Source organism: Micromys minutus (assembly GCF_963924665.1).
Source record: "Micromys minutus genome assembly, chromosome: 19".
NCBI lineage: Eukaryota > Metazoa > Chordata > Mammalia > Rodentia > Muridae > Micromys > Micromys minutus.
The window spans coordinates 48562685-49139400 of NC_137954.1; positions in this window are offsets into that span (position 1 = coordinate 48562685).

Genomic DNA, 576716 nt, shown 5'->3' on the forward strand with positions numbered 1-576716 from the left:
TGTCTTACTTTCCAAAGTTAACTGTGCTTTGGATTCTATGATCTATTTGCCTGTAAGTATGACTGGCATGAGACCAGAGCACCAATCCCGAGAATGGGAGAATGGGGCCATGGTTAGCAACAGAAAAGTGGTTACTAGGATCATGTTTGAGCTGAACATCTATGACTTGAAGAATTCTGTCCTACACTCTTTTACTTCTCTTTATTAAAGGTGTCTTCAGCAAGTTAGAACTGAACAAACAGTGACCTAAGTAGAACTGAATTCTGATCCTAAGGAGGCTTGCAAATGCGACAGAAGTCAGGAAGTGCAAAACCATACTTTAGTTTCTTTACTTTTACCATGGATTATAAACCTGACTGTCAAGGGGCCTTGGGTTGGTGACTAAGAGTCCAGAACTTTCTTCAGTTTCTTAAGTAGCATTTAAAAAATATTACAAGAAGAGAAACTTTTTCAAATGAGATATAAATAAACCTTACACAAAATTACTCTCATCAAATCTCAACTAAATAAGTATCAGAAAAAGATTCCCCATAGACCCATAACAAATAAAACAAGAGAAAAATAATAAATTGAAGATGAAAACAATCAATGCTCCTAGAATCTAAAATATTTATAATGTCTACTTCTTTAGATATGAAGATACCTATTTAGATAAAGAAAAATTCAATAAAATGTTATTCATATTAATAATAAATTTTGTTAAATAATATTAATTCAGATCAATGTAGATTTAGAACTATGAAAACTTAATACCTTAATAACTGAAAAAGTTATAGAGAAAAATCTTTAAAAATTCTCTTCAGATTTGCTTAGAACCACAGATTGAATATAAAATATTTAGGCCATATTTCCATGTAAATTTTTACACATCCATTATGAACATAAGTGGAGTCCTTTTTCTTTTTCATTTTTATTGGACATTCTCTGTATTTACATTTCAAATGTTATCCCCTTTTCCTGCACTCCTATCCTTCCTCCTCTTGCTTCCATAAAGATGTTCCCTCTTTAGAGCCTTGGCATTCCCCAACACTTAGAAAGCACACATTCATTGCTAAAGCCCTCTTCTTCCATTGATGTAAGACAATTCTATCCTCTGCTACATATGCACCTGACACCATGTGTCTCTCCATGTGTGCTCATTTGTTGGTGTTTAAGTCCATGGGAGCTCTGGAGAGTTTGATTGGTTGATAATGTTGTTCTTTTCGAGTGGTCTTTATGCATTCAAATGCTTCCAAAAACATTCCATTTTGAGAACGCTCTTTCCATAACCTTTGAATCTTATCATTTAGAAGTTGACACTTAACAACATATTGATGTCTAAAAGCATTGAAGATTCTCAATATGTTTTGCTGTTCATATCTAGGAAAAACTATTCAATATTCTAGGAGAAAACATTGGACAAAATTCTAAATATAATTATTTAACAATGACATTTACCAATCAGTAGGGGTAGAAAGTTAATTATCTTATATTTCTATTATTATAGACCCATGCATTTCAAATTATTTGCTTTTGATAAAGAAACATATATACTTGCATCTTAACCTCTGAGAGCTGCTATAACAGCACCGATAAGTTATTGTGAGTAGTGAGTAAGTCTGTTATCCAATGGAGGTGTTAAAGCTATTGGAGACACACTTTAGCAGGATTGTAAACCCAGTCTCATTGGAAAGGCTTTTCACATGCTATGTAGAGTTTCTTCATCTTTCAGATCACTAGAGCATTTTGTGACACACCAAAGGTAATTGGTATGGGAACAAGAGATGAATTAGTAATCCTTAAATTTCTAGAATATACTACAAAATACTCTAGGGAATGGAGAATAACAATATATATTTGATCTTAGTTTCCTGTATCATACTATATATGTCCCCAACTGTCACTTTAATATTCCAATTTCTCCAGAAACATTGCAACAAAATGTCAAAGCCTTGCTCTTTCAGCATAGTCTTCAATGCTAGGTGGGTCCTATTGAAATTCCTGTTTCTTTATCCCAGGTTACACTTACTAAATTTTTAAACAATGTTGATTTATAGTGATGGGAAGCAGGACTTGGGACTTTATTTCCTGGTCTGCAAATTATTATTCTATTGACTGAGGTGCAGTGCCCATGTTCCTTTTAGCCAAAGTAGACTTGTTTTCTAATGCTAGACAAAAGCAGATACTTATATTCATTCCCTTAATATATGGTTGTTTATAGTGCCAATTTTTTTCACTGAAAGTTGTAACTTCCATAAAATGTGTAAACAGAAAAAACGATTTACTATAATTTTCTTGCCAATAAGAGCTGACCTGTGAAATATAATGGTACCTATTGCAAACAAATGCAGGGGAAGAATGAGAAGAATTTGATGGAGTTATAAAATGGCAATTGTTTTGTTCCATTATTGGAAATAACTTGGAATAAACACATTATCTAATAGCAGACAGTTGCTTTCTGAGTTGCTGAGCTTCTCTTAGACAGAGAATTGATAAACATTTTTTACCCAGAAAATCTCTATGTTAGTTGGATTTATACTTAAATGAATCACTGAATCATATCCATGTCCATAAGCCTCCTTTTTTAAAACTTTTATTCATAACTCAAAGCACTATATTTAAATCTTTCTTTGAAAGTTTGTTTGGGGCTTTATACTCTCTCAATTTATTGGATTATTTTCCTTCTGACTAAATATATTATACATTAGTTATGTGAATGAATTTATCACAACACATATTAAGCTATTATTGTTCCTTTGTTCTGATACTATCACTTATCACTGTATATAAAATTACATATATCCAGTTATATTTATCTAATCGGTAGCAAAACTATACATTTCTATCCATTTTATAGGGCAAGTTAGTCAAATACTTGTAAATCTAATTTTAAGAAATATTACCACATTCATAAGTAAATTATGATGTTGATTATATAAGTATGTAAGTTGGGTATTAGGGTTATCTGGCTGTTATATCTCTCACCCACGATTGGTTGGTCTACACTACTGGCATGGTAGATTTTCCCTTTCTTCTTCACCAATCCATATGAGGACCCCTCAAATAAGCTATGTGCTGCATGACCTTCCTTACAGAGGGAACCCAATTCTCCATCAAGGATATTAGAATAACAGTGCACTCTCACTAGTTTTTACTCTAAACCCTCACTAAGTATGTATTCTCCTTACTAATGTCTCTAAATTGTTAACTTTCATAAAAGGGCAAAATAGAGTTCCTATAGGTAATAACATAATAAATGTCAATATTAGTTCAGGATTTTGATATAGGAACAAATATTAATATTGTTAATAAAATATGCAAATTTGTATAAAGTATGAAATATGTTCATATGACAGTAAAGAGCAATGTAACAGAAGTAATAAAAGAATAATTTTTGAGACGAGAGGCTAGTTTTCACCATTTGACAGAAGCAAGACAGCGGAGGAGGATGGCTTTTCAGCAGAGGGTCTGGGATGGGTACTTAGAAAAAAAACAGCAACTTTGGAGGTGGGAATGTAGCTTACTTGCAGAATACTTCCTGCTCCTCAGAATACAATGGTTGAAAACACAACAGAAGAAAATAATTTCTATTTGTGTTTACTTTTTCAATCTTGGTTATAAAATACACGACTAAAGAAAACTAAAGAAGAAGGGGTGCATTTTGCCACATGATTTTAAGGTACAATTTCTTAGAATGTGGAAACCACAGTGGCAGGAGTTGAATCCGATGGTCTTATGGTGTTCACCGGGAGCCATTTTTAAAGGAAGGTACAAATGCTTAATGGGAAAAAGCTGTGACAAATCAAGACTGAAACCCAGTAATGAAAGTCTTAAATCCTGCAGCTCCATATTTACTGCGATGGCTGTAGTTGTTCATCTTTGTTGCCAGCAACACACATACATCCCCCGAGGTAATTACCCTGTTTTCCTCCTTCTTCGTCATTTATTCATTCATTTATTTTTATAAAGGGTTGGTTGATTATTGACATGCTTACTCTCTTTCTATATAAGGAAGGCTAACCTAAACCTCAGAGCAATTCTCTTAGCTCAGCTTCCAACCTCTTCACTGAGAAGTCGGCTCAGAGTGGTTTTTCTTCAATATGTGTAGTCTTAATCTATTTTCATGTGATTTCAATATTCTAATCGTTTGATCTGAAAATTCAAAGACTTATTATGAATCAATTTGAGTTTTCTAGAAAGGATATTTACTACTCTAATGTACTTTATTTCTTTTTTCTATGGACTTCTGGCAAAAATCCTGCAAATTTTAAATTTATATGGTTTATTTAACTTGCTCTGTATATTTCATAATATTTGTAGACATTCTTTGCATCTGTTACCAAATACCTTCTTGTCCCTATCTGTGAGTCAATTTGCCCAAACACTGCTACTTTTATTACAACGTATTGATCCAGTTTGAGTTTTGAAAAAGTGAACTATTTTATTTAATCCTGTTATTTAAGGCGGTATACTCACACGCTAGCTTCTCATTTAAGATGCTATACTTGAATAATGGCTTTTGTGGTAAGGTTTGTGTTGTTTTTGTATTTTTTGACATTTCCTAATGACTTAGATCTAAGATTAATATTTATTCAAAAACAACAACAACAACAACAAAACTCCAAAAAACTTATAACTTGTTCAGTCTTTCTAGAGCCTAGAAAAGGCTATTGGTAAGGTACAACCCAGTAATAGCAGAGACCTACCATATTGATGATTGTATATACTTTGGGACCATCATCAATGACAGCTTAGCACTGGTGCAGTAGAGCCAGACCAAACCAAGGGGCAAGGTATATGTGCTGTGAATGGCAGATACCATGATGTAGAACTTCTTTGCCCCTTGAACTAAAGATGACTATGAATTTCCAACAGCAGATTTTGAGCTTTTTATACTGATATTCTTTGGCTGTGCTTTGCTTTGAATGTTCTACAGCAGTTCTCCTTCAAGCACTTCTTCTCTTAGTAATAAACATTTATTTTGCTGTTTATTTATATGTATTTACTTTAGTAATCTCTAGTAGACAAGCTTTTGAATTTTGAGAGATTGAGTGTTTTTTATTACATACTTTGTATTTATATTTGAAATGTTATTCCTTTCCCCCACCCTGCTTCAATCCATTCTCTAGCTATTTGCCTTCACAAAGGTGCACTCCCTCCTAATCACCTTCTTCAACCCACTGCCAATGGCATTTCCCTGCAATGGGAAAATGTTACCTCACTGGTCTAAAGGCCTCTTCTCACATTGATGCCAGACACTGCTATCTTCAGCCACATATGCAATTGTATCAATACATCTCTTAATATGTGCCCAAAATTTGGTATTTAATTTCATGGGAGTGGTGGAGGGTTTGGTTGGTTGATATTGTTGTTCTTCCCATGAGGCTGCAACACCTTTCAGCTCTTTCAGTCCTTTCTTTAGCACCTTAATTGGGTCCCCCTTGTTCAGTCTGATGGCTAGCTGAAGGCATGCTCAGATGTATCTATATGACTTTTACAGAGTCCCTGAGGAGGCATATCTATCTGGTTCCTGTGAGTAAGTACTTCTTTGCACCAGTAAGAGTGCTTGGGTTTGGTGGCTGCATATGTGGTAGATCCCTGGGTGAGGTGGACTCTGAATAATCTTTTCTCAATCCCTGTACCTGTCTTTGACATTGCATTTCCATCTGTCAGTGTTATTTTCTTTTTTATAAGAAGGAATGAGGCATCCCCATTTTGGCCTTCCTTCTTTTTGAGCATCATAAGGCCTGTGAATTGTTTCTTGGGTATTTAGAGCTTTCTGGGGCTAGTGTCCACTAATAAGTGAGTGCATACAATGTGCGTTCTTATGTTACTTGGTTACCTCACTCAGGATGATAGTCTCTAGTGCCATCCATTTGCCTAGGAACTTCATGAAATCATTGTTTCTAAAAGGACCAAATTTTCTGTTTCCATTCTTCTGTTCAAGGATGTTTGGCTTCTTTCTAGCTTCTGACTATTATAAATAAGGCTGCTATAAACATGGTAGAGCATGTGTCCTTATTATATATTGGAACATCTTTGGGGTATATGCCCAGGAGTGGAATAGTGGGGTTTTCAGGTAGTACTAGGTCTAATTTTCTTAGGAACTGCCAGACAGACTTCAAGAGTGGTTGTACCAGCTGACAACCCTGCCAACAATGGAGGAGTGATTCTCTTTCCCCAGGTCTTCAGCAGTATCTGCTTTCACCTGAGTTTTTGATCTTAGCTATTCTAAATGGTGTGAGTTGGAATCTCAAGGGTGTTTTGATTTACATTTCCCTGATAACTAGAGATGTTGACCATTTCTTTAGGTGTTTCACAACCATTCAGTATTTCTCAGTTGTGAATTCTTTGTTTAGCTCTGTACCCCATTTTTAATAGGATTATTTGATTCTCTAGAGCCTAACATCTTTAGTTTTTGTATATATTGGATACTAACCTTCAATCATATGTTGGATTGGTAAAGATATTTTCCAAATCTGTTGGTTGATGTTTTGTCTTCTTGACAAAGTCCGTAGCCTTACAGAAGTTTTGCAAATTCACAAGGTCCCATTTGTTGATTCTTGATGTTAGAGCATAAGCCATTGGTGTTCTGTTCAGGAAATAGTCCCCTGTGCCTATGTGTTCTGAGCTCTACCTCACCTTCTCTTCTAATAGCTTTAGTGTACCTGATTTTATGTGGTGGTCTTTAATCCAATTTCACTTGAGGCTTGTACAAGGAGATAATAAATGACTGATTTACATTCTTCTGCATGCTAATTTCCAATAGAACCAACTCCATTTGTGGAAGAGGCTGTTCTTTTTCCATTGAATGTTTTTAGCTCCCTTTTCAATGATCAAGTGACCAAAGGTGTGTGAGCTCATTTCTGGGTCTTCAATTCTGTTCCATGTATCTAACTTCCTATTTCTGTACTGATATCATTGGTTTTTTTCCAGTTGCTTTGTATCAAAGCTTGAGATCAGGGATAGTGATTTTCCTGTAAGTTTTTTTATTTTGGGAACAGATTTTTCTGTTGTAAGTTTTTTTTTTAATTCCTGATGAATTTGTAAATTGCTCTTTTCAACTCTGTGAAGGAATGAGTTAGAATTTTGATGGGGATTGCATTGAACCTATACATTGCTTTTAGAAAAATGGCCATTTTTATAATGTTGGTACTTCTAATCCATGAGCATGGGAGACCTTTCCATGTTCTGAGATCTCCTTCAATTGTTTTGTTCAGAGTCTTGAAGTTGTCATACAGATCCTTAACTTGTTTTGTTAGGGTACTCAAAGGTATTTCATAGTCTGTATACTACTGTTAAAGGTCTCAATTATTTTTAATTTCTTTCTTTCCCAGCTATTTATCTTTTGAGTAGAGGAAAGCAGTTGCTTTGTTTGAGTTAATTTTATATCCAGCTAAGTGCTGAAGTTGTTTATCAGCTGTAAAAATTTTTGGTGAAATTTTTGGGATCACTAAAGTATACTATCATATCACCTGCAAATAATGATATTTTGACTTGTTTCTTTTGTATCCAATTTTTATCCCTTTGACTTCTTTTGTGAGTAATTGCTCTATCCAGGACTTCATGTTCTATGTTGAAAGGTAGTGAGAGAATGGGCAGCCATGTCTAGTCCCTGATTTTAGTGGAATTGCTTAAAGTTTCTCACTATTTAGTTCGATGTAGGCTACTGGTTTGCTGTATATTGGTTTTACTATGTTTAGGTATGGGCCTTGGATTCCTTATCTATCCAATTCTTTTATCATGAAGGGGTGTTAAATTTTGTCAATGCTTTCTCGGGATCTAGTGAGATGATCATGTGTTTTTTTTTTTTTTTTTTTGTTTGTTTGTTTATATTGTGGATTACATTGATAGATTTCCATATTTTGAACTATCCCTGCATCCCTGGGATAAAGCCTACTTGATAATGGTGAATGATTGTTTTGATTTTTTTTTTTTTTTGGATTCAGTTTGCAAGAATTTTACTGAGTATTTTTGCATTGATATTCATGGTGTAATTGGTCGGAATTTCTCTTTCTTTGTAATGTCTTTGTGTAGTTTAAGTATGAGTGTAATTGTGGCTTCAAAGAACTGGTAGGGTAGTGTTCCTTCTGTTTTTATTTTGTGGAACAGTCTGAAAAGTATAGGTATTAGGTCTTCTATGAAAGTATGATAGAATTTTTTACCGAACCCATCCGCTCCTGAATGTTTTTTTGCTTGGGGGGTTTTTAATGACTGATTCTATTTCTTTCATTGTTATGAGACTGTTTAGATGGTTTATCTAATCCTAGTTTAACTTTGCTATCTGGTATCTGTCTAAAAATTTGTCCATTTCCTCCAGAATTTTCCATTTTATTGAGTATAGGCTTTTGTACTAGGATCTGATGATATCGTTAATTTTCTCAGTTTCTGTTGTTATGTCTCCCCTTTCATTTTTGATTTTGTTAATTTGGAGACTCCCTTTATGGCCTCCAGTTAGTCTAGCTAAGGGTTTATCAATCTTGTTGATTTTCTCAAAGAACCTGCTCTTGGTTTTGTTGATTCTTTGTATAGTTCTTTTTGTATCTATTTGGTTGATTTCTGCTCTGATTTTGATTATTTCCTGCAGTCTACTTCTGTTGGCTGTATTGGCTGCTTTTTGTTCTAGAGCTTTCAGGTGTGCTGTCAAGCGGCTAGTGTATGCTCTTTCCTGTTTCTTTTTGGGGGCACTCAGAGCTATGAGTTTTCCTCTTAGTACTGCTTTTATTGCCTCCCATAAGTTTGGCTATGTTTATGTTGTTCTTTCATTTTTGATATATTCTAAAAAATCCTTAATTTCATTCTGTATTTCTTTGATCATGTCATCAGTGAGTAGAGCATTGTTCAGCTTCCATTTGTATGTGGGCTTTTTGTTGTTTTTATTGTTATTAAATACTAGCCTTAGTCTCCAGTGATCTGATAGGATGCATGGGAGCATTTTGATCTTGTTGTGGCCTATTTTGTGACTGACTATATGATCAATTTTGGAGAAGGTAATGTGAGAAGGTGGTATTCTTTCTTTTTAGGGCAGAAATGTTCTGTAGATATCTTTTAATTCCAATTGCTTCATAACCTTTGCTAGTTTTGTTGTGTCTCTGTTCAGTTTCTGCTTCCATGATCTGTCCAATGACAAGAGTGGGGTGTTGAAGTATCCCACTATTATTGTGTGTTCTGTAATATATGCTTTGAACTTTAGTAGGATATCTTTTATGAATGTGGGTACCCTTGTATTTGGAGTTAGATGAGAGTTTGTGTTGATAATTTTTTCCTGCAATGAGTTAAAAAAGTGTCTTTCATTATCTTTTTTTAAAAGATTTTGATTGAAAATCAGATTTATTTGATATTAAAATAACTACTCCAGCTTGTTTCCTGGGACCATTTACTTGGAATGTTTCCCACTGGTTTAGGTATTTAAAGTATTTCCCAGTATGTTGAGGTATTGTCTGTCTTTGTCTCTGAGAGGAGCTTTTTTTTTCCTGTTTTCTTTTGTATGTAGCAAAATGCAGGATCATGTTTACATATCCAGTCTAATAGTCTATGTCTTTTTATTGGATAATTGACTCCATTGATTTTAAGTAATATTAAGGAATAGTGATTGTTGTTTCCTGTTATATTTGCTGTTAGAGGTAGACTTATGGTTGTGTGGTTGTGTGGTTTTCTTCTTTTGCTTTTCTTTTTTCTTTCTTTCTTTCTTTCTTTTTTTTTTTTTTTTTTTTTTTTTTTTTTTTGCTTTTCTTTCAGTGTAGTTTCTTTCTTCGTGTTGGATTTTTTCCATCTATTATGCCTTGTAGGGGTGTATTTGTGGAAAGATATTGTGTAAATTTGGTTTTGTCCTGGAATATCTTGGTTTCTCCATCTATGGTAATTGAGAGTTTTGTGGATATAATAACTTGGGCTGGCATTTATGTTCTCTTAGTGTCTGTAAGTCATTTTTCCAGGATCTTCTAGCTTTCAATGTCTCTGTTCAGAAGTGTGGTGTAATTATGATCAGTCTGACTTAAAATGTTACTTGTCCTTTTTACCTTACTGCTTTTAAGATTCTTTCTTTGCTTTGAACATTCAGTATTTTGATTATTATGTGTCAGGAAGAATTTCTGTTCTGGTCCAATCCATTTGTAGTTCTGTAGGCTTCTTGTATGTTCATGGTCATCTAGTTCCTAAGATTAGGGAGGTTTTCTTATATGATTTTGTTGAAGATATTTACTGTGCCTTTTAGTTGGGAGTCTTCACCCTCTTCTACTCTTCTTATTCTTAGGTTTGGTCTTCTCATTGTGTTCTGGATATCCTGGAAATTTTGGGTTAGGAGATTTTTTGATATTTTCATTTTCTCTGACTGTTGTGATGTTTTCTATGTTGTGTTCTGCTCCTGAAATCCTCTCTTCCATCTCTTGTAGTCTGTTGGTGATGCTTGCATCTATGAATCCTGATTTCTTTCTTAGGTTTTTTATCTTCAGGGTTGTCTTTTTGTTTTGTGATTTCTTTATTGTTTCTAGTTCCATTCTTAATTCTGACACTTTTGTTTGTGCTTTCCTGTAGTTCTTTGAATGATTTTTGTTTCTCCTTTAAGGGTTTCTCTTTGTTTATATGTCTTCTCCTGAAATTGTTTACAAAAGTTATTCATGTGCTTCTCAAGGACCTCTATCATTATCCTGAAGTATCATTTCAAGTCTACGTCTTGTTTTTCTGGTGTGTTTGGAAATCCATTACTTGCTATGGTGGGCATGCTGGGTTCTAATGTAGCCAGGTTGTCTTGGTTTCCATTGCTTAGATTCTTTAGCTTTCCTTTCATCTTGTCATCTGTGATTATAGATGATCTTGTTGTCTCTGACTGGAGCTTTTCTCTTCTGTGGGTCTGAGGGTCCATGGGCTCAGGAAGGTGATTGCATCTGGGTGTTTGGCTCTTTGCAGAAATGCAGTGAGTTCTGATGGCCTTGATCTGTCCTGTCTCTTTGTGCTCAGGTGGGAGTTCTTGCTAGGCTCTTCTGGAGGCTCAGCTGAATGTGTCCTGGTCCTGAGTCTTTTTTAAGGTCACCTGGCCCAATCTCTGGTCTGGAAAGAACTTGATTCTAAAGTGTACCATACTATCTAGCTCCAGGTGTGCCCTCCAAGGACAGCTGATGGGGTTGTGTGGCAAGCTTAGGATTTATCGTAGGCTCAGGTTGGAGAGCATTTGCAAGCCTGTTCAGGGGGCTCAGCCTTCTGTGGGTGGGTCCTGAGTCTTGATGGAGGCCAGCAGACCCTCTTTCTTGGCCAGAAAGGACCTGATCCCAGAGTGCACCTCGCTATCTGTCTTCTGAGAGCTCTAGGCATTCACTCCCTGGGTAACTAGTGGTGTTTGTGGCAGGCTCCCATGGACTCAGAAGAGAGAGCACTGATGAGGTTGTTCTAGGAATTCAGCTTTCTGTAGCCGGTCTTGAATCTTCGGTATTAGGTGTTTTAAAGAGATTGATAGTTGAAAGGGATTTTATCTCTAAATATTTGAAATTTATAAAAGTTAGAATGAGTTTTATCTTCAGGTATTGATGCTAATAAGACATTTTGTGAAGTAAACAAGAAAGAAAATGTTATTTTTTAATATTTTGATTTGTGTGTCAAATGATCTCTCACTGTGATGTTCACTAGGAATTCTTTGCAAGAGTTGAATTGGAGATGTTTCCATTCTGGTCAGGCTTCCCCAAAATAAGATGATATCTTCATCATGACCAGTTACATAGCCAATTTTTAATAATTTTTAAAAACTTTTTGTAGTTCTTTAGATTAAACCAATGACTTTGCACCTTTCTAAATGTGTGCTCTATTACCAAACTACATCCCATGCTCATCATGATGTTATGTTGTTCAATGTGAATTATTAATTTAATTTTGTTCAATAATAAAAGACTATTCCCCCAAGATTCCAACTCTGCGGTTTCATGTTGCTTTATGTGTTCTCTCTCTTGTCATCAATAGAGTTTTGTCACTAATTGCTTTGATCACGGTTTTATTCCATGAATAATGAGCATTTAATTTCTTCCTTTATCAGGATGAGTTCATCCATCTCTTTTAATCTTGTTATCATTTTGACTAAATACCCAATGCAATATTGAAGAGAATGATTCTAGAAATATCTTTCCCTTGTTCTTATTCTTGTCAATTTTTTTTAAATTAGGCTTTAGTTTGATATTTCTTTCAATAATGTCTCATTTTGGATCTGAGTATCTCTATCATAACCACCATCATGATCATTAATTAATTAACATTGATTTTGAATTATGAATATATGTGAAATTTAATAACATACTTTGTCTCTTTCCATTTAATTATATTTGTCCTGTTATTTTACTAATGTAGCCAGATACATTGAGTAATTTTAAGTTATTAAATATACTTCAGGGACATAATTAAATTGTCATAAATTATACTTTTACAAATAAATTAATTTTTGTATTAATTTAGTTAATATGTGGAAACATTTCATATTCATTAGTCAGTTAACTATATTCTTGCTGTAACTAATTTGGTTTTGGAGGTTATATTTACCCTTGTGATTGCATTTACAATTTTGTCATCTCTATGTGATTTTATGTATATTTGATTTTATATTTCATAATAACAAGTTTTGTAATCTATGAATGAAAACTTCAAGGCTCATATTAATTTTATTTTGAAAGAACTGTGATTGTAGATAGATTTATGAAAGATCTTATAACTAGCATTTAGTTTTCCCATTGCCTTTTGCTTTGAAGACATCTGTTCTAGTATATCATAAGATATAAGGATTGTTAGGATAATACATTTCATATTACTTCACAAATTTCTATATGTTATTAGCTTAATTTTGCTATATTTAAAATTTATGTTAATGATGTTGATGATAAACTTACTAGTTTAATTGAACAGGTAATTTGACACTATTTGTAGCATAGAAGATTTTTAATAAAGCCAGGTTTCTGTAGGTCTTTTATGTAAATATGTATATAATACTGTAGAACAGAATATGTAGTGAATGCTGTAAATACCAAGTAAATACATGGACATGAATATTCACATTCTTTGGAGTAATGTTTACAAACACTACATCTTTCAAAACACACTGTTTAAACTCAGTCCAAAATAGATGTTATAGATGTTTTCCATCAAAAGTTTCCCCTCATGTGTCAGGGAATTACATTGATGGGGAGATTATAAGAGCTCTAGTGGATAGATGATACCAAGAAAAGAGTGTCCTGAAGACACAGTAAGACTGGTATATATATGAATTCATAGAGAGTGTGGCATCATGTTATAAGACCTACACAAGCCCAAAGCAAATGCACTTACAGGGCTGAAATGAGATGAAGGAATATACATGAACTTCCATCAGCAAATAAGATACGATAATTTTTATTTTTTTCTCGAAGGGAGTATCAAATGATATACAATCCACATTTAGGAGTATTTTCTGAAAATTTTCATTGTTATCTTTACTTGTCCTGATCTTCATACACAAGACATGATCAATATTGTCTTTGATTTCTTCCTTCCTTCCTTCTTTCATAAATAATAGATTACCTTTAATGAAAATATCAAAAACTATGAGAGATGTGTTAACATTCCAATCTGTAATCTGATCACTTGGATTGACAAATAGTCATGAACCCAAGAGGTTGACAGGACTTTTCTAGATCAGAGAAAAAATGTTTTACTCCTCACAAGAACTATATTCACATTTAATCACCTTCCCACCAGAGCCAGTAGCAATGAGGATGACATGGATCAGTTAGGGTTCCGCTTATACTGCATGTAGACATTACAATAGAATATTTATCTGAGAAAATCCAAAATCTTTTCAGTGTGCTTAGCCAAGTCTACATAGACTGTCTCTATAAAATAATTTATTCTTTATATTGGGTAACAAAATTTTTTCTCTCACCAAAAGTCAGATGTTTGAGTAAATAATATAGCACATGATTGTGCCAGTGTCTGAGTCAGAATAGAAAAAAATTCATTGGCTAATTACTTCCTGAAAGAAAACTGAAACGTTAATATTATAACACTTTTTGTGTCTTTTAGCTCAATCTCAGAACTCAGTGTTCACTGCTTTATATAGAGACAAAATCTCCTTTGCTTCAAAGGTGATAATTTTCTGAGTTAAAAAAATTATTGAGAAAATTTTAAGGTGTCTCTTGTCTTAAAAATAGTAACATGTCTACCAGGTAATGCAGAGATTTTCTAATTTTTTTTCAGTCTATTTTGGTATGTAATTTATTAAATATCTATTTACATATTCATTTTATGTAATATTAGAAATTGAAAATACTCCTTCATATATGCTGCATAAAGATGATATAAGATGACCATAACTTTATGAAATTTTATGTTTAATTGTGAAGTAAATCTCACTGTATATCCCAGACAAGTCAAGACTAATATATCACAACAAAAGCTGATGGAAATATGGCTTTGGGGGACATTGAATATCAGCAGAAAAATAGAACTGTTAAATGAACTTCGAATAATATTATTAATTATATAGTCAAATAATCTAAATTGTACTAAAGAGAAACTTGCAAATTTGTTTTTTATTTTACAATAGCTATGCTCTAGAACCCGCTTAGACAGTAATGCACATTAGCAAGTATTTGTGGAAAAGTGGATATTAAAACTGCATGAAAAAACACATAGAGGAATGAAATTTTAGGACTATATCTAGCAGCGTGCACAAAAATCAGAACCAAGTAGATCCCAGACCTCAGTTTAAAAAAATGAAACACTAAAACTTCTAGAAGTAAACATAGGCAGTATCTACAAGATATATTTATAGGACAAGTCTTTCTAAACATGATTGTATTGGCAAGAAATAAAGGATAAATTGTAGGGAGCTATTTGTGCCACACCCAAACATGGCGCCGGCTTCCTGCCGAGAACTCAGCAAACAGAGCTGTTGCCCAGCCAAGAGACTTAATGCGCATGCGCCACATAAGTCATAGCCTGCTCTCAGGGCATACTATTGAGTTACTGGAGGGTGCACCAATCAGGTAGCGACACGAGTCTCCTGAGCATATATAAGCAGTGCATTTCTCCCCCACGTGGAGAAGGGAGATAGTGGAGAGATTGTGGGAGACCCCATGTGGAGAGATGGCAGAGAGATCCCACATGGAGAGGGACCCGATAAGAGAGATTGCGGAGAGATCCCGCGTGGAGAGAGACTGGGCAGAGAGATCGCATGTGGGACACTGCACATGAGAGGTCGCCTATACAGCAGACCCCGGTAGGGAGTCCCCGGCTCAGAGAGAAGTTTCCTGCTCAAGAAGTCCCCTGCTCAGAGTGCTGTACAATAAAGGTTGTCCGCAGAAGAATCCGGTTGTTGCACACCTGTTCCTAACAGCAGGAAGCGTGGGCACGCGACAATAAATATTGACAATCGGGATGTCATAAAAAACTGAAAAAGCTTAAGTACAAAAAAAGAAAAAAAAACTAATTCAGTGACAAAGAAACTTGCAGTAGGGAGAGATTTTTCTTTTAGTCAGCTAATTATCTGACACAGTATTAATATCCAAAATACAAAAAGAATTAAAAAACTAGCAGATCAAGAAAACAGATGATACTATTACTTATAGTTTTAGATAATGTATCCAGCACAGACTATATGAAGTTCAAAAAAAAAAATAAAGGCCAGAAAAAAAAAATAGAAAAATTATTATGTTGAACCTTTACACACCAAGAAAACTTTGACTATTTCCAGGTTACAACTTGTTTTACATGTACTTTATGCTCATTGTAACAAGCAAGATTTTAATGCAAACTATTAAACCTTAAAAAATTAAGTACTGACAAAAATATATTCATATACTTTTATGCAAAAATGCTTTTAATATCTGTACATTTATCTCTGTTTTTTAAAATGAAGTTGTTCAATTAAAAAAAGAAAGAAAGAAAATGTATCCAGGATCACCCTGATGTGGAAAAGACTAGAATGGTCCTGAAGCAATAGCTGAAATCTTACACCCTGGTCTGTAGCAAACAAGCAGATAGGGTGACGTGGTACAGTGCTGGCAAGGATTTTTAAATATCAAAACTCATACTGAATGGTATACCTCCCATATATACTTCAACACAGGGATACTGGGACCAAGCATTCAAACTTATGAGCTATGGGTAATATTTCTATTTTAATCTTGAATAATAAAATAAACAGTTCTAAATTTAAAGAGTTTTCAATAGACGAAATGGAAGTAACTAAAAAATACTTCAAAAGTACTAATTGTTTTTTTATTTTACAACTTTATTTTAAAAAACAAAGAAAAATGTACAGATTTTAAGCATTTTTGCATAGAGGTATATAATACATTTTTGTCAGTACTTTTTTATTATTAAGGTTTGATAGTGTGATTACAATCTTACTAGTTACAATGAGCATAAAGTACATAAAAAACAAGATGTAACCTGGAAATAGTCAAAGTTTTCTTGGTGTGTAAAAAAAAAATTTTTTTTCAATGAGCAAACAGTACATGTAGTACAGGGTGTAACAAGGAATTTGTTAATGTGTTCTTCATGGGTAAGGATTGAGCATGACTGTTTTTGTTTGTTTGTTTGTTTTCTTTTTTTCTCGGACTTCAAACAGTATGGGAGTTGTTTCTGGGGAAGTGCGAGTCTCTGGGGTTAGCATCCATTATCAGTGACGGAATATTATGTTTGTTCTTTTGTGACTGGGTTATCTCACTCAGGATGATATTCTTTAGATGCAGCCATTTTCTTAATAATTTGGTTAAGTCATTGTTTCTGGTGGCTGAGTAGTATTCCATTGTGTAAATGTACCACAATTTTTGTATCCATTCATCTACTGAAGGACATCTGGGTACTTTCCAGCTTCTGGCTATTATAAATAGAGCTGCTATAAACATTGTGGTGCATGTATCCTTGTTGCTTTTGGTAGGATGGCCATTTTTAAAATGTTGATCCTTACAATCCATGAGCATGGGAGATGTTTCCATTTTCTGAGATCTTCCTAGATTTCCTTCTTTAGAGGTTTGAAATTCTTGTCATATAGGTCCTTCACTTCCTTAGTTAGAGTCACACCAAGGTATTTCATAGTTTTTGTGACTATTGTGAAGGGTACCTTTTCCCTAATTTCTTTCTCCACACGTTTGTCCTTTGAGTATAGAAAGGCTACTTATTTGTTGAGTTAATTTTGTATACAGCCAGTTTGCTGAACTTGTTTATCAGCTGTAGGAGTTCTCTGGTGGAGTTTTTGGGGTCACTTATGCACACTATCTTGTCATTGGCAAAGAGTGATGTTTTTATCTCTTCCTTTCCGATTTGTATCCCCTTGATCTACTTTTGCTGTCTAATTGCTCCAGCCAGGACTTCCAGTACTATGTTGAATAGGTAGGGGGAGAGTGGGCAGCCTTGTCCAGTCCCTGATTTTAGTGAGATTGCTTCGAATTTCCCTCCGTTAAGTTTGATGTTTGCTGTTGGTTTGCTGTATATTGCTTTTATCATGTTTAGGTATGGACCTTGGATTCCTGTTCTTTCAAGGACTTTTAATATGAAGGGGTGTTGAATTTGTCAAATGCTTTCTCAGCATCTAGTGAGAAGACCATGTAATTTTTTTCTTTGAGTTTATTTATATGGTGGATTACATTGATGGATTTTCTTATATTAAACCATCCCTGCATCCCAGGGATGAAGCCTACTTGGTCATGGTGAATGATTCTTTTTATGTGTTCTTGGATTTGGTTTGAGAATTTTTGCATCAATGTTCATAAGTGAAATTGGTCTGAAGTTCCCTTTCCTTGTAGGGTCTTTGTGTGCTTTAGGTACGAGGGTTATTGTAGCTCCCAAATAATGAGTTAGGTAGTATTCCATTTGATTCTATCTTGTGGAATAGTTTGGAGAGTATTGATGTTATGTCTGCAATAAATGTCTGATAAAATTCTACAATGAACCTGTCTGGACCTGGGCTTTTTTTGGTTGGGAGGCTTTTGATGACTTCTTCTATTTCTTTAGGTGTTATGGGATTATTTAAATGGTTTACTTGGTCATGGTTTAACTTTAGGATCTTGTATCTGTCTAGGAATTCATCCATTTCCTCCAGATTTTCCAACTTTTTGGAGTATAGGGTTTTGTAGTAGGATGTGATGATTTCTTGAATTTCCTCAGTTTCTGTTGCTGTCTCCACTTTCCTTTCTGATTTTGTTAATTTGTATACTCTCTCTTTGCCCTCCAGTTAGTCTGGCTAGGGGTTTATCAATCTTGTTGATTTTCTCAAAAAACCAGCTCTTGGTTTTGTTGAATTTTTCAATGGTTCTTTTTGTTTCAATTTGGTCTATTTCTGCCCTATTTTGATTATTTATTGCCATCTACTCTTCTTGGGTGTATCTGCTTCCTTTTGTTCTAGGGCTTTTAGCTGTGCTGTCAAGTTGCTGATGTATGCTCTATCCAATTTCTTTTTGGAAGCACTTAGGGCTATGAGTTTTTCTCTCAGTATTGCTCATTGCATCCCATAGGTTTGGGTATGTGGTGTTTTTGTTTTCGTTTAATTCTAGAAAATTCTTAATTTCTTTCTTTATTTCTTTTTTGACCCTGCTATCATTTAACAGAGCATTGTTTAGTTTCCATGTGTATGTGGGCTTTTTGTTGTCTTTGTTGTTATTAAAGACCAGCCATAGACCATGGTGATCTGATAGGATGCATGGGAGTATTTCAATCTTCTTATATCTGTCTTTGTCTCTGAGATGAGTTTCCTGTATGCAGCAAAATGCTGGATTTTGTTTATGTATCCAATCTGATAGCCTATGCCTCTTTAATGGGGAGTTGAGTCCATTTATTTTAATAGATATCAAGGAATAGTTGTTTCTGTTTCCTGCTATTATTGCTTTTGTGGGTTGAGTTGTGTCTGTGTCTTTTTCTTCTTTTGGTTTTCTTGTTTACAAGTTTTCTTGTTTTTATTAGGATGTATTTCCCCTCATTGTATTGGGTTTTCTACCTGTAATTCGTTATAGTGCTTGGTTTGTGGTCAGATATTGTGTAAATTTAGATTTGTCTTGAAATATCTTCATCTCTCCATCTATGGTGATTGATAATTTTGCTGGATATAGTAGCTTGGACTGGCACTTGTGCTCTCTTAGGGTCTGCATGATGTCTGTCCAGGCTCTTCTAGCTTTCATAGTCTCTGTTGAGAAATCGGGTATGATTCTGATTGGTCTTCCCTTATATGTTACCTTACATTTTTCCCTTACTGCTAATAGTATTCTTTCTTTGCTTTGGGCACTTGATGTTTTGACTATTATGTGTCGGGAGGTATTTCTTTTCTGGTCCAACCTATTTGGAATTCTGAAGGCTTCTTTTGTGCTCGTGGTCATCTCATTCTTAAGGGTAGGGAAGTTTTCTTCTACGATTTTGTTGAAGATATTTACTGTGCCTCTTAGTTGATACTCTTCTCCCTCTTCTATTTCTATTATCCTTAGGTTCAGCCTTCTCATTGTGTTCTGGATTTCCTGGACATTTTGTTTAGGAGCTTTTTCTTTTTTGCATCTTCTCTGGCTGTTTTGTCTATGTTTACAATGTTGTCTTCTGCCCCCGAGATTCTCTCTTTCATCTCTTGTAGTCTATTGGAAATGCTTGCTTCTGTGATTCCTGATTTCTTTCTTAGGTGTTCTACTTCTAGGGTTATCTCTTTTAGTGTTTTCTTTATTGTGTCAATTTCCATTTTAAATTCCCTCTTCCATTCCTTCATCTCGTTGGTTCTGTTTTCCTCTAGTTCTTTGAGTTCTTTGAGTGTTTTTCTTGTTTCCTCTTTAAAAGCTTCTGACTCTTTTTACTTTTCCTCACGTTCTTGTTTAAGTATCTCTATCAGCATCTTGAGGTATAATTTCAGGTCTGTGTCTTCTTTTTGTGGAGTGTTTGGCATTCCAATGTTTGCTGTTATGGGAGAGCTGGGTTCTGGTGTTGCCAGGTTGTCTTGGTTTCCTTGGGATATACTCTTTCACTTTTCTCTTGTCATCTTGTTCTTAGTGATATGTTCTTACCTTTCCTTTGTATCTGGTCTATGACCCAGGATCTCCACTGGTCCAGGTGGCAGGTTGCCCGAGCCCTGTTCTGCACCCCAAAGCTGCCGGATGGAAGCAGGGCGGGAACGCGCTTTCTGTATGTACTCCACAGAGCTCTCTCTGCTCCCTGGCTTCCCAGATCTACTCACCAGTCTTTAAAACTTTAGGAACTGCTGGTGGGGTGGCAGATGGGCCAAGCCTTGTTCTGTGCCCCAAAGTCACTGGGTGGAAACAGAGGTTTCAATGTTGTGTCCCTGGTCCCTGGCTCAGAGAGGGCGGGGGCACGCTTTCCGTGCACACTCAGCAGAGCTCTCTCTGCTCCCTGGTTGCCCAGATCTCCTACTCACCAGTCTTTAAAACTTTAGGAACTGCTGGTCCTTTGAAATGTCTTTTCTCTTATGTTCAGAATGGCTAAAACCAACAAAATAAATGACAAATGATACTGGTGAGAAAAAGGTTAGTCAGGATGTAATTTTGTACCATCACAGTAGAAATCATTATGAAGAGTACTCAACAGAGTAATACTAAATCTAGCTATATGACTCAACTCTACCACTTTTTAGTATATGCCCAGATGACTTGGTATCCTACATGACAATTATGTTCATACTTTGCAACATTTCTTGCTCCCAAATACAAAATAGCAAACAAAATGGAAATATTCAAGATATCTAACAACAGAGAAATATTAAAAATATAGAAATAAATAGACATTACATATATACATGTGCATGCATATATATTCATATTTGCATACATATACATATAAAATAAAATGTTATTCAATTGGAAAACAATGAAATCAACAAGTTTAGGATTAAATGAACTGATGCAAACAAGAAGATATTGTGTTAGGTAACCAATATCCAGAAAGAAAATTTCTCTGTGCTTTTTTTTTTTTTTTTTTTTTTTTTTTTTGCATTTTTATTGACTATTTCATGTATTTACACTTTAAATGTTATCCCCTTTCCTAGTTCTTCTCCCTCCCATGTTTCCTCTTCCTGGTTCTATGAGAATGCTCCCCACTTGCCTACTCCCACCTCACCACCCTGTCATTCCCTTACACTGCGGAAGCTCACAGGACCAAGAACTTCTCCTACTGATGCCAGATAATACCATTCTCAGCAACATATTCAGCTGGAGACATGTGTTCCTATTCCGAGGTTTATTGTTCCAAATCATTTATTGTAAGTACACAACATGTAGTAATCACAAAAACCAAGTATGTATAATGAACCCTAGAGGAAAATCAGGGCTTGAAAAGGGGTGGCATAAAAGTTAAATGGAATAATCAGGAGGGGTCCACATGGGAGGTTAAAGTAGGCTCACTACAGAAAGAAAATGATATTGAGAAGGCTGGACAAACACACATGACCTCCACACTGTATGATAAAGCCTTATGAAATCCCAATGTTTATATTTTATTTAATATAAATAATAAGTACATATATTTATTTATGTGAAAAAATGTTATTCAATATATTCTGACTTAATTTTATGCTGCCCTGAACTCCTCCCATATCATTCTGATGAATCCAACTCCTTGTTATTTCTCTCTTTAGACTTTAAGATAACAAGAAATACTCACAAAATTACCCATATTCCAAAATGCAAAAGGGAATAACAAAATATACAAGAAAATTGAGAAAAAAAATGTATGATTAATATACCTAGTGAGTCTTCATTGGAGACAGCAGGCATCAGTTGTAGATATCCTCTTGTTTGGGGTGGGAGGCTGGCCAGGCTTCTCAGAGCTTGAGTCCCTTGTAGCTTGAATTTGTACAGGCTCTGTGCATGCTTTCAAATTCATGTGAATTCATGTGCACCAATCCTTTTTTGCCCAGAAGAAACTTTTCTTAGAGTCAGCATCACCTCTGGCTCCCACTATCTTTCTGCTATCTCTTCCATACTATCTTCAGCCCTGGCAGTAGAGTCTGATAAATATTTCTGGGTAGAATCACATTCTCAAAACTTTCTCTCTCTTCACACACTCCATGTGTTCCCACATTAGTTATTAAATACTTCATGAATAATCTTCTCCGATAACAGTTAACAAAGATACTAATCTATTGGTATAGCAGAATGTCATTATGAAGTCATTTTATTTCATTATCAGAACAATAGTGTTTGGTCCTTTCCTAGGCTGGTGGCTTACTTATTCTAATAATACTGGCCTAGAAGTATTAGGCATTGATTGTATCTCATGAACTGAAATTTACATCCAATCAGAGAGTGGTTGGTTACTTATCCTTGTGCCACATATGGCACAATACTTATGGCGCTATTGTCCCAGCAAATCTTATAGGCAGGTAGTTACTGCTACTGTAAATTCCATTTGGGCTAATGATTACTATTCTCATCCGGTAGCATTCTGAGTACCTTCCAGTACTATGAATGCTAGTCAGTATTTGTGGAGCCTTTAGTTAGGCACTGCTTAGATTTGTCTGTGTTTGATCAGGTATGTAAGCATTATCCTCAGCAATAGGACATTGCAATCATAAATAAATCATAAGGATTTCAAATAAATAAATTATTAGGACATATTTTAAAAACTTATTTCCTATCAACCTTGAAAATCTAAAACAAATGACTGTATGCTTAGATTCTCTTAAACACCAAAATAACTTCAACAAGTCTAAAAAAAAAAGCAATATTATTGAAACACTATTAAAAATGTTTCCCAGCATAAAAGACATCTAGATGCAAATGAATTAATAATATAGTTTGTGAAAATTCAAATAGCTGATCATGATAGCCCATGTGACCATAACAACAATCAGAATATAAATGTTGTCCTTTGTTGTCTGTTGCAGGATATTTGGTCACACCGTGAATCCCAAGATTGTGTTATTTACTGAAACAAACAAACAATTTTTAGGTGTGGTATGGCTCAGTCTTAGCACACATTTTTTTTTCCCTAAGAGCTTTCTACTTAAATATTGTAAACAAGATTAAATAAAATTAACCAAAAATCAGGAGGAGGAGCAAACAACAAGTTGACAGAAGATGAACCTAAGATTATTCAGAAAAAAAAAAAACAGAGATTGAGAGAGAAGTAGTAGGAAGTAGAAGGAAGAGACATTCAGTTTTATGGAAAGAGGTATGAGAAATGTACATAGTTTATGTGATATCTTTACAGAAGGTCAGATAGAAGCTTTCTTTGCCTATTTGAGCTAGCAAGCATTCACTCCAGCTCCTGAGGCTTCATTTGTAAAATTGAGATCTTCTTAAAAAAAATATATGTATATCTGTATTTAAATCTATCTATGTATCTATCTATCTATCTATCTATATCTAATCTATATCTAATCTGTATCTGTATCTGTATCTGTATCTATATCTATCTCTATCTCTATCTATATCCTCTATCTACATCTACATCTATATATACATCTACATCTATATCTACCTATCTATATATGATATCAGAGTTGCATCACAGGCGTTTTTGGTGGGCCCCTCCTGCTAAAGACATAGCACATTTAAAACAAAGCTCTCAAATGACTTGAGATGGATTTGGCATGAAACCCTCTTTTCTGTGGTTCAGTTTTCATGATTAGAGAAAAGTCTGTACAAGCTGTAAAAGGAAGGAAGCAGCTAAGAAACCGAACTCTACTGAAGTATCTATGAACACTGGCAATTACGAGCATGGTAAGATTTTTTTACTGGAACAATAAGTGATCTTCTCATATCAGTGACAACCAGCAACTATCTAGTTGGACTTAAGTTTCACCAAATTAGAGGAAGAATCCTGACTAGTATTGAAAGGCCCTCCAGTTTCCTGATGCTAGTGAGGCCATGGACTTTATGAAAATAATTTACTACTAGTGCTTTGCTAGACCAGCATAATACATTACTAAATTCTAAATCTTACTATCCTACTAACATAAGGGCCCTTACATCCCTTATGACAAGAGTTTCTCTTTATTCAAAATGGAGATTATCACATTAAACCAAAATTGGACATGAAACAGAGGTCAGCAGAAGGTGGAAAGCTCATTTGTAATGGACACATTTACATCACAACCCAGCAGTGATAGTTCAGAGATCATTTCAGAAGTGAGCTAAGAGCCAGCATAATCAAAGAATGTGTCTTATAAATGACCTAACAATCAAGACCAAAACAGTAACAATATTGATAGACATGATAATAATGAAAAAATTCTGTTATGTTATACTATCTCTAGACAAAAACCAGTCAGTAATTAATGACTACAAGTAAAAACCATTTAGAATCTCCCAAAGATAAGTTCCTTTGTTGGCTGACCAATGAAAAATGGTTAGCCTTGAAACATCACACACACACACACACACACACACACACACCCACACACACAGAGAGAGAGAGAGAGAGAGAGAGAGAGAGAGAGAGACAGACAGACAGACAGACAGACAGACAGACGGACAGACAGATGGACACCAATGGACTCATTGAGAAATAAATAAATATATTGTACATATATAGATAAATACATATATACATGTATGTAACAGCAATAATCAGAGGAAGAGAGGCTATCTACCTGGAGACAAGGGCACATTGAAAGCTGTTTTAGAAAAGGTAGCTGGGAAGGATACATGGGAGTCTTGAAAGTTATGCAACTCTCTTTCAATATAAATCATATTAAAAACTAAAACTGCAGAAGCTTCATAGAAGCAGAAAATATAATATGATAAGTAGTTTAACTTGAAAATCTGTGCCAAAAAATGGATTTTTTTTGTTTGGTTTTTGTTTTATTTTGTAGTATATACTAGCAAAAACTTTGATGCTATGGTTAGAATGTCAAAAGTCCCTGTGGGCTTGTTTCTTACATCATCTGTTCCCCAGTTGATGTTAATGTTTGGAAAATGTGGAAATGTCTGATCATTGGAATCTAGAACAGATCCAGGGAATAGACATAGGAGTGGAGGTTTATAGTCTGCTTTGCACTCTCGCCTGAATCTTTTTTTCCAGATCCATCAAGTAGTTCAATTCCTGAACTTCCTCCACCATGCCTTCTCTGATATGCTGAGCTATACATTTTTAAAGATACAGACAAAATAAACTCTTCCTCTAGAAATAAAAAAAAAAACAACAATAATTAGGTTTTGGTAAATTTATTTTACAAACTAATGTTTAAAATAAATGATAAAACATAAAATATTTATACTAACGCAATGAGGGAAAAATAAAAGAAATGGCAATGAAATGCATGGCTTCCTATTTCTAATTTAGAGCAAGTACCCATGTGTACTGGCGGGTTTTTGTGTCAACTTTTCAGAAGCTGGAGTTAATCACAGAGAAAGGAACCTCTGTAAGGCATTTTCTCAACTAGTGATCAGAGGCTGAGGGCACAGCCCATTGTGGGGTGGTGCCATCCCTGGGCTGGTAGTCCTGGGTTTTATAAGAAAGCAAACTGAGCAAGGCAGGGGAAGCAAGCCAGTAAGTAACATCCTTCCATGGCCTCTGCATCAGCTTGCACTTCTTGACCTGCATAAGTGTGAGTTCCAGTCCTGACTTCCTTTGGTGATGAGCAGCAATATGGAAGTGTAAGCTGAATAAAGCCCTTTCCTCCCCAACTTGTTTCTTGGTCATGATGTTTTGAGCATGAATCGAAACCCTTACTAACACAATATGTTAGCATTAGTCTCCATTCCTAGGTACTTCATGTTTTTCATGTTACCATATATGCATTAATAAGTTTTTAAAAAGGCCTAATTTTAATATGTTTTATGATATTATTATGATGGGTTGCAATACTTGTAATCATAGATTAGTGCACTTACTTATCACAGTAATTTGAGTAACGTTTTTTTTCTATTTGAGTTATTAAAAAATATGTCCTCAATTTTACAAATTAACAAAATTAAACAAAGAGTACAAAGGTGGAATTTTCCATTGACCTACTTAGGAAATACCATGTGAAATATAAGACAAGCCAGCTTGGAAAAACTTATAAATAAGGCCAAGGTCAAGTTAAGTTATTAATTTTTTTCTAAGAATAGAATTTTGAACTCAGTACAAACTGATTACTTAGTGAAAGTCTACTGGCAAAATCAGCAAATGATCCTGAAGGTATGCTTCCCCCTTATTCCTTAATTCAAACCTGAAAACCCCATTTCACTTAAAGTCTAATATTAAGAACTTCAGACAACTTGATATTTTAAGTCTGGGAATTAGAGTGCAGTTTAGCTTAGGATAGAGAATCTAATGAGTAGAAGTTGCTAGTGAGTCACCTTCATGCTAAGCTAAAGAGACTACTTGACTAGGGGTCAGGCTGGATTCCATGCATGAAGGATAAAGACCACTTAAACAAGGGCCATTATGAAGCTTTGAGAAAGCTTTTACTCTGCTGACTATTTGGCGATTTGCCTTGCTGGTGCATTACAATGTCAAATGGGAGAAGAAAAGAAAAACAACAAAAAACTATCACCTGCAATATGTCAGGATAAGCTTTGTAGTTAGCTTCATGGAAATGTCCACTACTCGTTTAACTGTTATAAGAACAAATAAATGAAAAATGTTTTATCAATGAACCTAAACAAAAATCTCGTTAAGATTCATAGTAAGTAATATAAAAGCTTGAATCCTGTCATCATCTGAACTGCCCATATTTTGATCAGTGCCTATTGTGTTATTAAAGAAATAAAAATAAAGTATATCATTTTCAAAAATCAATAGGGTGATACCTTGCATTGAGTTGTTTCATAAGAACAACAATGGAAGAAAAGATAGATGTAACTTCTGAAGCCTCATTAAAAGTAAAATATAACTCAATGTATACTATGTATTATACAATTGTTGAGCTCACATATTACTTCCATAAACACATAAAGCCTAAAAAATTCCACTACAAAATATAGAATTTTGTCTAACATGGTTAACTGGGAGCCTACTGAATATGACTTGGTGAAAGAAAGCCATCAGAATAATAGTCAATCGTTTATGTTGTTGTAAGCAACTATAGCACAAAATGAAGTTCCTGACCTACTAAAAGTCTTTATAGGGATGCAAACAAGTGAGTCTGTGAGCCAGTGCCCAGGTGACCAACAGTTATTCCAGCTGGTTGGTTTATGCTGCTGTGGAAATGCTTCCATAAGTACACAGGGCATTGTAAAACCAACTAAATGTATAATGAGTCCTAGAAACTGCAGACTTAACTTGACAAAATCCCTACTCCAAGTATGGGGCTGAGCTATGTTCCATAGAAATTGCCTAGAGTCAGAGAGTTCTAAGTCAGGCAAAATCAAATCAAATGTCTTAACACATGTCTATAGTAAGAGAAGGTAAGAGTTGAGGTATACAATGTGTCACTGGCTGTCTACATATAAAAACTGCCACAAATATCCAAAAGAACCTTCAGCCAGAAGTACTCACAGTGACTCTTCAGTTTCCTAAATGATTTTAGAGTCTTAATACTTTTTTTAAACTCTTGATGGGAGACTAATAAGTAGTTAGATAGACAATGTAGACTTGGAAATCACTAAGGAAGAACCCCTCTAGATTAAATTTCTGTAAGAAAACACCAAGGCCTAGGCAACCCCCATGAAGGACATTCACCTGGGGTTGGCTTGAAGTTTCAGAGGATTAGTCTATTATTGGCATGGCAGGAAGCATGGTAGCATCCAGGTTGGCATGATGCTGGGAAGAAGCTGAGAGAGCTAAACCTTGACCTACAGGCAGCTATGAGCCAAACATTTAAACACATACATCTTTGGGGTCCAATTTCTTCAAGCCATCACATTACATTCCATTGCCCCCCATAGAACTGTGACCATTACATACACAAGATACATTTAGTCCAACTTTAAAAGTACCTACACAGTCTAACAACATTTAAGTTTAAATTTCAAATGTTCGTCTGAGATTTGTGTAATTGCATACCTATAATCCACTATAAAATCAAAATCAGAAAGTAGATCACATACTTTTAACATATCATAGTCTAGGATATACATCACTATTCTAAAATCAAGGGAAAGAACACAATATGAAAATACTTGACCAAAGAATTACTCAGCTGTGCAAACTTCAAACTCTACATCTCCATGTCTGATCTCCAAATGCTCTTCATATCTACAATCTTTTCAGCCTTGCTCCCTACAACACCATTTACCTTTCATATCAATATTCTAGTGTATAGCTTACTATCCTTGCTGTTTATCTTTGCAATAGTCATTGAACTTGGTGGGAAGGAAGCACCCACACAGAGAGGCAAAGGAAGGAAGGATTGGGTGAATAATGCTTGGAAGAGGGACTAGGAAAGGGAAAAAAATTAGAAATGTAAAATAATAAACAATGTTTTAACAATAATTTATCTTAAAAAACACACAAAATCATGAATGACTGAATGAATGAATATATATAGTAATACATTAGTATAATGATTATTAAAAATACTAGACTAAAAAGATAAAAAAGAAATACATTGCTTTTAACCGGGTAGTATAAAATTTGGATCTCAGGCCTATCATGAGTTGCACTTGCTTCTACTCTCAGTGTACATGTAACACTAAATAACATGGTCACATAACCAGAGTTAATTTCACGTACAGCATATAAAACTCAGTCAGATATTTTGTGTTCACAGCAGCCTTATTTATACGTGCCAGAAGCTGGAAAGAATCTGGATGTCCTTCACCAGAGGCATGGTTTCAGAAAGTGTGTTACTTTTATAGTGGATTACTACTCAGCTATTAAAAACAATGACTTCATGAAATTTTTAGGCAAATGAATAGAACTAGAAAATATTGTCCTGAGTGAGGTAACCCAATCACAAAAGAACACACATGTATGCACTCACTGATACATGGCTAATAGCCCCAAGGCTTGGAATACTCAAGATACAATCCAGAGACCACATGAAGCTCAAGAGGAAGGAAGACCAAAGAGTGGATGCTTCAGTCCTTCTATGAAGAGGGAACAAAATAATCATAGGATTAATTGCAGTGACAAAGTTTGGATAAGAGACTAAAGGAAAGGTCACACAGAGACTGACCTACCTGGGGATCCTTTCAATGTACAGTCACCAAATCTAGACAATATTATAGATACCAAGAAGTGCATGCTGACAGGAGCCTGAAAAAGCTGTTTCCTGAGAGGCTCTGCATGAGTCTGAGAAATACAAATTTGAATGCTCTCAACCAACCATTGGACTGAGAAGAGGGTCCCCAATGTAGGAGTTATAAAATGGACTGAAGGAGCTGAAGGGGTTTTCAACACCATAGGAAGAACAACATCAAACAACCAGACTCCCATCCAGAGCTCCCAGAGAATAAACCACCAACCAAAGAATACACATGAAGGGACTCATGATTTCAGTTGTATATGCAGCAGAGAATGGTCTTATTGGGCATCTGTGAGAGGAGAGGCCCTTGCTCCTGTGAAGGCACAATACCCCAGTGTAGGGAAATGCCAGCATGTGGAGGGGAGAGGAAGTGGGTTGGTACGTGGAGGAACACTCTCATAGAGACAGACAGAGGTGGGGAATAGAATAGGAGGAATCCAGAGGAGAAACCAGGAAAGGGAATAACATTTTAAATGTAAGTAAAGAAAATTTGATACAAAATGTAAAAAGAAAAAAAAAAGAAAATCTATATTATGTGAAATTTAGTAATAAAATTTGTATAAAAATTAAGAAAACAAAACATAGCACCAATTGTATTTTTTGTACATGTTAATTAAAAGACTACAGTTGAAAGTAAATTTAATTCCAAAAAAATCAGTTTACAAAATACAGGTCTCAATGTAGTAATATAATGGAAATGCCCATTATGCAGTAATAGCTCCCTACAAGAGTAAATTTGAATCCTACACAAAGACTTTAAAACAATGATTGTAATAGTGTTTAATAATAGAGAATACAAATAAGCTCATAACGTTTTTTTGACAATTTAATTAACTTATTTCTTACAGGAGAATTTCATACATATGAACAATATATTCTGATTAAACTTGTCCTTCTGTTTTGTTTTATGCTCCTTCCCACATCAACCTTCTATATCATTTTTCTACCAATTCTCCACAGTTGTCTTATTATTCTGTTTTCAGTTTTGATTTTGCCTTCTAAACACAATGTTTGACCGAGACCATTCACATGGCAATGGCTACCAAGATATCCACTGGAGAATGAATAATTCTGAAGTGGGTACATTGCTGAAGACAATGGTTTCCTTTCTGGTATCTTTCAACTGTCATTTATTAACTCCCATGGACAGGACACGACAACATGAATCATTCATAACTGAATGCTTTGCAAAGATGTGTGGCATATTTCTACTTGACCAAATAAAAGAAAGCAAAGCCTATGCTCTTAAAACCCACTTGAAAAGTGGAGGCTGAAGAACAGAGTCAGGGACATTGACACTGTGTTGATTTGCCAAACAGGTGGTGCTCCTTCACTTTGCTCCCTGATCATAAGTAGTTCATAGTGGTATATGAAATATAATAATATTTTCATACAATATATGTCACATTCTACAACTCCCAAGTTGCTCTTTAAATCCTTTCCTTCTGAATTCACTCCCTTTCTTTTTCTCATTAGAACAGAATAAATTGGCAAAATAGGGGCTCAGGCCCTCTGCCTCCAAGAACAGCAGAGATCCAGGGACACAGGCCTGGAGAGACTGCACTGCGAGTAGCCAGGGAGTGTAGGGAGCCATTTGTGCCACACCCAAACATGGCGCCAGCTTCCCGCTGAGAACTCAGCAAACAGAGCTGTTGCCCAGCCAAGAGACTTAATGCGCATGCGCCACATAAGTCATAGCCCGCTCTCGGGGCATACTATTGAGTTACTGGAGGGCGCACCGCGCACCAATCAGGTAGCGACACGAGTCTCCTAGGCATATATAGCAGTGCATTTCTCCCCCACGGGGAGAGGGAGATAGTGGAGAGATTGCGGGAGACCCCACGTGGAGAGATGGCAGAGAGATCCCACGTGCAGAGGGACCTGATAGGAGAGATTGCGGGAGATCCCACGTGGAGAGAGACTGGGCAGAGAGATCGCACGTGGGAGACTGCATGTGAGAGGTTGCCTATACAGTAGACCGCGGTAGGGAGTCCCTGGCTCAGAGAGAAGTTTCCTGCTCAAGAAGTCCCCTGCTCAGAGTGCTGTACAATGAAGGTTGTCCGCAGAAGAATCTGTTTGTTTGTTGCACGCCTGTTCCTAGCGGTGGGAAGCGTGGGCGCGTGACAAGGGAGCAGAGAGGTCTCTGTGCTAAGCACTCAGAAAGTGCACTTCCCCCATTGGTTAAGGGAGCAGCAATCCTACCTTAGGGTCTCTGTTTCCAATTGTCTGGCAAATGCATGCAGAACAGGCACTCAGGTCATCTGCCACCAGGAAAAGCAGAGATCAGAAGACACAGGCCTGGTGAGACAGGGCTGTGAGTAGCCTAGGCACAGAGAGATCTGGGTCGAGCACCCAGAAAGCCACCCCCCCATTGGTTGAAGGGAGCAGGAACTCTGTCTTTGGGAAATGGTTTCTAACAAGAGGGCCCGAGCATGCAGAAAAAGCACTCAGGCTATCAGTTACCAGGAACAGCAGAAACAAAAGAATACAACTTCTTCTCAGCAACTCACAGTACCTTCTCCAAAATTGACCATATAATCCATCACAAAACAAGCCACATGAGATATAAGAAGATTGAAATACTCCCATGCATCCTATAAGATTATCTTGGTCTAAGGCTGGTATTTAATGACAACAAAGACAACAAAAAGCCCATATATACATGGAAACTAAACAATGCTCTATTAAACTATAGCATGGTCAAAGAAGAAATAAATAAAGAAATTAAGGATTCTCTAGAATTTAATAAAAACGAAAACAAAACATACCCAAACCTATGGAAAGCAATGAAAGGAGCACTGAGAGGAAAACTCATAGCACTGAGTGTTTCCAAATAGTAACTAGAGAGCATACATCAGCAACTTGACAGCACAGCTGAGAGCTCTAAAATAAAAATAAGCAGATACACGCAAGAAGAGTAGACAGCAAGAAATAATCAAACGTAGGGTAGAAATAGACCAAATAGAAACAAAAAGAACCATTGAATGAATCAACAAAACCAAGAGCTGGTTCTTGGAGAAAATTAACAAGATGGATAAACCCTTAGCAAGACTAACTAGAGGGCAAAGAGAAAGTATTCAAATTAACAAAATCAGAAATGAAAGTGGACACATAATAACTGAAACTGAGGAAATTCAAGAAATCATCAGATCCTACTACAAAAGCTTATACTCAACAAAGCTGGAAAATATCGAAGAAATGGGTGAATTCCTATATAGATACCCTATACTATACTAAGTTAAACCATGATCAGGTAAACCATCTAAATAATCACATAACACCTAAAGAAATAGAAGCAGATATCAAAAGCCTCCCAACCAAAAAATCACTGATCCAGATGGGTTCAGTACAAAATTTTATCAGACATTTATTGACGATCTAATTCCAATACTCTCCAAATTATTACACAAAATAAAGTCAGATGGAACACTACCTAACTCATTTTTTGAGGCTACAATAACCATCTGTCATTCCTAAATCACACAAAGACCCTACAAGAAAGGAGAACTTCAGACCAATCTCACTTAAGAACATTGATGCAAAAAATACTCAACAAAATCCTTGCAAACCTAATCCAAGAATACTTCAAAACGATCATTCGCCATGATCAAGTAGGTTTCATTCCTGGGATGCAGGGATGGTTTAATATATGGAAACCCATCAACATAATCTACCATGTAAACAAACTCAAAGAAAAAAAAACAGATGGTCATCTCACTAGATGCTGAGAAACATTTGACAAAATTCAACACCCCTTCATGTTAAAAGTCTTTGAAGGAACAGGAATCCAAGGCCCATACCTAAACATAATAAAAGCAATATACAGAAAACCAATATCCACAATCAAACTTAACAGTGGGAAACTTGAAGCAATCCCACTAAAATCAGGGACTCGAAAAGGCTGCCTACTCTCCTCCTACCTATTTAACATAGTACTGGAATTTCTGGCAAGAGCAATTAGACAGCAAAAGGAAATTAAAGGGATACAAATTGGAAAGGAAGAAGTGAAAGCATCACTATTTGCAGATGACATGATAGTGTACATAAGTGACCCCAAAAATTCAACCAGAGAACTTCTCTAGCTGAAAAATAAGTTCAGCAAAGTGGCTGGTTATAAAATTATTTCAAACAAATCAGTAGCCCTCCTCTACTAAAAGGACAAACATGTACAGAAAGAAATTATGGAAAAGATACCCATTACAATAGTCACAAACAATATGAAATACCTTGCTGTTACTCTAACTAAGCAAGTGAAAGACCTGTATGACATGAACTTCAAACTTCTAAAGAAGGAAATCGAGGATGATCTCAGAAAATGTAAAGATCTCCCATGCTCATGGATTGGAAGGATCAGCACCACTGGAAATAGCAATGTACAATTTCATATGGAATAACAAAAGACCTAGAATAGTAAAATCCATCCTCAACAACAAGAAAACATCTGCGGGAATAACTATCCCTGACCTCAAGCTATATTACAAGGCAATTGTGCTGAAAACTGCATGGTACTGGTACAGAAATAGGCATGTGGATCAATGGAATAGAATAGAAGATCCAGAAATGAGCCCTCATGTATATGGTCACCTGATTTTTGAAAAAGGAGCCGTAAACATTCAATGGAAAAAAGACAGCCTATTCAACAAATGGTGCTGGTCCAACATAGCATTCAGCATGCAAAAGAATGAAAATAGACCCTTTCTTATCTCCTTGTACAAAGCTCAAGTGTAAGTGGATTAAAGATCTCCACATTAAACCAGATACACTGAAACTATTAGATGAGAAAGTAGGGAAAACCTTAGAACACATAGACACAGGAGAAAATTTTCTGAACAAAACACCACTGGCTCAAGCACTAAGGTCAAAGATTAACAAATGGGACTTAATGAGATTGCAAAGTTTCTGTAAGGCTAAGGACATTGTCAAGAAAACAAAACGGCAGCCAACAGTATGGGAAAAGATTTTTACCAACGCCACATCAGATAGAGGCCTAATATCCAAGGTATAAAAGGACCCAAAAAGCTATACACCAAAGAATGAAATAAACCTATTAAAAATGGGGTACAGAGGTAAACAAAACGTTCTCAGCTGAGGAATATCGAATGGCTGAGAAATATCTGAGGAAGTGCTCCACATCCTTAGCCATCAGGGAAATGCAAATCAAAACAACCCTGAGATTCCACCTCACACCAGTCAGACTGGCCAAGATCCAAAACTCAGATGACAATAGATGTTGGCAAGGTTGCAGAGAACGAGGAACACTTCTCCACTGTTGGTGGGGTTGTAAACTGATACAACCACTCTGGAAATCAGTCTGGCGATACCTCAGAAAATTGGACATAGTACTACCTGAAGACCCAGCTATTCAACTTCTGGGCATATACCCCAGAGACACTTTGGTACACAACAAAGGTATATGCACCATAATGTTCATAGTAGCTCATTTTTAATAGCCAGAAGTTGGAAAGAATCCAGATGTCCTTCAGAAGGTGAATGGATACAAAAATTGTGGTACATTTACACAATGGAGTACTACTCAGCTGTGAGAAACAATGACTTAATGAAATTCTTAAGAAAATGGATACATCTAGAGAATATCATCCTGAGTGAGATAACACAGTCACAAAAGAACAGACATAATATGTAGTCACTGATAATGGGATACTAACCCCAGAAAACACTGAACACTCCTGAAACAACTCACAGACTGTGTAAAGCTCAAGAAAAAAAAAAAAGAAAGAAAGAAAAGAAAAAAATCATTATACTCAATCCTTACACACCAAGAAAATGTTCACTAATTCCAGGTTACATCCTGTTTTATATGTAATTTATGCTCATTGTAACTAGTAAGACCTTAATGCACACTATCAAACCTTTGAAAAAAAAAAAAGCCAAACATTGACAAAAATGTATTGGTATACTTTTATGCAAAAATTTTTAAAATTTGTACATTTATCTTTGTTTTTTAAAATAAAGTTATTCAAAAAAAGAATATACCACAAAAAATATGTATTCGTATATTTTTATGCAAAAATGCTGAAAATTGTACATTTATCTTTTTTTCAAATAAAGTTTTTCAATATAAATGAGAGATGGAATAATTCACAAAGATGAAGTTTCAAATAGAATTTTGTAGAACATTAATAAGATCATTACAATTAATTTAGCTTTAGTCCAGAGATGCAGTGTTATTTCAAAATATACAGTTTAATAAATGTGCTATATGTAAAAATGCAAAAATAAGACAACAAAACTATCTCATTAGGTGAGAAAACTCTGTAAACAAACAAAAAAGCAAATAAACAATAATATGCCTATATTGTTTTTCATGTTGAAATTCCTATTAACAATAAAACTAGAAGAGCTTATAACAACCCAATAAAGGCTATCTGTCATAAAGGTAGAGCTTACATTATAGTAAATACTGATGAACTTCATTTTTTTAAGTAAAATCAGGAACAAAACAGGAATACACCCTTTCTTCACTCTCATTTATTATTGTGTTGGGCATTTTAGCTAGAGATATTAAGCAAAAGAAAAAATGAAAAAAAAAAAAACATGAGTGGAAAAAGAAGAATTCAAAGTAATTCTATTTGTTGATATGAATCTTTATCTAACGAAAACTATAGACTCAACCAAAAAAAAATCCTTTAAGCACTAATAGATTGAAAGAAAAATTAAAAGACAAAAATCAGTTACGTGAACAATAACCATTCCATATAACAAATTAAAAATCCATCCCATTCATGTTTGTTAAAATACACAAATAAACAAAACTACCTGTGGATGAAACTAAATGTTTACTTGAAAATCTATGCAACAAAAATATTAAAATGTAGGTTGATGTCAAGGTGATACATAATTGGGCAGTGGAGAACGGGTGGGAACAAAGTTTTGGTAAAGCAGAAAAGGAGAAAGCAGGAGATTAGTGCGGAGGCAACATGGAAGCAGATGTGGATATTTCTCTTGGCACATCTCTATACAAATGAGGTTGTTATGCTCATTTCTAAGGGTTTCTATGGGTCATTTTCTCTTATCTAGATGGGCAGTTTATATCTTAGCCAACTGGTTGTAAGCTTATTGTGTAGAGGAATTGTGGATTGAAAATTTATATATAAATTTGTTTGATAAGTTATTGATTGTTCAGTCATGAGTTTTCTGTGTTGCAGAGGACAGTGTGTGAGAGCCATGGCTGAGATGCAGCTAGAGCTAGCAGTTCCAGCTGTTGCCCACATGAGATCAGCAGTGCTTGTGCCTGTAGAATAAGATGTGTAGACACCAGGGTCGAGAACTAACCACTTAGGGGCTTGCACTCCGGCTCTTCATTGACCTGGTTCCTGGAGGCAGCTCCCATAGAGAGTATCACTCTGTGGGACCAATGGCAGAAGAACAGAACTCTATTTATTTTTACAGCAACATTAGAACCTTGTAAAATTTTTCAACCATAAAATAGTATTACGAAAATATATGCAACTAGATATAATTATAGTAAGGGAATCATGACGATCTCACAGAGAAAAACATTGCAAGTGCTGTTTCATTTGTAGATCTGAGATTTCTAAGTTCATATATGTAGTGATGGCATGAAAGTGGAAGTGAAAACATCTGGTGACACAGAGAAGGTTAATGGTAAAGAGAACAGTGGAGGTGAAGGTGCAGAAATGCTCAATGTGTATTGCCTATTTGAATGAAAGGGCCTTACATTACCCAGAATGATAATGTAAATTAACCCATAAAATATGAATGTATAGGATGAAACTATAAGGTAGATGAATTATCTGGAGGAATTAGCTGACTTTGAATTCTGAGGTTTTAAAACACACCCCTATCCAAAACAAACAAAGAACAAAGCAAAGAAACCAAACACATAAAAAACAAGCAAGCAAGCAAACAAACAAAAACAGAGACTAAGTAGATGTTTTGCTCCAAATATCATTCTCTCATCAGTCTCATGAACTATTTGTCTAGATGAAAATTGTAAGACACTTAAAAGGCCAATTTTGTTATTACAATTGTAATAATAGCAGTGATAATTAAATAGGCATATTGGTTTCTTCCAGCTGCATTACTTACAGGACTGAAGACAAAGAACACAATAAAGAGCATCATTCACTTCTTGTTTCCCATCAAACCATCAAGTGTATAACACATATTATTGCACTGTATTCACAACACAGCATGAAGTGCACATTTTGCAACTTTTCAATGAATTTGGCCAATGTAGAGAACCACATCACATAGCACATGGGTGCACACATACACATAGACACATACACACACACACAGGCACACACACAGTTTGAATATTCATAATATCAGGTCATTTACATTATAGACTAACTGAAAGCGTAAAAAGACCACTTGTCAAACACTATCACTTAAAATTATTACAACTGATTAAACAGATTTTCACTGGCTAAATTATACAAGGAGTTAAATTTTAATCACTATAAGGATAATCCAAAGCAGTGACTTTTTAATAAAACGAATTGCTACTTAATGTCAAATACTAAGTACTCAATCTTATTATAATCAGAGGATTCAAGTGAGTAGATCTAATATTTAAATGAGTAAAATGACTTTATCTTCTGTGGACAATGTGAAGATAAGTTTAGATAAAATTATACATTTGTGAACTTCAGTATTTGACCACTTTCACTGACAACAAATGAATTCTAATTTTATTTAAAAATATTTTTGTGATTATTAGTGTATATGTTTAACAGGATATTGGATATAAATAAATCTTATAAAAGTTTTAAGTGAATATTTGTCAACTCATTTCTGAATATGTTCATGAAATGTAATTTAGATTGTTACTGTGTAAACCTTGGATTCTAGTCTTGCTGATCATTTTCTTTAATATGTTATAAAAAGAGTTTTGTGATCGACACACAATTAACTTTTTTTCTTTTGTAAAAGTAATGGACAAATGTACTTAATTTAGATATTTCAATGTTTTGCAATACTATAAACTACAAATTTCCATTTTAGGTAATGTTACAAATGTTTTTGAGCATAGGAATCTCAGATAGTTTACAGAATTTGTATTTGGCAATATTGAATTTTGTGAGTTTTCATAAGTTTATATCATCTTTTTATCTTTTGTCTTCCTATTGCTTTTAAAGGAGAGGTGACAAGTTAAGATAATTATTCAGTATCAATCAACAGGCCAAAAAATAGTAAGTAATATGCAAAATAAGATTCTCATTCTAGTCATGCTGTGTCTTGCAGTTTTGCACAGTTCAGTCATCATTGGAGACTTTCCTGTGTAGCAACAGGACATTCATAACATATGTTCTTTATTCAATAAAGAAAAAATGAACCATGTCTCATTAGTCAGAGATATAATTCTATGAATCAAATTGTTCATAAGTGATTGTCAGGCTACTACTAATCATCACCAGAATTAAAAAATGACTACATCTTTCATAGCTAGATATCATGTGGAAGCTTCCTTGTACAATTAAATAGAACAGATATTTTTTCTGGCTCAGTAACAATTAAGTTCAAATAAGAAAATTTCTACCATAAAAGTTTTCAACTGTACTAAATGAGTCATGAAAATAATAGAATGTCAACTGGCTACAACTAAGATGTTAGCTGTATATCTACATGTATTGCTTGAAGCATGTGTATATTGGAGTAATTTGATGTCCACACCATTTCTGCTGTTATAGTGTGAGTGCAAAGCTAACCATCAACATATGGGAATGACAATGTGTACTGTGTATCACCTATCAAGAAAGAATGAAACTATAAAATAACAAAAAACTTAAGATGCCAATAGAAATACCTTACTATAATACCCCTTATTCTATATTTCCAAATTAAATTTAGCCTATTTTGAAACATAAATGACCTTCTGCTCCTGTTTTATTTTTATCTTTCCTTTTATAATCTTAGTATTATCTGAATATAGAATGCCTTATAAAAACTTATATATTAAAACTTTAATCCCTTTAAAATATGAAATTGCTTTTAAAATTCAGTCTTTTTTTCAATTCAAAGTCTCTTAACTGTGGGTTCTACTAAAATTCTTTCTTCAAGAGCAAAAAATACCAGGGCACAGTCACAATAAAAAGTAAAATTAAACTCTAAACATCCAATGTCTGGGATAGACTCACGAACTTCTGGGCTCCTCCAAGGGCTTGGGTCACATCTCCAGATCTTCCCTTTGTAGCACACACCTTGTCTTCTAGGCTCCAGCTGCCTGTTCTCCACTGCAGTTACTGTTCTTTGTGGTCAACTCTTGGTACTGACATCTCCAAAACACTGCTGTTTTCTGCTGCAACTAGACTTCACCAATAGCCTCTCACAGGCTCTCTTCAGGGTGCCATGCCTCAACTCTTTGCATAACTCATTCAGTCCTGGGGCAATTATTACAACTGAGGCTACACCTTCACCAGTGGCCATTCATGGCCTCTCACAGTGCAGAGTTTCAACTCCTCTTCATGACCTCTTAATTCCTTCAAAACCAGTACCACCTGGGTGACTCTTACACATTACTAAGTCCAGCTACAGCAAAAGGTACAACCTTGGCTATCTCTACAACAAGGCTTTTTTGTGCTCTCAGAAAGCACTTCCCAGAAGATTTCACCTCAGTGATGCTGGTCTCTTTTTAATCACCACTAGTTTCTTAGCTCCAGCTTACTAGCATCAGTAGTCCCAGTAATGCAAAGGTTTTCCTTTACTAGTTCTGGTATCTTGTTAATCACAGCTGATTCTTCAGCACCAGCTAGGAAACACACACACACACACACAGACACACACACACAGAATCTTCACAATCAAAACAGCAACAGCCCTGAAAAAAGTCTGCAATCTTCCATTTGAAATTTCACAAGCCAGGCTACCATCTTCTGCACTGTTCTCAACATTATCTTCCAAGCTCCTACAGAACATTCCACAGAGCTCTTAAATAGCCCAATGGCTCTTCTAGCTCAAAGTTCCAACGTCCTTCCACAGTGCTCCCACAAATATTGTCAGGTTGTCACAGAAATACCCAACTCTTGGTACCATTTTTTGTCAGGTTTTTATTCCTGCACAAATATGACCAAGAAGGAAGTTGGGGAGGAAAGAGTTTATTCAGCTTTCACTTCCACATTGCTGGATGTCATCAAAGGAAGTCAGGACTGGAACTCAAGTAGGTCAGAAAGCAGGAACTGATATAGAGGCCATGTAGGAATGTTACTTACTGGCTTGCTTCCCCTGGCTTGCTCAGCCTGCTTTTGTATAGAACCCAGGTCTACCAGCCCAGGGATGGCCCCAGCCACAATGGGCTGGGCCTTCCTCCTTTGATCATTAGTTGAGAAAATGCCTTACAGCTGGATCTCATGGAGGCATTTTCTCAATTGAGGCTCCTTTCTCTGTGATAACTCCAGCTTGTGCCAAGTTTACATAAATCCAGCCAGTGCACTATCCTGCAGCATCAAGCCTCCACAGGACCAAGAGGCTTTTGTCTCAGTGATGCCAGATAAAGCAATCCTCTGATTCATATCCAGTTGGAGCCATGGGTATTTACTGCCTCTGTATTATTTTGTTTGTGGTTTAAAAACATCTCAATGTCTTAGTTCAAAATCTGAACTACTGTAATCATTAGAAACTACTATTTTCTTTGAACGCTAAAAGTTTTTTATTGTGAGAGAAATAAAATTTTATATTCTCATACTTGATCTTTATAGATGTCTTTACATAGTTTTAAAAAACATTAAATTATGTAGGTATTTAAATTTTTGTAAGAAAAAAATAATGTAAGATGTGAAACATATCTTAATGTTGCATTTTTGCCACTTATATAGAAAATATTAGAAGGCCATTGCCTACAGAATTGTACTGGTCTCAGAATCTGTACAGCATTTTATAAGAGGAATGAATTATATTGTGCATCTTTTATTTTGACTCTGGAGAAAATTATTTTTTTATAAGATGAATAGTAATCTCCTTCTTTCTCTTTCTTCCTTTCTTGTTTTTCCTTCTCTCTTTTCTTTTTTTATATATAGTCTTTAAGCCATGTATTCCAAAGGTTTCCCTATCCCTTAGAGACAGCATTGATGGGTGATGGATAAATATTTTTAATTAGGAAAAATTCCAAAGTAAATGACCCCCAGTGGAGTAGCAGAGTGGCATAAACAATATTTGACACCTGCTTTGTTAAATTAGAGCTAACACCTGTCATTCTCTATTCAGAAAGCTTATGAATTTTATGTCAAACCTGGATGGAGACTGAACTAAGGCTTAATGGTGGGTGAGGATTTAAAATTTAAATTTAAATTTAAATTTATGTTTATATTTGTTTTAATCATATTTTATCACACTCGTAACATATGTATTCATTCTTTGGCAAAGTACTGATAGATTCTAAGCCTTAGATGCAATTTAGTCACCAAGTTCAATTTCATTTTGGATATTAATTTCTAAGCCAGGAGACAGCATTTTATATTTGGTGAAGACAACTGTAGGAAAAACTGATGATTAATTTGGTCTTTATTTATAAGACATTTGTTTCTAAATAGTACATCATTCACCTTCTCCACTATTGCTGATTTAGGGTCCATGTAACCAAAAATAACTAAACAGGAAGCTACAGAACCACAACATTTCTGTTAAAAAAATAAAAACAACAAAAGAGAAAAAAAGGTTAATGGAAATCAACTCATTACTGCAGTGTTCAGAGATAGCTTTTATAAAAGGATGTGGTGGGAAAATTACTGGAGAAGAATGAGCAAGCATGGCATATGGACCTGTGGAGACTCGCATGCAGGCAGAAGCAAAGCAGCACAGTGTCCAGGAAAGACAGGGAGCGGGGAATGTTCAAAGTGCAGCACCCAAGCTCCTAGGTTGGGTCAGAGTGACTGACATCATTAGATAGTGAAAGCAAGGGCTGAAATTAATATACTGGGTCCAGTGAATACTTAGCTTTCTGGGACATTTTCATTAAAAAGAAGTAAGCATGCCAATAAAACTCTGCCACATACAGCTTTTGCTTTCTATAATTTCTTTTTCCTGTTTTCTCATTTATTTTTTATTTTTTAATAGATGAAAATTAACATCTTTCTAATTTGCATATTATTTATGTTGATTATCACTACATTATACAATACCAATTTTAAATGTGACTATAACCTCATATGCAGACTCATGAAACTCCTATTTTTTAATTTATAACAAATATATACATATATTATTCTCTTAATGGCAAGATAATCAAAAACCTTTCAGCTGTTCTAGGTGTGCTTTCTGATGTGCATACTTACCCCAGGTCTATTTACAAATGAAAAAGACAATGAAAAGAAAATGAAAGGTTGCTCTTTATTCCTACCCCTTTCCTGACCTAAGAAACAGTGAATATCTATGTATGGACATGTGAGGAGCAAGAGAAAGTAATGACTTGGTCATTTTGAGAGCATAGAGCAGCATTCTTCTTGTTTCTTTCATAGTTTTGTCTTAATAGAACACTTGCCTTTTAGAGTATGCAGTACCGTACGGTCTGATTACTCAGCTGGAGACAAAACACACCTATTGTCTCTAGGAGTCTTGGAGAGCATGGATGCATCATGACAACCTTTATATTCTACATTCAGAGGTAAATGTTCCATAAGGCCAGAAAGATACACAATTGTGCATGATTTATGGTCATATCATTCTCTTTAGATCATGCATTAAAGGAATATCGTATATTTATGGGTGTAAAACAATTCATGGGGACATGGTGAGCCCAAGAAGTAATCAGCTTTCTATAGTTCCAATGTTAGATGTGCAGACTTGGTGATCGGTGACTGTTCCTTTCCACTTCATCTCGATGCTGAGTGGCTTTATGTTTATATAGGTATTGTGCAAACAACCACTGCTTGCTGCTCTAATGTTCTTCATTCCAATAAATTCTTACTGAAACTCATTCAACTTAGCATGCACTTTCTTTTATTTCTGAGAATTCTGAAAACAAGAAGCAGTTTGTTCTACCACTTTCAATGATAAAAGACTATAAAACCTTGACTATAGCTTCAGGGCTGAAAGGTCCTATCCCATTCAGCCTTCCAGCTCTGTTAACCTCAAGTAATTGGCAGGTATGCAGACAGGCAGAATGTCCAAACATTGGGCTGTATTCACATCTTTTCTTTCAGAAAAACCACTTTATTCCCTTAGTTCATTGAAATCATTCCTCAATGTCCTATGCAGGTTAACATGTTTGCTAATAACTTTTTATACATTGCTGCCTTTCAACTATAAAGTGAATATCTGTATAATATTTGCGTGTTAATCCCTGTTACAGTCAAACTTTTATTCAAATTCATTTCATAGACACTCTCCCATGACAGTGTTTAGATAAGGATACAGAGGTACGGAAATTTTACTTACAAGAAGCCATGCAAGATTTTTAACTTAAACTGTTTACTGTACTAATTTACCCTGTAAGCCATCTTCTACGACCCATTGCCAGATATTTTCATTAAATCTGAAATTTACAATAAATCAAAATGTATTTCTAGCTAGTGTCAAAGATTTGCTACTCTATATGGCTCATAACAGTCATTATAAGACAGTGACATTTTTATTTTGTTGTGCTATTTTGTGTTACCTGTTAATGAAAGAATTATCATAAAATATGAGGCATTCTTTTTGCATTTTATATATATATTAGTATAACATAGTGTTGCTATTGTCATGGTTATATATATAAGACATTATCTAGATGAATCTCAATGGTTATACTACATTATTGTACCAATGAGTAGTATGAAAAGTAATGCAATTATTCATACATTAAAATATAGAAAAATCTATGGAGTATGACTGTAGAATAATGTTTTAAAAGAAAGATGCTGATATACTATTATATACTCAACTAAATAAAAAATAGTTATATAAAAATAACTTGTCCTATAACAAGAAATACATTTTCATTAATAAGTCAATGAGAATGTAGAATGACAAATTTATTGATCATTATTAATGTGCAATTTACATACTCCTTCACATCTGCATAGCTGTTCATGATTTTCACAGCTTATTCTCTTATACCTCCAGTGTCTTATTTGGTGCTGGGAGTGATATTATTAAACTCATTTTTCAAACTTCTGTAGGGATAGAAAGGGGCCAGGTTTTCATAGTGTTAGAAATATGACAAGTAAAGAAATCTGATTGCCAAATTCCAAATCTTTCTAAGTGATGCTCCTTCCACAAAATAATTTACACAAGTTTCTAGGGAAATAATTTATTTCCCGTTTATCCTGAAAAAAAAAAAAAAACAGCATTCATGCTGGGTGGCTGACAGCAGGTGTTAATTCTGCAAGTACTAATTTAACATAGCAGGTGTCAGATACACTGGGTATTAACTGCATGGCTGCTATAAAGTGATGACAATCACGGAATGAGCTCTGAGCAGTGGCCACTGGCACTAACAAGCCTTCTGCTGGACTTTGTTGTTCACCTGAGCTTCTTATACTGGGAGAGCACCCTATGGAAGCTTGCCACTAGCCACTAGGCCATTACAGAGCCCAGCCCTCTCTCTAACTGAGGATTAGACATTTTCTCATCTCCACCCAGGCTTCATCCTTTTAGTTGCATATGATATGACATATCAGGTAATTATAATCATTTTAATTTTTGAAATGATGAATAATACTATAGGAAAATTGTCAGCAGCTGTTTCCAAATTAATCCCTATCCCTAATATCAGCAGCCACCTGCTCCTGCCTCATGCCTCTTCCTACCACCTATACATAATGTAGAAAGACGTAAATGAATCTCTAGTTTGTTACTATTTGCGAGAAACCTACTGCTAGTATAAAAAAAGTAAAGTTCCATCCTCTTTTGTATAAATTTCACTGTTGGCAAGATATTTTAAGTTTGTTATTTGATTTGGAATATATTCCTTCTACATGTGGAATACAATGACATGTTTAGGCATAAAGACTTACAAGCCTTTGTGTAACTACATACATTTGTTTGTTGTTTTAACTTTTTTAATATTGTGAAGTTAATATATTTACCTTATGCTCTTTATGAGAAAACATCTACAGTCCACTCCTTTGAATGACTCACTGCTCTCTCTCTCTCTCTCTCTCTCTCTCTCTCTCTCTCTCTCTCTCTCTCTCTCTCTCTCTCTCCCTCTCCCTCTCTCTCTCCCTCTCCCTCTCTCTCTCCTTCTCCTTCTCCCTCTCCCTCTTTCTTCCTTCCTATTATTAACTTTCATCATTTTTTTTTTGAAAAGACAGGGCAACTATTATTTGTCAAACAATGCCTGATGCTACTGAATCCCGGAGCTGGTCCACACAGGTCTGAGCTACACCATTTTCTACTGGAATTTTTTAAATAGAAGTAAATTTTGTTGACCAAGTTCAACTGACCTATCCTTGGCTCTCCCCACCCTCTGAGAATAGTAGAAATGTTGAAAATAAATTGGGTTTTCATAAAAAAGCTTCCTGTTAAAATTTTATAAAAATAATTTACTTGTAGATAAAGCTGGCAGTGCCTTGCTGCTCCTGTTTAGCAGGTTAGCTTGTGCTCAGGGATGCAGTGAAAGCAACCCTTTGTGAAACAAAGAATTTAAAATTCACAAGCTTTACCATGAGAATAAAGCCCCCTTCAGGGATATTGTACAATGGATTGATGTAAAAGGAATGAGATGGGGTGCTGAGAGAGGCCCCAAGCTCAGATAAGGTTAAAGACAGCCCACCACATGAACACCAACATCCAGGGCACTGAATCCCAACATTGCCTTTCATTATGTCCTAATCTACCAGTATTCAGTTTATGACCCAGTGCGCCACTGCCCATTTCTGATGCACATGAGAGAGGTTTTACTTCCTGATAAGAGAGTAGGCATGACGTCTTTGAAATGGAGATCTAAAAATGTAATGAGGATGGAGTCCTCAGATCATAGATGCATTTTATGTGAGATCTTCTTTTATCATTGGGAGCTTATTGCATGGACAAAAAGATGGCATGGATCCTTACTTTAAAGGACTTCTAAACATAACCACTCAGTCTCAACCCAAGCTGTGAGATAAGATGAACTAACTAGCTATGTTTCCTTAATAGGAGTTACTACATTTGTGGAACCACAGCATTCTATCAGGTTTTCAGTGTCAAACAAAGAAAAGCTGGTCTTGATCAATGTGTTGGCAGTGGAAAATGTAGAACAGGGAATGCCTCCAGCAACACACAACAATTTCCAAATCAATAGCAAATTTCCTTCTGTCTTTTCTGGTTAAAATTATAATACAAAAGCCTGTTTGATAAGGTTTGAATCATTTTCTACTAAAATTGAGATAATGACATAATATAGGTCAGCTAGGTCTCACTTTGTTTAGGAACTGTGGTTTCATCTATATATAGCTCTTATCTATTAAAGTTTAAAATCATTTTGTGTAAAAAATATGGTACTCAAAAACTACCCTCTTTTATAAAAGAGTAAAATGAATCAGTCAATAAAGATGATAATCTTGTATAACCGGTACTCTCTCTCTGCTCTGTCTCTGTCTCTGTCTTTCTCTCTGTCTCTGTCTCTGTCTCTGTCTCTGTCTCTCTCTCTCTCTCTCTCTCTCTCTCTCTCTCTCTCTCTCTCACACACACACACACACACACACACACACCTTAAAGTGTCAAGCTCCCATATCTACCCTTAAATCATGATCTAATGCTGCTACTAATGATTAGCTCCACAATTACTTCTAATTCTAAAATGTTTCTTTCCATCTTATAAATGTCTACTCATATTTCGCCCTATTATTTTTTATTATTTTATTGGATATTCTCTATATTTATATTTCAAATGTTATCCCCTTCCCCTGAAAACATTTCTGCTCCTCTTCCACTTGCTCCTATGAAGGTGCTCCCTCCTCCAATCACCCTCTCCACCTCAATGCCTTGGCATTCGCCTACACTGGAAAAACAAACCTTCACTGTACCAAAGGCCCCTTCTCTCATTGATGTCAGAATATAAGGTCCTCTGATACATATCCAAGTGGAGCCATGGTTTTCTACACGTGTGCTCATTGGTTGTTGTTTAGGTCTCTGGGAGCTCTGGAGGATTTTTTTGGTTGATAATGTTTTTCTCCTTTCAGCTCCTTCAGTTCTTTCTGCAGCTTTTTTATTGGGATCTCCATATTGAGTCTGGTGGTTACCTGCAAGCATACTCAACTGTATCTGTATGACTCTGGAAGAGTCTTTGATAAAGCATCCATATCTGGTTCCTGCCACTAAGAACTTCTTGGCTTCAGCAATAGTGCTTGGGTTTGGTGGCTGCATATGGGATGAATCAGGAGGTGAGGCAGTCTCTAAATGACGTTTTCTTCAATCCCTGATTCTCTATTTGACATTGTATTTTCTCCCATTAGTAGTGTTTTCTTCTCCTTTCTAAGAAGGACTGGAGTATTCATATTCAGGCCTTCTGGGTCTGTTTTTTTTTTTTTTTTTTTTTTTTTTTTTTTGTGCTTCATAAGGTCTATGAATTGTTTCTTATGTATTCATAGCTTTTGGGAGCTAGTATCCGCTTATCAGTGAGTATATACTATGTGTGTTCTTTTGTGACTGGTATACCTCACTCAGGATGATAGTGTCTAGTTCCATCCATTTACCTAGCAAATTCATGAAGTCATTGTTTCTAATAGCTATGTAGTATTTTATTGTGTACTGTACCACAATTTGGTATCCACTCCTCTGTTGAAGGACATCTAGATACTTTTCAGCTTCTAGTTATTATAAATAAGGCTGCTGTGAACATGATGGAGCAAGTGTCCATTTTATATGTTGGAGCATCTTTTGGGTATATGCCCAGGAGTGGTATAGCTGGGTCCTCAGGTAGTACTGTATCCAAATTTCTGAGGAAAAGTGAGACTAACTTCCAGAATGGTAGTACTAGCTTGCAAAGCCGCAAACAATGGAGGAGTGTTCCTCTATCTCAACATCCTTGCAATATCTATTGTCACCTGAGTTTTTGATCTTAGCTGGTTTGAGTGGTGTGAGGTGGAATCATTGGGTTGTTTTGGTTTGCATTTCCCTGATGACTATAGATATTGAACATTTCTTTAGGTGCTTCTCAGCAATTCAATATTCCTCAGTTGATAATTCTTTGTTTAGCTCTGTGCCCAATTTTTAATAAGATTATTCGATTCTCTGGAGTCTAACTTCTTGACTGCTTTATATATATTGTATATTAGCCCTCTATCAGACGTAAGATTGGTAAACATCCTTTCCAATCTGTTGGTTGCCTTTTTATCATCATGACATTGTCCTTGGCCTCACAGAAACTTTGCAATTTCATGAGGTCTCAAGTGTGTGGTTCAATATATGGTTTTAGCTTTTTAGTAGGATTTCTTTTATGAATGTCGGTGCCCTTGTATTTGGAGCACAGACCTTCAGGGTTGAGAGTTTGTTTTGATAGATTTTTTTTCCTTTGATGCATAAAAAGTGTTTTTCCTTGTATTTTAGTTGAGTTTTGGTTGAAAAATCTATTTTATTTGATATTAAAATGGCTAGTGATTCTGGTGTACCCCACTCTGACCTCTTTGGAAGAATGGAGGAGAATATCCAGGACCTCTTTCTTATTCTACACCCCTCATGTCTTTTAACAGTGCTAGACTAGAGTCAAGCTCAACAGGGTCTTCTTTCTCCTCTGATTCCTTTAAACCTCTTCCCTTGACTGTAGTTTTGTTGGATAGTAGGAGGGAAAGTGAGAATTTGTTTAATCTATTTATGCATGTCACTAATTAGACGCAAAGGCATTTGGCTACCTTAGGAGAGTCATAGTTACTCCTGACATTTACCTGTGCTTCACTGAATTTCTTAACTTTGACATTCAGAACACTGGGCAGAAATCACATTATGTCAACTCCCACCACAGATTTTCGGAACACTCTGTCATTTTTTTCCTCTTTTTTTTTTTTCTTATTGGATATTCTCTGTATTTACATTTAAGATGTTATTCCTTTTCCACCAATCCCAACCTCCGTCCCATTCCTACTGACTGCATGAAGGTGCTCCCTCTCCCAACAATCCTGCCACACCTTAGCATCTTGGCATTCCCCTACACTGAGAAAATGAGCCTTCATTGATGCCAGACAATGCTATCATCTGCTACTTATGCAACTGGAGCCATGGGTCTCTCCATAAAACCTTATTTGTTGGTGTTTTAGTCCCTGGGAGTATGGTGGATTGAGTTTGTTGATAATTTTGTTTTTTTTCTATAGGGTTGTACACCCTTTCAGCTCCTTTAGTTCTTTCTCTAGCTCCTTCATTGGGGTCCCCATGTTCAATCTGATGGTTAGCTGCAAGCATCCTCATCTGTATCTGTATGGCTTGGACAGAGCCTCTGAGGAGGCACCCACATCAGATTCCTGCCAGTAAGCACTACTTGGCATCAGCAATAGTGTGTGGGTTTAGTGGCTGCATATGGGATGGATATCTAGGTGAGGCAGTCTCTGGATGATTTTTACTTCAATACCTGCTCTTCTATTATTGAAGACATCATTGTTGTGGTACAAATTTTACTTTATCCCACACTGATAAATTATTCTAGTACAAATGCCATTGTGTCCTGAGGAAATATTACATGAATAATTACAATGGCCCACATCTCAGAAGCTATCATCCAGTGTAACTGTACTACCCTGTAATTGGGAGTATGCATGACTGATAACTGACATCCTATTTCCAGAAAAAATATACAATCTTTTAATCCAAACTGAAATGTTGTTTTTCATTTTCAGGGAGTTGAAACAATCTATTCTTTAAAGCATGTTAGCATTCTTTGGGAATAAAGTTTTATTTGGTGTGCCTCCAATGAGGAAGAAATCCAGAAATGATCTAGGTTGTCCTTATGTGGCTGGATGTTGAAGATGGTAAGAGTTTAGAAGCATAACAGACCCTGATAACAATCATTGTCTACATCCAGAAAGGATACATTTCTGCTCTTACTCTCGCCTTTTGAGACTTATTTCATTCTGTAGTCCATGACAACCAGGAGCTGATTACATAGCTGACAGTTTCCAAACTCACCAAAGTTCTCTTGCTTTACTCTGCCCTGAGTTAAGATGTGAATTCAATTGTAAAGCCTCCACAATTTGTTCACTCATTGCAGGCTTTTGCTCTTATTTTCTATTCTTTCCTGTGTTTTGCTTTTGTATCCTACTCTTTCATGTGGGAGTCAGACCCACAAATGAGGGGTTTTATTTGTTATGCATTTATGTTATTTATATTAATTTCTGTACTTAAGTGCCTATCTCATTGAACACACGAGTCACAGCAATAATGAGTGAGGAATAAACCTAGTGTCAAGATGTGAGGAGAGTGTGGTGTTAGGGTGCACACATTTGGGATCAAAAGGATACAAATAAGTATGGTTTGAAATAAGCTTTGTGTAAGGTCCTGGACAGACCCTTTTAAAATTATTGTAATTATTAAACTTTCACTTGTTCAAAATAGAACAAAACACTACTTATTCCCATTTACTCTTTTGTAGAACAGAAAACATTTCAATCCTGTCAATAGTGTAATATAACAAGAAAAGCCATGAACACTTGAAGAAAAACAAGTTAGATGAAGAAAGTAAGCCAATTTAAATAACTGTTTTCACAAAATAAACCAATCTTATTTTAATTTCTTAATTGGATATTTTCTTTACTTACATTTCAAATGTTATCCCCTTTCCCGTTTTCCACTCTTCATTTCCCTATCCCATCCCACTTCCCCCATCGCTATGAGTCTGTTCCAGCACCTACTCACTCTCTAATTCTCCCACACTTGCATTCCCTAAAACTGGGTTATTGAGCCTTCACAGGGCCAAGGACCTCTTCTGTCATTGATGCCTGATAAGGCCGATAAGGCCATCCTCTTCTACATATCTTGCTGGAACCATGGTGCCTCCACATGTATCCTTTGGTTAGTGCTTTAGTCTCTAGGATCTTCTGGTTGGTTGATATTGTTGTTCTTTCTGTGAGGTTGCAAACCCAGTCAGTTTCTTCATTCCTTTTTTTTAACTCCTCCATTGGGGAACCTGTTCTCAGTCCAATGGTTGGTTGAGAGCATCAGAATCTGTATACTCAGGCTCTGGCAGAGCCTCTCAGAAATGGCTATGTCAGACAGCTGTCATCATGTACTTCTTGGTATCCAACATATTGTCTGTCTTTGGTGGCTGTATATGGGATGGATCCCCACAGTCCCAGGATGGCCTTTTCTTCCTTCCAAATCTTGCCTCTGTATTTTCTCCTGTACATATTTTGTTCCCCCTTTAAGAAGGACTGAAGCATCCCCTCTTTGGTTTTCCAACTTTTTGAACTTAATGTGGTCTGTGGATTTTATCTTGTGTTATCAGAGCTTTTGGGCTAATGTCTACTTATCAGTGAGTGCATACCATGTGTGTTCTTTTGTGATTGTGTTGCCTCATTCAGGATGATATTTTTAGTTCCATCCATTTGCCTAAGAATTTCATAAAGTCATTGTTTTTAATAGCTGAGTAGTACTCCATTGTGTAAATGTATGTTTTTCTGTATCCATTCCTGTTGAAGAACATCTGGGTTCTTCCCAGCTTCCAGCTATTATAAACAAGGCTGATATGAATACAGTAAAGCATGTGTCCTTGTTATTGTATGTTGTAGCATCTTTTGGATATATGCCCAGTAGTGGTATAACTGGGTCCTCATGTAGAACTATGTCCAGTTTTCTGAGGAATCACCAAACTGATTTCCAGAGTAGCTGTGCCAACTTGCTATCCCATCAACAATAGAGGAGTGTTCCTCTTTCTCTACTTCCTTGTCAGCATCTGCTGTCACCTAAATTTTTGATCTTAGCCATTCTAACTGGTGTGAGGTAGAACCTCAGGGTTGTTTGGATTTGCTTTTCCCAGATGACTAAGATTTTCAACATTTCTATAGGTATTTCTCAGCCATTTGATATTCTTCAGTTGAGAATCTTCACCTGAAAAAAAAAAAAAAACGATTTTAAAAGGATACAGTACAAAATGACAGTTTTAAGAGAGACACATTTAAAGAGTAGCTTAAACATTTGATCCAAGAATTTGGAGAATGGTTTTACAATTACAAGTTCCATTGTTTTGTGTATGCATGTATGCTTGCATGTGTGTGTGTGTGTGTGTGTGTGTATGTGTGTGTGTTTGTGTTCTGTAAACTATATATGAGAATCAACATCTTTTGTTATTGGTAGCCTTTTGAAATGGGCATCTTATATGTTGTCCATGGTAGTAGCTTAATAAACTTATGTGAATTCCTCATGGAATAGAGAGTAATACTTCTATATGGTCCAAAGAAAGTAGAACAAAAAGTCCCCAGTGTCATTAGAGTACTCACTTAGATCCCTCTCAAATAGGACATTGATTTTTTTTTTTTCATTCAATAGTTATTCACTGAAGGCCCATTAGTGTTTAGACACTTTTCTTTTTGTTAAAAGTATAATTAAAAAAATAAAGTTGTACTTACTGGACTTAGAAAATTAATTTCAGGTGTAGTGTGTAATGTATGTTACTATTGTGTAATCAATGCATTTAGTTCAAAAGGAATTGTTATAATAAACATCCAATACGCTCTTAATAAATATCACATGTCCCAATTTTTCTTGAGGTTTTAAATAAATCACTGAATGCAAAAGACCTCTACTTCATTAATTAAAGTCAGAATACCTAAGAAACAATACACAGAACTTATAAAGCTAAAAAAGAAGGAAGGCCAGAACATGGACACCACAGTCCTTCTTAAAAGGAAGAGCAAAACACTCATGGGAGGAAATAATGGGACAAAGTAGAGGAGCAGGGATTGAAGAAAAGATCATCTAAACACTGCCTCACCTGGGGATCCATCCCATATACAGCTATTAAACCCATGCACTATGGCTGATGCCAAGTATTGCTTACTGGCAGAAATCTGATATGAATGCCTCTTCAGAAGCTCTACTAGAGAGCCATACTGATACAGAGGAGGATGCTTGCAGCTAACCATCAGACTGAACATGGGGACACCAATGAAGGAGTTAGAGAAAGAACTGAAAGAGCTGAAATGGTTTATAACCCTGTGAGAAAAACAAAATTATCAACTTACTAAAACCACCACATCTCCCAGGAACTAAAACTCCAACTAATGAGTTCTTATGGAGAGACTCATGGCTCCAGGTGCACATGCAGCAGAGGATATTGTTCTCTGGCATCAATGAGAGGAGAGGACTTTGATCCTGTGAAGGCTTGTTTTTCCAGTGTAGGGGAATGCCTTGGTGCTGAGGTAGGAGTGGGAGTTTGGGAAAGGAAGCACATTCATGGAGGGAATGGGAAGGTGAGGGGGGATAGAATTGGGGGAAAGAGGATAACACATGAACTGTAAATACAGAAGATATCCAATAAAAAAGCAAAACAATAAAAGTTAAAAAGAGGAATATTTATTGTAAAAAAAAAAAAAAAAGAAAAGTTATAGTTGGGTATTTATTTGGAATCTGCAGTGAAGATTAATGAATTGAGGAATGAAGTAAATGGAAAGTAATGAGTTCTGGAAAAGGCAAAGGAGAAAGGAAAGACAATAGTTAAATAACAAAGGTATTAAAAAAAAAGAATTTCATTTTTTAACCCAGAATGGTCTGGAACGTACAGAGATTTACTTTCCTCTGCCTCCTGAGTACTCGTATAACAGGTGTTTGTATGACAGCCAGCCAGAGTACACTTAGTTTTTTTTTTTTTCACCTTAATGTCACAGATTTGATGGACACTCACTATAGTATCTCCATCACTGTGAACAATGATGTTATGAGTATGGATATTTAGACAACTTCATGAAGTATTAATTTGGATTCATTTAAATATGCACCCAGGAGTTGGATTGTTGGATTGATACAGGCATCCTTTAAAGTGATGAATTCTTTTGGATATTGCTGTGCTTAGGTCAGTAAGTTAGAATACAGGTAGGGTTGGGTTCTTGCATCACAAATTTGAACAATAATGTCCACAGCTACAAAGGGCGATAGAAAGCAATGTTTTGTTACAAGAAGCCTAAAAGCAAAAAAAAGAAGATAAAACTCCTGTACAGCAAGAAGAGTCCATAAAATTCGAGCTGCCCTATTGTGAAGTTAATACTGAATTGGTAGATAGAAGACTATAGGAGGAGGTAACATGGCTTTTTGAACTCTCATGACTGATGGTCACATGTCTTTCAGATTCAGTAGAGTTTCCAGATTAGCATTCCTTTATTGGACAGGAGAGGTGAAGAAAATCCAGGCTTCTTTTCTGTCATCTTTATTCTCTGACCAAGGAAGATTCAGGTGTATTTTGGCATAAACATTTCTGGAATCTCTGGCATCTAATAAGAGCAAGGATATCTATAGGTCCAGAATATGTCTGGCTCTTAGTCAAAAAAAAAAAAAAAAAACCTGGTTAATTTTAGGGTAGATCTTATTCTAAAACTCTCAAGTCTATGTGTATATTCTCTTTTCATGGGGAGACTATGGGTATTGTATTATTTTTTCAAAGAAGGTTCATACTATTCTCAAAAACTGTTATCCCAGTTGAGAGTTGTACCAATAGAAGTATCAATAGAAGTTTAATTTACTCATCCTCAACAATAATTGCTATCACTCGGCTATTTTAGAAGTGTGGCAATTATAAGTTAGCTAATTCTGAAGGTAGTGATAACATATGGTGTATTAGAAACAAAAAACAAAAAAACAAAGGTGTTGGATTTTAAACATTGATACTAAGAATACATGGTAAGTTTTTAAGGTGATGTGTATTAACTAACCTGATTTAATTGTTGTACCATGTATCCATATACCAAAAATATTTAAGTTTATAATATCATTATATGATTATTTACAACAAAAGTTGAAAAAACAATAATGTAGTTTCAAAAGTCAGGTATGGGGGACAGTACTTTGTGTAGAGTGATTGGATAGAAAAAAACAAGAAAACAAATCATGATTTTAGATTTCTGAGAAGTTAGAAGTGGATTAAATCTTGAATTTCAGTGAGTTTTAACTATAGACAGGTTTTGCATTTTATGATGAAGATGTGTGTAGTATCTACTTAGATTATTTTCTCAAGGTGATGAAGAGGAATTCAACTTTTGTCATGCAGTGTGAAATATTGAACAGGGGCCACTGAAAGATGAAAGCAACATGTTCAAATGTCCAACTACAAATATAAAATTTTGCCAAGTAGATGATCATATGGCCAAAAAGTGCTGGACTCTTTGTGTGCTATTCTTACCCCTATTAACTTTTCATAGGCTCAGTTATATAGACAGACAGAAATAGAGTCAATAGATTACACAATATGCATGAATAAGTTCAAACAATCTATTAGATAACAGAGCCTTTCATCAGCACCACAGGAAACAAAACTTCTCTAGATTCTCAGAATAGCATTCTTCTATCTACTTCCTAAATGTGTCTTGTTTCTTTTGTTCTTTCCTTTGATCGGACTTTTTAAACACAAATGGCTATTCTAACTACCCAAATATTATATTTTATCCAGCGTGTTTTATTTTACAATGTGAAAGTATCAAAGTATCATTCTTCAAGTATATATGTGCTTTTTTTTAACATGACATAATAAAGCTGATGTCACGGACCATCTTTCCTGGGTCAGAGGTGTCTCTATCGTGATGTACACAGACTGTCCTTGCTTAGTCATTTTTTTTGTCATAGCTTTCCCAGGATTTTAACTTTTATTAGTGGATTTCAAATACTGATGGAAATTTTAATTTTGAATTCTTAGGGCATGTTAGAGGTCATTCTCTTAAACTTTATATAAAATTCAAGAGATATTTTGTTCACTAATTGTTGAACTATTTGGACTTACTGAAGACAGATCATTTGAAGTTTCATAAACTCAATCATGGACAAAGGCAGCCAGTGGTGAAAAGTTACAGACTCATATATTATGAAAATACTATGAAAGCAATTGCAAATCAAATATATAAGAAATGTAAAGAAACTTGGATTTGGGGAAAGGTGGCTTTTGCCAGAGTTAACAGGCTGAGTGATGGACCTGAGCTAGGAACCATTCCTCAAACTGTGGTAATAGGAGCTAATTAGTGTTAATGTTAGTAAAGATATTGGAAGTATATTACAGCTTCCAATCTATATAGAATGAAATATAAAACTTAGGAGGAAAGGAGAGGTATATTGTTGGTTCCTAGAATATTCCTGATAATTTTTGCAATTTAAAAATTAACTGTGTATTACAAGATATTTTAGGAGTAACCTCAGCAAATAAAGAGAGTTAAGGTGTCCAGTGCCTCTTTTGTCTACACTTTTATCCATGGGAGGTAGGATTCAAAGAATGTTACCATAAGCTCATATCTTTTGCAGTCTGAAATAATTGTATCCAGTCATTTTATTGTAAACGATACACTGAGTAAATTATTGAAAATAAATTATCACATTAAAATTTTTAACAAATTTATCGGTATTTAACAATTTTGTGGAAAAAAAAAATTAAGCAATAAAATTAGGAGTTTCAGTGACTTGGTGCATTGTCTGTCCATTATGGAAAGGGGAGTAGCTATTAACCCTTCTCTCTGGTGAAGGAGTTGTTCATGTTCAAACCCTATGTACACTTGGAACCTGAAGACTTCAAGTTTCTGCAAGGCTCAGGCAGATGGTGTTTCCATGCAGCCTCCTAAGACTCAGCAGCCGGGCTTGGCTGATTCAGCCTTGAGCACAAAGGGTTTATTTCTGAAAGCATTGCTCCCATACCAATTTGTCACCTATGTCCAGGCAGGTTCCCTTTGTAAGATACAATCCCACCGGCAAAGGCTGAGGCTCTACAAGTGCCACCAGTTGACCCTTTTACTAAACAGTGTCAGCCTTTTGCAAATAATCTCGTACTTTTGTTATAGCCAAGTGTTTCTTTTTGTTTCTCCACTATGATTATAAAGCAAGGCTCCCATTTAATTTCTACATTCAGTCATATTCACCAGTTGTTATTTTGTAACATATTGTGAACGTCTGATTTACATCCTAATGTTAAAATATATTACATTATTTTTTTAGAAGTGCTTGTAATTTGCTACATAGAAAATTATTAGTTCAGCCATGTAATTCTCCATTCCATCAGCCATCAAAGGAAACGTGAAAATCACTTCTGTGAGAATATAACTCATTTGTTAAATAAACATTGAAGTTGAGAAAATTGTCACATATCTCAGGTGTGTGTGTGTGTGTGTGTGTGTGTGTGTGTGTGTGTGTGTGTGTTTGTACTCTATTTGGGAAGGAGGGAACTATGCTTTCAAAAGCTATAAGGAAACTATTTTCAAGATGCATGTGGTCAAATCAACTATATCTTCCAGCTCTTTGTGCTAGAATGTGTGAAAACATCATCTTGAAAATGAACAGTGCTGGTGCCAGTTTATGAATTGAATACACTCATGCCAATACCAATTACAAAGAGAACAGACTACCCTGTTTTTCTTCTTGGTGCTGCTTTTACTTAAATAGTCATGCAGGTGGAAAGATGCCAGCCTTCCTGCCCTGGAGCTTGTTTGGTACACTCACAGATGTCTGGCTCTGATTACAAGGATATACAGCAGTTCCAGTGGCAGCATTAGCCTGGGTATTTCATTGACATTACCGTGAAGTATAAAAGTTAGAATGATCAGTGGAAACAGGTTTGGGATAGGTTTTGCTAATGTAAAAATAGATCTTCATAACAGCTTCCCTGAGAAGATACTTGGGAAAAGGATCTCTTTATCGCTGTAACACATTTGGGTAGCAGAAAAATGACAGAGTACCAGAAGAATGATTGTTAATGGCAACAGAGAAAAGACTCTCCTAACCTGATGTTGATGGGGAATGATCTTTACACATATGTTAATTTTACAGATAACTGAAGCTGAAATTACTAAGGACTACAATTAACCATTCTTGTAGAAATATTTCTAAAATGTATTACACACAGCTATGCATTCTTAACAGGAACGACTTTGATGTAATTTTAGCTTTCCATTAAGCCTCAAAGTATCTTTCTACAAGAATGTCAGTCTGTTCGGTAATGTGGTTATGCCAGATGGAAACCACAGCAGGGAGAGTTACAGAGAGAACATTCAATTGGTTTTCAGCCTTTCTGTTATATCCACTGTGGCTTTTACCATTTTGTCTATATGTAATAAGGATTTATTCTAACTTATTGTTACATTTAATTCTAAGCTTTAAATTCCAAACAGGATAATGAGCCTTATACATATTTCCATTTTTTTTTTTCTCTATCTTTGTGGTAATGGGAGTTGAACTCAGGCCCTTGAACTTGTAAATCAAACATTCTTCTCCCAAACAGCAATGGTAGCTGCAGTAGCCTTGTAAGTCAACTTGAATTGATTTATCTCAATGGAAGTCTAATGTTTTCTGAGAATATTATGAATGCATGTAATGCATCATATATTTATTGTGTTTTTCATCTTTTCCAATTTTTGAAAATACAATGAAAGAAGAACCTAAATATAAATGGCAAACACAGAGAGTTGAAAATATGAACTTTCAAATGGTGGGGTTTCATGTATGGGTCAAAAGTATTATTTCAAACTATATAGACCTTTGAGCAAACTGAAGTAGGTGATAGTGTTCATATTTGATAGATTAATTAAGTAAGAATTAAATCAGAGGAACTTCTCAAGTACAGTAATTAGTAGTTCAAAGACTTGAAATTTTGTTTCTAAGAATTTAATAACATGAATATTTCATTATATTGCTTTTTCTCTAAATGCTATTATTTTTTCCTTGTCTCCACCTCCCATGGAATACATACAACAGAGTGTAGAAACTGGTACCAAAGAGATGAATTGGGATTTACCAAAGAGAGCAATCTTAAAGAGTGGCAGTGCTTGGGAGAACTGACATGTCCTTTATTTTATTTTATTTATTTTTACTCTGCTGGGTTGCACAACATCATGTGTGAATCTAAGCTCTTATCTAATGGTTCGCAAATTGTATACCTGGAATTTTTTTTTTCCATAGCTTAATTTTGTAGAATTTAGGTAGCCAAAAAAACTGGTAAACAGGTGTCCCTGACTTTCCTGGTGCATGTTTTTCCCAGTTGGTTGGTTATTTATTAACTTTGACAAGGTTTAAAAAGGAAAACCCAAGCAATGGTAATGCAGTGGGCAGAAAGGAAGGAACAGAGTATAGAATTAGGAGGCATCATGTGGGTGATGCAGTGAAGCTTGCCAAGGTTTGTTGGCCCTTTTGGATGTTGAGAAGCTAACTCTAAGCACATTGGCCCCTGAATACATTTATGGCAAGTCATCCCAAGTACAGAATGCAGTCAATATGAAGAAGATGAAAGAGAACAGAAATGCAAAACAAACTCATAATTATGATTATAAGCTGGATAGAAATAATTATAGAATATGTCCAAAGAATCCACTACCAAGTATGAATATTTTCAGAGATTCTTACAATTTAGTTTATTTAAGTATTCTTATGGTAAATGTATGTACTTTTTCTTCTTAAATCATTAAATATATTGGTTAGTATATAATATTTGAACTTTGCACCTAAAATACATATGATTGTAAAATTTTCCTTAATCATTGACAACATGTTGCACAACTGATTCATTTCCAAGTTAAGTAAATTCTTTGTCATATGAGCTGCAAAAATTTTCCTACTGGTTTCATCTTCAATAGCAAGGCAAGGAATATATGCCATCTCATACTCAGTACCAGGTACATGAAGAACCTTTGAAAAAATGTTCTTTTTGGTTTGATCTGATGTAGAGACAACATCTCTAAGATCTCAAATAAGAAAACAAACATTTGCAACACTGGTGGAGAGATCTGGTAGTACTCACAGTTGCTAAAATTTTCTTTCAAGCATGTGACCTTCACAGACTCTTCCTGTCAAGCTGGACTTAAATCCCTAGCATCTATTTGAGCCACAGACTAAGTGAGGTATGAGAACTGTGATTATTTAGATATGCTATGCAATCACAGCAGATAATGTCAGGATTTGGTAATTAACAATTATTATGCTTCCATGTTCTTATAAGGAGACAAAGTTTTCTACAGCAGAGAAAGTGAGCGCTGCTCATAAAAGCAATAGAAATAGATATTAATCAAACATATTCTAGTACCTGCAGTGGAAGAGTGATATGAATAATAAAGTGATTAATGGGAGACAACATGCTTTTGAATAGCTGTCAGCAGGTGTATGCATCATTCTTGGATAATTTAATGAATTTAGAATATCCTCTATGAAAGCCCTGAAGCCAGAATAATCTTCAGCAGAGTCACACCTGATTTTCAAGTCTATCCAAGTTCTGTGCTAATTCTTAGAACTGGTGTATGCAAGCCTATGTTGTGGATTTAGTCTCCATTGCAAGAGGACCTCAACATTAAAACATCACAACCTAGTGGGCTTTTAGTGAAATGCTCGATAGACAATGTCAGTTTTGATTGAGTTCTTCTTCCATCAGAGGTAATTTAGCACATGCCAAGTTACCTAAACCACAACAACAAAATCTGTGTCACCCTGGCGATAATGAAATCTCAGGAGAAAAGCTCTAGAGAGAAAACAGGAGATAATACAAAACAAGTTTATCAGAGAAACGTCAAGGAGGTACCCATGATTGTGAAAGGACATTCTTCTTCTACATAATCTGTGAGCCCGGCAGAACACACTGCCAAGAAATATAACTTAATAATAATGAATCCAGTTGCTTCCTTGCAAGAGATATGCCAGTATTAAAATAGTGTCTGGCAGCCAAGTACTGAAAACATGGCAGCACATTAAAACCATCATAAAAACAGTAAATGGTCTTAGAGAGGCATTTAAGGAGACAAGCAAGTGCATCTAAACTGCCATATGTTAAAACAAGTCTTTGAGTGGGCATACAAGGGAGTCTAATTGCCTTCATTGGAGGTAACTGGCTCTGAATTGGACCTAAGGGAAGGGACAGGATATAAAGGAAGGAAGGGATTTGATAATCCAGTTTCTCTGCTTGTTCAGCATTTCCAGTTTAAAACTTTTTATTACCATCCTCAGTTTTGCTGTAAGTTTCAGTAGCTCTGGTTGTTCTGAAAAGTACAGGAGAATTTATTCTAGCTCAAAATGAACCATGCTCGTTTAGAGTAATAAATTCCTCACTAACCACACACCTTACAAAACAGGCTTGTACGGTGATATAGAGAGATGTTGACTATAAATTAATGCAAGCATAAGAAAGAGAACACTATTCTCCCAGATTCCACCTGCTGAGTTTCTGAGACTTTTATGTGTTCCTAATGCTAATTCGTGCTAATATTTTAAAAATGGTATTTAAGGAATAATTTTGAAAAAAATGGATTTTGAAAATGTTTTTATGTCTTCCTTGCACTGAGAAAGCTGATCCTAGCACTGTCTGCTATGCTTATCCAAAACCCACAATATCCTTCAAATGTTTAAACATAATCTTTGACACTGATGCAACCTCATCTTGCTGGATTTCAAGCCCATGTTCTCAGTGATCATCCCTACTTGCCAACCTACTATCAAACAAGCAAGTGAAACAAACACTTCTCTCTTATTGGATATGGTTAGATTCAATTATAATATCCAAAGCCATACCTATTAAAGAGGACACTAACACCTGCTTCAGACATTTCTGAATCCAGTGTTCAGAATGTTCTTGGATAATGTCTAACTCAGAAAATCTTGACTTCTTGATAATGTTCAACTGGTCAGTCTAACTTTGTCATTAAGGAGGAGCATACAAAATAGAAATGTTTCTACTCCCAAGTCTCCAGTCCTAAATTTTCACTGTCCCCCATGTTTCCTTTGCTTCCTCTCATCTCAGTTTGATGTCCAATCTTGGTCTCCTATGTCATATTCTGTTGTTTCCTAATTGTTTTATTCAGCAAATGTTAATTTTGGAATCCCTTACAGCTTGCAGATGTTCATTCCCCTACTCACAATTGCAGCTTCTTTTATCTATAGTTTGACCTCTAATAATTCAATAAAGGAATTGGATGGATAGTCATGTTTGCAAGATGAAGACTACCAAAAACTAATGTTCTTAATTAAAATCTCTAAAGGTAGAGGTGTATGTTCCCCTTAGCTTGCTCGTGCTTTTTTAGCCTCTTTATCCCATTCTATAATTTTCTAGAAACATGGCAGTGTAGATATTCCAATTTAAAGAAATATTTAACTTGCTTCTTTATATTCATATGATGAACTCAAATCATATACTAGGGTTAGGTATATTGTTGTTTTGTTCCTGTCAAAACTATTGAATTAAAAATACAATTTATTTCCTTGCAACCACACCAATTTTCCCATCTCACTTAATATAATTTTACTACCATTGGTCATTCAAAATGCCATTTTTAAATTTTGCCTAATAGCCCCCTTTATCATTTTAGTGCTTCATTTCATTTTCTTGCTTTTCTCATATCTGAGCTTCTTTTTTGTGTTTCTTTTCTACTTCTTGGCTAGTAATATAACTCCAAAACTGTGTTCTCCTATACTGAAAAACTCTCATTTTGGTGGAGTTATCTATTCTTTCTCCCATTTACTGTGAGTGCTAAATAATCTTACATGCATTTTTCTCATTGTAATTTAATCCCATTACCTTATAGGTGAGCAACTTTTTTTTTTAATATTTTAGTAATTTCTAATTAATTTTAGTGTGATGTTTACATTCACATATTTGCAAAGATTAAACTATGAGTAAAATTACAGGACTTTTTGTTAAAACAATAGAAAAGCAGAAAAAAGACAACAGATAGTGGAAATGTCTCCCAGGCTCATTGACTGGCACAACGTAAACTAAAAAGAGCTGGACTAATGAGAGCTGCAGACTCGATGGGATGTCCATCAACATTCTGAGAGCATCCTCCCCAAGAGTAAAAACTCAAAGAGCACTTATTTATGTGAAATCACAAAAATTCAACAAAGACATTAGGTTATTATAATTATAAAGATCAAAATGCAAATGATAGTATAAAGTTATTATAACAAAACATCAAGGCACTGAAAGAATTCATGTACAGAAAAATAGCACATAAATAAAAGATCTCAAAATAAACACCCATAACTACATTCACTTTTGTTTTGGCAAAGATGCAAAAAACATGTATGGCAGAAGAGACATTCTTACCAGTAAATGGTTCCAGGTCAGAAGATAGCAACACAAAGAAAATAAAACTTAATTTCCTTCTTATTTTTAAAATTAGTCTAAGACCTTAATGTAAGACTTTGAAACTCATAGAACATAATACAAGAAATAAAAGTTATTGTTGTAGGCAAAGGACTGACTGAGTGGATTTCAACAAACCAGAACATAGTAGCAAGAATTGACCAGTCAGATCACAATGAGTGAAAAGATTTCTGCAGAGTTGAGAGAACAATGAGTATAGTGAAGAATTGGGCAACAAAATAGAGACTATTTTTTATTTCATATTTGTCTAGATCATATGTGTAAATTCAAGGAACAAAATCCTTGATGCAAACAAAAAATGAACAAATCAATTGTGCATACATTCCGCAAAACCAAACCACAAGTGTGTGAAAATGTTCAAAGTGCTCAACGTCCTTCATTCATAGATAATCACAATCCAGCTCTACTGAGTTCATTACTGTCATGATAGTAGCTATCTAAGTTGTCAACCATACTTTGTATTACTTTGTATATGATATTATTTCCGTGTTTACATAGTGCTAATTATGAACATTGTATGAGATAGTATCTTTAAACTGTTCGATTCTAATGCACTTCATTCATGGAATTCTTATTTGTTTTTTGTATGACTCATTCCAGGAATACCTGTAAATTCATAACTAGTTTTCAGTATTTTATTACTTTTATGTGCAATAATCTGTAAGTGAATAAAATCTGCACCTTTTCTTTATTTCTCTATTTCTCTATTTCTCTATTTTTCTATTTCTCTCTCTCTTTCTTTCTTCCTTCCTTCCTTCCTTTCTTTCTTTCTTTTTACACTCAAGATTTATTCCTCTCTTTTTCACACCTCATACCTCCTCCCCACCCACACTGTCTCCACAAGGATGTACCCAACCCACTCACCCAACCAAACCTATGAGACCTTTGGGGTTTCTTGAAGGTTAGGTGCATCTTCTCTGACTGAACCCAGACCCGATAGTCCTCTGCCGTATATGTGTTGGGGGACTCATATCAGCTGCTGTATGCTGCCTGGTTAATAATGATCCAGCATCTGAGAGACTTGTAGGTCTTGTGGATCCAGGTTAATTGAGACTGCTGATTCTCTTACAAGGCCACCCTCCTCCTCACCTTCCTCCAGCTTTTCCCTAATACAACCACAGGGTCAGCAGCTTCCATTGATTGATTGGCTGCAAATATCTGCATCTGACTCTTTCAGCTACTTCTTGGGTCATTCAGAGGGCAGTCATGATAGGTCCACTTTTGTGAGCACTCCATAGCCTCAGTAATAGTGTCAGGTATTGGGGCCTTCCCTTGAGCTGGATCCCCATTTGGGCCTGTCCCTGAATATTCTTTACCTCAGGTTCTTCTCTATCTACATCCTTGCAGTTCTTTCAGATAGGAACAATTATGGGTCAAGGTTTTGCCTGTGGAATAACAACCCCATCCTTCACTTGATGCCGTGTATTTCTGATGGAGGCTCTGCTAGTTTTCTCTTCCCACTGTAGGGTATTTCATCTAGGGTACCTGTGGGATTTCTGGCCAGAGATCACACACAGATCTCTGGTCAGAGAAGAGAATGGCTTCTGCTGCCTACACTGCTGGGTATGGCTGGGTGTCCTGTGGGCTCAGGCAAGTATGGAAGGGATGATTGGTTCTGCAGCTTCCTTTGCTGGGTCCAGCATGTATCCAATTCCACTGCTGCCACAAGGTGCTGGGCCAGGCTGAGCTAAGTCAGCAAGAGACTCCTACACTGGGTTCAAGAAGCTTTGGGAGTGGAAATCTCTTCACAAATGGTGGTGTTAACAGCTCTTAAAACAGAGGCTCTCAGAAGACAGTATGATTCTTGTACATATGCTACTCTTGAATAACTCCCATATATACAAGTTTTGAAATCATTCAGAATCTGACAACAGGTTCTTCCTGTTGGTTTGGCCTGAAGGCTTGGGATGTCTACATATTTGGGGGCAGTCCTGCTTCTGCCTGGAGCTTATGTGACCTATGGTCACATCTCACCTCAGGAGGACAAACTTGGGGAGTGGCCAACACCACAGAGGTAGTGTGGTGCTTATGGAAGTGTGACGATTCCTGATTCTTGGGAGACTAGGAAACTTCTTACTATCTCACTTAATATTCCCGGGGCTTCATTTACCTTGACCAAGAATCAGGGAACTCTGCACTGCCCACCTGCCCCACAGTTCCTCACCTTTGATTCCTGAGGGTCTCTCACCTCCCAGGTCTCTGGTAAATTCTAGAGGATCCTCCGGACCTCCTACATTCAGAGGTCACCAGTTTCCATTTTTTCTTCTGGTCTTCAAGGCTTCATTCCTTCTCCCACCCAATGCCGGATCATGTTTCCCTCCCCTGCCTCATACCTTGTCTCAGTCTCAGGTCCCTTCCTCCCATTGTGGTTGCTTTCTTTTCCTTGCCAAGTGGGACTGAGGAATTCTCACTCCAGCCCTTCAGGATGTTGACCATTTTGAGTTCTGTGTACTGTATCTTTGGGTATTCTGTACATATTTTTTACTAATATCCACTTATCAGTGAACACATACCATGCATGTCCTTTTGTGTTTGAGTTACCTTACTCAGGATGATAATTTTTAGCTCCATCCATTTGCCTGCAAAACTCAGGATGTCCTCATTCTTAATGGCTGAGTGTAATTCCATTGTGTACATCAGCCACATTTTCTGTATCCACTCTTCTATTTATCTATCCATTTACTGGATATCTGGGTTGTTTCCAGCTTCTGGCTGTCAAAAATAAGGCCAATGTGAACACAGTAGAGGATACCCACACTCCCCATTTCAATTCAATATAGTTTTTGAAATGCTAGCTAGAAAAATAAGACAACAGAAATTAAAGTGATACAAACTGGCAAAGAAGAAATAAAGGTATCACTATTTGCAGGTGATATGATGGTACATATAAGGGACCCAAAAATTTCTGCCAGAAAATTTCTCCAATTGATAAACAACTTAAGCAAAGTGGCCAGATATAAAATTAACTCAAATAAATCGATAGCCCTCCTTTATACAAATGACAAATAGGCTGTGAAACAAATTAGAGAAAATACTCCTTTCCCAACAGCCACACATAATGTAAAATATCTTGGGGTAACGATAACCAAAAAAAAAAAAAAAAGAAAAAAGAAAAAAAAGAAATATTTGGATGAAAATAACTTTAAGTGTCTGAAGAAAGAAATCGAACAAAGTTTCAATAAATGGAGAGATCTCCATATAAAAGATTGGCAGAATAAACAGTAAAAATGGCCATCCTACCAAAAAAGATATACCGATTCAATGTAATCCCTATCAAACTCTCAATACAATTCATCAAATACAGGAAAAATGCAATTGTGAAAGTAATTGGGAAAGGTAAAAATCCCAGAATCGTAAAAACATTTTATTGGCTATTCTCTGAATTTACATTTCAGATGTTATCCGTTTCCCCCAATCTCATTCCTCTACCTCCAGAGGCCTCCATGAAGGTGCTCCCTCACCCAACCACCCTCTCACACCTCAGCACCATGCTATTACCCTACACTGGGAAAATGGGTCTTAGCTCGACCAAAGGCCTCTCCTCACATTGATGTCAGAAAATGCTATCTTCTGCTACATATGTACTACTTGGGGTCATGTGTCTCTATATGTGAACTCATTGGTTGGTGTTTTAGTCCCTGGGAGCTGTGGTTGCTTTTGTTATTTGATAATTTTCTTTTTCTCTTTGAGTTGCAGACCCTTTCTACTACTTCAGTCCTTTCTCTAGCTCGTTTATTAGGGTCCTCTTGGTCAGTCTGAGGGTTAGCTGTGATCATCCTCCTCTATACCAATATGGCTCTGACTGAGCCTCTGAGGAGGCATCCATATCAGAATCCTGCCAGGAAGCACTACTTAGCATCAGCAATATTGCTTGGGTTTATTGGGCACATATGGGGTGGATCCTCAGGTGAGGCAGTCCCCGGATGATCTTTTTCTTCTATACCTGCTCCTCAATTCGTCCCTTTATTTCCTCCCATAAAGGTTTTGTTCTTCCTTCTAAGAAAGACTGAGGCCTCCACGTTGTGGCCTTTCTTCTCTTTAAACTTCATAAGTTCTATGGATGGTTCCTTGGGTATTCCAAGATTTTGAGGTTAGTATCCACTTCTAAGTGAGTACATACTATACGTTGTTTTGTGACTGAGTTACTTCACTCAGGATGATAGCTTCATGTTCTATCCATTTGCTTAGGAATTTCATGAAGTCCTTCTTTTTAATAGCTGAGTAGTAGTACTTCATTGTGTATATGTACCACAATTTTGGTATCCATTCCTCTGTTGAAGGACATCTGGGTACTTTCCAGCTTCTGGCTATTGTAAATAAGGTTGCAATGAACATGGGGTAGCATGTGTAATTGTTAGATGTTGGAGAATCTTTTACATATATGCCCAGGAGTGGTATAGCTGGGTCTTCAAGTAGTACTATGTCCAATTTTCTGAGGAACTACCAGACTGATTTCCAGAGTGGTTGTACCAGTTAAAAATCCCAACAGTGGAAGAGGGTTCCTCTTTCAACACAAACTCACCAGAATCTGTTGACACCTGAATTTTTTATCTTACCTTGCTGAATGTTATGAAGTAGAATCTCAGGGTTGTTTTGATTTGCACTTCTCTGAAGACTAGAAAGGTTCAACATTTTTTTACATGTTTCTCAGCCATTCAATATTCTTCAGTTGAGAATTCCTTGCTTAGCTCTGTTCCCAATTTTTAATAGGATTATTTGATTCTCTAGAGTCTAACTTCTTGAGTTCTTTGTATATATGATATGAGCTGTCTATCAAATGTAGGATTGGTAAATATCTTTTCCCTATCTGTTAATTGACATTCTGTCCTTTGACAGTGTCCTTTGCCTTACAGAAGCTTTGCAATTTAGTGAGATCCAATTGGTCGATTCTTGATCGTAGTGGATAAACTATAGGTGTTCTCTTAAAGAAAATTTCCCCTGTGCCTATATGTTCTAAACTCTTTCCCACTTCCCACTTCTTTTTCTGTTAGTTTCAGTGTACGTGGTATTATGTGGAAGTCTTTGATCCACTTGGAATTGAGCTTTGTATGAGGAGATAAGAAAGGATCGATTTGCACTCTTCTGCATGCTGACTGCCAGTTGACCTAGCACCATTTGCTGAAGAGGCTGTCCTTTCTCCATTAAATATTTTATAGCTTTGTTGTCCATGATTAAATGACCATATGTGTGTGGGTTCGTTTCTGGGTCTTTTTATTCCATTAACCTACCTGCCTATCTGTGTACATTAATTTCTTACCAAAATTTACCTGTAATTTAGCTTTAGTTCAAGGATGGTGATGCACCTTGAAGTTTTTTTTTTTTTTTTTTTTTTTTTTTTTTTTTTTTTTTTTTTTGAGAATAGTTTTTGTTTTCCTGGGTTTTTCATTATTCCTAATGGATTTGCAAATTTCTCTTTATAACTCTATGAAGAATTGAGTTGGAATTTTGATGGGGATGCATTGTATTTGTAAATCGCCTTAGCCAAAAGGGTTATTTTTAAGATGTTGACCCTTCCAATCCATGAGCATGGGAAATCTTTCTACCTTCTGAAGTCTTTTTCAATTTCCTTCTTCAGAGACTTGAAATTCTTCTCATATAGATCCTTCAGTTTCTTTGTTAATTTCACACCAATGTATTTTCCATTCTTTGTGACTTCTGTGAAGGGTATAGACTCTCTAATTTCTTTCTCAGGTTGTTTATTCTTTGAGTAGAGAAAGTATACTGATTCATTTGAGTTAATTTTACATGAAGTTGTTTATAAGCTGTGAATGCTCTCTGGTGGAATTTTTGTGTTCACTTAAGTATACTATCATATCATCTGCAAATAGTGATGTTTTTACTTCTTCTTTTCCGATTTTTATCCCTTTGATTTCTTTCTCCTGTCTAATTCCTCTGGCCAGGACTTCCGGTACGATATCAAATAGGTAGGGGGAGAGTGGGCAGCCTTGTATAGTCCCTGATTTTAGTGTTATTGCTTCAAGTTTTTCACCATTTAGTTTGGCGTTGGCTATTGGTTTGCCTTTTATTGCTGTTACCAGATTTAAATATGAGCCTTGAACTTCTGATCATTCCTAGGTTTTAAACATGAAGGGCATTGAATTTTGTCAAATTCTTTCTCAACATTTTGAGAAATGATCATGTGGGTTTTTTTTTTTTTGAGTTTTTTTTTACATAGTAAATTACACTGATGATTTTCTGTATATTGAACCATCCCTTCATCTTTAAGATGAAGTCTACTTGATCATAATGAATGATAGTTTTGTTTTATTTTTGGATTCAGTTTGTAAAAATTTCATTGAGAAATTTTGCATCAATGTTCTCATGAGAAATTGGACTAAAGTTTTCTTTCTTCATAGGGTCTTTGTGTGGTTTAGGAGTAAACATAATTGTGTGTTCAAAGAATGAATTGGATTGTATTTCTTCTGTTCCCATTTTGTGGAAGAGTTTGAAAATTATTGGTATTAAGTCTTCTATGAAGGTCTAATAGAATTCTGCACAAAACCCATCAGGTCCTGGGCTCCCTTTTGTTGGATGGCTTATGATGACTGTTTCTATTTATTTTGGGGCTGTGGGGCTGTATGGATTGTTTATGTGATCCTGATTTAACTTTGGTACCTGGTGTCTCTCTAGAAACTTGTTCATTTATTTTCTCTAGATTCTAGTTTTGTTGAGAATAGGCTATTGTAATAGGATTTGATGAATTCTTAATTTCCCAAATTTCTGTTGATATGTCTCCCCTTTCATTTATGATATTGTTAACTTGAATACTTTCTCTGTGCCCTCCACTTAGTCTATCTAAAGAGTTTATTGACCTTGTTTCTCGAAGAGCCAGCTCTCAGTTTTGTTGATTCTTTGTATAGTTCTTTTTGTATCTATTTGGTTGATTTCAGCTCTTTGTTTGATTATTTTCTGCCATCTCCTCATCTGGGGTATATCTGCAGATTTTTGTTCTAGAGCTTTCAGGTATGCTGTCAAGCTGTTAGTGTATGTTGTCTCCATGTTCTTTTTGGAGATGCTAAGAGCACTGAGTTTTCCTCTTAGCATGGCTTTTATTGTATCCCATAATTTTGGTTATGTCATGTCTTCATTTTTTTAAATTCTAAAATGTCTTTGATTTCTTTCTTTATTTCTTCCTTCACCAGTTTATTATTGAGTAGATCATTTTTTACTTTCCATGTGTATGTGGACTTTTTGTTGTTATTAAAGATAAGCCTTAGTCTATGGTGATCTGATAGGATGCATAGAAGTATTTCGATCTTTTTTTATCTGTTGAAACCTGTTTTGTGACTGCCTATATGCTCAATTTTGGAGAAGGTGCATGAGGTGCTGAGAAGGTATATGCTTTTGTTTTAGGATGAATTATTTTATAGTTTTTTGTTAAATCTTTACATAACTTCTGTTTATAACTTATGTTAGTTTCACTCTATTTCTATTGAGTTTCTTCTTCCATAATTTGTCCATTGATGAGAGTGGAAAGTTAAAGTCTTCTACTATTATTGTGTGTGGTGCAATGTATACTTTGAGCTTAGTAGGATTTTTTTTATGATTGTGGGCACCCTTGTATTTTAAACATAGATGTTCAAGATTGAGAGTTCATCTTGACAGATTTTTTTTCTTTGATGAGTAAAACATGCCCTTCTCTATCTTTCTTGATGACTTTTTGTTAAAAAAATTATTTTACTTGCTTCTTGGGACCATTTGCTTAGAAAGGTTTTACCATGCATTTACTCTGAGGTAGTGCCTTTCTTTGTTGCTGAGATGAGTTTCCTGTATGCAACAAAATGCTGGATCTTGTTTACCTGTCCAGTCTGATAGTCTATGTCTTTTTATTGGTGAATTGAGTTCATTGATGTTTAGAGATATTAAGTAATAGTAATATTGGCTTCCTCCTATTTTTGTTGTTAGAGGTAGAATTGTGGTTTTTTGCTTACTGTCTTTTTTTTTTTCCAAGAAGATTAATTTCTTTCTTTTCCTAGGGTAAAATTTCCATCTTTGTGGTGGAGTTTTCCATCTATCACCTTTTGTAGTGCTGGATTTGTGAACAGATATTGTATAAATTTTATTTTGTCCTAGAATATCTTGGTTTAGTTGTTTATTGTAACCTGTAGGCAGGCTGCCAGTCCTGATGCAACTGGGCTGCTTCTGGCTATTGGCTAGAAGTTGAAAACAATTTTTAACAATAAAAGCTCAGCTGGGGAAGTCACAATCCCTGACTTCAAGTTCTACCGCATACCAATAGCGAATAAAAACAAAAGAAAGAAAGGAAGGAAGGAAGGAAGAAAGAAAGAAAGAAAGAAAGAAAGAAAGAAAGAAAGAAAGAAAGAAAGAAAGAACCTGCACAGTTTTGGTACACAGACAAATAGGTTGATCAATGGAGTAGAATTGAAAACCCAGAAATAATACCACACACTTATGCACACTTGAAATTTGACATAGAATCCAAAAATATATAATGGAAAACAGAAATCATCTCAATAAATGGTGCTGGTCTAACTGTCTATAGAAAAATAAAAATATCCTTATTTGTCACCTTGCACAAAGTTCAAGTCCAAGTGGATCAAAAACCTCAACATAAAACCAGATACACTGAATCTAATAGAGGAAAATGTGGGGAGAAGCCTTAAATTCATTGGCACAGGGTGAAATCTCCTAGAAAGAACTCTAGTGTCTCACTCTCTAATACCAAGAATTGATAACTAGGACCTATGAAACTGGAAAGCTTCTGTAAGGCAAAGGACATAATCAATATTACCAATTGGCAAACATACAGACTGAAAAAGAATCTTCACTCACTCCACATTAGATAGAGAGCTAATTTTCAAAATATATAAAGAACTCAAGAAGGTAACCACAAAAGAAACAAACAAACCAATCAAAATGGGGTATAGAACTAAATCAAAAATTAACAACACAGGAATCTCAAATTACTGAGAAGCAACTAAAGAAATGTTCAAAGTCCTTATGATCAGAGAAATGCAAATCAAAATGACCCTGAGATTCCTTCTTACACCAATCAGAATAATTAAGATCAAATCCTCAGGTGACAATACATATTGGAGAGGATGTGGAGAAAGAGGAACATTCCTCCATTGTAGGTGGGATTGCAAACTGGTACAATCACTTGATATCAATTTGAAGGTTCCTCTGAAAATTGATGATGAATCTCCCTAAAGACCTAACGATTCTACTCTTTGGAATATACCCAAAATATACCCCACCCAGGCCTGTGTTCCACTATGTTCAATGCACACTATTTTTTATACTGTGTTTAAGCATTCTCTAATTTTTATCTTATCTTCTGAAGGCTATTTATACTTTATGGAAAGACCCATTATTCCTGCTTCCTTCCTTCCTTTATTTTCCTTTGGAGACAAAAAGATAGCATTGATTTTAACTTCTCTTAGAGACGTGCAAAGAATGCATAATGGCTATTTTGAACAGGGTTGTTTTAGCCTGTCTCCATTAACGACACTGATGAAAACCATGTAGGTAGTAGTGCTGGGATTTACAATAGTGGTCAGTAGCATGGCAGAAATAAGAGAGATAAAGTAATTTTATTGATCCTAAAAGAAAATGACTTTAAAAGGCATTGTTAGATGTCTTCATTCCAACCTGCTATTGTTTTATGAGAACAGATAAATAAAAATATCTTCACAGAAATGCCATGTACAATGACATTAGAGGTGGTAAGTATTCACCAGAGTATGTGCTGAAATTTTTGGAATAATTCCACAGTAAAGAAAATGTTGTGTCAGTAAACTATTCAAAAGAACTTAAATCTTCCAGGATAGCACAAGATGTTAATTTGAAACCATAGAAGTGCTCAGAGCTCTCCCAGAGTTATAAATCAGAACTGGAAAATAAATCAAGCTCCAAGCAAAATTACAACACACAGGAATGCATGGCGCTTATCCTCCTCTCAACTTCTTAGTGTATTTCTGTTCCTGTTCCTTGGTTACTGTGTAAACAAGGATTTCAATGTTAGCTTCCAGTGAATGATGAAGGTTCAGTTATGGTTTTTCATGATTAAGGATATAATGACCAAACAGGAAAGCCGTTAAACAAGTATGCAATATTTAACTCTAGCATAACATGGAATGTGTGCAACTGCTAATTCCTTGCTTGTTAGTCCATTTAAAATGCCCACTTACCATAACTAAATAATAGAATATGTACTATTACTCACCAATGAAGCATCAACACTGAATTGACTGGTAAGGTTATGCTTTTAATAATAAACTGTGCTTGTCTATCCATATGTCCATCAGATAGTAATATTATTTTTGTCTAAAACATGTAGAGAGATTTTCTCAAGTCTCAGTACAGCAACACACTAATGACTTTGAGAAAAGAATGCTCAAACTCCCCAGAGTCATAAATATCTGTATTTAAAATGAAAAATCAGGGATCCACACAATGGCTTAGCAGGTAAAAGCACTTACTCTGAAAGCATGAGAACCTAAATTTAATTTCCCAAATTTAAAGGGCCTAAGGACAGAATTCCCTTCACAAAATTCTTCTCTGACTTCCACATTTAAGCAAAACCACACTCACACAGTAATAATCAAGTTGCTTTGATGATGTAATTATTAAGAAATACATATATTGAAAATGTTTTTGTGCACAAATATATGCATATTTGTGTCTTTCTTTTGAATATTTAATTTTTATTAAATATTAAATTTCCGTCAAAATCAAAAATCGTATCAAGTATGCATATGGCTGTGCTGTGTGTATGAATTCTGAGACAGTATGCTCAAATGTTAAGTCCTGAATATGTTTTGGTTATTCAGATGATTAGAAATGTAACTTTATTCTTTACTAACACTATTTAAATTTTTCAAGAAGAAAAGTAAAAAAGCCAATATCACATAGTTTTAATAAAGAATTTTACTAGCGTTTAAAGATGAGTTGATGTCAATACTTCTCAAATTATTTAACAAAATAGAAACAGAAATAATATTATGCATTTCATTGTAATAATCAAACCACATAGTGATCCCACAGCAATGAAAATTACAGTAAAACTTTCCTTATTGACATGCCAAAATCCTCATGAAATAATACTTGGAAACAGAACCCAAAAACTAACAAACATGTTAATCACTGTGATCAATTAGGTTTTATTCTAGAAGTGCAGATATGGTTCAACATAGTAAGTCAAGTGTAATACACAGTATAAAGAAACAGAAAGGCAAAATTCACATGGTCATCTCATTAGATGCAGAAATGTTTTTCAACAAAATTCAACACCCATTCATAATAAAAGTACGAGAAAGATTAAAGATAAAAGAGACATTCCTCTCCAGTAAGCTCACCAAAATAAACTTAAATTGACAGAAAACCCGAACAATTTTACTAAAACAGGAAAAAGACTGTCCACTGTCTCCACACTAGATAAAGTGATTAGACAACTGCAGCAAATCAAAAAGATATAGATATGAAAAGAAAAAGTAAAAGTACAACTATTTGTAGATGATACAATGGTATACATAAATGACACTACCCTCTCCCCCGGAAAAAAAGCCCTGGGGAAACATACACATCTGATATACACTTCCAGCAAAGTTACAGATTATAAAGATATCTCACAAAAATCAGTAGTCCTCTTACATACAAATGGCAAAAATAATAAAAATAAAAATAAAAATAAAAAAACAAAAACCAGGAAGTCAGAAAATAACAACATTCATAATAGCCTCAAATACTATAGAATATCTTGTGGTATCTCTAACCAATTATTGGAAAAACTTGTATGAATAAACCTCCAAGTCACTGAAGAGAAAATAAGAAGCTATCAGAAGATGAAAAGATTTCTCATGATTGAGGATAAATAGGATTTATATAGTAAAAAATGGCCATACTATCAGACTCAATGAAATCCCCATCAACATTCCAAGGGACAAATGGTCAGGTGGTGCTGTGAAGTGGTTATGAGAGGGAATATGGGGATGCAGATCTAAAATTAAGGAACATTTGAGAGTTTGTACAAAATTCAATGGAGTGGATATGTCCATATATATATACAGGCAATCTAAATGAAATTTTGAAATACTGGGGAATTAGGATCCTACCTGGCCTTCTCTTACCACCAAGTGATCTGTCCATTGCCTTCCATTAATTGATGTTTTGCTGGAGTGGACACTTGAGAGCACAATGATGTTTGGAGAGGACTAAATCATAACCCAACTGTCAGTAAATAAGTGTGCCATTGGCTTGCCTTTTCTTGTTTGCTGATGTCATAAAAAGAAATACACCATTAAACTTCTCATTGTATACCTGTGGCTTCTTGCCACTTCCACACTGACATAGACTGATTGGCAAAGCCTCATAGTGTCTTACTGATTGAACTATATATAGCTGGTGATTTGTGAATGGTGTTTGCAAGTGGATTGAGCTACCACTGGTGATTCTTGTGAACTGAACTGCAGATATTCTGACAAGGAAGATAGGAATTGCTCCATAAAGCTATTTCTAAACAGGGCTACATCTTCTTTTGTTCTATCAACTTTTTTCTTTCTAGTATCTCTAGTGGGTCTTTGGTTAGAAGGGAGGTTAATGTGTTTAAGAGCCCTTAATAAAGTAGGTTTAGAAAAATATAAGCGTATAAGTATCAATAGGCATTTGGCAATTTTGTGTCTCTTCAGGGAGAGTTAAACAGCACACTCTGCCCAGATAGCAAAAATGAGTTGGAGAGGAGTGATTAAATCTCTCTTCCTGTTATAAAACTTGGAACAAAGTCTAGTTCACATCAGGATAGACTATTACTAGGAACAATCACAACATAGCTACTTTGCCCTATCTAATAGAGAATAATATGTCTGTGTATATATAACTTGGATGATGGAAGGATTTGTTCCCAAGACGAAGATGGTGATTGGCCTTTGAAGAATATTACAGGACAGATAGCATCTTCTATTTGTTATAAATTGGCCTACTTTAATGAATAGGATTCATTAGAGTACAAAAAGACCCAATAGGTGATGCAGGTTATACAATATTACAATCTCTGCCATATGAGAGAGTATTCTTAGCAGGCTGTGGAGTTAGCTGCATGGCCTTTGTTGTGGACAGTAAGGTTACACAATAATAGTGAGGCTAAATTCCCAGAAATACATTGTAGGTATAGAATAGAATTATCTCAAGAAACAGCATGTAACTGCTAGCCTCCTTATTAGGTCCTGATTTGCCACATGTAGTAGATAAGAGAGGATGGAAGGAGATGAGATGGTGTCATCCTGTCATTTCTTATAACTGTCAGGATGCAAGGTAAAGAGAAGCCTAGTTAGACAGGTGGTAAAGATATCTTTCAGATGGATCAGCAAGAAGGCTTAGCAGGTAAACATGCTTGCCACTCAAGTTAAGCCTGATAATCATAATTGGAACCCCAGAAATACCCAAAGATGAGAGAGAACAAATTCTAAAAGAATTTTCTCTGATATATATATATATATATATATATATATTCACATATATCTCAAATAATTGAAGTCTATGTGAAGAATTGAATATTGCAAGGAAGAGAGCATAGTGAAAGCAATACAATATTCTTTCAACTCCAATGTTTAATAGAGAAGAGAAAAATTATCATTCAACTTGCAGATGGAATGGATACTAATGACCCAATATAAAAAAACCATGAGCATTATAAAATACTCTGTCTCTGAAATGCTAGAGTTTGAGAGACTTTTAAGTAAGCAACACAGAGATCTTGTGAGGTTATTGGACATGGGGATGAGCTTGAATGAGTTCAGTATGAGAGCTCAGAAAGCAGTAAAAGTAAATAATATATCTGACAATCTTTCTCTGAGACACAGCCTCATAACCTGAGGGAATAGAACGGAATAAGTTTGAAAGACTGGCTTCCATGAGCCATTAAGAACACTTGGTTTAAGTGGTCAAGGAGCCAATGAATACAGGGAATCAAAAGCAGTAAAAGAAGAAGGGGACTTATGATGGAAAGGGGTATAAAAGGACCAGCATTTGATGCTCTGTTAGCTAGTCTTTAGAGGAGTGTATTCATAGTAAAGTTTAAAGAAGGTAATTCAGTAGCAGCCATACATCTAGAATTGAACATTCTTGTCTTTGCTGAACCCCATAAAGGTATCATAGGTCAACTCAGTGTAAACAACCTCGGGTTGAGACTCTCCTCCTAAAGTGATTCATGGTCAATTCAGTTTCACCAGGTAAGCTAACTATCCCAAATGCCTTCAGCAATGATGTCTGATCTGATAGGTAACAAAGTGGAATGGTAAGAATCTAGGGGCCTCTGGAACTTCACTGCAAACGACTCATAAGATGTAACCCATACTGGGTACTGGATTTTTGTTGGGTAATTAGGGATTTTAAGAGTGTCAGTATGGGATGGAGGATATCTGTGCTTTTAACTTCTGTATTTAAATCAGGTTACAAAATAAAATGTTTCCACGTGACTTTTTCATAGACTGTTCTTTATGACTAACCCAGGTCTTGCCAAATTCACAACTTAAACCTACCCACCCCCTGGATACTCTTCCTCTGTATTTTCATTTTACTGTGTTCTTTCTTCAGGGTATCATCCTTAGCATCCCATTTTTGGTTGGCTGATTTTCACGGCCCATAATATTCTTTAAAAATTATCTAGTGACTGAAGATATGTTAGAAAATCCACCAAAAAGGGAAATAAAATGCCAATACAATATGAAAACCTGCCATTTCTCACTACATAACTAATTGACTAATTATGAAAGCTATGGTATTCAGGAATAAAAAACTCAATTTTCTGATATTTCAGAACATATTTAATGGCACTGCTTTGCTATACTTTATAGGGTGTAGCTTATTATCTCACAGATTTGCATAATCATAGAATGCTGGATTCAGGAATGGAAGCAAAGTAATGGACTGGATATCTGTGCATAACTAGCTGTAGGAGGGGATCTATAATTATGTGATGTATAAATTTACATCTTCATCTCTTCAAATCATTACAACAAACATAGTATAAAGTTGACTTTTTTAAACCTTTTCCAGTATTTTCAAGCTAGAATGTTTTTAACCTCTGAGACTTCCTTTTGACTAAGCTAATCCTTTATAGTTCTTTCTAAGTTCTGACTGGTTGGTTCAGCTCAGCTGTTTCTTCTGTGTCCTGTCCTCTCCAAGATGACTCATCCAACTTGAACTAAGGTCCACTGATAGAAGAGAATTCATACCTGGTGCTGTAAACCAAGCTAATTTTATTAAGTTCAGGAATAAAAAAAAATAGTGGAAATAAAGACAAGTATATGTGATGTTGATTGCAGTCTTCTAGGGGGTAAATTTCCAATATAACAAAATTAATGTCATATGTATATTATAATATTAATATGTATAAGAATATAATATGAATATTATAATATTAATTATGTATTATAATAGCACCACATATAAATTTTGTATTATATATTAATATTTATATAAATAAAACATGATATATATGTAAATATACACATATACATATGCTGTTTGTATGTGTATAAATCTTGGAAGTACAGAGCTTTCAGCCCCCGGAAATCGGACTATGATTCAGAAATGTACTGGGCAGAAATTTGCTAGAACCACCAAAGGGTGCAATTCTTTTCTTGGCTTAAAGCTGCAAATATTCTTGACTCTGCTGACATTCTCATCTGTGCTAAAAGCCAGGATGTCAAAAGTGTTTAAGTCAAAATATCTTTGGTATTGCCCTGGCCAGAGGCCAGGTAAACTAGAAAAGAGGTCAATATTTTTTTATTTTTTTATTTTTTTCATCTAAAGTAGTTTCCTTTTCTAAAAATCACAGTGAGGACAGAACTGAACCTGAAATATACCCAGACACCTAGAATGGTAAGATAACTGACCTGCTTAACTCTCCACTACATCTGTGCTTTCGATCAGTAAAGTCTTATTGTAAATGTATCTCTATTTTTGCCTGTAGTAATCCTTGTCTCCGAGGCTTACTGTTTCAATTTTCTAACTTAGGCCTCGTGCTAGAAGCTTCTAGCTTTTGTAAATCTTATTTAGGGCTAGAATGCTTTCAATCTCTGAGTCTTCCTTCTGAATAAACTTACCCTTTCTAGTTCTTTCTGAGTTCTGACTGGTTGGTTCAGCTCAGCTGTTTCTTCTGTGTCCTGTCCTCTCCAAGATGACTGATCCAACTTGAACTAAGGTCCACTGATAGAAAAGAAATCATACCCTGTGGCCAGTAAGGACACGATAGAGCATCACCTCCTACTGACAGCTCTAAACAAATATAATTTCTAATTATACTCGAAATACCTTTAGACCCAGAGAAAAATGTAACTGAAAAACAGTGATGCCTCACACAAACATTTTATTCACAAGAAAGCTAACAGAAAACTTTCATTTAATATTTTCACTGGGATATCTAAATATTTCTATACATCAATTTCTAATCTGTGATCTGCATAATAACTTATTATAGTTAGATTTGAAGACTAAACCTTCATAAGAAACATTTTATGTCTTCGTATGCATAAATGCAGTTCTTTGTACAAAATCGATCCTTGTTTTCCAAAGTCAGTCTTTACTCACTATCCACCAATGTTTTATAAGATACTTAGGCTCTTCCCTTTATGGCAATCCCTCTGCAATTGATCTGAAATCGACTTTATATTTTAAATCATTAGTGTACTGTGAAACTGGATATAATGACTTCATTGCCTTCTTCTGATTCTATGTGACTATGTTTGATTTTATCTGGTTGAAAGAGCTTCTTAGGTGATTACCAGTAGTTATTAATGCTTTATGGTAAATAGGTAGAATATCACTAAGTATAGTGGTAAGGTTGAAAGTGCTAACCCAAGGTTTATTTTCTAACCTATGGAAATTTGGTATTGTTTGAATATACACTAAAATATTTTGTAATAAATACACTCTATCCACACTAAACTCAAAAAAAAAATTTTTTTTTTTTGATCTAGCATCAATTTGCCAAAAGCATGAAACAACAATGAATAAGTTGAACCATTGAAAGTAGCCTATGGTTGTCCTGCTGACGACAAGAACCATCAGAAGATAAGAAACACTCGATAATTTTGCTAAAATAAAGTTCTTGCTACTTGGGTTAAGATTATCAATTAACTAAATCTTAAAAACAAGAATAAACATATTATCAGAATTATTAGCCATACAGAATAAGATGAAAGCAACTATTGAGAATAAAGTTGAGAGAGATAGAAATAGATATGTAGAGATAGATAAAGAAAGAGGGAGGGAGGGAGACAGACAGAGAGAGAGAGAGAGAGAGAGAGAGAGAGAGAGAGAGAGAGAGAGAGAGAGGGAGAGAGAGAGAGAAAGTCCATGAAAAATAGTTGAAAGCAGATTTGTACTTCAGTATTGTAACCTAAAATATTGGTTGGACTAGATAGAGAAAGAAACAATTTCAAAATTATTCCAAATAATCTGCCTAGAATTACATTTCAATAAATAAATATTTCTCAATAGAGAAGAGGACGAATAGGGGGTATGAGAGCAAGGTGAGGGAAAGAGATGACATTTAAAATATAAATACAGAAAGTATCTAACTAAAAATGACAATATATAATATTGATGAAACTAAATCAAATAAATATTTGGTAGTAAGATTTAAATTTTTACGAATATTTAAAATATTTAAAAACTATTTTAATAAAATGATTCAAATAACTTTTTTTGTTATTGAACAACTTTATTTAAAAAATAGAGATAAATATACATATTATAAAAGCATTTTTGCATAAAAGTATATGAATACATTTTTGTTGGTACTTGAATTTTTAAAGCTTTGATAGTATGCATTAAAATCTTAATAGTTACAATGAGCATAAATTACATGTAAAACAAGATATAACCTGGAAATAGTCCAAGTTTTCTTGGTGTGTAAAGATTAAACATAATGGTTTATCAGTTATTTAATTTTTTTGGCCTTCGTTTTTTCTGATCTTCATATAGTCTGTGATTTGTTTCTGGGGTGTTCAGAGCTTTCTGGAGTTAGTATTTAATTATCAGTGACTGCATATTATGTCTGTTCTTTTGTGACTGGGTTAGCTCACTCAGAATGATATTCTCAAGATACATCCATTTTCCTAGTAATTTCATAAAATCATTGTTTCTAATAACTGAGTAGTACTCCATTGTGTAAATATACCACAATTTTTATATCCCCTACAGAAGGACATCTGGGTTCTTTCCAGCTTCTGGCTATTATAAATAGGGCTGCTAAGAACATTGTGGTGTATGTTTCTTGGTTGAATGTTAGAGCGTCTCTGGGGTATATGACCAGAAGTGGAATAACTGGGTCTTCAGGTAGTACTATGTCCAAATTTCTGAGGAAACACCAGACTGATTTCCAGAGTGGTTGTACCAATGCACAACCCCACCAACAGTGGAGAAGTGTTCCTCTTTCTCTGCATCCTTGCCAGCATCTGCTGTCATCTGAATTTTTGATCTTAGCCATTCTGACTTGTGTGAGGTGGAATCTCAGGTTTGTTTTGATTTGCATTTCCCTGATGACTAAGGGTGTCATACAATTCCTTAAATGCTTCTCAGCCATTCGATATTCCTTAATTGAGAAATTTTGTTTAGCTCTGTACCCCATTTTTAACAGGGATTTTGAGTCTCTGGTGTCTAACTTCTTGAGTTCTTTGTATACCTTGGATATTACACCTCTATCTGATGTGGGGTTGGTAAAGATCTTTTCCCAATCTGTTGGCTGACTTTTTGTTTTCTTGATGGTGTCCTTAGACTTATACAAACTTTGCAGTCTCATTAAGTCTCATTTGGTGCAGGAGCCATTGAGATTTTTACAAGGAGATATGTAAGGGTCTATTTTTATTCTTCTGCACGAGGAATACCAGTTGGACCAACACCATTTGTTGAAGTGACTCTTCTTTTTCCATTGAATGTTTACAGCTCCTTTATCAAAAATCAAGAGACCATATACGTGAGGGCTCATTTCTGGATCTTCTATTCTATTCCATTGATCCACCTGCCTATCTCTGTACCAGTACCATGCAGTTTTTAACACAATTGCCTTGTAATATAGCTGGAGATTAGGGATGGTGATTCCCGCAGATGTTTTCATGTGTTGAGGATGGATTTCATTATTCTAAGTCTTTTACTATTGCAGATGAAATTGCACATTGCTCTTTCTAATTCGATGAAGAATTGGGCTGGAATTTTGATGGGTATTGTATTGAATCTGCAGATTGCTTTTGGCAAGGTGGCCATTTTTACAATGTTGATACTTTCAATCCATGAGCATGCGAGATCTTTCCATTTTCTGAGATCTTCCTAGATTTCTTTCTTCAGAGATTTGATCTTCTTTCATACAGGTCCTTCACTTACTTAGTTATAGTCACACCAAGGTATTTCACATTGTTTGTGACTATTGTGTAGGGTATCTTTTCCCTAATTTCTTTCTCTCCATATTTTTCTTTTCAGTAGAGGGAAGCTATTGGTTTGTTTGTGTTAATTTTATATCCAGCCACTTTGCTGAACTTGTTTATTAGCTGTCGAAGATCTCTCGTGGAATTTTTGGGATCACTTATGTACACTATCATGTCATCTGCAAACAGTGATGTTTTAACCTCTTCCTTTCCAATTTGTATTCCTTTGATTTCATTGTGCTGTCTAATTGCTCTTGCCAGGATTTCAATACTATGTTGAATATGTAGGGGGAGAGTGGGCAGCTCTGTCTAGTCCCTGATATTAGTGGGATTGCTTCAAGTTTCTCACCATTATGGTTGATGTTGGCTATTGGTTTGCTGTATATTACTTTTACTATGTTTCAGTATGGGCCATGGCTTCCTGTTTTTTCCAAGCCTTTACATGAAGTGGTGCTGAATTTTGTCAAATGCTTTCTCAGCATCTATTGAGATGACCATGTGGGTGTTTTCTTTGAGTTTGTTTGTATGGTGGATTAAGTTGTTGGATTTCCATATATCAAACCATCCCTGCATCCCAGGTTTTAAGCCTTCTTGATCATGGTGAATGACTGTTTTAATGTGTTCTTGCATTCGGTTTGCAAGGATTTTGTTGAGTATATTTGCATCAATGTTCATAAGTGAGATTGGTCTGAAGATATCCTTCCTTTTAGGGTCTTTGTGTGGTTTAGGAACTAGGATTATTGTGGCCTCGAAAAATGAGATAGGCAGTATTTCAACTGATTCTATTTTGTGGAAGAATTTGGAGAAAATTGGTATTAGGTCGTCAATAAAAGTCTGGTAGAATTCTGCACTGAACCCATCTGGACCTGGGTTTTTTTGGTTGCGAGGCTTTTGATGACTGCTTCTATTTCTTTAGGAGTTCTGGGATTATTTAGATGGTTTACCTGGTCCTGGGTTAACTTTAGGATCTTGTATCTATCTAGGAATTGATCCATTTCCTCCAGATTTTCCAGCTTTCTTAGTATAGCTTTTGTAATAGGATCTGCTGATTTCTTGAATTTCCGCATTTTCAGTCGTTTATATCTCCACTTTCCTTCCTGATTTTGTTAGTTTAGATATGCCCTCTAGTTAGTCTGGCTAAGGGTTTATCAATCTTACTTTTCTCAAAGAACCAGCTCTTGGTTTTGATTCTTTGAATGATTCTTTTTGTTTTTATTTAGTCAATTTCTGCTCTGAGTTAGATTATTTCTTGCCATCAACTCCTCATGAGTGTATCTGCTTCCTCTTGTTTTAGAGCTTGCAAATGTTCTGTCAAATTACTAGTGTGTGTTTTCTCCAGTTTCTTTTTGGAAGCACTCAGAGATATGAGTTTTCCTCTCTGTGCTCCTTTTATTGCATCCCACAGTTTTGGGTATGTTTTATTCTCATTTCCATTAAATTCTAGAAAATCCTTAATTTCTTTCTTTATTTCTTATTTGACCATGCTACTGTTTATTAGAGCATTATCTAGTTTCCACATGTATATGAACTTTTTCTTTTCTTTGTTGTTATTATATAGCAGCGTTAGACAATGGCAACCTGATAGGATGCATGGGAGAATTTCAATCTTCTTATATCTATTGAGGCTTGTTTTGTGCATGATTATATGGTCAATTTTGGAGAGGGTGCCATGAGGTGCTGAGAAGTTGTATTCTTTTGATTTAGGACGACATGTTCTGTAGATGTCAATTAATTCCAATTGGTTCATAACCTCTGCTTGTTTCACTGTGTCCTTGTTCACTTTCTGTTTCCATGATCTGTCCATTGATGAGAGTGGGGTATTGTGTGGGGTGCAATGTATATTTTGAGCTTTAGTAGGGATTATTATATGAATATGGTGTACTTGTATTTGAAACATATATGTTAAGGACTGAAAGATCCTCCTGACATATTTTCCCTGGAATGAGTAAAAAGTGTCCTTCCTCATCTTATATGATAAGTTTTGGTTGAAAATCTACTTTATTCAATACTAATATGGCTGCTCCAGCTTGTTTCTTGGGGCCATTTGCTTGGAAGCTTTTTTTCCCAAACGTTTACTCCTAGATAGTACCTGTCTTTGTTTCTGAGATAAGTTTCCTTTATGCAGAAAAATGCTGGATTCTGTTAGTTTATCCAGTCTGATAGCCTATGTCTTTTTATTGAAGAATTGAGTCCATTTATGTTAACAGATATTAAGGAATAGTTGCTGTTTCCTGCTATTTTTTATAGAGGTAGAATTGTGCCTGTGTGTCTTTCTCCTTTTGGTTTTCTTGCTTAGGTATTTCCTTGTTTTTACTATAATGTAGTTTCCCTCCTTTTACTGGGTTTTCTACCTATAATTCGTTGTAGTGTTGGGTTTGTGGTCAGATATTGTGTAAATTTAGTTTTGTCTTGGAATATCTTAGTCTCTCCATCTATGGTGATTGAGAGTTTTGCTGGGTATAGCAAATTGGGCTAGCCCTTGTGTTCTCTTTGGGTCTGCATGATGTCTATCCACAATCTTCTAGCTTTCCTAGTCTCTGTTGAGAAATCGGGTGTGATTCTCATTGGTCTGCCTTTATATGTTACCTGACCTTTTTCCCTTACTGCTTTTAGTATTCTTTCTTTGCTTTGGGTACTTGGCGTTCTGACTATTATGTGTCTGGAGGAATTTCTTTTATGGTCCACTCTATTTGGAGTTCGGTAGGTTTGTTTTATTCTCATTGTCATCTCATTCTTAAGGGTACGGATGGTTTCTTCTAAGATTTTGTTGAAGATATTTACTGTACCTCTTAGTTGATATTCTTCACCCTCTTCTATTCCTATTATTCTTAGGTTTGGTCTTCTCATTGTGTCCTAGATCTCCTGGATAATTTGATTAGGAGCCTTTTGACTTTTCCATCTTCTCTGAATGTTTTGTCTATGTTTGCAATGTTGACTTCGGCCCCCGAGATTCTCTCTTCCATCCCTTGTAGTCTGTTGGAGATGCTTGCACCTGTGACTCCTGATTTCTTTTTTTAGGTTTTCCACCTCCAGGGTTGTCTCTTTTATAGTGTTTTCTTTATTGTTTGCATTTCCATTTTAAATTCCTTCTTCAATTCCTTCATCTCTTTGGTTCTGTTTTCCTCTAGTTCTTTGATTTTTTTGAATGTTTTTCTTGTTTCTTCTTTAAAAGCTTCTATTTCTTTATGCTTTTCTTCCCTTTCTTGTTTAAGGATCTCTATCATAGTCTTGAGGTATGATTTCGGGTCTGAGTCTTCTTTTTCTGTAGTGTTTGGCATTCGGCTGTTTGCTGTGAGAAGAGAGCTTGTTTCTGTTCTTGCCAGTTTGTCTTGGTTTCCATTGGGTAAGTTCTTTCACTTTCCTCTTGGCATCTTTTTGTCTGTGATTATATGTGGGCTAGTTGTCAGTGACTGGTTTCTGTCTCTCCTGTGTACCTGGCCTGTGTCCCTGGATCTCCACTGTTTTACATGGCAAATGGCTTGATTGTTTGGTCTGCATGCAATGGCCTTCCCCCAGACTCCCTGTGCCCTGGCTACTTTCAGTGCCCAATTTCTTACTGGAATTGATCAAAACATTTTGAAAGTGGAGGGAGAACGGGATGGGAGTAGGTTAAAGAGGATAACATTTAAAATGTAAATACATAAAGTATCCAATAAATAAATCTCAAAAAATTGAAAAAAAATTCCCAATATTCCCTTGAGTGCACTAAGTTCTTTGTAAGTTTATAAGACATAAATTTATAACAATTCTTCATACATGAAGAAATCATATGTATACCTGACAAATGTTGAAAAACTCACAAGCACATATGCCTGCAATTACACACACACACACACACACACACACACACACACATACAAACACACACCTAGTTTTTTTGTGAATGCCTAAATATAAACATGTTTTCCTCATTTTCTATAATAATTCTTAACTTAATACTTGTTTTTCTGCCTCTTTGTTTGGAACTGTTAAGAAACAATGCATTATTTACCATGGTTGCATATTTGTGTACAGTATCATAACCTGTATAATTTGTTATTTTTCTGTTTTAAATCTGGAAAGTGAACATTACTCTAAGTATTATAAGAGTATCTTACCAAGTTATGGATTTTACTTCAAAATAATTTTTAATTCTATGAGTTAAAAATTAAAATGATATAAAATGCACCTAAAGATTAAAACATGCTTCTTTTTCTACGTGAAGGTTAAGTTTATTGAGACTCCAGTGCTAATAAGAATTCAGTAACTTCAAAAAAGCAAGTTATTTATGGTGATTCTAGTATGATTTAGACCTCCACATTACCTATGGGAGGAAAAAAGCAAATGCATAGTCCTAAGAGTATGCAAAGTCTACACAGACAATTTGCCATAGAATCAAGTTCTGTAAGGTAATTTCATAGTATTAATAACTCGGCTTTATTTCTTTTTTCTCATAACTCTGTTTTCTTTCAACAAGTATTAAAACTTTTATATGATCAAAGTACAAGGATTTCAGAATATAAGGTTAGGTCCTATCCTAGAAATGAAATGCATGCATGTGACCAACTATTCCTTCCTTGATGTGAAATTCCGTTCTGTATATTCAGCACATTAGTGTTTACTTGAAATGGGTGACAGATGTATTAGACAGAGGACAATGCTCCCGATTGAAATCCTGCATCCAATTCTCAAAGCTCAGAGATCCTCAGCAAGTTTTTCAATTGCTCTGAGCCTCAGGTACTTAAGGGAAATATCTCAATCTCAAAATGTAAATGTATGAGTATGGTGTTCTGTGGCTAGCATAATTGAATAATCCGAACAAGTTGATTTTCACTGTATAACAAATAATGTCAGTTATTCTCCATTTCTCTTAGGTTGGTAACATAAAATATATATTTAAAACAATATACTGTTTTAAAAGCACAAAGAAAAATCCAAGTATATCCAAAAACCTGGAGAATTAAGATCTATTATTATGCTTCCTTTATTCAATCTTGTAAAATTTGGAAGAAATATTATTTATAAATCTCTTCAAAAAGAACCAATGAAAACAAAAACATTTTGGATACAGTATTTAAAAAAAAACAAGCCCTTTAGCCTTTGGGTTAATATATTTTGTCATAAATTTATATATTTACTTTCAGAACCATAAGTATCTTAACTATCTAAGGAATAAATGTGGATTTCATCAATGCATGTATTAGTTGGGTGTGTATGTAGCAGAATAGGCTTATGTGTGGGGTATATGTGTGTTGCATACACCTATGTCCTATGTGTACTTGGGTATGCATCTGTAAACTGATGATAAGCCCCCCCTCTCTCTCCCTCTGACTGTATTAGTGTGTGCACACGTGTGTGCATGTGTGTGTGTGTGTGTGTGTGTGTGTGTGTGTGTGTGTGAGGATGTTTCAAAAATATTAACTGAAGGAAGAACTCTGATCCTAATATATGGAGGATCATTTCATCACCCAATGTACTGGAATAAACAGAAAGAATTTCCCTTTGTCTATGAGAATGACATTTCTACTGCTATAGACCTGAGCTACTGTGCCTTCTGCATTGAGATGGAAGAAATCACGTGAGACTGTGAGCCAAAATACACCACCCATCTATTCAGTTGCTTCTTGTCAGGTATTTGTATGAAGTAACAAAAAAAGTGTAATATAGAAAATTGGTGCCAGAAATAGAGCCACTGCTTTAATAAAACTGTTCATGTGGAATATCAAAAGTCTGGATCTGTGGAACAGCAAATCCCTGGAACACATTAAGCACAGATTAGTAGGCAATCTTGGTAGAAAATCAGAAAATTATAATTCATAAAAAATCAGCTACAAAAGACTATGTTTATAAAGAATGAGGAATGATGACTCACATTACTGGTCTTGGTACTTGGCAGGTAGAAGCAGGAGAGTTATACTTAGTGGGTTTGTTTACATGATACCATGTCTCCAAAACAAATGCTCTGGTAAAAATTTAGAGGGTAATAGGAAATCAACAGGAAATGGATATACATGTTATTAATGTTGTAAAATAGAAAACTCCAGCTGAATACTGGCTGTTCTGCTCACATCCGGAATGGTAAAATAAAATGCAGTGAATTAAGTTGTCTGAAAAAAATCAGGACATCAGACAATATTAACATTTTGGCTATGGCAAAGTTTTTGCATACTGCGCTTCCCTGGGCTTAAAATCTGAAAGAGTAAAAACATGAGCACACACATAGCAAATAGAGTTTGTCTCTGTCAGGATTCTGAGCCTTTTGACTATTGCTGATGAGGCATGTGTTACAAAGGCATGTATAGTATGTAAAGAGTAACTCAGTCTAAGAGAAACAACAGAGTCTGCACAGGGACACGACAGAAAGTACCATGAATGCATGGCTCCATTTTCTTTAAGAGTTACAGGATGAAACAATATAAATTCACTCTAAAGCTTCTAGTTCAAAAAAGAATGACAGAGTCATTTATCCACAGTGTCACCTGAGCAGAGTTTTGTGTGTGTGTGTGTGTGTGTGTGTGTGTGTGTTTTTTTTTTTGTTTTTGTTTTGTTCTTAAAAACAGCTTTAACCTCAATTGCACTAGAGACCATTTATTAGTTTTTTTGTATTCTTAAGATGGCAAAAGGAGTCTGGCAATTCCTCAGAAAATTGGACATAGTAGTACCTGAAGACCCAGCTATTCCACTTCTGGGCATATACCCCAGAGACACTCCAATATACAACAAAGATACATGCACCACAATGTTCATAGCAGCTCTATTTATAATAGCCAGAAGCTGGAAAGAACCCAAATGTCCTTCAGTAGATGAATGGATACAAAAATTGTGGTAAATTTGCACAATGGAGTACTTACTCAGCCATCAGTAACAATGACTTAACCAAATTCTTAAGAAAATGGCTGCATCTAGAGAATATCATCCTGAGTGAGATAACCCAGTCACAAAAGAACAGACATAATATGCAGTCACTGATAGTGGGATGCTAACCCCAGAGGCTCGGACTGCCCCAGGAACAACTCACAGACTGTGTGAAGTTCAAGAAAAAAAGAAAAGAAAACAAAACAAAACAAAACAAAACCCGTCATGCTCAATCCTTACACACCAAGAAAACATTGACTAATTCCGGGTTACACCCTGTTTTACATGTACTTTTTGTTCATTGTAACTAGTAAGACCTTAATGCAGAGTATCAAACCTTAAAAGAAAAAAAAAAAAAAAAAAAAAAAAAAAAAGCCAAGCACTGACACAATTGTATTTGTATACATTTATGCAAAAATGTTTAAATTTTATTCTTTTATCTTTGTTTTTTAAAATAAAGTTTAAAAAAAGAATTACACATAAAAAAAGTAATTCACAGGAGATTTGAGGGTACAGCCTATCTTACTGTCTTCGTGTGACACTTAAGGTGGCTAAGGCATCTGCCTGCATCTTCTTTCAGGAAGCAGAACCAATGTCTGCAGTCAGCTTGTTTCTTGTTTTTAAGTGAGGTTAGATGATTCAAAGAAATGGTTCCACCCATATTTAAGGTAAGTCTTCCTACCTCAACCTAAATAATTGTTTACAGATATGCACAGAGATTTGCTTCCATGTTGACCCTAAATTCCATTAAAATTACAAACATTATTCTACATCAAAGCCCTGACTCTTATCTACTTGATCTCTAAAGACTGTGCTTTTCAAGCCACAAACTTCCACATCTTGTTTTTTTAAACTCATGGTTTTTGTTTTTTGTTTTTTGTTTTTTTATAGAATAACCCCACCCATCTGAGGGAAGACCATACAGCCCAAATAGAATGTTAGATCTTATCCATGCCAGAGATTTCCTTATCTTCAGAACGAAATAATGTCCTCTGGATCGGGCTCTACAGATACTATAAATTCTGATCTAACTGGGTCTATTGTATTTCTCTGAATGATGCCATATTTACCTTACCTTCCTTTGTGCTGGACATGAAGTCACGTGAGTGGCATTTGTGTTCCTGTCATTCAATATTAGATTGCTTTGCTCTTTTTATAATCTTATCCAGTTGTTTCTTTTTCAGATGGAATTCTCTCTCTCTCCCTCCTCCCCTGTCTGTGTGTGTGTGTGAATGTGCCATTATTGAGTATATAACTCACTCTCTCTCTCTCTCTCTCTCTCTCTCTCTCTCTCTCTCTCTCTCTCTCTCTCTCTCTCTCTCTCTGTGTGTGTGTGTGCATTGCCATTGTTGAGTATATAACTCACTCTCTCTCTCTCTCTCTCTCTCTCTCTCTCTCTCTCTCTCTCTCTCTCTCTGTGTGTGTGTGTGTGTGTGTGTGTGTGTGTGTGTGTGTGTGTGACATTGTTGAGTATATAACTCTTTTGGTTGTTGTTGATTACACTATTACATTTATTGTTACTACTTACACTAGACAGTGGTCCACAGTTTAAGGAATTTCTGTGATACTAAGAACAAAATTTGAAGTTTTCATCAAGTTTGTGCCTGTTTTAGACTGTGAGCCTGTCATGAACCCATGGATACTAAGCTGTGAAATTTTATGATTAAGTAGAGACATGTATGTGGAGAATGAGTTGGCAAGAGGTTCAGGGTAATGATTAATATGCATTACCAAATTGGTTGGATTAAAATCTTCTTACATACATACAGAAACACACACACACACATACACACACACACACACATACACACACACATACACACATACACACACATACACACATACACACACATACACACACATACACACATACACACACACATACACACACACACACACACACAGAGGAGGGGGAATAAGGCTCATCAGTTATGTTCATTTGCTGCCAAACTGTACAACCTGACCTTAATGCCAGGGACCTACATGGTAAAAGAAGAGCAATGACTGCCACACATTTTCCCTTGTGTTTAGTATGTGCCCTTTTCTGACTTCTTAAATGTATGAGAGAACAGAATAGAGCAAGGAACATGGGAAGCATTAATTAACATTAAAGGCCTCTTGAAAAGCCATATGGACACCCCCCTCACTACAAGCTTCCAAATGTGTGTGTGTGTTTCTGTGTGTTTGTGTGTGTGTGTGTGTGTGTGTGTGTGTGTGAGTGTGTGTAATGAAGTTACCATATAATGTATATGCTGTATACTAACTAGGTATCATATGCAGTTAAAATACATACATACTTACCTACCTATATACATATATACTACTTTTAGAGGGAGACAGTTAAAGCAGGTTAGTACAAAAATTATTTTCTGTTTTCTCATTAACATGATATGTACATTGAGAGTCACAACATTGCTGCCACAGCACAAACTACCTGCTGACAAATATGGCAGATGGAATCCCCTCAAACTGTGAGCCAACATACAACTCAATAGTTACTTATTGGCTCACAAAAAACATATTTATTCCAGAGTCATAGTAATGTCTAGATGTATTTTGTCTGCTTATCATTTTGATATTTGGGTTTTTTATTTCATTGTGAAACTTAAAGTAATGTAGGTCATTCAAATGTACTTTTAGTGGTTTGCTTAATAATGGACCTTATAGACCTTGACCTTATTAGAGTATGCTTGGACTTGTTAACGTAGCTGTGGCTTTGTTGGCCGAGGTGTGCTACACGTGGTAGGCTTTATGGTATCAAAAGTCCAAGCCAAACCCAGTCCTCTTTCTGCCTGTGGAACTGAATATAGAATTCTCAGCTACCCTGTGTACATTCATGAGCCCATGCTCCCTGCTATGAGATTAATAAAGTACATTTCTGAAGATATAAACAAGCCCCAATTCAATGTTTTTTAAATAATAGCTACCATGAACTTGGTGTTTCTTCACAGCAATAGAACACTAAGATAGTAATATAAGTGATCTTTTTTCACATCTGAATTTGATAATGTTCATTGGTATTTTATTTTAAACATTATGGAAACATTAATGTAAGAATTTTTAATTGTATAATGTACAAATATTGTTTTAAAATTCTTGTAGATAATAGTAGATAAAGCATTGTGCAGTGTAAACACACAAAACTCTCTGTGACTATTCTGTATTTGTATTTATTAAAAAATAAGACTGTACAAATAACTAATATTGCAATCAACACCAGAATAAAATTATTTAAGAGATTTTAAGAGATTTTTAGATTTTAAGTGTGTGTGTGTGTGTGTGTGTGTGTGTGTGTGTGTGTGTGTGTATGTGGGCAGGTTGCATATTTCAGAAGTGAGCGTCAACCCTTTGATGCTGGAATTGCCCCTGGAACTGTGAGTATTTCAACATTAAATACTCAGAACCAAACTGTGGTCTTCTAAAGTATTTTTTTAAACGCAGTCATGCTCACTGGTTATACACATATTGTGACAAATCCTAAAACTTGTTGAGATCTTAGTTTAAAGATTGACTAAATAACTTTATAGGCAAAAATAAAGACTTTTTTTAAAGGTATTTCTGTTATTTCATAACACTCTAATAGAAAGGAATGTATGTTTGCATTTCTATGTACTCAATGATGTCAAAGTTGCTAGAGAAATATATCTAATGTCATATGTGGACAGTTATCCTTACATTATCCTTTATATAATTAATGTGCAATGTTTAAGTTTATTACTATTAGGCAAATAGTATTACCTATTCTGCCTTCCCTTTATCATTTGCTTTACTTCAAGTAATCAGTCCGGGTAGTTCTAACTCTGGGGGCTATGTCTTGTGCCTTCCTGTGATCACCCAGGTTTCACCCTATCATTTGAATCTGTTCGATCCTTGTGCTTTGCAATGAAGTGCTTTGCATTTGGCAACTCTAGTTCATCAGCCTCTACACAATTTCAGTGGCTCCCTGACTATTTGGCATCTTCAATTTACAAGCACTAATACTTAATATACAGCAAAAGTTTATAGGTTGCAGTCTGGAGGAATCTGCTGCCTCAAAATCAGCCTTTGAATTATTCACATGCCTTTAAACTTTTGTATGTTTTTAGTAGCCACCTTCCACTTTAGAGATATTAAATTAAGTATTCCCAATTTTTTAAGTCTTTAGTTTTTAATAAAATGTTATCTACGTCTTTAAATCTTTAGTTCCAACCTAGAGACCTTACCAGTTACTTCTTTAGATTTTTTTCTCTACTATTTGAAATTGTTGCTGAGGACAGGTAGAATGTGTAACAGGAGTAGCTGGCCCTAACAAGGCCAGACACCGTAAGAGAACATCACATGAAAAAATAATGGAAGTTTGAATTTCAGTGAAAACTCAAAGGTTTTGATGATAATAGTATTCTAAAATATCTACCAGACAAAGCCCCATATAGGGTATATATACAGTACAATAAAGAGATCATATTGCATATATCGATGGAAGAGATTTAAACATAGCAAATGGTGCTGATGTTACCATTACACACAGAAATCCTGACCAATAACCTGATATTCTGATTCAAAACCTAAGATAATTGATTGTCACAAATTTTCTTTTTAACATAAAGGTTTTTATACTGTATTCTAAAAAGGAAAAGATTAATGTTTGTTTACTTTCTGTGTTATAAGTGAAAGTGAATAAACAGAATTCAGGTGCAGAACTCAAAACAATGGCAAGAGAGCATCCTCAGCATAATATTAGCTTAACTTTCATTCCCCTGTGGGCTTCTACCTGAAAGTAGGACTCCAAAATCTCTATCTTTATTTCCAATAGAAAGTGGAAATTTGCTAAGTTGCCTGAACAATCAAGTGTACACAAAAGTACCAGATTCTTCCTGACAGAAAATTTATCTTTACAGGTTATCAAGTTGTTTTGAAATCTATCGTGAAACAAAGGGTCTAGAGAATATTCTAGTTTGCCATTGAAGATGCATAAATGCAATGCTGACTACTGGATAAACTGGTGAAAACCACATTGGCCTTATAACAATTAGCTCAAGTTAAAAAACAAGGAGCATAATCTGTGAAGGCTGGCTCAATAGCATCAGATTCATTTCCCAGCTGATGATCTGTTAGCGTTATTGTGGGATGTGTCCTAAGGTATTAGTACAATTATTCTATAGCTTTGATCCTCAGTCCAATTATTCCAGAGCCAAAATCTCAAAATCCTGTGTGCCTCCTAAGTATCTTGACAGCTTGCAATATAGCTTGCTGAAAGCCACCCTGGATATTTAGATTCTAACAAGCTGCAGAGTGGAGTGATGGAGATACTGCTGAATTCCCTCTACATTTGGAGAAAATAAGGAGCAAATGTCTGATTGTGTTAAATCTTAAAATATTTGGTTTTCAAGATTCTTACTGTATGCTATACTTTTTAAATGTGGAGAGAAACAAATATAAATGATAAGAATAAGCAAAATAATAGTCACTGGAAGAAGGATTTTCTTGCAGTGTAAAACTCAAGTGGTAAATATATTGCTTTTATAAGGAGGGTGCTAATAATCTATTATTTTAGCTGGTGTAGTAGATGTATATATATATATATATATATATATATTACATACTAACACATAGTATCATTCTTTAGAAATTATATTGCAAATCACACATTAAAACATCAGCCTGTTAGCATATACCTTCACATATTAAATATGTAAATCACCCCTGGTCTGCAGAATTTCTTTAATTTGCAATCAAGTGACTCCTGTGCAGCTATCAGTATTTACCATGGAACATACTGTTTTCACATAGCACTGTGTATTGCAAAGAGAGATTAAGTGTTTGCTTTACAGGTGGGAAATGTGATCAGACAGTAAATGTCTTGTCCAATGTCTTAATTTTGGGAGAAAATGTTTTAAGATTGAAGCTGCACTCTTGACTTTCACAACCCATGACAGTACATTAAATACAAAGAAGGAGCTGGAGATGTGGGTCAGGGCTTAAGAGTGCTCCCTGTTCCTGCTGAAGACCTTGTTTTAGTTCCCAGTACTTGCTTGAGAAAGCTCACAGCCCCTTGTAACTCTATATAAGAGTCCTGGCATCCTCTTCAGGATTTGATATTTCCAGTCATCTGTAATCACACACACACACACACACACACACACAATTTTTTAACTTTAATAATTAAAACTTTTCTTTCTACAGAAAACACTTATGTGCAAGGGATAAATAAAAGCAACCAAGGATTTGCTGTTCTTCAATTATTGGTACTTGCATCAGTTTCAACTTTTGTCCAGTATGTATGGGAATTTAAGATACTGAAGATTCTAAACTTATGCAGAATCTATGCATTTCTTTTCCTGTACTGAATTATTCACACACTTTCCTCATATGAGAAGAAAAGAATCAACAAATTCTCTCTGCCTCTCTTCTACTTGTGTGTCTCTTCCTCTGTCTCTGTATCTCTTCTGTATATCTTCCAACTGTAGATTAGCTTTATATGGTAAATAATTTTATAAAATGTGTTCATAGACAATTTTATTTTCTTCAAGCAATATGAAATAAATATGACATAACAGTGCCAGTAAAAATTGCTTATATTTATTAAACACATGATAATTCTGGTATTTAAGAGCCTGGAAAACTTTCAGCTTTCAACAGTTTGTATCCCTTTGATAAATGTAAATCATCATATAAGATACATGGAAGCTGCAAACTTTTATTTGCAAAGGCACACAGAAATAACTATGTTTCCTGCCCTTGTGTTCTCTCTATCTTTAGAAAACATGTTGATTCACAAATACCTCAGTCAGAAATAAGGATTTTGCTTACATTTTGGCCTCTTATTCACTTTACACGATTTCTCGAACACATCAAGATATTTATGAAGAATCACCACATGATTACAGTGGAACCCAGGGAACTTTTTAAGGACATGAATGGATCCCAAAAGACTGCTGAACTATGATTAAATTCTTAAATGCCTGATAGTCCCCTCTGATTGACTAATTTGAAAAAGTTAGTAAAATAAAAAAAAATAACAAAACGCTTCCCTATATATAATTAACAATTATATATATAATTAAATATATATATATAATTTATATATAATATAAAAATCTTTATATTATAAACACTTATTTAGTTTGTTTACATGGTTCCTAAATTCCCTTTGAATTCAGTATAATGAGCAAATAATTTTTTTATATCTGTCTTGTTTCTTGAAAGTTTCCATTAAACTGATAGCACTTATCTTGCTAAAAGGATGTTTTTTTAAAATCCTAACCCTGATTTTATGTCATAACGTATAGTACATAGAGCAAGAAAAAAAAAAAAACAGTTAAAAAATGAATAAGTTTGGAGTTTTCAATCAAAAAGCTTTCATGAACTATAAGATGTTTCCTTCCTGAGCAATAAACTGCATTTCTATCAAAGTCTATGAAATTCCATGTTGGTTTATAGAAAGCCTATGAAACTCCATGTTGGTTTATGGTCCTTGGAATGTCTGGTGTAGTGGATGCGTAGCCACTCTATTTTTGCACAGGAGTCACTTAGACATTTCCTGACACTGGCTGGACAGAATAAATTAACCAACAATTTTTGAAGAATAGACACAGTTTCGATATCAACACCAATCTCAGGAGGACTAATGCTGAATTCTGCCCACTCTACATCAGAGCTGCTGCAAATCATTTTACTTCCACCCCAGCACTGAACATCTATGAATAACGCTCCATGTGAATCCAAAATAATAAATGGTATGTAAGTGTATATAATATGCAAGAACTTCATATATCTCTAAACCATGAAAATGATACTATTTGTAGAATTTTTATTTTTCTAAACAGCTAATGCCTTCATAATAACTTTTACCTCAATATTAATTAGATAAAATTATCTTTAGAAGTATGTGAAGTTGGCACAATTCAACTTCTATATTTTGGAAAGGCAGATAGACATAGTGATGCAATAATCATTGCAATTTATTTTTCTTTACATACAGAATTAACGTATTAATACCAGCCTAAGCATATGGCAAAAACTACTTACAATGCAAGAGTCTGAACAATAATTACTCTATTCTAGAACTACATTAATATGAATTGTTTTTCAAAGTGCAATAGTGTTTGTCCATGTGTCATTGCAGGTGACACTTAAATATTAATGTGTACACATGTAATACCTGTACAAATTCGTTGTAACTATGATATCACACTCAAATCTCAGGCAGGGTAAAGTTGAAAATGCATTTTGCACATTTTCACAGTGCTTTTGCTGTGTGATAATAATTGATAAGTTTGTGCAATTTTCTCAGGATAGAAGAGAAAGGGATCTCCACCCTCCCAAAACCTCAGGTTACAGCCTCAGTGTTGCTTAGTTACATGTATTTTTCGATCATGATATTTAATGCTTTATGAAATCTCTAGATTTAGAACTGTGATCTTTATTTAGAAATACTTATGGTCTTGGGCATCATCACAATTGCTTTCCTCTGTGTTAGAAATTATGGCCAACAGTGAGAAGTTGTTCACTTAAACAGCTTCACAATCGCCTGAGCGCTGTCTATGTTGTGATTTAGAATAAGAAAATCACTGTGAACACAGGCTTTCAGATGCTATTGATGGTTTGATGGGACACAGATGTGACCGTGTGTATTTGTCCTTCCGGGATATGTCCACCTAAAAGATCTAATGCAGCAACAGGTGAACTATTACTCACAGTGAAATAATTTCAGCAAATGAACAATTACATTGTTTAAAAGAATTTATGTACCATCAGCTTCTAATAAGATGTATCAACATTCAGAAAAAAATCTACAACAGAATGAGACAATGTTATATAAAAGACAATGTGAAATTTGAGGTAAAATATTAAACCTACATCAATGATAGGCCAACTGGTTTTAACATAGCAAGGTATAACATTTATTTATTTATTGAATATATTTATCGAATTACATATATATTACATTAAATAACATTGTATTTATATATTCAAGATAGAGATCCCTAGAGAAACCCACAATCAATCAAAATGCAAAGTTGTGAAACCCTGTCAAATAGATAAATCTATTGATTTACAAATAGCTTCAATACTTAGGGATTTGGAAATGTGGGAGAGGGAGAAGAAATATTGTAAGACCCATATATAAAGAAATTTTCTGAGTCCTTTTGTCTCCTTTTAATATCAGAGGCCATACCCACAAAGTCTCAGTACCATGAGTGCCTAAAAATGGGCCAAACTAACAACATAAAGACATTACAGAATAATGCAGGGAAATTCCATGAGTAATTAATCCACCACAAAAACTATAGGCTAGTGAGAAAATCTGGGAGGAAGAAAAACAATCTTCTCCTTGCAAAAGAACACCAATTGCTTTTCCAATATAAAATTGTTAGCCCTCAAAACATATATACAGCTAATATTGTAAGGGTTGAACTGGTTATATTTAAGAATATGTATGTATATTAATGCACATATGAGAATGCAATAATAATAAAAAAGACATAGATCTGAAAGAAAATGAGGGAAACATGGAAGGTTTTGAAGGAATGAAAATGAAAAGGTACATATTCTAATTGTATTATAATATTACATATTATAAAAGAAAGAGAAGAGGGGGAGAAGAGAAGATTATAAACATGAAGGTCATTAGGGATATTTGTGTTTTCGTTGCAGAGAAATTTCAGTAGAGACAGGATCTCTAGGATATAAAAAAGTTACATTTAAATATCTTTTAAGAAACACATTTTAAAGATTAGGATCCATATATATGACATACAATATTTCTCAAATAAATAGTAAAATATAACACAAATTGGGCTTTGCTTAAATAACGGATGAGCATATAAATTTTATGTTATTGCTTCTTCAAATATCAGACTCAAAATAAACATTTGGTATTTCATAGTTTTTGTAACGATTGTGAAGGGTACATTTTCCCTAATTTCTTTCTCCACATGTTTGTCCTTTGAGTACAGGAAAGCTACTGATTTGTTTGAGTTAATTTTGTATCCAGCCACTTTGCTGAACTTGTTTATCAGCTGTAGGAGTTCTTTGGTGGAATTTTTGGGGTCACTCAAGTACACTATCATGTCATCGGCAAAGAGTGATGTTTTTATCTCTTCCTTTCCGATTTGTATCCCCTTGATCTCCTTTTGCTGTCTAATTGCTCCAGCCAGGACTTCCAGTACTATGTTGAATAGGTAGGGGGAGAGTGGGCAGCCTTGTCAAGTCCTGATTTTAGTGGGATTGCTTCAAGTTTCTCACCATTAAGTTTGATGTTGGCTGTTGGTTTGCTGTATATTGCTTTTATTATGTTTAAGTATGGGCCTTGGATTCCTGTTCTTTCCAGGACTTTTAACATGAAGGGGTGTTGGATTTTGTGGAATGCTTTCTCAGAGTCTAGTGAGATGACCATGTGATTTTGGTCTTTGAGTTTGTTTATATGGTGGATTACTTTGATGGATTTCCTTATGTTAAACCATCCCTGCATCCCAGGGATTAAGCCTACTTGGTCATGATGAATGATCTTTTTGATGTGTTCTTGGATTCAGTTTGCAAGGATTTTGTTGAGTATTTTTGCATAAATGTTCATAAGTGAGATTGGTCTGAAGTTCTCTTTCCTTGTAGGGTCTTTGTGTGGTTTAGGTACGAGGGTTATTGTAGCCTCAAAAAATGAGTTGGGTAGTATTCCATCTGATTCTATGTTTTGGAATAGTTTGGCGAGTATTGGTGTTATATCCTCAATAAAAGTCTGATAAAATTCTCCACTGAACCCGTCTGGACATGGGGTTTTTTTTGTTGAAAGGCTTTTGATGACTTCTTCTATTTCTTTAGGTGTTATAGGGTTATTTAGATGGTTTACTTGGTGTTGGTTTAACTTTGGGACCTTGTATCTGTCTAGGAATTCATCCATTTCCTCCAGATTTTCCAATTTTGTGGAGTATAAGTTTTTGTAGTAGGACCTGATGATTTCTTGAATTTCCTCAGTTTCAGTTGTTATGTCCCCACTTTCCTTTCTGATTTTGTTAATTTAGATACTCTCTCTTTGCCCTCTAGTTAAGGGGTTTATCAATCTTGTTGATTTTCTCAAAGAACCAACTCTTGGTTTTGTTGATTTTTCCAATGGTTCTTTTTGTTTCTATTTGGTCTATTTCTGCCCTAATTTTGATTATTTCTTACCATCTACTCTTTTTGGGTATATCTGCTTCCTTTTGTTCTAGGGCTTTTAGCTGTGCTGTCAGGTTGCTGATATGAGCTCTCTCCAGTTTCTTTTTGGAAGCACTTAGGGCTATAAGTATTCCTCTCAATACTGCTTTCATTGCATCCCATAGGTTTGGGTATGTTGTGTTTTCGTTTTCCTGAATACTAGAAAATCCTTAATTTCTTTCTTTATTTCTTCTTTTACCCTGCTATCATTTAACAGAGCATTGTTTAGTTTCCATGTGTAAGTGGGCTTTTTGTTGTCTTTGTTGTTGTTAAAGACCAGCCGTAGACCATGGTGATCTGAGAGGATGCATGGGAGTATTTCAATCTTCTTATATCGATGGAGGCTCATTCTGTGTCCAATTATGTGGTCAATTTTCGAGAAGGTGCCATGGGGTGGTGAGAAGAAGGTGTATTCTTTTACTTTGGGATAGAATGTTCTGTATATATCTATTATTTCTAGTTGGTTCAAAGTCTCTGCTAGTTTTGCAGTGTCATTGTTCAGTTTCTGTTTCCCTGATCTGTCATTGGTGAGAGTGGGGTATTAAAGTCTCCCACTATTATTGTGTGGGGTAAAGTGTATTTTTTGAGCTTTAGTAGGATTTCTTTTATGAATGTGTGTGATTTTTTATTTGGAGCATATATATTAAGGATTGAGAGTTCCTCCTGACAGATTTCCCAGGTAACAAGTAAAAAGTGTCCTTCCTTAACTTTTTTGATAACTTTTGGTTGGAAATTTACTTTATTCGATATTAGAATAGCCACTCCAGCTTGCTTCTTGGAGCTGTTTGCTTGGAAGTTTTTTTTCCACCCTTTTACTCTGAGATAGTGTCTGTCTTTGTCTCTGAGATGAGTTTCCTGTATGCAGCAAAAGGCTGGATATTCTTTATGTATCCAGTCTGATAGTCTATGTCTCTTTATTGAGGAGTTGAGACCATTTATGTTAATAGATATCAAGGAATAGTTGTTTCTGTTTCCTGCCATTATTGGTTTTTTGGGTTGAGTTTTGTCTGTGTTTTTTTCTTCTTTTGGTTTTCTTGTTTAGGAGTTTTCTTGTTCTTACTATGCTGTATTTTCCCTTATTGTATTGGGTTTTCCACCTATAATTTGTTGTAGTGCTGGGTTTGTGGTCAGATATTGTGTAATTTTGATTTGTCTTGAAATATCTTCGTCTCTCTATCGATGGTGATTGATAGTTTTGCTGGGAATAGCAGCTCGGGCTGGCACTTGTGCTTTCTTATGGAGTGCATGATTTATGTCCAGACTCTTCTAGCTTTCATAGTCTCTGTTGATAAATCGGGTGTGAGTCTGATTGGTCTGCCTTCATATGTTACCTGACCTTTTTCCCTTACTGCTTTTAGTATTCTTTCTTTACTTTGGGGGCTTGATGTTTTTACTATTATTTGTCGGGAGGTATTTCTTTTCTGGTCCAACCTATTTGGAGTTCTGAAGGCTTCTTTTATGCTCGTGGTCATCTCATTCTTGAGGGTAGGGAAGTTTTCTTCTATGATTTTGTTGACGATATTTACTGTGCCCCTTAGTTGATACTCTTCTCCCTCTTCTATTCCTATTATCCTTAGATTTGGTCTTCTCATTGTGTCTTGGATTTCCTGGACATTTTGGGTTAGGAGCTTTTTTTTTTTTTTGCATCTCCTCTGGCTGTTTTGTCTATGTTTGCAATGTTTTCTTCTGCCCCCGAGATTCTCTCTTCTATCTCTTGTAATCTATTGGAAATGCTTGCTTCTGTGACTCCTGATTTCTTTTTTTGGTGTTCTGACACTAGGGTTATCTCTTTTAGTGTTTTCTTTATTGTGTCAATCTCTGTTTTAATTTCCCTCTTCCATTCCTTTATTTCTTTGGTTCTGTTTTCCTCTAGTTCTTTGAGTTCTTTGAGTGTTTTTCTTGTTTTTTCTTTAAAAGCTTCTGTATCTTTTTGCTTTTGGCCTACATGCCAGGCAGAATGGCGGCTCATAGAGGCTGAGCAACTGGTGAGTGAAAAACCAAGACTGCAGGGGAGCAAAGAGATCTCTGCGGAGTGTAAATGGAAAGTGCACACCATACCTTGCCCTGCCCCGCCCTGCCCGATCCAGCAATTGGGAACAGAAAATTAGAACTTCTGTTTCCACCCGGAGGCGACTTCCGGATGCAGAGCAAAGCCTGGCCTACCTGCCACCCGGATCGGCGGCTCATAGAGGCTGAGCAACTGCGATTGGGAACAGAAAATTAGAACTTCTGTTTCCACCCAGAGGCGACTTCCAGATGCAGAGCGGAGCCTGGCCTACCTGCCAGGCGGATCAGCGGCTCATAGAGACTGAGCAACTGGTGGGTGAGAGACCTGGGCTGCAGGGGAGCAGAAAGATCTCTGTGGAGTACACAAGGAAAGTGCACCCCCTGCCTTGCCCTGCCATGCTGTGCCTGATCCAGCAAACAGAAACAGAATGTTGGAAGTTCTGCTCACACCCGAGGACTCTGAGGCATAAAACAGGGCTCGACCCATCTGACACCTCAACCAGTGGAGAACCAGGGACACAGACCAGATACAAAGGAAAGGTAAGAACATATCACTGACAACAAAATGGCAAGAGGAAAGAGAAAGAGTATATCCCAAGGGAACCAAGACAATCTAGCAACACCAGAGCCCAGCTCTCCCATAACAGCAAACATCTGAACTCCAAACACTCCAGAAAAAGAAGACACAGACCTGAAATCATACCTCAAGACGCTGTAAATTCTTTCTAAATGTCAAAGTATTCATACATTTTTACTGAACGAAAATTAAGTTTCTTAATAACATCAGAATTTCAGATTTCTAAAATATTTTAGACATTCGGTTTTTTAAATTTTTGTTCTAAAAAGAGATAGTGAGAGTTAATGTTTTTCTCACACTTTACAGTTAATGAGGAAGAGAACCAGTGATATTTATATAATCAGTTTAATATGTTTGAAAATCTTTTGGGTACATCTAGAGTAAGACATCCACCTTATCATTTCTGCTTTACTAACATATATTTTCTCTATGGAATAAGGAGTGAATTGATTATAAAAAAGATTACAAAACTATTTCAAATATACTAGATACATGTAAAATGCTTTTTAAAACTTCTTACATTATTCTTAAATGATTATACAATTTTATCCAAATTTATTTATAATTAATAAACCCAAATATCCAGGGCATGTTTTATAGAAACAACCCAAAATTAGTCAATTTTGTTCAAATTTCATGAATACAAAAATTATTTTGAAAATTAATCTTTAAGTATGAGCTTTTATATTTTTCATATTTATCAATGCAGTCTTTCCAAAGAAAAGATGCAGGTTCTTTTAAGATATTCTTTTATGCTTCATATATCTACTCTTAAAACCAATGAAGCATGGATTTGTCTTAGATTACTAAAAATATAATTAGTAATTATAAAAAGTCACAGTAGTTCAGTATTCAGATCACTGATCATGGAGTGCCCATCTCCTACTGATAAATATGCAATACACTCCCATTCTTACGGGTCATGAAACATCACAGAGCAGTAGGAAGGAAATCATATGAATCAGAGAACTAGGAATCTGGCGCAAAATTTATTTCCTAGAAGTAGCAAGAAAACTAACCCAAGATACATCACCAAAATGACTGCCTAAGCATGTTGTCAGCAACAAGACAAATAGACATGGTATCATCGAATGGGAGAACCTTTAGACAAATGACTGGACCCCATCTTTAGACAAGGAACTAAGCTGTGCCCAGAGAAGATTTAATCTTCCCCAGAAATGAGACTCTGATTGTCAGCCCAGGACAGCCTGTGTATATAACAAGTGCTGATAAATGCATCAGGTAGTAAACTCGTATTTATAAGACTCATTAGAAGAGCAAGAACAATTTCACTTTTAACTTGACAGTGGTGGTGCATGACTGTAATCCCACAACTCGAAGAGCAGATGCAGGTAGATCTTTGTCAAGGTCAGCCTGATCTAAACAGTAAGTTCCAGGACATCAAGTAATAGTAAGATAATCTTGTTCTTCCCATGGGGTTACAAACCCTTTCAGCTCCTTCAGTCCATTCTCTAGCTCCTTCACTGGGGTCCCTGTGTACCAATGGTTAGCTGCAAACATTCTCAACTGTATCTGTATGACTCTGGCAGAGCCTCAGCAGGGGCATCTATATCTGCCTACTGCCAGTAAGCACTTCTTGGCATAAGCAATAGTGCTTAGGTTTGGTGACAGCATAGGGGATGGATCCTCTGGTGAGGCAGCCTCTGAATGATCATTTCTTCAATCCCTGCTTCTCATTTGTTTTACCTTATAAGAAGGACAGAAGTATCCGTATTTTGGCTTTCCCTTGCTTTTGAGTTTCATAAGATCTGTGAATTGTTTCTTGGGTATTCATAAATTCTGGGTGCTACTATCCACTTATCAGTGAATTTATACCATGTGTATTCTTTTGTGTTTGGGTTAGCTCACTCAGTACTTACTCCAGTTGCTTATGTAGCAGAGGATGGCATTGTCTGGCATCAAGGGGAGAAGAAGCTTTTAGTCCAGTGAAGGCTCCTTTTCTAAGTGTGGGGGAATGCCAAGTAACTAAGGTGGAGAGGTGGTTGGGAGAGGAAGCACCTTCATGGAAGTAAGTTGAGGGGGAAAGACAATGGAAGTGGGGGGAAAGGGGATAACATTTAAATGTAAATACAGAGAATATCTAATAAAAATATTAAAAAACAAAAACATAGTTGTGCTTCACAGCAGCTTTTACTCTAAGTTTCCACAGACTTAATTACCTTAAAAAGTATATATATACTATTTAAGAGCTGAACAAAAATTCTCAATTGAGGAATAACAAATGTCTAAGTAGCACCTAAGGAAATGCTCGACATCCCTAGTTATCAGGGAAATGCAAATCAAAACAACCCTGAGATTCCACCTCACACAAGTCAGAATGGCTAAGATGAAAACCTCAGATCACAGCAGCTGCTGGTGAGGATCGAAGAAGGAGGAACACCACTCCACTCTTGGTGGGGTTGTAAACTGGTACAACAACTCAAGAAATCAGTCTGGCAGTTCGGCAGAAAATTGGACATAGTACTACCTGAGGACCCAGTTATTCTGCTTCTGGGCATACACCTCAGAGATGCTCCAGGATACAATAAGGACACATGCACCACAATGTTCATAGCAGCCCTATTTATAATAGCCAGAAGCTGGAAAGAACCCAGATGTCCTTCATTGGATGAATGGATATAAAATTTGTAGTATTTTTACACAATGGAGTGCTACTCAGCTATTAGAAACAATGACTTTATGAAGTTCCTAGGAAAATGGTTGCATCTAGAGAATATCATCCTGAGTGAGATAACCCAGTCACAAAAGAACAGACATAATATGCAGTCACTGAAAATTGTATACTAGCCCCAGAAAGCTCTAAATACCTCAGAAACATATCACAAGCCATATGAAGCTAAAAAAAAAAGGTAAAACCTCAGTCCTTCATAGACAAAAAGAAAGGGTATAGCACCCTCTCAGAGTGTGGTACACCTGGACCTTAAATCATTAATATTTCAAGAGCTAAGAATATAGCCTTGTGGCAATTTTTGGTGTTCAAATGTTTAAGCTATACACACCAAGAAAACTCTGACTGTTTCCATGTTAAATTCTGTTCTACATGTATTTTATGTTTATAGTAACTAGTAAGATTTCAATGCTAAATTAATATATATTTTTTCAACATATATATATACTTTAATTTCTAGTAATAAAAATTGAATATATTAATATCTTTAAACTTTCCTGAATAAAATTTTGAATCCAGTATATGGCATTTTCAAAATTTTAGATTTTATTATGATAAAGATACATAATTTATTTATTAAAATATAAATTGCACACATCGAAAAAATTAATAAACACACATTTTGATATTATAAAAAAAGAGGATTTTATGGAAGAGAACAAGAGTTGTAATGAATGGTGGTTAAATAGGTCGACATTTATGTTATTTTTAACTTGTGGAAAATATGAGAGCACACAACATATAATTTTGGCTTATGTGCAAACAACTAGGAATTATTCAAAATGAATAATAAAGATCTATCAGAAATGTGTAAGACTGTGAGTGCATTTATATCGTTTGCTTTAGATTCAAGTTGACTCTTCTGTGGTACTTACTTTCCATAAAAAATTTGTGTTGAGCTGGCTAAGGTTTTTCAGTTAATGCTATTCTTGATTATAATTATAGATTAGTGTTATTTTGCCTTCACAATCAGTGCTTTAATTTGTTGTAGGTTTGGTTAATTATAAAGTGATGCATAATTCCATTAACAATCTTTTTAGTAGGATAATTTTTGAAAAGGCTTTCCGAAAGAGTGTGTGTTATGGTTCAAGCAGGAATTATTATTTTTACTTCTGTTTGGTATTTTTTGGGGTAAAAGAATTTATTCAGAAAGCAGTATGTTTTACAACAGTAATTCATTGTAAAATCACACCAGGATTAGAATATTTTTCTGAGAGGATGTCATTAAAAGTATGTAATAGAAGAAAGTGGAAAATATGTTTATAATACCAGCTAAGAGGGGGCTGAGGCAGTAGAGTTAACTGAAACTATGAATCCAAGATCAATCTTAACCATATAGAAAGATCTTGCCTCATAACAATCTAAAAGTAAATAAATAAAACAGTAACCAAATAGCTATCTTGCTAAAACATAATGAGGCACAAAACAAAATCTGCTTTAATCACCTAATTGCTCTAAAAATAACTAAACATTTAAAACTCACTTTTAAATTGGTTAATATATCTTCCGGTACATAACACTTTTTCCACCCCCACAAATCAAAATAAGAAGATAGAATATGTATGGGTACTAACATTGCCATAACATAATCCATGAAAAACTTAAAATAAACAAGAATGGAGTCTAACCACACTTCAAATTATTTTGGGTAAAATCTAAAACTGTCAAGGAAAACATTTTGATTTTGTAAATGATACCAATACTTCTCTTGTTGTCCCAAAACATTCTAACCAAAAACAACTCGGGGAGCAAAGAGTTTTTTTTGTTTATACTTCCAGGCCACAATCTATCACTTAGGGAAGTCAGGGCAGAAACTCAAAGAGAAAATGAGCAAAAATTATGAAGGAATACTACCCACTGGCAATGTCTCAAGACTAGCTACCCTTTTTACAAGACAGAAGTTTCATCCTTGGTCTAGGTGGTATGATCCACAGTTGTCTGAGTCTTCCCACATGAATCATCAGTCATAAGAATCTCTCAAAGATGTAGCCACAGGCCAATGTGATCTCAACTGACTCAGATGACTTCAGACTATACCAATTTGATAGCTGAATAATAACTAGAAGAAATCGTATGTCCACAGATACATATGTCACTTTCAAATTCAGTTCATATTGTTCAGAAGGCAATAAGGATAAAGCAATGATGCAGTTATAGCTTTATTTATCATAACCACTTCCAGGCAATCAGGAAAACAGAAATACACTTTGAAGTTGTCAAAATGGAGAGAAGGAAGCAGTATTTGTGCATCTAACGACTGATTATTATTTTTAACAAAAATACTTAGGCCATCTGGAGACTCAAAATCTCAAAGATATCAGACAGAAAGCTCTTATTGAAAAATGTTATTCTTCCGGTTTTCACCTGCACCTGGAGCTGACCTGGTGCCAGAGCACTCTGAACCCAGACCCTGCTGGGATAAACTGATCTCACAGGAGCACTGGTATATCTGAGATCACAAGTGAAACCACCACCTCTGCTCAAATTCCAAGTCCAAGAGGAACCTGCCCAGAGCCCTCAGGACACAGCAATCTAGGAGCAGTTTGAGACAAGATTCTTCTGGTTTCTGTCTGTGCCCTGTGCTGACCCTGTGCCACAGCTATCCCTAACCAGACCCTGCTGAGAGATAACTGGCCCCGCAGTAGTACTGACACACAGACTCACAGGAGTGTGAAACCACTGTAGGAATCAGCAAGACCAGCTAACACCAGAGATAAGCAGATGGGTAGAGGCCAACCCAAGAACCTAAGCAACAGAAAGTAAGGCCACAAGGCATCATTAGAACCCAGTTCTCCCACCACAGCAAGTACTGGATTCCTCAACACATGAAAAAGACAAGATTCTCATTTAAAATTACAACTCATGATGATCTTAGAGAACTTTAAGAAGTCTATAAATAACTGCCTTAAAGAGATACAGGACAGCTCAGATAAACATGTAGAAGCCCTTAAAGGCAAAACGCAAAAAACACAAATTCTTTAGAGAATTACACAAAAACATGAGCAAACAGGTAAAGAAATTGAATAAAACCATCCAGGATCTAAAAAGGGAAATAGAAACAATAAAGAAATCAAAAAGGGAGATAACCCTGGAGATATAATACCTAGAAAAGAGATCAGGAGTCAAATATGCAATCATCACCAATAGAATAGAAAAGATAAAAGAGAATCTCAGGGGCAGAAGACACCATAGAAAACACTGACACAGCAGTCAGAAAAAATAAAAATTCAAACAACTCCTAACCCAAAACACCAAGAAAATCCAGGACATGAGAAGACCAAACCTGAGGATAATAGTATAGAAGAAGGCAAAGATTTCCATCGTAAAAGGCCAGTAAATATCTTCAACAAAATTATAGAAGAAAACTTCCCTACATATAGCTTTTTTAAAAAGTTCGTTTGTTTTGAATTCACAAATTTAGTTTAATGTAGACTATTTTTTAAAATAGTTCCTATAATTTTCTAATTTCATTTTTATCTTTTATGTCTCCCCTTTTGTCTTTAATTGTGTTAATTTGTATATTCTCTTATTTAATTAGTTTGACTAAAGGTTTGTTAGTTTTGACTATCTTTTCAAAGAACCAACTCTTCTTTTCATTTTTTCCTTGTGTTGTTTTCAATTTTATTAATCTACCCCCTGATTTTGATTATTTTTCTATGTCTACGATTTTTGAGACTGATATGTTACTGCTTTATCATGGCATTCAGTTCATCTTTAATTATTAATGTTGGTTCTTTTTTGATCTTTATGGTTTAAACTTACATAGTGGTATCCCTGGTTGTCAACTTGATTATGTCTGGAATAAACTACAATCCAGAATTGGAAGGATCCACTGCAATCCTGAACTTGAAGCTAGGAGATAAAAGTTTCTGACCTGGATCTTGGCATGAAGATCTTAAGGCACAGCGGCTATGAATCCCAGGAGATTAACGCAAAGAGATCCTTGAGTTCAAAGTCATATGCGACAAAGCAAGTTCCAGATCCAGGCATGGTAGTACACATCTTTAATCTGGGACATACCTTCTGTTCAAAACCTACATACAGACACTGGAGGAAGGAAAATTCTCTTTGCCTGCTGGCCATCTGAGATTAAGCAACTGCTAGATCCTTGGACATCCATTCACAGTTATTGCTAACCATTGTTGGGGAGTTGGATTACAGAGTGTAAGTAAAATTATCTTACTATATAGAGACTACCCATAGCTCTGTGACTGTAGAGAACCCTGACTAATACAACTTACCTTTGTAAGCATCTCATTCTGGACTCCTTTTATCTTTTTAAGAAAATAGAGATAGGGTTGGTGTATTTTGATTTTTATCTAATTTCATTTTTTTCAATGTTCTTTTTGATTTTTTTCACTCTATGTGCTACTTTATGGTTTTACATTTAATAATATTTCTATTATAAAACTAATTACACCTATATGGTGCATACACATTTAGAAGCACAATACTTTTTACTCATTCCTTAGAATAAGTACAAGGCACCCATCTTTATCTCTTCTCACTACTTTTGGCCTAAACTTTACTTTGTCACATATTAAAATAGCAATGCCCATGGCTCTGTCAGTTTCATCATTTAGAATACTGTCCCACATCCTTTTACGTTAAGTGGTTTTCTATCTGATTTTGATTGCCGTGTGTCTTTCTTTGCGTCAGCAAAAGATGGTTCCTGTTTTCTAATGTACTCTACTTATCTTCAACTGTTGTGGTAAGTACTAAACTGTGGTTCTTAGAGCATAAGCCATTGGTGTTCTGTTTAGAAAATTTTCCCTTTTGACTATGTTTTCTAAGCTCTTTCCTACTTTCTGTTCTGTTAGTTTCAGTGTACCTGGTTTTATGTGGTGGTTTTTGATTCATATGGACTTGAGCTTTCTACAAGGAGATAAGAAAGGATTGACTTGCATTCTTCTACATGCTGACTGCCAGAGGAACCAACACCATTTGTTGAAGAGGCTATTCTGTTTCCATTGAATGATTTTAGCTTCTTTGTCAAAGATCAAGTGACCATAGGTGTATGGGTTCATTTCTGGGTCTTCAATTTTATTCCATTGATCTATCTGCCTCTCTCTGTATCAATAACATTCAGTTTTTATAACAATTGATTGGTAATAGGGCTTGAAGTCAGGGATGAAAATTTTCCCTAAATTTTTTTATTGTTGAGAATATTTTTTGATATCCTGGAATTTTTATTATTCCAAAATGAAGTTGAAAAATGCTCTTTCCTACTCTATTAAGAATTGAGTTGGAATTTTGATGGGGATTACATTGAACCTGTAGATTGCTTTAGGCAAGTTGGCAATTTTTACTATTTTGATCTGTCAAATCCAGTAACATGAAACATCTTTCCACCTTCTGAGGCCTGCAATTTCCTTCTTCAGTAGCTAACCATAGGACTGAACATGGGGACATCAACAAAGGAGCTAGAGAAAGGACTGAAGGAGCTAAACGGGTCTTCAGCCCCATTGGAAGAACAAAATAATCAACCAAGCAAACCCACCACAGCTCCCAGTGACTAAAACACCAACCAATGAGTTTACATGGAGAGACCCATATCTTCAGGTGCATATGCAGCAGAGCATATCATTCTCTGGCATCAATAAGAGGAGCAGACTTTAGTCCAGCAAACATTCATTTTCCCAGTGCTGAGGTAGAAAACAGAGGTTGGGAGAGGGAGCACCCTTATGGAGGCAGTGGGTGGGTAAGGGTGTTAGGATTGATGGAAAGGGGATAACACCTGAATCATAAACAAAGATAGTATCCAATTTAAAGAAAAGTGACAAAAATTAAATTTATCATTCTAAAAAAGTAAACACACACACACACACACACACACACATACACACACACACACAAAACAACAACAAAAAAAGGACTCTGGTTCTGTTATCAGCACTGTGATCTCACTTTGAAGCCACACTAGTGTAGAGCTGAGCACCTGGAAAATATCTAGATTGATAAGGTTGATATGATTATATCTTAAGCTTTCTATGGGTCTATTTATCTTAACTAGGTGGGTTTATCTTTGTCTACTGATTGTAAGCTTATTATAGAAGGTTTGTGGATTACGACTTTAATTTATAAACCTGTTTGATAAGTTACTGATTGTGGAGTCATATTTGTATTGGGCAGTGGATGAAAGTGAATGAAAACGATATATTTAGAGGTGATTCTTAGAGGTGGAATGGAGCTACTAAGTTAGAGCTCTCCCTCAGTGCCATGTGTCCACTTTTAATATTTACCACAACATTCACCCTCTTATGGAAATTAGATCATTAATATTTAGAGAAAACATTAAAAATGTGTGTATAGGTGATTCTTCATATATTGTTGATTTACAGCTGCTCTTTTAGAATTCTGTCTTCTAAGTGCTCTGCACTCTTTACACTTCTTCTTTTAAATATAAATGTATTTTATGTATGAGCACATCACTGCTGTCTTCAGACTCATCAGAGCCCATCACAAATTGTTGTGAGCAACCATGTGGTTGCTGTGAACTGAACACAGAGTCTCTGGAAGAGCAGTCAGTACTCTCTAGCCACTGACTCCAGCCCTTCTTTTCTCTTATTATGTGACTGCTTGAGTATGTTTATCCTTCTTGTCATAGTGAAATATTTCTTCACCATTCAGAATGTCTAAGATAAAAATTTCAGGTGCTAGCAGATACCAGCAAGGATGTGGAGAAAGAAGAACACTCATCCATTGTTGGTGAGGATTCAAGTTGGTACAACCACTCTGGAAATCAGTCTGGTGGTTCCCTTCAGAAAACAAGACATAGTACTTAATACCTCAGGACCCAGCTATACCACTTCTGAGCATATACCCAAAAGAAGCCCCAACATATACTAAGAATACATGCTTTACTATGTTTATAGCAGCCTTATTTATAATAGCCAGAAGCTAGAAAAAATTTGGATGTCCTTCAACAGAGGAATAAAAACATAAAATGTATTACATTTGTACCATGAATTACTACTCACCTATTAAAGACAATGACTACATGAACATCTTAGGCAAATAGATGGAACTAGAATATGAGAAAACTCACCGTTAGTGAGATAACCCATTCAGAAAAAGACACACAGGATGTGCACTCACTAATGAGTGAATACAGACCTGCCTGTAAGTTCTTTGAATGTGATACTTTGTTAGAGATGTCATATTAGTAGATTAAAATTTCTCTACAAGAATAACTAAAAAAAAACAAAAATGAAATAAACCTGGAAATGAAAAATTTGAGGTGTCAGTGAAGATATCAGTCCTGATGATGAGCCTCTCTAACAAATTACAAGATACCTAAGGTAAAACTCAGGTGCTGCGTAACGGTGGCTTATAGAGGCTGAGCAACTGGTGGGTGGGAGACCTGAGCTGCCGGGGAGCAGAGAGACTCTGCGGAGTGCACACGGAAAGTGCACCCCTGTCTTGCCCTGCCCTGCCTTGCCTGATCCAGTGACTGAAAACAGAAAATTAGAACTTCTGTTTCCACCCGGAGGCGACTTCAGGACACAGAGCAGAGCCCAGCCCATCTGCTACCTGGAATGGCAGCTCGTAAAGGCTGAACAACTGGTGAGTGGGAGACCTAGGCTGCAGGGGAGCAGAGAGATCTCTGCAGAGTGCATACAGAAAGTGCACCCCCTGCCTTGCCCTGCCCTGCCTTGCCTGATCCAGCGACTAGAAACAGAATATTGGAACTTCTGTTCCAACCTGATGACTCTGAGGCATAGAACAGGGCTTGGCCCATCTGACACCTGGACCAGTGGAGATTCAGGGACACAAACCAGATACAAGGGAAAGGCAAGAACATATCACTGACAACAAAATGGCAAGAGGAAAGCAAAAGAGTATATCCCAAGGAAACCAAGACAATCTAGCAACACCAGAACCCAGCTCTCCCATAACAGCAAATATCGGAATTCCAAACACTCCAGAAAAAGAAGACACAGACCTGAAATCATACCTCAAGATGCTGATAGAGATACTTAAAGAAGAAAGGGAGGAAAAGCAAAAAGATTCAGAAGCTTTTAGAGAAGAAACAAGAAAAACACTCAAAGAACTCAAAGAAATAGAGGAAAACAGAACCAAAGAAATAAAGGAATGGAAGAGGAAAATTAAAACAGAAATTGACACAATAAAGAAAATGCTAAAAGAGATAACCCTAGAGTCAGAACACCAAAAAAAAAAAAAAAAAAAAAAAAAAAAAAAAAAAAGAAATCAGAAGTCAGAGAAGCAAGCATTTCCAATAGATTACAAGAGATCAAAGAGAGAATCTCAGGGGCAGAAGACAACATTGCAAACATAGACAAAACAGCCAGAGAAGATGCAAAAAACAAAAAGCTCCTAATGCAAAATGTCCAGGAAATCCAAGACAAAATGAGAAGTCCTAACCTAAGGATAATAGGAATAGAAGAGGGAGAAGAGTATCAACTAAGAGGCACAGTAAATATCTTCAACAAAATCATAGAAGAATACTTCCCTACCCTCAAGAATGAGATGACCACGAGCATAAAAGAAGCCTTCAGAACTCCAAATAGGTTGGACCAGAAAAGAAATACCTCCTGACACATAATAGTGAAAAAATCAAGTGCCCAAAGCAAAGAAAGAATACTAAAAGCAGTAAGGGAAAAAGGTCAGGTAACATATGAAGGCAGACCAATCAGATTCACACCCGATTTCTCAACAGAGACTATGAAAACTAGAAGAGCCTGGACATACATCATAGACTCCATAAGAGAGCACAAGTGCCAGCCCAAGCTGCTATACCCTGCAAAACTATCAATCACCATCGATGGAGAGACGAAGATATTTCAAGACAAATCAAAATTCACACAATATCTGACCACAAACCCAGCACAACAATGAATTATAGGTGGAAAACCCAATAAAATGAGGGAAAATACAGCCTAGTAAAAACAAGAAAACTCCTAAACAAGAAAATAAAAGAAGAAAAAAAACACAGACACAACTCAACTCAAAAAAAGCAATAAAGGCAGGAAACAGAAACAACTATTCCTTGATATCTATTAACATATATGGTCTCAACTCCCCAATAAAGAAACATAAACTATCAGACTGGATACATAAACAAAATCCAGCCTTTTGCTGCATACAGGAAACTCATCTCAGAGACAGAGACAGTCACCATCTCAGAGTAAAAGTGTGGGAAAAAAAACTTCCAAGCAAACAGCTCCAAGAAGCAAGCTAAAGTGGCTATTCTAATATCGAATAAAGTAAATTTCCAACCAAAAGTTATCAAAAAAGATAAGGAAGGACACTTTTCACTCATTACCGGAGAAATCTGTCAGGAGGAACTCTCAATCCTTAACATATATGCTCCAAATAAAAAAATTACACATTCATAAAAGAAACCCTGCTAAAGCTCAAAAAATAAATCTCACCCCAAACAATAAGAGTGGGAGACTTTAATACCACACTCTAATCAATGGACAGATCATGGAAACAGAAATTGAACAAGGACACTGCAAAACTAGCAGAGACTTTGAACCAACTAGAACTAATAGATATATACAGAACATATTATCCTAAAGTAAAAGAATACACCTTCTTCTCACCACCCCATGGCACCCTCTCAAAAATTGACCACATAATTGGACAAGAACGAGCCTCCATCGATATAAGAAGATTGAAATACTTCCATGCATCCTCCCATATCACCATTTTCTAAGACTGGTCTTTAACAACAACAAAGACAAAAAAAAAAAAAAAAAAAGAAAAAAAAACACATACACATACACATGGAAACTAAACAACGCTCTGTTAAATGATAGCAGGGTAAAAGAAGAAATAAAGAAAGAAATTAAGGATTTTCTAGTATTCAACGAAAACGAAAACACAACATACCCAAACCTATGGGATGCAATGAAAGCAGTACTGAGAGGAAAACTCATAGCCCTAAGTGGTCCCAAAAATAAACTGGAGAGAGCCTACATCAGCTACCTGACAGCACAGCTAAAAGCCCTAGAACAATAGGAAGCAAATATACCCAAAAAGAGAAGATGGCAAGAAATAATCAAAATTAGGGCAGAAATAGATCAAATAGAAACAGATAGAACAATTGAAAAAATCAACAATACCAAGAGTTGGTTCTTTTAGAAAATCAACAAGATTGATAAACCCCTAGCAGGACTAACTAGAGGGCAAAAAGAGAGTATCCAAATTAACAAAATCAGAAAGGAAAGTGGCAACATAACAACTGTAACTGAGGAAATTCAAGAAATCATCAGATCCTACTACAAAAACTTATACTCCACAAAATTGGAAAATCTGGCAGAAATGGACGAATTCCTAGACAGATACAAGATACCAAAGTTAAACCAGGATCAAGTAAACCATCTAAATAACCCTATAACACCTAAAGAAATAGAAGAAGTCATCAAAAGTCTCCCAACCAAAAAAAGCCCAGGTCCATACAGGTTCAGTGCAGAATTTTATCAGACGTTTATTGGGTATATAACACCAATACTCTCCAAACTATTCCAAAAGATAGAATCAGATGAAATATTACCCATCTCATTTTTTGAGGCCACAATAACCATCGTACCTAAACCATACAAAGACCCTACAAGGAAAGAGAACTTCAGACCAATCTCACTTATGAACATTGATGCAAAAATACTCAACAAAATCCTTGAAAACTGAATCCAAGAACACATCAAAAAGATCATTCATCATGACCAAGTAGGCTTCATCCCTGGGATGCAGGGATGGTTTACCATAAGGAAATCCATCAACTTAATCCACCATATAAACAAACTCAAAGACCAAAATCACATGGTCATCTCATTAGATGCTGAGAAAGCATTCCACAAAATCCAACACCCCTTCATGTTAAAAGTCCTGGAAAGAACAGGAATCCAAGGTCCATACCTAAACATAATAAAAGCAATATACAGCAAACCAACAGCCAACATCAAACTTAATGGCGAGAAACTTAGCAATCCCACTAAAGTCAGGGACTAGACAAGGCTGCCCACTCTCCTTCTACCTATTCAACATAATACTGGAAGTACTGGCTGGAGCAATTAGATAGCAAAAGGAGATCAAGGGGATACAAATCGGAAAGGAAGAGATAAAAACATCACTCTTTGCCGATGGCATGATAGTGTACTTGAGTAACCCCAAAAATTCCACCAGAGAACTCCTACAGCTGATAAACAAGTTCAGCAAAGTGGCTGGATACAAAATCAACTCAAACAAATCAGTAGCCTTCCTATACTCAAAGGACAAACATGTGGAGAAAGAAATTAGGGAAAAGGTACCCTTCACAATAGTCACAAAAACTATAAAATACATTGGTGTGATTCTAACTAAGTAAGTGAAGGACCTGTATGACAAGAAATTCAAACATCTAAAGAAAGAAACTGAGGAGGATCTTAGAAAATGGAAAGATCTCCCATGCTCATGGATTGGAAAGATCCACATCTTAAAAATGGCCATTCAATGGAAAAAGGACAGTCTATTCAACAAATGGTGCTGGTCCAACTGGCACTCAGCATGCAAAAGAATGAAAATAGACCCTTTCTTATCTCCTTGTACAAAGCTCAAGTGTAAGTGGATCAAAGATCTCCACATTAAACCAGATAGACTGAAACTATTAGATGAGAAAGTAGGGAAAACCTTAGAACACATAGGCACAGGAAAAAATTTCCTGAACAAAACACCAATGGCTCAAGCTCTAAGGTCCAAGATCAAAAATGGGACTTAATGAGATTGCAAAGTTTCTGTAAGGCTAAGGACATCGTCAAGAAAACAAAGCAGCAACCAACAGAATGGGAAAAGATCTTTACCAACACCACATCAGATAGAGGCCTAATATCCAAGGTATACAAGGAACTAAAAAAGCTAGACTCCAGAGAATCAAATAACCCTATTATTAAATGGGGTACAGAACTAAACAAAATGTTTTCAGTTGAGGAACACCGAATGGCCAAGAAACATCTGAGGAAGTGTTCCACATCTTTAGCCATCAGGGAAATGCAAATCAAAACAACCCTGAGATTCCACCTCACACCAGTCAGATTGGCCAAGATCCAAAACTCAGATGACAGCAGATGCTGGAGAGGCTGTGAAGAAAGAGGAACACTTCTCCACTGTTGGTGGGGTTGAAAGCTAATACAACCACTCTGGAAATCAGTCTTGTGATACCTCAGAAAATTGGATATAGTACTACCTGAAGACCCAGCTATTCCACTTCTGGGCATATACCCCAGAGACACTTTAATACACAGCAAAGATATATGCACCACAATGTTCATAGCGGCTCTTTTTATAATAGCCAGAAGCTAGAAGGAACCCAGATGTCCTTCAGAAAATGAATGGATTCAAAAATTGTGGTATTTATACACAATGGAATACTACTCTGCCACCAGAAACAATGACTTAACCAAATTCTTAAGAAAATGGCTGCATCTAGAGAATATCATCCTGAGTGAGATAACCCAGTCACAAAAGAACAGACATAATATGCAGTCAGTGATAGTGGGATGCTAACCCCAGAGGCTTGCACTCCCCCCAAAACAACTCACAGACTGTATGAAGTCCAGAAAATAAAGAAAACAAAACAAAACAAAAAAAATATTTACAAAACAAGAAAACTTTAACTATTTGCATGTTACACTTTATTTTACATGTACTTTATGCTCCTTTTAACTATTAAGCTTTCAAGGCATACTATCAAATCTTGAAAAAAATCAAGTACTTACTAAAAAATATATTCATATAGTTTTATGTAAAAATTATGTTAAAATATGAAAAATAAGTACTGACAAAAATGTATAATTTTAAGCAAAGAAACGTTTAAAATCTGTACATTTATCTTTGTTTTGTAAAATAAAGTTGTTTAAGAAAAAAAAAAGAACACATCACATTTCACATCTTTCCTCCAGTGTAAATTACGTCCTACCATGGTGTCAAGAAAAAAACGAGAAGAATATTTTTGAAAAAAAAAAAAAAAAAAAAAAAAACCTCTGGTGCTGAAGACAAAGTAGCAGAAATAAGTATCTCAGTCAAAGAAAATTGTAAAGCTGAAAAATCTTTTCAAAAGAATCTAGGAAGTCAGGGACATCAAGAAAAGAAAAAAAAACTTACATATAATTGGGATAGAGGAAATAACAAAGCAAATCAAAGACAGAAAATATTCTTAACAAAATTATTGAAAAAAATTTCTCCCAATCTAAAGAAGAATGCCTATTAAGGCACAAGATGTATATAGCATACTAAATAGTCAGGGACAGAAAAGACATTAGGTTAACATCACCAAAATAATAACAGAACAGAACAAAAATGATATCAAATTTATGAGTGAAAAATATCAGGTCATATTCAAAGACATGCCCAATACAATAACCCTTGACTATATATAACATATAATATATATTGTACTTTTTATTGTTTCTTTACATCGTGTACGTGATTCCCAGTCCTGTTGCCTTCTATCTGCACTTTACCCTTATAACCTTCCCTCAAACACACTCATACACTCACACACAAAACAAAAAAAAGTGTACAAAATATCTTGTCACATGTTTCTCAAAAAAATATATGCTTCTCTCTACAAATCATCATCTCTGAATGTTCATTGCAATTAGTCAATGGTGTGCTTTGAGATCTCTGGCTTCTGTGACACCACCAATATTTACTTCTCTCCAAGACTCTTCTAGTTATCCTGTTATTGCTCTGTGTAGTGGAGATCCTGATGCTTTGGATCATTAGGAATAGGCCTTTCGTGTACTCCAATAGTTCACAGATGACGGATATATTGGGATGGGCCAACTCAAATTCCTGATACTAGGCTTTAGTGGTAGCAGAGCTGGCTGTCTCTTATCTGCACCCCTACTGTGAGTTCTCCATCACTGTTCCTGCTAGCCAATCCTTGTTGGTGTCAGCGAGAGGCAAGGTCAGTTTTCCTGCTCCCAGGCCCTCTGTATGGCTCACCTGTAGCAAATGTGTATCTCTAGAACCAGCTGTGCTGCTCATGCTCACAAGTGCTACAGCCAGAAAGGGGCTGGGCCAGGTCTCCCTCTACCCTTGGAGCAGGTTCACCTGTGCCTTCATCAGCAGGGCCAGCTCTACATTGTTGCTCAGATAAGGTACATGGTCCTGCTCTCCCACCAGTCAGGGGAAAGTGCATTGCTCCTGGTCCCAACTTCTGGACAGTTCTTCCAGGTGGCAATGGTTGAGGTGGGGAAGGGAATCCTACTCCACATACACACAACCCACTTACGAAGGCAGAGGAGTGGCAGAGATAAGGTTCCCACACTCTCACCCTCAGACCTGATTCACCTATGGCCCTGACACTAGGTCCGGCTTCACAGTGCTGCCAGCTCAAGACATAGGACCTGCTCACTTGAGTGCCCCCAAACAGATAAGAGTTCAAAGTCCCACAGCTAGTGGGACTAGAGCCAAACACTAGATCTTTTGGTGGAGATTTTGAAAGCAAAAATGGCCTGAACAGTGTTCTACATGAGAGACTATAGAGGCCATCAAAGACTAATGTAACCAGCAAAACTATCAACTGCAGTCTGCAAAGAAAGAAAAACAGTCTATAATGAGAGTAAATCTCCATACTGCCTAACTAGCAGTCCAGCTCAGAAGAAGGTGGTAAAAGCAAAAGGACACCCTATAGAGGTTAACAACCCTATAGAGGTTAACAACCCTATAGAGGTTAACAACACCCAAGGAAACACAAGCACTAAATGATACCAGATGAGTATATTAAAAGAAAGGGGTGGTGGGATAGCCCATGCTAAAACAAGGAAATAATTGAAATCAATGAACACTTTCCCTGGTCAGGCCCAGAGACAGAGCTGGGTCACCAGCATCAGGACTCAGGGCCAGCCCACATATTACTGAACACCCAGAAGAGCCTCAAAAGCACTCTTTCACCTGAGCCCAGGAGTGAGCACAAGGGTGGACACCCACTACTCCCCCACACTGATTATCTAGGCAGAGACTACTAGGAACTCTGGGGGTGGAGTTGAACAGTGCTGTCTGCGAACTGTCTGTTCTATCCCAGAGACAGAGCCAAGTCACCAACATCAGACACACTGCCTGCCTCATAGAGCCGAACACCCAGGAACAATCACCCTCCTGAGACCTACAAGAGAGACAAACTCCAGTCAGAGACAACAAGATCGATTACCTAACATCAAAAATAACATTATGGCAAAAGGCAAGCACAAGAACCAACATAATAAAAACCGAGACTACTTGGCAACATCAGAATCCAGTACTCCCACTACAGCAAGTAATTGATAACCCAGCACACCAAAAAAACACTATATGGACTTAAACCATACTTCAAGATGATGATGGAGGTCATTAAGAAGTGCATGAATAACTCCTTTAAAGAAGACAGAAGAACTGACATAAACAAGTAGAAACCCTTAAAGAGAAAACACAAAAATAATTAAAGAGCTACAAGAAAACACAACCAAAGAGGTGAAGGAATAAAAAATGGAAATATAAACAACAAACCCTACTAGAGCTCAAAGCATCTATCGCACCACCCACAATAATAGTGGGAAAATTCAACAGCCCACTCTCAACAATGGACAGATCATGGAAGCAGAATGTGCACAGAGACATAGTGAAACTAGGAAAGATTATGAGCCAACCGTAATTAACAGATGTGTACAGGACATATTACCAATAACAAAGAATATACCTTCTTCTCAGCATCTTCTCTAAAATGGACTATATAGCCAGTCACAAAACAGGCATCACCAGATTTCATAAGATTGAAATATTCCCATGCATCCTATAAGATCACCATAAACTAAGGCTGGTTTTAATAAGAACAAGAACAAAGACGACAAAAAGCCCATATACACTGCATGATATTGGTAAATAGATGGGCAAGTAGAACAATTGAACAAAATTAAAGACCTAGAAACAAACACACCCACCTATGGTCACTTTATCTTTGACAAATAACCTAAACATATTCAAAAAAAAAAAAAAAAAGGACAGCCTTTTCAACAAATAGTATTGATTCATCTGGCAGTCAACATGCAGAAGAGTGCAAGTAAATTCATTCTTACCTCCAAGTGCAAAACTCAAGTCCCAGAGGATCAAATACATAAAACCAGATACACTGAAACTATTAGAGAACAAGTGGGGAAGAGCTTAGAATACATAGGCCTAGGAAAAAAATTCTTGAACAGAATGCCAATGGCTTATGCTCTAAGATCAAGAATAGGAAAATGGGAACTCATGAAATTGCAGTTTCTGTAAGGCTAAGAAAAATATCAAGAAGACAAAATGGCAGCTAACAGACTGGAAAAGACCTTTATCAATCCCACATTTGATAGAAGGCTAATATCCAATATATACAAAGAACTGAAGAAGTTAGACAGCATAGGATCAAATAATTCTGTTAAAAATTTGGGTACAGAGCTAAACAAAGAATTTTTAACTGATCAAGACCAAATCATCTAAAAAAAAAAAAATGCTCAACATCCCCAGTCATCAGAGAAATGCAAATCAAAACAACCCTGAGATTCCACCTCACACCAGTCAGCATCGCTAAGATCAAAAACTCAGGTGACAGCAGATGCTGGAGAGGATGTGGAGAAAGAGGAACACTTCTCCACTGCTGATGGGATTGAAAGCTCTTATAATGACTCTGGAAATCTGTCTGGCAGTTCCTCAGAAAATTGGACACATAGTACTCCTCTCACAGGGGTATCATATCAAATATCCTGCCTATTAGACAATTATATTATGATTCAAAAGAGTAGAAAAGTTAATGTTATAAAATAGCAACAAAGTAATTTTATTTTTTGTGTCACCTTATCAGGAGGAATGGTATTTAAAGATCTCAGCATTTGGGAGATGGAGAATGAATGTTGTAAAGCCTCCAAGCTTCCAATTATTTCGACTTAGAGAAGTACTGTGAGAGTTTATATTCAAAAACAGAACCAAACAGTTTCTGTAAAGTTTTGACTTTTGTAGCTGCTTGCCAAAGTCTAACTGGAATGACCTGGACTTTGAGGTCAGGAGCTATCTTATTGGTTTTGTTGGGAAATGGATATGGTCTATCTAAGCACACATACTAGAGTTACTGAGCAGGACCAAAACCTTTTTCTAAAACAAGCATACATATTTCTCCATTGTGCATTCATCAAGATTAGACTTTTACTTTGAAAATCTTGAAGCTTTTCATGAACAAAGATAAGAAAGATCAAACCCAGCGCTTAAACAGAATGCTCTGACCTTCTCTGTGCCCTACCTGAATAATTGTACAATTTATTCTGAAAAGTTAACTAGTAAGCAATTTAAGAATAGCCATATAGTTTCAAAATAACTGGACCAGAAAACAGTGTCAAAAACCATTTACACAGGATTAGGTGATACTTATGAAAGGATGTCTGCACTCAGCATTTGTTTCAAAACAATACACATTCCCTTGGATGCAAAAAACAAAAACACACAAAAATTAGAAAACACTGAAGCAGACATTTTGAACCAGAGAATGCCCTGAGCCTCTTTGCAGCCTGACAGTCTTCATCTATGGCTTTAAAGTAATTTCCTTGTAAAAGTCATCATTATTGGTTCTCTTATAGTGGAGTTTCCAACCCTTTAAAGCATGAGTCCTTTAGAGGATTGCTCTCTTTCAATAAAAATCCAGGGCTGGAATTGAATGTTCTACAGTGTATCATTGTGACATTTCATGGTGTAGACTTCATTGAGTTACACCAAATACAATGAATGAATGAAAAGAATGATAGGAGGCATCCATGGAAACAATAGGTTGGCTCTTCTAAGATGTTTTTATTTTCTTACACTGCAAGGTAAATGGGAATTGACAATTGACTTCAGTGATGTAAACACATTCTTCTAGCTTTCATTAAAGTAAAATATCATAAAGTGCTTGTGAGTAAAACCATAATGAGTTTTCAATCAGTCTTACCAGTTGTAATCAGCACATAAATTGAGAGCGCATCTGGAAGGGTTTTTTTCCCTCCCTTCCTTTTGCTGTGGCAAATTGACATGAGGGGTAATGTCACAAATTGATTTTCCTTGTTTTTGTTTTTGTATTCTACACCAATGGAAATGTATTCTTTTGTATCTGGCTTACTTTATAAAAAATTTGAAAATTATAATTTGTCTTTATTTAGATTATTTGTTCTCAGGATTGAACAAGTTTATCATATTTTTGCTATTGTGATTAATATTACAAAGATTATTGATTTTTATGAATATTATGGTTTATTGTGGAATATACATATGAGATTTAATGTTGTATAATATAAATGCATATGTCTGTGTATTTGTGTGTGTGTTTGTGTGTGTGCGTGTTTGTGTGTGTTTGTTTGTGTGTGTGCATAAGTGTATGAAAGATTTATTTAGACTTGTGGGGTTTTTGTTCACTCAGCATGCACATTGTAATTTCTTCCATAATCTTACCAAGTGATGAATACGTTTGGTGCTTTCTTACTTTTGCTGTGTTGTAGAGAATGCAGTGTTTATACATTGTGGGAAGTACTGTTTTTATTTTTGTTCTTCGTGTTTAACATTTGTGTGGTTTTAATTTTGTTTCAGACAGTAATCCGTGCTGGTTTTCAAGTTCTTGTCTTCCTGCCTTTGGCTCTCGAATGCTGAGATCTCAGGCATGTGGCACTGCTACAGGCTCTATATTGATTTTAAGTTGGATTCCCTGAATATGGTTTTCTTAAGTTCATTAATCATTTTGTGGAGTGTGTGTGTGTGTGTGTGTGTGGGTGTGTGTGTGTGTGATAAGTATGCTATATTGTTATTTTGGTCTTTTATTTTGGGATATATTCATTATGTTTAATTTTATATAATGAGAACTATCTGTTTTGATCACCCCCTTTCCTCATATCTCTCCTTAAACTTCTTTCTTGCTTTCCTCTACACATCTCCTTTTCTCCTCCTCTCAGATCCATGACTTTCTATTTCTTTAATTTACTTAACCCACCGTGGTCCCACAACCCAACCAATGCTGTCAATGGACATAGGGCTACAGGGATGGACACTGAAAGATAAGCCACTTAAACCACCGTGGTCCCACAACCCAACCAATGCTGTCAATGGACATAGGGCTACAGGGATAGACACTGGAAGATAAGCCACCAGCAAACATTTCCTTGGAGAAAACTGTACTTCCTTCCCAGCAGCTACTATGAAATGCCTTGAGTGCCCTAACTGACAGTGAGGAATTGTGAGCTCCTTCCAACCCATGTTCCAGTGTTGCCTGCTTTGATCATGTGTACCACAAATGTTAAGATAATATTGACTTGATAATCTTTTGAACTTCAGAAGACACAACATACTGCAGGCCTCCTATGATCAGAGTGTGAAACATAGTGTGACTATAAGTGAGAATAAATAACATTAAAGATAATGAAAATCCCGTAATTGTATGTAATAATTTATAATCTATGTAAAAGATACACATCTAAAATTATTGGATAGCAATTAACCCACAAGGGAGAAGAATGTTCCACCTAGAAGCTGTTTGTGTTGGTTTGAGTAGGCTTGGCTCATGAGCAGTGTTATACTTAGGAGATGTGGCCTTTTTGGAATACGTGTGGCCTTTAGAAAAAAGTGCTTCACATTTGGGGAGGGATTTTATGGTCCCTCAGTGCTCAAGCTCCAGCCTCTGCAGGAAACAGCCTTTTCCTGGATACACTGGGTCAGGATTCAGAAGTCTTTGCTCCTGTCCAGTACCGTATGTCTGTACATTTCCGTACTTCCTGCTAGGACGACAATAGACTGAACCTCTAAAACTGTAAGCCCTGCTCAATTAAATGCTGTGCTTTACAAAAAGCTACTTTGTCCTGTTGTTTCTTAACAGCTATGAAACCTAAACTAAGAAAACATCAAATAAAATCTTTAACACCAAGTCTATGCCACACTAATGCTTCTATTTCTTTATTATTTATTTATTTATTTATTTATTTATTTATTTGGTTGGTTGTAGATATAAAGAGACTCCCCAAACAAGGCTGGCTGTGGTTTTTAATAGGCAGAATTTGAAAATGAAATCCTTCACTGGAACATAACACATAATTAGGAAATAAGAGGTGTAGAGATCAAGCTACTCTTGACCTAGGAACTATTTTATTGAAAATTCTCAGCATTTACATGTCAGATGTTATCCATTTCCCACAATCCTATGCCCAATCTCCTCCCATTGCCTCTATGAAAGAGCTCCCTCTCCCAAACACCCTCTCCCACCTCAGCAACTTGGTGCTCCCCTGCACAGGGAAAATGAGCCTTTTCTAGACGAAAGGCCTCTCCTCCCATTGATGTCAGAAAATACTATCCTCTGCTGCATATGCACCTGGGCCATGGGTCTCTCTGTGTGAACTCATTGGTTGGTGTTTTAGTCCCTGGGAGCTGTGGTGGGTTTGGATAGTTGATGATTTTGTTTTTCCCATGGGGTAGCAGAACCTTTCAGCTTCTTCAGTCTTTTCTCTAGCTCCTTCATTGGGGTTCTGGTGTTCAGTCTGACTGTTAGCTGCCAGCATCCTCCTCTGTATCAGTATGGCTTTGACTGAGCCTCTGAGGAGGCATCTATATCAGATTCTTGCCAGTAAGCAATACTTGGCATCAGCAATATTGCTTGGGTTTATTGGACACATATGGGGTGGATCCCAGGTGAGGCAGTCTCTGGATGATCTTTTCTCTAATCCTTGATCCTCTATTTGTCCCTTTATTTCCTTCCATAAAGGTTTTGTTCTTCCTTCTAAGACTAAGGCATCCATGTTGTAACCTTCCTTCTCTTTGAGCTTCATAAGTTCTGTAGATGGTTCCTTAGGTATTCCAAGCTTATTGGGCTAGTATCCGCTTATAAGTAAGTATATACTCTGAGTGTTTTTTTGTGACTGGGTTACTTCACTCAGGATGATAGCTTCAAGTTCCATCCATTTGCCTAGAAATTTCATGAAGTAGTTGTTTTTAATAGCTGAGTAGTACTCTATTTTGTAAATGTACCACAATTTCTGTATCCATTCCTCTGTTGAAGGACATCTGGGATCTTTCCAGCTTCTGGCTATTATCAATAATGCTGCTATAAACATGGTTATACAAATGTCCTGGATAACTGTCAGAGCATGTATTGGGTATATGCTCAGGACTGGTATAGCTATGTTCTCAGGTAGTACTATGTCCAATTATCTGGGGAACAGCCAGAGAAATATCCAGAGCAGTATACAGTTCACAGTCTCACCAACAGTGGAGGAGTGTTCCTCCTTCTCCACATCCATGCCAGCATCTGCTGTTACTTGAGGTTTTGAACTTAGCAAATTAAAACATCCCTAAGGTTTGACCTGAGAACTTCATTCTGAACATTAGCTTCATAATGTCAGAAGATATTAAGCATGATAACAGCTGAGAAAAAGTATTGATAGTCGTACCAAACTATATATTTTGACCAATACAATAATTACTGGCCAAGAAAAACCATGACCAGTGATGCAGTAATATCACAGATATCTTTCGGGATAATTATCATTGCAATGTTGGAATTAAGACCCAATCTATTGCAAAGAACTTATTTGAGGTAGAGGAAGGCTGGCCACAAATTCCCATCTGAAGAGATAATAGATACTAAGAAAGTATCTACTTTTATCATTTTAGAATATATGTAAGAAAAGGACAAAAAGGTTATGTTTCTTTACAAAAAGTCTAATACAGATGTTTTGCTGCTAATTCAGTTTTTCTTTTGTTTTAATTCTTCATTTAATCTGAATTCATATAACTGGTCAATTTTTATAATGCATATATTCACACCTAATTGACCTTTTCTTTCTCTTAAGAGAGAATACTGAAAAAGATAAGTTCTTAGCATAACATAGCCTAATTTATATATTCTTTCTTCTATGACTAGCATTTTAAGATCTGTTTAAAATATTGTTAAATTTATTATGCCACTAAAATAAAAAAGATAAAAGGGATATTTAAATATTATTATTTTTTAAATAATTAAAAATCTGAATACACTGACTGAAAGACAAACATTTACAAATTTTAAACAAAATTTTTATCAACTTGAAATGCAACTAAATATTTTGAAAAGGAAATAAACCTCAGGATTGTATAGTTTTTATTGGAACATATCAATTTCTATTTCTAACAAAATAATATCAATCATGAATCTCAAACAATTACAGTTCTTGGGGCAAGAAAATCAAATCAGTTTCACACTGAAGTCAAAGTTCCATCAGCATCTTTACTTCTCTGGAAACTGTAGGGATAATCAATTACATTTCTCTTCTGCCTGTGGAATTGAATGGTTTTGCTGTCATTCCTAAGACTAGCATATTATTTCATCACAAATCTCACATTAGAATAACTTCATAGTTTTTTTATTTATTAATTAATTTATATACATTTTAAATGCTGTCCCACTTCCCATCCATTGACTCCCACTCATCTAGCATCCCTCTGCTCTGGGACATTAAGATTCCACAGCAAGCATATCGAGTCCTATTGAGTTCAGACAAGTCAGTCCTCTGCTACATATGTAGCAGGGGTCAAGGACCAACCCATGTATTCTGTTTGGTTGGTGGCTTAGTCCCTGGAAGTTCTGAAGGACCTGGTTAGTTGATTGTTCTCCTTCTTATAGGTTTGTAATCCTCTTCCACTCAGTCTGCCATTCCCCTAACTCTTCTATAGAGTTCTGCAGACTCACTCCAATAAATGGCTTTAAGCATTTATATCTGTCTCAGTCAAGGGATTACAGGGCCTCTCAGAGGACAGCCTTACTGAACTCCCATGGGCAAGCATATCTTGGCTTCAGCAATAGTGCAGAACTTTGGTGTCTGAACATGGGATGGTTTCAAAGGTGGGGTAGCATCTGGATAGTCTTTTTTTCAGTTTCTGCTTCATATATTTTTGTCCTTGCACTTCATTTAGACAGGGAGATTTCTGGATTAAAAAATTTGAGATGGGCGGGTAGCCCAATCCCTCCAGATCCTGAGAGCCTCCAACACGTCTTGGTGCGTTGTACTTTCTAGTGGTTTTGCCTGTTCTGTATACAATTGTCCTGCATCTTTGTATTCATTACCCTGTCTCTCAGTTTTTCTCCCATTTCCAACCACACCTGAGCCTGTCCCTCTCTTCTTTTCCTCCTCTTCTTTGTTTCCATCCAGGATATTCCTCTGTCTGCCTCCCATGATTATTTTGTGCCACCATCTAAGTGGAATTGAAACATACACACTTGGGGCTTTCTAGACCTTATGCTTCCTTCCTGTTAAGTCTGAGAGTTATATCATAGGTACTCTGATTTTTCTTTGCCAGTATCCAATTATCAGTGAGTACATACCATGCATGTTCTCTTGAGCCTGTGTTATATCACTCAGGATAATATTTTCTGGTTTCATCAATTTGCTTGTAAAATTTACAATTATCTCATTTTTAATATCTGAATATTACTCCATTGTGTAAATGTACCACAATTCCAGTATCCCTTCTTTAGTTGAGGAACATCTGAGTTTTTTACAACTTCTGGCTATTATAAATAAGGCTGCTATTGACATAGTGGAGCACATGTTCCTGTGAAATGGTGTAGCATCATCTGGGTTGATGCATCCCAGGTGTAGCAGCATCCAGGAGTATAGCTGGATTCTCAGGTATAATTATGTAAGAGGAGTAGATAGCAGGAAATAATCAAACTCGAGAATAAAATTAACCAATTAGAAACAAAGGGAAAAATACAAACAATCACTAAAACTAAGAGCTAGTTCTTTCAGAAAATCAACAAGACAGATAAATATTTATTCATACAAACTAAAATTTACAGGGCCAGTATCCAAATTAGCAAAATCATTAATGAAACAGGGTACCTAACATCATCAACTAAGACATTCAAAAAATCCTTAGATCTTACTAAAAAGGCCTATATTCAACACAACTGAAAAAAAAAAAAAAAGAAATGGATGATTTTTAGACAGATACCTCTTAACAAAATTAAGGCAGGATCAGGTGCACTATCTAAACAGTTCCAAAACTGCTGAGGAAACAGTAGCCTTATTCTTTTTTTTTTATTTTAAACTTTATTTTAAAAAACAAAGATAAAAGAAAAAAAGAATTCTAAACATTATTGAATAAATGTATACAAATACAAAAGTGTCAGTGCCTAGCTTTTTTTTTTTTAAGGTTTGATATTCTGCATTAGGGTCTTATTATTTACAATGAGCAAAAAGAATATGTAAAGCAGGGTGTAACCCAGAATTAGTCAACGTTTTCTTGGTGTGTAAGGATTGAGCATGGCTTTTTATTTTTGTTTGTTTTGTTTTGTTTTGTTTTTTTTTTTCTTGAACTTCACACAGTCTGTGAGTTGTTTCTGGGGCAGTTTCTCCAACAGTGGAGAAGTGTTCCTCTTTCTCCGCAGCCTCGCCAGCATCTGTTGTCATCTGAGTTTTGGATCTTGGCCAATCTGACTGGTGTGAGGTGGAATCTCAGGGTTGTTTTGATTTGCATTTCCCTGATGGCTAAGGATGTCAAGCACTTCCTCAGGTGTTTCTCGGCCATTCGGTGTTCCTCAACTGAAAACGTTTTGTTTAGCTCTGTACCCCATTTTTTAATAAGGTTATTTGATTCTCTGGTGTCTAGCTTTTTGAGTTCCTTGTACACCTTGGATATTAGGCCTCTATCTGATGTGGTGTTGGTAAAGATCTTTTCCCATTCTGTTGGTTGCCGTTTTGTTTTCTTGACGATGTCCTTAGCCTTACAGAAATGTTGCAATCTCATTAAGTCCCATTTGTTAATCTTTGACCTTAGAGCTTGAGCCATTGGTGTTTTATTCAGAAAATTTTCTCCTGTGCCAATGTGTTCTAAGGTTTTCCCTAATTTCTCTTCTAATAGTTTCAGTGTACCTGGTTAATTGTGGAAATCTTTGATCCACTTACATTTGAGCTTTGTACAAGGAGATAAGAAAGGGACTATTTTCATTCTTTTGCATGCTGAGTGCCAGTTGGACCAACACCATCTGTTGAATAGGTTGTCTTTTTTCCATTGAATGTTTACTGCTCCTTTGTCAAAAATCAGGTAATCATATATGTGAGGGTTCATTTCTGGATCTTCTATTCTATTCCATTGATCCACATGCCTATTTTGTAGCAGTACCATGCAGTTCTCAGCACAATTGCCTTGTAATATAGCTTGAGGTCAGGGATAGTGATACCCGCAGATGTTTTTTTGTTCTTGAGGATGGATTTCGCTATTCTAGGTCTTTTGTTATTCCATATGAAATTGCACATTGATCTTTCCAACTCAGTGAAGAAATGGGTTAGAATTTTGATGAGGATTGCATTGAATCTGTAGATTGCTTTTGGTAGAATATAGCCGTACTCTTTAAATTTCCTAGCCCAAAAAAAAAAAAAAAAAAAAAAAAAAGTTATGTTGTTGTTTTTAGAATTGATGTTCTTTTTTCATTTTTCTACTTTTTGTAATTATTCCTATACAACTTTGTGTGTGATTTATGTATCATATGTATGGATTTCATTAATATCTATCTAAATATTTAGTTTTGGTTTTAGTGCTGAAATTGCTTCAAATGATAGCTAATAAATTATTATTATCAGTCTGAATAAGTATTCCAAGAAAGCCACCTTTTATATTCAGAATTCTCGTAAGCTGTGATTACTCACTACAAGGTGTTTTTATGAATAATATTGCTTTTGTTTAACTTTTTATATTTTTTAATTGAACAAATTTATTTTTAAAAACAGAGATAAATGTACAAATTTAAAAAACATTTTTGCATAAAAGTATATGAATTTATTTTTGTCAGTACTTGACTTTTTTAAAAGTTTGATAGTGTGCATTAAAATCCTATTAGTTACAATGAGCGTAAAGTACATGTAGAAGAAGATGGAATCTGGAAAAAAGCAAAGTTTTCTTGGTGTGTAAAGATTAAACATAATAAATTTACATTTTTTTGGCCTTTGTTTTTCTTGAAATTCATATATTCTTTGAGTTGTTTCTAGGGTGTTCAGAGCTTTCTGTGGTTAGTATCCAATTATCAGTGACTGCATGTTATGTCTGTTCTTTTTTGACTAGGTTATCTCACTCAGGATGATATTCTCTAGATGAATCCATTTTCTTAGGAATTTCAAAAATCATTGTTTCTAATAGCTGAGTAGTACTCCATTGTGTAAATATACCACAATTTTGTATCCATTCATCTACTGAAGGACATTTGGGTTCTTTCCAGCTTCTGGCTATTATAAATAGAGCTGCTATGAACATTGTGATGCATGTGTTTTGTTGTATGTTGGAGCTTCTCTGGGGTATATGACCAGAAGTGGAATAGCTGGATCTTCAGGTAGTTCTATGTCCAATTTTCTGAGGAAACACAATACTTATTTCCAGAGTGGTTGTATCAGTTTACAACCCCACCAACAGTGGAAAAGTGTTCCTCTTTCTCCACATTGTCACGTGCATCTTTTGTAATCTGAAGTTTTGAACTTAGCCATTCTGACTCTTGTGAGGTGGAATCTTAGGATTGCTTTTATTTGCATTTCCCTGATGACTAAGGATGTAGAATACTTCCTTAGGTGCTTTGCAGCCATTTGATATTACTCAATAGTATTACTCAAAAGTATTGGTTTAGCTCTGTACCTCATTTTTGAATAGGGCTGTTTGATTCTCTGGTGTCTAAGTTCTTTGTATACCTTGGATATTAGGCCTCTATCTGATGTGGGTTTGGTAAAGATCTTTCTCCAATCTGTTGGCTGCCATTTTGTTTTTTTGACAGTGTCCTTAGCTTTACATAAAATTTGCAGTCTCATAAAGTCCAATTTGTTGATATTTGACCTTAGAGCACAAGCCATTGGTGTTCTGTACAGGAAATTTTCTCCTGTGCTTATGTGTTCTAAGGTTTTCCCTACTTTCTCATCTAATAGTTTCAGTGTACCTGGTTTAATGTGGAGATCTTTGATCCACTTTCACTTGAGCTTTGTACAAGGAGATAAGAAAGGGACTATTTTCATTCTTCTGCATGCTGAGTGCCAATTGGACCAATACCATTGTTGAATAGGCTGTCCTTTTTCCATTGAATATTTACAGCTCCTTTGTCAAAAATCAAGAGACCATTTATGTAAGGGATAATTTCTGGATCTTCTATTCCTTTTTTTTATTTTATTTTTTTCAGGATTTCTTTTTATTTTTACAACTTTATTTGAAAAAAACAAAGATAAATTTACAGAGTTTAGGCATTTTTTGCATAAAAGTATAAATTTTTGTCAGTACTTGGTTGTTTTTTTTTTTTTTAAGATTTGATAGTGTGATTAAGATCTTACTAGTTACATGGATCTTCTATTCTATTCCATTGACACACTTGCCTATCTCCTTACTAGTACCATGCAGTTTTTAACACAATTGCCTTGAAATATAGCTTGAGGTCTGGGATGGTGATTACTGCCGATGTTTACTTGTTGAGGATGGATTTTGCTATTCTAGCTCTTTTGTTATTCTAGATGAAATTGCACAGTGATCTTTCAAACTCTATAAAAAATTGGGTTGGAATTGTGATGGGGATTGGATTGAATCTGTAGATTGCTTTTGGAAAGATGACCATTTTTATAATATTGATCCTTCCAATCCATGACCATGGGAGATCTTTCCATATTCTGAGATCTTCCTAGATTTCCTTCTTCAGAGATTTGAAGTTCTTGTCATACAAGTCCTTACTTGCTTAGTTAAAGTCACACCAATGTATTTCATATTGCTTGTGAATTTTGTGAAGGGTATCTTTTCTCTAATTTCTTTCTCCACATGTTGGTACTTTGAGTAGAGGAAAGCTACTGATTTGTTTGAATTAATTTTATATCTAGCCACATTATTGAACTTGTTTATCAGCTGTAGAATTTTTCTGTTGGAATTTTTTGGGTTCACTTTTGTACACTATCATGTCCTCTGCAAGCAGTGATGCTTTTTCTTCTTCCTTTCCAATTTTTATCCAATTGATTTCCTTGTGCTGACTAATTGCTCCAGCCAGGACTTCCAGTACTATGTTGAATAAGTAGGGGAGAGTGGGCAGCCTTGTCTAGTCCCTGATTTTAATGTGATTGCTTCAAAGTTTTCACCATTATGTTCGATTGTGGTTTGGTTTATATTGCTTTTATGATGTTTAGATATGGGCCTTGAATTCCTGTTGTTTTCAAGACTTTTAACCTAAAGGGGTGTTGAATTTTGTCAAATGCTTTCTCAGCATCTAGTGAGATGAACATGTGGTATTTTCTTCGAGTTTGTTTATATGATGGATTACAGTGATGGATTTCCGTACGTTAAACCATCCCTGCTTGTTTTGTGACCGATTATATGGTCAATTTTTAGAAGGTGACGTGAAGTGCTGAGAAGAAGGTGCATTTTTTTGTTTTAGGATGAAATTTTCTGTGGTTGTCTAAAATACTAATTGGTTCATAACCTCTTGTAGTTTCACTGTGGCCCTGTTCAATTTCTGGTTCCATGATCTGTCCATTGGTGAGAGTGGGGTGTTGAGGTCTCCCAATATTACTGTGTGGGGTACAATGTATTTTTTGAGCTGTAGTAGGGATTCTTTTATGAATATGGGTGCTTTTGTATTTGGAGCATATATGTTAAGGATTGAGACTTTCTCCTGACAAATTTTCCCTGTAATAAGTGAAAAGCATCCTTCCTTATCTTTTTTATAATTTTTGTTTGAAAATCTATTTATTAGATATTATAATGGCTATTCCACCTTGTGTCTTGGGGCCGTTTGGTTGGAATATATTTTTCCCAAACTTTTACTCTGAGATAGTGTCTGTCTTTTTCTCTGAGAAGAGTTTCCTTTATGGAGCAAAATGCTGGAGTTTGTTTATGTATCTACTCTGATAGCCTATGTCTTTTTATTGAGGAATTGAGTTCATTTATAGTAACCGATATTAAGGAATAGTGGTTGCTGTTTCCTGCTAGTTTTGCCTTTAGTGGTTGAATTGTGCCTGTGTGTCTTTCTTCTTTTGGTTTTCATGCTTAGTTATTTTCTTGTTTTTACTAGGATGTAGTTTCCCTCCTTCTATTGGGTTTTCCACCTATATTTGTTGTAGTGCTGGGTTTGTGGTCAGATATTGTGTAGATTCAGTTTTGTCCTGGAATATCTTGTTCTCTCCATCTATGGTGATTAAGAATTTTGCTGGGTATTGCATCCTGTGCTGACACTTGGCTTTTCTTGGGGTCTGCATGATATCTGTCCAGGATCTTCTAGATTTCATAGTCTCTATCAAGACTTCCAGTGTGATTCTGATTGGTCTGCCTTTTTCATATGTTACATGACCTTTTTCCCTTACTGCTTTTCATAATCTTTCTTTGCTTTGGGCACTTGGCGTTTTGACTATCATGTGTTGGGAGTAATTTCTTTTCTGGTCCAGTCTATTTGGAGTTCTGTAGGCTTGTTTTATGCTCATGGTCATCTCATTCTTATTGGTAGAAAATTTTTCATCTATGATATTGTTGAAGATATTTACTGTGTCTCTTAGTTGATATTCTTCACCTTTTTCTATTCCTATTATCCTTAGTTTTGGTTTTCTCATTGTGTCCTGGATTTCCTGCATATTTTTGGCTTTTGCATCGTCTCTGACTGTTTTGTCTATTTTCAAAGTTGTCTTTGGCCCCCAAGATTTTATCTCCCAACTCTTATAGTCTCTTGGAGATGCTTGCGTCTGTGACTCCTAGTTTTTTTTTTTTTTTTTAGGTTTTCTACCTCCATGATTGTCTATTTTAGTGTTTTCTTTATTGTTTCCATTTCCATTTTAAATTCCTTCTCCAATTCCTTCATCTGTTTGGTTCTGTTTTCCTCTAATTCTTTGGTTTCTTTGAGTGTTTTCCATGTTTCCTCCATTTCTTTATGCTTTTCCTCCCATTCTTGTTTAAAGATCTCCATCATCATCTTTAGGTGTGATTTCAGGACTGGGTCTTCTTTTTCTGAATTGTTTGGCATTCTGCTGTTTGCTGTGATGGGAGAGCTGGGTTCTGATGTTGCTAGGTTGTCTTGGTTTCCATTGGTTAAGTTCTTTCGCTTTCCTCTTGCCATCTTGTTGTCTGTGATTACATGTGATCTTTTTGTCAGTGATTGGTTCCATTCTCTCCCATGTACCTGGGCCTGTGTCCCTAGTTTTCCATTGTTTTTGGTGGCAAATGGCTTGAGCATTTGGTCTTCATGCAAGTGCCTTCGGGGTGGATTTTAGTCTCTATGTCACAGTTCCTGCTCCCCTGGACCAACCGGAGGGCCGCACCTACTGTGTTCTAATCCTAGCCCTCTCTGTACCGAGGCTACTTGCAGTGCAGTCTCACAAGGCCTATGTCTATGGATTTCCTCTGTTCTCTGTGGCAAATGGCCTGAGCATTTGGTCCACATGCAATGGCCTTCCGGGTGGAAACGAGTACCTATGACAGACTTCCTGCTCCCCTAAACTAATGGGGGAGGCTTGCTTTCTGCATGCCAGGCCTAGGTCTCTCTGTGCCCTGGCTACTCCCAGCATAGTCTCACCAGTCCTGCTTCCCTGGAACTCTGGCTTTCCAGGTTGCAAATGGCCTGAGTGTTTGGTCCACACACAAGTGCCTTCCGGGTTTAAACCGAGTCCCTAAGGCAGAGTTCCTGCTCACCCAAACCAATCCAGGGAGAAGGGGGCTCGCTTTCCTCATGCTTGGCCCAGACCTCTCTATGTGCCAGCTACTCGCACCACAGTCTCACCAAGCCTGCGTCCCTGGATCTCCACTGTTCCCGGTGGCAAAATCTATGAATATTATTTCACATCTTGTAAAATAATTCCATTTAAACTATATAGGTTAAAGTGTAAGTAAAAATGTAAAGTGTAAGAAAAGAGCTTAATTCTACTGTTATATATAGACTTACTATTATTCTCATTCTTATTCAATATAAGATTGTGAATTAACTGTGACCCTTTTATTTCAGCCACAAGGACTCTCTTGTTATACTGTTTAATTAACATCAGATTTAACTTTCCATACATTAATCTCTCTTTTGTTTCAGAGAAATGTTTTGTCAGATCCAGAATTGTCAGAAGGCAACTAATAAGTCCTTACAATACTCCCTCCCTCTGCATTCTGACGTGCATGGTGCCTCGCAGCAATCAAAGGGCACTCTTGTGCATGAAAAACCGCTCAGTGTTCCTGATAACAGAATATTCTGAATTCTTCCTTTTTTTTCCATTGAGTATTTCTTTGAATTTATTCTAAAGTTCTTACGTGCTATTAGATTTATTGATTTATTTTAGTCAGTTGTTGCACGTGATTTTATTGGTTCAGTGTCCATGAGCCTGTGAACACGTTTGCACCTGTTAGAGTCCAGAGATTCACATGTGCTGTCCTACTGTGTCACTCCACATTTTATGTCTTTTCATTCAAGACCTCTCACCGAATCTGGAGATCAACAATTAACCTGGGGTGGAGGCTGGTATGTCTCAATCATCCTCCTAGCTCTTCCTCTTTATTACTTGGGGTGCCACTATGAGCTACCTGGCTTTTGATGTGGTTTTGTGGGGTCTTAACACTAGTCTTTAAGGTGTATTTTGGTAATATTCTGTCATAACCATCAGGGACTTTGGGATGGTATTACTTCAAATAATCCTTCTGATGTTTTACTAGGTCTTTCTGTAAATAGATGGCATGTCAGGTTGTCTGTTGGATGCTACATTTTAGAACATTCTCATTTACATTTATTGTTGTCTTTCTATTTACACTAGGAAGCTTCAGTAAACCACCATTTTTATTTTGCTGATTGGAGCTTCGGCTTTCTCAGAACTGCTGTTATACTACCCTGGGGAAAACATTGATTTTATAATTTAGTTTTGAGTGGTTTTGTTTTGTTACTGACATGCTCTTTGTAAATTTTTCTTCATTTTTTTAAGGCTTACTTTATTTTCTAAGAATAATCTTCAGAATTAATTTAAATATTTTTCTTGTAGTTAAATATCTGAAGACCTTCTAAAACATTTATGCTTACTTCTATCAGCTCATGGCCTTTTTTTGAATAGCTCAGATATTTTGTATTATTATGATAAAACAATTCTAGAAATAAGATGTGGGATGTCTGAATATCCTCTGTCCTAAGATTGGTTGTCACCTGTTATAATTATTTTTCTCTGATGATTTAACTGAACAGGTATCACCTCTATGTTTGTTTTGAACGGTCTTAAAGTTTTCTGTAAGAAATTGACTGAAAATAAACTTGTTTAGATAGTCAGAAAGAGAGAGAGAGAAGATAGAAAGAAAAAATATGATGGAGGAAAGAGAGAGAAATGGGAAAAACTAGGGCACAGGAAAAAGAATGGGTAGAAGCCTGTTAGGATGCCATATATTTGGCATAACTTCATTATGTACCTGGAAAATACCATTCTGCCTTGTTTTTCGTTCCCATTCCCCTGCCCAGTGGGATATGTGGTAGGGATAGGTCAAGTGATAAGCCACTGCTCACCCAGGTCCACTCACTCAGCCCATGTTCTTTCTCCATGTTCTGTAAAACACACAGTTACTTTGGTATTCATTTGCATTACAATCATTGAAATTCTCTTTAAAAGTTCCATGGAAACATATTATTAACTAAGCTAAGAATATTCAATATTTCATCACTTTATTTTCTGATAAGGTAGGCTGGGCAGTATAATGGCATAATGCGTTTATCCAATATTTAATACTTTTTATCTAATAAGCATTTACTACACAGGCAATCTGACTGATTTTTATGGCAGTAAAATAGGTTGAAAGTGTTTTATTTGAAAACATGATGATTAAATGTGATTAATGTATAACAAAATATGTATTTAATCAACTTGTTACATGTTCTATATTTCTTGTCAGAAGTTAATATTTTAATGCTGTACCTGTTCAGATATATCTATAAAGCATGCTTTAACATGTCACTGAATGTCTTACTTAACAATCACTAAGGTATGACTGTTATTGTCATTTCTTAGATGTGATTGACACAGAATAAGTTAAGATAATTTAAATGCTTTATTTATAATTTTTTCAAAGTAAGAGTTTTATTCCTAGTGTGATGTGTACTACTACTTTTCATCAATACCAGTGTATCTTAATTATAATGAAGACATTTTTAAGATACCAGAACATGGCTTGTAATTCATTGTTATGTTGTTATATTTATTGAATCACATCTACTAATACATACATTATATATATATATATATATATATATATATGTATATATATATATATGTGTGTGTGTGTGTGTGTGTGTGTGTGTGTGTGTAATATTTTTACAGAAATTTTTGCTCATCAATGGCAATTAAAGAACATAAGAGCTTATACATAAGATGTTACTATCATCCAGCTTCCAAAATATGTAAACCCTTTAAGTGTGGTGATTTGAATGAGAGTAGTCCCCATAGGTTTATATCTTTAAATCCTTGTTTCCTAGCTAGTGGAACTTTTGAGGAAGGATTGGGAAATGTAGCCATGTTGCAGGAGATATATCAACAGGAATAGGTTTTGCAATTTCACAAGCCTACAAGAGGCCTAGTCTGTCTGTCTGCATGTCTCTCTCCATCTCTTTCCCCTCCTTCTCACTCTCTCTCTCCCCCTGCTTTATATGGGTCAGAATGTAAGACCACAGCTGCTGTTTCAGAACCCTGTCCATCTACTTCTCACCATGATGATTGGTAACTAACCCTCTCAAACTATGCCTTCTTTTGTAAGAGATAATTTGACATTTGATGTATCATAAGTACTTTATGAAAAAGTTTTTTCTATGTACTTGTTTTGCGAACTTTGCTTGAAAGATACTACCACAAAGTTTCAATTATTTTCTAGTTGCACAAAAATTAAAATGTATAATTTTTGGAAATTTTATTATAACGATAGAACATGGAATTTTCCTCATATTTATTAAATAATTTTATATATTACCTATAAGTATGAGTTAATTTTTAAATTTTTATATAATAAAGAAAATGACAATTGTGCATACATACATCTGAAATACATTTTCTAGTCATGTGCTTTAAATTATAACTTCTCTCACTAAAGAAAGAACAGCTGTAGATAACTACAAATAAACAGATATAACACGCACAATTGTCACAGTCTGTGATATCCACATATAAGAGACTTAAGTGAAAGGATTAGAGACTTAGCTAAATCTTTTGCCTCTTTTAATACAATATGCCAGTGATACTAAATATACTGTAAAAATAACTTTAATGAGATCATATTTAGATGTTGGTAGAAGATAAGCAGGTTAACCACAGTAGTTCTGGGAAACAGGGCAGTCACAGGATGAAGCAACGGACACTGCCCTCTGAACAGGACTTTGTCTTACTTATTCTACCACTTCATTTTAATTTGCACACATTAATCAGTACAAAGTCTTTCAATATTACAGCATTGTATCTTATTTTAATCTTGAATTTCATTCAAAACATGTTAACATCTGCAGAATGTTTACCTTTCAGGTTTTATTTAATATTTCATGACAAACTCTTTCATCTATAAATGTGTATGTCTATACATCTGGTACACATATTATAAATGTGCACCATAGTGAATTTTTTATGATATAATTACTTGGTTCTGTATTTTCTAATGAAACTGAATTTAGTAATTGCCTTTATTGACTATTTTCACTTGGGTTAATAGGCACAATTGCAGTGTTGTGCACAGTTAAGTCTCATGGACTGGGCCTTAAGTTCAATCATATTGTGGTTGGTTGCTTCCACAAATTTTGTGACACTCTAATACCAGTATATCTTGAAGGAAGCCCCCCAGTGTAGATGGAATCATGTAGCCAAGTTGGTGTTTACCTCTCTCCTTTGGAAGCATGCAATGTACCTTTCAGTAATATAAGCCTTAGGCAGTAATGGTCTCTTTCTGGTCACCAGCTCCCCTTCTCCATATTCAGGGGTAATCAAAAGATCTGTAATGTGTTGCCTTTAGCAATGGGGCATTACCATCAATTTTCTGGAGATCAATTAGAATAGCCTTGATAACATCTGTACAATGATCAGGGATTCCTTGGAGTCTCTTCAGACAATAACTCAACTATATGTAACATATTTCTGATACTTGGTGCCATTATAGGTGTAGTATGGACATGGTATCCTCCATTGTTTGGTGACTGCATTTAGGATGTGTGTGTTTGTGTGTGTGTGTGTGTGTGTGTGTGTGTGTGTGTGTGTGTATACATACACATATATATATGGCCTTTAGTGTGACTTGTTTCTCCTTATATTCACTCCCTTTTATATCTATCCATTTAAACCTCCCATGTCAGTTTCCTACCTGTTCCTTAATAATTGTATATTATAATTCCCATTCACTGAGATATCCTTCATTCTCCCAACTTCTTATTAGCACCTAACATCAATGATTATATGGATTGAAGCATGTATATTGAAGGCTTCAAAGCTAACATTTGCATACAGCAGAAAACACACAATGTATGTCTCTTTGGCTCTCTGTTTATTCTTTAATAATGACATTTGTCTAGCTTCATCAACTGACTGGTGAACCTAATTACACTTCTATGATGATGTAAGACATATTTCATAAAAATTAAATTAATAAATTATTTATTTATTTATAGTGTTTTAATAAGGAGTATGATCATATAGGCCAATAGCAGAGTATGTACTTTGCATGCAGGAGATCCTGGTCTTGACCCTAACACAAAATATGAATGAATTAATGAATTACTGCTGTTGCTACAAATTATACTTTATATCACACTTTACAGTTTCATCAATTTTTCTCAGAATTGCATTGTATTATTTAGTGCTTATAAATATGATTCAATTGTTCATACATACCATAATTTCATTATGCATTCATCAGTTGATGAGCATATAACCTGATTCAATTTCATTATTATTAGTAGTAAAGCAGAAATATACATGGATGTTATCTCCATGTCTGAATATAAAGTCGCTTTGGTATATAATTAGGGATAATATGCCTCAGTCATATTAGAATTCTACTTTTAGCTCTCTAAAAATCATCCACGCTGATTTCTACAATGAACATAGCAGTTACCCTCAATCAACAATAAATTAGGGTTCTTTATATCAAAGTAGAATTTGCTATCATTTGGTTTTATGATGGTAACCATTTATGTCTCAGATGAGATGGAATTTCTATGTAGTTTTAGTTTACCTTTCCCTGAAGGCTAATGCTGAACAATTTGAAAAACATTTATTGGCTATTTATGAGTCATTGTGTTATGGTCTATTCAGTAGCTCATTTTCTTTTTGTACCAATTTTTTTCATTTATGGAAAGTTTTAAGTTTTATTTATTTATTTAGTATAGTCTTGGTTTTAACTCATTCTTAGATGTATAGTTGATAACTGTTACTCTATGCTCTTAGTCAATTTGTTTGCTGAGGGACTAAATCCTAGCAAGAAAGGCCTGATATATATATATATATATATATTTCATATAGAGTATTTTCATCACTGTTTTATTTTCAGCTTCAGAGTTTGTGTCTTACATTAACTCTATTTGTAGATGATTTTCGGGAGAGGGGGTGAGATGAGGGGAATATCTCCATGTTTTTACATGTGGATATCCAGTTTTTGTGGTACTATTTTTTTTTAATGAGAGTGTTTTTCTTTAAGGAAAATTTTCTTGAATCTCTGTCAAAATTCAGAGGTACATGTTTACATTTAGATATCCTTTTCTGTTCCTAGGATCCACATGTCTGATTTAGTCCACTAGCTTTTTGTTTTTATCTCTGTGCCACTCAAGTGCAATGCAACATTGTGTAGATATCATTTGATGTTGAGCATAGTCTCACTTAGCTGCCCACACTTGCCTTGAATATACAATCTTCCACCATCTGCTGCCTGAAGAGTATGGATTGCAGATATAGACTTAAAGGTCTTGTTACTTTGTAAACTTCAGTCACATCATCATTAGGGAGGATTCCACTTAAAGTAATATATTTAAATAAATAATTATGATATACTTACTGTTCACTATTTACTATATACTATTTTAAAATAGACTTACTAACCTGTGAAGGATAATTTGTCATATACCTAATGTTTTATCTTCTCCACATTTGAGAAGACCTGAAAGGTTACAAAGAAATGATTGTCACAGCTGTTTATATTGAACACTATTATTTTTGATGTTGTTAATGTTGTTGTTCCTCTTTTATTTTCTCTTTTGCACAAACCCTCTACTTAAGAAAAAAGAAACACAAAGAAAGATAAAAATTATAGGAGACTGAGGAACATTATGACCATTGAGAGTGTGAGAGTCAGCCTTCCCAGGCAAGAAATTGTTCTTCAAGATTAAGTGAAGAGCCCTAAACATGTATATTTTTGTTTAACACTAAATGGATTTTACAGAATACATAAAACTATATATAACTACGTACCAATACTCTTGAAGATTAAGAGGTTATGACATTGAAGGGGAGTAAGAGGGAAACATGAAAGATATTGGTGGGATAAAAAAATGTGGAGGGAATGCAGTTATAAAAATTCATATATAAAATTCTCAAAAAGTTGTTGTTGTAAGATCATATACATAAGATTTTTTAATACATTAGCAGATCTTTATTACATTTAAAACACATCTCAGCACTATCAAATAACCATTAAGTCTCCAAGATCCAAGGAAAATGACAGTGATCTCTGAAATATATTTGAAGTTTGAGGAAAGATTGCAAATATTTTCCAGTGTTGAATTGAAAATAATCTTCCACAGTGCCCTAATGGGAAAATAAATTTATCAAATTTATGAACACACATTACTGACAAGGAAATTTGTTTTACCCAAAGAGATGCAAAGCTGTGGACTTGATAACTCAAATTTAATACTAGTTTTTAAATACACCCATCTACTGAAAGTGAAACGAAGAATCTGTGATATAACTAGGTCATGAGCGTCATAATGATAGTTTTAAATGTCACAATGTAAATTGCTGAGCCCAATTTCATGGAAGATTTTACTGAGCATGTATTAACCATCGACGCAAGATAAAACAAACTAAAATCCAAATCTGACAGGAAATAGGAAGTGAAATTATCACTGAATTATCACTGAAAATTTTGACTGGAACAAGTAGTTAACCTTGTTTTTAATTTTCTTTGTATTCCAAGATTTTACAGCTATTAGATTTCCAAGAAATTACATAGTGTTGGAACATTTGTTCTTAAGTTTCAATGAAATGTAATATCCTGACTGGGGTAGTTTTTGGCTCCTTTTTGTTTTCTTCAAAGTTTTAAAGACTATTCTTTTAACAAACCATAGTGCATTTTAGAGGAACAAAATCATAACACATTTTTCATACTAAAAGTTCTCATGTATGTACAGCATATGTTGAAATCTATATTGTGAAGCTCATGTGTGCACAGAAGGTATGTCTTTTGTAAATTATAAGATGACAGCTCTAGTCAATATAGGCAATTTTGTTTTTGAACAAATGTCTGTGATTTCATTGGGTGTTGTAAAGAAGAAAGCTGAGTATGATGTTCTTTTACTTACTCATTTGTGTTTGTTCTCAAATCCAGAAAAAAAATCAGCAGCAATATATTAAAATATATCTTAATACAATTATATTTTGTCTGGCATGACATAATCTACAGGATAGGTAATATTTTCATGTAATTATTGGTACACACTTTAATTCAACATTAATTTATTACTTATAAGTACCATCATGTAAACTTCTCTAAAAAAACAACATAAAATAATACAGTGGTGGATATAAAATGTATTTGGTATATCAAATTGAAGCAAGACCAGGCACATCTTCTATTGAGGCTAGAAAAGGCAACCTAGTAGAGGGAATGTGTCCTAAAATGCAGACAAGCGAGTTACAGACAACCTGTGCTCAGGAGATAAAAGCCCTACATGAATACCCAGCTACACATGTTACATATGTAAGGAGAGCCTATGTCTATCCCATGCATGCTCCCTGGTGGCTCTTCACTCTCCGTGAGCCCCTTTAGCACCAGGTTACCTGATTCTATAGGTGTTTATTGTGGTGTCCTTGACCCCTCTGGTACCTGTAATTCCTCCTCCTGTCCTTTCACATGATTGCCAAAACTTTGCTTAATGCCTGGCTGTGGGTCTTTGCACCTGTTTCCAGTAATATCTGAGTGAAGCCTCCCTTATGACATCTATGCTAGACTATGCTCTCCTCAGCAAGTAACTAGGTCATCAATACTGACAGAGTACATCCCTCTCATAACATGGGCCTCAAGCTGGACAAGTCATTGTTTGGCCTTCGCCTAAATTTCTGCATTATATGTACTTCTGCAAGTCTTGTAGGGAAGACAAATTGTTAGTCACAGGTTTTGTGGCTAGGTTGGTGTCCCAATTCCTCCACTGGAAGTGTTTCATGTCTACAGGAGATAGATGTTTCAGGCTCTATGACTGCCTCTGCTAGGAGTCTTACGAGGTTCATCCTCATAGATTCCTATGTTTTTCTGTTGCTGGAAAATCCTAGCTAGTCCCAGAGATAAGCCCCACTGCAGATACCACCTCCAGTGCTCTCTGCCTCCATCCTCCCTGACCTGATTCCTCCTATTTCCATCACCACTCCCACAATATCTAGTCCTTACAAACACATAAATATCTATTTTATTTCCCCATCTCAGTGAGATTCACACTTTTTTGAAGAGAAAGAGAGGAAGAGCTTTTTAGGGAGATGAGGAGGTGGGTTTTTTAATAAATATTGATTTAAAAACTGGCTCAAATCTTTATCCACCCCCTGCTGCCCCACTTTGCAGGGCTGCTGTTTTTAGTAAGGAGCCACACACAGGGACTCTGTCACTCTGTCCAAACAGCGCTCTCTAGGGAAGTCCCTTCCCAAGCCTTTCACTCGGCCCACCCTGGTGCTCTTCCCTGATGTGTTTGTTTACCCCACAGCTCAGCACAAACATGACTCCAAGGCCCCGTAGCTTTTTACACAGGTTTATATATTCAATTCTCAATCCACAAACCTTCTATACAATAAAATTAGATACAGTGGACAAAGATAAAAACCACCCTTCCATATAAAATAAAATACCTATAAAATCCTTAATATATTTACAGCTACCTATGCCAATTAAGTCCACGTGGATCCAGCTCATCCTGTTCGAGCTCTGTCTTGAGCTCTCTCCTCTCTCGTCTTCCTCTCCTGATTTCTTCCCTTTTCTCCTCTCTGCCTACCTCTCCCTGTCCAATCATATAATACCTTAACATAAATCTACACGTGGGGAGGAGAGAAAGGAGGAAAAATATACATTTGGACCATAAAGTAAATTAATTAATTAAAACAATATACAGTGATGTTGGTTTTCATAATTCATTATAACATTTATACTTCACATAAACATTTTCTGGGAAGACTTACTATATAAATATAACTATTCCGTTTTAGCTGAGCATGCATAATTTATAGATCCTTTTTGAGAAAACTAGCTATATGATTATCTTATTTTAACCAGTTGACTACATTTGTGTGCTATTTTTATTGATCTGAAATGAATTACTGAGATGAATTCTAATAATCCTAGTTGCATAATTAATATAAAGTAGTTGAGCACTTTGTATTCTCAGTTTCTTCATCTATAAAATGGAATTATTCATGGTGCTTTTATTAATTATCATGTTTCTTCATCATGTAAATTAGTTACTTCCTTTGTTATTTGATAAGTAAGAAACACAATTAATTAATTGAGAAAATGACATTTAATTATTTTTTTCTAGTAATGACCTGGAGCGATATAATTAAGGAAACATGTCTAAATCTCAGTGAGTGCACATGATCCTGTTCTTCTTTGCTTGTTGTAATATAAACAAAGACTAGGAAATTAGGATGCATATTTTATCTTAACATTTAAAACTTTTATTAAGAGAGAAAAATGTCAAGTCATTTAAAAGATTCCATTGTTGGTGAAACCCAACAATTTCTTATTACTTTATATTTGTGCCAGTTAAATTTATCTTTAATCTTTTCATAAAATGATATTTAGAGCATTGAAAAGATAATAAAACTGAAAATACCACTTTGGTTTGGTTGCTGAGCAACTGTTGATGATCTTCCTTTGCAGGTTGCAATCCACTTTTTTCTATCTGGTGATTTGACTGTTGTCTTATTAGGAGAAATTGCTTTTAGAGTTACTAATAGATTTCTCCAGTGGGGGAAGCTAATTGTGGCCACATTGTAGATCTCTTTTAATTGACCAACAATAGGGTATATCACTATTTTCTGAAACACATCAACTCAATGATGATCCAAACAGGTTTAGCAACTGTAATGGTGCCCTTATGAAGAAAATGCCCAATTAATTTTTGATTAGTTGATATCAGCTATAAATCTATTTTTTTTCTATCAGAACACTTGCTTTAGTAATTTTGGAAGTATTTTGAAGGGGTAGCTAGTGCAGGAAAGCTGAAAACCTTTACTGGCTGAGTTAGAATCACCCAGCTGCATACCAATAGTTGCCTGCCATGTTGCATAAAATTTCAAGTTTCCTTATAGATTTAAAAAGCAAATAAAATCACTATTGGTTCTCCAAAGATGTTGTGAGGCAAACTTGTGGAAATGATAATCACAGCATGATTTAGTCTTTTCTTGTGCCCTTAGGCAATCTCTTATCAACTTCTGAGATTTTATTTCTTTAGCCTGCAAACATAGAATATTTATTAAATTAATGAAGAGGTTCAATATAAGTTGTATAAATAGAATAAGTTCTAGTAGTATAATCTTGGATTTCATATTCATGAAATTTTAATCTATTTTTCTAAAGCAAGACTTGGAAAAAGAACGCTCATACAGATACATACTGGCCTAAAATTGTTTATCAGTTACAATTAACACAGCCAGTAAAATTGAAATTGGCAGTTAAAGCTAACACTGAATTTTTTCTGCCTGCAATGTACTTCATCTGAGAGAGACAAAAGTGATCCAAACACCGATGAACTTCAAAGCTGTTTCTCCTCTGATGTTAGCTGTATTTAGAATGTCTCAAATATCATTGTTCTGAGAATTTAACACCAAACTGCAAAACCACATTAAAGATGAAAGTCAGCTAATTCTAGAGTATGAAAAGCAGTTTTATTTATTTTAATATTTTGGTTACAGTAATAAAATGTTAGTGAAATGGAGTTCCAAACAAATTATCAGTTTCATGCATATGATACTAAGCTTTGTATGTATTTGTGGGTGTGTGTGTGTGTGTGTGTTTGTGTGTGTGTGTCTGTTGTCTCTATTTGTATAGATTTATAGGCTCATTTTCAAGTATTTTACTTTGAAAAACATACAATGATATGTGTCTATCTATCTGTATATCGTGAATAATCTGATTTTTAAAATAATAAAACCTTCCAAAACAGTTATTGGAAAATTTAGATGACACAAATTCAAAATAGATTAATGGGTGTGATGCATGCCTTGACTGCTAGTAAATATATTAAAATTATATGTAAGGGATAGAGAAGTAGAAATGTCATCTCAGATAATAAGAAATGGTCTGTTCTATTAGCCAGGTATGAATGTTATTATCAACTAATGTAGTACTCACTCTTCAACCTTAAAATTCTTTTGTAGAACATTAACATTTTCAAAGAACATCATCATCAGACAGAGCCATTCTGAACATGATGAATCAATACAGTAATTAAGACAGTACACAGAAATATACACTCTAGAAAAAAAATAAAAGCTCCTGTTGGTTCAGAAGAGCAGGAACTCTGACTTAAGTACTTGGTGTCTACCTGGAAGGCCCTTTCGTGCTGACCAAACCCTCAAGTCATTTGCGACCTGGAACAGCAGAGACTCAGGGATGCAGGCATGGTGAGACTGCAGTATGAGTGGCAGGGCACAGACAGATCTGGGCTGAGCAAGCAGAAACAAGCAAACAGCCCCAAGAAGCAAGCTGGAGTGGCTATTCTAATATTGAATAAAGTAAATTTCCAACTAAAAGTTATCAAAAAAGATAAGGAAGGACACTTTTAACTCATTATCGGGGAAACCGGTCAGGAGAAACTCTCAATCCATAACATATATGCTCCAAATAAATAAGCACCCACATTCATAAAAGAAATCATACTAAAGCTTAAAAAATATATTTCACCTTACATAATAATAGTGGGAGACTTTAATACCCCACTCTCACCAATGGACATATCATGGAAACAGAAACAGAACAAAGACACTGCAAAACTAGCAGAGACTTTGAACCAACTAGAATTAATAGATATATACAAAATATATTATCCTAAAGTAAAAGAATATACCTTCTTCTCACCACCCAATGGCACCTTCTCGAAAATTGACCACATAATTGGACACAGAGCAAGCCTCAATCATTATAAGAAGATTGAAATACCCCCAATAATCCTCTCAGATCACCATGGTCTACGGCTGGTCTTTAACAACAGCAAAGAAAACAAAGACCCCATGTACACATGGAAACTAAACAACGCTCTGCTAAACAATAGCAGGGTCAAAGAAGAAATAAAAAAAAATGAATTAAGGATTTTCTAGAATTCAACGAAAACGAAAACACTACATACCCAAAGCTATGGGATGCAATGAAAGCAGTACTGAGAGAAAAACTCATAGCCCAAAGTGCTTCCAAAAAGAAACTGGAGAGAGCTTACATCAGCAACCTGACAGCACAGCTAAAAGCCCTAGAACAGAAGGAAGCAAATATACCCAGATAGAGTAGAAGGCAAGAAATAATCAAAATTAGGGGAGAAATAGACCAAATAGAATCAAAAAGAACCATTAAAAAGTCAACAAAACCAAGAGTTGGTTTTTTGAGAAAATAAACAAGATTGATAAACCCCTAGCCAGACTAACTGGAGGGCAAAGAGAGTATACAAATTAACAACATCATAAAGGAAAGTGGGGACATAACAACTGAAGCAGAGGAAATTCAAGAAATCATCAGATCCTACTACAAAAACATATACTCCACAAAATTGGAAAATCTGGAAGAAATGGACGAATTCCTAGACAGATACAATCCCAAAGTTGAACCAGGACCAAGTACACCATTGAAATAACCCTATAACACCTACAGAAATAGAAGAAGTCATCAAAAGTCTCCCAACCAAAAAAAGCCCATGTCCAGACAGGTTCAGCGCAGAATTTTATCAGACATTTATTGGGGATATAACACCAATACTCTGCAAATTATTCCAAAAGATAGAATCAGATGGAATACTACCTAACTCATTTTTTGAGACTACAATTACCCTCGTACCTAAACCACACAAAGACCCTACAAGGAAAGAAAACTTCAGACCAATCTCACTTATGAACATTGATGCAAAAATATTCAACAAACTCCTTGCAAACCGAATTCAAGAATACATTAAAAAGATCATTCATCAAGACCAAGTAGGCTTCATCCCTGGGATGCAGGGATGGTTTAATATGAGGAAATCCATAAATGTAATCCACCATATAAACAAAGATCAAAATCACATGGTCATCTCACTAGATGCTGAGAAAGCATTTGACAAAATCCAACACCCCTTCATGTTAAAAGTCCTGTAAAGAACAGGAATCCAAGGTCCATACCTAAACATAATAAAAGCAATATAGAGCAAACCAACAGCCAACATCAAACTTAATGGCGAGAAACTTGAAGCAATCCCACTAAATTCAGAGACTCGACTAGGCTGCCCACTCTCCCCCTACCTATTCAACATAGTACTTGAAGTTCTAGCTGGAGCAATTAGACAGCAAAAGGAGATCAAGGGGATACAAATCGGAAAGGAAGAGATAAAAACATCACTCTTTGCCGATGACATGATAGTGTACTTGAGTGACTTCAAAAATTCCACCAGAGAACTCCTACAGCTGATAAACAAGTTCAGCAAAGTGGCTGGATACAAAATTAACTCGAACAAATCAGTAGCCTTTCTATACTCAAAGGACAACCATGTGGAGAAAGAAATTAGGGAAAAGCTACCCTTCACAATCATCACAAAAACTAAGAAATACCTTGGTGTGACTCTAACTAAGCAAGTGAAGGACCTGTACGACAAGAACTTCAAACCTCTAAAGAAGGAAATTGAGGAGGATCTCAGAAAATAGAAAGATCTCCCACGCTCATGGATTGGAACGATCAACATCTTAAAAATGGCCATCTTACCAAAAGCAATCTACAGATTCAATGCAATCCCCATCAAAATTCCAACCCAGTTCTTCATGGAAATGGAAAGATCAATGTGCAATTTCATATGGAATATCAAAAGAACTAGAATAGCTAAATCCATCTTCAACAACAAAAAAAAAATATGCTGGAATCACGATCCCTGACCTCAAGCTATATTACAACGCAATTGTGCTGAAAACTGCATGGTACTGGTACAGAAATAGGCATGTGGATCAATAGAATAGAATGGAAGATCCTTCAAATGAGCCCTCATGTATATGTTCACCTGATTTTTGACAAAGGAGACATAAACATTCAATGGAAAAAGGACAGCCTATTCAACAAATGGTGCTGCTCTAACTGGCACTCAGCATGCAAAAGAATGAAAATAGACACTTTCTTATCTCCTTTTACAAAGCTCAAGTGTAAGTGGATCAAAGATCTCCACATTAAACCAGATACACTGAAACTATTAGATGAGAAATAGGGAAAACTTTAGAACACATAAGCACAGGAGAAAATTTCCTGAACAAAACACCAATGGCTCAAGCTCTAAGGTGAAAGATTAACAAATTGGACTTAATGAGATTGTAAAGTTTCTGTAAGACTAAGGATGTCATCAAGAAAACAAAACGGCAACCAACAGAATGGGAAAAGATCTTTACCAACACCACATCAGATATAGGCCTAATATCCAAGGTATACAAGGAACTCAAAAAGCTAGACACCAGGGAATCAAATAACCCTATTAAAAAATGGGGTACAGAGCTAAACAAAACTTTCTCAGTTGAGGAACACCGAATGGCCAAGAAACATCTGAGGAAGTGCTTGACATCCTTAGCCATCAGGGAAATGCAAATCAAAACAACCCTGAGATTCCACCTCATACCAGTCAGATTGGCCAAGATTCAAAAATCATATGACAGCAGATGCTGGAGAGGCTGCGGAGAAAGAGGAACACTTCTCCACTGTTGGTTGAGTTGCAAACTAATGCAACCACTCTGGAAATCAGTCTGGTGATACCTCAGAAAATTGGATATAGTACTACCTGAAGACCCAGCTATTCCACTCTGGGCATATACCCCAGAGACACGTTAATACACAACAAAGATATATGCACCACAATGTTCATAGTGGCTCTATTTATAATAGCCAGAAGCTGGAATGAACCCAAATGTCCTTCAGAAGATGAATGGATACAAATTTTGTGGTACAGTTACACAATGGAATACTACTCAGCCACCAGAAACAATGACTTAACAAGGATAATGTTTCTAATTGGATGTCCATATAAAGTGGTCAACTCTGAAACACAAGAACAAAACAGATACAACAGGTTTTGGTTATATATTTTAGAGTGTGCACATTCTTTCACACACATAAGCTCATGGAAGGAGTTGGAAGGATGTCAATTAGGAAGAACTGGAATAAAATAAAGAGAAATGTGATGTAATTATATTTTAAGATAAAATATTAAGAAAACAATTTAAAAATTATTAGAAAGTGGTTTTAAAGAAAGTTAAAAGTCACTGATAACTTATTTATACTTGCTAAAAAATGACAATCCAATGACAAATTTATTAAATAAACATTTATCTTATTCTCAATTATTAGTTTATGTTTGTAGTCTAGTGCAGAAATAAATTATGATAATATGATTAATTTTGTAACTTTTACAAATATAAAATTACTAGTTGTAATAAAGAATAATTTTGTCATATTTCAATATTTTCTTTACCATGGAATGGAAAAATTTAACTATAAGTTACTCAAGGGTTCTGCCTTAAAGGATATTATATAAGCCCTAAGATATGTAAGCCATCTCAAGGAATGTGGCTAGTATTCAAGTGCTTTTAAAGCATGTTTTTGTATTCAACTTATATAAAACATTGTAGTTATGGACAATCTATAATGGATTCACATCAGTAAAAATATAAATTTCTAGTTAAAAATATTTCTTGCCTTTATTTTATATGAAGTCTATTTTAAACATTAACATAATTTCCACAAAGTCCAGTAGATATACCATGTACATATAATAAGAGAACCTTCCTACATGTATAAAAAAATAAATGGAAAAAGAGTCCTTATAAACACAAATGATGATATGGAAAGACTGAAGCAATTACTGGGATTATCATTTCCAACAAAGCTGACTAAAACCCTTATTGAATTACAAATACCTTGTTATCAGTCTTTGCTGTGAATAATTCTAATAGAGAAAAATTAAAATTTGTTCTTAGCAAGAGAATCTATAGTAGGTTAGCTGTTGTTTGAAAGGAAGCTAGGACATTGCAACTCATCAAGGAACAGAAACCACTAAGACAGGAAGATCAGGAGATGAAATATGAGAAGCTTCAAACAGGCCACCAGAATAAACTGTATTATTGATTTTCTAACTCCTTCTATTATCATTTTGGTCAGTTTATATAGTATTCTGAAACTCTGTTTTTGCTAATACCATAAAAATTCACTTCAAGAACATGATAGAAAGTCAGTAATACTTTAAGACTTTTATCACATTAGTAACTTTCTTATGATATTAGAGATTGAGTAACCGACAAAAAAGTCACTGATCCTATAGCTAAATCGCTAATATAATGCAGCACTTACCACCATGACATGAAATATGCATTTCACTTTGATGTTTTAAAGCTTTAAATTTTTCTTTTAGTCCTTGGAGGGACTTTTCTTTTACAGTTTTTTTTTAAATCATAAACATGTAATAATGTATAAAACTTCACAAATATTAAAAGTGATAGGGATTGATTTTTCTTACAGAGAAGAATACAAGTCATCTAAGATATACCCAGGCCTCTGATCATGCAGCAGAGGTGCCCTTAGCTACATAAGGACAACTATAAAAATATGTTTACACTTCTGATATGAACACTCTGCTTAGCTGCACACTATTTACTAATTTAAAGTCAGAGACAGTTTGGAAATTAATTGCAGAATTATAAGGATATTAGAGTAAATGTTCAAAACACAAGTTCTGGTCGACAGTGTACAGGGGATTTTGAAAAAATAACAAACTGACAATTGAGGTTCAATTTTAGCAATAATTACTTGCTAAAAATTATGTGATAGGTACACCAAAGATATATAGCCCATGACAATAAGCTACACCTACTTTTTTACATATTTTTAACATATTTTTAACAATTTATTTTTTTAACTTTATTTTAAAAAACAATGATAAAAGAAAAAAATTTTAAACATTTTTGCATAAATGTATACAAACAATTGTGTCAGTGCTTGGCTTTTTTTTCTTTTTTTTTTTAAGGTTCAATACTCTGCATTAAAGTCTTACTATTTACAATGAGCAAAAAATACATGTAAAACAGGGTGTAACCCGGAATTTGTCAATGTGTTCTTGGTGTGTAAGGATTGAGCATGACAAATTTTTTTGTTTGTTTGTTTTTCGTTTTCTTTTCTTTTCTTTTTTTCTTGAACTTCACACAGTCTGTGAGTTGTTTCTGGGCAGTCTGAGCCTCTGGGGTTGGCATCCCACTATCAGTGACTGCATATTATGTCTGTTCTTTTGTGACTGGGTTATCTCACTCAGGATGATATAAAACAAAGATAAATGTACAAATTTTAAGCATTTTTGCAGAAAAGTATGCAAATACATTTTGTCAGTGCATGTTTTTTTTAAAGGATTGATAGTGTGTATTAAGATCTCACTAGTTAAAATGAGCATAAAGTACATGTAAAACAGGATATAACAGAATTAGTCAAAGTTTTCTTAGTGTGTAAAGATTAAGCATAATGGTTTTTTATTTTATTTTATTTAACTTCTAGTCTGTGAGTTGTTTCTGGGGTGTTTAGAGCTTTCTGGGATTAGGATCCCACTATCAGTGACTGCATATTATGTCTGTTCTTGGGGACTGGGTTATCTCACTCAGAATGTTATTCTCTAGATGCATTAATTTTCTTAAGAATTATGTAGAGTCATTGTTTCTGATAACTGAGTAGTACTCCATTGTGAAAAGGTACCACAATTTTTGCATCCATTTATAAACTGAAGGATATCTGGGTTCTTTCCAGTTTCTTGCTATTACAAATAGGGCTCCTATGAACATAGCGGTGCATGTGTCTTTGTTGTATGTTGGAGCTTCTCTGGGGTATATGCCCAGAAGTGGAATAACTTGGTCTTCAGATAGTATTATGTCCAATTTTCTGAGGAATGGCCAGACTGATTTCCAGAGTGGTTGTATCAGTTTACAACCCCACTAACAGTGAAGAAGTGTTCCTCTTTCTCTGCAACCTAGCCAGTATCTGCTGTCATCTGAGTTTTTAATCTGGGCCAATCTGACTGGTGTGAGGTGGAATCTCAGGGTTGTTTTGATTTGCATTTCCCTGATGGCTAATGATGTGGAGCACTTTCTTAGATGCTTCTAAGCTGTTCAATATTCCTCAATTGAGAACTTTTTGTTTAGCTCTACACCCCATGTTTTAATCAGGTTTTTTAGTTCTACAGTGTCTAGCTTCTTGAGTTTTTTGTATACCTTGGATATTAGGCCTCTATCTGATATGGGGTTGGTAATCTTTTCCTTCTCTGTTTGTTGCAGTTATTTTTTCTTGACAGTGTCCTTAGGTTACACAAACATTGCAATTTCATTAAGTCCCATTTGTCAATCTTTGACCTTAGAGCTCAAGTCATTGGTGTTCTGTTCAGGAAATTTTCTCCTGTGCCTATGTATTCTAAGTTTTTCTCTACTTTTTCAACTAATAGTTTAATTGTAGCTGGTTTAATGTGGAGATCATTGATCTGCTTGCACTTGATCTTTGTACCTGGAGATAAGAAAGGGTCTATTTTCATTTTTCTGTATCCTAAGAGTCAGTTGGACCAACACAATTTGTTGAACAGACTGTTTTTTTTTTTTTTTTTTTTCCAATGAATGTTAACAGCTCCTTTGTCAAAAATCAGGTGACCATACATGTGAGGGCTATTTTCTCAATCTTCTATTCTATTCCATCAATCCATCTGCCTATCTCTGTACCAGTACCATGCAGTTTTTAGCACAATTGCCTTGTAATATAGCTTGAGTTTAGGGATAGATGTTTTCTTGTTGATGATGGAATTTTCTATTCTAGGTCTTTTGTTACTCCAGATGAAATTGCACATTGCTCTTTCAAACTCTATGAAGAACTAGGTTGGCAGATCTTTCCATTTTCTGAGGTCTTCCTCGATTTCTCTCTTTAAAGATTCTAATTTTTTGTTTTACAGGTTCTTCCCTTGCTTAGTTAGAGTCACACGAAGTTATGTCATATTATTTGTTACTTTTGTGAAGGGTATCTTCTCCCTAATTTCCTTCTCCACATGTTCATGCTTTGAGTAGAGGAAAGCTACTGATTTGTTTCAGTTAATTTTATATCCAGCCCTTTGCTGAAGTTGTTTATCAACTGTAGAAGTTATCTGGTAGAATTTTTTGGGTTGCTTAAGTATCATGTCATCTTCAAATAGTGATATTTTTACTTCTTCCTTTCTAATTTGTGTCTATTTGATATCCTTTTTCTGTCTAATTATTCTGGCCAGGAATTCCTGTAGTATGTTGAATATGTAGGCGGACAGTGGGCAGCCTTGTCGAGTCCCTGATTTTAGTGGGATATCTTCAAGTTTCCCACCACTAAGTTTGGTGTTGGCTGTTGTTTTACTGTATATTGCTTTTATTATGTTTAGGTATGAACCTTGAATTCCTGTCTTTCCAAAGCTTTTAACATGAAGTAGTGTTGAATTTTGTATAATGCTTTCTCAGCATCTAGTGAGATGACCATATAGTTTTTTTTTTCGTTGAGTTTGTTTATAGGGTGAATTACATTGATAAATATCCATATATTAAACCATCCCTACATCCCAGGGATGAAGTCTACTTGATCATGGTGAATGATTGTTTTGATGTATTCTTTGATTCAGTTTGCAAGGATTTTGTTGAGTATCTTTGCATCAATGTTCATAGTGAGAGTGCTCTAAGTTCTGTTTTCTTGTAGGGTCTTTGTGTGGTTTAGGAACGAGAGTTATTGTAGTTTCAAAAATTAGTTAGGTAATTTTCCATCTGATACTATTTTTTGGAATGATTTGGAGAGTATTGGTATTATGCCATCAACAAATGTCTGATAAAATTCTACAGTAAACCCATCTGTATCTGGGCTTTTTTTTTTTTTTTTTAATTTTTATTGTTTGGGAGGCTTTTGATGACTGCTTCTATTTCTTTAGGTGTTATGGGACTATTTAAATAGTGTACCTAGTCCTAGTTTAACTTTAGGATCTGGTATCTTGTCTACGTATTCATCCATTTCTTAGAGATTTTTCAGCTTTGTTGAATATAGGCTATTAGAGTAGGATCTGATGATTTCCTGAATTTCCTCAGTTTCAGTTGTTATATCTCCACTTTCTTTTCTGATTTTGTTAATTTGAATACTCTCTCTTTGCCCTCTAGTTAGCCTGTCTAAGGGTTTATAAATCTTGTTAATTTTCTCAAAGTACAAGCTCTTGATTTTGCTGGTTTTTGAATGGTTATATTTTTTTAATTTGGTCTATTTATGCTGTAAGCTTGATTATTTCTTGCCATCTACTCCTCTTGGGTGTATCTGCTTCCTTTTGTTCTAGAGCTTTGAACTGTGTTGTCAAGTTGCTAGTGAATGCTCTCCAGTTTCTTTTTTGTAGCACTCATAGCTATGAGTTTTTTTCTCAGTACTGCTTTCATTGCATCTCATAGGTTTGGGTATGTTGTGTGTCTGTTTTCATTGAATTCTAGAAAATCCCTAATTTCTTTCTTTATTTCTTATTTGACCCTGCTATTATTTAATAGAGCATTGTTTAGTTTCCATGTGCATATGGAGTTTTTGTTGTCTTTGTTGTTATTAAAGACAAGCCTTAGACCATGGTGATCTGAAAGGATGAATGGAGTATTTCAATCTTCTTATATCTCTTGAGGCTTGTTCTGTGACCGATTATCTAGTTCAGTTTCAAGAAGTTGCTATGAGGTGCTGAGAATAAGGTGTATTCTTTTGTTTTAGAATGATATGTTCTGTAGATATCTATTAATTCTAGTTGGTTCATAACCTTTGCTAGTTTTACTGTGTCCTTCTTCTGTTTCTGTTTCCATAATCTGTTCATTGGTGAGAGTCTGGTATTGAGGTCTCCCACTATTATTGTTTGGGGTACAATGTATTTTTTGAGCTTTAGTAGGGTTTCTTTTATGAATATGGGTGCTTTTGTATTTGGAGCATATGTACTAAGGATTGAGAGTTCCTCCTGACAAATTTTCCCTGTAATAAGAAAAAAGTGTCCTTCCTTATCTTTTTTCGATAACTTTTGGTTGAAAATCTACTTTATTCAATATTAGAATTGCCACTCCAGCTTGCTTCTTGGGGTCATTTGCTTGGAAGGTTTATTCCCAACCTTTTACTCTGAGATAGTGTCTGTCTTTGTCTCTGAGATGTGTTTCCTGCATGCAGCAAAATGCTGGATTTTGTTTATGTTTCCAGTCTTATAGCCTATATCTTTTTATTGGTGAATTGAGTCCATTTATATTAACAGATATTAAGAAATAGTGGTTGCTGTTTCCTGCTATTTTTGCTTTTGGAGGTAGAATTGTGCCTGTGTGTCTTTCTTCTTTTGGTTTTTTTTGCTTAGGAGTTTTCTCGTTTTTTCCTAGGATGTAGTTTCCCTCATGGTATTGGGTTTTCCACCTATAATTCATTGTATTGCTGGGTTTTGGGTCAGATATTGTGTAAATTTAGATTTGTCTTGGAATATCTTAGTCTCTCCATCTATGGTGATTGAGATTTTTGCTGGGTATAGTAGCTTAGGCCGACATTTGTGCTCTCTTACTGTCTACATGATGTCTGTCCAGGATCTTCTTGCTTTCATAGTCTCTGTTGAGAAATCGGGTGTGATTCTGATTGGTCTACCTTTATATGTTACATGACCTTTTTCCTCTACTGCTTTTAGTATTATTTCTTTGCTTTGGGCAGTTGGTGGTTTGTCTCTTATGTGTCTGGAGGAATTCCTTTTCTGGTCCAACCTATTTGGAATTCTGTAGGCTTCTTTTATGCTCATGATCATCTCATTCTAAAAGTAGGGAAGTTTTCTTCCACAATTTTGTTGAAGATATTTAATGTGCCTCTTAGTTGATATTCTTTGCCCTCTTCTTTTCTTATTATCCTTAGGTTTGGTCTTCTCATTGTGCCCTGGATCACCTGAAAATTTTGCATTAGGAGCTTTTTTGTTTTTGCATCTTCTCTGACTGTTTTGTTTATGTTTTCAATGTTGTCTTCGGCCCCCAAGATTCTCTCTTCCATCTTTTGTAGTCTGTTGGAAATGCTTGCATCTGTGACACCTATTTTTTTTTCAGGTTTTCTACCTCTAGAGTTGTCTCTTTTAGTGTTTTCTTTATTGTGTCTCTTTCTATTTAAAATTTTTTCTTTCATTCCTTCATCTTTTTGGTTCTGTTTTCCTCTTGTTCTTTGAGTTCTTTGAGTGTTTTTCTTGTTTCTTTTTTAAAAGCATCTAATTCTGTATGCTTTCCCACCCCTTTCTTGTTTAAGGATCTCTATCATCATCTAGAGGTATGGTTTCATGTCTGACTCTTCTTTTTCTGGAATGTTTCGCATTCAGCTGTCTTCTGTGATGGGGGAGCCTGGTTTTGGTTTTGCCATGTTTTCTTGATTTCCCTGGGGTAACTTCTTTCGCTTTCCTCTTGTCATCTTGTTGTCTGTTTTTATATGAAGTCTTGTTGTCAGTGATTGATTATCGCCTCTCCCTTGTACCTTGCCTGTGTCCTTCGATCTCCTCATATTTCTGGTGTAGATGGCTTAATCATCTATTCTGTATGCATGGGCTGCTGGCTGATAATAGACATCCCAATGCAGAGTCCCTGGTTCCCTGAACCAAGCAGGAGGGGCACACTTTCCATGCACTCGTCAGAGATCTCTCTGCTCCTTGGTTACTCTAAATGCCTTCTCACCAGGCTTGTGTCCCTGGATCTCCACTGTTCCTGGTGACAGATGGTGCCTGTTATGCACCCAAGGGCCGCTGGCTGGATACAAACAGCCCAATGCAGAGTTCCTGGTTCCCTGAATCAAGCAGGGGGAGGGGGAGGCGGAAAGGCGCACATTCCGCATGCTTGGCAGAGATCTCTCTGCTCCATTGCTACTCGGAACACCTTCTCACCAGGCCTATGTCCCTAGAAAAATGTAATATAATTCCATGTTTTCATCAATGAAATATCTATGATGCTTACTAGGTGCTCTTAACTGTGCATATTAGATATGAAACTAGGTGTTAAAAAATGTACACATTGTGTGTTTCCATTATTGTGTCTTCCTTGCAACAACTTATAGTAGGAAGATGTGCAATTCTATGCAGTGATAAGGAACCAGAAACAATGAGTTAGTGATACTCTCGTGATACTATGCGGGAAGATTTCTCCCGCAACATCACATTTTTGGGATACAAGGAAAGTATGGACTAATCATTTATGAAATCTAATGAAAACATCAAATAAAAGTTTCTAAATTACACTTATACAAGAAAGATCTAATGCATAAGGGTGCTTAAATATATATCTAATGTTGGAGTATGCTTACCCATTTATAAATACAATGCATATGATGTGTATGAAACAATAGTGAATTTTAGGAAAGCATACAGCAATGCATGCAGAAAGTGTCTGAAAGAAAACATCAGCAAGAAGGAAGTCAGCAATTTCCCTATATCTAAATGCTAAAGACACCAGAATCTCCCACTGCACAAGTTAAAATCGAAAGTGGGAAGAAGTAGAAGATGGGTTGAATATCTGTTTTGCACACAGTCTGGGTCTATCCATGCAATCTAGTTAAATATGCCTCATTCCAGCAGAAGTTTGAAGTTCACACTCCGGAGGAGAAAAAGCAAAACAGTAATCTCAGTGATGCCAATCCTGATTAAGGAATGACCTGTACCAGACAGAATAGCACCAAAAGAAATATCCCCACAAAGGACTGTGGAAAGATCTTGTGAAAAGCAGCAGATTCTGAAAGTACAATGCAATGTAACTGATTTGGACAGAGATATACAAACAACACAACAACAGATCAAACTATTCAGCCCTTCTTTCCCTGATCACAACACTGCAAAAACTCATGGAGTTGAACCAGGTAGCTAAACCAAGAAACCCATGTGCATGAAGACTGGAACTGAAGATACAGATTCTCAGAGCCATCTTTCCATTCCACTTACAAAATCCAGGATATCAAATTCAATGTTCTATAAGGTGTCAAAGACCAAAGATGTCAGCCCAGACTATGTTACACAGCAAAACTAATAGTTCTAATTAAATAAGAAAAAAATTATAATAAAAGCAGACCTACTAAAATTATGCCTACTTCTATGGCTTTATAGAGCATGATATTACAATGAATACTTTGACCTTAAGGGTACCCACATCCAGAAGAACAAAAGGAGTAAGAAACAATAGCATGCTAGTTAACAAAAAGAACCATATGAAAAGGACACAAAGCAAAATAACAACAATTACTAAACATTGTTTTATTAATTCTATATTGTCTTAATTTTCAAAAATATCAATAATTAAAAGAATTAGATAAAAAATATCCATACCTGCAGTTTCTTACTCCCTCTTTTCTTCCCTCCTTTACTCACTCCTTTACCCTCCCTATATTCCTAAGTTCCTAAGAGCTCATGAGTTAATCATCCCTGCCATAGATAGAGACACTATCCTGCATCATAAACCATGTTTGTCTATGTCTTGGTCTCTAATAATTCTCTGTCCCCTCTATTATTTTCTTTCTGAGCCTTTGGTGCAACAGCTGTGTGTCAAATGTAACTGCTGGGCTACTCTTTATTCCCTACATTTTTAGGGTCAAATTTCTTTTATGGAGGTAGATTAACCCAACACAAAGATGAGAAAAAGAAAATTAAACACCAATGTCAATGATGAATATAAATATAAAAATGTAAATATTTTCAATAAAATACCATCAAACTGAAATTAAGAGCAAATTGAAGAGGTTATCAAAATGTAAAATGTCCTTCATCCCAGAGTTACATGAATGGTTCAACATATATAAGAAGGAATGTTAAAATTTACTTTGATGGTTTGTATATGCTTGACCCAGCACTATAAGGAGATGTGGCCTTGGAGTAGGTGTGTCACTATGAGTGTGGGCTTAAGATTCTTACCCTAGCTGCCTAGAAGCCAGTATTCTGCTAGAGGTCTTCAGATGAAGATATAGAACTCTTAGCTCCTCCTGTACCATGCCTACCTGGATGATACCATGTTTCTGCCTTGATGATAATGAACTGAACCTCTGACCCTGTAAGATAGCTGCAATTAAATATTACCCTTGTAAGAGTTGCCTTGGTCAAGATGTCTGTTCACTGCTGTGAACAGGTAAGATAGAAGTTGGTACTGGGTATGGAGTGTTGCTGGGATAGGTTTAACCATGCTATTGTTTGGAAAAAATTTATTTGTGGACATTGGATTTGGACAGCAATGCAAAGATTTAAGTGGGGCTTAATGGTCTATCCTAGTAGGGATAGAAAAGAGTTTTTTACTGAAAATGATTTGAAATGTGTGGACCTGTCCCAAGAGGTTTCCATGAAGAATTTTGATATGTGGCCTAGAGACTGTCTTTGTGAGATTTTTGATAAAGAATGTGGCTGTTTTTACCCTTGAATAAAGAGTCTAGCTGAGGTTAAGATAAAGAGATTTATATTAATTACATTTACAAAGGAAAACTCAAAAAAGCCCAGCAGAGACTTTGTTTTATGATTAAGTCTCATGGAAAATATTTTGAACAAGCCATAGCAATACATATAAAATATATGGTATTAAAGAGGCACCAGGAAGTGAAATGGAGCTAAATTAGGTATTCAAGGATATTAAATTGAATTAAGGGAGTATTGATATTGGGACAAGATCCCATCCAGTTAAGTTTAGGTCCAGACATGGTACAAGTCTTTAATCTCAGGAGGCTAAGACAAGCAGATCTCTGAGTTCAAGACCAGCCTAGAACACAGCAAGTTTTAGATGAATAAAAGCTAATGTCAAGGCTTTAAATTAATTAAATTAAATTAATTAAACCACATCTTTAATCCCAGTGCTTAGAAGACAGGCATGCAGATCTCTGAGTTCAAAGTCAGGCTACAGAGCAAGTTCCAGAGCAGCCACACTGAGGCAGTGAAAGAGTTGGAAAACAGAAAACTAGCGATAAAGTAATAGAACAAGGAGGCCATGTTCCATTTCCAGCAAGCAGCAGAACTCAGCAGGTTTGACCATGTGGCTCTGACTTTAGAGTCCATAATAGAAGGGACTACTGGGATGACTGATGCTGGTCAGCTGGAGCTAATAAATAGTGGTGATTAAGAAGGGACAAGCATCACTGAAGTGAAATCTTCTGGGATGCGTTTTCTGAGAGCACAATGAAACTGTGTTCTAGATAGACATGGTTGTACCTCATGCTGCAGTTGTACTGGGTAAAGTGTAAAACTCACCCATGTGTGACTGGTTTTGAATGCATGAAGGAGAAGCTTAGGCTTGGACTTGTGATAAACCATGGAAGGTCATTGATGAAGGTGAAGCCAGAGTTGCAGCTTATGGCCCAGGACTAAAGGGGTCAGGCAAAGAATTTGATGCTTGTCACAATGAAGAGAGCCTATGAGATTCTACTGGTGAACCCCAATGTGTTGAAGATGCAAGTGCAATGGGATGATCACCAAGAACAGCATACATGTTTAGTATATAAAATCTCAAAGCATTTCTAAAAAAAGAAAATTATGTCCACTTTAATGAATCATATTTCTTAAAGGTTCTATCCACAAAAGTAAGACAATGAATGAGGGAAAAGAATTACTAAAAAGGAATACAAAGAGGGAAAGAAGCAAACTGTTATATTTTAAAGTTATATGATTCTACAAACAAAGGATAAGTAGACTCAAGGAGAAATCTATAACTAATAAACAGATTCAACAAATTAGTGCTTCATAAAACCAATAGCCAGCCCATATAAAAAGGTAAAACACAAATAAGAAAGTAAGTAAGTAAATAAATAAATACATAAATAAATAAGAGAAACAATTTGCAAGGCTCAAATAATACTCTGAAATTAATCTAACTAGGAAGTAAAAACTGTGTATAATAAAATTTAAATATAATAAAGAAATAAAATGAAGAAAACAGACAGAACGCCCATACTTAATGTTGTGGGTTGGTCAATATCATGAAAAATCTGTGTTTCATGAAAAACAATGAATAGATTCAACATAATCCCTCTCAAAATTCCAATGCAATTCTTCACATAAGGAAATCTAAAATTTAATTTCACATGAAAACATAAAATCTTCAAAAGATTCAAAATAATAAAAAGAGTGTTGTAGGATCAGCATTTCTAATATGAAACTACAGAGGTGGAGTAAGAAGGTATAGCAATGCAGAAAGACAGCCACAGAGTTCAATTGATTAGGTTGAGAATGTGGATACAACTCATAGCATTGACATTCACCTAATTTTTGTGTTTGCTATTGGATTTTGTTTTTTTTTTTCTTTAACAAAGAGATTTATAATACACATTAGAGAAAGAAATCGCATCTTCAATAAATCAGAGTGATCAACCATTATAGCTGAATGTAAATGAATAAAATTATGCTCTTATTATTCAACACACACACACACACACACACACACACACAACAAACAGAACATGTCTAAATAGATCAAGGACTTCAATCTAAGACCAATAGACTGCTCTAATAGTGAAAAAATAGGGAAATGCTTGAATTCATAAACATAAGAAAAGAAAAAAGAGAAGATCTACGTAGCAAAGAGATAAAGGTCAACAACTGATAAATGGTACTCTGTGAAAGTAAATGATTCTGAAAAAAATCAATGGCACGATCATTCAAGTGATTAGGTAGTCTACAGAATGTAAACATTTGTTAGTAGCTGACAAGAGGTTTGTATCTATAATATAAAAAGAACTAAAAACTTGAATATCAAGAAAACAAACAACCCATTTTAAAAAATGGGCATGAACCGAAACAAAAATATTTCTATCAATAAAAACTGAACCTCTATTTTTTTTCAAAAAAGTTTAATGTATTTAGTCATACCACTATTTGTAAGAGCAAATACTATAAATGTTAGCATGGAAAAATATCAAAATCCTAAAAATTATTCTATCACATGACCCAGCTATACTACTTCAGGCATAGAGCCAAAGGACACAAGATCTGACAACAGAGATACTGATACCCATGTCAATGTCTCCTCTAATTACAAAATCCAGGGAACAAAAGACCTTATATGTTCATCAACTGATGGATGAATAATGAAAATGTGGTAACAAATTTTACACAATGAAGTATTCTTTAGCTGCTAAGAAACATGAAGTCATGAAATTGTAGGAAGATAAATAGAACTCTAAATGATCATATGACAACTTCAGGGACAAACCAAACTTAAAATGGTAGACATCACATATTATTCCTCATGTGCATGTAATATTTGAATCTTTGAGTTTCCTTCATTTTTTAGAATACCCATAGATACTAGAAGAGTAATAAGGTGACACAGAGAGGTGGAGGGAATCTTTCAAGGTAGAGCTATATAAGGCAATGATGTGCAAATAAGAAAAATAAAAAAAAACTAAATCAGATTTGGGAAATGAGGGAAAGGTGTAAAACGGACATGTAGATATCCAATTATTAAACCTGTGAGGAAAATTCTGAAAAAATATTTGTACAAAATCATTAGTTTTAATATATATCATAAAAATAAATGGACCATTTATATTTAAAAATCAGTGGAGTAAAACTTAATAATCTGTTGAAAAGAATGATTAATTAATTACAAAATACTCTTGATAATTTTTGGTAACTCACTGAGATAATGTTTAAAGTATTGTCTTGAATTTATATATTCTAATCATATCAAAACTAGAGCATAAATGGATTCATAAGTTAAAAACATCATAAAAATAAAACTAGTAAAGATAAAACAAATTATTAAATTTTATTGACAATACGATGAAATGATACTATACATTTGGAAAAACAGTGAATATACAATAGTTGAACATAAAGTATAAAATAATAAAATGATGTTTAACTATATGATTAATGAAAAGCTAAAAATAATGTAGTCTGTACTTTTAAATATAGATTTATATTAATTTGCTGATTAAGTTATAGGAAGTTAAAATGTATAACATGATCAATAAGCTTTCATTTTTATTGGACCTTGATAAGTCAAGGTTGCATTTTATGATCTCTATATTATACTACCCAATTATAAAAATATAATAATTTATTACAAGACTGCAATCAATTCTATAGAAATAAGAATAATAGAAAGTTTAATTGTAAGCAAGCAGTAAACTTAATGTGCCATATAATTAGTAATTAGATAAATATAAATTGATTGTTCTTCAATAAAAAAAAAGTTTGTCATTACAAGCATCAGAGAAAAATAAAAATAAAATAAATTTACATATGCTTTCGAAGGATCTAGAAAAATATAAGAAGAATTAAATGTGGAAGGAGAAAATACATTGTATGGAAATGCTAATTCAATGAAATCAGGCAAGAAGTTGAGAATGACATATATTTCAAAATGACAACAATTTAATAGAAAAGCAAAAGAATTCTAAGGGGCTAACTGATTAATTGTGGAGCCTTTCAAAATACTAAGAAAAATTTATAGAGTTTTCTTTAAAAATATAACTAAAAAGATATAATCGAAAATGCTAATATGTATTTTCCAATTTCTTTTGAGAAATTCAAGCTCAGCACATAAACAAATGAAACCAAACTACAACCATATGGCCATGTATTAATATAATGTATTAATACCTACAGTAAAAATTGTTTTCTAGTACATAGGATTTTTTTCCAAAAAAAAAAAATTGATGAGACAACACTTCTCATTTCCATAAGTACAGAAGACATAAATTAAAATTATTTAATTATTTTTTTGAAAATTTTCATTTGGCATTCTAATAAAGATGTTAGAAATCACTTCTAATTTTAAATTCAAAATTATCTTGGCATTTTAAAAATAGAACTTTTTCAGCCCATTAAAATGTTAAGTAATAGGGTTACTGTTGCCTACAAAGCTATAGGAGCAATTACTGAAGTTGCTACAGTGGGTAAGGAGCAGTTATATTCCAAGGCAATGGATAGGTTTCAGGAGACAGCAATGGCTAGATACAGCACATCCATAATTTGGTAATTTTCTCTACAGAATTTTTATAAGGTTATGCCAATGAAAATCAGAAGAAAGTTGCTGCCTAAGCAAACATACTAATACAGACTGTCTGTATCTGAATGTATTGATATAGGAGTCTAAATAATGCCCCAAATATGCAGATGTTCAAATCCCCTATATAAAATGGAATGATATCTGCACATAAATAACCTATATATAACTTTACTTAAATATCTTCTCTAGATTGTATATTAAATGATGAAAATCCTGCCAAATAGTCAACACAATATTTTTAAGAAGTAATGTTAAGAAATGAAAAGTGTCACTCAGTCTGAAAGGGATGAGTTGTTTTCAGATATTCTCTCTACAGCTTGTTTAAACTTGTGGCTGTGAAAATGTCATACATGAATAGCTAATTATAGGGAACTCACGGAACCTCAGGTATACTAAACAAACATTCTTCCAATCACATACATTTCCATACACATTTCATTTCTGATTGTGTGTAAAACCATGTCTTATTTTAATGTTGAAATGGTAATACATGCTCAAAAGTGAAGAAAACATTCATAATAATAATAATAATAATAATAATAATAATAATAATAATAATAATAAAGCACAGTTCTAGAAATGAACCAATTGGGAATTACAGAAATTTGGAATTATCACAGAATGAACTCAAAATGCCTACAAATAATGAGAAAAGTGATCTACCTTACAATAAATGCAGAAAAAGCCTTTGGCAAAATCCAGCATACTCACATCACATGATAAAAGTCCTAGAGCCCTACTTAATTATAAAACAAGAGGGAACATAAATCAAAACAATATACATTGTATAAAAAAAACCTTTATAGCCAAAACCATGCTACATGGAAAGTATTAAAGCAATATCACTAAAATAAGGAACAATAATATCAGGACCATTATCCCCAGGCTTTTACAATATTGTGCTAAAAACACTAGAATTAGGAGCAGTGCAAGAGAAAAGTAAAAAAATATGCAAATAAAGAAAGAAGCAAAAGCAAAACAATTTATAGAATTCATGGTAATATACATTTGAAATCCTAAAAACTTACTATAAAACTACTAAACATAAAATATAATTAGACATTCTATATCAAAACACATTTAGTTATGTTAATGATGAAATTTACACTGATATATATTTTATGGGCCACAAATTAAGAAATAACAAATAGAACTCAAGTACTGAAAGAATATAGTATATAGAAGAAATAAGGGTATTCTGGCTTCCCACCCAAGCCAGATCAATGGCCAGATATGCTACCACACCCACAGCTTGCAGGCCTCCTAGGAGGCCCACAAAAATCAAAGACACAGGTGAGAATTTCACCCAAATAACCACGTGAACTAAGACAACCAAGGGGCCCAGCTGATGCAAGACCCACCTTCCCCACTACCATCCCCAAGCTCTGTTGTTCTTCCAGCCACTTACTGCCTCAGCCAGACTAGAGGCCAGATATCTACCTACAAGTCACAGCCTTACTGCCGCTTAGGAGGTCTTCTGTAAAGAGGGAAACAGCAGGCCTGCTCTAACCAGAAACATAAGAAGTCTACCCTCACCAGAGACATGACTGCTTGTCTCCAAGAAGACCAAATCTAGTAAAAGACACCAAGGTCAGATAAACACCAGAGATAACCAGGTGGTTAGAAACATGCACAAGATTTTGAACAACAGAACCTCATATAATCCTTCACTACAGGAACACGGTTTTTCCACCACAGCAAGCCCTGGATACCTCAACACTCAAGAAAAGCAAGATAGTGACCTCTATCAACTCAGGAAGATGATGGAGAACTTTAAAGAGGATATAAAGAACTCCCTTAAAGAAATAGAGAAAAATACAATCAAGCAAGAAAGGGAATTGAACAAAATGGTTCAAGAACTAAAACTTGAAATAGGAGTAATTAATAAAATAAAAATAGAGGCAATCCTGGAGATGGACAACTTAGGAAATAGATCAATAGTTATAAATGAAAACATCATTAACAGAATACAAGAGATTAAAAAAAGAAAATCTCAGGCATAGAAGATGCAATACAAAATATGGTAGGCCTGAGGAATGAGAACTCAGGGCTGGAAAAGAGATAAACCCATTATAATATTTTAATATTTACTACAACAGTCACAAATGTACAAGAGGTCTACAAAACAACAAATTGATTGAACCAAAAAAAAATCATATCATCACATAATAATCAAAAAACTAAATGCACAAAACAAAGAAAAAAATTAAAAGGTGTAAGGAAAAAAAGCCAAGTAACATACAAAGATAAACCTATCAGAATTATACCAGATTTCTCAACAGAGACTCTAACAACCGGAAATCTTGGACAAATTTCATTCAGTCCCTAAAAAAACACAAATACCAGCTCAGGTTTTATATGCAGCAAAGCTCTCCATCATCACAAATGAAGAAATACAACATTCCATAATAAAAATTAAAACAATGTCTTTTTACTACTCCAGTACTACATGGTACCGAAAACAAAATCTCTAACACAGTGGGGGTAACTAGACCCATGAAAACACAAGAAATCAAACCTTTCACAGAAGCCCAAGAAGAGGATCCTGCACACATCATACCATTCCAGCAACATAAGTAGCCGGACTAACAATCATCTGACTTTAATTAATTTCTCAACATCAATGGACTCAATTCCCCCCAAAATGACACAAGCTAACACACTGAATACTCAAAAAGAATACAACATTTTGTTGGAAACAAGAATCATACTTCAGTGACAAAGACAGAGTAAAAGGTTGTAAAAAAAAGTTTCCAAGCAAATGGTCCCAAGAAAGTAGCTGGAGATTATACATTGATGTCAAGCAATACATGATTGGACATAAGAGAATTGGACAGGGACAAAGTTTTTGTAAGGCTGTAGAGAAGAAGAAAGAGAGCAATCAAGGGAGCTGAAGGAAGAGGTGGGAAGACAAGGAGCTGGAACCCAAAATGGTGGTGAATGTAAATATTCTCTGCACATAATAACAGGTTGTTGGAGTAAAAAATAAAAATAAGGGAAAGTGAGGAAAAACAGGACATAAGCAGCCAGTGAAAACAGGATAGACTGCCTGAGTGAAAGAAAGACAGGGTCTGCCCACAATTATGGCTCTGTGATGCACAGAACCCTGCGACACTGTGGCAGAGACAGCGTGGCTCTGTGCAGAGTGGACCATATGGGAACTGAGTGCTGTCATTTTATAATAATTACCACAGCAGGAGCTGATATTGTAATATCCAATAAGACAGTATTTCAACCAAAAGTTATCAAATGAATTCTGGACACCTCATATTCATCAAAGAAAAATTCCATTAAGAAGAAGTCTCAGTTCTTAACATGTATGCCCCAAATACAAGGGCTCTCACATTTGTTTAAAAAAAAAAAAAAAAAAAAAAAAAGTATTAAAGCTCAAAACACATTGAACCCCCCACTCCCTTAGGAATTAGGAAACAACTGGATTTAACAGATATTTACATAATGTTTCATCTCAAAACAAGAGTACACACCTTCTCAGTATCTCATGGAAATATCTCCTAGATTTATCATATAACCAGACATAGAAAAGCCTCAACAGATAAAAGAATTGAAAAAATCCATGCATTTATCAGATCATATGGACTAAGACTAGACTTCCATAATATAAAAATAATATAAATTCCACATATTAATAAAAACTAAACAATTCTCTGATCAATAACTTGGTCATGGAAGAAATAAAAAAGAAAACAATGAATTTATACAATTCAATAAAATGAAGACACACCATACCCAAATTTATGGGACACAATGAAAGCACTGTTCAGAGAAAATTTCATAGCACTAAGTACTTTTATGAAAAAAATTGAAGCAACTTAACAACAGACTTGAAAGCTCTAGTACAGAAAGAAGCAAATATATACAAGAGGAATAAAAGGCAGGAAATACTCAAACTCAGAGTCAAAATCAAACAGGTAGAAACCAAGAGAAGATACAAAGAATCACCAAAACCAAGAGCTGGTTCTTTGAGTAACATCAAAAAGACAAACAAATCCTTGGCCAAATTAACTTTAAGGCACAGAGAAAGTATCCAAATTTAAAAGAAAAAAAATTATCAGAAATGAAAAGGGAGACATAGCAACAGAAACTAAAGAAATTTTTAAAAAAATCATTAGAACCAACTATAAAAAGTCTGTACACTATAAAACTGGAAAATCTAGATGAAATGGATGATTTCCTAGACAGCACATACCAAAGTTACATCCAGGCGGATAAACTATCTAAACGGGCCCATATCCCATACGGAAATAAAAGAAGTCATCAAAACCTGTCAATGGGGAAAAATGGCCATATAGCTTTAGTGCAGTATTCTACAAGACAATTGTAGACCTAATATCAATCAAGAAGTTGTGGCACAAACTTAAACATAATAAAAAGCAATATGTAGCAAACCAACAGCCAACATAAATTAAATGGACACATTTGCCCACATTCTCCCTATCCTTTCAATATAGTACTCAAAGTTCAAGCAAGAGCAGCTTAGCTATTAAAAACAATAACTTCATGAAATTCTTAGGCAAATGGATGGAACTAGAAAATATCATCCTGAGTTCAGTAACCCAGTCTCTCTCTCTCTCGCTCTCTCTCTCTCTCTCTCTCTCTCTCTCTCTCTCTCTCTCTCTCTCTCTCTGTCTGTCTGTCTCTCTGTCTCTCTCTCTGTCTCTGTCTCTCTCTCTGTCTCTGTCTCTCTCTGTCTCTCTGTCTCTCTCTCTCTCTCTCTCTCTTTCTCTCTCTCTCTCTCTCACACACACACACACACATAAACACACACACACGGCATGTACTCACTTACAGACCACAAGAATCTCAGAAAGAAGGATAACCAAAGAGTGAAACCTTCAGTCCTTCTTAGAAGAGGGAACAAGAATATTCATAGATGGAAATATGGAGACAAAGTTTAGAGCAGAGACTGAAGGAAGGTCATCAAGGGACTGAGAATACAATCCATACACTCACCAAACCCAGACGATATTGCTGGTGCCAAGAAGTGCATGCTGAAAGGAGCCTAGTGTCTTATGTGAGGCTTTGCCAGAGCATCACAAATCCAGAGACAGATGCTTGCAGCCAACCACTGAACTAAGAACAGGGAACACATTGTTGAATTAGAGAAAGTATTGAAGGAGCTGAAGGGATTTACAACCCCAAAAGAACAAAAATGTCTACCAACCAGATCTCCCAGGGACTAAACCACTATCCAAAGAGACAGACCCATGGCTCCAGCTGCACATGTAGCAGAGGATGGTCTTGATTGGAATCAATGGGAAGAAAAGTCTTTGGTCTTTCCAAGGCTCGATTCCCCAGTGTACAGGAATGTCAGGGCAGGGAGTCGGGAGAAAGTAGGTGAGCACCTTCATAGAAGCATGGAGAGGGGTAATGGGATAGGGGGTTCATAGAGGGGAAACAGGAAAGGAGATAACATTTGAAATGTATAACTAAAATATATCCAACCCAAAATATTATTAAAAAATGTAGAGCAAAGGGATACAGATTAGAAAGGAAGAAGTCAAAGTATCACTATTTGGAAATCAAAGGCCCAAGTGAGGGTGCTTCAATTCCACTTGGAACAGGGAAGGAAATAATCATGGGAGGCAGAGAGAGGGAGGTATCTGTGTGGAAGAGCAAAGGTGAAGGGGGAGGGGAAATGAGAGGAGGATCTGGTATGGGAGAGGGGACAGGAGAGAAGCTCTGAGGGCCAAAGAATTAAGGGAGATAAGCAGCTTTGGGGGTGAGGGACCTAAAAGGCCCAAGAGGACTTTCTAAGGACTCAGTGGGAGTGACCTTAATCAAAGCACACATCACTGGGGGAAGGGAACACAGGGAGATCACCTGCAGTAGACAGTTAAAGCCTGGAGACACAGTGTTAGTCACCCACAGACCTGTTCACGTCTAAAGAACTTCAGAGACAAAAATGGATAAGAAAGAAGGCCAGTTCAATAACAAGCCCAGTTGGGAACCATCTCATGGAAGGGCAACAAGGCCTGACCCTATTACTAATGCTATGGTGTGCCTACAGACAGGAGCCTGTTCTGGCTTTCCCCCTGAGAATTTAATCAGCAGCTTACTTAGACAGATGCAGACATGACACTCAATTATCGAAGTGAAGTCCGGGACCCCTATGGTTGAATTAGGGGAAGGACTGAAGAAGCTAGAGGTAAGAGTGACCCCAATAAGAAGACCAGCGGTCTCAATTTACCCAGACCCCAGGGAACATCCAGAGACTGAGCCACCAACCAGGAGTTTACATGGGCCAGTCTGAGTCCCCTGGCACAAATATAGCAGCGGTCTGCCTGCTCAGGCCTTAGTGGGAGAAGATACATTCAATGCTCAGGAAACCAGAGGCACTGGAGAAGGAGAAAGTCCTGTTAGTGGGGGAGGAATCTCTTCCAGGCAGGGGGAGGGAGGAGGAATGAAAGAAGAGATGGTGGGAGGGGGAGACAAGGGGAGCAACAATGGAAATGCAAATCAATAAAATAACAAGAACTGAAAGAAAGAGGAATGAAGGAAATACAAAAATAAAATAGCTGAAGACTGAAAAGTGAATGTAAAAAAGAGAGCAATTTGTCATATATTTACACGTTTCTAAATTATTTGTTTTGCAAACTTGTTACTGACATCAGTTATTCTAGGTCATGTGTGTTCTCCTCATGATCAGTTATTCTAGGTCATGTGTGTTCTCCTCATGATCAGTTATTCTAGGTCATGTGTGTTCTCCTCATGCTTACTGGAGGCTTTTTTTTTCTGTTCATGAAGATAAAAGTTGTTCAGCTCACATATGTAATCACTTAAATAATAACATGGTGCCCTGATGTAGTTGTGTATATAAACTCTTTGACATGAGCACAATCTAGAGAAGCATGCTAGCAAACTTTGAACCAGAAGGATTAGAATGCTCCTAAATACAACCACTCTGGAAATCAGTCTGGCAGTTCCTCAGAAAATCGGACATGGTCCTACCTGAAGACCCACTTATTCCACTCCTGGGCTTACACCCCAAAGATGCTCCAACATGGACAACAACAAGGACACATGCTCCACCATGATCATAACTTCTTTATTTGTAATAGCCAGAAGCTGGAAAGAAGCCAGATGTCCTTCAACAGAGGAATGGATACAGAAAGTGTGGTATATTTACACAGTGGAATACTACTCAGCTATTAGAAACAATGACTTTACAAAATTCCTAGGAAAATGGATGTATTTAGAGAATATCATCCTGAGTGAGATAACCCAGTCACAAAAGAACACACATGATATGTAGTCACTGATAATTGGATACTAGCCCCAGAAAGTTGTGAATACCCAAGAAACAATTCACAGACCTTATGAAACTCAGAAAGAAAGCCAAAATGTGGAAGCCTCAGCCCTTCTTAGAAAAAGAAAAGAAAAAGAAAAAAATCACATATTCATCACATATTATTATGTAACAAATTTTGTGAGCTGTAATAATATTTTATAAAATAATAAAAAATAATGCCCCCCCATTCACAGAATCCTAAGGAAAGTTATACCACAGATAGCTGTAGCACAAGTTTTCAAAGGAAGAAAGCATCCTAGCAATGAATTTATAATCTGACCTGGAATTTGATAAACTGAAGTCGGCTTTTCCTTTACTAATTTGCTACTGTTTCTGTAGAAAATTAATTCTGGACTCCTAGTATTCTGTCCTCATTCTTCATACTTCAATTGAAATTCTGCAACTAGGTACACCAGGAATGTGTGTGTGTGTGTGTGTGTGTGTGTGTGTGTGTGTGTGTGTGTGTGTGTGTGATGTAACAGCTCCATGAAAAAGGGCTGAAATATCTTAAAACTGACTGAAAAATTAATTGAAAGCCTGCAAGAATATTGTTTTTATGTTATTAGAGAGAAGAAAACTTCCCAAGCAAGATAAGAAATGTAATAAAAAGACAATTTACATGTTTGAAAGTGTTTCATAATTTGATTTGTAAATGCTCTACTATTCTGGGAATACAAAGGAGTCTGGAATCAATTAATAAGCTAAACACCATGTTTTTAGTATGCACAGTCATTCTCATACAAAAACTGCTTGCACTTAAACAATGTGATGTCTCCAATAGGCATGAGGAGAACACATGCAGACAAAAATCAACAAATTTGCAGATGACAAAGAATTTAGAAATCTGTGAATGCATTGCAAATTACTCTGCAGTTAAAACATACAAATTAAAACTCAAGTGAAATTAATTGGTCTATATAAATGTTTACACTCAAACAGTTTGCCACTTGTTTCTTCTCATATTTGTTATTGCTGGAAAGCTGTCAATGAGTTAATGTTCTCTAACAAAAACTTGCTGTTCTTATTTAAACCAAAAGAACATGTACTTTCTACAATTCCCTTATATTTATGTTATAGCCATGACTAAGGTCTATGATGTAATCAACATGGTATTTGTATTTATAGATAAATTGGTTTTGCTTAAAACTTATCAATCAAGTAAGATTTTGTACTAATATTAATTTTTGACACACATTGTTAGGAAATAAATACTTATTAAAAGAATCCATAATTGCTCTAAAGTTTCTTGACATCCTTTATAAAATTATTTCGGGCTTAAAAGTCAATGTATTTCTTTCTAATGAAACAGGAACGTATATGGGATGCCTACTATTGAAAACAGCATAAATATTTATTCCAAAGGAGGACGAATTAACATGCTATAGAATCCAACAATATTATTTCTAGGTTCGTATGGAAAGTAGATAAATTGTGGATATGAAGAGATAATAATAATAAAAATAATAATAATAAATACAGATTTACTTAGGGAAAATCTATGCAAATAAAATCTCACTGAAAACTGAAGAAAGATGACACCAATAGACATGTCAAATAAACATGAAAGCCCACGAGGCCCCAACCTGTCCCTACACAGAGATATAGCTAAAGATCCTAAACTGGAAGCTGGAGAGACACTGTTCTCCAGGAAGTGCTCAGTACTTGGATTTTCAACTTAAAACTGTCAGTCCTGAAAACACATATACAAGTAACATTAAATTGACTGAGCAGTGTATATCTATAAATATATGTATGTCTGTTTGTACATGAGACAGGGGCCTCTAAGCATGGGATAGCAATTATTGACTAAGGAGGCCATGAGGTTCAAAGAACAGCAGTGTGGTTTATACAGTAGTGGTGGAAAGGAGGAAAGTATGGGAGGGGGAGTTGTCATTAATTTATAATGTCATAAATTTTACAAAATGTATAGTTGCTACTTATGCTCAGAAAAATTTTCATAGAGTGAACAGAAGGAGTTAAGTGCTGGAAGAGAGGCGCAGGGCTCTATCAGCCGATTCTCAGGACACAGAGCACGCATTACAGGCATTTCAATGCAGCTTCAGTTAGATGCACCGACTCTGCAACACTGGATGTGGCATCACCAAATCCCATGTGACGGGATCACAAGGGCCAGTTCATCACGTGGAGCTTGCAGCCAGTAGATTCTTGTTGTGTGAAAGCCTCACCTTCATTTATGCGAGCCTATCCATTTTCAGTAAGAAGTTCCATCTTTCATCTCTGGTGTGCAGAGAACAGAGCTCAACCCATAGCCAATGGATCCTTCCCAACCTGAGACCTCATGGATAGTTGAAATCAGTGTGCAACAAGTGAAAAGTTATGGGAAAGGGACTTGTGAGCATAGAAATAAATGGTGGAAGTAGGAAAGACGTAAGACCGCTTGGAGGAGATAACAACCTGTACAATATAGCAATGCATATATAATGTTGTCAAAGAGAATTTAATCAGTAATGAAACAAAGAATAATCAAAGATATTCAGAGCATAGTTTACTTGAAACATATTGGATAAGGATAAAACAAGATTAAGGAATAAATAAAAAATTAAAATTAAAAGAAAAGGAGCCCAATGTGAGCTAAACTGAAAACTGAACTTTTATATTATATGATATTAGGTTACATATTTAGTTTTACTTAGGTGATAGGTACGTTTAAAAAGGCAAGTGGATAGTAGATAGTGGGATAGAGCTAGGATCTTTGAGTGAAGGAATGAAATAAAAGTAATACAAAAAAAAAAGAGAGAGAGAGAGAGAGAGATGAGTGTACAGTACAGCCGAGGTTGGTACCTGCTCTGTGTGTGGGAACGGGAAGCACCACACTCCCACCAGCCTGCGAGACTGAGCCTCTGCTTCGCTCTTGGCAGGAAGCGAACAAAATGTTTCTGCTTTCCATCCTGGCTTGTTCATCAGGTGTGAACTTTAGAAGGAGCCGTGGATCGTCCTTGTGATGCTGCCTCAAAGGCAAGTAACTCGTGCTAATGGTTTTTGCAGAAAGCATTTTTGGTCTAGTTGAAATGGGCTTAGGGAAGCCAGAAGTAGTTCAGAGTCAGTCACCGTGTCCAGTCAGAGAGAGCACATGAACGGCCATGTTTGTGTCCAGCTTTCCTTTTCCTTCCACATGCTTTTTCTCTTCTGAGGAATGTGAGTTGCTACCTGGACCCTTGACCATCCGGTTTCCTCACTACTGTAGGGCATCCAATGGACGGGAGTGGACGACTCTAGATATAGAAAACAAACAAAAAAAAAAAAAAAAAAAAAAACAAAAAAAAAAGCCTTGGTCTACTCATGGCTTTTTGGAGCAGGCAATTCCATTGGCACAAGAGTGATCATTAGAAGACAAGCCACAGGACACGAGGGGTTCATGGGGCCCAATTCATCCACACTGAGTTTGCTGCTGCTAGATTCTTATTGCGAAACAATCATTGCCTTCATTTATGTGAGCGCGTCATAAATGATTTATGTGCCACAGAAAGACTCATGACACAGTGGTGATCTGCTGGAAGAGATGAACACTTACACCAAACTAGACAAACAGTAGCAAGTTGTGGCAGCGATCAGAATTATTACTGCAGCGCATTCTTCAGTCTAGGATCAATATAACATGAACATCCCTTGAACCGTTTTAATCGCTGTATATTAGTCATCTACACTGAAAAGAATTTAACACCTATGAGCAAGAGATTTGTTCTATTGTCGGTGGAAGGACTCTGAATACCTTAGAGGTAGAAGAAAAAGAAAAGAAAAATTAAACTAAACAAAACCCAAAAAGCATTCTCACATGGTCAGGGGACAACTCCACTAATTACCATATGACCAACATGAAACCTCTGCCCATACTCTTTTGCCTTTATGAACAAAAAAAAAAAAAAAAAAAAAACAGGTCACAGGGAGGCTTCATACATGATAGTGCTGGAAATCTTTCAAAGATTGATACAAAGAAGCTACTTTCAGGGAATTATAACCAGACTATGCACATTTTCTTTAAAATCATACTTGGTATCTGAAAAAACATAAATGTAGATGATTTTTTTTCAAAGACAGTATTTTCGACTCTTCTCTTAATATCCCCTTTTGTTGCTAAGCCCAGATTTTGATGGCTATTAGTTGGTAATCTTAACTAATTGCTTTTCTAGACTTGAAAATCAATGTTTTAAAATGACTAAGAAATCAAAATCCACATGACATCGGTTACTCACAGCTAGAACATTATTCATCTACATTTATTGCTCAAAATCATTTACATTCGGTGTAAAGACAATTAACTGTACACCTCGTGGAAGATAATCACATAATTAAATATTCCTCAGAGCACCAGAGTACTTTAAACACAATGCTGCAGGAAGCTGGCATGCCATTGTGAGGGCAATTTTAACAAAACAGTACAAAAGGTTATTTTCATTAAAAAAGAGTCAGATTCAGCTGTGAGAATATGGTTAAATTAAAAAAAAATCTAACTAAGATTTCTTACATCTATTTCAGTGTTTTTTCCAAAGGTAATCTCTGAAATCTCTATTTACCAATAATATGTTTGAAAGAAAAATATCTTTATTGTAGTCTTAGGACATATGAAACCATAGTGGGTCATAGCAATATAAACTATATACAGTTGGAAACTTGATGACTTCCTGGATAGTGATAATCAACTGGTACTGTCTTTCCAACACAGCTAAGCAGACATTTTGAAGGGAAATATTAAAACACTGTGCTAAATAGTCATTGTCATCACTTGGCTTTCCTGGAATCTATTGAATTCTGATCTTCCCAAATCCTTTTAAGATAGTACAATATATATTTAAATGTGCCATATATATATTAATATGTCATGCTCATAGTAAGGAATAACATAATCACACAAATTAAGTAACATCACCAGTAAAGCTGAACATACTGCCTGCTGCTTGAATAGCTGTATGTCAGATCTTGATGCAGAACGATTACCACAAAGCCTAAGATATGTCACCTGACTGAAAAACACACTTCTTCTATAAAGTAACTTAAAATAGATAACCCAGTCATAAAGAACAGACATAATATGCAGTCACTGATAGTGGGATGCCAACCCCAGAGGCTCGCACTGCCCGAGAAACAACTCACAGACTGTGTGAAGTTCAAGAAAAAAAGAAAAGAAAACAAAACAAAACCAAAAAATAAAAAAGTCATGCTCAATCCTTACACACCAAGAACACATTGACAAATTCTGGGTTACACCCTGTATTACATGTACTTTTTGCTCATTGTAAAAATAAAAATAAAAAAAGAAAAGCCAAGCACTGACACAGTTTTATTTGTATACATTTATGCAAAAATGTTTAAAATTTTTTATCTTTGTTTTTTTAAAATAAAGTCAAAAAAATGAAGAACTTCAAATTAGACAAACAAAATTTAGAATTTTTAATTCACCTGTACGTGTGTGTGTGTGTGTGTGTGTGTGTGTGTGTGTGTGTGTATGTGTGTGTGTGTTTGTCTAAGAGAGGGGTGTATTTGGTTAAAATTTACTATATGAAAAAAATAAAATTAGAGTTTCTTTTTAAGATTTATTTATTTTTTGAGTACACTGTAGCTGTCAGACACACCGGGAGAGGAGAGCATCAGATTCCATTACAGATGGTTGTGAGCTACCATGTGGTTGCTGGGAATTGAACTCAGGACCTTTAGAAGACCAGTCAGTGCTTTTAACTGCTGAGCCATCTCTCAAGTCTCTTAAAATTATAGTTACAATATAGAAAATACACCAACTTCTAAAGAAAATGTTGGGTTAGAGTAAAATCCTTTGTGATCTAGTAAAGAATTTTATGTGAAGATAAAAAATAAATATACCACATTCCTATCAGAGAAATAGTTAAAGAAATAGAAATAGACCTTATTGGGGATTTCTTTATGAAGAAGCAATCAATAAAACAGACAATTAATTAGTGAAATACAGTCACAGCAAAAAAGAAAAGAAAAAGAAAAAAGAAATCAACATCAGGCAAGAGCAAGCAGAAGAATGTATTTTAAAGCTGGACAATGGGTCAAACGACTAACAGTCTCAGGTATGAAATCCAAGTCAAGGCAGCTTCAGTTAAGTGTCAGTCAAAATCCCAGGCAGTTTACCCACAGATATGCAAACAGAACAAAACTCTTACATTTTGTATGAAAGCAAGGAATATCCAAAATCATAAAAGCCATCTAGAAAAAAATGGCAGAAGTTATCACTAATCTTAATTTCAAGTTATTTAACAGAGTATAGTAATGAAATAACATAGTACTAGCACAAAGACAATAGAGTAAACAGATATGTTAGGGCAAGTCTAGATAGCCAAGTTTTGGTAAAAATGGAAAGCATAGGCACTGGAGAAAAGGCAGCATTGTAAAATATTGAGTGGCGTTAAGCTTGAAACTAGCTTAATATGCAACCTAAAAGAGGAAAACTTAGCTAAATATCTTAGAACTAGTAAATTTTTGATTATTGTAGGATAATCTGTAACTGTTAATATATTAATGGTACAATTTGTTAACAAAAATGTATAAATATATGTCTTTATAGCCACAAATAAATGTAGTCCCCCTCTTTTATCAAGTTCTCTTTGTGACATATAACGACAACCACAGAAATGCACCATGAATCAAAATGCAGAATTGTCAGGCCCTGTCCCGAAAGACAATTCTACAACACAGCTCCTGCACCTAACGCTCAGGGAACAGTGAGGAAGTGGAGGCATAAAGATGGTAAGAGCCCGAGGAACAAGGAGTTTGACAAGAGATTATCTCCTGTAGAAAAGTCAGAAACAACACTCATAAAGTCTTACCCGAATGACTGAGATAATGTGAGATAAACAAAGACAATAGGCATGCTAAAGTAAACATAAAAGGCTGATGGGGTCTCAAACACACACAAAGAACTCTAGGCAACTGAGGAATCCCAGAAGTAGGGGAGGTGGTCTCCTGGAAAAAGCACACCACTGGATTGTCTAGTATGAAATGGTTGGAAAGGGGGCATACATACTAGTAACATAAGGGCATGTAAAGACAAACACACAAATACATGCAATGATCGTGAAAGAAACGTCTATGAATTTGAAGAGCAGTGAGCAATGTAAAGAAAAATTCAGATTATATTGTAATCGAAAACAAGCTAAACACAAGTGTAAATGGCTCAGCCCTAGGAAGAGGATCAGTACTCCTGAGTGCAAGAAACAAAGGCCAGCTGCTCTTTAATGCATAGCTATAGGAAGTGATTCTTTTTTTAATAGGATTCCAGTATCTAACAAAATAAGAGCAACACTTAACAAATGAACCTCATAAACTCCAAAAAGGCTGTACAGTAAAAACGACATGAGTGCCATGGAGAAGGAGCACCCAGAATGGGAGTTTTTGACAGTTTCATGTAAACAGTGGATCAGAGGGTAAACTATTCAAAAATAATCAAACAGAAATAAAAAAAAAATCAAATAAAACAAAATTTAAAAATAACTGAACAAGTAAACAAGCAATCCAATTTAAAATTAGATTATAAAACTAAACAAAAACTTCTCAAAGGAAGAGAATAATGGCTAAGATGTGACAGACATAAATTGGAGGGACACACTGAACTGATAGAAACACACAAAGAAAATAAAATAATGTTTATATTTTCCAACCTTCAATAAAGCAAAATCAAAGCTGATTAAAGATGTTCAATCAGAAATAAAGTGTAGAAAACAACAGATGAAAACATGCAAGAGGCTTGACAGAAATTTAAAACAAGAGAAAAAGAAAAAAAAATTATGAAATCAAAAGATTCCGTATGACAAAGTAAACAATTACAATGGTGAAATAATAACCCAAAGAATAGAATAATGTATTTATGATTTATATGTCTGATATATGATAATATTTAGAATATATAAGAAAATGAAAACTTAAATACTAAAATCTCCCACGAATAAATAAAATTAATGCAGATCACTCAAATCATTAAATGACCTACTGAATAGAATAGGCAGTTCTTAAAGGAAGATACATAAACAGAAAATACATTTTAAAGAGATTTTAAAGAGGTGTTACTTCTTTGACACCAGGGAACTGCAAATTAAAACTTCCTGCCTTCAAGGAAACAGATGGTGGCTCTGTTGGTCTTCCTGTGAAGTTCCTATCAACTTCTGGGATGCCAATCTGCTTAGATTCTGAACCACCAACTAAAGACCTTGCATAGGATGGATTTCAGCCTTCCCACACATATGTAATAGATGTGCAACTGGCCTTCAAATGGATCCGGAACTACTGGAGCAATGGTGATCTCCAAAGTCCTTTCTAGTACTTGGGAGATGTTCTACTAGCTAGGTTGCCTTGTCTGGCCTTAGTGGGAGAGGGTGTGCCTAGCCCCTCAGAGACTTGATATGCCAGAGTGGAAGGATACTGTGGTGAGCATTTTGGCGCTACTGGTCAGTTCGCAGCAGGAAACGTTTACATCATCATGGACAAGCAGAAGCTGGTCAAGGTAGAAATCTGACTCTGTTCCCATACTCAGGAAACTTTTCTGGATTAAAAACATTTGCATTTGAATCTCAAGGCAGAACATTTAGAATTGTAGCTCAGAGCAGGACATTTATACTTGTAGCTAAGGACAGGTTCGGTGGATGTAAGTGTCTCTTGGGACCCCTCTTTTTCCTGATCTTCACACCTGGCCTCCAGAAAAATGTTTACATGATTTATGATTGTTAACTTGCTTGTTTGATGACTCAGAACTGATGTTATCTTTCTGCATGTAATTAAAGTGGTTTAAAAGAGGACTGAATAAAGAAGGCTTTGCTTCAGTCTCAAGACTGACAGGAGTCATGTTACAATTTTGACTGTCTAATTTTTCTTTCAATCCTTGCTCCTGCTCTGGAGAATCAGTTGTTTCATGGAGCTGGTCTTGGACAGGATACAGGGTTGGGAGGCACGCCCACTCAGGAGAGAATGGGAAACATCAGTGGGGGGAGATTGTGGGAGCCAGTGACTTGGAGGTGGGCAAGGAGCATGAAAGTGTTAAAATATTAAATTTAAAAAATAAAAAAAAAACAAAAAAATCAAATGCTGGTTAAAACTACTAAAGTGGCAAGCTTTACTGTGCATAAAAATATAATCTGGTGCAGTCACTAAACTGGAAATAACCCAAATGCCCCTCATCAGAGAAAATTGGTATATTTGCACAATGGAATATAACTTAGTTATTTAAAACAAAGACTTAATGAAATTTACCAGCAAATAAATGAATCTAACAAATATAGTAATACATATTAAGACTTTTTCAGCTAACCATCAGACTGAGCACAGGGTTCCCAATAGAGAAGATAGAGAAAAGACTGAGGGAGCCAAAGGGGTTTGCAACCACATATGAAGAACAACAATATCCACCAACCAGAACCCCCAGAGCTCCCAGGGACTAAAACAATATCCAATGAGCACACATGGAGAGACCCATGGCTCTAGCCATATGTGTAGCAGAGAATGGCATTGTCTGACATTAACAGGAAGAGAAGCCCTTGGTCCTGTGAAGGATAATTTCCATAGTGCAGGGGAATGCCAGGGTGTTAAGTTGGTGGTGGGTGGGTGGAAGGAGAAACATCTTCATAGAAGCAGAGAAAGAGAGAGGATGAGAGAAAGGGAAACCAGAAAAGGAGTTTACATTTGAAATGACATATAAACTATCCAATAAAAATGATTAAGAAAATTAAAATATCATCCCAAATGAGGTAACTCAGTCACAAAAGGACACACATGGCATATACTCACTGATATGTAGATTTTAGGAAAGGAACTTGGAATACCCAAAATACAACTCACAGACCACAAACTCAAGAGGAAAGAAGACCAAAAAATGGATGCTTAAGTCCTATCTAGAAGAGGGAGCAAAATAATCAAGGGAATTGGAGGGAGGGAAGGACTTGGGAAGAAGAGAGGAGGAGGAGGGAGAAAAGAGACTAGAATCAAATATGGAAGGAGATGGGGGAGATATACAGATGGTCTAGAAATTGAACAGAGGTGTGTAGTGATGGGGACCCCATGAGGATGATATTAGCTGAAATACCCCACAAAGGGGATGGAGAACCTGTGGAGACCATGTCCAGAAGTTAGAAATCATTGCCTAGTTTACGAATGGGTACATTCTCCCATCTCCAAAATTTTAACCCAGTATTGTTCCTATCTAAAGGAAATATAGCAACAAAGAGTGGAACAGAGAATAAAAGAAAGGCCATTCAGAGACTGTACCATCTAGAGATCCATCCCATATACAGACACCAAACCCAGTCACTATTACTGATGCAAAGAAGTGCTTGCTGACAGTAGCCTGATACAGTTGACTCCTGATCCAATGTAGATGTGAATGCTGGGAGCCAACCATCAAACTGATGACAGGGACCTCAATGGAGGAGTTAGGGAAGGAGTGAATACCTGAAAAAGCCTCATCTGGCATCAATTGGAAGGGAGGCTTTTGGTTCTGTGAAGGCTTGATGCCACAGTGTACAGAAATGTTAGGGTGGAGAGGGAGGAATGAAGGGGTACCCTCATAGAAGTAGGGTAATGGAGTGGGGACATAGAATTTGCAGCGGGAAAATGGAGAAAGGTGATAACACTAGAAATGTAAATACATATCTAAATATTAAAAAAGAAAATCAATAAGGAAATGGATAAAGGAAAAAAAACACTAAACCTCACCTAGCATGGGATCCAGTTATACCCTTTCCAGGCTATATTCAAAAGCTCTAAGTAATGCATAAATATTGCCACATGTATGCTTACTCCTGCTCTGTTTACAATGGTCAAATTTTGAATCAGAAAATATGAACAAATAAAAGAAGAAAAATAGGTGTATATTCAATGTAATTCAGTCATACATAAAATTTTAAAATTAAATTATGACATGTGAATGGAACGAATGAGATTGAAATTATTATGCCAACCATGTAAACTAGACTCAGGAAAATAAATACTGTATTTTCTCTGTAGGGTCTCAGACAGTGGTGAACTGACTTTTGGGTAGTATTGACCAAACCTGAGTTTTTGTTAAGAACAGAGTTCTCTGAATACTAGTCATCTCTCAAGCACCAGAAAAATGTAGTTTCAATTAGTGAATAAAAATGATTGATATAGAAATCACTATCTCACTGTAGACATATTATGAAAAATTTAAATCATTTATTAACAAAAAGATTACTCAGTAAAGTAAATATACTTGTAATTTTTAAAAGCTTCCACTGAATACTTGAAAAGGTTGCCAATGGCTCTGACTTGTACTACTATGTCACAATGTTCTGTACCTGAACAAAGATCGAAGCCTGTGTTTTACATAAATGAGGGGTAGCAGACCATTTTAGAAATAATGAAAAGGTTATTGTCAGCCAACTATGTCTTTTGTCTTCTACTTTCCAATGCCTCCCTGCAGTTCCTTGTTACTTGAAGGACTTGTCCTTGAACTTAAACTTGAAAGCAAAAAATTCTAAAATAGTTTGATATTGTAAATAGATAGATAGATAGATAGATAGATAGATAGATAGATAGATAGAGGAGATAAATAGAAAGACATATATATATATATATATATGTATATATATATATACATATATATTCCTAATTCACATGTATATATTTGATGAAAGAAGAATTCATACATATAGTTTGAAATATAGTCATATATATGTATGTATTGCTAATATTAACAAATATTTGATGAAAGATTTTGTGTTTTCTTGGGATTGTTTTCAAAATATTTAGAAATTATTGACAGTTATTTTCTCAATTTATATTGAACCAACAATGCTGAAGCTCTTATTTTTCAGGCCACTCTTATGTGTTACAGCACTAGACTCGCTTTTCCTAGATTGAGTTAAGAATCAACATGCATGTTGGCAATTCAGCCTAAGCTATTTGACTGTAAACTATCTATCTTTAAACTGGTGAGAGTAGTGGTATTTGTATTCATAAGTAGTCGTTTCTAATTTTATTTAGCCATGAACTTTAAGGACAATGGCTAGCTTTGTCTGGCCTGGCTTTATTCTGTCCCTGAACCTGTACATGCAGGGAGGACAGCAGGCACACAATGATCCACCCTCGATTGCACATTACACTCCTACATCAAGAATAAAGAGGGTCTTGGGAAATTAATCCTTTGCCCTAGGAAGTTTATTAAAAATGCTAAATCAGGAGCTGATGGTGGCTTAAATAGCTTGAAGTAGCTCTCAAGGGGAAATGTTCTAAAATCCTATCTGTTAACAAAGATTTGACTCAAGGAGCAAAGATCAACTAAAGGAAGTTGCATGGGATTAAAATATTGATAAGCTCACAGAAAAGCAAACAAAGAAAAAATATCATATAATCAACATAGCATATCAGTAAGATTATTGGAAATGATAATAAGAAATAAAATTTTTAAATTAACTAGAAAAGATAACCCTGAATATGCACAAACTATAGAAACATGTAAATTATCCTGCCTAAATACTAAACAAAGATGATATTTAATGATGATTTAATGTTTAAAATAAGAAAACTAAACTGTATAGTAATAAGCAGATCAAGGGAGTATTCAGAAGGAAAAGAGCTAGAAGTATGAATCTTGAAAGATGGAGAATTTCAAAGCCTGGGGAGAGAAGTAGATGGTATTTCAGATGACCACTGCTGTAACCAAATACTCCAATATGCTAAAGCCCAGACATATGAAGAACAATAGTCATTGTACATTAAGAAAACATCACAAATAATTAGAGAAGCAATAAGTTTTCTCTTCCAATTTAAGGTTAAATCTTTCATTTGGAGTTTAGAGAATTATTCTGGTATGTTATTAAAGGCTTTGGGAAAGAAGAAAACAAGAATCAAACAAATACAATAGATATAAGCAGGCATTAGTGCACATAGCCATTTAGTGAATGAAAATGGATTATTCCTCTTGGAATTTTGAAAATGTAATACACTGTTTAATTTTTTAATGTCTGATTTAGTATTTTTCCAGTGATAAATCAAATGTTGTACTTTCATTTGGTTTTTCTCTTGACCAATGCAATTGTAACATTGATAGGTCTTTGTATAAGTTTCCATGAGGTCTATATGAGTTAATTAATATATTCGTTGTCAGATAATATAACAAGTGATGTTTTTCTTCCAATGGCTAAAGTCTTACTATTTTGGAAAGCACATATCAGAGAGAGAGAGACTGAGACAGAGACAGAGGCAGACACAGAGACAGAGAAAGATAGAGACAGAAACAGAGAAAGATAGAAACAGAAACAGAGAGACAGACAGGGAGAGATTGAAAATCATGGGGAAAATGATAGGCAAAGTCTGAAAATTAATCTTGACATTGAGAAATCTATACCTGGTTAAAAAAATTTCTATTATACCTTCAATGATAAAATGAGACACTTAAGAAAGGAAGATAGAGTTAGGTTTAACATCAATGGTGTTTAGAGAGACACATTTAGATAACTACTAAAATGCTATATTACTGTTTGTAATCATGTGAGGCTATACCTAACGCAGAGCTGTTTCATTAAAAAACACAGAACATTTGCAGGCTTAGGTACTCCAGAAAAATGCAGGCTGTAAGTATAAGGGAAAGACTACAACAAATACATAGAAAAGAGATTGCTAAACAATATGTTGAGAAAAATCTGTCATAACTAGAAATAATAAGTATAAAACATTTAATTTTTTTTCTGGAAATGAGAAAAGCTAGTCTGAATGGATACTAGACAATCAGGTTTTAAACAAACTTTATGTATAAGAATTACTCAAATACCTAACAAATTAAAAACAAAAAAATTAAGGTTGAAAAGAATAATTTTAAAAAGCACAAAGAACCTGTAAGCAAGCAGGAAAACTGCAATAAGAAAGTTATATTTCCAGCCTTCTACAAGCTTAGAGAGAGGAAAGCACTGGGACCACAAAGCCCACAGCCAGTGCCTCTGTAGGTAAGTAAAGACTTGGAGCAATGTAAGTGAAATAAAAAGCTTGACAAGAATGGCCACTACTCCTGTTCAATATTTTCTTCAAAGCACTATCTGGAATAAAAAGACAGGAGTAGAAAATTAAAGGAATATAAATAAAAACAATAATCAAAATGGTTGCCCTTTGCCAATGAGATAATATACATTACAGAACCACTGAATTCTATCAGAAAACTTCTTGATAAGGTAACACATTCATTAACTTGGTAGGATACATAGTCTACTTATACCAACAGATTAAACATCTAAGGGAGAAAAACCACAGTGGTACCTAACATTAATTACATGTAGGAAAAGACCTTTTGCATAGGTCCACACTTACCTGAGGATTGAGTACAACAACTGGCCACATTTTAGAGATTTGGGGAAATGAAAATCCTTCTGAACAGCTAAATACACTTCAATAGAATAAAGAAGGAGCCCACAGAATGGGAGAGAATCTTTTTAAGATACTATTTTGAGATCATTAATATCCAGAAAAAGTACAAAGAAATACTTCAAAAATATTCATTATCTCTAGTAATTAGAAAAATCCAAGTCAAACCAACTTGAAGCTGTTCTCTTATCCCAGTCTAAATAGCAAAGACTACTCAAGCAAGGCTCAACAAAAGAGGTGGGGTCGAGCCTCATTTACAGATGACAAATGATGCAAACAATCCTCCAAATTAGTTTACACAATTATTAAAATGCTTAGAGTACCACATGATGCAGTATGCCTCATCTTGGCATATGCCCAAAGAACTCTAGAACCTCCTCAGCAATGCTCACTGTTTTGCTCTTTGTAATAACCAGAAAATGTCCTTCAACTGATCAATAACCAGTGAAATTGTGACAGTTGCATGCAATCTCATGGATTTTTAAAAATTATTTTTAAGTGATTGAGAAATACAAAATCATATGTTCTTTCATGTGAGAGTCATAGTCTATGTACCCAAACTTCGCATGTGGTTCATAGACTAAAGAAACTTTGGGAAGCAAGAAAGCAAACAGGGACCACTGCCAGTGTGTGCTGGAGGCTGGGATAGTGGAGTGGGTTAATGGGAAATAGCAGGATATAAATAACCTGGTTGGGGAAATGGATAAATGGGTCGGGCACTTGATATGTAGAGTAGGGGAGATAAATGAGAATGAGAGACCATGATAAAACAAAAATAAGGATACTTGAAAAAATATGGAATTACTAAATCAACTATGTAAAGTCTTAGTAATGTGTGTGTGTGTGTGTGTGTGTGTGTGTGTGTGTGTGTGTGTGTGTGTGTGTGTGTGTGAATATATTCATTAAAAGGAGATTTTACATTCTGACCTGACAATGCAACAGTGCTCCCTCCAATAGCCAAAAATCATCTATCAAAATCCCCAACAGCAATCATTAGAGGCTTTTTTTGTTTTGTTTTGTTTTGTTTTTAGAGTTAGTTCTTAGAATTGTGCAAGAGATTCCCAGAACACTTTAGGCTACTGTTGTTGCCTTTGGTTGCTCCCCAGATTTAAAGCTGAAGTCCCCATTGTTAAAGATACCATTCACTGCAACAGGTGGCTCAGATGTTCCTGAGCCAGAAAAGAAGTGGAAGCCCCTCTCTGAGGACTATCTTTCAAACTATCAGATACTGTCTCACAAGATTCCAAGGGCAGGAAGCAACTAAGACTCCTACTCAGCTATGATTCTTATAAACAACAGTGACTAGCAGGGTATAAACATGAAGATTGCAGCAGTGTACACAGAAGTTGGCTATAACCAACAGCTCTCTAGTAGGACTTAAGAGCTGCCCAATCTGATATGTATTATACCTGGAAATGACTAACCTGTAGGTCTTTTAAAGTTGTGGATCTTGGAGGAGGACATACAGTCACCACCACTTTTCTAAACAAAAAACAAAAACAAAACAAAACAAAAAAACAAACAAACCATAGTTCCCAACAATAATTTAATATTTGTTCTAATAGATAGGTTTCAATCTCACTGCTCAATCAAGAATATTTCTGTTTACAACAGATAGAGATCATTACAGAAAACCAAAACCAATCAAAATTCAGTTGTGGAGTCCAGTCTCAATACATAAATCTACAAGATATCGTTCTCACTTAAGAGACAGGGAGCATTGCAGAAAAGGGGGAAGGAAGATTGTTCTATACAGAACATTAAGCAGTCTACTAAAAGATTGTGTCTCCTCATAGTGTTATTCATAATAGCCTCAAAGTCTCACTAACATGTCAGTGTGAATATGAGCTCAACAAGGATAGCAACAAGAGACATACTAGAGTCGATGGAAGAGACCCCAGGTGGCCTCAGTCAGACACAAAGAACCACAAAGAACCTAAGAAGTGCTAGGATTGGGAGGATTGGTCTTCCATTGAAAAGCACAACAAAAGCCCAGAAAACATACAAACAAGTACTACATTATACAGATGAAACAGGGCAGGTTGTACTTTTTGTTTGTTGGAATTAGAAGAAATATAGATAGATAGAGATAGAGAGGCATAGAGATAAATAGATAGATAGATAGATAGATAGATAGATAGATAGATAGATAGATAGATAGATAGATAGATAGAAAGAGATAGATATAGATATATGATAGAAAGTATAAATATACATATTTTACAGGAGTTCATAATTAATTGGCCAGGAATTTGGAAAAGAATGAGGGAAGATTGAATATATATAAAATTTGGAAGGTGAAAATATAAAGGAATAACAGGTTATTATGTTCTTAAAATATAATAATTATTGAAGAACAACAACACTAGAACAAAACATAGAAAGTGATGGTTAGTGATTACCAATGTATATTTCTTGTGGACTTGTTAGACTGAGGAAGTCTCTTCCATTTACTTCACCTTTCATGAACCAGACATCTTTCTACAGAATATAAAGGCGATGCCATTGTTGATAAACAATCATATAATCATATTAAAGAAGGAATAAAAGAACACTGAGAGGCTTTATCTCTATTTAGAATCAATATTTGATAAACTAAGGGATTGATGAGTAGAATTTCATATGTTGCCGATGGATGTCCCATGGGTGCCTGTCACACGTGTTTATGAATGCCCCCAGCAATACCTGGATACATGAAAACCAGGAAGCCAGTGAAGACATACTATTTTCTTAGGCACCGTGTCTTTATACTTTTCTACTTTTTAATTTATGTGTCAGAATATTGTTTGTTTATTTATTTGAAGATTTTTTAAAAACTAAAAATAGATTTTTTCATACCATATATTCTGCCTATAACTTTCTTTTCCTCAACTCCTTTCAAACACACCCAAAACCCCTGTCCACTCGATTCTTCACTCTCATGCTTGTGTCTGTGTGTGTCTTTCTGTGTCAGTCCCTCTGACACTCTGTGTGTCATGTATGTGTGACTGTCTGATTAAGAAACAATCAGGCATCTAAATAATAATAATGATTTATTATTATTATTATTATTATTATTATTAATTTCAATAAAATAAGATAAAAATAAACTGAAAAGGAAGACAAAGAAAAATTACATGAAACAATACATACAGATGAACATAGCCATTTGAACACAATGAAATCTCATAAAAACACATCAGAAACCAGAATATATTAGCAATTAGTAAGAATTAGTAAGAATTTTGCTAAAAATGAAAAAGTTCTCAAAGCACTAACACACATGCACTCTCTCCCTCACTCAAAAGATAACATTGACTTTATTTTGCATTGGCCATTTACTGCTCAGTATGGGACCTGTACCTAAATGTGGTGAAAACTAATTTTTCCTTTGTGAGTGATTCTTATTTGGAAATAGCTTGTGAGTTTGGATGAGGCTTGTGTCTATTTCCCTTCTCAGTACTAGGATTTCTACTTTATTTTTAATCTGAATTCTCCTTCGTGTCAACTTCTTGTTGGTTACAACCAAGCCAGTACTCACATTTCTCTGTTCTCATTGAATTGCTAAGAATGTGATGTGATAGTCTGCCTTAACTTTCACAAGACACATATGATTTAATTCACCTAACATGTAGAAGCTAGAAGAAAATAGTCTCTAACAATATTAGTAATGACCAAACTGCAATGGAAATGATGAAAAAAAATCTCAATAATCGCAAATACCTTACCACTCCTCCTCCATCCTCCCATCCCCCTTTCCTCAGAGAAGGGGCAGCTCTCCATCGGTATCAATATGCCAGGACTTATCAGTCCCACTGACTCCAGACAAGGCAGTCTAGAAGGGAAAGGAGATCCTTGAACCTCAACAAAGACAGAGACAGCCCCCACCCTAAATGTTGTGGGGCCCACATAAAGTCCAAAGCACATTTGCTGGAAATGTGTAGGGGCTATTCATCCAGCCAATAACAGGGATTATATGTGTGTACCGATGTGTTCACGTTAATTAACTCTGCATACTTTCTTCTAGTGTCCTTGACCCCTCTTACTCCTTCAGTCTTTCCCACACTCTTCCACAAGACTCCCTGAGCTCTACCTAATGTTTGGATGTGGGTCTCTGCAACTTTTTTCATTATCTGCTGGATGAAGCATCTCAGAACACAGTATTCTAGGATCCTGTATGCAAGCATAGAAGAGTATTATTTATACTGTCAGAGGTTGCCTCTCCTTCGTGAGTTTGGTCTCAAGTTAGGCCAGTCCTTGGTTGGCCATTTCGGCAATGTCTGTTCCATCTTTTATGTTGGACAAATTTTGGTTTTGTGTATGGGTTGCTGTCCCTCTTCCTCCACTGGAAGTAACCACTGGCTACCAGATGTGGCCATATCAGTCTCTATACACTCCATTGCTCTGATCCTCAGCTAGGTTCATTCTTATAGACCCCCTGAATGCTCTTCAGTCCCAGGTCTTCAACTTGTCCTAAAGAAGACTCCTCACACCAAATTCCCTTTTCTCTCTCAGCTCTGTCTCTACCTCTAAGTACATCTGATCTATTCTCCTCCCTATTCCATCTGCCTTGAATATCTATTTTTTATTCTTTTTGGTAAGCATCATCTCTTGGGCCCTTATTACTTAGCTGTTTGGGTCTGTGGATTGTAATATGGTTATCTGTGCCTAATATACATTTATAAATGAGTACACACACTCTATGCATATCTTCCTGTATTTTGGTTACCTCACTGTGAATGATGTTTTCTAACTCTACCCATCGGACCACAATATAGTTATAGTTAAGGGATAACTCAGTTGTGTTCAGTTTCTGACTTTTACCAATAAAGCAACCTTGGACATGGTTAAGCAAGTTTCTTTTTTAAAGGTATTCCCAAGAACAGTGAGACACTGCAAATTAGTCCCTCCACGTGACTTAGGATGCAGGATGCAAGACACAGGGTGCAGGATACTAGATGTGATCAGCCACTGTGGCAGAGATTGGTGAAAGAGATAACCATTACCCTGTCTTTTGGATTGTTCTCTAACTAGTGTACACTAGTGAGCAAGAAAAGACTCCCAAGATCCTGGGGCCTTTTAGGAAAAGCCATTACTTCAGAGGGTTGGATTTAGTAGAACATTATATTTGCATGCAGAGAAAGACATAAACCCTTTTCAACAAAAGCCAGACATAGATGTGCTTTGAAGCTAGGGAGAGTGTTATATTAAATTAAGATGCCCATATTTCTCATATAAAATTGCATGATGCCCAGTTAGATTTGATTGCAAATACAAATTCTGTTTTAAAATAACTCTGATAATGTATATTATATATGGTGAATATGTATAAAACTAAATTACATGTGATATACTAATAATTATAAGATTATCACAAATTCAAATTAATCTGGGAATATCAAAATGTAATTGGCAAACAAGTCTCTTCTTCAAACAAAAGGGGAAGCATTGTCTCCTGTGATCAGATTCTATTTCCTATAGAGTCAGAGTACATCTCTCAGATGGCCAGTGTCTAGTACCTGACCTGTCACTATCATTTCTCATCTGGGTTATTCGTAAAGATTTTCAGTGGAACAACAGCTTTCCTTCTAACTTATGTATCAGCAATTCTCAGTACAGAAGCCACATTTTCCTATTGGAACCTGCATTATATTATCTTATTCCCAACTGATGTCTTTCATTAGATTCATATCTAGCAAAAAAAATGTTCTCTAAAACACAAACCTCAAGGTTCCTTCTCTGGATTAATTTCCACGCCAGCAATAGGCCTGTCTGGTGTTTTCCAAATGTCAATCACACTCCAGTTTCTGGGGTTTTATATTTTGTTTCTATTTCCGTCAAAATGATCTGTTTCCCAACAATGTCTCTGTCCTCCCATCCTTTGAGATTTTCTTGGTAGGCAGAAGATAACTGCTACTTGTGAAAGCATGTTTGCTCAGACTGCACTTCATCCTTACTATCCACCATTTTGTTCCCATATCACAGAGGAAGTGTTGACCAGAAAATGCTGCCAAGTTCTAGAATGGTTGTCCTCAACCTTCCTATGCTTTGATTTTTTAATATGGGTCTTTATGTTGTAGAGACTGACTTCCAACCATGCCAATATCTTGCTCCTTCATAGCTGTGACTTTGCTATGGTTATGAATTATAATGCAAATGTCTGATATGCAGTTTGTCTTAGGGGATGCTTGTTTAAGGGTTGTTTGGCCACCAAAGGAATCAGGACACAAAGGCTGAGAGGCTCTGATTTAGACAATAACTATGCTTCAGAGGCTTATATATTAAAGCTTTGTGTCTAGGTGTGTATGGTAGAGCCTTTCAGAGGAGAAAATGTATAGGGGTCATTAGGTCATTGAAGAAGTGATCTTAAAGCAGATTTTATGCTCATGCTCTGCCATGCTCAACCCACTACCCTTCCATTTTTGTTTTCATCATTATTTCTTTATTTGCTGTCCTGTTTATGAGGGGTTTTAGTCTGACTCATCACAAATGCCAAAACAAGAAAGCTGTCTGTCATGAAGCAATACACAAGCAAACAAAGCCACCTCCAAAGCCAGAAGCCAAAATAAATATTTCATTATTACAAGTTAGTTTTTTCAGTTTTTTAAGTGGAAAATAGGAGGTGTCCTGTATTTTCCTGTATTTATTTCTTACAGTTTCGATACAAAGGTACAACCTGCAATTGTCATCCTCTCTTTTCTCACCACTATGTGCAACTGTGGAGTTTCTGGAGTCAGAATTGATTGCTCAGTCAATACATGTTCAATAAATAAGTAGGTGAACATATAAATGAATAAATGTATTAATGAGGATATTCAGACATAATGTTGAACAAATACAGCAATGAAAATAAAATCCTCTCATTTAAAGGTACATTTTATTATCTAGCTTGAAAGATTTGATGGAAACTCAGCACATTAATGGGCTGTACCTTCTGAATATTCATATATTAGAGTATAACTTTTCTTAATTCCTTAGTGTGCTGTAGTAAACCTCAATCTCATACTAAGTTTCCACATTTATACAAAATGCTGCCTCAGGTGGGACCCCCTGTAGTCTTTAAGCACAGGCATTCATCATGCTAAACATATGCGTGGCCTATAAGTTCTGCAGAACACCCTCCAATATGGAATAAGAATGATCCCGAGGCAGAGCTTAAAATAAGCAAATAGGTCAAATGTTCAACTTACCTGCAATATTTTTAATTACTTGGCATATCTTTTTAAATGACTGTTCAAGCTCTATCAAACCATCGTGACACTGAACTAAAATAAAAGAAATACCAGGAGCCCCTTGTGTTTCATCTCTTTTAATGCTCCAAGTAAAATGAATCTTTTGATTTTTTTTTTTTTTTCATTCTGAAAAGTCTCTAAAGAGCCAATGGTTTAAATGCAAAATTCTTCCCTTAAGGAAAAGGTTCGAAGTTTTCATTTTTCCAAGAGTAAAATATTACTTTCTCACTTGAAAGTTTTGTCTGTTTTATTGCTATAGTTGAGAAAAGAAAAAAGTCTCAGAACTTCTTTAATATAGACCAATTCATCAAACTGAGTTCTTCTTGCTCTAGGTTATTCCTCATTGATATTCCCTTTGGTTGCTCCAAATTTCTAAATTACTGCTTCTTACAAGTAGTGGCACACATTATTTAGCTAACTCTTACCTTTCATTTGTATTCACTGTGTGTATTGAGTTGATCATTGCTCAGCATTATAATGACCATAAAGGGATGACTTATCTTGCTGAGGATACAGAGATAAAATTGTGTTTTTTTTTTTTTTTTAATCAGCATCTTAATACATTATGTTAAGGAAAGTTGGTTCATCAAGCATTGGAATGCTGCTATTTGGAAAATTAGAATATGAAATGCAATGCAGTATCACTAAGCAATTGTATCTTTTGTTTGGTTGTTGAAATTATTGATTTTTATGTCAATATGGCTCTTGGTTTAAAAAACCTCTCTAAGTGTGTGTGCGTATGTGTATGTGTGAGTGTGTGTAATTTGTGTGTGTGTGTGTGTGTGTGTGTGTGTGTGTGTTACTGTGTGAGTATGCACACATTGTGGGGCAGAAAAATAATTTGGGTGTGAGTCTTTGCCTTACAATTTTTGAGGCAAGATTTTTTTGTTGTTTGATTCTGTTTACACTAGGACAACTGGTTCTTAATCTCTAGGATTCTCTTCTACTCATCTTAAGACCTTCATGTTTTAAAAATTGTTTTTACCCATTGAACAATCTCCAGGCTCCCCATCACCAGCTTTAAGACAAAATCTTAAAAGTAAAAGTAATCCTACCTCTGATCTCACTGTCCATCCCAGCTGGATGACCTCATACTCCTGAGTGGCTTGTATCTATCTCTTCCATGCTGAGTTCACATGCATGGGCCACACCCACACACTTAAATATGCATTTATATGTGGGTATACAATGCATAAAATGTGTGTGTGTTCATGTGTATGTGTGCATGTGCACGTGTACATACATGGGTGCATGCATGTGTGTATATGTTTGTATATATGTACAGGGTTGGACAGAGACAGAGATAGAGACAGAGAAAAAGAGACAGAGACAGAGAGACAGGGAGACAGAGACAGAGAGCCAATGCCAAACTCTGAAAGATTCGAGGATTACACTTTGTAGTCATAAATTAAAAATTAAATATAAATATTTGTACTTTACAATTGAATTTACATTGTTTTCTGAAAAGTAATAGGCTAAATGTCATTTTTCTATATGAAATTGAATCATAAAAATGCATCTGGGTCATTATATCAATGCTACTTTAGGAGAAATTGTATTGCATTTAGAAATATATATGCCTCAAACACCACTTTTATGATTCTTGTAGCTATGTTCATAATAAATAATTTTACTGTTGATTGTCTGTGTTTGTTTCTATTAATTTTTAGATTATAGTAACCAAATATTTGGACATAACAATGTATATCTTTCTAAGTTAACATCTATAAGATAAAATCTACATTTGCCTTGGTAGTTCAGCAGGTGAACTTCCACAAAGCAGAGAAGACTTAGCAACCCAGATGAGGGTCTTTTGAGAGAAGCACTGAGATCATCTTGTGAAGGTAGAGTGCTTCCTCCAGGTTCCTTCATCTCTGTCCTTGCACTGAGCCCAGGGACTGCTAACGCTGCTCAGGGACCCCAGGAGTGAGAGTTGATTTTTGAGATTCTATGTATGAACATCTGTCTGCCTCGTTATTTTGCTTTTGTTTTCTGGGAAAATCCCAATAAGTGTTTTACATTTTTATCTATTTAAAAACCTGTGTGCTTTTTCATTGTTGTTGGCTTTCCAACTAACATTTCCAGCCTATCTTTCACAAACCTTACCTTTTCCATAAAAGCAGTTGTGGGAGTGAAAAAACTTGTACTTTGTGTTATTGTCTAGTATTTTAAGTTTAGAGGCAAAAAATTATAAGAAACTTGTATCAAGACAAATCATCACAGAAAATTAGTAAGTTTTCCATTAGAAAAAGAGCTGATTTCAGTGGAGAAATACCTGTAAATATAATTTAAGAAATGGTTCTTTTAAAGTCCTTACAGAGTTTAAGGCCATTATTAATTTTCTAGTGTGAGATCATTCATTTATAAATGCAGGTATGTGCATACAGGAAAGTATTCAGTGTGAATACTAACTGGAGTGTTAATCCTGTGATTTGAGAGAAAAGGATGTTCAAGGGCTAAGCCAGGGAACCTGATGCTTCCCTCAGAAAGAAGAATAAAATTCCCGATATCATAGGGAAGGGAGCTTGCTATATAAAGGTCACTGTTAGAGAGAAGATCAATTACCAATATCAGTAATGAGCATGGCGACATACTTGCCACAACTGTGTTCAGTTTTCAACTGCTTCTTGTTCGGTTTTCATAGTAATTTATCCAGGGATCTAGGATTCCAGCCAGCAGCATTCACATGTGTTTTATTGCATGAGATTTTTCAGACATTTTATGTTAAGCAGAGAATTAAACTAAACTTTGAAATATCTAATTTCAGTTACAAATAATGACCTTAAAACTGAATGTTAGGCATGCAATAGACTCATACGCTTGAGATTGCCAAGATGATTCTCCAAGCCAGCCATGGCTTTTGAGATAATGTAAAGTTTAATATATTTGCCAACATTTTTTGTTTATCTCTTACAGTTCTTGATTCATGGATACTTTCTAAATCATCACTTAATTATTCTATGCTATAAAATTATCTGCCAATATTTACCATTGGGGTTTTAAAAACTCACAGTATTATTTCCACTTGGTGTCTGAAATTTTAATTGATTGCTGTGGAGGCACACTATCAGTTAGCTGATACAAAAAAGCTCTGAAACATTATAATATTCTTCTTAGACCATAAATTACACAAAATTGCCCCCTTTAAAACCAATGTAAATGAATGTTTTTCAAAGTATATGAAGTAACTGGATAGAATTTAAAACCTTTTAAAATACACATAATTGAGTAAGAGAAAGAATCTTCCAAAAAGCTGTTAAGTTTATTTTCTGTTTTCCATGAAGTCTTCCTTGTTCATTGTAACTAGTAAGGCCTTAATGCAGAGTATCCAACCTTAAAAAAAAAAAAAAAAAAAAAGAAAAAAAAAAAAAGCCAAGCACTGACAAAAATGTATTTGTATACATTTATGCAAAAATGTTTAAATTTTTTTTATCTTTGTTTTTTTAAAATAAAGTTTTCGAAAAAAAAAAAAGAATATTTTGTTTCCCTAGTAGAGTCTAAACTTTCTTGGAGAAAACTAAATTTTCATTAGCAGGAGCTTATGAATTAGAGATATTTGGGGTTTAGGGATGAGGGCATACATCTACTTTTTCTGTCAGCTCTAGAAACTCAATGGTGCAGACATGTGCAACCCCTGTGCATGATGCCTAGGGCTCTGTTAACATACATGTATCAGTCCAGTTTAGTTTGGAAATACTTGGTGTCTTTATGTCCACCATCCCTTCTAGCCCTTAAACTTAAATTCTAATATTTTAGATTTACATATCTGTATGATATATATAAATTATTCATGTGTGTGTGTGTGTGTGTGTCACCCAGATACCCAGGGTTATTTCCAAGTTGATAGGTTACCCTTTACAAACTGAGAGCAAGGCCTCACTGAAGTAGACAACACCTTCACAACTCACTGAACATGTGAAAGTGAGGTTGCTGCCTATACAGAGCCTTTGCCTCTATGACCAGAATCCTTTTTACCAGAAGCTACTCTAATGCTGTCAAATAAAAAAAATGTAAACAACAATCCAGCTACCCTTTGATTTACTGTGGCGTCTTATTTGCTTGTGTGATAGGAGCAGAAGGCTTTGGAGGAGAAAGCAACTGATATCAGAGTTGATGTCAGGCTCAATCCACATAACTGAACTCGGAAATCCCAATGAGGTTGTTAAAGAAAGGTCTGAAGGAGCTGAAAGGGCTTGCAACCTCATGGGAAGATAACAACATTATCAACCAACCAAACCCTCCAAAACTCCCACGGAGTAAAACAACAACCTCTGTGCGCACTTTGAGAGACCTTTGGATCCAGTTGCGTTTGTAGCTGAAGATAGCAGTGTCTAGCATCAATGTGAGAAGAAGCTTTTGTTCCAGAGAGAGCACATTGTCCCAATACAGGGGAATGCCAAGGCAATGAGGTGGAGAAGTGGATTAGAAGGGAGTGCAACTTTGTGAATGCAACTGGAGGGAAAGGGGGAGGGGAGCAGGGCAGGGTAAAGGGATAACATCTCAAATGTAAATACAGAGTATCTAATAAAAAAGAATAGACTTGAAAGTAATCTTATTTAAAAGCTACATATTGTAAATGATCCAAGATTCTTTTTATCATTTTATTTGAATTTATCAATATTCTTACTACAATGACAGGTTTCTTTATGGCACTTTCATACTTGCTTAGTTGACTTACACACCCCATCCTCTAACTCCTCCCTGTGCTTCAAATTTTTCATTCACATTAGTTGCATCCTACATTTAAATATTTGTGTTCTTTAGCCTTTTTCATTGTATTTATTAAAGCCCCTAATCCTATTACAGGTGCTGCTTTTCTATCTCCTTTGATATTAAATGTATATGTGTGTATGTATGTGTATATAATATATATAATGTGTATAAGCATGTGGATGTGGATGTGTATGGTGTGTATGTGTGCATATAATGTCTATAATGCATATGCATGTGGATGTGGATGTATATGATGTGTATGTGTTTATATGGTATATATGTGTGTATGTATATGTATGTAATGTATGTAATGTGTATATGCATGTGGATGTGGATGTGTATGATATGTATGTGTGTGTACTGTGTATATGGTGTATATGGAGAATATGGTGTATATGCATGTATATGTGTAAATGATATATGTGTGTGCATATAATGTATATGATATGTATGCATGTGGATGTGGATGTATATGATTTGTATATGTTTATACGGTGTATATATGTGTATATGCATATATGATATGTGTTTATGTATATAATGTGTATGATGGAATGATGTACATGCATGTATGGTGTAGAAAAGAAGGGTGAGGGGGGAGAGAGGAACAATGAGTAATTTGCATGTGAATACCACTTGGCCTTAAGGTTTTGCTTTTCCTTCTACAACCAATTTCAGGCCATGTTTTGACATTGATGAAAATATTGTTCATATCTTCATATACTTTTTGGTACATTCATTATCCTCTGTCTGTAGATTCTGAGTCATTATAGAATTTCTTCTTTTAATACAGTATGTGAAAAAGTCAACAATGAGCTTTCAAAACCATGTCTTGTGACTTGTAGAGGACATTTTCTCTTCTTAGAGTGGCTGCCTATATTATAAACATCTTCATATTCCTCGGGGCTCATTGATAAAATACTGTTAATAAGATGGGTAACAGAAGAGATTTAAATTTTAACAAAGTGAATATATTCTCTATGTATCTCTGTATTTAGTGAGATACGAACACCAAACGTTTCAAACAGAAATAATAAAGCAAACAGAGGAATAATATCCTGATGTTTCTTATAATTTGTCTTTTGTAGAAATTAAGTTTATCATCAATATATTTATCTATTGTCACTAACATTCTATACGCGGTTACGAACCAAGTCCTATATATAGAGGTTGAGCATGAAAGATGCACAGATGTCCCATGCATGGTTATCTACCAAGAAAAGCAAAGTAGAATATAGGGAAGTAAAGAGGAAATGAGAAGAAATAGAGAGGTAATGGGAGAACAGGCTAAAGGAGGGATTATGAAGATAAGCAACTACACTAAAGAACACTGGAAAACCATAAGGAATGACAATGTTGTTAAAGATGTTTTATTTTCTTGTTCTTAAGTATCATAAAAATTATAGAATGTTAGTTTAGGAAGAGATCTTAAATAATATCTAATTAAATACTGAGAACCTGTGATAATACTGATTTCATTCTATTTAACTCTGAGTGATTGTTCATACATGCTTGTATATATGAGTATGAATGTCCCACTGTTTATCTTTGAAGGTCAGAGAATAATTTGCTGGAGTCAGTTGTCTTCCTCCATTGTAGGAATTGTGGTGACAAAACTCAGCTCATTGAGGTTCCTTGCAAGAATCTTCATCAAATAAGACATATCTTGAAACATTTGAGGAAAATATCATAAAAAACAATTTTGTCATTTACTTAATTTCCATGTGAATTTGTAAACCAAATCATCTTTGGTGCTTTTACTAAATACATAATCACATAAACAAATTAAAAGCAACAGAGGTAATTTTTTCCTTTTTTATTGTCTATATTACCAGAGTTCTTTTTGGATGAGTTGGAATTAGCTACTTAAAAAATGATAGATCTCATCATTTATATTTAAAGTAGAATAATATCTTTGTTCATGACTTCAATTAATTTATTTTTGATATTTTTTATATCATATCAAGAGGTCACCTTTGACCACATTTCCAGTTCTTAATTACCTCAGAGTTGGCACTTATTTTTTTTTTTTAGAATTATTCTGCAGGTGTCTCAGAAGTTATTTGGGTTAAGGACAGTACTGTCTTTTATAATAGCAATTTCTTCCTCTCGTATGTGGGAAAGTGAGTGTTGTCTATTTAAAGATCATAGTTACTTCTGAAAGACTGCTACTGCAATTGGTGTTTTTCAAAAGGTGTATTGACTAGAACTTTAAGGGATTTTGTGCGTTAAAAGTAGTTTTGCAATGAAGAGACATGATCCTGAACTGTCTACATAACGTACTTCAGTATTCAGTATTTAGGTTTTTACTTTTTATTTTGATTTTATGCTGAAAGGGACTTTCCATTTCTACCAAGCAAGAGAACAGAAAAAATCCCATGATTTACCAAGCTGACAAAATGCTTTCAGCATTCACTTTGTGCATTTATTCACTTGTCTGAGAGCTGCAGAATGGAAGGCAGACATGCAAGTATGGGGGAATTAAAAAGCATGTTGTAGCTGGAAGCACTTTGCTGTTAATTTATTACCCAATAAATGCAACAAGGTTCCTCTGGGGTCTGAAGACCTAGAGAGAGAAGCAACATGAAGGTACCCATGTGAAGAATTTCCTAGCTAATTAGAAGCAGTAGCTGATTAGAGATGTACAGGATGATTCTTCCACTAAAGTTTTATTCCCTACACCTGTACCTCTGAGTCTAGCTGTTGATAGTGGCATAAAAACCCAATGATTTACAAGATACCTACTGAATGTATAATGCCTTCAAAATATTAGTGCTCATTAAAGTTATAAATACATTAGAATTTGACAGATGAGACTTTAATAAGAAAATCCCATAGGATTTCTGATATGCTAAAAGGGACTTCACACACTTTATTCTTAATAATCTCTAGTGGCTTCCTGCTGCAAACCAAAAGTATCAAGGTGGCTACTATCCATAATGTTTTTCTTGATCCCACTGGATGACACGTGTCCGATGTCTTTTCTTTTTGTCTCATGTGAACATTGCACCTCATGTTTTCCAGGCTTCATCTTTTTGTCCTAGACATGATCATTTCCAGGACTGATTCTGATTCTGATCTACTTGAGATGTTAAATACAGTTTACTTTATACTGTAGGTTTCTAAGGAGTTTCCTTGAATCATCTTGATTAAACATCAATTTTTTTTCTATCTCCAAGCTGTGTATTAGAATTTCTAACACATATCAGGGACTACATGTTTAGTTGTTAATATTTTATTGTCTGTATTCTCACAATATTGGAAAATTGCTATTTAAATATAAAGCACTAAGGATCCTACCAGTCACATAAACACATTAGGTTATATTTAGAAGAAAGTTAAACTATTAAATCTAGTTTATTATATGATAAATAAATATCACATGTGCTTATCTGAAAAAGCTCATGACTAAAATTATTTGGTGGAGAACTAAGAATGAATAACCACAGTGTCACCAGAAGCATGAATGATAGAACATATCTGTAATCCAAACTCTTGGAAGGCTGAAGTAAGAAGCTCTCAGGGAGTTGGAGGTCACTCTAAGCTACATAGTGACTTTCAGGACACCTAAACTACGGTAAAACTCTGGACACAGTAGTGTCTCCAAAAACCAAAAATAAAAAAGGAACAAAACAAAATAATCAATTTAATTTTATAATTATAATTACTTAAAAATATATATTATGTAAATGTAAGAATAGGCAAAACTGCATTAAAAGAAAAATAAAACAGCAATAATATAATACCACCGTGAACATGGTTGATTAAGGACAGTGACATAAAATAAAAATTCATGTGCTTGCCAATATGATAGATAAGTAGTGTTTGATGATAGATATATATAAATACAGGTAGTCCTTGTAGTAACTTTTGAGATCACTGTTCTGCTCCTTATTTATAGGGCAGAATTCTGAGATATGTGATATGACATACATTTCACCAACTTGTCTTCCTAACCCTAGGCAGAAAAAGACTAACAGTAGACATGCCAAAGTGAGTGTGGAAAGACCGTGGGGCCGAAATTCCATAGGCCTCTAAGAAAGCAGGAATTCAGAAAACTTGATAGTCTTTCCCTAGGAAAATCAGACCAATTTGTCAGTAAATATCAAATGGTAAACCCTAAAATCATAATACAATTAACATTTTTCAGATGAAGTGGGTTATGTTTAGAATCACATGTGTGTGTGTGTGTAAGAGAGAGAGAGAGAGAGAGAGAGAGAGAGAGAGAGAGAGAGAGAGAGAGAGAGAGAGAGAGAGAGAGAGAATTTGATAGGAAAAGAGACCATGGGCTTGAAAAGGAACAAAGAAAGATGTACGAATGTTATTAGAGGGAGACAAAAGAGGAGAAATAATGTAATTGCATGTTAATGTCAAGAGTTAAAAAAAATAAGCTTACAGAGTAATGCCTATAATCTACACAAGATATGCAGAGATAGAAGATTAGGTATGAGGTAAACAAAAATGAAGAGAGTTTCTAATTACCCTTAAGAAAACAAAAATACATACATACATACATACATACATACATACATACATAAATAATAAATGAATAAATATAAAAAATTAGTACAGAATACCCAGGATACAATACATAGAACTCAAAAACGGTTAACAAGTCAAAGAGGCCAAGTGAGGAGCCTCGATCCCGCTTGGGAGGAAGAAGAAAGCAATCACAGGAGGGGGAGGGAGGGAGGGAGATGGATGGGAAATGGGACATGGAGGAGACGATGAGAAAATGATCAGGCACTGGGTGGAGTAACAGGACTGAAGTCTGAGGGCCAGCTCATAGAAAAGAAACAGTCAACCTCAAGAGGTAGGAGGTGAGGGACCCCTTAGATTGTATCAGATTCCCAGGAGGTGAGAGACTCTCCGGGCTCACAGTGAGGGACCTTAGATGAAATGCCCTACAGTGGGAAAAGGGAACTTGTAAAGCCCACCTCTAGGAGAAAGACAGGGCATCAAGTAAGGGATGAGATTGTTATCCCACAATCAAAAATTCTGACCCATAATTGTTCCTGTCTGAAAGAACTGCAGGGACAAAAATGGAGAAGAACTTGAAGCAAAGAACATTAGCAACAAACCCAAGTTGGGATCCAGCTCAGGGGGAGGCACCAAGGCCTGATCTTATTACTAAGTCTATGGACTGCCGCCTATCTTGACTGCCATCTGAGAGACACAACAAAGAGCTGAAAGAGTCAGATGTGCATATTTATACTCAGCCAATGGACAAAAGCAGATGATCCCTGTGGATGAATTTGGAAAACTCCAGAAGAAGCTGAGGAAGAGAGCAACACTCTAGGAGGACCAGCAGCCTCAACAAACCTAACCCCTGAGATCTCTCAGTCACTGGGCAGCATACAGCAGCTGATATGAAGACCCCAACACTTATACAGCAGAGGACTTTCAAGTTTGGACTCAACAGAGAAGATGCACCTAACTCAGAAGAGACTAGAGGCCCCAGGGAGTGGGAAAGTGGGTTTGGGCTGGGGCATGGAAACATTATAATGGAGATAGCAAGAAGGTTGTATGGGAAGGGGAACAGACAATTAAATCTGAATTGTATAAGAATAAAAATTTTAACAACTTTATTTTAAAAAACAAAGATAAATGTACAAATTTTAAGCATTTTTACATAAAAGTATACAAATACATTTTTGTCAGTGATTGTTTTTTTTCAAAGGTTTGATAGTGTGCTTTAAGATCTTACTCATCACAATGAGCATAAAGTACATGTAAAACAGGATGTAACCTGGAATTAGTCAAAGTTTTATTGGTGTGTAAGAATTAAGCATAATAGTTTTTTCTTTTCTTTTTTTTCTTTTCTTTTTTTAAACTTCATATAGTCTGTGAGTTGTTTCTGGGTTGTGCAGAGCTTTGTGGGGTTAGTATCCAATTATCAGTGACTGCATATTATGTCTGTTGTTTTGTGACTGGGTTATCTCACTCAGGATGATATTCTCTAGATGCATCCATTTCCTTAAGAATATCATAAAGTCATTGTTTCTGATAGCTGAGTAGATCTCCATTGTGTAAATGTACAACAATTTTTGTATCCATTCATCTACTGAAGGACATCTGGGTTCTTTCCAGCTTCTAGCTGTTATAAATAGAGCTGCTATCAACATTGTGGTGCATGTGTCTTTGCTGTATGTTGGAGGTTCTCTGGGGTATATGCCCAGAAGTGGAATAGCTGGGTCTTCAAGTAGTACTATGTCCAATTTTCTGAGGAATCGCCAGACTGATTTCTAGAGTGGTTGTACCAATTCACAACCCCACCAACAGTGGAGAAGTGTTCCTCTTTCTCTACATCCTTGCCAGCATCGACTGTCATCTGAATTTTTGATCTTGGCCAATCTGAATGGTGTGAAGTGGAATCTCAGGGTTGTTTTGATTTGCATTTTCCTGATGGCTAATGATGTTGAGCATGTCCTTAGATGCTTTTCAGCCATTTGATATTCCTCAATTGAGAACTTTTTGTTTAGCTCTGTACCCCATTTTTAATAGGGTTGTTTGGTTCTCTGGTGTCTAGCTTCTTGAGTTCTTTGTGTACCTTGGATATTAGGCCTCTATCTGATGTGAGGTTGGTAAAGATCTTTTCCCAATCTGTTAGCTGCCATTTTGTTTTCTTGACAGCGTCCTTAGCCTTACAGAAACTTTGCAATCTCATTAAGTCCCATTTGTCAATATTTGACCAGAGAGCAAGAGCCATTGCTGTTGTATTCAGGAAATTTTCTCCTGTGCCTATGTGTTCTAAGGTTTTCCCTACTTTCTCTTCTAAGAATTTCAGTGTATCTGGTTTCATGTGGAGATCTTTGATCCACTCACACTTGAGCTTTGTACAAGGAGATAAGATAGGGTCTAAAAAAGAAATCAGGAGTCACTGATGCAAGTATAAAAAAAAATTAAAAATTAATAAAAAAAATGAAACTTATTAGCTTAAATCCCAAGATTCTAACATCTTTTTTTTATTAAAGTACCAGTGTATGTGATTAGAGAATAACAATTTTAATCTTTTCTTTCAAAAGCTAAATGTGTTTTGACCAAGAATACCTAACTGCTTGATGGCAGGTGGCAATTGAACATATGTCTCTTCTTTTATCCCTTTCTGTTTCTTTCTCTTCTGAGTAGAGATGTTCATTTTAACAAAACCATTGATGTAAAAGTTTTCTAGTTAATAATAAATTGATATGTATACACACATAATAAATCAATGTGTAATCCAATGCAGTTTCCTTCAAATAACTTCAAATAATTCTAAATAATAAATGAGTAACATATAGATTTTATACCTAAATGTGTGGTCACTCTGAGCATGTATCCTGTCAATGTACTGTTAAAACAACATAATTTACTGCCTATGAAATCATAAAATATATTATAGTGTGACATGTATTTCTTAATTGAAAACTATGTGGCTACTACATGTGCACATAAAACAAGGTTATAAGTCACAAGTATTTGTGTTCCTTCATTAACAGTAGAAACCAAACATATGTATATCACCTAATTGTAACATAACTATATTGCAAGCAATATCTACCTGTCAATACTCACAAAGCTTTATGTTTATTAAGTAACTTAATTGAAATATCTCATTGACATTTCAAATTGATTCCTTCTGTTTTTTAATTACCTGCCCAAAAGCTAGAAATATGGAATCAACTTGCTGTTAATTTCTTTAAGCACAGTGTTTAACTCTGATATTAATAATGGTGATTCTAGCTGCCAAAAAATTAACAGAATTAAAAATTACACTAAAAATGTACATATTTTAATTCAGAGGAAAATCATAATCACAAAAGATTTGATTTGGGTGGTTTTAATACAGGTAGGTTAATTTAATTTAGACCAAGTCTGGTTGTTTATGAAGTATAACTTATGGGTATATTGAGAACAATTGTTACAGGGTATGTTGCATGTTAACAGACACAAATATTGTATAAACTATACCCACATAAAGAAAAATAAATATTTGTGCATGAGTTCTCTGTTTTTCTTATCTCCAAAATTGTCCATATAGAGTAGCATTGCATTTTTTTCAGTAATATATATATATATATATATATATATATATATATATATATATGCACATTTATTATATATATAAAGAAAAAGAGAGAGAGGTTAAAACAATCAAAGAAGCAAGCATACAAAAGCTTCATTCTATATACCAACAATCTAATTGAGTCACTTGCCTTGTCCTGGATGCCAAGGACTGTTCTGAAATGGTACACTTAGTTTCCCTTCATTAGTAAACTTTGCAGAGAAAGGACTTCCATATTAGTTTTCGTGTAATCACTTACATACTCATATTTTCTGTTCTTGTCTATCACACTTTTCACAGAGTGGCCAGGCATATTTTGAAATCTTTCATGGGTTGAAGTGATTAACTGTCAGTTTCAAACAGCCGCATTACTACTATCTATCAGCATGTAGTAACAAATTTATGGAAAATTTCTCACAACCTGTATAAAGTAAACAGAGTTCATTATAATATCATGGGAATTATGTTATAGTCTAATGGTAGAGATTTGTATATGCTAAAACATGGGCTTAATCCATAGAGTAATAATAATAAGACAGTGAGTGCTTTAACTTAATATTACTATATTCTGTGGTATTGCTCACATGAGATCAGTGATGTATAAGCATGTTTTAAGTATATGGTTTTATAATGTTCACTCTGTTATTTTTATATATAGTGAGATTCTCATATTTGTCATTTTTCTACATTTAAGGTATGTATAATAATTTTACTTATATTTTATGTTAATTAGAGACCTATCTATATATGACATCACTAGGAAAATAATACAACTTTAAAAAGTAACAGGTCATGGTTTACAGCTCTTAATCTGTGAGTTTAATAAACATTCGAAATTACTAAAACATATAATATTTTATAAATATATATCCTAAGACAAACCAATATAACAGCTGTAGGATCCATAGATACTGCTCATATGTACAAAGATATCTTTCTAAATGGGTTAATATGTCTTCTTTGTGTCATTTGGCTGAAAGATAAATCAGTATTGAATAACTATACAAATTAACAAGTCAAAATTACTTAGATAATTGTTTGCAATAAGCCTTCAGTGACCCTTTGGAGGGGTAAGATATTTTTCTTGATATAGCTTGAAGATTCTTGGAGAGAATACAATCATTAGTATTCTCTTATTGTTTATTAGGTATACAATAATAAAGTGCTACCAAGATTGTGAAGGCTACCTCTTTCTACAGAAGAAAAGATTGGGAAAATCAAGTTCTGTCTCATTCCGTTCCCCTCTCTCCTTAAACTCCTTTCCGCTGCTTTATTATTATTATATTTTTAAACATTCCTACAACCCCATTAGGTTAGCAGTACAACAGAGGTCTGTGCTGTAACCCTTTGATTACATTGCAGAGGGGTCTTTATTATTCCATCTTTCACAGACCATTTTCTACCAATCTCTCAACCCAAGAAGAAATAGGGGAGAAAACAGAATATGGGACCCTCCAGAATACACATTAGACCTGGTAGGTTAGAGACTCTCAGGGATTAAAGTGAGAGACCTTTGATAAAATGCTCTACAGTTGGGAGAGGGAATTTGTATAGCTCACCTTCAGTAGAAAGAAAGGTCATCAAGTGAGGGATGGGGTTGCTATCCTACAGTCAAAAACTCTGACCCATAATCGTACCTGTATGTAGGGACAAAAATGAAGAAGAACCTAAAGAAAAGAAGGTACAGTGACAGGCCCAAATTGGAATCCAGCTCAAGAAGAGGCCCCAAGGTCTGATACTATTACTGATGCTATGGAGTGCTTACCTATCATGACTGCCCTCTGAGACTGCCAACAAGCAGTGGAAAGATTCAGATGCAGATATTTACACCCAAGCAATGGACAGAAACTGCTGAACCCTGTGCACGAATTAGGGAAAAGCTGGAAAAACCTGAAGAGGAGGGTGACCCTGTAGGAGGACCAGTGTTCTCAATTAAGCTTGACCCCAAGATTTCTTAGGTACTGGACCACAAACCAGGTAGCTAACACAAGCTGATATGAGGCCCCCAACATATTTACAGCACTGGAATTCTGTGTTTGAACTCAGAGAAAATCCTTCTAACCATATAGTGATTGGTGGCCCAAGGAAGTGAGGAGGTATGGTGGGGTGCGGGGGTTGTGAGGGTGGAACACCCTTGTGGAGGAGATTGGAGGGGAGGATGTATGGGAATATCAGAGGGTGGACCAGGAGAAGGATAAAATCTGGAGTGTAAAAGTAAATAAATAAAAATTAAATGAAAGAAAGGAAGAAAGGAAGGAAGGAAGGAAGGAAGGAAGGAAGGAAGGAAAGAAGGAAAGATAGGAGGAAGGGAAGATCTCAAATAAAGTCTTAGGTCAGAAAGCAATTATTGCTAGGCTACTTTCTATTGATCAGAGACATCAGTTCTCTTGTGACAAGTTTGATCATCACCATCAGGATATTTATTTTTTTCTTGTGTCTTTCTTGTGAATGATTACACAACAAACCACAACCTATAACAAACACCCAATTTTTCAACCAAACAACAACCCCTTCTTAGGGCTCTAGCATTTAAATACCCTCTGAAAAGTTCCCAGAATTCCTAGCATCACACAATCCTATATAGCAGCTGGCAAAATCACATCCCTGCTAGAGCACAACACAAATCACAATCAGTTGTGTGGACATTCTGATGGAGCCTCATATCCCATACCTGGGATTAAAAATGATAAGATATTTTCTTAAGAATTTGGTTAAGTCATTGTTTCTGGTGGCTGAGTAGTATTCCATTGTGTATATGTACCACAATTTTTGTATCCATTCGTCTTCTGAAGGACATCTGGGTTCCTTCCAGCTTCTGGCTATTATAAATAGAGCCGCTATGAACATTGTGGTGCATATATCTTTGTTGTGTATTAAAGTGTCTCTGGGGTATATGCCCAGAAGTGGAATAGCTGGGTCTTCAGGTAGTACTATATCCAATTTTCTGAGGTATCGCCAGACAGATTTCCAGAGTGGTTGTATTAGCTTGCAACCCCACCAACAGTGGAGAAGTGTTCCTCTTTCTCCGCAGCCTCGCCAGCATCTGCTGTCATCTGAGTTTTGGATCTTGGCCAATCTGACTGGTGTGAGGTGGAATCTTAGGGTTGTTTTGATTTGCATTTCCCTGATGGCTAAGGATGTGGAGCACTTCCTCAAATTTTTCTCGGCCGTTCGGTGTTCCTCAACTGAAAATGATTTGTTTAGCTCTGTACCCCATTTTTTAGTAGGGTTATTTGATTCTCTGGTGTCTAGCTTTTTGAGTTCCTTGTACACCTTGGATATTAGGCCTCTATCTGATGTGGTGTTGGTAAAGATCTTTTCCCATTCTGTTGGTTGCCATTTTGTTTTCTTGACGACGTCCTTAGCCTTACAGAAACAATGACTTAACCAAATTCTTAAGAAAATGGCTGCATCTAGAGAAGATCATCCTGAGTGAGATAACCCAGTCACAAAAGAACAGACATAATATGCAGTCACTGATAGTGGAATGCTAACCCCAGAGGCTTGCACTCCCCGAGAAACAACTCACAGACTGTATGAAGTCCAAGAAATAAAGAAAACAAAAAATATACATATATTCACAAAACAAGAAGACTTTGACTATTTCCATGTTGCGTTTTGTTTTGCATGTACTTTACGCTTATTGCAACTAGTAGGTTTTCAATGCATACTGTCAAGCCCTTGAAAAAAATTATGTACTGACTAAAAAACATATTCACATGGTTTTATGTAAAATTTATTTTAATGTCTGAAAAAACAGTACTGACAAAAATGTATAATTTTAAGCAAAAAATGTTTAAAATCTGTACATTTATCTTTGTTTTGCAAAATAAAGTCATTTAAAAAATAAAAAAAAATGATAAGATATTCCACTATTATTTCTGTGATTTTCAATGGAACCAAAATTATAAAATTGTCACTACAGGTTTTATGGTTTCTTTGAAAATATTGATCATTTTTTTCAATATGATCACTTTTAGTGCTGACATTCTGTATGGACAATTGCTTCCATGATCCGTACTTATGAAATTTTTCTTTAAATTAATTTTTATCTTCAAAGCATTTCACCCTAATTAAGGTGTGTGCTATACATTTTGTTATTACTAAAATAAATGACTGAATGTGATATATAATGGTATTTATAAATTTAACCATACAAACATTTCATAAAATTTAAGTAGAATAAAAATTCCTAGAGCCTGCAGAAGAAAAAAGTCTGTAAATAAATGTAGGAATGATGTTTAATCAAAACTAAGTTAATTAGTTGTTGGACAGTTGGCATGTTGTTATTCAACAGATGACCTATAGATTAAAAGTAGTGTACTCTTTGTATCAAAAACCCCTAAATTTTCTTCTAAAATCTTCACTGAAATAAAAAAACAAGTATCATAAGAAATACTTAGTCTGCTTTACATGTGATCCAATGTATACTTGCAGTGAAATATCCCCTTACATCTTGTTAACCTAATTTTGTGAAATTTATACACAAGCTTAAAATAATTTATATAAATTCATAATGTTATCTAAGCATATAAACACATACCTGAAAAATGTAGTTCCCATGAGATAGCATAATTCTAAGCTGAAGCCTAGCTTTTACAGATAATTTGAACACCAGAATGAATTCTAGATTAATAAACATGAAGTTCTTGAATACTGTAAAGATTTACTTTTTAAAGCAGAGACTCTAGCATAGTGAGTTCTACCTAGGATGAAAACTACATTGGCAAAACTGAGACTCTTTTAGATGAAAATGAATTAGATTGTCCATAAAATAACATATGACCTGACATAATGTTACATTTATTTTATAACTTTTATAAATAATCAGAATAAATGTACCAAGTTAATTTCACTTCTCTTGTACACACCACTTACAAAATCTCTACGAATTCATAAATAAACCAGACATCATTGCAGAACATTGCTCTAAAGATAAACAGAGCACTGTTTCCCTGTAAGCCTTTGATGAGAATATTTTAATTAAAATATTGCTACAGGAATTAGTCTCATGTCATTTATGTTTCCAGATACTGTCTTTAATGTGCACCATGAGTTGACTGTCAAACCAAGGTCACAGTAGTAGAGTTGTGTCCTGGAGAAAAATATTTAACACATTTGATTGGTTTGTTGCTATCCCATAGAGCACTATGCAAACCCGTGCACTTAGGATCACTCACAGTACCTGAAACCTGTGCTTAGGAATCATAGAAGAAAAGAACAGAAAAATAAAACAAGTCACATGTTACCTGATACTTTGTGTCCTTGGTGCTCTTTCAGACCCAAGAGACTATTAAGTCTGTCCAAATGCTGCCATTAACTTCAGAGTCAGGCTGTCCAGAAGCCTCCATTAGCTTCAGAGTCCTCTTGCACACAGTCTCAGGGAATGACTATAAACCAACAACTCTCAACTCAATGTTGGACTACAGAATATCCTGGGAAGAGTGAAATATCAAACTACTGAGAATCGGAATGGGAGATTTAAGGCATTCTTTTTAAGCCAATTTCTGTGTGTTGTTATCAGAGACAAAGAGAAGAGAGCAATAGAGACAGGGAGACACACATAAAGACAAAAACAGAGACAAAGAGATAGAGAGGTGAAATGGGATATGTTCTGTTTTCTTAGAAAAGCATTTCCTTCTTCACATTCAGTGATAAACATCTATTGTTGGGGTTCCTGCAGGGTCTACCCTTAATCCTACAAGACATTTCCAGAAACATTCTTTCCTAGTGAGTCACATGCATTGTGCTCCCAGGATTAAATCCTGCCATGACACAAATACAATCATCCTCTTTCCAAGTAGACACTACACAAGCACTTGTTTACATCCATGCTGAATGTAATGTTCTACCACTATACTGCATCCTTGCTCCTTCAAGGTTGCTTTCATTTCAAATTGTGACATCGACTAATATTTTTGAGTTTGATTGTCATATCCATTGTGCTGAGACTAGAAAGTGAATATTCAGACTTCCTGTAAAATCATTCCCAACAAAAAATGTGAAACTATAGTTACCAAATTACTCACAGGAACCTCCTGAACTGTCATGGGTTGTTGTGAAATGTATATGTTCACACATCATGTGCATCTTAAATCTATAAGACAATAGGTTCTTAATATGGCTGTACTGAATAAAAAGAGGAGGGAAAACCTGTAGAGAATATCTCCAGAAGTTAGGTGAGGCCACCAGTTGAAGAATGAAAACACAGAAACATCTCAAAAATTTTAACCCAGAATTATTCCCATCTAAAGAAAATACAGGGACAAAGTATGTAGCAGATACTAAAGGGAAGGCCATTCATGTATCCCATATACAGAAAGACACCAATCCCAGACACTATTGTTGATGGCAAAAAGTGTTTTCTGACAGGAGCATGATATAACTGTCTCCTGAGAGGGTCTTTCAAATATAGATGAATACAGAGAGCCCAACAAATATAGATGCACATACTTGAAGCTAATCATTGGACTGACCATGAGGACCCCAATGGAAGAGTTAGGGAAAGTACTGAAGAAGCTGAAGAGGTTTGCAACTCCATAGGAAGAACAACAATATCAACCAACCAGATACCCCAGGAGCTCCCAAGTACTAAACCATGAATCAAAGAGTACACATGGGAGGAACCATGGTTCCAGCTGCATTTGTAGCAGAGGATGGAATTGATGCCATCAATAGGAAAAGAAGCTCTTGGTTTGATAAATACTTGATGACCCAGTATAAGAGAATGTCAGGGCCATGAGGTAGGAGTAGATAGATGTTGTGGAAGTACCCTCATACAAGAGGAGGAATGGGGGATGGGATAGGAGATTGAGACTGGAAATTCAGGAAAGGGGACAAAAATATAAATAAAATATAGAATAAAAAAATAATTTGATAATACCCTCTTCTCATTCAACTCCTTCCTTATTCACTTGATAAATATTATCAATAGAGTTAATGATGTTAATCTTCAATCAGAACTTCTTGTCTTCTGGTAAATTGTTCTCTGATTCAACTTATACAAGAATTTAAGCCCTGTCTATATAACTCAAGCTGCTGTGAAAATTTTGCTGCAGACCAGGTTGGACTTAAAACGTCATTATTGCTTCCAGTCTTCATCTGTAATATGGAGTTAACCTGGTGGCACAGATCTCTGGACACAAATCCCACACAGAGCTGGTCTCACAGGCATGCTGACACACTTAAGATCACAGGCTCACAGGCTCACAGTCAGAGACATCAAGACCAACTACCACCAGAGTTAACGAAATGGCAAGAGCCAAGCACAAAAAACATAAGCAATAGAAACCAAGGCACTTGGAATTATTAGAATGCAAATCTTCAACTACAGCAAGTTCTGAATACTCCAATACACAGAAAAGGCAAGATTCAGATTTAAAATCACATCTCATGATGGTGATAGAGGAAATGAAAAGAAAGGAAAACAGAATAAACAAGTAGAAACCCTTAAAGAGAATACATAAATTCCTTAAAGAAATACAAGCAAACAAACCAAACATCTGAAAAAATTGAACAAAACAAACCATGATCTAAAAATAGAAGTAGAAACAGTAATATATATATATAAAGGAAGACAATTCTGTAAATAGAAAATGTAAGGAATGAGACTAAGAGTCATTGATTCAAGAAAAAACCAATAGAATACAAGAGATGGAAGAGTGTCAGAAGATACCATTGAAAACAGTGACACAATACTTCAAGAAAATCAAAATGCAAAAAGCTCCTATCCCCAAAAATCCTGGAAATTCAAGACACAATGAGAAGGTCAAACCTGAGGGTAATAGGTATAGAAGAGATTCCCAACTTAAAGGGCTGGTAAATATCGTCAACAAAATGATAGAAGAAAATTCCCCTAACCTAAATAATAAGATGTATATGAACATACAAGAAGCATACAGAGCTTCAAATAGACTGGACAAATAAAGAAATTTCACCCATTATATAATAGTCAAAACACCAAATGAGCAAAACAAAAAGAGAATATTAAAATATTAAAGGGAAAATGTCAAGTAATATATAAAAGCAGACCTATCAGAATTATACAAGATTTCTTAACAGAGATTATAAAAGCAAGATACCACACAGCCCATAAGAGAACACAAGTACCTGGCCAGGGTATTACACCCAGCAAAACTCTCAACTAACATAGGTGAAGAAACCAAGATATGCTATGATAAAACAGAAGTTACACTCTATCCTTTCACAAATCCATCCCTACAATAGATAATAGATGGAAAACTCCAACACCCTCGAAGAAAAGAACTACAGCCTAGAAAAAGCAAGAAAATAATCTTTCAACAATCCCAAAAGAAGATACATACACACAAACATAATACTAACCCTAATCACAAAAAGAAGAAAAAGTAACATTTACTTTTCCTTAAAATATCTTAAAATCAATAGCATCAATTTCTCAATAAAGAAGACATAGATTAGAGACTTGATACATACACCAGACTCAGTAGATGGCTGCATAAAGGAAATGAATCTCAATGAAAAAGACAGATATCAGCTCAGAGGAAAAGGTAATAATTTTCCATGCAAATGGTCCCAAGAAACAAGCCCAGAGAAGTCATTCTAAAACTGAATAAAGTCAACTTTCTACCAAAACTTATAAAAGAAAATAGAAGAACACTTTATATTTATCAAAGGAAAAATTGACCACAATAAACTCTCAATTCTGAACATCTATGCTCCAAATACAAAGACACCCACATTTATAAAAGAATCTTTAATGAGGCTCAAAGCATACATTGCAACTCACAAAATAATACTGGGAGACTTCAATATGCCATTCTCATCAATGATCATGGAAAAAGAAACAGATCATGGAAAAATTAATTAAACAGTGACACAGTGAAATTCACAAAAGTTATGAACCAAATAGTTTTAATATATATATATTTTTTCAGAAATGAAAATGGAGATATCACAATACAAACAGAGGAATTCAAAATCTGAGCAGATCTTACTACAAAACTGGAAAATATGGAGGAAATGGACAATTATCTAAACAGATACCGGTTACCAAAGTTAAATCAGGAGCAGATAAAACATCTAAACAGTCTCATAACCTTTAAATAAAGAGAAGCATTCATCAAAGCTCTCCTAACCTAAAAAAAGCAAAAGACTAGATGGGTTTAGTGCAGAATTCTTTAAGACCTTCAAAGAAGATCTAATCACAATACTATTTCGCTATTTTCAAAATATTTCACAAAAAAGAAACAGAAGGAACTAAATTCATTCTAAAAAATGAAGCTCACCACTAAGCTACAGAAAGACCTAACATAGAAAGAGAAATTCAGACAAATTGCTCTTATGAAAATCAATGCAAAAGAATACTCTATAAATTTATCGCACAATAATACAAGAATACATCAAAATGATCATTCACCATGATCGTTAGGCTTCATTCCACGGCTGCAGGGATGGTTCTATATACAGAAATCCATCAACGTAATCCACTATATAAACAAACTAATTTACATTTGTCAAAATGCAACACCCCTTCATAATAAAAGTGTTGGAATGATGAGGAATTCAAAGCCCATTCCTAAACATAGTAAACGCAATATACAGTAATAGAGTAGCCACCATCAAACTAAATGGAGAGAAATTAGAACAGTCACATTAAAATCAGGAACTACACAAGGTTGTCTACTCATTACCTACTTATTCAATATAGTACTTGAAGTCCTGGACAGAGCAATTCAACAACAAAAGGCCAAAACAAAACAAATTGGAAAGTACAAAGCCAAAATGTCACTATTCACAGGTAATATAATTATATATTAAGTGACATTAAAATTTCTTTTGGAGAACTGAGAATCCTGACAAACAACTTCAGCAAAGTAGCTGGAGTTTAATTACTATACATATGTCAGCTTTAAAAAATAGGTAAGAAAATTCTTGTGGGTGAAATCAAGTTTGCAAGTAAATATCTTAGGACACTCATTTTAGAATGTTTGCTATCTAGTAACTCTTGAAAGTATATTTTTCTCCCATAGGAGTATCCAACACTTCTAAGAAGATGATGTACTTTCTTAAAAGTAGAGCATGATGTAATGATTTTCATAAACAATGTTTTGTTTAAAAGATCTTACATTTATATTTTTTAAAGAATCATTTAGTCTGATGCATTTTTTATTGTTAAGTGTTCCATTTGTTAACAACCTGAAAACAGCTCCTGTACAGCTGTTTGTCGTATTTCCCAAATCACAAATACTTCATACTTACAAGAGACTTTTCAACACTTAAATACAGGATTTCAGGGATTGGTTCTATTTAAGCATTTCCAAACAAGTTCACTAATGATTCTCTGCTTGAGATGTAGCAAAGAGAGAATATATATGTTAAAACATTATTCTCATGGTTCTTGTGTTTCTCAGATGTATTCTGAGAAAGGAATCACTTGAATTTGTGGTTCAAGTTATTGTTTGATAAATCTTTCAAGAATTAGCACCATTGCAAGATTGTGGAAATATCTCCCTCCAAAGCACATGACCATCATGTTCCCTACAAATTAGGAAAGGCTCAGCACTTCTTCGATTAAGATTCTACCACAATAAATCAACCATTTATTTAGGGAGTCATGTACCAAAGCTTATTGGTTCCTGTCAAATTGTGGCTACAACAGGCTTGTGCTGTCTCCTAATAACATGTGTGGAAAATGGTATAGACAACCCTACTGAGATATTTTGTGGATCTAGACAGCATGTTACACCAGTTTTCCACATAGATAGAAATTTTTACAATACAATTTGTAATTGCTTTCCAAATTTGGCCTAATGAAGTATGATTAATGAGAAATATAATGGTTGGTAGGTAATGATAACTAAGAATAGCTTAAGAGCCTATTGGCCCAAGTTTTGTGGTTTTAGAATTTTAAGAGTATCCAATTGTTCATATGAGATCATAGCACTTGTTAAGCAGGCTGGATGACTGAAAATTTTTAAAAATCTAAATAACTTACAATTTCTATTGGGAGACTAGTATTGACTCAAAGAACAGTATAGGAAAGGGAAGCATTGTTATTTTTCCTCTATAATACATACATATCTTCTGTGTGACCATGGGAACTTTTGATGTTTCATTGCTTGTATGATCCAGGTATAAATCAAGAAAAAGGTGCAAATAAAATATTACTCACATAATTTCACAAATTTTGGACAAAACCCAATCAATATCCTTATACACAGATATTCATATACATACTTTGAAATACATATATATATATATATATTCAAACACAACGGGATTCACTGTAAACTCTTAAGAATTCTATTTGTCTCACTTTCAAAGGGAACACAGAGGAGCAATTATTAAACAGGGGTAGGAAATAAATATACTTGCCTATAAACTTTTATTTGTTACTAATTTGTGCTTTATCCTAACTTCTCTAATCTATGCTTATAAACTATTTTAAACTAATCTAATACTGTTATTTGTAAAAAAAGTAAATTTTATTTGAAAGATAATTGTCATTTCAGAGTCTTTCTGCTGAATAAGCTCACCTTTTCTCGTTCATTCTGAACTCTAGCTAGCTGGTTCAGCTCAGCTTCTCTGGATAAAATCTCTCCAAGTGGACTAATTCAAGTTGGCTTCTCTCAGCTTCTCACTGAATTTCTTTACTTGGAAAAATTTCCTCTGAATTCTACAGATGGAACTGCATTAACTTCACCAACTGAATGGAATTGCACATACTCGAATGAACTCAATTACATATAACAAAATTTCACGAAATTACAAGAAATTGAATGAAAATGACCTGCCCTTCACTCCTGAATCACTCTGTGATGAATAAAATAGCCTCTGTTGCCTGTCTGCTCTCATGAAAATTGAGTGTATCCTATCTCTGACTCTTTCTGTCAATTTTTTGTGATTCATCACTTTGATGCTCCAGAATTATATGACACTTTCAAACATAGCTGCTTTCTTCTACAAACTAAATTTCACCTTCATTGTTTGGGAATAAGATGTGTTCTAATGGTACTTCAGTTATTCAGCCCATGCGATTAAAAGTGTGTCATTTCTACAGATCACTCAGACTTAGGTCTGTGAGTGAAATCCCATACCAAAGCAACAATGTTGTTGATTAAATTTTCTTTACAATTACTTACATCCAAGGAAAGTATATCTCCTAACTTTGCTAATTTCTATTTGGTAACTATTGTGGTAAAATATTATGTATTCCAACTAATAACTGTGTTTATTTGTGTGTGTGTGTATGCATGTGTGTGTTAATTTTAGATAACAACATCTTAGTTCAACAAAAATTAAGACACACTAAAGTAGAGAATTATCTTTGGCTAGTATGTGGTATAAACAGAATAGTTTCTAACCTAACTGTGAATGCCCAAAATTAGACTACTTCCTGGTTTCACACTGTTGAAGACAAACTATTTCAACAAAGATGAATTTTTAGGCAGAAATTTAAGAATACAGAAGTGAATTCCCACTCATGTTACCATGTTCTTTATGCTATATTTTGATAGAAAATATTATCTTGGCCACCAGGAACAGCTGAGACCCAGGAATGCAGGCCTGGTAAGTCTGCTCTGCAAGTAGCCTGGACATAGAGAGGTCTGGGCTGAGTGATAGAAAAGTGCCCTGCCCCCATTGGTTCAGGGGAAAAGGACCTCTGCCATAGGGACTTGGTTTCCAACCTGAAAGCCCATGCATGCAGAACAAACACTCAGGCCATTAGCCACCTGTAACAGCAGAGATACAGGGACACAGGCCAGGTACAAAGGAGAGACTGGATCCAATCACTGACAATAAGACGACATATAATCTCAGAAAACAAGATGCCAAGAGGAGAGCAAAAGAACTTACCCCAGGGAAACCAAGACAACCTGGCAACACCAGAAAATAGTTCTCCCATCACAGCATAGAGCAGAATGCCAAACACTCCAGAAAAAGTAGACTCAGACCCAAAGTCATACCTCATGATGATGATAGAGATCCTTAAACAAGAATGCTAAGAAAAGCATAAAGAAATAGAACCTTTTAAAGAGGAAAAAAAAAAAACCACTCAAAGAAATCAAAGAACTAGAGGAAAACAGAACCAAAGAGATGAAGGAATGGAAAAAGGAATTTAAAATGGAAATATAATCAATAAAGAAAACACTAGAAGAGACAACCTTGGAGGTAGAAAACCTAAAAAAGTAATCAGGAGTCACAGATACAAGCATCTCCAACAGACTACAAGAGATGGAAGAGTGAATCTCGGGTGCTGAAGACAACATTGAAAACATAGACAAAACAGTCAGAGAAGATGCAAAAGCGAAACATCTCTTAACCCAAAATGTTCGGGAGATCCAGGACACAATAAGAAGACCAAACCTAAGGATAATAGGAATTGAAGAGGGAAAAGAATATCAACTAAAATGCACAGTAAATATCTTCAACAAAATTGTAGAGGAAAACCTCCCTACCCTTATGAATGAGATGACCAGTAGCATAAAAGAAGCCTACAGAACTAGAGTGGATCGGAAAAACACACAAGTATGAGCCCAGGATGCTATACCCAGCAAAACTCTCAATCACCATAGATGGAGAGACCAATATATACAAGAACAAAAGTAAATTTATACAATATCTGACCACAAACCCAGCACTACAATGAATTATAGGAGGAAAAACCCAATACAAGAAGGAAAACTACATCTTAGTAAAAACAAGAAAATATCTAAGCAAGAAAACCATAGGAAGAAAGACACACAATTCTTCCTCTAAAAAGCAAAAATAGCAGGAAAAAAAACACCACTATTTCTTAATATCTGTAAACATAAATGGACTCAATTCCCCAATAAAATGATATAGGCTGTCAGACTGGATACATAAACAGCATTTTGATGCATACAGGAAACTCATCTCAGAGACAAAGACAGACACTATCTCAGAGTAAAAAGCTGGGAAAAAAATCTTCCAAGAAACATACCCAAGAAGCAAGCTGGAGTGGCCATTCTAACATACAATAAAATATATTTTCAACCAAAAGTTATCAAAAAAGATAAGGAAGGACACTTTTTACTAATTACAGAGAAAATTTGTCAGGAAGAACTCTGAATCCTTAACATATGTGCTCCATATACAAGAGCCCCCATATTCAAAAAAGAAACCCTACTAAAGCTAAAAAAATACATTTCACCTCACACAATAATAGTGGGAGACCTCAACATACCAGTCTCATCAATGGACAGATCATGGAAACAGAACCTGAAAAAGGACACCGTGAAACTAGCAGAGGTTATGACCCAATTGGTATTAATAAACATCTACAGAACATATCATCAAAATTCCAACCCATTGCTTCATAGAGTTGGAAAGAGCAATGTGCAATTTCATCTGGAATAACAAAAGACCTAGAATAGCGAAATACATCCTCAACAACAAGAAAATATCTGCAGAGATCACTATCCCTGACCTCAAGCTATATTACAAGGCAATTGTGCTAAAAACTGCATGATACTGGTGCACAGATAGGAACATGTATCAATGGAATAGAATAAAAGATCCAGAAATGAACCCTCACATATATGATTACTTGATATTTCACAAAGGAGCTGTAACATTCAATGGAAAAAGCATAACCTCTTCAACAAATGGTGTTCCTCCAACTGGCACTCAGTATGCAGAAGAATGAAACCCTTTCTTATCTCCTTCTGCACAGCTCAAGTGCAAGTGGATCAAAGATCTCCACATTAAACCTGGTAAACTGAAATTATTAGAAGATAGAGTAGGGAAAACCTTAGAACACATAGGCACAGGAGAAAATTTCCTGAACAGAACACCAATGGCTCCTGCTCTAAGGTCAAATATTGACAAAAGGGATTTAATGAGATTGCAAGGTTGTAAGGCTAAGGACACTGCCAAGAATACAAAAGGGCAGTGAACATTTTGGGAGAAGTTCTTCACCAACCCCACATCTGATAGAGGCCTAATATCCAAGGTATACAAAGAACTCAAGAAGTTAGACACCACAGAATCAAACAACCCAATTTAAAAATGGGGTACAGAGCTAAACAAAACATTCTCAATTTTGGAATATCGAATGGCTGAGAAGCATCTAAGAAAGTCCTTGACATCATTAGCCATCAGAGAAATGCAAATCAAAACAACCCTGAGAGTCCACCTAACACCAACCAGAATGCCACAGATGATCACAAATGCTGGTGAGAATGTGGAGAAAGAAGAACACTTCTCCACTGTTTGTGGGGTTGTAAAGTAGTACAACAACTCTGGATATTAGTCTGGCGATTCCTCAGAACATTGAACATTGTACTACCTGAAGACCAGTTATTCCACTTCTGGGCATTTACCCCAGAGAAGCTCCAACATACAACAAAGACACATGCATCACAATGTTCATAGCAACCCTATTTATACAGAAGCTGGAAAGAACCCAGATGTCCTTCAGTAGATAAATGGATACAAAAACTGTGGTATATTTACACAGTGGGATACTACTCAGCCATCAGAAACAATGCCTTTATGAAATTCTAAAGAAAATGGATGCATCTAGAGAATATCATCCTGAGTGAGATAACCCAGTCACAAAAGAACAGACAACATAGATAATTAATGGTAATTGGACACTAACCTCAGAAAGCTCTTAACTCACAGACTATATGAAGTTCAAGAAAACACAAAGGCCAAAAGAGAAACAAATGAAAAACCATTATGCTTAATCTTTATACACCATGAAAACTTTGACTATTTCCAGGTTACATCTTTTTTTACATGTACTTTATGCTCATTATAACTAATAAGATTTTAATGCATACTATCAAACCTTTTAAAAAAATCCAGTACTGACAAAGTGTATTCGCATACTTTTATGAATAAATAATTAAAATCTGTACATTTATCTTTGTTTTTTAAAATAACCTTGTAAAACAAAAAGAATTTAAAAAAGAAAGTTTTACTTAAAAGTATCAAAAATTCAACAGGCATTTTTATTAAAGTAATTTATAAGAATCTTGTGTATTTGACACACTCTGAGTGATCCTTTTAAGTGCAGAGTTGTGTGTAACAGAGCTTTCTTTCTTCATAGTTTGTTATCAAAATAAACCATTTACACATTAACTCACTACTCAATATATTTTAGGCCTGCTAAACTTTCATAATTATAATATGTAATTTACTGTGATGACTAAGAAACTATAAATTCTGAATGTTCTGAACATGTCTTAGTCAATTTCCTGATCATTCATTCCTTCCACAATTATTTACACAGTATTTTCTACTGTCAATTACTGAAAAGGAGAAAGTGAAAATAAACCATCAGGTTGTTCTTAAAGTTAACAAGCTCTCTCTTTCTCTCTCTCTGTTTCTTTCTCTGTCTCTGTCTCTCTGTCTCTCTGTCTCTCTGTCTCTCTCTCTCTCTCTCTCTCTCTCTCTCTCTCTCTCTCTCTCTCTCTCTCACACACACACACACACACACACACACACACACACATATAAAGCACAGGCAGTAAACATATGCATGCACAACCAAAATTTGAATGACTCCAAATCCAGCCTAGTCAGGCAAATTGTGTTAGAAGGTTCTTTTACATTGCGTTATGACTTTGCCAGTGGAGAGTATGTTTTCTCCTGTGAAAATGATGATTTGACTGAAAACTGGTAAGTAATTCAATATACAAAATATACAGAAGATACAAGTTTTGGAAACATAAGCTTGTACAAAACCATGCAATATGCATAAAGAGAAATGTATGCATGAAAAATATCTATTTGTGCAGAAACAATGTAGTATCTGCAAAGGATTAAATTGAAGATGTTTTTTAGAAGCCAGAATATGCTCCTTTTTTTTAATGTTCTTATGTAGTGATATTATTCAAAACATGACTCACAGTCATCATGATATTCTGAGACTGCTCTTCAAAAAAATTGCTTAATATGTAGGCCATAAAAGCTTACCAGGACTTATCAAGACTTACTGATCAAGATATATGCATGAAGTGACACAGTGGAATTTAAATTACTCATTGTTCTATGGATCAGATATGCTCACTGGACTCAGCTGAACTGTCTCACTTATATGTTGTCAGCATACAGTCACTTGATGACTCAACATTTGAAATGTATTGTCTGATGCAAGATGCCAAAGACAACCCTTGGTTACAAGTGTCTCATCATCTAAAAGGCAGATGGAGGCATGTGCAGCAGGGAGCTCGAACACATGAGTTAGATATGTCTTCAGTCCTTCCTTGAGTGACATTTGATGATATCTAAATAATTAAATAAAATCACACACATATCAAGAATCTCAAATGGGAAAACACACAAAAGTGCATGATTAGGATTTCGAATAAGAATTAATTTTGACCAGGCTTCTAGTCTATCATAGAGGTAAGGGAACCGTGTTGTATCAGTGTTTCTCCCTTGTTTCAGGTGGACTTCAAATTGTGAGTTCTGGGACTCTATGCTCACAACCATACAAGATTCCCATTGCCACTGAGTTTATGTTCATATTCTCAACTAATGAAATCCCCTGACCACAGAGGGTAAGTTTTCAATAGAAACTTCATTATAGATTCATCGGGAGGAACTTAAGGGAGAGAGCAGAAGCACAGAACCTGTAGAGAACATAGTTCCTCAGAAAGGGCAAAGCTCCTGTAGCCAGGAGCTTTTAGTAGAACTAACTGACAATGAGAGAACCATGGAACCATCATTTGTCTAGCCATGAGCCCAGTCATGAGGTGTGCAAGTGACTATTGTCACATTTGCATGTATAGCTCTAACTTGAGGACACTCATTTAGAAGAGACAACAGGGAACCAGATAGAATCTCTTCCAGCATTGTCACTGGCAATGACACTACCAGAACTTCTGATTTGTGGTCCTGATCCTACCTGACACATTTCCATCTCCTGATATTAGTAGGCTATAATGGATAAGTTAAGTAGAGAGATCTGGATCCAGTAAGATGACACAATCAGAGAGAATGCTTTGTTTCTCTTCTGGACTTGAACCATTTCAAAGAAAAAATAGATAGAGCATCCTAATGACTTTGATAGAGGGGGTGATTCTGAGCAAAAACTGACTAGAGAGACTGGTTTTTCAAAGCTTCACACAACATTTCCACTCAGTAAGTTGGAACAAATAGAAATCCCTTTATATGATTATAGATATATGTTGAAATGAGTTTGCTTTGAGAATTTTAAGACAACATACTAAATAGGTCTACGGAGCTCATAAAATATAGATCTGAAGCTCATACAGAAAGGTCAGGCTTTTGATTAAAGATTATAAATCCATCAGTAGATGAAGTTTAATTGAAGCTTTGGACAGTCTCACCATCATTTAAATTGATAAAAATCGATAGAATAACAGCATCTCGATCCATATTTTCAACATATTCAAAAAGTTAAAGAAAATCTATAGAAAATACCTAAAAGTACTCAGAAAGGAGGAAATCTTTGTTGTAGAAGGAGAACCCTGAATGGAAGAAATGGACAGCAGATCAGAATCTACTAAAGAAAATGTGACAGATGATGAAGAAATTTTGCTTTGGATTGAATCTTGGTTGCCTTCTGGTTATTTTACTAAAAAGATTTCTAGAGTGATTTTTTTTTTTTTTTGGTCATAACAGTAGTTAGTAAAAAATGTAGATTTCATGGCTTCCAGAAACATCCAGTATGTGCATATACAAGCTCAATCCAGTGATGCAGAGGCCTCACATATTTTTGGAGTACAGATGTAGAAAGAGTTGTGAATAAAAAAAAAAGGGGGAAAGATAATAATGTATTTTCCTGATAGAATAATCATGTGATAACCTTTCCCAACCTACAAGAGGTTAAGCATGTAAGAAACATGCATTGTATTTAAAATTCAGACATATATTTTCCCAAGATACTGTAGCAGAGTGAGGTAGCCCAGTCACAAATGAAAACTCATGGTATGTACTAATTGAAAAGCAGATTCAAAAAGCTTGGAATACCCAAGAAACAATTCATTGAAATTGTGAAGTTCAAAGAGAAGGAAGGCCAGAAGGTGGATGCCTCAGTCCTTCTTAGAAGGGAGAACAAAACATTCATGGGAGGAAGTAATGGGACAAATAGAGGAACAGGGATTGGAAAAAAGATCATCCAGAGACTGCCTCACCTGGCAATCCACCCCATATGCAGCCACTCAACCCATGCACTATTGCTAATGTCAAGTAGTGATTACTGGCAGGAACCTGATATGGATGCCTCCTCAGAGGCTCTGCCAAAGTCATACTCATACAGAGGAGGAGATGCTTGCAGCTACCCATCAAACTGAACACGGGGACACCAATGAAAGAGCTTGAGAAAGGTATGAAGGAGCTGAAATGGTCTGCAACTCCATGGAAAGAACAAAATGATCAACTAACCCACCACAGCTTCCAGGGACTATATCACCAATCAATGATTTCACATAGAGAGACCCATGACCCTAGGTGTATATGCAGCGGAAGATGGAATTCTCTGGCATCAGTGGAAGGAGAGGCCTTTGGTCCAGAGAAAGCTTCTTTTCCCAGTAGAGGGGAATGCCAAGGCCTTGAGGTGGGAGAAGGTTGTGGGAGAGGGAGCACCTTCATGGAGGCAATGGGAGGGGGAAGGGGGATGAAATTGGGAGAAAGGGGATAACATCTGAAATGTAAATACAAAGAATATGCAATATAAAAGGTTACTTTTACACAATTTGCTGATTAATAAATCATATTTATATTGTTCCAGGATGTTCTCTTCCAGGTAAAGATGAGACATAAAATCAAAATTGTTCCACAGATGAAAAAGGAATGAAAATTAAATACCTTAGAAATAAATATATGGCTTGAGGCTTTTTTTTTTTTTTTTGTTACCTCGTCTTTTTCCTACCTTCATGAATAAGCTAAAATGCTCACAGCTAATAACTTAAAATCTTGCATCTTTTCAAGCTTATGCTGTTCTTTCTCTATTAGGTACTTAAAACTATCAAAAAGACACAGGGGCCCTATGGCAGAGTTCCTGCTCCCCTGGACCAACCGGAGGGCAGCGCCTACTGCATTCTAGGTCTAGCCCTCTCTGTACACAGGCTACTCACAGTACAGTCTCGCCAGGCTTGTGTCCCTGGATCCTAGAACTTATACCATATAGCCTTTTTATTAAAAAATGTAAGAGTTGGTAAATTAAGCATGTACTATTTCACATAATGTATTAGAGCTAATATAAAGTAATAATAATGCCAAAGATGATAATGGCCCCACAGAAAAAATAAACCGATAAATAGATATAGAAACAGCACACACACACACACACACACACACACACACACACACACACACACATACAGGATTAAAAATCACAAAACTCTTGTATAGGTACATCAAATACATGACCTAATACTAGATTAAAATTTATGAAAATACTATCAGAATTATTGATTTATGGTCAGTCTCATAATAAGACATTTAGCAAAGAAAGGGAGTTTCTTTTTTACTTCTCAGTCACTGACACACAGATGGAATTGATAATTATGCATGACTCACTGATCCTACTGATCTTACATATCCAAGTAGTGACAAAAAGCTACAACCTGATAGCATTTACATGGTCTCAGAAAGATCCATCCATGCTATCGGTATGTACATCCATAACATCATGTAATTTAGTGTTTTTCAACATTGGCGTATATTCAATTTTCTCAAAAATATAAAATGCTAAATTAGCATTTAAGGGAAAGTAGAGGATAATGTTGAGGAAGGAGCCTGCTTCATTTTTAACTGGAAAACTATGAGAAATATATGAAATCAATTTTAGGCTAATGGCATAAATTGGTAAAGAGTTAAACATTTTCCTGCATAAGAAATACATATACATACACAGACGGACAGACACACATGATGTACAATACATCAAAACAATGGAAACTCATAGGGAACACCAAGCAAGTTCATAAAAACTAGGGATTCTACACTAGACTTTCCTCATTTATGTAAACCTGTCTGCCTAATAGTGATTTCAACTTTGGTGGGATTATTTTGTAGCCTAATAACATTAAATATTGATCCACACACAAAGCAGGTTCTAGTCATAATGAAAATGTCCATATTGAGATAGATACTATGAACCAACCAAACCTTGTTTGGCATCATTGGGAGGATAGGCACTTGGTCTTGTGAAGGATTGATGTCCTAGTGTAGGGGAATGGCAGGTTGTTGAAGTGGGAGTGGGTAGGTGGGAGGGGGAGCCCCATCATAAAAGCAGAGGGATGAGAGAGGGAGGAACCTGGAAAAGGGATAATATTTGAAATGTAAATATACATACTATCCAATAAAAAACTCAAAAAATAATTAAAATTGTGATTATTTAATTTACGTAAAATTAAAACTTTAACAAAATTTCTACAATGTTAGGGAGAAGAAGAATCAGTGTAGAAATTTGTGTAATGTTTTCTATTTAGCTAATGCTAAGGTAATTGCTTAATTAGAGATAAACTCTTCCTTGAGGATACTAGTGATATCCCATGCTTTTCCAGAAGTCAAAATATAAGCACAGAGAGGTTATATAAATTAGTCAATCTACGTGGTTCCCAGGAAGTGTTCATTAGAATAAATCTTTGTCATGCCAAAATTTCTATTATACTACTCTTACATCTTATGAAGTCAGCTAATCATTTTTTTCTAATGAGAATTTGTCATAATGAAGGTGGAAGCCATTATCATCAACAATGACTATTTTCAGTCTCTATTCATGTAGAAATTATTATTCTATAGAAATCACTCTCATCCACTGATCCTGATATAAAGCCGCAGGAAATCCTTTGTTCGACTCACAAATGTTAACCAGGAGGTTATCAGAGTGCATTACATAAAACCACAGTTACAATCTAAACTTATAAAATTGTTATTTCAGGAAGTAAGAGATTAATATATTTTCTTATCTTAATCAACTAAGCCCCTTGTGATTTCTTTAGTCAATTCTGAACGCGTTTTCTATCCTTCATCTTAAACGCTGATATGTAGTGTATAACATGTTTTTCAAATCATGTGATAAAATGAAAATACAGTATTTTTATTCCTTACAGCTAATTTGTGTATTTGTAAAAGAAAAAATAGTAGTTTTGTTTTTTTTCTTTAATTCCTGAGAAATGATTGTGATGGTTTGGAGTATATTAGATTCCAACATTTGCAACTTTGGGACATGATGTCCTTTTTAACCAAATAATAAGAGGCAGAAAAGCATGCCATTAAAATTCAAGGTTAAACTATCTAAAAAGTGGATACGGGAAAGGATGCTTTCACTGTAGTCATAGCACCAAATCAGGCCATCCATCAACCTTGGTCCCTCATCATGATGATATTATTCTCTGTCTGCCAAAAGGACTATTATTGGCTCAAGATTCACCAAACCCTGAATGAAAGCTCAGAATATTTTTAATAAAAGAAACATGTTTGCAAATTAGAAGTAGACAAAAATAGCAGTGACCAGTTCTTGAGATTAGTGTTCTATTTTCTATTTAAAAAAAAATTTGTCTTAACATTACCTATATCTCCTTATTCTGTCTGTTTTTTTGTCGACATGTATATTTAGTAATATATATTTTCCCAAAACTGTCACAGTGGTTGAAGGGTGTTAAATCTATAGACTCAGATGAGTAAAACTTCAGAATGAGACATGTCAATCAATTTCTAATGAGAGATAATCTGAGGTCATGACTAAATCATATGAATGTAGTATATTAGCAGAATGTCTATCAAATTATCAAGAAAATGTGTTTCAAAAGGGCACAGATGACAAAGATTTTGCTCACCTTTTTGTTGGTTTTCTTTGTTTTTGTTCTAATTCATGAATCCTCTTGTGATTCTAAGCAATTAATTTTTTTTTTTTATGAAACCTTAATCCTCTTCCTTTCAGACTATATTTTTTTCTAGCCCTCAACCATTTCTAAATCTGTCTGTAGGAGGTATTCTGAAAATAGAAAAGGAGAGGAAAACAGACAAACAACAAAATCCAACAAGTGCATTCATAAAGGAGAACTACCCTTTCTTGTTTCATGCCTGTCTTAGGTTTTCCATTGCTGTGAACACAAACCATGGCCAAGGCAACTCTTGAAAAAGAAATTTATGTAGGGCTGGCTTCCAGTTTCTGTCCATTATCATCATGACTTAAAGCATGGCAACAGGCAAGCAGACATAGCGCTGGAGTTGCCAAGAGTTCTTAGGAGAAGACTCTTTCACTCTGGGAGGAACTCATACATAGGACCTCATAAAACACCCCCAGAGTGATACACTTTGTCCAACAATGTATCTTCTAATAGTGTGTTCTACCTACAGAGCAAGCACATCCAAACCAACACAACATCATGATTTAATGTTCCAAATAGGATGGTGCAATGAATTTGATAGTTTCTTCAAGGTTCGGCCACTTAGAAGACTGACAATCAAAACATTATGGTTCATTATGGCAAACTGTTCTCCTATGTCCTCAGTTTGGATGTTATTCGTGTTGGTTCTATCATTAAGTCTAAGTTATACAATATATTTTCTTCCACTCCAATCTCTGCTGGTGCAGCCATAGGAATTCTTTCAAAAGACGTTTGATTTTCTTTTTTTTTTAAATTCTACTTGTCTTTTTATCCAGCATTTGACTGCAGTTGTCCCTGAGCATGGCAGTAGGGTTGCATATAATGTTTCTTTGTTCTAAATATATAATAACAAATGACTAAAATTAAAGAGAGGGAGGCTTTTGTGTTTAGGAAGCAGCATTCCCATAGCTGGATTGCTGGAGTAAAGTTCCCTCAGAAGCCACATAGTGAGCAATAGAGGATTCTCACCATGATACTCATTAGCATCACTTTGCTACTTGTAAGAGAGAATTTACATGATCTTAAGTTTAATGCTAACTTTATGCTGCCTTATGGAGTGAAAGGTTTCTATATATAATAAATTCACTTTACTTTCCATTGGCTAGCAGGGTAGACAGGCAATGGCCATCTTCTTCCTGGGAAATTAGAGAGAAATAAGGGTTAGTAAGGGTGGTTGGTTTACTAATACTAAATGCACTAATTGTTAGTACTAATTGCACACCACCACACACCCACCCACACACACACACACACACACACACACTCACACATACATAAACGCACATACACTCACATAGATGTATTATTGGCTTTATAAATCAACATGAACAGTGATGAAATGTGAGTATGGTGCTATCTCACAACAGAGGAAAAATAGTAGTTTTGTCAATCCACTGCTTTTTATGAATTTTTTATACATTTACTTTATATCATGATAGCCACCTCTCCTCCATTTCCCACCCTCATTTGCCCCTCACCCGACTGGGGAGGTCCCCAGTGAGTATCAACCCACCAAGGCACATCAATTCAGCAGGACTATGAACAACTGGGGCTGGATAAAGCAGCCCAGCTATCTGAAAGGGATCCAAAGGCAGGCAAAAAAAGAGCCTAAGGCCCCACTCTGATGGTTAGATTGTTAGAGACTCCACATTAAGGCCAAGCTGCACAAATGCTATATATGTGTATAGTTGCCAAGTCCTGCATGGCCATGTGGAAGGAATGGTGTGGCAGAGTAGCTGCCCCAAGAGGGGAACTAGCAGAATGTGGACCTCCACAAGTGGGAAGAGTTGCTAAGCAAGAGGCTTGTTTATACAATAATGCACATAATTTACTTTATGTTCCTCCTTCAGGACATGTTCTTCCTGCCAAGGTTATAAGAAATGTTCTCCCTGTCAAGGTTAATGACTCCATGACAATTAGAAGTAGCTTGAGTCCAGGAGGTGAAGGTGTTTCGAATGTCCTTAGAAACATGGTAAAAGCTCTGACCTTTGAACAGCCTTCAAAGTTGTAGAAAGAAAACTCTAAAAGTATACAGACAGGACTTTTCAACTATGCAAATATAGGGATGCAATATGAATTATATGAGAATCATCATGAACCTAGAAAACAGAAGCAGCTGCCAGAAAGATATTGAGGAAGAGAAAGATACTTGGGGAGTAGTGATTGCTGGGCAAATTCTACTCAGCTAAGTTTATTGCTGTGCTTCCAAACAATATCAGGCAAGCAGAGCCCCCCCCCCCCCAGGAACTTCCCAGGGACTGAACCACCAAACAATAAGCAAACATGGGGAAACCCATAGCTCCAGCCGCATTTGTAGCAGAGGATGTCATTGTCTAGCATCAATAGAAGGTGAAGCCCTTGGACCTGTGAAGGCTCATTTTCCCAGGGTAAGGGAATGCCAGGCTATTGAGATGGGAGACATTTACTTGGGGCTGGCTTACAGGTTCAGAGGTATACTCCATTATCACCAAGATAGGGGAATGACAGCATCCAGGCAGGCTTGGTGCAGAAAGAGCTGAAAGTTCTACATCTTAATCTGAAGGCTGCTAGCCATCCCATGGGCCAAGCATAAACAAACCTCATCTCATATGCCTTTTAATAAGATTGTAAGACTGTAGGTCTTACAAAGAACTGAACTGATCAACTAAACATATATGTTCAAAGATGAATGACTATAGCAGATTGCAGGCTGTCCTACAAGTAACTCAACAATGGCATTTTTCTCAAAATGACTGTCTTTTTACCGAAACATCCACAATTCAGTAGTTGCGTAATCCTCCTGAGTAGATTGTATTAAGAACTCTAGTATAGTTCTGGAGTCAGAGGAAATTTGTAAAGTGTTTTTTTTTTTTTTTTTTTTTTTTTTTTTTTTTTTTTTTCTGTGTGAGAATTCTGAAAAATTAGTTCCTAACATTAATGAAGGAAGACCTCTGTGAGACAAGAGGGCACACAGTCAGCAAAATATCTCTTTTCCAATCTTCTTTTATGCAGGTTGTCACCATTATATATGACCCAGATTTAGCATGGGTCATTCATTGTAATGGATATTCCTGGTTGTCAACTTGACTATATCTGGAATAAACTACAAACCAGAATTGGAGGGTTCACCTGTGATCCAGATGTTGAGTCTGGAAGACACAAAAGTTTCTGTCCTCGGTCTTGGCATGGAGATCTTGAGGCAGAGTAGCTATAAAAATCTTAGGCCCAAGCAAGGTCGTACATGCCTTTAATCCCAAGAGACTAAGGCAAGGAGATTTCTGAGTTCAAGTTTGGCCTGGAACAAAAAAGTCCCAGATCTCAGAGTGCTGGTGCACACCTTTAATCTGTGCCATGCCTTCTACTGGAGAACTGCATAAGGACTTTTACAGAAGCTCTCCTTTGCCTGCCCGAAATTACTTGCCAGTACATCTGTTGAAATCTACTACAACAGAAGGACAGCTGAAACAACTAGACTCATGGAACTGAGAAAATACTCTTGGACTTTCCAATCACAGCTGATTATTGTAGGGGCAGTTGGAATACAGGATATAAATCATCACAATAAATTCACTCAGTGTAGAAAGATGTTCCATATGTTCTGTGACTCTAGAGAACCCTGACTAATACAGTCATCTCAACTGAAATGGTCCAATTAAGAAAACCCTAACAGACTTTTCCTAATGTTTGGGTTCTCTAGTTGATGACAGACAAATATCATCAAGTTGATAACCAAGATTAGCCACCACAATATTTTTTACTTAGCTTTTCATATATCAATCCTTAGCATAAGTATTTCTTATTACTTTACCATACTCCAACTCTTCTCTCTGATTAAGCCCTTCCACCCCAACTATTCCACCTCTTCAATTTTATCTTATCTATCCTCCACTATGCCCCCCATTAACACCAACAAGATATCTGTTTTCTTATCTTTAGTACATGCTTAAAATCAAACAGAGAAAACAAGAGATTTGAAGCTGAAATCTAAGTGTTAGAGGGAACCTGTGATATTTGTCTTTCTTAGTCTCAGTTTCCTCCTTCAGTATTATTTTTAGAGTTCCATTATTTTACCTATAAGGCTCAAATATTTTTCAGCTGAGTAATAATTTATTGCATTCAACTATACATTTTTCTTATATATTCCCATTGTCATTGGCTACCCAGAAAGTTAAATAATAAAAACCAATACATGAAAACAACACACATTTGAGGAGTTTAACTGAAAAATTTGAAACTGACTAAGATATTTCTTACTGTCTAGCTGTCTTCATGGTGAGCAAAGATATAAATATTTTTATCAAGCCTTAGATCTTATATTCTATAGCATTTACCTCTCAATAAAGAGGTGCCCATTCATGCAATAGTGGTAAAGACTGGTATATGTAGAGAAATTTTAATCCAGCAACATGTCTGCTCTCAGGAGAGATCTCATCCAAACACCCAGGCCTGTACAATTCAGATGGAATACAGCAACAATTCACATACTTTTAATCCTCCTGGGTGGAATACAGGCCCACTCTTAGTACATACTTTTAAGGTAAAATTAGTTTGTTGAAGGATGAATCCAAGTTCAAATGTGATGTTTATTGAAGTACAAACAAACTGATGAACCAGAGGAAGGTTTGAGAGAATGAGTTAGAGATAGAACATGCCCAACTTTCAAAAGAACAGCACTAGGCAGAGAAGAAAGCTATTTGAGAACAGTTCAGAGAAAGAGAATCAATCAGGTGGGAGTCATTGCAGTTGAGTTCAATTGACAGTAGTGGTCTAGTTAAATAGGGTTCAGGTCACATTTGGATACACAGTGTAATTCAGTTCATTTGACCACAGAACATTTCAATAGAGTAGAGTTCAGTTCAGTTCTGTGCAGTCATTGCAGTATAGTTCATAGAGTTCTGAGGTAATTCTTTCCAAGAAAGACAATTCAGTGATAAGCAAAGAGAAGCGAATTTGAATCAGTCAGCTTGGAGACAAGTTTGGTCCAGAACAGTTGAGTTGAACCAGCCCAGCTACAGTGAGAAGTAACTCGAAATGGTGATGTTATTCAGTAGTAAGCCTTTGAGACAATAATTATATCTGCTAGTAAGAGTTACTTTTACAGAAACAGAATAATCACATTATTCTGACTAGATCTGAAGCCCATTCAACAGGAAAGGGTTTCATGTCTTGTATTATAATTCTTTTCAAGAGCCAAAGATTATGTTCATCGTGTTGTCAAATTTTGTTCTAAATATTTATGTTTATATACATGATCCATATACCTAGGCTTCTTTCATACTTTGTTAGAGAAGCATCCTTTTACAATGTATAGTGATTAACACAGAAATATATTAATAGTGTAAATCCTGAGAATAAGAGTCTGTAAAAACTAATCCTAAATGTAATATCCCTATAAATCATTACCGCCAGTATGGCTCAAGAAACTTCACAAATGATACACACAATAAGGGTCAGGAAAAGTACTTTTAAATTCTGTCTTTGCTGTATCAGGAACTCATTTGTTGCTGTTACCCTCACATAATATATAAAATATTAAGCCAGAACATATTTCAGCATGGATAAAGAAAGCTGATTCTATTCTCTACTCCTGACTCTCACAGAAGAAGTTAGAGACAAATGTGTTTTTGGAAGAAGATATGGAAGAAGTTGTAGTAGAGTAATAAGAGCATATATGCTAAAATTTCATTGTGTATTGAAAGTGTAACTTTTAGTTACCTGATGTAATTATCTTCTGTGAAGCTTACTGATGAATAAGCTAATGCTTTCTATTTCTTTCTGAATTCTTGCTGACTGTTTCAATGGAGTTTATCTAGCTCAAACTCTTCTCCAAACCGGGTGATTTAATCTGGCTTCTCTCAGCTTCTTCCTGCATTGCTCTACTTGGCCCCAAACTAACTCAGAAAATTTGTTTTAATCTTCTTGTTTCTTGTTTACTGGCTTCTGCTGTCTTTGCTAACCGGCACTGAACTTTATGAGCTACCAATGAATGAAATCAATTTGATTCTACTGAACTCACTGCACTGAATCCCAACTCACTCTTTCTGCCTGCAGAGCTATTAAATAACTTCTATTTTCTTTGCCATTCTCATGGTATCTGGGTGTATCATATCTCTGACACATTCTGTACAATCTTTCTCTGACTTGTCACTTTCTCTGCCCTTCAATGAGAAGTCATTTTCAAGCATGGCCACTTCCTTCTGCAGACTAATCTTACCTTAATCGTCTTGGATTAAAGTTTGTACCAAGGGAATATAGGTATTCTAGCCAGAGGGATTAAAGTTTTGTTATTCCAACCTAATAACACAGACCTAGAAGGGTCTGATTCCTTACCACAGTAGTCATGATGATGGATTTAAATTCCTTCATAAAATACAAGTATCTGATTCTCAAACATTAAAAATTTGATTACTAACATTAGTGGTTATATGAAACAAGTATAACAACCTCTTAAGATAACAAACTGGGACTTGTTCTTATGTCACAGTTTGTGTAGGAAATTTTTATTTTATGTCTCTAAAAAGAAGCACCAATGTCATGTTTATAACATCAGGGATATAGTAGAAAATATATGTTGAACAACATTTGCTTTTGATACACATTTTGGAAAGGAATTCCTGTAGCATGTAGCATATACACAGAAAACACAATTCTTACTTTACAAATTAGTGTAGTCTGAAAGAGAACAAAGATAATACCCCTTACACTGTTTAACATCAAATCTTCTAACTCATTGGGAAGTGAGAAGGGTGGGGTTGGGAGATAACCAAGAGGTGGTGAGCAGAGACCAGATGGATGTGAAACTCTGTTTCATCCAGACACTGATGTATGTAACTCAGAAGATGTGGTCAAGGGAGATAGACTTGAAGCATCTAGTCAATGGTTTCCAGGAAAAGCAAGACAAACATGCCAGTTTAAATAGTTTTCTTTTGTAAAAAATGTGTGGGAAAACAGATACTTGCAATTTCTAACACTGAATAGAGAGGAAAATAGTAAAGAAGAATGTATTTTGTCATGTTCTAACATGGATGAAACTAGAAACTAAAACTGTTAACTAAGTTAGACATGGTAGGCAACATTTCACATGGTCTTACAGGAAATAGTCACAAAATGTACATCTGTAAGGGCACGGAGTAAATCATTGGTTCTTTGTTTCTTTTCACAGGGATAGAGAATAAACATAAATTGGAAAGATGTTTATTTTTAAAATAGTAGAAAGGTTCCAAAATTAGGTTATTGTATAATTTTAAGATTCTTGTTTGTTTTCTAACAAGGAAAAAAAGTTGTGTGGATTATGATGAGTGAGAGTGAAGGTGAACAGAGTCTCAGAGAAATTGGGGAGGATAAACTGTTATCATAATATATTATATTAAAACCTTCCATATTTGATGTGTCAACTGAAAAATTCACAACTATTTAGATGAAAAATATATATAGAGATGTAAAAATAAATTAAAACAAACCATAATAGAACCATTTTAAATATTAAAATTTGTTGAAATTATTTAAATACGGATAAAGTTTCATGGCATATTATTAATAATACCTCAATAAAACTGTTAAAATTGTATTATAACAATACTTTCATTATTAATAATGGGTTACAACAGTACAACTAGATATTTATTATTGTTTTGAACTTTATTTTATTTGATCAAATAATTGCTTTTATGAATAATTAATATATTAAAAACTATAGTATTCGGCCAACAATCAGTTACAAAAAGATTGTGAATGAATTAGCATTTTATATTTTATATACAGTTTGAAGTTGATTGAATTACTTATGTGAAACATCTGGCAATATTTATCTGCAAAGAAGACCACAGTGAAGTAATTGAATGTGAAAACTGTCACAAAGATATTCTGTGATGACCTCAAAACTTTAGAAATATCTTACAATAATACATCCAGGCATAACTTTTATATCAAAATCTTTTTTATGGCTTATGTGTAAATTCTGAAAAGTTTTTCTATCAATAACACTCTTACAATATAATTTAATTTAATTTGATCGTCTATTTTTTGGTCAGAAATAAAAAATTGATACTAAAGCCATAAATTAATTAGTAGGGAGACAAATGTTACTTAACATGGCCAGAAGCTGCTAAAACTGTATCTTTAAATGATTACATTTTTAATTCAGCCAATAAAATGTAAAACCTTCAGAAAATTATTCTGCCCAATGTAAATATTTAACAGTATCATATTATTAATAAAATGTAATTAAATTAAGCAAATAAAGTGTATTAATTTTTAGTGACAATGTGATATGATATTTGGTGATGAAAATATTAGAGTGAATGACAATTACTATTTCTAAAATGTATAAAAGAAAGCATTGCTAAAGATTTACCAAAAAACAAGAATTTCCATTATAATATATTTTAAAATTGTATATAAACAACTTATAAAACTGTACCAACCAAGATAAAGCTTGAAAATGTTTATATTTTTGAAAATACAGACAATAACCTTTTAAATTTAATAATAAAAGAAGAGAAACAATATAGAAAACATTTTAGTAGATTTCAGGAAAAAATATTAAAACACCTGTCCATATTGAATCCGTTTTCTAGAAGACCAAGAAGATAATAATATCGCAGAGTAGGCACCATAGATTGCTCTAGAGATAATCTTTTACAAGATATCAAAATATGTATACATCTGCAAAGAAATGAGGATAGTTTCTGAAAGATTATCAATTCTTTTTTCCTTTCCTAACTTCAGTTCTATCCTGAGCACATACATTCCAGAATCTACTGAACATAAAGCTTGTATCATTGTCTGAAGGATTTAACACTTACCGAGAGGATCTGGGGTCTAATATATTAGTATATAATATATCCAACAGTCATCACTTGTATTCTGTTCATTTATGAAAAATTATGTACCTCAGAGAAAGTAGCTATTAGGGCCAGAGTATAAAACCTCGAAGCCTGCCCCTAGGGACATACTTCTCCTAGCATGGCTCCACCTTCCAGAGGGCCAATAAACTTCCCAGTCCTACCAGCCAGAAATAAGTGTTCAGACAAATGAGCCCATGGATCATATTTTCTATTCAGACCATAATAATCATTTAGCAGAAATCAACTGTGGAAAGCCAGAGAAGTTAACCAGCAGGAGATCTTGAGTTAGTGTTCTGGCCAGAGCAGTGTTTCCCTATAAAGAATGGTTCTGTGTAAAGGATAGGTGAGAAGGAACAGCCAGAAAAATATCATCAAATCAGGTGCTTACAAAATCTAGCAGTCATGACTGAGAAAGCTCTTTTGAGATAGTCATATGAAATACTCCAAATTTAGAGATTTGCAGACAATATAGAGGATCTATTATGCAAAGATAATCTTCTCACATATAATTCCCAAAGAGGCATTTTTATACTTTGTGGTAAACAACAGGAATGTCTGTTGAAAATGTTTATTTTCAAGCTACCCTCAAGAGTGTAATGTGGTGATAACCTTATTTTTTAATAATTCTACCTTTTTGCTGCTGTAGGGTTCTAAAGTCAGCCTGCCTTAGGACTGATGTTTAGTCTAGGAGGACTCCTGAGATGACCTCAGATGACTCTGAGACAGTTGTACCTGTCACTTGCTCTCAGAGTCAGTTCTCAACAAGGCAAAGAGCACAGAACAATTCACCAATCTAATTTGTAATACATGTTTTCTCCAGACAAGGGTATAAGCAGGTAGAAAAAAAGAGATGAAACCCTAGGCAAAAAAAAAACATTTTGAGGTGATGACAATGTTCTTTATCACATTCTGTGATGAGGTTATAAGTACACACATTTGGGTAAACATGTCAACTGCTGTCATGTCTCAAATGTGTATTAGTTATAAATTAATATTTAACTATATCCTCACAATCACTCCATAAACTATTAATAAAATTCAAATTATTCATCAATTTAAGTTAAATATAGATATATATCTTATGTCAGTAAATTAGTTTTGAAAAAAATAATTTTGGCCTTCACACTAACACTAACAGAAGCTTTCATGTAGTACTAAAAAGACAAAGAATAGATAGAGTTATCTTTGGAAAAATCTTCAAGAGAGAACACATTTTTAGTCACGGAATATCTTTCACAAATTTTAGAAATATTTTGCCAGTTTCATCAGAAATGGCTAGCAGGTTGCTAGGCACCTGGAAGAGCCACAGGAGGGCTTGTGCTGTTAAGCTCAGGGGAGAGTCCACATTTCCTCCCCACTATCTGTCCCAGGAGAGGCCCCTGAAACTCTGAGGGTACAAGTGGTGGTGCTGCCTGGGAACAGACACGTCCAGCCCAAGGCCAGACCAGGCCCAGCTTCATCAGTACTCGCAGCTTGCCCACTGGTGGTTGGACTGGAAGAGCAGCAGGAGGGCTCTCACTTCTGAGCACAGGGCCAGTACACACTCCCTCCCAACTGTCTATCTCAGAGTCAGCCCTGGGCATATACCCAAAAGAAGCTCCATCATCTAACAAGGACACATGCTCAACCATATTCATAGCAGCCTTATTTATAATAGCGAGAACCTGGAAAGAACCCAGATGTCCTTCAACAGAGGAATGGATACAGAAAGTGTGGCACATTTACACACTGGAGTACTACTCAGTTATTAGAAACAATGACTTCATGAAATTCCTAGGGAAATGGATGGAGCTTGAAGCTATCACCCTGAGTGAGGTAACCCAGTCGCAAAAAACACTCATGGTATGTACTCACTGTTAAGTGGATACTAGCCCAAAAAACTTGGACTACCCAAGAGAAATCTCACAGAAAGTATGAAACTCAAAGAGACAGAAGGCTAGAAGGTGGATGCCTCATTCTTTCTAAGAAGGGAAAACAAAACATTCATGGGAGGATATAATGGGACAAATAGAGGAGCAGGGAATGGAGAAAAGATCATCCAGAGACTGCCTCACTTGGAATCCATCCCATATGTAGCCACTAATGTCAAGTAGTGCTTACTGGCAGGAACCTGATATAGATGCCTCCTTAAAGGCTCTTCCAGAGTCATACTGATACAGAGGAGGATGCTTGCAGCTAACCATCAGACTGAACATGAGGACCCCAATGAAGGAGCTAGAGAAAAGTCTGAAAGAGTTAAAAGGGTCTGCAACCCCATGGGAAACACAAAATTATTAACTAGCCAAACCCACCACAGCTCCCAGGGACTAAAACACCAACCAATGAGTTTCCACAGAAAGACCCATGGCCCCAGGTGCAGCAGAGGATAGCATTTTCTGACATGAATGAGAGGAGAGGCCTTTGGTCCAGTGAAGGCTCATATTCTTAGTGTTGAGATTGGAGAATGTGGTTGGGAGAGTGACTACCTTCATGGAGGCAATTGGAGGGGGAGGGGAAATGGGATTGTCAGAAAGGAATAACATCTGAAAAGTAAATGCAGAGAATATCCAATAAAATTGTTCTATTAAAGAAAAAAAGAAATATTTTATAAACAAATTAATATAGCTTATTAATCAAAGTTTATTTAGGAATATTTTGATCATTTTATAAACTTTTTTTAATCCTTAATCAAATTCCCTTTTATTTAAATTATCTTAAAGATTTATTCATTTTACTTTTGACCTATGGTGTTTGGCTTTCATTAATGAATGTATACTACTTGCATGCCTGTTGGCAACCCTGAGATGGATGGAAGATCAAGTCTTCATCTTCTTCAGAAGCAACAAGATCTATGCGTCCCACCCCAGACTTTTTTTTTCTTTATGTAACTGTATATATTCTTCAAGGACTACAATAATTTTTTCAGATATTTTAACTATTTGTCTAAATGATTCTTAGTTAATTTTATTTATAAAAGAATTATTACTTTTTCTGAACAATTCTTCTTTCTATATTTACTAACAAGCCAAATTAGAAGTAGAGGAAAAAATGATTTGCCCTTATGCTAATAAAAAATAAACTGATCTGTCCGGATGGTCAGGAAGATCTAATAGAACTACAAAGGGCCTGTTGGAATATGTCTGGTCCTGGTAGAGGTGGGATATATGGAAAGAACCGAAGGTAAGTGCAAGAAATGGTGAAGAAGAATTGTAGAGATCTATGACAGAAATTTCTAACCTTTTATTTTTCATAGTTTTGTATGTACTTGCTTTTGGAATCAAACAGGAGATGTTTTTCATTGTCATGAAGCCCGAATTCATGAGCCTGCCCAAGCATAATAGAAAAATAGATAAACATATTTCTAAATGTTAACATTATAAAATGGAATGGCTCAGCATAACACTCTGATACCCCAGGGAAGATAATAAGTAATTATATCACAAGCCCAGGACGCCTTACTTAGAAAAGACACAGAGGCTGTCATCTAAGGTATCACCACACATCCCCGGCCACAGTAAGAGCCTCAGGTTTATCTGATTCCACCAGATTGTATTAAGTGGGGTTTCAAAGAAGATTGAGAACTCCAGCAACTACAGTGGAAATATTTGGCAGCTAGTATCTGCTACATCATGTCGAAAACAGAAGCAAAGACTGTCTTTCACATAGGACTAACACATGTGTGAACTCAGAGACTGTGACAGCATGTATATGATCTATACTGGTTCAACAAAGACAAAGATCTCAGCACTGTGCAGAGAAAGTGACTGCAAAGGTCCACTCCTAAAATGTTTGCAATTGATACCATCTGGGAAAGAAAAAATTCACTTTTGTCCAAAGGAGTCTCACTGAGAATATCACCTACATTCCAGGGCAATTGATCGACATCTCCGGATCCCTCAACCATCCCCCTGACTCTACCACAACTTTCCCCAAACTCTGCCTGATGTTTGTCTGTGGGTCCCTGCATCTGTTTTCATCAGGTGCTGAATGAAGCCTCTCAGAAGACAGTCACGTTAGCTTCCTGTCGGAAAGCATATCAGAGTATCATTAACAGTTTCAGGGCTTGATTCTCTTCCCTGAGGTAGGTCTCAGGTTGGGCCCACATTGGTTGGCTAGTCCCTCAATCTCTGTTCCACTTTTATCACTACACATCTTGTAGGCAAGACAAATTTGTCAAAGCTTTTGTGGGTGTGAGTTGATGTGCCAGGTCTGGCACTTTTCCTTTCCTGCAGAGAAAAGGACAGGGCAATGGGGGAAGGAATGTAGGAGGGTAGGACTAGGAAGAGAGGCAGGGGGAGTCTGTGATCAGAATGTAAGTAAATAAAAATTAAAAAAAATAATGAAAAGGAAATATAATAAATGAAGCTTTATTTTTCATTAAATATTACAATTTACTGAGACGATATCAATGTAACTAGGCAAAGAAAAACTAAATAATGTAATATATCTGGACAACAAGGAACACATCTATAATCCCAGCAATCAGGAGATTGAAGCAGAAAGATGTAAAATTCCATATCCACCTTGTATATGGGCTAATTAGTTGGTTTAAAGAAAAGTAATAGCATTGCCTTTGCCATTTTTCATTTCTGGAAAAACAACTGTTAACATGTATTAATGGAGAAATTCACATATGCTATAAAAGAAACAAATATGAAAGTGTGATTGACATCATAGATTCAAATTTTCAAAATATGGGTGAGATAGTCATCCAGTCCTTCATTTTCAAAATCAACAACTGGTATGTTCAACTTTGTTCTCTGTTTATAAAACACACAGGGGAAAATGTAATGCTTTGAACACCCATGTTTTGTAAAACACCATCAATAATTTAAATGGGAAAAGTAATATTAATGAGGTAACTTCTGTTTGAATATTCAGCATAGTAACACCTTGAAAACAAATACTGCAAAATCCTAATTTTAATTTGGAATTTTAGTAAAATATAACATAACACTAATTTAAGCTATATAAGATAGCTAATAATCATGTTTAATCTATAAATTTGTAACATGTTAAATTTAACTTATATATAACTCGTTTTGTGAACCAACAAAAAAACAGAAACATCAAAATTGAAAAATTATTTTGAATATCATAAAGAAAAGTTTTGAAATCTCTATCAAATTTAAAACATAATCTATAATCTATAAATAAAAATGTGGATACAAATTTATTTAATTATATATTTATGCTCTGATAGTAATCATCACATTTTTATGGAAAGTTGGAATAAAACTAAATATCATTAATATAAACATTATTTTTAAAACTATGATACGTGAGCATATTATAGTAGAAATCACAATAGTTTCATGAATGTATAATTCAGAAATATTTGTACAAAATATGCATATATTTATTTGCAGAAGAGGATTTTTAGTTGAAGGATTGTTCCCATTGGTATATAGAATAGTGGTCCAAATATCTGAGTTAGGAAGGCTTTGCAGAACTATTATTTTGTACTAACTCATTTTCAAATCTATTTTACTTTCAGTTTTAAAGCTCGAATTTCAATGTATTGATTATGAAAGTGAAATATGTACTATACCTAGACTATCAATGTTATCTCTCAACTTTTAAGCATATATCAATTCTCTAACTTAAATTATGATTTCCAGACAATTCAACTCCCTCACTCAATTCTGAAGTTCTGACTTCTGCAGAATGTATCCTAGAGACAAATTCATGCCTTCTGAATCTACTTTGGCTGATGACAAGGAGAAGTACTAGGTACTTGTTAAATGTATGCGTACCTCAAAATCACCAGCACCATTAAAAAACTGTGGCCTCTGTGTTTAGAGTTATATTTCTGGGAGTTAAGATATATCTTAGTGAATCATTTATAAATAATATTATGCATAGTTGCATTGAAGTATTTCTAAAAAAAGTCTGCTTGTGTTTAAAGGAACATAACTAGAAATTAGATAAAGAATAATAGAGGGTTATAAAAACATTATACTCCATAACTTTGTTTTTTTTTTTTTCTAGAATTCTAAAGTAAATCTTTAGCTTGTTTTTGAAAATATTATCATCATCAACTTGAAATAGAGCAATATGGCATATTAATTACTTGCTAATATTGTTGACTGTGTAGAATAATTTCCTATGGCAGCATGTGACAAACACTAACAAGGCCATGAGTCCTTCAAGGAAATAACACTTAGATTGTAGAACTCGATGTTCTTCTGGACCCTCCAGATCTGTGAAAGGGTAGAAAGTCGCCATTAGGGTGTAACTGGAATGTCTTCAACTATAATTTGTCACTTTGGTGAAGTCATTATTTCATAATCAAAAAGTCTTCCTTTTTGTTTTACAGGGAGATTGAAATTGAAATTAATACCTTAATGTGGAAGCATGATGAACTGCCTGTCAGAGAGGTGCCTGCTTCCACTTTACGAAGTTCAATATCTGGTTCTTCTTGGGACTGTGACTCATCCTTGGCAAAACCATTTGTGGCAGTACAGGGAGAAAAGACACGGTGTTCCTTTAGCTGATGATGAAATTTCTTGTAGTTTCACATTACAGCTGATGCAACTTCAGAGCTGAAGACAATTTTATGTGCACGTTTATAACATTTATTACCCAATAAGAAGAAGGCTGGATAATATATATATTATATATATATTATCATATATATATATATGTATATATATATGAAGCAAGCCAAAAGAACACTTTTCAAGATAGAAGTTCATTTTTAGTATTAGATACAGACATTTTAATGCTGTAACTTATGAACTTATGTAATGATGCCACAGTTACTATGATAAAAGAATTATCATTTTATTGATCATGCTATAAAATACAGTTGTTCATTGATTTAGAAATTAACATTGTATTATCATTTACTTTTAGCTGGAAATGCAGATGAGATTGTTTTATCATTATAAAATAAATTTTAAGATAACATATCAGAATTTTGGCAATATAAATATAAAATCAATGTTTTCCCATGTTTGTCTCCATTTAATACATGAGTAACATATCAATCCGTTCTTTTATATATGGATTTATAGTTGATGAGGAAAGTCAAAACCTTTTACATCTATAAAAATATACAAGCACTATAATTTTCTTTGTATATCAATAATATTAATAATCAACAGTTTTCAAATGTACCACATAAATGTTCTATAAATATAAACTGAGATAAACTGGGGAATGAAGAAACTGCTCAGTAATTAAGACTATTTATTCTTCTTCCAGAGGCTTTTGTTTTGGTTCCCAGAACATATATCTTTGTGGCTTAAAAACTCTGATACTCTTCAGGGGTCTGATCCTCTCTTCTGGGTTTCACATGTAATAACACACACACACACACACACACACACACACACACACACACACACACGCACAAATAAATAAATATAAAACCTTAAATAAAATAAGATATATGTGAATGCAGAGTATCAACTGTGTGGATAAATTATTCACAGCATCTATGCAGCATTTAAATTTCTTAGAATGTTTATTGATCATTTATGGTAAAATCTTAAAATAGTATAACCTTTTGTTTTATGCTATTCTTTTTTTTTGTGAATATGTTTTTTAGTTAGTACTTGATTTTTTTCAAGGGCTTGACAGTATGCATTGAAAACGTAGTAGTTGTAATAAGCGTAAAGTACATGCAAAACAAAACGCAACATGGAAATAGTCAAAGTCTTCTTGTTTTGTGAATATATGTATATTTTTTGTTTTCTTTATTTCTTGGACTTCATACAGTCTGTGAGTTGTTTCTGGGGGAGTGCAAGCCTCTGGGGTTAGCATCCCACTATCAGTGACTGCATATTATGTCTGTTCTTTTGTGACTGGGTTTTCTCACTCAGGATGATCTTCTCTAGATGCAGCCATTTTCTTAAGAATTTGGTTAAGTCATTGTTTCTGGTGGCTGAGTAGTATTCCATTGTGTATATGTACCACAATTTTTGTATCCATTCGTCTTCTGAAGGACATCTGGGTTCCTTCCAGCTTATGGCTATTATAAATAGAGCCGCTATGAACATTGTGGTGCATATATCTTTGTTGTGTATTAAAGTGTCTCTGGGGTATATGCCAAGAAGTGGAATAGCTGGGTCTTCAGGTAGTACTATATCCAATTTTCTGAGGTATCGCCAGACAGATTTCCAGAGTGGTTGTATTAGCTTACAACCCCACCAACAGTGGAGAAGTGTTCCTATTTCTCCGCAGCCTCGCCAGCATCTGCTATCATCTGAGTTTTGGATCTTGGCCAATCTGAGTGGTGTGTGGTGGAATCTTAAGGTTGTTTTGATTTGCATTTCCCTGAGGCTAAGGATGTCGAGCACTTCCTCAGATGTTTTTCGGCCATTCGGTGTTCCTCAACTGAAAATGATTTGTTTAGCTCTGTACCCCATTTTTTAATAGGGTTATTTGATTCTCTGGTGTCTAGCTTTTTGAGTTCCTTGTACACCTTGGATATTAGGCCTCTATCTGATGTGGTGTTGGTAAAGATCTTTTCCCATTCTGTTGGTGGCCGTTTTGTTTTCTTGACGATGTCCTTAGCCTTACAGAAACTTTGCAATCTCATTAAGTTCCATTTGTTAATCTTTGACCTTAGAGCTTGAGCCATTGGTGTTTTGTTCAGGAAAATTTCTCCTGTGCCTATGTGTTCTAAGGTTTTCCCTACTTTCTCATCTAATAGTTCCAGTGTATCTGGTTTAATGTGGAGATCTTTAATCCACTTACACTTGAGCTTTGTACAAGGAGATAAGAACGGGTCTATTTTCATTCTTTTGCATGTTGAGTGCCAGTTGGACCAGCACCATTTGTTGAATAGGCTGTCTTTTTTCCATTGAATGTTTACTGCTCCTTTGTCAAAAATATGGTGACCATATACATGAGGGCTCATTTCTGGATCTTCTATTCTATTCCATTTATCCACTTGCCTATTTCTGTACCAGTACCATGCAGTTTTCAGCACAATTGCCTTGTAATATAGCTTGAGGTCAGGGATAGTGATTCCTGCAGATGTTTTTTTGTTGTTGAGGTTGGATTTCGCTATTCTAGGTCTTTTGTTATTCCATATGAAATTGCACATTGATCTTTCCAATTCCATGAAGAACTGGGTTGGAATTTTGATGGGGATTGCATTGAATCTGTAGATTGCTTTTGGTAGGATGGCCATTTTTAAGATGTTGATCTTTCCAATCCATGAGCATGAGAGATCTTTCCATTTTCTGAGATCCTCCTCAATTTCTTTCTTTAGAGGTTTGAAGTTCTTGTCATACAGGTCCTTCACTTCCTTAGTTAGAGTCACACCAAGGTATTTCATAGTTTTTGTAACTATTGTGAAGGGTACCTTTTCCCTAATTTCTTTCTCCACATGTTTGACATTTGAGTATAGGAAGGCTACTGATTTGTTTGAGTTAATTTTGTATCCGGCCACTTTGCTGAACTTGTTTATCAGTTGTAGGAGTTCTCTGGTGGAATTTTTGGGGTCACTCAAGTACACTATCATGTCATCGGCAAAGAGTGATGTTTTTATCTCTTCCTTTCCGATTTGTATCCCCTTGATCTCCTTTTGCTGTCTAATTGCTCCAGCCAGAACTTCCAGTACTATGTTGAATAGGTAGGGAGAGAGTGGGCAGCCTTGTCGAGTCCCTGATTTTAGTGGGATTGCTTCAAGTTTCTCGCCATTAAGTTTGATGTTGGCTGTTGGTTTGCTGTATATTGCTTTTATTATGTTTAAATATGGGCCTTGGATTCCTGTTCTTTCCAGGACTTTTAACATGAAGGGGTGTTGGATTTTGTCGAATGCTTTCTCAGTGTCTAGTGAGATGACCATGTGATTTTGGTCTTTGAGTTTGTTTATATGGTGGATTACATTGATGGATTTCCTTATGTTAAACCATCCCTGCATCCCAGGGATGAAGCCTACTTGGTCATGATGAATGATGGTTTTGATGTGTTCTTGGATTCGGTTTGCAAGGATTTTGTTGAGTATTTTTGCATCAATGTTTATAAGTGAGATTGGTCTGAAGTTCTCTTTCCTTGTAGGGTCTTTGTGTGGCTTAGGTACGAGGGTTATTGTAGCCTCAAAAAATGAGTTGGGTAATATTCCATCTGATTCTATCTTTTGGAATAGTTTGGCGAATATTGGTGTTATATCCCCAATAAATGTCTGATAAAATTCTGCACTGAAGCCGTCTGGACCTGGGCTTTTTTTGGTTGGGAGGCTTTTGATGACTTCTTCTATTTCTTTAGGTGTTATAGGGTTATTTAGATGGTTTACTTGGTCCTGGTTCAACTTTGGGACCTTGTATCTGTCTAGGAATTCGTCCATTTCCTCCAGATTTTCCAATTTTGTGGAGTATAAGTTTTTGTAGTAGGATCTGATGATTTCTTGAATTTCCTTAGTTTCAGTTGTTATGTCACCACTTTCCTTTCTGATTTTGTTAATTTGGATACTCTCTCTTTGCCCTTTAGTTAGTCTGGCTAGGGATTTATCAATGTTGTTGATTTTCTCAAAGAACCAACTCTTGGTTTTGTTGATTTTTTCAATGGTTTTTTTTTTTTTTGTTTCTATTTGGTCTATTTCTGCCCTAATTTTGATTATTTCTTGCCATCCACTCTTTTTGGGTATATCTGCTTCCTTTTGTTCTAGGGCTTTTAGCTGTGCTGTCAGGTTGCTGATGTGAGCTCTCTCCAGTTTCTTTTTGGAAGCACTTAGGGCAATGAGTTTTCCTCTCAATACTGCTTTCATTGCATCCCATAGGTTTGGGTATGTTGTGTTATCATTTTCGTTGAATTCTAGAAAGTCCTTAATTACTTTCTTTATTACTTCTTTGACCCTGCTATCCTTTAACAGAGCGTTGTTTAGTTTAATAGTGTATGTGGGCATTTTGTTGTCTTTGTTGTTCAAAGACCAGCCGTAGACCATGGTGATCTGAGAGGATGCATGGGAGTATTTCAATCTTCTTATATCGATGAAGGCTCGTTCTGTGTCCAATTATGTGGTCAATTTTCGAGAAGGTGCCATGGGGTGGTGAAAAGGTGTATTCTTTTACTTTAGGATAGTATGTTCTGTATATATCTATTAATTCTAGTTGGTTCAAAGTCTCTGCTAGTTTTTCAGTGTCCTTGTTCAGTTTCTGTTTCCCTGATCTGTCCATTGGTGAGAGTGGGGTGTTAAAGTATCCCACTATTATTGTGTGGGGTGAAATGTATTTTTTGAGCTTTAGTAGAGTTTCTTTTATGAATGTGGGTGATTTTTTATTTGGAGCATATATGTTAAGGATTGAGAGTTTCTCCTGACAGATTTTCCCGGTAATGAGTAAAAAGTGTCTTTCTTTATCTTTTTTGATAACTTTTGGTTGGAAGTTTACTTTATTCGATATTAGAATAGCCACTCCAGCTTGCTTCTTGGAGATGTTTGCTTGGAAGTTTTTTTCCCACCCTTTTACTCTGAGATAGTGTCTGTCTCTGTCTCTGAGATGAGTTTCCTGTATGCAGCAAAAGGCTGGATTTTGTTTATGTAACCAGTCTGATAGTCTATGTCTCTTTATTGGGGAGTTGAGACCATTTATGTTAATAGATATCAAGGAATAATTGTTTGTGTTTCCTGCCATTTTTGCTTTTTTTGGGTTGAGTTGTGTCTGTGCTTTTTTCTTCTTTTAGTTTTCTTGTTTAGGAGTTTTCTTGTTTTTACTAGGCTGTATTTTCCCTCCTTGTATTGGGTTTTCCACCTATAATTCGTTGTATTGCAGGGTTTGTGGTCAGATATTGTGTGAATTTTGATTTGTCTTGAAATATCTTTGTCTCTCCATCGATGGTCATTGATAGTTTTGCTGGGTATAGCAGCTTGGGCTGGCACTTGTGCTCTCTTAAGGAGCGAATGATGTCTGTCCAGGCTCTTCTAGCTTTCATAGTCTCTGTTGAGAAATCGGGTGTGAGTCTGATTGGTCTGCCTTTATATGTTACCTGACCTTTTTCCCTTACTGCTTTTAGTATTTTTTCTTTACTTTGGGCACTTGATGTTTTTACTATTATGTGTCGGGAGGTATTTCTTTTCTGGTCCAACCTATTTGGAGTTCTGAAGGCTTCTTTTATGCTCGTGGTCATCTCATTCTTGAGGGTAGGGAAGTTTTCTTTTATGATTTTGTTGAAGATATTTACTGTGCCTCTTAGTTGATACTCTTCTCCCTCTTCTATTCCTATTATCCTTAGGTTCGGTCTTCTCATTGTGTCTTGTATTTCCTGGACATTTTGGGTTAGGAGCTTTTTTGTTTTTTGCATCTTCTCTGGCTGTTTTGTCTATGTTTGCAATGTTGTCTTCTGCCCCCGAGATTCTCTCCTCGATCTCTTGTAATCTGTTGGAAATGCTTGCTTCTGTGACTCCTGATTTCTTTTTTTGGTGTTTTGACTCTAGGGTTATCTCTTTTAGTGCTTTCTTTATTGTGTCAATTTCTGTTTTAATTTCCCTCTTCCATTCCTTTATTTCTTTGGTTCTGTTTCCATCTCGTTCTTTGAGTTCTTTGCGTGTTTTTCTTGTTTCTTCTTTAAAAGCTTCTGAATCTTTTTGCTTTTCCTCCCTTTCTTGTTTAAGTAACTCTATCAGCGTCTTGAGGCATGATTTCAGGTCTGTGTCTTCTTTCTCTGGAGTGTTTGGAATTCCGATGTTTGCTACTATCGGAGAGCTGGGTTCTGGTGTTGCTAGATTGTCTTGGTTTCCTTGGGATATACTCTTCTCTTTCCTCTTGCCATTTTGTTGTCAGTGATATGTTCTTGCCTTTTTCTTGTATCTGGTCTGTGTCCCTGGTACACTTTCCGTGTGCACTCCGCAGAGATCTCTCTACTCCCCGGAAGCCCAGGTTCTGGGTGGCAGCTGGGCCAGGCTCCGCTCTGCGTACTGAAGTTGCCTCCGGGTGGGAACAGACGTTCCTAAGATCTGTTCCTGGTCACAGATGCTCAGCCTCTCCGAGCCACCTTTCCGGCTGGCAGGTGGGCCAGGCTCTGCTCTGTGTTCTGAAGTCGTCTCAGGGTGGGAACAGAAATTCCTAAGATCTGTTCCCGGTCACTGGATCGGGGAGGACAGGGCAGGTCAGGGCAGGTCAGGGCAGGGGGTGCCCTTTCCGTGTACACTCCGCAGAGATCCCTCTGCTCTCCCGCAGTCTAGGTCTCCCACTCACCAGTTGCTCAGCCTGTACCAACCGCCTTTCCGGCTGGCAGTTGGGCCATGCTCTGCTCTGTGTTCTGAAGTCGTCTCAGGGTGGGAACAGAAGTTCCTAAGATCTGTTCCAGGTCGCAGTTTCTCAGCCTGTACGAGCCGCCTTTCCGGCTGGCTGTTGGGCTTATGCTATTCTTTTATTTTCAATTTATTCTTATTAAAAATCTTAATCATCTATGGGGCTCAGAAAACATACCAAGAGAGTAATCATTTTCTTATATGTATGAGTATGTGTATTTTTATTTATATTTTATGTATATTGTATTTATCATAAGTGTATTTATTTAGAATTATACACCACACCACAAACTGAAGCAGGCTGTAGAGATGGCACAGCCATTAAGACATGAATCATTTTCAGAGGATTCAAGCTCTGTTCCAGACATCACATTGGCCAGTTCACAACCCTCTGTAACCTTAGCTGCAAAGTTACTTTTGAAATCATGTCCACACACACATATATATATTGATATGTACATACACATATACATACTAATAATAAAGTAAATATTCAAAAATTGGACTTACCACTTTGTATTCGTTATTAAATGGTGTTTGGACTGAGATAACCCAGCTCTGGCATTTTAAAAAACAAACAAACAGTGGAAAAAGATAGTTGACAGGAAAACTGAGATATAAAGTTTGTAAACCTATAGGAAACTCTCAAGTCTAGTCATATAACATGCTACCCAATTATATAGTAATATTTGTAATTTCCTCTTCAAGGTAAAGAGGGAGAGACAAATAATGGCCACACAATATGATGGATAAATCTGCCACATAAAATAGGCAGAAAACTTATCTTCTTTTTAACACAAAATGTACACATTTTGATGTTATTTTAGAATGTTTTCTGGTAACTAAGTGATAAGTACTTATTTACCTTTGTAAAAAATTGGAATACATTATCCGAATTTTCACAGCCTGGAAAAAAAAAAACCCAAAATAATGAACAGTGACTATTTATACCTCCAGCTTTCTCTATTGTGATTATATTTTCCGTAATGAATCTTATGTGCACTTTTTATCACTCACCACAGTTCAAGATATGGAAAGAAAATGGCAACTTAGTGAATCAAACAGTATAAAATTATACAAAATTGTATTTAAATAATTATCAAAAGTTATGCTGTGACAACTAAAATAAATCACTTTTTGTCAGACTTCTTAATTTTTTTATTTGTTTTTATTTAGGAAATTTTAGACATACGAGTGTCATTCACAACTGACATTAGAATGGAGTGTCTTTAGTATAAAATCAATGCACAACATAAAAAGATCCCATATAGTGAAGAATCATTAAAAATTGACTTTTAGTAATAGCCTGTTCATTGGAATCTGCTTAAGAACACTGGTCTCACGAACCAGGCAGGTAGCATACACTAGCTGATATGAGGCCCCCATCACATATACAGCAGAGGTATGCCAGGTTTGCACCTAACCCTCAAGACACTGGAATCCCCAGGGAGTAGAGAGGTTGAAGGGTTGGAGAGAGGGTGGCATTCTCATGGAGATGGGGAAAGGAGGTATGAGACATGTACCAGTCAGAGAGTAGACTGAGAAGGGAATAAAATCTGGACTATGAAAAAGGATTTAATAATAATAATGATGATGATGATGATGATGATGATGATGATGATGATAATAATAATAATAATAAAGGAAAAAAAATAAAAACATTGGCCACAAAATTAAAACTGCATGAAATGTGGGCCATTTTAAATAGAGTATTTTTATTGTTTTAGAACTTCATGCAATTGATTTTGGTCTTATTCATCCCGTTTCTATATAGCACCTCCAAACCCTTGCGTCTTCCACTTTTAATTGTAACTTGCCATGACATCATATACTTCTAAACCTGGTGTACATTTCACTGACTTAATCACTTTTCATGTAAATGTTCAAGAAAAAAATATCTCTAAATAGTTACAATTTCCTGTTTTGTAATTTGGTTTTACAACAGACCTTGCTGTAATATAATAAAAGTACCGAGTAATAAAACAATACACAATTTGAATTGTTTATAGTTTTAAATGTTGACTATTGAAGCCAATCACAAAACCTAGTGAATAAACACCGAAAATACAAGTAATGGGGAAGCTACGTGAATGAAGATGCTTCATTTAGAGAGCATTTAAATAGAATAATAGTCCAGAAATAAGACCAAATGTGAATTTGATTTGAATACCTAGTAAGTGTTACATCCCATTCTCAGAGGAAAAAAATGTAGTTAGGTAGTATCACCTCCAAACAAAAACTCTTATGTTCTGCATAGACTTGAGAAATAATAAACCACAGCTTGAAGCAACCTACAGTGTAATTTATCAGCACCCCATACCTACTTGGATAGTCCTGGGATCTTTGGTTATCGCTTTTGTTCCTATTAAACCAAACAATATAAACACCACCTCTAGATGCCCACGGGAGGATGTACATGTGATTTATGGTAGCACAAGAAAGCATGTCCCACAGTTGCATTGTGTGGCCGCACTGTGCAGAAAACTAAGACAATAAACACGGGCAAACACATCAACAGCAGGGATGCATGAGTGCACAGCCAGAGACAAGTCTGAAAGAGAAAATCAAAGGGAGCTGATGAAAGCACACATGGGTCTATGCCTTTTAATCAGACACCAGGAGCCCGGCCAATGCTGCAGGACGGGTCTATGGCCATTTAATGATACTCAGGGATCTCTGCACTCAAGCAGGTCAGAGTTTATTTACTGCTGTGGACTTCCTTGAGCACATTAGTTTAACACTCCAAAATGCATCAGCATGTTAGAGAGTATATTTAATTCACTCAAGTAATGTATATCTGACCCTAACGAGGCAGAAAGCTGGTTCACCATTATTAAACTTACCCAACTGCCTCACATTTTAAGTAAAACTATCAAAACTATATTCACATTTTGCATGGCTTCAGTGTCTCCTACCATCAAAACAAAATTGTCGGGTTACTAACTGACTAGTAAATTATAAAGCTGCATAAAGAAACTTAATTCCAAATGGATCAGGCAAAGCCCAATGAAAATAGCAAACAAGAGAACTGTGCATCTGCTGGTAATGTGCAACTTCCTGGGGCAGACTGAGGGAAGTATAGACCTTGATATCCAGCAGGGCAAACAATAAAACCTAAGGTATAAAGTCTGTGATCAGAAGTGATATATAGAAGCCTGCCATCAACAGGAGGTCAAATTGTTTCACTCCATAATTACAGTTTTCAGATGTACCATGCCTCTTGGTTATCCAATGCTAAATATGCAAACCATTTAAGTTTCTTTGAGAATGGGAAACTATAAGAAAAACAGAGAAAAATGTCAAACATTATCAGTCATTTTTATCAAAAGTCAAGTTTTTATGTAGATACAGAAAAAATGGCTGGGACTAAATATTGCAAAAAAAAAAGATTAGAAATAAAAATTGTAAGCAGAATGATTTTATGTTCTATATTTACAGATGAAAATTTGCTAAAAATGCCTGTATGCTATAAAGCCAGAATCAGACTAATACACCAAATATCATTTTATTTTAGTTGTTTACAAATATTAAATCTTGACTTTTGGCAAACTGACCCAGGACATGTGGGGATCCATGGTTCCCCTGAATATTCTGATCAGGATATTCTTAACAGGCATCAGTGTAAGAGGAAACCCTTAGCACTGCAGAGCTTTGCTGCCCCAGCACCAGGAGATGGTAGAGCAAAAAGGTAGGTAAGTGGGTGGAGGAACACCTCACAGAGGCAAAGGGGAGGGATGTTTGGGTGGGACTTTTTGGAGGAGAAACTAGGAAAGGAGACAACATTTGAGATGTAACAAATAAAATAAACAATCAAAAAATGGTGTTTTCCCATAATGTAGTCTAATCATACTCTTTCTTTCCTTTAATTCCTCCTGTATCCTTCCATCACACACACACATACACACACACACACACACACACACACACACACACACACACACACACATACACACACACATACACACACCTCACAAACACATAAACATATCATTTCTAACCAAAATATGTGAGAAATTTTGTCATATTAAGACAAAATATTCCCAATGGAATAATATGAGAAAAAAGTCTACAAGAACTCCACTGGGATAGTTCTGTTGGCCATCTACTCCTAGACGTATTTGGAGATACTGTCAGATGTAGTTAATGTACTCAGTGAGAATCTATTGGAGAAAACTAATATTCCTTAACAAGTGGGAATAAACTGTAGACAGATTCTTGAATAAGTATAAAGCTGTTTACCCTTTTCATCTTTCTAGCTTGAAACTTTGCAGACACTGAGAGTGATTCCACGTATCTGTGAATTCATGTGTACATCATTCCTGTTGTGTTTTGGATACACTATTCCATTGGAATTTCCCCTTCCCTCTGACTCTTACAAACCTCCAGCCTCCTCTTATACATAGAAGGCAGAGGCTTGAGAAAGACGTCTCACTGCGAAGTAAATTAACCAAATTCTTACTCTCAGCATATTGCCCACTTATGGTCTATGCGTTATTTCTCATCTCCTGTAAGAAGCTTCTTGAATAATGAGTGAACAGGATGCTGTTTTAAGCAAACAAAGTTTTGAACATTTTAAATATTGATAACTTAAAAGAATCATCCTGAATGAGGTACCTCAATCCTGCAAAACAAATATTGTATGTTTCTTTTATCTGTTGACGTTAGCTTTGGAGCCTTCAGTACTTGTGTTACAATCAATCTAATCACAGATGTTAGGCATGTAGTAAAGAAGTAGAAGAGGCAATCTCCCTAGGAAACATAAATATAATATATTTTTATAGACAGGGTAGACTAGTATGGGGAGGAAGATAGAAGAGGAGCACAGGAAGCAGATACGGGTAAGAAAACTAACTCAAAGTGCCATTTGAAGGCCCATATGGAAAACAGCTTCTGAAAACAGTGCCTAAATCTGTACATATATGAAAGAAATCTAAATGAAATTACTAAATAATAGTTATAATTCAGAACCAGACACTGTATGCCACCAAATAAAACATTCTGTGCCGGAAATGAGTTATATTAAGTAGCATCCTTGGCCAAAGGGGCCCCATAGAAACCTTCAAATATCTCAGACTATTGTCAATTACATAAAATTACCTATTAACTATGAAGAATTTTTGCCCTCCAAATTTGTTGCAGTGGCTAGGACCTTCTTTGCCCATCTCTGTGGAGAAGATGGAGTAACCCTAGTATAGCTATCTGACAGTATGTGATGTGGTACTCTGACTAGAGTAGAGATCTAAATGTGATGTGGTACTCTGACTAGAGTAGAGATTTGACTGTGTGTGATGTGGTACTCTGATTAGTGTAGCTATATGATTGTGATGTGGTACTCTAACTAGAGTAGAGATCTGACTGTGATGTGGTACTCTGACTAGAGATCTGACTGTAATGTGGTACTCTGACTAGAGTAGAGATATGACTGTGATGTGCTACTCCAGATGGCAGCAAAAAGAGCAGGGGTAAATAGGGATTGAAAAATCACTACTCTTTTTTGGCATTTATGGAATGGCATGCTGTTATTTATATCCATAAACCATTAGCATAATTGTACTAATAAAGATTTAATTAAAAACTATTCTAGTGAGCAGATTGGAGACTGGAAGCTGATGTTGTAATGATTAAGATCCAGGTGGTAAGAGTAAGCTGTAAAAGAAAGGGAGAGATTTTAAAATTTCCTTTTGAAATAAATACTGTTCTAGACACACTTATTGAAAAAAATAATTTACAACAATAACAACAACAACAACAACAAAGAATCAGTTTGGGAAGCTGGGTAATTGATGATTTCCTAAAGAAAATGTGTTAAAATGCATCATAGAAAAATGGTTCAGACCTGTTTATTTATTGTGCATTATTTTTCTTATGTACAGAATATTTTTCTTAACTTTAGTCATGAAATAGTTCACAATGATAAATCATATACTTCATAACAACATGGATGCACTTGAAAAAAATTAAATTACGATTAAGAAATTACATTTATAGTTTGGATTTGATTATTTAATGCAATGCTGGACTTCAAATTAAGAAAAATAAGCTATAGGGATCAAAAAAGACACTGAAATTTCAAACAGGACAGTTATGTTATATTTAAGGCACTTCAGTCCTGGAGTCATTTTAATGCAATGTTCTTTTAGTAAAAGAATAGCATTTGCTTTGCCCTAGGCCAATGGTTATTTAGTCTCTCTCTCTCTCTCTCTCTCTCTCTCTCTCTCTCTCTCTCTCTCTCTCTCTCTCTCTCTCTCTTTTCTTTTTAACTTACTCAAGAAGTATCAGACACAGGTTGCATCTCATGGAGTACACCTCAAATCCGATCAGAAAGCGTTGGTTATTCTCAGAACATTTATACCACTATTATTCCATTATTTCTGTGAGCAGGTCACTATTGTAGGCCATGCTGGTTGTAGATGGCTTGTTGATTATAATGATCCTCTCTTTTGCACAGAGTATTTCCCAGTCCTATAAACACTATTCAGTAGGGATGAATGATCTAGTTACGTAGCAGCATGACTCCTCCGAGTTCATGTACATATATGGGTTGTCTTGAGCGACTGGGCTTTACCATTAGTTTGTACGTAAATTTGTACAAATTGCTTATTTGTACCTAAAAGACAACATATTCTCCAAACAATGAATATGGGATGAAAGCAGGCATCATGCCATATGCCTTTAATCCCAGCACTCAGGAGCCAGAGACGTGGGTACCTCGGTTTGAAGCCAACCTGGTCTGTAGTATGAGTTCTTTGATACTCAGAATTATAGAAAGAAATCCTGTCTGAAGGAAAAACAAGAAATGAAATAGATTAATTTTACAAAAACGGAGTAAGTGTCTGGATGTTTAGAGAGTTGTTCACTGTGGCATTAGGGAGCTCAGAGTCTTGCTGTAAGGAAAGTATACACTTCTTCAAACACTTCGTCCTGTTGTTTGGCTAGTGTGTCAATTTCCTTCAAGTTGCTTTATCTTTTCTTGTGACCTGAATGATATGTGAATAATTCATTTCTTAAAATAGGTTATGCTATGCATAGCAGTGATTTTAAATCTAACCATAAATTGTTCATTTAGGCAGTGTAAAATTAACTTTCTGAAATTGATTATATGCCTATAAATATAAAATGTACAGTATATGCTCAGGAAATTTGAAAAGATGTGAAAATATGTATATATAAAATTATTATTTATACATTATATAGGTACATACACCAACACATATAAACACACATAAACACACTCCCTTTTCTATGGTAATTCTGATGTTATTCTTGTGGTAGTATAAATTAGAGTTGTAGAAAATCGCATGCCCCTATACTTGGGCTTCTTTTATTAGACAGTGCCACACTCTTCCTTTGTCCCTAGCCATACAAGAAAACTTGCATTTCTAAATTGTACCCCCAAAATTTAGATGATTTGAAAAGTTTTAAAGTTCAATCAAGCCTTTTCGCAATAATCAGTAAGCTAATCATTCTATGAATTATTTTGTTATCGTAAATATCCTATATCTATACACATTGATGGTGGCATATGCCTTATTTATTCCTGAATAAAAGTAAAAATAAATAAAAATTCTTGATAGTTTCATTATTGACTCAAAATCATACATATTATATGGCAGTGTAATTACTTGCTACAGGTATACAGTGTATGGGCCAAAAAACAAGCCAAATCTTTTCCATCTTTTAAAATATTTAACCATATTTCTATCAGTGAAATTTAAATTATTTTAAAACTTTTTTAAAAAAAAAAACATCAGCTGTTACTTGAATATGCTGAAGAACATTAGAATACATTTTTCCTAAGTGACTATATGTTAGTTTTCCTTACCAGATTTGGGTGCATATTTTTATGAAAGGTGTTCTCCTTTAAGATTAGACCAAGAAAGCATATTGTATGCACGAAAATATTTAACCTTGAATGCAAATCAAATTTGATTTCCTTTCTTTCTTCTTTCCTTCCTTCTTTCTTTTTTTCTTCCTTCCTTTCTTTCTTTCTTTCTTTTTTTCTTTCTTCCTTATTTCTTTAAACCTATCAGTATCCAAGCTTGAATATCAGGTCCATGTATTAATCCCAGGAGAGGAACACAATGGTTAGTGTGACTTTTCCAACTATCTGCATTCTAAATGCTTTTAATTCACATGGATATGAACCAAACCTCATATCTGAACAAGTAAACAAATAAGTACATTGTGCTTTGATGGCAGATTTTTAAATGCATTGAATTTTATTACAGATGTTAAAAGAAACAGCTCCACACTGGTGTGACTGTCCCTTTACAATACATAGAACAGTATAGAATCATGTGTTGTGGCACACTTGGAATAGGCTAGATAGGTAGCCCTTACAGATGTCACATTGGAATTGGGTTGGCCTATAGTTCATTGCATTCAAATATTTTGTCTGGAGAAAATGTGAATAGGAATTTATTTTTAGTGTCAGGGGCTTTAAATTAATAGAAATAAATAAGATATGCAAATGAATTCTGAGCTTTCACACTTGAAAAACCAGAAATGACTAATTTTTCTGAACCACAGGTGCAGATTTGAATTAAAAATGTGTGTCATGGGCACATGTATTTGAACATTTGGTGCCAGGTGTTGGTGCTCTCAAAAAGTTTATGGAACTTTAGGAGGCTTGTTAGAGAAAGTCTGGCCAGGGGATGGACCTGGGAGCTTATGGCCTGGTAGCACTTCCTGTTTGCTCTTTCTGCTTCCTGCATATGAATAAAGACGCCCTTCCTGCTCCTGCCTCCCTGCCCTCCCATGCTACCCACCTCTTCATCACTGCTCACAACTCTGAAATTGAAACCCAAGTTAACCCTTCTTTCTTAAGTTGCTTTAGGTTAAGTTATTTTATCACAACAAAAATGAAACTCATACAGTGCTCTCTTTGAATACATTTTTATTTATTAAAGCTCTCTTTTTCTTCTAAGCATGCTCTCTGCAGAAAACTAATATGAATAATTTTTTTAAAAAAAAATCCCAATATTGTCACAATGGGAAAATGGTATTCAAAGATAAGTTGCATTGCATGGTTTTACAAGAAATTCAGACTTGAGTATAAAGGGAATATAGGTGGGTTTGTTTGATAGCAGTAAGGTGGCATTTAAATATGAAGAAAATGCTTCTTCTTGCAAGAATATACAGGTACTAAGAATGTACCTGGCTTGCAAATGAACTAGTTACTCTATTGAAATTCAAACAAACTCTGATAGGAGATTTGAGAGACATAGGACAGGGACACAGAAGACTTTATCATGCACCAAAATAGTGTCAATTTATCAAAATTTCTTCCATGGATACCTGCAAACTAATTCTCTAGAAAATGAAGAAGCAACCAGATATTTTTTGTGTATGTGCTGGGTTACCACGAAGTTAGCCTAGGCACCAGAGTGTACTAGAAAGGGAAATTAGGTCTATTTCCAATGCCTGTGAACAAAACTGTCTTTTTCTTCAAAGAGCAATGTTCAGTGCTACCCTCTGAGCAGAATATGACCATTTTCCCTTTGAACTCTCAACATTACATATCAGATGTGCCCTACTAATGTCACATGATGGAGAAGGGAAGGAGTGATGATGTGCAGTGCCTTGCTTGAGATTGATAGACATTGATTACTAAGAGAGAGGCTCTACGGGGTTACAATTATTCCTATAATTTACGTGCAGTTAGAGGTTACTAGGAGAGAAAGCTTCATTCCTCTTTAACCTTTATAAGCAGCTGTTTCTAGACCTTGAGGATAGGCCACATTCTTCCACAGTGATATGTGAATAGTGATGATGGTAGAGATGTTGTTCAGTTTGTCTCAGTGGTAAACCTGGTCCTCAGTGGCCATGCTCCTGTAAGTCACTAACAACCCATGTTTCAGTTGCCTAAATTAAGTGCATTGTTTTACGTAAGATGAAATTTCTAAGTTAATATGGGTTTTTGTATTTTGTTTTGTTCAGTTTTGTGGTTGTTGTTTGTTTGTTTGTTTGTGTTTTTGTTTTTGGTTGTTTATATTCCTTGGTCTATTGACAGTGACTTACCTGGGGTAAACTCTTAGTTAAAACGGATGAATAATAATCAATATAGGGCATTTTTGGCGTCCAAATGAAAAGTATGTAAGATAAGGAAGCTTGCTTAATATGGAATGCTGACAATTAAAAGTGGTTACAAACTGTATGTGTCATGGAAAACTTAATTTATCTTGAGTCACAATTTTCCACTGGCAAAGCTGCCACACGTTCTATTACAGGCACACACAGTGTTACCTCCATTTCTAAGTTATACAAACTAATCCTAAAATTATCCATGCTAAAAGGCTCTGAAAATACTCTGCAATTATTATGACACATTGTAGCTTAAAAGCCTATTATGACAGACTTAGGCCATGAAGTTTAAAATGGTCTTTTAATAAAAAGATTGCTCAGAATTGGAGTCTTGAATTAAAGAAGCATGATTTGAATTGTTCTGATAGGCTGTATTGGATGTAAATGAAGATAAAACCATATAAAATAGACTTTGTTTTAACTGTAAATGATGGATTAAAGGAGTTTTGTTGTTGTTGCTATCTGTTTTACTTCATTTTTACGTTTACTTATTAACCAAAAATTTTCAGGTTTTAGGCATTTACACTGTCTCTTTACAGTGCCATCTTCGGTATGTCAGAGAAGACAAGACTAAGCTCTCTTCACTGTAGCTTTAGTTTAAAACAGTACTGGTATAAGAACGCATGTCTTGAACATGGTAAAGGAAACTGTTAAATTGATTTATCACAGGCAAACAAACACGATTTTGTGCTATTTACTGCATTTGTCAATTTCTGTTATCAGTTATATTATTTTAATGTGAATGTATATCAACAAACATTTCAAAAATATAGGTAGAAATATACCTCACAACAAAGGTCTTAACAATACATATGATTAAAGTTCCATGGCATCAAATTCTGGAGAATTTTTAAACTGACAGTTTACTTATGCATCTTTTCAAAAACCATTATATAGAACAGAACAAATGAACTTACATTGTAAATATAAATATGTTCAGAAAATATGATAGTTTCACATTGTCTTGATCAAGGCATAAATATAGAAAATAGACACTATATTACTTGTTTAGTTCTTTATGAAACCATACTGAAATGAGGTAGAGAAAATACAAAGTTATAAAATCATAAAGATATTGATCTCAGAATAATTGATAACCACTCACTAATAAGTTAGATACTTAAATGGTGTAAGTCATCCAAGTTTAAATTTTGACATTGAATAAATGGTGTAAGTCACCCAAATTTAAAACTAGAAATTGAGTAAATGGTTTAAGTCACCCAAATTTAAAATTAGACATTGAAACATTTCCAGAGGAAGCAGGGTAAATTAAGGTAGAGCTTTTCTAATATAAAATAAATTATTTTATATTTTCAAATGTATAGGTCTTTGAAAATTACAAGGTATTGGCTTTGGGAAAGGCAAAGATATGTTGTTTTGTGAAAGAGGCTGACACATAGAAGTTAATAGGTAACATCAGAAGTTAAATCTCCAGAGACTATGTAGTTACAAAATTTTTGCCTTTCATTTCACCAAAGATAAGAGACATTTTTAAGTATAAAAATAGAAAGAAAAAAAAGAAATGAAAAAGAAAAAAGAAAAAAAACAGAAAAAATTTAAAAAATTGTATAAAAATAATTACTGAGATGTGAGAGTCCTGCTCATTGATGAGAGAAAATTGAAAGGATAAAAAATATTATTATATTATACCCCTCAAAACACAAAACTAAAAGATCAAAAAGACCCATAAGTTCAAAAAAAATCAAAACAAAAAAAGAGAGACAGCTATACAAATTAAAAGAAAATCTACTCAAATAAAAGAAAATGGAACACAATTAAATCGAATGAAGTAAATGAAGATAGCTGATGGATCATGATTTCAAAAAACAGACAGACCTAAAACTTATCAACATCATTACAAAGTAACACTGGAACCCAGTAAAAGAGTTACATTGAAATAGTGATAGTATGCCAGCATCAATAGTGTAGACTGCCAAGTGATGTGTGTATATGTGTGTGTGTGTGTGTGTGTGTGTGTGTGTGTGTATGTGTGTATGACAGAGAGAGAGAGAGAGAGAGAGAGAGAGAGAGAGAGAGACAGAGACAGAGACAGAGACAGAGACAGAGGCAGAGACATAGATGGGGAGAGAGAGAGAGACAGAGACAGACAGACAGACAGACAGACAGAGAAAGAGACACAAAAATATTTTACTGTATTGAAACAAAGAAGAATATTTATAGACAAATACTAAGGGCAAGGGGTTGTAGAATAAATGGAAATAAACAAACTAAATTTCAGCTGAAGTCCTCAATGATATGTACAGATTCCATCACAATTAATGATTTACCCCAATGTGAAAAAGTGGGGAAGAATGGTGACTTGAGTCTAAAACTGTAGAACAAGTAACACTGACATTACTGTGATATACAGGAAAAGATTGTGTGTGTAGAAAATTTGTATGTACACATAAGTGAAGGAAAAACTACAAGTTGGGATATAAGTTGTAAAAGTCAAAAACCCTTACATAAAAAATATATGCGTTATTACTGTGTACATGTGTGATATGCTGCACTTGGAGATATTAAAGGATACCTTTGTGTTTTGTTTTTGTTCTATTTCCTTTTTTATGTGAGTCTGTGGATTACACTCAGATCATTTGACAAATACAATAGCATTTTACCCTTGAGTCATATCTCCAGTCCTTTCGAAGGTCATGTTTGTGACATATACTCAATGGTGTTGAAGCCTGTTTATAGTGTATTGCAAACCTAGTACAAAAACTAATAAGATGCATAATTGAGAACATTATTGCGAGTTGAAAATGATGGTGTAAATGGATTTTGAAAATGTCGTCCACAATTTGAACATTACTTTTTAGAACTATGATAACACCTGTATGTTAGGCACAGCTACTGTTTTTGCACAATAACAAGAATTGTCCAGATATCTATTCTAAAGTTACTGAGAGCACTGTTGGGAAACATTGGTAAAAACGGGTATGTAGTTTCAGTCTTCAAGAAACAAGTGCTTATGAGCTGCTAAGAGTGTACGTGTTTCTTGCCAAGAACCAGGCTTGGCTTGGAGAGGGTGTCCTGAAAAAGATTTGTGTGGGAGTGGCAGAAAAAAGGACTTAAAGTCAGTGATGGGTGTAAGTTGAAAACTCTGTCTTCTGCTCCAGACAGCTCTCTAGAGAACTCATCTAGGTAATTCACCTCCTGCAGACTAAAGCCAAGATTTTTATTGACATACCAATTCAATCATCCCAGGTTTCCTTTTGATTATCTCATGAATCAGCAGTTTATGTCCTTGGCCCCTTAATTCTTAGAAAAGACAGCAAGCATACTGTTTAGTATAACTAATTAATTGAGATCTGCCTGTTTTTGTAAGCACAGACAATAACCTAGCTGAATGGGATCCTGCCTTGAGATCACCACTTCCTCACTTTCTTGGTTTCCTTTTGAACCATGAGCCTGTTTTTTGTTACCATTTCTTTTCCTTTACCAATTCATTGGTGCAGCTGACTTTGTTCTTTCCAGTTTGTAAAGTGCATCATACAATTCAGGCTGCACATTATATTTGCATATCCTTTTTTCCATTTTTATTAATCATTCAAATAATTTTATGTCTCAAATGTTATCTTACATCCCTGTTACCCCTACACAAGTCCCCCATCCCACAACCACCCATTCCTTCCTCCACTCTAACTCTGTGAGTGTGGTTCCCCAACCACTTACCCTCTCCTGTCCTACTCCTCCAGCATCTCCCTATGCCAGAGCATCAAACTTCTACAGGAACAAGGGCCTGCACACCGTTGCTGACAGACAAGGCCATCCTCTGCTACATATGTATCTAGAGACAGGATTCTACCCGGTACACTCCTTTGTTTGTAGTAATTATATATTCTTAAATTCATGTTTTCAGAATTTTTTTCCATAGTCTTAAGGGCTGTCCTGAGGTCACAGAGTTCACCACCTTGCTGAGGAACACCAGACACAGCCTCTCTTCCTGGACTCACACTATCTCTAATTATCATGCAGTCATTACTCTTGGCAGGGAGACCATTCTCTGTTAGCGTTGGAAAGCAAAATATTTCCCAAAGGAGGAACATGAAGTAATATTTAACACATAACACACACACACACACACACACACACACACACACACACACACACACATAAACCATCAACACTGTGGAGGCCCATGCACTACTAGCATTTCTCTTTGGTGGAAGCAATATTATGCCTTCCCTTCCATTGACATGCAGTATTTGGCAGTTTCTGTCAGTGGAAAATTTTCTTTTAGGTAAAAGATTAATGACGAAATGATAAAAGACATAAGCACAAGCCAAGGAAGAGATAACCATTTTATTAGAACACACATTTTATTAGAATATTTTATTAGAATATTCACATGTAAATGATGTTTTATGCAAATGTTTGTCATGAGGTCTGATAAGTAGCCAGTAACCATATAAGGCTGTTACAGGGGATTGAAAGCTACCACTTACTCTGTGGACATTGGATCATATATTCAAAAGTGTTCATAGAAGAACAGAGTGCCAGAGCAGTTGCCAACCATTGATAAGGGCATGAGTCACAGCTTAGGATGTTATGGGAAAGCAAAACAAAAGAACAACAACAAAACACATATGCACACACACACACACACACACACACACACACATACACACACATACACACACACACACAAGAACATACATACCATAAAATTTTAACGATAATGAACCTCAGTTCTCAAGTACACAATATAAGCATGATCGATAATTTAAATTACAATAATTTGACTGATTAATAAAATTCTTTTTTAAGTTTATTATTTTATATTTTAGTTTATGATTTTCTATGCATAATTATATATGTACATATAGCATATGATATATATATATAAATGTATATGATATAGAGATAAATAAAAATGATACATACATGCATAGGAAATGATAGATATAGACAGAAATATTCTCCATTATTTGCAATATCTTTTCCTCTTCACATTTCCTAAAACTTTTGTTTTTATAACAATGTTTCAGAAAACTCAAAACCAGGTGAAGATGAAATAAAGTTAGAGTTTAATTGAATAATCAATTAAAGAACAGTAAAATTATGTATTAGTTATGAGTTTCTCACAATCTGTTCCTTTCACTTCAAACTATAAATCAGTAAGTGTTTTAGTTTAAGCTAGAAAATTCTTTTTTATCTCCTATAAAGTCTGCCTATTTTCCGATTCTTAACCATTTATTTCTCTTTTATTCTTTTATCTGTGCCACCTGTAAGAGCTCTTAACCACTTAAGTTTATAAAGACCTCTAGTAGAGAGTTAAGGTGCTACCTACAACAGTTTCCTAGATGGAAAAAAACTTCTATGATCCAAAGGATGGGTATAACAGTGGTGAGAGAGTCAGCTATTTTGAAATGATTATGGACTTAATCTTGTATGTGTTGAGGGGTGATCGTGCTGGAATGTAATCAAATCCATACATACATTACAAAGCTTTTAAATGAAGATTGATTGCTAAAAGCACTGTCATTTTGGTTGAATACCCGCTTAAATATTTCAAATTTGAAATGGGTTCAAGACTCCAAAATTTTAGAGGTGAAAATGAGCTGTGAACATTTCTGAAACAGTCTATATTAAAATTGTTTCTTCAAAAGTTTGTGAAGAGAAGCAAAGGGCAATGAAAATAATGAACTGGAAACCACTCTCAGAGAAAATAAATAAGACTTAATCAAGAACATAGCACATCTGCACAAAGCAGGGATTTGACATTTGCACAGCAGGACAGCAGAAATGCAAATGAAGGTTTAGTTACATGTTCCCTTTATTCTCTCTCCCAATTGCAGAGCTCATTATAATTATTCCGCCTTTGTAATGCACACTCATGAATTTGGGGGTGGTGAATATGTGGTTGGAACATGAGTTGTCTTTTTAGCTCCTTTGTCAATGCAGAGCAATCCTGTCAAAATGGAAAGAATCAGGAGATCATATATGATAGTCTCCATGCTTGACAATGCTAGACAATACTGCATAATTGTCTTGACAGAGTTTCTAATGGTTGATCAATTAGATAATTGTAACACTTGGGTAGAATTTTTTGTACCATTTGATTGATTCTACACTCTATATCCGAAATTCTTTTGTTGTACTTGGTTTGCTTTGGTTTTTGTTTGTTTTAGGAAATACATTTTATTAATTGATTAATTAATTAATTAACTGGTTAGTTGATATTACATTCATATATATAATATGGTCTGATTGCTCTCACTTCTTAAATTCCCTAGTCTCTTATGAATATCTCTCTTTGTTCCTTTTTGCTCCTGTTATGTTTCATATGTTCCTGTCTTTTGTTTTGTGATACTTTGTGCTTAAAATTCCTGACCATTTTATACATATAAACAATACATCTTATTCATATTCAACAAACACCACCTCCTCCCTTCATACCCAACTCCCTCCCATCTTTTGAACCTCATAAATGTTTCTTATCAACCTCTTGTATTATTATTAGCATTATCACCATCATCATCATCGTCATTGTTGTTATTTAGATAAATAATTCAAAGAGTCAAGTTCTTGCTGTTTACTGGAGGAAGGATGGCCTCCAGTAGGAATTAGAATTTGCTTTGCCTACTGAGTTTTTTCTAATCTTTGAATTTTGCTATGAAATTGATTTTTGCAACATTCATTAACTTTACTTAGATAACAGCATTTCATCCATTAAAATGTTTTGTTCTGCTTTTTGTTTCTATGCGAGGTTGATCTCCTGGTTGTATAAAAGCTAGTTATTCAACGAAACTTCTGTTGGTGGTTTCATTGGTAATGAGGATTTATTCTCAGTCCCTCCCAGTATTCTTCTCTTCATTTATTCTCGGTCCCTCCCAGCATCCTTCTCCTCTATTCTCGGTCCCTCCCAGCATCCTTCTCCTCTCTGTATCTGTGATTTTTTCGCACCTGCCCAGCAAGAAGAATTACTTTTAATACTTAAGCCAGAACATTTTCACTCTTTTATATTCTTTCTAACATCTAATTTCCTGGTTCTTCTCTGAACTTATTCACTCATTCTCCATCATTATGAATGCTGAACTCTTAATTTACATTTTAATTTCTATCCATTTGGCACAATTTAGCTTTCTAATTTATTGTAAGTAACAGTTTACCACTGTCTTACAAATGTGTGACATGAGATTTTGTTTGGCTTTGTTTTCTAGCCTTCCATACAAGTATAAACATAACATATTTTGCCCAGTCTCAAGCTAATTGCATATATTTTAGAATTTCCTTACAAAAACTACGTAGTGCAATAAAAAATCTTTTCACAATAATGGTACTGCAAGTAAGAATGATATGCTATATGCTGTCTCCACTAAAGCACAAAATTTATAATATAATTTCATAGGGAAAAAACTGTAAAAATGCTCACCATTTTTCTAGGAAGCAATTCTAATGAATCCAAAACCTGTTTGACATTTGTATGTTTGATATACAAGGAAAATATTCACCCTCACAACAAAATCTCAAATTATTAGTATTCAGCATAAGAAAGTGTCAGCAATAATGTCTGATAAATACTAGGAAATTATTCATGCATTACTCATAGAGAAGAGAAACTGTTTTGTCATCTTTAGAAAAAAACATACAACAAGATCTAATCTTCAAATATTCATGTAGTGATTTCATTTCTACTTATTTATCTCTAATCAACTTTTATGGAGAAAGTTCAACTATGCAAGATTTTAGGACATTTTTAGTAAGACTAAACTATAATTATTTTTAAGTAGCCACCAACAATTAAATAAACTATTTCTGAATCTCAAATAAAAACTATTAACACATCAACACAGTGTCTTACTACATTTCAATTAAAATGCAAATAGTTAAAATACATTAGCAATGAAACATATTATGCAAATACTTATATAGCCAGTAAGTGTTTTTAACACGTGTAAAACATTAATATGTTAGAATTTTTATGTAATTTATGTGAGCCCATGTTTAGATACTTGATGACATTTGAAATACCACTTAAAACTTAGTTTCTACTCTGTTCCTATTATGTTAAGTTTTGTCTTCAAGTCTTCCTTAAAAGAGAAAAGTATGTATTTTCCCAGTTTGTGTGAGTAATTACCCTGTAACATAATTTTAGCTAATGAAAAGCTAGTGCACACATCCCAATATGCTCATTCTGGAACTATGATAACTCTTGTCTCTTTCAACAGCATCCCCTTCTGTTTGTCTTTCCCCAAATGGCAGCTGCTAAGGCAGAGACTCAGAGTTGATGTGGAATACAGCAGGGTACAGCCTATCCATGATTAATCAGCAATGTGAGAAGTAGACCTTTGCATTATAAGCCACTTACACAGCCCATTTGTTATCACTGCATAACTTACCCCATTCTGATTCATGTGATTCATGAGACTGATGAAGTGGAAATTCAAAATAATAGTGACCTCATTATCTAGGAACTGAGAAGCAGATGGCAGGCAAGCACAGGTGTACTTTCCACTCATCTGTGCTGCTTACAAACTTCAAGCACATTGGAACCAAAAAATTACATAATGTCAATATTTTATAGATCACATAGTATATATGTTCTAGCTTTCTTGGGGCTCAAATTATTCAATGAAAAAAAGCAAAGCTCAAAATAATGCAAAACATTACAAAAAAATATTTTCCAAAACTCAAATGTTGATGCATTGTAAGGTATTTGTGATCAACATTGTAGTACTGTATTATGTTATAGTGACCATTTAGAACCATTTTCTGATAGGTGTTAATGAAACTGAATATTTTTATTAAATAATTAGTGTTTATTACATAATATTTTAAATACACATAAAGTAAATAAAAACACGAACATCATTGTTCAGACCTATACTACCCTCATCGAGAATGAAATATAATCAAATGAAAGTTGTTAATTCACATAAAGTGTAGAAATATACTTAGTCAAAAGGTAGAGAAGTTCTACAGAGTAATAGATATGTTTGAAGCAATCACTGAGAAGTGCTTTTATTTGCAATGCTATCACAGCTTTGACATTTTACTGTTCAGGTCAAAGCCTCAGCAAGAGAACATTCAGGCTCTCTAGTCTTCTTTCCTAAAAACAAACAACATTTTATATGGCTGCTTCAGGCATTATATCAGAGATAATGAATAACCATTCAGTAGCGTAGACCCTCAGGCAATTCTTTTTAAATCCTTAGTTTGGAAAAGTCAAAATTGAAACAATACTGTAGTCTATAAATAGGGACTTAAATAACTCTACCCAATTAACCAGAAAATCAGAATGGATGATTTTTTTTTTCTTTTGCCAAAAGTTTGGATTTACTTTTTAAAATATTTTCATATGTCTTTTGCATTTTTTCACAATAAGCATTACTTGCTTTTAAAGTCACAAAGTAAAAATATTTACATTAAAAAAACAAAGTAGAATTTTAGAGTGTTTATAGAACAAATGTTAATCCCCCAGAGGGTGAATGTTACTGGCTTTTATGTGAATAGAACAATATGGCTGAACTTCATTAAACCCCTTTCATAAGTTTTGTGAGGTACTTAACACAAGCTAAACAATAAGTATATATTGACTTTTCTTTCTCTTTCCCTCCTTCCCCCCCTCTCTTCCTTCTTAAGCCTCTCCCTTCATCCCCAACCTCCCTTACTTTTTATTTTTCTTCAAGTTACTGCTTTGCTAAGTTTATTTTTTTTACTTTTTTATTAGATCTTTAAAAATTAACATTTCAATGTTATCCCCTTTACTAGTTTCCCCTCCAGGAACCCCCATCTCATCACCCTCCTCCTGCTTCTATGAGGGTGCTCTGCCCCCCACACACCCTCTCTAGACTCCCTTCCCTGAATTCCCCTGCACTAGGGCATTCAGCCTTATCAGGATCAAGCATTTCTCCTCCCATTGATGCCCAATAAGGCCATCCTCTGCTACATGTGCAGCGGGAACCATGGTTCATCCATGTGTACTCTTTAGATGGTGGTTTAATCCCAGGGAGCTCTGGGAGGTTGATACTGTTGTTCTTTGGAGATTGCAAACCCCTTTATCTCCTTCAATCCTTTCATAAACTTCTCCACTGGGGACTCTGTTCTCAGTTCAATGATTGGCTCTGAGCATTTGCTTCTGTATTTTATAGACTCTGGAAGAACATCTCAGGAGACAGCTATATCAGGATCCTGTCAGCATGCACTTCTTGACATACTCAGTATGATCTGGGTTTGGTGTCTGTATATTGGATTCCCACATGGGGCAGTCTATGGATGGACTTTCCTTCAGTCTCTGCTCCAAAATCTGTATTCATATATTTTCCTGTGAATATTTTTGTTTCCCCTTCTAAGAAGGACTGAGGCATCCACACTTTGGTCATCCTTCTTCATCTTGAGCTTCATGTGGTGCATGAATTGTATCTTGGATAATGCAAGGTTTTGGGCTAATATCCACTTACCAGTGAGTGCATAACAAGTGTGTTCTTTGGTGACTGCATTACCTCACTCAGTATGGTATTTTCTAGATTTATCCATTTGCCTAAGAATTTTATGAAGTCATTGTTTTTAATAGCTGAGTAGTACTCTTTTGTGTAAATGTATATATTTTCTGTATCAATTATTTTGTTGAAGGACATTTGGGTTCTTTTCAGCTTCTGGCTATTATAAACAAAACTGCTATGAACATTGTTAAATATTGGAGCATCTTTTGGGTATAGGCCCAGAAGTAATATAGCTGGGTCCTCAGATAGTACTATGTTCAATTTTGTGAAGATCTGCCAGATGGTTTACAGAATGATTGTACCAGTTTGTAATCCCACCAACAATAGAGGAGTGTTTCTCTTTTTCCACATTCTTGCCAGCATCTGCTGTCACCTGAGTTTTTGATCTTAGCCATTCTGAATGGTTTGGGGTAGAATCTCAAGTTTGTTTTGATTTGCATTTCCCTGATGACTAAGGATATTAAACATTTCTTTTTTTTCATTGCAAACCAAGATTACTGAATACATTTTATTTATTTACTACTCACAGGAATGTCTGCATACATGTATTTTGTATAAAATGTTTTATAACACTTTTTTCTAAATTTAAAAACGTTATAAATAATACATGGTGATGGGGAAAAACAGGTAGATTGGAATTTTAATTCTAGTTCATTTAACAAAACTCATGATTTTCAGCCTCTGGAAACTTTTTCCTTCTTTTTTAATTACACTGACATGACCTGCAAATACTACTCTGCTACAGACGTATACTATGACTGGCTAGATATAATCTTTATTTACTATTATTAAAATGAATATTTTCTGTATTTACAATACAAATGCTATCCCCCTCCCTCCACTCAGATCCCTCCCTGCCCCTTCACTTGCTTCCATGAAGGTGATCCCTCTCCTAATCTCCCTCACCACCTACATGCCATGATATTCCTATACACTTGGAAAATAAGCCTTCACTGGACCAAAGATCTCTTCTCCCATCGATGGCAGACAATACCATCCTCTGATACATGTGTAACTGGAGCCATGGGTCTCTCCATCTGTGCTCAAAGGTTGGTGATTTTGTCCATGGGAGTTGTAAAGGGTTTGTTTGGTTTGATAATGTTGTTCTTCCCATGAGATTGCAAACCCTTTCAGCTCCTTCAGTCCATTCTCTAGCTCCTTCATTGGAGTCCCATGTTTATTCTGATGGTTAGCTGCAAGCATCCTTAACTGTGTCTATATGGCAATGCCAGAGCCTCCAAGTTTGCATCCATATCTGGTACCTGCCAGTAAGTGCTTGGGCTTGTTGGCTGAATATAGGATGGATCCCCAGGTGAGGCAGGCTACAAATGATCATTTCTACAATCCCTACTCCTCTCCTCCTGGGTTTTGTTCTCCCTTCTAAGAAGGACTGAGGCATTCATCCTCTCGCCTTCCTTCTTTTTGAGCTTCATAAGGTCTGTGAAATAAATACATATTGGGTATTCAGAGCATTTGCGGTCTAGTAACTACTTATCGGTGACTGCATATCATGAATGTTGTTTTGTGATTTGCTCACCTTACTCGGTATGATAGTTTCTGTTTCTGTCCATTGACCAGAAATTTAATAAAGTCGTTGTTTCTAATAGCAAGCATCTGGTGTCACCTGAGTTTTTGACTTTCTAACTAGTGTGAGGTGGCATCTCAGGGTTGTTTTCATTTGCATATCCCTGAGGACTAGGGATACTGAGCATTTCCTTAGGTACTTTTCAGATCCAATGATATGATTATGGATGTTTTCAATGAGTTTGTTTATATAGTGGATTATTTTTATGGATTTTCCTTTATTGAACCATTCTTTGCATTCCGGGGATGAAGCCTACTTGGTGAATGATCATTTTCATGTGTTCTTTTATTAGGTTTACAACAATTTTATTGAGAATTTTTGCATGAATGTGCATAAGGGAAATTGGTCTGATGTTCTCTTTCTTTGTAGGGTCTTTGTATGGTTTAGGTATGAGCTTATTGTGTTTCAAAGAACTAGTTGAGTACTGTTCCTTCTGTTTCTATTTTGTGAAATAGTTTAAAGAGTATTGATATTAGATCTTCTATGAAAGCCTGATAGAATTCTGCACTGAACTGAACTGGTCCTTGGCTTTTGTGGGATGGGAGGCTTTTGATGACTATTCTATTTCTTTAGGTGTTATAGGACTGTTTAGAAGGTTTATCTGATCCTGTTTAACTTTGGTACCTGCTACCTGTTTAGAAATTTTTCCATTTCCTCTAGATTTCCCTTCTTTCTTCGTACAAGATTTTGTAGTCGTATCTTATGACTTCTTGAATTTCTTCAGTTTCTTTTGTTATGCCTCGCATTTCATTTTGATTTTGTTAATTTGGATAGTCTCTCTGTGCCCTATAATTTGTTTGGCTAAGGGTTTATCAACCTTGTTGATTTTCTCAAAAAACCAAATCCTGGTTTTGTTGATATTTTGTATAGTTTTTTTTTTGTTTTGTTTTGTTTTAACTTGGTTAATTTCAGCTCTGAGTTCGATTATTTCCTGCTGTCTTCTTCTCTTGACTGTATCTGCTTCTTTTTGTTTTAGTGTTTTGAGGTGTGCTTTCAAGCTGCTAGTGTATGTGATCTCCAGTTTCTTTTTGGACACACTCATAGCTATGTTTTCCTCTTAGTACTGCTTTCATTAAATACCATGAGTTTATGTATGTTATGCCGTCATTTTCATTAAATTATAAAAAAAATCTTTATTTCTTTCTTTATTTGTTTCTTCACTAATTTATCATTGACTAGAGGATTATTCAGCCTTCATGTGTATGTGTTTTCTTGTCGATTTTCTTGTTATTGAAAGCAAGCCTTACTGCTTGGTGACCTGATTGGATGTATGGTAGTATTTCTATCTTCTTGTATCTGTTAAGACCTGTTTTGTGACCAACTATATGGTCAATTTTGGAGAAGCTACTATGATGTGCTGAGAAAAGGATATCATCTTTTGTTTTAGGATAAAATGTTCTATAGATGTCTGTTAAATTTATTTGGTTCATAATCTCTGTTATTTTCACTGTGTCTCTGTTCAGTTTCTGCTTTCATAATCTGTTTATTGATGAGACAGATGAGAAAGATGGTGTATTGAAGTCTCCCACTGTCATTGTGTGTGCTGCAATATATGCTTTGTGCTTTAGTAGGGTTTCTTTTAAGAGTATGAGTGACCTTGTATTTTGAGCATAGATGTTCAGGATTGAGAGTTTGCCTCAAGAGATTTTCTCCTGATGAGTAAATAGTGTCCTTTGTTTGTTTTTTTTTATATAATTTTTGGTTGAAAATCTATTTAATTCGATATTAGAATGTCTGCTCTACCTTGTTTCTTAACACCATGTGCTTGGATAGTTTTTTTCAGTCTTTTACTCTGAGGTAGTGTCTGTCTTTGTAATGGAGGTGAGTTTTCTGTATGCACCAAACTGCTGGATCATTTTCATTTATCCAGTCTGATAATCTATGTCTTTTTATTCGGTAATTGAGTCCATTAATGTTAAGAGATATTAAGGAATAATGATTGATGTTTCCTGTTACTTTTGTAGTTAGAGGTTGACTTATGGTTGTGTTTTTTTTTTTTTTTTTTTCTTTTAGTTTTGTTACAAGAAGGTTATTTTCTTGCTTTTCCTAGGATGTAATTTCCTGCCTTATGTTGGAGATGTCCATATATTATCCTTTGTAGGGCTGGGTTTGTGAACAGATATTACGTAAATTTGGTTTTGTCCTGGAATATCTTGGTTTCTCCATCTATGGTAATTGAGAGTTTTGCTGGAAATAGTAACCTGGCCTGACATTTATGTTCTCTTATGGTCTGTATAATGTCTGTCCAGAATCGTCTAGCTTTCAAAATTTCTGTTGAGACATTTGGTGTAATTCTGATGGGTCTTTTTTTCCCTTACTGTTTTTACTATTCTTTTTTTTTTTTTTTTTTTTTTTTGTTTGACCATCTGGTGTTTTGAGTATTATGTGTTTGGAGGAGTTTCTTTCTGGTCCAATCAATTTTGAGTTCTGTAGGCTTCTTTTATGTTCATGGTCATATCTTTCTTTTGGTTAGGAAAATTTTCTTCTATTCTTTGGTTGAAGATATTTAGTTGCCCTTTTATTTGGGAGTCTTCACTCTCCTCTACACGTACTATTCTTAGGTTTGGTCCTCTCACCATATCCTGGATATCCTGGATGTTTTGGGTTAGAAGCTTTTTGAGTTGTTTTTTTTTTTTTTTTTTTTTTTTTTTTTTTTGCATTTTTTTGACTCTTCCATCTCTTGTATTTTGTTGCTTGCATCTATGACTCCTAATCACTTTCCTAGGTTTTCTATCACCAGGGTTGTCTCCTATTGGGATGCCTTAATTGTTTCTATTTCCATTTTTAATTTATTCACCTGTTTGTTTGTTTTTTTTCCTGTTGTTCTTTAAGTAATTTTTGTGTTTTCTCTTTAAGGGCTTCTACTTTTTTATGTGTGTTTTCATGTTTATCCTGTAATTCTTTAAGGGAGTTATTCATGTACTTCTAAAGGCCCTCCATCATCATCATAAAGTGTGATTTTTAAGTCTATATCTTGTTTATCTGGTGTTTTGGGATATCCACTTTTTGCTGTGGTGATAAAACTGGGTTTGATGTTGCCAGGCTGTCTTGGTTTCCATTTCTTATGTTCCTGTGCTTGCCTCTTGCCATCTTTTTATCTCTAAAGTTAGGTGATCTTGTTGTCTCTGACTGGAGCTTTCCTCTCCTATGGGTCTGTGGGCTTGTGGTCTCAGGAAGGAGATTGTTCCTGGCTGCTAATCTCTCTGTGGGCAGGCAGTGATGGTGGTGTTCCATCTCTTTTTCTGGGCTGGAACAGACAGTTCCCAGTTAACACTGCACTGTCTGTGTACTGAGAGTTTCTGGTGGTCTCTCCCAAGTTAGTCTTTGGTGAGGGAGTGGGGGCGCACCTGTGGGCTCAGGAGGAAGAGTATTTGTGAGGAACTTCTGGGTGCTCATCAGTCTTTGGGCAGGCTCTGAGTCGTGATGGTCATTACCAGGCTCTGTCTCTTGGCCAGAACAGCAATATTGAACATTTCTTGAGGTGCTCCTTGGGTATTCGTTATGCCTCAGTTGAGAATTTTCTGTTTATCCCTATATTCCATTTTTAATAGGGTTATTTGACTCTCCAGAGTCTAGCTTCTTGAGTTCTTTGTGTATCTTGGATATTAGCCCTCTATGAGATGGAGGATTGGTAAAGTTAAAGAAAATGTTCCAGTGTAAATGTTCGTTATGTAAATAAAATTATGATAAATGCCTTTTAAATCCATACTCATTTTCATTCTACATGAATAACATTTTCCATTAACTAAAAAACATTAAAAATGTTTAAGTAATTGTTAAACTGATTTTCCTTTAATGAGATCTTCTAAAAACCTCTACAATATTAGATTTGAATGAGTAAACTAGAATACTCCTCCATTTAATGGTCAACTTTTAAATTAGCCAGTTAAAGACCAGAGGACTCAGTAGTTAACAAATAACATATTTTAAAATAAATTTTAAAATAAAAGAATAAATATATATACAATTAAGTTTAAATGGCCACCAAGTATTTCTCTAATCTGTACTATATGGATCTAAAATATGTGCATGAGTGCCTTTGGTCTCTGCTTCCTCTTAAATGCATAATTCTGGTCTTAGAGCATGATAGTTTATCTAGACAACGAAGCATCCAGAGAGAGAAAATGGTCCAAATCCTCTCCTGAGCCGGCCTTTGTTTTTCTGTATTTCATTTATTTAACCATGATTTTTGAGATAGGATTAAGTTGTGAATACACCCTTTCTTCCCCAGCCTCTCAAGTGCTATGATTACAGGGGTATATCCCCACTCCCCAGTCACAGTCTTAAAAGGAGCAAGCATTTCTGTATATTTCACCCCTCATAACATCACTCAAATGGAAAGTAATGTACTCTGTGGTTAATTGATCACTTAGGAGAAACAAAATTACCACAATTACCTCACATTATTACATTTTTGTTTGGTCCTGATGTCATTTTGCTTGAGGAGTGTTTACTTGAATAAATTATAGCTCTAACTGCAAAGAACTCAGGAATTGATCAATTGATGCTGCCTTAACAGATTGCTGCTTTTTTCTTAAACAAAGTAGTAAAATGCAGTCCAAAAGCAGTGACATCTTTTTTCATCAAGACCTGCCATGGGTAACTCTACAGTAGGCTTTTGACTACAAACTGCAGCTTAATTTTTCGCAGAAGGCCTATTTGCTCTCTCAGCCACACCTTCCACTTCACTAATCTAAAGCCAATCACTTCTGGGACAAGCCAGAACTCCCTTCTTGGGCCTAAGGCTAGAGGCTGTTCTCAGCCCAAGGAACCCCAACTCTGTTTTCAGCTTTTCTGTTACTCTCAGTTTGAATGTCAAAGGGTCTGAGAACCCCACGAGTCCTGGGGACCCCTAAACCAGCTCTGGCTTTCCTACATCTTAGACTGCACTTTCCCACCCCTGGAACTGTGCTTAGGTGCTTCCCTAGCGAACACCCCAGCAGGAAGTAGTCAAGCACCCAGTGTTCTGCCTTCCCTAAGTAGAGGTGCTCAGCTGCAGAGAGGACAGGACGTTATTCATTCAGTATAGCACTGCTGGTTTGGTTGCACAGAGCAATAGCATACAACTCTCATCCATGTGGTGGTTTGGGAGTAGCCCAACCATGCAGCTGTTTAAGGCTGTTTAAGACGTATCAAAATATAAGGCCTCCTGTTTCTTTCCTTGGGGAACCCAGAAAATTGGGGCAGGTAGTGAGGAAGGCCAAATCTACCCAATCAATTTGAGTAGAGATTAATTGGCAACTTCAACACACACACACGCACACACACACACACACACACACACACACACAGACACACACACACATATCAGTCATGGATCTCAGCAAAACAAAATGAAAACAATTTTTTTTTTTTGGTTTGTTTAATGAACTCAAAACAAACCCTGACATACATCCTTAAGGGGCATTTTTGTATGCTAATTGATTGAGTGGTGTCATCCTGTCATACAAAGAACAAGCCCTGGATACTGTATGTAAGTAACTGAACGTGGAACTAAGCAGGTTAACAATATTTCCCAGTGGTCCTTGCTTTTGCCTCAGCTCTGGGCTTGTTCCTGCCTTGAACTCCTACCTCGACATACATTAAAGTTATACTGTAATTAAAAAAATCACATAAAACTTGTTCCTAGCCCGGATGAATTTGTTCAGCAGTACTTTGTCACAGCCACACAAAAAAGACGCCACACACACACACACACACACACACACACATTATTTCAAAGATTCAGTATAACACTGCTGGTTTGGTCGCACAGAGCAATAGCATACAACTCTCATGCAGGAGCTAAGACGTGCATCCTACCAAGGAGCACACATAGAGAGACCCACGGTTCCAGCTGCATCTGTGGCCTAGTCAGGTATCAATGGGAGGAGAGGCCCAGAGAGGGGCAATGCGATGCTGGGTGAGGAAGGAGTAGGTGGATGGGGGAACACTCTCATGGAGGCACGGGGAAGGGGATGGGATAGAGTTACCAGAGGGGAAACTGGGAAAGGCCATAACATTTGAAAAGTAAATAAAGAAAATATCCACGAAATAAAAGAATAATTTCTTGGAAATTAATTGTGTGAAGCTCAGGTAATCAATGACACTCTACATGCCAGCTCTGCTGACAAAATACCTGTGAAGCAATGCTCGAGTTTGAGTGAGTGGGTGATGTGATAATGCTGATTTGGAAAATAAAACTGACCATTAGGTATAGATCACGAGGGGTGTTAGCTCTTTTTCAGTTGACAAGGGTGCCAGTTTGGTTCAAAGCAAGGAAATACCATTATACATGTGAAATTATTTTAATATTATCTTCACTTTCTACTGCTAAAGCAGCTAACAATTTGACTACCCTTTAAAACTTTAAATTATAGACTCTACCCTCGGCTGCGTGAATGTAATGTGATGGATTCCTATGTGGTTAAAATGCTGTCATGTTCATAGAGCTGGTATTAAATGTTATTATTTCAAACTAACATATCATTATTATTCATTGAGAGAATCTAAGGAACTAGACAAAATCTACACCACTCATTACCTCTACTGGCTCTTTACTCAGATGGATCTGCTGCATTCGGGTCTGTACATTTTATTCATTTGCATGATATTGTATGCAAATTATCATGCAAGACACCTTGGCCATAGTTTCCTGACACAAGTATAGTTGTTGTCAACGTGGAGACATTTTTTTAATATTTTTAGAATCAATAGTTACTTTCCCAAAGATGTTCCTATTAAAAATGCTTGGTTGATTCACTTTGAGAGCTGAATAGTATTTCAGTAAGCGTTATGAAATATTTTTTATTATTCCAATGTTTTTGTTACAGAACAGCAACTTATCTGCCATCCAAATGACCACAGTGATGCCATGTTTTTTGAGATTCTATAACTGTTATAAATAAGAATTCTAGCTTCAATTTAGCTGCAACCACATATCGTCGGAAACACACTTAAACAAAAGGAGTCATGTAAGTTACTAAAGAGTTTTATATTCATATACCCATGAATGATCTTGAATTCGTATGTGTTCCTATTCATTTATGACTCTTAATTATATTGTTTCTAGTTTCCTTATTCATAATATATGGCATTTATTTTACAGCATAGTCACTTGTGGCTGGCTACTTCACTGAGTTTATATATTTACCCTTCTGTTTCAAATTCACCTCATTAATTAATTTGCATTTTTTGATGAGATACTGTGTGAACTGAAGACAACTTATTATAATGCAGACAAAGATATCAATGATATTTTCTGTCCAGACCAGCTTTTTCATTTCTCACAAAATCAGTGTTACTTTTGTCAAATATTAAGTTGCTGTGTGATCGGGATAGCCACCTGAGCCTGCTGTCTATTCAGTTTCTGAATCTCTTTACAAATACCATTTGACTGCAGACAAGCAATCGCTATACAAACTATCGATATCTGCCAGACCTCAGGAGTCCTATCTCCTTCATACAAACCCAATTTTATTTCTCACAATTACTCCTTTATATTGGTGTTGTTATTCACACATCTCAATGTGTGGATCAGAATTTTTAATGAAATAAAAAAAATCTGTTGGAAATTTAAATTAAGCTACAAAAACCAAAAAGATGCATTTGGAAGGGAATTGGTGAGTTTCCTTAGGATGGTGCATGAAATATTCTATCAACTATGTTCACATTTGTACCTTCTAAAATTTGATACTTTTCTCTGTAAAGTTATAACACGTATTTTCCACTGCTAAGTACCAGATACATTTCAGAATAGGAATAAGATATTAGACTACTTTTGGATGTTTTTCATTCCTTTTGCAGTGAAAACTTTGTTCGGCTTGATGATTAGCTACTATTTATATCTTCTAATAATTTTCCATCATTAGATTGTGGAGAGGTGGAAAGATTTATATCATTTATTAAGATAAATCCAGAAGTCTTCTGAAGAGGACCCTAATTTCAGTACTGACCAATGTTTAGCATTTTACATTTGCCTTTTGTGTAGATAAAAGGAGTAGCTCATATATGTCTGCATTTGTCTTCCCTAAGTTCAAATCTACCTGCAAGCACATAAATCTTCAAATCAAATCTAAGCTCATTCAAGCATCAGTTCTAATTCTAAAATCAAGTTTTAAGTAATGTGATTTTCATTAGGGGTAAAAGGCAGACAAGGTACTGCCCATTATAGGCAAAAATTTTTCTCTAAGCTATAATACAGTTAAACAATACAAATATTTTTAAACTACAAAAAAAAAGAGTAAGATATTTCCATTCCAAAAAATAACAGGTTAAAAGATAAAACATATTACATCTCCAAGCAACTCTAAATCCTAACAGAAAACATTTGCATAGGTACAAAGCTCCAAATCTGTATGAACTATATCAGTCTTCAATCTAGAGTTGTCTGGGTGATTTCTATGACTCCAAGAATTCCTTGACCTCAAAATTCTTGGGTGCAGGCCATTTGGCTTTTTGAAATATATGGAAAATCTAAGTAATTTTCGCTACCTCCAAAATTACTATGCTAACATAAACAAAATCATTTATGCTAACATAAATAAGGTGGCTTCTGTATAAGCAGAGTTTATTTCTCATAAGGAGAATTTATGTCATCAAATCTGTGCTTGGTTTTGAGTCCAGTCGAAGCTTTTCTGCTATATGAATGTCCACATAATTGAGGTGGCTGGCTCACTCTCTGAGATCCCATAGAACAGCCTCAATAACCTCTTAAAACCCTCAACTCCTAATATATCACTTGAAGGTTAAGATTTAAAATATGAATGAGGGTGTAAGAGAACCCACTCCTTCTCACTATAGGAGCCTCCGATGTTCTTAGAGGAAATTTTCCCTCTTGAATTAAAGTGTTATATCTGACCAAAAGATCCAAAATATAAACTTGACACCTCCAAATGACAGCCTGTATTTCTTTGCTAATATAATTCAAATGGAACGTGCTGCTGCTTGTATGATTTTTTTTCCTTCCTCCCTCCCTTCCTTCCTTCTTTGCTTCCTTCCTTCCTTTCTTCCTTTCTTTCTTTTCCTTCTTTCTTTTCTTCTTCCTCTTCCTTCCCCTCATGGTCTTCTTTTATTAGAATATCAAGAATACTAGTCCCATTATAACAATGATGGTCTCTTAAAGTATTTTATGTTGTTTTTCAACAGAAAAAGGATTAAGTGTTCCACATTTTCAAGTTCTAGTTCCTGTCTATATAACAGCATTTTTAAGTTTTTTTGTAGATCATATTTTTTGTAAGCAGTTGAAAATACTCCAGTCAATCATTTAACACATTGTCTAGAGCTATTCTCAGCTGATCATGTTGGCTGTTGAGTATGTCTTCCTTCCCCCAAACAATATAACACAACCTAGAAAATGCACTATGTATATTCAAAGTACATGTGTCTTTATATAAAGGATTTTATTAATATATTTGAATTATTTACACTATTAGCTAATATTTCTATTCAACTTTATCACCACTCTACAGGGAATACTATAATTAAATAAACATGGAGAAAAGTAAGCTTCTCTATACCTGTAAGTAGTCTTCATAATGTACATATATGATAACATATCAGGAGGCTTCAGCCTAGAGGAGTCTGAAGTTCTTCTTTCATCAGTCCTTAACTGCTGTTTACTTAGGAGTAGTCTCTAGTGAAATTTACCCTACCTTCTTCCCAGTTTATTTTGTCTTAAACATGCCATAGAAGTTTAGGGAAGTGGAAATAGAGGGTTTTTGTGTTAATTTTATGACCTTTTTAGCCATAGGTATTTGACTATATTTACAGTATTTAGAATATATTCTTTCTATAGTGTGGTCTTTAAGTCAGTTAGGTGATTGGTAGTTACATCAAGGATATAAGTACCATTATTATACCTTTGAAGATAACTTCCATAATGGTCATAGTTGTTCATAGGCATTATAACCAGGAAGTAACATTAATTGCTTTTCTTCCATGGAAGCTTGCTTGACACCCTCAAGTGCCGTGAAAGCTAGCACCTAGTGTATATTTTTATAAATAGTTCCAGCTTAATACTTTCTAAAAGTTTTCATTGCTTATTTTATATCTTCACAATTCAAAGGTTATCCTCCGACCAAGTTTCCCCTCCACAACACCTCTATACCCGCACTCCGCTGCTTCTATGAGGGTACATACTAACCCAGCACTCGCAACACCATTCCCCTATTTTGGGGCATCAAGCCTTCCCAGGATCAAGGGCCCCTTTCCTGATGCCAAATAAGACCATCCTCTGCTACATATGCAGACTGAGCAATGGTTCCATTCATGTTCACTCTTTGGTTGGTGCTTTAGTCCCTAGGAGCTCTAAAGGCATCTTGTTTGATGATATTGTTCTTCCTATGAGGTTGCAAACCCCTTTCAGCTCCTTCAGTCCTTTCCCTATCTGCTCCATTGAGGTCCCTATGCTCAGTCCACTGGTTGGCTGCAATCACCAGCATCTGTATTAGTCAGACTCCAGAAGAGCCTTTCAGGAGACAGATGTATCAGGCTCCTGTCAGCAAACACTTCTTGAAATCAGCAATAGTGACTAGGTTAGGTGGCTGCATATGGAATGTGTCCCCCACTTGGGGCAGTCTCTAGATGGTCTTACATTTAGTCCTCACTCTGCTCTTTGTTTTTGTATTTCTTTAGACAGTGGCACTTCAGGGTTAATATTTTTGAGATGGGTGAATGACCCCACCCTTCAAATGTGGCCATGCCTAACAAGTGGAAATGGTCTTTTTGGGTCTGGGTTACCACACTCAGATTGATAGTTTATAGTTCCATCTACTTGCCTACAACATTCATGATGTCCTTGTATTTAATAGCTGAATAGTATTTCATTGTGTAAATAAACTACATTTTTGGTATCTATTCTTTGGCTGAGGTTCATATGGATTCTTCTTGAGTCTGGCTATTACACTTAAGACTGTTATAGACCTGGACCGGCAGCTTGTAAAGGCTGATAAACTGGTGAGTAGGAGATCTAGGCAGCCAGGGAGCAGAGAGATCTCTGCGGAGTGCACACGGAAAGTACACCTCCCGCCCTGCCCTGACTGAACCAGCAACCAAGAACAGAACTTTGGAACTTCTGTTTCCACAAGGAGGAGACTTCAGGGAGCAGAACAGAGCCTGGCCCATCTGCCACCTGAACCAGTGAAGATCAAGGGACACAGACCAGATACAAGGGAAACGCAAGAACATATCACTGACAAAAAAATGGCAAGAGGAAAGGGAAAGAGTGTATCTCAAAGAAAACAAGACAACCTGGCAACACCAGAACCCAACTCTCCCATAACAGCAAACATCAGAATTCCAAACACTCCAGAAAAAAAGACACAGACCTGAAATAATACCTCAAGATGCTGATAGAGATACTTAAACAAGAACAGGAGGAAAAGCAAAAAGATTCATAAGCTTTTAAAGAGTAAATAAGAAAAACACTCAAAGAACTCAAAGAACTAGTGGAAAACACAACCAAAGAGACGAAGCAATGGAAGAGGGAATTTAAAACAGAAATTGACACAATAAAAAAAACACTAAAAGAGATAAACCTAGAAGTAGAACACCTAAAAAATAAACCAGGAGTCACAGAAGCAAGCATTTCCAATAGATTACAAGAGATGGAAGAAAGAATATGGGGGCAGAAGACAACATTGTAAACATAAACAAAACAGCCAGAGAAGATGCAAAAAAAACAAAAAGCTCCTAACCCAAAATGACCAGGAAATCCAGGACACAATGAGAAGACCGAACCTAAAAATAATAGGAATAGAAGACGGAGAAGAGTATCAACTAAGAGGCACAGTAAATATCTTCAACAAAATCGCACAAGGAAACTTCCCTATCCTCAAGAATGAGATTACCACGAGCATGAAAGAAGAATTCAGAACTACAAATATGTTGGAAGAGAAAAGAAATACCTCCAGACACATAATAGTCAAAACACCAAGTGCCCAGAGCAAAGAAAGAATACTAAAAGCAGTAATTGAAAAAGGACAGATAACATATAAAGGCAGGCCAATCAGAATCACACCCGATTTCTCAATAGAGACTATGAAAGCTAGAAGAGCCTGGACAGACATCATGCACACCCTAAGAGAGCACAAGTGCCAGCCCAAGCTGCTATACCCAGCAAAATTATAAATCACCATAGATGGAGAGATGAAGATATTTCAAGACAAATCAAAATTCACACAATATCTGACCACAAACCCAGCACTACAAGGAATTATTGGTAGAAAACCCAATACAATGAGGGAAAATACAGCCAAGTAAAAACAAGAAAACTCCTAAAGAAGAAAACCAAAGAAGAAAAAGACACAGACACAACTCACCCCACAAAAGCAATAATAGCAAGAAGCAGAAACAAGTATTCCTTGATATCTATTAGCATAAATGGACTCAACTCCCCAATAAAGAGACATAGGCTATCAGACTGGATACATAAACAAAATCCAGCCTTTTGGCCTTTTGCTGCATACAGGAAACTCATCTCAGAGACAAAGACAGACACTATCTCAGAGTAAAAGGGTGGGAAAAAACTTCCAAGCAAACATCTCCAAGAAGCAAGCTGGAGTGGCTATTCTAATATCAAATGAAGTAAGTTTCCAACCAAAAGTTATCAAAAAAGATAAGGAAGGACACTTTTTACTCAATTACTGGGGAAATCTGTCAGGAGAAACTCTCAATCCTTAACATATATGCTCCAAATAAAAAAGCACCCATATTCATAAAAGAAACCCTACTAAAGCTCAAAAAATACATTTCACCCCACACAATAATAGTGGGAGACTTTAATACCCCACTCTCACCAATGGACAGATCATGGAAACAGAAACTAAACAAGGACACTACAAAACTAGCAGAGACTTTGAACCAACTAGAATTAATAGATATATACAGAACATATTATCCTAAAGTAAAAGAATACACCTTCTTCTCACCACCCCATGGCACCTTCTCGAAAATTGACCACATAATTGGACACAGAAGGAGCCTCAATAGATATAAGGAGATTGAAATACTCCCATGCATCCTCTCAGATCACCATGGTCTACGGCTGGTCTTTAACAACAACAAAGACAACAAAAAGCCCACATACACATGGAAACTAAACAATGCTCTGTTAAACGATAGCAGGGCCAAAGAAGAAATAAAGATATTAATAATTTTCTAGAATTCAATGAAAAAGAAAACACAACCAAATCAAACCTATGGGATGCAATGAAAGCAGTACTAAGGGGAAAACTCACAGCCCTAAGTGCTTCCAAAAAGAAACTGGAGAGAGATTACATCAGCAACCGGTCAGCACAGCAAAAAGCCCTAGAACAAAAGGAAGCAGATAAACCCAAGAAGAGTAGTCGACAAGAAATAATCAAAATTAGGACAGTAGTAGACCAAATAGAAACAAAAAGAACCATTGAAAAAAATCAACAAAACCAAGAGTTGGTTCTTTGAGAAAATCAACAAGGTTGATAAACTCCTAGCCAGACTAACTAGAGGGCAAAGAGAGAGTACGCAAATTAACAAAATCAGAAAAGAAAGTGGCGACAAAAAACCTGAAACTTAGGAAATTCAAGAAATCATCAGATCCTACAACAAAAACTTATACTCCACAAAATTGAAAATCTGGAGGAAATGCATGAATTCCTAGGCAGATACAAGATCCCAAAGTTAAACCAGGACCAAGTAAACCATCTAAATAACCCTATAACACCTAAAGAAATAGAAGAAGTCATCAAAAGCCTCCCAACTAAAAAAAGCCCAGGTCCAGACTGGTTCAGTGCAGAATTTTATCAGACATTTATTGGGGATATAACACCAATACTCTCAAAATTATTCCAAAAGATAGAATCAGATGGAATACTACCTAACTCATTTTCTAAGGCCACAATAACCCTCGTACCTAAACCACACAAAGACCCTACAAGGAAAGAGAACTTCAGACCAATCTCACTTATGATCATTGATGCAAAAATACTCAACAAATCCTTGCAAACCGAATCCAAGAACACATCAAAACGATCATTCATCATGACCAAGTAGGCTTCATCCCTTCGATGCAGTGATGGTTTAATATAAGGAAATCCATCAACGTAATCCGCCATATAAACAAACTCAAAGAACAAAACGACATGGTCATCTCACTAGATGTTGAGAAAGCATTTGACAAAATCCAACACCCCTTCATATACCCCAGAGACACTTTAATACACAACAAAGATATATGCACCACAATGTTCATAGAAGCTTTATTTATAATAGCCAGAAGCTGGAAAGAACCCAGATGTCCTTCAGAAGATGAATGGATATAAAAATTGTGGTACATTTACACAATGGAATACTACTCAGCCACCAGAAACAATGACTTAACCAAATTCTTAAGAAAATGGCTGCATCTACAGAATATCATTCTGAGTGAGATAACCCAGTCCCAAAAGAACAGACATAATATGCAGTCACTACAGTGGGATGCTAACCCCAGAGGATTGCACTCCCCCAGAAACAACTCACAGACTGTATGAAGTCCAAGAAATTAAGAAAACAAATAAAAAAAAATCTTTACACAACAAAAAAACTTTGACTATTTCCATGTTACATTTTGTTTTACATGTACTTTATGCTCCTTGTAACTATTAAGTTTTTAATGCATACTATCAAACCTTTAAAAAAATCAAGTAATGTTTAAAAATATATATTCATATAGTTTCATGTAAAAATTATCTTAAAACCTGAAAAAAAGTACTGACAAAAATGTATTGTATAATTTCATGCAAAAATGCTGAAAATCTGTACATTTATCTTTGTTTTGTAAAATAAAGTTGTAAAATAAAAAAAAAACTGTTATAAATATAGTGGAGCTCATTTTCCTGTGGTGTGATTGAAGGTCTTATGGTTTTATGAACAGTGGCAGTCTATCTGGTTCTTGAGGTAGAACTGCTGAAAATTTTCTGAGAAACCTTCAGATTTACTTCCAGAATGGTTGTACCCACTTGCATTTCTAGCACCAAAGGAAGAATGTTCCTCTTTCTCCACATCCTCACCAGCATCTTCTGTCACCTAAATTTTTGAATTTAGCCATACTGATTGATGTAAGGTGGAATCTCAGGATTACTTTGATTTGCATTTCCCTAATGAATAAGGATGTTGAACATTTCCTTAAGAGGTTCTTAACCATTGGAGATTATTTTGTTGTTGTTTTTTTTTTTTTTTTTTTTTTTTTTGGTTGTTGTTGATTTGTTTTATTTTAATTAGATATTCTCTGTATTTACATTTTAAATGTTATCCCCTTTTCCCACACTCACATCCTCCCTCCTCAACCCCAATGCTTCATGAAGGTGCTTCCTGTCCCAACAACCCACACCCATCTCAGCACCGTAGTGTTCCCTTCCATTGGAATACAAACATTCACTAGACCAAAGGATTCTTCTCCCACTGATGCTAGAAAGTGCTGTCTTCTGCTATGTATGCAGCTGGAGCCACAGATCTCTCTACATGTACTCACTGTGGTTGGTATTTTAATCCCTGGGAACTCTGGGGAGTTTGTTTGTTTGATAATGTTGTTTTTCCCATGGTGTTGCAAACCCTTCAGCTCCTTCAGTCCTTTCTTTAGCTCCTTCATTTGGGTCCCTGTGTTCAGGTGGACGATTAGCTGGAAGCATCCTCAACTGTATCTGTATGATTCAGGCCTAGCCTCTTATGAAGCATCTATATCTGGTTTCCGGCAGTAAACACTTCTTAGTATCACCAATAGTGTTTAGGTTTGTTGCCTGCATATAGGATGGTTCCACAGGTGAGGCAGTCTACAAATGATCTTTTCTTCAATCTGTGTTCTTCTGTTTACTTCTAATATTCATTGTTTCTAATAGCTGGGTAGTACTCCATTGTGTAAATATACCACAATTTCTATTTCCATTTTTCTCTTGAAGAACATCCTTTCCAGCTTCTGGCTATTACAAATAAGGGTGCTATGAACATACTGGAGCTTATGTACCCTTGTTATATGTTGCAGCATCTTTTGTTTATATGCCCAGGAGTGGTGTAGCTGGGTTCTCAGGTAGTACTACATCCAATTTTCTGAGGAACTGCCAAACTGATTTCCCGTGTATTTGTTCCAGCTTTCAATCCCACCAAGGGAAGAGAATTCTTCTTTCTCTACATGGTATTAGGCATTGTATGGAGGTCTGATAGAATACTGCACTAAACCTGTCTGGTGCTGGGCTTTATTTGATTGGGAGACTTTTGATGAGTGCTTCTATTTCTCTCGGGGTTATGGGATTGTTTACATGGTTTATCAGATCCTCATTTAACATTAGTACCTGGTATCTTTCTATAGAATTGTCCATTTCTTCTAGATTTTCTAGTTTTGTTGAGTTTTGGATTTGTAGAAGGATCTGATGATTTCTTGAATTTTTGCAGTTTCTCTTATGTCTCTCTTTTCATTTCAGATTTTAATTTGGATATGCTTTCTTTACTATCTAGTTAGTCTGGCTAAGGCTTTATCAATTTTGTTGATTTTCTCACAAAGAACCAAGCCTGGTTTTGTTGATTCTTTGTATAGTTATTTCTGTTTATAATTGGATGATTTCATCTCTGAGTTTGATTATTTCCTGCCTTCTACTACTCTTCTTGGGTGTATCTGATTCTTTTTGTTCTAGAGCTTTTAGGTGTGCTGTCAAGTTGCTAGTGTATGCTCTCTCCAGTTGCTTTTTAGAGGCACTCAGAGATTCCAGTATTCCTCTTAGTACTGCTTTCATTGTGTCCCATAAGTTTTGGTATGTTGTGCTTACATTTTCATTAAATTCTAAAACGTCTTTAATTTTTTTATTTATTTCTTCTTTGACCGTGTTATCATTGAGTTAAATATTGTTCTGGTTTCGTGTTTTAGAGGGATTTTGTTGTTATTTGAAGACCAGCCTTAGGCCATGGTGATCTGATAGGATTCATGGGATTATTTTGATCGCCTTGTATCTGTTCAGGCCTGTTTTATTACTGACTATATGGTCAGTTTTGGAGAAAGTGCCATGAAGTGCTGAGGGGAAGATATATTCGTCTGTTAATTTCACTGTGTCTTTGTTCAGTTTCTGTTTCCATGATCTTTCCATTAATGAGAGTGAGGTATTGAAGTCTCCTACTATTGTTGTATGTGGTGCAGTATATGCTTTGAGATTTAGTAAAGTTTGTTTTATAAATGTGTGTGCCCTTGCATTAGGAACATAGATGTTCAGATTTAAGATATCATCTTGAAAGATTTTTCCTGTCATGAGTAAAAAGTATACAACCTTATCGTTTTTTGATAACTTTTGGTAGAAAATCTATTTTATTCAATACTTGAATGGCTACTCCAGCTTGTTTCTTGGCACCATATGCTGGGAATAAGTTTTTTCCCAGCCTTTTACTGTTAAGGAATGTCTGTCTTTGTCGCTGGCATGAGTTTCTTTTATGCAGCAAAATGCTGGGTACTGTTTACATATTCAGTCTGATAGTATGCCTTTTTTTGGGGAATTGAGTCTGTTGATTTTAAAAAATATTAAGAAATAAGGATTATTGTTTCCTGTTACTTTTTTGTTAGAGGTAAAATTATGTTTCTATGCTTATCTTCTTCTGGGTTTGTTGCAAGAAGATTACTTCTTGCTTTTCCTAGGGTATAGATTCCTTCCTCCTGTTGGAGTTTTCCATTTATTATCCATTGTAGTGTTATATTTGTGGACATATATTGTATAAATTCGCTTTTGTCCTAAAATATCTTGGCTTCTCTATGTATGGTAATTGAGAATTTTGCTGGATAGAGTAATCTAGGCTGGCATTTGTGTGTTTTTAGGGTCTGTATGATATCTGTCCAGGACCTTTGAGCATTCATAGTCTCTGTTGAGAAGTCCAGTGTAATTCTGTTCAGTCTGCCTTTATATGTTACTTGTCCTTTTCCCTTACTGCTTTTAGTATTCTTTTTGTTGTTGTTGTTGTTTTGAACATTCCTTGTTTTGACAATTATGTGTCAGGACAAATTTCTTTTCTGGTGCAATCTATTTAAAATTCTGTAGGCTTGTTGTATGTTCATGATCATCTCTTTTGTTAGGTTAGGGAAGTTTTCTTATCCTTATGTTTCCTCTTTTCATTTTGTCCTAGATTTTCTGGATGTTTATGTTAGGAGCTTTACTTTACTTTTCTTTTCTTTTCTTTCTTTTTTTCTTTCTTTCTTTCTTTCTTTTCTTTTCTTTTTTTTTTTTTTTTTTTTTTTTTTTTGACTCATGTACCAATGTTTTCTATGGTATCTTCTGCCCCTGAGATTTTCTCTTCCATCTCTTGTATTCTGTTGGTGATTGTTTCATATTTGCCTCTTCATCTCTTTTCTAGCTTTTATACCCCCAGGGTTCTCTCTCTTTGAGATTTCTTTATTGTTTCTATTTCCCTTTTTAGATCCTGGGTGGTTTTGTTAAATTCCTTCACCTGTTTGCTCAAGTTTTTTTGTAATTCTCTAAAGGTTTTCGTGTGTTTTGTGTGTGTGTGTGTGTGTGTTTTCTTGTATAAGGTTTTCTACATCTTTACCTGTGTTCTTGTGTATTTCTATAATGGATTTATCATGTGCTTCTGTAGTTCCTCCCCATCAACATGAGGTTTGACTTTAAGTTCAATTCTTGTATTTCTGGTATGTCCTTGATCCACTTGGACTTGAGCTTTGTTCAGGGTGGTAAATATAAATCTATTTTCATTCTTCTAAATTCAGACCACCAGTTAAAGAAGTACAATTTCTTGAAGATACTTTCTGCTTTACACATCTTTGTTTTTAAAATGTCTAAAGGGGAGTGACTTTATTTCTCTGTCTTCAGTTCCCTTCTATTGATCAACCTGTGTGTTGTCTGTTTATGGAACAATACCATTGTGATCTTTATTGCTATTGCTCTCTCTGTATTACAGTTTGAGTTCATGGGTGGTGGTGATTCCTCCAGAAATTGGATACAAAGACTTCCCTTAGTTGGGTATTTTGGATAAAGTTCTCCTTGCTGGGTCCTGGGAATCTCTTGAATTCCAGGCATCTGGGACTTTCTAGTGGCTACCCTCAGTTCCTTTTCTCCTACTGCTACACACCTACTTTCAAATCCTTGCCCTCTGTACTTCTTCCTTATATTCTCTCATATCTGAACTGCCTACAAACTTTTGCCATCCTCTTGCCCTCTCCCTCCCAGATCCCTCTCTCCCTCTACTTCCCAGAGAATATCCATTTCCCCCTACTGAGTAGTACTATAGCATCCCCAATTTGGTGTGATTTTGTTTCTTCTTGATTTTCATATGATCTATGAATTGTATCATGGGTATTCCAAGCTACATTTTGGTTAATATCCACTTGTCAGTGAATACATTCTGTATATATTCTTTTGTAACTGGGTTAACTCATTCAAGATGATATTTTCATGTCCCATCAATTTGCCTGAGAATTTCATGTAATCATTGTTTTTAATGGCTGAATATGGTACTCCAATGTGTAAATTTACCACACTTTCTGTATTCACTCCTTAACTGAAGAACATCTGAGTTCTTTCCAGCTTCTGAGTATTATAAATAAGGCTGCTATGAACATAATGGAGCATGTGTCCTTTTTATATGTTGAAGCATCTTTTGGGTATATCCCCAGGAGAGGTGTAGCTGGGTCCTCATGTAGAACTATTTCCAATCTTCTGAGAGACTGCTTAATTGATTTCCAGGGTGGTTGTACAGATACCCAACAAAGGGAAGATAAAACCTACAGAGCCTATATTTAATAAATAGGCATGGCCCCCAATTGACAAATGGGAGCACCCATTCATCTCAAAAGTATGAATTCAGAATTCCCCCTGCCAAAAGGAAATGCAGAGAGAAAGAGTGGACTAGAAACTGAAGGAAAGGCAATCTAGAGATATCTACATCTAGGGATTCATCCCATCTGTTGACTCAAAACCCAGACACTATTGGTGATGCCAAGAAATGCTTATTGACTGAAGTCTTCTATACCTGTCCCCTGAAAGGCTCTGCTAGAGCCGGATTAATGATGAGGATGTACAAAACCAAACATTGTACTGAGCATGGTGATCCCAGTGTAGAATTAGAGTAAAGACTGTAGGAGTAGGAGGTATTTGAAATCTCATAGGAAGAATAGCAATATCAGCAAACCAGATCCCCCTAATGCTCCCTGGGAATAAACTATGAACCAAATCGTACACAGGGAGATACCAGTGGTTCCAGCTGAATATGTAGCAGAGGATGGCCTTATCTGGAATCACTTGAAGGTGAGCACCTTGGTCCTGTGGAGGTTTGATAGCCCAAGACAGGGGAATGCTATATTTGACAATACTAGAAAATCTAAATGAAATAGATTATTTTCTAGACAGATACCACTTGCCAAAGTAATATCTAGACCAGAAAACTGAAAACAGTCCCCTAACCTCTAAGAAAGAGAATTATTCATTAACCACCCTTCTTCCCAACCAAACCAAGTTGTCAGCCTTAAGCAAATAAGCTCCTGAGCAATATTAAATTGACTAAGTTACTTGTATTTGTATATAAATATGTAACAATAAAAACCAATGAAGAAAAATGCATGAGTTTAAGAAGGAGGAGGGAGGACCAGAGAGAAGCTGGAGGGAGAGGGATGGAAATTATTTAGATATGGAACTTATGTGTGAAATTCTGAGAAGAAAAATAACTATAAACATTGATTTTATGTTTTCTGTTAATATCTTTATATATCTTTACTTCAAATATTTGTGGGCTTATATTTTTGTCATCTTAAATTTTTCATTTATGTAATACTTAAAATATTCCTTATTTTAGGTTTCATGCTTGAATAGTTTCTTTTATATGCATATTTGTTTGTAATCTTTATCTCTGTGCAGGCTTGCTTGTACTTATCACATCATTCTCTTTCATTTCTAGTCTAGTGTTGAGACTTCGTTGTATGCTTTTCTGTGTTGTCCTCATCATTGTCATCATCATTATCATCACCATCATCATCATCACCATCATCATCATCATCATCATCATCATCATCGTCATCATCATTATCATCATTATATTTTAGGGATCAAACTCAAGGTGTTATTCATGCATACCATCAGAGAGCCAAATTGTCACTATTTGTATTCTGTTCTTAAGATTCGGTCTATGTTTATTTACTAAACATACTAAAGCAAGGTGATCTGCAAGCTCCATCAGTACTCTTCTCCTGTAAAAATAAGTCCTTAGAGAATTTAATATTACACTATCCTAATTTATCCACATAATTTCAGTTTATATTCTTAGAACTATTATATTTATTTGTAATTGTTATTCCCAAGGGTTCTATGGCTTCAAAATAATTTGTTATGCATTTTTTCAAGTATAAATAAAAATTATATACTTTAAATCAATCTTTAATAGCCTTTCAAATTCTGATCAGGAAGAATCAAGATTAATGCAGGCTTTATTCTTTCATTCAGATATGAGTTATTTATTTTATCAAGAAGAAAGCTGAGGAGAAGGACGACTCTGTAAGAGGAACAGATGTCTCAACCTGACACTGGATCACCAACCAGGCAGCATACATCAGCTGATATGAGGCCCCCAACACATATACAGCAGAAGATTCTCAGGTCTGTGTTCAGTCGAAGACTGACCTAATAACCGTCCAGAGAATGGATGCTCCAGGGAGTTAGAGGTCTGGTGGGGTTGGGGTTTAGGGATAATCTCATGGAGACTGGATGGGGGGGTAGGGAAGAGGTATGGGGTGTAAAACAGTTGTAGGGTGAACCTGGAGAGGAATAAAATTTTGAGTATAAAATTAGAATATATACATATACATGACATTCTAGTTGGTGACTAGAAGTCAGTAAAACCTTGGATATTTTTTATAAGTTAAACTTTAAAAAGGAAAAGAAACGTCTCAGCAGCTATATATGTTTTTTTCCTGTGGATTTAATTGAATTTATTCATAAAACAAGAAGAAAGCAAACAAACAAACAAAAAAAAAAAGAAAATCACAAAATGCAGCAGACTAGGGCGGGGTACGTGGAAGAGTTTGGAGAGAGAAAAGAGGAGGGGAAAGGTTGTAGTGGAAATATAATGTCAAAAAAATTTATAGGAAGTGACACAAACAGGAAATAAGGTTCAGAACAAGAAAATTCCTCTATGAAACCTAACTTTGTTACAAAGACTGCTCAACCATTTTGTTAACAGTCCACACAGCTAGTACAAATGTTACTTTTTCAACACATTTAAATTGTTTCTAGTGTCATTGTTTAGTTTACATATGGGAGGAGACCTGAAATACTGTGATTACCTCCCCTGGTTTTTTTTTTTTTTTCTTTTGACTCATACTCTCCAGTTGCATACATTTTCCTGCAAAGTACAAAAATAGAACTGAACATAGAAAGCATGTGTGAGGAAACAAGAATGAGGTTTAGCAACAAGTTTTACACAGTGATGAATATCATCAACAGACATGCATGAATGTCATAACAAATGCACTATTTAATATAGTTAATATATGCACACATATATACACACTATTCCCTCAAATTCAGACAGAAAGATTATGAGGTTCTTCATGTAAGCATGGCTGTAGTGTGAGGACAGAGTTGACAATCATATTACACTGTAGAAGGGAACAGAGCATGCTTTGTTTAACTAGCTGTCTGTTTCAGTGACTACAGACTGTGTAGCACAGCATATACAACAGGAAATGTGTTTCCCTTGAAACTCTGTTTTGGCGATATGTTTCAACTACAGAAGTTTACACTGACAGATGTTTTCTCCTAGCATAAATATATCTCCTTCTTGTTTGAACTCTAGTACTGTAGAGAACTTTGCTCTGAGTAAAGTTAATGCTCATGGACAGATATTCTGAAATTTCTGTACAATACTTCTATGGTTACCATATGACATTTCCTCCAATTTAAACCAAATTGACTCTTAGGGTTTGGTCTGGGGCTGCTATGTATTTTAAAGGCTAAATGCTGGCCCTCAGGATCTGGTTCCAGTATGGACAAGCACATTCTCACATATACTAAATGACATCATATAGACTTTATGTACCACTCTTTTTGAGTAGTTAAATATAAGTGTCTGAGAGTCAGTTACTGATGAGAATATAGGTGTCATGACTTCATTTACAGGGGTGGGGGTCAGAGGTAGGAACCAGGAGAGACAATAGGATAGAGAGGGTGAAAGAAGACCGAGCTCAGGAGGTCTCTATTAGACAGGATGGACTATGAACATGTGGCTGAAAAAGTACTTTTTGAGGATGAACAGATGGAGCAGAAATAACCAGGGCAAGATGCAAACATCAAGTTGCTTGGAGAGTGCAGCCAAGAAATAACCAATCTACTGTAGAGAAATAGTTTAGGGGTAGTTACCAAACTAATTGCATAAATCCTGGGACTCTGACCTATTACTGAAGGCTGGCTGTATCATATTAAAAAGTAATAGAGTTATTAAAGAAACCTACAAGAACAATATTCAGTGCAGTTTCTACTTTGGGCTAAGCATTAGATATTATGCAATGTTCTTCTGTAGCCAGAAGACTAATAATACATGTCATCTCCAAATATTTTGTAACACACACTACCATCAAAACACACACACACACACACATACACACACACACACACACGCACCCGCACATATGCACACGCACACACACACACACGCACACACACACATGTGCACGCATATACACATATACATGCACCCACACATGTGCACGCACACACACATACATATCATAGATACAAACATATCACACCATACACTGTAGAGGAGTTTTAATGCAGCAACCTGGATGCACTGACAAAGAATCATATCCAAATAGCTTCTATGTCTGTGTGATTACTGGATTACCAAAAACCTTTAATCCTTTTGGCTGGAATACAGACATATCCTAGTATAAACCTTTCATCCCAAATAATGACATCCAGGTTAAGAACATGTCAGTGAGTGCAGTTCAGTTATGTTCTTGCATTTCTGTTCAGTTCTGTTCAATTTTTTCAGTCACACAGTTCTGTCCACGGAGTTCAGAGAAGGTTTTATAAGCAGAGCAATGCACTGAAAAGCTGAGAGAAGCCAGATTGAATCAGTCAGTTGGAAAGGAGTTTGAGCCATACAGCTGTGTTGAACCACCAATCCAGAATTCAGAGTTAGTAAGAGTGAACAGTAAGCTTCAGCATCTCAGGAGTCAAGTTATTTTGCACCATGCACATGCGCACACACAAATACACATTTTATGAACATGTCAATATTGATATTTATGCTAGGATATGTATCTTTTGTAAGACCAGAGATTGATGCTGGATATGTCTTTCAATAGCTCTCTAATATGTTTATGAGACACACATCTCTTACTGAACACACATTTTTAAAATTAGGATTCAATGTGTCTCAAAGATTGCATTGCTTCTGTCCCACAAGCAATGTGACAAATGAATTGCTGACTTGGCATTTTCCAGGGTTTCTGGCTTCAGAACTCAGGTTGCAAAAATACCTTTCTGACTGAGCCATCCTCCCAATCCCACCTCATGACTCCTGGACATGGAGAAGCATAGAAAATTCATGGTTTCTTTTATCCCATAATGAAAATTTTGTTCCTCAACTCTAGTGTAGAAAACTGACCAATTGTATAAAATTATTGGTCTTCAGGGGCTATTGTTAGAAAGCTGATATGTATTGTAGTTTTGGCCAGCATGAAATTAGAGAATATTTCTTGACTGGGTAAATCCAAGAAGTTCATTTAAAGACCTAACAGCTCACCTATTAGTTCTTTGTTGTATAACTAAATGTTTCAACTGGGTTGACCTCATAGTATTTTTCTGTTTTTTGAATTTTATTTTTTCTATTGATTCATACTTATTTCATTTCTCCATTAAAGGATTGAGTGAAGTTATACAGTGAAAAAAAAAAAAAAAAGAGAGAGAGAAGCATGGAATAACCTGTGCTCTAAAAGCATCCCTTTAGTCCCTAAGTTTTCAGTTCTCTACATGTTCTTTAGTGAATAAATAAATCCCACATTTTGTTTACCTGTAAAATGTGTAAAGAGTTTTAACTGACAAATCAAATACAGGGATTTGATATATACAAGGCACATGGTCAAAGGGAAGTTTACCTGTTTTTAAACAAATTTGAGAAAAGCTGAGTCACAAAAATCAGATTAGGATAAGAAGCTGGTAAGTAGTCCAGTACAATGACGTAGAGAGCAGATGGCTAGTGTTGCTAAAGTCAGAGAAAGGAGAAAGAGATGCTCCCAGAGTGAGGTCATAGGTTATGAGCTCCACAGCCAGGATACACCCAACATTCTTTTCAAGAAAAACAATAGATATAACTTAATTGCTTTAGTTTACTCTACCAATTCCATAAATATATTATGAAATACAAGTCCACCTTTTATTATTCCACATTAATTCTAAGTGAAGAATAATTGTCACTTATTTTGATGTTATAAGTAGACACAAATTCTTCCAAGAATCCTAACTAAATTTACTTGTGTTTTATTAGCTAATAATTCACACACCATCTAAACATAATTATCTGAATGGCAAGCAACCGGACATGCTATGAGATATCTAGTGAGCTGGTGTCTGTCTGTCACTCAGGGTCATGGATTCATTAGTTTGTACAGTTTTATCAGTGACTTCTTTATGTATGCTTAAATATTTAAAGATTATCTTTTCAAGACTTAAATGCATACATTTCTCTTCTTTTCAGAATCTACGTATAATTTTTCAGCAGTTATGCCTTCACCCAAGTTTCTATCCTAAAGGTGAATCAGTATATCTTTAAGGATCCAGCAATTTGGGGTAGAGAATATAAAGAGAATATTATATATATACATATATATATAATATATCTTTCCAGCTCTGACCCATTCAGTAAAAACAATAACCCTGAGGCTTTTTGAAACTAAATACTGTGGTTTCTTTTGTGTCCTAATTTCAGAATGAAGAACTAAGTCCTAGAAGAGTTTCCACACGTACAGAGCTAAGCAAAGGGTGGAGATTTAATTTTGAGTGTTAGGTTTCCTATGGTTTCAAATGAAAGAAAACCAAAGGCAAAATGCAGTGGACATGACATTTGTGCTCAAAGGCCAATACAACGCATGCTTTGACTGCTGCTGGGAGCCTGGAGCTGCAGTCACTCTTCCGCAGGAGGATCTGCTTTCCTTCTGAATCCAGTGCTCTCCATGGGGATCAAAGGAAATAGTCTTTCCTGAGGACACAGCTTCAAAGAGAAGAATTTATTTAGTTTTTCTACTTACTCACCAAAATGACTTCAAACACCCTTCTAGATGTGTCTATCCAAAACATGTTCAACATCCCTTTTTGTGCTACCATTTAAAATTCTACAAACAAAATAATTTCATAATATCACAAATATTATTTTTCTATAATATTTAAAACTGGAATTGAAACAGTACGACTTGAAATATCAATATATTATCAAATAATGTCATATTTAATGTTTTCTGAAATATTATTATAAAGTAGAATCAGATATTATATTAAATGAAATATCAACACATTAGTTATGCAAAGAAAAGATAAACTCATTTTTTTCTGGTTCTGACACAAATATTTCATATAATTTTTATGGAAATGTTATGGAAAACTTTTGACTTTTTTTTTACTTAAAATTAAGGAAGAGATCGAAAATTGCTATGCACATATGTCAGATGGTAAGGCTAATATCCAAGACAATGAATTGTGATATTTAAATTATTAAATATACCAAAATATTATTATTTTAATTTCACTAAATAAGTGAAATTTATGAGCATTATGGTTACAAATTCATTCAGTTTTATACTTTTGAATTGAAAGCCAGCCAAGACTACACAGTGAAACTTTGTGTCAAAACAAACAGGTAAGTGTTTGGGTTGGGGCATGCAATGCAAAGGAAACTACATTTAAAACAAATAAAAAAATGGAAAAAAAAAACAAAAAATAAGAAACTGGATAGGAACTGGAAAAAAAAAAAGCACGCTTGGAGAGTTAACTGAGTGGTTAACAGCCCACTGTACCCTAGAAGAACTGAGATCAGTTCCCAGCATCCCAGCACCAACAGGAAATGGGTCTGAGCCATCTGTAATGCGAGCTTCAGGGGTCTGAAACCTTCTAAAGACCTCTGTGGTTTGAACTGGGCATGGCAGTGTAACCCATGTGCACTCTGCAGCTGTGTGACCAGAAAGCACATTCAGAGTTATTTCTAATCATACTTTCTTTTTCCTTCTATTTGTTAGTAGCAAATTTATGATTCTTTCAGACCCATCAATTCAAAAATACATAATTGTTTGTTTTTATTCTTTTTAATTTAAAGATCAATCCCATGTGCACTTTGAATAATTAAGCTTGTATATTATACAACTTCTAATAAACATGCACTATGTAGGTAATCTGAAGAAAAAGTCAGCCGTTTCACATGCAGTCATGCAAAGCTTCTCCATTCACTTACACCATGTCATAACAAGCAGGTCGCAGTGTCACTCAGAAGGGAGTCTGGAAGATAATACAGCAGCAGGGAGGACTGCAGTCACAGCCAACACGGTGAGGAAACAAAAGTGAGGTGTCACACAGACCATCACTTTCAAAGCAAATGGCTTCATTTAAAAAATTTATAATCTCAAATTTAAAGCACAAGACATTGAGGTTTGACACAGGAACTTGGGACTCTATTCAAAGTTGGGGTTGAAATGCAAACCTTGGTGCAACAATTGATCTAACAGCTCATCTTTACTTCCTACGATTGGAATACTTCATTCCTATTTATTTATTTATCTATTTAATATTGTTACCTCATTAGCTGGCAGGGTTATTAGAGTGTCCTGCTTTTCCACTCCTGTATATAAGAAATGTACATATAATATTCTGTTTAATACACTTAAAAATTAATTATTTTATGTTCATAAATGTGTTACTCAAATATATATGCTTGAATAAATGTTTTTATTTGCCACTTAATAGCTTAGAATGCATGCTCTATATAGTTGCCATATAAGTACAGATTGCCACTAATCATTAGACAACTATTTGCATTTATCTACTTAAATCACATTCCTCAAGCCATGGTTTACTTTTCAGATCACCTTAGTGTGTGAATGGTTTGCTTGCATGTATGGCTGTGTTCATTTGCATAACTGTGCTCACAGAAGTTAGAAGAGAGCGTCAAATCCCAATGAACTGAAACCACAAGTATCTTTAGGGGCTGAAAATTGAATCTGGTCCCACCGAGTGCTTTCAACGGCTGAGTCAAGTTTTCAGAACCAGCTCTTTTCTTAAACACACACAAATTTTTAAATGAATTTCACCTAATTCCATAATGAGTTGAATAGTAGTAAAATAATTTCTTACATGGTGCATTACACACAAAAATCATATTGCTTTAGATTTTCTGACTATGAAGCAGATGTATACAGCCCATGTACTGTGTATAGCTGTTTCTGAGGAAAGTTAGGTATTTTGTAAAATGGCACAGTTTAAACTTTGTTATCCTATTATCAGAATAAGATGTTCAGTTAAAATGCAAACAATATTGTTAATTAAGATTCTAAGTGTAACCACCAGACTGATTTCCAACCACTCTGGAGATCAGACTGGTGGTTCCTCAGAAAATTGGACATAGTACTACCTGAAGACCCAGCTTCTACTTCTGGGCATATACCCCAAAGAAGTTCCAACATAAAACAAAAACACATGCTCCACCATGTTCATAGCAGCCTTATTTATAATAACCAGAAGCTGGAAAGAACCAAGATGTCCTTCAAAAAAGGAATGGATACAGAAAGTGTGGTACATTTACAGAATGGAGTACTATTCAGCTATTAGAATCAATGACTTCATAAATTCCAAAGCAAATGGATGAAACTAGAGACTACCATCCTGAGTGAGGTAACCTGGTCACAAGAGAACACACAGAATATTCAGTCTCTGATAATTGGATACTAGCCACAGAAAGCTCTGAATATCCAAGAAACAACTCATAGATCATATGAAGCTCAAAAAGAAGGAAGGCTCAGTCCTTCTTAGGAAAAAAGAAAGAAAAAGAAATCATAAATTCATCATATATTATTATGCAACAAATTTTGTGACCTAAAATAATATTTTAAAAATAAATTAATTAATAAAATAAATTAAAACGTGCTATATTCTAACAAATATAAATGGCATTACATTAAATGACATAAGCCCCATGTATACTCAATCTTATAAAATCTTAAGCTTTTGTCAAATTGTTGAATAAATTTAAAATTTAAAGCAGTACAATATTGAAATTCCCACATCTAAAAAAATGATTCTAAGAGTATTTTATTTTAAAATTTCTAAACTCTACACACGTTACTTCTATGCTTATAATTAGTACCATGTTCTGTAAAGCCTTGAGAACACCTACATTACTGCTAATTTTGAGACAGTTATCACTGTATTCTGACATCGATTGCTATTTCTGTATGACTGAACTGTAAAAAATTGCCAACAACATGTGACAATTTTCTGCTTTATTATCTGACGTATGACTAAAAAATAATTTTTTCAGCTTAAAATCCATTTGCTTGTTGATTTGTTACTTATTAATTAATTGAAAGTAATATATTAAGAAAACTAAATAGATAATTAAGCTTCTCTTCACCCTAATAAAACTCATTTCAATATCATCCATGTTTGTTGACCAAATTTTAGTTTTGTTTTGACAGTCATTGCATTTTTCCATTTTAAGGATGTGCTACAATTTTCATGTTCTCCGAAGAACTAATACATTAGTTTTTTTAATTTGTAAAGTTATATATTATATATAATATTATTTGTGTACTTTTATATAGGTAGTTTATTATGTTACTTTTAATTAAAATTTATAGTTTCATAATTAATATACTCTATTATGAATATTTTCACTTCCATTACTTTCTCTTATCATCCTTCAAGTTTTATTGAAACTGTTTTTCTCCCAACTAGTCACCACCTTGGCTCATTTCTTACCTAGTCAAGTCTGAATATTTTAAACGTAGCACATAGCTTCTATGTATCCCCAACATATCATATGTAGAACACGGTGTTTATGAAAACTTCTCAAATTTCAGCTTTTTTACTGTTTCTGGACTCATTTCTATATGCTTCTGGATTATTGGAGAAGGTGATACTGAAGTCTTGCATAGGACTGACCAATCAATTGTCATTTAGTCTTTGACCAATTATGTATCTCTGTATTCACTATCATTCACTGCAGATGGCAGTGCTATCTTAAGGTATAGATATAGATATTTACAAGACAGCTTGATTAAGTACACATTTACCTTCATAGCAATATTAGTTTTTCCCCAAGGGCCTGGGATATTTCTAATCATAAATACTTGATGAGGTTTAAATTTTTTCTTGTGGATGGTCTCAAAACAAGTAAAAAATGGTATATTATTTCTAAAACAATGGTGCTACTAGTTTACCAATTGCAATATCATGTACAGCAGAACGGTATTATAGTACTCAGAAATGTCCTATTAAAAATGTGGAACAGAGCTAAACAAAAATTCTTAATTGAGAAATATCAGATGGCTGAGAAGTTCCTAAAGAAACTAAAGTTCCTAAAGAAATCCTCAACATCCCTAGTCAGGGAAATACAAATCAAAACAACCTTAAATTCCTCCTCACAGTGATCAGAATTCCTAAAGATAAAAACGTCAGGAGACAGCAGAGGCTGGCAAGCATGTGGAGAAAGAGGAACACTCCTCTACTATTGGTGAAACTGTAAACTGGTGCAACCACTCTGGAAATCAGTCTGGTGGTTCCTCAGAAAATTTGGCATAGTACTACCTGGAGAACCAGCTATTCCACTTCTGGGCATATACCCAAAAGAAACTTCAACATCTAACAAGGACACATGCTCCAACATGTTCATAGCAGCCTTATTTATAGTAGTCAGAAGCTGGAAAGAACCCAGATGTCTGTCAACAGAGGAATGGATACAGAAATTGTGGTACATATACACAATGCTCAGCCACTAAATACAATGACTTCATGAAATTCCTAGGCAAATGGATGGGACTTGAAATTATCAATCTGAGTGAGGAAACCCAGTCAGAAAAGAACACTCATGTTATGTACTCACTTATAAACAGATAGTAGTCACTCAAAGCTAGGAATACCTCAGAAACCATCCACAGAAATAAAGCTCAAAGAGAAGGAAGACCAGAAGTGGATGCCTCAGTACTTCTTAGAAGGGAGAACAAAATGTTCATGGGAGAAAAAAAGGGACAAGTAGAGGAGCAGGGATTGGAGAAAAGATTGTCCAGAGACTGTCTCACCACGGGATCCACTCCATAGGCAGCCACCAAACCCATTCATTTTGGCTGATGCCAAGAAGAGCTTACTGGAAGGAGCCTGATATGAATATCTTCTCAGAGGCTCTGCCACAGCCATAGTGATACAGATGAAGATGCTTGAAGCTACCCATCGAACTGAACGTGGGGAGCCCAGTGGAGGAGCTAGAGAAAGGACTGAAGGAGCTGAAAGGTTTTGGAACCCTATGGAAAGAATAACAGTATCATCCACCCACATTCCCCACCAGAGCTTTTAGGGACTAAAGCACCAACCAATGGGTACACATGGAGAGACCCATGGCTCCAGCCACATATGTAGCAGAGTGGTAGAAGAGATCTTTGGTTCAGTGAAGGCACATTTTCCCAATGTAGGGGAATGCAAAAGCGATGAGGTACGAGTGGGTGGTTGGGAGTGAAAAGATCTTCATGGTAGCAAGGGGAGGGAGAGTGGGTTGAAAGAGGGAGAAAAAGGGCTAACATTTGAAATGTAAATACATGTGTATCCAATAAAATTGAATAAAAAATCTAAAATATTAAAAAAAAAAAAAAAGAAAACCATCAGTGTCCTCTCTCTTTCCAAAGACTACATAGCACATAGTATGAAGAAACTTTGAACATTAGCCACCAGGAAGCAAATTTCCAATTTAATTCCTGATTGCTTTATCTATGTGCTTCATCCCATTTTGTGGCATGTTCAGCAACAGGGTATTTTTGTAAACCAGATTGCTTCAAGACTCCCTCAGAGCCCTGAAGAGGGGCCGAAGGGAATGGCAGTTCTGTAACTTTAACCATAAGAGCTCTCTCTCATGGATTTAGAGCAAGTGCCTTGAGGTAGCAGGCATGTAGCTCTAAGTGAGAACAGATCTTCCTCCTGAATGGTGGGCATCAGTTCTAAGACAGTTTTGTCTGAGGTATCCTGTGTTCTTTTTGCTAACACCTTATAATTTAGTTCTCTGTTAACTTTGGCCATTTTCTTCCTGAATATAGTGTGTAAGACCTGTGCTGCCCAGGACACTTGCCTGGCACATGTTAATAGCTAATCTTAGTTCCAACAATTTGTCTTTTATTTCTTATCTCCAGTCATGTCTCCCAACATCTTGCTAATTAAGGCATAGCCTGTTGGTTTGGCTCTAGATACTGCTGTGGAGTTGTATGCTTCTTCACGAGTGGTGGTAGGAACAATTGTATATATATTATACCTCCTTCTTTACTTTTCCATCCTCCAAACTTCCTTCTGTTTAAAGGAACAACTTTTTCAAAGATTATTACCCATTTACAAAGATTACTTCTATAAACCATTTCATTAAAAGAAATAATTATATCTAGCCAGGTGGTGTGTGATTCCCCTTTATTCCCAGCACAAGGGAGGCAGAAGCAGGAGGATCTCCATGAGATCGACATTAACCTGCTGAAAGTATGAGTTCCAGGACATCCAAGGCTACACAGAGAAATTCTGTCTAATAAAAAGAATCCACAGACCCTTAATACTCTTAATCTTACATGTAATAGACATAGTTTCAAATTTACAGAGAAAATAGAATTTGTATGCAAGAATAAAAGAGTATATAACATAGTTCTCAAAACGGTATTCCAAATGTCAGTTCTGAATGCAGTTCTCAGGATTTTTCACCATATGGGTACATCCCTTTCTCATTGAAATTATTTTTATCTAAAATAGCTGTTTAAGAAGGTTTACTTAATTGTGCTTCCTGTCGTATTAAGAAGAAGCCACATATAATAATAACAATATATCTCATTTCACTCATATGGCATTATATGAAGTATAGTAATAAAATACATCATTAATGCTTTGAGACAAAATCTGAATCTACTGATTCATTACAAAGTAATGGGTCATTATTATATGAATACATAGCTTTCACTTAGGATTATTTCCTTAAGATGACTTGAAGTTAAAAATAAAATAATCATGTCTTAATTTCCTCTTATTGAGCAGTGGCTCTGAGAAAGAAATCTAAAACGGTTTCTCCTTCATCTACTGTTTAGATCCAGCATTTGGCGGGGAGGGAGCTGTCCTAACATGATTCAAGGAACCATGAGAACTCCTTCATTTCCTGGCCAACAACATCTCCTCTTTGTATGTCATGGTCATCTCCACGTTTGTCCCTGAAAAATCTGTTTTTTCTGCCTTCCAAAGTTCCAGAGCTTCTGTTTGCTCAGCTTCTGTGACCTTCTGCTTCATACAGTCCTAGCTTCTGCTTCTACGTCCAGGAGGTGATGGTCAGATCCTGAAAGAATTCCAAGAGTTGAGAGTTGGATTTATTTATATATAACAACTACTTTGTGGTACTGAACTCACAAAGGAAACAGAGAACAAGTGATACGCTTCTCAAATGTGTACATAATACACATTATGGAGAGGCTTTTGTTTTGTCTGGCCCTTAATCCTGAAACATTTCATGGTTTTGCTTTGCTTCTGTCTTCATAGCCCATTGTCCTTGGGAGCAAGGGGAATTTCTTACATAGTGAACATTAAAAAGGGTCATGTACAATTCTTAGAATCAAACCAGAATAACACTAGGCAGCTATTGTTTCATGTTTCTCTTTGACTTCCTCTGTAGAGAAGATAAGAATGTGCTCCTCTAGTGTAAGCCTTTATGTCCAGCCGAGCAGGGTCAACAGCAATAAGCAGTGAGCTCTTTTGTTGATGACTTGCTTGTCAGCATCACTGTAAGGAATTCAGTCAGAGTGAATTAATACTTAAGGGGAAAAAAACAAAACTGCATTTTCCTTCTCAGCCTCAAATCGCTAATGGACTGAAAGAAAAGGAGAAAAATCGTTGAGGATCAGGTGACATAGACAGGCACAATCTGAATAAAGCCACAATTTCTAAAGCTCAGCCCATCCAAGAATATAATCATATAGTATGTCCGACCTCTTTTTATAACCCAAATATTTTTATGGGTGAATGATATATTTTAGAAATGGCAAATACATGGGGCATGACTTTTCCCATATAAAATTTCCCAAATATGTGATTTATTAGACCCTGTTCTCCAACTGTAATTGAAAACCTTTTCATAATATATCCAAAAACTACAGAAACTTTAAGCAGGGTAAGGTCCATTGAAGTAAGAAAATATTCTGCATGTAACATATACACAGTAATTTAGCAAAAAGAAAATATAAAAAACTGGAGCCTGTAATTAATATGGTATGGCACCCAGGCAACAGTAACATAAAGCTTACAAAAGCCAGGCTGGGACTCTGACTCTCTCAGCCCAAGATCCCCCGCTTTTCAGAGGCTGCTTTTGCCAGCCAACCATGCCAAGTGCTGACTCTAGGCAACACTGTTCTTTTAAAAGGAGAAACACTTATTATCTCCAAAATGTAGAGTTATAATCTCTTGTTCTAGTATTTTGCTTCATGAATTATGCCAAATAAAAAACTACTAATTTATTTAATTTATTTCAGAAAGAAAAGATTTAGATCAAACAATATACAGTTTAAAAGGTCTCACATTATCCAACATCATGACCAGAAATGTATATATATTTCTCAGGTAATATTTGTGTGGTTTGGAATCAACCCTTAATCATGTACCACACTATAAGGTTTAGTAATAAAGCTCTAACTTCCAATATCATTTTCTGTCACAATCTGACAATTTTTGGACCGTCAACCGAGTACAGATCACCTACCTTCCTCTCTGTATCCCCACCTACCCATTGTCACCACATTGCAACCTGCATAGGTACAAACCATTCCTGTGATTATGTACTAATTCACTAAACAATATACCAACTGTGAAAATTTTAATATTCTGTAGAATGAGTCAAAACCAGTACACTTTAAAGACTTTTATTTAGGACCGTTCTTGATGGACTCTGTGCTGAGCTATGAGTGAAAATAAACTGTTCTTTACTTAGGTTGCTCCTTGTTAGTTATTTCATCAAGAACTGGCAAATAAGACCTTGCTTCTACTTAGTAAAGCTGGATGCTGTAAGGAAGAATTGCAATGAAGAAAAAGAAGAAGCATTGATAGCTACAACTTAGTGAAATAGAAAATAGTCTAAGTTACATAAGCCAATGAGATCTGTGCTACTTTACTGTCAACCCAATGACAAAAACTAGATGTTCTCTGAAGATATGATGCTTCATGTGTTAAGTTAGACATCATATCTACTACATTAGGCTAAGAGTAATAAACTACAAATTAGTCAAAGTTATAAGGGTCAAAGGCAATATGGTATGTCGTAGCCAACCTGTTGCTAGGCAAGGACTACCATAGGTAGAGGGGCATACCAAAATTCATCAAAACCCTGGGAAGAAAAACAAACACTCAAAGACCCAAAGGAAACATTTTTGAGAATACATGCAATGATAATTTACAGCCAAAAGTTGGCTGATTTACAAAATAATACTAAATTTAGTTCATAAGTCAATTTCCCTTTACCTCTTGTTTTTCATGCATTTCTATAATTGTTTGTTGAGTATCCAACATTGATTACCTGCAAGAAGACTTTTATAAGACAAACTCAAAAAATAATTGACAAATTTACTCTAAATAAATTTTCCAGCTTATTATAAATAAATGTACTAGGCAAATCATTATATATGTAGACAATAAATCAATTTAATAATTTTCATGTTGGTTAGCATTTATCCAACTATTAGTGTTTTTCCTGACATAAAATGATCAATTCAATGTATCTTAGGTAAATATATTGTTATGTATGTAAATCTAAAACACTGATTTTTCACAAGATGTATCGATTACAACCAATATAGTATTCATTTTTTACTAGACCATAGATTTTTATAATTATAATACATATTAAATATCCTCCATCTTAAAAATGACTCCAAATCCTAACTTTTCCTTAAGTCTTTTATCTTCTGAAAATTATGTAAACAGTTAATCTAAAGATTTGTAAATCTTTTCAAAGAACCAACTTTTTCTTTCACTGTTTTTAAATTTTTTTGTTTAATATTCTCTGTTTTCACATTTTAGATCTTATCCTCTTTTCCCCAATTCCATCCCCTGTCTTCCTCCTCCCACTGCCTTCATGAAGGTGCTCCCTCTCCCAAACTCCCTCTCTCACCTCAGCACCTGGCATTCACCTACACTAGGAAAACAAGTGTTCATTGGTCCAAAGGCCTCTCCTCCTATCAATGCCAGAGAATGCTGTCCTCTGCTGCATATGCACCTGGGGCCATGGGTCTCTCCATGTGTGCTCATTGGTTGTTGTTTTAGTCCCTGGTGGGTTTGGTTGGTTGATAATTTTGTTCTTCCCTTATGTTTTAAATTTTTTTTATATTCCAGTTGTTACCTCCCTCAGGTCTGCCTTCTGACTACTCATCATCCCATTCCTTCTCTTGCTCCCTAACCCCCTTATCCAAAAAAAAAAAAAAAAAGAAAAGAAAAAATCTCCCCACGCCCGTACTCAACCCTAACAGACTTCCTACTCCCTGTTGCTTCAAGTCTCTCTTAGGCAAGATCAGGAAGTTCTCTGCTATACAGTGTTAGTTACCTCATATCACCTGGTGTATGCTGCCTGTTTTGTGGCTCAGGGTCTGGGAGATGTCAGAGGTCCAGGATAGTTTACACTGCTGATCTTCTTATGGGTTTGTCCCTCCTCCTCGACTTTTGTCAGCTTTTTCATAATTCATCCCAGGGGACCCCAATATCTGTCTATTTCTTGGGTGTAGGTATCGGCATCTGACTCTTTCAGTGGCTTGTAAGGCCTTTCTGCGAGCAGCTATGCTAGGTTGCTGTCTGTAAGCACACCATCAGTAGAGAATTCACTGCAGAGGAGTCTAAAAGGGCTGAAAAGCACTTTAAGAAATGATCAATCCTTAATGATCAGGGAAATGAAAATTTCCTGAAAATCAAAATGACCATGAGACTTTCACATTACACTAATCAAAATGGCTAAGGTCAAAAACTCGGGTGACAGCATATGTTGGCAAGGATATGGAGAAAAAGAAACACTAATCCATTGCTGATGGAATTGCAAACTGGCACAATGACTCTGGAAAACAATCTGGATTTTCCTCAGAAAATTGGAACTGGATCTACCTGAAGACCCAGGTATACTGCTCTTGGGCCCACAATGCAGTAGGGACAAGTGCTCCACTATGGTCATAGCAGCCTTATTTGTGATATCCAGAAGCTGGAAACAATCTAGATGTCCAATAATGGAAGAATCAATACAGAAAATGTGGTTTATTTATACCAGCTCACTGATTCTTTATATAGTTCTTGTCTCTATGTTATTAATTTCATATCATATAATATGTCTTTAGGCATTGGTTATTTCTGATTATCCAATATTATCAAGGACATCACTTAATTATTAATTTGAGCTATCTCAAGTGGTTGACCCCATTATGTCCTTAAGATTTGGGTTTCTAGGAATTTTTAATTTCTTCTTGACTTTATCCTGCATTCATTTTTGGCTCAGGATTGTACTATTTGTTTCCAGAAATCTTCATATGTTCATTTACTGTTGATATTCCATTTACTGCATGATGCTCAAACAATAAAAATGTTTTCTAATTTTCCTATATTTCATAAGAGTATATCTTAATCTAGTATGCTTATAAAAAGGGACTTATCATGACTATCAGCAGCTGAAACAGTCAGATACAGATATTTACAAAACCAATTAACAGAACCTGCTGACTCCTGTGGTTAAATTAGGGAAAAGCTGGAAGAAGCTGAGGAGGAGGGCAACCCTATAAGAAGACCAACAGTCTCAACTAATCTGGACTCCTGAGATCTCTCAGATACTGGGCAACCAACCAGGCTGCCTACACCAGCTGATATGAGGCCCTTGACACATGTATAGTAAAGGACTGCTGGGTTCAGACTCAGTCAGAGAAGATTCACCTAACCCCAAAGAGATTGGAGGCTCCATGGAGTGGGGAAGTCTGATGTGACAGGGGTGGTGTGGTGGGGATATTGGATACTGGGGTGGATATTGGGTTGATGAGGAGAAGGTGTGGGATGTGGACCAGGAAGGGAGTAAAGTCTGAATTGTTTTTTAAAAAAAAAAAAAAGGTGTGCAGGGGAGTGTGTTGTAATTTGGTCCATTAGCCATTTCCCAAAATATACCATATTCTATAGGTATCTGTTAGTTGCAATTGATTGGTGATATGATACAACTCAAGAATTACTCTACCTATTATTAGTTTTTAGTTGACCTGCTTATAGGCAAGAGTTTGGTATTTATATCACTCTCTGTCACTGTGCGGGGGTCCATTTTTAGTTTTTAACTTAATAGTTTTTCTTTTATAAAATTGTATGATCCTGAATTTTGTGCAAGTATATTTAGAATTTTAACATCTTATTGCTGGAAATTTTCAGTAGTGGTTGTAAAATATCCATTATTATGCATCTATATAGTTTTTGTTTTATGTTTTTTGTCAGATATTAAAATGGCTATAGCACCTAGTTTCAGCATTTCTTTTCTCAGAGTTCCTTTTGGTATCGTTTTAGCTAAATGCAGTTTCTCATGTATGTGATGAAGTGTTTCTTCTCAGAGGCAGCAAAAAGATGGGTTTTATGTTCTGATTCATTATGTGAATCTGTGTTTCTTATCAGTGGGCTGAGAACCTTAATAATAGGAGTTATCATTGAAATGTATTAATTTCTGACAATTTGTTGCTTTTGTAAGGCTATATTTTCTTTCATTGGTTCAAGATTCTAGAGATGTTTTATGTGTTCTTTCTACCTTTCCAGATGTTTTTGTTTCTTCAGACCCAACTGTTCTTTTCAGTGTCCTCTATAGAACTGGTTTAGTGGTCATAAATTATTTATTATTATTTTTCTTTCAGACAGGATCTCATATAGCTCTTGATGTCCTCACCCAGGTTATATAGATGGTTATGACCTTGAATATCTGATCTTCCTGCTTCAAAGTAGTGCAATTACAGTTGTGCATCCAAAATCCTAAAATCTCAGGACCATGTGCCTCTAAAGAACTGTATAGGCTGAGCTATATTTCCCATATTAATTTCCATTTAGTTACACTTGTATTATAAAGGAATTAATTTTCAGATCTATGCATTCATCATTGTCCACAACTTGGCTTCCCTCTCTTCCCTCATGCTGTTAAAAACAACTTTTACTCTGTGCCTAGAACCCAGGCACTGCTGGACTTCACTTGGCTCCTGGTTAAATATAAATATTGATTCCTTTCTTGTCTGTGAATATTCCTCTTTGTTCTTTATTGTATTCTTTTCCAGCAAAAGTGCCTGAATTTTCCTTAATCCATGGAATAATTTTACTCCTGCTATGGAACTTTCTTTCTCTGTTAATAAGGCATTCTTAAAGAAATCTGCATTTTAGGTTTCTAAATTCCTTCTTTAACCAATCTAAATGTCTTACTAAAAATGCATTCAATAATTCAAAAGCAATAAAATATAAAAGAAACAAAATGATATCTTATCTGGATTTTCTCTTTGTATACTCCTAGTTTACCAGTACGTTAACCTGAATGTTTCAAATCAACTCTTCTGAAGCAGTGACAAGACTTGAAATATCCCTTGTAGCTCATGCAACAAAAACCATTGCTCTCAGAAACCATTGCTCTCAAACAAAATACTTTCTTTCTTTTCTTTTTTTTTCCTGAATAGTATTATTTACCCCTTATTCATTTCAAAAACTCTTTGTAGTCTCTCTAACTAAATATTTCTTTCTTTTTTACTTATCATATCTACAGTATGACCAAAAGAGAGTATATTTATATGCCACTTAAAATAACATTCTCCAACTTGAACCTACTCCTAGGCATATATCACAAGTTCTGTAATGCTGGCCTACCACGAGCTGGACTAACAGTTTTCCCAAGGATTGCTGAGCACACACAGAAGCTTCAGGAGCACTCTCCCTCCTGAGCCATATGTTAGCCCCAATTTTACCTCCATTGACTATTCAGGAAGTGAATACCTGCCAGGACCCCTCAGGGTTCAGGTATATTGGAAGTGATTGGTTTCAGACTGTTTTAGTCCTCATCTAAGCCCAGAGCCAGAGCCAGAGTTGACCTACAGCCATCAGAACTCAAAGCCTATGCACAGAGAGCAGAACATCCAGGAACAATCACCTTCTTGAGTCTCTGGACTGACAGACCCACAAGATAGACAAACTCCAGACAGAGACAAGTTCATCTAAAATTACAGATAACAAGATGGCAATAGGCAAGCACAAAAACCTAAGAATGAGAAACCAAGAAAAACTGGCAACATCAAACCCCAGTTCTCTCACCACAAATAGTGAATATCTCAACACAAAAATACACACACACACACACACACACACACACACACACACACACACACGAAAAACAAGATTGGGACTTTAAATCATACTTCAGGTTGATGATGGAGATCCAAAAGAAGCACATAAATGCCTTTCTTAAAGAAGTACAGGAGAGCTGAATCTGGACAGGCAGCCTGCGACTCAGAAGAGCAACAGGAACATTTTCCATTCTAAGTGGAAGGATCCACAGGAGAGACAGTCTCCATGAAGAGACAACAATATCACCTATAATCACAGATAATGAGATGACAAGAGAAAAGCAAAAGAACCTAAGCAATAGAAACCAAGACAACCTGGCAACATCAGAACCCAGCTCTCCCATCAAAGCAAGTAGTGAACTGCCAAACACACAAGAAAAACAAGACTCAGACTTGAAATCATACTTTATGATGATGATGAAGATCTTGGAAAAGCTCATTAATAACTCCATTAGACAATGACAAGAGAACCAAGGAAAATCACTCAAAGAACTACAGGAAACACAACCAAACAGAAAAAGGAATTGAAAACTAAAAAAGAAACAATAAAGAATACACAAAAAGAGAAAACCCAGGAGATGGAAAACCAAAAAAAGAAATCAGGAGTCACAGATGGAAGCATCAACAACAGACTAAAAGAGATGGAAAAGAGAATGTCAGGGGCCAAAGACAACATAGAAACATAAAAGAAAAATGTCAGAGAAGATGCAAAAACCAAAACGCTCCTAACCCAAAATGTCAAGGAGATCTAGGACACAATGAAAACACCAAACCCAAGGATAATAAGTGTAGAAGAGGGAGAATATCAACTAAAAGGCACAGAAAGTATCTTCAACAAAATCATAAAAAAAACTTCCCTGCCCTTAAGAATGAGATGACTATGAACATGTAGGAAGCCTACAGAACTTCAAATAGATTGGACCAGAAAAGAAACTTCTCCTGACACATAATAGTCAAAACGCCGAATATTTAACACAAAGAAAGAATCCTAAAAGCTGTATGGGAAAAAAAATCACAAGTAACACATAAAGGTAGATCAGTCAGAATTACACCAGACTTCTAAGCAGAGACTATGAAAGCTAAAAGATCCTGGAAAGATGTCATACAGACCCTAAGACAACACAAAAGCCAGCCAAGGTTACTATATCCAGCAAAACTCTCAATCATCATAAATGGAGGAACCAAGATATTTCGGGACAAAACCAAATTTACACAATATCTGTTCACAAATTTATACCTACAAAGGATGATAAATGGAAAAATCCAACACAAGGAAGGAAACTACACCCCCCACAAAAGAAAAATAAATCCTGCAAGGAAACCAAAAGAAGAAAAGCACACAAATATATCTCTACTTCTAACAACAAAAATAACAGGAAACAAAAATCATGATTCCATAATTTCTCTTAACATCAATAGACTCAATTCCCTAATAAAAAGACCTACACTATCAGACAGGATAGGCAAACTGGATCCAGAATTTTGCTGCCTACAGGAAACTTATCTCAGAGACAAAGACAGTCACTACCTCAGAGTAAGAGGCTAGAAGAAAACATTCCAAGCAAATGAGCCCAGGAAACAAGCTGAAGTTTGATATTCAAATATCAAATAAAGTAGATTTTTCAACCAAAAGTTATCAAAAAAGATAAAGAAGGACACTTTTTACCTACTCATCTCTATCAGCTGGGGATAAATGTGATATGCATCCCTATTGTTACTGATTATGCCAGCTTCTCTTAGATATCAATTTTCCTTTTTTCCCATGAGAAATTCAGTTCAAATTGTTTAAGATATCAAAACACACTTATTAAGTAAAGCTTAATCATATATGTATGTTTTTTGTGCTTGTAAGTATGTGTACCTCATGTATTCTTGGTGCTCACAGAGACCAGAAGAGAGCAACAGGTGCTCTAGATCTGAATTGACAGCAGTTATGAGCTAGAGTGTTGGTGCTGGGAACACAGTCCAGTTCTTCCTCAAGAGCAGCAATTGTTCTTAACCCAAGAGCCAGTTCTCCAGCTTCTTCACCTATTGGCTTTATGTCAACTCTATGTCAACAATTCAGCAGCTTCTTTCACATCTCTCAAATCTGCCTCATTTTATTATTAAATAAATTTCTTCTTTAGCATATTAATTCATGTTTACCATGCTCACTCATTATTCTTCCCTTATCTTCATTTAGCAGTCTTCATCTACTGGTTACCTCTGTCTTTCTTTAAAAATCTCTTTGCTTACTGGGTTTTATGGTCCGGTTAATTTAATCAAAGTTGTGTTTGTGGCTACAGGTGTCAAACTATCCATCAGAGCCTGAAAGACTCAGCAGGGATGCTCAAAATAAGACAGCTATTCCTTTTCTCACAGAACCAATCACTTTTCAATAGCTCAGAAGTTTAAGGTTCATTCACTGGTGGAATCCATGTATCCTATTGCAATCTTGCTGACAACCCGTTTGAGAGGATGTAATAGGCTTAGGGTTGCAGCTCATTATTGTTATATAACAAAATTGCCATAATATCAAATGTCCTTTTAAATATGTGTGTTAATATTAGCAAAGAAAGACTGTTCTTACCCTTAGTCAGTAAAACCTCTTGGTAATGGATGGTTATCAAATAGGCACTCATAGCTATTCAAAATAGATTCAATGACTGTGTTGGCTCCAGCTTTAGAGTAGACATTTATATTACTCATTCTACAGCTCAGAGAATATTCTAGAAGTTTCTAAGTATCCAGGAAGTATATAGGAGTCAGAAGATAGGAAAAACACTATTAAACACCACCTTCTATGTATGGCACAATGTATGTTTTTGATTTTATTGATGACTTCCTACATGGACACTGTATCTGTCTCCACCCTTCTTTCCCATTATCTGACTCCTCACACATACCCCAGTTCCCTCCCATATTTATGATAGATTCTTATAGTTATTACTGTTACATGGACAACCAAACTTCTAATTGACCTCTAAGAATCAGCATGAATGTTAGTCATTCTGTTAAAAGAGTACTGCCAAGATATTTGTATATCACAAGGGCACCACATTCTTGTTACTGTTGCAGGTTCATATTCAGTTGTGGAGTTTTGTGTGAATTAAGCTATCTCTCATTTTCCCTACTTAAAAGCACAGTAGAAATGCCTGTGTTTAAATTTGTGTACACCCATTAGCCCTTACACACTATACCTATACATACTATATACACATTTGTGTGTATAAGAAATATACATAGGCCTAATAAAATGTGTGACACATACGAGATTCTTAGTATTTCCTAAAAAATTAATTAAAAATATTCTCCTAATTTGTAATTATTTCTTTAAAATAAATTATAAACAAAGAATAGTAATTCTTATCTTTTGACATGATTAAAATATCTCATTCATGTATTAATCCTTCAGTAAATTTTACAAGTATCCCTTATCATAACCAATTAACAAGTGCAGAATTAGTATTAGTTGTTAAAAAATAAAAATTCATTATCTCAAATTTACCTTTCATTGTTTATAATTTTGAATAAGTAAGATTATTTGCTTTCTAACTAACTATATATATGTATATGTATATTTTTCTCTTGGTAATTATCTTATTATATTTGTTGCTTATTATCTTATTGATACCTTTATAATTTTTGTATGTAAAACAAATTATGACTATGTGTGGCTAGAAGAGATAGATAAGATTGTTTATGGCTTCTAAAATAACCCATGTTTCCTAAAAATAATAATGTACTATATTTATCCAATTTCATTACTTTCATGTAAAACTTTCATTTATAATTGTGGTTATTACAATTTTCTTACGAATCTGCGAATTTTAGAATTGGGATGAAAACTGATAGCAAACCACTAAATAAGGGTGATGAAATTGATCTCTGGAAAGAAGTTAGCTTAAGGTGTCTCTTCTATTTGCCTGGCAGCTCTATCGCGAAACCTGAAATAACACAATAAAAGAAATAAAGAGGCAGAGCAGAAAGCTAGCTATCCCTGCATTCTCAGTCTGTAACTTTCTACAGTTTTATAGTCACTCCTTGTAAACTTGTCGGGTTCTGGTTCGAAATCTTAGATGGCATCGCAAAGGGAAATTGGCTAAAATGGCTTGGACAGACTGTCCTACTTTTCATCACTACATGGAGTAAAAACAATTCCTGTTTTGTGTGAATTGCTCTTATGAGGTGGAAACTGAGCATCATAAGGCACAAAGGCTTGTGCCATTGTTTCGGGAACCGAAACCTGATCTGAAAGGGACAACAGGAAGAGGTTGTGGTATGGAAGAACCAACAGGTTCTCAGTCAGTGTGTGACTCTCATTGCATCTCATTTCCATTCATCTTATTTGATCCTGTACTTTATTCATAGGCTATGCTAGATCTCAACGTTTTTACTAGAAAGCCAAAACATGAGTGCATTCTAGTGATACTAGGTAAAAATCTCAGAGTTGCTACAAGTAGGTATCCCGAATGTGATTTTTTAAAAAACACGTTTTTATGTGTCTCTGAGAAATAAGGATCTGTCCTGTGTCTTTCTCTACCACAAACCTTAAAACTGAGATTCTGTAGATTGTTCAACAGCAGACTCAGGTTCATTTAGTTTCTGAGAAAATTATTTCTCAATATGAGAGCAAATATGAAAAACAAAACAAAACAGAAAAAAATCAAAACAACAGCAAAAATAACTCCTTTCTCCTTCTGAATCTTTCCCTCCCTCTGTTTTATCATTTCCTTATTCTCATCTCTAGCTTCATCCTTCACTCACAACCTTGTCCTCCAGCCCGAAACTTCCTCCTAAGTGACTTATTTAAGAACATGCATTTATTTGTTTCCTACAACCTGATTATAAGGACATTATATTATTTCTTTAGGAATGGGAATTAATCTTTCATTGGTGTTTTATTCTTTAAAAACAAGCTTTCTCAGAAGATTAAACCATTCCTTTGCTTTATCAGTGTTAAAGTACCATGTTGTGGATTTGCGTTAAAACCAACTTTATCCACATTGTACATGTTATATATTAACATTTATAGCATTAAATAGTAAGCTTTAAATATTTCTCTGTGAAAAAAAGTGCAGTTTATAAAATATGATATAAAACAACAGGTAAGGCAGAAATAAGAAAGGAATCATAAGGAGACAAAGAGGAAAAACATCTTTAAGGGGGGACTTGGTAATGAACCATAAATTCTTCTAGACTTTAAGGAGAGAAAAGAGTATGAGGCTTTGCCTCTGCAGTTAAGAAGATTAATGTGATGTGCCAGTTATGATCATTTAAATGGAAATATAAAGGTTGGTTCTTATAATTCATAAAAAGAAAACAGAAGGCTGCCATAGGAACTGTTTCTCCATCAGAAACATTAAGTAGTAAACTCAAGCCATTTGCAGCAGCTATAGCAATAACAAGAAGTTGATATATTCTAAATATCACTTCCATTGTGATGAGTCTTGGTATCATTACACTTAATTTCATAATTTATTTCATTTTTAATTATGTGGAGGTACTTGTCTTGTATGGATGTGAGTTCCTGTGGAGGCTGGAAGAAGATACCAGATATTTTACAGTTGAAAATACTGGTGATTTTCAAGTACCTAACGTGGTGTTAGCAATCAAACTCTGACACTCTGGAATAGTGTAGTGTTAATTGCTGAGACAATTCCTGCCCATCCTTACACCTATTTTTAAATAAAAAAAAAACAGAATCAAATTGCTTAGATAATTAATTACATGTGAGGTAGATTCCAATTTGCCTTGCCTTAAATTCAGTGCACTTTCAGTTTTACCATAAGGTTGTGAATCTCTTGCCTTTGGTCATTTTATTTTCACCACAATATCTATGTCAACATACTCAGGAGTATGTTGAACACACCCTTCAATATATCAGGAGGAATGTCAGAATACTGTGGAAAGAGTCACCAACAACTTATTGCAAGGCAACAACTGAGTTACCATATTTCCAGAGCAGTTTTTACATCAACTCTAAAATAGAAATAGCTATTTTGCATATTTCTTACATATCAGTAAACTGTCTGCAGTGTGCTGTACCAGCTAGAGAAACAGGGCTGGAAGGACGTCTCAGAGGTCAACAGCACTTAGTAATTTTGAGGAGGACACAAGTTCAGTTCATTCAACTTATGTCAAGTGGCTCACAACCATCTGTAGCTTTAGTTTTGGGGCATGATGATGTCTTATGAAGCTTATGAGCATATATTCATATATGCATTTATTCAAACCCAGAAACACACATGCACATACTACTTAAAATAAACACTTAAAATAGAAACAAAGTCAAAATGCTGATTCAATTTACTGCCCATAATCTAAACATAAAAGGTGACTTGCTTATAAGCTGAGACACGAAGAAATTTTTCAAGAAAACCCTGCCTCCACGAATGTTTGCTTCTACTCCTGAATTCTTAACAACTCGGATATTAGAGGTTAAATGATCCATTGTTAGCAACTGTGGATGCAAGCATTTCTTTTCAAAAGTATTTCTACAGAAAGGAAAGATTTTATAAGTTTCTACTTACAGACATTAGTCAAGCTTATGCAAAATTCAACTTCACAGTATGCCTATTACACCTCAATTTCAAGAACTCTTATCCAGTAGGAATGGGAATCAAAACAGATGTTGATATCTCTGTGCTCTCTCTACAGATAGTTACACTGCACATGCAAACATTAGGAGGAAAAGGAAGATAAATAAAAATGCTTATAACGGGTAAATAACTGGAAAGAAAGAATATGCATTGTACAATACAATTCATGAAGAAAAAGAGTTTGTTAGGCCGATATTACTCTAATGCTCCTAATTTTCCCACAGATTTCCCACATGTGAATGCAAAAGAAACAAAGGACAGTTAATTAGAGACCAGACTTATATTTATTAGAAACAATACAGTAAATCTGTGGAGATTGGAGTTTAACCTCATCTGTTCCTTGATATATCTTTTTTTTTTTTAGAGCCTAGAGTAGTTGTTTTTGTTGATATAAACAAAATTCACTGAAAAACTCATGAAATTTGACCCTTCTTAGTGATATACCTTCTGAATTATTGAAAGGTAACAACACACAACATCAGAACAGGTTATACTGTAAATAAAATTTGACATAGAATCTCTGTGTGGGCACAATATTACTCCCAGATTCCGGTATACATAACCAAGCAAATGTTTAGGAGGTCAAAGTTAGCCTAGTCTATTGGGATCTTACCTTAAAACAAAGCAGAGACTTTCATCCCAAGGCCAGACACAGCCCAGCTTTATCAGGACTGGCAGCCTGTCTGCAGGGTGCTGGGCACCTGAAAGAGCTACAGGAAGGTTCTCACTCCTGAGTCCAGGGGTGAATTCACCCACCCTCTCCACTGAGTAGCATGGAGGGCCGCCTGAAACTCTCAGGGCCCAGCTAGTGGTGCTGCCTGAAAAAAGACACTTCCAGGCCAAGGTCAGAGCTGGCCCAGTTGATGAGCACTGCCATCAGAACTCGCAGCCTAACCAGAGAGCTGAATACCCAGGAGCAATCGCCCTCTGGAAACCATGGGCTTACAAACCCATAGGAGAGACAAGCTCCAGTGAGAGACAGCAAGATCACCTAGCATCACCAATAACCAGATGGCAAGAAGCAAGCACAAGAATCTAAGAAACAGAAACCAAGACAACCTGGTAACATAAGAACTGAGTTTTCCCACAACCGGACAGAATTGAATATCCCAACCCCCCAAAACAAGATTTAGACTTAAAATAACACTTCATGATGATGATGACGGAGATCCTTAAGAAGCACATAAAGAACACACTCAAAGAAGTGCAGGCAGATGTCCTTCAGTAGATGAATGGATACAAAAATTTTGGTATATTTACACAATGGAGTAATTTACACTTAGCTATTAGAAACAATGGCTTTATGAAATTCCTAAGAAAATAGACAGATCGAGAGAATATCATCCTGAATGAGGTAACACAGTCACAAAAGAACAGACATAATATGCAGTCACTGATAATTGGATACAAACCCTAGTAAGCTCGGAACACTCCAGAAATAACTCACAAGCCATATGAAGATCAAGAAAAACAAAGACCATAAAGTGAAAGCCTCAGTTTTTCTTAGGAAAAATAAATAAATGTATAACACCCTCTCAGAGTGTGGTACACATGGATCTTAAATCATTAATAATCCAAGAGCTAAGAATACAGCCTTCTGGAAATTTTTGGTATTCAAAGATCATTATGCTTAATCTATACACACCAAGAAAACTGACGGTTTCCATGTTACGTTCTGTCCCACGTGTACTTTATGTTTATGGGGACCAGTGAGATTTCAACGCATGCTATCAAACCTCTAAAAGAAGTAAGTACTGACAAAAAATATATTCATATAGTGTTATTCCAAAATGCCTTTAAAAATCCATACATGTATCCCTCTATTTTTAAAATAAAGATGTAAGAAAGAAAAAAAGTGCAGGGAAGCCAGGAGAACACATACAAACAAATTGAAGCCTTTAAAGAGGAAAGACAAACACAAACAAGCACACACACACACACACACACACACACACACACACACACAATGACTCAAATAGGTAAGGAAAGAGCAGCAAACAGGTAAGGAACTGAAAACAGAAATAGAAACAATAACAATCAAAAAAGGAGACAACCCTGAAGTTTGAAATTCTAGGAAAAACATCAGGAGATATAAACGTAAGCATCACCAACAAAATACAAGAGATGGAAGAGAGAATCTCAGGAGCAGAAGACAGTATACAAATCACTGACACAACAGTCAGAGAAAATGAAAAAAATCAAAAATATTCAAACCCAAAACATCCACGAAATCCAAGAAACAATGAGATGACCAAACCTAAGGATAATAAGTGTAGAAGAGACCAAAGATTCCCAACTAAAAGGCCCAGTAAATATCTTCAATAAAATTATAGAAGAAAACTTCCCTAACATAAAGAAAAAGATTGCCATGAACATACAAGAAGCCTAAGGAACCTCAAATAGATTTGACCAGAAGAACAATTCTTCCCAAGACATAATAGTCAAAAGAACAAATGTGTAAAACAAAGAAAGAATACTAAAAAAGCAGTAAGGTAAAAGGACAGGTAACATATAAAGTCAGACAGAACGGAATTACACCAGATGTTTCAACAGAGACTATGAAAGCTAGATGATTCTGAACTGATGTCATACAGACCCTAAAAGAACACAAATGTCAGCCAAGGTTACTATATCTAGCAAAACTATAAATTACCATAGATGGAGAATCCAAGATACTCTAGCACAAAAGCAAATTTACACAATATCTCTCCATAAACCCAGCACAACAAAGGATATTGATGAAAAACTATACCACAAAGAGGGAAATTTCACCCTAGGAAAAGCAAGAAACCAATCTTCTTGCAACAAACCCCAAAGAAGAAAATCATAAAAATATAATTCTATACCTAACAACAAAAACAGCAGGAAACAACAAACAATATTCCTTAATATTTTTTAATATCAATTAACTCAACTCCTCAATATAAAAACATAGAGTATCAGACTGGATATGTAAACAGGATCTATGGACTAAGGGTGGTCTTCAACAACAACAAAATCAACAAAAATCCCACATATACATGGAAGTTAAACAATGATCTATGCAACAATATCTTAGTCAAGAAAGAAATAGAGAAAGAAATCAAAGACTTTCTAGAATTTAATGAAAATGAAGGTACAGCATACCCAACCATATGTGATACAATAAAAGCAGTGTTAAGAGAAAAACCTCATAGCTCTGAGCACCTCCAAAGGAAAAAAAAAAAAAAAAAAACTAGAGCAAACATACACTAACACCTTGACAGCATACCTGAAAGCTCTAGAATAAAAAGAAGCAGATACACCCAAGATGAGTAGATGGCATGAAATAACCTAAGAGCTGAAATCAACCTAATAGAAACAAAAATAACTATTTAAAAATTAATAAAACCAAAAGCTGGTTCTTTGAGAAAATCAACAAGATCGATAAACCTTAGCCAGACTAACTAGAGAACAAAGAGAGAGTATCCAAATTGACAAAATCAGAAATGAAAGGGCAGACATAACAACAGAAACTGTGGAAACTGAAAAAAATTCAGTTAAATCAGGACCAGATAAACCATCTTAACAGCACCACAACTCCTAATAAAATAGAAGCAGTCATCAAAAGCCTCTCAACCCCCCTCCAAAAAAAAAAAAAAAAAACCTCACAAAAAACCCAGGACCTTATAGGTTTGGTTCAGAATTCTATCAGACCTTCATAGAAAACTTAATACCAGTACTCTCCAAAATATTCCAAAAATAGAAACAGAGGGATTACTACCAACTCATTTTTTGAAGCCATAATCACCCGAATTCCTAAACCACACAAAGACCCTAACAAGAAAGGGAACTTAAAACCAATTTCCCTCATGAACATTGCTGCAAAAATACTTAATAAATTTCGTGCAAACTGAATCTAAGAACACATCAAAATGATCATTCACCATGTTCAAGTAGGCTTCATCCCAGGAATGCACAGATGGTTCAATATACGAAAAGCTATCAATGATGCAATCCACTATATGAACAAACTCAAAGGAAAAAAAAAAACTTCTTTCTAGATGGTGAGAAAACGTTTAATAAAATTCAAAACTCGTTTATGTTAAATGTCTTGGAAGGTTCAGAAAGTCAAGTCTCATATTCAAACATAGTAAAAGCAGTATACAGCAAAACAGAGGCTAAATTGTGAGAAACATGAAACACTAAATCACTAAATCACACTAAAATCAGGGACTAGACAAGGCTGCCCACTCTCTCCCTACCTGTTCAATATAGGACTGGAAGTACTAGCCAGAGCAATCAGAGAGCAAAAAGAAGTCAAAGGAATATAAATTGGCAAGAAAAAAGTCAAAATATCACTGTTTGCCTGTTTGAATATAATATGATAGTATATTAAGAGACCCCAAAAATTCCACCAGAAAACTTTTACAGCTGATAAACAACTTCAGCAAGGTGGCTGGATATTAAATTAACTCAAAAAAAAAAAAAAAAAAAAAAAAAAAAAGAAAGAAAGAAAAGAAAATCAGTAACCTTCCTCTACTCAAAGAATAAAAAGGGTGAAAAAAATATTAGAGAATCAACACCCTTGACAATACTCTCAAAGAATATAAAATTTCTTGTTACCCTAACCAAGCAAGTGAAGGATCGGTATGACAAGAACTTCAAGTCTGTGAAGAAGATAATTGAAAAAGACCCCAGAAGGTAGAAAGATATCTCATCTTCATAAATTGGAAGGATCAACATATTAAAAATGGCCCAATGTAATCTAGAAATTCAGTGCAGTCCCATCAAAATTCCAACTCAGTTCTTCATAGAGTTAGAAAAAGCAATTTGCAAATTCATTTGAAATAATAATAAAAAACAGGATAACAAAAACCATTCTCAACAATAAAATAACTTCTGGAGGAAATCACCATCCCAGACCTCAAGCTGTATTACATATCAATTGTGATAAAAACTTTTATATTTGTATAGAGAGACCAGGTAGATAAATGAAATAAAATTGAAGACCCAGAAATTAACCCATAGCTATGGTCACTTAATCTTTGACAAGGAGCTAAAGACTCCCAATGGAAAAATTGTGATGTTTCAACTGGCAGTCAGCATGCAGAAGGATGCAAGTTGATCCTTTCTTATCTCTTTGTACACAGCTCAATTCCCAGTGTATCAAATACCTCCACATAAAACCAGGTACACTGAAACGAATAGAACAGAAATTGGGGAAGTGCTTAGAACACATAGGCACATGGGAAATTTTCCTGAACATTACATTTATGGTTTATGCTCTACGATCAAAAATCAATAAATGGGACCTCATGAAATTTCAATGCTTCTGTAAGGCAAGGAGCACTGTCAAAAGAACAAAATAGTAACCAACCAATTGGGAACAGATCTTTACCAATCCTACATCTGATAGAGAGTTAGTATCCAATATATACAAAGAACTTAAAAAGTTTGACTCTAAAAAATCTAATAATCTTATTAAAACATGGGGTACAGAGATAACCAAAGAATTTTCAACTGAAGAATACCAAATGGCTGAGAAGTGCCTAAAGAAATTTTCAACATCCCTAGTTATCAGGGAAATGCAAATCAAAATAACTGTGTGATTTCACCTCACACCTATCAGAAAGGCTAAGATCAAAAACTCAGGTGACAGCAGATGTTGGTGAGGATGTGGAGAAAGAGAGACACTCCTCCACTCTTGGTGGGATAGCATTTTCTGACATCAATGGGGGTTGATGCCTTTGGTCCAGTGAAGGCTAGTTTTCCCAGTGTAGGGGAATGTCAAGGTGCTGAGGTTGGAGAGGGTGGTTGGTAGAGGGAGCATCTTCATGGAGGCAATGAAAGGAGGAAGGAAGATGGGATTGTGGGAAAGGGATAACAACAGAAGTGTAATGCAGAGATTATCCAATAAAAAAAGGTGAAAAAGACAAAAAGTGTCTAAAAAAAAAAACAACAAAAACAAAACAAAACAAAACATGAAGACTCAGTAAGAGTGATGTTGTGTTATTTTTTCTTGATGATGTTTATTTTTGGTTGTTGTTTGTTGATTTTTGTTTTTAAATGCTTCAACATCTTCAAGTTCAGGCAATTTTTAGCTTCTGAATCTGGACACAGGAGCTTTTCCTTCAGCACACTCCACCTGCTTTTACCTGTGGAGATAAGGTGTATGTTAGCAGCCCAAGGTATCATCTAGTTAAGCTATCCACCAGGTGGTGTGAATTAATACCTTAGAACCTTTGGAGTATATGTTACCAATCTTAGGTATAAGAGTGACTATATCTAAAACAATTCTAATGAAATTCAATCAATATCTTTGTTAGAGAAAAAGTACAGCAAATCTAGACTAGAAAATGTACTGCACTCTGAGATGGAAATGAGCAGACATTCATTAGAAGGCTGGCAAATGTGTCTTGAATCACCTTTCCACTGCTATAAAGAAATGCTTCATAAAATATTAAAATGTTAAAACAGCTAATTTTCCTAGACCAGGCAGTATCATGCAGAGTTGGAGTATCTACAGATTCATAATTCACAAGGACTTCCAATACTTTATAAACAGTCAGGTTATTTATGTAGGTTACAAATCTCTTTTCTACTTTTAGAACCATTAGAAAAGGCACAATAACTCTATCCATGCTCAGGCAGGTCTATGAGTCCAGTCTGAGAGACTGCAGCCTGAATTAGCTCCAAAGACTCAGGTTATTCACTTTCAAACATTTATCTGAAGATCCTCTGTTGGCTCTGTTCACATCAGAGTCCTTCCAAGGGATTGGTGCAGAGGCAACCACACCTATTCCCTGACTAGGACATGAAGGAAGTTGCTTGGTTCAAATTTCAAAGGTGTACAAACAATCTTTGGTAATGAAAACTTAATTTGAGTTTAATGTATTTAAAAATTATTTATATTATCAGTAAATACATTGTATTATATATCATTAAAAAGGGATGCTTATAAAATCTAGCAATATTTAGGACTTCTAAAAAATTAACTGTAGTAGCTTATATCATTTAGAAAGTTACAGATGCTAAAAATATTCATCAATTAATTAAGAAATGCAGTTACCTAGTTAGAGACATCCTATAGAAAGCTCACAAATAACAAAATATATCATCCCAGGCACCATTAAATTGAACTTACCAAAAGTTATTTTAGTGCAGTGACATAGATCATGAGGTCAAAATGCTTTCCACCAAGCCTCATGACCAACTTCAACCTCCAGGATAAACATGGAAGGAGAGAATGAACATCTGAAGGTTGTTCTCTAACTTCACATGCCCTAAAAGCTCAGAATTATTTTCCAAACACCTAGCTATAGATACTCTGCTGGCAGCCTTTAGCATCCGAGTTCTTATGAGAGATTTGTGCAGAAGCAACCATGTCTGTTGCTCAATAATCGGCATGTGTGCTCAAGTACACATACACATACATACACACACACATTCAGGCAGAAATGCATTTAATAAATAGAGAGATACACAAACAGACAGACAGACAGACAGACAGACAGACAGACAGATAGATAGATAGATAGATAGATAGATAGATAGATAGATTAAAACAAAGAAAGTTCTTTTTAAGTGTTTATAAAAGAGTCAAATGCCATTGGGCAAAACAAGTACATTTATCATCTGCGGACATGCCTCCTTTTCCATGTGTGTCTATAAAAGTATATAATAATAGTATTACACTTTACCCTAACATTAAATGTATTTTAAATGTTGTAGGCATGATGTTCTGTGCCATATGTAGATGTTATCCTTATGTTATTCAAATGCTGATGTCTCTTCCTTGTTAACTTGTTTCAATCTGGACAAGATATCTCCTGTCTCAAATTTGTGTAAACAAACCTTATCATTTTTTCTCTGCCTTGACAATAAATGCGGATCAGTCAATGGCTAAGAAAAAGAGAGAATAAGATGCCAACTTCTGCCAGCATAGGAAAGAGACCTGGAAGGGGGGATGAGGTAGAGTTGAGGGAGGGGCTCCCAAGGGGAGAGCAGTGAAACATCAGAAGAAGAGTGATGGACCAAAAAGAGGATAAAAAATTATAATATAGGGATGTTGTCTTGGATGTTTAAAATGGAGCAATAATTACTCAGTATTTGTCTCAAGGCAACATTAATAAATCTTAGTCCCTGTGTGTGAATATTTGGAGAGTTATCTGGTTAAGAAATATCTACCACTATAATAATTTTATGAATTGATATTAATATAATGATCATTCAACAAAAACTATTATCATTATTAATTCACCTGGACTGTTGGCTTTTGGGCTCGATTTTATCATCTTAAAACTGACCTTCCTAAACTTTATGGTGCCACAATTGAGGCTGAAAATTATGTACCCCCATTGTATAACTAGACCCAACCATGTTCTTTCACCAGGAACACATTCAGGACAAACAAATTCAGTATGTAAACTAGACAACTTCTTTTTTGTTTATTTTCCCAGGGTTCCAGTGGCTCTTAGCTCCATGATAACAAGTATTTCTACTTCCCCATTTCTTTTCTCCATGTCACAACTTGGCTCCTTGGGTCCGCTGTTAAGTTTGTGTTTTCTTCACTGTGACTAGGTTTTCCTAATACCAGCATAATTAAACCCTTTTCTGCTTTCTTGATTCAAATACTTACATGATGCCAAATCAAACCCATGATTCTAATATTTTAATTGAGATAGGTCATACACAAAAAACACTCTTAATATTAAGAAGAGGCAGATTTTATGGATGCTTATATAATTTGGAAGTAAAATCAAATTTGTTTGATCTTTTGCAAGGAATTAAACATAAATAACTAACACACATTTGTAAATCTGTGTATTGCTTGTCATTATAAAGCTATTTTGAAGTCAATATGTGATAGTGAATATTGAATTTTGAGAAGCCATAAAGTTATACTGGTTTCCCTTATAAAATAAATAATTTAAATTAACCCAAATGATTCTCTCTGACTGTGAATATTTTAAAATTTTATTTCTTTGAATGTATTGTAGGAAAACATTTCCTATTGACTGATATGCAATTTATAAATGAACTATAAATAAATACTTTTGCCAACTAAATAAAAATATCTAACATATAATTACTAAAATTAACCACATATTCTCAGGTTTTCATACCATTTTTTGCTTTTTAAACTTCTGAGAAAGTTTAGAAATTTCTTCTCAGAAGAAATAGAAGTTATGAATAAGTTTTTTAGAAGACTGATATAAAATACTTCCCAACAGTAGTCAAAGCAATTTGTTTCACAATACGATACAGATTTCTCCATTATAAAAAAAAGACACAAAGCAGTGTCTACTTAGAGTTCCTTCCCATCTTTGTGACTGCACTCAGTCTTTATCTACTTTTTCTCGAATACTAAATTCTTATTCCAATGTAACCCCTAAGCGATTGTGAGGTCAGATGAACAAATTTTATCCTGCAAATATTTGTTGATATCCACCATAACATGTGTATCTAAATTTTATTTAAGTTTTTTATTGAATATATTTCTTTTACATTTCAAATGTTATTCCCTTTCCAGGTTACCCCTGCATACACCACATCTCACCCTCTATCCCCCTGCTTCTATGTGGGTATTCACCCACCCATTCCCTCCCACATTCCCACCCTGACATTCCCTATACTGGGCATCGAACCTCGGTAGGACAAAGGGCGTCTCTTCCCATTGATGTCCAACAAGACCTACACGTGCAGCGAGAACCACGGGTTCATCCATGTGTACTCTTTGGATAGTGGTTTAAGCCCTGGTAGCTCTTGTTGATTTTTCTTGTTGTTCTTATGGGGGTTACAAATTCTTTCAGCTCCTTCGATCTTTAACTCCTCCATTGGTTGTCTCTGAGTATCTGCCCCTGAATTTGTCATTCTCTAGCAGAGCCTCTCAGGAGAGAGCTATATCAGGCTCCTGTTAGCATGCAATTCTTGGCACCATCAGTATTGCCTGAGTTTGGTGTCTGTATATGGAATGGATACCCAGGTTGGGCAGTCTCTGGATGTCCTTTCCTTCAGTCTCTGCTCACACTTTGTCTCCAGCTTTCATCCTGTGAATATTTTTGTTCCCCCTTCTAAAAAGGACTAAATCATTGTTACTTTGATCTTCTTTCTTGTTGAGCTTCAGGTGGTCTGTGAATTGTATCTTGGGTAGTCCTGGCTTCTGGGCTAATATCCACTGATCTGTAAGTACATACCATTTATGTTTTTGTTTTCTTTTGTTTGTTTATTGTTTTGTGATTGGGTTACCTCACACAGCATGATATTTACTGGTTCCATCAATTTACCTAATATTGTCATGAAGTCCTCGTTTTTAATAGCTGAATAGCAAGGACTCCATTGTAGGAATGTACCACATTTTCTGTATCCATTCTTCTGTTGAATACATCTGGGTTCCTTCCAGCTTCTTGCTATTATAAATAAGGCTGGTTGATATGAGCTTAGTGGAGCCTGTGTTTTTGTTGGGTATATATGCCAAAGAGTGGTATAGCTGGGTCTTCAGGTAGTACTAAGTCCAATTATCTAAGCAACTTCCAGGCTGATTTCCAGAGCAGTTTTTCCAGTCTGAAATTCCATCAACAATGGAGGAGTGTTCTTTTTTTTTTTCCACATCATTGTCAGTATCTGCTGTCACCTAAGTTTTTTATTTTAACCATTCTCACTGGTATGAGGGGGAGTCTCAGGGTTGTTTTGATTTAAATTTCCCTGAAGACTAGGGCTACTGAACCTTTTTAGGTGTTTCTCAGCCATTCACTATTCCTCAGTTGAAAATTCTTTGTTTAGCTCTGTCTCCCATTTTTATAGGATTATTTATTTCTCTAGAGTCTAACCTCTTGAGTTCTTTGTATGTATTAGTTGCTAACCTATAGAATGTAGGATTGGCAAAGATCTTTTTCTAATGTGTTGTTTTTGTTTTGTCCTAAGGACAGTGTCCTTTGCAATTTAATGAGGTCCCATTTGTCTATTCTTGTATAAGTCATTGATGTTCTGTTTATGAAAATTTCCACAGTGTCCATGTGTTCAAGTTTTCCCCCATTTTCTCTTCTATTAGTTTAATTTTATCTCATTTTATATGGAAGTCCTTGGTCACTTGTACTTGAGCTTTGTACAAGGTGATAAGAATGGGTTGATTTGCCTTCTTCTACATGCTGACCACCAGTTGAACCAACATCTTTTGGTGAAAAGCCTATTTTTTTCCAACTTAATGGTTTTAGCTCTTTTGTCAAAGATCAAGTGACCATAGGTGTGTGGGTTCATTTCTGAGTCTTTGAGTCTATTTTATTGATCTACCTTCCTGCCTCTGTACCAATATCATACTGCTTGTATCACTAATGTTCAGGGTGGTAATACAGCTTGAGGTCAGGAATAGTAGTGATTACCCCAGAGGTCCTTTTATTGTTGAGAATAATTTTTGATATCCTGGATGTGTCTAATCTTATTGTGCCCAATGTAAAGAACCACCATGATCTTCACATACAGAAGACCAACACACAGAAGTGGGCCCCAATCTAAGAAAACTCTGCACACACTCACTTTCCTAGACATATTTAGGCCAACTGTGGATGGGTCAAGTTTTTGTCATCTAACAGCATCAAGTGGAAAGATCTGGTCCTTTGAGACAGGTGCTCAGGATCTAGTCTCAGATCTCTGTGCTTACATAGTATGTGATTTCCCAAGTAATGCTTCTCACAAACCACAAGAGAATCTGCATACAAAAGATCAGAATTCAGCAACACGTTTTCAAGAGATTGAGTGTGATAGAAGGGTATTAAGATTCCCTTGTAACTGGCAAATTAAAAGTAGAGATAAGATATATATATATATATATATATATATATATATATATATATATATATATTATATTTCATATGTTGTATATCATAAATTGTATATCACATATCATATAAACGAACAATTCTTTTCAATGAATATCCACAACAAAATTGCTAAATTCTAAGAACCATTTAACTTTTTATAAAAAATAACTTTATTTTAAACTTAACGGTTGCAGAAAATGTTAATGAGTGGTTTTGTTGTTATTGGCACTGTGGTCTCACTCTGAGGCAGCCACTGTAGTGCAGAGCTGAGCTCATGAATGCTATCACAGGATCCACAATTCACCCCTTCCATGCACTTCACCTACCAGGTGGTTTATTTTGCCAGCCCATCTCTGCCATTGCTTACAAATGTTGTTCTCCACAGCCCAGTAAAACCATGACTCCACAATCATTAACTTATCAAATAGGTTTATATGTTAAATTCTCAATCCACAAACCCTCTACACAATAGGCTTACAACCAGCAGACAAAGATATAAACTGCCTATCCAGAGAAGTTAGATCCATGGAAATCCTAAAATATAATAATAACAACCTTATCAATTTAGAGATGTGCTGAGAGAAACATGCATGTCTGCTTCCATCTTCTTTCTCTTCAATCTCCACCTACTCTTCCTTTTTCCTAGACTTTTCTCCACCTACTTCTCCATCCAATCATATATTATCTTAACATCAACCTAAACTTAACTACTTTACCTATTTATTTTGCTCATTGTTCTCTACCCTTTAGTCATCACAGCAAAGGATTTTTCATCATTATTGGTTATATATATATATATATATATATATATATATATATATATATATATATATCCTTTCATCTTATTCTCATTGATCTGGACACATATTTAATAACAATTTTATTTCCAGAATAGAAGCCATTAGGTCATAGAAATCTCCTTTCCATCTACCCAAAATACCAGTGCTTGGGACAATACCTCAAACAAAAAGATGTTGGATGGTTAAATAGAATTCTAAAGTTGCATTTTATATACTGTAAATGGAGGTCTCCTAAGATTGGTTCCTGTTTACCAGAAATCACCCTCAATTTTCCACAAAATTGAACTGCATTGGGTTAGAGTAATTCTTGGTATTACTGGTCAATCAATATGTATAGTCTTTGTGAGCTGAACGTCAGCACTCCACTCTCATCTAAAATCTACTTGCTATTCAGCCACTTTGATCATTTCTTTATCCCATGGTAGATATTTTTGGCAGTTTGAGCCTTTCTTTCCTACCACACATTGCTCCAGTTTCATGGTTTCTCACCACTCTCACTTTCAGAAGCTAAATGAATATATGACTTCTTTTCATTTAATGTTCTATCTGACACATACTAGATGGTCCCTAAATATTATCAATTTTATAATACAATTGTGTGAATAAAGTGTTCTGTGGTTTTTGCTTGGCTGGGGACAGCCATTGCAAATAAATTACTAAACTCACTTTAAATTAATTACCATCATTCACTTTTCCTATGAGCTTTCTCATTATTGGACCCAGAAGGAGAAAAAATAGTATTGAGAAATGGCAAATTTTAATCTCATAGCAACTATTTTTAGATATTATAAGGAAAGCAATATAGCACATCTCAATTACTGATAAGAAGTAAAACTTGAGAAGACATCCAATTTGCTCAAGAGAATGCAACAAGTATCAGTAGGAGAGCTTTATGGGAAGGGATAAGCCATAATAATGGTCTTATTCCTGTACTAGTTGTAAGAATATGTACTTATGCTAGAGCTGACAGTGAAGAATTAAGTTCAATGCTTGCAAAGCACTTAAGATCCTGAATAATAATCTTTCCTGAAAAAGTACCAGAGTATAATGAGGTTTTATACATCTTTTAAAACAAAAAAAAGAAAATGTACTCATTGTTTCTCTACTGAAAAGGAGTATGTAAATTAACATCCTCATGAGGAAATTTTTAAGCTACATGTACAAGACTCTTCTAGGTTTGTGTATGAATTAATGTAATCACACCCCCTTTTGTTTATATTAAATATATTGGCTCCAAGGCAGATAGTATCTATTTATACATTTACGAACTACTGTAAATTCAGTAAGAAAAATATGTTCAATTACTAAATGCTAATTATCCAGAAAAGAGAATACAGGAATTTAAAATTTTCATTTCAGAATTGGTTCATTACTTAATCTCATAAAGTCCCTGATTCCAATAGCCTTTCTAATAAGTGCATTTAATATTGAATTTATCTAAATTTGATAATAGATGTTTGCATGGTAGGTAGCTTATTAGTGATTATTTATTTTTTGATTTTTTTCATCTGTAATTCATAAAGATACTACTCCACAATCTGTTTTAGGCATATACTCAAGTTAACATAAAACAAGAAAATATAAATATAAATTTTATCCAAAGCCTGATTAGAAAAAAGAGATCAGGTGTATGTTATACATCTAAATTAATTATTTGATGTTAGCAAAAGACTTGTTTTTTTTTGTTTACAGGAAGTATGGCTAAAACAAAAAATATATAAACAAAATTATAGTCTAATAAGGAAAATGGAAAAGTTTTTTCTTGCTACAATACTCAGGTATCTGGAAAAAGTCAATGGCATACATGATCCTATTATTGAGAAGAACAGCATCACAAGGACACTAATATATTAATAGCTTAGAGGACAGATACCTGTCTAGCTCTAGTGTTTTAAAGGCTTATTATAAATATAAAGGTTGTTTGTCTTTTATCTGAAAACTAAATGATCTAAAGGTGGAGCAGAAATACCTGATTGTGATTAAGTTCTTATGGCCTCTATGCTTGGGATCGACTGTGATTTCTTAGTTTATACTTTTAATTGTTCTTGTAATAGTTTCCTTATTTTTATTTGACAGGCTCAGATTTTAAGTTGATATGATTAGATTAGTACTATGTATGTTTGGTTTCTAGATGTGATTAATTTTACATGTAACAATTTAAAAATGGTTTTACCATTAGCTTCTTTCAGCTCTATGCCTCATTATTGCTAAAGTCATGTCATTTTCAAGGCCTGTCAAAGGCATTAAAACCCTACTGTTATTATTTCACTGGCTTCTGTTGAATCTGTGGGCACTGCTGCTAATGCTGGTGTAGATAAGTTTTGTGTAAAGAAACAAGGGACATTTGATAGTCATTATGTGACATTCATTCTTAATTATCCTACTTTGAAAATGTCAAATACAAAACCACACTGGGTTAGAATGACTTACAGGATTATCTAACCCAAGAATGTCTTCTTCAAAACAACTGATGAGTAGTATTTTTTTCCTCTTAAAGACCTTTATTTCTGAATGTTCAGCCTAATCTTCCTGAAATCTAAACTGAGCTCTTAGACATAGAAGTCATATATCTTCACCTTGCAAACATGTTACATTTACTTATAAGGTTGCATTAACTTCAACTATGAACATCTATAAGTATGAAGGATTAAACTATTATAGATGCAGAGCCAAAACTATCTTGGAATACTATAGACTTCTAAAATAGGCAATCTATTACCTTCTTCCCTATGTGATTTGACACTTGTGACTGGAATTCTAAAATGGCTTAGTGAAATTACTTATGGGGATATCTACAACAAATCTCATTTCAGTAAAATCTGTTTACCCTCAAATGTATTCTCTAATCCTCACCTAACCTACCTTCAAATGGTAAAAGGAGAGTTAGTCCTGTTTTTGTTTCTTTGTTTTGTTGTTGTTGTTGTTACCGGTGTGGTATCTGAATTATATTATATCTGAATATAAATAGGCAGCACAAAATATATTTACTGTTTTCTTAGTTTTCAATGAGGATACCAAATTGTTTGCATATAGTGGAGAAAGTTGATCTAGCAAGATTCAGAGGTGATTAAAATAAAAATATTGCTTCTCAAGGAATTAATCAAATATTAAAATAATATTGATTTTAATATGCTCATTCAATGATCATATCTTATATCTACTTAACCTTGTTTTCTTAAATGTAACTCAAAATTAGTTCCAAAACTCTTTGTGGACCTACAAACTTATACAAGATTATTTCTCAACTGACTGTTTCTACCTGTATGCCTTCTGCTAGGCTTCTTCTTGATTGAGCTTACCCAGACTACTTTCTAACATATTACATGGGTTGCATGTATGATATTTTCTTGATGAATAGATCTGGAGATGAACCTCAGCCCCAGAGACCAAAACTTGACTGAAATATGGAAAGAAATATGCATACTTTTGTCTGTATCATGCTAGCTTTAAGTAGCCAATGACTCATTTTTCTACCCCAATTCTTTGTCTACATATCCTCCTCTACCCCCGCCCCCCACAGAATCAATACCTTGTGTAAGCTTTTCACAGTCAAAGAAGGCTAGGAATGTTAGAAAACCAGCCTGATCATTTAAGGCAGTGGTTACTCCAAGAATACTAGAACTTAAAAATTGAAGAGTTCATAGTATCATAGCCTTGTGGAGCTTTGTCTAGGAAAGTCAAAAGTTGCCAATGTTATGACTTGACAGTACCTGTCTTTTGCATAGTATATGTCATATACATTACACTTCTCAAGTCATGTGACAGGAAACTCCCCAACACACTAATGTGTGCTCAATAGTTGGTATTTTAGTTTATGGGAGTTCTGAAGGGTTTGGTTGGTTGATAGTGTTGTTCTTCCTATAAGGTTGCAAAACCTATCACCTCTTTCAGTACTTTCTCTACTTCTTTAACTGGGGTGCCTGTGTTATGTCTTATTATTAGTTGAAAGCATTCTCAAATGTATTTGTATGATTCTGGTGGAGTCTCTGATGAGGCATTCATTAGTGGTTCCTGCCAGTAAGCCCTGCTTGGCATCAACAATAGTGTTTGGGTTTGGTGGTTGCCTCATTTATAGTAGCCAGAAGCTGGAAAGAACCCAGATGTCCTTCAACAGAGAAATGAATACAGAAATTGTAGTTTATTTATATTACAAAGTACTACATGACTATTTGAAACAATGACATTATGTAATTTCTAGGTACATGGATAGAACTAGTAACTATCATCCTGAATGAGGTAATCCAGTCACAATAAAATACACATTGTATGCTCTTACTGATATGTAGATACTAGCACCAAAAGGCTCTAAATCATCAAGAAAGAATTCACAGACCCTGTCTGTAAAGCTCAAAAAAAAAAAAATAAAATAAAATAAAATAAAGGAAAACAAAACAAAAATAAAACAAAACAAGGCAAAAAACAGAAGGCAAGAATGTAAATACCTTAGAATGGAGAACAAAACACTCACAGGAGGAAATAAAAGGTCATATAGAAGAGCAGATATTGAAGAAAAGATCATACATGTCTTTCACATGCTTGGTCAGAGTCAGACTAATGTAATTTTTATTGTTTGTGACTGTTGTGAAGGGTGTTATTTCCCTAATTTTATTCTCAACCTGTTTACCTTTGAGTAGAGGAAGGCTACTAATTTGTTTGAGTTAATTTTATATCTAGCCACTTTGCTGAAGTTGTTTTTCAGCTGTAAAAGTTCTCGGGTGGAATTTTTGGGGTCACTTAAATATAGTATTATATCATCTGTAAATATTAATATTTTGACTTCTTCATTTCCAACTTGTATACCTTTGACTTTCTTTTGCTGTCTAATTGCTCTAGCTAGGATTTCCCTTACAATATTGAGTAGGTATGAGAAAGTGTGCAGCCTTGTCCAGTCCCTGATTTTAGTGGGATTGCTTCAAGTTTCTCAATATTTTGTTTGATGTTTACTACCTTTTTGCTTTATATTTTTTCTTTTTGCTATGTTTAGTTATGGGCCTTGACCTCCTAATATTTCCAAGACTGTTAACATGAAGGGGTGGTGAATTTTGTCAAAAGCTTTCTTAGCATTAATGAAATGATCATGTGGTTTTTTTGGTTGAATTTGTTTATATACAGGATTACATTGTTGGATTTTCATATATTGAACCATCCCTGCATCTCAAGGATGAAGCCTACTTGGTCATGGTGAATGATCATGTGTTCTTGTATTCGGTTTGCAAGAATGTTACTAAGGACTTTAACATCAATGTTCATGAGGGAAATTGGTCTGAACTTCTCTTTTTGTAGGGTCTTTGTGTGGTTTAAGTATGAGCATAATTGTTGCCTTAAAGAATGAATAGGATAATGTTCTTTCTATTTATATTTTGTGAAATAAATTGGCAAGTATTGGTATTAGTTTGTCTATTAAGGTCTGATAGATAGAATTAAGCACTGAGCCTATCTGGTCCTGACCTTCTTTTTTTGTTTGTTTGTTTGTTTGTTTCTTTGAGAGGCTTTTGATGACTGCTTCTATTTCTTTATGGTTTATGGGACTATTTAGATGATTTATCTGGTACTGATTTAACTTTGGTACCTGGTATCTGTCTATAAATTTGTCCATTTCCTCTAGATTTTTCAGTTTATAGAGTATAGGCTTTTGCAGAAGGACCTGAAGGTTTTTTTTTTTTTTTTCAATTTACACAGTTTCTGCTGTTATGTCTCCCTTTTATTTCTGAATTTTTAAATTTGGATATTCTGTGTGTGCCCTCTAGTTAGTATGGCTAAGGGTTTATCAATCTTGTTGATTATTTCAAAGAACTATCTCTTGATTTTGTTGATTCTTTGTTTATTTCTTTTTGTTTGTACTTAGTTCATTTCACTGCTGCATTTGATTATTTCTTGCTGTTTACTCTTCTTGGGTGTATTTGCTTCTTTTTGTTCTAGAGCTTTCAGGTGTGCTGTTAAGCTGTTAGTTTATTCTCTCTCCAGTTTCTTTTTGGAGGTACTCAGATCTATGAGTTTTTCTCTTAGTGCTGCTTCCATTGTATCCCATAAGTTTGGGTATATTATGCCTAAATTTTCATCAAATTCTAAAAGAACTTAATTCCTTTCTTTCTTGACAAAGTTATTATTAATTAGAGCATTGTTCAGCTTCCCTGTTTATATGGGCTTTTTGTTGTTTTGTTGTTATTGAAGACAAGCCTTAGCTCATGGTGATCTGATAGGAAGCATGGATTATATGTGTCATTTTGAATGTGGTGTGGGCTGTTTTTTGTGACCAACTAGATGGTCAATTTTGGAGAAGATTCTGTGTGATGCTGAAAAGAAGGTATATTTTTTGTTTTAGGATGAAATATTCTACTGATGTCTGTCAAATTTATTTGGTGTATAACTTCTGTTAGTTTTATTCTGTCTCTGTTCAGTTTATGCTTCCATGATTTGTCCATAATGAGACTGGGGTGATGAAGTATCCCATAATTCTTGAGAGTGATGCAATATATGCTTTGAAGATTAGTACAATTTTTTTAATTAAATTGGATGTCCTTGTATTTGGAGCACAGATGTTCAGGACTGACAGTTCATATTGATAAAATTTTCCTTTGATCAGTAATTGTGTGCTTACTTATCTTGTTTCATAACATTTGAATGAAAGCCTACTGTATTTGATATCAGAATGTGTACTCCAGCTTGTATCTTGGGGCCATTTGTTTTTAAAATTTTGTGCCAGCCTTTTACTCTGTGAAAGTGTCTTTATTTGTCACTGAGATAAGTTTCCAGTATGCAGCAAAAAGCTGGATCCTGTTTGTGCATCCAGTCTGATATTCTATGTCTTTTTATTGAAATATTGACCCTATTGATGTTAAGAAATATTAAGAAGTAGGTGATTGTTGTTTTCTGTTATTTTTGTTGTTAGAGGTAGAATCATGTTTGTGTGATTTTCTTATTATAGGTTTTTTTCAAGGAGATTATTTTCTTGCTTTTCCTAGGGTGTAGTTTCTCTCTTTGTCCTGAACTTTTCTATCTTTTATCCTTTGTAGGGCTGGGTTTGCAGACAGATATTGTGTAAATTTGCTTTTGTCTTGGAATATCTTGGTTTCTCTATGTTAATTGAGAGTTTGGTTAAATATAGTAACCTAGGATGGTATTTATTTTCTTAGGGTTTGTATGATGTCTCTCCTGGGTCTTCTAGCTTTTACCATCGTTGATAGTAAGTCTGGTGGAATTCTGATCTCTTTGTTACTTTTCCTTTTTCTCTTACTTTTTTTAATATCTTTCCTTTTTCTTTCTTTTTAATATTCTGTGTTTTGACTATTATGTGTTGGGGGAAATTTCATTTCTGGTTTAATATATTTGGAGTTCTGTAGGCTTGATTTATGTTCATGTTCAACTCTTTCTTTAGGTTAGGAAAGTTTTCTTCTATGATATTGTTGAAGATATTTACTGGGCTATGATATTGTTTAAACAAACTATGTAAACAAACTATGATATTGTTTAAAGATATTTATTTATTTTGGGAGTCTTCATTTTTTTCTACACCTATTATCCATATGTTTGTTCTTCTCTTTGTGTATGGGATATTCTGAATGCTTTTTGTTATGAGCTTTTTTGATTTTTGCATTTTCTCTGACTAATGTTTTTGATGGTATCCTCTGTCCTTGAGATTCTCTTTTCTGTATCTTGTATTTTGTTTGTGATTGCTGCATTTATGACTCCTGATTTCTTTCTTAGATTTTTCTAACATCAGAGTTTTCTCGCTTTGTGATTTCTTTATCATTTCTATTTTCCCTTTTAGATCCTTGTTCAATTCCTTCACCTGTTTGCACATGTTTTTCTGTAATTTTCTAATGTATGTTTGTGGTGGGTGTGTGGGGGAGGGTGGGTGTGTGTGTGTGTTTCTTCTATAAGTGCTTTTACTTGTTTGTTTACCTGTGTTCTCCTGTATTTTTTTAAGGAAGTTATCAACTGTTTCTGGATTTCCTGCATCATCAACATGAGATATGATTTTAAGTCTGAATCTTGCATTTCTTGTGTATTGAAATATCCACTACTTGTGGTAGTAAGAGAACTGCTCTGAAGTACTCAACATTTCTTGGTTTCTGTTGCTTAGTTTATTGTGATTTCCTCTTGCCATCTTGTTATCTGTGATGCCAGGTGATCTTGCTGTCTCTGTCTGGAACTTATCTCTCCTGTGGGGGTTGTGGGTTCCTGGTGTCAGACGGATGATTGCTCCTGGGTGTTCAGCTTTCTGTGGGTAGTCTGTAAATTCTGATGGCAGTGGCCCCACTTTGGCTTGGGGACAGGGACTGTCTGTTCTCTGGCTGCACCAAACTACCTATGCTCTGGGAATTCCTGGCAGCATCTGTCCTGATTATCAGTGGAGAGGAAGTGTGCACTCACCAGTGGGCTCAGGAGGGAGTGTGCTCCTATGGCCTCTCTGGTTGCCCAGCAATCTGCAGGCAGACCCTGGGTCTTGATTGTATTGGGCTGGCTCTGGTTCGGGATGGAACACTATTTTATTCTTTTGATAGCTTTTGTTTTAATTTTAATGACTCTTCTCTCCAGATTTTAAGTGGAAACCTATCTTTCTATTGACCCCACTTTGTGTGCATCTTGAGTGTGTGGGGGGAGGTGTGCCTATATATGTGCATGTGTATGTACTTGAATGCACACACATTATTATTTTCTTTCACTCCTTATAGCCAGAATTTGCCATAGTCAATACCAAAAATTCTTCCTTCCTTCCTTTCCTTTTTTCCTTTCCTTTCTTCCTTCCTTCCTTCCTTCCTTCCTTCCATTTTTTCTTTCTTTTCTTATTGGAAATTTTCATTACTTACATTTCAAATTTTATCACCTTTCCCAGTTTTTCCTTTGAAATCCCCCTATTCCACCCCCTTCCTCTCCAACTGCCTCTATGAGAGTGTTCTTCCACCAATCCACTCCCTCTTACCTTTGTGCCCTGGTAATACCCGACACTGGTGTACTGAGTGTTCACAGGGCCAAAGACCTCTTCTCTCATTGATGTGTTAGAAGTCAATCCTCAGCTATATACGTGGCTGGAGCCATGGGTCTCTCCATGTGTACTCTTTGGTTGGTGGTTTAATCTCTTGGAGCTCTGAGGTATCTAGTTGGTTGATATTGTTGTTGTTGCATGCAATTACGTGTCAGATCTCTTCACAAGACCCATGACTGATGCTTTTATTCGTTTATTTATAAAGAAAGGTTGAAAATAATGGATATGTCTCACTATCATGTAAATGAAAGTTATGCGAATTCTACCAAATTTTAGTTTGTCAATAAATATGTGTTTAATACATGCATCTAAAATATGTATTATATAAAAGACTACACAACCTGTGAATAAAATGATGCTTAAGCATTCTTAAAACTACATTGGTTATTACTAGAAATGAACTGGGTTTTATCATTTCCCGGTGTTAGTGACTATGCATTCTTCTGTGAATAGAAGAAGATGGAATACAAGCACAGGAATGTCTCAGCAAACTTCAGGAAGCTCTGTTGGATAAAGAAAAAAGTGTTTACAATTGGCTACATTAGTTATTTGCTAAGAGATGACTGATCCAAAACAAAGAAAGTGATGATCTTCTGCTCCTTGGGTTTTTCAGATAAGCAATCACACTCACATATAAAATGGTGAAATTGTAATCCTTCTTATTCATGGAGTTATTTGTATGATACAATATCAATTGATGCCAAAAAACAAGACTATATCTGTTGGTGGCAATGGTCTCACCATAAGAAAATATGTAAAATTTGAAGATGCAGAGAATTTTCTAATATGTTGAGGAAGAAGATAGCTGTCCAAAAAAATCAATAAAATTAGCAATGTATATAAGCAAAAAAATATACTGTTTTTTTTTCTTTTTACTTTGCGAAATGGTGTGTATACTCTATCGAATAATACCCTAGAATATGACAGATACTGAATTTACATTTTATCCTGCAGGCAATGGAAAATCATTAAATATTTTACTAGAAGACAGAAATGAGCAATTAGTATAATTATCATGCTGGAATCATGATAAAAATATTCTTGCTGAAATAATTATTCCAAAAAGAAGTTCTGTCCTAAAGAGAAAGAAGGAAGTGTGAAGAAGGGAGGACAATTTGAATATCAGTCTATGCATTAGTTGCTTACTAAAACTGAGGATATTGTCTTATAGTTTAGAAGGTGAAAATCATATATCACACTATGGGCAAATCAAAGAGCTGTTCCTGACTTCTATCTGCTGACAATTTTAGTGTTGCTGGCTGAATTCGTATTTTGCCAGGAATGAGTGCCATCTGCTCTTTTGTCTCCCAGCTTTAAGAACAATCGTCCTCACTAAACTTAAAAAAATTTTTTTCTATTCTTGAGTAACATGCAGTTATGGTTTCAGGATTTTACAGGTATAAGTGAAACCTGTCTTTCAGTGTGAAAATTTTAATGGTTTAAACCTTACCGTTATGAACTTGGTATCATTTATTTCTTTTAATACTTCCTACATAATCTCACATCAAAAATTTCTAGTTATTGTTCTCCTGAGCCTTGTTGAAACCTCACTTATGAATAATTGATACAATGGTCACTGAATTTCCTTCTGCCTCACATGTCTTAAGTTTCTATAATTAACATGTAGGCAAATGACTTATCTCTCTACCTGTTGCAACAGTTTGGTTTCAATTAAAATCCTTTACGTTTGAGATTCAAAACTCATTCTCAAAAATACTGTTCTTTTCAGTTTAGCTAGGATATGATCTGTGTTCAATGGATTTATACTATTTCCTCTGTATTTTGTTTATACACTTGAATTAGCATAGTTTAAACATTTTTTAGAATGCACTAAGATTCACAGAAACAGGGGCTCTGTAGATATAATCATACTCTCCTTACGAAATTGTCTAATATTCAATATATACAAAGAACTCAAGAATTTAGACTCCAGAGAATCAAGTAATCCTATTTAAAAAATGTGGTACAGAGCTAAACAAAGAATTTTCAACTGAGGAATATCAAATGGCTGAGAAGCATCTAAAGAAGTGCTAAACATCCCTATTCATCTGGGAAACGCAAATGAAAACAACCCTGAGATTCCACCTCACACCAGTCAGAATGGCTAAGATAAAAACTCAGATGACAGCAGATGCTGGTGAGGATGCAGAGAAAGAGGAACACTCCTCCACTGTTGGTGGGGTTGTAAGCTGCTACAACTACTCTGGAAATCAGTCTGGCGGTTCCTCAGAAAATTGGACATAGTCCTAACTGAAGACCCAGTTATTCCATTTCTGGGCATATACCCCAGACATGTTCCAACATACAGTAAGGTCACGTGCACCACAATGTTCATAGCAGCCTTATTTATAATAGCCAGAAGCTGGAAAGAACCCAGATGTCCTTCAGTAGATAAATGGATACAAAAATTGTGGTATATTTATACAATGGAGTACTACTCAGCTATTAGAAACAATGACTTTATGAAATTCCTAGGAAAGTTTATGCATCTGGAGAATATCATCCTGAGTGAGGCAACCCAGCCACCAAAAAGTAGATATAATATGCAGTTACTGATAATTGGATACTAGCCCCAGAAAGTATCCATTCTGAATAGCCCAGAAAAAACTCACAGGCCATATGAAGCTCAAGAATAATAAAGGCCAAATACTGAAATCCTCAGTCCTTCTTAGGAAAAAAATAAGTGTATAGCACCCTCTCAGTGTGGTACACCTAGACCTTACATTATTAATAATTCAAGAGCTACAATATAGTCTTGTGGCAATTTTTGATATTCAAAGATCATTATTTTTTATCTATACACATCAAGAAAACTCTGAATGTTTCCCCATGTTACATTCTGTTCTACATGTACTTTATGCTCATGGTAACTATTGGGATTTCAGTGCATGCTATCAAATGTCTGAAAGAATTGCCAAAATGCTTTGTAAATCTGTACATGTATCTCTATTCTTTAAATAAATTAGTAAGAAAAAAATAAATAAAAAGAAATTGTCATAACAATAATTAATGTTCTTCAAAACAGAATAATTTTGCTCTCAACATCATATACTGACAGATTTCTTCCCCTTTATTCTCTCAAGTTCCTACCAACATCACCTCTGTCTCCCAGATATGATGACCAATTTTAAGCACAAAATCCAGGATTCTAGAAGACCTGAATAAGCTCCCCACTAATTTCTACAAACAGAGAAAGGGGAGTTATTTGGCATGGCCACATTGGGAGGAGAAATAAATAAATTGATTTGCAAACCTTAAGTATATATTGAAGGTACTACAATGCATTTATTCTCTGAATATCTGTTTAAAGTTATATTGTAGAACTGGAACTTCATTCGAGCAGTATGCAGAATTAAATAACCCATGTCAAACTGTGATCTGGTTTGGAATTATGTTATTGCTCCAAGAGATACCCAGAGAAAGCGCTTGTGTCCTTGGTATTCATTCTTTCAGACCTACAGTTTAGTTCTCAGAAGATAACTATTTCTTCTCAGGTCCAGGACCATCGCAATGGATTATTGAGTTCATTTGTTTTCAGATTTGTGAAAATTTATCTGGCCCTTCTCAGGAGCCAAGATCATTTAAATTGTTGGACAATGACTTACTTATTTGCCTTTAGCCCACAAAATTGTTGGGGTGGGTGGTCCAGACAGTCCTTCAGTGATTACCATGCTGACCTTCAGTGGTTATCATGTTAACGTCCACGGAGAAATGAAAGGTACAGCCTGACATAGGAAGCTTTCACCTTCCCTCAGTCACCCATGGCCCAAGTGAGAAGTCAACATATTTTCGAAAATGCATCTTCTAAGTAACCCTTTTGTGTTCAATGAATGCCTAAAGGTACTGTTCTGTTTAAAAAAAGAATTGGCTGTTCCAAACAGATAATGACTACATCACTGAGACAGAAATTACAAACAGATTATTGATTTAGAGATGTTTCCTGTTCTCCATTACCTTCTATTATCTCTGTGTTTCACTGGGATAATTTTAATTATTTAAATTATTATAGCATAATCAACTCTTGAACTTTTTATCTACATATGGTTTCTCTGAGGATGGACAAATAAGTAGAATTTTTTTATACTTAAGCATAAATAATATAGTGTTAGAATATCCAAACCCAAATTACATTTGGTATAGAAAACTTTTCAAATAGGAGATGTGCTCATTGAAACTAAAACAAAGCATAGCTCTTATCACTGAATAAAAACTAGAAGAGATCTTAAATTATACAGCCTTACAGTTCTATTCAAGCAAAATGTCCATTTTTTTATTGTTAGGAATGTTAAATAAAAGTAGAATTTAATATTTTTTTGAAGTGAAATCAATTTATTTTCATAAACAATACATTTCAACATGAAGTATTTTCTCATATGAGGCTTTCCATAGAAGATACAAACCAAAAGGGAAAAAAACTTTCATTGCCAACACACTGAGATTGAATCAGTAAACACAATTATTTCACTGTTTAATTATGCTGACAACAGAGAAAACAGATTTGAGATTGTTATAAAATACCTTATTAAGTATTCTTCACCAGATCACACAGGTTTTTACATATACTGTGGATAGAGTTAACTTTATAATACCATAATTTTAGAACAACCAGAGACAATTGAAAATATAATGCAGATTCACCTGCAGCATTGCTCTCTGCCTTAGAAAATTCTATCTGAGCACTTTCTAACATCCCCTCTTTGTGAGAGAAACCTCAAAAGATGGATCACTATAAGAACATGACATCTAAATTGTCATCAGAGTGAATCTTTTCTGTAATGCTTTGCATGAGACCGTGTTTCACAAAGCTTCAGAACTTCTTAATCATAACAGTTCATTTGTCATATTTGACTCAAAACCAAGTGGCTTTAAGTGGTATGTTTCATTAATGTGTGTGTGTGTGTGTGTATGTGTGTGTATGTGTGTGTGTAAGTGTGTGTGTGTCTGTGTATGTGTCTGTGTGTGTGTGTGTCTGTGTCTTTGTGTGTGTGGGTGTGTGTGTGTGTGTGTGTGTGTGTGTGGGTGTGCATGCACGCATGCATGAGCATGCTTGGGGAAAAACATTGCTAAATATTACAGTAAGAATTATTTGATGGAGAAGCATTTACTCACTCATGAGGGAAGCATTAAAAGCATTAATTCAGAGAACATGTGCCATATGCAGCCAAAGCATAAACTGGTAGAAGCATCCCATGAATAAGGTTGATTTGAGATTTCCAAAGGGTTTGAATTCACATTTAAAATTAACCTTTGCATTTGAATTTTGATGAGCTACTGAACTCTTCAACAAATGTTAACATGATGTGCTTCATACATATCAAAAATATCCCAGGAGTAAAACTGAGAAATGAGTGACAGATTTAAAAAGGTTCTGGGAAAGATTGGCAAAGCAGGAGGTGAATGTCAGAAAATGCTGGCTATAACATTTCACCCTCAGTGAAAGACATGTGTTGGGGAATAACTATTTCCTTGAGGCATAACATGACAATATACATGATCATGAAAAAGAAATTGCTCTTAAGTGTGCACAGTGCCTTGGTCCTGGAGCCATGCAATGAATTAAGGATATGGTGATCATTCAGTGTATAGGAACAGCAGAAGAGATATTAACATTCATTTCAAAACAGAAGGAGAATATAATCTTTCTTTCTAGCTGGCCATTTCCTAATGCCTCTCTCACTGAATGTGGTTTCAAAGAGAAATGTTACAGCAAGGCCTTTTAGACACTTCCCAACTGTGACATTTTTATCACCTGACAAAAACCAATACAAATTCATGTATGCAGATATATAAAATAATTCTACAAATCAAGCATTTATTGACAAGAGGTTATAAAGATATGTATGCTAAAATAATTTCTTTGTATACATACAAATTATAATTTTTAAAAATGAAAAACAATTTTTATACTAATGAGATACATATCCTTATTTACTCTTGCATAAATAATTAACACTTAGCTAGGTATTTGATGCTGAAGGACATAAAATATTAAATTTTTTCAGAGGTGATTGATATTCTGATTTTAAAATCAATCATTCTCAATTGAGTAATTTACTAGGTATAAACAAGTATTACAAAATGTCAGAGATGGTAGAACAGCATTAGGGTATATGCCCAGGAGTGGTATATCTGGGTCTTGAGGTAGAAATATTCCAAGTTTTCAGAAAAAGTTAAAAAAGTAATTAAAAAAACCAAAATGTTTGTATAAGTTTTCACTCTTGTCAACAATGTAGTAGTGTTCCCCTTTCTCTGCATCCTTGGCAGCATCTGTTTTTTTACTTGAAAATTTGACCTTAGACATTCTGAGTTGTAAAAGTTAAAATCTCAGAGTTGTATTGATTTCCATTTCTCTGATGGCTAAAATCTTGGAATATCTCTTTAAGTGCTTCTTGGGCATTCCACCGCTGAGAATCTTCTGTTCAGCTCTGTTTCCCAGTTGTATCTGGGTGATTGAGTTGTTGTTATTTAACTTCTTGAGTTCTTTGTAAATTTTGGACATTGGCCCTCTGTCAGATGTATGGCCGATGAAGATCCTTTCCCAATATGGAGGTTGCCCTGTTTTCCTCTTGACAGTGTCTTTTGACTTACAGGAACTTTGCAGTTTCAACAGGTACCATTTAACAATTGTTGGTCTTAGATCCTGAACTATTTGTGTTCTGTTCAGGAAATTGTCTCCTGTACTAATATATTTAATGCTATTTCTTACTTTTTCTTTTATGAGATTTAGTTTATCCTGTTTATGTTGAGGTCCATGATCCACTCAGAGTTGAGTTTTATACAGGGTGATAATTAGGGATTAATTTAATCTTTTACATGTAGACATCCAGTTAGACCTGCACTATTTGTTGACGATACTTTTTCCCCCATTGTATGCTTTTAGCTACAAAAAATGAAGGAAAGGGGGACAGAGCAGAGACTGAGATAATAATCAACCAACAAACAGCCCAACTTGAGACTGATTCTATTGGCAAGCATCAATCTCTGATTCTATAAATGATATTCTGATATGCTTGCAGACAGGAGTCTAGCATGTTTGTACTCTAAGACCCAGTAGTTGATTCAGAGAGATGCTGACACCCACAACCAAACAGTGGATGAAACTTGAAGACTCTCATAGAAGAACAAGATGATGGATTGTGGCCTCTAAGGAGATAGGATCTCTACAGCAAGACAAACAAAGTTAACTAATCTGGACTCTTAGAGTTCTCTGAGGCTGAACCACCAGCCAATGAACCTACATGGGCTGGTCTTAAATCTTCTCACACATAGGTAGACATGCAGGTTGGTCTTCATGTGCTTACTGAACAACTACAATGGGGCTATCCCAAAAGCTGTTCCCTGTAAATAAAATATGTTCTTCTAGGTGTGCTGCCTTGACTGGCCTCAATAGGAGAAGATGTGCCAAGCCATAGAGATGTTCTATAGTGGAAATTAACTCATGGGGGACCCCACTTGCTCAGAGGAGAAAGGTAGAGAAAATGGGTGAAAGGGTTGTGTGAGGGGGTGACAAAAAGGGAGCAGTGAACCAGATGTACAGTGAATAAGTTAAAAAATCAATTAATACACAAGTAAATTAATTAATTAAGATGACAGAGATAAGTAGAGAACCATTTTTCAAATTATTCCCGAGTACAAAGCCAAACTTTATTGAACAAATTTTGTGAAATTCAAATTATTAACTCAAAGAAATATTTTAAATCAAACACTTTAATGAAAAATCATCTAAATATATGCTAGTTTCAGGGCTATGGCACAATAATATGACACAACTAATGTATACCATTCCCAAGTGTAATCATTGGTACAACCAGAAAATAAATTCAAAGTTATACTTATTTTGTACTTAAATATTAACAAGTGATAATGGGAAAACACCATTATTTGTTGTCCATGATTATCATGTTTCTTTAAGAGCAGATATTTCTGTATGAACAGTCAAACATCAATCTCATTCTGATACAGCCTCTGAGGGGAGTGAGGAAGAGATTGTTTCTTGGTATCTGCAAGTGACACAAATAAATGGGAATCATTAGGATAGAATAGAATAGAATAGATGGGGTCCATAGGAATTAGCCAAACTCCTAACTCCAACTAAAGATCTATTCCAAGGTGAGAACCCCTGGAAAAGGAAAAGTTAATTTTTTCCAGTGCTATCTCACTTAAACTACTTTTAAAGGCAAGATCCAGCCCAAGAAATTATGAGTAACACAAATGAACTCAGTTGTATCTTATAGACTATTTGTATGGCATAGTTTTGTTTGTTCATTGTATTTTTGACTTTCTCTTTTGTCTTTTACTTATATATTATGGTTTCTGGTTTTATTTTTTGTTAATGGTGTGTGTGTGTGTGTGTGTGTGTGTGTGTATGTGTGTGTATGTCTGTGTGTGTGTTTACTGTGCATTTTATGTGTTTTTTTCTTCTAGTTTAATGTTTGGTTGGTCTTTTTACACACCACAAAGAGATGTGTTCCAGTATATTCATACATAAGACCTTACTTGTAATAGCCAGGAAATAGAAATTATTCAGATGTCCTTCAAAGAGAGAATGGGTACAGAAAATGTGTTCATTTACACAATGAAATACTATTCAGCTATTAAAAAACAAGAACATCATGAAATTTGTCAGCAAATAAATAGTACTAGAAAATATCATCCTGAGTGAGATAGCCCATACCCAAAATGACATGCATGGTATGTACTCACTTATAAGTGGATATTAGCTAAAAAGCCAGAAAACCTAGGATATATTCCACAGATCATAAGAAGTATAACAAGCAGAAAGGCCCAAGTAAGAGTGCTTCAATCTCACTTAGAAGGGAGTAGGAAGTGATGGAAGGCAGAAGGAGGGAACAAATAATGGGAGAGGAGGAAGGAGAAAAAAGAAGAAACAGGATCAGGTATGGTGGGGCAGGAGAGAAGGCCAGTGTGTCTGGAGAATGAATAGAAATAGACAGCCTATAGGGGTGAAAGGTACCAGAATGTGAGAGACTCTCCGGACTCAATGGGAGTGACCTTACATGAAAAACCTGAGTAGGGAGAGGTAGGGCGAGGGAACACAAAGTATTGACCTCTAGTTGATAGACAGGGCCTCAAGTAGAGGGACAGGGTTACTAATCCCCAGTTAGAAACTTCTACCAAGAATTGTTCCTGTCTAAAATAATTACAGGGACAAAAATGGAGAAGAGACTGAAAGAAAGGAGGTCCAATAATGACCTAACATGGAATCAATCTCATGGGTGGTAGGCACCAATGCCTGACACTGTTACTGATACTATTATGTGTTTATATACAAGAGCCTAGCATGGCTGCCCTTCAGAATGTCGTACCAGCAGCTGACTGAGAGAAAAGCAGATACATATACCCAACCACTGAACTGAAATCTGTCACCACTATGGGGCAATAAGGATTGAAGGAGCTGAAGGGAGGAGCAACCCCATTAGAAGACCAGCAGTCCTCACTTGGGAACTTCAGCTTGTTGATCTTTATAAGTTCTTGGACTGTATCTTGGGTATTCTGTAATTTTACTTTTTTATAATATTAATTTATTAGTGAGTGCATAACATTTTGGGTCTTAATTGCCTCACTCAGGGTATTTTCTAGTTCTATCCATTTGCCTGCAAAACTCAGAATACACTCATTCTTAATAGCTGAGTAGTAATCAGTTGTGTAAATGTACCACATTTCTGTATGTATTCTTCTGTTGTGAGACATGTAGGTTGTTTCTAGATTTTGGCTATCACAGATAAGACTACTATGAATATCGTGCAACATGTGCCCTGTGGCATGGTGAGGAATTTTGACTATATTCTGAAAAGTAGAATTTCTGAGTATTAAGGTAGATCTATTTCCAATTTTCTGAGGAAACACCCAATTGATTTCCAGAGTGCTTGTACAAGATTGCAATCCCACCAACAATGGAGGAGTGTTTCTCTTTCTGCACATCCTCACCAAAATGTAGTCACCTGAGGTTTTGATATTAGCCATTCTGATTGTTGTAAGGTAGAAACTCAGGGTCATTTGAATTGCATTTCTCTGATGACTAAGGACTTTGGACATTTCCTTAGGTGCTTCTTAGCAATTCAAAAATCCTCACTTGTGAATTCACAGTTTAGATCTATGATCCATTATTAGATTAGCTTGTTTGGAATTTTGGTGGTTACCTTCTTAAGTTCTTTATATATTTCAAACTTTAGCACTCTATTAGATGTAAGGTTAGTGAAGTTTTTTTTTTTTTTCAATCTGTAGGTTGCTGATTTGTCTTATTGACTAAAATTTTGCCTTACAAAGCCTTCCAGTTTTTGAGGTACCATTTATCAATCCTTGATCTTAGAACCTGAGCTATTGGAGCTCTGTTTAGGACCTCTGCCTGTACCAAGGATTTCAAGGTTCTTTCTTATTTATTTTCTGGTAAATTCAGTGTATTTGGTTTTATGTAGAGGTCTTTGATCCATGTGGATGTGAGCTTTGTGCAATGTGACAAAAGTGGGTCTATATTAATTTTTCTACACACAGACAGCCATTTAGATTGGAACCATTTATTGAAGATGAGGGTGGGGGAGTATGGCTTGGGAAAAATAAGTCAAGCCCTGAAAGCCAACAGAAAGAATAAAAACAGGTAGAGATAGAATCAGATCTTCAACATCAGGACTCAGGACCTGTCCCCCAGAATTCTGAGTACCAAAAAGACTCTGAGAAGTGTTCTCCCACCTGAACCCATTTAGACAAAGTCAAGTCACCTCCATTGGAACTCACTGCATGCCCATAAAGAGCTGAAGACACAAGAGCAAACTCCTTTCTGAGACACGCAGCCCTCAAACCTACAGGAGAGACAAGCTTCAGTCAGAGACAACAAGATCACCTAACATCAGAGATAACAAGATAGAAAGAGGAAAGCACAACCCAATTTTTTATAGAGTTGGAAAGAGCAATGTGAAATTTCATCCGAAATAACAAAAGACCTAGAATAGCGAAATTCATCCTCAACAAGAAAAAATCTGCAGGAATCACCATCCGTGACATCAAGCTATATTACAAAAAAAATTGTGTTAAAAACTGCATGGTGCTGGTACAGAGATAGGCATGTGGAACAATGAAATAGAATGGAAGATCCAGAAATGAGCCCTCACATATATAGTCACTTGATTTTTGACAAAGGAACTGTAAACATTCAAATGATAAAGGACAGCCTCTTCAACAAATGGTATTGGTCCACCTGGCACTCAGCATGCAGAAGAATGAAAATAAGCCTTTTCTTATCTCCTTGTACAAAGCTCAAGTGCAAGTGGATCACAGATCTCCACATTAAAATAGGTACACTGAAACTATTAGATGAGAAAGTAGAGAAAACCTTAGAACACATAGGCACAGGAGAAAATTTCCTGAACAGAACACCAATGGCTTGTGCTCTAAGGTCAAAGATCGACAAATGGGACTTAATGAGATAGCAAAGTTTTTGTAAGGCTAAGGACATTGTCAAAAAAAACAAAATGGCAGCCAACACATTGGGAAAAGTTATTTACCAACCCCACATCTGATAGAGGCCTAATATCCAAGGTATACAAAGAACTCAAGAAGTTGGACTCCAGAGAATCAAACCATCCTATTAAAAAATGGGATATAAAGCTAAATAAAAAGTTCTCAATATCGAATGGCTGAGAAGCATCTAAGGAAGTGCTTGACATCCTTAGTCATCAGGAAAATGCAAATCAAAACAACCCTGAGATTCAACCTCACACCAGTCAGAATGGCCAAGTTCAAAAATTCAGATGACAGCAATTGCTGGTGAGGATGTTGAAAAAGAGGAATGCTTCTCCACTGCTGGTGGGGTTGTAAACTGGTACAACACTCTGGCAATCAGTCTGGAGATTCCTCAGAAAACTGGACATAGTACTACCTGAAGACCCAATTATTCTACTTCTGGGCATATACGTCAGCGACGCTCCAACATACAACAGACACATGTATAACAATGTTTATAGCAGCTCTATTTGTAATAGGCAGAAGCTGGAAAGAACCCAGATGTCCTTCAGTAGATGAATGGATACAAAAATGTGGTATATTTACACAATGGAGTACTACTCAGCTATCAGAAACAATGACTTTATAAAATTCTTAAGAAAATGGATACATCTAGAGAATATCATCCTTAGTAAGGTAACCCAGTCACAAAAGTACAGACATATTATGCAGTCACTGATAATTGGTTACTAACCCCTGAAAGCTGTGAACACCCCAGAAACAACTCACAGACCATATGAAGTTCAAGAAAAACAAGGCCAATAAAAAATGAAAAATCATTATGTTTAATCTTTACACACCAAGAAAACTTTGACTATTTCCAGGTTACATATTGTTTTACATGTACTTTATACTCATTGTAACTAGTAAGATTTTAAGGCACACTATCAAACCTTTAAAAAGTAGTGACAGAAATGTATTCATATACTTTTATGGAAAACGATCTTAAAATCTGTACATTTCTCTCTGTTTTTTAATATAAAGTTGTTCAATTAAAAAGGAAGGGAAAGTCTGGAAGAGCTTAGAACACATAGATACAGTGTAAAATTTCATGAACAGAACACCAATGTCTTATGCTGTAAGATCAAGAATCTTAGTCCTCATGAAATTGCAAAGTTTCTTTAAGGCCAAGAACACTGTTAAGAAAATAAATGCAGTAAGCATATTGGGAAATGGTCTTTATCAATTCTACATCTCCTAGACGACAAATATCAAAATATACAAAGAATTGAAGAAGTTAAATTATCAGAGCATCAAATAATCCTGTTAAAATATGGGGTACAGAGCTAAACAAAGAATTCTCAACTGAAAACTTTCAAATGTCTGATAAGTACCTAAAGAAATGCTCAACATCCCTAGTCATCAGGGAAATACACATCAATAAAAAAAATAACCCTAAAATTCCACCTCAAGCCAGTCAGAATGGCTAAGATCAAAGTCACAGATGACAGCACGTCAAGGATTTAGAGAAAGAGGAACACTCCTCCATTATTGGTAGTATTACAAGCTGGTATAATCACTCTGGACATCAGTCTGGCAGTTACTCAAAAAAAATGACATAGTACTACCAGACGACCCAGTGATACTACTCCTGGGCATATACCCAAAAGATGCTGCAACATATAATAAGAATACATTTTCCACCATATTCATAACAGACTTATTTATAATAGCCAGAAGCTGGATAGAGCGCAGATGTCTTTCAACAGAAGAATGGATACAGAAATTGTACATTTATATAATGGAGTACTACTCATCTATTAACAACAATGGCTTTATAAAATTCCTGGGCAAATTGATGGACTGTGAAACTATCACCATGAGTGAAGTAACCTAGTCACATAAAAACATTCATGCTATGTACTCACTGATAAAGGGATACTAGCTCCAAAAGCTTGGAATGCCCAACAATCAACTCACAGAAAGTATGAAACTCAAACAGAAGAAAGGCCAGCATGTGGATGCCTCAGTCCCTTAGAAGAGAGAATAAATGCTTATGGGAGGAAATAAATCACATATAGAAGAGTAGTGATTGGAGAAAAGATTATCCAAAGACTGATTTATCTGGGGATCCATTCCATATGCCGCCACTAAACCCATGCACTATTGCTGATGCCAAGAAGTGCTTACTTGTAGGAATCTAATATTGATGCCAGATCCATACTGATACAGAGGAGGATGCTTGCATCTAACCATTGGACAGAGCATGGGGACCCCATTGAAGGAGCTAGAGAAAGGACCAATGGAACTGAAAGGGTCTGCAATCCCATGGGAAGAACAAAATCATTAACTAATCAAACCCACACCACAGCTCCCAGGACCTAAAACATCAACCAATGAGTTCCCATGGTGAGAGTCATGGCTCCAAGTGCACATGCAGCAGAGGACAGCATTGTCTGGTATCAGTGGGAGGAGAGGCCTTTGGTCATTTTCCCAGTGTTGAGGTGGTTGGCAGAGGGAAGACCTTCATTAAGGCAATTGGAAGGGAAGGGGGAATGGGTTTGGTGCAAATGGGATGAAATCTGAAATGTAAATACAAAGAATATCCAACAAAAAAGAAAATAAGAGTGAGAATGTGTGCATATTCTAGAACTTCAAGAAAACCTCTGTTTTTATTACTGACTGTATTAACTATAGCCTAGATATAAATAGCCTTTCCAGAGATGTTGCACTTTAGTCAATTTTTAATTTTTAATCATAGATGTAGTCTGTTGTGATCTGTCTGTTAAAATATCATTTGTGATATGTTGGAATGAGCATGTGATATTAAATATTTGTTTTGTTACAGTGATCTACTAAACAACAGATTTAAATTCTTTGTGTTACCATTGTCTTACTAGAGTAAGTTATACGTGGTCATGGCATAGTCAGTTTGAAATGGACTTCAGTTAACCAGTGCTTTCACAGATTTTACCACTGCTTATTTACTTCTGTGATTATAATATAATCACGTACATTGCCCCCTTCTTTCTCTTCCTTCTAAATCTTTCCATATACTTCTGAAGCTCTCTTTAAATTCATTGCCATTTTCCATCAACTGCTGATATATGTATATATATATATATATATATATATATATATATATATATATGCATATATATGTATATTATATACACATACACATGCATACATTTATAAACATAACTCTTAGTCTGTATATTGTTACTGCACATACATGTGTTCCATGTTAATAGCAGATACCCAATTGTGCTCTTCACTGAAAAATATTTATCCAACTGTAAACATTGCTTAGTTGTTTCTAGCTTTTTGTGTAAGATTGATCCATGCTGGGATTTTCTCTGTCCATATTCAGATTTGTACTGTTGTTTCTGAAAATTTATCTTGCTTTTCTTTCAGTTACATAGATTTGTAGCCCAGAATAACTATCATCTCAGACTGTGTATTAATAGAATTGGAAAAGAGAATTGATGCTTAATTTTGAAGAATAGTAGATATAGGCTTACAGCTTGTTTTAAATTTTCTTAGTTTTTAAACTAGTTGATACTCCCATGTAAAGGTACTGTGTGCCTGCAAACACTACCTGATGTCATATAATCATGTGGGATTTGAGCTTCAGGCTTAGCTACAGCACTGCTATGTTTGCCCTTCTTATTGTTCTGAGTAATGGCATTCACTTTTCCTAACCGAGAAAAGCTCTCTGTTCTTTTGACATCTATGTAACTGGCCGATATTTCTATCACTTTGAAAGTAGGAAAAACATGTTATTTTTCTCACTTCTTGGCAGTATTCCTCACTTTATATGGTCTTCTGACAGCACTCTTTGGAAGAGGAAGAAAAGAGTCCTCATGACTCAATGCGGTTGGAGGCAAAACAGTGGGTTCCACAGCAAACATTAGCATAGAACTAGGTATGGATAACCAAGCAGTAAATGGTATCCTGCGTTATTGTCGATAAATTTTCTGAAGTCAGGAAATAAATATGGGCACACATATAAAGAAGTTAAAATGTAGTTCTATGGATAAAAAAAAAATGGCTAGTGCTGGTTCTTTCCCCGGTATATGAGACATTTGGTGGATTTACCCAAGCTGATCTGATTACATCAACATATTAAACACTCTACCTTAGAAGAAAAAATATTCTAATGCTTTTAGCCATATTTAAAAGGATGTTTATTTATACTAGCATGAAAAGCTGTTGGTTATCATTACTTGAGTATGTAGACTTTTCTACAGTCTATAGAAAGCTCACAAGTGCTATGTGAAGAAGAAGGTGTATTACTAAAACAATAGTCAATTCATGTGGGAGATGAGAGGACAGAGCCTGCATTGTGTATCAAGGAAGAATTGCGGCAGCTGTTCTGTCAGGACTCAGCCCTCCAACCATGTGCCTCTGTATTCTATTATGCTATACTTTGATCTATTTGGCGATAACATGAAAAGGTCTCATAATTATTTGAAGTGGGTTTCTCCCTCTGAAAGTAACTTGCCTGTGAAAGACAATTTTCTACAGGAAACCATATGTGAATTCTTGCCTATGAGGCCTATAGTACTGCCATAGAATAGGTTTACACCACTGACAAAGGATATTCACTAGGAGATAAAAAGACAAACAAGCAAAAAGTCAAAAGAAGGGTAGACAGATTTTTGTGAACATCATTATCACACTGCAAAATCAGTTAGTCCTCTATTAAACCTGCATGAGATATTAGACCTATGAAATCCTTAATGTTCATAGTTTTTTTAACATCAATCAATCCCACCTGGGTCTAGCTGATCCTTGGGAAGCTCCATCTTCTACCACCTTTCCTCCTCCTCTGACCTCTTTTCTCTCCCCCACCCCACCCAGTCACTCACTTTCCTTTATTTTACTATTTAAAATGGGCAGGTTCCGAGGAAGACACCTCTGGCCGCCTTTCTTGGGGAAGTGGGATTAACATTAAAATACAAACGGCTTCAAGACAATCTACAGGGTGTTTCTACTCAGCTGTACTACCTCAGATTCCCCTCCCAGCTGACCTATTCAGCATGGTTTCCCTCAGCTTCTCACTGAATAGCTTTACTCGGCCTTAAACTAACTGTGTCAATTTGTTCTCATCTTCTGGGTCTTTCTTAGTCTCTAAATTCGGCTGTCTCTGATGACTTGCACTGAACTTTATGAACTCATCAAAGAACTCTACTCCTCTGAACGGCAATCACTACACTCATTGACTCCCAACTGACTGATTTTTCTTTCTCTGCACTGCTTTTAAATTTCTGCTCTTTTCCTGTCTGTTCTCTGGAGAGTTAGGGGCAACCTGTGACTCATCCTGTCAAATCTTTCTCCAATTTGTCACTTTGTCTTCTCCTCAATTTGATATCACTGTTAAATATGACTGCTTAATTTTATCTTAAAGTTGTGCACTAAGGGTGTGTCTGTATTCCAACTGGGGGATTAAAGTGGTGTTATTCTAGCCAGATGACACAGACCTAGAAGGTATTTGAAGGGCATCTCTTGCCAGAGCAGCCATGTCACTGGATAATTCTGCTACACTAGAGAACATAGATAGCACATTGAACTGCACTTCTGCCATGTATTCCATCATAGGTACATATGAAATGACAATCTTATTATTATAATATGGGATGATAATAGGAGCTCTTTAGGATGTATTATTATGACTATTGACATTAGAATGTGTCATGACGTCATCTGTCTTCACAAATATGACATTTGCCAGGATTAAAATTATAATCAATCTTGGAAAATATAGTTTCCTATCCTCCATGGGACCTGGAAATTTTCATATTTTTATTTATATTTGTTTTTCAAGAATATCATTTGATGCCATATAGCACTAGAGATAACCAGATAGCAAGAGGCAAGCACAAAAACTCAAGCAAAAAAAACCAAGGCTACTGGGCATCATCAGAACCCTATTTTCCCACTAGAGCTAGTCCTGGATATCCCATCACACCTGAAAAGCAATCAACAGAATATGTATTGTGAAACAATGTCCTCCAAGATAAAATATAGAAGTCTAAAATAGGCTTGTGAGACTTCTACAGTAAGCAAACTTTATATGTAAGAGTACGTGATGTTATACAATAGTTGCAATCTCTCTCTGAAAGTTGTAAAGCCAGTGAGCAGATGCCAAAAGAAGGTACTTTCAGACCATTCACAAAGCTCTAAGTTTGGCTCCTGTCCTTCTGAGTTGTGATCCATGATATGTAGAGGAGTCAGTCTGGGAAATGGAGCCCGTTGTAAGTTATGAATGCTCCTGGAAATAATCCTTCATCAATCTTTCTGAACATAATACTAATAAACTCGTTTTTTTAAAACTGGAGTAAAAATCATTATGAGGTATAAATTGGTAGATATATAATATTTTATTTAAAATAACAAAACATTAGAACTAGAGAGATAGCTCAGTGGTGAAAACCAATTTGTTTGTTTGTTTGTTTGTTTGTTTGTTTTCCCATAGTACCTAAGTTGTTTTCTGGCACCAATATGGTAGTTAACAAAAAATCCTTAATTCTAGTTTGCCAGGATCTCACATGCCTTTTGCCCTTTACCAACCAAGCACTCATGAAAATAAAAATAAAATTAATAGTAGCATCTATAAGAGTTTAAGCATAATATATGAATGCATATGCCAACTACAACTGTGTAGTCCATCATTACAGAAACTGGGATGATTTGAGACAAGAGACAAGGAATAAAATCACTACTAGAATGAAGTGGCAACAACAATCTAATGAATAAAGCAATGGACTGCTCCGCTCTCTCTTGTTCAAACTCATCTCTTTATTACAACGCCCCCCCCCCCCATTTTCATCACTTGGTCTTCCATCTGGAATATTAGGCCATGGGAGTATAATTACATATGATCACCTGCATGATATCAATTCAGAATGATGAAGAAGAATCTTGGGTTTGGCTACTATTTGTTTTTGAATTGTCCTGTTGAATCGTATGTTAACAAAAGTTGTGATTAGAAAAATGGTAAGCTTGTCTTTTTCTTCTTCCTGGAGTTGATTGCTATAAAAATGGACTGCCATCATTGCTTAAGTGATAATTACAGGGAAACCGAATTCAATCTATGCAAACCATGGATAGAGAGAATGAATCATTTTTCTTTTAAACCACAAACCTCAAAATACCAAGTTTTTGAAGAAATTCCCAGATAAAGATAATTATCACCACCATTTCCTTCTCAGAGATTTTATTATTTTATTTTTGTATGAGAATTTATTTGAATGTTGCTTACTTTCTTTGGGCAAACAATTTTGGAATTTTGTAACATACTTTGTGGTATTTATTTTTCTCTTGATGTATTTTATTACTGTATTTAAATATCATATCATAACATTTTCATGATTATTTGTGTAGTTATACAATATGAGATCTCAAAGCACTGAGTATTATTTAAGGTTATGTCAATGTGGATTAAATTTCATGGTCTGGAACCTTGTATTGAACTGTTAACCAGTGTTTCTTGTCCTTACTCTGACTCCTTTCTTCCATTCTATTTAAATGGCTATCACCTCTCCTTTTCTCTTTCATCACCCTCTCTACTCCTTTCTTTCCTTTCATTCCTCTTTTCTTTTTCTACTATGAATTTATTTCATTCAACTGACTATTATTTTTCCTATAGTTAAACTTTGATATTTCAATTCTGGTTGATCACAAATATTCTATATACTCCTAAGAGTATACTCACCATTAGTTCTTATAGTCAACAATACAGTTTGATTCATGCTCAGTCATAAGCTGATTCAAGTATTTGAGTTTAGGGTAAAATAATTTACTCAAAATTTCTTGTATATCTGTACAACTTTCCCTAACCAACATCTCTTTTAAGGTGCATTCAGAGGTCTCTAATATTATTTATAAATATTTCTTTTATACATAACAGATGTTAAGTGATCCTATAAGTAAAATTTTCATATCAGCCACATATTCAGGATTATTTTCTATATTTTTATTGACTGTCCTCACTTGAGATTTTTTTTTCTCTATAAATTGTGAACTTGTAAGTTTAGACCTAGATAGACAACCAAAATATGTATCTCAATTACTTTTTAATACTAATGGGCACATGAATACTTTGCTCTGTTTTCTGCCCATGTTTTGATTTGCATTACATCTCTAATATGATGATTAATTTAATCTCACTCTCACTTTTTATGTATCTTTGAAGATAATATTTGCTCTGATTTTAAAATGCCAAAGAGATAAAATAAATATTTTATTAAGTAATAAATTGTATGGTATTAGGTTTATTACTTTATTAAATCAAGATATATATATCTTCTACTATAACAATCTTTTTCTCTTTTCATTCATAATAAATATGTTGATGAAATTTATATTGGGTATTTAATTAATTAAACTTCTTCCTGGTCAGCAGATGTCTTCTCTTATAGTGAGTTGATAAAAGTTATTTGACAATGGATTTTGCATCTAAACCTACACTCTTATCATAATGTCCAGGAATATTAGACCAGGAAAAATTAAATTAATTTAATTACTTAAATTTTGTAAAATGATGATATATGAGCTCATGCATGTTGAAATATAAATGGAAAAAAGTTATTTCTAAATAAGAAAATTTGTTAAGATATTTATCTTTCTAAGATGGAAGTAATTCTCAGCTTCAGTTGAAGATCAAAAATGCAACAAACAATCTTTGGTTTAAGATTATAGTTGCAACAAACAAACAATCTATGATATTGATGTAGTCCTGTATCCTAAACCTCTCCTGGGGTTCTTATGGGAGGTTAAACTCTGGAAGCCATGTAAAAAGCCAAGCACATTTCCATGATACTTCTCTTTAGTAGCCATACTAGATACTGGTCAGCTTTGACCACAGTGGATAATAAACCATAGAGTGAAGTCTCTGTAGTGTTACACATGGTAAGACTAAACACAATCTCTTATATTAAAATTAGATTAGGCAACCAAGTAAAAGGAATAGGATGCCAAGAACAGATCAAAAAAAAAAAAAAAAAAAAAAAAAAAAAACCAGTCCCAGACACCCTATACTCTCACTCTTTCTGAGTCCTTGCCTGAAAAAAATTCAAGCTAACAACCATTTCCCTTATACAGAGGACCTAGAAAACCCATACATGTTCCATAATTGCTGATTCCATCTCTATGCAGCCCGATGAGTCCTACTTAGATTAAAGTCTGTTGGTCTTGTTCTCTAGCTCCTACATTTCTTTCTCTAGTTTACACATTTCCCTGATCACCATGTGCAAACTCTCTGGAGAACACCAGTTTGTCTCTCTCAGTGCCCAACGTTTGGCTGTAAGTCTCTGTACCTGCTCTTATAGCTGACTATTGTAGCCACTTTGGTGATGGTTGGTCTAGGCACAGATATATGAGTATATAAGGACTTATTAGGGATCTTTTCTCCATAGATCTCTGAGATATCCAGTCGCTTACACTCTAGGCAGTGTCAAGGCTGGACTCCCTTTCATAGTGTGAGCCTTAAATTTGACCTGGCATTGGTTGGGACAAGATCTCTAAAAATATACTGAAGTAAATAACATGAACAAAATTAATTAAAAACCTAAGCATGTCAAGAAATTCTTGTATATTATTAGTGAAAATTTCAAAAAGAGGCTTTCAAGTGTATATTTCTATATAAAAAATGTTTAATAACTACCAAAGCCTGGGAGTTCGAGAGAGCTGCAGAACATTTTCCATCCTAAGCTGAAGTGTGAGTCAACTTCTTCTGCCAAGGTTCTACCCCAGGAGTAGCTACACAGAACTCACAAGGTTCAAACAGAGGAACTGCTCTGGGGTGCACACTTCTGGTCCAAGACCAGACCCGGCCCAGTTGCATTGGGACTGGAGGCCTGCCTGCCCACAGGCCCCTGGGTGCTCAAAGAGCTGCAAGAATGCTTTCCATCCTAAACCGAAGAATTGTGTATATTTTAAAACCTTATACAGAAGACTCGGTACCCATCTGCACACAGATGAGCCCACAGAGAAACCTTGCAAGCACTCTCCCACCTGAGCCCATCTAAGCCCTAAGCCTGCCACATTCCCTCACCAGATATTCAGGGAGGGAACACATGGTGATCTCCCGAGAAGACAGAAAAGTGAACTGTAGGATCAGGTCCTCTGTGGCCCAGTGAGAGAGCCTGCAAAGAGACAAACATCCAGAAGCAATTTTCTTCCTAAGCCTAAGGGCCCTCAGATCCACAGAGAGACAGGCTCCAGTGAGAGACAACAAGAGCACCTATAAACACAGACAAGATGGCAAGAGGAAAACGAAAGAACCTAAGCAGTGGAAACCAAGACGACTTGGCAACATCACAACCAAACTCTCCCACCACAACAAGTAGTAAATTGCCAAACACATACCAAAAAAAAAAAAAAAAAAAAAAAAAAAAAAAAAAAAAAAAAGAAAGAAAGAAAGAAAGAAAGAAAAAAGAAAAGAAAGACATAAACATGAAATCATACTTCATGGTGATGATGGAGATTGTGAAGAAGCACAAAAATAACTCCCTTAAACAATTATAGGAGACTCAGTATAAATCACTCAAAGAACTACAGGAAAACACAATCAAACAGATAAAGGGCTTGAAAATGAAAATAGAAACAATAAAGAAAACTCAAAAAGAGAGGATGGAAAACTAAAAAAAAAAAAAAGAAAAAGAAAAAGAAATAAGGAGTCACATGTGCACATATCACCAACAGACTAAAAGACTAAAAGAGATGGAAGAGAGGATCTCAGGGGTCTCAGGCACAGGGGTCTCAGGCTCAGGGGTGTCAGGTGACGAAGACAGCATAGAAACCATAGAAAAAAACAGTCAAAAAGATGCAAAAAAAAGCTACTAGTCCAAAATGTCCAGGAGATTCAGGACATAATTGGAAGACCAAAACTAAGACTAATAGTTGTAGAAAGGCGCAAGAAATATAAACTAAGAGGCACAGTAAATATCTTTAACAAAATAATATAAGAAAATTTCCCTGCCCTTAAGAATGAGACGACCATGAACATACAGGAAGCCTACAGAACTCCAAATAAATTGGATTAGCAAATAAACTTCTCCCAATACGTAATAATAAAACACCAAATATTCAAAACAAAGAAAGAGTCCTAAAAGCTGAAGGGGCAAAAGGACAAGTAACATATATAGGCAGACAAATCAGAATTACACCGGACATCTCAACAGAGACTATGAAAGCTAAAAGATCCTGGACAGACATCATACAGACCCAAAGAGAACACAAATGCCAACCAAGGTTACTATATCCAGCAAATCTCTCAATCACCAAAGATGGAGAAACCAAGATATTCCAGGACAAAACCAAATTTACAAACTATCTGTCTCCAAATTCAGCCCTACAGAGGATAATAAATGGAAAAAAAATCCAACATAAGGCAGGATACTACACCCAAGGAAGAGGATAAAATTAATTACATAAGGAAACCAAATGAAGAAAAGCACACAAACATAATAAGTCTAGCTCTAACAACAAAAATAACAGGAACAAAAATTATTATTCCATAATTTCTCTTAGCAACAATGGACTCAATTCCCCCAAATAAACAGACAGACTATCAGACTGGATACATAAACAGAATCCAGCATTTGGCTGCATACAATAAACTCATCTCAGAGACAAAGACAGACACTACCTCAGAATAAAATTCTGGGAAAAAAAAAAAAACATTCCAAGCAAATGGGCTCAGAAAAGAAGCTGGAGTTGATATTCTAATATCAAATAAAATAAAGTTTCACCCAAAAGTTATCAAAAAAGATAAGGAGGAACACTTTTTACTCATCAAAGAAAAAAATCTATCAAGATGAACTCTCAATCTTGAACATCTATGTTCCAAATACAACATAAAAATTCAAATATATTTATTTATAAAAAAATCCTACTTAAGTTTAAAGCATAGATAACAGTACACACAATAACACTGGGAGACTTCAACATCCCACTTTCATCAATGGACAGATCATGGAGACAGAAACTGTACAGAGACACAACAAAACAAGCAGAGGTTATGAACCCACTGGAATTAACAAACATCTACAGGACATTTCATTCAAAAACAAGAATATACTTTCTTCTCAGCACCTCACAGTACCTCTTTCAAAATTAACCATATAGTTGATCACAAAATAGGTAAGCAGATACAAGAAGTTCGAAGTACTCCCATGCATCCTATCAGATCACCCTGGATTAAGGCTGGTTTTTAATAACAACAAAAACAACAGAAAGCCCATATATACATGGAAGCTGAACAATGCTCTGCTCAATGAAAACACGATAAAAGAAGAAATAAAAAAACAAATCAAGGGTTTTATAGAATTTAATGAAAATGACACCACTACATACCCAAACCTATGGGATGCACTGAAAGCAGGACCAAGAGGAAAACTCATAGCTCTGAGTGCCTCCAAAAAAAAACTGGAGAGAGCATACACAAGCAACTTGACAGTGCAGCTGAAAACCCTAGAACAAAAAGAAGCAGATACACCCAAGAGAGATAGACAGGAGTAAATGTTCAAATTCAGAGAAGAAATCAACCAAATAGAGACAATAAGAACTACACAAAAAAAAAAAACAAAAAACAAAAACAAAAACAAAAAAACCCCCCAAAAACTAAGAACTGTTTTTTTGTTTTGTTTTGTTTTGTTTTTTTTTTTTTTTGTTTTTTTTTTTTTTTTTTTTTTTTTTTTTTTTGGAGAAAATCAACAAGATCAATAAACTCTTAGCCAAACTATCTAGAGGGCAAAGAGAGAGTATCCAAATTAACAAAATCAGAAATGAAATGAAACAGGAGACATAACAGCAACTGAGGAAATTCAAGAATTCATCAGCTCCTATTACAAAAACATATACTCCACAAAACTGGAAAATCTGGAGAAAATAAATGATTTTTTAGGCCGATACCAGACACCAAAGTTAAATGAGGATCATATAAACAATCTAAACAGACCCACAGCATTAAAAAGAAATAAAAGCAGTCATCAAAAGTCTCCCGTCCAAAAAAATCCTCGGACCAGATGGGTTTAGTGGAGAATTCAATCAGATTTTTAGAAGACCTGGTACCTATACTCTCTAAATAATTCCACAAAATAGAGACAGAAGAAATACTACCCAACTCGTTCTTCTAGGTCTCAATTACTCTCATACCTAAACCACACAAAGACACCACATAAAAAAGAACTTCAGACAAATTTCTCTCATGAACATAGGTGCAAAAATACTCAAAAACTTCTTGCAAACTGATTCCAAGAACAAATCAAAACAATCATCCACCATGACCAAGTAGGCTTTATCCTAGGGATGCAAGCTGTTCAACATACAGAAATTCATCAACACAATCCACCAAATAAAGAAACTCAAAAAAAAAAAAAAAAAAACCCACATGATCCTCTCACCAGCTACTGATAAAGCATTTGACAAAATTCAACAACTCTTCATGGTAAAAGTCTTGGAAAGATCATGAATATATGGTCCATACCTTAATATACTAAAAGCAATATATAGCAAATCAGTAGCCAACATCAAACTAAATGGAGAGAAACTTGAAGCTATCCCATTAAAATAAGGGACTAGACAACGCTGTCCACTGTCCCACTACCTAGTCAATATAGTACTAGAAGTTCTGGCCAGAGCAATTAGACAGAAAAAAGAAATCAAAGGGATACAAACTGGAAAGGAAGAAGTAAAAACATCACTATTTGCAGATGATAGGATAGTATACTTAAGTGACTCCAAAAGTTTCACCAGAGAAGTTTTACAATTAATAAACAACTTCAGCAAAGTGACTGGGTATAAAATTAACTCAAACAAATAAACTACCTTTCTCTATGCAATGGATAAATAGTCTGAGAAAGAAATTAGGGAATCAACACCCTTCACAATAATCACAAAGACATTGGGGTAACCCTAACGAAGCAAGTGAAAGATCTGTATGACAAGAACTTAAAGACTCTGAAGAAGAAAATTGAAGAATATCTTAGAGGATGGAAAGCTCTCCCATGCTCATGGATTGGAAGGATCAACATTGTAAAAACAGCCATCTTGCCAAAAGTATTCTACAGATTCAATGCAATCCCCATCAAAATTCCAACTCAATTCTTCATAGAGCTGAAAAAAGCAATTTGCAAATTCATCTGGAATAAAAAGAAACTAAGAATAACAATCTGCAAATTCATCTGGAATAACAAGAAACCTAGAATAGTGAAATCTATTATCAAGAATAAAAACACGTCTGGGAAAATCACCATCCCTGATATCAAGCTATATTACAAAGCATTTGTGATAAAATCTGCATGGTAATGGTACAGATGTAGGCAGGTAGATCAATAGAACAGAATTGAGGACCCAGAAATGAACCCACACACCTATGGTCACTTGATCTTTGACAAAGGAGCTAAATACCTTCAATGGAAAAAGTACAGCCTCTTCAACAAATGATGCTGGTTCAACTCTCAGTTAGCATGCAGGCAAATGCAAATCAATCCTTTCCTATCTCCTTGTACAAAGCTCAAGTCCAATTGGATCAAAGACCTAAAACCAGGTACACTGAAACTATTAGAAGAGAAAGTAGGGAAGAGCTGAAAACACAGGCACAGGAAAAATATTCCTGAACATAACACCAATGATTTATGCTCTAAGATCATGAATCGACAAAGAGGATCTCATGAAATTTCAAATCTCTGTAAGGCTAAGGGCACTGTCAAGAAGACAACACAGCAGCCAACAGATTTGGAAAAGGTATGATACAGGGCTAATATCCAATGTATACAAAGAACTCAGAAGGCTAGGCTATAGAGAATCAAATAATAATATTAAGAAATAGGGTACAGAACTAAACAAAGAATTCTCACCTGAAGAACATTGAATGGCTGAGAAACACCTAAAGAAATGCTCAACATTCCTAGTCATCAGGGAATTACTAATCAAAACAACCCTGAAATTCCATCTCATGCCAGTTAAAATGTCTAAAATAAAAAGTCAGGTGATAGATGCTGAAAAGGATGTGGAGAAAGAGGAACACTCCTCCACTGTTGGTGGGGTTGTAAGCTGGTAAAACAACTCTGGAAATTATTCTGGCAGTTCCTCAGAAAATTAGACATAGTACTACCTGAAAATCCAGCTATTCTACTCTTAGGAATATACCCCAAAGATGCTCCAACATGTAACAAGGACACATGCTCCAGAATGTTTATAACTGTCTTACTTATAATTTCCAGAAGCTAGGAAAAACCTAGATGCACATCAATAAATGAATGAATACAGAAAGTGTGGTACATTTATACAATGAAATACTACTCAGCTATTAGAAACAATGATTTCATGAAATTCTTACATAAATGAATGGAACTAGAGACTATTATTCTGAGTGTGGTAACCCAGGCACAAAAGAACACACATGGTATGCACCCACTGATAAGCAGATACTAGCCCCAGAAAGCTCTGAATACCCAATACCCAAGGAAGAATTCACAGACATTATGAAGCTCAAAAAGAAGGAAGGCCAGAAAAGGGGATGACTTAGTCCTTCTTAGAAAAGAGAACAAAACTCTCATGGGAGGAAATGCAAGGTCAAATAGAGGACAAGGGATTGAAGAAAAGATCACTCAGAAGCTGCCTTACCTGGGAATCCACCAAATATGCAGTCACCAAATCCAAGCACTATAGTTGATCAAAAAGAAAAAAAATTACTGGCAGGTACCAGACATAGACGCCCTTTCAGGGACTATGCTAGAACCATATAGATACAGCTTACCATGCTTGCATCTAACCATCGGTCTGAACATGGAGATTCCAAAGAGGTTGCAAAAGAAAGGACCTAAGAAGCTGAAAGAGGTTGCTACCTCATGGGAAGATAACAATATCAACCAACCAAATCCTCCAAAGCTTCCATGGAATAAAACATCAACCTTTGCGTGCGCTTTGAGAGATCTATTGATCCAGCTGCATATATAGCTGAAGATAGCAGTGTCTGGCATCATTGTGGGAAGAGACTTTTGTTTCAGAGAAGGCATGTTTTCCCAATGTTGGGGTATGACAAGGCAATGGGGTGGAGAGGGGGATCAGGAGGGAGTGCATCTTTGTGATGGCAAATAAAGGTGGGGGAGAGATGTGAGGTGGAGTAAAGGAATAACATCTCAAATGCAAATACAGAGTATCTAATACAAATAACTAGAAACAATTTTGCACAAAATTTGAAGAATACATTACTCAGAGAAGAAACATTAACTGTAACATATTAGCAGTGCATCCGCTACCCTTATTTGTGTGTATATGTGTGCATAAATGAGCTTATAATTTACAAATGTAATTGGAGAAATCACATTATATTTGAATTTTTCTGAGAAATAACATATTTTTATTTAGATTATTTGTTTAAGGATTGCATCATGTACGTAATATATTTGGATCAAATGTGCCATCTTTTTCCCCCTTCAAATATGTTTTGCGTGTCCACCACTACATTTCCTGTTCAACACTGTAATTTCTTAGACCCACAAGTCTTAGTTAGTGTCCCATGCATGTATATGGGTGTAGGGCAATCTATGTAAGCATGGACAGACTCACAGAACTGACTCTTCTACCAGCAGCCATCAAATGTCAACAGCTCTTCAGCTAGAAGGAGACCGTCATGAGCCTGTCTTGTGTCCATGCTATGATTTGGGCTTGCTTGAGTTTTGTAAGTATTGTACATTCAGAAAGAGGCATTGAGTTCATATGTACAAAATCACTCTCATGGTTGGCAAGTATCCATTCCCTCTGGCTCTTAGAACCATATGGTCCCTCTCCAGCAACAATTCCTAAGCATTGAAGAAACAGTGTCATACAGATGTCCCAATTAGAGCTGAGTATTTCGAAGTTTCATGACCTGCATACTGATCAGTTGGGTTTATTTGGGGGGGGGGGCAGGGATGTTCTCTGTATTAACCTTCATCTATGGCAAGCAGAAGTTTTGTTAATGAGTGTTGAGAGACAAGGATAAGAATTCGGGGGGGGGGGGGTTATTCCTGTTAATTTATGAGAATGATGATATTAGGTCCTTCCATAACATCTCTGACCTCATCACTTACTGGTTTTAGTCCAGTTAACAATGCAAGTGATCTTCTGTCCTATGGAGCATGATTAAATCCACAGAAGAAGAAATTAGTCCCATGACATACATGGTACCATTGTAATATTATAGTAATGGGCAACTCTCATAAGGACAGTCCTAACAGTTCACAGTATTTATGTTTGTGTAATATGTGTTGATCATTTTTCTCCCCTTTTAGCATGTATAGCAACTTTCAGTGACAGAAACGCCCTCCATTAGTGAGGAAGCTGCCTCATTTATCACTTTTCTTTTGTATTTCCCTACTTTCCAGTACATTCTCTCTAGTCTTCTAATCTCATTTTAAAATTAAAGCAGTTTCTTGTGTATTCTTAAGTATCAACTCTAGATTGTCAATAATATATTTTCCTTTGCTAAAATAATTAACCTTTCATTCCTAAACTAATCACTTGTCCTTGAGTGAAAATATTTGTCTATTTGTAATGAAGTGAAGCTTTATTGAAATAACGATCACTTAAATCTTTAGTAGCATATATACATAAAAGCTTTCTTTAGAAAACAAGTGTTATCTTTATTTATACCATTGTATCCTCATTTTCTTTGAAAATATAATTTATTTAAAATGACCCACTGGGGTAAAGATGTTATGTTTTTAAATATATGAATGATTTCGCACTGCTAGAGTGTCACAGTTTGATTTCCTCGATTCATTGGTCTTTTCGTATAATCTTCTCCAGTGTAGGTAAGCATTGAGTTGGTAAAACATTATCATACAAAAAATAATTCAAAGTAAAAGAAAATAGAATATCCAAGACTTCATGAGACTAAGAAAACGATAGATCCATGTCAAACAGACAAGATTGATTAAATGTTTTGTTTCTGGTAATTATAGTTCCAGAAGTAAAGCAAAGTCCTACAATTTTATCTTCTGAGTTTAAAGCTCTCAATGCTTTTTCAGCTTATGCTACTGCATTTATTAATAAAATGTGACTTATTATTAATGAAATTATGTAGAATATAAATTTTGAGATTTATATAGATATAAAATATGAAGTATTAGTTAATTATTAGTAATAAAACTTATATTTCTCTAGTCTTTTAGTAAAGAAAGTATCACAAATGGTACCTAGCACAGTATTTGTGTAACAATTACATTCTGAAACATTTTCACTCTAAAATATTTTTAGTTTCTATTTTTATCAATTTTATTTTGTTTTATTTGAACTTATAATTGATATATACTTTTTCCCAAAACATTAAAAATAGCTTTCATCAAGATTAAAATGTATATGTACCTATTTATCTAAATATAATAATAAAACATTTTGAAAACATTTTCTCTCTGCTCTGAGAAAGAATATACATTCTTATATTTCATAAAAATCTTTATTTTCCAGATTTAAGTAATTCAAGAAAGAGAGAAATTAGGAAACAGTTTTAAATCTATTTGGCATTTACACATTTCTAAATATAGAAGATAACTTCTAATATTATAATCACTCATAAATTAATGATAAATTTCTTTCAGCTAATCTTACATATAAATTTTAGTAAAAGACTCAAATTATGAATCTGAATATCTACAAATGGGTCATGCTCTTAAATCCATTTAATAATAATAATTTTAATTATAATTAACACTAACTAATGTATTTAAAAGCAAAGTAGCAAAGTGTTTTCATATTTATTTACAGATGTTTTCTAGGTGGTACTATATGACTATATACATATTGTACAAATTTGCTGTTTTATCCATTCATTTCTCTAACTGTTCATCGGGGGATAAGATAGTATAATTTTCCTCAGTAATCTAATAAAAAATTCCCGAAAACACACTTAAAATAACATTCGTTGGACAGATATATATATAGAGAGAGAGAGAATGAAAGAGAGAGATTTCTATTATATTTCAGTAACTGTAATAATGTTCTAATATTTATGAGTAGTTGTTACCTTTGTAGAGTTCTTTCAAGTTTGGAGAAGAAAGGGAAGTTTGGGGACTAGGTTTATAGAACCAGGAAACAATCATCAAACCCTTACCAATTTAGAAATATTTCCCTGCAATAATGGCTAATATTTAGACTTTTGTCCAAAGAAGTTAGAGATATTTACAATGAAGATTTATTCTATTCAGTGTGGTACTAGGAATTTGTGAAAATAACTCTTCCATTCAAAGGGCCTGGAACTTTGCTAGACTTTACAGCAGATTTAACAGTTAGGAAGATTACTAACATTTATCCTGATATTCTGATATGTGTTCAGCCATATTGTTTAACCTACAGTTAAAGGAATACTGTAGCAATCAACCTTACTTTCCTAAGATTTCCAATTACTCAGTTATACAAAGTAATATATAGTAGTGATCTCAATATATATTTATTCCTCCATGCAACTGACAGAAAGCACTGTGTGTGTGTGTGTGTGTGTGTGTGTGTATGTGTTTCATTCGTTGTTTAAGCAAGAAAATAGGTCAAAGTCAATCTTATCCAACAAATATTCAACATAAATGTTGAAAAATGTAAAAATATTGCAAATAGTGTAGATTTTCACTATTGAGTATTTGGGACTCAAAACACTATTAAAGATTTTTTAAAGTATCCTCTTTTCCTGTAATGGGGTTGCTATTCTACAGTCAAAACCCCTGACCCATAATTGTTCTTGTCTAAAAGAGCTGCAGGGATAAAAGTAGAGAAGAGACTGAGGGGGGTAAAATGGATATAATGACAAGCCCAAAGTCGGAGGCTCAAGGGGAATCTCCAAGTCCTTACATTATTAATTCTATGGTGTGCTTACAAAGCGAAGCCTACCATCACTGTCCTCTAAGAGGCCCAACAAACAGCTTTCTGGGGCAGTTGCAAATACTTACACCCAATCAATGAACAGAAACCAGAAACCCATGGGGTTGAATTAGGGAAAGGTTGAAAGAAACCGAGGAGGATGGTAACCCCATTGGAAGAACAGCTGTCTCAAATAACCTGAAACTCATTATATCTCAGACACTGAGACATCAACCAGGCAGCATGTACTAGGTGTTATGTAGCCCCTGACACAACAACAAAGGACTACCTGGTTTGGCCTCAATGAGAGAAGATTTACCTAACAGTTGAGAGACTTGAGGTTTCGGAGAGAGGAAGGTATTGTGGAGTGGTGAAGTATGGACAACCTCACGGAGATGGGGAACAGTCAGAGGGTGGACCAGAAAGGAGGGAAAAAAATCTGGAGTGTAAAAAAAATATTAAATATAATTTAAAAAATAAATAAAATAATTCCTCATTTTTCTCTATGCAACATTTCTTTTTTCTTCAATAAATACAAAGTTCTTCATGAGGGACAAGACAGACAGCAAAAGGGAATGATTAGAGACACAAATGACAGTATGTAGACAACCCAGAAACCACAAACTACAGATGTATGAAAGAAACAGGGAGAAAAGTGGAGATTTCAGTCTTGAACCCACTTTTAGCCAACTTAGTGTGGTGGGATTGCTGATTTACTTTCCTCCACTCTATTCTGACATGATGCCTCTTAATGGTAGGTAAAGAACTGAAGTAAGACATCTGAAAAAAATAATAACAATGACTTGGTAGGATTAGCCATATGAAAGATGAACCTGTTGTAATTGAAAAGGGTTCTGTTGCGAGAAAAGAAGGACTGTAGAAACTAAGTCATGTAGCTACCTGCTTTGACATGCTGGCTAAAAGTACTATACTCCATAGTAGAATTCTGTCTGGAGTAAATCATATCTGATTCTAAAAACCTGCTATATGAATAAACTCAGAAACATCTTCAAACACACAGAGAAAGAGACAGAGAGACAAAGGCACAGACTGTCAGACAGAGACAGAGACTGACAGATATACATAATACCATATGCTATACATTTATTAAGAATGCAATTACAACATTCAATGGAGAAAGGAGAGCCTATTTAGCAAATGGTGTTGGTCCAACTGGCACTCAGCCTGCAGAAGAATGAAAATTGACCATTTCTTATCTCCTTGTACAAAGCTCAAGTGCAAGTGAATCAAAGATCTCCACATTAAACTAGGTACACTGAAAGTATTAAAGAGAAATTAGGGAAAACCTTAGAACGCATAGGCACAGGAGAAGATTTTCTGAACAGAACACCAATGGCTCCTGCTCTGAGGTCAAATATTGACAAATGGGACTTAATGAGATTGCAAAGTTTTGTAAGGCTAAAGACACTGTCAAGAAAACAAAATGGCAGACAACAAATTGGGAAAAGATATTTAACAACCCCACATCTGATAGAGGCCTAATATCCAAGATATACAAAGAACTCAAGAAGTTAGACATCAGAGAATCAAACAATCCTATTTAAAAATGGGGTACAGAGCTAAACAAATGTTCTCAATTGAGGAATATCGAATGGCTGAGAAGCATCTAAGGAAGTGCTTGACATCCTTAGTCATCACGGAAATGCAAATCAAAACAACCCTGAGATTCCACCTCTCACCAGTCAGAATGAAGAAGATCAAAAATTCAGATGACAGCAGATGCTGTAGAGGATATGGAGAAAGAGGAACACTTCTCCACTGTTGGTGGGGTTGTAAACTGGTACAACCACTTTGGAAATCAGTTTTGTTGTTCCTCAGAAAATTGGACATAGTACTACCTGAAGACCCAGTTATTCCACTTCTCAGCATATACCTCAGAGAAGCTCCAACATACAACAAAGTCACATGCACCACAATGTTCATAGCAGCCCTATTTATAATAGCCAGAAGCTGGAAAGAAACCAGATGTCATTCAGTAGATGAATGGATACAAAAATGTTGGTATATTTACACAATGAAGTACTACACAGCTGTCAGAAACAATGACTTTATAAAATTGTTAAGAAAATGAATGCATCTAGGGAATATCATCCTGAGTGAGGTAACTCAGTCACAAAAGAACAGATATAATATGCAGTCACTGATAATTGGATACTGGCCCGAGTAAGCTCTGAACACCCCAGAAACAACTCACTGCCTATATGAAGTTCAAGAAAAAAAAAAAAAGAAAGAAAGAAAATGAAAACCCATTAGGCTTAATCTTATACACCAAGAAAACTTTGACTAATTCTAGGTTACATCTTGTTTTACATGTACTTTATGCTCATTGTAACTAGTAAGATATTAATGCACACTATCAAACCTTTAAAAAAACCAAGTACTGACAAAAATGTATTTGTATACTTGTATGCAAAAATGCTTAAAATCTGTCCATTTATATATGTTTTTTAAAATAAAGTTGTTCAAGATAAATAGAAAGTGGATGCATCTAAAGAATATCATCCTGAGTGAGGTAACCTAGTCACAAAAGAACAGTCACAATATGCAGTCACTGATAATTGGATACTAACCCCAGAAAGCTCTGAACACCCCAGAAATAACTTACAGATTATATGAAGTTCAAGAAAAACAAAGGCCAAAAAAAAAATGAAAAATCATTATGCTTAATCTTTATACACCAAGAAATCTTTGACTATTTCCAGGTTATATCTTGTTTTATATGTACTTTATGCTCATTGTAACTAGTAAGATTTTTAGGCATACTATCAAACCTTTTAAAAAATCAAGTACTGGCAAAAATGTATTCATATAGTTTTATGCAAAAAAATGCTTTTAAAATCTGTACATTTATCTCTGTTTTTTAAAATAAGTTTTTCAATTTAAAAAAGAATGCTGTTACTATAAATATGCATATTTAAATAAAATCTACATCCAAGTATATTTTAAACAACCATTTATTCACTTCTTTCCCTTGTACATATTTTTTTTTAATTTTGAGGTCTTTAGCACTTTACTTTCCAAAACCAAAATAAAAAAAAACTTTGTCCACAAATAATTTTAATATTTTTGAGCAACAAAACCTAGGAAAGGAATATTTATATATTCCCTTCTTTCCTTCAACTTTATCTATGCATGACACCAAGTAATGGCTTTAAATTAATTGATTAATTATTTATCAGCCAAATAATATGAATGAATAGAAGGTTACAAATTCTAGCCAGGAAGAAATGCTGCACTTTTGGAGTTATCCAAGTAACTGTTGCTCAGTTGTTTTATTTCTTTTGTTTCTACCTGGTCTTTGGATACTTCCTCTATTTTGACTATTCCCAACTACTTCCTGATAGATGGTTTTATTTCCTATAGATAGCATGTAGAAAATACTCAAAAGGAGTATTTAGATTGTTTATCTTCTTAGTGGCAAATCTTTTGTGACCCAACCACACTGGAAGACAGAAAATCTTAAACATCCTAAAGCCTAGCTAAAAGGCTAGATTCTGAGCAAACAGAGTACCGGCCTCTCTAGGGCTTGTTGATGAGATAGGATAGAATGACAAAAAATAACAACTGTTTGTGCTCTTGCTGCCAGATATCACTGAATCCTTTTATTTTATATATAATTTTTAAAGGCTATTAACTTTATCCAAAAGTATTGAATTATGTTAATAATATGCTACAGATCACTAGAGTTACAAATAACATAGTCCATTAATAGCAAACAACACAATGCATTTAATAAAGTATAAATGAAATAAAATCTTGATTTTATAATATGTTCAATTGCTTTGAATGATGACAGAAAGAATTTTATCATCAGTGTTTGAATATGGGTTATATTCTAAAAGATCTTAATAAAATGCATGTCAATCACAGAACAGAAAACTACAACTGAAACCTCAGTAACTATGAACCAGTGGGAAAAAAAAATTGAAATTACTTAATGAGAAGACCACAAATTAAAAAAAATGTCAAAGTCTACAAGCAATTTTAAAAATATAACCTGAAAATATATAAAGGAAATGAAAGGTGGAGAAGTGGAAAACAAGATAGAATAAAGAAGGAAGTGTTGTGAGAAAGGGAACATGGGACAGTTGAGGAAGGGATGAAGCAGTGGGGGCAGAAGAAAGGAAGAGGGGTGGGAAATGGTAAAATAAAGTATTGGAGACAAGAAGGTAAAATATAATGACTATTTTTTTTTGTATAAAATGGTCAAGGCATGTAAAGATGGTGGGTCAATCAGGACATATGCAAATGCAGCTCAAAGTTGCATAATCATCCCATATATCATTCCTCCCCACTGGTATTCACTGGACATTCTCCAGCTCTAAGAAAACTTGGGTTTATTAAGAAGTTCAAGTATGTTAATATACACAGTCCAACTTAAAGTCTGTTCTCTAACAAATTTAGGGGTAAAAAAATATCACTAACTAAACTATACTAATATCTAATAGCATACTTAAAACAAAATGGATGGTATTTTAGCATACCGGCACTAAAAATAAGTTATATACAATTGTGGCCATTGCTTTTAGAGTTTATAATTCTTGGCTCATATTTCTTCAAAATATCTAATTTTAAAAATTAACAGCATAAAGTACAGTCTAAAAACAGCAGGAAAAAATGATTAAAATGAATGCGACTTGACTCTCTTACCCCCTACAAAGGACAATGGTACTGACATAATGATGCACTATTATGGACGAGACACTGGCAACCTGGTGACCTATGCTGTGAGCAAAACTGTTCAGGTCTAAAGAAATGTGGCATCTCTGTTTCACTCCGAAGAAGAAGGGGATGTCAAAAGCAAAGGGAGCTGGAATACAATTAATTTTATAGTCACAATATAACATTTAGAAGAGGAAGAACATAGCATGATTCCTTTCCAGAAAGTGTGTTTGCCCAAGCCTTTGAGTAAGAAAGGATTCAGAAATAAACGTGGTCACTAGGATAAAAAAGTTGGTACTCTTGGAGTGTCTGTTCTCTTTTAAAGCACCAACAATGAGTTCTCATGGAGAGACTCATGGCCCGATGTGCATATGCAGTAGATGAAAGCATTCTCTGGCATTAATGGGAAAGGAGGCCTTTGGTCCAGCAAAGACTTGTTTTCCCAGTGCAGGAGAATGTGAAGGTGTTGAGGGGGAAAGGGTAGTTGGAAGAGGGAGAAGCTTCATGGAGGTAATGGGACGGGGAGGAGGGATGGGAATGGGGGAAAGGGGATAGCATTTGAAATGTACATACAAAATATATCCAACTAAAAACAAAAAAGAAAGAAAAAGAAAGTTAGAAGTGTAGTTCTATCTTAAATAAGCAGTTTTATTTTATTCAGACCATTTGGAAGGATTTTGAGAGCTTACTGAAGATCATCACTACAAAGTATTGGTAGAGGCGAAGAAATGGGAAGCATTGCCATTTCTCTCTATTAATTAAACCTTGAAATAAAATACCAGGACTGGTAAATAATAGCTGACCAGGAATCATGAAGATGGAAGTTATTTGAATGGGGGTAGAGCTTTGGTGCATGATATGTGTCTTAAATATGAAGGTTGCAAGAGCAGAGGGCTAAGCCCTGCACCAGACCTGCTTTCATTGTACCTGTGCTATCCACCGCCGGTGTCTAATGTTTTTAGGCAACAGTCAGTGCCCAAAACGAACACCTATGCTTCAATCTTGTGGATGATTTGAGGTGTCAGTGTTTAGTGCTTTGTTCCCAGTGCTCATCTTAGCTTTGCAGGCTATTTGCAGGTCTTTAGTTAAACATTATCTACTTCGGTTAGTGAGTGTTAACTTAAGAAACAAATTAATGTTAATGTGGACATTTATTGAACATAAACTAAATAAAAATTATGGACTACCACATATGTGCATACAAACAGTGTTCAAATATGTTTTTATTATCTAACAGGTCAGTGAATAGATATAATGAACTACTAAATCAAAATATTCTCTGAAAATTTACAGTCAATTTGATCAGAATTGTGCAGTACATTTCCATCTATTAATATTCTAGTGTAATGTATATTCAACAAGATACACTCTGGAGAAATGCAATATCAAAGCAACTCCATCCTTTTAACCATGGTCTTGTCCATTGTAAGTGAATCTGCAAGAAGCCAAAGCAGTCAGCATAATCATATAAGAACATACAAAATGAGCAAAGCTAAAGGAAGTAGTACACACTGCATTAGACCTTCTTCTAAAGTAGATTATGATGCCACTAATATTTGTGAAACCAATCTTACCTCACAAACCAACAATTACAATTGGGAGAAATAATTGTGTTTGTTTGCATTAAAACTATAAATGAGGATTATATATTCTAAGTATAATAGTAAAGTATTTTAATACTCTAGATACAATTATATTCCAGATAATTTTGTAAATGAGGCAACTTTGCAATTGTTTTTTGTTGAATATATGCATATGATACACACACCATCATATACAGAGAAAGAGAGAGAGAAAGAAAGAAAGGGAAGAAGGAAGAAAGAGAGAGAGAGAGAAAGAGAAAGAGAGAGAAATAGTCTGATATGTTTGTATTTACATCTTGTTCTATGAATACATAAAAAGAAACAACAATGCACACAGCAACATTGAAAAATTTATCAGCTATTGAAATTTAAATAATATATAAAACATAATTTACGAAAACAACAAAGTTATCATAGTGATTAAATGTGAAATGTCTCAGAAGCCACTTCATATGAGGAAGTCAAAGAAACCAAGAACTATAATCAGAATGTGAATTCCCATAAGCTAATAAATGGGTAAAGGAAAGAAGGTACAAAATAAACAATGAACTGCTATTTAGCCATAAAATAGGATGATTTCCTATTATTTGTTGCACTGTGATAGAGCTGCAAATGATTATGTTTAAGAGTGAACAAGGTGCAAAATACAAGGCCCATGTGATCTAACCAAACACTTGATCATAGAACAATTGAGAGAGATTGTTGATTGTGAGAAGCTGAAAAGCTTATGAAAAAGGGAGAGGCAACATTTGTTCTTAGGATGATACAAGCAGATTGTAGGATGTATTTTGGCTCATGGTTTAGGAGATACATTTCATTGTTTTTGAAAGGCACAATTGAAAAATTGCTAGGCAACTGGTTGTGTCTAGAGTCAGGAAATGTAGTAGAGACAGGCAGTGAGCATGGGATAAGCTTTATGGTCCAACATTTTCTACTCCCTTGACTTTCTTCCTTCAAGATGCTCTACATCCTAAACTTACCAAATCCCCCACAAACAGTGCTATGACAGAGTACCAAGTACTCAAATACATGTGCACATTGAGAAAATGTTAAATCCTAAGCATAAGGAGAGCAATAGAATAGCCATGACCACAGGAACAGTCAGATACTGACAGGTATTGAGTGAAGCAAGACATTAGTTAGAAGTGAAAACAGCTAGCTTGCTGGGGCAGGAATGGGTGGGCAAATAGAGGACGGAATGGGAAAAACTGGGAAGGGGATAACATTTGAAATTTAAATAAATAATATAACCAATAAAAATGTTGAACTCTAAACAAAAAAAGAGTGTGAACAATATGTCTTGGTGACAGTAAAAGAAAGGGAGGTAGAGGGAGAGCAATTATACATGTCTACACAAGTTTATTTCCATGAGATAAATTTTTCTCTCTCTCTCTCTCTCTTTCTCTCTCTCTCTCTCTCTCTCTCTCTCTCTCTCTCTCTCTCTCTCTCTCTCTCTCTCTCTCTCTCTCTCTCCTCTCTCTCTCTCTCTCCCTCCCTTCCTCCCTCCCCCTCCCTCCCTTCCTCCCTCCCCCTCCCTCCCTCCCTCCCTCCCCCTCCCTCCCTCCCCGTTCCTCCCTCCCTCCCTCTCTCTGTCTCTGTCTCTGTATCTCTCCTCTCTCTCTCTCTCTCACTCTCTCTCTCTCTGTCTCTCTTTGCTCTAAGCATTTTTTTAAAATCAACATTGTCAAGTTACTGATGTAATAACATTCAATGCTTCTTTAGAATGGTGTATTTCATATTCTTGGTTGTTTTTTAGACATGTTCATCCTAATGGTTTGTGAAGTATCACCTGTTTTCTTCACGTGAATACAGAGATTTGAGAACCTTCATTAGTATAAAATTTTGTGGTTTTATGGGTCACAAGAATAATAAACTACATTCAAAGATTATGTTAGGCTATGTAGAAAAACAAAGAATGACATGTTCTTTCAAAACTTTCTCAGATTAATGGCACTTTCCCCCAAATTAACTTTGACTAATTTACATGAATTCTATACTTTCTTGGGAATGGATCATTTTTATTTCACAGGAAGTTGATTTACCATACAAAATTCTTTCATCTGTTATTAATTTCCTGTGTTCATTTCAATAAATGCATGTTGAATACATCACTGGATGAATTAGTGAATGAGTTACGGGATGTGATGAAATCTTCAAATTCTAGCCTTAAACCTTAAGGTCCCAAGAGATGGTTCCCTTTGCATCCGGCAGTCTCTGTCATCTGCACATGAGTCAAGACAGATTTCTATCAGTATCATTGAAGAATATTCCATTTTCATTTTAGTGCTTCTAACAATTCAGTTTGGCTTTTAGTTCTCTGGGGACATTTACTGTCTTCCACTTTGAGGTAATACTTTATATAGCTGATAATATGCTTAGTAATATGTTTACTTAGTAAGATGCTTATGACTATCATTGAAACAATTCAGTCCAAGCTTTAAATAGCAGTGTAAACAGCTTTGCCAAGTTGGCCCCATCCACCTGTTCATATTTAGCACATGCTCTAGATCAATGCTGAAATGGTTCTCTGGTTATTTTCTCACTGGTATATGCTTCAGTCATATATTTTCACAGATTTTAGACTTTTATATATTTCTATTACAGAAATATGTTTTTTGAGAGCACCTCATTAACTACACTTCAATTTTGGCCTTTGTAATGAAGAATACATTTTTTAACCTGCAAATGAAATTATTCAATAACAATTTTCAAGTATGTCATGTATTTATCATATGAGAAAAATATTCATGTATTATAGACTCAGATTTGTGATTGGTATTTGTATTGGTATATGCCAAGTCATGCCATTCAGTTACTGCAAAAATATATGAAATTATATCAGGGAACGTTTTTCTAGAACATAAGAATGCAAAACTCAAAATCAAGGCCTTATAATTTAACAAATAAAAGCTGATAACTCCCTCCTGTTCAATTTTAAAACTTAATATTATAAACACCATGTTTTCTTCATTCTGGTTCTGCTTCCTTTTCTATCATGCCTTCCAGAGTGTCTTTTCTGGTACTTCTCATGGGTATGGAATGAATACCATTCCAAAATGATGGAATACTTTCAACAACAAATATTTGTATGGTCAAGATGAGGGGATGCATTTATATCCCTAGGAAAGGGAAGTAGTATATTTTATGAGTGGATTTAGGTTGTTTGGGGACAGGAGCAGGAGAGACACAGGAGGTGAGAAAGATGGGGCTGAGGGAGAGAGTGTGGGGAGATTCATTTATAATTGGAGGACATTTGGGGGTGGCATGGAACCTTGTGCAGCTGAAACTTCTTAGAATTTTGTGAAGGGGATCCTTAATGAGTACTCTTAGAAATGATAGCTATGGAATCTCAACTGGGCATCTCCTGTAACCAATCAAGGATACCAGCTGCAAGACTGAGTCACATTCATTTGAGGTGTTGGCCAAGATGGCCCCAGGGATTCCCCAAACAACTCAACCTATTGTTAAGACAGTGGTTTGCTCTCCACAAGCTGAGAGTGGTGTCCCGATGCCAAGGACAACACTATCACAACTACATAAACAGAAATGTCAAGCTTATGTCTTCATAGAGCCCCACTCTTATGTCCTGCCTACAAAATATTAGAGTAATGGTAGCATAGAGCTTGTGGAAGTAACCAGCGGTGTCTGATTTGACTTAAGGCTCACAACATGAGAAGAAACCCATGCCTGAGACCGCTTGGGCAACAAATATCCCAAGAACCCAAAGATCTAGAATAACACCAAATACTAGTGGTCCGTAAAAAAACATCAATAACTGTTTCTAATAATATTTTGCTGTACTCATAGAACCATGAGTACATCATCCAGTCACCATCAAAGAAGCTTTGTCTGGCAGCACATGAAAATGGATTCAGAAATCCATAGTGAAATATTATATAGAATCTAACTTGCAGATTCTCATTAAATTCCTCCCCTTCAGAGCTCAGGGAATCCCATGGAAGACAAAGTGGAGAGCCTTTAGGAGTCAGAAGGGATGGAGGACTTATGAGAACAACACATTGTGACTTAACAAAGCAAGGTAAGTGTGAGCTCATAGGGACTGATAGAGCAAGCGGAGGGCCTACCCTGCTCTACAGCAGGTCTTCTGCATATATATTCCAGCTATTAGTGTGGCATCTTTAATAGGACTCCTGACTGAGAACAAGTGACTCTCAGACTTGTTTGCCTGCTCTCCTTTCCTCTTGTCCGGGTTGCTGTTCTCAACTTTATTATGATAGTTTTGCTTCATCTTATGTTTATTTTATTTGGTTTGGTTTGGTTGCTGTGTCTTGGAAGAATTCTATTTCTAATAAAAGACAGAAAGGGAGGAGGTTTGGAGAGCAGTGGAAGTGGGAAGAAACTGGGAAGAGTGGGGGGGGGGGGAGACTGTAATTTGGAGGTATCATTTTTTTAAAAAGAATCTAAATTATTTTAATAAAATTAAAAAGCTAGTGCCTTCATATATATGGCAGTACTAAGAAATAAAAATCAAATAAAATTTTATGTACATTATTAAGAATATAAATGGTATAATAGAAAATGTTTTCGCTGAAGTAGCAGCACAGAATACTCTATATTTGTCTACTTTCTGCTGAAGCTAGTCGTTAATGTCATGAAAAGCAGATTACCCTCAGATGAGTCCATGTTACAAAGAATTGATATGACAAACCTGAATTTCCACAAAAGAAACCTCAGACATCTAGGAGGTCACCAGGAAGAACAAGTTTGTATGACACTGTAGATTTCACTGGAGAAAAAAGGAAGTTGCAATCCTGGCACAAAAGCTGGAGACAAATTAAATTCTGTCATTTTCCTCTGAGCACATCTGTGTCTTTGGTAACTCACTATCTCTGGTAACACTTATTTCTTAGTGAGTGTTATGGTTACTTATAAATTAAATAAAAGACTATACAATTTCTATTATAGTATGGTCTACATAATATCCTTTAAGCAACTTCTGTTTTCCATTGATTTATTCCACATTATCAATACCAAAAAATTAAATCTGTATTAATAAATATTCAGTTTTAAAAGACATAAATATTTAAAGTCTAGAACTATTGCCCATACATGATACTTTTTCACTTACATGTAAAATATTGTGGGTTTATTAAAACTATTTCCTTAGTTATGTAGAAAAATAAACAAATCCTGCCTTTTGTTTGTTCCTACCCATATTCTTCACTACATCTCTAAATTAGACTATTAAAATTTGTAATAAAAGTTAAGAATATAGTCATTGATGTTCTTTGGGGGGCATCACTGAAACAAGCTGAACCAATTTCTCTTTTCTCTGCTCAGCCCCTTGGTAGTTGCATTAAGTCGAAATAACATAGTTAGTGAGATGCTCATCAAAAGTCAATATGTACCCTGCATGTCTAATCTGTGAATCTGGCATCCAGAAGCTTGCATCAGGCCAGGGAGCCTGCTGGCACTCAGGCTCATGACAGTACTTTGAGAACTGCTCTCCAGCAGGGCCACAGCATAAACACAGCACATGGAGATTACTCAGGGTTGCTTCCTTCAGGCAGTTCTTTCAGTCACAGGACAATACAAGGGCTGTGCTCATCTAGTCCTGCTGGAAGTCAAATGACTTCTAAGTAGCTTCCAACATCCTCACACTCAAATTACGAATCTATCTTCCAACCACAGAAAGCTGCTTAGAGTGTACATTGTAGTAATAAAGAAATTCATACATCTGCAGGGATCTAACTACATTTTCCATTTTCCTATTTCTTCTTTCTCTGTAATTATATGTTAGATTATATGACAAAAGATCTTATACTTCTCTTGTACCCATTATCATAAAACCTTTTAATGATATTGACATTCAGCCCAAATTTCCATACCATTCAACTCTTGCTTTTGTTGCCTAAGAGCATAATTTTGTTGTATGATACTTAAGATTATAAAACCAAAGAAAAGCACTACTGCAGGGAGCTGCTGAGATGACTTGATGTGCAAGAGCACTTGCTGTTCAATGTGAAGGCATGAAAGTGAAATTACAACTTCACAAAAAAGTTGACGGATCCCTGTGTTTCTGTAAACCCATGTCTGTGTGGATGAAAACAGGAATATTGCTGGGCCTTACTATATAGCCAATCCAGCCTGAAAAGAATAGAGTCTCGGTTCATTAGCACAATCTTTCTCAAAGCAAAGAAGCAGAATATTATAGAGAAAATTCCTGATGTACTCCTTTCAACTGTGCACACATACTTATTCATACATTACACATTAAACACACAAACACATACACACACACACACACAGAGGAAATATATTTGAAATGATATGTTTTCTTCTCTTAAGTCTATGAGCATACAAACCATATGTAAACCTTAAAATACATACATAAAAGTAAATTAATATTATATTTACATTTACTGAAACATCAAATTTCGTCGTGAATTCACTAAGTGTAAACCGATCAAAATCTTAATTACTCTAAATATTTTACAGTTTTCTTTCTTCTTTCATTAATCAGTCTATTTGTTTACATCTTAAAATGATATCCTACTTCCCAGTTACCCCTCCACAAACACCCCATTTCATATCTGCTCTCTTTCTTCTACCCTTTGCCTTTATGAGGGAGCTATTCCCCAACCACTCCAACCCACCTCTCTAGCATCGCCCTACAATGTGGCAGCAAACATCCACAGAACCAAGGGCCTCTCCTCACATTATTCTGCCACACGTGTATCTAGAGCATTGATCCCTCCCTTTACACTCCTTGGATGGTGGTCTAGTCACTGAAAGCACAGGGTGGTCTGACCAGCCAACATTGTGCCTCCTATGGGGTTGCAATCCCCCTGTGCTCCCTCATTCTTTCCTTCAGCTCCCCAACAGGGTCCCCAAGCTTAGTGTGATGGTTGGCTCCAAGCATCCACATCTGCATGGATCAGGTGCTGACAGAACCTCCCAAGGAACAGCCACACCACATTCCAGTCACCAAGCTCCTCTTGGCAGCAGCAGCAGTATCTGGGTTTGGTGTCTGCTGACAGAATAAATTTCCAGTTGGTGCACTCCCTGGATGGCCCTTCCTTCAGTATCTACCCCATTTTTCTCACTCTTTCCTTTGGACAGGAACACTTCTGAGTTAAAAATTTTGAGATGAGTCAGTTGCCTCATTTCTTGATCAGATGCCATGTATATCTACTGGAGGTGGTCTCTCCAGGTTTTGTCTCTTCCTGCTGTGAGCATTCTGGTTAAAGTAATCCCCATTTGGACCTGGGAGCCTCTCACTTCCCTTGTGTGTTTCCCCAGTTCCTCATCCCAAACTGCTACATATATTTATTTGATTTCCTGACCCTCTGTTTCTCCCTCTCCCTTCCCCTCCAGTACATGATACAGCCCCCTATTTTCTCCCCCTCTTCTTTCCCTCCCAGGTTCCTCCCTTCCTTTCTGTCTCCTACAATCATCCATTACCCCCTAAGTGTAGGACTCAACGCTTTGGTATTCCTTCCTCCGAATTTTATAATTGTTTATAATTAAGTTATTTTCAATTCTTTATAAATATATCTGACATCATTTTTCTTGTGGAAATAATAATTGAATGTGTCTCTTAAACCCCAGAGGCTTGCACTCCCCCAGAAACAACTCACAGACTGTATGAAGTCCAAGAAATAAAGAAAACAAAACATAAAAAAATATTTACAAAACAAGAAAACTTTAACTATTTCCATGTTACATTTTGTTTTACATGTACTTTATGCTCATTGTAAATATTAAGTTTTCAAGGCATACTATCAAACCTTGAAAAAAATCAAGTACCGACTAAAAATATATTCATATAGTTTTATGTAAAAATTATGTTAAAATCTGAAAAAAGTACTGACAAAAATGTATAATTTTAAGCAAAAAAATGTTTAAAATCTGTACATTTATCTTTGTTTTGTAAAATAAAGTTGTTTAAAAAAAAAGATTCACATGACCATATCATGTTCTATATTCTATGTTGAAAGATTATAGAATAGACATGTTCTTGAACATCTAAAGCTTTTCTCCCAAGTTGTCACTCCTTTTCTAGGAACTATAATAACACCATCACCTATGTTTGGGTAAACTTTAGAAAGTAGATAAAATTAAAGAATATATGATAGCTATACAACTTAATATCTCTCAACATGTTACTCTAAGTAATCTTTGGTTATAGGTGAATGGATGAATATATATCTAAGCTATAGATAATATTAGAAACAGAAATAAAGAAAATTACATAGCACAGCGGGGTTCTTAATCCTTGCCTGTAATAAATGTAGTGGTTATTTTTCATTATTGATTATAAGGACTGGAAAAATAAAAAATAACCAGAGTTAGTGCATGCAATGCTAGGAAAGCTTTCAAAATCATTTTAAGATATTTTATAAATCTCACTTTCAATGACAATGTTTGTAATTTTTCCATTGGTTCTATAACTATAAAATTTGTATTAGAAAGATCAAATTAATTTTTTGTTATTTTATTGGATATCCTCTGTATTTACATTTCAAATATTATCCTTTCCCCCAAATTCCTTTCCCTCCCCTTCCAATTGCTTCCATTAAGGTGCTCCCTCTCCCAATCACCCTCTCTACCTCAGTGCCTTGGCATTCTCCTACAAAGGAAAAATGTGACTTCACTGTCTTCTCTCACTGTTACCAGACAATGCTATCTTCAGATATATATGCAAATGGAGCCATGGATCTCTCCATGTGTGCAATGGTTGGCATTTTAGTCCATGAGAGTTGTGGAAGGTTTGGTTGGTTGATAATGTTGTTCCTTCCATGGGGTTGCAAACCCTTTCAGCTCCTTCAGTCCTTTCTCTAGGTCCTTCATTGGGTAGCAGTGCTCAGTTTGAAGTTTAGCTGTAAGCATTCTCAGCTTTATCTGTATGACTCTGGAGAAGTCTTTGATAAGGCATTCATATCTGGTTCCTGCCAGTAAGTACTTCTTAGCATCAGCAATAGTTCTTGGGTTTGTTGCCTGCATATGTTTAAGTATGGGCCTTGAATTCCTGATCTTTCCTAGGCTTTTTTATTTTTGGATTTTCTCTGACTGCTGTGTCAATGCTTTTATATTATCTTTTGCCCCTGAGATACTCTCTTCCATCTCTCACATTCTGTTGGAACTGTTTGCATCTATGACTCCTGATCTGTTTTCTAGGTTTTTCTATCTCTTTGGTTGTCCCCTTTTGTGATTTCTTCGTTGGTTCTATTTTCATATTCAATTATTTCACTTGTTTGGTTTTGTTTTCCTGTAGTTCTTTAAGTCATTTTTTTTTTTTTTTGCTTTCTTTTAAGGGCTTCTACTTGTTTATGTGTGTAATATAATTCTTTAAGGAATTATTCATGCACTTCTAGAGAACCTCTATCATAATCATGAAGCATAATTTTAAATCCATATCTTTTTTCTGGTGTGTTTGCATATTCACTACTTGTTGTGGTTGGAGACTTGGGTTCTGATGTTGCCAGGTTGTTTTGGTTTCCATTGCTTTGATTCTTGAGCTGCCCTCTTGCTGTTTTGTTATTTGTGATGTTAGGTGATCTTTTTGTCTCTGACTGGAGCTTGTCTCTCTTATGGGTCTGAAGGCCCATGTGTTCAGGAGGGAGATTACTCCTGGGTTTTTAGCTATCAAAGTGTTGGCAGTGTGTCTTATTGGGGGTGGTCCAGTTTTGTCTCTGAGCTAGAACATAGAGTTCTCAGACAGCATTGTGTTACCTGCATTGTGTGAGTTCCTGATGGTGTTTCCCTAGAAAGCCAGGGGAAGTAGGGGCTCACCTGTGCGCTCAGGTTGGAGTGGACTTCTGAGGCTTTTCTGGGTGCTCAGCAGTCTTTGGGTAGGCCCTGAGTCCTGATAAAGGTGACCCAGATCTCTCTCTGGGCCAGAACACACTGTTTTCAGACAGCACCGTACTAGCTGTGCCCTGAAAAATCTAAGTAATTCTTAACTTATTGACTTACTGAGCTTCTTTCTTTCAATATACATCTTTAACACAATTTCATTTATATATTAGGTAAAGGTAACAAATTTGGAGGTGTTTATATATTAGCACTTACTATTCTTTATGGTCCATACAAAATATAATCCATTATTGGTCTTTATATAAAAACAAACAAAATTTTATATGAAATAACTAATATTAAGTTATTTGTATGATTGATATATAATATTTAAATTTTTCTATATATTATATAATAAGTGCCCTGTTAAAGAATTTATGACCTAGTTATATCTTCTTGACCTAAAAATCTGAATAATGTCTATTTTATTTAATTATGCATAGTTCTACTTATGCATGCATTTAAATTAACTCCTAGTTCTTACAAGGATGTATGAATGCCCCCTTGAGTATGGAATAAGTATGAGATATTTCCCTAGTAATCCTAGAAATAATACAGAAGACAGAACTTAAACAACATGGCAGTTAATTAAAACGAGGTCATTTCCAGTCAGTTGTATTGATAGTGAGCAAAGGGCCTTTTTGTGTGTATCCAAATATATGTCATATGTTATATAAACATTAATCACCTATCCGCATTAAAAACGTTTAAAAGCAGGATCTGTGCTTTATAACTCTGACATATCTAAGGATCCATGACAGGGCTCTGCACAATGTATATTGTCAAATCTATTTCTATTTATTACTCTGACGATGCACATGTTTTTTATAAGGTTATTTACAAGCTAAGGGGAAGATAGCAAAGTGTCTGACTGCCTATTTATCTTTCTTATGTGTCACAGACTTCATTCACAAGTCTGCTTGAATTCTGCCTTCCTCATTAAGTAGCACAAGAAATGGAGTTAATGAAGATCTGAGTGCATAATGAGTACATAATGGAGTATGATTTGGTGAGCTGTATTTAGTTTTTCTTAGTATGACCTCCCACTAACTAGAATAAAACTTGATAACTATGACTCTAGAGAAATTATAGATAACTAACATATCACAATTATGCTTTTGGTCAAATCTCTTACAGGTAACTGAAATGAAACTTCATACAGCTGCCAATAAACCTGGTATTGAAGCACACGGTGATTATTTTAATATCTGATTTCAATCAAAAATCAATTCAGAGAGTAGAGGAGACTGTCTAATCTCTCCCAATCGATTCAATATATTCCTAGAAGTTCCAGACAGAGCAATAAGGTAACTAATGGGAAATCAAGTTGTTAAAAATTGGGAAGAAGTCAAAGTATTGCTACTTGTTGATGATATGATAGTATAAATGAGTAACCCCCAAAATTCTATGAAAAAATTTCTAGACCTGACAAACAACTTCAGGAATGTGAATGGATAAAAAATTAACTCAAGGAAATGAGTTAATACAAATGATGAATGGACCAAGAAAGATATTAGGGAAACAACATCCTTCACAATAGCTACAAACCACTTAAAATATTTTGGGGTAACTCTAACTAAGAAAGTGAAAGATCTTTACGACAAGTGCCTGAAGATTTTGAAGAAGATATTAGATGATTAAAAGATCTCCCATGCTCATGGATCAGTGAGATTAAATAGTGTAAATAAACATCTCATCAAAAGCAATCTACAGATTCGATGAAATTCCCATTAAAATTCCAAAAAAATTCTTCACAGACATAAAAAAAGCAATTCTCAACTTAAATTTCAAAGTAGAGAAAACAAATTTCAACAATAAAATGAAAAAAATTCTGGGGGAATCACTATGACTGACCTTTAGCTGTCCTATAGAGAAATAGTAATAAAAACTTCATATTATTTGGTAAGAAAAACAGATTAATCAGTTGAATCAAATAGATGATCGAGAAATAAACCCACACATTACAGACACTTGATCTTTGACAAAAAAACCAAAACCATACACTGGGGAGTGGGGGGGGGGAAGCTTCTTCAACAAATGGTGCTGCTGTAACTGTATGCCTACATGTAGAGCAATACAAATAGATCCATTTTTATTACACTTCTCAAAACTCAAGCCCAAATGGATCAAAGATCTCAACATAAAATCAGATACACTAAATATAATTTTAAAAAGAAAGAGAGTGGGAAAGAGCCTCAAATGCATTACTACTGAAGACAATTTCCTGAGCTTGATCAGCAATTGATTAATGAGACCTCATGAAACAGCAAATCTTCTGTAAGCTAAAGGACACTGTTAACAGGATAAAACAGCAGACTACAGACTTGGAAAGAATCTTCACCAAACCTACAAATGTCAAAGGGCTAATATCCAAAATCTATATAGAACTCAAGATGTTTGACACCAACAATCCAAATAACTCAATTTTAAAAATGGGGTAATGAGCTAAACAAAGAATTCTCAGCAGAGGAATCTTGAATGACACAGAATCCCTTAAAGAAATGTTCAAAGGTTTTAGTCATCAGGGAAATGCAAGTCAAAACTACTCATCTTACACCTATGGCTAATATATATTGCTATGGCTAAGGTAAAAGCCTCAAGAGATAGCTCATGTTGGTGAGAATGTAGAGCATGGGAAACAATTCTTCCTTGCCATTTGGAGTGCAAACTTGAACAACAACTTTGAAAATAAATTTGGTGGCTTCTCAGACACAGGGAATAGTTCTTCCTCAGAACCCAGCAACATTGCTCCTGGGCATATAGCAAAAGAATGCTCCATCACCCCACAAAGGCACTTGTTCAGCTATATTTATAACAACTTTATTTATTATAATAGGCAGAAAGTGAAAACAACCTAGATGTCCCTCAACTGAACAATGAATAAAAACATGTGGTACATTTATACAATGGAATATTATCCAGCTATTAAAAATGACACTATGGAGTGGGAGACCTAGGCTGCTGGGGAGCAGAGGGATCTCTGCGGAGTGCACACAGAAAGGGCACCCCCTGCCCTGACCTGCCCTGTCCTCCCCGATCCAGTGACCGGGAACAGATCTTAGGAACTTCTGTTCCCACCCAGAGACGACTTCAGGACGCAGAGCGGAGCCTGGCCCAACTGCCAGCCTGAAAGGCGGCTCGTACAGGCTGAGCAACTGTGACCTGGAACAGATCTTCGGAACTTCTGTTCCCACCCAGAGACGACTTCAGGACGTAGAGCGGAGCCTGGCCCAACTGCCAGCCAGAAAGGCGGCTCGTACAGGCTGAGCAACTGTAACCTGGAACAGATCTTAGGAACTTCTGTTCCCACCCAAAGACGAGTTAAGGACGCAGAGCGGAGCCTGGCCCAACTGCCAGCCGGAAAGGCGGCTCATACAGGCTGAGCAACTGGTGAGTGGGAGACCTAGGCTGCTGGGGAGCAGAGGGATCTCTGCAGAGTGCACACGGAAAGGGAACCCCCTGCCCTGACCTGCCCTGTCCTCCCCGATCCAGTGACCAGGAACAGATCTTAGGAACTTCTGTTCCAACCCGGAGATGACTTCAGGACGCAGAGAAGAGCCTGGCCCACCTGCCAACCGGAAAGGTGGCTCGGAGAGGATGAGCATCTGTGACCAGGAACAGATCTTAGAAACATCTGTTCCCACCCGGAGGCGACTTCAGGACGCAGAGTGGAGCCTGGCCCAGCTGCCACCCGGAACCTGGGCTGCCGGGGAGTAGAGAGATCTCTGCGGAGTGCACACGGAAAGTGTACCAGGGACACAGACCAGATACAAGGGAAAGGCAAGAACATATCACTGACAACAAAATGGCAAGAGGAAAGAGAAAGAGTATATCCCAAGGAAACCAAGACAATCTAGCAACACCAGAACCCAGCTCTCCGATAGTAGCAAACATCGGAATTCCAAACACTCCAGAAAAGAAGACACAGACCTGAAATCATGCCTCAAGACGCTGATAGAGTTACTTAAACAAGAAAGGGAGGAAAAGCAAAAAGATTCAGAAGCTTTTAAAGAAGAAACAAGAAAAACACTCAAAGAACTCAAAGAACGAGAGGAAAACAGAGCCAAAGAAATAAAGGAATGGAAAAGGGAAATTAAAACAGAAATTGACACAATAAAGAAAGCGCTAAAAGAGATAACCCAAGAGTCAGAACACCAAAAAAAGAAATCAGGAGTCACAGAAGCAAGCATTTCCAAGAGATTACAAGAGATCGAGGAGAGAATCTCGGGGGCAGAAGACAACATTGCAAACATAGAAAAACAGCCAGAGAAGATGCAAAAAACAAAAAGCTCCTAACACAAAATGTCCAGGAAATACAAGACACAATGAGAAGACCGAACCTAAGGATAATAGGAATAGAAGAGGGAGAAGAGTATCAACTAAGAGGCACAGTAAATATTTTCAACAAAATCATAGAAGAAAACTTTCCTACACTCAAGAATGAGATGACCACGAGCATAAAAGAAGCCTTCAGAACTCCAAATAGGTTGGACCAGAAAAGAAATACCTCCCGACACATAATAGTAAAAACATCAAGTGCCGAAAGTAAAGAAAGAATACTAAAAGCAGTAAAGGAAAAAGGTCAGGTAACATATAAAGGAAGACCAATCAGACTCACACCCGATTTCTCAACAGAGACTATGAAAGCTAGAAGAGCCTGGACAGACATCATGCACTCCTTAAGAGAGCACAAGTGCCAGCCCAAGCTGCTATACCCAGCAAAACTATCAATCACCATAGATGGAGAGACAAAGATATTTCAAGACAAATCTAAATTCACACAATATATGACCACAAACCCAGCACTACAACAAATTATAGGTGGAAAACCCAATACAAGGAGGGAAAATACAGCCTAGTAAAAACAAGAAAACTCCTAAACAAGAAAACTAAAAGAAGAAAAAAACACAGACACAACTCAACCGAAAAAAGCAAAAATGGCAGAAAACAGAAACAATTATTCCTTGATATCTATTAACATAAATGGTCTCAACTCCTTAATAAAGAGACATAGACTATCAGACTGGATACATAAACAAAATCCAGCCTTTTGCTGCATACAGGAAACTCATCTCAGAGACAGAGACAAACACTATCTCAGAGTAAAAGGGTGGGAAAAAAACTTCCAAGCAAACAGCTCCAAGAGGCAAGCTGGCGTGGATATTCTAATATCAAATAAAGTAAATTTCCAACCAAAAGTTATCAAAAAAGATAAAGAAGGACACTTTTTACTCATTACCGGGGAAATCTGCCAGGAGGAACTCTCAATCCTTAACATATATGCTCCAAATAAAAAATCACCCACATTCATAAAAGAAACTCTACTAAAGCTCAAAAAATACATTTCATCCCACACAATAATAGTAAGAGACTTTAATACCCCACTCTCACCAATGGAAAGATCAGGGAAAAAGAAACTGAACAAGGACACTGCAAAACTAGCAGAGACTATGAACCAACTAGAATTAATAGATATATACAGAACAAACTATCCTAAAGTAAAAGAATGCACCTTCTTCTCACAACTTACCCAAACCTATGGGATGCAATGAAAGCAGTATTGAGAGGAAAACTCATAGCCCTAAGTGCTTCCAAAAACAAACTGGAGAGAACTCACATCAGCAACCTGACAGCACAGCTAAAAGCCATAGAACAAAAGGAAGCAGATATACCCAAAAAGAGTAGACGGCAAGAAATAATCAAAATTAGGGCAGAAATAGACAAAATAGAAACAAAATAACCATTGAAAAAATCAACAAAACAAAGAGTTGGTTCTTTGAGAAAATCAACAAGATTGATAAACCCCCAGCCAGACTAACTAAAGGGCAAAGGGAGAGTATCCAAATTAACAAAATCAGAAAGGAAAGTGGTGACATAACAACTGAAACTAAGGAAATTCAAGAAATCACCAGATCCTACTACAAAAACTTAAACTCCACAAAATTGGAAAATCTGGAGAAAATGGAAAAATTCCTAGACAGATACAAGGTCCCAAAGTTTAACCAGGACCAAGTAAACCATCTAAATAACCCTATAACACCTAAAGAAATAGAAGAAGTCATCAAAAGCCTCCCTACCAAAAAAAGCCCAGGTCCAGACGGGTTCAGTGCAGAATTTTATCAGACAATTATTGGGGATATAACACCAATATTCGCCAAACTATTCCAAAAGATAGAATCAAATGGAATATTACCCAACACATTTTTTGAGGCTACAATAACCCTCGTACCTAAGCCACACAAAGACCCTACAAAGAAAGAGAACTTCAGACCAATCTCACTTATGAACATTGATGCAAAAATACTCAACAAAATCCTTGCAAACCGAATCCAAGAACACATCAAAACCATCATTCATCATGACCAAGTAGGCTTCATCCCTGGGATGCAGGGATGGTTTAACATAAGGAAATCCATCAATGTAATCCACCATATAAACAAACTTAAAGACCAAAATCACATGGTCATCTCACTAGACGCTGAGAAAGCATTCGACTAAATCCAACACCCCTTCATGTTAAAAGTCCTGGAAAGAACAGGAATCCAAGGCCCATATTTAAACATAATAAAAGCAATATACAGCAAACCAACAGCCAACATCAAACTTAATGGCGAGAAACTTGAAGCAATCCCATAAAATCAGGGACTCGACAAGGCTGCCCACTCTCTCCCTACCGACTCAACATAGTACTGGAAGTCCTGGCTGGAGCAATTAGACAGCAAAAGGAGATCAAGGGGATACAAATCGGAAAGGAAGAGATAAAAACATCACTCTTTGCCGATGACATGATAGTGTACTTGAGTGACCCCAAAAATTCTACCAGAGAACTCCTACAGCTGATAAACAAGTTCAGCAAAGTGGCCGGATACAAAATTAACTCAAACAAATTAGTAGCCTTCCTATACCCAAAGGACAAACATGTGGAGAAAGAAATTAGGAAAAAGGTACCCTTCACAATTGTTACAAAAACTATGAAATACCTTGGTGTGACACTAACTAAGGAAGTGAAGGACCTGTATGACAAGAACTTCAAACCTCTAAAGAAAGAAATTGAGGAGGATCTCAGAAAATGGAAAGATCTCCCATGCTCATGGATTGGAAAGATCAACATCTTAAAAATGGCCATCCTACCAAAAGCAATCTACAGATTCAATGCAATCCCCATCAAAATTCCAACCCAGTTCTTTATGGAATTGGAAAGATCAATGTGCAATTTAATATGGAATAACAAAAGACCTAGAATAGCGAAATCCATCCTCAACAACAAAAAAACATCTGCGGGAATCACTATCCCTGACCTCAAGCTATATTACAAGGCAATTGTGCTGAAAACTGCATGGTACTGGTACAGAAATAGGCAAGTGGATCAATGGAATAGAATAGAAATCCAGAAATGAGCCCTCATGTATATGGTCACCTGATTTTTGACAAAGGAGCAGTAAACATTCAATGGAAAAAGGACAGCCTATTCAACAAATGGTGCTGGTCCAACTGGCACTCAACGTGCAAAAGAATGAAAATAGACCCGTTCTTATCTTCTTGTACAAAGCTCAAGTGTAAGTGGATTAAAGATCTCCACATTAAACCAGATACACTGAAACTATTAGATGAGAAAATAGGGAAAACCTTAGAACACATAGGCACAGGAGAAAATTTCCTGAACAAAACACCAATGACTCAAGCTCTAAGGTCAAAGATTAACAAATGGGACTTAATGAGATTGCAAAGTTTCTGTAAGGCTAAGGACATCGTCAAGAAAACAAAACGGCAACCAACAGAATGGGAAAAGATCTTTACCAACACCACATCAGATAGAGGCCTAATATCCAAGGTGTACAAGGAACTCAAAAAGCTAGACACCAGAGAATCAAATAACCCTATTAAAAAATGAGGTACAGAGCTAAACAAATCATTTTCAGTTGAGGAACACCGAATGGCCGAGAAACTTCTGAGGAAGTGCTCCACATCCTTAGCCATCAGGGAAATGCAAATCAAAACAACCCTGTGATTCTACCTCACACCAGTCAGATTGGCCAAGATCCAAAACTCAGATTACAGCAGATGCTGGAGAGGCTGCGGAGAAAGAGGAACACTTCTCCACTGTTGGTGGGGTTGCAAGCTAATACAACCACTCTGGAAATCTGTCTGGCGATACCTCAGAAAATTGGATATAGTACTACCTGAAGACCCAGCTATTCCACTTCTGGGCATATACCCCAGAGACACTTTAATACACAACAAAGATATATGCACCACAATGTTCATAGCGTCTCTATTTATAATAGCCCGAAGCTGGAAGGAACCCAGATGTCCTTCAGAAGACGAATGGATACAAAAATTGTGGTACATATACACAATGGAATACTACTCAGCCACCAGAAACAATGACTTAACCAAATTCTTAAGAAAATGGCTGCATCTAGAGAAGATCATCCTGAGTGAGATAACCCAGTCACAAAAGAACAGACATAATATGCAGTCACTGATAGTGGGATGCTAACCCCAGAGGCTTGCACTCCCCCAGAAACAACTCACAGACTGTATGAAGTCCAAGAAATAAAGAAAACAAAAAATATACATATATTCACAAAACAAGAAGACTTTGACTATTTCCATGTTGCGTTTTGTTTTGCATGTACTTTACGCTTATTGCAACTAGTAGGTTTTCAATGCATACTGTCAAGCCCTTGAAAAAAATCAAGTACTGACTAAAAAACATATTCACATGGTTTTATGTAAAATTTATTTTAATGTCTGAAAAAACAGTACTGACAAAAATGTATAATTTTAAGCAAAAAAATGTTTAAAATCTGTACATTTATCTTTGTTTTGCGAAATAAAGTTGTTTAAAAAATAAAAAATAAAAAAAAAAAATGACACTATAAATTGCAGGCAAATTAATGGTAACCTGAGTGAGGTAACCAGGCCCCAAAAAGACATGCATTGTATATACTCCCTTATAACCTGATATGAGTCATAAAATACAGATTATATATGTTGCATTCCACAGATACAGAGATGCTAAACAAAAAAGAAAGCAAAAGCAAGGATGTTTGTATCTCACTTAAAAGGAGGAAGAAATTATTCATAAGAAGAAGAGGGAAAACTAGTCATAAAAGGCAGATGGATGGAGGTACCTGGGTGGTACGGAGCATGGGGAGTTCAGGATAAGGTGTAAGGAGGGACAGGAGACATGTCCATAGTGCCTGGGAAATGAATGGATATCTGTAACTGATTGGAGTTGGAAAGTTAAAAGGTGCTTCTTCAGCATGTGACAGAGAATTGGAATAAAGAAGGCACTCAAGGGTCAATGGGGGTGACATTAACTGTGACTCACAGCTTTGAAGAAATTTAACCAGAAGATACTATCTCCTGTAGCCCAAAAAGAACCACAGTGGAGAGATAGGGACACCAACACTCCCACAAAACGTTCCTCTCAAAATTTATCTTGTCTTCAAGAAATGCAGGTACAGGGGATGGAGCAGAGACTAAGGAATGGCCAACCAATAACTGGCTCAACTTGAAACCCATCCCATGAGCAAACACCAATCCCTGAAACTATTAATGATATTCTGTTAGGCTTAAAGACAAGAGTCTAGCATGGATGTCCTCTGAGACCCAGCAGCTGACTCAGATGCTGAAAACCACAACCAAACAGTAGATGGAGCTTGGAGTTTTCTATGCAAAAACAGGAAGAAATATTGCAGCCTCTAAGGAAATAGTAACTCCATGTGAAGATCAAAATAGTAAACTAATCTGGACCCATATGGATTTCAGAGGCTGAGTCACTGAATGAAAAGCATTCAGAAGGTGGACCTAAGCTTCATCACAGAGAAGCATACATACAGTTTGAACTGCATGTGGGTCTCAAACTTGTTGAATTGTGGGGGGGTCATACCAAAAGCCATTGCAAGTTAATGGGAGTTTTTCTTCTAGCTGAGCTGCCTTGTCTGGCCTTAGTGGGAGAGGATGTGCCTAGTTTCACAGAGACTTGATGTGTAATGGTCAGTTACCCAGGGGGAAGAAGAGACCAGAAAATGGGATGAGGAGAAGAATTGTTAAAGGGCATCATGGGGAGAGGGGTAGTAAGCAGAGTGAATATGTTAAATATTATATTTAAAGAATATATCATATTTGAAGAATAGCAAAAGTATAATATTGAGGAAGTTACTGAAAACAAGAAAAATACAATGACAATTTTTTTAAAGTTTGTATTTCATAAGCTCTAATTCAAATGAAAACAAAATAGAAGTCAGAGTAAATTTTACTTTTAAATGAGTATATGTTAACACTAGCAAGTATTATATTTCATTATTACATTTCTATATATTTATTCTATACACTTGGGTAATAATAGTTCCTCTTTTCTTTTCAGTTGTCCCTGTTGATTGTTTTGTTGTTTTTGTTTTACAGTATAGTCATTACCCCATCTCTGGTCTGCCCTCCCACAGTTTCTCACCTCATTTCTCTTCCCTTCTGTCTTTAAGAAGATGTGCCCATTCCTGTTTGTGCCAGCCCTCCCCACACCCTGGGGACTCGAATCTCTTGAGGATTAGCTATGTATTCTTTCACTGAGGCCAAACCAGACAGACATCTGCAGACTATGTGTCTAGGAACTCATATCACCTTGTGTATGTTGCCTGGTTGGTAGCTCACTGTCTAAGAGATTTCAGAGACTTGGGTGAGTTGAGATAGCTAATGCTTATAAGGTTTCCTTCTTCCTCAGCTTCTTCCATCTCTGTCCTAATCCAACCACAGAGGTATGTGACTTCAGTCTAATGGTTGGGTATAAGTATCTGCCTATGTCTCAGTCAGCTGCTTGTTTAGCCTCTCAGAGGACAGCCATATGAGGCACCTGTATCGAAGCATACCATAGTATCAGTAATAATGTCAGACCTTGGAGCCTCACCTTGATATGGATCCCACATGAGGCTGGATATTGGACCCCTTTTCTCTCAGTCTCTTCTCTATTTTTGCCTCTGAAGTACTTTTTCATAAGAACAATCCTGCGCCAGACTTTCTGACTTTGAATGGTAATCCAATCCCTCCATCTGATGCCCTATCTTTCTACTGGAGGTGGATTCTACCAATCCCCTCTCCCTGCCATTGGGTATTTCATCTAAGATTCCCTTACTTTGAGCCTTGAGAGTCTCTCACCTCTCATATCTCTGGTACATTCTAGAGTGTCCCTCCACATACCACTCAAGGGCATATACCCAAAAGATGCCCTGACATACCATAGGGGCACATGTTCCATTATCTTTATTGAGATAGCCAGAAGTTGGAAAGAACACAGATGTCTCAAAACAAAGAATGGATAAAGAAAATGTGGTTTTGTTTATACAATAGAATGCTATTCAGCTATTAAGAATAAAGACATCATGAGTTTTGCAGGCAAAAGAATGGAACCAGAAAATACCATCCTGAGTGAGGTATTTCAGACCCAAAAGGACATGCAAGGTATGTACTCAGTAATAGGTGAATATTAGTCAAAAATGTACAGAATACCCAGGATACAATCCACATAATGGATGCCCTAATCCCACTTGGGAAAAAGTAATCACTGGAGTGAGAAACCTGGGTGGGAGAGGTGAGGAGAAAGGGATAATGTGAACATGACCAGGTATTGGGGCAAGGGGATAGGGCAGGAGAAAATCACTGACAGGCAGCAAAATGAACAGAAATATGCAACCAAGAGTTCTTCTTTTGATCACAACAACAACTAAGCAACAGAAGCCTGTACTTAACTGTGCAATGTATATATTGATACAGTAATATACTTATCAACACCATTATTGAGGCAGAATCTCTTTTAGGAAACTAAAACTTCATGCAACTGCCAATAAAATTGGTATTCAAGCACACAGTGACTCTTTTCATAACAGATTTTAGTCATGCAACCATAATAGAAATATGAAATGCTGTTTAATTACAGAATATATTTTGTTGGCTGAAACCATGCATTTAAAAAAAATGTATTTACCACAACAATCTTACTTACTGGAATATAATTATGCTGCTCTCAGTTTCCATTAATTAAAGAAGATTAATCTTGTTGAAACCTATTTATGACAGAAACTGGTATGTATAGAAAATACAATTAATTCCATTAAGATCTACTTGGCAGAGTGTTTTACGTGTTAAGTGCAAACCTGTGATTCATTTAGAGTATAATCCTGATGCACATGCAATCATAGAAACATATGAAGGAGCTGGAACCAGGATCATTATTCTTGTTATAAAGCAGCACATTTCTATTTACAATACCATATATATGAACACAAATCATTCATTCACATCCTCTTCAGTGCATAAAATAAAACCCTCAATGTGAAGACATTTACCCATGTTTTGTGAGTGTTGTCTGTAGGTCCAGTATTAGAAAGCAAATTATTGGACACATGATTGATTACTGTCTTTATATTGCTGTTGTCTACATTAGAGCTGTTTAAATTCTTGTCACCAACATTTCACTCCTGAACAATTTGTTTCAAGCCCCCATCCTCTCTGAGTATATGTTTATAGATTTTTGGTTACTGTCTATTGGTTTTAAATATAATAATCTGATAACTTTAAAATGATTTTCAGTTGCTTTTACATTTATGAGTTACTGCCTATATATATGATACAATCTTTCAGTAACTTTTTCTACAACAGTTATTGTCAGCCTTTACTAAGTTAAATGAACTCATGTACATATAGTAATAGTAAAAGTAAAACAAAACAGTGATGTATTAGAATGGTTTCCCTAGCATCTCATCCCAGCACTGGGGTGATGACCGAAGAAGATAGAGGAGTTCAAATCCAGCCTGGACTTCTGGAGATCCAGTCTGAGGAAGAAGAAAAAAGGAAAGAAAGGAGAGTGAAGGATGAAATGAGGGAGAAAGGAAGGAAGAGAAGAAGGAAAGAAGGGATTGAAGGAGGGAGGGAATGATTGTGCAAAAAAAGGGAGGAAAAGAGGAGGGAAGGAAGGAAGGGAGGGAGAGGAGAAAAAAAGAAAAACTGAAGGGGGAGGGAGGGAAAGAAAAAGTAGAATGGAGGAAAGACATATAAACTAGTGTCTCCACAAATAAGCATCTTGCCTAGGTCCGTTTTTATTCTTTTTTCCACTGCCATGACAGTATAATTCATGTGTCTAAATTCATGGATTAGGGAACCCCATAGTGGAAGCTTTAAAATAATCACTACACAGGAAAATGAGAGAAAAAAATCAGCTGATATAAAAAGCAAAGGAGAAACTGAAGAAGAGTCATGAAGAGAGTAGTAGGTCTAGGAAAACAATAGCTCAGGTTTGCATGTAGGAAATGCAATTCCCAGACTTCATTTCTAACTTCTTGATCTTGGTCAGAAACGAGTGTAAAGGATACAAGCATGAACGGCTTACTTTTAGGGTTATTATGCCTCATGCTTCCTTAGGATATGACAGAAACAAAACGAACAAACAAAAAACATTTCTTACAGGTGTAAGTTTGTGGAACAGAATTAATGTTTTTAAAGATATAAATTCTATTTAGTGAGGTACACACTGTCTCCATCTATGGTCTGATAATTTATTTCTCTTTTATTTCTTCACATTTTTAATTATAATTTCTGCTCCTGCTTTCTAATTTTATAAGAACTTTATTTTCACTCTTGCGATTCTTTTGTCAGGAGAAATATAGGAGTTAAAGATGTTCTCACCTTTGGATAATACAAGCCATACACAAATTGTGTGTAGATGGTTTTGCAATAAAGCATTATACAAGACGTGGGCGAGATGGTTCAGGACTCAGCAGCATGCATTGACTGCTTTCTCAGCAGCAAGAAGCAACCAAGGACACAAGGTCCCAGGGTGATTGTGTGCCTCTAGTATACACAATACCTAAATTTACCACCCTACACACACACAAACACACACACACACACACACACACACACACATACACACACACACATGCTGATAACTAACTAAATAAAAATCAGTCTATGAAAAAAATAACCTTAGAGAATAAATACAGCCAATACAGGCAATGGTATGTGATGCATGCCTTTGATCCCAGGATTTGGAAGAAGTTTGAGGACTTTGAGGGCAGCCTTGTTCACATAGTGGGATCCAAGACAGCCAGGACTAAATAGAGAAACCCTGTCTTGAAAACAAAAAACAGACAGACAGACAAAGAGACAAACAAAACTGCAATATTGACAAGGGCAGATATCTGACGTAGGGTAACAGTGTCCCAGGTGCACTTTAGTCCAGGGCTCATTTTTGTTCAATGCATTTTGTATTTGGGTATCTCTAGAGAAATATTTCTTTGAGCTCATTCTTAAGTGTTATGGGGAAACAAAGTCCTATTCCAAAACACTGGTTCTACTGATTGAATTCACAAATTTCGGTAACTTTCCCCTAGTTCCTTGTTATGACTCAGTATGACCATTGCCATTGCTCCTACTTCTTATTTGAGCACCATATCCTGAGCGGAAGTGTAATACATCCTACTGAATCACTGCAATTACGGAGAGCTCAGCCTCAGCTGATTGCAGAAATCAGGCACATTCCACAGACAGCCTGAGTAATTTTAACTAAACATGCCGATGTGTCTTATGTATTTGCCGTCATTCCTCATGCATCTTTTCCAAAGCAATCTAGCAAAGCATTTGAGTCATCAGCTTAACAGAGACCTACATACAAGACCTGACGGTGGGAATGGTAATGAGTTATTAAAGCAGCCTTTACTTTAATATCTTTACAGAGAAATCTGAGGAAAACAAAACCAAACTAAACCTTGCTGCAGAAGGAGAAGATTAATGGGAAGAGAAAAACTCGATAGCATGGGGAAAATATTACAGAGGCTCTCGCCGCATCTGGAGCACTCTCAATAGGAACATTCTGTTTCCTCTCCATTTTTGGCATGGGAAATTCCTGCCTCTACAAATACAGACTTATCAGTTACATTCCCCCTGGGTTCATTTCTACAGAAGAAGCATTATCACAGAAAGAAAATTCTTGTCATCTTGCCTAAATATCAAAGTTTCACACTTTAATTAAAGTTATAGTCCTTGAAGACCTTTTCCCCCCATTCTTTGCTCTACATTTATGTATGTTTTATTTTGTAACCAAAGTTCTCCTCAAAATGAAATTTGAGGAGAAATATATTTTTTGCTCCACCAATTGTGGTGACAGAAAAATATGATATTTACATTACATAATCCCAGAAGAATACATGTCTATGTGTGGAAATCATATGAGCATATCTGCAAAAGAAGCTTTTTCTATCATTGTCACATCAGCACACACATGTTATAGTTCAGCAGACATGAGATGGTACCAGATCCTTGAGAAAGTTTTTCAAATTCTTTCTAAGTTCTATCTGGGCAGCAGGCATATTCTTTAATCTGTGACATTTACAAATATCCATTATGAGTTCATCAACATTGAAGGTTTTCCCCCACATACAATAAAGATAATATTTTTGAGTTATAACTGTCCTAATATTAGTACTTCTTGATCAATATTCTAAAGTAGAAATGAACAACAGTGTGTCTAACAAGTAGCTAGCCAATGGGTATGTCACATATTATAAGTGTCCAAAGCTCTGTCCTGGCTGAGTCAGATCATTACACTGATTACCATATTTATTATGCAAAAGATTCTCCTGTATGGTAATTCCTATTCATCTTGCAGATGGCTATCCACATCTGGTGGTTATTCTTATATGATTTTGAAGTTCTAAGACTGAGACACAACAGTTGTTACATGACTTTCTTCTTTGTCGCCACACTCTGATCTCTTAACAAGTATTGGTGCCTTTTACATGTCTTCACTCAAAACTGTGCGTTTATTATCTACAAGCTTTTAGCAACACTCTTAAACATACTTTTAAGACTGTGAGCTATGAATGTAACTATGCTTTACTACGCTAGACTCTAAGGATATTGGCATTTATGCTTTTGAACATTATAATTTCAGTTTCCCACATGCTTTTATTTTTGCTTAAATTATCTTATCACTTGACCCTCAAAATATAACAAGGGGTGTTTTGGTTCTATTGATACTGTTCTTTAACCAGAACTGCCTCCTCACTCTCTGGACCTATGACTAATTCACAATTACTTCTTAGACTAATGATGAAACTTTCCACATTTTATGTCTTGACAATAACAGGGAACATTGCAAAAGGATTTTATTTTGTTATTGTCTCTTTTTATTGCTGTCTTAACTATTCCACATGCATATTTAGACATGGATTCTGGGTTTTTATTCATCTGGGTCATATATTTCATACATTTTATTTTCTTAATTTTTGAAAATTTTATATAATGTGTTCAGTAATACTCACTGTCCCTCCCCCAATTTTGACAGCCTTCACTGAGCAGACTAATTCTACACACGACTATGTCAATATCAAAATGGTATTTACTTCAGAGATATTTCAAGGATTAGTGTCCTTGTATCCACGCATTCATTTCCCATTCACTTTGTGGAATGTCAGGCAAAGCTTAAGTGGGGCAATGGGTAATATGCCTGAAGCCTGGAAGGTTGGGGTGGGGAGGCTATAAGTTGGATACAAGTCCTGTTCTTCCTTTAAAATACCGAAGGGTCTTAGTATTGGTGGCTTTAAGTATCTGTGCCATGATGCTTTGCACAGCTACAAATCCAGAGAATTTAATGCCTAATAAGGAAATTCGTTAGGTATACTTAAAACTCAGGGACATTGAAGAAAGAATTTAAAGTTGAAAAAAATCAATAGAGAAAATTATTCAATTAAATATGTTACATGTCAGAGGGTTGAACAGTAAATAAATTAAAAAATAATAATAAAATATTATTTCTATTTTATGTGGGGGAAAACCTTCAATGTTGATGGACTCATAATGGATATTTGTAAATGTCACAGATTAAAGAATATGCCTGCTGCCCAGATAGAACTTAGAAAGAATTTGAAAAACTTTCTCAAAGATCTGGTACCATCTCATGTCTGCTGAACTATAACAAGTATGTACTAATGTGAGAATACTAGAAAAAGCTTCTTTTGCAAATATGCTTATATGATTTTTGCACATAGACATGAGTTCTTCTGGGATTATGTAATATAAATATCATATTTTTCTGTCACCACAATTGGTAGAGCAAAAAATAAGCACTTGGCCTTCTCATGTTAATATAACAACAGACAATCTTGTTTTATATTATACATCGCAGAACATAATAGAAGTCCACATGGGCAAGAAGCTCTGAAATATGTCAAACAAGTCCATAAATCTAAGTCAGATTTCATACATGACAAATAACCATTATCAATCTCATGCTAAGTGAGTGTTTAAATTTTCAGAAATCAAAACAATCGAAAATAAAATCAATCATCATAAAAATCAGAGCTGTAGTTCATCAGTCATGAGATGTCAGAAGGTCTCATATTTCCATAACTCCATTCAATCTAAAAGATTCAGAGACAGCTAAAATAAGTTATAAAAATCTATAAATGTCATTTTTACTTCCCTAGTGTCTTGAACCTTGGGAAAAAAGTAGAGACTCACAGATTCAACTAAGACATTTTATACCAGACTACCATCCCTTGTGTGACTAGTTCGATTGCAAAGGAAAACTAGAAAGAAATTTCTCTGACAGGCTACACAAACTGCTGTGTTTGTTAGGATGCAATTAATTTATGACCATATTATCCTTCTAATTCCTGTGGCAAAGCTAACCCTACTTGCTGGAGATGATTAATATATGATGTGTGAATGAACTTATTTGTTTTCTCATTTTTATGATTTGAATGTAGACCTTGAGGAAAAAGAATCCCTAAATGTCTTCATTAAAATTATAGTTCAGCAATTATTGATGTACATGCTGGATTTTTCCCCTGTATGTTGTATCTTCTCCATATGTTTTCTCTCAATTCAAGAATGAGTAATTCTTCAGTGTTCAGCGTCTCTATGTGAAGGTACTCTATCCATAGTTTATAATTCTGTTGCTGGCATTTGAGTGCCAGAGGCAGCTGGAACTGGCACCAAGTCTAGAAGCACCATCTTAAACTGTTTTCTAACAGTTTGGTCCTGCTAGTCTCTTCCTTTGTTCGTCTGAATCTGAGGGAATACAACCCTAGCTAACAAAAGCAGGAGGATTCCAGCTTTCTCTCTTACATGAATTTTCACTTATTTTCCTCTGTTACATTCAGAATTATTTGCATATTCCGTCATCCTCCATAGCTCTGTGTTTTCCCCCATTGGAACCATTATTAAAATGGCAGGAAGTTATTGTGAGTGTACAAAGACCTTGTGTCTAGAAAAATGCCTGATCTGCAGAGAACTGGACGAGAGCTCATATGGACTGGCACCAAATACACTATCGAACACGCTGACAATGACATAGATGGAGGTGCTAAAGCCTATGAAGCACAAGCAGGTGTTTTTCAGGCCTCACTGACAGCACTAGAGGCTCGAGTTGGAAACAGTTTTTATCTTGCCAGTGACCCCACTGTGCACAGCAAAGCATAATCTTTCCTTTCCAACATGAGTGTTCTGGTAGAGGAATGTTTTATAGTTTATAAATTGGAGTGAGTTTAAGATTCTTTACCAGCTTTGTGCAAAATCACTCAACATTTGTCCTCTTGCCAAGCTCTGCCCAGGCGGATTGAGGAGTTAACTGTAGCACTAGACCGATTTGGCTGTTTGGAAAATATAGCTTAGAGCAGGAACATCAGTTTTCTACTCTGATAAAACAGATTACTATGTATTTTGTAGTTGAGAAGCACAGAGGTATAGTGTCTTTGTTTTTTTATGGCAGTCCTGCATAGTTCCTACTGATCAGAAATCAGAAGGCCTCAAGCTTACTGTGCACACAAACTGCAGACATTAGGGAAAATAACTTTCCTTCATTTTCCAATCTTCAGAGACAGTTGCATTCTGCAGTGCCTGGCCCTCTTTCCTCTTCAAAGCCATTGAGGAATTGCAGTCGTTCACACAGGTCTTACACTGGTTTTGTCTTCATGTAATTTCACAACCTCGCTGAACCTCATTTGCCCTGTTACTTACCCTAGTGTAGAGCTATCCAGGTAAACCAGGATATTTTCCCTCAAGGAGACTAATGGCCATAATTCCATCTATACACTTACCATCACTTTGTTATAAATATATGTGTGTAGATTCCATAAGTAGTACTATTCTACAGCACAGAAGAAAATCATTCTGCCTTAGCTCCAACCATATAATCCTTATAATCTTGGAATAATGACCTATTTCAACATGATTTTATATTATGTATCTTCATTGAAAAAACATGAATGATTTCCATTTATCCAGTAGAAATAAACTTCTCTATTTCGGTAAACTATTGAAGGATTGTTTACTCGTTTGTTTTGTGGTTATTAGAAGGAAAACAAAAGCCAGAGCCCTTGGCCTAGAATCCACATGGCTCCAGTAAAGAGTTTTTTTCCCTTTGTGCATTTGGACAAGGCTTGAACAATGAATGAGTGTGGTCAAATGAGTGTTAGACATGCTTATACAACATTTTATAGTAGTTTAAGTGTCTTAAGCTTTCAGAGGTAATAATCTTCTCTATGAGTCTTGTTAGACCCTATGTTCCATCCAAAAGGAAATGTACCCATCCACAGAGATTAGCTACATAAAACCTTGGTTACTAACTATAATTTTTTTTTGTTAAGGTGATTTCTTTTATTTTTGAATTTCTCATTTTTCATTGGATATTTTATATATTTATATTACAAATGTTATCTTCTTTACTGGTCCTCACCTCTCCCATCCACCTGGCCTGCTTCTATGAGGATGTTCTCCCTCCAATTCAGCCCTCCCACCTCACTGCCCTAGCATTAACCTACACTTGAGAAATGAGTCTTAATAGGACCAAGGGCTGTTCCTCTTATTGATGCCAGACAATCCCATCCTCTGCTACATATATGGAAGGAACACTCCATGTGGACTCTTTGCTTGGTGGTTTAGTCCCTGAGAGCACTGAGGGTTCTAGCTGGTTAATATTGTTGTTCCTATAGAATTGCAAACCCCTATAGCTCATTCAGACCTTTCTCTAACTCCTCCACTGGGGTTCTTGTGCTAAATTTTGCGGTTAGGTACAAGCATCCTCATTTGAATCAGTCAGGCTTTACAATTTCATGAGGTCCCATTTGTTGATTGTTGATCTTATAGCATGAGCCATTTGTGGTCTGTTCAGGAAAAGTTTTTCCTTTGTCTATGTGTGAAGCTCTAATTCACTTTCTCTTCTAGTACTTTTTCTGTATATGATTTCATGTAGATGTCCTTGATCCACTTGGCCTTGTGTTTTGTACAAGAAGATAAAAATCAATCAATTTGCATTTTTTATGTGCTGACTGCCATTAGTACCAGCACTATTGGTTGATAAATCTATTTTCTTTCCACTAAATGGTAGCTCCTTTGTAAAACATCAAGTGACCATTGATGTGTGGGTTAATTTTTGTGTCTTCAGTTTATTTCCCTTTGATTTCCAGCCTGTCTCGGTACCAATACATGCAGTTTTTATCATGATTGATCTGAAATACATTTTGAGGTCAGGGATGGTGATTCTGTTGTTCTTTTATTGTTTAGAATAGTCTTAGGTATCCTGAGTTTTTTTATTATTCCAAATGAATTTTCAAATTGATCCTTCTCACTCTATGAAGAACTGAGTAGCAATTTTGATGGGGATTGCATTAAATCTGTAGATTGCTTTAGGCAAGATGGCCATTTTTACTATAATAATTCTTCCAATCCATGAGCATTGGAGATATTTCCATCTTCTGAGATCTTTGATTTCTTTCTTCAGAGACTTGAAGTTCTTGACATATAAATTTTTTCACTTAATTTGTGAGAGTCATACTTATATTATTTGTGACTATTGTAAAGGGTATCCTTTTTCTAATTACTTTTTCTACCTGTTTATTCTTTCTGCACCAGGAACTAAAGCTATCCAACAGCCCTCAGTACTCAAATTCTTCCCAGAAAGATCTGGCCTCCCAGGAGTACTCTTATTCCTAAGATCACAGACTTATATGCCCACATGATGAAAAAACTCCTGACAGATATAGCGAAACAAATTAATGCCAGAGATAACAAAATATCAAGAGGCAAGCACAAGAACCTAATAGTTAGGGAATTAAAGACCCCACTTTTATCAATCAAAAGATCATAGAAACAGAAACTAAAAAGACAGAGTGAAACTAACAGAAATTAGGAACCATTGGATTTAAGATATCCATAGAATATTTCATCCTAAAACAAAAAATAAACCTTTTGATCAATATCTCATAATTTTTCCCAAATTAACCATATAACCTGTCACAAAAAAGACCTCAACAAATGCAAGATGATTGAAATAATCTCATGCATCCTATCAGATAGCCACAGACTAAGCCTGGTCTTCAATAACAACAAAATTAAAAGAAATCCCACATACATACTCAAGGAAGTTGAATAATGCCCTACTGAATGTTAAGTTTGTCAAGGGAGAAATAAAGACATTAAAGACATTATAGCATTTAATGAAAATGAAGAGACAACATACCCAAACTTATAAGACACAATAAACGTGTTGATAAAAGAAAATTCACAGCTCTGATTACTTTCAAAATAACACTGAAGAAAGCATGAACTAACAGCTTGACAACACACCTAAAAGCTCTAGAACAAAAACAAGGAAATACCCCCAAGAGGAGAAGACAACAGAATAATCAAACTCAGGGCCAAAATCAACCAAATTAAAAAAAAAAAGAGAACTATAAAAGAATCAAGAAAACCAGGAGGTTGTTCTTTGAGAAAATCAACAAGATAGATAGACCCATGGCCAGACAAATCAGATGGCCCAAAGACACTATCCAAAGAAACAAATCAGAAATGAAAAAGGGAGACATAACAACAGAAACTGAGGAAATTAAAAAAATTATCAGATTCTATACAAAAGCCTATACTCAAGAAAACTGGAAAATCTGGATGAAATGGAAATTTTTCTAGACAGATACAAAGTTACCAAAGTTAAATCAAGATCAGATGAACTATATAAACAGTCCTATAACTCCTAAAGAAATAGAAGAGTCATTAAAATCCTCCCAACAAAATATGCCCAGGAACAGGTAGGTTTAGTGCAGAATTCTATCAAACCTTCATAGAAGACCTAATACAAATACTTTCCAAAATATTCCACAAAAGAGAAACAGAAGGAGCACCACCCAACTCATTCTCAGAAGCCACAATTAGGCTCACACCTAAACCACACAATGATCCTACAAAGAAAGACAACTTCAGACCAATTTTCTTCATGAAACTCAATGCAAAAATATTCCATAATATTCTTGCAAACCAAATCTAAGAATACATCAAATGTTCTGTAATGCTCAAGGAGATTTTATCCCAGGGATGCATAAATGGTTCAATATACAGATATCCATCAATGTAATCCACTATACAAAAAAACTCAAAGGGGAAATAAAACATATGATAATCTCAAAAGATTATTGTAGAAAATTTGAAAAAATTCAACACCCCTCATGTCAAATGTCTTGGAAAGATCAGGAATTCAAAGCCCATACATAGCAAAAGTAATATACAGCAAACCATAGTCAACATCAAACTAAATGGTGAGAAACGTGAAGCTATCCTACTTCTGAAGTACTTTTGGGTAGCTTTCCATTTATGTGTAAGAGAACTTTAACATTCACAAGTTTAGCTCTCAATAATACCCCAGACTTGTGGACAAGAATGAAAATCCTCAATACAGAAGAGAATTATTGAATTTAAAAATAGTGTTAAATTATAAATTCGAGAAGGTAGGTAAAGAAATGGGAAAACAAACAGATTTAAAGAAGCCTGAATTATTTATGTATTATTTTTTATTTTGATCTGACTTATTTCCATAGAAAAAACATGTATAACCTAGGTTGAAAATGTATTTTATTTTCAGCACTTGTGTAAAATAAACAAATTTGATTTATTAGGAATTAAAATGCCTTTTCAAGAAAAAGTGATATTATGTTTTGTTTTGAATAAAGAGAATAAATATTATTAGAGGAAAATGACATTTAAGAGATACATTGATATAAAAATGAGATTGAAAATCTCTTCACTCTTAGTACTAACACAAATATAATTTCTCACAATGAATTATGTGATTGAGATTTCATGTGAAATCATACTATATTTATATGCAACCCTCTAACATTAAAATGTTTACCAGCATTGTTTAACTTGGCATATAATTTTCATTTCTGATTCCTGAATATAATATAAACAAATATAACATAACACATAAATATAACATAGCATAAATATAACATAAACATGATATACATATAACATTACATAATATAAATTTCAAAAATCATGCAGTGTAAATAATAAAATAAATGCTGGAGAGATGATGACTCAGGGGATAAGAGCACTGACTGTTCCTCCAAAGGTCCTGAGTTCAATTCCCAGCAACCACATAGTGGCTCAAACCATCTGTAATGGGAAGAGATGCCCTCTTGTGGTGCATCTAAAAATAGCAACAGTGTACTCACATAAAATACATGAATAAATCTTAAACAAACAAAACATGATATTTAAAAAAATAATAATAATAATAAAATAAATGTAAATTATATTTCCATTCATGTGGTGGAAAGTTACTTAATATGATTACCACAAAAATACACACTGTGTTGTCAAATTAAACACAGTTTAACTCTTTATGTTTTGAAGTATCTGGAGAAGTGTTTATATTTCTACTTATGCCCCATTTCTATGAATGTGATATTGGGGATATCTTACCTAACATACAGCAGTCATAGAAAATGTCTCTCAATATCTCAAAAAATACCACATGAGTCTACAGCCTAATAAATGACAAGAATTGACCAGCATCTCATCAGCATTCACATAGAGGAGGCAAGAATAGCTTCCGCAAAGTATTATCTTTCCCTTCTACTCAATATTTTGTTTTCATTTATGGGAGTACTTTTTATGCTGATTTTCAACATTATCAACTGATATTGTACTTTACTTGAAGTAAGTGTAAAGAAATAACAAAACATATTCTACGTGTAGTTTTTCTCATTTTAGAATAGACCTAGTCAGGCACCAAGCATAGTGTTACATACTGATTTTCCAGGCATTTGGAAAGTGGAAGCAGAGAGGTCAGGCACAAGGACAGCTTCAGGAAAAAAATAGGGCAAAAGGGATTAAAAGCAGGGAAAGGGATTGACAAGTAGAAAGAAAGAAAGAAAAATGAAAAGAAAGAAAAGGAGATGGAAGGAGGGAAAGGAATGAAGGGAGGGGAAAGAGGAAGAGGGGAAAGGAAGCAAGAAGAGGAAAACAGGAGAGACAAAAAAGTAGGGGAGGGGAAAGGAGAGGACTGAAATGTATCCGGGAATTGAGGGAGTGGCGGGAAGCAAGGGCAAAGTGGAAGCATGGAGGGTAAAGAGAAAGAAAGAGAAAGAACATTCTATTTATTTGCAGTTTCTCATTTGTTGATATATTTGCTTGTTTAGTTTTATAGTGTGTGTTTAGTTTTGGTATTGTAATTTTATTACATCATATTTTCTTTCTCTTCCCTCTATCAAAACCTTTCTATATATACCTTAGCCCTCCTCAAATTGATGACTTTTTGTACTAATTGCCATTGTGTGAGTGTGTGTGTGTGTGTGGGTGTGTGCGCACGTGTGTAAAACTGATGAGTACATATAATGTCAATTGTATGACTTTTTCCATGGCTGATAATTTGATAGTTTGTGTGCTCTCCCCTTGCTCCTAGCTTTACTCAGTCACCTGAATTTTTTGTGTAGGTTTCGAGTCTCATGAGTCTATTGTTGTTCCCTTATGTCTCTCTAAAGGTGGGTTGCATATAATGGACAACTCTGAATACTGACCCCCTATGACCCAGAATCTTCTTTCTTTTTGGGTAAGATCTGAGGCAAAGCTTTCTCATGTTGACCATTGATTGACATAGGACCATTGCTGAGGAAACCACAGCACCCCAATTGTCACCCACTTTCATCTTAAAACTCACACCATGTTTTCTGTTTTTCTCAGACACTAATTCTGACATCTTTCCTATATCTCTGATCTTGATTCTGCTCCCTCTGTTTCTACTTCTGTAACAGCTTTCATATTTATTATTCATTCAGAAAATATGAACAATTTCTAATTTTGAGAAATAAAAAAAAAATCTAAGTAACCTGTATCTTTCTTTAACAGAAGTTTGCTTAACTCTTATCTCATATAACTCCATCTCACCAGTCCGATAAGAATAAAATCGGTATAATGTCAAACATTTCAAATACTCATATAAGAGTCCTGGAGTAGTCAATGGCCAAAACAAAGACTACATAAATTATACAATAATCGTCTCCATTTCCATTTTATTTTTTCATTACTTACATGCATTAAAATACAAGATTCTTGTCAAGGATGAATTTAGTGATGGTGTGCTTATACAGAGAAGCTACTTCCTTGATCCTCAGATCAGAATTTTAGAAAGCCATTTTAAAAATAAGATATTCAATTACTCATTTTACAAATATTAATCTATAAAATCCTTTGTTCCCAGAAATTCTAAAAATAGAGAATCTCACACTTTGTATCTTTCTTCAGTCTTAGTGATATGCAATGAAACTGAGTTGCCCAGTCATTTAAAAAGTGATTAGAAATTCTTTCTCATAAAGAAACCTGTTATATTAAATGCATCAATACAAAGTGTGACATAAACAATCAAGACACCTGGCAGGAAATTTTAACCTGTATGTTTATGTTCCATTTGTGGATACTTCTTAGTGTAGCTGACTTTTCAGTCAAATCAATTGTCTCCTCAATATCATTAACAAGAGAATTTTACTGACTTTATCAACTTGCCTATGCTCAACATATTGGACATATCTTCTTTGTAATTGTATAAGCAGCTTTATACATTTTTATGAGACATGAGAAAAACCATCTCATTATTTTATAAGTACACATTTTTTTAAACAAGACTCATTATGGACAAAACAAAATACTCCTACCCTGGTATATATTATCCCACCATCATGCTTAGAGCACCAGCACAAAGTTCAATAAAGGTTTATAAGGTATATTGGCCTCAATCACAGAATTTTTTAATGATGAAATTTCATTAGATTTTGTAAATATTATTTGAGACCTGCTAGAATGGAAGCTATATTAAGAGTTGAATAAGTTTCCAGAAAGAGTTTCAATGAGAATATCTTGCTTTTTTGACCCCAATATTATTTTTGTTTTGATAAAGTTCTTTATTTTATATATCAACAATTGTATATTAAATGTAACACTTTATAGCTATTGAAACATATATATATATAAATCTTTTAGAAAAATTCAAATACTACAAGTATCTTCAATGCTATCTCTTCACATAAATTAATGCTATAATAATAAATTAGTGAAAATACAATCAACATTCTTTTCTAATTTTTATATTTTATGACAATTTGTGTTCCATTGTCCAGTACTTTACTACATTATACTGATATTCTAGATAGATAGAGAGATAGATAGATAGATAGATAGAAGATAGATAGATAGATTGATACATAGATAGATAGACATATAAACATTATACAGGTATGCATTCTACTTAAATGTTTCAGTTTACTTTTAGAAGCAATCATATTTATAAGACTGTTAAAGTTCTCATTTTTATGATTCTTTCAAAATTATTGAAAAGAAACATTTATTTTTAGTTTAAATAAGGCTTTATTGAATTTACATTTTATTTTATTTTTTAATTTAACAACTTTATTTTAAAAAACAAAGAAAAAATACAGATTTTAAGAAATTTTGATAAAAGTATACACATGCATTTTTGTCAATGCTCGTTTTTTTTTTCTTTTAAGCTTTGATAGTGTGCATTAAAATTTTACTAGTTACAATGAGCTTAAAGTACATGTAAAACAAGATGTAACTTGGAATTAGTCAAAGTTTTCTTGGTGTGTAAACATTAAGCATAATGGTTTTTTCTTCCCTTTTTTCTTTTCTTGAACATCATATAGTCTGTGAGTTGATTCTGGGGTGTTCAGAGCTTTCTGGGGTTAGTATCCCATTATCAGTGACTGCATATTATGTCTGTTCTTCTGTGATTGGGTTATCTCACTCGGGATTATATTCCCTAGATGCATTAATTTTCTTAAGAATTTCATAAAGTCATTGTTTCTGATAGCTGAGTAGTACTGCATTGTGTAAATATACCACAATTTTTGTATCCATTCATCTAATGCAGGACATGTGGGTTCTTTCCAGCTTCTGGTTACTATAAATAGAACTGCTATGAATATTGTAGTGCCTCTGTCTTTGTTTTATGTTGGAGCTTCTCTAGGGTATATGCCAAGAAGTAGAATAAGTGGGTCTTTAGGTAGTACTATGTCCAATTTTCTGAGGACACGCAAACTGATTTTGAGAGTGGTTGTACCAGTTTACAACTCAGTCAAGAGTGGAGAAGTGTTCCCCTTTCTCTGCATCCTGGTCAGTATCTGCTGTCATCTGAATTTTTGATCTTAGCCAATCTGACAGGTGTGAGAAGGAATCTCAGCGATGTTTTGATTTGCATTCACTTAATGACTACTTATGTCGAGCACTTACTTATGACCCACAGCCATTGGATATTCCTCAATTGAGAACATTTGTTTAGCACTGTACACCATTTTGAATAGGTTGTTTAATTCTCTGGTGTCTAGCGTTTGGAATGCTTTGTATACCTTGGATATTAGGCCTCTATCTGATGTGGGGTTGGTAAAGATCTTTACCCATTCTGTTGGCTGCTGTTTGTTTTCTTGACAGTGTCCTTAGCCTTACAGAAACTGCAATCTCATTAAATCCCATTTGTCAATATTTGACCTTAGAGCACGAGCCATTGGTGTTCTGTTCAGGAAATTTTCTCCTGTGCGTATGTGTTCTAGGTTTTCACTACATTCTCTTCTATTACTTCCAGTGTACATGGTTTAATGTGGAGGTCTTTGATCCTCTTGCACTTGAGCTTTATACAAGGAGATAAGAAAGGGTCTATTTTTATTCTTCGGAATGCTGTGTTCCAGTTGGAAAAATACAATTTGTTGAAGAGTCTGTTCTTTTTCCATTGAATGTTTACAGCTCCTTTGTGAAAAATCATGTGACCATACATGTGAGGGCTCATTTCTAGATCTTCTATACTATTCCACATGCCTATTTCTGTACCAGTACCATGCAGTTTTCAGCATAATTGCCTTATAATATAGCTTGAGGTCAGGGATAGTGATTCCCGCAGAAGTTTTCTTGTTGTTGAGGATAGATTTTGCTATTCTAGGTCTTTTGTTATTCCAGATGAAATTACACATTGTTCTTTCCAACTCTAAAAAGAATCAGGTTAGAATTTTGATGGGGATTGCATTGAATCTGTAGATTGCTTTTGGTAAGAAGGCAATTTTTACAATGTTGATCCTTCCAATCCATGAGCATGGGAGATCTTTCCATTTTCTGAAATCTTCCTTGAATTCCTTCTTTATAGCTTTGAAATTCTTGTCATACAGGTCCTTCACTTGCTTAGTTAGAGTCACACCAAGGTATTTCATATTGTCTGTGACTATTATGAAGGGTATCTTGTCCCTAATTTTATTCTCCACATGTATCTCCTTTGAGTAGAGGAAGGCTAATGATTTGTGTGAGTTAATTTTATATCCAGCCACTTAGCTGAACTTGTTATCAGCTATAGAAGTTCTCTGGTGGAATTTTTAGGGTCACCTACTTACACTATCATGTCATATGCAAACATTGATGCTTTTACTTCTTCCTTTACAATTTGTATCCCTTTGATTTCCTTTTGCTGTCTAATTGCTCTGGCCAGGAATTTCTATGTTGAATAGGTAGGGGAAGAGTGGGCAGCCTTGTCTAGACCCTGTTTTTAGTGGGATTACATCAGGTTTCCTACCGTTAAGTTTGATATTGGCTGTTAGTTTGCTGTATATTGCTTTCATTATGTTTAGATATGGGCCTTGTATTCCTGTTCTATCAAAGTCTTTTAACATGAAGGGGTGTTGAATTATGTCCAATGCTTTCTCAGAATCTAGTGAGATGACCATGTGGTTTTCTTCTTTGAGTTTGTTTATATGGTGAATTACATGGAAGGATTTCCATATATTAAACCATCCCTGCAACCCAGGGATGAAGCCTACTTGATCATGGTGAATGATTATTTTGATGTGTTTTTGGATTTGGTTTGCAAGGATTTTTTTGAGTATTTTCGCATCAATGTTCATAAGTGAGATTGGTCTGAGGTTCTCTTTCTTTGTAGGGTCTATTTGTGGTTAAGGACCAGGGTTATTGTAGCCTCAAAAAATGTGTTAGGTAGTATTTCATCTGATTCTATTTTGTGGAATAGTTTGGAGCGTATTGGTATTAATTTGTCCATAAATGTCTGATAAAATTCTACACTGAGCCCATCTGGACCTTGGCTTTTTTTTTTTTTTTTTTTTTTTTTTTTTTTTTTTTTTTTTTTTGGTCAAGAGGCATTTGATGAATGCTTCTATTTCTTTAGGTGTTATTTGATTATGTAGATGATTACCTGGTCCTAGTTTAACTTTACTATCTGGTATCTGTCTAGGAATTCACCAATTTCCTCCAGATTTTCCAGCTTTCTTGAATATAAACTTTTATTGTAGGATCTGATAATTTCATGAATTTCCTCAGTTTCAGTTATTATGTCTCCACTTTCATTTCTGATTTTGTTAATTTATACACTCTCTCTTAGCCCTCTAGTTAGTCTGGCTAAGGATTTATCAATCTTGTTAATGTTCTCAAAGAACCAGATCTTGGTTTTGTTGATTCTTTCAATGGTTATTTTTGTTTCTATTTGGTCTATTTCTTCTCTAAATTGATTATTTTTTTGGGTCTATTCTTTTTGGCTGTATCTGCTTCCTTTTGTTCTAGAGCTTTCAATTCTGCTGTCAAGTAGCTAGTGTACACTCTCTCCACTGTCTACTTTGAGGCACTCAGAGATATGAGTTTTCTCATTTCTCATACCTGAAGACCCAGTTATTCCACTTCTGGGCATATGCCCCAGAGAAGCTCCAACATACAACAAAGATACATGCACCACAATGTTTGTAGCAGTCTTCTTTATAATAGCCAGAAGCTTGAAAGAACCCAGATGTCTTTTAGTAGATGAATGGATACAAAAACTGTGATATATTTACACAATGGAGCACTACTCAGCTATCAGAAACAATGACTTTATGAAATTCTTAAGAAAATAGATGCATCTAGAGGATATCATCCTGAGTGAGATAACCCAGTCACAAAAGAATAGACATAATATGCAGTCACTGAATATTGAATACTAACCCTTGCACCCCCCAGAAACAACTCACAGACTATATGAATTTTAAGAAAAAACAAAGGCCAAAAAAAAAAAAGAAAGAAAATGAAAAGCCATTATGCTTAATCTTTACACACCAAGAAAACTTTGACTATTTCCAGGTTACATCTTTTCTTACATGTACTTTATGCTCATTGTAACTAGTCAGAATTTAATGCATACTATATAAAACCATTAAAACAATCAAGTACTGACAAAAATGTGTTCATATACTTTTATGCAAAAATGCTTAAAATCATTACATTTATCTTTGTTTTTTTTAAATAAAATTGTTCAATTTGTATTAAAAAAAAAAAAGATCACAGTGAAGGGATTCATTTCCCTAATTTCTTTCTCATCCTGTTTATCCTTTGAGTGGAGAAAGGCTACTGATGCGTTTGAGTTAATTTTATATCCAGCCACTTTTCTGAAGCTGTATATCTGGTTTAAGAGATTTCTAGTGGAATTTTGGGGATCACTTAAATATAATATCATGTCATCTGCAAAGAGTGATAATTTGAATTCTTCCCTTCCATTTTATATCCATTTGACCTCTTTTTGTTGTCTAATTGTTCTGGCTAAGACCTCAAGTACTATATAGAATAAGTAGAGAGTGAGTGGTCAGCCTTTGATTATAGTGGATTTGCATCACATTTTCCCCCATTTACTTTGATCTTGATTCATATTGCTATATATTGCTTTCACTATATTTAGTTATGGGTCTGGAATTTTTGATCTTTTCAAGCCTTTTAATATAAAGGGGTGTTGAATTTTGTCAAATGCTTTCTCAACAACCAAAATGATGATCATTTGCTGTTGATGTTGTTGTTTATTTCAGTTTGTTTGTTTGTCTGTGATGGATTTTTGCATATTGAATTTTCCCTTCATCCCTGGTATGAAGCATACTTGGTTATTGTGAATGATCATTTTGATGTGTTCTTGGATTCAGTTTGTGAGAATTTTATTGAGTATTTGGCATTGACATTCATAAGGTCTGAAGTTACTTTTCTGTGTACATCCCGGTGATATTTATGTATAAGAATAATTGTGGCTTTATAGAATGAATTGGGTAGTGTTCTTTCTGTTTCTATTTTGTGAAATAGTTTGGAAAGTATTTAGTATTGGGTTTTCTTTGAAGGTTTGATAGAATACTGTGCTATATCCATCTGGTCTTAGGATTTTTTGTTTGTTTGTTTTGTTTTCAGTTGGAAGACTGTTAATGGCAATTTCTATATTTTTATGGGTTATAGGATTGTTTAGATGGTTTATCTGATCCTGATTTAACTTTGATATTTGTCTAGAATATTTTCCATTTCATTCAGATTTTCCAGTTTTGTTGAGTATAAGATTTTTTAGTAGTAGCTGATGTTTATTTTTTTTTTAATTTCCTGAGTTTCTGTTGTCATGTCTTCCTTTTCATTTCTGGTTTTGTTAATTTGAATACTGTCTCTGTGCCCTCTGGTTAGTCTGGCTATTTTCAACAACCTTAGTCATCAAAGAAATGAAAATAAATACAAACCTGAGATTTTACTTCAGACCAATCAGTATGGCTAAGATCAAAAACTCACGTGACAGCAGATGCTGGCAAGAATATATGATAAGAGGAACACTCCTCCACTGCTGGTGGGATTTCAAGCTAGTATCACTACTCTGAAAATTAGTCTTCACAAAATTGTACATGGCACCACCTGAGAACTCTGCCATACGACTCCTGGACATATATCCAAAAGATACTACAACATGTGATAAGGACACATGCTCCTCATGCACATAGCAGCCTTATTCATAATAGAGGGAAGCTGGAAAGAACCCAGATGTCCTTCAAAAGAGGAATAGCTACAGAAATTGTGGTACATTTACACAATGGAGTACTACTCAGCTATGACTACTCAGAATGACTTCATAAAAAATTTAGGCAAATGGAAGAAACTAGAAAATATCCTGAGTGAGGTAATTCTGTAACAAAAATGACCACACAAAACAAAACAAACACAGAAAAAAAACAAAAAACAAGAAACAAAATAAAAACACGTGGTATGTACTTGCTGATAAGTGAATATTAGCCCAAAAGCTTTGAATACTGAAGATGCAATTCACAGACCATATGAAGCTCAAGAAGGAAGACCAAAATATTGATGCCTCAGTCTTTAGAAATGGGAACAAAATACTCACAGGAGTAAATACAGGGACTAAGAGTGGAGCAGAGACGAGAGGGAATGCCGTCCAGAGTCTGCCTACCCTGGGGGAACCATCCCATATAGAGACTCTAAACCCAGGCACTATTAGAGATGCGAAAAAGTGATGTTGACAGGAGCCTGCCATAGCTTTCTGGAGATATGCTCTGCCAGAATCTGATAAAAACAGAGGCAGATGCTCACAACCTACAACTGGACTGATCACTAGGTTCCCAACGGAGGAGTTGGAGAAAGGACTGAAGGAGCTAAGGAGTTTGCAGCCCATAGGAAGAACATCAATTTCAACCAACCAGATACCCTAGAGTTCCCTGGGACTAAGCCATCAACCAAAGAGTACACATAGAGTGACCCCCCCACCCGCCACTCCTTAGCTATGGCTGCATATGTAGCAGAAGATGGCCTTATTGGACATCAATGGCAGGAAAGGCTGTTGTTCCTGAGAAGCCTCGATGTCCAAGAGTAAGGAAATGCCAGGGCAAGAAGGCAGGAGTGAGTGAGTGGGTAGGTGTGTAGGGTAGCACCCTCACAGAAGCAGGGGAGGGAAGATAGAATAGGGCATTTCCAAAGGTAATAAAACACAATTTTATATTTATATTTATTGAGATTACCATTTTTCTGTCATGTCATTAAAACATGGTACCATATTTTCTAGTTATATGTGTGGAAACAATCTTTTTCGCTTATTGTGTCCCTCTTGATCATAGTGAATGATCCTTCAATGTGTTGATGAATTTGTTTTGCTACAATTTTTATTAAAGTTCTTGCTCTGATAACATCCCAAGACCTAAGACTGTGTGACTTGGATAGATTGCAGACATTCCCTTAGTATTACCTTTATTCTTTATGGCAAGAATTTTTTAGTACATGCATTTAATTCTAAAGAATGATTGAGAGGCACGCAAGTCAAGTGATGAGTCAAAGAAAGACTAGACAAAATGAGTTAGAAATAGAATATGACCAATTCTCAGGGTACAAAGCATTTAAGAGTAGTGCAGGGAGAGAGAACCGACTCATTTTCTATGACTGGGGTTGAGTGAATCCGTCTGTTCAGTGGAGTGGAGTCCGGTGGGTCAGTGCAGTGGGTAGCATGGTGGAGCGGAGTTTGTTCCAGGGCTCATGCAGAGCCGTGCAGGTCAGCAGAGGCCAGTGAAGCCATGGAATAGGAAGGAACCAGGTAATTCAAACAAATTGCCAGAGATTGTTGGAAGCCAAGCAGAGCTCTCAGCGAAGGTGACAGAAGCCAGATTCAATCAGCTGGAAGAGAAGTTGGAGCTAGAATAGGTGAGTTGACTCAGTCAGCTAGAGTCCAGAGAGGGTGGTTAGAGTGTTGCTTATTCAGCAGGAAACCTCCAATAGGACAATTACATCAGGCAAATAAAAGTTCCTTTTACAGAAAAGTTATTTTACTTAAGTTTTAAAAGCAACAAAAAGAATAAATTGTACTATGTAACATAAACTGTAGAAATATTCATATTATTTAGAAATAAATAAATGTAAAGTCCTCATTTATTATAATTAACTTGTATCAATGCATATCATTTGAAAAATAAATTGTTTTCATATTTTATAAGAATTATATAAACAGAGCTCAATTACTGTAATATCAACTCTTATCAAGCATTATTTTATACCATTTGTATTAACATTCAGTAGAAATAAAAGAAAATGACCATTATTTATTAGATAAGTAAGTAAATGAATAATGTAAAGACAACAAATAAATATTTTCTGTGTTAGTTTGTCTTTTGTCATCATATAGGGATAAAAAATGTCAGGCCAATGTTTTACTCTGGGGTCTCATTCTACTGCAGAACCATTATTGATCATGCCACAATGAATATAACCTCACTGATTTACAATGGCAGTGGCCCCTATCTATCGGAACATACACAGCAGAACATGCTTCAGGACTTTGAAGTAGGAAGTCTTTGGTATGAGATGAATGACCGACAAAAGACGGGGAAATCTTTTCACTTAACCTCAGTGATGTCTATTTTGAGCAAATAGGTGCTTTGTGCAGAAAGAAGATGATGCCGCCCATTTTCTTTCTTTTTTAAACTTTATTTTACAAAACAAAGATAAAAGGAAAAAAAATTTAAACATTTTTGCATAAATGTATACAAATACATTTTTGTCAGTGCTTGGCTTTTTTTTTTTTTTTTTTTTTTTTTTTTTTTTTTTTTTTTTTTTTTAAGGTTTGACACTCTGCATTAAGGTCTTACTAGTTACAATGAGCAAAAAGTACATGTAAAACAGAGTGTAACCCGGAATTAGTCAACATTTTCTTGGTGTGTAAGGATTGAGCATAATGTCTTTTGTTTGTTTGTTTGTTTTCTTTTCTTTTCTTTTCTTTTTTTCTTGAACTCACACAGTCTGTGAGTTGTTTCTGGGGCAGTCTCAGGCTCTGGGGTTAGCATCCCACTATCAGTGACTGCATATTATGTCTGTTCTTTTGTGACTGGGTTATCTCACTCAGCATGATCTTCTCTAGATGCAACCATTGCCCATTTTCACCTTCAACAAAAAGGCCCGCCGGTGTCACAGGCCACGAGAAATTAAAATTCAGTGGAAATCTGCAAAAAGGCTAATTTTAAAAATTCACCAAAAGGGTTAAATAATACAATGAAACATAAATGTGGACACAGACACAGGCAGCACACACCATAAGTACACACCATAGTAAACTTTTTCACACTACATTTCTTTAAGGAAAATCTGCCTCTTGTCATTCTTCCAACCTCTGTCAGAAAAATCACCTCATCATTATGATCTTTATGTGTAATTATTATTAAAGTTATTCTAATCGTCATCTTAGGTGTATAAGGTTTATTCTTAAACATTCAATGTCACAATATAATTTAGCCTAAACTGACTTTCTAAACCACAAATATTTTTTTTAAAAAATGATTTGATCACGTTTATCTGACAAGGTGAAGTTTTGTCTTCCACCACATCATGATGGTCTGTCACTCATGTGACAGAAGGTTTAAGATGAATGAGAGTTAAGGAGAAAGGTCAAATAAAATGCACTGGCACTTCTGGCAGGACACAATCCATCAAATGAAAGAGCAAAACTTCCTTAGTCTAAGCATTCATTACAAACTATTAAGTGTTCATTTTATCTAAACTGCTACAGTGAAATCAAAGACTATATTGATTTCAATGATGTAACATTACAATAGTTTACTTAAAATAAAATTGGATAAACCTTTTTTAAGATGTTCTTTTCATATAAATGTTATGCTGAATCATATATAAATATTTAAGTTTATTTATTATTTGATTTCATTTAGATTTAATCTAAATGATTTTAGCTTTAAAATGTTTCAGGTTATTTGTGAATGGACATTAACTCCTTTTAGTTTTTATCTTTGATCTTTGATCTTTGACATATATATTTTTATAAACTTTATATCTAATAATATTTTGTAATGACTTAACCCAAACTAGAAATAACTATTACATTCTTATTCTCAGAACATGATATTTTTCATAAAATTTTAAACATTATACTCTGCAAAGTTTAAGTAATCAATTTCAATTAAAAAAAAAAAAACTGTTTAAGAATGATCAATCACCATCGCAAGTCAAAAACTCTCATCCCAAATTGCTCCTGTCTAAAAGAAGCGCAGAAATGGAGAAGAGACCCAGGGAACGGACAGACAGGAGCTGGGCATGGTCTTACAAACAACTGTCAGGACCCCTGTGGCTGAATTATGGAAAAGCTGGAGCAATCTGAGGAGGAGGGCCCCGAAGAAAGAGCAGAAGTCTCAAGTAACCCGGGCTCCTGAGATCTCTCAGACATTGAGCCACCAACCTGGCAGCATATACTAGCTGGCTGGAGGTCCCCTGGCACAAAAACAGCAAAGGATTGCCTACTTTTGGCCTTTGTGGGAGAAGATGCACCAAACCCTGGAGAGACTTTAGGTCCCAGTTAGTGGGAAGGCCTGTCGTAGAGGCGGGAGCATCCTCTTGGAGACAGGTGTAGGATAAATATGATAAGAAACTGTGGGAGGAGGTACTGGGAGGGTGGCAATGTCTGGATTGTAAATGAAATAAAAGTAATACTACTACTAATAGAATGATTAATCATTACAAAAAAAACAAAAACAGATTAATTACTTTTGGAGACTTTCCATTCTGTTCTTGAGGTAGGTGGTGTCTACCATAAAAGAATTGATGAGAAAATGTTCAACAAACATTATATAAGATAAGAACCACTATTAAGAACTCACTTCTGTTGTTACTTTGGATTTATTCTGTGTCTTAGAATAACTAAATCAGACAATTATATTACAGCAAAACAAGGCATTATATTTTTAATTGAAATCACGTGACATTTGAGCTGCTTGGTAAACAGCTGATCTGCATAGCTGCTTCTTAAACATTAGACATTCATATTGACAACATATATGATCTTTGATAAGCCACCAACCACTTAAATGCCACAGATCTTAAAGCAACTGGAACATGCAGAGGTAGTAAAACCAGTTAGAGTGTGTGCCCTTTTCTGGCACTGTGAGGGTTTTCCAGCAGGGAAAATGTTAACGACTAATTTAAAGCATGATTATTTATGGCCGGGAACAAACTGTGATGTTCTTCAGCAATAAGCCTTTATCATCAACATCTGAGAGGCAGTCAAATATAATGGCACTAGCCTACAACATGGAATATTTTTAACTTAAAGAAAGAACCTCATTCGTGTTAATACTAACTGGTGCCAAGTAAAAACAAAAATGAAAATAAAAACAACAACAACAACAACAAACAAAAGAACAAAAACAACTAATTGAATCCTAGGCCATATTGGAGAACCTAATTTTCTTCCTCTCCCAACTGGACATACAATTTAATTATTGTATATATTTTGTATTTGTCCACTTTAATGTGTATATTTCTACATCCATAAAGATTCCAATAGCTCAATAGCGAATAGCTTGGGAGGACAGACAGAGGGTGGATTTTAGCATTTGCCAGGCATGAGACTGGGAAGAGACAAGGGAGTTCTGCCATGTTTTAGGAGAGAGCGTGTAGAGAAGAGAGACACCATGAAGGAAGAGTGTGCAGAAAAAAAAAAAAAGAGCACCCATATAAAGGTACCTAGAGAGATTTATTATTAGATCATAGAAACATGACTTATTTTCGTCCATCAAAAGCCTATGAAAAAATTAAAAGTAGGAATTGGGGAACCCATGCAGATGTGCACATGCACAAACATGTGCCCACAATTCATGTGTATACATACATATCTAAATCAATAACTAGAAATGAACAATGTGAAAGTAATCTGTGAATTTTTACAGTTCTGGGATATAAGCTGTAGAAAAACATCAACTATACTCAAAATCAGGCAAGTTTAACAAATAAAAATAAAATATTTTAAAATTTTACTGCACTCCCACACATAAAACATATGAATTTAATTAATGTTTTTCTTCTGTTTTTAATCTTATGTCTCATTTTTTGACCGGTTGTTTAAGAATTTTATATTATATTGAAGTAAATATTTCTAGTTTCATTGGAAACCCAGTAGTTTCATGTGATATTTTATGGAAGTTCTCATAGGAGAGGATGTTTTCCTGAAGTATTATTGTGAGAAGTTGTGTTGCTTAGAACAGAAACATGGCAGCTTCCTGGAAGTGTCTTGATAAAAAGTTATGTGATATTTTGCTGAAGTGAATACATGAGAAGGCAAATGATGTTTGGAAACAAGTATAACCCAACAGTCGGTGGATGTTGCTGTTGCATTGGTTCACCTTGCTGGTCCTTGTTGGGTTTTGCTGCAAATAGACTTCACTGATGGTTGTCTGCAATTGGTTCACATTGCTTTCTTCTCTCATATCTGCTTGTCAGAACTTAACAAAGAGAAATGTACCAAAGAGCTCCTTTACAGTATTGCTTCTTGCTAATTTGCCAAAACCTTATTGATCTATGGGACCTAACAATTTCTCCTGAATTAAGTCACACTGATTCAATTTTGGTATTTTTTGGTATTTTGCTAGTGGGCTGGGCTGCAGACAATGATGATTGGAATGGAATCACCCCAAGAAGCTATTTCAAACAGGTTCATGCTCTTCTTGTCCTATTAGCCATCTTCCTTCCCAACCTTTGGTCAGTGGACTGTAAGAGAGATTAAAGTGGTTAGTAACACTTATTAAAGTAGGTTTTGAAAAAAATATAAACCTACAGTGTGTTTTAATAATATTATGCCATGCCCAACTCTTCTTAGATTTCATCCTTCCTCTCCTAACTACCCAACTTTGTACTATGCTTTGTTTTGATTTTTAAATTTATCACATCCAGTTTCTACTAATCCTATGTTTTTGGATGTTGGCCTTGAACTGAAATGTTGTCAGCTTACATGGGGCCACATATTTAAAAATGTCTTCTCTTCCATTCACAGCAGCTGTCTATGGATTATAAGCTAAGGATGAGAGTTAATATTCAACACTCTATGCTAAGATGTTTTCTGGCTTGACTTACAGGTCTTATACAGGCTATGAAACCTGATGTGCATTTAAGACCTTGTTTTGAGTATACACAGTTTTTAAAGAATTGTTCTCAAAAGATAAAATGAAATTGTAAATGAATTGTAAATTACTTTATAAAGCCAGCATTGCTGTGAAACCAGAGCCAGAAGAAGACTACAAAAAATGTACATAGAAACTTTTCTCATGATCATATATACATTTTTAATAATACTTACAAACAAAACTCAAGAACATATACATACACAAATATTATTGACCATGATCAGCATGACCTCATTCCAGAGATGTGGGGATAATAGCATAAACCAGTTACTATAATCTACAACATTGGTTCCTTCAAGTAAGTAAATCACCTAATCATTTCAATGAATACAAAACAAAAGTGTTTAGCAAAAACCAACATCCTTTCACAATCAAAGCTCTGAAGAATCTAGGTAAACAGGAGAAATATCTCAACATAATTAAAGCAATTTACAAAAAGTCCATAGCCAACATCATGTGCAATGTTGAAAATCTTAAAGCATTTCCACGAAAATTAGAAATAAGAGATGGATGGCCCTTCTCCTTCTTCTGTTCAGTGTAGTACATGAAGTCTCATCAAAAAGGTAATACAAGTAAAAGAAATAAAGGGGCAACAATTGGAAAAAGAAGACCTCAAAGTGGGCTTTATTTACAGGTGATATGACTCTGCACATTAAAAGAGACTAATCTGCTAATAAATGCATTCAGTAAAATGTAAGGATACAAAAGCAGTAGTTATCTTACATACAAATGAAAAACATACACAAAAGGAAATCAGGAAATAAACTCACTTCACATAGGCTCAAAATTAAATATTTAAATACTTGGAAGGAAAGTATGAAAAGTTTTGTAGAGTGAGAATTTTAAAAACATGAAATTTTGGAAAGGTTTTTTAAACACCTCAGATGAAAACAACAGAATATATAGAGAGACTGACACTGAACAATTTTGTATCATATTTTAATATTTAATTAAATTACCTTATATAAATTTTCTGTTATTCTAAAATTTAAGCAAGGTTTCTAACCAAATAGTAAATTAAGCTCTTAAGTAAGCCAATATTAGTTGTGGGCAGGTGCAGCTTAAAGAAGAGAGACTATAAATAGGTTATAGAAAGTTACAAATATTGTTTGCTTAGAATATATGTAAATCAACAAATACTAAAAATAAAAGCAAAGAGACATACCTAGTAATGTATCCAATAAAAAATCCCCATGTCTCAAGCATCTCATTTCTAAAGTTGAATGCAAGAATATAATCTATTAAATTAACACTTACCTTGAACAATGCAAAATTATTTTCAAATTTATCTAATATATAAATAAAAATGAAATCTTTAACAATATATTAGTTTGTCATCACTAATGTTTAAGTGTTAAAAGATGGAATGACAGAATCAGCAATATTGATGAGTTATGGACAATGGAAACTTTAATCAGTGTTTGGTGGCAATATAAAATAGCACAATCATCTCTGGAAATTATTTGGCTTTGTAATATAAAATTAAACATATATCTAAGTTATGATCTCTTTTACAGTATTTATTCATGAAATATGAAAACATATATTCATAGTGATATATAGAATGTTTGAAGACACTTTGCTTTTATGAGCCATCATCTGAAAGATGATTGTTAGACCCCTGAAAAATGAATTAGCTATGATACTGTTACATTAGTATAGCATTCATCAAGTAAATAACTAGAGGCAGGGTAAGAAGAGGAAATGAGAGAGAGGCAGGGCTTAGATATAAAGGTCTCCACCACAGCTAAAGTGTACAAAATGTAAAAACATAGCTATTGGAAAACAAATACTGTGGTAAATTTGCAAAATATCCATATTTACAGAATCATCAAAATAACAAAGATTATTCCACTACAATCTAACTTATAACAGTTAAAGTGAAACAAAATAAATATAAAGTCATCTATTTTTATATTAATAGAAATATTAGGGTCTTAATTTTAATAAACCAATGAATATATATTAAACTACATTTAATATTTTATAAATTTTTTGCCTTAAATGAAGAAAAAGATGCCAGGGTATCTTTGATCTTTAAGTTATTCCTGAGTAGACATTCACCAAACCTGAAATTCTCAAACCTAACATAAATATCTGCAAAACTCAGAAAATGATTTAGAATTATTTCAGTATTCTTTTCTTTGTAACTGACAGTTGCAAACTGGTGAACTATATAATGGATGTTAGTAAAGGACTTTTCATGGACGTTTTGGTCAATAGGGTTTTTCTCCCATTAGTAACTCTGGAAGCACTGTTCAAGTTTCTCCAGTTTTCTGTTATGTGCATACTCAGGGCAATTCCATTTTAGAGGCTGTAGTCCCTTCCAGAAAACTGAGCCAACCTGTTTCTTGTTCTTGTACTTAAAATACGTGATCATGATAAAATATTTATCTCTTCCCAAATTTCTGAGCCTGATATTATGTTACATAGCCACAATTTGCCAAATAAACTAGCTACCTTTGAGTTTCCAGTCCTTGAAAAAACAGAAGAGGAATTACAAAATCTCAAGCCACAAATGTGACAAGAAGGCTTATGGGTAATATTGCTGCTCCTTTTTGGGTGAATTATATTGAAGATGACAATAACCTCATTTAATACAAAATATATGAACAAGGTCTGCCCTACACAGAGACTTTCATGAGAGACCCAAGTAGATAACTTATGGGTGTACATGAGTCTTGAGAATTTTTTCAGATACTGTGAGAATTTCAGTTTCTGGAATTCTTAACAAAAAAGTTTCACATACTTAGGATGTCATTTTCCATATACTTTCTATAATTTCTCAATATTCCTCACACTTGCATTAAAGTAGCTACCTAGGGATAAATAAATGTAGAGACATAAAGCATTAAAGCATTTTGTGGCTCCACAATGGTCTAAGCAATAATTCATACAATAGGATAAAAAAAGAGAAGTGAGTTTTATGCTTGTGTGTAGGTACGTTATGTGTCCCTGAAGCCTAAAGTGACAAAGTAGAAATAAATTGCTCCATGTTTAGAAATGTATCAAGTAAAACTTTGTGAGGGCTAACAATATGGAAGAAATATTTTTGTTAAATGTCAAAATATACAAATATTCATAGCTTGGATATTGTCACCTACATTTTAACTCACTCTCTACCTTAGGTCACTGAAGTGGAAGACTTGGTTACGTCCCTTCCCATGACTATGACATTCACATAAAATGGAGAAGAAAAGGTCTCAGAATGAAAATTGGCTAGCATATGAACACTTCTCAGCAAAACCCATTATTTATTGTTGCTTGTAAACCTAAAGTTCATGAAGCTACATTGTTTGCATTAAAAAATGAGGGATTTCATAAAAGTAAGAAGAAACAACTTTTAATTCAGTGGGGAGACATTAAAGCGGAAAGCATACAAGTAATTTACTGCATTGGAAATGACAGGATGATGAAGGAGGAAGGAGAGGCCCTTCTGGCAGAGGAGGATGGTAAGATTTAGGTGTTTACAACACTGGGTGTATCAAAAAGAAAACGTTATAGTCATGCATGGAAGCACATTTGCTAGCTTTCTTGGCTAGATGGTCTGTTTTGTTGTTGTTCTTGGTGGTGTTTTATTTTGTTTTGTTTCAAGAAACTTGCTTTAAGTGTAATATGGTCTTCTATCAAAATAAATAAAAAACAAGTTTTATTGACATTTCAGTTCTAAGTTCATATTTTAGAAAAATTAAAAATATTCCTGCTTAGGAAGTAACCACTTGCTTTACATGTTAGCACTTAGCAGAATAAATGTTTTTCACCTTGTTTTATTATTTTAAATCTTTGTCATTCATAACTTATATTTTTAAAAAATTTAGTCACTGCAAATAGAAAAAATTTGCACAATTTTGTATAACGTATGATGGTAATTTTGTATAACTTGTGAGGAAGATAATGTAAAGGGACAGTCAGAAGTCTTTCCTCTGACTTCATTCTTCTTGCTATTAGCATCCAATGACATGTATCCTGCAACATGTAGAACCAATGTTACTAGATTCTTGAGAGTTTAAAGCAGAATATTTGGGGTGACAAATGGCATAAAATTAGGGAAAGGACTGAAAACTGGAGGGTGACAGGCAGGACCATGAATGAAAAGAAATACCCGAATGAAGTACCCGGATGATGCCATAGCATGAAACTCATGGTTATGTGAGTGAAGTGAAAAACAAATCAGCTGAAAGACGAAAAGAGAAGAGGATTTTAATCCTAAACTGCCATAGCACTCTAATATCTTAGTCTAGTACTAAATGTTTAATTGTTTAAAAGATAGATTTTAAAACAAAATAAAATAAAACAAAATTATAATGCCATTTATCTAAATGACAATGCATGAAAAACTGACCTCAAACTCAATGTTTGAGTAGAATCTGTTTAGAGACTTTTCTAAACACCGTTCACAATGTTGAGTATCTTCTAAATAGAATCGCTAAATGTCTGTTGTTCTGACCTCTCTTTACAAAGGTCATTTCTACTGGAAATAGCCTTGAATACAAAGACAGTGACTTGCTCCATATCAAAGGGTTTAGTAATATGCATTCTTCATGTTGAAAGACTCCACATCCTTAGCTCATGTTTTCTTTCTTAAAATGCCTACCACTTCTCATGTAGAAATAATATAAATTCACGAGTATTATGTCATGGTTAGCATTTATTTGGGGGGAATATTCTTAAGACGTCCTTTGCCTATGCTCATCAGTTTCTATACCCAGTACCCTTACTGTGGTGGATTATGCCTGCTAACATAGGCGCTATATGGCCCTGGATCTGTTATAGTTCTGAACAGGCTGCAATAACAAAAGACTGGGGAAGAAAAGTCTCTCCAAACTACAAAGAATAGGATTTGGGAGTTAAGCTCGGTAGCACTTTATTATTCCTCTGTCAGAGCCCTACTGATATGAATGAAGAGCCTTGAAGCTAACCATTGGACTGAGTACTGGACTCCAGTGGAGGAGTTAGAGAAAGGACTTAAAAAGCTGAAGGGGTTTGCAACCCCACAGGGAGAACAACAATGTCAACCAACCAGAGCCCCAAGAGCTAAACCACAAGCCAAAGAGTGCACAGAGAGCAACCCATGGCTCCAGCTGCATAAGTAGCAAAGGATGGCATCAATAAGAGGAGAGGCCGTTGGTTGGTCCTGTGAAGGCACATTTTCCCAGTGTAACTGAACGCCAGGGTGGTGAAGTGAGAATAGATGGGTGAGAAGTGGGTATGGGAGAAGGGGGAACTGCAAAAGGGGATAACATTTAAAAGATAAATACATAAAATATCCAATAAAACTAATAATAAAAAAGAAAATAGATGATCATAAATTTTAGAATATTAATTCGGTGATGGCTTAGAAAATATTAAACTCATTTTTATATCCTACTTAAAGTTAATTAACAAATGGTAAGAGACATGTTCATTAGAGAAGGTAGTAACAAGGCGGAAGGAAATGGCCATACTGTCCTATACTGGAAAGGAGTTTATATTGGGGAGTTGAAGAACGAAAAATTAAGGGTACTTTGCATATAGTCTTGTTTGATGCCTACATTCCTCTGACAATGAAAAGAAGGTGAGGAAGAGTATTTAACAAAGATTATAAGCTCAGCAATCCTGTCAGAAATGGTCTATGACTACTAAATCAACAGTTCTAAAGTTGAACAAAATGTGTGGGTGGAAAGAATTTTGCAACAAAGTATTTAGTTTTGAGAGAACAGAAAATAGGTGCCATTGTATTGTGTATATCTTTGAGGACTTCCATTCAACTTGAAAAGGAAGTAAATTCTGAGTGAGACTTGAGCTATGGGAGGTCAAAGTGAAAGCAAGTCCAATACCTTAGACTTTAAGAATCTCTGTCCAGCTGTGTTTTCTATGTCTTCACTCAGCACCTAATTTCCCTCAGTTAAACACAAAACTGTCTGGGTAACACATATATCTTTAGGCCAAAGAACTGGAGAGATAAATCATGCTTACTGGAATATTTAGGTCACTACAAAGAAGTGAATAACATCCCTAAAACATATGTCCAAGTAACACATCCTGGTATTTTGTATATGAATACATTTGAAGATGGATGAAATAGTTAAGGATCTTGAGATTAGATCATTGAAGTTTTATGGTGGGTCCTAAATCAAAGAACTTATTTCCTTACAAGGAAAAGAAAGGAAAGGGGCTTCTTAAATCACAGGTACACAGAAGAAAGCCAGGAAGGAAGGCCTTAGGAATACTGGCTGTATCCCACATAAGCTAGAAATGAGGTATGAGAAATTTTTCTTTCAGAATCTTCAGATGAATCTCATCATTCTCTGTTTGTGTCTTCAAACTACTAGCACTGAGGTTTACCCGAGATGAGATGATATTTCCATTGCCTTAACTCATCAAGTATGTGGTCATTTGTTTTAACAACTCTATAAAGCTAAATAGTCATCATGTTTTGCTCACAAGGAACAACCTATTCTATGATGTAATCCAATGAAGGGAAACTGCTGATTGACAGTGGCCTTCTCATTGCTGCCTGGACCTTGCATCATCACAGATGCAGAATGTGTACACCAAAATAGACACAGAACCTCTGTCTCCAGTTTTGTATGTTACGGAGTGACAGCTTCAATTCAATCAACTGATGCTATCCACACAACCATGGCCTTGGAAATTAGTTTGCAAACACAGTGTTTTTGCCTCTTTCACCATTTGCTATTTTGACAATGAACAGTTCATTGCTGAAGCCACTCATCCACGGACAAATAGGACACCAAGAAATGCAGCCAGTTATACTTAAGGCCCTGCCCTAGTTTTCTCACTGTCCCTCAGGAATAGTTCTTACTCTCCTTACATCAGAGAAAGAAAAAGGATCCGTGGCCTAATACTTTAGAAATCTCAGTTGTTAAATGTAATTATCCTAAGGTAGAACTTGTCCACCATTGTCAGTAAAAATTAGAGAACTAAACAGACTTTATTTATTGTGTTAACTTTACTGTCTTTGTGAAAGTATAATGTAGATTTCTGACTATTTTACAAAGTTCACTATCTGTTTTGTTAGAGTCAATAAAGCAAAAATTAAATTTTGATTTAGGAGCAATTATAACATATAGTGACAATTTCAGGACTTTTGATTCCTTAAATAAAAAAATATTAAAAGAATGTATTTTGTTTTGATTCCAAATGTAGGACAAAGATATAATTTTTCCAACTACAGATAGTTTCTTCAGTTCTATGACATTTCTAAATCTGGTGACTTTTCAGAAGATATATGAATTGTAGAGCCTGGAGAGGCGCATGGGATTGTTGCTTGTTTATTCTTGGTTCGTGTTGTTCAGCTTCTTAAGTAATAGTTTGCAATAAAGAATCAGGAATAATAATAAGTCTGATGAAGAAGATCAAATTTGCCCCAAGGAACTTGATGCCTGCAATCATCAGGAAGTAGACTAAAAATTATGTCACCCCCTTTCTGATGCCAGACATTATTCAGGAATCTCCTTTTCTTTCTATCCACTTCTCTCTCTTATTTGGGTGTTGAAAGAGTGGGCAGAAAAAGGTGGAGAAAAAAAGTCCATAAGTAGCCAAGGAAAACTACAAATACAATCTTCTATAAACAAAGCACAGCAAAAGACTGTGACATGAATGTTGGGGTCTAGTTGTGGTTGCTTGTCCTCTGTTTCTTCCCTCTCTGGAGGTCGGTGATGATGATGCACACTAGGCTGGAAGGCTGAAGCAAAGACTTGAACAGGTAGCAGAGATAGATAGATAGATAGAGAGAGAGAGAGAGAGAGAGAGAGAGAGAGAGAGAGAGAGAGAGAGAGAGAGAGAGAATGAGAGGGGAGAATCATGTGTTTGTGAGAAAGAAAGCTTACAGGTGATTAGGCTGCATTCTATGATGAACTAACAATTCTATGACAACCTTGAATAAATAGAATAAAACAGTTTTATAGCAATTTAAATTATGTCCAATAAGGCTATAATAAGGAACTAGGTCCCCCAGCCAGGATATGTCTAGATTTCAGGACATCAAGTACACATTTATAAAGAAATGACTTCTGTTAACAGGAGAACAGCCTTAAAAGTGAACTTTTCCTATGAATGCCTATGCAGCAACCAAAGTACAACCTATTGAGAGCCTGAAAATATCAAACCAAGATAAGCTGGATACAAACTTTAATCTTATGGAACATTAACAATAAAATGTTAAATTTCTGGTAATTTGCTAGATATAATCCAAAATAAATACCTTTATTCATTGAATATCATGCAGTCCTGTGACTAATTATACCTGACTTAGGCAATATGCAAAGGATAAATGGACTACTTTCCCCTTAGTTGCCTTCAAGAAGAAGGAGAAGACTTCTGCACTGAGAGACCTAAGAAGTGCCAGCTGAAAGTAAGACAGCACTATAAGCTGGAAATCTCGTGCTACACTTATGATCTTAAATGTTTCCCCGAAACTCAAGAAGTGAAGACATCATCTTTACTTAGCATCATTGCAGGATGCTAAAACATGAATAAAAGGGGCTCTCTAGGTGTTTTTTTTTTTTTTTTTTTTTTTTGTCATTGAGGTCATAACATGAAAGGAGACGCTGGGTCCTGGATCTTGCTCATTCTTTTTTACCCTGTTCATCAGATGACTAGCCTTGCAATGCTACATATCCCCTGTCATTGTGTCCTTCCTTGCTAGGGTGCTCAAAGTAATCAGACTGAAATGTCTAAAAGATGAAGATAAACCAACTTATTGCTCTTTGAAAGCAAATTATATCAGCTGTGATTTACAAAACAGAGAAAGGAACACTTGTGTCTTGTAACTATTGGAAGTCTCCACAAAACAATATACTACATGCTTTAAAAAGTAGTATGTGATGTGTAGGTTATATTTCTTGAGTGAAATTCTGTGCTTAAGCTGTCTTCTTTTTAAAAATAATATTTACAATACTGATTATAAAAACACTGTAACTGAAAACACTTAAGGAAACACTATCTATCTACAAGATGGCCTTCAGAAAGGAGGAAGATATCTTCTAGATTAGCTAACAATTCATTTCTTAACAAAGTTTTCCAGGGTGAGACTAAGTATCTCTCTTACATGTGCACATCCTGTGGATAGGTTTTCATACAATGGGAGTCATTCATGTAGAAATGTTGCTATAAAATGTGCCTCAAATTTTATCTGTAGAGACAAAAGGCTCTGAGCTCCAGGCATTCCTCTCAAACTTGGCATGCTAATCAGGGAAATTATAGATGGTAGAATCACCTTAGGATTTCTATTTGAGGGCCCAGTGAAACCTTTACAATTACCAATGCATCATGCTGCACCTTGATGGATGCTTTAGCCAAGTGAAAAAGCCAATGCAGAAATGTCAATTAGGTGGAGAAAGTCATTTGGCATTTCAAGTTAGACCTTTATGGTGTAGAGGCTTTGGGGGATGCCTGAATTTGTGATACTTATAGACATAGTTAAGATAAATGATGCAGCTCAAATTTATCCTACTGCTTGGATATTTGCTACAGCTTTAATTAAAAACTCAATGAAAAAATCAAAAAACTTGCTTCTTGGTCTTTGTCATCCAGATTAATCAGAGTTTTTGACAAGGTAGAACACTGTTGAACATAGGAGGTTGTTGTTACTAGGAAACTTTTTGGCATTTTTAAGAAGAAGTAATAAAAACGATCCTTTGATTCACACTACCATTTTTGGGATGTTGAAGAAAGCAAGTGACAGTATTTTATGCTGAAGCACATAACAGGCAATGCTTGCTGCACAATATAGAACAGGTAGATTTCCGAACTTCTGCTTCCTGTCTTCTGTTGCACCCATTGGAACAAGTACAGAAATTGAATAGGACCCTTCCTCATTGTCTCTAGTACTTAAGAATGAGAAATTAAAAATGTAATTGTCAAGGACATATTACATGTTGAGATGTGTTAATTTTTTCTTATTTGTTCTGTAACTTCTTGTAGTACAGTTTGAGACAACTCAAATATCTTAGTGGTTTTATTTCACTGCTTATCTTTAGTATATCAAACCTTTTAAAAAATCAAGTACTGACCAAAATATATTTATATATTTTATGTTAAAATGTTTTCATAATCTGTACATGTATCTGTTTTCTTAATAAAGTTATAAGAAAAAAATTTCATACATATATAGAAGAAAACATGATCTTTTCTAAACACCAGTTTTCCCCTCCAATTCCCCAGATTTTCTGAACATATCTCCCACAATTTGTATGTATACACAAAAATACATTTGTGTACATCATGTAATAATCAATCACATCAATTCACCTAGTGTAATCCAGATAACTTGGGTACAGGGTCACTCAATGGATCATGGAAAGCCACACCTTCAAAGAAAATAGAAGTTATTCTTGCTTCTCAGCGGTGTCGCCTGCCAAAAACAACTCAAGAAGGAGAAAGCACTGGGGAGCTTTTCACCTACATAAGAATTTCAGTTAGCTTTCTCTTATGCAGGTCTTGCTAACAATATTTCTTATGTGTTCCATAATTTATTAAAACATATGCTAAATAAGAGAGCATTGACTATCTAACTTTAAACATGAGCTGCCTTTACCCAATGAATTGATAAATGCTACATTTGCATTTATATTCCTATTGAACACTATCCAACATTCATTGAAACCATATTTGTAAAGCTTTATTCATTTGTTCTCCAATAATTTATTTTTCTTTTGTCTGCTACATGAGCATTTCAAGAATACAGCTCCAACAATTACCTGTTCACTTCATGAACTTTGCATTTCAAATTATTATTCCTTCGGCATCAGTAATAACAAAGGAAATCTTACAATATACCACTTAGTCAGTAAAATTTTACTCCTGCTGTGATGGTTTAAAAAATTAAGTGTGTAGTAGACTGATGTAGGCATATGCCAATACCATTTAAAGGAAAAATGAAGCAATTCTACTTCATCCCTTACATTTCATGACAGCATGGAATATGCCTATAAGTAAATTCATGTCTAAGCCATTAACATTAATCGACTTTTAACGCTCTTATATACCTGTGATATATTTAACTATTGTTTTGATTTGAATAAACAGGGGTCTTCAAATATTAATAGATTGGAAAAAAGAATATTGAAAGTAACGTTTTCATTTTTTATATCTTAAAGTAAAATGTCTATATTTTAAAATAAGATATCAACAAAATTATAACTGGAATTACCTCTTAATATTTTTCTATGGTCATATATTTGACCAAAGTGATAATTTTAAAATATTGCTCATAGTATTCCATTACTATATATTTTCACTTATTTTATGTATTCTGCAGTATTTATGATGTAATAATAACATACAAGTAGAAGGCTTTTTCATGAAAAAATAAACTAGTCATAAAGCTGCACCTCACTTATACAAATGAATAAAAATGTGTGACTTTTTTCTTTTGTTCTGTTTTTATTTTATTGGATATAGGGAAGAGTTCAGTGGAAGTTGGTAAAGGGGAAACCATCATAAAGATACAGTCCATAAAAATGCAAACATAAACTTTATGGAGTTTAGAAAGAGTTCTAAAGTAAGATTCTGTGGCCTTTTTTATTCTTAATAGAAAATGGGAAAAACAAAACAAGGAAGTAGAAGAGTGAAGATGAGGAAAATCTGTGAGAAGATAAAGGAAGGGAACCCAGGACCAGAGTATAATTCATGAAATGATTTTAATAAAATCTATGAAGAAGAAAACAGAACCAATCATCAATATTTTTTTCAAAAGAGATAAAAAATTGAAAATTTGTTTTGTTTAAAGGAGTGAGAATGAGTCTTACATAGCTTCACAAATTTCTGATACCTTATTTTATGTATGATTCATTGGACTCATATACAATATTAACATTCACTATTCTGCTAGGTGTGTTTGATGATGTTGACCAGTCTGTTCTTTCCAAATTAATTCATATGATGCCTAAAATGATAAATGTAAAGAGACTGAAGATAATTTAAAGGTAAATTTTGTATCTCCATTAGTATCTTCAATATACACAAAGTATTTTTTTCTTTCAAATAAAACACAATAAAGACATAAGAATTATCTTTTAAAAGAAAAATGTATTAGACACTAGAATTTTTTCAGAGGCAGAATTCTATTCCTATGGAAGAGTAGTTAAACAGTATTGACACTTTAAAGTACAGTGTCCTCATCTCTGGTTACAAGTATGATTTAAAATACAGTTTTCTAAACAATTTGCCTCTTCAATTTGCAATCCTCAATTTGTTTCATCTAGTGATCTTTTTAGAGGCATACAAAACAAACTAAAGAAGATGTATTTAAACTAAATTATATTTGAATGGTTTGTACGTAGATCAAAATATCCCATTTCCTTCATTGTTGTGTATAATTTTCATATATCTCTATGTTAAAATACATTTTAAATAATCATAAAATTAAATTGTTTGGTATCAGTAATTTAATACAACTATGCTTCAGTGTCATTTGCATAATGCGATATTTTAATGACAAAATTTTATTACTACCCAATATACACATTCTTCTATGTACCAACATTCATGTTAATTCATGTTAATTCATTATGTTATCTGGAAACTGAGACGTTTTCTCCTATTAAAGTTAATTGTATGTTAAGACTAAATGTAAGTGATTTAAGGCCATGACAAAGTTAATGTTAAAAAATGGTTCTTATCTAGATGATAAGGAAAATGCTTTATATAAATAAATATGCAAAAACATAATTCATCATGCCTTGTGCTTCTTAATGTATATTCTTGTACATACATAAAATTAACTTTACTGTAAATTCTCAAAAGTATAGAGGTAAGGTATAGTAGCCAATGTTATTAGAAACTAATTGAAGTCATTGTGATGTTTAAACTCATGTTTAGTATTTTTTATAATTAGCTTTAGAGAGTCATACTATGTGTGTCTTTCTAAGGTAAAATGTTCTGTTTCAAAGTTGAGGATAAATATGGAATATGATACTTCTGATTGAAAACTACAACTCCTTGAAACAATACAATATTTTTGCCATGAACAAAAGGAGAAATTAGAGAAAAGGGAGAAATGAACCCAAATTATAGGGAAAAAAGAAAAACAAAAAAATAAAAAATAAAAAAAAATTAAACATAGTAGCATTAAAAATATTTAATATGTTTTATTCTGTATATACAGATAATATATGCTCTGCATCTTCTCCATTGTATGGGTATAGCTATACTTATAAAGTTTTTTTAAAAAAAATAGGACAAAGAATATATTTGAATGTGTTTTATTTATTTATTTTACACTCTACAACCTACCTACAGCTCTGCCTACCTCAAAGAGACTGACTCAAACCAGGGACATTCAGCCCAGCCAATACCAGAAACAACTAGGTAGCAAAAAAAAAAAAAAAAAAAAAAAAAAAAAACAGAAGAACAATCAACAGTAGCCAATCTTATAAGGCACCATCATAAACTACCGCAAGTCCTGCATATTGTAACACATCTAAAGAGGAAGGCTGAGACCTTAAATCTCACCTCATGAAAATGATAGAAGCCTTTAAAGAGGATATAAATAACTCCCTTAAAGAAATACAGGAAAACACAATGAAACAGGTAAATACACTTTTTTTAAAATTTGTTGTTTTGTTCTTATCTTTTTTCAGAATTTTAATTGAATAATCTCTGTATTTACATTTCAGATGTATCCCATTTCCCCCAACCCCACCACCCCTTCCCACTCATTACCTCAATGAAGGTGCTCCCTCTCTCAGCCACCCTCTTGCTTCAATGTCTTGGTGATACCTTACACTGGGAAAATCATCTTTCACTGGACCAAAGTCGTCTCCTCGCATTGATGCCAGACAATGCTGTCCTCTGCTGGATATATATATATATAACCTCTACCATTGTTCTATCTATGCAAACTCATTGGTTGGTGGTTTAGTCCCTGGGAGCTGTGGTGGGTTTGGTTATTGGTTATTTTGTTCTCTCCTTAGAGTTGCAAACCCTTTCAGCTCCTTCAGTCCTTTCTCTAGCTCCTTCATTGGGGTCCCCGTGTTCAGTCTGATGGTTAGCTACAAGCATCATACTCTGTATCAGTATGGCTCTGGCAGAGCCTCTGAGGCATTCATATCAGATTCCTGCCAGTAAGCACTACTTGACATCAGCAATAAGGCTTGAGTTTTATTGCTGCATATGGGATAGATCTCCAGGTGAGGCAGTCTTTGGATAATCTTTTCTTCAATCCCTGCTCCTTTATTTGTCCCATTATTCACTCCCATGATTGTTTTGTCCTCCCTTCTAAGAAGGACAAAGCCATTCACCTTCTAGCCTACCTCCTCTTTGAGCTTCATAATTTCTGTGAATTTTTAAATGGGTATTCCGAACCTTTGGGGCTAGTATCTGCTTATCAGTGAGGACATACTGATGAGTGTTACCGCATTCACAATGATACCTTCAAACTATTTGCCAAGGAATTTCATGAAGTTATTATTTTTAATAGCTGAGTAGTACTCCATTGTGCACATGTACCACAATTTCTGAATCCATTTCTCTTTTGAAGGACATCTGGGTTCTTTCCAGCTTCTGGCTTTTATAAATAAAGCTGCTATGAACATGGTGGAACATGTGTTAATGGTACTGGTTCAACTGGAAGTCAGCATGCAGAAGAATGCAAATCGAACATTTTTTATTTCCTTGTACTAACTCAATTCCAAGTGGATCCAAGACTTTCCTATAAACTCAGGTACACTGAAACTATTAGAATAGAAATTGGAGAAGCACTTAGAACACATAGCCACAGGGAGAAACATCCTGAACAGAACCCCAATGTCTTATGATCTAAGATCAAGAACCAACAACTGCTATACACTTATGTTTTTTCCTAAGAAGGACTGTAGTATACCTAGACCTTAAATCATTAATAATCCAAGAGCTATGAATATAGCCTTGTGGCAATTTTTGGTATTCAAAGATCACTAGGTTTAATCTACACAAACCAAGAAAACTCTGACAGTTTTTATGTTACGTTCTGTTCTACATGTACTTTATGCTTATAGCAACTAGCAGGATTTCAGTGCATGCTACCAAACCTCTTAAAGAATTGCCAAAATAATTTTTAAAAATCTGTACATGTATCTCTCTTTTTAAAATAAAGTTGTAAGGAAAGAAATAAAACCAATAACTGGGACCTCATGAAATTGCAAAGCTTCTGTATGGCAAAGGACATTGTCAATAGGAGAAAATGGAAATGAACATATTGGGAAAAGATTTTTACCAGGTAGATACACTTAAAAAGGAAAATAAAATTTGGAAAGATACAATCAAACAGGTTATGGAAATGAATAAATTGACCCAATACCTAAAAATCAAAATTGAAGCAATAAAGACAACACTATAGCGGTCACAATAGCCACAAATAATATAAGATGCCATGATGTAGTTCTAAACAAGAAAGTCAAACACTGTATGAGAAAAAATTAAGTTTCTGAAGAAATCAAGGCAAGATACAGAAGATGGAAAGATTAGCTGATAGAAGATGGTAGGACTAACATAGTCAATATGACCATCTTACCAAAAGCAATGTACAGACTAATATCCAAAAAAATATAAAGGACTCAAGAGGTTAGACCCCAAAACACCAAACAACCTAATTAAAAATTGAGGTACAGACATAAGCAGAGAATTCACAACAGAGGGATCTTAAAAGGCCTTAGTTGGAGAGCCTTAGTCATCAAGAAAATGCAAATCAAAATGACCCTGAAATTGCCCCTTACATCCACCAGAACGGCTAATATAAAAAACTTGAGGGACAGCCCATCTTGTTGTGGATGTGGAGAAAGAGGAATACTCAGTCATTTATAGTGGGATTGAAAACTTGTATAACCACTCTGGAAATCAATCTGGAAGTTTCTTAGAAAAATTGAAATAATTCAATTAAAAGTACCAGCTATACTGCTCCTGGGTTGTACCTAAAATTTGCACACCATACCACAAGGTTGGTGTCCTTCACAATGTTCATAGCAGCTTTATTAGTAAACACCAGATACTGAAAACAACCAGATGTCGTTCAGTGAAAGAATAAATGTAGAAAATGTGCTTCATTTACACAATGGGATACTATTTAGCTAATATAAAAAAAAGACATCATGGATTTTGGAGGCAAATGGATAGAACTAAAAAATATGATAGTATGAACTCACTGATGAGTGGATATTAGTCTTAGAGAACAAAATATTCATGATCCCAAAGAATTAACATAGAAGTAAAACCCAAAGAAAAATGACTGAATCACACTTTGAAGTGGAAACAAAGTGGTCACAAGAGTCAGAGCGAAGTAGGAAACTGAGCAGAAGAGAAGAGGAGGAGAGGAATGAGGCTGCAATCAGATGGTGGGGAGAAACAGAAAGAGACTCAGAGGGCCAGGAGAATTAATGGAAATCTGCAGTTGCCAAAGGTGGGTTGGTGAGGCTATCTCTAGGAATTTCCAGAGACCTGGATTAGAGAGGTTCCCAGGAGTTAATGTGGATGACCATAGCCAAAATGTCTAACAGTGAGAACATGGAACCTGAAGAAGCTACCTCCTGTATCCAAGCAGAACCACCAATGAAGGAATAAGATCACCAACTCAGGCACAAAACTTTTGACCCCAAATTTATTCTGTCTAAAATAAGTTCAGGGACAAAGGTGAAGAATAGACTGAAGGAATAGATAACCAATAACCAGCCCAACTAAGAACCAAGCACATGTGTAAGCACCAATCCCTGACAATTATTAATGGTGATGTGTTATGCTTGCAGACAGGAACCTACCATCTGTCCTCTGAGTGGCTCTACTCAGCAGCCGACTGAAGGAAGCAAGTAACCACAGCCAAACTTTGGACAGAAATTGCAGTTGAGGCCCTGTGCACATATGTAGCAGACACGCACCTAAGTTCCCATAGCTGACTTGTGTGGCCTTAGTGAGAGAGGTTGTGCCTAATCTGGCAGACACTTGTTATGCCAGGGTAGGAGATTCATAGGTGGATGTCACCCTGTCAAAAGAAAAGGGGCATTATAGGGCAGGGAATCTGTGAGACAGTTCATTATGAACAGCAGAATTTGGGAATTAGATAGATAGATAAGAGAACAGGGCTTAGCACATCTGCCACCTGGCCCAGCAGTTCAAAGAGATAAAGGCTGGTGAGAAGGGGATCCAAATGGCCAGGGGACAGAGAGATCTCTGCCGAGTGCTCAGGAAAAGCACATCCCTGCCCTGCCTGATCCAGGGACCAGAACCCAGCATTGGGGCCTATGTTCCCACCCAGCGGCTTTAGGGCACAGAACAGGGCTCGACCCATCTGCCACATGAATCAGCGGAGATCCAGAGACACAGACCAGGAACAAGGGAAAGACAAGAACATATTACTGACAACAAGATGGCAAGAGGAAAGTGAAAGAGCATATCCCAAGGAAACCAAGACAACCTGGCAACACCAGTACCCAGCTCTCCCATCACAGCAAACACTGGAATGCCAAACACTCCAGAAAAAGAAGACACAGACATAAAATCATACCTCAAAATTCTGATAGAGATCCTTAAAAAAGAACAGGAGGGAAAGAAAAAAGAATCAGAAGCTTTTAAATAGGAAACAAGAAAAACACTCAAAGAACTCAAAGAACTAGAGGAAAACAGAACCAAAAAGATGAAGGAATGGAAGAAGGAATTTAAAATGGAAATTGACACAATAAAGAAAACACAAAAAGAGATAACCCTATAGGTAGAACACCTAAAAAAGAAATCAGGAGTCAGAGAAGCAAGCATTTCCAATAGACTACAAGAGATGGAAGAGAGAATCTCGCGGGCTGAAGACAACATTGCAAATATAGACAAAAGAGTCAGAGAAGATGCAAAAACTAAAAAGCTCCTAACCCAAAATGTCCAGGAGATCCAGGACAAATGAGAAGACCAAACCTAAAAATAATAGGAATAGAAGAGGGAGAAGAATATCAAGTAAGATGCACAGTAAATATCTTCAACAAAATTGTAGAAGAAAACTTACCTACCCTTAAGAATGAGATGACCCTCAATCATAAAAGAAGCCTTCAGAACTCCAAATAGATTGGACCAGAAAAGAAATTCCTCCTGAAACATAATAGTCAAATCACCAAGGGCCCAATGCAAAGACAGAATACTAAAAGCAGTAAGGGAAAAAGGTCAGGTAACATATAAAGGCAGACCAATCAGAATCACACCCGATTTCTCAACAGAGACTATGAAAGCTAGAAGAGCCTGGACAAACATCATGCACACCCTAAGAGAGCACAAGTGCCAGCCCAAGCTACTATACCCAGCAAAATTATCAATCACCATAGATGGAGAGATGAAGATATTTCAAGACAAATCTAAATTTACACAATATCGGACCACAAAGCCAGCACTACAACAAATTATAGGTGGAAAACCCAATACAATGAGGGAAACGACATCCTAGTAAAAGGAAGAAAACTCCTAAGCAAAAAAAAAAAAAAAAAGACACAACTCAAACTACAAAAGAAATAATAGCAGGAAACAACAACCACTATTCCTTGATACCTATTAACATAAATGGACTCAACTCCCCAATAAAGAGACATAGGCTATCAGACTGGATACATACACAAAATCCACCATTTTGCTGCATACAGGAAACTCATGCACCAACATTCAAAAAAGAAACCCTCCTAAAGGTCAAAAAAATACATTTGACTCACACAATAGTGGGAGACTTTAATACCCCATTCTCACCAATGGACAGATCATGGAAACAGAAACAGAACAAGAACACTGTAAAACAAGCAGAGACTATGAACCAACTAGAATTAATAGATATCTACAGAATATATCATCCTAAAGTAAAAGATTACACCTTCTTCTCAGCACCCCATGGCACCTTCTCAAAAATTGACCACATAATTAGACACAGAACGAGCCTCAATCGATATAAGAAGATTGAAATACTCCCATGCATCCCATCAGATCACCATGGTCTAAGGCTGGTCTTTAACAACAACAAAGAAAACAAAAAGCCCACATACACATGGAAACTAAACAACACTCTGTTAAATGATAGCAGGGTCAAATAAGAAATAAAGAAAGAAATTAAGGATTTCCTAGAGTTCAATTAAAATGAAAACACAACATACCCATACCTATAAGGTGCAATGAAAGCAGTACTGAGAGGATAACTCATAGTCCTGAACGCTTCCAAAAAGAAACTGGAGAGAGCACACATCAGCAACTTGACAGCACAGCTAATAGCTCTAGAACAAAAGGAAGCAGATACACCCAAGAGGAGTAGATGGCAAGAAATAATCATACTTAGGGCAGAAATAGACCAAATGGAAACAAAAAGAACAATCGAAACAATCAACAAAACCAAGAGCTGGTTCTTTGAGAAAATCAACAAGATTTATAAACCCCTAGCAAGACTAACTAGAGGGCAAAGAGAGAGTATACAAATTAACAAAATCAGAAAGGAAAGTGGAGACATAACAATGGAAACTGAGAAAATTCAAGAATTCATCAGATCCTAATACAAAACCTATACTCCACCAAGTTGGAAAATCTGGAGGGAATGGATGAAATCCTAGACAGATACAAGATCCTAAAGTTAAACCAGGACCAAGTAAACCATCTAAATAATCCCATAAAACCTAAAGAAATAGAAGAAGTCATCAAAAGCCTCCCAACCAAAAAAAGCCCAGGTCCAGACAAGTTCAGTGCAGAATTTTATCAGACTTTTATTGCGGACATAACACCAAAACTCTCCAAACTATACCACAAGATAGAATCAAATGGAATACTACCAAACTCATTTGTTGAGGCTACAAGTATCCTCGTACCTAACCCACACAAAGACCCTACAAGGAAAGAGAACTTCAGACCAATCTCACTTATGAACATTGATGCAAAAATACTCAACAAAATCCTTGTATACCGAAACCAACAACACATCAAAACAATCATTCACCATGAACAAATAAGCTTCATCCCTGGGATGCAGGGATGGTTTAATATAAGGAAATCCATCAATGTAATCCACCATATAAACTAACTCAAAGAACAAAACCACATGGTCATCACACTAGATGCTAAGAAGGTATTTGACAAACTTCAACACCCCATCATAAAAAGGTAAAAGTCCTGGAAAGAACAGGAATCCAAGGTACATACCTAAACATTATAAAAGCAATATACATCAAAATAACAGCCAACATCAAACTTAACCTTGGTAAACTTGAAGCAATCCAACTAAATGCAGGGACTCAACAAGGCTACCCACTCTCCCACTATCTATTCAACATAGCACTGGAAGTCCTGACTGGAGCAATTAGAGAGCAAAAAGAAATCAAAGGGATACAAACCGGAAAGGAAGAAGTAAAAACCTCACTCTTTGCAGATGACATGATAGTGTACTTAAGTGACCACACGAATTCCACCAAAGAACTCGTACAGCTGATATGCAAGTTCAGCAAAGTGGCCGGATATAAAATTAACTCAAACAAATCAGTAGCCTTCCTATACTCAAAGGACAGACATGTGGAGAAAGAAATTAGAGAAAAGATACCCTTCATAATAGTCACAAAAACAATAAAATACCTTGGTGTGACGCTAAGGAACCAAGTGAAGGACCTGAATGACAAGAACTTCAAACCACTAAAGAAGAAAATCAAGGAAGATCTCAAAAACTGGAAATATCTCCCATGCTCATGGATTGGAAGGATCAATATTTTAAAAATGGCCATCCTACCAAAAGCAATATACAGATTCAATGCAATCCCCATGAAAATTCCAAACAAGTTCTTCATTGAGTTGGAAAGATCAATGTGTAATTTCATCTGGAATAACAAAAGACCTAGAATAGCGAAATCCAACCTCAACAACAATAAAACATCTACAGAAATCACTATCCCTGACCTCAAGCTATATTACAAGGCAATTGTGCTGAAAACTCCATGGTACTGGTACAGAAATAGGCACGTGGATCAATGGAATAGAATAGAAGATCCAGAAATGAGCCCTCATGTATATGGTCACCTGATTTTTGACAAAGGAGCTGTAAAATTCAATGGAAAAAGAACAGCCTATTCTACAAATGGTTTTGGTCCAATTGGCACCTAGCATGCAAAAGAATGAAAATAGACCCTTTCTTATCTCCTTGTACAAAGCTTAAGTGTATATGGATTAAAGATCTCCACATTAAACCAAATACACTGAAACTATTAAATGAGAAAGTAGGGAAAATCTTAGAACACATAGGCACAGGAGAAAATTTTCTTAACAAAACACCAATGTCTCAAGTTCTAATGTCAACGATTAACAAATATGACTTAATGAGTTTACAATGTTTCTGTAAGGCTAAGGACATTGTCAAGAAAACAAAATGGCAGCCAACAAAATGGGAAAAGATCTTTACCAACTCCACATCAGATAGAGGCCTAATATTCAAGGTATACAAAAAACACAAAAAGCTAGACACCAGAGAATCAAAGAACCCTATTAAAAAATGGGGTACAGAGCTAAAAAAAAAAAACGTTCTCAATTGAGGAATATGGAGTGGTTGAGAAACATCTAAGGAAGTGCTCAACTTCCTTAGCCATAGGGAAATGCAAATCAAAACAACCCTGAGATTCCACCACACACCAGTCAGATTGGCCAAGATCCAAAACTCAGATGACAACAGATGCTGGCGAGGTTGTGGAGAAAGAGGAACACTTCTCCACTGTAGGTGGGGTTGTAAACTGATCCAACCACTCTGTAAATCAGTCTGGCATTTCCTCAGAAAATTTGACTTAGTACTTCCTGAAGATCCATCTATTCTACTTCTGGGCATATACCCCAGAGACACTGCAATATACAAGAAAGTACATGCACTACAATGTTCATAGCAGCTCTATTTATAATAGCCAGAAACTGGAAAGAACCCAGATGTCCCTTAGTAGGTGACTGGATACAAAAATTGTGGTACATTTACACAATGGAGTACTACTCAGCTATCAGAAACAATGACTAATCAAATTCTTAAGAAAATGTATGCATCTAGAGAATATCATCCTGAGTGAGATAACCCAGTCACAAAAGAACAGACATAATATGCAGCCACTGATAGTGGGATGCTAACCTCAGAGGCTCGCACTGCCCGTGAAACAACGCACAGACTATGTTAAGTTCAAGAAAAATAGAAAATAAAATAAAACAAACAAAAAAAGACATTATGCTCAGTCCTTACACACCAGGAAAATGTTGACTAATTCCGGGTTACATCCTGTTTTACATGTAATTTTTGCTCATTGTAACTAGTAAGACCTTAATGCAGAGTATCAAACCTTAAAAAAAAAAAAAAAAAAAGAAAAAGAAAAAGAAAAAAAAAAAACCAAGCACTGACAAAAATGTATTTGTATACATTTATGCAAAAATGTTTAAAATTTTTTCCTTTTATCTTTGTTTTGTTAAATAACATTTAAAAAATCGATAGGTATATAGATAGATAGATAGATAGATAGATAGATAGATAGATAGATAGATAGATAGATAGATAGGTATATGTAGGTAGATACAGACAGACGGATACATACATACATAAATGTATTATAAATTTTGACAGATTGTTTTCAGGTATGTGTGTGTTTGTATGTGTGTGTGTGTGTGTGTGTGTGTGTGTGTGTGTGTGTGTGTGTGTGTGTGTGCTCAGATGCATGCATGCACCAAAATTAATGAATAAGTGGTCATGGATATGAAAGAGAAAGAAGAATATAATAAAGACTTTGAAAGGGTAAAAGAAAAATAGAACTAGTGTAATTATAATGAAACACATGATAAAGTAAAAACAGAAGATATAAATTTATAACGGAGAGAGCTCCAGAGAGGCTTGTATAAAGGGTTTCAGTTAAGCAGTGCACAATGAGGGCTCATTTGGCATCAGTCAGGACTTTGAACAGGAACAAACAGGAAGACAGTGTACTACCAAAGCTTTTAGGAAGATACATTTTGAATTTTCAAAGCAGAGAGTCCCATTTTCTGGGTTGTTAAAATCTTCACTCACCATGCTCACATCCCAATAACACACACATTAACACTATAAAAGTACATTTTACTAATTACATCATTAAAAATGCCGCTCTATAGAGAACATTAAACCTGCTGCACAGCTCACTGCACACAGGAGACCCTGCCCTCAATCTGTCTCACAGAAATCTGACTTGATTTTATTGGTCAATGTAAATTTCATTATATTCAGTCAAATTATAAATATGAAGAAAAAGATCTTTGTGTTCTACTTCTTCCAATTATATAGATAACTAAGGTTCTCTTGATGATTTTTATTTTTTAGCTGATCTTTTTTTCAACTTTATTTAAAAAAAGATAAATGTACAGATTTTAAGCATTTTTTGCATAGAATTATACAATACATTTTTGTAAGTACTTGTTTTTTTTTTTTAAGGTTTGATAGTGTGATTACGATCTTACTAGTTACAATGAGCATAAAGTACATGTAAAACAAGATGTAACCTGGAAATAGTCAAAGTTTTCGTAGTATGTAAGGATTTTTTTTTTAAATGAGCAAACAGTTCATGTAATAGAGGGTACAACCCGGAATTTGTCAATGTGTTCTTGGTGTGTAAGGATTGAGCATGACTTTTTGTTTTGTTTTGTTTTGTTTTGTTTTTTCTTGGACTTCACACAGTCTGGGAGTTGTTTCTTGGGCTGTGCGAGCCACTGGGGTTAGCATCCCACTATTAGTGACTGCATATTATGTCTGTTCTTTTGTGACTGGGTTATCTCACTCAGAATGATATTCTCTATATGCAGCCATGTTCTTAAGTATTTGGTTAAGTCATTGTTTCTGATGCCTGAGTAGTATTCCATTGTGTAAATGTACCACAATTTTTGTATCCATTCATCTACTGAAGGACATCTGGGTTCTTTCCAGCTTCTGGCTATTATAAATAGAGCTGCTATGAACATTGTGGTGCATGTATCTTTGTTGTATATAAAAGTGTCTCTGGGGTATATGCCCAGAAGTGGAATAGCTGGGTCTTCAGGTAGTATTATGTACAATTTTCTGAGGAAACACCAGACTGATTTCCAGAGTGGTTGTATCAGTTTACAACCCCACCAAGAGTGGAGATGTGATCCTTGTTCTCTGCAACCTCGCCAGCATCTGTTGTCATCAGAGTTTTGGATCTTGGCCAATCTGACTGGTGTGTGGTGGAATCTCAGGGTTGTTTTGATTTGCATTTCCCTGATGGCTAAGGATTTTGAACACTTCCTTAGATGATTCTCAGTAATTGGATATTCCTCAGTTGAGAACGTGTTGTTTAAGTCTGTAACCCATTTCTTAATAGGGTTCTTTGATTCTCTGGTGTCTAGCTTTCTGAGTTCTTTGTATACCTTGGATATTAGGCCTCTATCTGATGTGGAGTTGGTAAAGATCTTTTCCCATTCTGTTGGATGCAATTTTGTTTTCTTGACAATGTCCCTAGCCATACAGAAACTTTGCAATCTCATTAAGTCCCATTTGTTAATCTTTTACCTGAGAGCTTGAGCCATTGGTTTTTTCTTCAGAAAATTTTCTCCTGTGCCTATGTGTTCTAAGGAATTCCCTACGTTCTCCTCTAATAGTTTCAGTGTATCTGGTTTAATGTGGAGATCCACTTACACTTGAGCTTTGTACAAAGAGTTAAGAAAGGGTCTATTTTCATTCTTCTGCATGCTGAGTGCCAGTTGGTCCCAAAACCATTTGTTGAATAGGCTGTCCTTTTTCCATTGAATGTTTACAGCTCCTTTGTCAAAATCAGGTGACCATATACATGAGGGCTCATTTCTGGATCTTCTATTCTATTCCATTGATGCACATGCCTATTTCTGTACCAGTACCATGGAGTTTTCAGCACAATTGCCTTGTAATATAGCTTGAGGTCAGGGATCATGATTCCTGCAGATGTTTTCTTGTTGTTGAGGATGGATTTCACTCTTCTAGGTCTTTTGTTGTTCCATTTGAAATAGCACATTGATCTTTCCAATTCCATGAAGAACTGGGTTGGAATTTTGATGGGGATTGCATTGAATCTGTAGATTGCTTTTGGTAGGATGGCCATTTTTAAAATGTTGATCCTTCCAATCCATGAGCATGGGAGATCTTTCCATTTTCTGAGATCTTCCTCCCTTTCCTTCTTTAGAGATTTGAAGTTCTTGTCATACAGGTCTTTCACTTGCTTAGTTAGAGTCACACCAAGGTGTTTCATTGTTTTTGTGACTATTGTGAAGGGTATCTTTTCCCTAATTTCTTTCTCCACATGTTTGTCCTTTGAGTATAGGAAGGCTACTGATTTGTTTGAGTCAATTTTGTATCCAGGCACTTTGCTGAACTTGTTTATCAGCTGTAGGAGTTCTCTGGTGGATTTTTGGGGTCACTTAAGTACAGTATCATGTCATCTGCAAAGAGTGATGTTTTTACCTCTTCCTTTCTGATTTGTATTCCCTTGATCTCCTTTTGCTGTCTAATTGCTCCAGCCAGGACTTTCAGTACTATGTTGAATATGTAGGGGGAAAGTGGGCAGGCTTGTCAAGTCCCTGATTTTAGTGGGATTGCTTCAAGTTTCCCACCGTTAAGTTTGATGTTGGCTGTTGGTTTGCTGTATATTGCTTTTATTATGTTTAGGTATGGACCTCGGATTCTTGTTCTTTCCAGGACTTTTAACATGAAGGGGTATTGAATTTTGTCAAATGCTTTCTCACCATCTAGTGAGATGACCATGTGATTTTGTGTTTTGAATTTGTTTATATGGCAGATTACATTGATGGATTTCCACATATTAAACCATCCCTGCATCCCAGGAATGAAGCCTACTTGGTCATGGTGAATGATTGTTTTGACGTGTTCTTGGATTTGGTTTGCAAGGATTTTGTTGAGTATTTTTGCATCAATGTTCATAAGTGAGATTGGTCTGAAGTTCTCTTTCCTTGTAGGGTCTTTGTGTGGTTTAGGTAAGAGGGTTATTGTAGCCTCAAAAAATGAGTTAGGTTGTATTCCATCTGATTCTATATTGTGGAATAGTTTGGAGAGTATTGGTGTTATATCCGCAATAAATATCTGATAAAATTCTGCACTGAACCCGTCTGGACCTGGGCTTTTTTTGGTTGGGAGGCTTTTGATGACTTCTTCTATTTCTTTAGGTGTTATGGGATTATTTAGATGGTTTACTTGGTCCTGGTTAAACTTTAGAATCTGGTATCTGTTTAGGAATTCGTCCATTTCCTCCAGATTTTCCAGCTTTGTGGAGTATAGTTTTTTGTAGTAGGATCTGATGATTTCTTGAATTTCCTCAGTTTTTGTTGTCTTTTCTCCACTTTCCTTTCTGATGTTGTTAATTTGTATACTCTCTCTTTGCCCTCTAGTTAGTCTGGCTAGGAGTTTATCAATCTTCTTGATTTTCTCAAAGAACCTGCTCTTGGTTTTGTTGATTTTTTCAATGCTTTTTTTATTTCAATTCGGTCTATTTCTGCCCTAATTTTGATTATTTCTTGCCGTCTATCCTTCTTGGGTTTATCTGCTTCCTTTTGTTCTAGGGCTTTTAGCTGTGCTGTCAAGTTGCTGATGTATGCTCTCTCCAGTTTCTTTTTGGAAGCACTTAGGGCTATGAGTTTTCCTCTCAGTACTGCTTTCATTGCATCCCATAGGTTTGGGTATGTTGTGTTTTTGTTTTCGTTGAATTCTAGAAAATCCTTAATTTCTTTCTTTATTTCTTCTTTGACCCTGCTATCGTTTAACAAAGCTTTGTTTAGTTTCCATATGTATGTGGGCTTTTCGTTGTCTTTGTTGTTGTTAAAGACATTTAGCTGATCTTCTAAAATGTTATAAATTTGGACATAATTTTTATTGGGGACAATGTGAAACATAGTTTGTTAAAGAATGTATCTTAACAACTGAGAAAGACAATTTAGCCATTTAATGCAATGGTATTTAGAGAAGACATACACCTGCTTTGATACAGCTGGCATTGTTTTCCCTTTTTATCCATTTCTGCAGTCAGACAATGAATCATTTATTTGTATTGTGGTTTGTATTAATACCTAATGTAGTGTGTTTTTAAAATCCTGTTATAAATCATAGAAATAACACATAGAACAGCTGATTCAATGAGAAGGACTGACAAGATAGGCTGTTATGTATCCCATTTATAGACATAAAATATTTTAAAACCACTAACACAACTAAAATGAAAGCCATCCTATTTTGATTAAAAAATCTGATACTTCAAAAATGATAATAATAACACAATTTTACTACAGTAAAGGTTCTTTCTCTCAAGACTATTATTTTACAAATACACTTTTATTCCAACTCCTACGATTATATCTTCTTTACTAAATCATAAGCTTTCTTTAGCGTATTTTGATAATTGTATATAAAGTATTGTAGGACTGTTTCCTCTCTACCTTCTGCATTTTTCTATTTTTCTCATGTTACTGCTCCTGTTTCCACTCTGCTTGTAATCTTATTGCACTCTAGTTTCTCTTATTCACAATTCATCAACAATTACTGCCACATTCGTAATTTTGTTCCAAGTAAACTATCAAATATAAATAGTGTTGGGAGACTGCAGAGCATATATGGCTGGTCCATTTCCTGGTGCACATGTATGACAGAGTACTGCCTTGTCTGATCTCAGTGGGAGAGGATATACTTAATCCTGGGGAAACTTAATGTTCCAGGGAAGAGGGAAGCTGGTGGGGATGAGGTGTGTGTGGGTGAATAGGTGGGGAGGAACCCTCTCAGATGTGGGGGTTGAGAACTAAGGGAAGGAGTACTGGAAGGGGGGGCAACATTTTGAAATATAAATAAATAAAATTATTTAATAAAATATTTAAAATTTAATCAATGGATAAACACTGTTTGGCAAAACACTGTTTTACAGTATCCCCATTGAGGAGTGAGCCAGCGGTGAGCAACTTTCAGTCACCTGCTTCCAGCTCCCTGGCCCAGCTTGCTCCAGGGAACCAGTAACCCTGCATTGGACTATTCCCAGCAGGACAACACAGTGTGAGGAAAGTGCACTCAGACCACCTGTCACCAGGAACAGCAGTGAGCCAGCTGTGATCCAGGGACACATGTCTGGAACACCTGTGAACCAGCGGTGAGCCAGCGGTGATCCAGCAATGATCCAGAGACACAAGACTGACAACAAGATGGCAATAGGAAAGGAAAAGAACGTACCCCAGAAAAACCAAGACAACCTGGCAACAACAGCACCCAGCTCTCCCATCACAGCAAAGAGCGAAATGCCAAACACAACAGAAAAAGAAGACACAGACCAAAAATCATACCTCAAAACGATGATAGAGTTCCTTAAACAAGAACGGGAAGAAAAGCATAAAGAACTCAAAGAACTAGAGGAAACAGAAACAAAGAGATGAAGGAATGGAAGAAGGAATTTAAAACGGAAATTGACAAAATGAAAAAAGCACTAAAAGAGATAACCCTAGAGGTAGAACATCTAAAAAAGAAATCAGGAGTCACACATGCAAGCATTTCCAATAGACTACAATAGATGGAAGAGAGAATATCAGGGGCTGAAGACAACATTGAAAACATAGACAAAACAGTCTAAAAGATGCAAAAAAACAAAAAGCTTCTAACCCAAAATGTCCAGAAGATCCAGGACACAATGAGAAGAGCAAACCTAAGGATAGTAGGGAAAAAAAGGGCTAAGAATATCAACTAAGAGGCACAGTAAATATCTTCAAAAAAATCATAGAAGAAAACTTCCCTAGCTTTAAGAATGAGATGACCATGAGCATAAAACAAGCCAGCCATACTCCAAATAGATTGGATCAGAAAAGAAACTCCTCCGGACACATAACAGTAAAAATGCCAAGTGCCCAAAGTAAATAAAAAATATTAAAAGGAATAAGGAAAAACGGCCATGTAACATATAAAGGCAGACCAATCAGAATCACACCCAATTTCTCTACAAAGACTATGAAAGCTACAAGAGCCTGGATAGCCATCATGCAGACCCTAAGAGAGCACAAGTGCCACCCCAAGCTGTTATACCCAGAAAAACTCTCAATCACCATAGATGGAGAGACTAAGATATTCCAAGACAAAACTAAATTTACACAATATCTGACAACAAACCCAACACTATAACTAATTGTAGGTGGAAAACTGATTACAGTGAGAGGAACTACATCCTAATAAAAACAAGAAAACTCCTAAGCAAGAAAACCAAAAGAAGAAAGACATAAAGGCACATTTCAACCTCCAAAAGCAAAAAGAGCAGGAAACAGCAACCACTATTCCTTGATATCTGTTAACATAAATGGACTCAATTCCCCAATAAAAAGACATAGGCTATCAGAATGGATACATAAACAAAACCCAGCAATTTGTTGCATACCAGAAACTCATCTCATAGACAAAGACAGACACTATCTCAGAATAAAAGGTTGGGAAAAATACTTCCAAGCAAATGGCCCCAAAAAGCAAACTGAAGAAGCCATTCTAATATACAATAAAGTAGATTTTTAACCAAAAGTTAACAAATAAGATAAGGAAAGACACTTTTTACTCATTACAGGGAAAATTTGTCAGGAGGAAATCTCAATCTTTAACATACATGCTGCAAATACAAAAGAACCCAAATTCATAAAAGAAACCCTACTAAAGCTTAAAAAATACATTGCACACCACAGAGTACTAGTGGGAGATATCAATTCCCCACTCTCACAAATGGACAGATCAGGGAAACAAAAACTGAACAAGGATACTGTAAAACTAGCAGAGAATATAAACCAACTGGAATTAATAGATATCTACAGAACATATCATCCTAAAATAAAAAAAAAAAATACACCTTCTTCTCAGCACCTCATAGCACCTTCTCAAAAATTGACCACATAATTGGTCACAAAAGGAGCCTAAATAGATATAAGAAGATCGAAATACTCCCATGCATCCTATAAGATCACCATGGTCTATGGCTGGTCTTTAACAACAACCAAGACAACAAAAAGCCCACATACACATGGAAACTAAACAATGCACTATTAAATGATAGCAGGGTCAAAAAAGAAATAAAGAAAGAACTGAAGGTTTTTCTAGATTTAATGAAAACGATAACACAACATTCACAAACCTATGGGATGCAATGAAAGCAGTACTGAGAGGAAAACTCACAGCTCTGAGTGCTTCCAAAAAGAAACTGAAGAGAGCATACATCAGCAACATGACAGCACAGTTGAAAGCTCTAGAACAAAAAGAAGCAGATACACCCAAGAGGAGTAGATGGCAAGAAATAATCAAAATTAGAGCAGAAATAGACCAAATAGAAATGAAAAGAACCATTGAAAGAGTCAGCAAAACCAAGAGCTGGTTCTTTGAGAAAATCAGCATGATTGATAAACCCTTAGCCAGACTAAATAGAGGGCAATGAGAAAGTATCCAAATTAACAAAATCAAAAAGGAAAGTGGAGAAAAATCAACAGAAACAGAAAATTCAAGAAATCATCAGACCCTACTACAAAAGCATATACTCAACAAAGCTGGAAAATCTGGAGGAAATGGATGAATTCCTAGAAAGATACAAAGTACTAAAGTTAAATCAGGAAAATGGAAGGCAAGTATGGTTTAACATAAGGAAATATATCAATGTAATCCACCATATAAACAAACTCAACAAAAAAGACCACATGGTCATCTCACTAGATGCTGAGAAAGCATTTGACAAAATTCAACACCCCTTCATGTTAAAAGTCTTGGAAAGAAGAGGAATCCACGGAGCATACCTAAACATAATAAAAGCAACATACAGCAAACCAACAGCCAACATCAAACTTAACAGTGGGAAACTTGAAGCAATCCCACTAAAATCAGGGAATCGACAAGGCTGTCCACTCCCCTTTAGATATTCAATATACTACTGGAAGTTCTGGCTTCAGAAATCAGACAGGAAAAGTAAATCATAGGGATAAAAATTGGAAATGAAGAAGAAAAACATCACTATTTGCAAATGACATGATAGTGTACTTAAGTGACCCCACAAACTCCACCAGAGAACTCCTACAGCTGATAAACAAGTTCAGCAATGTGGCCGGATGTGAAATTAACTCAATCAAATCAGTAGCCTGCCTATATTCAAAGGATAAGCATTTGGAGAAAGAAATTAGGGAAAAGATACCTTTTACAATAGTCACAAAATATATGAAATACCTTTGCGTGACTCTAACTAAGCAAGTGAAGGACCTGTATGACAAGAACTTCAAACCTCTAAAGAAGGAAATCGAGGAAGATCTCAAAAAATGGAAAGATCTCCCATGCTCATGGTTTGGAAGGATCTACATTTTTAAAATGGCCATATTACCAAAAGCAATCTACAGATTCAATGCAATCCCCATCAAAATTTCAACCCAGTTTTTCACTGAGTTGGAAAGAGCAATGTGTAATTTCATTTGGAATAACAAAAGTCCTAGAATAGCAAAATCCATCCTCAACAACAAGAAAACATCAGAAAGAATCACTATCCCTGACTCAAGCTATATTACAAGGCAATTGTGCTGAATACCTGGATCTTCTTCAAGTAGTACTATGTCCAATTTTCTGAGGAATCGCCAGACTGATTTCCAGAGTGGTTGTATCAGTTTACAACCTCATCAACAGTGGAGAAGTATTCCTCTTTCTCCACAACCTCACCAGCATCTGCTGTCATCTGAGTTTTGGATCTTGGCCAATCTGACTGGTGTGAGGCGGAATCTCAGGGTTGTTTTGATTTGCATTTCCTTGATGATTAAGCATGTGGAGCACTTCCTTAGTTGTTTCTCAGCCATTCCATATTCCTCAATTGAGAACGTTTTGTTTAGCTCTGTACCCCATTTTTCAATAGGGTTATTTGATTCTCTGGTGTGGGATCCCTAGTCAGTTAAGAGGCAGTGTAGGGGAGTTGATCTTGTGGCAGTTACTTCGGTGGAGTTCATAGTACTTTTGCTGGGATATTTCTACAGACAAGGTTAGATGAAGACCAAATGAGCCAGAGAATGAGAAGTAGCCAGAAGATTTGGAGAAAAAAAAATCACAAGAATTACTTTGAGGTCAAGCAGATCAATTCAATAAGAAGCTGAGAGAAGCCAGATTGATTCAGTCAGTTTGGAGAGTAGTTTGAGCCAGAAGAGCTGAGTTGAAACAGCTAACTGAAGTTCAGAAATCACTCAAAAGAGTAAGCTTATTCAGCAATAAGTCTCGTAGGCTGAAAATATCCTAGGCCTATATTAGATTGAATGAACACTAGAAGCTTCTAGAACTTGGCTTAGGTTAGCATATGGAGGCAGCAAGCCTCTAATATGGCAACTGCATCAGGCAAATAAAAATTGTATTTATACTTAGCAAGTCCCTTCTTATAAATGATCAAATTAATGATGCATTTGTTTAAAAGAAAGGGTTCCTTTTTTCCATATAGGATTCGATAACTTAAAACCAACCATTGCTCTCAATATTAAATGCCGTATCTATCAATCTGGTTTTGTTTCATTATGTTTCACTCAATCTTTATCAAGCCAGTCTTTCTTTTGTTTCAGTTACTTTCTTGTCTGTGCAGCCTGGGAATGTTCTCTCTTTATAGACCCATTGGTCTTTGCTACATTCAAAATTTAAGCTTACATGCAGATGTCAAAATTTCAAAAAGGCACATCTCAAGGAGCCTCATTTACACCCTGCAACCAGATAACAGTTTTTTTTTATTATTTATTCATTTAATGTATATGAGTACACTATAGCTGTCCTCAGACACACCAGGAGAGGACATCAGATCTCATCACAGATGGCTGTGAGTCATCATGTGGTTGCTTGGACCCAAACTCATGATCTCTGGAAGAGCAGTCAGTGTTCCCTAATGCTGAGCCATCTCTCCAACCACAAGTATTCTTTATATTATAGAAAGGTACATTTCTCCAGTGTTTTATTAGTGATCTGAAGGGAAATTCTGCTAATTTAGGTTAAAGTCTGCCATTGATTGGATAGCCTTCTGGGGCTTGTCACAGGATAGACAACTTCCTTCCTTAGGATTATCTTTCCTCTGAATTCTGTCACATAACCTCAATTAGTTTACAGGAGCAATTTTCTTTTATCTGACAAAACCTTCTTAGCTAGTACATGAGATTCCTGCAATGCTTCCCAGTGCTAATGAGGCATTCCAGGTACCCTAATGACCTTTGCCCATCTTGGAGGTCTGTACTCTCAGTCTTCATAAGACTTCAGTAACCCTAAGTAAAAGTTGATCTACATATTCATAAGCAGTCCTGGTGTGGTCATTCACCAAGCATTCTCACTGGTCTTCTGAAACCCCTCCTGGACAAAATGAGCTGATAATCCACAAGAACAAGAAGACCCATGGTGACCAATTTATTTTTACCCCTAATCTTTCAAATTTCACCTTTCTTATATTTTCTAAAATGCTAAAATGTGAAGAACAAAAACTACCTTATCAACCAGGACAACTCAAAAGTTGGGCAGTGATATAAACGCAGGACAAATGAAGAACTTTTGCTAAGAGTCTAACTGTCCGTGGTCTACAGGACCTTATTATCTAAACAGCAGACTCAATTAAATGTCTACTTCAGCGGCACAAAACGCTTCTATAAATAAGATTATCCAATCTTTCTCAAGATTATTCTAGAAACTGTGATCCAATGATAAACAAGACTATTTTCACAAACTTTGGTGATTAATGAAACTGTTCTTGCCCAACCCAGTTTCAGGGGGGAAAATAACAAGTTTGAGAGTATTAATCTGTTTTTTTTAACCCCTGAAAACACTACTTTAATACAGAATAACTTATGAGTGAAAGCAGCTGTTTCTAACTAGCTACACATGGAAGTAAAAATTAGCACTCTTTTTCTCACTAGGTTAAGCACTAAAAGATGAAATAAATCTCAGATCAAATCCTACTAAAAGATATCAGTTGGGAAGGACAGAAAATTTGAGCTGTTTCATGAGTAGCCTATAAATACAACTGCAATGTTTTAAAATTACAACTCAACCAGTGCTAAAATTTAATACCACCCATTTGAATATATAAATAATGGCTTCTTTCTACTGCCTTTTCTAAAGTGTGTGATCATAACATTGAAAACACATATTATGAACTGTATAAAAGATGTGCACAAAAATATTCTTAAAAGACCTGGTTTCAATCACGAATACTGGAGCTATATTTTATAAATTATTATTTTTGACCCTTTAGTCTCTTTTAATACATGTAGGTATGAAGATGGTGTAAGATATTATGAGATAAAGGTGGTCATGGGTCCGAATTTTCTTTCTCCTCATCATTTACTTTTGCCTTTTATGATGCAATTTTATTTTTTAATAGACAGGCACAGTTTCTATTAACTAAAAAAAATGCAGAGTGTTATAAAGTGTTTGAACTGCAAGCCATAAGATGGAAGAGTTTCAGAAGGCAATCGAACACAACCCACAGAAGTCTGATTGACTCTGATTCTTCCTGTAAAAACTACAACAGCCTTTTCTAATTGAAGCCTGCACAAAGCTGCCCAAGAATTTTCAACCCCCTCCTATTTTTACAGACCTAATAAAAAGTCAAACTCTTTCTAAATGAGAGCTTTTTCCTTTTATATAGATAGCTGCCTGCCCTAAAGAAATATGATAGAATCCTTTGAATTATCACTTGATTGCTTTTTGGGCAAAGAGAGTCTACTTCATGGACTATGAAAAAAGCAGAATGAAAAACATTCAATTATCAAAATTTTCCTTAATATACCCAGAAAATATGTAGTCCACAGTTTCAATCATTTTGATAAAAATTATTGCCTTAATTGGTTGGTTAGAATTTTTGGTTTATAATAAGTGGAAGCATGCCTTTCTCATCGAACAATTAACTGGTTTTCTGCAAATCATTGCTTTACTTGAGGTACTGCCAGCATAAGAATTTTAAATATTTTATGCAATTGTTTAGAATTCAGAAAATCTCATTGAAAATTAGCAAATAAACAATTTTATGTTTTTATTTCAAGGGATCACAGGTCCTGTAATCAAATCGGAATTTATGATAAACATTGTGAAAGATTTTTAATAATTTGGAACATCTCAAGCTTCAGGAGGATAAAATATGTCAGAAGGAAAAGCAATGTTTTCATAAGTTTAATTTAAAAAACATTGTTTAGTCATATAATTTACCATATGCTTATAGTGAAGAATTGAGTGACCCTTTTTTCAGCTCATAAACATTTTACTATATTTTTTCTTTTTTTTTTCTTTTGCCATTGTTGTTTTCAACATAGACCACTCCTCCCTGCCTGACCCCCAGCTCCTGCCTTGTTCTGAGATCCACTACTGTAAATGACTTTTTTATTTCCTTTTGTAAGGGATGAGAAGAGAAGCATATATGTTCTAACCTGGCTCCTTTTATTTCCTTGGTTCCTTCTGTCTTCACAGACATCTGTCCTCTTTGCTCTTTAACCTGTCACTGTCCTGACCACAGTGTCATACTCACAAACATCCCTCACTACTTCTCTCCATGCTCTTGTATAGCCTCTCTTTCCTGTGCTGTTCTCCTATAAATTGTGTACATCATCTCTCTTGCTCATTTTGTCAAATCTTTGATTCACACTTTGTCTGTCCCTCAATTAAAAGTGACATTCAAACATAGATGCTTCCTTTTACAAGTTAGCCTCACCTTCAATGTTAGAGATTAATGGCACATATTCAGGACAAGTCTGTATTCTATCCAGATTATCCTCTAACCAAGGGTGTGTTTGCATTAAAGATCAGATATCTCTGGAATGTATTTGGAAAAGGTACCCTGCCAGAATAGCTGTATTACTAGACTAAAACTTCTTTATGTCTTCCCATTTCTGTTTAAGGTAAAAACTGTACACAGTTTAGCTTTAATAATGGAATGAAATATCAGTTACACAAATTGAACAATCCTGATGTCCTTCTGACAGTCAGTTGATGCTAAGATCAGTTATAACTGCAGACGTGAGCATTTGTCCACTAGTAATTATCCATTTTAGCATCAAGGTTTTCCAGTAGGCAAGTCTGATGAAAACTATTCTTTTCAGCCAGTTTTTTTTGAACTATCATTTCAGGGAACATCTTTCTGGGTTGTCTGTCATTGCTATCTTTCTGTATCCCTTGCCTTCTTGAATTACAACTTTCGTGTAAATTTTTCTTCCATGCAGGTTGGATCTCTTATCAGTTTTGATGGAACCCATAGCCTTTCATCACCTGTGGAAACATATACAAAACCTCTTCCTCAATATAACATATTCTAATGCTAAAACAACATTAAAGTGTAGAGGTTGATCTAATTCAGTTTTTTGATCTTTTTATAATCCAATGTTGTTCAGAAATTGTTGTTTCTGCCCTCATTGACACCCAACAAATTTAAAGATAATTAAACCGTATATCTCTGGTGGTTCTTGTTCCCCCTTTCTGTTTATCAAGTTACAATTAAATCTTTATGAATCTACACATATCAAGAGCTAGCAATTTTTACCTTTTAAACTAGACAGTTAGGCACTGGCATACTATGACTGACTCCAAGTCCGACTTTTTGTTTACTTAAATACAGAAATAGTCAAGATCTATTAATTAGAATAGTAATATGCAATATCAGTTAAAATTGGTACCCATTTTCTGAGATAGAAGAAGCATTGCTCTGACTTCACCATTGTGGTGGTAGATCTCTTTCTCCTAAATTTTTGACTATATCTTCCACATAGGATTTAATCTCCCTATTTAACCTTCTGGTCCCAAACATTTAATTTGTCTTATACTTTGTTTACTTGGGACAATATTCCAACTCCAACAAACTATATAAATGACTCCTAAAGAATCCAATGTAGATTCCAAGTCTCTTCCTATATCCGAAACTCTTCAATTTAAATGTCATTTTATTTTATTTTTTTGTCTCTGATCAATAATAATAGTTTGTCAAAAACCCCATCTTTCTGGTACTTCCAAATGCTCTCTTTCTTCCAAATGGAGCTGGTTCACCTTTGAAATTCAACGACAGTAGAAACTGAGCAATAATGTTTCCACTTTAAACTGCATGTTTTTATGTAAACCATCATTTCAATCTCTTCATTGAAGTCTATAATTCCTGAATGTACAATGAATCCTTGGGGTGTTAGGCTACTTTTCCCTAAAACCATTTCTTCTGTCCTTGGGGTCAGAAGTCTATGAAATCCACTGGGATGTCTGATGATAGTGTGAGAGTTTTACTTATGAATAAGTCTAGGGCAGTGCTTCCTCCTGTAGCGTACATTAGATTCCAAAACCTAGTTCAGTTTCTCTAGTTCCTCTGTGGATTGTGGACAGAAAATATGTGGTACATGTTATTTGCTGCCAGATAAAAAGGACCCACTTAGAGAGTTTTTCTTATTTAAGGGATTATCTCCTGGGGAGAGTTTCATTGCTAAGGGATTGCCTCATATATATCACGTTGAGCCGCATTCAATTTTAATGCCTACCCTCATCACACACTCTTCAAATCACAGAGGGCTGAGCTCTTCTTGAGAAGTCAAGAGGAATGCCTTGCCTATAAATGCTTTCAAATTACCTTGCCCCCCCCCACTCATTTAAGACAATAGACATTCTGACTTCTAAGATTATTGGCTGTTGTTTCTCCAATTACATAGTCATTAGCATCAATATCAGTAATACTTCTCCATCTGTGGGTGCTGGTCAAGCCTTTTAAAGTTCTAAGAATTAGATTAGCTAAGAGACACTGGATTGTAGTCTGAATGACTACTGAAAAATAATACTGAATGAGCCCACACTTTCTAGTTTTTACTGAACTCTGGCTTCTAGTAATGTTTTCTATACTGTTTAAAGCTTATTGCTATTTTATTCAAATACTGATGTCTCTGCTCTCATACCTTATTTCAATTCATATGGCATTGCCATATTTATTATTAGAAAGTCCAGACACAAGTTTTTATAAAGATTGCTCCTCTTTCAGTCTCTGCCTTGCTAAGAAAGCCAATATGCTGGTATAGAGATTTATGGAGAAGAGATGGAATTTCCAAAGCTAGGAGGGATAAAGAAGCAGACAGGAAATGAAGGAGGGAGCCAAGAGGAAGGTTGATAGAATGACCGGGGAAGAGAGCTGGATCAAGAATGGATGAGGTAGCCTGACTAGCATGGAGGTTTAGAATGAAATAATAATTGGTCAGTATTTGGCTCATAGCAATTCTAATAAATCTTAGTCTCTGTGTGTGTGTTATTGGGGAAATTAGCTGGTTAAGTGATAACTGCCACTGTAATTTCATGAATTAATATTAATATAATAATTCTACACTAGCTATTCAACTCAGCTCTTCTGGAGCAAAACTTCTCTCCAAGCCAACTGATTCAAACTGTCTTCTCATGGCTTTGCACTGAATTTCTTTGGTTGGAAAAACTACCTCTGTGTTCTATGAATTGAAGTATACTGATTGCACCAAAGTACAGTGAACTGCATGCAACTGAACTCAACTGTACCGCCCTCCATTTCTCACTCCCTCTGTACTGCCTTAAGTATCTCCACATTTTCTTCCTCATGAGAGTTGGCCAAAATTTATCTCTCACTGATTTTATCAAATTTTTCTCTGACTTACCATGTTGTCCTTAAGTTAGACTTTGAAACATTGTCGTTTTTTTAAACTGTTTAAGATATTGTATTTTAATGGGCTTCTAGACTAGTTGTTCATTTTGATTTCGTAAATTTAAGTCATATTCTGACATGTATTTGTTGCTAGGTAACTGGGAAAACTAATGGGGTGGTTACCTTTCTTCAGTTTCATTAGGAGATGTTGCTGTAGTTTCAGTGGGTTGTCTATCTTGATTCTCAAATTCATTAGGTACCACACATTCACAGTTACACAGTTTCTTCTCTGTTACTTCCTGTCTTTTGTTTCTCAATGCTTTGGACTCTCATGGCTATTTCTTTCTGTTGTAGAGCTATGCATTTAACCTTTTCTGAGAAAAAAATATTATAAAGATAAGAATCGAAATATGAAACTCAAGAAAAACAAAGCCCAAAAAATGAAAGCCTCAGTCCTTCTTAGGAAAGAAATAAATATATAGCACCCTCTCAGAGTGTGGTACACCTGGACCTTAAATCACTAATAATCCAAGAGCTAAGAATATAGCCTTGTGGCAATTTTTGGTATTCAAAGATCATTATGCTTAATCTATACTCACCAAGAAAACTGTTTCCATGTTACGTTCTTTCCTACATGTACTTTATGCTATGGTAACTAGTGGGATTTCAATGCATGCTATCAAACCTCTAAAAGAATTAAGTTCTGACAAAAAATATTCATATAATGTTATGCTAAAATGCCTTTAAAATATGTATATGTATCCCTATTTTTTAAAATAATGTTGTAAGAGAGAAAAAAAGAAAATAGGAAAGCCTTTACTCTGGTAGTCACAGTTCCAATAATCAATACGTTTTTTTCAAGTACTATTTCTATCCCGTTTAGTCAGAACATTGCTTTCTAATGATCTTAAATGGAGGTTCCCATTTTTAATCAAGGAAGGGTCTGTCTGAGAAGTTAAAATTATCTTTGGGAGGAGGCTTACTGTGATTCACTCGCTGTCTCAGAGACTCCTGTAGCTCTGTAGTCTCCAAAGTCTCTCTGGGCATCTAGCCAAACTGGAAGATTTGTAGCTTTCTCTAGAGATAGTACCAGGCAAATTTCTCCTCTCTAGCTTTTTGTCAAATGTCCTCTGCTTTCTTAAGTGTTGGTGGCCTTTCTAATCCTCCAGTCATGTTGGGTAACAGATGCAGATGTTTTTATTTCCTCAGATGTAGAGATGAAAGGTGAATCAAACCCAAGATGTACATATACACTGCTTGTGCAGAACCCTGCATGTTTCTCTCTTTGTTCTAACCGTTCCTAGGAATACAGTTTATGCCTGGTGCTTCCACCCTCTCTAACATCTAATTCATCTAGTTTTCTAACCTTGTTGATGCAATCTAGCTTCTCTTGGTTTTGGACTGAATTGCTCTGCTAGTCCTAATACTAACTTGGGCAATATGTTCTAAACTCTGGCACCTTCTCATTCTCTGGCTCATGCATCTTCACTTTTGTCTACCTTGCTCTTTCTACAATCTGTCTTTGTAAAACTGTCCTGACAAATCTGCCATGTACAATCACACAGCAAACCACCACTTTATCTTACTACTTTTAAATAGTTTCTCTTACTGTCCTGTTCTCGTGTGAGTTGGATACATCCTGTCCTTGACTCATTCTGTTAAGTCATTTTCTGATTTGCCACCTTGTCTTTCACTCAATTTGATGTCACTTTCAAACATGACTCCTTTCTTCCACACATAACTTTACCTTCATTGTTGGAGATTGAAGGTGTATACTAAGGGCACATCTGTATTCCAGCTGAATCATACTGTAATCTAGGGCATGTCTGCATTCTGACCAGCTCATATTGACCCAGAAGATCTTTGGATATGATCCCTTTCCAGAGAAGCCATATTTCTCTGTTTTCCTTCAGAAGAGATTAGGTCTCTAAGGGATATCAGCATAGCAAACAAAAATAAAACTAGGCACATACCTATATCAAGGTATTGTAAGACAACCCAGTAGGAGGAAAGGTAACAATAGAATAGGCAAAATAGTCAGAGAAACTTCCTCTTCCACTATATTTAAGATACTTGTCTTAGACAGGGTTTCTATTCCTACACAAGCATCATGACCAAGAAGCAAGTTAGGGAGGAAGAGGTTTATTCAGCTTACACTTCCATATCGCTGTCCATCACCAGAGGAAGTCAGGACTGGAACTCAAGCAGGTCAGGAAGCAGGAGCTGATGCAGAGGCCATGGAGGGACGTGACTTACTGGCTTGCTTCCCATTCCTTGCTCAGCTTTCTTTCTTTTAGAGCCCAGGTCTACCCACCCAGGAATGACACCACCCACAATGGGCTGGGCCCTCCCACTTTGATAACTAGTTGAGAAAATACCTTACAGCTGGATCTCATGGAGGAATTTCCCGAACTGAGGCTCCTTTCTCTGTGATTAACTCCAGTTTGTGTCAAGTTGGCACACAACCAGCCAGTATAATAATCAAATTTTATTCATTGATATGTGATTACTCTAAGTAAATGAGGTAACTCGAAACAACCTAGTAAAAAATCAATTTGATAGGATTCTAACTTGACAAAGTTCCAAATGAATGTACATTTTCTCTATGGTCTTTACATAAACACATTCATTATTTTAAAATACAGATATGTAATTGTATTGTATGTTATGCATGCTTGAAAATAAAATAAAATAGTCATATCTAATTAATAGTGGCTAATGAAGACTTTAAAATGATAAAACAATAAAAACAAAAAAAAACATTATTTTTAAACTAAAAAATAATACAGGAAAAATATATTATGTTTAGTAATTTAAGAGAGAAGCCTCATGAATAATAACTCCCTGTGGTATGAGTGTGGGTGTGCATTTGTGTGTGTTTTCATAATGACAAAAGAATTATTAATTATCTATCCTTTCAGGTAGTGAGACTTAGCTATAAATATGTTAAGTATGTGTACTATAAACAAGACTTATTATTTTCCCCTATAAAACATTATTTTGATTTATAAAAATGTAAATAATTTGGAGAACAACATGTAACCTAGAAATAAATTAAAAATATAATCCTTAAAAAGAACCTGGATCTTAGGGGACATGGAAATTTTTTCAATATAGACTTCAGGAAATAATTATTTGTTGATGTCCAGCAAATAAATCTATCCCATATGTCTGAAGGCCAGGGCTGTGAGCTTTTATCCTGAAAGAACAAATCCACATAAATATACAAAGACAAGAAAAGGTTATGTGGAGTGTTGCAGAGGTATGTGAAGTATTGCCCCCACAAAAAAATCAGAGTCACACAAATAAATACACATTGGTGGTAATATCTAGAGAGGAAAAAGCAAAAACATCATTTTGGGAGATTTCAAGAATAAAAACTTTATCACTGTAAAAATTATTAGGATAATGACTCTGTAATGTGGAATCATTTTGATCAGTACCAGAAAAACAAGGAAGGAAGAAATGATACTATTTTTTACTCTATATATCCGCAACTAAAACATACTCACTACAATTATCTAAATCCCACAGGTCAAACAGATTGTCAGATATAAGTCCTTATTGAGTTTCATGTAGGATCCCAGTGCCAATGCAAATAATAGTATTTTTGAGATAGAAAAATTAACCTAATTAGCATACAATTTCAAGCCACACATTATTAATGGTGTCCATCAATATCAGAAGAAGTAACTTTAATGGAAAAAAATGTTGATTTTTGACTTTAGGGTTCTATATTTAGCAGAGTAAATTAGCTTTAAAAGCCAGTGGATACATTTATTTCTTTCTTTCTAGTTTTTACAACTTTATTTTAAAAACAAAGATAAATGTACAGATTTTGAGCATTAATGCATAAAAGTATGTGAATGCATTTTTGTCAGAACTTGATCTTTTTAAAGGTTTGATAGTATGCATTGAAATCTTACTAGTTACAATGAGCATAAAATACATGTAAAACAAGATGTAACCTGGAAAGAGTAAGTTTTCTTAGTGTGTAAAGATTAAGAATAATGGTTTTTCATTTTTTTTCTTGCACTTCATATAGTCTGTGAGTTTTTTTCTGGGGTGTTCAGAGCTTTCTGGGGTTAGTATCGAATTATCAGTGACTACATATTATGTCTGTTCTTTTGTGACTGGGTTACCTCACTCAGGACTATATTCTCTAGAAGCATCCAGTTTCTTAAGAATTTCATAGAGTCATTGTTTCTGATAGCTGAATAGTACTCCACTGTGTAATTATATCACAATTTTGTATTCATTCATCTACCAAAGGGCATCTGGGTTCATTACAGCTTCAGGCTATTATAAATAGGGCTGCTATGAACATTGTGGTGCATGTGTCTTTGTTGTATGTTGGAGCTTCTCTGGGGTATATGCCCAGAAGTGGAATAACTGGGTCTTCAGGTAGTACTATGTCCAATTTTCTGATGAACTGCCAAACTGATTTCCAGAGTGGTTGTACCAGTTTACAACCCCACCAACAGTGGAGGACTGTTCCTTTTTCTGTAAATCCTCACCAGCATCTGCTGTCTTCTGAATTTTTGATCTTAGCCATTCTGATTGGTATGAGGTAGAATCTCAGGGTTGTTTTGATGTGCATTTCCCTGATGGCTAATGATGCTAAGCACTTCCTTAGATGCTTCTCAGTCAATAGATATTCCTCAATGGAGAACTTTTCGTTTAGCTTTGTAACCCATTTTTTAATAGAGTTGTTTGATTCTCTGGTGTCTAACTTCTTGATTTAGTTGTATAACTTGGATATTAGGCCTCTATCTGATGTGGGGTTGGTAAAGATCTTTTCACAATCTGTTGGCTGCCATTTTGGTTTTTTTTTTTTTTTTTTTTTTTTTTTTGGGGGGGGTGTGTCCTTAGCCTTACAGAAACTTTGCAATCTCATTAAGTCCCATTTGTCAATATTTGACTTTAGAACAAGAGGCATTGTTGTGCTGTTCAGGAATTTTTCTCCTGTGCCTATGTGTTCCAAGGTTTTCCCTGCTTTCTCTTCTAATACTTTTAGTGGACCTGGTTTAATGTGGAGACCTTTGATCCACCTGCAATTGAGCTTTGTTCAAGGAGATAAGAAAGGGTCTATGGTGCAAGTGGAACTAGCACCATTTGTTGAAGAGGCTGTCCTTTTTCATTTGAATGTTTACAGCTCCTTTGTCAAAAAACAGGTGAACATATATGTGAGGGCTCATTTCTCGATCTTCTATTCTATTCCATTGATCCAAGTGCTTATCTCTGTACCAGTACCTTGCAGTTTTTAGCACAATTGCCTTGTAATAAAGCATAAGGTCAGGAATGGTGATTCCCTCAGATGTTTTCTTGTTGTTGAGGATGGATTTTGCTATTCTAGGTCTTTTGTTATTCCAGGTGAAATTGCACATTGATCTTTCAAATTCTATGAAGAATTGGGCTGGAATTTTGATGGGGATTGCATTGAACCTATAGATTGCTTTTGGTAGGATGGCCATGTTTAAAATGTTGATCCTTCCAATCCATGAGCATGGGAGATCTTTCCATTTTCTGATATCTTCCTTCATTTTCTTCTTTTGAGATTTGAAATTTTTGTCATACAGGTTCTTCACTTGCTTAGTTAGAGTTACACCGAGGTATATCATATTGTTTGTGACTATTGTGAAGGGTACCTTTTCCCTAATTCCTTTCTCCACATATTTTTCCTTTGAGTAGAGGAAGGCTACTGATTTGTTTGAGCTAATTTTATATCCAGCCACTTTGCTGAACTTTTTTTATTATCTGTAGAAGTACTCTGGTGGAATTTTTGGGATCACTTACTTACACAATCATGTAATCTGCAAACTGTGATGTTTTTACTTCTTCCTTTCCAATTTGTATCCCTCTGATTACCATTTGCTCTCTTATTGCTCCAGCCAGGATTTCCAGTATTATGTTGAATAGGTAGGGGGAGAGTGGGCAACCTCATCTTCTCCCTGATTTTATTGGGATTGCTTCAAGGTTCTCAACATAAAGTTTGATGTTGGCTACTGGTTTGCTGTATATTGCTTTTATTATGTTTAGGTATAGGCCTTGGATTCCTGTTATTTCCAAGACTTTTGACATGAAGTGGTGTTGAATTTTGTCAAATACTTTCGCAGCATCTACTGAGATGTGTATGTAGGGTTTTTTTTTTTTTTTTGAGTTTTTTTATATGGTGGATTACGATGATAGATTTCCATATATTAAACCATCCTTGCATCCCAGGGATGAAGCCTACTTGATCATGGTAAATGATTGTTTTGATGACTTCTTGGATTCAGTTTGCAAGGATTTTGTTGAGTATTTTTGCATCAATGTTTATAAGTGAGATTGGTCTGAGGTTCTCTTTCCTTGTAGGGTCTTTGTGTGGTTTAGGAACAAGGGTTATTGTGGCCTTGAAAAATGAGTTAGGTAGTGTTCCATTTGACTCTATTTTGTGGAATAGTTTGGAGAGTATTGGTATTAGGTCCTCAATAATTCTCTGATAGAATTCTTCACTGACCCCATCTGGACCTGTGTTTCTTGGGTTTTTCTTCTTTTTCTTTCTTTTTCTTTTTTTTTTTTTTTTTTTTTTTTTTTTTTTTTTTTTTTTTTTTTTTTTTGTTAGGAGGCTTTTGATGACTACCTTTATTTTTTTTTAGGTGTTATGGGATTATTGAGATGGTTAACCTGGTCCTGGTTTAACTTTAGTATTTGGAATTTGTGTAGAAATTCATGCATTTTCTCCAGATTTTCCAGCTTTGTTGAGTAAAGGCTTTCATAGTAGGATCTGATGATTTCTTGAATTCCCTCAGTTTCAGTTGTTATGTCTCCAGTTTCTGATTTTGTTGATTTGGATACTCTCTCTTTGCCCGCTAGTTAGCCTGGCTAAGGGTTTACCAATCTTGTTAAGTTTTTCAAAGAACCAGCTCTTGGTTTTGTTGATTCTTTCGATGGTTCTTTTTGTCTCTATTTGGTCAATTTCTGTTCTGATTTTGATTATTTCTTGCTGTCTACTCCTCTTGTGTGTATCTGCTTCCCTTTGTTCTAGAGCTGTCAACTGTGCTGTCAGGTTGCTAGTGTATGCTCTCTTCAGTTTCTTTTTGGAAGCACTCGAAACTATGAGTTTTCCTTTCAGTACTGCTTTTATTGCTTCCCATAGGTCTGGGTATGTTTTGTTTTCCTGTTCATTAAATTTAGAAAATCATTAATTTCTTTCTTTATTTCTTCTCTGACCATGCTATGATTAAATAAAGCATTGTTAATTTCCATATGTATATGTGCTTTTGTTGTCTTTGTTGTTATTAAAGACCAGCCTTTGACCATGATGATCTCATAGGATCAATGGGGGTATTTGAATCTTCTTCTGTCTCTTGAGGCTTGTTTTGTGACCGATTATATGGTCAATTTTTTAGAAGGTGATTTGAGGTGCTGAGAAGAAGATGTATTCTTTTGTTTTAGGATGATATGTTCTGTAGATGTCTATTACTTCCAATTGGTTCATAACCTCTGCTAGTTTTACTGCATCCTTGTACAGTTTCTGATTCCATATTCTGTCCATTGATGAGAATGGGCTGTTGAGGTCTCTCACTATTTTTGTGTGGGGTGCATTGTAGTTTTTGAGCTTTACTAGGGTTTCTTTAATGAATATGGGTGTTCTTGATTTGCAGCGTATATATATTAAGGATTGAGAGTTCAATTAAAGAAAATTTCCCTGTAATGAATAAAATGTGTCATTCCTTATCTTTTTTAATAACTTTTGGTTGAAAATCTTCTTTATTTGATATAAGAATGCCCACACCAGCTTGCTTCTTTGGGCTGTTTACTTGGAAGTTTTGTTCCCAACCTTTTACCCTGAGATACTGTATGTCTTTGTCTCTGAGATGAGTTTCCTGTATGCAGCAAAATGCTGGATTCTGTTTATATATCCAGCCTGATAGCCTATATCTTTGTATTGGGGAATTGAGTCCATTCATTTTAACAGATAATAAGGAATAATGGTTGCTGTTTCCTGTTCATCTTGATTTTACTTGTAGAATTGTGCCTGTGTGTCTTTCTTCTTTTCCTTTTCTTTGCTTAGGTATTTTCTTGTTTTGACTAGGATGTAGTTTCCCTCCTTGTATTGGGTTTTCCACATAAAATTTGTTGTCGTGCTGGGTTTGTGGTCAGATATGGTATAAATTTAGTTTTGTTATGGAATATCTTGGTCTCTCCATCTATCATGATTGAGAATTTTGCTGGGTATATCAGCTTGGCCTGACACTTGTGTTTTCGTAGGGTCTGAATGATGTCTGTCCAGGATCTTCTACCTTTCATAGTCTCTGTTGAGAAGTCAGGTGTGATTCTGATTGGTCTGCTTTATATTTTACATGACCTTTATCCCTTACTGCTTTTAGTATTCTTTCTTTGCTTTCGGCACTTGGAGTTTTGACTATTATGTGTCAGGAGGAATTTCTTTTCTGGTCTATTCTATTTGGAGTTCTATAGGCTTCTTTTATTCTCATGGTCATCTCATTCTTAAGGGTAGGGAAGTTTTCTTCTATGATTTTGTTGAAGATATTTACTGTGCCTCTTAATTGATATTTTTTGCCCTCTTCTATTCCTATTATCTTTAGGTTTGGTCTTCCCATTGTGTCCTGGATCTCCTGGACATTTTGGGTTAGGAGTCTTTTGGCTTTTGCATCTTTTCTGACTGTTTTGTCTATGTTTTCAATGTTGTCTTCGGTCCCCGAGATTCTCTCATCCATCTCTTGTAATCTGTTGGATATGCTTGCATCTGTGAATCCTCATTTCTTTTTTAGGTTTTCTAACTTTAGGGTTGTCTCTTTTAGTGTTTTCTTTATTGTTTCCATTTCCATTTTAATTTTCTTCTTCAATTCCTTCATCTCTTTGGTTCTATTTCCTCTAGTTCTTTGAGTTCTTTGAGTGTTTTTCTTGTTTTCTCTTTAAAAGCTTCTATTTTTTTATGCTTTTCTTCCCGTTTTTTTTAAAGGATATTTTCCTTCATATTGAGGTATGATATCGGGTCTGTGTCTTCTTTTTCTGGAGTGTTTTGCATTCTGCTGTTTACTGTGATGTGGGTGCTGGGTTCTGACATTGCCAGGTTGTCTTGGTTTCCCTTGGATAAATTCTTTCACTTTCCTTTTGCCATCTTGTTGTCTGTGATTATTCGTGGCCTTGTTTTCAGTTATTGGTTCTTGTCTCTCCTGTGTACCTGGCCTATTTTCCTGGGTCTCTGCTGTTACTGGTGACAAGTGGCCTGAGCGTTTGTTCTGCAAGCAAAGGCCCTCCGGATGGAAACCAAGTCCCTATGTCAGAGTTCCTGCTTTCCTGAACCAATTGAGGGGGCACACTTTCCAGGTGCTCAGCATAGATTTCTCTGCTCCCCAGCTAATCACTGTGCAGACTCTCCAGGCCTGTGTCAGTGGATCTCTGCTGTTCCTGGTGTCCGATGGCCTAAGCACTTGTTCTGCACCGATACATTTATTTCTTATATATAAGTATCTATAATTTATAGCTTTAGTATTCTCTGGTACCTTTAAATGGGCCCATGCTCTTTAAGATAGCTACATCCTCTTTTTAGAAGTAAGGTAAGTATAGTATATTTTTTAACATTATGACTTCTTTGTAATATGGGCTTCATATTCACTGTTACATGCAATATTATCTTCATGACACTTTTAAGGTCTTTGATTATTTCAAACACACTTACTAGAGTTGATGACTGTCAGAAACTCTGATGCTAAGTTTTATGACCCGAAGTTCCATCTTTTTTCTGACATCTCAGGGGCCAATCCTCTATAATCCATGTATCTTTAAGTATTTGGGGCTTCTCAATTCCCACTAAAATAGACTAGTAAGGTCTGATTAGGAAAATGGTTCTCAACTTTGCTAATGCTGTGACCCTTTCATATAGCAACTCAGGTTGTGATAACCTTCAACCATAAAAGTATTTCTTTTCTCAATTCCAAGTGGAAAAAGGACCTCCACACAAAACCAGATACACTCAAACTAATAGAAATGAAATTGGGAAAGAGCCTTGAACACATGGATACTGGGGAAAGTTTCTTGAACATAACCTTTGGCTTATGCTATAAAATCAAGAAGAGACAAGTAGGACCTCATAAAATTGCAAAGCTTTTATTAGGCATAGTATAATGTCATCAGGACAAAACAGCAACAAAAAGAATGGAGAAAGATCTTCTCCAACCCTACATGCAATAGAGTACTAATATCCAATAAGTTCAAATAACTTAAAAATTTAGACTTCAGAGAATCAAATAATCGTATTAAAAAAATGAGGGGCAGTACTAAACAAAGAATTCCCAACTGAAAAATATCTAATGGCTGAGAAGCACCTAAAAAAAAGTTCAACATCCTTTGTTATCAGAGAAATGCAAATCAAAACAACCTTGAGATTCCACCTCATGTCAATCAAAAACTGAGGTTACAGCAGATGCTAATGAGGATGTGAGAAAGAGGAACATTTCTCTGCAGTTGGTGGGATTACAAGCTGGTACATCCACTCTGGAAATTAGTTTGGCAGTTCCTCAGAAAATTGGACATAGTACTACCTGAGGACCAAGTCATATAACTCCTGGGCTTATACCCAAAAGACACTCCAACACATAACAAGAACACATGCTTCACTATGTTCATAGAAGCTTTGTTTGTAATAGCCAGAAGCTGAAAAGAACCCAGATGTCCTTCAACAAAGGAATGGATACAGAAAATGTGATTTACACTACTCAGCTATTAAAAACAAGACTTCATGAAATTCTGAGGCAGGCAAATGCATGTAAATAGAAAATATTATCCTGAGTGAGGTAATGCAATCACACAAAAAACAAAACCAAAAACAAAAACAAAAACAAACAAAAACACACATGCAATGCATTCACTGATAAGCATCACTAACCCAAAAGCTCAGATTACTCAATATACAATTAACAGACCAAATGAAGCTTAAGAAGGAAGACCAAAATGCAGAGGCTTCAGTCCTTTTTAGAAATAGCAACTAGAATGTTCACAGGAGGAAATACAGAGACAAATTTTGAAGCAGAGACTGAAGCCAAGGCCATCCAGAGACTGCCCCACTTGGAGATCCAGCAAATATACAACCACCAAATCCAGACAATATTGCTGATGCCAAGAAATATGTGCTCATGGGAGCCTGATATAGCTGTCTCCTGAGAGGCTCTTCCAGATCATGACAAATACAGAGGAGGATGTTCACACCCAACCATTGAACTGAGAATGGGGTCCATAATGGAGAAGTTAGGGGAAAAAATTGAAGGAGTTGAGAGGGTTTCAACCCCATAACAACAACAATGTCAACCTCCCAGATATCCCAGAGACTAAACCACTATTCAAATAGTACAAATGGACAGACCCATGGCTCCAGCCTCACAGGTGGAAGAGGATGGCCTTGGTGGGCATCAATTGGAAGAGAAACCCTTCGCCCTGCCATGTCTTCATGCTCCAGTGTAGGGGAATGTCAGGGTGGGGAGGCAAGAGGCGATGGACAAGTAGTAGGGCACTCCTATAGAACCAGGTGGAGGGGTATTGAATAGGAGGCTTATGGGGGGACATCTAAAAGAGGGGATAACTATTGAAATGTAAATAAAATATATCCAATTAAAATTAATGTATAAACATAGTTAAGAGGGACAAAACAAAATTATTTCTTTTTTACTGCAAAACTGTAATTTTGCTTCTATTATGAAACAGAATATAATACCTGATACACGGGATATCTGATAAAAAACCCTTACAAGGGTCAGTGAATCCATGGTTGAGAACACGGATTATAGTGTTCCATAACTTTTCTTGAACAAAATTCTAAATTATTTCACATTTCTCCAGTAAACCAATTCCATAGGACCCCAAGGCCACATGATTGAAATTATCAGCGAATGATCATACTTGTCAGCACCAATTTTCTGTAGTATCTTATTTTGCTCTTAATATACTAATAATAACATACTCTGACAAAAGTAACTTAAACAAAATTAGATTTGTCTCATGGCTAATGGAATAGTAAATATATATATTACTACTATTACTAGGAGGAGTTATTGCAATAGTAGCTTAAGGTAGATGGCCACATTGTGTTTGCAGTCCAGAGTAGGACAGCTGAAGAATGCTTAATAATCAACTTGATTTCACTTGTATTGAGTCCTGGAGCCCAACCAACTGATTGTGCTGCCTACAGTAAAATAGTGTCTTCTCACTTACATTAACCTAATCTTGACAGTCCTTCCAATGTGTGCCTAGAAGCTCTTAACCTAGGTGTTTCCATCATCTGTCAAGTTTTCCCGGGCCATTAGACATTATCTCATGCCACAACCTTAGTGTCATCCTGCCAACAAGCAGATTAGTCTATTACTTTATAATTTAATTTTTAAGTGCTCATCATGACACAATACAGACAAAACCACTATTCCTATGAAGGAATCATAGGTTTACTTGTTATCTTCTAGCCTAATTTAGGGTAAATTTATGGTTTTCTAAAACCTCTGTCACTGGTATTTCTGTAATGATTCTGGACTTCCAAACTTCTAAAAGAGTAGTTTTTATAATTATTGCTTTCATTATTTTGGGGGTTTAATAATTTCACACTTCCAAATTATAGCTTATTCCTTTGGTCAACTAGTTCTTAAAATCTAAAACCCATATTTTCAGACAATTACAACAGCAATCCCAAATTAATATCGCTCTATTAATTTTCTATAATATTCACTTTTGATGTTGATAATTTTTTTTTACAAAAGAATCTGAAGAAATCATAGGTTTACTTGTCACAGTTTGACAACAGAGGCCATTATTTCAGGGAATCAGGTGTGGCCTGAGCCTGAGGCTGCTGGTTCCATTGTATTCTAGCCAAATCATAACAGAGAATAAAGGATTTGCTTTCTCATTTCCATTCTTCCTTTTAGAAAGGCCATGACCCAAACAATGAAATAGTGCTGCTCACTTCCAGGGTGGTCCTTTCTACCTCACTTAGCATAAAATAAAACCAATATAAATGATCACAATTGCCAATTCTAAAAAGCCATTCATTTCAATTTGATTATAACCTGAATTAATAAAGCTAAATGCAGTGTCTTTAGCTACTCACAGACTAGATAAAAATCATTCAAATCATCAGTCTACCATGAAATCATGATAATAAAGTCAACTGTATAATAAAATGAATTTATTAAATTCCCTTCATTTTACTTCATTTTTTTAAAAGTATATGAAGTGTTATTTTTCTCTTATTTTGTTAGTTCTTTGAGAATTTCATACAGTCTACTTTGATTATATTCAATATATTTATGTCTCTTCCTCAATTCATCCCCCTTCTATATATACCATTTTTGTTCTCTATTCTTCAATATTTCTTAAGTATACCCTGTGCTGCTTATACTCCTCGATATATGGGTTTCACTGGAACATGGTCAAGCCAAAGTGGATTGTACATTTTAACACTAATGCTCCCTATCAATAGAGATCAATAGTTAATAACGAAGGAATTGGAATCTCTTTCCACTTCCTAGCTCCATGCTGAGATTTTGTCTGGCTTTATTTTACACAAGGCATATGCATGTTGTTACAGCCACTGTGGATCATATGACCAATATTCTACTTTGCCTAGAAAATACTGATTCCTTGCAAATAGTTTACTATCTCTGGTTCTTAAAATCTTTCTGTTCCCCTATACTGCAATGAACCCTAAATTTGAGGAGAAAGAATGTGATATAGATATTCTTTTTAAGGCTGAGCATTCTGCAGTCTGTTATCTTGTGCCCATTGTCAAATAGTGAGTCTCAGACAGTCAACATATACCACAAAAAGTATATTCTCTAGTAAGAGATGACAGAGAACTAGTCTGGGAACATAGTGATAAGGCCTTAGGATTTTGTTTGGCACTGTGACATTTTAACTTAACAAGAAAATAAGTCCTGATATAGCTATTCTGAATAAGTGACCATTTTAACTTGTTTATTTTAATTCGTCTATAATTTTTATTAACATACACTCAAAAAACCTGTCTTTTTTTACATGAAATTTTAACTATAAACTCTACAAAGCTGAATGTTTCACATACCCAAATGCTGAAAACATCTTCATATGTTCTTATCATGTGATCTCAGAATTTGAACCTCAGATCACTGGTCATATTTCAAAATGATTTTTTGATTTGACCACATGTAAATAAGCAAAATCTAAAATTACTGTCCTTATGGCAAGTTAGTAGTTTGACTTTATTATTTATTTAACTTACACATTTTGTTTCGTCTCTTTATCATTGACTTTGCTTGGTGAACTGGAGATATGAACATGGACGTTATGATTCACATTCATTTTTCTTCATAGCGAGATAAGAGGTTCAGCAAACAAATACTCAACACATATTTTGTATGTGCATTACTATCAATATTCTTTGTTTCTCCTCAGTTGTGGGAGCCCTGCCAGGCCCTAAGATTATTTGCCTAGATATTGGGATTAGGACACACCCTTCATTCAAGTTTAGATGGGCCCAGTCACAAGCTGATCCACACCTGTGTTCCTACTGTTTTTTCCTGCTCCAGTTTACAGACTCACCCCAGGGGGTACTAAGAATTCGAATACTGCCTTCTTAGCTGTATATCTGGAATGCTGGATTGACAGAGTAAAGCAGCTTTTCTGCTGACACAAATAATTGAGTCATGTCTTTCTTTCAAATCCTCAGGTAGCCTTTGGCAGTGCAGGCACCTCTGCACTCAGTTCTTTCAAAAATCAAAAATGTCTTCTCATCATTAAGAACATAGAGCTAGAGACTTGTGTACCCTTGAATTTCATTTATTCATCATTAATATAAGACAGTAACATTTTAAAAGAAAGTTGTAGAGGGGACATTTTAAGAATTTCCATTAAATTTCTTTTTTAAGATTTTTAAATTTTATGTAAATGAGCACACTGTAGCTGAAGAGGGCATCAGATTTCATTACAGATGTTTGTGAGCCACCCTGTGGTTCCTGGGAATTGAACTCAGAATCTTTAGAAAAGCAGCCAGTGCTCTTAACCAGTGAGCCATCTCTACAGCCCCTCAATTAAATTTTATTGCTACAGAATGAAACAAAGTCTCCAAATATTTTGATACAATCTGAAACTAACTGAACTGTCTTTTCTCAGTTCTCCTTTGTTGTTTCAATCATGTTTGTTTAACACCAAGTTGAGGGTTCCTTTAAAATTATTTTCATAAAGTTTTGAATAGATTTAGAACTCTCATCATTTTAATTTTATCCTAGGGTTGGATTATAACATGGGCATTAGAGTCTCCTCTTAAAAATAAGGAATCTTTGTTGGATGAGAAAATATAGACTCATTTCTGGTAAATCTATATAGTACTTGAAAGCAAGTAAGAAGTAGATTACCAGAAAAATGGTACTAAAACTAAAATAGCTATTGAGCACATATGGAGAGACCCATGGCTCTAGGTGCATATGCAGCAGAGGATAGCATTCTCTGGCAACAATGGGAAGAGTGAACTTGGTCTATTTTTTCCAGTGTAGGGGAATACCAAGGCACTGAGGTGGAAGAGGGTGGTTGGGAAACCTTGGAACACCTTCATGGAGGCAATGGGAGCAAGAGGGGAAATGGGATTGGGGGAAAGAGGATAACATCTTAACTGTAAATACAGAGAATATCCAATTAAAATAAAAGATTGAAACAAATAAAAGATTCTCCCTCACAATGCCCATCTCAAGGAATTTGGTAGGCCTATTGTATTTCTAACACACAGTTGAAGACTACAGTCAACAGGATAGTCATGTACAGGATGAACTGTCTGCTTTCAAAAGCCTGGGGCAAACAATCTGTCTTGAATTTCTAGTTGATTATTTTCCATACCCAACCTCAGAAACTATGCTAAGACAAGGAAAGGATAACGTCAACAAAGGACAAGTATTCAAAGAAAGCATTAAAATTATAGAAACCATATAATAAAGTATAAACCATAAAATTGCAATATAAACAAAAATTAAAATTAGATTTTTAAATGAATAACATTGTCAAACTTTGCTTATACTAAAACTTGCAAAGAGAAATTGAAATGAAATCATAAATGTAGTTTTATGTTAGGTCAATACATGATTGGACAGTGGAGACATAGGAAGTGAAAGGGTAGGAAAACCGAAGAGGAACAGGGATTGAGAAAAATCAAGATGGAGCTGGGGATAGCAGACCTGGATCCTGGAGGCAGTAATTGGCAATAGGTAGATATAAATATTTAAAGAGATTCTATAGGTTTGTTTATTTATCTCATATGCAAGGGCAGTTTGGATCTTTGCCTATTGGATGTAATCTTGTGTAGAGAGTTTGTGAATTGATAATCTATTACATAAACCCATTTGAAAAGGTACTGGGCTTTGAAGTGATGTTTGTGATAGGAGGTGTAGGAAAGAAGACATCTGGGTGGTAATTCCACATGGGACCGAGGCAGTATGGCAGGCAAAGTGAACCTCACAAGAAGGGAATCCTCTTGAGGGGACAGCTAAAGGACTAGATAACACAGTCCTTGCATTCGGCTCCAAACTAGAGTGGCATATTCAAAGTAAGTCTGCAAGGCTGATAAAGAGACAAGCCATTCCATCTTTTAAAAGCAAATTTTATTGGGTAATTTCTGTATTTACATTTCAAATGTTATCTTCTTCTCCAGCCTTTCCAATTCCCTGCCTACCTCTGCTTGTCTCCACAAAGGTGCACTCTCTCCCAATCACTCTCTCCACCTTGACATTCCCATACATTGGGACAACACACCCTCACTGGATCAAAGGTCACTTCTCTTGATGCCAGAGAATGCTATTCTCTGATACATATACAGCTTGAGTCATGGGTCTCTAGATGTGTGCTCAGTGGTTGGTGTTTTAGTCCATGAGAGTTGTGGAGGGTTTGGTTGGTTGATAATGTTATTCTTTCTGTGAGATTGCAGATTCTTTCAGCTCCTTCAGTCCTTTCTCTAGCACCTTCATTGGGGTCCCCATGTTCAGTCCAATGGTGGTTAGCTGTTAGTATGCTCAGCTGTATCTATATGACTTTGGAAAAGCCTCTGTGGAGGCATGCATATTTGGTTCCTGCCAGTAAGTACTTCCTAGCATCAGCAATAATTGGGATTATTGGGTGCATATGGAGTGTACCCCCAGGTAAGACAGTCTTTGGATGATCTTTTCTCCAATCCCTGCTCTACTATTTGTCCCTTTATTTTCTCTTGTGAACATTATGTTGTTTCTTCTAAGAAAGACTGAGGCATCCACCTTCTGGCCTTCCTTCTCTTGGAGCTTCATAAGTTCTGTGGATGGTTTCTTGAGTAATCCGAACTTTCTGGGCTAGTATCTGCTTATAAGTGAGTACATACCATGACTGCCCATTTGTGACTGGGTTACCTCACTCTGGATGATAACTTCAAGTTCCATCCATTTGCCTAGGAATTTCATGAACTTATTGTTTTTCATAGATGAGGAGTACTCCATTGTTTTTATGTAACACAATTTCTGTATCCATTCCTCTGTTTAAGGATATCTGGGTTTATTTCGGCTTCTGACTATTATAGATAAGGCTGCTATGAACATTTTGGAGCATGGGTCCTTGGAAGTTGTTGGAGCTTCTTTGGTTATGTGCCCAGGACAATTATAGTAGTGTTGTCAGGAAGTACTATGTCCAATTTTCTGAAAAACCACCAGACTGATTTCCAAAGTAGTTTACCAGACTAGAACCTCACCAACAGTATGGGAGTGTTCCTCTTTCTCTGCATCTCTGCCAGCAGCTTCTGTCACCTGAGTTTTTGATTTTAGCCATTCTGACTGGTTTGAGGAAGAATATTAGGGTTCTTTGATTTCCATTTTCCTGATGACTAGAGATGTTGAGCACTTTTTAGGTGCTTCTCAGCCCTTCGATATTCCTCAGTTGAAAATTCTTTGTTTAGCTCTGTACCCCATTTATTAGTAAAATTATTTGATTCTCTAGAGTCTAACTTCTTGCGATCTTTGTATATATTGTATACTAAGCCATTCCATTTTTACAATTACTGCAACAGGTTGTGCACCAATGTGTTAGGCAAGAATCCACTAAAATGTTACAGCTATCAGCCTAGGAGTTAGTTATAAAGTTTTTATTTTCTATGTAAGAGGGGGCCAGTGTCATGTTAAATCATGTGATGTCTCTAGGGCAGGAACCTTAAACAAAAGAAACACAGAGGCAGCCTCTGCTGACAGGATGTGGATGTCCTGCTATGAAAAGACAGATGGCCATGAACATAGAGAGTAAGGCATGAGTAGCTATCTGATTCTTTGCCAAATTAAAAAAAAAAAAAACTTATTTGGGTGTTTTAAAGTGGTATAAAGAATTAATATTCAAGCCAATTTTGGTTTTTGTTAGTTTGTTTGTTTTTAGTTAGAAGAGACTACATAGTTTATTCCAATCACATGGGAATTTTCACCTGCCCTTTATTAATTCACTTTGACTATATGGCCAACAAGTTAAAGGGGGTTTCTTGTGCCTGATACTTGAATTTTCGTTAGATATTCTATAGCTCTATGGTAGAACATTAGCCAGCCTATTATTTCATTTAATAAAGTGGATTGAAAAACTACATGTGCATATGTATACACAAATACATATAAGGCATTTGAAGTCAATAGAATATCGTATGATTTCTCATGGCTTTATCAAATATCTTTCATGTTTTTTCTCTTCTCACTTCCTTTTCTTGTGTGGTGAATTCCCTTCCACTTTTCTTCCAAGCTCTCCTCCAAGTTTACCTCATCCTTCATTCATATAACTTACATACTATTGTTCTCCTAGGGAGCACCTCACCCCACCATGCTGCCATATAGTTTCTGTGGCAGCTCCAGGAGATGAACCAACATGTGAAGAGTTGGTTGTAATAGACATGTCTGAAGGAGAATGTGTGGTACTAGTTGTCCTGGATCTGGGTTACCTTACTCAATGTAGCATCTTTTGTTTCTATCCGTTTATCTGAAATTTCCATGATTTAATTAATTTTGTGGCTCAATAGTGTTTAATGGCTGGAGAGTACTGAATTTATACTATATTTTCTTTGAATAGATTATTCATAGCATTGTATAACTTTTTATTGATAAAACAGTGTTACTTAATATTTGTCATGCTAAAGGTATTACTATGCATTTTCCTAGAATTTATGTTGTCCAATATGTATTTTAAGACAAAAAGGGCTCTTTTATTTTTATTTCAAGATTTAGTTTAAAGATTAACTCAAGGTCGAGTAATGAAATGAAACATTTCATCAAGAGGAAATTAGATTCATTTTAGAAAATATTAAAATAATTTGTTTGAAATATAAATATAATTACATAATTTTCTCCTTTTAGCTTTTGACAAGCCCCACTTGCTTTCTCTCAAATTCATCCTTTCCTGTCTGAATGAATGCATCTAAATGGATTGGTTGTTTTACTTTTGTCTTGGACATTTGTGAATACATACATACTCCAGTAATTTTACAATATGTTCCTCTAATTATACTCCATTATATTGATAGTAGAATTTAGTCACCTACTATAGTCAAAACAAAAATACAGCCCAGTGCCACCTGAATCCATGTTGATGTTCAGGCCATGCTGTCCCCAAGTGCAATATCTGCTTCTCAGGTCCTCCCCTAGCAGGGGTCTATGTTGATTTCCCTTACCCATGTTATCACAGAAGGCTTGCCAATGGCCATGATCTGGACTGTTGCCTGAAGCCCTATTGATATCAATGGGCCATGGTGGTCACAAACTGGTCTGAGTGTCCATTACTGCCTCCTGAGGCAATGGTGATATCCTTAGTCCCAGATGCACCCAAGGTGTGTGTCTGAGTCTGTGATCTTATTGCAGCCAGGACCATGTTCATGGTATGTGCTGTGTCCAGAAATAATGTAAAGTCCCATGAGCTATGCCCCCACAAACTGTAATGTATAAGGAAGCTACTTTTGCAATGGTATTGATGACTGCAGATGCATAGTTGAGAAAGAGACATAGAACTCTTCCGTAACAATGTTACCACCACCCTAACTCCCAACCTCCTAAAAAGTAGCAGCCCCCCAAAAATACATGGAGTAGAATGCTTAAAATGTGTAATAAAGATGTTCAACTTAGTTCTTTAGTATTGATGCCTTCTGGCAGATCTATAGGAGAGGAATAAATCAGTTCTATTTAAGATACAGGCCACTGAAAGTGTGAACATGCTCCGCTCATTATTTACATAACACAAATTGGACTTGTTTTTCTCTTTTTTATCATTATTATCAGGATCATCATTGTTAATTGCTTTATTAGGGGAGGAATGTAGGTCATTAGGACGGAGCATACATGGAAGGACCAGGAAATGGGAAATGTGTGTGATCAAGGTGTATGATATGAAATTGCCAAAGAATCAATAAAAATACGTTGAAAAATAAAGCTCTATGTAACATTTACATCAATTAGTAATAGTCATTTAGGTAATATAAGGAAATAAACAATTTACAATAATAAATGACACTACTCATTTAGAATCTAAACCAACCAAGCACAAAATTTGATGAAATAAACTATGAATAAATGTTTTAAATGACAGTAATGCATGTTGACTCAAAATATATATCACTGTTCTATATTAATTTTTAGAAAATACATACAGAAATTATAACAAAACTTCTACTATTGTTGTAAATTTTTTTTAAACATTGCATTGAATGAATGGATTTAATTACCAATATGTTTCAGGGTAAGTTACAACTTGACACGATGTAACTGTCACCTTGTAAGTTGCTTAGATTTTCAATAAGACATGCATGAGCTAAATGCATTATTGTATCTCCTGAGGCCAGCATTATTAAGGAAGCTTTTTAGTGAAGAAAAATACATTCTGAGGCCTATCTTTGAAAGAAACACATCACATTCTCTTGTCTTACATTTGATGAAAATGTAGTGATTTTTCTCTTTGAATGAAATAGGAAATGATTACTGAGATGTATGCAGGTGAGTCTGACTAGGAAATTCTAGGTGAAAGCTTTTCTGGGAGAGAAGATAGCTTAAGAATAATAAATCATGTTGCTACAATGTTCCAGAGAGACACTCAACCAGAGAGTGATCAGTAGACTCCTAGCACAGAAGTGTCAAAATAAGATACATCCAATGCCTAGAGAGAACATAACTGTTCTCTTTAAATATTAATAATCTTCACATCTTTAAGCATTAAGTACTTCAAAAATTAAATGTCTCTGTTATCTTTTATTGCAGTTATGAAAGAGGCCTTTGTAAGAGGGAAACCACTGAGTAAAGTCAACAGAGAAAGATACAGGAGTGTCAGCTCTATACAAAATACTCAAATTAAATAGCATACACACTACTATTTAAAGTATAGTAGTCACACTGTGTGTTCTCCACAAAGTGTTTGGGTTCTAAACTAATTCCATTCATTAATTTAATAACACTCCTGAATTTGTCAAATTACTCAGCATTTGGTTTTTTTTTTTTTTTTTTTGGTTGTATGTTTTTTCTTTTTTTTTTTTCTTTTTAAAAAAGACAAAAATGTTAGTCACTTAGGTGGGGTCATTTATCTGCTGTCTGGGACAAAAGACGCAGGATAAAACAACCACACAGAATCACATTTATTAGTCACTGAGTTGAAGCTTAGAAGAACTCAGCACCTTTCATATCTCCTAAGGCTCCAGGCAATCTTCCTGTCACTTAATCTTTATTTAAGACTGAAAGTGCTGTCCTAAAGGAAGACAGCTCTACAATTGCACGATTATACTGTAAAAGAACCATTTCTGCCTGAAATTCCAAGCTATATCATTTCAAAGAAATGCATATGTGTTTACTGAGTTGCTATTTTATGGGTACTGAGTACACTCTTCAGAATATTGATGAGTCCTTTAGGCCATTTTTAAGTACTACAGAGGACATGCTAAAGGTGTAGAAAAGGGAAGTGAGCAAACATTTGAATGGCTTTTATATATTCGTTCCCCAAAATATTTCTGTTGCTTCTTCCTTATCTACTAGCAACTCAATTTTGATATCATTTCAAATAAAGATTGAAATTCATTCTCTACCAAAACAAATTTAAATGAGCCCAACCAGCACTGCGTCCTCTTAAATTCTGTTGTGTTTGTAGTTTCAGAATTCTGTCCACTCGCAGCACAAGACATTATTAAATCTGCCCTTGTGTAGTCTGTTTGATTGCATAGTTCAATGATCCCAAGTAGCTTACCCTGATTGGTCATGGCTCTCCTTACAAACAAATATCAGCTGAGAAATACACTAAGTACAAATCTCTCTCCTTAGAAACTGGGTGGTAACTGATTAATATAATTTTCTAAAGATTTCAGTTACCAAGTTCGTTTTTTTTTTTTTTTTAAGCAGTCTTTGGTAGGCAACTTCTAAATTTAATATGTAACAATCAAATAATATATCAAAAATAAAGACCACTTGTAAAACTGCCTAATTTTCTAACCAGTGATAGCGTAGAATAGGATCCTATAGCATTGTGAAACTTTTATTAATGAGATGCACTGCTCAATTTGTGACTATTTCATTGACTTTCCAAATTGACCTCCTGCAGAGTTGCACTTATCAATATGAAAGAAATCAGCCCAAGGGATTGTATCTGCTCTTCATCTGAACTTTGAGAATAAAATTAAAAAGAAAGAAGTCATAATGAATCAGACTAAGGAAATCCCATCTCACTTTAAAAAAATTGTACTGATTCCTTTAGCACAGTGACATTGAGTACTTCATAAACTTTCAAATATTAAAGACACATGAGAAGTTTGAAATACTCTGAATCAATAGCTTGGTGAGGGTGATTATTATAGTGACACAGTGCATTGAATGCAGAGTTTCACACACGCTAAACAAATGCTCTACTATCTGCCAGTTACATCCCCAATTCAATACCCTTTTTATTAGGAAGGAGAAAATAAACATCAGCCTTAGAGAGGTTAAGTCAGAGAATGGGTATCATGGCTCCCTATAGGCCAGGGAACTTCTGAGTTTTTATCAATGCCTTTCAAATCTTAAATCAAGGTATAAATAAAAAAATTTGTCTTAAAATTTTTTTGTCAGTGTGACAAAACGTAACTCATTGTGTGCCAAGCATTAGGCTTTAATTGTAAACAGAAGTACTTGAGTCTTAGCTCTAGAATTTTCTACTAGAAATTCCTTTCTCATACAACATTTATTCTGTTTCTCTTTTTTCCTCTCCCATTTCCTCTCTTTCGACGTTCCTTGTGAAAATAGGGTTTGCTTTTCAAGAAAACATTACTGAATTTAGGAAAGGCAAGTTCATGTATGAAAATTGATGACAGTGGATGAAAAACAGAGATTTTAGCATGGAAATTCTCTAATCGTTTTAACCTTTCTACTTAACTATAAATTTTTAGAGTCTTTCAAAGAGAGTAAATGGCTCCAATGCATATACAACCTTGATTCAACATACCATGCGGAGAAAAAGAAAATGCTAATTCAATTTGACTTTTAAATATACAATTATTTAATTATATTTTAATATTTAAGTATATTGCAAATAACAGACATATAAATTCCAATGCATATTCTTAAATTTACAATTTTTAATAGTAGATTTTCATTTATCTAAAAATTTCACACGTGTTTTGTTTTTTCCCTTTTACATTTTTGTTTTTACGTATCATAACTGCTTTCTTTTTATAATACTTGATTTTTAACAATAATTAATTAATTGACTTTCTTTCTCATCCCTTCTCTTCTCCCACTGCCTCACCCCACATCCCCTCATCTCCCATCCATTCCTTCTCCCTTCTCTTTAGAGAAAAGGAAGCTCCCAGGGGATCAACTAGCCTTGGCATATCAGGTTTCTGTAAGACTAGGCTCCTCTCTATTGAGAGTTAAGCAGGCAGCCCATTAAGGTAGAAGGGCCCCAAAGGCAGGCAACAGATTCAGAGAAAGCCCTGCTTTCACTATTAGAGGTCCCCATGAAGACCAACCTGCACAGCTCTTATACATTTGCAGAGGACTTGTTCAGTCCCATGCATGCTCCCCGGTTAGTGATTCGGTCTCTGTGAGCCTTATTAGCTTATTCTGTAGGATTTCTGTGGTGTAATTAGTCCCACTGGCTTTTACATTCTATCCTCCCCCTATTTCACAAGATTTCCCAAGCCCCACCACTTAATATTTTATTTTTAAGCATTTTATACATTATATTTTGATCATTTCTTTTGTCTCCTGAACTCTTCCATGATATGCCTTCTATAAACCCACTCAACATCAAGTTATTTCTCAACAGAGAAAGCAAAGCAGTCAAACAAAAAGCACACACATGCACATGCAACATACAAGTACATGTACACACAAACACACATGGACCCAGATGCACATACAAAAATATACACAAATGCATGCACAAACAAGGCACAAATACATGTACATGCACACACAAACATGCCTGCACACAAACACACACCAACACACAAGCACATATAAACACATATACATGCATACATGGCAGATAAGGCACAATCATGCAATACAACTGCATATGAGTAAACACACATGCGAACCACAACACCAACCAATTTTCCTTTTTGTAGCACCCAACAGCTGTAAATAGCTTCTTGATTAAGGGTGGGGTTTGCTTATTTCTTCTCCACACTGGGATTTTTCTGTTGAACCTGTGCAGCTATTGTGCATGTTCTAACAATCTCTGGTAATTTGTCTGTCAGTGAGCTCTGTTGTGTCTGGAAAACACTGTTTTCTTCGAGTCCTCTACTTCTACTGGCTTTTACAATCTTTCTGCCACCTTTCGGCATGGATCCCTGAGCTTGGAGGGAAAGGAAGTGATGAAGACATCCCACTTCAGACCCAGTGCTCAAATTCACTCCTTCCCTGCACATTTCCAGTTTATATATAAATGCAGCTACTACAGCAGTACGTTTCCCTATGGTTTTCAGAGGGTCTTTAGCATTAATTCTTCTTTCCACCTCTGCCTTGCCCTGTATCCTTCCACCACTTAATCCTCCTGTTCTAGTTCATATTCCTTGTAATCTATTCTTCCCAATGATTTCTTATTTTAAACATTGCTAAGGTTTAAAAGCTAACACCCACAAAAAGAGAAAACAGAATGTGTGATTTTTCTAGGTCTGGGTTATAACATTCAGGATCATTACTTCTAGATATAAACCCGATTTTTTAAATTTTTATTTTCTTGATATCTGAATAGTATATTTTACTTTGCTAATTTATTTTTCTCTTCTTCTTCCTCCTTCCATAATTAAATTTTTTTCTTTAAACAGATGAAATGCAGTGGTTAAAGGTTGCCTGGATCTTTTACCTTTTAAAAGGTTCTTCTATTTTTGAGTTTATAATACACTTCAACCATTTCTCCCTTCCCTTCCCACCTTCAAACCCTCCCATAGCACCATCCTTACTTCCTCTCAAAGTCCTGGATTTGTTTTTCATTATTTGTTATTGCATGCATATGTATATACATACATAAACATGCTACTAAATATAACCTATTCTGTCCCCATGTAATGTTACATACATGCATGCTCTTAGGTTGACCATTTGGCATTGGTTATTCAGTTGATGTTCTCCTCCCTTGGGAAGACTACTTGTTCCATTTTCTCCTTTTGTTTCCTGTGGTTCATCATTTAAGGATGGGAGCTTTCCTGGCTTCTCCCTGTCCACTTCAGCATGTCCACAGTCCTGTTGAGCTCATATTTAAGCAGTTACGTGAATAAGACCACATGGGTGCAGTACTACTAGGAAACACAGTCTCTCAGTAAAATCTCTGACTGTCTGGATCTCACAATCTCCCCAACCTGTCTTCTGCAATAATTCCTGAGCCTTGTGTATAGGTTTGGTAGATATGCCCATTATAGATGGGATCCACAAATCTTCAACAAGATTGGTTGTGATTTTCTGTAACACTCTTTGTCTGTGGTGCGGTGAAGTTTTCTGATTAAGGGTGAAGAACACAGCTATCTCTGCTCTTAAGGATACATATTTAGAATGTTTTTAAGGATTATGCTGGTTTGACTTCAATATATTGAAAAAAATAGAACAATAAAATGGAGCCCTGAGTACATTTATTTACTTATTTGGTTGGTTGCTGCTGTGATTTTTTTCTTTTAAAAAAACATGTAAAAATAATGGTGAATTCAAAGGGGAACAAAGGAAAAGGAAGACCTCCTTTACTTTGGAATTTTACTTTGAAATTATGTCAGTCAGTGGATCAGGAAACTCATTTATACAATTTTCCTAAACAAATATACTGCTAAATTAAACACAAACTCTAATATAACTCCTCCTTGTGTGCTAAGCGGGCCTGTTAGTTTTTTGTTTTTTTTTTTTTTTTCAGATAGAAATTTCATAGAAGAATGAACATTCATTAGTGTTATGATCTCTTTAAAGTTATTGACAACTTTTCTTTACATGCTTAATAGAAATATATTAAGATGTATTTTTCTAAAACATAACGAACTATTTTAAATTAATTAAAATGGGTATGGTTTTAATATGGAGCTTATTTCCAGAAATACTTGAATAAATATAAATGCATGTTTGTGACTATCACTAAAAAATAGACTTTGAATTCAAAAACTTGTGAAGAGTTTTTGTTTCAGAATTTCATGGATGTGTATAATATATTCTGATTAAATCCACCTCCTGCTTACTACTCTCAGACTTTTCACATGCTACCATCACATTTTACCTCCAAAATGTATGTACTCATCTTTTATACCTCCCCCAATGCACTTAATGAGGGAAGGACTGAAGTAGGACGGACCTCTCAGGCACTGCATCATGGGAGAGAAAGCTAGCTTCCCTTCCATGCTCACTCAGCAGGTAGTAGCTGTGGTTGAAATATACAGTCTCTTTCTTCCTTGATTTTATTCATTTATTATTATTATTATTATCATTATTATCATCATTATTGAAAGTTTTTACAGTCCAGTTGTTCTCCTTCTTCCTGTCTGCTCTCCTACAGTTCCTCATCTCATTACTCCTCGCCCATCTCCAAGAGGATGTCCCTACCCCTCGAACATTACCTTACCTCCCTATTTAAGTCTCACAGGGGTTAGGTGCATTTCTCACTGAGGCCAGACCAGGCAGTCTCTGCTGTACAAGTGTTGGGAGCCTCATATCAGCTGGTATATGCTGCCGGGTTGGTGGCTCAATGTCTGAGAGATCTTTGTGGCCCATGTTAGGTAAGACTGCTGGACATCCTATGGAGTAATCCTCCTCCTCAGCTTCTTCCAGCTTTTTCCTAATATAACCACAGGGGTCCACAGCTTCTGTCCAGTGGTTGGGTGCTAGTATCTGACTTGGAGTGCCTCGATGATAAGCTCCTGTTTGTACGCACACCATAGCATCTGTAATAGAGTCAGGCTCTGAAGCCTCAAGCTGGATCCCACTTTGGGTCTGTCACTGGACCTCCTTTCCCTCAAACGTTTCTCCACTTTTGTCTCTGAGTTCTTTTAGCCAGGAACAATTCTGGTATGTAGAAAAATGAACATAGACCTATATTTGCCACCTTGTACAATCTCTTTCTTATCCTTAATATTTTTTACTTACTATTCCTGTATGCATAAAGAGAAAATATTTAGATTATTAATCACCTTTTCCTTGTTGCTTCAGAAAAAATTAAAAATAAAATGATATATCACAGAATAAAATTATATGCATTTAAAATATTGAAAAGGGATTTAACAAATTTTTATTTCCTTACAACTTTATTATTTTAAAAAAGGAGATACATGTACAGAATTTTAAAGTATTATGGCATAAAAACATATGAATATATTTTTGTCAGTACTTGATTTTTTTCTAGGATTGTTAGTATGGATTAAAATTTTAGCAGTTACCATAAGCATAAAGTACATTTAAAACATAACATGGAAATAGTCAATGTTTTCTTGCCGTGTATTGATTAAACACAATGATTTTTGAATACCAAAAATTGCCACAAAGCTATCATCTTAGCTCTTAAGTTATTAATGATTTAAGGTCTAAATGTACCAAACTCTGAGTGGGTGCTATACACTTCTTGTTTTTGTTGTTGTTTTGTTTTGGGTTTTTTTGTTTGTTTCTTTGTCTGTTTGTTTGTTTTATAAAAGTTCTGAGGCTTCCAATCTGGCCCTTCTTTTTTGAGCTTCATATAATCTATGAATTGTTTCTTGGGTACTCCGAGGTTGCTGGGGCGAGTATCCAATTATCAGTGACTGCATATCATGTCTGTTTTTTTTTTTTTTTTTTTTTTGATTAGGTTACCACACTGAGGATGATATTCTCTAGATGCATTCATTTTCCTAAGAATTTCATAAAGTCATTGTTTCTGATAGCTGAGTAGTACTCCATTGTGTAAATATAGCACAATTTTTGTATTCATTCATCTACTGGAGGACATCTGGGTACTTTCCAGCTTCTGCTATATGTTCATAGAGCTCAATGTTCATAGAGCTGCTATGAACATTGTGGAGCATCTTTGGGGTATATTCCCAGAAGTGGAATAACTGGGTCATCAGCGAGTACTATGCCCAATTTTCTGAGAAACCACCAGACTGATTTCCAGAGTGGTTGTACCAGTTTACAACCCCACCAACAGTGGAGGAATGTTCCTCTTTCTCTGCATCCTTGCCAGCATCTGCTGTCATCTGAGTTTTTCTTAGCCATTCTGACTGCTGTGAGGTGGAATCTCAGAGTGGTTTTTATTTACATTTCTCTGATGACTAGGGACCTTGAGTATTTCCGCACATGCTTCTCAGCCATTCAATATTGTTAAGTGGATAATTGTTTAGATTTGTACCTCAATTTTTAATAGGATTGTATGATACTCTGCAGTCTAACTTCTTGAGTTTTTTTGTATATACTGGATATTAGACCTCTATCAGATGTGGGATTGGTAAATCTTGTGTTGATACTTGTGTACTCTTAGGGTCTGCATGATGTCTGTCCAGGATCTTCTAGCTTTCATATTCTCTGTTGAGAAATAAGGTGTGATTCTGATTGTCTGTCTTTATATGTTATATGACCCTTCCCCTTACTGCTTTTAGTATTCTTTCTTTGCTTTGGGCGCTTGGCGTTTTGACTATTAAGTGTCGGGAGGAATTTCTTTTCTGGTCCACTCTATTTGTAGTTCTTTAGGCTTCTTTTATGCTCATGGTCATCTCATTCTTAAAGGTGGGGAAGTTTTCTTCTATGATTTTGTTGAAGATATTTACTGTGCCTCTTAGTTGATATTTTTTTTTTGCCCTCTTCTATTCTTATTATCCTTAGGTTTGGTTTTTTCATTGTGTCCTAGATCTCCTGGACAATTTGTGTTAGGAGCTTTTTGGTTTTTGAATCTTCTCTGACTGTTTTGTCTTTTCTATGTTGTTTTTGGCCCTGAGATCCTCTCTTCCATCTCTTGTAGTCTGTTGGTGAAGCTCACATCTGTGACTCCTGATTTCTTATTTCTTTATTTCTTTCTTTCTTTTTTTTTTTTTTTTTTTTTTTTTTTTTTTTTTTTTTTTTGGTTTTCTTCCCATGTGTTGTCTCTTTATAACTTTTTTCCTTTTGTTTTTGAGGAATTAAAAATCTTTAACCTTCGTTAAACATAATACAAAGCAAACTGAAATGAAATTTATAATCCTTCACAGTAACTTAAGTAAGTATGTAATTGAGCTCAAAACTATGTTTCTTGTTTATTTGTTTTAATTGCATCAGGGTGCCGATAGATTACTTAAAGGTCATTAGTCAAATACTGTAACTTAAAATTATCTTATCTACTCTAAACAGTAGAAGTTTTTTTTTTTTTTTTTTTCTTGAAGAATTTAGTAAACCTACTTGAATTAAAAGTAATGGAGAAATGTATCAGTATGTGTGAAAAGGAATATACTTTTGTTTTATTACCATCGCACAGGAAAGAGATGACTCATGTAAAAGATACATTAATTCAAATACAAGATATTTAAGGAACTGCCTGTCTTACAGTAGACTAGAACAAATGCAAATAATTTTCTTTTTTAATGAATGATCATGTTTATTTTTACACACAAAAAAAATTTTAGCTGAACAGTTGACCTTGCAGATGTAGATAACTCTAAATATTTTTCAGAATCAATGGAAAGTCTGATTTTATAATTACAACTAAAACTACAACTTTGCACAATATGTTGTGTAATATAGAAGACATATTTAGAACATCTTCAAAAATTCAGATTTAAAAAATTTGAAGATAAATAAGCCTGATAATATTTTCCAAACACCCAACACATTCAATTAAAAAATTAAACAAATATAATCTAACACCTAAGATCTCTGTTCTGCCCCCGTTCTATCTCCTCTGATAAAAACCCCACTGTGTTTTAGTTAGGGTAGTTTTATACAATGTCTTAAAATCATTAATTTTAACATCTTTTTTTAATTGAACAACTTTATTTTAAAAAACAAAGATAAACGTACAGATTTTAAGCATTTTTGCATAAAAGTATATGAATACATTTTTGTCAGTGCTTGTTTTTTTTTTAAAGGTTTAATAGTGTGCATTAAGATCTTACTAGTTACAATGAGCATAAAGTACATGTAAAACAAGATGTAACCTGGAATTAGTTTTCTTATTGTATAAAGAATAAGCATAATGGGTTTTTTTTCTTGAACTTTATATAGTCTGTGAGTGGTTTCTAGGGTGTTCAGACCTTTCTGGGTTTACTATCCAATTATCAGTGACTGCATAATATGTCTTTTCTTTTGTGACTGGGTTATCTTGCTCATGACGATATTTTTTTGATGGATCATTTTCTTAAGAATTTCATGAAGTCATTGTTTCTGATAGCTGAGTAGTATTCCATTGTGTAAATATACCAAAATTTTTGTATTCATTCATCTACTGAAGGACATCTGGGTTCTTTCCAGCTTCTAGTTATTATAAATAGAACTAATATGAACATTGTGGTGCATGTGTCTTTGTTGTATGTTGGAGTTTCTCTGGGGTATATGTCCAGAAGTGTAAAAACTGGGTCTTCAGGTAGTACTATATCCAATTATCTAAGGAATTGCCAGACTAATTTCCAGAGTAGTTGTACCAGTTTACAAACCCAGCAACAGTGGAGAAGTGTTCCTCTTTCTTCGCATCCTCCCAGCATCTGCTGTCATCTGAATTTTTGAACTTAGCCATTCTGATTAGTGTAAGGTGGAATCTCAGGGATGTTAAGATTTGCATTTCCCTGATGGCTAATGATGTCGAGAACATTCTTAAATGCTTCCCAGCAATTTGATATTCCTCAATTGAGAACTTTTTTGTTTAGCTCTGTACTCTATTTTTTTTAACAACTTTGTCATTACTTGGTTTTCTTTTTTTAAAGGCTTGATAATGTGATCAAGATCCCACTACATACAAAGAGCATAAAGTACATGTAAAACAAGATGCAACCTGGAAACTGGAAATACTCAAAGTTTTCTTGGTGTGTAAAGCTTTTTTTTTTTTTTTTTTTTTTTTTTTTTTTTTTTTTTACAATGAGCAAACAGTACATGTAATACAGGGTGCAACCCAGAATTTGTCAATGTGTTCTTGGTGGGTAAGGATTGAGCATGACTTTTTTTTTTTATTTTTGGACTTCATACAGTCTATTAGTTGTTTCTGGGGCAGTGCAAGCCTCTGGGGTTAGCATACCACTATCAGTGACTGCATATTATGTCTATTCTTTTGTGACTGGGTTATCGCACTCAGGATGATATTCTCTAGATGCAGCCATTTTCTTAAGAATTTGGTTAAGGCATTGTTTCTGATAGCTGAGTAGTACTCCATTGTGTAAATGTAGCACAATTTTTGTATCCATTCATCTACTGAAGGACATCTGGGTTCTTTCCAGCTTCTGGCTATTATAAATAGAGCTGCTATGAACATTGTGGTCCATATATCTTTGTTGTGTATTAAAGTGTCTTTTGGGTATATGCCCAGAAGTGGAATAGCTGGGTCATCAGTTAGTACTATGTCCAATTTTTTGAGGTATCGCCAAACTGATTTCCAGAGTGGTTGTATTAGTTTACAACCCCAGGAACAGTTGAGAAGTGTTCCTCTTTCTCTGCAACCTCACCAGCATCGGTTGTCATCTGAGTTTTAGAACTTGGCCAATCTGACTGGTGTGAGGTAGAATCTCAGGGTTGTTTTGATTTGCATTTCCCTGATGGCTAAGGATGTCGAGGACTTCCTCAGATGTTTCTCATCCATTCGATATTTCTCAACTGAGAACATTTTGTTTAGCTCTGTACCCCATTTTTAATAGGGTTATTTTATTCTCTGGTGTCTAGTTTTTGAGTTCTTTGTATACCTTGGATATTACGCGTTTATCTGATGTGGAGTTGGTAAAGATCTTTTCCCATTCTGTTGGCTGGCGTTTTGTTTTCTTGACAATGTCTTTAGCGTTACAGAAATTTTGCAATCTGATTAAGTCCCATTTGCTAATCTTTGACCTTAGAACTTGAGCCATTTGTGTTTTGTTCAGAAAGTTTTCTCCTGTGCCTATATGTTCTAAGGTTTTCCCTACTTTCTCATCTAATAGTTTCAGTGCATCTGGTTTAATGTGGAGATCTTTGATCCACTTGCAATTGAGATTTGTACAAGGAAATAAGAAAGGGTCTATTTTCATTCTTTTCCATGCTGAGTGTCAGTTGGACCAACACCATTTGTTGAATAGGCTGTCCTTTTTCCATTGAATGTTTACTGCTCCTTTGTCAAAAATCAGATGACCATGTATGTGAGGGCTCATTTCTGGATCTTCTATTCTATTCCATTCATCCACATGCCTATTTCTCTACCAGTACCATGCAGTTTTCAGCACAATTGCCTTGTAATATAGCTTGAGGTCAGGGAAAGTGATTCCCGCAGATGTTTTCTTGTTGTTGAGGATGGATTTCACTATTCTAGGTCTTTTGTTGTTCCATATGAAATTGCACATTGATCTTTCCAACTCAATGAAGAACTGGGTTGTAATTTTGATGGGGATTGCATTGAATCTGTAGATTGCTTTTGGTAGGATGGCCATTTTTAAAATGTTGATCCTTCCAATCCATGAGCATGGGAGATCTTTCCATTTTCTGAGATCATCCTCAATTTCCTTCTTCAGAGGTTTGAAATTATTGTCATACAGGTCCTTCACTTGCTTAGTTAGAGTCACATCAAGGTATTTCATAGTATTGTGATGATTGTGAAGCGTACCTTTTCCCTAATTTTTTTCTCCACATGTTTGTCCTTTGAATATAGTCCTAAGTGCTTCCAAAAAGAACCTGAAGAGAGCATACATCAGCAACTTGGCAGCACAGCTAAAAGCCCTAGAACAAAAGGAAGCAAATACACACAAGAAGAGTAGACAGCAAGAAATAATCAAAATTAGGGCAGAAATAGACCAAATAGAAACAAAAAGAAACATTGAAAAAAATCAACAAAACCAAGAACTGGTTCTTTGAGGAAATCAACAAGATCGATAAACCACTAGCCAGACTAACTAGAGTTAGAGTCATTCCAAGGTATTTCATATATTTTATGACTAATGTGAATGATATCTTTTCTCAAATTTCTTTCTCCACATGTTTGTCCTTAGAGTAGAGGAAGGCTACTGATTTGTTTGCATGAATTTTGTATTCATCCACTTTGCTGAACTTGTTAATCAGCTACAGAAGATCTCTGGTGGAATTTTGGGGTCATTTACGTATCCTATCATGTCATCTACAAACAGTGATGTTTTAACTTCTTCCTTTCCAATTTGTATCCCTTTGGTTTCTTTTTGCTGTCTAATTGCTCTGGACAGGACTTCCAGTACTATGTTGAATAAGTAGGGGGAAGAAAGCAGCTTTTCGTGCCCCTGTTTTTAGTGGGATTGCTTCAAGTTTCCCACCATTAAGATTGATGTTGGCTGTTGGTTTGCTGTATATTGCTTTTATTATGTTTAGGTATGGGCCTTGGATTTCTATTTTTTCCAAGACTTTAACATGAAGGGATATTGAATTTTGTCAAATGTTTTCTTAGCAACTAGTGAGATAACCATGTGGCTTTTTTTTTTTTTTGAGATTGTATATATAGTTTATTATGTTGATGGATTTCCATATATTAAACCATCCCTGCATCCCAGTTATGAAGATTACTTGATCATGGTGAATGATCATTTTGATGTGTTTTCGGATTCGTATGGCAAGGATATTGTTGAGTATTTTTGCATCAATGATCATAATTGAGATTGGTCTGAAGTTCTCTTTCCTTGTAGGGTCTTTGTGTGGTTTAGGAACAAGGGTTATTGTAGCCTCAAAAAATGAATTAGGTAGTATTCCATCAGATACTATTTGTGGAATAGTTTAGAGAGTATTGGTAATAGGTCGTCAATAAATGTCTGATAAAATTCTGCACCGAATCCAACTGGACATTGGTTTTGGTTGGGAGGCTTTTGATGACTGCTCCTATTTCTTTATGTGTTATGGGATTATTTAGATGGATTACCTGGTCCTGGTTTTATTTTAGTATCTGGCATCTGTCTAGGAATTCATCCATTTCCTCCAGATTTTCCAGCTTGTTGATTTAGGCTTTCACAGTAGGCTCTGATGATTTCTTAAATTTCCTCAGTTTCAGTTGTTATGTGTACACTTTCATTTCTGATTTTGTTAATTTAGATACTCTGTCTTTGCCCTCTTGTTAGTCTGGCTAAGGGTTTATCAATCTTGTTAATTTTCTCAAAGAACCAGCTCTTGGTTTTGTAGATTCTTTAAATGGTTCTTTTTGTTTCTATTTGGTCAATTTCTGTCCTAAGTTTTATTATTTCTTGCAGTCTACCCCTCTTTGGTGTACCTGCTTTCTTTTTGTTCTAGAGCTTTCAAATGTGCTGTCAGGTTGCTAGTGTATGCTCTCTCCAGTTTCTTTTTAGAAGTACTCGAAGATATGAGTTTTCCTCTCAATACTGCTTTTATTGCATCCCATAGGCTTGGGCATGGTATGTTTTTGTTTTCATTAAATTCTAGAAAATCGTTAATTTCTTTCTTTATTTCTTCTTTGACCCTCCTATAGGTTAATAAAGCATTGTTTAGTTTCCATGTGTATATGGGCTTTTTGTTGTCTTTGTTGTTATTAAAGACCAGCCTTAAACCATGGTTATCTGATAGGATGCAAGGAGTATTTCAATCTTCTTATACCTATTGAGGCTCGTTCTGTGTCCAATTATGTGGTCAATTTTGGAGAAGGTATCGTGAAGTGCTGAGAAGAATTTGTATTCTTTTGTTTTAGGATGAAATGTTCTGTAGATGTCTATTAATTCCAGTTGGTTCATAACCTCTGCTAGTTTTACTGTGTCCTTGTTCAATTTGTGTTTCCATGATCTGTTCATTGGAGAGAGTGGGGTATTAAGGACTCCCACGATTATTGTGGTGGGTGAAATGTATTTTATGAGTTTTACTAGTGTTTATTTTATGAATATGAGTGCTCTTTTTATTTGGAGCATATATGTTAGGGATTAAAAGTTGCCCCTGACAAATTTCCCCTGTAATGAAGAAAAAGTGTCCTTCCTTATCTTTTTTGATAACTTTTGGTTGAAAATCTACTTAATTTGATATTAGAATGGCTATTCCACCTTGATTTTTGGGGATGTTTGCTTCAAAGTTTTTTTCCCAACCATTTACTCTGAGATAGTGTCTGTCTTTGTCTCTGAGATGAGTTTCCTGTATGCAGTAAAATGCTGGGTTTTGTTTATATATCCGGTCTGATAGCCTATATCTTATATTTGGGAATTGAGTCCATTTATGTTAACAGATATCGAGGAACAGTGGTTGCTGTTCCCTGCTATTTTTGCTTTTAGAAGTTGCATTGTTCCTGTATGTCTTTCTTCTTTTTGTTTCTTTCTTAGGAGTTTTCTTGTTTTTACTAGGATGTAGTTTCCCTCATTGTATTGGGTTTTCCACCAATAATTCGTGGTAGTGCTGGGTTTGTGGCCAGTTATTGTGTAAATTTAGTTTGTCTTCGAATATCTTGGTCTCTCCATCTATGGTGATTGAGAAATTTTCTGGGTATAGCAGCTTGGTCTGACACTTGTATTCTCTTAGGGTCTGCATGATATCTGTCCAGAATCTTCTAGCTTTCATAGTCTCTGTTGAGAAATCAGGTGTGATTCTGCTTGGTCTGCATTTATATTTTACCTGACCTTTATCCCTTACTGCTTTTAGAATTCTTTCTTTGTTTTGGGCACTTGGAGTTTTGACTATTATGTCAGGAGGAATCTCTTTCTGGTCTACTCTATTTGTAGTTCTTTAGGCTTCTTTTATGCTCATGGTCATCTCATTCTTTAGGGTAGGGAAGTTCTCTTCTACAATTTTACTGAAGACAATTATTGTGCCTCTTAGTTGATATTTTCTCCCTCTTCTATTCCTATTATCTTTAGGTTTGGTCATCTCATTGTGTCCTGGATCTCCTGGATATTTTGGGTTAGGTGCTTTTTGACTTTTGCATCTTCTCTGACTGATTTGACTGTTTTTAATAATTTCTTCAGCCCCTGAAATTTGTTTAAGGAAGTTATTTATTTGCTTTTCCAAGATCTCCATTGTCATCATGAAGTATGATTTTATCTGAGTCTTGTTCTTCGGGTGCGTTTGGCAATCTACTAATTGTTCTGGTGGGAGAACTGTGTTCTAATGTTGCCTGGTTGTCTTGGTTTCCATTGCTAAGATTTTTTTTTTTTTTTTTTTTTTTTTTTTTTTTTTTTTTTTTTTTTTTTTTTTTTTGCCATCTAGTTATCTGTGAATACAGGTGATCTTGTCTCTTCGAATAGCCTGTCTCTCCTGTGGATTTTCCACATAGGATGGAAACATTCCTGACACTCTGCTGAGCTCCCAGGGACCTGTGCATGGGTAGGCCACCTGTTCAGATGCAGCACGGACGGATCTGGCCTTGGGCCAGAAGTGTGCACCCCCATTTAGTTCTGCTGCTTGAACCTGGATAGTTCTGCACAGCTTTTTGCTAGGTAGATAGCTGGAAGAAGAAGTTTACTCACCCTTCTGCTTAGAATGGAAAACCTGTTTATCTCTTTCATACTGCATTCTTGCTCTGTAAAAAATAGATCTAAGTCAAACTTATGAGAAAAAATATTTTACGTTTGTACAGATGTGCCTGATACCTATCAATAAAATTTGATGGCTTGTATATAGCTTAGACTGGAAATAGATGGTAGAATTCTCTGGAAGCAGAAAGAATTCTGGAATAGTGCCATGTGAGAGAATCACCTGGGAACATGTGATGAGATAGAGCTGTGGTACCTCAGTATAGGGTGACAGAATGTAATTTAGAATAAATTAGTTATGTTAAGTTATGATCTTATCGGAGCCTAGTATATGTCTAAGGTGTTTGTAAATTTATTTTGAGTTAGTGTCATATTCTGGAAACTTGGGATTGGGAGAAAGAACCAGATGTAACTTCTATAGACAAATAAAACTCTTCTTTTATTACACATCTGAAAAAGACCAAAAGGAATATTGTATATTATATTTGCATGTGATATTTCATATTTAAATAATATAACATTTTAGTGAGAATAAATTACACCTGACTAAGAAAAAGATTTTAAAATTACATAAAGATTACAATTCTAATAATTATTAATTTTACCAATAATGCTAAATGTACTTCTTCAATTGTAGAAATTAGTTTTGGTATTCAACACAGTGTAAAATATTCAGTATAATTCAATTGACCTTTAAATTGATGTGTCTTGTTCTAATTAAAAAAATCATTTTGTGTTTTTAAGTTACTTCAATCTTACCTAACAAGTTAAAAAATATATTTAAGTCAGTGCTGTGGTTTTCTGGACTTTCTTTTCACCATCATTTGCTCTCTTAGTATCGATATTATTTCTACTTCTATAATAATTTACTGTTTATGTTATAAATGAAGTGTTAACACACTCCCAAAAATAAAACAATCAATTTGGGATAATTGTTTTCTTATATTAGGTTTTACAGGATGATTTGGCTGTTTTGAGACTATGATAATTTGAGGTCATATGCTGTACTCTTCTTGTCAGATCATCTGATGCATAATATTAAGAGTCAAACCAAGAAAAGTAATTCTTCTGAGCCAAATTTATCTTAGCAAAGTGGCTATAAACTTTATAATATTCAATTTCTTGAGATATCCCAGTATCTTTCTCATTCTCATATCATTATCAAACTCCCCACCTCTCCCCCCCCCCAATCTGGTATCATAAACAAAGCAAAACTCATGCACACTTGCTATCCTTAGACTAAAGCATGCCAGTGTGTAAAATCCCTGTCAAGGTGAAAGTTAAAGCCAAATATAATGCTCTCAAATGCTTCTATGTACTTTCCCTGCATGGAAGTATAATGATCATTTCTCTGAAGCAATGAACAGACATAAATGCACTGCATTTTTGGAAATGAACAAGAAAACCTGAAAAGCAAACAACTCATGTTTTAAAACAACATTGAGAGGAGATTTGAAAGTATCTACCATTAAATCTGACTGTGACAACACAGAGTCAAGGTAATGAAAACACTGGTTGTTGGAGTAGAGCTCAAGTTTAAGAGCACTTACTGTTGGTACAGAAGGCCCAGGGTTAGGTCCCAACACCCACATCACAGTTATATTTTTTCTGTAATGCAAATTCCAAATAATCCAGTGCTTTTCTCTGACTTCTTCTGTACGCTCGCGCGTGCACACACACACACATTAAATGAATAAAAAAACAAACAAATAAAAATAAATATTTAACTATGTACTAAAACGACTTTCTCTTTGATATTCACTGACAAGTTCTTATGGTTTTACTTTGCAAAGCTCTTTGAGTATTGCTAGCCTGGGAAACGATCTTGGAAAGTCAACTAAGACTTCAAGAACATCAATCTTTCTAAAACACAAAAGCAATATTTTCAAAATTACAAAGAAATATTTTGATTGATAGAGCCCAGAAACTAAGAAGTCAAGTCACAGCTATGGGGAGAGAACAATGTATATGAATTAGCAGAGGTCAAGTACCAACTTACCTTCTAGGTAAATTCCAAATTTATTCCTTTCAAATTCTCTTTAATAATAAAGCCACTCAGTATGTCTTCTGTGTCCTATGCCCATGCAAAATGATCCAGAATAGTCATTATTTATGTCCACACAAGCTAAGATGCCTCATCTAGATAGCAGGTGACCCAGGCACAGATGAATGGGGTTCTGAATTCCTAACATAGGGCTGTGTCAGGGATTTGCGGTGGCGTCTGCATTACTCTCATCCTAGAGGCATGCTGCTTTCTCCCCCTCCCCCTCTTAATATTTTGGGTGCACTGGTGTGTCCTGTGCTTCATTCCTAAAGTTAGCTTTGATGGGAAGAAAGAAAGCTCTGCAAGTGCATGTTAGAATCTTCCAGTTTATCCCATAGGTCACTGCTTCCTCTAAATATTTATATTTCATTTTTATGTCTGATGAGAAAAAGGATGAAAGGAATTTAAAGTTCCAACGAAATGCTGGCAGATATAAAGGAGAACACACAGGAAATACACAGGTTAATACTTGTAGATTTAACCCCGTTACCTATCTTATTGCCTACAAGATAGCTCCCAATCCCAGATTCCCTGTGTAATAGGGATTGAAGCTCTAGAAATATGAATGGAATTTACATAAAGTGTAGGCAAGAGGTGAATAGAGTCTTTATTGTTCCATTCATTTTTTTCATGTAAGTACAAACCAGGTCATCGATTATTTCCATGAATCACAGGACAGACAGAGTTTCTAGTTCCCAGGATAATACCTACAAATACTATTTTTTTATCCAAGGAAATATGAATGTAATTTTCTAAAACTGTGTTTAAATAAATGCCTAAAAGTCCTTCAATATGAAATACTCTTCGCGAATCACAGATATAGAAACCTGGATTCTTAATCACTTATGTTTTACTATGTTTCATAATCAAAATGTGTTTGAAAATTTTTTCTAAATTTTCATACAATGAAAAATGGATAACCAATTTTCAGTTTAAATATAAAATCCAGCTTTGTGACAAAATGCATTTCAAAGGTTCTCTATTTGAGTGTCTCTGTTTTTTCAGATGGATCACTTGATCATGTGCAAAAGGAGCCTTGGTCTATGCCATAATAGAGATTGTCTTTATTTATGACGTAATTAATATCGCTATTAGTCTACTCCATTATACACAGAGTTTCACTTATATTGTGATGGCACAGAATTTACAAGGTATTAAAAAGAGATATCATGATAGGAGAAAGTAGACAATATCTTTAAGATTAGGCCCAGATGTCCTTCAACAGAGGAATGGATACAGAAATTTTGGTACATTTACACAATGAAGTACTACTCAGCTATTAAAAACAATGACTTTATGAGATTTCTAGGCAAATGGATGGAACTAAAAACTATCATCCTGAGTGAGGTAACCCAGTCACAAAAGAACACACATGGTATGCACTCACTGATAAGTGGATGCTAACCCCAGAAAGGTCTTAATACCCAAGAAACAATTCACAGACCTTATGAAGCTCAAAGGGGGGAAAAAAGGAAGGCAAGAATGTGAATGCCTCAGTCCTTCTTGGAAGGGAGAACAAAATACTCACAGGAGGATATACAAGGTCAAGGCTAAAAGGAGGACGAGGAATTGAAGAAAACATCATTCAGAGATTCAGAGACTGCCTCACCTGGGGATCCACCCCATATGCAGCCACCAAACCCAAACACAACAACTGTTGCCTTTAGTGCTTACTGGCAGGAACCAGATATGGATGCCTCCTAAGAGGCTCTGTCAGAATCATACAGATTCAGGGATCCCAATGAAGATGCTAGAGAAACAACTGAAGGAGAAGAAAGGGGTTGCAACCTCATGGGAAGAAAAACATTGTCAACCAACCAAAACCTCCACAACTCCAATTGACTAAAACACCAACTATTGAGCACACATGGAAAGACCCATGGCTCCAGTTGCATATGTAGCAGAGGTTTCAGTATCTGACATCAATGGGAGGAGAGACCTTTGGTCCAGTGAAGACTCCGTTTTCCCAATGTAGGGGACTGAAGTGGAAAGGGTGATTGAGAGACAGTGCATCTTCATGGAGACAAGTTGAGGGGTAGAGGGGTAGAAACCTGAGGAGAAGGGGATAACATTTGAAATGTAAATACAGGGAGTATCCAATATAATAATGATGATAATAATAATAATAATAATAATAATAATAATAATAATAATAAAGATTTGGACACCTCTTCCATTGAACAGTAATGTGTTGGCTGGGTTTGTTTTGTCTTTTTCATTTCATGACTACTCATTTTGAAATGTGCCTATTCAGTAGTTGAGTGATGTGTAAAGAGAACATGAGTATTGTCCATGAGCAGCCATTTTGATCTAGACTTTCAAGGTTCTTTCTTTTTTACATTGCCACTTTTGACAGTATTTCTAGGGAAAAAAATCTAGCTTTCTTATACAAGTATCTTAATGTGTTGACATTTTATTTCTTGTTTTGTGTTTATCTGAATTTTCAGGCCCTTCTCTTTGTTTCTTTCCTAAGAACTAATACCTCCAGGTTATAGCTTTCATTAGGTCTTTCAGTAGATTCTTTATATCTTAATTTCTAACTTATTCACATTATATACTGGTCAACCCCTCCCCCAATCCTTCCCCCAACTCATACCCTTCCTTTCTGAGCAGGTTTCTCCTGGGTATTCCCCAAGCCTGGCACTTCAAATCTCTGCAAAGCTAGTTATGTTGCTACTGAGGCCAGACAAGACAACCCATCTAGAAGAACATATTTCACAAACAAACAATTTCTTTATAGCTGTGTGTGCGTGTGTGTGTGTGTGTGTGTGTGTGTGTGTGTGTGTGTGAGTGTGTTTGTGTATGTGTGTGTGTGTACTTCTCTCACAATATTATCCAATGGACATAAATTGTAATAAAACTATCTTTAATTTGAAAGAAATCTTGAGTAATGTTCAATAATCTATCAAGAATTAATTTTGGTTGCTTCACACATTTCTTTTAAAGTTTTTATTTCAAGAACATATATCTACTGGAAATAATGAATTACAGCTTATTTTACTACTTATTGCAGATTAACAGCACACTGAATTAACATTTTAGATCACATTCTTTCCTGTTTTACTGAAACTCTTGCTTTTGATGAACTGGGGTATTTTGTCTTTGGAAAAGTCCTTCACAGAGTTCTGAAATGTCACTCAAATGGCAGTGATCCTTCATCTATTATAGTTAATTCCTTTCAAGATATTGCCATCTCCTATTTCCAAGAACCATAATTATTTGAAAATAGATTTTTTACTTTAATATTAGAAGGGTTTAACCTGCTTGAAAAGAGAGGTCAATAGATATTTGAGTTGTGATAAGATTGTATTCCTATTCAGACTTTGCAAATTTTTAAATTAGTATTTCAATTAAATAAGCATTCTAAGACTTTAAAATATGGGAAATATCAGTTGGGTTAATATATGTTAAATTATATCTTTACATCAGTTGATTTACCACCCTTCCCCTTCCCCTGAGCATGAGCAAGGAAGCTGAACAAGCACACATGGCTCTGGTCTTTCAGTTTGTGAAACTAACAATTCTTCACAGTACATAGAGACAGACAGAAAACCTCAGTTTCAAAACATATCAAACTGTATACAGAGGAGACAGAAGGTAAAGGAGTAGAGATGCTTTATAGGCACTGGCTTTGGCAGAGTTGCATATCTGTATACAAATTTTGTCAACAGCATTATATAACAAAAGAGCTTGAAGACACTATGCAGTTTATTTTGACCCTGGAAATCAGAGAACAAGCTGAAGAGGCTAGAGTCTTTCTGTTTCCATACAATAAAAAGCAAAAATTCAATATACTATCTGCAATATCTAGACAAAATTTTCTCCTCAGATATATAAGCTAGAAAGTTGTTTTAAAGTATCAAAACATATTAACAAAATCGTGTCCAACATCTCCCTGCAGACCTGACAACTTTATCACACAGAATATACATCGCTAAATGACCGACCTATTTTCTTCTTTATTATTTGGCAGTCTAGTTTTAGAAATACTCAAAACACTCAATTATTCACGTAGATATTATGAAGGAGAAGCAGCACAAAAATGAGCACAAAGTAAATCAAAGTTGAGATTCTAGGCGCTTACTGATAGTGTATTAGCTATGATCAAATGATCTTCAATAGTTTCACACATTGATTAACAAAGAATTTCATTTCCTAAGTGGGATTACTAATTCTGTGATATTTTTGAGTGCTAGGCACTTTTGTCATGTTTCTGTCTTTAATTTGTCTTTAATTTCTAGTAGGTTCTTTGGCTATTCTTTTTGTTAATCTGATTAGAATGTATTTTTATCACACTAAAGTATTGTTTCTTTCATTTTGGGCATCTACATTATGTCATTGCAAAGCAAAACAACCAGATAGGGAATTGAAAGTAGGCTTGGGTTTTGTTTGTTCTTGGTTTGACAAATTTGGGTGACATTATGAAGCTCAAAAAGGAAGGCTCAAAAATGTGGATGGATCAGTCCTTCTTAGAAGAGAGAACAAAACACTCATGGGAGGAAATGCAAAGTCAAATAGAGGAACAGGGATTGAAAAAAAATTATTCAGAAGTAGCCTTACCCGCAGATCCATCACATATGTAGCCACTAAAACCAAGCACTATGGCTGATGCCACAAAATACTTATTGGCAGGAACAAGACAGATGCCTCCACAGGGACTATGTTAGAGTCGTATAGATACAGCTGAACATCCTTCCAGCCAACCATCGGACTCAACTTCGGGACCCCAATGAGGGTCTTAAAGAAAGGACTGAGTGAGTTGAAAGGGCTTATAACTTCATAGGAAGAACATTATCAACCAACCAAACCATCCAAAATTCCACTAAAACACCAATCTCTGTGCACACTTTGATCCAGTTGCATATGTAGCTGAAGATAGAAATGTCTGGCATCATTGTGAGAAGAGGCTTTTGGTCCAGGGAGGGTATGTTTTCCCAATGTAGGGTAATGCCAAGACTATGGGTTGGAGAGGGTGATTAGAAGGTAGTGCACATTTGTGAAGGCAAATTGAGGGGGAGGGGGGACGGGAGCTGGACAGGATATAGGGATAACCTCTCAAATGTAAATACAGAATATCTAATAAATTATGAGAAAAAAATAATGAACTTAAGAAGCTAACCACCAAAAAACAAAACAACTCAATCAAAAATGGGTTATAAAAATAAACAGAGAATTTACAACAGAGGAATCTCGAGGGGCGGAAATGTGCTTAAAGAAATGATCAAAGTTTTCTACTTATCTACCAAAATTTAAGTTCTTTCTCAAAATACAAACAAAAACACACAAAAATAAACAAACAAAAATACCAAAACCAAAACAAAAAACCTAAAGGAAAAGATAAAAATAATTAAAATAAACAAAATAAACTGGAATAATATTAAATAAAGCCATGAGTTCAGGAGCAGACACACACACCAAACCTATGAATTCAATTTTATGTTATTTACTTCTGAACATGAAAGCTGTATTTGAGTTATTTAATATACACGGTGTCACAGTATTGGGGAAAACCGTTTTTTCCTTCTCCCAAAAGGTAAAGGAAATGATTTGGTTGTTAACCTTGACCCAAGTAGCTAGATTTTCATTCATTGGTTCATTTTAAAAATACAACCTGATCCCCCAGAGCTCCCAGGAACTAGACCACATACTAAAGAGTATACATGGATGGACCCATGGCCCCAGATTTGCATATGTAGCAGAGAATGGGTCTATATGTTATCGGTGAGAGGAGAAACCCTTGGTCCCATGGAGGCTATGATGGCCCAGTGTAGAGGAATGCTATGGCAGGGAGGTGGGAGTGGGTAGGTGGATGGGAGAGCTCCCTCATAGAAGAAGAGGGGAGGAGGAGATGAAATAGGGGTTTGTGGAGGGAAAACCGGCAAAGTGGAATAACATTTGAAATGTAAATAAATAAAATATCTAATAAAATCTATAACAAAATAAAACATAATATAATAAAACAAAAAGTCACAGGAAAGTTCGCCAAGACAAAACAATAGCAGTAACTGAGACAAAGAGAAGGCTTGAACATCAGAGATGTGCTCATTAGCACACTTAGGAATCCCATAAGAACACTAAACCAGAAGCAATAGTATATACACAGAGGACCTGGTCACAACCCGTGTGTATTTGGTACAAGCTCCTTCAGTCTCTGAGTTCATATTAGCTTTGATCATGTTAATTTAGAGGGCCTTATTTTCTAGCTGTCTTTGATCCCCTCTGGCTCTTAGAATCTTAGAAACTCCTCTTCTGTAGAGTTTCCTAAGGTTATATGCTTTAATAACTAAACAGTAGTGAATCTTGTGCAATAGTACTTGGTGTTGTTAACAGCTTTCTAGTCTAAATTAGATTTGCTAAAACAAAATTAGTATGAGCATCGTTTAATGTTATGATTAATAATCAGTATTTCCGTGGAAAAATGTAAATGACTGTCATACAGATTATAAGTTTAATTACTGAAAGACATTTTAGTTAACCTGCATACCTTATACCTGTAAAACACCAGTGGCTGGTAAAAAACTTACTGTGTGGGCCTCAGATCACAGTTTAGCATTATCTTCATCAAATGCAATTATGGGCCATTGTACCTTTAAACAGCCCCTACTTATGATTCTACTTACTTCTTATCCTTCATACCACAGAGAAAGATTTTTTGTACTGCTTTTTGGTCATAATCATGTATTTCATAATATTTATTTTAAAACCTATATAATTATCTTAGTTTAAAATTTTATCCTAATATTAATTAATGACTCAAATGTCGATAATTTACATTCCATAAGAGTATTCAGTGTATATTAAGATTTATATTTCTTTGGAGCCCAGAATACATGCACTAACTCTTTTTTCATACTTCCAAATCTATTATGACCTCAGCATCACTGGGAAGAACTAGAGAATGCAGAAAGTTAAAAAATGATGTCTATGTTCACAGCTAAGAGTACAATTCCTGCAGTTGGTGCATCTTTCTTACTGCAGCTACTTTAGCATCCCAATGCATCTGCCCATAACCCCTCAGTAATCCCATTATAAGCAAGCTCAGTAAACCCACTAGTCATTCAGAGTGCACTTTGGTGGAATCTACATTATATTATCACAGAACCTGGGAAAGAGAGAGAAATTGTAAATCTCCTCCATGTGTTGAATTTTACCAACAGATAGGATAAGAAGAAAAGTGAATACAAATACTGACTGTCCATAAACAACTGGTTAAAAACCTAAATTATCAGGGAAAACTTAAATATTCAATTAGAATAACAATCATATATGTGTATGAATATATTAAAATTTAGTTCATAATTGGTATTCTCTATATGTTCTTTATTACACAACAAATATATTGTAGGTAAATTTCTAGATGAGTATTTTCAGATTACTAACACCTTATATAACTGTATGTATATTATCACATATCATTATACTTATTTATATTTATTAACAATAAACTTTTGAATAATATGTATAGACAAATGTATATGTCAGTATACATTTATGTAAAATCTTGGGTTGAGAATCATTAAATATAATCACTATATTCTAATTTTTCTTAGACATTTTAACTGCCATAATAGCAGTTTTCAATTCAATAGTATGTTATATATTTAAATAACAGCAGGTGCAGCAGACAATCAATATATATGTATATGAATCCTACAATATTTAAATTTTTATCTTGCTAGTTTTAATTTACACCCTTAGGCAATTTTGCTTTTAGTCACTTGAAGATTTCTATAAAGATTTTTTGATATGAATATTTTACCTTCATTTTGTTGATATAGAAGAATGAATATATTATACATATCATATGTTTTGTTATTTACACATATGGATAATAATCATTAAGGTTTGAATTGTATTATGAATGTATCTAAGGATATGTGTGATATTAGAGGAAAAAATACATTGTTTCTTTCATAAAATATCATTCAATAACTCATATCTCATAAATAGAATTATTTTAGAACATCTTGGAAAATACTTGATGTGGTATTGTGAATGTTAGTACAGTTATTAGCTATTATTAAGATTGGCGGTAGATAAGATCATCCAATTCAAACCAAAACGATTCCTTACTGATGCTGTCTCCTGTGGCTTTATGCTACATTCACTTTCCTAGTGAATATTTTCTATTCTGAGGAACAATGACTGTCTGGAATATTCTACTCTCATGATGGATGAGTAGAGGAAAACATTGGCTATATTCTCAAAACATCTTTTTAATTTTGTTCTATCCAATGCTTTTGCATATATTCTATGAGGCAGTTAGTACAGCATGTACAGCCAAGAATGGGATGATTAGGCACCTTTTCTTTTGGATTTATTGTACATCTATAATGACAAACATGAGTATCTGTCTTTTGTGACACTATTTCCCGATAGAGATGTTTACTCACCCCAGATAAGGAACCAAAGGCACAACCAAGTAAAGATACCACAGAAACAATTGATGCTACAGTGAGTTCTGTTAGGGTTACTTATCATCATTACCAGAGTGTGGGTAAGGGGTTACCCCCAAAAGCATAAGGCAACAAAGACTATGTGTCACAAAAAGCTCACCTTAAGAGAGGAGATAGTTCACAAATGGTGGATATCTGGCACTCAACTGCAGGTGATTGAACAGGAAGCAAAGTTTCTCCTCCAGACCCCTCACTTGAGATGAGATCTCCACTACTGGGGCTTTCTGCTTCTTTGAGGTGGCTCATCTAGTTTGAGCCTCTTCTTGGCAGCAGAGCTTCTCTCACAGTATCTCTCACCAATCCTTACTGCTTTGGAATCCTTACTGTATCTCTCAGTAATCCTTCCAGTCTTGCAGAAAGCAAGAGCCTGGTGTATCTGAACTGTTTCAAGGTCTTCCTGAAGCCTTTAAACTGATTGCTTCCTGAGATGAATGCTTCCTTGTAGAAGATCAAGTTAAATCGAATCTACCTTGTGAATATCCTGTGTATCAATCAAGTCCCTTCAAAATTGGAAGGTTTTATCTCAGAGGGCAGTCAGGGAAAGCAACGTTCAAATTTCATGAATTTTGTGATAAAATACCTAAGCAAAAGGACAGAAGGAGATGAACCATATTTCAGGTTAAAATTTCAGTATACCATGTGAAGGGTTTAAGACAAGGAGCAGAAAGAAATTAATTCATAGATGCACCATTATTCTTTTGAGCATAGCTTAGAACATTATTGAGGACTGTTTTATTTTTTGTTTTAATTGGAGATTTTATTTATTTACATTTCAAATGTTATCTAATTTTTAGGTTTCCCCTTCACAACCCCTCACCTCATTGTCCTCCTATGACTCTATGAGTGTGCTGCCTCCATCTCCCCAACTCACAAACTCCTACCACCCGGCCCTAGTATTCCCTCCTCCCCCACTCACAAACTCCTACTACCCTGCACTAGTATTCCCTCCTCCCCCACTCACAAACTCCTACCACTATGCCCTAGAATTCCCCTCCACTGGGACATTGAGCCCTCACAGGATCAAGAGCCTCTCCTCCCATTGATGTCCAATAAAGATATTTTCTGCTACATATGTGGCCAGAGCCATGGGTCCCTCTATGTGTACTTGTTGATTGGTTGCTTAGTCTGTGGGAGTTCTGAGTGGTCTGGTTGGTTGATATTGTTGTTCTTTTTAAGTGTTGTAAACCCCTCAGATCCTTCAGTCCTTTCTCTAGTTCCTTCACTGAGGTCCCTGTGATCAGTTCAATGGTTGGCAGGGAGCATCCTCCTCTGTATTTATCAGGCTCTGGAAGAGCCTCTCAAGAGACAGCTATAACAGGCTCCTGTCAGGAGCACTTCTGGACATCACCATGGGTCTGAGTTTGGTATCTGTTTATAAAATGGATCCCCAGGTGGGGCAGTCTCTGGATGACCTTTCCTTTAGTCTCTGTTCTCCACTCTTTGTATCTGTATTTTTTAGATAGGAGGCATGCTGCATTAAAATTTTTTAAAGGGTGGGTGAACCCATCCCTCAACTGGGGGCTGTGGCTAACCTCTGAATATGGTCTCTTCATGGTGCTTCACTAAAACTGTTAAAGTATAACATCTCATTATGTTTAGTGACCTGAATGAAACTTGAGATTATAATGTTAAGTAAAATTAGCAAGAATCAGAAAGATAGACATAATTTTTTCTTATATGAGTAATACACATTTCTATATACATTATTTTTATCATAAATATGCATGCATAATGACATACATTATCATAGACATATACATCCTATGACATGTATATACATCATATATACATCATATGTGCATGTATACACATAATACACATACACATCACATTATATACGCAATACATGCACATATATACACATATGCATACATATATACATATGTATATGTATAAACATATACACACATATATACCTATATCCATGTGTATATTTGTATAGATATATGTATATACAAGTATATATACACACATATATACATATATGCATACACATAATACACTTACATACACATGTGTCTATGTATATCCACATACACATATATATGTATAAATACACACACACATATATGCAGATACATACACATCTATACCTATGTGCATATACACATATACACATGTATACACACATTCACATCATATTTACAGTTATACACATCCAAATGCTATATCACAACAGAAGATGGACCATATGCTGAAGAAAGTTCTAAAAGAAGAAATTGGCAAGAAAAGAAAACAATCAACAGAAGAAAATGTACATGTCTTATCTCATAGAGAGAATCAAGATGTAAGTGCATATTGACAACAGGAAAGATTTGAGGAAAATCAGAACACAGTTTGAGATATAAGGGGGAATGAAATGGAGCAATACAGGGTTCAACATGAGAAAAATATAGCACTGCAAATGCACAAATATTTCATTATTATATACCAACTATCAAATACACAGGAATACAAAGCACAAAAATAACAATGAAATGTCATTTTATTAAAATGTAACACACATAAATTTATAGCCACCTAAATATCCTTGAAAATTTAAACACAGAAATTCTTTAGTTTTTGTTATACATGTAGTTTTTTTTTGAGTTAGAACAAAAAATAACACACTCAACTTGTATTTTAAGTTTACATTCTTGTTTGTATTTCAGAGCACAGAATAAAATAATAAAAATCTTTTCCAAAAAATATTCATTTACAATGGAACCTTATTTCATGACTTTATTCTTCTAATAAATATGATATCACGTAACTGCTGTCACTAAATCCTGTACTTGGCAGCAAATCTGAGCCAACTAATTAGCAGTAAATCTGCCAGAACCCACTCAAAATATTCTGCTAATTAATCAGAACAGAAATAGATGAATTGAAAAATGTTATTATGCCATGGAAGAAATCTTATCATCAATTTCTAGGGTTACTTAACTAATTTGTCTGTCTTTATCCTGGCATGCCCATTAGTCTTTGCTTTCTGAGTCACATCAAACTGCTCTGATAACCTGGGATGAAGAGATTATATAAAGCTTGTAATAATTGTGACTGGCATTGGCTTCCATTTATTTGTTGAAGCTTACTTGACCGCAGTCATGAACATCCTTTTCTCTGTTCATACACTTACCTTTGCTGCTCTTTAATCTTTAAATTATTCCTGTTCTTTCAGAACTCTTTGCTGTTTGTTTAAATTTCTTTTCATCTTGTCCTCCATAATTTTCAGTGGATGTTTTGATAAAATCTTGATTGTATTTAAGTGTAGATAGTAGAGCTTCAGGCTTCAGTATGGAAGACAATCTAAACCTTACGGAAATCATGGAAACTTGCTGAAACAAAAACAATCTGCTTTTAGAGACTTGTATATGGGTGTTATATTTTGAAGCTGAAAAACACAAAGTTGCCTTAGGACATTTTCTTAATATTTGTGGCATTTTAATTTGTTCACTATTTTAAGGATAACACCCATTTTTTTTCTAAGTGTGAGAAGGGAAAATTACTTTTAAGTCTTAGATATGGAAATATGTAAATTAGAACCATCCTTCCACATAGGAGTGAAGTAAACCTTTTCTGATGGAGGTAGACATTGCCTTTGGAAACTGTTTTATTTTAATTTTTCTTTGAGATCATGTGATTGGAATAGTATTTTAATTTTGGGTTTTTGCTTAGTCAAAACAGCATAGCTCAAATGCAACCATGAAAATGAAAACCATATAGTTAGCTTGTTCCATTCAAATACTCAGTCACTAAAATCAAGAACAGTTTGATAATCTGATTCATAAAAGATTAAAATCCAGGCGTAGTGAGTAGCTCAGTAGCACCTCCTTTAATGATCTGGTTTTGATCTATGGGTTCCACACAGTGAAAGGAGAGACCAGCTTCTGAAAGATGTCCTGTGAGAGCCACATGTGCACCATAGGTTTATATGTGCTCGCACACACACACAGCTGAAGAAATGTAATGTTATTGAAAACCTAGTACCTAAAAAGACATGACACTTTAAAAGCCTCTGCCTTTTTTTTCCTTTGCCAATAAGTGACTGTTTATTAACTGATCAGATTATAAAAACACCTTAGTTCATCGGTCTAATAGGCCTGTTTCTCTGGTTTTCCCTGTTGCCAGCATCTCCACCTTCTACAAAGTGAGTTGTCATTTTCTTCATTCCACGTCGTGGGGAGGATAATTTGAAGGAAGGGCTACAGGAAGTTATCTGCTTCCTTGAAGTGTTTCTCAACTGTATAGATCTCATGAATTAGATCCTCCATGCAGATGATGCCAAATTTACCAAGAGATCGAGCAATCAAGGGATCATCTGCCAAGGCGATCCGCTTTTATTAATGTTGCCATAGCCTTGCTTGTGGATGAGCTCATTTACGGACTTCAGGTTGGGGTCCCCCCACTCTGTACGGTTCCCCTCAGCATGTTAAATGAAGCCTTTTTGAGCTTAACAAAGGTGCCACCGAGGATCTGTCAAAGAAATTGCAGCACCTTCGCACCTTTGGTCTTACTCCATTGATACCCGGATTCTGAGGACAAACAGTCTCGGTTCTGCGGCACATACAAGTTTCCCGCCTTCCTTGCCGTCCTAGCATCCGAATCTCAGCGACACATCTGCCTGTTCTCCTGTGACAGTGCTTTGCCTTCTCACAGATGAGCTTCCTCCCTGCCTTCCGCAGTGTCTTCAGGGCAAACTTCCTCAGGTGCTTCACCTTCAACAATGCGAAATCCTTCCCTTTCTTGAGGGTTTTTGGCACAGCAGGAACCTTTCTCTTAAGGGTTTCTGGCACAACAGCAACCTTCTTTTTCTTCAATGGAACAGCCTCCGTGGTTCCAGCCTGAAAAGCAAAGGCAAAAACCTCTGTCTTCAATGACACCATACAGGGCTATAGAAAAGAAAATCTTTTCATTCAAATTAAAATCTGGAGGGCAAGTATTCCGTCGTTGGTTTCTTAGCTGAATGTTTGTTTTACTGCAAAAAATTACTTGCACATAGTTCTGGCTTTCTCAAAGCAAGCTTTCTCCAACTCTTAGATTATATACAGTCTCCCATGTCCAGTGCTCTCTCCTTTTCTTTTTTCTCCTCCTAATCTTTATTCCTCCTAGCATCTTCTGAGTTTGCAAGATACACACATATATGTATATTTACATATTTGTATGCTTGTATAAACAATATGTGTATATACATGCATACACATGTATACAGATGAGGATGCTTGCAGCTAACCACCAGACTGAACACGGGGGACCTCAGTGAAAGAGCTAGAGAAAGGACTGAATGAACTAAAGTTCTGCAACCTCATGGGAAGAATAACATCACCAACAAGCCAAGGCACTGATTCGGAGAGTGTGATTGGGAGAGGGAACACCTTCAGGAAAGCAAGTTGAAGGGGAGGAGTGGGAAAGAAAGGGTATAACATTTGAAATGTAATTAAAGAGATTATGCAATAAAATTAAAATTTTTTCTAACAAAAATCTATACTATATTGTATATATAAACTATATATATTATCTATAGTATTTATAGTTATATAATTTATATATATATATAATTATATATTATAGTACTATGCATACTAAGCTAGAATAATTTTTAAAATGAATTGTAATATATTGTATTTATGCAAATATATTGTTATATAAACACAAATCTTATAGATGTTGTTATTAATTTTTGTGTACATACATATATATATTCATATGTTGTATGTATACATGTGTATATTTGCATATAATATATATGAGTAAAAGTAGTCTTCAACACTCATCAAGGAAACTTCACTAACAACACAAAGAGACCACTACAGAAAATCACAACCAATCAAAAATGCAGAGTTGTGGAGCCCATTCCCAATGGATGTCCATATAGTAAGCACTCCTGCTTTTAAGGATTAGGGAATATTGTGGAAAAGAAATTGGAAATTTAGCAAGCACTAGAGGATTAGGGAATTTGCTGTAAGATTGTGTCTTAAAAAGATGGTGAACAGTCCATGAGGCTTCAACAATACAGAAATAATGATTGGTAACTGAAGAAAACTGGGAGCTGGGGCAATGATATGCTTCAGGGAACAGCACATCAACTGACCAAAGTCAAATGCCATCTCTTAAAGCATCAGTACAACTAACATTGTAGGAACTGATCAGGTTACATAAGGTAATATGTATGTATATACATGTATTCAACACATAGGTTAATGAAAGAAAAGGCGGTGTATTTGAAGAAGAGAATGGCATAGGATAGGGTTTGGAGAAAGATAACACAATTGAAAAACAATTGTAATTTCAAATAGTAAAAGAAAGGCAATGTGATCAAATTGGCAATCAAAATTAGCATCAGAAGTCTCAGTTTTCTTCTGAATATCACAAATTATCCTTTGTTGGTTCCTTTCTCATCTTTAATTATTACTGACAAATCTTACTTAACTTTTCAAAGAAACATTGTTTTATTGGTTTTCTCATTTTCTCATTTTGTTCTTTTTCTTATGATTTTGTACAAAGTGTCCAAATAACTGTATTTTCAACTATCTCAAATCTGACTTCTGTTTTTAAAATGCTCATAAATTCTGTGTTACACTGATTGTTCCTCTTCTGAAATATCTTCACTAGAGAGTGACAAATCAGCCAGAGGTTGCACCCTCAAAAAAACTGACTCTCCTTTTCACAGATGCCATTGAATTTGATTATTTTTGTTCCATGTTATTAATTTATGTCCTGGTATTTATTGTTTTTTCCACCTAGTTTTGTGTAGTCTAGCTGCATTTTTATCTTGTAGGCAACATTAAAACATGTATTTGACATATTTCTCACATTTGATGTAGGTTTTTATAGCCTTAAACTCACCACATGAACCACATTATTTATATTCTAATGGTTCTGGTATGTTCAGTTTTCACATACATTTAAATTTTGAGAGTTAGACTTTTTCTAAAATACTCATAATAATTTCTCAATATTGAAAAATCAGATCACGGTATTTTGATGAACATAGTCAAAAAGTGGCTTTGAAATTAAAAATTGAGTGCAAGTAAGACTTCTACTTGTAGTTTATGCTGTGAAACACTTTTACAGTGTAGAACTCATAGTTAAGATATAATGACATAAACATTATATCAGTATTTATCTAGAATTTATATAATAGCATTTATATTTCATATATAAACCAGAAAGGAATACTTGCAAACTCCAAATAGTCAATGTTTGTAAATGATCCCTAATCTTATGCATTTGAATAATTCTCTGTGTGAGAATATTCTGTTTTGAAGCTCTGCCTCTATAGGATCTTATTTTTTGTTTCTCTCATACAACTTTATTTTAAGAAAAGAGGGATACATATACAGCTTTTTAAAGGCATTTTGGCATAACACTATATGAATATTTTGTCAGTACTTAGTTCTTTTAGAGGTTTGATAGCATGCATTGAAATACCACTAGTTACCATAAGCATAAAGTACATGTAGGACAGAACATAACATGAAAACAGGTTTCTTGGTGAGTATAGATTAAGCATAATGATCTTTGAATACCAAAAATTGACACAAGGCTATATCCTTAAGCTCTTGGGTTATTAATGGTTTAAGGTCCATGTGTACCACACTCTGAGAGGGTGTTATACATTTATATTTTTTTCTAAAAAGAACTGAAGCTTTCATTTTTTGGCCTGTTTTTTATTATTTTTGAAACAGTTGCAGAATTTGTTTTATCCTTCCAAATGTGGGGTGCTTAAAATTATGGTCTATTCTTTTCTAATACAAATTCATAATAGAAAAAATACTGAGCCATATGTCCTAGTGTTATCTTTCTCAAATGCCATGTTGAGATTTCACTTACATTCAATTCTAGAGGTATTTAAATATCATTTCTGGGCTTTCTGATGAACCATTTACTCTTATATAATTTTGATAGATACACAGGACTATATGTCACTCCATTATTCTTCCTCATACTTTTTCTAGTTTTACAATGATTTTATAATAAACTTAAATTTTAAAGTAAAATGCATGATTAAACATCTATAGGAAATGTTTTTATCATTTTATTGGATATTCCATGCATTTACATTTCAAATGTGATCCTTTCCATCCCCATAGCCTCTACCCCATTCCCTTGCTTCCATAAAGATGCACATACTCCCAAACATCCACTCCCAAATCATCCCCTGGGCATTCCCCTAAACTTGAAAAAGGAGCCTTCACTGGACCAAAGGCCTCTCCTTCCACTGATGCCAGACAATGTTATGCTTTGCTACATATACAGCTGGAGCCATGAGTCTCTCCATGTGTGTCCACTGGTAGGTGTTTTAGTTTCTGGAACCTCTGAAGGGTTTGGTTGGTTGATATTGTGGTTTAACTAATGGGTTCGCAAAACCATTCAGCTCCTTCAGTCCTTTCTCTAAGTCCTCCACTGGGATCTGTGTGCTCAGTCCAATGGTTAGCTGCAAGATTCCTCATTTGTATTAATTAGTATGGCTCGGGCAGAGCCATCAAACTAACATTCATGTCAGGCTCCTGCTAGTGAGCACTTCTTGGCATCAGCAATAATGACTGGGCTTGGTGACTGCATATCACATGGATCCCTAGGTAGGGTAGTCTCTAGATGATCTTTTCTTCAGTCTCTGCTCCAATATTTGTTACTGTATTTTCTACTATGAGTATTTTGTTCTCCAATCTGAGGAAAGACGCTTTCACATTTTGGACTTCCTTCTTTTTGAGATTCATAAAGTCTGAGAATTGTTTCTTGGGTATTCTGAGCTTTTGGGCTACTATCCACTTATCAGTGATTGCATACTATATGTGTTCTTTCTTCGGAGACTTGAAGTTCTTGTCCTAGAGATATTTAAATTGCTTGATTAGGGTCAAAAAAGAGGTAGTGTATATAATTTTTGACTATTGTGAAGGTTGTCATTTCTCTAATTTCTTTCTCAGCCTGTTTATATTTTGAGTAGAGGAACACTGCTGATTTGTTTGAGTTTATTTTATATCCAACCACTTTGCTGAAGGTGTTTTTCTGGTTTAGGAGTTATCGGGTCAAGTTTTTGGATTATTAAAATGAAGGGGTGTTGAAATTTGTCAAATTTTCTTAACATCTAATGAGATGATCATGTTTTTTTCCTTTGTGTTTTTTGAATATAGTAGATTATGTTGATAGATTTTTATATATTGAACCATCCCTGCTTCCTTGGGATGAAGTCTACTTGATATGGTGAATGATTGTTTTAATGTGCTCTTGGATTCATTTTTCAAGAATTTTATTGAGTATTTTTGCATCAATGTTCATCAGGAAAATTGGTCTGATGTTCTCTTTCTTTTTAGGGTCTTTATGTAGTTTAGGTATAAATGTAATTCAGGCTTCAAAGAATAAATTGAGTAGTGTTCCATCTGTTTTAACTTTGTGGAATAGTTTGGTGAGTATTGATATTAAGTCTTCTATGAAATCTGATAGAATTCAGCATTAAACCCATCTGATCCTGAGCTTTTTTTGGTTGGAAGACTTTTGATGACTGCTTCTATTTCTTTATGTGTGATGGGACCCATTAGATGATTTATTTTATTCTGATGTAGCTTTGGTATCTAGTATCTGTCTTGAAAATGGTCCATTTCTTTCAGATAATCCAGTTTTGTTGAGTACAAGCTACAGTAGTAGGATCTGGTAATTTTTTGAATTTCCTCAGTTTCTTTTGTTAGATCTTTCTTTTCATTTTGATTTTGTTATTTTGAATACTGTCTTTGTGCCACCTGGTTTTGTTGACTTTTTTGTATAATTATTTTTTGTTTCTTCTTGGGTATATTTGCTTCTTTTAGATTTAGAGCTTTCTGGTGTGCAGTGAAACTGTAGCATATACTATCTCTAGTTTCTTTTTGAAGGCACTCAGATCTATGAGTTTTCCTCTTAACACTGCTTTCATTATATCCAATAAATTTGGGTATGTTATGGTTTTATTTTCATTAAGTTCTACAAAGTCTTTCTTTCATTATTTCTACCTTGAACAAATTGTCTTTGAGTAGAGCATTGTTTAGCTTCTATATCTATTTGGGCTGTCTGTTATTTATGTTGTTATTGAAGACCAGCCTTAGTCCATGGTGATCTGATAAGGTGCATGGAATTACTTCAGTCTTCTTGTATCTGTTTAGGCCTGTTTTGTGACCGATTATATGGTCAGTTTGGAGACGTTGTGGTGAGGTGCTAAGAAGAAGGTGTATCCTTTGCTTTAGAATGATAAGCTCTATAGATATATTTTTTCATAACTTCTGATAGTTTCACTGTGACTCTTTTTAGTTTCTGTTTCTATGATCTGTCCAGTGATGAGAATGGGGTTTTAAAGTCTCTCACTATTATTGTGTATGGTGTAATATATGTTTCAACTTTAGCAATGTTGCTTTTAAGAATGTGGCTTCCCTTATATTTGAAACATCGATGTTCAAGATTGAGAACTTATCTTGATAGATTTTTCCTTTAATGTGTATAAAGTATCCTTCCTTATATATTTTGATCACTTTTACTTAAAAGTCAATTTTATTTGATATTAGAATCTCCACTCCAGTTTGTTTTTTGGTACTAGTTGCATAGAAAAATTTTCCCAATCTTTTATTCTGAGGTATTTTCTATCTCTGTCACTGAGATGAGTTTCCTGTAAACAGAAAAATCCTGGGTCCTGCTTACATATCTAGTCTGTTAGTCTATGTCTTTTTATTGAGGAATTAAGTCCATTGATGGTAAGAGATATTAAGGAATAGTAATTGTTGTTCCGTTTATTTTTGTTGTTAAAGCTAGAAGTATGTTTGTGAGGAAATCTTCTTTTGGTTTTCTTGCAAGGTTACTTTTTTACTTTTCCCAGGGTGGAGTTTCTCTCCTTCTGTTGGAGTTTTTATTCTATTATTCTATGTAGTACAGGATTCATGAAAATATATTGTGTAGATTTATTTTTGTCATGAAATGTCTTGGTTTTTCCATCTATGGTAATTGAGAGTTTTCCTGGATATAGTAGCCTGGGTTAGCTTTTGTGTCCTTTTAGGGTTGTACAACATCTGTCCAAGATCTTCATAATCTCTATGGAGAATTCTGGTGTTATTCTGCCTTTATATGTTACTTTACCTTTTCCCCTTACTGTTTTTACTATTCATTATTTTTTTTTATGCATTTGGTGTTTTGCCTAGTATGTGAGAGGAGAAATTCCTTTTCTGGTTCAATCTATTTAGAGTTCTTTAGGCGTCTTGTGTGTTCACTGACATCTCTTTCTTTAAGTTAGGGTAGTTTTCTTCTATAATATTTTTGAAGATATTTACTAGGCCTTAAAGTTGGGAAACTTCACTTTCTTCTACACCTATTTTCCTTAGGTTTGGTCTTCTCATAGTGTCCTAGATTTCCTGGATATTTTGGGTTAGAGGCTTTTTGCCTTTTGCATTTTCTTTGACTATTGTGGCAAAGTTTTTGTTTTTTGGTTTTTGGTTTTTTTTTGTTTGTTTGTTTTTTTGTTTTTTGTATCGTCTGCATTGAGATTTTCTCTTCTAGCTCTCTTATTCTGTTGATGATGCTTGCATCTATGATTCCTGATCTCTTTCCTAGGTTTTCTATCGCCAGGGTTGTGTCTTTTTGTGATTTCGTTATTGTTTCAATTTCTATTTTTAGATCCTGGATTGTTTTGTTCAATTTCTTCACCTGTTTACGTTTCTCTGTAGCTCTTTAATGTATTTTGTGTTCTTTCTTTAAGAACTTTTACTTGTTTACCTGTGTCCTGTATTTCTTTAAGGGAGCTATTCATGACCTACTTAAAGTCCTCCATCATGATCATGAGATATGATTTTCAATCCAAATCTGTGTGTTGGCATATCCACTACTCGTTGTGGTGGCAGAACTGAGTTCTGAAGATGGGTCTTGGTTTCTGTTGCCTAGGTTCCTACGCTTGCCTCTTGCCATCTTATTATTTTTGATGTTATTTGTTCTTGTTGTCTCTGACTGAAGTTTGTCTTTTCTATGGGCCTGTGAGCCTGTGGGTTAGGGTTGGTGATCGGCTCTCTGCTGAAAGGCCATGCGGTTGATAGCAATTGGACTGCCTTAGTTCTAAGCACAGATAGAGTCTAGATGAGCACTTCCTCAGTTTTAATAATTATCGTTCTTACTGTTGATGTTTGTCATTGCCAAAATCAAAACATTTTTTAGAAATGACAAAGAGTTGCATGTAATAAATTTTATTAATCTAACTTATGCTTAATCAATATTATTTGTTTTTTATAGTTTTATGTAAATATAATAGTTTTCAAAATTATAAAATTACAGTTTATCTTTTATTTTGCATACCATAATAAAGAAGAAGTTGTTTGAAGAAAAGGAGAAAGTTATCAATATAGAGAAAAGAATTCATTTCACCAGGACCCTGATAAAAGATCTATTAGGTAAATATCCATTGCCTTAGTTCAAACTTATAATAGGCCTAACAAATGAGCTTGACTTCTATAATAAAGAGAAGAGATACCTGAAAAGCTGCAGCACAGACAAATTAATTGAGTTTCATTAAGATTTTGATGATACTGGCGTATATACTTATACAATGTGGCATATGATGCTCAGACTATCAAACTAGTAAATGGCTTTAGTATTGACTGTGGCTTTTGGAAATTAGGTGATTAGTGATTTAACAGAAAATAGTTAAAATAAAAGAAAATGGAAAAGAATTTCCACTAGGGGAAATTCTGTTCTGATACCATAAAATAGTAATACATAGCACTACCTTTTTTCTCACTGAGGAATGTTTCTCATTTTTAAGATGAATTTAGACATTAAAGAAGTGTTCAAATGTTCATTTTGTGTTCTGCATAGGAGGCTTTAAAAATTGTTATTTTTTTTTCTAGATGTGAAATTAGAGCTAATCTGCTTGTATCTTCTTTTATCAGCATTGTTTTATACATAATCAGTGCCAGAGTTACAAATAAAAGCTTCCTTAGGAATCCATCAAGACTTCCAATCTTAAATGATGACAACATTACTATAGAAAGGCATTTAAAGTGAAATTCGAAGAGCCATTCAAGTTTGGAGGACTTTTTAATCTACTAAAATCACAGAAAATTGTAATTTTTATTGCATGGCCATTTACAAAGGAAGAGGCTATATCAAGATCTTTCCAAAGCATGAATTGGAAAACAAATTCTATTATTTCTCATGTATTCCACTGGTGCCTCCCAGTACATATTCACAGTCAATGCATGCTAACATGTTGCATGAAGTGATTAGTTTCTGCACACTTGTTCTGTTTACATATATCTTTATCTTCAAGTACAGCATTTTAAAATTACAAATGAGATTATTTAAAATATATTATCATTTGATTAAATAAAAGAATAAAGACATAAAAGAGACCCCACTAAACTCAACAATGAATCACAATAAATGATTGTTTATTTATCAGATTTATACTGACCTAAAAAACAAAATTTATAGAAATAGGATTTGGACAAATGAATGAATTGTGAACGTGGCTCTATGTGGAAAGAGAAATGTAAGGAATGTTAGAAAAAATATATATTTAAAGAAAGACACTACAAAAATTCCATGAATGGTGAGCTACATAATAATTACAATATTAGACAATACGTGGGTCACCCAAGATTTTTACATGTGCAGAATGGGAATAAAAATTAGAAAGAGATTTCTAAATTGAACCAAAGAGAAACATAACTAAAGCAGACACATATGACTAAATAAAGATTATCATTTAAAATGTAGTAAAAAGGTAGAGGAAGAAAATTCCAGAATTACTATGTTTGATTATCATTATTAAGAGAAAATAAATTATTGTACTCATGAAAGAAATGTAAGCACTTCAAAAAATGTACAGAGAGCTATGATACTTGATTTTTGAGAGAGTTAACATATTTGAGAAAATACTTGCAATAATCCCTCACTTCACTGGTTTCAATATAAATCAAACTATGGGTTTGTGTAAAAAAAAGGAAAAAAAGAAAAAGTCATGATAAGGAATAAAACATGAGAATTTGTGGTACTTTATATCTTAGTCTAGTTGGTATATGAAAAATGAGTACAGTTTGTTTATATGTTGGCATTTCTTACAAATAGTGACAATATAAGCTAAATAATTCATGTTTTATCACAACAAACTTCATTAATGATTGTCAAGTTAGGAGGGAAGAAATGTTTCTTTTTTAAAATCAGACAAGATAACACTCATTTGGTTTGCAATAAAACTACGTGTGGCCAATAACAGGAGTAAAAGCTTTCTATCAGTCTGTGAATAGCCTCTTGGCTGTTAAAAATCATCGTGATAATAGAAAATGAATATTTTTTCATTTCTGAACTATAATTACAATAGTTTTGAGAAAAATATGGAACACCACGATGTTTTGTAATAATTATTGCTTATATCAAAATAGTTCAGAAAAAGATGAAAATCACATTAAGATATGTTTTTAGCAGGAACATATTTTTAGCTTTTTTATTTTAAATCTCAGCTCTTTTAATTCAACTTAAAAATTAGATCACCTACGCATTAAATGCAGTAAGAGATAATCTTTGACCACCGTTTGCCTCATAAAATATCGTCCTATTGGGTGTTATCTGTGTGCAATTATTTGGTTTATGATTTAAATAGAATATGGTAAACTGTGGTCTTTCTGGAGGCTTCATTTGGTACACATCAAATGGCTTAGCAGAATTACTAACAGGAGAGAATAAATAAGATGTATTTGCCTAAAGTACTAAGTACTATGTACTAAGTTGTCACATTTAATCTCTTGCATCATGACTGGCATTACTTATGTGGTGGACCTTCTCTCCAAGGACTAAAATATTCTCTCCTATAGGAAAGAGGTAATGAGATTAGGGAGTTTGTGGTGAGGTTGTATCTCTTAGCAACATCAGGAAATATAGCCATAATATATCACACTACCTAGACATAGGCTGAAAAAAATGACTCCAATAGATATTTTAAGGTAGATAAGGAGTAGCCTATGCGCATGGCTCCTACCCAAAAGTCTACAGGCAAACAAGGGAGCTTTATTAGGAGAAATAGGATCCTATATAAAAGAGCATACCAAATGGTTGTTATCCAATATCAAATAGTAAGCCCAGAAAACATACATTGATGTAATATATACATACTAAGCTGCTTATAACAGTGCTGCACACACACACACACACACACACACACACACATACACATGTGTATGCACATAATTTCAAATGAATAAATAGATCATGATTATTAAAATGAACTAGTAGACATGTCAAGGGAAACAATAAAACTATTATCTCAAAAAAAATAAAAAACAACAACAAAGAGGAAATCTTACATGACTCATAAAATCATAAGATATTTGTGTGACTCCCAAAATTCTTTATGAGGTTATAAGAGGAGAAAACAATTATTTGGAGTGCCTTATACTTAAATTGTTCAAGAAAATTTTAGTGCTGCTGCTTTTGTGAGTTATCAAGGCACCTCCATGATTCTGAAAAATAACCACAGTCAATCCACAGATTTCAAGATACAAGTTCATCTTGCAGTTAAGTTTGTCTCTTGCAGCTTTGCTTTTGAAAGAACAGATACTTGCTTGTCAGATCCTAAGAAAAGTCACAAAACAGGAGCCAATATCATTGCATCTGTGTCATTCACTCCCTATTAATGACAGTTCCCTTCAGCTGACATAAAAAGTATGATTTATCATGATACAATTTTAAATCAATTTTGTACCAATTTTCAGGCCATTTGTCTATTATTTACAGGCATAATTTTTCTACTAGTTATGACATCACAATTATAATACTTATTATTACTAACTTATTTTATTTTTTCCTCTTTTTTATTGGATATTCTCTGTATTTACATTTCAGGTGTGCTCTTCTTTCTGCTAATCCCATCCCACCTCCCCCTCCCATGCCTCCATGAAAGTGTCCCCCTCCCAACTTCCCTCTCCCACCTCAGAACCTTGGCATTCCCCTACACTAAGAAGATGAACCTTCTCTGGATCAAAGTCCCCTCCTCTCATTGATGCTCTAGAATGCTATCCTCTGCTGCATATGCACCTGGAGCCATGGGTTTCTCGATAAGAACTCATTGGTTTGTGTTTTAGTCCCTGGGAGCTGTGGTGGGTTTGGTTAGTTTATATTTTTGTTCTTCCCATGGGATTGCAGACCCTTTTAGTTCCTTCGGATATTTCTCTAGCTCTGTCATTGGTGTCCCTGTATTCAATCAGAGGGTTATCTATAAGCATTCTCTGCTGTAACAGTATGTTTCTGGCAGAGCTTCTGAGGAGGTATCCATAACAGATTTCTTCTAGTAAGTACTACTATGCATCAGCAGTAGTGTGTGGGGTTAGTGGCTGCATATGGGCTGGATCCCCAGGAAAGGCAGTCTTTGGACAATCTTTTCTCCAATTCCTGCTCCTCTATTTGTCCTATTATTTCTTTCCATGAGGGTTTTGTTCTCCCTTCTAACAAAGACTGAGGCATCCATATTTTGGCCTTCCTTCTCTTTAATCTTCATATAGTCTGTGAACTGTTTGTTGGTTATTTAGAGATATTTGGGCTAGTATCTGCTTATAAGTGAGTACAAACCATGAGTGTTCTTTGGGAACTGGGTTACCTCACTCAGGTAGATAGCTTCAAGTTGCATCCATTTGCTTAAGTATTTTATGAAGTCATTGTTTTTAATAGTTGAGTAGTACTCCATTGTGTAAATTTCTGTATCCATTCCTGTTGAATGACATCTGGGTTCTTTTCAGCTTTTGGCTATTATAAATAAGGCTGCTAAGAACATGGTCAATCATATTTTCTTGTTATATGTTGTAGTGACTTTTGGGTATATGCCCACAAGTCGTAATGCTGGGTACTCAGGTAGGACTATGTCCAATTTTCTGAGGAACCACTAGACTGATTTCCAGAGCTGTTGTACTTGTTTACAATCCAACCAGCAGTGGAGGATTGTCCCTCTTTCTCCACATCCTTGCAAACATTTGATGTCACTTGATTTTACCCATTTTGATTGGTAAGGGGGAATCTTTTCTTGTTTTGATCTGCATTTTCTTGATGACTAGGGATGTTGAGCATTTCTTTATGTGCTTCTCAGCCATTCAATATTCCTCAGTTGAGAACTCTTTGTTTAGCTCTGTACCCCATTTTAATAGGATGATTTTGTTCTCTAGTGTCTAAGTTCTTGAATTCATTGCATATATTGGATATTAGCTTTTTTATCAGATATAGGTTTGGTAAAGATCTTTTCCCAATCTGTTGGTTGCCATTGCGTCTTTTTGACAGTGTCCTTGGCCTTACAGAAGCTTTGTATTTTCATTTGTCAATTCTTAATCTTAGAGCATAAGCCACTGGTGTCCAACTCAGGAAAATTTCCACTGTGCCAATGTGTTCTATGCTGTTCCCCAATTTTTCTTCTATTAGATCTGTGTTTCTGCTTATGCGGAGGTCTTTAATTTACTTGGATTTGAGCTTTGTATAAGGAGAAAGAAAAGATCAATTTGCTTTCTTCTTCACACTTACTGCCAGTTGAACCAGCACCATTTGCTTAAGAGGCTGTTCTTTTTCCATTGAATTTTTTTTAGTTTATTTGTCAAAGATCAAATGACCATAGGTGTGGGGGTTCATTTCTGAGTCTTCAATTCTATTTCATTGATCTACCTGTCTGTATCTGTACCAATACCTTCCTTTTTTTTTCACAATTGATTTGTAATACAAGTTGAGGTCAGAGATGTTGATTCCCCCAGAAGCTTTTTTGTTTTTGACAATAGTTTTGCTATCCTAGGTTTTTTATTATTCCAAATAAATATGCAAATCTCTCTTTTTGACTTGATGAAGAATTGAGTTGGTCTTTTGATGGGGACTGCATTGAACCTAATGACTGCTTTAGGCAAGATGGTCATTTTTACTATGCTGATCTTTTCAATCCATGACCATGGAAGATATTTCCATCTTTTGAGGTCCTCTTTAATTTCCTTATTCAGAGACTTGAAGTTCTTGTTGTACAGATCCTTCTCTTACTTGGTTAGGGTCACACCAAGTTATTTTATACTTTGTAACTATGGTAAAGATTGTCAGTTCTCTAACATATCTTTCAGCCTGTTTATCCTTCAAGTAGATGAAGGGTACTGATTTTTTTTTTAGCTAATTGTATATCCAGATAGTTTGCTGAAGCTGTTTATCAGATGTAGAGGTTCTCTGGTGGAATTTTGGGGTCACTTAAGTATACTATCATGTCATCTGCTAATAGGGATATTTTGACTCCTTCCATTTCAATTTTTATCCCTTTGAACTCTTGTTTCTGTCTAATTGCTCTGGCTAGGACTTACAGTACTATATTTAATATGTAGGGAGATAGTAGGTATCTAGTCTACTCTCTGATTTTAGTGGGATTGCTTCAAGTGTTTCACCATTTAGACTGATATTGGCTGCTGGTTTGCTGTATATTGCTTTTCCTATGTTTTAGTATGGACCTAGAATTCCTGCTCTTTCCAAGACTTTTAACATGAATGGGTGTTGATTTTTTCAAATTTTTTCTCAGCATTGAATGAGATGATCATGTTTTTTTTTTTTTTTTTTTTTTTTTTTTTTTTTTTTTTTTGTTTTTTTGTTTTCTTTGAGTTTGTTTATATAGTGGAATACATTGATAGATTTATGCATATTGAACGATCCTTTCATCCCTGAATGAATCATACTTGATCATACTGAATGATGATTTTAATGTGGTCTTGGATTCTATTTGCAAAAATTTGAGTATTTTTTTGCATGAATGTTCATGAGGGAAATTGGTCTGCAGTTCTCTTTCTTTGTAGGGTCTTTGTGTGGTTTAAGAATGAGTATAATTCAACTCACAGACTGTATGAAATCCAAGAAATAAAGAAAACAAAAAATATATATTTACAAAACAAGAAGACTTTGACTATTTCCATGTTGCGTTTTGTTTTGCATGTACTTTACGCTCATTGTAACTATTAGGTTTTCAATGCATACTGTTAAGCCCTTGAAAAAATCAAGTACTGACTAAAAAATATATTCACATAGTTTTATGTAAAAATTATTTTAATATCTGAAAAAACAGTATTGACAAAAATGTATAATTTTAAGCAAAAAATGTTTAAAATCTGTACATTTATCTTTGTTTTGTAAAATAAAGTCGTTTAAAAAAAAGAATGAGTATAATTGAAGCTTCAAAAAATGAGTTGGGTAGTGTTCCTTCCGTTTCTGTTTGTGAAATGGTTTGGAGAGTATTGGTATTAGGTCTTCTGTGAAGGTCTGATAGAATCCAGCACTAAACCCATCAGGTCCTGACTTTTACTTTGTTGGGATGCTTTTGATGACTTTTTTCTATTTCTTTAAGTGTTCTAGGGCTGTTAAGATGGTTTATATGGTCCTGATTTTACTTTTGTACCTTGTATCTGTCTAGCAAATTATTCATTTCCTCAAGATTTTCTGGTTTTGATGAGTAAAGGCTTTTGTAGTTGTATCTGATGACTTCTTGAATTTCCTTAGTTTCTGTTGTTATGTCTCTCTTTTCACTTCTGTTTTTCTTAATTTGGATACTTCCTCTGTTCCCTCTAGTTAGTCTGGCTAAGGGTTTATGAGTCTTGTTTTTATTCTCAAAGATCCAGTTCTTGGTTTTGTTGATTCTTTGTATGTTTTTGTGTGTGTGTGTGTGTGTGTGTGTGTGTGTGTGTGTATGTGTGTTTGTTTCTATTTGATGATTTCAGCTCTTAGGTTGATTATTTCCTGGTGTCTACTCCTCTTTGTTGTATCTCCTTTTTTTTTTTTTTTTTTGCTCTAGAGGTGTCAGGTGTGCTGTCAACCTCTTAGTGTATGCTCTCTCCATTTTATTTTTGGAGGCACTCAGGGCTATGTGTTTTCCACTTTGCACTGCTTTTATTATGTCCCATAAGTTTGGGTATGTTGTATTTTCATTTTCATTAAATACTAAAAAGTTTTTGATTTTTTTCTTTATTTCTTCCTTGACCAAACTAACATTGAGTAGAGCATTGTTCAGCTCCTGTGTGTATGTGTATATGTAGGCTTTCCTTTTCTTATTGAAGACCATCCTTAATCCATGGTGATCTGATAGAATGTATGGGATTATTTCAGTGTTTTTGTATCTATTGAGGTCTATTTGGTGACCTACTATATTGTCAGTTTTGTAGAAGGTTCCATGAGGTGCTGAGAAGAAGGTATATTCTTTTGTTTTAGGATTAAATATTCCATAGATGTCTCTTAACTCCATTTAGTTCATAACTCCTATTAATTTTACTATGTCTCTGTTTAGTTTCTGCTTCCATGATCTGTCCATTGATGAGAATGAATTGCTGAAGTCTTCCATTATTATTGTGTGTGGTTTAATTTATGCCCTGAGCTTCAGTAGAGTTTCTTTTACAAATGTGGATTCCCTTGTACAAAAATCTCAGGTCTTCCTGTTCAGTGGCTAATCTCAGACTCCATATTATCTTGGTCACTTATCTTCCTTAAATAGTATGTTTTTTTCTGTAAAATAATTTAGACACACTGTTTCATCATAGCAATACACAAATCTAATAATGTAGTTTATACTGAAGATTAGGCTATGGTCAAAGGACCTCACCATGTTGGTTTTGGAGCAATGTAGAGGGTTAAGCTTTGAACTGGAATGTAGGTAAATACTAGAAACAGTACTTAATGGCTCACTATTATAGAAGTTTGAAAGGACCCATAGGGCAGAAAACAACAAGGACTGTGATGGTTGAACTAAAGTGCTTTCAAAAGTAAACAATAATCTGTACTAAAGACCTACAATATAAAATTTATGCAAAGAATGTGTCTACTTTCTGCTCTTGATCTGAGATTTCCTGTTACGGATTTTAAAAGTAATGGAATAGTTTCTTTGCTACAGATTTAAAGATAATCTAATATGACTCTCTATGGAGATCTACAATGAAAATGATCAAATGGAGAAGAAAAGTACAAAATAAACAATTTGAAAAGCACCAGAAATTTTCATGTTGCAACCAATACTTGTGCTGAAAGAGCTAAAGATTCAGAAGAGGCCTAATATTTATTTAGTTTTGCTTTTCCCAGTGTTTCCACAATTTAGTCCCATTCCTCACAGAATAAAATGTCTACTCTGTGTCAATTCATTTTAGAAGCATGTTATATGCTTTTTCTAGGGCTTACAATTAAAAGACTGATTTTGACTCTCAGAAGACACTTGCTCTTAAACTTATTAAAACTCAACTAATGCCTAAATTTTTAAAAATTAAAACACTCTAAATTCCCATGAACTTTATGAATTTTTCTGGAGTTTAAGAAATCAGTAAGAAAAAAACTTTTACTTTCCTGCAAAATTTTATTATCAAATCAGCAGTTTCTTCATTTTTTCTTCACATTATTGCCGACCCAATTCTATAATATTTACTAGCAATATAAATTACATCCCTTTATGAGTCAAAAAGCTATAATCATAGTCATCAAGTCAGAAACTACTTGATTATGAAAGTTACTTATGTGAGTCTATACTATAATTTAGGGTAACTATTGTTCACTTCATCTTCCAAAAGAAGAGGCCTATGTAATTTTTTCAAAATAAAAATTAAATCACTAGTTGAGCATAGTGGCCCATGTTGTGCATCGTTTTTTTTTTTTTTTTTTTTTTTTTTTTTTTTATTGTTTGTTTGTTTTTTTTTAAAGATTGAAGCATTCTATCCTGAAGGTTAGTTAAATAAAGCAGGAAGTAAACAACTCAAAACTCTCTTAAGGTATTCCCTAAGATGGACCAATAATTCCCTCCCTTCCCAGAAGAAATGAGCGAGAAATGCACCTTAACAAGCCAAGTTATAAAGTAGAATCTCAGACAAACACAGCTTGTTTAGAAAAAGCAGAAGCCAACTGATAGGAATAGAAGAAAAAAGACAAATTGAGCTGCTTGGAAGACATTCAGACCAACTGAGCCCTCTGGAAAAGACACTCTCCAATGTATTTAGCTGCCTTCAGACTGTGCAATATAATTCAATTTTCCCATTTTGGTGAGCTGTCACCCATGTTAGGATTTGGAGAGGTAGGTGTCTGAAGCATTTCTGTCCCTGTAAGTAAGACTTTACCCATATTTTTCTTAGACACCCCAATAAAACTCAGAAGATCATCAAGTCAAACTTTGGTGTTATACATGCGTTGCTCTGTATTTAATATCCCTGTTTAGTGTGGGTACATGTATAGGTTTTGTATTTCCCCAGAAAAATCTGTTACACAACAGCCCATACCTATAATCCAGTATTCTGTCAGAAGAATCAAGCTAACTAAAGATTAGCCTATATTATAAACAGCTTTAAGTTCAGCCTGAGATAAAAGTGAGGACTTACCTCAACAAACAAAAGTAAAAAACAAGTGAAAAGAAGCATTTATAGTGTAATCATTAGTACTAGTATAGTAAAAAATGCTTCAACAATATTATCTCACCACTTGTATTAGATTTGGTTTCTATTACTATAAGGTATAATAATTTAATATACTCTTAAAACATATTTTAAACAATATTACTTTCATTAATTGTAGTTATTTAGTGTTGTTCCACAAGCTTCTTTTACTGTGTATTAACAAATGACCAAGTCCAGAAAAATAATCAAAATCAAGTATTATAATTAGATGAGTCACCTGTATATCAATAGCCATATAATCTGACTTCTGCTGATTTTTTAAGACTCATTCCATCTTACAATTACATCAGTTCTAAATCCTATTTTGAGAGAAAGGGATAGTAACAGAACATTTCTACAAATTTTTTTTTCATTTTTTCTGTGTACAAAGAAAGATTTTTTTTAAAGTTTGTTGATCATGATTTGATTATCTGCTGTTTGTCAGTCAAAAATGCATAGACAAATCTGCAAAAGCTAATATGGAGAAAAATCTTATTCAAAACAATTTATCTTTATGAGAATCATGATTTTAGTATATCCATGCTGATACCGTTCCCACTATCTTATGTTGAATATATTATTAATTATTTCAGACTTGTCTTCTAAACAGATGTACCTTAAAGAGTATTTTTTTTTTTTTGGTGTAAGACTGCTGAAATAACTTGGCACCAACTTGTTAGGTTATAAAACTGGGTACTTTGCTTGAACCAATTTTATGTTAACATAAAACTTCTGCATACTCAGCTTTGAGTGTCTCCCTGTGGAAAGGAAGTGGCCTTTCTTACCATTTTATTACCTCATTCATCAGTGTTTTATTTGCAAATTGGTTGCTTCCAAGGATGTCTTTCCACGCTAATAAGCTACAACTTAGTACTGCCCAAGAACTGTATAGCCTGTTAGGGTTAATTTCAGAGGCAAAGTAATTCAATACTCTAGCAATTCCCTGGAAGAGACTAAGTTGGGACAGGATTAGTGCAGACATAAAAGCAAGCTTTAAATAGTCCTTGTGAGGTAGCTATTCATATATTTATCTCCACCCTTAAGCCTTAATTACAGCAAATGTTAGAAATAATGGCAATATCATCACGTGTACTTGTTGCTTTAGGCAGAGTGTGCAGATTGTGAATGCACAGTTGTGCAATAACCCAAGTTGATTATTCATGATAGGCTAGATAATTGTCTATCAGCTCAAAGTAACTGTTGATCATGATGTGCTGTCTGCCTTCAAAGAAAATACAGGGTCTCACCAAGGCCACGATTTGATGAAAAGGACAACTATCTCATCACTTCTGACACACCATCCAGGCTTAAAATTTACATTTAGAATAATCTCTTTAACATCCTCCTTTTCCTCAATTATATAATGAATCATCATAATATGTCACAAAGAAAATGTTCTCCAGGAAAGTGTAAATATTTAAAAAGAAAGTTATTTGCTCTTTGCTGGGTACTCTCTCAGAGACTGTTAGACACAACCAACTCATCAGTGACAATGACCAGACATAGAAATAGTTCATTTCTATGGCCTCCAAAGTTATCATCACTTGAAAGTGATGGATGTGGTGTACTGAATAAGCTCAGTTTTCTATATCCTGTGCAATAGGCCTAGTGTTTTGGTGGAAATGCATCTTGAAATAAAATTAGCTTTTCTTTATGTCATAAAGAACTGGGTTTTTTAGCTAATTGATTCAAAGTCCTTTATCTTCCCTATCAGAGTAAAATACTCACAGACTATAACTATATTAGATAAAACATTGTGATATTAAGTTAGTGTCTAAATAAATCATTACCTTTGAACTTTCCAGTGAGTTTAAAGCATTATCCTATTTTAAAGAGAATAATTGGTCAACTGTATCTTTCTTCCCGAATTTCAAAATTAACAATAAATACAGGCCACAAAATTTGCTTTAAAACATGCACTATTTCCTGAAGCATTAAAAAAATGCATCTGCTGGAAAGAAATAGATAATTTATTCTGAAGTCAAAGAGTAATGACTCATAATCATCCAACTATCACAGGGAATTAGATAACAATTACTTGAAATTTTTATAGTCAGAATTTTAAAAGTCATAAATCAACTCAGTTTTCAAAGGCATTGGTGGGTATGTCAGGTAGAGAGTCTACAGCTTTACTTAAGCAAGGAATGAAAGCTATTATTTTTGGACTGCTTAAAATACCTTAAGATGCTTTTAACATAGCAGCTACATCTAGTTACATATTGCAATTATTTAATTAGTTTAAGTACCATACATGAAATTGCATAATTAAGATTATAATTAAGTAAACATTAAGATGCATCATTAATTGGCACACAGAATGTCTATGTTTACACCTTATACCTTTAGTAATAACTCTAACTTGGTAAATGATTTTTATATTGAGAATTTTAAGAGTCTTATAATTTGGATACTAATTAATCAAGACATATATTATTAAAGCTTTTTTTCTATGAATATACAACAGGAAAATAATTTTTTTCTTTCATCTTATAAGGATATTGAACAATAATTGGATAGTAAGTGCAATTTGTTCTATCATTTTTATGACTATATTGCACAATGTCTTTTGAAATCATTATATTTTTTTCTACATATGTCATAATCTTAGTTAAAAATGAAACTAGAAACAAAATATTGACAAACAAATCTTTGAAATCCACTCGTTATAATCAACTTCCATTAAAAAAATATAATCAGATATGGTAAGATTGCTCATTGTTTAAAAATACTGGTTGGCCTTACCGAGAAACTAGGCTGGAATCTCAATATCTCACAAACATCTGTACACCATTGCTAAAAGATGTGTTTCCCTCTTTTTCTCCTAAGGTAGACATAAAAATATGCATGCAGATAAACACCCAAGAGCATAGCTTAAGTTGTTTTTAAATGAAGATTAATGAAGCATATTTTGATAACATATTCAAGCATTCAAAACCTATTTTATCCACATACATGTTCATGTACTATAAAAAGAAAATAGGTGTGATTTACATATTGATGTTGAGTTGCGGTTTTATCTATTCATATTTATGAGATTTAAATATGCAGACTAACTCATGTTTTCCATTCTTACACCTATCTGTGCTGGTTTGAATAATTTTAAATGGTAAGTCACCAGGGAGTAGTAGTATTTGAAAGGATTAAAAGGATTAGTGGGTTCCTGGAAATGGGGCTTTGAGATTTCAAAAGTCCATGCCAAGACTAGCTTCTATCCTTCTCTGCCTGTAGTTCTCAACTATTTCTCTAACACCATGCCTGCCATGCCTGTAGCCATATATCCCTCTATTACTATAATAGATTAAACTTTGAGATTGTGAGCAAAACACCCAATTAAGTGATTTAAAAAAATAAAAGTTGCATCATCACAGTGTCACTTCACAGTAATAAAGTTGCTAAATTATTAGTAATGAACACACCATATTTTGGTTGTAGGTTACAATATTTCAGACTGAGTAATTTATTATAAACAACAACAACAATAAATTCTCATAGATTTAAAATCTGGAAAGACTAAAGCATTGATGGAAACTTGTAGAGAGAGACTTTTTTCTTTGTTACCTCATGTAAGAGGTGAAAATTAGAGAATCACCATAAGGACCAAACAGGTACATGAAGAAATTATGTCTATATAGGAGTGGAGAAATTCACTCCCATATCCCCTCTCAGTAATCCTTCCCCCTTAAAACAGCATGAGATCAAGAATTCAATACAAGTTTTAGATGGGATAAATGTCCAAACCATGTTTCATTATAGGAAATATTTTTGAAGCAACATTCCATTATGAATAATGATGTTATTCAGGAATATGAAGTATCTCATATTTTTTCTTCATCGCTATTCATTTAAATACTGGTGGGAATAATAGATCTGCTCTCTGGCATGTTTCGTGGTCAAGAAAGGAATAAAGAAATGAAAGACTTTCTAGAACTTAACAAAATGAAGGCACAACATACCCAAACTTATGAAACACAGTGAAAGCAGTGCAAAGAGTAAAACATAGCTCTAGATGCCTCCAGAAAGAAATTAAAAGGTCCTACACTAGGAACCTAGAAACTCATCTGAAAGCTCATGAGCAAAAATAAAGCAAATACACGCAAGAGGTGTAGATAGCAGGAAATAACCAAACACAGAGTTGAGATCAACCAAGTAGAAAAAAAGAGAACTATACAAAGAGTCAACAAAACTATAAGCTGGTTCTTTGAGAAAATCAGTAAGATAGATAAACCCTTAGCCAAACAAACTTGACAGCTTATCAGTTTTTAACGAACAATAAACATAAATGTAATGTAGATGTATGTAATATTTTTTATTTTATTGAATATTTTCTGTATTTCCATTTCAAAAGTTATTCCATTCCTCCACACCCACACCCATCACCAACCCCCACCCCACTTGCTTCCATGAAAGTGTTTCTCTGTCTCCCAATCACCCACTCCACCTCAGTGCCTTGGCATTCCCCTACACTGGGAAAATGAGCCTTCACTAGACAAAAGGCCTCTTCTCCCATTGATGCCAGACAATGCTATTCTCTCTTACATATGCAACTGGAGCCAGGGTTCTCTCCATGTGTGCTCAATAGTTGGTGTTTTAGTTTATGCGGGTTCTGAAGTGTTTGGTTTATTGAAAATATTGTTCTTCCAATGAGGTTGTAAACCTTCATCTCTTTCCTAAAGATCTTTACAGCTTTTAGCAATTATAAATAAGGCTGGTATGAACATGGTCAAGCATGTGTTCTTGTTATATGTTGGAGCAAATTTTGTTTATATACCTAGTGGAATAGGTATGTCTTCCGGTAGTACTATGTACAGTTTTCTGAGAAACCGCCAGACTGATTTCTACAGTGGCTGTACTAGCTTATAACCCCACCAACAGTGGAGGAATGTTCCATTTTCTCCACATCTGCTCCAGCATCTACTGTCACCTGAATTTTTGTTCTTATACTTTCTGACTGGTATGAGGTAGAATCTGAGGGTTGTTTAGATTTGCATTTCCCTGATGACTAAAGATGTTGAGCATTTATTTAGGTACTTCTCAGCCATTTGGTATTCCTCAGATGAGAATTCATTGTTTAGTTTTGTACCCATTTTTAATAAGATTTTTTTTCATTCTCTGGAGTCTAATTTTTTGAGTTCTTTATAAATATTGGATAATAGACCTCTATGAGATGTAGGATTTCTTGAATTTCCTCAGTTTCTATTGTTATGTCTCCATTTTTCATTCTGATTTTGTTAATTTGGATATTCTCTATGTGCTCTTAGTCTGTATATGGGTTTATCAATTTTGTTGATTTTCTCAAAGAACCAGCTCCTTGTTATGCTAATTCTTTGTATAGTTGTTCTTGTTTCTGCTTGGTAAATACCAAAAAAGAGTTTGATTATTTTCTGCCATCTACACCTTCTCATTGTATCTGCTTCTTTTTGTTCTAAAGCTTTCAGGTGTGTTGTCAAGATGCTAGTGTGTACTCTTCATTTTCTTATTGGAGGTACTCAAAGTTATGAGTTTTCCTCTTAGAACTGCTTTCTTTGCATCTCATATGCTTAGGTATGGTGTGTCTTTCTTTTCTTTAAATTATATATTTAAAAAAACCTTAAATTTTTTCTTTATTTCTTTCTTGACCATGCTATCATTTGTAGAGCATTGTTCTAGGTGTATGTGGGCTTTAGTAGTATTTTGTTGTTATTGAAGACCAGACTTAGTCCATATTGATCTGATAGGATTCAAGGGAGAATTCTGATCTTCTAATATTCGTTAAGGATTGTTTTTTGACTGACTCTATAGTCAGATTTGGAGAAGATCCCATAACGTGCTGAGCAGAAGGTATATTGTTTTCTTTTAGGATGAAATGTTCTGAAGATGTCTGTTAAATCCATATGGCTTATAAACTCTGCTAATTTTATTGTGTCTCTCTTTAGTTTCTACTTCATTGACTTGTTTATTTATGAGAGGGGATTGTTGAAGTTTCCCATTATTATTGTGTGTAGTGCAATATATGCTTTAAGCTTTAGTAAGGTTTCTTTTATGAGCGTGGGTACCCTTGTCTTTGGGGCATAGATGCTCAGGATAGAGAGATCATCTTACTAGACTTTTCCTATGATAAGGAAAAAGTATCCGTTCTTATCCTTTTTGATGACTTTTAGTTTAAAATATATTTTATTCTATATTAGAATGGCTACTCCAGCTTGTTTCTTGGAACCATTTGCATGGAAAGATTTTTTTTCAACCTTTTACTCTGAGGTAATGTCTGTCATTGTTACTGAGATGAGTTTTCTATATGCTGCAAAATGCTGATCCTGCTTACATATACAGTCTGATAGTCTATGTCTTTTGATTGGGAAATTGAGTCCATTGATCTTAAGAGATATTAAGGAATAGTGATTGTTGTTTCCTTTGATATTTTTTTTTGTTAGAGGTAAAATTATATTTGTGTGTTTCTTTTTCTTTTTCTTTTTTTGGCAACAAGATTATTTCCTTTCTTTTCCTTGGGTGTAAGCTTCCCTCCTTTTATTGGAGCTTTCCCTCTATGAATCTTTGTAGGGCTGAGTTTGAAGACTGATATTGTGTAAATATGGTTTTGTTCTAGAATATCTTGGTTTCTCCACCTATTATAATTGAGACTTGTGCTGGATTCAGTATCCTGGGCTGATATTTGTGTTCTCTTTAGGGTTTGCATGAAGTCTGTCAAGGACCTTCTAGCTTTCTTAGTCTCTGTTGAGAAGTCAGGTGTAATTCTGATCAGTCTGCCTTTATATATTACTTGTTTTGTTTCTGTTACTGCTTTTGGTATACTTTCTTTGTTTTGAACATTTGATGCTTTGACTATTATGTGTCAGGAGGAATTTCTTTTCTGGTCCAATCTATTTGTAGTTTTGTATGCTTCTTATATGTTTGTGGTCATGTCATTCTTAAGGTTGGGTAAGTTTTCTTCTATGATTTTGTTGAGAATATTTATTGGGCCTTTTAGTTAGAAGTCTTTGATCTCTTCTGCACCTATTATCCTTACGTTTGTCTCCTGAATCTTTTGGATGTTGTGGGTTAGGTGATTTTTGACTTTTGCATTTTCTCTGACTGTTGTTTCAATGTTTTCTATGTTGTCTTCTGCCCCTGAGATGTTTTCTTCCATCTCTTGTATTCTTTCGATGATATTTGCCTGTAAGATTCTCAATCTCTTTTCTAGGTTTTCTATGTCCAAGATTGTCTCCTTTTGTTTTTTTTTTTTCTTTTATTTTTTCTGTTTGTTTGTGTTTTCCTGTAGCTCTTTAAGTGATTTTTGTGTTTCCCCTTTACAGGCTTCTACTTGTTTTTTTTGTATTCTCCTGTATTTCTTTAAAAGAATTATGTGGTTTTCAAGTTCTTTCATCATCAACATGAGTTATGATTTTACATCCAAATATATTTTTTCTGGTGTGTTATCTGGTGGGATAGCTACTACTTGCTCTAGTGTGAGAACTGGGTTCTGATGTTATTGTCTCGGTTTCGATTGCTTAGGTTCTTGTGCTTGCCTCTTCTCATCTTGTTTTCTATGATGTTAGGAGATCTTGTTGTCTCTGACTGGAGTTTGCCTCACCTGTGGTTATGTGGGCCCATGGGCTCAGGAGGGATATTGCTCCTGGGTGTTCATTTCTCTGTGGGCAGACAATGAGTTCTGATGGCAGTGTTCCAGCTCCTTCCCTGAGCTGGCAGACTAGTTTCACACAGCACCATGCATCCTGTTCCTTGAGAGTTTCTGGAGGTCTCTTCTGAGATACTTGGGGTGGGGAGTCAGGAGCAGGGACTCTCCCATGGGCTCTCCCATGAGCTCAACCATGGGCTCAAGTGGGAGGGTGATTCTGAGGCTCTTCTGGTTGCTCAACAGTCTGCAGGCAGGCCCTGAGTCCTGATGGCGGTGACCTGGCTCTGTCTCTGTAATAATATTTTGAAATATAAGAATGACATTCTAGGAAAATGTAGAAAATATACATCCTGGAAATACATCTTAATAGAGCTTAAAATAATGTTTAAATATGTGCATAAAACAAATAAATGTTGACAACTGATTTGACTAATGAAACATGTTTCTATCCTGTATCCTTTTCATATTTCAATTGCACATAATAGATTGACTTTCAAATCATAAAATTTTAATTATATAAAGTTTAGCATTTTTTATTTTTGCAGTTCAAAAGAACATCCTATAAATATCCATAAAATGTGCCCACCTTCAATGAAAAAAATATTATTTATACTTATAAATGTTTCACTCTGATGAGTACTAATCTTATTAGCATTCCAATATTTTCATAAATATAGTGAACTTTTAGGTCATTGAGACCATAGTAGGTTCTCCTCTCACTAACCATCTAATTACACTAAAATTCAGGTTTTATAAACTTATTAAATATAGATCTAAGTGTGGATCTAGAAAGAAGACTATACCTCCATTCATTTTCCACATGCATCTCCTACTGAGCAGTGTCCCTTTTTCCATATAATTAAAAGTGATTAAGTTATCATGTAAAAAAATTGATCCTGTTTAAAAGAAAATTGACAATAGTCTAGTATAAAAATAACCAGTGCAAATGTAAGCCTACATCATTTTCCTGCCATTTTTGGATAACCATTATACTACCCATTATTATGTTGAAAACACAGACAATCCACACCTTCTGGCATTTCTTTCTTATCTACATTTTCTTGTACAACTCTCTATATTCTTTAGACTCAACACACAGACTTCAAACTAATTACTTGTGTATAGTATTAAACTTTTTATGTAAACAAAGGAATAAACATTTCTTTTATTCTTTCAAAGCCACTGGATCTTTAAACGATTTTACGCAGAAATAGCTTCTACTATTTCGAAAATAGTTTCACTTCTAAAATAAAATTTTTGATATATTCCTGCATATATTCTACAGATTTTTCCCCTTAGTGTGTTTCATGGACATTTTTTGATTATGTACCAATGAGCATTATTGAAGTTGCTTATCGGAGGCTCAAATGATACTGCATTACCAAGAGCTTACCCTAGTAACTCATAAGACTTAGAAACCCTACATACACTGCACAGCCTGCAGTGAGCTTAATAGCTTAATCTGAAGTTCCACATGAGTCAGCAGGGCTGTTTGATTTTGTTCAGTGTGGATGCTTAGAATGAGTCTTTCCATGATTTTATACACTTATTGCGAAGGGAGGGATATATCTGGTTAGTTTCAGAGACTTCCTGGAACACTGGATTCATGAATTCTGATTATAAGTAGTTCCCTGAAAGTGTGAATGTTTCACTTCCATTAGAAAATGGGTGGAACTAGAAAATATCATCCTGATTGAGGGAACACAGACACAAAAGAACACACATGGTATGCACCCACTGATAAATGGATGTCAGATCAAAATCTCAGAACACCCAAGACACAATTAACAGACCATATGAAGCTCAAGAAGAAGCAAGTCCAAAATGTAGATGCTTCAGTACCTCTTAGAAGGGAGAATAAAATACTCACAGGAGGAAATACAGGAACAAAGAGTAGAACAGAAATTGAATGAAAGACTATCCAAAGACTGAACTACCTGGGCATCCAACCCATATGCAGACACCTAACCCAGCCACTATTGCAGATGCCAAGAAGTACTTACTAACAGGAGCCTGATATGGATGTCTTCTGATTAGCTCTGCCAGCAGCTATCCATCAGACTGAGCACAAGGACACCAATAGAGGAGTTAGAGAAAAGACTGAAGGAGCCAAAGGAGTTTGCAACCTCATAGAAAGAACAACAATATCAAGCAACTAGACCCCCCAGAGATTCCAGGGACTAAACTACCAACCAGTGATTACACATAGACGAACCCATGTCTCCAACTGCATATGTAACAGGGGATTGCATTGTCAGACAGCAATAGGATGAGAAGGCCTTAGTCCTGTTGAGGCTCATTTCCTCAGTTTAGGGGAATGCCAGGGTGGTGAGTAGAAATTGGGTGGATGAGAATGGGTGCATCCTCATAGAAGGAGAGGAGGGGGGAGGAAAAAGGGGGATCTGGGCAAGGGGGTATCATTTAAAATGTAAATACATAAAATATCCAATTTTTAAAAAAAGCAAAAATCTTGTTGTGAATACTCACACGTTCATTTCAACATCCTCTCCAATTTCTGTTCAATTATTTATTGGTTCAGTCTATTATTGTAGGATATCAAGACTTTTGAAGTGTTTTTATGTCATAAAATATAATAGGTAATCCTCCTACAACTGAGTTGTCTAAAAATGTGTCTTAGTCTAGACCCCTTACAGAAGTCCTTCAAACTCCTGGCGGTCCTTTATGAAGAAGTTCCTTCATTGGTAATGTCTCAGGAGCCAGCATGTTCGTGTTGTATTTACTATGCAAATAAAAGATCTCTGGCTGTATTCTGTGACTTCTCTGCATGTTGCTATTTTAAAAAGATCTTAATGGGCTCTCAAATCTGTTACTGCATTCTTCATTTATAATTCTCTAACATATTAATCTGCTGGCAAAGGCACACTCATGGTTTCCTTTATCTGAACTCCATCAAACTATTAATAACCTTTTGTTTATATGTTCAGCATCATAGGAAAAGACACTGGTATGAAATGCTTATTCATTCTTGGATGTAAGGGATGATCTAGAGTTAGGGACATATGTGATAGATATTTTGTTTGGGTCAACAAAGTTACTAGTAGTAAGACAACCAAACCACTCAATTACTTCTCTGTATTCTATATTCGCTAATGAGGCTCTGCAACTGTGGTCCTTTGTAAGTACCATCTTGATGAGACTAAGAACTAAACTCTGTGTGTGTCTTTCTGTTTTCAGAGAGGCTTAACTTGTGTTTACAACACAAAAGATATGCATATCTGAGGCAACATATGCTCATTATTTCAGGGGATGCTGGACGCTAGAGAAAAACTGTCAGTGATACAAACCGCAGGTAAGTAATTTGCTATATATAATCTAGGTTAATCATTTGTTGTTCTTCTGTTTCTTTTTTAGTGAACATACTTCTGCTTTGAGATGTAGCTCTATAAGTATTCAGGCTGGCCTCAAACTGACAGTTTCCCTGGCCTCTGTAATGGTACTCCAGGCATATGCCACCATGCCAGAATAACTCATTTAGTTTAACATCAGAATCTTCTTGTGTTTTGCTTATAATGATTGAAACTAATGAAGAATTATTAATAATATGTGCTAATAGAATATTGCTAAAAGGGTTTATTTCTAAAATAAGAATATAAGGCAAATAATTAGCTAGTGAAAGTTTAAAATCTTATTTATTACCAATTAACTACATTGCTTATCTCATAACAAATTTCTAACTTTGTGGATACTTCATGTGCTACTCAGAGGTTCAATTCTCATCTGACTTGCAGGTATTTGGAAGACTAGAGATCACACTGAAAAATATAAACTTGAGTGTGTATTATATGTTGGAATAAGTATTGATTAATATATATATATAAAATTAAAACTCTAAAATTTCTATAGAGTCTTTGATTTCATAATCCATGCAGAATGTATTACAGTATTGTCGCGCGCCCACACTTCCCACCGATAGGAACAGGCGTGCAACAACCAGATTCTTCTGCGGACAACCTTTATTGTACAGCACTCTGAGCAGGGGACTTCTTGAGCAGGAAACTTCTCTCTGAGCCGGGGACTCCCTACCGGGGTCCACTTGTATAGGAGACCTCTCATGTGCAGTCTCCCACGTGCGATCTCTCTGCCCAGTCTCTCTCCACGTGGGATCTCTCCGCAATCCCTCTTATCGGGTCCCTCTCCACGTGGGATCTCTCCGCCATCTCTCCACGTGGGGTCTCCCGCAATCTCTCCACTATCTCCCTCTTCACGTGGGGGAGAAATGCACTTCTATATATGCCCAGGAGACTCGTGTCGCTACCTGATTGGTACGCCCTCCAGTAACTCAATAGTATGCCCCAAGAGCGGGCTATGATGTATGTGGCGCATGCGCATTAAGTCTCTTGGCTGGGCAACAGCTCTGTTTGCTGAGTTCTCGGCGGGAAGCCGGTGCCATGTTTGGGTGTGGCAAAAACGGCTCCCTACACAGTATTGTTTTGCTACTGATTCTGAAATTCAATACTTGTCATTATAACTTGCTCAGTTTCTCAGTTTTCTTCACCTTGCTAGAATAAGTACCACATAGGTCTCTTATTTATATAGGTAATAATTAGCACCAGAAAAGCTACTCATCATTGTTGTACAATCTTTAGATCATTCTCTTTTCTGATCCTGTGTTTACTCTAGAACTCAAAGTCAATGTGTCATTACAATGTGAACTTTAGCCATACATTATTGCTGAGTGGTGCTTAGTATCATTCAACTATCATAGAAACTTTTTATACATCAGGATAACTATGGATTTCTCAATACTTCTGAAAATTTTCAATTATATTCCACTAACATGTCATTTATAATCACAAAAACATTTTTAGTCATGAAAGGTTACCAATAATTATTGGTTATTTCTAGTTTTATTGATTTACTTTTGTACTCAGGGATCTAACATTTTGTGTCTTTACTATGAGCTTACTTGTTTTCAGAGATGTGCAGAAAACCAAAATGTAGATGCTTCAGTCCTTCTTAGAAAGGGGAACAAAATACTCATGGGAGAAAATACAGAGACAAAGAGTAGAACAGAGACTGAAAGAAAGGTCATCCAGAGACTGCTCCACTGAGGATCCATCCCATATGCAGACACCAGATCCAGTCACTATTACTGTTACCAAGAAATGCTTACTGACAGAAACCTGAAATTAATGTCTTCTGAGAGACTCTACCAGAGCCTTACTGATATAGATTAAGGTGCCTGCAGCTAAACAGCAGACTGAGTACAGGGACCACAGTGAAGAAAGAACAACAATATCAAGCAACCATACTCCCCCCTCAGAGCTCCCAGGGATTAAACCAACAACCAAAGTGTGCACATGAAGGGACCCATGGCTCCAGCCACATATGTAACATAGGATGGCATTGTCTGGCATTAATAGAAGCCTTGGTCCTGTGAATGTTCATTTCCCCAGTGTACGGGAATGCCAGTTTATTGAAGTGGGAGTGGGTGTGAAGGAGGGAGAGTATCCTCATAGAAGCAGGTGTAGGGGGATGAGAGAGGTGATAACCAGGTAAGGGGAGGGCATTTGAAATGTAAATACAAAAAGTATCCAATAAAAATGCAGAAAAAGGAAGTTGTCATGAAAAATGTCATTAACTTAAGCAATTAGATGACTTATCTAAAAATCCAAGTATCTACAAAATATAATATACTCAATCTGTCCTATATTTTTTAAGTTGTCATCAAGCTAGGTTTACAATGAGAGGTAGAATACTGCCCATGCTTTACAAAGGCTGTCCTGTTCTGGAGATGGAATGTGCACATATGTTTACAATTAACCAATGAGCAATGCTTTGTGTGCCAGAATTAGAGAAAATCTGTTGAAATCAAGGGAAATACATGTTTTAAAGGTTATCCAAAAGAAAAATGTTTGAGTAATGAAAATCACTGAACAAAAAAAAAAAGAATGTACCAATTGAAGAAAGAAAGAAATGAGAGAGAAGAATAAAGGAGACAAGGAAGAAGGATGTAAGACAGGAGAGAAAAGAAGGCATCAGAAAAAAGGGTAAGAGAGGAGAGAAAAATAGAAGAGAAGAAAGCCATTTAAATTTATATAGATAATTAAAGAATACTCATAATGTTCACTGGTAACAAAAAAATTTAATAAACAAGACCCAGGAGTGATAAAACATTGTGAAAATATTTCTCGACTCCCCAAAAACTGTAATTTTGACAGATAACATGGCCAAAACTAATAAAACCCTTGAGATCATTTTGACTATGAATTTACCCTCCTCTCCTACTATGTATAAAAACTGGTAAAGTTTAACCATTCTTGAAGAAATCAATGTAATACTATGAATGTTCCGTGTGTCTTCTTATGCTTTCCATTGCAATGAAGCAACATCATCACCATAGCAACCCTTTCTATTTCTTTTATTTTTCCTTTTACGCCTTCCTGCCCATGCCCACAGTTCCTTATCCCATTCCTCCTCTCCTGTGTCTCTTAGAGGATGCATCCCCACCATTCTTCCCCCTTGCTGGGGTCTCAAGTCTCTGGAGAATTAGGTGCTTCTTCTCCCGCTCAGGACTTATGGAAGTGACCTTAACTGAAATGCTTAACAGTGGGAAGAGGTAACTCAGTGATTCTACCTCCAATAGATACACAGAGCCTCAAAATTAGGGATGGGATTACCAACCCAAAGTCAAAATTTCTGACACAAAATTGTTCCTGTCTAAAAGAACTTTAGGGACCAAAATGAAGAAGAAACCAAGGAAAAGGCAGGTCAAATTTGGAATCCATCTCATGGGGAGGCACTAAGGTCTGGGACTATTCCTGATGTTATAGTGTGTTTACAGACAGATGCCGAGTATGGCTATCCTCTGAAAGGCCCAAGCAGCAGCATACTAAGACAGATGTAGATACTTATAGGCAACTCTTCTTATAAAGAAAATATCTAATTGGGATTGGTTTACAGTTCAGAGGTTTACTCCATTATCATCTGGATGGGAAATATGGTAGCATTCAAGCATCCATAGTATTGCAGAGGTAGATGAGATCACTACGTCTGGATCTCCAGGTAGCAGGAAGAGTCTGAAAATTACTGGCCTGGCTTAAGTTTCTGAAAACTCCAAAGCCTGCCTCTGTGACAATCTCCAACAAGGCCACACACTTACTAATAGTGCCACTTCTAGTGAGATTATGGAGCAATTTACTCTCCAGCAACCACGTCACCTAACTGATTTTTACAACCTGAGATAATGCTAAGCTTTATTTTATTTTTGTGTTCTTCTATGTCAACATGGAGAGTTTTCCATATGTGTATGTGTGTTGTAATTGTTTTCTGAAAATACCAAAAAGGTTAAAAACAACATAGTTCTACAAATGTCTACCATAAGTGTTAGAAATAACATCAGAATAAAAAAACTTGACAGCACTCCTTTGAAGCACTGTTCATTTTTCTTAGGGCTTCAGGATAGTAGGGGCCAGTGAAATAATTCTCCTCATATAAATTCTCTGTTAATTATTTCTACAAAGTATCTTTTGTTCCTTTTCCATGTGATGCTTGCTGCACTCTTCACTATATACAGAATAAAGCCCCCATTCATATGCATAGGGACAGACAGCAGACAGCATTCTAATAGCCACAGCAGACAAACTACAAGTAGCCCAGAAACCTGAGTATAAATCAATCAATCAATCAATCAATCAATCAATCAATAAATAAATAAATAAATAAATAAATAAAAAGACACTGGAAAGAAACAGAGAATTCAAATTCAAGCTCAGTTTTAATCAATTTTTTTCTTTTCTTTCTTCCTTTTTTAAAAATTACTTTACTTTTTTACAGTCGAGTCATTATCCCCTTCCTGCTCTACCCTCCCATAGTTCCACATCCCATTTCCCCTCCCCCATGTGTCCAAGAGGAGATTCTCACAGAGCCCTGCCTGGCCTCCTCACTCCCTGGGGCCTCAAGTCTCTTGAGGGTCAGATGCTTTTCTCACTTTGGCCAGACCATGCAATCCTCTGTGGTTTATGAGTTGGGGTGGGGGCTCATTCCCACTATACTGCCTGGTTGGTGGCTCAGTGTTTGAGAGATCTTAGTGTTCTGTGTTAGCTGAGACTGCTGGTGGAATCTGCTGTAGTGTCTTCATGAAGATAATTGAAATCTTGCATCTACATGATGAGAAGAGTTATTTCCATTTCTCATTTTCTCTGAAAGCTAAATTAACTCTATCATAATGCAGATTTTTATAGATGATCAAAAATATTTCAAATTATAATCTAGCTAATTTTTCTGTTTAATGCTAATAGGTCAGCCGTTTCTCATATGTTTTAGTTAATTGGAACAGAAATATATCATCAGTCCATTTCCCTCGAAGGTCTGCATACATTCAGTAGCAATATGCTATTTTTTAAATCTGGCAGGGATCTTATAAATAATGATTTTTTCCTAAAGTTGGCATATTGGAGGCTCAGACATGATAGAATTAGCAATATTGTGTCTATTGTTAAGACTATGTTCCTTTCCCTTAGAGTTCCTCCGCTTACAGGCATAACCAATGCCAAGCAGTCATTTACACACTGATTTAGAGTTCACATTGAAGCTTATCAATTATGGCTTTAGCTATTTTGACATACTGATAAAGCAAGTTTATTTCTGAATTTGCATGAGGAATAAATAAACTTCACACCCATGACATGGCAGTTCCTTAAGAGAAGGTGAAGGCTTCTGGTTGGCATGGAATGAGAACTATGTGGTTCATCAAGGAGGTAGAGATAAATAAGTCACAAACACCTTTTCAGGTTTTTACACAAGATGGCAGACTTCCAGGTATATGCAAAAAAAAAAAAAAAAAAAAAAAAAAACTAGGAAGGCCTTCAATACTGCAGATTTCATGAACACAATTATATGAACACATGTAATATGAAACAGGAACAAGTTTACATGAAAAGACGACATTAGATAAAAATTAGAGCATGGTATGAACAGAAAACTTATCAGCTAATTTTGGTGTGTTTTATTGGACATCAAGTTAAACCAGACAAAATGTTAAGGAAAAAATAACTTTATAAATGTACCCAAATCAAGCATAAAACCAGACATTACCATGCAATATAAAAATATTAAAGTTCTTTTAAATATATGCAGCAACTAGAACATGCATGAAAACATAAAACATTACATAGAGAAAAATAATTTCTATAGAGCATGATGAGAAAGAAAATCAAGACCCATGTATGAACAGACTTAATGTCAGGGCCCCAAGAGGAGCGCTGCTTAGGATCCTGTCCATTCCAGATGCCGAGAGAATCCTGGCTCACTCCAAGGTCTCCATCTTCCAGGGAGCCTTGCTCACACACCTAGCTCCCAATTCTTCCCCTAGAATACCCACCTTTCTTATTCTTTGAGAAGTTGCAACACAAGGCTCAAATGTCCTGAGTACAGCGAGCTCTCTTAATGGATGTTCTATGCTCCGTACTCCAGGCTAGCAGGCCCTTCTGTCTCCACTTCCCATCTCTCCGTGAAAACGCTGGCATGCCCGGTCAGATTTGTGCTACTAAACCACAATTTTCCTGCAGATCTGGAGGATGGTACTCAGGTTACCAGGCTTGAACTGCAGCCAGTCTTACCATCCAAATGTCCCAAAGTTCTTGGTTTTTGCTTTCTGGGTTTGTTTGTTTGCTTTGGCAACATAACAATGTGTGAGTTTGCTATATGACATATAATCCTATGATTTCTGCACTGGAGTTCATAGCATTGATGTTACAGAAACATTAAGTTCCTCATGTTTTATATTTAAAAAATGAGCCGATTATTTGCTGTCTCAGTATTACTCCCTTCTCACAAGAACAAAATTGCAGATCATTTTACTTTCAAGTTTCATATTTTTTCAGTATCATGTCCGTCAGGATCAAAGAACGATGCATAATCACATTATTTTAAGGTAAGAATGGGTTAGATCTTCTTAAAATGATGGGGGTTTTAATATGAGATGGCACAGACATAACGTAATCTGTATTCTCGTAAATCCACCATTTTGAGGCAGGAGCAGAGGGATCACTGTAAATTAGGAGTCTGTCTGTTCTATAAAGTGAGATTTGGGCCAAGCAGGGTTTCACTGTAAATATACCAAACAAACAAACAAGAAGTGAATGAAAAAAAGGAAAACAAAGAAAGGGAGAGACACAAGATGGTGTATTGCTGCCATATCCAGTTAGCTGGTCAGACCACATGTTCATCTTATTGGCGTTACTTGAACTAGTTGCCCCTTTAATTCCTCAGAATAGAGTTGAGAGGAAAGAAAGTGATAGAAATCAGGAATGTTATCATAGATACATCTGTATTTCCTATGCAAACACCGAAGCCGTGCGGAAGACTTCTTTAAAGAAGGTTAGGAGCATTTCCTCTGTCGATTACTCCTCCCATCGCTTGCTGTTCGCTTTCTAGGCTGTCATGTCCTTCAGTCATGGCGGCTGTACTGTCTGTCCTGTCAGAGCTCTTTGCAGGGAGTAGTGCTGCACCACAGTGTCAGGGAATGGACAAAGTGTCAGAGAAAGCCACCGGAAGTGAGGACTCCAATACTCCACGGCATCAGAAAGCTCCAGAACCTGGAAATGATAACTTTCTCTGGCGTGATTTTGAGCTTCTTGTCCTTTCCTGGCAGATGGGAACAGAAGCTCCCCTGGACTGAGGAACCCATGAACAGGGTCTGAGCATATAACTGCTGAGCTATGAGAACTACGAGCGTTCGGCAGCAACTTCTACTCTACAGAATGGGGCAGGCCACATAGGCTGATGGCCAGAGATTGGTCCTCTGAGAGGTCTATATTGCCCACCAGGAGCCTCTTGGGTAGACATCTTTTGACAAGAAGCTCTTCTTAGCATGAACACAACAAGAAAACTTTGCAGTTGAGGAATGTACACTGTACCAAATTGGTGTACAAAAAATTTTAACTCACCTACACATACTTTACACAAAGCTTGTACTTCTAGATTTATGAACGTGCAATAAGCCCAAACTGTTCTGTAAGAATTCTGAGTTATCTTTGGCCTGTACATACTCCACGTTTTCGTGTTTTCCTATTTTTGTTCTTTTTCCACACCTCTAACATTATTCCCACAAAGACATATTTTTTCTTTTCCTTATTCTTTGCTTGATCCTCCTAAGATTTCAAATTTTCAAGAAATACATTTAATTATATAGAAAAATGGACAATGAAACAAATGCTTCTAAGATCAGACTGGAGTGGGCCGTCTAGAAGCTTACTCCATCACTTCCTCTAAGCAAAGAGGGAGCTGGACAGCAAAGATAGGATATGATAGTCCATACAATATTGACTCAGCTTTGGATAAATTATCTTAAATTTAATTGGAAGGGTGACTTGTGTATCACATGAATCTCCTGCAAGTTCTGAAGTTAGCTGTGTTGGCTATAAATGTGTAGTTTTTATAGGTGAGGAAAGAATTTGTAAAAAGAAAGAAAGAGCCAGGAAACATTCAGTAGAAGCACTGCATGGTGAGGCAGAAGGACCATACTGAGGCATCTCTTCTCCCTGAGGTACCAGCTATATGATGGATATACTATAGAACAGAGTTTATTTGTGGTATGGGAAGGGGGGTTGAGAAGGGAGTAGAAACAAAGAAGGGCAGAAAGAGAAAGAGGAGATAAAGAGGAGAGAGGGGAGAGGGGAGAAAAAAGAATAGGGGGAGGGGGGAAATAGGGTTAAGAGAGGAGAGGAGAAGGAGAGGGGAAGGGGGAGAAGAGAAGAAATAGGGAGAGGGAGGGAGAGAGGAGAGGAGAGAAAAGGAGAGGAGAGGAGAGGGGGAGAGGAGTGAAGAAAAGAAGAGAGGCAGGGAGAAGAGAGGAGAGAAGAGGAGAGGAAAGGCAGGGGGAGAGAAGAGGAAAGGAGAGGAGAGGAGAGGAGAGGAGAGGAGAGGAGAGGAGAGGAGAGGAGAGAAGAGGAGAGGAGAGGAGAGGGGGAGAGGAGTAAAGAGAAGAGGAAAGGCAGAGAGAAGAGAGGAGAGAAGAGGAGAGGAAAGGCAGGGGGAGAGGAGAGGAAAGGAGAGGAGAGGAGAGGAGGGGAGGGCAGGCAAGATCACATGGTTGGGGGGGGAGAAGGGGCAGGGAGAAGTGGCAGAGAGGAAGACAGTAAGACATGGTCAACCAGTCCCTTTTATAGGAAACCAGGCATTACTTGGCTGTTGCTAGGTAACTGTGGGACAGAGCCTAGAAAGAAGGCTAACCTTGGGGACAAGAGTAGCCCTGCTCTCATTTCTGAGCCAATAAAGGCTGTTGTTCACCAAGCTCTCTCCCTTCCCTTATTAGTAATAGCCATATCTGGAATGTGTCTAAAACTGTGGTCTTATCACTAAAACCACTATAGGTGCAGACCAAGGTCATGGTCTCTCCAGGTTCAAGTTGGTTACAGCTTTGCATCTTATATGGAAAACAAAATTGCCTAAAAGCATGAGACAGAAATTTCTAACCAACTCAGACTTTTGCAGGAAGCTAACAAGAGCCCGTTCCTTCTTCCCTGGAGGGGAGGCTGCATTTCCTGCAACTAGTGCTGATATCTTTTTCTCCATTTCTTTTGTTTCCAATTTAAAATTGTGCCTCTGTGTTCTTGTCCATTTTGTGTTTGTATAATCACTGGGCTAAGCTTTCTCCTACGTAGTATTACTATTATCAGTTCTCTTGCTACCAACCAATTGGAGCACCTGACATGGGCAGGGAGCAGGGAGTTTGTGCTCTTTATCAAAGGGTTACATAATCTTTTTGTTTTTGTTTGTTTTTTTTTTTTTTTTTTTGCAAAACTCTGGTTCCCTCTCTTTGACTTCTGTACATGTTCCAGAATCCAGCTTTGAGTACTGTTACAGAAATAGCCCTAAACCCTAAGATAACAATGTTCAAGATATTTATAACATCTATTTTAGTAGTAGGCAAATAAATAGTCTCCTCTAAGGATCTGATTTTGGAAATGCTGCTTAAAATTAGCAGTTTTACCGTACTCACTGCAGTCTTTAATAGAGTTGAACCATAATAGATGACAAAGACAGTTACAACCAAAGCAGGAGTGACTTGTCATCTTCCTTGATCACTATAAACTTGATAATGGGATAAATAATTATGTACTTTAATTTTATGGGTTTCTGTCCAGCACTAGGCATAAAAAGTCTTTTCACTTAAATTCTAATACAATCTGGGAACTTCCTCTTAGAGAGAATCATGTTGGCTTTGCATTTGCTCCCTAGCTAATACTACTTTTTATCAAGTTACTCTTTTAAACTCTGCTTTGAAAGAAAAGAGGATTCATTCACTTGGGCATTGTTTCTGTGCATTCCTGTGTGTTTCCAGCCAGGAGCAAGATGGAGTTCTGATAATCCTAACTCCTGGGCATCCGGAGAAAACTGTTTGTTCCAAATCCATACAAATGCTGAATCATACCAACTGAGGAGGGCAATGGTGATTTGCTATGGAGAGTCAGTGAGCAGTAATCTTAACATTGACTGAGGATTAAGTAAATGGTGAGAAAATGGAGATCCCCTCATACCCAGAAGTCCTTAAAACTGCTAATTTACTGCATGATTCTAATTAAATGAAGCTGGCTTCATAATGGCAAAGTATGGTGCCTGTGTAGGAAAGCTGTTAACATAATTATATCTCTAGCGCAGGGAGCAAAGCAGATTACAATTACTGGAGAGCCATGGGACACAGATACCATGAGCTTTGCAATGTTAGGGAGGAGATTTACAGGCTAAATATCTCTACTACAATGGGCCCTTTGTTTTTACATTTATATTCATTAGGTGGCATCTAATAGAGATATTAAAACATTAAGTATCCTTCTCTAGGTAATTAGTTTTATATTCATAGGAGAGAAGCAAGGAAAAGAGTGTGTATTATAGTATGTCTAGATTGAGTCAAGTATATTCATATATTTCAGTGAGGGATTTCCTGATTGTCAAAATACTAGCTCCTTTAAAGGGTATGTGTTGAGACTTACATATTGAACTATGACTAAGTTTGTCCTGTGAGCACAAAAGGAAGGGAGGGGTAATATTGGTCTCACTTTTTACATACTTTGTGCACCATAATTTGGTATTTTCAAGCCAAATTCCAGGCTAATGTGGGCTATAAAATCTTCTAGTACAGCCTAAGCCATGGGAGCATGACCCTGCCTCAAAAACAGACAAACAAACAAATAAAAAGAAAGAACTTATTTTCTCTGGCTTTCATTAGGAGGAAACAAAGTCCCAACCCTAGCCAGAACGTTATTTACTATTGATAGTTACTAGGAGATGGGGTTTTCTTCATAGGTGCAACTAGACTGACCCTGCTTCACAATACATAAGCAGTACAAATTGAACTTGATTGGTTCTACTAAAGCCCAGAGGATACCAAATTCAATAGGTAGGGAAGGACATGGTAGCTCTGAAACACTGTATGAAGTTCTAAATCATGTAATACAAATGGCTCTTAAATTTACAATATAATCTTCCCAAAGGACAATGGTAGACTTTGGGAAAACTTAACCATGTATTCTGTTTACTTTATTATTTAGTATTAATTCTTAGAATTAATTTTTTGGGGGAAAGATTTTATTTAATTAAAAACTATTTATTAAAATTGTTTATTATTTGCAAAAACACATCCATCATATAAATTATAGAGTCCAAATGTGAAATTGATATGACAGATTGAGTGCTTTCAAAAGGTGAGCTGTGTTTTCTCTGATCATGAGGAGCCATGATGATAAGCATGTTGTGATAGGTGAACTAATTAATTCCCATGTGTGTTGCAAATTACACAGTGCAAAAGGGCCATGTATGTGATTTAAAGTATAAATTCCTAATTTATGTGCATTATTTCAATAGAAATTCTGAGATACGTTAGTGATAAAGAATTGTCCTGAAGTTTTACCACATCAATCATCTTCAAATTTATATACATGTAATCTATTCCTCAAAATTTAAAAATCACATAAGCTATATGCCTAAAACCAAAAACATGTGTCTTAATGTAAACTATTTATAGCTGTTAGTTACAAAGATTTGTGAGATTTAGTTTTCTTAGCCTTGGTTTGATATCTGTATTATTTATACTTTATTTCATAAATACTGAAAATACCATTGTCATAAGGTTTTGTGGATTCTCTAAGATTTGAATTGCTTTCAATTGTATACAAGAAATGGAAAAAAGATTGTATTGTCAAGTTTGTACAGTGGTATCTTTGACAATTTATTTTTTCCTCAGATTTATTAGGCTAAAAATTACTGGAAAAATGTTTAACACAGCTGATTAGAACAGAAGCTATTTGAACATAATTCTATCACATTAAACAAAACGTTTTCTTTTCAGCTTTCTCTGACTGTAAAATGCTATTTTATAGAAAAAAAATATTAACCTGAGAATCCAGATATGGAATACAAAATAATTTATATGAATTTCTATCTGAGTATTTTAAAGTATCTTCTTTAATTTCTAAAACATAAATTTCAATTATGAAAAATTAATATGTTCAAAGTATCATTGTAAAGATACAGATGATATATTAATACAAAATATTGTCCATTTTCTTAATGGATTTAATAACCAGTAGGGAAACTGAGACTTAGATAAAACTGAATAAGTCTGACAAGTTCTAAATTTATATTTTAAGTATAATAATAATAATAATAATAATAATAATAATAATAATAATAATAATAACAACAACAACAACAACAAAAAGAAAACAACAGTAGCCAGGCTGGAAACAGTGATTTCTAGACTTTATATGTGATCCAGGAATTTCTTAAAGATCAACCAAAAGCTACATACTTATTCAGATTGGAGAAGACATGTGATTTAGGTAGATTACACATTCCATAGTCAGACATTCTATCCCAGTTATTCAGAGACTGAGAATCTATGCTTTGAGAGTAGAACTGGTGCATCTGATGTGTGACAGATGCTATTTGTGCACCTGCTGTGAGACAGATGCTATTGGTGCACCTGGTGTGTGACAGATGCTATTGGTGCACCTGATGTGAGACAGATGCTATTGGTGCACCTGGTGTGTGACAGATGCTATTGGTGGACCTGATGTTAGACCAATGCTATTGGTGTACCTGATGTGAGACAGATGTTATTGGTACACCTGATGTGAGACAGATGCTATTGGTGCACCTGATGTGAGACCCATGCTTTTGGTGCACCTGATGTGAGACAGATGCTATTGGTTCACCTGATGTGAGACCCATGCTATTGGTGTACCTGATGTGAGCCCCATGCTATTGGTGTACCTGATATGAGACACCTGCTATTGGTACACCTGATGTGAGACACATGCTATTGGTAGACCTGATGTGAGACCCATGCTATTGGTAGACCTGATGTGAGACCCATGCTATTGGTGCACCTGATGTGGGACAGATGCTCACTTTCAGTTCCTGTGGAATGAAGGTGGAAGCAGGCTCAGTGCAGAGGTCTACCTCATGAGAATTGAAAGTTTGGATTTTACATTAGGCTTTTTACTATTCAGTCATTCAAATACTAAAACTGATCATCACTCTCCAGAGGGAGCAAAGGGAAGATTTGAAAAGATGTAACTATGCTAAAATTTCAATAAAATAAAATTTAAATACAAATTCACTGGAAAGGACAAGATTGTAGATCAGTTCTTTAAACTTACATTTGGACTAGTGTGAAATGTCATATTAGAATGCATAACTACTTAAAGGAGCTGGGAGGACACTATTGAGACTAGAGGCAGCAACAGAGCCCTAAACACAGCATGAGTCCATCAGAGAGGAATACAAACCCATACCATAGGACACATAGAAGCTGTGATGAGAATAAAAAACCATTATTCATGAAATTATATAAGTAGCAATTAACTTGTGGGGGTTTTAATAATTTCTATAGTAAAAATAAAAAAACACAGAAAAGCAGTATTGAGTCAAAGTCACCACCTCAAGGAATACTATATTATTTATCAGCAGAAACAATTTACATATACATTTCAAAAAGTTTTCTAGGGAAAAGTCTACGATACAATATACATGTGTGTGTGTGTGTGTGTGTGTGTGTGTGTGTGTGTGTGTGTGTGTACCATACAGTAAGTTTCAAAAATTTATGTCCTCATTAATTTTATTTCTTTTTATCCTACCTGAAACCTGTTGACCAATCCTAAGATGGAATGAGAATTTTAGTAACCTATGTAAATACAGCCTTTCCAGAGGACGAGCTGACCTCTGCTCTGACTCCTGTCAGAGTGATGAATAGGGTCATCCATCTGACCGTTTGGACCTTTATCGCTTCGGAGCAAGTTTCCCTTTGACCTACAGATTTCTTTTGCAGACAGACTAATTCATACTTTTCCTTCCCCAAACTGAACACTTTTTACTAGATAAAAATGAGAAGTTATAATCTTAAAATGACACATTTTCAGCTGTAAATCATTTGAAAAAGAAAAAAATAAAGTAGATTGGTCAACTTCTTGAAAATTAACCAAACTTTTCTCCTAGAATTGAGGTTTGTATTCCTATATATTTGTGTTCTTTTTAAAATATCTATTGTTAATAATATTTATTATATCAGACTGTTTATATCAGCATGACTCAATAGAGAGGCATATAGGTCATTGATTCTAACAGAATTTTTCTAATAAAAAGGGATTTTATTAAACTTATTTAAACGTTAGCTTCATTTTATTACAGCACTTTATTTTGATGTTTGCCAGATTTCCCTTACAAATCCAATATTGTCATATTGATTTTAAATGTTTACCTGTTAAAAGCTGTTGGTATCCTACCCCCAAGATAGAAAGAAATAGTTGATTCATGAGAATATAAGAAACTGTAGGCCAGGAACTCGGATTCAAGCTGCACCCAAAACCATGTTACAATGAGATAACAATCTCACATGTATTTTTACTAAGAGAACATTTTTCAAACTCTCTTTATTGGATATATTTTATATACATTTCAAATGTTATCCCCTTTTCCAGATTCCCCTCCATATCCCCTATCCCATACCCCCTAACCCCACTTCTATAAGAGTGTTCACCCACACTCATCCCCTCCCACTTCCCTGCCCTGACATTTCCCTAAACTGAGGCATCAAGCCTTGGAGAGACAAAGGGCTTCTCCTCCCATTTATACCCAACAAGGCCATCCTGTGCTACATGTACAGCTGGAGTCATGGGTCTGTCCATGTGTACTCTTTAGATAGTGGTTTAGTCCCTGGGAACTCTGGTTGGTTGGTATAGTTGTTCTTAAAGGGTTACAAACTGAGGAGCTGTCTGGGACATGATCCTTCCAGTTTCTGTCTATGTCCTGTGGTGACTCTATCCCACAACTATCCCTATTCAGCCCCTATTGTGAGAGAACTGGTCTCTCAGAAGTGCTGTCACACATTCGTACAGGAGGGTTTAGCCACTGTCAGAATCAACAATACCAGCTAACACCAGAGATGAGCAAATAGCTAGAGGCAGGACCAAGAAACTAAACAAGAGAAACAAAGGCCACATGGCATCATCACAACCCAATTCCCCCGAAACAGCAAGTCCTGAATACTAGAACAAACCAGAAAAGTAAGATTCTGATTTAAAATCACAGCTCATGATGACATTACAGAACTTTAAGAAGGTCATAAATAACCACCCTAAAAAATACAAAACAACACAGGTAAACAGGTTGAAGCCCTTAGAAAGGTAACAGAAAAATTTTTACAAGTCTTGGATAAACACACTTTCTGAATACATCAATGGATGAATCAGGGGCTGATGGGTTATGTCTAATCAAGGAAAGTTTTGCTATAGGTCTCTTTTTCTTTTCTGAAATTCTTAGCTTTGGGGTTTTGGGAGCCATGTAGATTTACTTACTAGTCACAAGGACATTAGGCTAAAGCATAGGTCTGCAATAAATAATTGTTATGTAGACTAGGAGTATCCCAAGTTATCTGTATCTGCACACTCTATACTCTGATTTCTCTACATCACTAACTTTGTAATCAGAAACTGAGAACTTGCAGTCAAGGGTTTCTTTATCACAGGTTCTGAAGATTTGTCCATAATATCTGTTTGTTTTCTGCCTCATCCATTCCTTTGCTAGTGCTTTATTCCTTCCACTGTACTTCCTTCTTTCCTTTCTGTTTCTTCATTCTCTTTGTTGTCAGTGTTAAAGTGTGGAAGATTGAACTCCCATTCTTAACCCTTGAGTTATATCCTACAGATTTGTAAATTGTATTTAATACTTAGTATAGAGGATTATTAAAAACTTGTTTCATGGAAACTTAGAGAAAAAAACTGATTAGTTAGAAAAACTATTGGGAATATTAACTAAAAACCTGTTGACAGTGAATATTTAAAGAATATTGTACTGAGATTATACAAATGTGTAGACTGTTAAGAATGAACTGTTTTACAGCTCTCATGGCTAAATATACATGTAAATATATTCATATATAATTTTTCTGAATAATTCAATGACTAAAATAAAAGGACATTCATTGATTTGAAAGGTAAGAACAACCACAAAACCTTAATGGAAACATCAGAAATGAAGATTAAACTTGGATAATTTAATCAAGTATGGAATCTACATCAGTGTCAATTTCTATTGGTCCTTTAGATCTAATGGCTGATGTATTAAAGTGGAAATTATTGAATAAAACAGCAAAGCTAAGAAAAATTAGAAAAAATTGTAAGAGTAAAATTTTCAATGATTTTTTTTAGGATGAAACAGTATTTGTGAGATTTGTCGAATTTTGCATTATTGTTAAATGAATGGAAGAACATGAGAGAATTTACTAGAACATATGTAAATATTTCCTTGCAATGGGTATAGGCAAAGATGAAGTCCCGGGTATGTGTTTATGAAGTGCATAGAAGGGTTCAATAATAAGTCCTAGAAAAAGATTAGTGTCGTGTGCCCCACGTCCCGCCGGCAAAAACAGGTGTGCAACAACAAGATTCTTCTGCAGACAACCTTTATTATACAGCACTCTGAGCAGGGGACTTCCTGAGCAGGAAACTTCTCTCCGAGCAGGCGATTTCTCTTGGTGCTTGCCTGGTGGGATCTCCCTGGACAGGCGATCTCCCACGTGCTTGTCTATATAGAGATCTCCTCCTAAACCCGTGATCTCCCCTGGTCAGGGCATCTCCCCTACCTTGTCTTCTCTCCCGAATCTCTCTCTCCACGTGCAATCTCCCTCTGCGATCTCCTCTCACTGAGTCTCTCTCACGTGCACTCTCCCTTACCGGGTCTCTTCCCTCATGTGCGCTCTCCCTTACCGGGTCTCTTCCCTCATGTGCGATCTCCCTTACCGGGTCTCTTCCCTCACGTGCTATCTCTCCTGCGATCTCCCTACTATCTCCCACGTGGGAGATAAATGCACTGCTTATAAATGCCTAAGAGACTTGTGTTGCTACCTGATTGGTGCATCCTCCAGTAGCTCATGAGCAGCTATGATGTGGTGTTAAGCACTGAGGGGAAAGGTTATTGTAGGCTGAACAATGGGCGGGAAGCTGGCACAATCTATTGGCGCCAACGGCTTCCTACATTTCTCCCTTTTCTCTTAAATAAAAAACATAAAACATGGCCGATCAACCATCAGACTCTTGTTGGACCTTTAGGGTTCAAGACCTTGATCAGTAATAATTTTTTGGGTAAGGCACCTTCCTGCGTGCAATGGGAACAAGCCCTGGAGTGTGCAAAGGCTGCCTTTGTGTAGGACACCCGATCCTGGTGCAATGCCTCGAAGGCTCAGGGTGCAGGGGCTATCCATACACAGACCCAACATTTTTCTTAAAGCATACTAAGCCAAACAGAGGGAGAGGTGCCCATTTCGAGTGCAGCAAGAGCTTGTGCTATGACCACTTTGTCACGATATTGTTGAGTACGGAGTTTGCACACCATCCAGAGCAGAAACACAGTCTCTCTGCACAAAAGCATGCCAAAAATTACTAGATAAGGCAAGAGATCTATAATCCCCATAACCCTGCTATCTCTGTGTCTAAGGGCAAGTACAGTACATCAAAGGTTACAATGGTGTCAAACAAACAAGAAAATAATTATGCATTAAGGCAAATGGGCATCGGTTTTGGGAACACCGACAGAATCTTCCAACTTGGTTCCGCTTGAATCGTCATGCAGCACAGGCTCATCAGAAGCAGGTGGAACAGCTTCTTGTTCTAGTAGCACTCGACGTGTTAGACATTCTGGGATCCAAATTGGACTTTCTTCTCCCTGTGGAAAAACACAAATAGCTCCCCTGGATCATATTAAAATAGGATCCAGGCCTTTCCAATTACCAGTGAGGACATCTTTCCATTTCACTAGCTCTTTAGGTGGCACAGGCCATTGTCCATGGCGCTCAGCAGCTGAATGACCATGAGCATCCAAATTTAAAAAATTTACGGTAAGAAGTATAGTAGAAATGGCCATTTTAGGCGTAGGGGGTATCTCTCCAATTCCCCCTGTTTGTTTGTTTAAATAAACCTTTACAGTTTAATGAGCACGTTCAATGATGCCTTGACCCTGAGGATTATAAGGCAATCCTGTCAGGAGTGAAACTCCCATGTGATGGCAAAATGCTTGAATTTTGCTGAGGTATATGCAGGAGCATTGTCCGTTTTTAACACTTTAGGAATGCCCCATGCACTCCACACTTTAAGACAATGAGTAATAACATGAGAAGCTTTTTTTCCTGATAAAGGAGAAGCAAAAATAACTCTTGAGCAAGTGTCAATGGACACATGTACAAAATATTGATATAATTGTTTAAAATAATTTGCAGCTTTAGTAACATTTTTATATTGAATATTGGTCACACATAATCTTGAGAACTTTTACTGGCAGCCCAGCTGGGCAACCTGCCACAATATATCTATCCGTTTTTGAACCAGATCATTTTTTTTGGTACTATTATAAACAGTTTTTATATTAGGAGAAAAATTAAAGAGGCCATTAACTGCCCAAAGTACGCCCCGAGATTGACAGCCAGTCTAAGGATGCAGGGCTGAACCTCTTTTTCTTATAGAAAAATGTGACCACTTAGGTTGGGCTGGAATAAACAAATTACCCTTTGGCTGGGAAATAGGCCAGTGACCAGCAATCCAGGTGGCATTAGCCTATCCAGGTTTTTTGAATAATTAGCAGTAACTCTATAAACTCTTACTGACTCTGCCAACTCTTTGACTTGTTTATGTTCTAGAGGGTGATAACTGTGGATGTTGTTATTCTCCTCAAACACCGGAAACATTTGCCTGAGGGCATGGCATGTCTCTGGCGGACAAAAGGAGAATTCACACTTCCTCTCTGCATGAGGTGGAAAAGCAGAGACTGCCTTTTGTTTTGTTAAAGTTTTTTGTCTCCCCTGAAACTGCTCTGCCCCAAATTCTTTTGTCTCTTGTTTTTCTAAAATTTCCTTTTCAGATTGAAATTTAGTCTGTGACCCTTGTTCTGCCAGCTCTAAGGCCTTTTGTTCCTTTATCGAATACAAAGCATTCTCTCCAGGAAACTTGCGCTCTGTTTCCCCGGACGTAATCCTCTCTTTTTTCGGCGGTTTTTCCGCCATTTCTCCATTTCTGACTTGTTTTGAACATGTCTCTCGGAGACTACCTCTTTTAATTTTTTCTGCCATCTCTCCGTTTGACTTGTTTCGAACATGTCTCTCGGAGACTACCTCTTTTAATTTTTTCTGGCGCACTCCCTTCTTCATTATGTCCCATTTCTGACCCACCTTTTTGGTTTTTTGTGATAACCTTTTGTCTAGATAACTTCCACAATAGTAATGTTACAACAATTACCACAAATGCAAGCAATACTCCTTCTACTGTCGGAGAAAATCCAAGAAGAGACATGCCTAAGTTTATGGCATGCTCTTTTGGCACCCCGTAAAATCCAAAAAAGGACATGTCTCTCGGGACTTACCTTTTAATTTTTCCGCAGTTCTGAATCTAGTTCAGCAGCCTGAAGATTCCGCTTGGCGGTAGCGTGGTTCAGGGCTCCCGGGTTCCGGCACCAGATGTCGCACGCCCTGCGTCCCGCGTCCCGCCGGCAGAAACAGGCGTGCAACAACAAGATTCTTCTGTGGACAACCTTTATTATACAGCACTCTGAGCAGGGGACTTCCTGAGCAGGAAACTTCTCTCTGAGCAGGCGATCTCTATTGGTGCTTGCCTGGTGGGATCTCCCTGGACAGGTGATCTCCCACGTGCTTGTCTATATAGAGATCTCCTCCTAAACCCGTGATCTCTCCTGGTCAGGGCATCTCCCCTACCTTGTCTTCTCTCCCGAATCTCTCTCTCCACGTGCAATCTCCCTCTGCAATCTCCTCTCACTGGGTCTCTCTCAAGTGCGCTCTCCCTTACCAGGTCTCTTCCCTCATGTGCGATCTCCCTTACCGGGTCTCTTCCCTCACGTGTGATCTCTCCTGCGATCTCCCTACTATCTCCCACGTGGGAGATAAATGCACTGCTTATAAATGCCTAAGAGACTTGTGTTGCTACCTGATTGGTGCATCCTCCAGTAGCTCATTAGCGGCTATGATGCGGTGTTAAGCACTGAGGGGAAAGGTTATTGTAGGCTGAACAATGGGTGGGAAGCTGGCACCATCTATTGGCGCCAACGGCTTCCTACAGATTAGCCCTTGCCTCAACTGTGATTTACACATGATCAAAACTGGACACTGTGTATTTGTGTAAATTATATTTAGGTGACTCTAGTTCAGTATATTTTAAGCCTATAAAAAAGTGAAAATAGATTTATAATAAAATTAGAAAGCATGAATCTTTCACCTACTATCAGATTTTGGTAAAGGATTTTGCTGTTGGCATGCTGAATGAATATTTCTATGTCCTTAAAGGTAAACAGATTGATTGCAAAGAACGATAACCAGGTGCAGAAGTCAAATGGGGTTATGCAGCTGCACTGAGTTACAAGCCTTTCAAACTTGAAAAACTATATCCAAAATAAAGAGCATCAAAACATGCATTAGGAATATGCATTTAAATCTAGAGAAAAATGGCTTTGGTCTTTATATTGTTATCAAATAAATATCAACATTACTTATTGCAAACAAAACAATAAAAATATAGAATATTCTATGTTAATGGGGCATAAAATAGTCCAGTACACTTTGAGTCTTGTAGCCATCAAATGATGACTGGCAATATTAATAGCTCGAACAATCTCATATAGTTTGTTTTTCATTTTCTTACCATCTTATATTTTTGATTGCATCAATGCTTTTCTTCAAAAGCTACTCTTTTCTTCAGTATACTTGAAGATGTAATACATCTTATACATATATATGTAATGTATGAAATAGTTATTGTGGGATGAATATTTGAACATACTTGTCTTAGCTGGAATTTGCTGCTGTGAAAACATGCCATGACCAAGGCAATTCTTATAAAGACAACATTTAATTGGGGCTGGCTTACAGATTCAGAGGTTCAGTTCATTATCATCCAGGTAGGAGCATGTCAGCATCCAGGCAGGCATGGTGCAGGAGGAACTGAGAGTTTTATTTCTTTATCTGAAGGCAGCCGGCAGAATACTGACTTCCAAGCATCTAGGAGGAGTGTCATAAAACCTACACCCACTGTAACATACCTACTCAAACAAGGTCACACCTCCCAATAGTCCCAGTCCTAGGACCAAACATGGACAAACCATCACATTGTTGAAGTTATACTGTGTACCTTAAATTCTCATATTGGCACTTAAGATCTGATGATTCTGGGAGGATTTTTAGTCATGAGGTGGGACTCCTCATGAATGAACTAATTTTTTTTCATATTAATGATTGCTATTCATCATGTGAGTTGGGTTCATTTCTCTGTCTGTCTGTCTGTCTGTCTCTGTCTCACTGTCTCTCTCTCTCTGTCTCTCTGTCTCTCTCTCTCTCTCTCTCTCTCTCACTCTCTCTCTCTCTCTCTCTTTCTCTCTCTTCTCTTCTCTTTCCCATGACAACTTTCTTTTAACTCCTTGGAGTTTTAAATCTGGAAATTAGCAATAAAAAGGTCAATATATGTGTATTAGTTGCAAATTTTAAATTAACACATATGAAAATGCATGTAATCTATGTCATGGTTTTGATTCAGAACAACATCAAAATGTTTTTAAAATTAAAATATGTTTTATTTAAGTTGTGTAGTGGACATGAGGTCCTTATGCTCAGTGATGAAAACTCGGGAAAGCAGAAACACAGAATGTTTTCTTTTAATGAAACAGATCTATATCTGCTTTCTGCTTAGAAGGCTCAGACTGTGTGTAGTTAACAGTTGGGTGATATGCACTAACTCTAGTGCTAGGCCATAGCAAATCTTCTAGACTGCTATGTTTATCCTAGACTTTTCTTCCCAAAGCATTTGTCTTGAGTACTGCTACTCAGTCAGTAGAACCTGTCCTTAGGGAAAATGTTTCATATACTTTATAGCTAAGTGGCACTCTATGCTATCTTTATGACCGAGACCACACTTGTCATAAAAAATGTTTCAATATAGCCATGCCTTAAGATTTATTGTGCATTTAGGATAAGAATAATTGTTACCAAGAAACTTTTTGCAAAGTTTGGTCTTTTTTTTCATGTGCTTAAATTAGACTGTTTGAAGAGAAACTCTAGAAGTTGAACCAACTCAGTAACATGACTAGTTACTGAGTGATGTTGAACTAGATTTTCTCTTGTGTCACAGGGATAATTATTCTGCCAGCCCCCTGTTTGTGCAAATCCCTACTTAGTCTTTCTTATAATGAAATTATATTTAATAGATTACTATAAATTTATGCTTTTGGAACACTCATTATACAACCATAGCATAGCCATAGGTTTTATAAGAGGTGTTTTACATTTTAAAGCTATTTGTATAAAATGACCATAATATTTAGATACAGTGTTTAACTTGTATGAAATTAAATTCTCATTATGTAATACAAAGACAAATAAACAGAGCTGTGAGAATACAAAGTACTGAGAAAAGACTAGCATGGAGAAATGAAGCAATATTTATGCACAAATGTTTTAGAGCAGAAGGAAACTGAATTTGGTTGGTAAAATGACTTGGAGTAGTTTTATGCACATTAATATCTATGAAAAATATTTGGGAGATGACAAAGTTGACTGTTGGTGTAGGAGAGCATTGACTAATTCTAGCTTGTAGAGGAAAGATTTTATTACATATTATAGGTTATATTCTATCATTAAGGAACTCAAAACAAGAGCCTAATGTCAGAAACTAAAGAGACATTATTATGCAACATGGTTTACTAGCTTTCTTACATGTCTTGCTCATTTTTTTCTTATGTAACTAAGGTCTATCTGACCTGGGTACAAACATCCACAGTGTTTCAGCACATCCCATATCAATCAGTTATCAAGAAAACGGTCCCACAACATGTCTATTTATGCTAGCAAATTCTCTTTAGAAGTCCCTACTCCTAAGTGTCAGTAGCTAGTGTAACATTGACAAAAACTAGCCAGCACAACTGACTCCTGGCAACTTGATACACAAACACATCACTAGTAAGTCATAACTCTGTCTCTTTTGTTTGTTCCTAAGAAGGCATGATAATATGAATATCATAAATAAAACATGGTGCAAATTTTAAGTCTTACAATCTTCCAAATTTTTAACATTTTAAAAATACAATGTCACTTTTAATTACCAAACTCATTCAGATATGGGTTCCCCTGTAAACTAAAAATAAATTATTAATTCTTATTCTAAGGGTCAATAACAAGGATATAATTATAATCAAATCAACGAAAACTCAAATTTGAAAATTATAGTTTATTATATGACACTTAGGGCTCATTCATAATCTACTGGGCTCCAAAAAGTTTATACAACACTGCTGTAGCTCAGCTGTTCACAACATACACACTTCCTTTCTTTAAGGCTAAGTACAATCCCACTTCTCGTATATTGTTGTCCTTGGCAGATGGCCCATGATCCTTGTGACATCAATAATGAAACAAATGCTTTCCCTTCATCAATGACCTATGATCTCTGTAAAGCAAGACTCAGCTTTTTCCAATGAACTGTTCAATTATAAGTCTTCATTAAACATGAAGAATGCACCTTCACCAATAGACTGCCCTGGAATTTCTTCAGGGTCAGTGACACTGGCTCATCCTGCCACACCTCAAATTTTGTCCTACAAACTTCAGTTTTCATTTAGACAAAATAAGTTTCATATATGAAACCATCATGGATCACCAATTTTGATTGTCAGTATAAAATACAGCCATGTCCCCTGATAGGTCACAACTTCCATACACTGATTCTTAAGAAACACTTCTCTCAAATTGTACTTCAACAATGCTGGTTTCACAATCACTGCTGATTTTCCACACTAGCTAACCAATAATGGAAAGGTTTCACTAGTCTACAGTTAGTTAAAGATTCTCCTTCAGTCTGTGGGAAGGAAAAACCAAAAATCTTTAAATTAAATAAAATAGCATTCCTGATAGTGCTTTTCACTTTCTCTGAAACTTTATATGCCAGGGATCCATTGTCTTTATTTTTATAAATGATTGTATATGCCAAACTCTCACAGAGTAGATTATTATAGCATTCAGAAGCTTTCCCCAGCTCAGTGTCTCTAACACATCCAGTCTTTACAAAAACATCATGGTCAAATCCTTCACAGCAACTGCCAATTCTTTTGAATCTCTTTCTATTTTAGTTTCTTTTAATTTTCTATTGCAGTGAAAAAACAATATCAACCAAAACCAATTTACAGGAAAATGGGGAATTATTTGGTTTGATCATTCCAATCACCTAGGACAGTTAAGGCAGGAGCTCAATTATAGTCTGGATGCAGGGACTGAAGAAGAGTGTCTTAGGGTTTTATTGCTGTGAACAGACACCTTGATGAGGCAAGTCTTATAAATGACAACATTTAAATGGAACTGGCTTACAGTTTCAGAGGTTCAGTCTGTTTTCATCAAGGTGAGAGCATGGCAGCATACAGGCAGCCATGGTACAAGAAGAGCTGAGTCTCAACATCTTCATCTAAAGGAATCCAGGAACAGACTGAACATTCTCAGTCAGCTAAGAGAAATGTCTTCAAGCCCACCTTCCAGACTGACACACTACTTCCAACAAGACCACACCTTCTAATAGTGCCATTCTCTGGGCCAAGTATTTGCAAACAATCTCAAAGAGACTATTCAGGAATAATAGTTAATCATTTCTTCTACAAAGCACACATGACTTGCCTTCCTACACAACCAGTATCAACTTACCTGAGATACCACTAATTACAGTGGTCCAGGCCCTCCTGCATAATTATTAATCAAGGAAATGCCCTGTAGGACACTGAACAACCTTCTAGATGCAATTCTACAATTGATGTCCCTGCTTTTGGGAAACATCAGATTGAAAATAACCAACACAAAGGCATAATTTTACTTTGAGAGTATCATGTTCAAAAAGATTTCTATTGTTTAATTAACCATTGCTGTGGTGTGTCACAGAGACCAAGTGTTTGATTTGAAAAAGGTGCACCGTCTCCGGTTAGCTGGAACATAGGCCATGGCCAACTCAACCCAGACTTCGTTTTGAGTTGTCTGAAGAGTCATAAGTCTCATATGTATAAATCACTATCATTATGACAAGTCAATTTAGGAACATCTCTCAGTGGGGTGAGAGGAGCAGGGGTCCCATATGGTATCTCAAAGGGGGTCAAGTTGAAGTGGGAGGGTGTGATCCTAACCTTAAAAGGGGCTAAAAGAAAGGATCACTACTCAGTCTGCACCAGTTTCGAAGGTCAAGTGACTTTACCAGTTGTTGCCCAAGAAACAAGCTAATATCTGACTTACCTGGGCAACAAAAACTGGTTCATTGTCTGATTCAATTACCTTAGGGGTGCTAAACTTAGGGAAGATCTCTTCTAGAATCTTCTTACCTACCACTGCCACTGTTTCTCTCTTTTTGAGGAGGCTTCCCACCCAAAAAAAGGTATCTACAAAGACTAATAGATATTTATATTCCTACTGGCTTAATCTTTGTAAAGTCCACTTTTCAGTAAACCCCAGGTCTATTCACCCTCAGTATTTTTCCTTCTTTTTCTTTTTCTACCTTAGTTCTACCTGCATTACCTTCTGACATGGCACACAGTTATAATACTTGTCCCACTAGACGCCTCAAATCTAGCACAAAGTAATTTCACCACAATGCAAGTATGTTGACCTCTAGATTAATCAGTCCATTGATGCATTTGCTTCAAGTCCAGTACTGTGTTCTAGGTTCTGGATGGGGACAATGAGCTCAACAGGTTATAAGGGTTAGGTACCTTGAGCAGAAAATTGGCCACCTATTTGTTTCCCTCTTGGAGATCTTAAACTGGCCGGCAGTCATTCATTCCAGGTTTCTACACTGGTAGGAGAGGTATGTTCCAGGGTGACTGGTACTTACACAGAACTCTTAGTTGGAGTAGTCGAGCTATGTGTAGCTTAATTCCTTCTCACACTTCTATTGACATTGGGTACTGATGCGCCACTATAGGGCTAGCCTGAGCTTTCAGTTCCATATGGACAGGAGTGTGGTTCATAGCCTTACCCATTCCTGCCCAGGCTTGTAGATTTGATTACAGCCACCAGTCTGTCTTATCTGAGGCAGGCTGGTTTTGCTCAAGAGTTGATAATTGTCCTCTAACCAGATGGTTAGAACATGCACATGTTCCCCTTTTGGCCCTCTAACCTGTGGTCCATCAGGGTGAATCTGTGCTCACATTTTAGTCTGGAGGTCTCTCCCAAATAAGGAGCAGGGAGAGTCTGGCATTACTATGAATGAGTGGGATACCCAGCCCACACTGAGATCCACAGATCTTTGGGTAGTCCATGAATATTGTTTGGTGCCGACATCCCTTGAACCCAAGACTTTTTGTTTGACATGGTTCTCTCAGTTCGTAGCAGGACAGAGGACTGAGCCCCTG